This window comes from Eleutherodactylus coqui, chromosome 4, assembly GCF_035609145.1.
Source record: "Eleutherodactylus coqui strain aEleCoq1 chromosome 4, aEleCoq1.hap1, whole genome shotgun sequence".
In the NCBI taxonomy this organism is placed as follows: Eukaryota; Metazoa; Chordata; class Amphibia; order Anura; family Eleutherodactylidae; genus Eleutherodactylus; species Eleutherodactylus coqui.
Genome location: NC_089840.1, coordinates 170,041,611 through 170,618,326, shown reverse-complemented (window position 1 = coordinate 170,618,326; position 576,716 = coordinate 170,041,611). Strand labels below are relative to the sequence as shown.

Sequence of the window (576,716 nt, the reverse complement as noted above, 5' to 3'; positions counted from 1 at the left end):
GCCACAATGGGTATGTCTCTGAACACGGGAGAAACAGGGGTATCCATTTTGGGGTGAAAGGCTTCAGTCATGCGTGTGCTGTACAAAAAAAGCTGTTTATAAAATGAAAGAATTGACAAAAAAATGAAAATCACAATTTTTTGATTTTGCTTGGCTTGAATTCATTCAAAAACTGTGGGGTCAAAATGGTCAGTACACCCCTAGATAAATTCGTTAAGGGGTCTAGTTTTCAAAATGGGGTCACTTGTGGGCGTTCTCTTTGGTTTTGGCCACTCAAGAGCTCTACAAAAGTGCTATGGGGCCTAAAACACCTTCAAGCAAAATTTATGTTCTGAAAGACACCGACTACTCCTTTCATTTTGGCTCCCGTTATGCATCCAGATATAAGATTAGGGCCACAATGGGTATGTTTCTGAACACGGGAGAAACGGGGGTATCCATTTTGGTGTGTAAATCCTCATTTTCATGGGCTCTATAGGAAAAAAATATGTCTTTAAAATGACATATTTGCAAAAATATGAAATTTTATTTTTTCTCCCCTAAATTGAACTAATTCCTGAAAAAACTGGTGGGGTCAAAATACTCAAAATTTTCAAGTGTGCATTCAGAATAAAGTAAACAGATGGAAATACATATCTTATCAAAAATTTGTACAGTATGTTTGGACATATTTGAGATATTACGGTTGAAAATGTGAAAAAATGACAATTTTTTCAAAATTTTTCCAATATTGGTACTTTTAATAAATATACACAAATTATATCGGTCTCTTTTTACAATCTAAATGAAGTACAACATGTGGCAAAAAAACAATGTCAGAATCACTGGGATATGTAAAGCCTTTACGGAGTTATGCCACGTTGAACGACGCATGTCAGATTTCCAAAATTTGGCTCCGTCACTAAGGCGCAAACAGGCTTCGTCACTAAGGGGTTAAACCATTTGCTTAGCAGTAATAGTTGAGTATAAAATATTAGATGTGTGCACCATGCCTTTTCTTTCTTTCTTTGAGCCTTAGCAACAGACAAGTAGTATTTCTGACTTTCTTTTGAGTTATGCCTGTATGCTTAACCACATGAGATGATCTTGTTTCCTATGTTCAATATTTTATAAGTTTGCTTGAGGTCTCTTCCCTTTTAGCAGTACTATCGCCCCCCACTTTTTCTTCTTTGCAATTGTCAGATGTATAGCTAGGGGTTTAAGAAATTGACAGCTAAGAATACATATTTACACTTTTATGGTTACCATCTTAGACATAGTTTAAATGCCATTAAATGCTATTCCTTAAAGCAAGAATATCAGATTTATTTTGAAATGTACTCTAATGATCTGTTAAGGACTTGCAAACTAGAGATGCTATCATGTATCGGAGAAAAATAAGTTTCTTGCTATTTCCTTCTGAAGAAACAAGGGCAAAACATGACCATTATGTAATATTAGTTTAGCAGATTAGAATATTTTGACCATGAATTTTATTAGGAAGAATAAGATTTTATGCTTATGGCAGAACCATGGATAGATTCACATCTCTTTATTTTCCTGGGTGTTTCCTTACCCTCCCAGTAAACCTTTCAGTGCTTCATCTGGGTGTTCAGTTTGCTGCTGAATTACGTCCTGCTACACTAAGTTGTATGAGAGATGGAGATGGTTCTTTATTAGAGATGAGCGAACCTACTCGTTTCGAGTAATTACTCGAGCGAGCACCGCGATTTTCGAGTACTTCTGTACTCGGGTGAAAAGATTCGGGGGCCGGGGGAGGCGTGGCAGAGCGGGGGTTAGCAGCGGGGAACAGGGGGGAGCCCTCTCTCTCTCCCTCTCCCCCCACTCCCCGCTGCAACCCCCCACTCACCCACGGCGCCCCCCGAATCTTTTCACCCGAGTACGGAAGTACTCGAAAATCGCGGCGCTTGGATGAAAAAGGGGCGTGGCCGAGTAGGTTCGCTCATCTCTATTCTTTATACATCACTAGATAGATTTCACACGGGCCTAGATACCATCTCAACAACCCATTGTACTGTATTATCACAATTATTGCAAGAATTGGGATGGCAGGACCTGTGAAGACTTACATTTTTCACCACACAGATTTTCCCATGCCACTCTACGAATAGAAACACTATCATGTATTGACCATGTATGTGGGAATAATAAAGCCTGCTCATCTCTACCTTCAATTACTTACGTCCCCCAAGGGCGGTATCAGATAATTCCTCACTTGATAGACGTTATGGCTCAATAACAACAGAAGCTCGCCATAATTGGTGTATTAACGCATTCTGGCTCACTCTTTTCACATCTCAGGATCACACCTGTATGCCGTATGAATTAAAAATCTCTCAATCAATAAAACATCTACAAATCCAATTCTTTTATGGGGAACTCTTAAAGCTTATCCTAGAGGCTGTTTTAGATTGTACACTTATTATAGTAAAAAGGAATCTTCTTGGTAAGAGGAAGAACTCATCTCTAGATGCTCGACCTTGGAGGCAGCATACATCGCAAATCCCTATGAGGAGGCCAAAATACAATGACTCCAGACAATCAGGAAATAGCCAAACAATCTAATTTCTTTAGAAAACAGCGGTTTTATTAATTAAGCAACCAATCAAGTAGTTCACTAGCACAGTTGGTTCATTATAACTCCTCTTCTCTCTCTATTCTTCATATCAATTCTCTCTGGTGAAATTTTAATGGATATATTCCAACGATTTTAAAATAGAATTTTACTAAACCGGACTCACTCACATCCCCCAATAATTAAACATTTATCCGGAAGATCTTCAATTTCTTACTCTAACTGCTGACCAACAACTTCAAATGGATGCTCCCTTTACATTGACCAAGGTGGAAGATGCTCTCAAAGATATGGGAAAGGGCAAATCACTTGGCCCTGACCGCATACTGCTAGCAGTTTATTTGAAATATCAGGATAATCTTGTTTCTAGTTTATTGGCTGCTTATAATGCAGCCTACCAGAAGGATTTCCTGCCAATGTCTTTCTATGAGGCTACCATAAAAAGATTTCTGCAGCTGGGTCAAGACCCTTTATATTGTGGATTATACCACCTCTTTATCTTAAATATAGATTATAAATTTCTTACTAAGATATTAGCAAATTGCCTCAACAACATATAATCCGCAATCTAATTCACCCAGCTCAAACCAGGTTTATGCACGGGAAATCCACCTATGAAAAGCTCAGGCAAGTCCATGTCATTTCTCAGAGGGTTGCTTCAGTCAGAAAAATTGGACCTCTGCGTCTCTGGATGCCACAAAGACTTTTCATTCTGATAAGTGGCCGTTCCTTTTATAAGCTCTGGACAAATTTCAGTATATTGGTTGTCCGATGATCCTCTACCCCATCTGAGGCACACCCGGCATACTATCAGGATACCACAACCCTATGGCCAATACTTAAGTTTTTGTGCCAATTTGGCTGAACAAATCTGAAGGTACCCCAAACCAATTGTTATTTCTTCTGCTATAGTTGTAGATATGCCCCTATGGCACAATTTGTGCAGTATAAAGTCATTCTACTACCAGACGCTCGTGTATAGGAGCTTTTGGTGTTTGTACTTTGGGAGACTAATATATAAATGCTATTTTTTCCTTTTTTGTTCACCTTCAGATAAATCATGGTATTCCACGTGTAAAAGTAATGATCACTCCCCCCTCTTATTGCAGCGGTTCACAGCTGCTCTAACAAGTAGGTCTAATATTACAGACATTAACATTGTGCCTGTTACTTGGATATGGGAACCAGCTTTTTTCAAAGACTGTGTTGGTGTGGTGATCACAGAAGTGAAGTTGTGCATTGCACTGGCCATATGGCCTCATTAATCGAGTATAATTGACATTACCCACGAAGTGTTACTGTTATTATTCTGCATAAAGTATTATTAATCCTAGGATTTAGTTAGCCGTAGCTACCAACAGGTAACTACTGTAAAGGTTAATTGCTTGCTTGTTAACCCTTTCCAATCCACTGTCCTGACGTTTGAAGACATTATGATTTAAGGCTGTACAGCTCTGATGTTGGAAGATGTCCCTTGGGCTTCTCTTACCGTATATTGCCAGCCTCTCTACTGTCGGAGCCTATCCGATGTGTTACCTCATGCAGTACTGGCTTTAGCCAGCAGATAGAGCCGTTGTATAACAACAGAAAGAGAGTAGGCCCCCTAGGAAAACCAGGATACAAATTGGATTGGAAAGGGTTAATACACAGTACTACTACCTACTTGCATTGCTTTGTTCGTAAAACAATATTGAATGTTTTAGTAATTATCTGCTGCATGGTATCCTGAATCTGCATGACAATACCAACACCCGCGATACACGTAACCACTTTTTTAGATACAAAGCCCAAATCTTATCCCATAGACCAGGGGTGTCAAACTCATTTTCACCGAGGGCCACATCAGGCTTATGGGGACCTTCAAAGGGCCGATTGTCAGACATTACAGTAAACGCTCGTTCACACCAGCGTATTTGCGTACATAATATGCAGTGAATAGAAACCATTGATCTCAGTAATTTCATTCATATGATGCATATTTTCACACAGCAGGACCTACTACGCACCCCAATAGGCCATTGAAGTGAATACGTGGCGAATGCACAGGAAACCGATGTATTCAATGCATATTTGCGCACCATTTCAGTGGGCCCATCTGCGTTCTTTTCTGCGTGCCCAAATACGTAAGCATAAGCGGTTTTTGATTGCGCAAATACATAGCGTATTTGTGCGACCAAAATGCAATTACACCCGTGTGAACGAGCCCTAATAGTGACCCTTATAGTGGTCGCAGTAGTCATAGTGACCCCTATAGTGGTCGCAGTAGTCATAGTGACCCCTATAGTGGTCGCAGTAGTCATAGTGACCCCTATAGTGGTCGCAGTAGTCATAGTGACCCCTATAGTGGTCGCAGTAGTCATAGTGACCCCTATAGTGGTCGCAGTAGTCATAGTGACTCTCATAGTGGCCCCAGTAAAAATATTGCCCCCCACAGTGGTCCAATTAGTAATAGCGATCCCCACAGTGGCCCCAGTTGTAACAGGGTACCCCACAGTAATATTAACCTCCTCCCAGCAGCAATATAACCCCCCCACCCAGCAGCAATATTAACCCCTTCCCCCCGCACCAATATTAACCCCCTCCCAGCAACAGTATTAACCCCCACCCACCCAGCAGCAATATTAACCCCCTCCCAGCAATATTAACCCCCACCAGCAATATTACCACCCCACCCCCGCAGCAATATTAACCCTTTCCCAGCAGCAATATTAACCCCCCATCCCCTTCCCAACCCGGCAGCAATATTAACCCCCTGCCAGCAGCAATATTATTCCCCCACACCCAGCAACAATATTAACCCTCCCAGAAATATTAACCCCCTCCTAGCAACAGTATTAACCCCCTCCCAGCAGCAATATTAACCCCCCCCCCCCCCAACACATCAGCTATATTTACCCCCTCACCCCCCCAACACACCAGCAATATTAACCCCCTCACCCCCGGCAGCAATCAGCAATATTAACCTCATCCCAGCAACAACAATATTAACTCCCCACCCCCCAGCAGCAATATTAACTTCCCCCTTCCCCAGCCATATGCTTACCTCCTCCTTGCTGTCAGCGCTGCTCCTCCTTGGATCGTGGTGAGCCCGGGTGGCATATTATTTTTTTCCACAAGACTTCTGCACTATTGAGCAATTCCAGCAACCTGATTGGTTGCTTGGTGAATCAGCGAACCCAAACAACCAATCACTGTGAATCAGCCAACCCAGAGAACCAATCATGTTGCTGGAATTGCTCAATAGTGCAAAAGCCTTGTGGAAAAAGTTCCTATGTGCCCGGGTGCACAGTGTGCAGCACGGCACGCTTCCTCCCTGAGTCCTCTCCTGCGGAACTGAAGAGCAGGGGACTCAGGGGAGAAGGATTCTGATGTCAGAGTGTGCGCCGGGATCAGCGCTGTCAGTGTGATTACAAGTGGGGAGCTGCGGCACCCCAGCTGGTAATCACTACAGTGGTGAGCGGCCGTCGGCATGCCGCGGGCCACTTAACATGAGGCAGCGTGCCGGATTCGGCCCGCGGGCCTTGTGTTTGACACATGTGCCATAGACCATGTATCTCTCATTACTCTCTAAATGGAATTTTCCACTCTTTGCGGCCTATTTTCAAGTTTATATTCTGGCCTGACCAGATCTAATATTGCATACATAAATCCCCTTGCATTGCAAAGATGGATAATCCCAATACTGAGCTTAACAGAAGACTCTTTTCGGCAAATTTTAGGATCTTCTTTATTTGTTTCTTTATCAGCTAATAACAAAATCATAGATACCTACATAATACACCAATATTATCTTTCTCTAACCAGACTGCAAAATGTGCGGAAGTCTCATTCTGCTGAATGTATAAGATCCGTGACCTTTTCAGACTTCCTTCATATAATTTGGGATTGCTCAGTCATCCAAGGTTCTGAAGAGAAGTTAAAGGGGTTGTCCGGCCAGAAACATTGCATGTCATTACTTCTTTTTTCCCATTTCCATGCACTTTGTAATATACATTGTGCATGGAAAATGAAGCAAACAGAAGTTTTGGACTTACCTGAAGGGGTGCCCCCCCCCCCCCCCCCCGTGTTGCTCCTCCGTCGTCCCAGGTTACGACAAGAATCTTGTCTTCTTGTCGGGCCGCAGCAGCTCTTGTCGGCTTGGGAACGAGCCTCTTTTCATCTGCGCATGCGCAGTTCTTCTCTCTGCAGCCCGGACCGATATACGTTCTCCTTGTGTGCGGGGGGGGGGGGAGGGGGAGGATGGAAGAGCGAGGAGCAGGAGCTGAGCTCCTGCTCCCTCTCTGCCTCCTCTCCGCCCCTCTGCACTATTTTCAATGAGGAAAGGCGGGACACGCCGGAGCGGGACAGAAGCAGGCAGACAGCGCAAGCGCGTCTAATTCAGGCAGAAGGCGGCTTCGGTCGGCGCCATGGAGACGGGGGCACCAACACCGGAGGGGGTAAGTATATAACTTCTGTATGGCCAATATTTAATGCACGATGTATATTACAAAGTGCATTTATATGGCCATACAGAAGTGCTTAACCCCACTTGCTTTCGCGGGACAACCCCTTTAAGCTACTTGTGACGAGGTATCAGATTTTGTACCTACAGTTGTTAGGCTGTCAGCCATTTTGTCCTATGTACCTTGCCTTATATTCAGCAATCCATTTGCTATCCACTAGATAATCCCTGAATAGGTGGAAAGGAGCGACAGGTTTAGCAGCTTTTTCCCCAGCCTGTCAATATGTGCATATAGGAAAGGCCTTGTCTCACCTGCCTGGACGAGCTGTGCTGTGATGTAAATAACCCCCCATTCTCTCTCTCCCACCTGTATGTGTTGGGTGGTATTAGCATGAGGATGCTGACCCTGCAGGTGTTAATTAAGTTTAGATAAACCCTTCTTGTATTAATTTCCTCTTCCAGACTAGCCGGGGGCCGAAAGAATCCATATTGAGGATATCTTTAATAAGAACATTTGGTCGTGTGAAGGTCCCAGACGCATATGATTTAGATTTTCAAAATTGTGTGTCCCAGACGGACAAAATGCATCCACTCACGGTGTGTTAAGTGCTCAGGAACTCTTTCAAATTACATAACCCCTTCACTGGTTGGGATTGTGCCTGTCCGTTTGGTACTCACACGTAGCTAAAATCATAAACGGAAATATGGCGGGCATATCCTCACGATCGGAGGCTCTCCCGCTGAGATATGACCAAACATAAATAAATATGATTCCTCAGAGCTCCTACAAGACCAACCCTCCATTCTCTGTATGACCTCAGAAGGGGCGGAGAGGAGGTGTGTACTAGGGACCCTTTAAAATGTGGGCCCCCTCAGGTCCCACTTGTCGATCCATGGAGCTATACTGCAGTATATGGACTCCCCTATGTTCTGGCTCTCCGCCGCCCAGACCCCTTTGGGCCGTGTATCCCAAGATCTGGTAACTTTCTTTTAATTTCTCCTGTTTTATTTTAAATCTGCTGAGTGTGTATTCATACTGTATTCCTTATTCTCCCATGTAACAACCTTTTTCTTTGTATACCTTTTTCTAGAATAAAACTACAATTTATCAGTTCAAGCCTTGTCCGTTTTAACAACGAACCATAATACTCCGAAGATTGTGTTAAAGGGGTTGTCCCGAGGCAAAAGTGACATCTTTTTTTCTGTCCCCCTTCTAAATCAAACATTACAATGTACACGTGTAAAGAAGGTTTCTACTCGCCATTCTAGCATTTCATCAACTTATAAAACTTCTTCCAAAGATGGCCGCCGGTCCTTTCCCAGGGATGCACCGCGGTTTTCTCCCATGGTGCACCGCGGGTCTTCTCCCATGGTGCACCGTGGGCTCTGTGCGGTCCATTGCCGATTCCAGCCTCCTGATTGGCTGGAATCGGCACATGTGATGGGGCGGAGCTACACGAAGACGCATAGAAGGGGGCGGAGCCAGAACGCCGCTCGTGCCCGGACCGACCAGAAGGGAGAAGACCCTTCTGCGCAAGCGCGTCTAATCGGGCGATTAGACGCTGAAATTAGACAGAGCCATGGAGACGGGGACGCCAGCAACGGAGTGGGTAAGTGAATAACTTCTGTATGGCTCATATTTAATGCACGATGTATATTACAAAGTGCATTAATATGGCCATACAGAAGTGCTTAACCCCACTTGCTTTCGCGAGACAACCCCTTTAATAATTTATAGATCGGGTCCAATGCCCGTGAACATTGGTGGTGGCAGCTGTGTATGGATATTGTACAGCTCTGGAGTGCATTGGAACGGATTAGGCAGTGATTTGAGCTTTCGCTTCGCATGCGTGCAGGCACAAAGCTAGGTACAAATCAGCCTGTATTCTAACGACTCCACGCCTACAATACCGCTAGAGTGATCGAGGACTGAGGTGGGATCGGTAGGTATCGCCCCCCTCTCCCTCTCCTGTGTCCGGTAGGTGACACTACTGACTGCTCGGATGATATTTTTGCTCTTTTTCCTGCCAGTCACCTTTTTTTTTGTGTGTGTTTGGTACTCCTCTAAGTAAGAAACAGTGACGTTCATTCCACTGATCTTACACTACTAGTCTTTGTAGTAAAGTAATAAAAGAAGCTCCATAGTAATACTAGTGCTTTTGGATTCTGTCCAGCCTAGTAGATTTTTCTCTAATGTACTTGCAAGTCAGTTCTTTACACGCTGTCATAAATAGAAGCCACACATAGAAATTACACTTCCTTTAGTCAGAGTACACTAGGGGTGGGTACATCCTTATACATAGGTGACCAGAGGTAGGAGTTGTATTTACAGGTTTCGCCTTGCACACTCCGTGACTGAGCAGTGTGTTCTTAAAGGGGATGAAAGTCACACTCAAGATGGCCCGACTCTGGATGTATACACTCTGTTTTAGACTTGTAGGGAGCGGCTACATTCTTAAGTAGGGGGGAAACTGTAGTGGCCCTGAACACCATCTGGTAACCCAACCTAAGCAGAAAAATAGAGTGTACAAGCAGCACTCCATGATCCACCAGGGCAGGACCGCAAGAAGAATGCAGAGCCTCGGCAATAGGAGCCCAGACCTTAGATCCAAAACAACGGCAGTAAAAAATGGAACCCGTGGCAGCATGGATAGATGCAATAAAAACTTCAAGCTTTATTCCTCCATACAGATAGTTGCTACTTTTCGACCTATAACTAAGTCTTTCTCAAACTGTTGCTGTACCTCCGCCAGATGAGAGACGGCTGAGTCTGAATGCCGAAAATGTGAACACAGTTTCTTGGCCTTTTCCAGCAGTAGATGTAAATCTGGGTAATTGTTTAGGAAGTGCTGCACTACCAGGTTCATTACATGGGGCAGGCAAGGTACATGTGTGAGATTGCTGAGGTGAAGTACTGCCAGCAGGTTGGCCTCATTGTCACACCCAACTATGCCTGGCTTCAGATTGTGCGAAATCAGCCAAATGTGAGCCAGGGCCTGCAGAACCATCAACAGCTCTTGAGCTGGGTGACATGAGTTGTAGGACAACATTTTGGCATTTACCATGTGCACCGCAGTGTAAAGGCCAGCTTTTGTCACACACTGATATTTGTGCCAATGTGGAGTGTGTTGAAAGGTGGTATGAAGAGGTAGAAAAGTCCCACAACTCTTAGGGGTACCATGAAACGTGGACCATCACTTTCGGCTTCATACCTATGATAGTATTAAGATGACCTGCGTTACACTTGTTATTCAGGGATTAATACAGTTGCTCATAAAAGCAGTGTGTCCTTCATGCTAGGGGCTGAAGACCATATTTAGTCATTGCATCCCATTCCTTACTCTTATCAAATGCAGTTAATGTATGCATACGTCACATTATATATTCATTTGTCAGTACTAAACTTTAACTTTCGTAAGGATTTGCAACTTTTCTACTACAATAATGTGTAATGTTGGGCGTTGTATCCTGTGATTGGACAACTACACATTTCTTTGTTCTGATTTGTACAATTGATGTTGTTAGCCGTTTAGTTACTCACGACCCTCGGCAACCCTAAAAGTGAGGTGCCTCCATGTTGTTTGGTTTTGCACTGCTTCTTTCAGTTGTGATATCCATGACAGTATCAGCTTTGACAGTCTCAACCATCATGTCCTTTGGCGGCCAGGTCTTCTTTTATCACTGATCTGTTCAAGCATTATTGATTTTTCTAGCATCTCTGCTTGCATTACTTTACCAAAATACGTGAGTCTGAGTCTGGTCATCTTGCCTTCCAGTGATATATCAGGTCTTATATGATTCAGGACTTCTCTGTTTGTTACTCTCACCATCCAGGGCACATGCAGCAGCGTTCAACCAGTACCACAGCTCAAATGCATCAATCTTCCTTCTATCAGCTTTTTTCGCAGTCCAGCTTTCATATCATACATGGTTATGGGGGAAAAGGTGGTTTGCGCCATCATGCGTTTAGTTGCTATACAGATATCCCAACTTTTCCAGAATTTGGCCATGTTTAGCATCACCCCAATGCTATTCTAGATTTTATCACTGGCATAGTTTCTCAAGCCTGATCAATTTTTAAGCCAAGGAAGACGAAGTCTCACGCGCATTCTATGACCTCATTGTGTATTTTGATTTGAACTTGGCCATTTTTTGCAGTTGGCACAATTTTAGTCTTCTTTAAATTCAGGTAGAGGCCCATTTTTTCACTTTCAGTTTTAATCTTACGTATTAGCTGCTTCAGACCTGCTTCTGTCTCTGCAAGCAGAATTGTGTCATCTGCATAACAGAGATTGTTAATGTTTCTTTCACCTATTTTCACCCCGATTTCCAATTCATCTAGGTCCAATTGACGCATGATCACTTCCGTATATATCTGGCAATGGCTCTTTCGGGAAAGCCTAATGTGCATGCTCTGCAAATCGGACAACGGCAGTACAAGGCAGCTCTATATACCGATTGCCTTCTTATGTACATGTCTCAGCCTCAGGACTCCTTTCCACTGATCCTCCATGAGTTTGCTTATTTTGGCCATATAAGTAACTTCAAAGTCTACCTTGGTAAAACTGAGGTGCTGAATGTGTTTCTCCCCACTAGAGAAGTCAGGCATTTGGTTAGCCAATTTCTTTTCAAATGGCAGATGGCCTCCATTCAATATTTGAGGGTGCACATCTCCACAAACTAGTGGCAGTTGTTTCAGCTCAACTGTACCCCATTGCTGGAGCATCAATGCAGGACCTGGGAAGTATCTTTCATGGCTTGGGCGGAACAATGTTCTTAAAATGGACATGGTCCCACATTTTTTTGTATCTTTTTCAAATGTTCCCCATCAGACATTCCGCTCCTTCCCCCCCCCAGCACATATTTGCTCTGGAGATCAATCACCTTATGTGTATGGAGGAGCTGGTTGCTGAGGATTCTTCGGACTCAGAGACCATTATGAGCCGTATTTCAGATTTCTAAAACTTCCTGTGTAGGTTTGGTAGCATAGACTTCACCCCTCCCCCTTCACACACACACACACACACTTTTTTCCCCTCTTTTCTTTCCCTTCCACTCCTATTTTCCCCTCTTTTCTTCTCTTCCTTTTTACCCTTGTTTTTTTTTTCTTCAGATTTTGACGTTGTTACGTGTATTATTTCTGTGTCTATCTTATATGTGGCATGATGTACAAGTGTTCAGATACTAAGGAGAGGGGATGTGCTCCAACTCTCCTACTGTCCTGGTTAGTCGAATATAATTTTCTGAAGCTGACACAATATAGATGTCTCTTGTCTTTGCTAAGCTGGTTATTTGACATTGCTGTATTGCACCTCTCCTGAAACCATGGCTTTCTTTATTTGTAACCGTATATGATGCCCTTTATGGTGTTCAAACTCATGTTCTTGTTTATGTTTATACTCTTGTTTAAAATTTAATAAATAGATTAAACATAAATATAGAGTAAAAATACGCTCTTGTGAAAGTGGTTTTACACTGACAATGACATGATTTTTTTACTTTTAAACTCTTGTCAAAAGCAGGTTATTTGAGCGGTATCACTATCCTCATCTCTGAGTATATCTTTCATGAGGCCTGAGTGGCTTTCTCTTTCCTGGCCGCAGCCGCTTATATACCACAGACTAATTAATTTAACAGCTGGCACAACTAAATATTTATCATGTTTTAAATGGAAGCAGACTTTATGTGCCGTCAGATTTTGCTCCCTCAGTCTGTGCCTCATCAATAAAAACACATTTTATCAACTTTTAATTGTACCGTTTCCAGCCTAGTCACAGCGGGAAGAGTTCCCCATAAATTAGGTCCCTCTTAAGTGCAGTGTTGAGTAATTGTACTTAATTAAATCAGTTTTCATTTTTTTCATGAGTTTTATGAGTTTCACCACTTTGTTATAAAACAGCAGAACTTTTGTGTTGAGAAGGCTTCAAGTACCAAAGTTTGATGTGGTCCCTAGTAGAACAATAAATTACATTAAAACTGCTTTTACATGGAATGATTATTGTTCGAATTGCCTAAACATGAAAGATAACCTTCAGTGTTAATGAGTGCACTAGCTGAACGACGAATGAGAAGTCTTTCACTTCTCATTTATCGTTCAGTTTCTACATGCAAAAAACTGAACAACGTATCATACAGTGTAAACAGGCAGTCATTCACTTATGAACAACTGCTTCCTTACTGTGAATGGAGGCGGGCAGGCCAGAATGATTTCCAGCCCGCTCCACCTCAATTCCATCAGCGCAGTCAGTGATGCTCATACCTGTGTAAAAGCATAGGAACGATTATTACGTTGCCCAACAGATCGTCCTGTGTAAAGGCAACCTAAGGGTATGTTCACAAGGCAGATTCTGCCATTGAAATTTCCATGCAGAATCCATCTGTAAAACCACAACGGAAATCTGTGGCTAGTCTACTGCAGATCCGCTTGTGGATTTAGCCTTGTCAATGGGAAAAATCCAAGTGCAGAGTTTCCAAAGTGTTTTTGTGTGAATCTCTGTTAAGAATGAATCTGCCGTGTGAACATACCATAACTATGTTAGCACCTACATTATTTGTGTTGAAAACCTTTTACCATGGGCAGCATGCAGTGGCTCAGTGGTTAGCATAGTCGCCTTATATCATTGTGGTAGTGGAATCAAATCAAAGCAAGGACAAGATCTCCTTAGAGTTTGTATATTCTCCCTGTGTTTACATGGGTTTCCTCTGAAACTTACTAATTAGTTAATGTGGAATTTAGATTGTGAGCCCCATTGATGACAGTCTCACTACATAGCTGTGGAATAAGTTTTCACTATGTAAATGAATAAAATAAATTCTAAAAATATTCTGATAATGTAGTAAAATTCTAAGAATCTGTGGAATGATGCTGAAAGTGTATTACCACTATTAAAAACCATTCTACCTATGCATAGTCAGGCTCAGACTGGTAGTTTTTTTTTAGTGGATAGATTCCTGGTAGGCCACCCAGGGCTGTTCAATTGTATAATTAACTTTCAGAATTTGTATAATTTTTTTCAGGTAAATTGCTGCTGGTCTAGCTCCTGTACGAGACCTGTGCTGCAAAGTCTTTGAGGGCAGCTATGAAGAGGAACTGCTGTGAGTGGCAAGTGATCTCTGTTGAAGACTCCCCTCTAGCTTTGCCTCCTTGCCGGCATGTGGATCGGGGCACTGTTGGACAGTCAGAAGATGAAGCATTGATAAACCATTTCCCTACAGGAGGAGGGAAGGAGGGGAAGCTGCAGGACTGGAACAGAAGAAAGGGGTAGAGCATGGAAAGTAAGTAATCTTGGAAGTGTAGTGGAGAGAACACGGGTAGATTGGAAATGAGAATAGGAAGAGCTGCTGTGCTAAACGTAATCTGGTATGAGTTATGACAGTATAATATAGAGACTGCTAAATGGCTGGCACTATTGTAGTGACCTGGACTAGCCCTACAGAGTAAAAGTACTTTACCTGCAAGTTAAGAGCAACTGTTCTAACTTCCAGTTCATTTAACAAAGTGTAGTTAGGCTGGAATTCATTTAATAAGAAGAGGAAGTCAGGCAACTAAAAAATTAAGGTTTTAGGCACCGTAGTAAAATAGTTAGGCTGTGACAGGCTCCCCGAGTGAGGGAAAAAAAGAACGGGGCTTTTTCCGGTTCATTTTCTACTGCGCACTTAGAAATTGATAACAGTGTTAGGAGAGGGAAGTAAAGGGCAGTATGGAGTGAGGCAGTGAGCCATTCAGCCATTCAGTCGAAGGGGCAAGAGAGGACCCAAGATGGAACCGGAGGAAACTAATAGCCATGTAAAGACTCAGTTTCTCTCCTCCTCTGACCTGCTGTAATTAGAGACTCGTTATGTAAACTTTAAAGCAATCCTATGTGCAGTAGCCCATAAATCATGGACGCTGAGAACCTGGATGTTTGCCAAAACCGTATGTCCGTTCAAGCTAGCCCTGCTTTCTTCCGGACAGCAATGCAGGCGCAAATCTTCAGACAAGTAAAGAATCTTCATAGTAGTTTATAAGTACTAAAGAACACTTGAGCACCGTGATTCAGGAATGGCAAAACTGTTAGTGGGGTTTATAAAAGGTATTTTCTTGTCAGTTCTTTCTATATAGCTCTTCGTTACCTCAGGTGCTGCTCCCTCAAAGTTTGTTTATCCATGTTTAAAGTATTAAACAGTATATATGCAAGCTGTATATGCAATTTCTGGAGCATAAGGGCGCCCACCCACTGGCGTTTGCGATTTTCGTGCGTGAAAAACGCCGCGTTTTCGCGGCTTTTCCATTAATTTCCATTGACTTTCATGGGTGCATTAGAAGAAAAATAAGGACACATATGCAACTGACAGTTCCTATGTTAAAAATCGCAACGCAACGCAAAAAAAAATGCCAGTGGACAGGAGTACATTCAATTCTAATTGCTCTTGAGAAAAAACGCAAAACGCAAAGAAAAAAAAATCGCCAGTGGGTGGGCGCCCTAATAATGATACAGACAACCACAAGCCTGAAAGTAAATGGTGTGCCTGTCATTTACCTACATACATGTGTTAGTCTTATTTCGCTACCAAGCGCTATTATTGTAGGCACTGGTGTCACGATCACCATATTCCAATAGTCATCCAGATACTGTTGTATACCTACAATGGTGCACAAGATTGCAAAGAGCGTGCTGCACTCATTGCCACGGTGACACGACTCCTCAGCCACATCTTAGAAACCTATCAAAGAGTGCTGGCCTCTTCCCGCTTGTCGCCCGTTGTACTATTCACTGTGTGTTTGCTACTTTGTGGTTAACACTACAATGTGGCTACTGTTGGACAACGCTACTAATGTTGCTATAATTTCGTCCATCAGTTACCACATAGTAGTGCCAGCCACAAAGTAGTACGCATACACAGTGAATAGTGCCAGTCATTTGTTGGTGCCCTGTTTCCCCGAAAATAAGACGCGTCTTATATTAATTTTTGCTCCCAAATATGCGCTACGTCTTATTTTCAGGGGGTGTCTTATTTCGCCACGGCAAATCCGTCTGTGGCCGCTAATCCCTCAATTGGCCAGCTTTGTGGACGAAATTTCTCAGACATCTCGTCCACATGGGACAGCAAATCTGTCATGGCAAAGCTGGGAGAAGCCGGTGTTGTGGTGCGGATTCACCGGCCACAGAAACGGAAAAGCGTGCAGCCAGGTCGCTTCAAAACAAGCGGCTGAGTGCCGTGGGTTTTGAAGCAGCGTTTTCCCGGCGGAAATCTCGCTGTTTATCGCTGTGGCCAAACTGCAAGATTTCCGCTGGAAATACGCTCTGTGAGAACACAGCCTTAAGAATCACACACAGGTTGCCTGACTCACATACAGAGCCATAAAAAATAAGGGCTGTAAAGTAATGTACCTGTCTGCAAACAGAAGTTCCTGTACCACTTGTAAGCAGGGATGGTATTGCAGCTTCTGGCCACCAGGGGGAGCTCATCACAGCAGACATGTACAGCAGGAACAGAATGTACAGTATGGACTTTTCCAGCCAGCAAGGGGAGCTCACAACAGCACACTCGTACAGCACAGCAGGGACAGGATAACAGCAGACTGTCTGCAGATCTACCTATACATCTGGAGGTAGGAGACAACGGGGATGGCAGCAGGGGACAGGCCTCTTGACTTGCCTGCACACTTTACTATGCCTTACTATTAGGGGGTGCCTTATATTTGGGACTTCTGCAAATTTCATGGGGTGTCTTCTTTTCAGGGGTGTCTTATTTTCAGGGAAACACGGTATGTAGAATGTATTCTCTCTTGGGAAGTGTCAATGTTACATGACCTTCTTGACACGTGACCATTTCATGCTTTTTTGTGCCCGCAGCACCAAGGGGTATTCTGAGCATTTAACCCCTTGCTGCACTGATGACCTATCCTCCAGTCTTGATATAGATGGTTTTCTTCACAGACAGTATATAGGTCATATGACTAATGATAATACGCATGGAATAACATTAAGGGTCTGACCTGGAATAACATATCTGTGCTTGGATGTTTGTTATACTATTCCTAAACCTATAAGGCTAAGGGCACACTTATTGGCCTATATTTTTTTAAAGCATGACCTGGCAGTAACCTGTGTCCCTACCTGATCTTTTACATAACTTACATGGCGCTGGTAAGTGTTCATGCTCAGGGCTGAAGGCATTCAAAATTTTGCTGTGGAGTTCAGCCTTTTCTAGTTACACCTCTGGTTTAAACATACCGTAGTGTGTTATTTGCTAAATATTGTGTTACCATTTGTTGTTGTTGTGTTTTTTTTTTTTGTTTTTTTTTTACAATGCGATTTTAGTACAAGAGTGTTTTTCTTGTAAACATTTCAGCAATGAAAAACAAGTGGCCAATAACTATTACAAAGCCATGGCAATTCGCAATAAAAAGCATGTGGTTTTCTCATGCAATAATTGCCCTACTGTTGCTATATGTGAGCCCATCTTCACAGTAAACGCAGCTGTTTTCTGATAAATAGGGGGTGGGACGTGTGATATTTTATGTGGGAGGCTTTTTAAACCCAGTCTGGCTTTACTGCACAATTCATGTGGCGCTTGAAGACTTCTTCCTGTGCAGTACTCTCCTTGGACTGCAGGAAAGGGGCAGCATATTGCCATATATATGGTCCATCCCTGAAGAAGAGGGTATTACTTTTCACATCTTGCATTAAAAAGTCAAGAAGCATGTATGACTCTATTTAGGTGACTGGTGAATTTCATAAACTAGTAACAATGAAATATTAAGGTCTCATTGCTTTTTTATTATTTCAGGCATTGTAAAAAAAATAAACTTTATAAATTGAACACAAAAAGTATGTCTTAAGAATTTACAACTCATTCCAAAAACAAAGGCTTCCAAAAGCCTTATAAAAGTGATAGCTGACAGACAAACAAAAATATAGCTATAAAATGTAATAAAATTGTATTGTTAATGTGGTTCATAAACAAGTTTTTAGTTGTAGATTCAGAATATTTTTTAATTACAGTTGTCCTTTCTTTCCCCTCATTTTATCTGGAATACTATGTATTGGTAACAGCTACTGGTTTCCCAACTATATTAACAATATAATTTATTGCCTCATAAAGGGAGCATAAGCACATCCCACTTTGTTCTGTTTGGTGTCAGTCCCTTTTGAGGTATAGAGTTAAGCAGTGCATCGCCTTTTTTATTTGGCTGCAGTGATTTCTCTGGCTTCCGTAGGGCTTTCACATGGCTTGGTCTGCATGACATCCATGGCCCTTCACATTTGCTCCTGGGTTTGATGATGGAGCACCATGCTCTTTTCTATTTCGTTTTGAACACAAGCGGACGCAGGACCTCTGTTCTGGCAATAGATTTGGGTCCCACACCAATGAGGTAGTAACCCTCTGTCCTATAAATACAGAATAATTTGATGTTCCCGGAATACGCCTTTATTTACTATAACAATCCCTGAGAACTGCAATCTTAGCAACACATACAATAGTTATTAACAAGTGGAAAGCCTGGTAGTAATATTTCTATAAACTAAATAAAAACTCATCTTCGTCCATCAGCTTTTCTGTGAAAGGTAAGAAGTATTGGCTGCTTTTGTAAATGGGAGGAGTGACTAGCTTCAGAAAAAGCTGTAGCTTCATTTTTTCATTTCATGAATTATTTTCCTCCCTCTGCTGCTTTGTATCAGGTTGTGTAGAATTTAATGTCTGTGGATATCTCTGGATGAGACTATCATTTCAGCGGTGCCTCATTTCAGTGACTCGTTTGGAAGATTCATGGCTCCCATACATCACTGCAACACCTTTGTCTACCCATATGTTACTGTGATGCATCAGACCATGGCTTACACTGAAAGCATGCATCAGTGGCTGGTTGTATCCTTGGGAACAGCAGGCTTACAGGCAGGTGGAAATCTGTCCAAAGAATAGTGTAAAATTCTTTATCCCACCTTTTGGAATTTAGGTTCTAATTAAATCTAATAATAAAAAAATGTATTCAACGTAAAGACTTAGTGGAAACTTCATATATAGCCGAGAGACTTTGTTGTTTAAATGTTTATTTCTGTAAATGGTGAGAACTAATGTGAATGAATTCAGTAGGTTTTTGTGCAGATCTATGAGAAGTAACAGACAAAAAGTTGAGTTAAAAACATAAAGACGACCTCCAACTCTCCGGATGTTTGTGTTTCAGTAAATACTTGTATTCCCATTATATAACAATTCTGGATCATTTTTTCTTAGCACTCTGTGTAATGCCATTCCTTTATTAGTCCTCCTAGAAATTAAGGAGTAATTTGTCAACTGGGGGTTACCAGTTTGGAGGTCTAATCAGTATTAATTGTATCAGACTGTGCAGGGAAGCATCTCTCAAGGGGAATGGTAACACCTACTTGTCTATGAATACATTCATAGATTTCAGCACAACATAGAGTTCTAAGAAACTGTGTGCTCAGGACTGTTATGGTGAATGCAAGTATTTACTAAAACAGACATGTGAGTAGAGGTGACAGATTCTCTTCAAATGACAAACTCACCTCCAAAAAGTAGTGTTACAACTTATGGGATACTTTCTGCTTTTTACTACAGCAAAAATGATTTTAGTAGGCCACATAGTTTTCACATTTTTCGCATATAATAGAAAGCTACTATCTTTCTAATGACATTCTTCTCTCCTTTTTACTCTTCATCAGTCTCTTCCCATGTTAGCATTTCAGTGCTCCCTTAACTGTGTTATTCTTCTTAGATGGATTCTGTAGCTAATGGTTCTAATTAGAGATGAGCGAACACCAAAATGTTCGGGTGTTCGTTATTCGTAACGAACTTCCCGTGATGCTCGAGGGTTCGTTTCGAACAACGAACCCCATTGAAGTCAATGGGCGACCAGAACATTTTTGTATTTTGCCGATGCTCGCTAAGGTTTTCATGTGTGAAAATCTGGGCAATTCAGGAAAGTGATGGGAATGACACAGTGACGGATAGGGCAGGCGAGGGGCTACATGTTGGGCTGCATCCTAAGTTCACAGGTCCCACTATTAAGCCACAATAGCGGCAAGAGTGGGCCCCCCCCCCCTCCCAACAACTTTTACTTCTGAAAAGCGCTCATTAGCATGGCATACCTTTGCTAAGCACCACACTACCTCCAACAAAGCACAATCACTGCCTGCATGACACTCCACTGCCACTTCTCCTGAGTTACATGCTGCCCAACCGCACCCCCTCCCCCCCACAGCGCACACCAAAGTGTCCCTGCGCAGCCTTCAGCTGCCCTCATGCCACACCACGCTCATGTCTATTTAGAATTGCGTCTGCCATGACGAGGGACCGCAGGCATACACTGCAGAGGTTGGCACGGCTAGGCAGCGACCCTCTTTAAAAGTGGCGGAGCGATAGCCCACAATGCTGTACAGAAGCAATGAGAAATAGAATCCTGTGCCACCGCCATCTGGAGCTGCACACGTGGGCATAGCAATGGGGAACCTATGTGCCACACACTATTCATTCTGTCAAGGTGTCTGCATGCCCCAGTCAGACCGGGCTTTTTAATTCATAGACACAGGCAGGTACAACTCCCTATTGTGAAGTCCCTGTCGACCCACAGCATGGGTGGCTCCCTGGAACCCACCGGCGGTACACAAAAATATCCCATTGCATTGCCCAACACAGCTGAGGTAGTAATGTTGTGCGTAATACAGGTGTGCTTCGGCCCACACTGCATGCCCCAGTCAGACTGGGATTCTTTACAAGTGGACACATGTAGGTTTAACTCCCTGTGGACCCACTGCCTGGGTGGGTGCCAGGAAGCCACCGGCGGTACATAGAAATATCCCATTGCATTGCCCAACACAGCTGAGGTAGTAATGTCGTGCGTAATACAGGTGGGCTTCGGCCCACACTGCATGCCCCAGTCAGACTGGGATTCTTTACAAGTGGACACATGTAGGTTTAACTCCCTGTGGACCCACAGCATGGGTGGCTCCCTGGAACCCACCGGCGGTACACAAAAATATCCCATTGCATTGCCCAACACAGCTGAGGTAGTAATGTCGTGCGTAATACAGGTGGGCTTCGGCCCACACTGCATGCCCCAGTCAGACTGGGATTCTTTACAAGTGGACACATGTAGGTTTAACTCCCTGTGGACCCACAGCATGGGTGGCTCCCTGGAACCCACCGGCGGTACACAAAAATATCCCATTGCATTGCCCAACACAGCTGAGGTAGTAATGTCGTGCGTAATACAGGTGGGCTTCGGCCCACACTGCATGCCCCAGTCAGACTGGGATTCTTTACAAGTGGACACATGTAGGTTTAACTCCCTGTGGACCCACTGCCTGGGTGGGTGCCAGGAAGCCACCGGCGGTACATAGAAATATCCCATTGCATTGCCCAACACAGCTGAGGTAGTAATGTCGTGCGTAATACAGGTGGGCTTCGGCCCACACTGCATGCCCCAGTCAGACTGGGATTCTTTACAAGTGGACACATGTAGGTTTAACTCCCTGTGGACCCACAGCATGGGTGGCTCCCTGGAACCCACCGGCGGTACACAAAAATATCCCATTGCATTGCCCAACACAGCTGAGGTAGTAATGTCGTGCGTAATACAGGTGGGCTTCGGCCCACACTGCATGCCCCAGTCAGACTGGGATTCTTTACAAGTGGACACATGTAGGTTTAACTCCCTGTGGACCCACAGCATGGGTGGCTCCCTGGAACCCACCGGCGGTACACAAAAATATCCCATTGCATTGCCCAACACAGCTGAGGTAGTAATGTCGTGCGTAATACAGGTGTGCTTCGGCCCACACTGCATGCCCCAGTCAGACTGGGATTCTTTACAAGTGGACACATGTAGGTTTAACTCCCTGTGGACCCACAGCATGGGTGGCTCCCTGGAACCCACCGGCGGTACATAGAAATATCCCATTGCATTGCCCAACACAGCTGAGGTAGTAATGTCGTGCGTAATACAGGTGGGCTTCGGCCCACACTGCATGCCCCAGTCAGACTGGGATTCTTTACAAGTGGACACATGTAGGTTTAACTCCCTGTGGACCCACAGCATGGGTGGCTCCCTGGAACCCACCGGCGGTACACAAAAATATCCCATTGCATTGCCCAACACAGCTGAGGTAACGTCAGCTGTAATGCAGGTGGGCTAAAAATTAATTTGATTACACTGTAGGCGAGGGCCCACACAAATTGCTGTATCAACAGTACTAATGTACATCCCAAAAATTGGCCATGGCCAGCCAAGAGGGCAGGTGAAACCCATTAATCGCTTTGGTTAATGTGGCTTAAGTGGTAACTAGGCCTGGAGGCAGCCCAGTGTAACGAAAAATTGGTTCAAGTTAAAGTTCCAATGCTTTTAAGCGCATTGAAACTTATAAAAATTGTTCTGAAAAATTATTTGAGTGAGCCTTGTGGCCCTAAGAAAAATTGCCCGTTCAGCGTGATTACGTGAGGTTTCAGGAGGTGGAGCAGGAGGAGGAGGAGGAGGAATATTAGACACAGATTGATGAAGCAGAAATGTCCCCGTTTTGGATGGTGAGAGAGAACGTAGCTTCCATCCGCGGGTGCAGCCTACGTATTGCTTACGTATCGCTGCTGTCCGCTGGTGGAGAACAGAAGTCTGGGGAAATCCAGCCTTTGTTCATCTTGATGAGTGTTAGCCTGTCGGCACTGTCGGTTGACAAGCGGCTACGCTTATCTGTGATGATTCCCCCAGCCGCACTAAACACCCTCTCCGACAACACGCTAGCCGCAGGACAAGCAAGCACCTCAAGGGCATACAGGGCTAGTTCAGGCCACGTGTCCAGCTTCGACACCCAGTAGTTGTAGGGGGCAGAGGCGTCACCAAGGATGGTCGTGCGATCCGCTACGTACTCCCTCACCATCCTTTTGCAGTGCTCCCGCCGACTCAGCCGTGACTGGGGAGCGGTGACACAGTCTTGGTGGGGAGCCATAAAGCTGGCCAGGCCCTTAAAGACTGTTGCACTGCCTGGGATGTACATGCTGCTCGATCTACGCACATCCCCTGCAACATGGCCCTCGGAACTGCGCCTTCTGCCACTAGCGCTGTCGGCTGGGAATTTTACCATCAGCTTGTCCGCAAGGGTCCTGTGGTATAGCAACACTCTCGAACCCCTTTCCTCTTCGGGAATCAGAGTGGGCAGGTTCTCCTTATACCGTGGATCGAGCAGTGTGTACACCCAGTAATCCGTCGTGGCCAGAATGCGTGCAACGCGAGGGTCACGAGAAAGGCATCCTAACATGAAGTCAGCCATGTGTGCCAGGGTACCTGTACGCAACACATGGCTGTCTTCACTAGGAAGATCACTTTCAGGATCCTCCTCCTCCTCCTCCTCCTCCTCAGGCCATACACGCTGAAAGGATGACAGGCAATCAGCCGGTGTACCGTCAGCAGCGGGCCAAGCTGTCTCTTCCCCCTCCTCCTCATCCTCCTCATGCTCCTCCTCCTCCTCCTGTACGCGCTGAGAAATAGACAGGAGGGTGCCCTGACTATCCAGCGGCATACTGTCTTCCCCCGCCCCCGTTTCCGAGCGCAAAGCAGCTGCCTTTATGGTTTGCAGGGAATTTCTCAAGATGCATAGCAGAGGAATGGTGACGCTAATGATTGTAGCATCGCCGCTCACCACCTGGGTAGACTCCTCAAAATTACCAAGGACATGGCAGATGTCTGCCAACCAGGCCCACTCTTCTGAAAGGAATTGAGGAGGCTGACTCCCACTGCGCCGCCCATGTTGGAGTTGGTATTCGACTATAGCTCTCCGTTGTTCATAGAGCCTGGCCAACATGTGGAGCGTAGAGTTCCACCGTGTGGGCACGTCGCACAGCAGTCGGTGCACTGGCAGCTTAAAGTGATGTTGCAGGGTGCGCAGGGTGGCAGCGTCCGTGTGGGACTTGCGGAAATGTGCGCAGAGCCGGCGCGCCTTTACGAGCAGGTCTGACAAGCGTGGGTAGCTTTTCAGAAACCGCTGAACCACCAAATTAAAGACGTGGGCCAGGCATGGCACGTGCGTGAGGCTGCCAAGCTGCAGAGCCGCCACCAGGTTACGGCCGTTGTCACACACGACCATGCCCGGTTGGAGGCTCAGCGGCGCAAGCCAGCGGTCGGTCTGCTGTGTCAGACCCTGCAGCAGTTCGTGGGCCGTGTGCCTCTTATCGCCTAAGCTGAGTAGTTTCAGCACGGCCTGCTGACGCTTGCCCACCGCTGTGCTGCCACACCGCGCGACACCGACTGCTGGCGACATGCTGCTGCTAACACATCTTGATTGTGAGACAGAGGAGGAGGAGGAGGAGGAGGGTGCTTTAGTGGAGGAAGCATACACCTCCGCAGATACCAGCACCGAGCTGGGGCCCGCAATTCTGGGGGTGGGTAGGACGTGAGCGGTCCCAGGCTCTGACTCTGTCCCAGCCTCCACTAAATTCACCCAATGTGCCGTCAGGGAGATGTAGTGGCCCTGCCCGCCTGTGCTTGTCCACGTGTCCGTAGTTAAGTGGACCGTGGCAGTAACCGCGTTGGTGAGGGCGCGCACAATGTTGCGGGAGACGTGGTCGTGCAGGGCTGGGACGGCACATCGGGAAAAGTAGTGGCGACTGGGAACTGAGTAGCGCGGGGCCGCCGCCTCCATGATACTTTTGAAGGACTCCGTTTCCACAACCCTATACGGCAGCATCTCAAGGCTGATGAATTTTGCGATGCGGACGGTTAACGTTTGAGCGTGCGGGTGCGTGGCGGCGTACTTGCGCTTGCGCTCGAACACTTGCGCAAGCGACGGCTGAACGGTGCGCTGAACTACACTGCTGGATGGGGCCGAGGACAGCGGAGATGAGGGTGTGGGTGCAGGCCATGAGGCGGTAGTGCCTGTGTCCTGAGAGGGGGGTTGCATCTCAGTGGCAGGTTGGGGCACAGGGGGAGAGGCAGGGGTGCAAACCGGAGACGGTGAACGGCCTTTGTCCCACCTTGCGGGGTGCTTGGCCATCATATGTCTGCGCATGGTGGTGGTGGTGAGGCTGTTGGTGTTGGCTCCCCGGCTGAGCTTTGCGCGACAAAGGTTGCACACCACTGTTCGTCGGTCGTCAGGCGTCTCTGTGAAAAACTGCCAGACCTTAGAGCACCTCGGCCTACGCAGGGTGGCATGGCGCGAGGGGGCGCTTTGGGAAACACTTGGTGGATTATTCGGTCTGGCCCTGCCTCTACCCCTGGCCACCGCACTGCCTCTTGCAACCTGCCCTGCTGATGCCCTTGACTCCCCCTCTGAAGACCTGTCCTCCTGAGTAAGCGTTGCACACCAGGTGGGGTCAGTCACCTCATCGTCCTGCTGCTCTTCCTCCGAATCCTCTGTGCGCTGCTCCCTGGGACTTACTGCCCTTACTACTACCTCACTGCAAGACAACTGTGTCTGATCGTCATCGTCCTCCTCACCCACAGAAAGTTGTTGAGACAGTTGGCGGAAGTCCCCAGCCTCTTCCCCCGGACCCCGGGAACTTTCGAATGGTTGGGCATCAGTGACGATAAACTCCTCTGGTGGGAGAGGAACCGCTGCTGCCCAATCTAAGCAGGGGCCCGAGAACAGTTCCTGGGAGTGTTCCCGCTCCTGAGCAGGTGTCATTGTAGTGGAGTGAGGAGGCTGGGAGGAAGGAGGAGCAGCAGACAGAGGATTCGGATTGGCAGCAGTGGACGGCGCAGAACTGCGGGTAGACGATAGGTTGCTCGAAGCACTTTCTGCCATCCAGGACAGGACCTGCTCACACTGCTCATTTTCTAATAACCGTCTCCCGCGTGGACCCATTAATTGGGCGATGAATGTGGGGACGCCAGAAACGTGCCTCTCTCCTAATCGCGCAGCAGACAGCTGCGACACACCTGGATCAGGAGCTTGGCCTGTGCCCACACCCTCACTTGGCCCTCCGCGTCCTCTGCCACGTCCACGTCCACGTCCTCTAGGCTTACCCCTACCCCTCAGCATGCTGTATTACCAGTGATTAGATTTCCCAGGCAGGAAATAAATTGGCGCAAGACTGCAGGCCAAATATAATTTTTGCCCTTTTTGGAAAACGAAAGGCCCCACTGCCTCTAGTGAATGAATTATCAAAGTTTAATAACTGTGCTGTGTCCCTGCTTATGTGTCACAGAACGTGAGGGTAGCAGAGTTATTATAACTCTTGGAGAGCAGGTATTTTTTTTCCCAATTAAGGAAAGCAAATGGCGAACACAGCAGTAAAGCGTAGCTGGCTGCGTATGATTTAGCAATGTTTTTCACGCAGCTCACACGTGTCCACCGCCCTTAGGACGGACAGAGGCTGGACAAATAGATTTCTTTTCAGTTTTTTCCCACCAACAGGCAGCACTGCGTATATTCAATGAACCTGCGAAGTTTAATAACTGCGCTGTGTCCCTGCTTATGTGTCACAGAACGTGAGGGTAGCAGAGTTATTATAACTCTTGGAGAGCAGGTATTTTTTTTCCCCAATTAAGGAAAGCAAATGGCGAACCCAGCAGTAAAGCGTAGCTGGCTGCGTATGATTTAGCAATGTTTTTCACGCAGCTCACACGTCTCCACAGGCGTAAGGACGGACACAGGCTGGACAAATAGATTTGTTTTCAGTTTTTTCCCACCAACAGGCAGCACTGCGTATATTCAATGAACCTGCGAAGTTTAATAACTGCGCTGTGTCCCTGCTTATGTGTCACAGAACGTGAGGGTAGCAGAGTTATTATAACTCTTGGAGAGCAGGTATTTTTTTTCCCAATTAAGGAAAGCAAATGGCGAACACAGCAGTAAAGCGTAGCTGGCTGCGTATGATTTAGCAATGTTTTTCACGCAGCTCACACGTGTCCACCGCCCTTAGGACGGACAGAGGCTGGACAAATAGATTTGTTTTCAGTTTTTTCCCACCAACAGGCAGCACTGCGTATATTCAATGAACCTGCGAAGTTTAATAACTGCGCTGTGTCCCTGCTTATGTGTCACAGAACGTGAGGGTAGCAGAGTTATTATAACTCTTGGAGAGCAGGTATTTTTTTTCCCCAATTAAGGAAAGCAAATGGCGAACCCAGCAGTAAAGCGTAGCTGGCTGCGTATGATTTAGCAATGTTTTTCACGCAGCTCACACGTCTCCACAGGCGTAAGGACGGACACAGGCTGGACAAATAGATTTGTTTTCAGTTTTTTCCCACCAACAGGCAGCACTGCGTATATTCAATGAACCTGCGAAGTTTAATAACTGCGCTGTGTCCCTGCTTATGTGTCACAGAACGTGAGGGTAGCAGAGTTATTATAACTCTTGGAGAGCAGGTATTTTTTTTCCCAATTAAGGAAAGCAAATGGCGAACACAGCAGTAAAGCGTAGCTGGCTGCGTATGATTTAGCAATGTTTTTCACGCAGCTCACACGTGTCCACCGCCCTTAGGACGGACAGAGGCTGGACAAATAGATTTGTTTTCAGTTTTTTCCCACCAACAGGCAGCACTGCGTATATTCAATGAACCTGCGAAGTTTAATAACTGCGCTGTGTCCCTGCTTATGTGTCACAGAACGTGAGGGTAGCAGAGTTATTATAACTCTTGGAGAGCAGGTATTTTTTTTCCCAATTAAGGAAAGCAAATGGCGAACACAGCAGTAAAGCGTAGCTGGCTGCGTATGATTTAGCAATGTTTTTCACGCAGCTCACACGTGTCCACCGCCCTTAGGACGGACAGAGGCTGGACAAATAGATTTGTTTTCAGTTTTTTCCCACCAACAGGCAGCACTGCGTATATTCAATGAACCTGCGAAGTTTAATAACTGCGCTGTGTCCCTGCTTATGTGTCACAGAACGTGAGGGTAGCAGAGTTATTATAACTCTTGGAGAGCAGGTATTTTTTTCCCCCAATTAAGGAAAGCAAATGGCGAACCCAGCAGTAAAGCGTAGCTGGCTGCGTATGATTTAGCAATGTTTTTCACGCAGCTCACACGTCTCCACAGGCGTAAGGACGGACACAGGCTGGACAAATAGATTTCTTTTCAGTTTTTTCCCACCAACAGGCAGCACTGCGTATATTCAATGAACCTGCGAAGTTTAATAACTGCGCTGTGTCCCTGCTTATGTGTCACAGAACGTGAGGGTAGCAGAGTTATTATAACTCTTGGAGAGCAGGTATTTTTTTTCCCAATTAAGGAAAGCAAATGGCGAACCCAGCAGTAAAGCGTAGCTGGCTGCGTATGATTTAGCAATGTTTTTCACGCAGCTCACACGTCTACACAGGCGTAAGGACGGACACAGGCTGGACAAATAGATTTGTTTTCAGTTTTTTCCCACCAACAGGCAGCACTGCGTATATTCTATGAATAATAACTGTGTTGTGGCCCTGCCTATACAATTCTTTCCCTGCAGTATCAATGGAGGGTGCAATGCTCTGCAGAGGCGATTTTGAGAAGCCCAAAAAAAATGCAGCACAGCCAACAGCAGCCTGGACAGTACTGCACACGGATAAATATGGCCCTAGAAAGGACCGTTGAGGTTCTTGAAGGCTACACTCACTCCTAACACTCTCCCTGCCTATGCAGCACTTCTGTCCCTAATGCCAGGTGCAACGGTCTGCAGAGGCGATTTTGAGAAAAAAAAAATCCCACTGCTAACAGCAGCCAACACACAGCTATCAGTGGCCCTAATAAGGACCTTTGGGGGGTCTTGAAGCCTACACTAACTACCAATTCTTTCCCTACAGCAGCTCCGGTATAAACAGCACTGTCCCTCATCTAACTCACACCGCATCTGAGGCGAGCCGCGGGAGGGGCCGACTTTTATATTAGGCGAACACCTGATCTCGCCAGCCACTCACAGCAGGGGGGTGGTATAGGGCTTAAACGTTGCAGGGGGAAGTTGTAATGCCTTCCCTGTCTTTCAATTGGCCAGAAAAGCGCGCTAACGTCTCAGGGAAGGAAGTGAAAGTAACCAGAACACCGCATGGTGTTCGTCACGAATAACGAACATCCCGAACACCCTAATATTCGCACGAATATCAAGCTCGGACGAACGCGTTCGCTCATCTCTAGTTCTAATCAATTTTCTCCCAGCAGTTTTAAAGATCCCATATTTCTCCTTTTATTACCTTAAAGCAGACTCCACTACAAATCTCTCCAAATAGATGATGTGATGATCACTGGACCCTGATGCATGCACAACTCCCTTCTTGTTCATTATCAAAACTTGCTTATTCTCAGTGAGCTTGCATAACTGTTCTGTGTTTAATAAACCTCATGCTTGCTGAGGAATAAAACATTGTACAATGTTAACTATGCAACAGTTTTTGTTTTCTAATTATATTGTTAGAAGCATTCTGCAGTTCCATCAGGACTGATGTACAGGATGTATAGCTCTTGCTTGCACTGTATTCTATAGCATTTAGCACTGCAGACTTTGATTTCAGAGAAGCAATTGCTCCTAAAATGCTTTACCAAAGTCAAGAAATGTGCAACCTTTATAGTTTGCGGGGCAATGCATTCGGACTTCTGTAAAATTGCTCAGTTGTGATCTCCAGCATATTTACGTGTTTGGCCTATCCTTAGGCTAGACCATCAATATTTGCTAGGAGAGAATCTGACCTACCGATTATTGCAGGACGGTACTGGAGGTAAAGTCTCTGAGAGCCCTTTTGGGCTTTACTCACATGGACCAACCAGAGGCAAAAAAGAGCTCCACACACTGCATGTCCTATTCTCTTCCATTACAAGCTACAAGAATAGGACAATTTGTTTTTCACGTGGACAGATGGTCCATGGGAAAAACCACATGTGTAAATAGTCTACGTCACTGCTGTGGGTCCGTGTGCTCTCTGCGTCTTAATTCATTGTAGATTTGACAGCTCACAGACTGAAAATAGGCATGTGTGAATATTTCCTTAATTGTTTTCCTAGAAATAGATACTTCCATGTTTAGAAATTTAACGATGGAAGATAAGAACGTAGTGATAGTAAAGGCTTCTTTACTGACCAGGCAAAAGGTAAAGCAAACCAAACTTCTCTTTGGGGTACTTTACACAGATCAATTATCACCTGAATTCTCACGGGAAACAGTGAATTTAGGCAATAATCATCCTGTGTGCATGTGGCTGCAGATGGTACTGAGCAAGAAAGCCCATTCATTTCATGCACAAATACGCAGTGATTGCGCATGTTTCATACTTATTCACTGCTAGAGATGAGCGAACGTACTCGTCCGAGCTTGATACTCGTTTGAGTATTAGCGTGTTCAAGATGCTCGTTACTAGAGGCGAGCACCACGCGATGTTCGAGTTACTTTCACTTTCATCTCTGAGACATTAGCGCGCTTTTCTGGCCAATAGAAAGACAGAGAAGGCATTACAACTTCCCCCTGCGACGTTCAAGCCCTATATCACCCGCCTGCAGTGAGTGGCTGGCAAGATCAGGTGTCACCCGAGTATATAAATCGGCCCCTCCCGCGGCTCGCCACAGATGCATTCTGACATAGCTCAGGGAAAGTGCTGCTGATACTGAAGCTGCTATAGGGAGAGCGTTAGGAGTATTTTAGGCTTCAAGAACCGCAACGGTCCTTCTTAGGGCCACATCTAACCGTGTGCAGTAGTGTTGAGGCTGCTTTTTGCAGTGTTGCACATTTTTTTTTTTTGTATATTGGCCGTGCAGAGCATTGCGTCCTCAGTCTGCAGTAATTTTACATAGTATAGGGCCAGTAGTGCTGAGGCAGGGACAGTGAAAAAGGTGAAAGACATAAACTGTCTATATAGGCAGTGGGCTTTTCCCAAAAAATTTGGGACAAAAAAATCTATTTGGGCTGCCTGTCATCGTCCTGAGTGTACTGCGTCTCTGCTGGGGGTAGTAGTCCTAATTAATACGCAGCCAGCTAAGTGTTACAGCAGGCTTGCGCAAAATTCTTTCCTGGCTCTGCTGTGCGTTCCGTAAGCGAAGTCAGCCTCCAACCACAGGCCAATAAGCGGCACATTTAATTACAGCATTCTGTTTCTGCACTACTGGTAATACACCATGCTGAGGGGTAGGGGTAGGCCTAGAGGACGTGGACGCGGGCGAGGACGCGGAGGCCCAAGTCAGGGTGTGGGCACAGGCCGAGCTCCTGATCCAGGTGTATCGCAGCCGACTGCTGCAGGATTAGGAGAAAGGCACGTTTCTGGCGTCCCCACATTCATCTCACAATTAATGGGTCCACGCGGTAGACCTTTATTAGAAAATGAGCAGCGTGAGCAGGTCCTGTCGTGGATGGCAGAAAGTGCATCCAGCAATCTATCGACCACCCAGAGTTCTGCACCGTCCACTGCTGCAACTCTGAATCCTCTGGCTGCTGCTCCTCCTTCCTCCCAGCCTCCTCACTCCATTACAATGACACATTCTGAGGAGCAGGCAGACTCCCAGGAACTGTTCTCGGGCCCCTGCCCAGAATGGGCAGCAATGGTTCCTCTCCCACTGGAGGAGTTTGTCGTGACCGATGCCCAACCTTTGGAAAGTTCCCGGGGTCCGGGGGATGAGGCTGGGGACTTCCGGCAACTGTCTCAAGAGCTTTCAGTGGGTGAGGAGGACGATGACGATGAGACACAGTTGTCTATCACTCAAGGAGTAGTAATTGGAGTAAGTCCGAGGGAGGAGCGCACAGAGGATTCGGAGGAAGAGCAGCAGGACGATGAGGTGACTGACCCCACCTGTTTTGCTAAGCCTACTGAGGACAGGTCTTCAGAGGGGGAGGCAAGTGCAGCAGCAGGGCAGGTTGGAAGAGCCAGTGCGGTGGCCAGGGGTAGAGGCAAGGCCAGACCGAATAATCCACCAACTGTTTCCCAAAGTGCCCCCTCGCGCCATGCCACCCTGCAGAGGCCGAGGTGCTCAAAGGTCTGGCAGTTTTTCACTGAGAGTGCAGACGTCCGACGAACAGTGGTGTGCAACCTTTGTCGCGCCAAGATCAGCCGGGAAGCCACCACCACCAGCCTCACCACCACCAGCAGGCGCAGACATATGATGGCCAAGCACCCCACAAGGTGGGACGAAGGCCGTTCACCGCCTCCGGTTTGCACCACTGCCTCTCTCCCTGTGCCCCAACCTGCCACTGAGATCCAACCCCCCGCTCAGGACGCAGGCACTACCGTCTCCTAGCCTGCACCCACACCCTCACCTCCGCTGTCCTCGGCCCCATCCACCAATGTCTCTCAGCGCACCGTCCAGCCGTCGCTAGCGCAAGTGTTTGAGCGCAAGCGCAAGTACGCCGCCACGCACCCGCACACTCAAGCGTTAAACGTGCACATAGCCAAATTGATCAGCCTGGAGATTCTGCCGTATAGGCTTGTGGAAATGGAGGCTTTCAAAAGGATAATGGCGCCGGTGGCCCCGCGCTACTCGGTTCCCAGTCGCCACTACTTTTCCCGATGTGCCATCCCAGCCCTGCACGACCACGTCTCCCGCAACATTGTACGCGCCCTCACCAACGCGGTTACTGCCAAGGTCCACCTAACAACAGACACGTGGACAAGCACAGGCGGGCAGGGCCACTATATCTCCCTGACGGCACATTGGGTGAATTTAGTGGAGGCTGGGACAGAGTCAGAGCCTGGGACCGCTCACGTCCTACCCACCCCCAGAATTGCGGGCCCCAGCTCGGTGGTGGTATCTGCGGCGGTGTATGCTTCCTCCACTAAACCACCCTCCTCCTCCTACGCAACCTCTGTCTCGCAATCAAGATGTGTCAGCAGCAGCACGTCGCCAGCAGTCGGTGTCGTGCGGCGTGGCAGCACAGCGGTGGGCAAGCGTCAGCAGGCCGTGCTGAAACTACTCAGCTTAGGAGAGAAGAGGCACACGGCCCACGAATTGCTGCAGGGTCTGGCAGAGCAGACCGACCGCTGGCTTGCGCCGCTGAGCCTCCAACCGGGCATGGTCGTGTGTGACAACGGCCGTAACCTGGTGGCGGCTCTGCAGCTCGGCAGCCTCTCGCACGTGCCATGCCTGGCCCACGTCTTTAATTTGGTGGTTCAGCGCTTTCTGAAAAGCTACCCACGCTTGTCAGACCTGCTCGGAAAGGTGCGCCGGCTCTGCGTACATTTCCGCAAGTCCAACACGGATGCTGCCACCCTGCAGACCCTGCAACATCGGTTTAATCTGCCAGTGCACCGACTGCTGTGCGACGTGCCCACACGGTGGAACTCTACGCTCCACATGTTGGCCAGACTCTATGAGCAGCGTAGAGCTATAGTGGAATACCAACTCCAACATGGGCGGCGCAGTGGGAGTCAGCCTCCTCAATTCTTTACAGAAGAGTGGGCCTGGTTGGCAGACATCTGCCAGGTCCTTGGAAACTTTGAGGAGTCTACCCAGATGGTGAGCGGCGATGCTGCAATCATTAGCATCACCATTCCTCTGCTATGCCTCTTGAGAAGTTCCCTGCAAAGCATAAAGACAGACGCATTGAGCTCGGAAACGGAGGCGGGGGAAGACAGTATGTCGCTGGATAGTCAGAGCACCCTCCTGTCTATATCTCAGCGCGTTGAGGAGGAGGAGGAGCATGATGAGGAGGAGGAAGAGACAGCTTGGCCCACTGCTGAGGGTACCCATGCTGCTTGCCTGTCATCCTTTCAGCGTGTATGGCCTGAGGAGGAGGAGGAGGATCCTGAAAGTGATCTTCCTAGTGCGGAAAGCCATGTGTTGCGTACAGGTACCCTGGCACACATGGCTGACTTTATGTTAGGATGCCTTTCTCGTGACCCTCACGTTACACGCATTCTGGCCACTACGGATTACTGGATGTACACACTGCTCGACCCATGGTATAAAGAGAACCTTTCCACTCTCATACCCGAAGAGGAAAGGGGTTCGAGAGTGATGCTCTACCACAGGACCCTGGTGGACAAGCTGATGGTAAAATTCCCATCCGACAGCTCTAGTGGCAGAAGGCGCAGTTCCGAGGGCCAGGTAGCAGGGGAGGTGCGAAGATCAGGCAGCATGTACAGCACAGGCAGGGGAACACTCTCTAAGGCCTTTGACAGCTTTCTGGCTCCCCAGCAAGACTGTGTCACCGCTCCCCAGTCAAGGCTGAGTCGGCGGGAGCACTGTAAAAGGATGGTGAGGGAGTACGTAGCCGATCGCACGACCGTCCTCCGTGACGCCTCTGCCCCCTACAACTACTGGGTGTCGAAGCTGGACACGTGGCCTGAACTCGCGCTCTATGCCCTGGAGGTGCTTGCTTGTCCTGCAGCTAGCGTCTTGTCAGAGAGGGTGTTTAGTGCGGCTGGGGGAATGATCACGGATAAGCGTATCCGCCTGTCAACCAACAGTGCCGACAGGCTTACACTCATAAAGATGAACAAAGCCTGGATTTCCCCAGTCTTTTCTTCTCCACCAGCGGACAGCAGCGATACCTAAACAATACGTAGGCTGCACCCGCGGATGGAAGCATCGTTCTCTATCACCATCAAAAACGGGGACCTTTTAGCTTCATCAATCTGTGTATTATATTCATACTCCTCCTCCTGAAACCTCACGTAATCACGCCGAACGGGCAATTTTTCTTAGGCCCACAAGGCTCAGTCATATAATTTTTGTAAACAATTTTTATACGTTTCAATGCTCATTAAAGCGTTGAAACTTGCACCTGAACCAATTTTTATTTTAACTGGGCTGCCTCCAGGCCTAGTTACAAATTAAGCCACATTAACCAAAGCGATTAATGGGTTTCACCTGCCCTCTTGGTTGGGCATGGGCAATTTTTCTGAGGTACATTAGTACTGTTGGTACACCAATTTTTTGGGGCCCTCACCTAAAGTGTAATCCAAATAATTTTTTGCCCCCCTGCATTAAAGTTGACGTTACATCAGCTGTGCTGGGCACTGCAATGGAATATATTTATGTACCGCCGGTGGCTTCCTGGCACCCACCCATGCTGTCGGTCCACACGGAGTTGTAACTGCATGTGTCCACTTCTAAAGAACCCCAGTCTGACTGGAGCATGCAGTGTGGGCCGAAGCCCACCTGCATTTAACATGACATTACCTCAGCTGTGATAGGCAATGCAATGGGATATATTTATGTACCGCCGGTGGCTTCCTGGCACCCACCCATGCTGTCGGTCCACACGGAGTTGTAACTGCATGTGTCCACTTCTAAAGAACCCCAGTCTGACTGGGGCATGCAGTGTGGGCCAAAACCCACCTGCATTAAACATCACATTACCTCAGCTGTGATGGGCACTGCGTTGGGATATATTTATGTACCGCCGGTGGGTTCCCTGGAGCCACCCATGCTGTGGGTCCACAGGGAGTTGTAACTGCATGTGTCTGCTTATAAAGAACCCCAGTCTGACTGGGGCATGCAGTGTGGGCCGAAGCCCACCTGCATTTAATCTGACGTTAGCTCTGCTGTCCAGGGCAATGCAATGGGATACATTTATGTACAGCCGGTGGGTTCCAGGGAGCCACCCATGCTGTGGGTGCACACGGAATTCCCATTGCGGAGTTGTACCTGCCTGTGACTATTTATAAAAAAACGCGGTCTGGCTGGGGCATGCAGACACCTTGACAGAATGAATAGTGTGTGGCACATAGGTTCCCCATTGCTATGCCCAAGTGTGCAGCTCCAGATGGAGGTGGCTCAGGATTGGATTTCTCATTGCTTCTGTACAGCATTGTGGGCTATCGCCCCGCCCCTTTTAAAGAGGGTCGCTGCCTAGCCGTGCCAACCCTCTGCAGTGTGTGCCTGCGGTTCCTCCTCATGGCAGACGCACTTATAAATAGACATGAGGGTGGTGTGGCATGAGGGCAGCTGAAGGCTGCACAGGGACAATTTGGTGTGCGCTGTGGACACTGGGTCGTGCAGGGGGGGGTTGGGCAGCATGTAACCCAGGAGAAGTGGCAGCGGAGTGTCATGCAGAGAGTGATTGTGCTCTGTTGGAGGTAGTGTGGTGCTTAGTTAAGGTATGCATTGCTAATGAGTGTTTTTCAGAAGTAAAAATTGTTGGGATGGGGGGGTCCACTCTTGCCGCTATTGTGGCTTAATAGTGGGACCTGGGTACTTGAGATGCAGCCCAACATGTAGCCCCTCGCCTGCCCTATGCGTTTCTGTGTTGTTCCCATCACTTTCTTGAATTGCCCAGATTTTCACAAATGGAAACCTTAGCGAGCATCGGCGATATACAAAAATGCTCGGGCCGCCCATTGACTTCAATGGGGTTCGTTATTCGGAATGAACCCTTGAGCATCGCGACAATTTCGTCCCGAGTAACGAGCACCCGAGCATTTTGGTGCTCGCTCATCTCTATTCACTGCGTATTTGCGCTGTCCCATTCACCTTTTTGGCCTATTTCAGTGTGTAATACGCACCCAAATAGGACATGCTGCATATTGTTTCACGAGATCGAAAATTGTGTGAAAAATGTTCATCTGAATATCCCAATGTAACTTAATAGGGATTCAGCACAGCATATTACACACACAAAAAATACACACGTGTGAGAACAGTAAATCTCTATCCATTGTGTCTCATGTATCCATCTTATATGGTTCAGTCATATTTTTGTCATTTTCCTTTATGAGAACTTTGCAGACGTACTGGACAACCTTGATTGTTGAGCAACTTGAGACAAAAAAAACAGACTGATGGCCTTGGTGTTATCAGCACCAGTTCTTGTTTTACTTTACCCTATAAATTAAGATGCAGCTCTAATAAAGGGGAGATTATTTCCAATGTGTGTGTGATTTGTAAGCTCCATCAATGCTCGAGCATGTAACTATTTAGTTTGGATACCTAAAAACATACCAATTAGCAATATTTAGCCAACACACGTAATACTCTGTGCATATATGCACGTGTGAATGAGCCCTAAAAAAAACGAAATAATCTTAGAGACATGGCATTGTTATACCAGGCCTGACGTAGAGACTTAAGTAATCTCAAAACTTGCTGTTTAACACCATTTCCTTAACACCAAGATGCCGACATGTCCCCCACTGGCAGCTCCAGGTCTCTCCTGTGATAGACTGTTCACAGGCGGCAGCAGCCTGTATTTGGGGTGTTAGAAGCTGCTGCTGCAGATAATCGCAGAGGTCAGAGATTAAACAATTGACTCTGATTGACTGCAGCAACCTGTGACATACTGTACACAGCGTCCCGTACTCTGTCTATAGATGGTATTTCACAGGGGAGCCTGACAGCTGAGGCGTGCGAAATGCGGAGAGCTGGAAGAGGTGAGTATTAGCTGTATTATGGGTATGGAGAAAATAGAGGGAAAAAAATAACTTGAACAGCCCCATTAACTATTTTGTATAGTATGACTGTCGTAGAAGCAGAAAAAATTCAGATTTTAGAAATTGCTAATTTTTTCCACATTTTCTTTTTTTTTTTAACTCATTTTACTGAACAATAAATATACCATACAGTATATGAATAGATAACTTGGCATGCATTGTAAGTTTTTCAAGTTAAGGGAGAATTACACAGGTACATTATTACAACCGACATATAAATACAATGCATTAGCGAGTTAGGTTACAGTGTCAGCAGAGTTTGACAGTTGGCACCCACATTACTGACCAGCCCTAGATACAGTTCTGTTCAATAAGCCTTGGAGCAAGTCTTGTGTGAAAGTTAGTCCCGTTGAGCCACACCACCTCCCCCACAGCTTGTAAAATTTCTCTGGACATTTTCTATTTTTATAGACTATGATCTCATACAGTAAGGTGGAATTAACAATATTCTGCCACATTGAGGCGTTGGGGAATGTCTATCCATCCAGCGTAAAGCTATCGTTTTGCGGGCCAGGAACAACACCTTAATAAGAAATATCCGATGTTCCTCATCCAAAATAGCCAACGGGCATATGATTGGGTCAAATACAATTGGCATCCACATCAGCTGGCTTAAAAATTCTGTAACCTCCCTCCAGTATGCATAGATATCTGGGCAGCGCCATATTAAATTATTAAAATTTGCCCCCAGTGCTCGGCATTGATGACATTGGTTGATAGACACCCTGTTCATTTTATAAAGCCTAGTCAGTGTTAGATAGCACTGGTGAAGTATATGTACTTGAGTTAATTTATTGTTTGTGGCTGGCAATACCATGGTATATGATGCCTTTGTGACATCCCATTGCTCACCGGTAAGGGAGAGAATAAGTCCCTTCCATCTATCCATCACCAACATTGGCATATAGGAAATTTTAGAATGCAGCAGATGGGTGTACAATGCCGATATCACACCCCTGGGGCCTTGAGTGCGCATTATGCCTATCAGAGGATACAGAGGGTAAGTGCCATAAGAGTGTGCTGGAGTTACAAATATTTATAGAATAAAGTCCTAGCGACCTGGTAAAGCTGCTGGAGCTGTTCAAAGGAGGCTAGTACCCCGTCAATATAGAGATGTTCCAATGCGGTAATTCCCAGGTTCACCGACAACTGCTTATCTGGTAGATTCACAAGATGTGGGAGCATTCTATTATCCCATAGATGGGTTTCTAAAGGGGTAACTACTAGAGATGAGCGAGCACCAAAATGCTCGGGTGCTCGTTATTCGGGACGAACTTTTCGCGATGCTCGAGGGTTCGTTTCGAGTAACGAACCCCATTGAAGTCAATGGGCGACCCGAGCATTTTTGTATTTCGCCGATGCTCGCTAAGGTTTCCTTGTGTGAAAATCTGGGCAATTCAAGAAAGTGATGGGAACGACACAGCAACGGATAGGGCAGGCGAGGGGCTACATGTTGGGCTGCATCTCAAGTTCACAGGTCCCACTATTAAGCCACAATAGCGGCAAGAGTGGGCCCCCCCCCCTCCCAAAAACTTTTACTTCTGAAAAGCCCTCATTAGCATGGCATACCTTAGCTAAGCACCACACTACCTCCAACAAAGCACAATCACTGCCTGCATGACACTCCACTGCCACTTCTCCTATGTTACATGCTGCCCAACCGCCCCCCCCCCCCCACAGCGCACACCAAAGTGTCCCTGCGCAGCCTTCAGCTGCCCTAATGCCTCACCACCCTCATGTCTATTTAGAAGTGCGTCTGCCATGAGGAGGAACCGCAGGCACACACTGCAGAGGTTGGCACGGCTAGGCAGCGACCCTCTTTAAAAGGGGTGGGGCGATAGCCCACAATGCTGTACAGAAGCAATGAGAAATAGAATCCTGTGCCACCGCCATCAGGAGCTGCACACGTGGGCATAGCAATGGGGAACCTATGTGTCACACACTATTCATTCTGTCAAGGTGTCTCTGCATGCCCCAGTCAGACTGGGGTTCTTTACAAGTGGACACAGATGCATTTATAATTCCCTGTGGACCCACAGCATGGGTGGGTGCCAGGAAGCCACCGGCGGTACATAGAAATATCCCATTGCATTGCCCAACACAGCTGAGGTAGTAATGTCGTGCTTAATGCAGGTGGGCTTCGGCCCACACTGCATGCCCCAGTCTGACTGGGGATCTTTACAAGTGGAAACAGATGCATTTATAATTCCCTGTGGACCCACAGCAGGGGTGGGTGCCAGGAAGCCACCGGCGGTACATAGAAATATCCCATTGCATTGCCCAACACAGCTGAGGTAGTAATGTTGTGCTTAATACAGGTGGGCTTCGGCCCACACTGCATGCCCCAGTCAGACTGGGGTTCTTTACAAGTGGACAGATGTAGGTTAAACTCCGTGTGCACCTACAGCATGGGTGGCTCCCTGGAACCCACCGGCGATACACAAAAATATCCCATTGCATTGCCCAACACAGCGGATGTAACGTCAGCTGTAATGCAGGTGGGCTAAAAATTCATTTGATTACACTGTAGGCGAGGGCCCACAAAAATTGCTGTATCAACAGTACTAATGTACATCCAAAAAATTGGCCATGGCCAACCAAGAGGGCAGGTGAGACCATTTAATCGCTTTGGTTAATGTGGCTTAAGTGGTAACTAGGCCTGGAGGCAGCCCAGTTTAACGAAAAATTGGTTCAAGTTAAAGTTTCAACGCTTTTAAGAGCATTGAAACATATAAAAATTGTTTAGAAAAATTATATGAGTGAGCCTTGTGGCCCTAAGAAAAATTGCCCGTTCAGCGTGATTACGTGAGGTTTCAGGAGGAGGAGCAGGAGGAGGAGGAGGAATATTAGACACAGATTGATGAAGCAGAAATGTCCCCGTTTTGGATGGTGAGAGAGAACATAGCTTCCATCCGCGGGTGCAGCCTACGTATTGCTTACGTATCGCTGCTGTCCGCTGGTGGAGAAGAGAAGACTGGGGAAATCCAGGCTTTGTTCATCTTGATGAGTGTAAGCTGTCGGCACTGTCGGTTGACAGGTGGATACGCTTATCCGTGATGATTCCCCCAGCCACACTAAACACACTCTCTGACAAGACGCTAGCCGCAGGACAAGCAAGCACCTCCAGGGCATACAGCGCGAGTTCAGGCCACGTGTCCAGCTTCGACACCCAGTAGTTGTAGGGGGCAGAGGCGTCACGGAGGACGGTCGTGCGATCGGCTACGTACTCCCTCACCATCCTTTTACAGTGCTCCCGCCGACTCAGCCTTGACTGGGGAGCGGTGACACAGTCTTGCTGGGGAGCCATAAAGCTGGCAAAGGCCTTGGAGAATGCTGCCTGATCTCTGCACTTCCCCTGCTACCTGGCCCTCGGAACTGCGCCTTCTGCCACTAGCGCTGTCGGATGGGAAGTTTACCATCAGTTTGTCCACCAGCGCCCTGTGGTATAGCATCATTCTCGAACCCCTTTCCTCTTTGGGAATGAGAGTGCAAAGGCTCTCCTTATACCGTGGATCGAGCCAGAATGCGTGTAACGCGAGGGTCACGAGAAAGGCATCCTAACATGAAGTCAGCCATGTGTGCCAGGGTACCTGTACGCAACACATGGCTGTCCTCACTAGGAAGATCACTTTCAGGATCCTCCTCCTCCTCCTCCTCTTCCTCCTCCTCAGGCCATACACGCTGAAAGGATGACAGGCAAGCAGCATGGGTACCCTCAGCAGTGGGCCAAGCTGTCTCTTCCCCCTCCTCCTCATCCTCCTCATGCTCCTCCTCCTCCTCAACGCGCTGAGATATAGACAGGAGGGTGCTCTGACTATCCAGCGACATACTGTCTTCCCCCGCCTCTGTTTCCGAGCGCAAAGCGTCTGCCTTTATGCTTTGCAGGGAACTTCTCAAGATGCATAGCAGAGGAATGGTGACGCTAATGATTGCAGCATCGCCGCTCACCACCTGGGTAGACTCCTCAAATTTTCCAAGGACCTGGCAGATGGCTGCCAACCAGGGCCACTCTTCTGTAAATAATTGAGGAGGCTGACTCCCACTGCGCCGCGCAAGTTGGAGTTGGTATTCCACTATAGCTCTACGCTGCTCATAGAGTCTGGCCAAAATGTGGAGCGTAGAGTTCCACTGTGTGGGCACGTCGCACAGCAGTCGGTGCACTGGCAGATTAAACCTATGTTGCAGTGTCCGCAGGGTGGCAGCGTGCGTGTGGGATTTGCGGAAATGTGCGCAGAGCTGGCGCACCTTTCCGAGCAGGTATGACAAGTGGGGGTAGCTTTTCAGAAAGCGCTGAACCACCAAATTAAAGACATGGGCCAGGCATGGCACGTGCGTGAAGCTGCCGAGCTGCAGAGCCGCCACCAGCTTATGGCCGTTGTCACACACGACCATGCCCGGTTGGAGGCTCAGCGGCGCAAGCCAGTGGTCGGTCTGCTCTGTCAGACCCTGCAGAAGTTCGTGGGCCGTGTGCCTCTTCTCTCCTAAGCTGAGTAGTTTCAGCACGGCCTGCTGACTCTTGCCCACCGCTGTGCTGCCACGCCGCACGACACCGACTGCTGGCGACGTGCTGCTGCTGACACATCTTGATTGCGAGACAGAGGTTGCGTAGGAGGAGGAGGGTGGTTTAGTGGAGGAAGCATACACCGCCGCAGATACCACCACCGAGCTGGGGCCCGCAATTCTGGGGGTGGGTAGGACGTGAGCGGTCCCAGGCTCTGACTCTGTCCCAGCCTCCACTAAATTCACCCAATGTGCCGTCAGGGAGATATAGTGGCCCTGCCCGCCTGTGCTTGTCCACGTGTCCGTTGTTAAGTGGACCTTGGCAGTAACCGCGTTGGTGAGGGCGTGTACAATGTTGCGGGAGACGTGGTCGTGCAGGGCTGGGATGGCACATCGGGAAAAGTAGTGGCGACTGGGAACCGAGTAGCGCGGGGCCACCGGCGCCATTATCCTTTTGAAAGCCTCCATTTCCACAAGCCTATACGGCAGAATCTCCAGGCTGATCAATTTGGCTATGTGCACGTTTAACGCTTGAGTGTGCGGGTGCGTGGCGGCGTACTTGCGCTTGCGCTCAAACACTTGCGCTAGCGACGTCTGGACGCTGCGCTGAGAGACATTGGTGGATGGGGCCGAGGACAGCGGAGGTGAGGGTGTGGGTGCAGGCCAGGAGACGGTAGTGCCTGTGTCCTCAGAGGGGGGTTGGATCTCAGTGGCAGGTTGGGGCACAGGGGGAGAGGCAGTGGTGCAAACCGGAGGCGGTGAACGGGCATCGTCCCACCTTGTGGGGTGCTTGGCCATCATATGCCTGCGCATGCTGTTGGTGGTGCCTCCCCAGCTGATCTTGGCGCGACAAAGGTTGCACACCACTGTTCGTCGGTCGTCAGGCGTCTCTGTGAAAAACTGCCACACCGTAGAGCACCTTGACCTGTGCAGGGTGGCATGGCGCGAGGGGGCGCTTTGGGAAACAGTTGGTGGATTATTCGGTCTGGCCCTGCCTCTACCCCTGGCCACCGCACTGGCTCGGCCTGTGTCCACACGCTGACTTGGCCCTCCGCGTCCTCGGCCGCGTCCACGTCCTCTAGGCCTACCCCTACCCCTCAGCATGCTGTATTACCAGTTATTTGATTTCCCAGGCAGGAAAGAAATTGGCGCAAGGCTGCACTCAACCGTAGCTGGTTGCGTCTGATTTTTTTACGTTCTCCACGCAGCACAGACGTACCCAGAGCCCTTAGGACTGACACAGGCAGGGCAAATATACTTTCTTCCCTTTTGTTTAAAAGGATAGGCCCACTGCGTCTATTCACTGAATAATAAGTTTAATAACTGTGTTGCGGCCCTGCAAAACTGTCACAGAACTTTACTGTTGCAGAGTTACTAACTGTGGTAGAGCAGGTATTTCCCAGGCAGGAAAGAAATTGGCGCAAGGCTGCACTCAACCGTAGCTGGTTGCGTCTGATTTTTTTACGTTCTCCACGCAGCACACACGTACACGGAGACCTTAAGACTGACACAGGCAGGCCAAATATAATTTCTTTTCCTTTTTTGCAAAGGGAAGGACCCACTGCGTATATTCAATGAACAATAACTTTTAGAACTGTAGTGTGGCCCTGAAGAAGTGACACACAACTTTAGTGTAGCAGAGTTATTAACTCTAGCAGAGCAGGTATTTGCCAGTCAGGAAAGACAATGGTGCAAGCCTGCAGTAAACCGTAGCTGGTTGCGTCTGATTTTTGTACGTTGTCCACACAGCACACACGTACACGGAGACCTTAGGACTGACACAGGCAGGCCAAATATAATTTCTTTTCCTTTTTTGCAAAGGGAAGGACCCACTGCGTATATTCAATGAACAATAACTTTTAGAACTGTAGTGTGGCCCTGAAAAAGTGACACACAACTTTAGTGTAGCAGAGTTATTAACTCTAGCAGAGCAGGTATTTGCCAGTCAGGAAAGACAATGGCGCAAGCCTGCAGTAAACCGTAGCTGGTTGCGTCTGATTTTTGTACGTTGTCCACGCAGCACACACGTACACGGAGACCTTAGGACTGACACAGGCAGGCCAAATATAATTTCTTTTCCTTTTTTGCAAAGGGAAGGACCCACTGCGTATATTCAATGAACAATAACTGTGTTGTGGCCCTGCCTACACAATTCTGTCCCTGTAGTATCAATGGAAGGTGCAATGCTCTGCACAGACGATTTTTAGAAAAAAAAAAATATGCAACACTGCTAACAGCAGCCAGCACAGTACTGCACACGCTTAAATTTGGCCCTAGAAAGGACCGTTGAGGTTCTTGAAGGCTACACTCACTCCTAACACTCTCCCTGCCTATGCACCACTTCTGTCCCTAATGCCGGGTGCAATGCTCTGCACTGCCGATTTTGAGAAAAAAAAAAAAAAAAACACTGCTAGCAGCAGCCTGCACACAGGTAGATGTGGCCCTAAGAAGGACCTTTGGGGTTCTTGAAGCCTACACTGACTCCTAACGCTCTCCCTACAGCAGCACCAGCACGATAGTACTTTCCCTCAGCTAACTCACAAGGCATGTGTGGCGGGCCGCGGGAGGGGCCGACTTTTATACTCGGGTGACATCTGATCTTCCCAGCCACTCACTGCAGGGGGGTGGTATAGGGCTTGAACGTCACAGGGGGAAGTTGTAATGCCTTCCCTGTCTTTCGATTGGCCAGAAAAGCGCGCTAACGTCTCAGAGAGGAAACTGAAAGTAACCAGAACACCGCGTGGTGCTCGTTACGAGTAGCGAGCATCCCGAACACCCTAATATTCGCACGAATATCAAGCTCGGACGAGTACGTTCGCTCATCTCTAGTAACTACATATTTAGTTAGTGATTTACATGTCTGCCACACTGATTCTCCAAATCCAAATCTCGGAAGTACCTATGGTGGGCTTACTAGTTGGTAATTACCGTATATACCGGCGTATAAGGCGACGGGGCGTATAAGACGACCCCCCAACTGTCACCTTATACGCCGGTATTACAGTGGAGAAAAAAAAAATCAGTACTCACCTCCCCCGGCGTTCTGTCGCGCTCCGGCAGGATGTCGCTCGCTCCTCGTCCCCGGCGCAGCATTGCTTTCTGAATGCGGGGCTTGAAATCCCCGCCTCCAGAAAGCTAATACACACGCCGTCAGCCAGTTACATCCATTCAATTACATCATTGAATGGCTGTGATTGGCTAAAACACACGTGGCTTCAGCCAATCACACTATTCAATGACATCATTGAATGGGTGTGATTGCTAACACACGTGCGCCTTCAGCCAATCACAGCCATTCAATGATGTCATTGAATAGTGTGATTGGCTGAAGCCACGTGTGTTTTAGCCAATCACAGCCATTCAATGCTGTCATTGAATGGCTGTAACTGGCTGACGGCGTGTGTATTAGCTTTCTGGAAGCGGGGATTTCAAGCCCCGCATTCAGAAAGCAATGCTGCGCCGGGGACGAGGAGCGAGCGACATCCTGCCGGAGCGCGACAGAACGCCGGGGGAGGTGAATAATGATTTTTTTTTTTTACACTTTTTTTTTTTGTATTACCGGCGCATAAGACGACCCCCGACTTCAGAGCAGATTTTTCGGGGTTCAAAAGTCGTCTTATACGCCGGTATATACGGTACGATTGTTTTAGTTGGAGACGCCAGTGCCCTTGGGCAGGATTTGTAGTAGTGAGTAGTGAGGTGCTAAATAACACATGGAGGCAGATATTCTGCTTAACTTGTAGTAAACACAATGTTGTTATTAAGTCAGACAGGAAGATGAAGTAATTGTCTTCAACACACACAGTGAGTAACAAATGATATCTCCAGCAAATTGCCAGTGAATTATATACAATTTGCAAAAATGAAGATACTTGTGTATAACATGTTTATATACGGGGAGCTTACTCTGAATTTCTTTTCTCCATACCTCTTCATATCTACATCTCTTTATCTCCCTCTTTTCATTTCAGCTCTCTCCTAACTTTCCTGTCCTCTGCATCTCAGCATCTCCTCTTCTCCTCACTGCGACAGCTCACTCTCCCTGCACAGCAGACTCCCCTCTACTCACTGTCACAGCTGACTCTCCTTCTCTGCTTCTCTGTTTCTCCGCTTCTCTCCTGCTTCTCTCTTTCTTCTCTGCTTCTCTCCTGCTTCTCCCTTTCTTCTTTCCTTCTTCCTTTTTTTCTGCGACCATTGTGTCACCCTATATTGCCTCAGTCACCTGACCAGTCTATCTGCAGCCAATCCCAACCTATTTGGTTGCTAGGCTACCTGCATCACCTGAGTCTCTAGGCATTTTCTCTATCCTGTGCAGCTGAATAAAAACAACCTAACTGGTTGCTAGGTTACCTGCATCACCTGTGCAAAATGACTCAGATGAAACCCCCAGGGCTGGTTATTATATTACCGGTCTCCACAGCTAAGCAGCGCTATGTAGTGCCATTTTTCAGGAAACTACATCTCCCTCTTGAGAACAGCCGTCCTCTGTGTTTATGTTTTTTTCTTCGAGGACAGAGCAGATAGATGGCTGGAGAAAATGACAAAATGTCTGGGTTATTAAAGCTAACTAGAATCTAGCCAGGGATTTGAAGAGGGGAAAAACCACCTACTTCAAAAAAAAATATGGACCCTTACATATATTCCCCCCACAGTCAACAAATACTGCGTTTCCAAAGTTTCACATACAACAACATTATGCTTAAAAAATTTGGCATACTTAGACATTTTTGATACGATTCACCTGGTGAGAGCAAATATTGGTGTTTGCAGGCATGTGAATCAAACATTACAGTCTTTATAACTGATTCAGATGGAACAACGAAACCTAACTAGGGTTTAGGCAGTCCATCTAAGATCCCTGGTAGACAGCCATGCTACCACTAGCTAAGGGTATCGTCCCCAGGCACAATTTGGGGTGCGCATTCCATAACATGTTGCTTGTGCCGGCTGTAACAAGTCTTGAGATACAGGATGTGGGAGATAGTCTTATGAAAAACAGGAACTATGAACTGGAGTTAACAAATCTCTGAATAGTTCTTCAGGGTACTAAAACTTAAATGTCACTATAAACTTCATTGAGTCATCTCTTAAGGCACAAAACTTGATTGCACGAAGAGCTTTCAACATTTTGTTTTTTTAAGAACACTCAAATAAATTAACTAAATAATAATAAAGGTAGAAGTCTCTTACATGGCTTCTGGTTCTTTAGTAGTCCTCATGCTCAAAGCGAATTGGAAGCTTTCCAAAGTTACTCCTTTGTGAGCATCTGTGGATGTTGACAGCGTTTTTTTCTGAGTCTTTGCTAGAGCTACGTACATCAGGAAACCTACACATTGCTGGCACTGGAGTTTCATTCACATTGAGTGATTCAACAGATACTGCCGGGATGTAACCCAATGGGCTAGGTCCAACCTAAGTCATCGCAGGACTTAAGTTCCATGTTAGGGGGTTGTTTACGTCAAATTCGCCAATGATTCTTGCACTTTCAGTTCTTTTCACTGGATTTGGTGTAGTTTTGCCTTTTTCTGATGTATCGACTGAAGTAGGGTCTAGTAGACAAAGTTTTAGCCTGTTTCGTGAACCAATTTTGGGACTCTTCCGTCTTTAGCAATATGATACAGGTCTTTTTCTGGAAAGCGTAATCCTAATATAGTATAAGGCACTGCTTCCCATCTGTCGTCTATTTTTCCTGTTTGGTGGTTTTTCTTTAGCTACACTTTTTTTTTATAAATTCTTTATTTATTGCAGGTAATTATTCAATAACAACTGAGTTACAACTTTTAGGTTCAACCTTATTCACATTACCAGTGTGCCTCAGTATTAGCGGAATGGATAATTAGAAAATATTTCCACATAAACATAAAAACATGTCTAACGGTATGATATAATAAATCAAATCTTGCCTAACTTCATGGCTCCGTCTGTAGTTCTTTCCACTGTGCACTATGTAGAACTTCATACCTTTTATGCACTGTATAACATATTCAAAAATGTCTAGTGAAACAGACAAGACACATGAGGGGTGTACACAAAGGTTACGGGTAAGTATATAGCTGATGGTATTAGAGGGGGTGAGGGGTGTGACTGAGTAGGGGGGAGTAGATTAGTTAGTTTGGGGGTTAAGTAACCAACGGTATTCTTCTGAGTCCTGGAAAACTATCCAGTGGTACCATGTTTTACGGAACCTTTCTTGTGTACCCTTTAGTGCTGCAGAGAGGTCCTCCATCTCCTTAATCCAGTTGACTGTGTTTAGCCATAGTGCCAACAATGGCGGGGCTGTCTGTCTCCAACATCTGGCTATACATGACCTCGCCACACTCACCAAGAAACATACTACTGATTTTTTTTTTTTTGTAGGCAGCCAGCGGTATGTCACTGTGATGTAGGCGGAAGAGCGCTGGTGATTTTGGTAGAGTAAAATGGGTAAACTTAAAGGAGATCCGCCAGACCTCTGACCAGAAGCCCGGCAGCACCGGACAGTCCCAAAAGACATGCAACATGGTCCCTTGCTCCGATCCGCATCTCCAACACATGGGGGAGACCGAAGGGTATATCTTATGTAGATGGGAGGGCACCCTATACCATCTGGAAAGAATCTTAAAGCCGGATTCTTGTATTCTGCTGGAGATGGATGAAGAATGTGTGATAGTGAATATTTTGTCTGTTTCCTCTGTGGTGAGGTTGATTCCCAGTTCCTCCTTCCATTTCTCAATGTATCTTGGGGGAGCGGCTTCCGGTTGTGAAATAAGGATATTGTAAATTCTGGATAGAGTGTGTCTAGTGGGGCCCTCTTCAGTACATATTGCTTCAAATTGTGTTTTTGGATGGGAGAACCCATTTGGTTGAGGTAGGGACTGTAAGAAGTGTCTTAGCTGTAGTATCTGCCAAAGCGGGAGTGGGGCTGGAATGGTGGGCCCTCTCAACGTGTCCACCGAAAGCCGCTGGTTGTTTTGTATGAAATGTTCAGCCCTATATCTACCTTCTGTGAGCCATGTGCGGAATACTCCCTTCTCCCCTCCTGGTCGGAAGTCCGGGTTACCAAGGATCGGGAACAGTGGGGATGGCCTGGGGGATATATCTGTCCTCTCTAATACTTTGGCAGCATTTGACAGTGTAGGACCGATTAGTGGGGTGCTGCGTCAACTCTCCCGGGCTGGGGCCGTCCGACCAGGGGAGGACCACCAACGGCGAATGAGATGCGGCTTGTTCGATGGCTATCCACTGCTTGATTGCAGAGTGCCGATGCCAGTCTATTATGCGTACCAGGTGAGCCGCTTGGTGGTACTTCACAAAGTCTGGCTCTTTAGCTACACTTTTGTTCCTTTTGTTAGTGGTTCAGCCTTAGCTTGCAAGTTAAAATCTTGCTTTTGTCTTTTATATACTTGCTCCATGCGAGTGTCTACAATTTCTTGTGCTGTTTTCAGACGTCTTTGCAGTTCATGATCCATTCTGTGCTGCATAAAGGATTTGGATCTTCAGACACTTGTACTCCCATTGACAGATCAGCAGGCAATTTTTCTTGTCGACCAAACATGAGATAATAAGGAGTGTATCCCGCAGAACAATGGATGGTGTTGTTGTATACATAAATCAATTCAGGTAGTAAACCTGGCCAATCTCTGGAGGTTGGTATGGTACGTAATAGATTTAGTATAGTCTAGTTCATTTTGTCACAGACTCGATTTCCCTGAGGATGATATGCTGTTGTTCAATTCTTGGTGCATTGATACAGTTACACAATTCTTGAAACACTTGAGACTCTAATGCTGTTCCTTGATCAGTGAGGGATCAATGAGGCAATAAGAAGTATTTCCAAAGCGTTTTGGGTGCTATTATGGCAGTTACGTCTCTTACAGGAATTGCTACTGTGAACTTGATGTAGTGGTTTATCAAGGTAAACAAGTAGGTATAGCCACTCCTACTCAGCTCAGTCTTTAAGTGGTAAAGGGCAAGCAGTTCTAATGGTTTCTTTGTCACTATTAAGTGTAAAGGAGCTTTTTGGTCAGCTTTGTTTCTCCTTTTAGCACGTTTGGCACTCTAAACACCATGTCTCTTATCTCTTCTCATTCCTACCCAGTAGAATGTTCTCCGGATGGTATTCTCTGTTTTATACACTCCAAAGTGCCCAGATTGGTCATCGTATGCTGTTAGTACAAGATGTGCATCTCTTCGTGGAATGAGGAATTGGTGTATCTTTGAAGAGGTGATAGGATCTATGGTTCCTCTGTACAATAGACCCTTTCTTTACAAAGGATCTTTTTCTTTGCCACCACAACTGGTGAAACTCTGGGTCTGTTTTCCTGTTTCTCACTCTGACGGGTACAGTACCATGGGTCAAGAACAGACTGAGTTCTCCTAAAGTGCAACTTTCAGTTTGAAGATCAATCCACTGTTTTTCTTCCACAGGTTTGTCTTCATTAGTGCCAGTGGTTTGGATGATGTTCTGTTGTACGTTGTAGCAACCAAAGTCGGGCATCTCTATCTCCTCCCTTTGATCTTCTTCCATGGAGTAATCTGTTGATGCAGGTTGTCTGGACAGTGCATCAGCATTGGCAGTAGTCTTTCCGGCTCTATAATTGATGGTAAAGTTGAAGTTGGCTAGCCCATCTCTGTTCAAGAGCTTCCAATGTTGCTGACTTTAAATGTGCAAGAGGGTTGTTATCTGTATAAGCAATGAATGTGGATGCGATCAAGTAGTCTTTGAACTTCTCCGTCATAGCCAATACGAGATTTAAGAGTTGCAATTTAAATGAGCTATATCGCTGGTCTTTTCTTTCAGCTCCTTTCAAAGAATGGCTGGCAAATGATATTACTCTCTCTTTATCGCCTTGGACTTGACTTAATACTGCACCCAATCTTCGCTTACTCGCATCAGTGTATACTCAAAAGGGTTTGTTGTAATCGGGATATCCAACAACAGCAGGGAATACTAACTTATTTTTCAGGATTTTGAAAGCTTGTTGTTCTTCCTCCCATGTGATGTAGATGGTTTTTCTGCAGTTTTGTTTTGACGCTCCCTGGATCAGTTTGTGCAATGGTTCAGCAATTCTGGTGAAATTGGGGTTAAGTCTTTGGTAGTATGCTGCGAATCCTAAAAAACGCCTCACTTGTTTAACAGTTTTTGGTATTGGCCATTCTTGTACTGCTGTAATATTCTCTGGATTCGGTCTAACTCCTTCCGCACTCACGACATGCTCTAAGTATCATTCTTGCGTTTGTAACAAATGACATTTGGATGGCTTCACTTAAAGGTGATGGTGAACTAGTATCTTGAACACTTCAGCCAGGTGTTTCAGATGGTCGTCATAAGTCTTAGTGTATACGATGATATTGTCCAGATATAGCAGCACCATTTCAAAATTCTTATGCCCAAAGCATCTTTCTATTAGTCTTTAAAAAGTGCCAGGAGCATTACATAGGCCGAAAGGCATAGAATTTAACTCGTATAGCCGCATTGGGGTAGTATAAGCTATTTTCTTTGTCCTCTTGAGCCATGGGTACTTGCCAGTATCCACTATTCAAATCTAGGGTAGAGAAGTAAGCTGCTGACTCCAAAGCAGTGATGGATTCTTTGATTTGGGGCAAAGGATAGGCATCTTTATGTGTAATATTGTTCAATTTTCTATAATCCACATATAATCGAATACCTCCATCTTTTTTCTTCACCGGTACCAGTGGGGCTGCCCATGGGCTATGGCTCTTCTGTATCACCTTGGTGTCTTTCATTTCTTTTATTAGTTTCTTTACAGGTTGATACATGGCTGGTGGTATGGGTCGGTGTCTTTCTCTAATGGGTGGATGGGATCCTGTTGGGATATAGTGACAGACACCTTCAGTTCGGCCAAAGTCTAACAGGTTTTTACTAAAGGCTTCATGAGATTTCTGAGCCACTCTGACTACTCCTTCTTTCTTGGTAGCAGGGGTGTCAGCATTTCCAATTTGTAATTCAGCCCACCAAGGTGTCTTAGGTTGGCTATATCTGTGGTCGAGACTCTGTGTACTCTGTTGAACCTCTGCTCCGGAAAGGGTGAGGATATCATCCGCGTGTAATAGTGAGATTTGTGCCACTGGGTAATATTTCTTCAATTGTACCGAAGACTTTCCTATATTAAGTAGGCAGACAAGCCCCCTTCCTCTTGAGATGTTCACTACACTCCAGGCTTCCATAATACCTGGATGTGGACAAGGAGGAAAGAGAGGGGTGGAGCAAAACCTGTATGGTCGTGTTTGTTGTGAACAATGAAACTACATAAATGGTGAATAGAGTGGAGTGGTAACTTCAATGGTGGAGGAGCAGTCTGACCAGATGACGCACCACCTGGGTGTGATAGAACAAGAAAATAGGACTAAAAACTGGCAGTGGTGAAGGTGCAACACTCCAGATTTAAGCAGGTGTGGAAAACTTCTCCTTTTATTTAATAAAATACGTGATCAGCATAACAAAACACGTTTCAGGGATAACCCCTTCATCAGTTTGGCTGATACAAGCTATAAAGTACACATTAGAAGGCAGAGTAGGAGGTGGAGGAGTAGAAGAAAGAAAAAAAGACAAAACATATTATATGTATTTGTTATATAAACTCATGAGGGTTTAGATGCAGTCATAAATAATTATATAGATATATACAGTTATACAACGCCTTAGTACATTAGTACCGTATATTCCAGCGTATAAGACGACCTTTTAACCCCAAAAAATCTGCTCTGCAGTCAGGGGTTGTCTTATACGCCTGGGTATACAGTGTCAAAAAAAAACAAAAAACAGTACTCACCTCGTATGGCGTTCTGCGGCGCTGCTACGGGCTGTCGCTCCCTCCTCCTCGTCGACAGAGCATTGCTTTCTGGATGCGGGGCTTGAAATCCCCCTTCTAGAAAGCTAATGTTGTGATTGGCTAACTCAGGCGGCGTCAGCCAATCACAGCAATTCAATAACATCATTGAATGGCTGTGATTGGCTGACACCACCTGAGTTAGCCAATCACAGCCATTCAATGGCTGTGATTGGCTAACACAGCGCCAGCTTTCATTGGCTGACGCTGCCTGAGTTAGCCAATCACAGCATTAGCTTTCTGGAGGCGGGGATTTCAAGCCCCGCTTCCAGAAAGCAAGGGTCTGTCAGCGACGAGGAGGGAGCAACAGCCTGCAGCAGTGCCGCAGAATGCCGCGGGAGGTGAGTACTAGAGATGAGCGAACACCAAAATGTTCGGGTGTTCGTTATTCGGAACGAACTTCCCGGGATGCTCGAGGGTTCGTTTCGAACAACGAACCCCATTGAAGTCAATGGGCGACCAGAGCATTTTTGTATTTCGCCGATGCTCGCTAAGGTTTTCATGTGTGAAAATCTGGGCAATTCAACAAAGTGATGGGAATGACACAGAAACGGATAGGGCAGGCGAGGGGCTACATGTTGGGCTGCATCTCAAGTTCACAGGTCCCACTATTAAGCCACAATACCGGCAAGAGTGGGCCCCCCCCCCCTCCCAACAACTTTTACTTCTGAAAAGCCCTCATTAGCATGGCATACCTTTGCTAAGCACCACACTAGCTACAACAAAGCACAATCACTGCCTGGATGACACTCCACTGCCACTTCTCCTGGGTTACATGCTGCCCAACCGCCCCCCCTCCCCCCCACAGCGCACACCAAAGTGTCCCTGCGCAGCCTTCAGCTGCCCTCATGCCACGCCACACTCATGTCTATTTAGAAGTGCGTCTGCCATGAGGAGGAACCGCAGGCACACACTGCAGAGGGTTGGCACGGCTAGGCAGCGACCCTCTTTAATAGGGGCGGGGCGATAGCCCACAATGCTGTACAGAAGCAATGAGAAATAGAATCCTGTGCCACCGCCATCAGGAGCTGCACACGTGGGCATAGCAATGGGGAAGCTATGTGCCACACACTATTCATTCTGTCAAGGTGTCTGCATGCCCCAGTCAGACTGGTAATATGCACCTTAACAGTAACCGCGTTGGTGGTAATGTGGTGGTGACTGCGGACCTAGTAGCACGGTTGTATTTTGTTGGTTTTCGGAATGTGGCCAGGATTAAGTGGGCCGTGGCGGGGGGATGGTGTGGGGGCTCTCTTGTTGTGTCGGTAAAGGTGAAATTCTTGGACTGCCACCAGACGAACCAATGCAAAGGCATTTGCCAACAATGTTTTCCCTGTTGGAGGAGGAGGGGGATGTTTTTGAGGCACTACGTGTCCTCTCCACGTGTCCGTTCCATGTCAGCAATAGTAGCACTAAAGACAGGCCCCATTAACAATTCTGAAGCAGCAGTATAGCGGGAGCGCAGTCTTCGTTCCATGTAAGCAATAGTAGCACTCAGGACAGGCCCCATTAACAATTCTGAAGCAGCAGTATAGCGGGAGCGCATTCTTCGTTCCATGTAAGCAATAGTAGCACTCAGGACAGGCCCCATTAACAATTCTGAAGCAGCAGTATAGCGGGAGCGCAGTCTTCGTTCCATTTCAGTAGCCTTAGTATAGCCAAGGCACAAGTTACATTTATGTAGCTAAACTGTAGGCCAACCCCACACACCTTTCTGTACCATGAGTGCAGGCGAAGAACATAGAAATTACTATGATTACACTGTAGGTGAGGGCCCCCAAAAATTGGTGTACCAACAGTACTAATGTACCTCAGTAAAAATTGGCCATGCCCAACCAAGATGGCAGGTGAATCGCTTTGGTTAATGTGGCTTAAGTGGTAACTAGGCCTGGAGGCAGCCCAGTGTAACGAAAAATTGGTTCAAGTTAAAGTTCCAACGCTTTTAAGCGCATTGAAACTTATAAAAATTGTTCAGAAAAATTATTTGAGTGAGCCTTGTGGCCCTAAGAAAAATTGCCCGTTCAGCGTGATTACGTGAGGTTTCAGGAGGAGGAGCAGGAGGAGGAGGAGGAATATTAGACACAGATTGATGAAGCAGAAATGTCCCCGTTTTGGATGGTGAGAGAGAACGTAGCTTCCATCCGCGGGTGCAGCCTACGTATTGCTTACGTATCGCTGCTGTCCGCTGGTGGAGAACAGAAGTCTGGCGAAATCCAGCCTTTGTTCATCTTGATGAGTGTTAGCCTGTCGGCACTGTCGGTTGACAAGCGGCTACGCTTATCGGTGATGATTCCCCCAGCCGCACTAAACACCCTCTCCGACAAGACGCTAGCCGCAGGACAAGCAAGCACCTCCAGGGCATACAGCGCTAGTTCAGGCCACGTGTCCAGCTTCGACACCCAGTAGTTGTAGGGGGCAGAGGCGTCACCAAGGATGGTCGTGCGATCCGCTACGTACTCCCTCACCATCCTTTTACAGTGCTCCCGCCGACTCAGCCGTGACTGGGGAGCGGTGACACAGTCTTGGTGGGGAGCCATAAAGCTGGCCAGGCCCTTAAAGACTGTTGCACTGCCTGGGATGTACATGCTGCTCGATCTATGCACATCCCCTGCTACCTTGCCCTCGGTAATGCGCCTTCTGCCACTAGCGCTGTCGGCTGGGAATTTTACCATCAGCTTGTTCGCAAGGGTCCTGTGGTATAGCAACACTCTCGAACCCCTTTCCTCTTCGGGAATCAGAGTGGGCAGGTTCTCCTTATACCGTGGATCGAGCAGTGTGTACACCCAGTAATCCGTCGTGGCCAGAATGCGTGCAACGCGAGGGTCACGAGAAAGGCATCCTAACATGAAGTCAGCCATGTGTGCCAGGGTACCTGTACGCAACACATGGCTGTCGTCACTAGGAAGATCACTTTCAGGATCCTCCTCCTCCTCCTCCTCCTCCTCCTCCTCAGGCCATACACGCTGAAAGGATGACAGGCAATCAGCCGGTGTACCGTCAGCAGCGGCCCAAGCTGTCTCTTCCCCCTCCTCCTCATCCTCCTCATGCTCCTCCTCCTCCTCCTGTACGCGCTGAGAAATAGACAGGAGGGTGCCCTGACTATCCAGCGGCATACTGTCTTCCCCCGCCCCCGTTTCCGAGCGCAAAGCAGCTGCCTTTATGGTTTGCAGGGAATTTCTCAAGATGCATAGCAGAGGAATGGTGACGCTAATGATTGTAGCATCGCCGCTCACCACCTGGGTAGACTCCTCAAAATTACCAAGGACATGGCAGATGTCTGCCAACCAGGCCCACTCTTCTGAAAGGAATTGAGGAGGCTGACTCCCACTGCGCCGCCCATGTTGGAGTTGGTATTCGACTATAGCTCTACGTTGTTCATAGAGCCTGGCCAACATGTGGAGCGTAGAGTTCCACCGTGTGGGCACGTCGCACAGCAGTCGGTGCACTGGCAGCTTAAAGTGATGTTGCAGGGTGCGCAGGGTGGCAGCGTCCGTGTGGGACTTGCGGAAATGTGCGCAGAGCCGGCGCGCCTTTACGAGCAGGTCTGACAAGCGTGGGTAGCTTTTCAGAAAGCGCTGAACCACCAAATTAAAGACGTGGGCCAGGCATGGCACGTGCGTGAGGCTGCCGAGCTGCAGAGCCGCCACCAGGTTACGGCCGTTGTCACACACGACCATGCCCGGTTGGAGGCTCAGCGGCGCAAGCCAGCGGTCGGTCTGCTGTGTCAGACCCTGCAGCAGTTCGTGGGCCGTGTGCCTCTTATCGCCTAAGCTGAGTAGTTTCAGCACGGCCTGCTGACGCTTGCCCACCGCTGTGCTGCCACACCGCGCGACACCGACTGCTGGCGACATGCTGCTGCTAACACATCTTGATTGCGAGACAGAGGAGGAGGAGGAGGAGGGTGCTTTAGTGGAGGAAGCATACACCTCCGCAGATACCAGCACCGAGCTGGGGCCCGCAATTCTGGGGGTGGGTAGGACGTGAGCGGTCCCAGGCTCTGACTCTGTCCCAGCCTCCACTAAATTCACCCAATGTGCCGTCAGGGAGATGTAGTGGCCCTGCCCGCCTGTGCTTGTCCACGTGTCCGTAGTTAAGTGGACCGTGGCAGTAACCGCGTTGGTGAGGGCGCGCACAATGTTGCGGGAGACGTGGTCGTGCAGGGCTGGGACGGCACATCGGGAAAAGTAGTGGCGACTGGGAACTGAGTAGCGCGGGGCCGCCGCCTCCATGATACTTTTGAAGGACTCAGTTTCCACAACCCTATACGGCAGCATCTCAAGGCTGATGAATTTTGCTATGCGGACGGTTAACGTTTGAGCGTGCGGGTGCGTGGCGGCGTACTTGCGCTTGCGCTTGAACACTTGCGCAAGCGACGGCTGAACGGTGCGCTGAACTACACTGCTGGATGGGGCCGAGGACAGCGGAGATGAGGGTGTGGGTGCAGGCCATGAGGCGGTAGTGCCTGTGTCCTGAGAGGGGGGTTGCATCTCAGTGGCAGGTTGGGGCACAGGGGGAGAGGCAGGGGTGCAAACCGGAGGCGGTGAACGGCCTTCGTCCCACCTTCTGGGGTGCTTGGCCATCATATGTCTGCGCATGGTGGTGGTGGTGAGGCTGTTGGTGTTGGCTCCCCGGCTGAGCTTTGCGCAACAAAGGTTGCACACCACTGTTCGTCGGTCGTCAGGCGTCTCTGTGAAAAACTGCCAGACCTTAGAGCACCTCGGCCTCTGCAGGGTGGCATGGCGCGAGGGGGCGCTTTGGGAAACACTTGGTGGATTATTCGGTCTGGCCCTGCCTCTACCCCTGGCCACCGCACTGCCTCTTGCAACCTGCCCTGCTGATGCCCTTGACTCCCCCTCTGAAGACCTGTCCTCCTGAGTAAGCGTTGCACACCAGGTGGGGTCAGTCACCTCATCGTCCTGCTGCTCTTCCTCCGAATCCTCTGTGCGCTGCTCCCTCGGACTTACTGCCCTTACTACTACCTCACTGCAAGACAACTGTGTCTGATCGTCATCGTCCTCCTCACCCACAGAAAGTTGTTGAGACAGTTGGCGGAAGTCCCCAGCCTCTTCCCCCGGACCCCGGGAACTTTCGAATGGTTGGGCATCAGTGACGATAAACTCCTCTGGTGGGAGAGGAACCGCTGCTGCCCAATCTAAGCAGGGGCCCGAGAACAGTTCCTGGGAGTGTTCCCGCTCCTGAGCAGGTGTTATTGTAGTGGAGTGAGGAGGCTGGGAGGAAGGAGGAGCAGCAGACAGAGGATTCGGATTGGCAGCAGTGGACGGCGCAGAACTGCGGGTAGACGATAGGTTGCTCGAAGCACTTTCTGCCATCCAGGACAGGACCTGCTCACACTGCTCATTTTCTAATAACCGTCTCCCGCGTGGACCCATTAATTGGGCGATGAATGTGGGGACGCCAGAAACGTGCCTCTCTCCTAATCGCGCAGCAGTCGGCTGCGACACACCGGGATCAGGAGCTCGGGCTGTGCCCACACCCTGACTTGGCCCTCCGCGTCCTCGGCCGCGTCCACGTCCTCTAGGCCTACCCCTACCCCTCAGCATGCTGTATTACCAGTGATTTGATTTCACAGGCAGGAAATAAATTGGCGCAAGACTGCAGGCCAAATATAATTTTTGCCCTTTTTGGAAAACGAAAGGCCCCACTGCCTCTAGTGAATGAATTATCTAAGTTTAATAACTGTGCTGTGTCCCTGCTAATGTGTCACAGAACGTGAAGGTAGCAGAGTTATTATAACTCTTGGAGAGCAGGTATTTTTTTCCCAATTAAGGAAAGCAAATGGCGAAGCCAGCAGTAAAGCGTAGCTGGGTGCGTCTGATTTAGCAATGTTGTTCACGCAGCTCACACGTGTCCACCGCCCTTAGGACGGACAGAGGCTGGACAAATAGATTTGTTTTCAGTTTTTTTCCACCAAAAGGCAGCACTGCGTATATTCAATGAACATGAGAAGTTTAATAACTGTGCTGTGTCCCTGCTTATGTGTCACAGAACGTGAGGGTAGCAGAGTTATTATAACTCTTGGAGAGCAGGTATTTTTTTCCCAATTAAGGAAAGCAAATGGCGAAGCCAGCAGTAAAGCGTAGCTGGGTGCGTCTGATTTAGCAATGTTGTTCACGCAGCTCACACGTGTCCACCGCCCTTAGGACGGACAGAGGCTGGACAAATAGATTTGTTTTCAGTTTTTTTCCACCAAAAGGCAGCACTGCGTATATTCAATGAACATGAGAAGTTTAATAACTGTGCTGTGTCCCTGCTTATGTGTCACAGAACGTGAGGGTAGCAGAGTTATTATAACTCTTGGAGAGCAGGTATTTTTTTTCCCAATTAAGGAAAGCAAATGGCGAAGCCAGCAGTAAAGCGTAGCTGGGTGCGTCTGATTTAGCAATGTTGTTCACGCAGCTCACACGTGTCCACCGCCCTTAGGACGGACAGAGGCTGGACAAATAGATTTGTTTTCAGTTTTTTTCCACCAAAAGGCAGCACTGCGTATATTCAATGAACATGAGAAGTTTAATAACTGTGCTGTGTCCCTGCTTATGTGTCACAGAACGTGAGGGTAGCAGAGTTATTATAACTCTTGGAGAGCAGGTATTTTTTTCCCAATTAAGGAAAGCAAATGGCGAAGCCAGCAGTAAAGCGTAGCTGGGTGCGTCTGATTTAGCAATGTTGTTCACGCAGCTCACACGTGTCCACAGCCCTTAGGACGGACAGAGGCTGGACAAATAGATTTGTTTTCAGTTTTTTGGCACCAAAAGGCAGCACTGCGTATATTCAATGAATAACAACTGTGTTGTCGCCCTGCCTATACAATTCTTTCCCTGCAGTATCAATGGAGGGTGCAATGGTCTGCAGAGGCGATTTTGAGAAGCAAAAAAAAATGCAGCACAGCTAACAGCAGCCTGGACAGTACTGCACACGGATAAATATGGCCCTAGAAAGGACCGTTGAGGTTCTTGAAGGCTACACTCACTCCTAACAGTCTCCCTGCCTATGCAGCACTTCTGTCCCTAATGCCAGGTGCAACGGTCTGCAGAGGCGATTTTGAGAAAAAAAAATTTGCCACTGCTAACAGCAGCCAACACACAGCTATCAGTGGCCCTAATAAGGACCTTTGGGGGGTCTTGAAGCCTACACTAACTACCAATTCTTTCCCTACAGCAGCTCCGGTACAAACAGCACTGTCCCTCATCTAACTCACACCGCATCTGAGGCGAACCGCGGGAGGGGCCGACTTTTATGTTCGGGTGACACCTGATCTTCCCAGCCACTCACAGCAGGGGGGTGGTATAGGGCTTGAACGTCACAGGGGGAAGTTGTAATGCCTTCCCTGTCTTTCAATTGGCCAGAAAAGCGCGCTAACGTCTCAGGGAAGGAAGTGAAAATAACCAGAACACCGCATGGTGTTCATTACGAATAACGAACATCCCGAACACCCTAATATTCGCACGAATATCAAGCTCGGAAGAACACGTTCACTCATCTCTAGTGAGTACTGCTTTTTTTTTTCTGCACTGTATTCCCGGCGTAAAAGGAGACAGTTGGGGGTTCGTCTTGTACGCCCAGTCGCCTTATACACCAGAATATACGGTATATGTAGAAAATGATAGATGGAAAAAATGAATATGCATAGAACTATAAAAAATCGGTCTAAAATCAATGACCATAGGTATAGTAAAAGACTATGCAGAAAAAATATGTAATAAAAGTGGAAGTACATAGAAAATATGTATACTATAATACCTGGAGGTTCTTCCAATTGAAGCGGCTCTACCAGGGCTTGGTAATCCCTTCCTTGGAGACCTGATAGAGTTTGACACCAAATTATAGTTTTAATCCCGGGTTTTAAAGTTATCGGTCTCACGTCTTTTATTCTTGCACGTCCTACTTGACCTTTATCGATGGTGAACTTCTGGTGGGGGGACAAGACTTTTATAGCCTGATGTAAAGCTCATTGCTGGGCTTGTGAGGCAGAAGGAATGGAGTTTTGTAAGGCTTCCAGCTAAAGATGAGCGAGTATACTCACTAAAGGCAATTGCTCAAGTGAGCATTACCTTTAGCGAGTACCTGCCCGCTCGAGATGAAAGGTTCGGGTGCCGGCGGCGGGCAGGGAGCTGCGGGGGAGAGCAGAACAGAGGGGAGATCTCTCTCTCCCTCTCCCCCCCCCCCCCCCGCTCCCTCCTGCTGGCAGACGCTACTCACCGCTCCCCCACGCCGGCACCTGAACCTTTCTTCAATGCTCGCTCGAGCAATTGCCTTTACCGAGTATACTCACTCATCTCTACTTCCAGCATTTCTCCATAGTAATTTATAAGAATGTTCATGCTCAAAATGACAGCTGGAGCATTTCTCTCTATTACATCTATGACTAAGATCCTTTGATGGGCAATTTGGCATTCCCGGTCATCACCGTAGCCTCTCAGCAGCCTATCAAAGGAACATTTTGTCCATTGGTAGCGGCGACATTCATAATCTGTTCAGGAGGTTGTACTAATTCTTCTTGGGACTAATACTTATGAAATATGGCTCTGCATATGGTGCTCACCTGAGATCCTGTATCCAGTAGCACTGGAAAAGGTATGCCACCGAGGAGGATGATAACCTCCGGGCAGGGTCCCACATACTTTGAGAACCATCTGAGGATTTCAGGACCTACTCTTGGTTTTCCTGAGGGACAGTCCTTGGGCTCAGGGGGTATCCGTTTAACTGCCAACAGTCTTTTTCAGTATGCCCTCTTTTCTGGCAATACCTGCAGATAACTAGGTCTGGTCTACTCGGTCGTATTCTGGTAGACATAGTAGCTGGACAGGAATTACCCTTGTGTGGTTCCCAAGGTTTATGGCATGGTAAATGGCATTATGGGGGATGGAGTAGGGATCTTTGCTCCCGCGCTGCTTTGCTGTTCATTGTCACTTGAATCTGACATTTTCTTTTATTGGCTTCAAGCAGAGGCACTACCCACAAAATGGCTGACGTTTAAATTTGAAAATGACAGTTGCATGTAATTTAGACAATGCGATCACTTGAAATGACAGTTCTAAATAATTATACGATGCGATCACTTGCAATTGCAGTTGTAAGGTCACAGAGGATTTAATCCTGTTTGTAGACACTACTAAGCGCTATGGTGGGCTTACTAGTAGGTAATTATCATTGTTTTCGTTTGAGACGCCAGTGCCCTTGGTGCCAGTGCCCTGGAGGCGGGGATTTTGATCCTCTAATCCAGGAAGGGCTGGCAAAAGACTGAAGATGAGTTCCAAACGTGAAGAAGAGACCAGCACCGGAGTCGGACAGTGCTTCTTAGGTGATGCATTATTTTTTTTTTTACTGCAGCTAGGGCTTTTATAGTAGGATTTCGTACTGTAAAAGTTGCATCGCACCGCATGAAACAACAAAAAGCAGGGCTCCATAGGGAAACCTGGGCTGGAAAAAAAACGCAAATCGCGGCTGTATAGAGCATGCCGCAATTTTGTAGTCTTGCAATCTCCAAGGCTACAAAACATCACTTGTGTGGAAGAACCTATAGGAAAGCATGGGCTTCACATACATGTGATTCGTAGCACTGTCGAATTGCGACAAAAAAAATCGCCCATGTGGATGCGGCCTAAGTCCTGTTTCACACTGGCTACAAAATCGCATGATTTTGAAGTGATGCAACATCACTACAAAACACTTGTATGTGAAGCCTATGGTGTCCAATGGGTTTTTCAGGCTACAAAACATTGCTTATGTGAAATAATCCATTGGAAACCATGGGGTTTACATACATGTGTTTTGTAGTGATGTCGCATCGCTACAAAATCGTATGATTTTGTAGCCCTTGAGTAAAAGGCCTAAGGGTGTGATACCGATACCACACTCACCCCTGTAAATGTAGCCTGAGTGTAATCCTCCTTAATCAGCTGCTGAACTGACAACTACAGGATATGTCTACTGCTGCTAGGGGAATAATGTCCTTGGCTACTTCATGATGACTGATATACTTTCTTTTGTGCAGGTAGTTGTATATCTATGTATATACAGTACTAGCTGATATACCCGGCTTCGCCCGAGTTAATTTGGTACTGGTGTTTATCTGGTGTTCACACGGAAAATCTTATGAAGTCGTGGTTACTTTAGAGATACTGAGGAAAAACATATGTTCACCATTTTGCATAGTTCTCTTCGTTACCCAGGAAACACCACGTGGAGGCAACCATGCGACGTTTCCTTTTATATAAAATGACATCAGGAAGGGAGAGAATTAGATTACGTACATAAAATTTGGACACTAATTATTTTGTGCTTAGATTTGAATAATCGAGTTGGGACCCAATAACTTTTCATATTTATGACACAATCAATGCTTGTGCCAAATTTCATGTTTCTATGACATTGGGAAGTGAGAGAATTAGATTATGTACGTAAAATTTGGATGCTAATTCTTTTGCGCATAGAATTGAATAATGGAGTTGGGACCCATTAGCTTTCCCTATTTATGACATAATCAATGCTCGTGCCAAATTTCACGTTTCTATGACACCGGAAAGTGAGAAAATTACAATCCGCACGCAAAATTTGGACGCTAATTCTTTTGCGCATAGAATTGAATAATGGAGTTGTGACCCATTAGCTTTTCCTATTTATGACGTAATCAATGCTCGTGCCAAATTTCACGTTTCTATGACATTGGGAAGTGAGAGATTTAGATTATGTACGTAAAATTTCAACGCCAATTCTTTTGCGCATAGAATTGAATAATCGAGTTGGGACCCATTAGCTTTTCCTACTTATGACATAATCAATGCTTGTGCCAAATTTCCTGTTTCTATGACACAGGAAAGTGAGAAAATTACATTCCACACGTAAAATTTCGACGCCAATTCTTTTGCGCTAGAATTGAATAATGGAGTTGGGACCTATGAACTTTTCCTATTTATGACATAATCAATGCTCGTGCCAAATTTCACGTTTCTATGACACCGGAAAGTGAGAAAATTAGATTCCGTACGTAAAATGTGGACGCTAATTCTTTTGCGCATAGAATTGAATAATGGAGTTGGGAACCATTAGCTTTTCCTATTTATGACATAATCAATGCTCGTGCCAAATTTCACGTTTCTATGACACCGGAAAGTGAGAAAAATACATTCCGCACGTAAAATTTGGACGCTAATTCTTTTGCACATAGAATTGAATAATGAAGTTGGGACCCATTAGCTTTTCCTATTTATGTCATAATCAATGCCCGTGCCAAATTTTAAGTTTCTATGACATTGGGAAGTGAGAGATTTAGATTACGTACGTAAAATTTCGACGCTAATTCTTTTGCGCTAGAATTGAATAATCGAGTTGGGACCCAATTACTTTTCCTATTTTGGAGATAATCTATGCTTCTGCCAAAATTCATGTTTCTACGACATCGGGAAGTTGGAGAACTTTTGGCCAGTCAGTCAGTGAGTGAGTCAGTCAGTCAGTGAGTCACTGAGGGCTTTCAGCTTTTTATATATATATAGATACTAGCTGATATACCCGGCTTCGCCCGAGTTAATTTGGTACTGGTGTTTATCTGGTGTTCACACGGAAAATCTTATGAAGTCGTGGTTACTTTAGAGATACCGGAAAAACATATGTTCACCATTTTGCATAGTTCTCTGCGTTACCCAGGAAATACCACGGGGAGGCAACCATGCGACGTTTCCTTTATATAAAATGACATCAGGAAGTGAGAGAATTAGATTACATACGTAAAATTTGGACACTAATTCTTTTGCGCTTAGAATTGAATAATCGAGTTGGGACCCATTAGCGTCTCCTTTTTATGACATAATCAAGGCTTGTGCCAAATTTCACGTTTCTATGACACCGGAAAGTGAAAAAATTACATTCCGTACGTAAAATTTGGACGCTAATTCTTTTGCGCATAGAATTGAATAATCGAGTTGGGTCCCATTAGCTTTTCCTATTTATGACATAATCAATGCTCGTGCCAAATTTCCTGTTTCTATGACACCGGAAAGTGAAAAAATTACATTTCGCACGTAAAATTTCAACGCCAATTCTTTTGCGCTAGAATTTAATTGAGTTGGGACCCATTAGCTTTTCCTATGTATGACATAATCAATGCTCGTGCCAAATTTCCCGTTTCTATGACACCGGAAAGTGAAAAAATTACATTCCGTACGTAAAATTTGGACGCTAATTCTTTTGCGCAAGAATTGAATAATCGAGTTGGGACCTATGAACTTTTCCTATTTATGACATAATCAATGCTCGTGCCAAATTTCCTGTTTCTATGACACCGGAAAGTGAGAAAATTAGATTCCGTACGTAAAATTTGGACGCTAATTCTTTTGCGCATAGAATTGAATAATGAAGTTGGGACCCATTAGCTTTTCCTATTTATGTCATAATCAATGCCCGTGCCAAATTTTAAGTTTCTAAGGCATTGGGAAGTGACAGATTTAGATTATGTACGTAAAATTTCGACGCCAATTCTTTTGCGCTAGAATTGAATAATCGAGTTGGGACCCAATTACTTTTCCTATTTTGGAGATAATCTATGCTTGTGCCAAATTTCATGTTTCTACGATATCGGGAAGTTGGAGAACTTTTGGCGAGTCAGTCAGTGAGTCAGTGAGTCAGTGAGTCAGTGAGGGCTTTCAGCTTTATATATATATAGATATGTGTGTATCTTGTATGTGCAGATGAGCATGTATGTGTAGTACACAGAAGTTAGTGTACGGAATCTTCTAGACGTTTCTGAATGATCTATGTATGCCCTGTGCCTATGTATATTGTCAGTGTCTTATATGATTATATATGTGGTTGCAAGGTGCATGAGTGGGTCTTTCTATCAGTCTTCGACTTGGAGTGTTCCAGACAGGAGCCTGTCTGTACACAGACACCTTTAGTCTGTGTGTAGGGAAGCTGAAAGAGGCAGAGAGAATGGCATGTGGGTGTTCTGGGCCCCATCTACCCAGGCCTCTGTGCTAGCGACCAGGAGAACCCGCAAGTCTGCGAGAGCCCACCGTGCAGCGCTGAGTGGCTATCCTAGAGTGTGAGTGTGTATCGGTAGAGAGTTGAGAGAGAGAGAGAGAGAGAGAGAGAGAGGAGTGGCGGGGGAACAGAAAATCACAGATAACTTTGGCCTGTGGAATTCATCTGTCATCCTTTGATTCCTCCCTATCACACCACAAATTATTTTGACCAGACTGTTAGGGGGTGTTGGGACCAGTGGATGTGTGAGGGCACACAAGGCAAACGGGCTCTGGTATAATGTAGTGCTGCTGTGTTTGAGAAGAAGACTGTGGAAGGTAAACGTATTTAAGAGGATGTTCCTATAGTGAGTGAACCTAAAGAGACATGCAGGTGACAGAAGAGCCTCTGGTGGAGCATAAGGGCGCTATGCTATAAGATGTAAAAGTGATTGAAATGAAAGCACCAAGTGAAGTAGAACTGTTGAAGTTGTGGATACTGCTGTTTCAAAGAGAGAGGGAATGGCGGAAGAAAACAGAGTATGTACCAGTGTGAAAGAAAGGTAATTTTCACTACTTCTTGAAGAAGAGTTTTAGGTGATGATTTGAAAGTTAGTTCAGGAAAAGTAGTTGGGAGTATAAAACCCCTTAAGTCTCAAAAAGTTAGAAGATTTAGGAGCTTTGACCCTGGGATTTGTGTCTAGTCAGGAAAAATATGTGATAAAACAGAGGTCTCAAAGAAAGTCTATGTGAAAGTTGGTTGGGCAGAGAAAATGTACCCCTGTTCATTAATTATGAGGCATCTGTGAAGTAAAAGGAGGGGACATGCTACTCCTAGTGAGCTTGGAGCTCCTGAGATTCTGCCACCAGAATGAGACATGAGACATCTCCTGTACTGCAGTCAAAAGTGGGTAATGGACTGCATTAATGATGATGTGATGGCATAAGGCCTGTGAGTTTGGGTAAAGTCTAATCCATAGTTAGCGGTCAGACGGTCAGGTGTGGGTTTTTTTGTGCAGCTGTTTATTGTCAAGTGTGGAGTACTGTAACCTTTGCTGTGATGGAACTAGCAGGCGCCAGATAAAGAGAATCTGTTTTTCAAGTGAGTTTCTGAGAGTGAAGCCAACCATCTTGTGTGGAGAAGATGGCAGTCCTGTCCTGAGTTGTGACTAATTCCCTGATGTCACAATACACAATTTGCCTTCCCCTTATCTGTTCCTTGTGTTGTCACTCATTGGTGAGGATGCAAGATGGAGCATAGGCTTATGAATATGGCAGATTCATAATTTGACATCACTGGAATTGTATTTAGTGGCTAAAATACAAACTGCACAATATTTTTGTGCAGTTTGGTAGAATAGTCCATGATGATCTTCTGAAACATGTTACCTCAGCTAACCCCTCATAGTCTAAAGTGATGGAGGAATAGTAGGGAAGACAGTGAGTGAAATCTGCAATTTGTACACTTTCCTTCCGCTCACCTGGTATGGGCGTACATGTGTGACCTCTGCTCCATTCATGTAGAAAATTTTGGGATCCTCATTCTTGCGATTGATGGGGTTTCAGGTGCTGGACTCCCACCGATCATAAGGTAACCCTTCTCATAAGGATAGTGGACAACATTAAAACTTGCTACAACCCCTTTAATAGGCTGAAGTGCATGATAGCACTGGGAGGCTTCACAAAATCCCAGGTTGTCATGGCAGCTGAATGGCACCCTGTGACCTTGTCATGAGGGGGACATAGGGAGCCCTCTACTTCTGTCAAGCCATTTAAATGGCACACTCAATGCTGACTTCAGTATTTATAGGAATTTCCGATCCCAGTTGCTGCAGTTGGGTGTCAGCAGTATTTGACAGCAGACACCCACTGTGTATGGAGCAAGCTCGGCTCCTAAGCCTGCTGCATAATAATCCTGCACATATCCAACATTAAAATTGCGCAACATTCGTGGGTTGCGAAATGTACAAATCTCGCACAAATTTGAACCCCGTTCTTTTAAATGGGGTCAGATACATGAGCATTTTTTTTCCTCATTGCAGTGCCCATTTTTTTACAACATGTATTCTACTGCTCTGTGTAAATTGCTGTCTTTGCATCTTTAAAATAGCTTTAAGGGGATTTACAGGGGCAGCACACAAAGGCTTTTATAGGGAGTCTGTCAGCTGGAACACGCTATCCAAACTGCAGGCATCATGTTATAGAGTAGGAGGAGCCGAGCAGACTGATATATAGTTTATGGGGAAAGATTCTGTAGTATCTAATTCATTTATGTCTCTGCTCATTCTGACCTGAACAGTATAATGGGCAGAGCTATCAGTAATTGACAGATATCTGTGTATGATTGTGCATACAGGGAAGGCTGTCACTAATAGCTCCATCCACTAGACTGTTCAGATCAGAACATGCAGAGATATAAATTTATAAAATACAAGTTATACTGAATCTTTCCCAATAAAATTATATATTAGTCTGTTCAGCTCCTCCTGCTCCATAACATCATGTTTACAGATCAGACAGTATGCTCAATACGACAGATTCCCTTTAAAGCGACCCACCAGGCCTGGAGAAACAAATATGGCCAAACAGCTTCTCTGCTATGCACAGCGTGCTTCAGGTAGTTAGTGTTCATAGACAGGTGTAGTGTCTTAGCCTAATGATGCATACTAATACAGTATACATCAAGTAGTCGGAGATGCTGGTGTCACCATCTTTGGTTCTCCAGGTCCAGTGGGTCACTTTAAGAAGGATTTCATCCTACTGGGCAAAAGACAAGAAGGTTAATTAAAAATAACCATTAATTGTTCATAGATTAAATAGCTGAGTATGCAATAAAGAGATGTAAGAGGTGGTATCCCTGGTGTCCCCAGCTCCACCACTGGTACCATCAGCACTTCTGGGATCCCTATTCCACTAGTCCCTAGTGATGTCCCACCCAGTGTCTGATAAAGGGGTTCACCAGAAACTGGTATCTTACGCTGGTTTTTAATTTATGAAATAAAAGAGAATTTGGATATTTCCACACACTGTGTCTAACATGGGAGTCGACTGACATTTGGAGGATGTACTTCAGGGATACTGCCAGAGTTTGCGCAATCCAGCATTTCTCTGAGACTGATGTCAGACACAAATGCAAGGATGTGTCACTCCCAGAGCTTTCGCAGTTCAGCACTGCTATGAGTTCACTGCAGTGGTGTGCCATCCTCTGGGATGCATTAGTGTTGATGTGCGTGGTGTGTGCGAGGAGTTCTTAAAGCACCATTTAAAAACTAGCTGGGCCTAGCTGTTTGCCAAACTCTGCCGCCTGTATTGTCTTTGTGCATGTAAGATATACTATGCATCCAGGTGTTTCTTTGCATTTTTTCTCCTCTGCCATTAATATTGATCTACTTTCTGTCTCTCTTTGTATTTCAGATGTGCATTCAGGTGTTTTACATCCCTCTCATGGTCCTGCAGCCTCCACTTATGCATTTGTTCTAACACAGGCAGAAAGCTTTGTCCCCCTCTCTATATCGGGGATGTTCTTTGACTGTTTGCCTTAGGTAGCAGAAAGGCTAGATGCAACCCTGTTCAGATCTCAGACCGATTCCTCAAACCCCAGGCCCCCAAGGATTTGAGACCCTGCAGTGATGTCAAAACCCTACAGCTATCTCAGGCCTATAGCTATGTCAGATCCCAGACCCCACAGTGATCTCATACACGAGCGAGACCCCACAGTGTTGTTAAACCCCAGAAAGATGTTACGTGAATTTAGACCCCAGATTTGAGTGAGGATGAGTTCTGAATGATTACTGTTGTGAAAAGGTGAGCTCTGGATGTGAACATACTGCACAGTGTAGAGAGGGGTGAACTCTGGATGTGATTACACTGCTGGTGGGAGGGAGAAGCTCTGGGTGTTATACTGAAGGGTAAGGGGAGACCTTTGGATGCAGGTTGACAGTGTGTCGAGGGATAGTGAAAGTAGGTCAGGCCAACATGCAGGAACTGCAGGGTGCAAAGACAAAACACACAGGACTGCTCAGCTGTAGGAGGCAGAGTTCTGTCTTCACTGCTCTGTGTGCCATCTCTCATTAGTACAAGTGAGCAGCTGGGTAGGGAGCAGTCCATGCAATGGCTGAGCAGTGATCACAGCACAGGGAGTTGGTGGCTATTCTGACTATAACCTAACAACTTTTTAGCTAGATTTTTTTTTTCTTGCCAAGAAGTGCATCTTTAGTCCGAAAAATATGGTAAATCATCTTTCACAAAAAACAAGGCTAATGTATGTCAATGGAAAAATAAAGTTATCTCTTGAAAGGTGAGGATGAAAAAAACAAAACAAATCATTGCCAAATCTGACTGTGGTGAGGAGAGGTTAAATCAGTCCGTAAAACATTTGCCTTCATTTGTGACCCGTGTTGAAGTCTAATAAAGAACATGAAAGAACTGAATGGGGAAAGCAAAAAAATAAAGGTAAATGCCATGCTTCATATAACTGTCCATCAAGGCATGCTATTCAGCATTTGATGGAATAGATACTAGAGATGATGGAGTGAATGAGAAAGAAGATGCAGCTGAACAATGCAATGAAGAGATAAGATTTCAAAGTTTTACAGCTTGGAGAGCGTTACCTGCTGCAGTCCTTCTATCATTTTTAATTTGCTTTTTATGACCATCATCGCTTCGAGAGTTTGATGCAGTCATGGCAAAGTTGCAATGTTCATAAAACAAATGTATCCTTTTAAAGAGATCCACACAGCAGGAATTAGCTTCACTTTTACAGCATTGTCTGGTCTTTTGCCCCAATCAACATACCTTGCTTCAACATATGACATACTAAAAGTATGGATATTTAATATGTTATTGAGTAGGTTTCTTGATTCCATATAAAGGCAATGAGCGAAGTATTTCACTACTTTCCAGCCAAGCCCTGAAGGAGGCCAGTTTGCAAGTTTTGATTAAAAGTAAACATTTAAGGTCTTGCCTTTACTCGCGGACAACAAGCTGATGGATGAATAGTATAGGAGCTCAATATAACACTATAGCACCCAACATGGGTTCTGGCACTTTCTCTAGCTTGGACGGTATGATACTTCAAAATAAATAGTTTAGTGGAGATGTGTGTTTTTTAGAGAATAAATAAAAAAATTAAATAAAAATATTTTCGTCAATGCATTTACCCTGCCTTACATGCAAACAATAATTGGGGATACAGAGATTTCAATCCCAGCTGGGCCCCAGAGAAGCTTCAAAGGGTATTCCCATTTAAGGCTTTCATGGCATACTCCCAAGATATGCCATGAAAGTCTGCTAGATTTCCCCACTGCTCCCAGCCTGGCTGAATGCTGTGGCCAGGGGTTAAAAACATAGAAAATTGATGACAGACTGCAACCACATGGTCCTTTTTATTTCTTTCCTAGGATAGATCTATGCTTATCCCAGGCTTGAATTTATTTATTGTTGATTTTTAAATCACGTCCGCTGCAAGTTTGTTCCAAGAATCTGCTACTCTATCAATAAAAATTATTTTCTGATGTTGCTTCTGATTTTTTTCCCCCTAATTAATCTCAGATTGTGACCTCTTTTTGTAGTGTCTAGATTCATAATAAATAAACTTCCTTCCTGAGCCTTATTTATACCTCTTTAAAATTTCAGCCGTGCTCCCCTTTCCCTTCAGGCTATACAAATTATGTTATTTAAGTCTTTCCTGATAAGTTTTGTTCTTGAGACCTTCCACCATTTTTGTAGTGCGTCTTTTTTTATCAATGTCTTTCTGCCTATGAGGCCTCTAGAACTAAACACAGTTTTCCAGTTGTGGTCTTGTCTATACAACAAGATCACGATCTCCCTCTTTCTACTGGTCATATCTCTAGTTGTGCAGCCGAGCATCCTACTTGCTCGCTTGGCCATTCTCCAATCAGGAGCATGTGTTAGAAAGAATTAGTTAAAGCCTACTCGCGCAGATTTGTTTCCCAACACCCCCGTACATCCTTTTGGGCAACTTGGTTGGACTACACAACCAAAAACCCCCCATAGAGAGGAAGGGAACCAGGGAAATAAATGAAGGGGCCGTGAAGGGTAGATAGAAAGGAGACTTCCACAAGCTAACGACTCCCCTCCCCCCTACCTACCTCAAGCAACCTTACACCACTACCCACTCTACCCTTCTTCCCTCCCTTTTTCCAGCCACAGCTTTAAAATTCTGAACCGACTCTAAAGTGAAATGACCTGTTAGCAGAACCCTAAAATAATCACCTTTATAAAATATGGAAATGTACCTCCGATGTTTTTGTTTACGTCTTTGGGGTGAAGTCACACGAACGTATATTGGCTCGGTTTTTACGCCGAGCCGATATACGTTGTCCTCGTGTGCAGGGGGGGGGAGGCTGGAAGAGCCAGGAGCAGGAACTGAGCTCCCGCCCCCCTCTCTGCCTCCTCAAAGTTCCGCAAATTAGCCCCGCCCCATCCCACCTCTCCCCATTGCAAATAGTGCAGAGGGGCGGAGAGGAGGCAGAGAGGGGGGCGGGAGCTCAGTTCCTGCTCCTGGCTCACCCAGCCTCCCCCCCTGCACACGAGGACAACGTATATCGGCTCGGCGTGAAAACCGAGCCGATATACGTTCGTGTGGCTTCACCCTTATACTTATATATGTTTTTGTTTATGTTCATGTTTTAATCTCAACACAGCTATGATTATTACTCACCTTTAAGGTGCATCTTTAAAACTGTGAAATGTTGTTAATTTTGAAAAATTCAATCATTAAAGAAAAAAGGATTAGTTAAACAAATCAGCTAAAGGTGCATAGCACCCCAGAGTTGGGGTCCCATATGACTGGTATAGCCACTTTGAGAATGTATGTGTGTATATTTGTAAATGTGTGTAATTATGTGTATATGACTTTAAATGTTTTAATTAGAGGTGTCTATGCTACCCAACCCTGTATGACTTGGCAGAATACACATTAACCTGCTCTAACACATGTTAGTCATCCCTAGCTAGCCTGGGATTGGATAGAGTGATTTTTCCTAGATTGGGATTGGTGGAGAGGAAAGGCATAGAAGGTAGAGAATGGGCGAGGTTAGTCAGTCTAGTCCAGAGGAGCCTGAGATAAAGACTGGGCAAAACGTAGGAGAAGATCTTACCACTCATCCGAAGTAGTCTAGTCCTGCAGTGAAGATGTCCCTGAGATAGAAACTGGGAAGGAACCAGGAAAACATCTACAACAGTCAGTGCAATGGGAAGTTGGACTTCTAAGTATGAGTATTAAGACACCAGAATCGTTTGCAAGAATAGACGATGAAGGAGAAAGAGAGAGAGAGAGAGGAAAAAGGGAGAGAAGGAGATTAAGTCAGCAAGTAAGATTTAAGGCAATAGTCAAAGCCAGGGAAAAAAGCCGGAAATTTGCAGATGCGATGTCTTGTGTCAACCCCCTGAGGAACGTTCAGAAGCTAATCATTGTCTACAAAATGTAATAGAAAAGGTTCATCTAATCAAGTGAATTTAATGCAATCTGTGTCATGACTGCAGTGCAATAAAGAGTTTGCTCATCTAAAGTCTGTTGCCTGGAGTCTCTTCCCATCATCAACACACTGCACTGAGGTACCCCACTTAATGCTCCAGGAATAAGGACTACTACCTCCATTTTTGTTTAGTTCTCCACTTTTTATATTTATTGTTTCTGTCGGGAATGGATCTCTACCCATATACCCATATACATGACTGGAGTCATGACAAACTACTATCTTTTCCTTCCTGAAACGCAGGTAGCAGGCTATAACAATTGCCTATTTATTATTTGGACTACTGGCTTAAGTAGGCCCAGTAAACCACCATTTTTACTATCTGCCAGGAGGAGCAGTAGAACCACTATGACTACAACTTAATTTCTGCCCCGCTGCTTAAATGCCTCCTAGGTCTGCGTTACTACAGAGGTAAAGTGTTGACGTCATAAACAGGATAAGCTTTGCGTGCATTATTGCCAGTATTCACATAGGATGCGTCTTTGTTGTGTTTTTGATGCATTTTTGCCGAAAACAAGCAGTCAGAGACATGAGTGAAAAGTTCCTCTGTACCCAAATCTAAGACAAGTTCCATATCAACCCTCATCTTTCCTCTGTTTGTTCAGTATATTCAGTGTTATGTTCCTGTGTGTCTGGGCAGCTTTGAGTGTGTTCAGTGTGAAAAGTGCCATGTTTCCTAGTGTCTGTGCATGTGGCCGGACATGTAGTTAGAGTGGGCATGTTCAGTGTGTGTTTTGATTTGATCAGTGTCATGTTCCTGCCTTTCTGTGCAATTTGCCTTTTGTGTAGTGTGAACTGTGTCCTGCTGTGGATCCTTCATCATCTAGGATGCAGGCCGGTCTCTAGGTTCTAGTGTCAAGTCGTCCCTGTCAGAAAAATTGCGCTGTATGCAGGCAGGTGTCCTGAGGTTAGTTGTCTCATTAGAGTAGGAACCCATGAGACAATGAGGACCCATGAAGTGGGCTCGCGGGCTTAAGTTTCTTGACAAAAATATGAACAAATACCTTGTACATCCTATAGTTATTTCAAAGTTTTGGAGCAGGCATCTGATGACTGTCTGAACTATAAGTGTGTACCCATACTTAGCGGAGTATTGTTGTACTGTGTAGGGGAATATATAAAATTATTTAGCTCTACGTGTGTGAACTCTATGTACTTTGACAACCCGATTGGTAAATATGTACTCTATGCTTAAAGAGTACAAAGCTGCAGATAGGTCAGCAATAACAGACCAATGAAGGTTCGCTGCCTGGGATGCCCGCTGATTAGTTGCTGTGAAGGAGCTTTTGGCCAGCTGATAGTATCATAACACTTTCCATTCTGCAGTGGCCTGATGTGGTTGTGCAGCTCATTCCCATTGAAGTGAATAGTAAACATCTGCAAAATTATACCAGGCTACTGCAGAATCTACAGCATGTTGTAACTTCTGGCCATCTGCAAATTCCTTCACCTCAACTGATCGGCAGGGGTCCTGGGTAGTGAACCCCTGCCTATCTGCTATTGATGACCTATCCTGAGTATCAGTCATCAATAGCGTTGGACTCTTGAAAGCCCTGGTAACAATTTTAAATTCCTCTAGTATTTGAAAAATCATTTGTTGTTGCAGACTCAAGATATGTGCAGATTTGCATTTAGAAACTCAAATGCTGGATCTTAATAAGTAACTTGCAATACCAACATTCATTAATTATGTGGATAGTAGTTGCTGCTCAATGAACAAGCACTGGCTGGGGCAAATGTCAAGAGGATGGAAACATGCCGGCAGCTATCTGGGATAGAGGAGCGCCTGGTAGTAGGGCAGATTGTGGTTGATTGTAGTTGGGGTAATTATAAAATGTTATAGTTATTGAGGGAATTGTTCTCTGCAGTAAAGATAGTTAAAAAAAATGGTTTAAGAATTAATGCAGACAAGAGGGCTTTGAATTATTAGAGGGCTGAGTTGACTTCCCCAAAAGAAAGATTCCGCTATGATGGGGAGAAGATCACTACTACTCTTTACTAAGGAATAGGGGTAGGCAAGTAAAAGATGTGTCCTACTGTGACATCTGTATTTGTACCTCTGATTGGCTTTGACTGGGGGGGATGGAAGGAATAAGTAGGATGGGTGGAAGATGAAGGACATTGTTGGCTGGATTTCACTAGTAAGAAAGCTCACCTCCCTGATGCTGCCTAAAATGACTTTTCCACAAAAAAAGTTCTAGTAAGCAACATTCTCATTATTCCTGCCCTCGTCTATAAACGCAGCATGGAAGCACTCAGCAAGGCCACACATCGAACCATCATCTGCACAGAAATGATACGTTTGAGGTACTCGTTAAGGACAAATACTCGAGCAAGTATCATCCTTTTCGAGTATCTGCCTGCTCGTCTGCAAAGATTCGGGTGCCAGCGGGGGTGAGCAGTGGGTGCAGGGGTGGGGGGAGAGAGAGATCTACCCCCCGCTCCCCCCGCCCGCCCCCTGCTGACACCCGAGTCTTTACGGACGAGCAGTCAGATACTCGAAAAGGACGATACTCGCTCATTTGTCCTTAACGAGTATGCTCACTCATCTCTATTCATAAGCAACATACACCAGCTCATCTTGGTTTTCTTAACTTCCCTGTTACTCCAAAGATTAAGATTAAGTTTTATTCGAGTCTCTACCTACTTGTCCAAAAAGATTCGGGGTGGCGGGGGTGAGCGGGGGGTTGCAGGGGTTGGCAGGGGGGAGAGAGAGATCTCTCTCACTCTCCCCTACCGCCCCCCGAATCTTTTCGGACGAGTAGGCAGTTACTCGAAAAAAGCGATGCTCGCTCGAGTAATTGCCTTAACTGAGCATGCTTGCTCATCTCTAGTTAGCATTGTTGCCTTGCAGTGCTGGACTTCTAAATTCAAATCTGACCAAGGACAACATCTGCATGGAGTTTGTATGTTCTCCTTGTATAATTATCGTCCTTATAGTAAAAATCACATATATATATATATACTAGCTTACCCGTTGCGCGTTGCTGCGAAGACAGACATACATGCATACATTCGTTTTTATATATCTAGATAACAACCAATCACGGCGCAGCTTTCAAGTTACCTCAGCGATATAATATATAACAACCAATCACAGCGCAGCTTTCATGTTACCTCAGCAGTATAATACAGTATATAGCAACCAATCACGGCACAGCTTTCATGTTACCTCAGCAGTATAAGAAATAGCAACCAATCACAGCACAGCTTTCATTTTACCTCAACATTCTCAATATCCAGCAATTGTCTTGCGAAACGTTCGGCGGATGCATCATTTTGTAGTTGAACACGCTTGCTCGTAATGCCTTTTGCTTTCGTGCTTGAGATGGAAATCAAACGATCTTTGTCTGGGGGGCATAACTGTCGACGATGCTCGCACGTGCGACACGTATCGTAGGATAGTTGTACTATGCCAGTAATCTTCCCAGGAGTGTACTCAACAACTTCCCAAAGTTTCATGGTGATTGGATGAATGGTGTAGTAATGCATAAAGGACAAACAGACAGACTGACAGACAGACATTCATTTTTATGTATATAGATAACATCAGGAAGTGAGAGAATTAGATTCCGTACGTAAAATTTGGACGCTAATTCTTTTGCGTTTAGAATTGAATAATCGAGTTGGGACCCATTAGCTTTTCCTATTTATGACATAATCAATGCTCGTGCCAAATTTAATGTTTCTATGACATCGGGAAGTGAGAAAATTACATTCCATACGTAAAATTTGGACGCTAATTCTTTGGCGCTTAGAATTGAATAATCGAGTTGGGACCCATTAGCTTTTCCTATTTAGGCATAATGAATGCTCGTGCCAAATTACATCGGGAAGTGAGAGAATTAGATTCCATACGTAAAATTTGGACGCTAATTCTTTTGTGCTTAGAATTGAATAATCGAGTTGGGACCCATTAGCTTTTCCTATTTTTGACATAATCAATGCCCGTTCCAAATTTCAAGTTTCTATGACATTGGGAAGCGAGAGAATTAGATTCCGTACGTAAAATTTGGACGCTAATTCTTTGGCGCTTAGAATTGAATAATCGAGTTGGGGCCCATTAGCTTTTCCTATTTATGACATAATCAATGCTCATGCCAAATTTCAAGTTTCTATGACATTGGGAAGCTAGAAAATTAGATTCCGTACGTAAAATTTGGACGCTAATTCTTTGGCGCTTAAAATTGAATAATGGAGTTGGGACCCATTAGCTTTTCCTATTTATGACATAATCAATGCTCGTGCCAAATTTCAAGTTTCTACAACATGGGGAAGTGAGAGAATTAGTGGCAATGATGGAAATCGAAAGATCTACGTGGGGGGGCGTAACTGTCGAGGACGCTCGCACGCGCGCCATTTATCGTAGGATAGTTGTACTATGCCTATAATCTTCCCAGGAGTGTACTCAACAACTTCCCAAAGTTTCATGGCGATTGGATGAATGGTGTAGTAATGCATAAAGGACAGACAAACAGACATATATAGATATAGATGACATCAGGAATTGAGAGAATTAGATTCCGTCCGTAAAATTTGGATGCTAATTCTTGTGCGCTTAGAATTGAATAATCGAGTTGGGACCCATTAACTTTTCCTATTTATGACATAATCAATGCTCGTGCCAAATTACATCGGGAAGTGAGAGAATTAGATTCCGTACTACTTAAAATTTGGACGCTAATTCTTTAGTGCTTAGAATTAAATAATCGAGTTGGGACCCATTAACTTTTTCCTATTTATGACATAATCAATGCTCGTGCCAAATTTCAAGTTTCTATTACATTGGGAAGTGAGAGAATTAGGTTCCGTACGTAAAATTTGGACGCTAATTCTTTGCGCTTAGAATTGAATAATCAAGTTGGGACCCAATAGCTTTTCCTATTTATGACATAGTCAATGCTCGTGCCAAATTTCAGGTTTCTATTACATTGGGAAGTGAGAGAATTAGGTTCCGTACGTAAAATTTGGACGCTAATTCTTTTGCGCTTAGAATTGAATAATCGAGTTGGGACCCATTAACTTTTCCTATTTCTGACATAATCAATGCTCGTGCCAAATTTCAAGTTTCTATGATATTGGAAAGTGAGAGAATTAGATTCCGTACATAAAATTTGGACGCTAATTCTTTTGCACTAAGAATTGAATAATCGAGTTGGGACCCATTAGCTTTTCCTAGTTATGACATAATCAATGCTCGTGCCAAATTACATCGGGAAGTGAGAGAATTAGATTCCGTACTACTTAAAATTTGGACGCTAATTCTTTAGTGCTTAGAATTAAATAATCGAGTTGGGACCCATTAACTTTTTCCTATTTATGACATAATCAATGCTCGTGCCAAATTTCAAGTTTCTATTACATTGGGAAGTGAGAGAATTAGGTTCCGTACGTAAAATTTGGACGCTAATTCTTTGCGCTTAGAATTGAATAATCAAGTTGGGACCCAATAGCTTTTCCTATTTATGACATAGTCAATGCTCGTGCCAAATTTCAAGTTTCTATTACATTGGGAAGTGAGAGAATTAGGTTCCGTACGTAAAATTTGGACGCTAATTCTTTGCGCTTAGAATTGAATAATCAAGTTGGGACCCAATAGCTTTTCCTATTTATGACATAGTCAATGCTCGTGCCAAATTTCAGGTTTCTATTACATTGGGAAGTGAGAGAATTAGGTTCCGTACGTAAAATTTGGACGCTAATTCTTTTGCGCTTAGAATTGAATAATCGAGTTGGGACCCATTAGCTTTTCCTATTTCTGACATAATCAATGCTCGTGCCAAATTTCAAGTTTCTATGATATTGGAAAGTGAGAGAATTAGATTCCGTACATAAAATTTGGACGCTAATTCTTTTGCACTAAGAATTGAATAATCGAGTTGGGACCCATTAGCTTTTCCTAGTTATGACATAATCAATGCTCGTGCCAAATTACATCGGGAAGTGAGAGAATTAGATTCCGTACTACTTAAAATTTGGACGCTAATTCTTTAGTGCTTAGAATTAAATAATCGAGTTGGGACCCATTAACTTTTTCCTATTTATGACATAATCAATGCTCGTGCCAAATTTCAAGTTTCTATTACATTGGGAAGTGAGAGAATTAGGTTCCGTACGTAAAATTTGGACGCTAATTCTTTGCGCTTAGAATTGAATAATCAAGTTGGGACCCAATAGCTTTTCCTATTTATGACATATTCAATGCTCGTGCCAAATTTCAGGTTTCTATTACATTGGGAAGTGAGAGAATTAGGTTCCGTACGTAAAATTTGGACGCTAATTCTTTTGCGCTTAGAATTGAATAATCGAGTTGGGACCCATTAACTTTTCCTATTTCTGACATAATCAATGCTCGTGCCAAATTTCAAGTTTCTATGATATTGGAAAGTGAGAGAATTAGATTCCGTACATAAAATTTGGACGCTAATTCTTTTGCACTAAGAATTGAATAATCGAGTTGGGACCCATTAGCTTTTCCTAGTTATGACATAATCAATGCTCGTGCCAAATTACATCGGGAAGTGAGAGAATTAGATTCCGTACTACTTAAAATTTGGACGCTAATTCTTTAGTGCTTAGAATTAAATAATCGAGTTGGGACCCATTAACTTTTTCCTATTTATGACATAATCAATGCTCGTGCCAAATTTCAAGTTTCTATTACATTGGGAAGTGAGAGAATTAGGTTCCGTACGTAAAATTTGGACGCTAATTCTTTGCGCTTAGAATTGAATAATCAAGTTGGGACCCAATAGCTTTTCCTATTTATGACATAGTCAATGCTCGTGCCAAATTTCAAGTTTCTATTACATTGGGAAGTGAGAGAATTAGGTTCCGTACGTAAAATTTGGACGCTAATTCTTTGCGCTTAGAATTGAATAATCAAGTTGGGACCCAATAGCTTTTCCTATTTATGACATAGTCAATGCTCGTGCCAAATTTCAGGTTTCTATTACATTGGGAAGTGAGAGAATTAGGTTCCGTACGTAAAATTTGGACGCTAATTCTTTTGCGCTTAGAATTGAATAATCGAGTTGGGACCCATTAACTTTTCCTATTTCTGACATAATCAATGCTCGTGCCAAATTTCAAGTTTCTATGATATTGGAAAGTGAGAGAATTAGATTCCGTACATAAAATTTGGACGCTAATTCTTTTGCACTAAGAATTGAATAATCGAGTTGGGACCCATTAGCTTTTCCTAGTTATGACATAATCAATGCTCGTGCCAAATTACATCGGGAAGTGAGAGAATTAGATTCCGTACTACTTAAAATTTGGACGCTAATTCTTTAGTGCTTAGAATTAAATAATCGAGTTGGGACCCATTAACTTTTTCCTATTTATGACATAATCAATGCTCGTGCCAAATTTCAAGTTTCTATTACATTGGGAAGTGAGAGAATTAGGTTCCGTACGTAAAATTTGGACGCTAATTCTTTGCGCTTAGAATTGAATAATCAAGTTGGGACCCAATAGCTTTTCCTATTTATGACATAGTCAATGCTCGTGCCAAATTTCAGGTTTCTATTACATTGGGAAGTGAGAGAATTAGGTTCCGTACGTAAAATTTGGACGCTAATTCTTTTGCGCTTAGAATTGAATAATCGAGTTGGGACCCATTAACTTTTCCTATTTCTGACATAATCAATGCTCGTGCCAAATTTCAAGTTTCTATGATATTGGAAAGTGAGAGAATTAGATTCCGTACATAAAATTTGGACGCTAATTCTTTTGCACTAAGAATTGAATAATCGAGTTGGGACCCATTAGCTTTTCCTAGTTATGACATAATCAATGCTCGTGCCAAATTTCAAGTTTTTATGACATCGGCAATGAGAGAATTAGATTCTGTGCGTAAAATTTTGGACGCTAATTCTTTTGCGCTTAGAATTGAATTGGGACCCATTAGCTTTTTCTATTTATGACATAATCAATGCTCGTGCCAAATTTCATGTTTCTACGAGATCGGGAAGTGAGAGAATTGGTGGCAATGATGGAAATCGAACGATCTACGTGGGGGGGGGGCGTAACTGTGGACGCTCGCACGCGTGCCATTTATCATAGGATAGTTGTACTATGCCTATAATCTTCCCAGGAGTGTACTCAACAACTTCCCAAAGTTTCATGGCGATCGGATGAATGGTGTAGTAGCATAAAGGACAAATAGACAGACAGACACGCATACATTCAATTTTTTATATATATATATATATATATATATATATATATATATATATATATATATAAAATGTTTATTTTATTCTGGAAGTAAATTGGGAAAGTTATTTTTTTTTACAAATTTAACATTCATTATTAACATTTTGAGGAACATTTAGTTTTCCTACAACAAGCCAAGATTGCAAAGGCTCATAGGTTTAACAAACATAGATACTTCCACAAATGACTCCATTTAAAAAAATACACATCTTAATTAGGGATGAGCGAGCATACTCGTCCGAACTTGATACTCGTTTGAGTATTAGGGTGTTCGAGATGCTCGTTACTCGAGACGAGCACCACGCGATGTTCGAGTTGCTTTCACTTTCATCTCTGAGAAAGTTGCGGGCTTTTCTGGCCAATAGAAAGACATGGAAGGCATTACAACTTCCTCCTGTGACGTTCCAGCCCTATACCACCGCTCTGCAGTGAGTGGCTGGGGAGATCAGATGACACCCGAGTATTTAAATCTGCCCCGCCCGCGGCTCGCCACAGATGCATGCTGACAGAAATCAGGGAAAGTGCTGCTGATGCTGCTGCTGGTATAGGGACAGTGTTGGGGTTCTTGAAGACTAAAATAACACCTAACGGTCCTTCTTAGGGCCACATCTGACCGTGTGCAGTACTGTTGAGGCTGCTTTTAGCAGTGTTGCACAATTTTATTTTATTTTTGTATATCGGGCGTACAGACCATAGTGTCCTCAGTCTGCAGTCATTTTACTCAGTATACGGGCAGTACTGGTGAGGCAGGGAAAGAGGTATACTGGCTATATAGGCAGGGAAATCGGAATACAGTGTATATCACAGGCAGTGGGCTTTTTCCCAAAAAGTTCCAAAAAATACAATATTAGGCCTGCCTGTCACTACCTTCAGTTTACTGCATCTCTGCTGGGGGTAGTAGTTGTTGAATTAATACCCAGCCTTGCGCATAATTGTTGCCTGCCTCTGCAGTGCGTTACGTACGCGAAGTCAGCCTCCAACAGCGAAATCGAAATACAGTGTATATCACAGGCAGTGGGCTTTTTCCCAAAAAGTTCCAAAAAATACAATATTAGGCCTGCCTGTCACTGCCTTCAGTTTACTGCGTCTCTGCTGGGGGTAGTAGTTGTTGAATTAATACCCAGCCTTGCGCATAATTGTTGCCTGCTCTGCAGTGCGTTTCGTACGCGAAGTCAGCCTCCAACCACAGACCAATAAGCGGCACATTTAATTACAGCGTTCTGTTTCTGCTAATCTCATAATACGCCATGCTGAGGGGTAGGGGTAGGCCTAGAGGACGTGGACGGGTGCGAGGACGCGGAGGCCCAAGTCAGGGTGTGGGCACAGGCCAAGCTCCTAGTCCAGGTGTATCGCAGCCGACTGCTGCGGGATTCGGAGAGAAGCAGGTTTCAGGGGTCCCCAGATTCATCTCACAATTAATGGGTCCACGCGGTAGACCTTTATTAGAAAATGAGCAGTGTGAGCAGGTCCTGTTGTGGATGGCAGAAAGTGCATCCAGCAATCTATCGACCACCCAGTCTTGTACGCCGTCCACAGCTGCAACTCTGAATGCTCTGGCTGCTGCTCCTCCTTCCTCCCAGCCTCCTCACTCCATGAAAATGACACATTCTGAGGAGCAGGCAGACTCCCAGGAACTGTTCTCGGGCCCCTGCCCAGATTGGGCAGCAATGGTTCCTCTCCCACCAGAGGAGTTTATCGTGACCGATGCCCAACCTTTGGAAAGTTCCCGGGGTCCGGGGGATGAGGCTGGGGACTTCCGGCAACTGTGTATCAAGAACTTTCAGTGGGTGAGGAGGACGATGACGATGAGACACAGTTGTCTATCAGTGAGGTAGTAGTAAGGGCAGTAAGTCCGAGGGAGGAGCGCACAGAGGATTCGGAGGAAGAGCAGCTGGACGATGAGGTGACTGTGTTAAGGACCGTTACACATGACCGGTCACATTAACCTTTCAAGCCTTGGGTTCCAAATTAATTCGTATCCGTTGCACCACGGAGGCCAAGAAACACATAAAGAGTTGGTTTCCAGTTCTCCTCAGATACGTAGAGAGAGCGCCGGCAAGTATATAGCTCACTCTGCTTAAGGCGTACGTACTCTGAGCGTTTATTGACTTGGTATAGTTCTAATACAGGAAAGGAATACGTCATTAGTCACGGGGTTAATCTTATTGGGTTAGAAAAACATTAAGAATGATATATTGTTCAGCAATCAGTGTAGTGAGAATATATCTGTTATGTTCTCAAGTGTCTGTTTCTCCCAGCGATATCTGGTCCTCCCTGGTCCTCCCTTGTATTCACTTTGTTATTCAGGTGGCTGTAGCACAGTCAGTTCCTTTGTCCAAGTTTCCGAATGGAGATGTGGGAGGGTTTCTTCTGATAAGAACTGTGTCCAGACTTGTTTCTCATGAAAAAGAGGCACATCATTAGACATTGTACCGAATCTCATGCTCTAAAGCTATTTCTGCTTGAATTATTGTTTCACTACACACAAGCTTATTTACATCTTATACTGCTCCATTTTGTATCTAGCGGCCATTTTGAGACAGATTCTTCCATTTTATGGACCTGTACTTTCTCAACTGACCCCACCTGATTTGTGAAGCCTACTGAGGACAGGTCTTCAGAGGGGGGGCAAGTGCAGCAGCAGGGCAGGTTGGAAGAGGCAGTGCGGTGGCCAGGGGTAGAGGCAGGGCCAGACCGAATAATCCCCCAACTGTTTCCCAAAGCGCCCAACCGCGCCATGCCACCCTGCAGAGGCCGAGGTGCTCAAAGGTGTGGCAGTTTTTCACTGAGAGTGCAGACAAACGACGAACTGTGGTGTGCAAGGTTTGTCACGCCAAGATCAGCCGGGGAGCTACCACCACCAGCCTCACCACCAGCATGCGCAGGCATATAATGCTCAAGCACCCCACAAGGTGGGACGAAGGCCGTTCACCGCCTCCAGTTTGCACCACTGACTCTCCCCCTGTGCCCCAACCTGCCACTGAGATCCAACCCCCCTCTCAGGACACAGGCATGACCGTCTCCCGGCCTGCACCCACACGCTCACCTCCGCTGTCCTCGGCCCCATCCAGCAATGTCTCTCAGCGCAGCGTCCTGCCGTCGCTAGTGCCACTGTTTGAGCAAAAGCGCAAGTACGCCGCCATGCACCCGCACGCTCAAGCGTTAAACGTGCACATAGCCAAATTGATCAGCCTGGAGATGCTGCCGTATAGGCTTGTGGAAACGGAGGCTTTCAAAAACATGATGGCGGGCGGCGGCCCCACGCTACTCGGTTCCCAGTCGCCACTACTTTTCCCGATGTGCCGTCCCAGCCCTGTACGACCACGTCTCCCGCAACATTGTACGCACCCTGACCAACGCGGTTACTGCCAATGTCCACTTAACAACGGACACGTGGACAAGCACAGGTGGGCAGGGCCACTATATCTCCCTGACGGCACATTGGGTGAATTTAGTAGAGGCTGGGACCAAGTCAGAGCCTGGGACCGCTCACGTCCTACCCACCCCCAGAATTGCGGGCCCCAGCTCGGTGGTGGTATCTGCGGCGGTGTATGCTTCCTCCACTAAACCACCCTCCTCCTCCTCCTCCTACGCAACCTCTGTCTCGCAATCAAGATGTGTCAGCAGCAGCACGTCGCCACCAGTCGGTGTCGCGCGGGGTGGCAGCACAGCGGTGGGCAAGCGCCAGCAGGCCGTACTGAAACAACTCAGCTTAGGAGAGAAGAGGCACACTGCCCACGAACTGCTGCAGGGTCTGACAGAGCAGACCGACCGCTGACTTTCGCCGCTGAGCCTCCAACTGGGCATGGTCGTGTGTGACAACGGCCGTAACCTGGTGGCGGCTCTGCAGCTCGGCAGCCTCACGCACGTGCCATGCCTGGCCCACGTCTTTAATTTGGTGGTTCAGCAGTTTCTGAAAAGCTACCCACGCTTGTCAGACCTGCTCGGAAAGGTGCGCCGGCTCAGCGCACATTTCCGCAAGTCCAACACGGACGCTGCCACCCTGCAGACCCTGCAACATCGGTTTAATCTGCCAGTGCACCGACTGCTGTGCGACGTGCCCACACGGTGGAACTCTACGCTCTACATGTTGGCCAGGCTCTATGAGCAGCGTAGAGCTATAGTGGAATACCAACTCCAACATGGGCGGCGTAGTGGGAGTCAGCCTCCTCAATTCTTTACAGAAGAGTGGGCCTGGTTGGCAGACATCTGCCAGGTCCTTGGAAACTTTGAGGAGTCTACCCAGATGGTGAGCGGCGATGCTGCAATCATTAGCGTCACCATTCCTCTGCTATGCCTCTTGAGAAGTTCCCTGCAAAGCATAAAGGCAGACGCTTTGCGCTCAGAAACGGAGGCGGGGGAAGACAGTATGTCGCTGGATAGTCAGAGCACCCTCATGTCTATATCTCAGCGTGTTGAGGAGGAGGAGGAGGAGGGGGAGGAGCATGAGGAGGAGGGGGTAGAGACAGCTTGGCCCACTGCTGAGGGTACCCATGCTGCTTGCCTGTCATCCTTTCAGCGTGTATGGCCTGAGGAGGAGGAGGATCCTGAAAATGATCTTTCTAGTGAAGACAGCCATGTGTTGCGTACAGGTACCCTGGCACACATGGCAGACTTCATGTTAGGATGCCTTTCTCGTGACCCTCGCGTTACACGCATTCTGGCCACTACGGATTACTGGGTGTACACACTGCTCGACTCACGGTATAAGGAGAACCTTTCCACTCTCATACCCGAAGAGGAAAGGGGTTTGAGAGTGATGCTATACCACAGGACCCTGGCGGACAAACTGATGGTAAAATTTCCATCCGACAGCACTAGTGGCAGAAGGGGCAGTTCTGAGGGCCAGGTAGCAGGGGAGGCGTGGAGATCAGGCAGCATGTACAGCGCAGGCAGGGGAACACTCTCCAAGGCCTTTGCCAGCTTTATGGCTCCCCAGCAAGACTGTTTCACCGCTCCCCAGTCAAGGCTGAATCGGCGGGAGCACTGTAAAAGGATGGTGAGGGAGTACGTAGCCGATCGCACGACCGTCCTCCGTGACGCCTCTGCTCCCTACAACTACTGGGTGTCGAAGCTGAACACGTGGCCTGAACTCGCGCTATATGCCCTGGAGGTGCTTGCTTGCCCTGCGGCTAGCATCTTGTCAGAGAGGGTGTTTAGTGCAGCTGGGGGAATGATCACCGATAAGCGTACCCGCCTGTCAACTGACAGTGCCGACAGGCTTACACTCATAAAGATGAACAAAGCCTGGATTTCCCCAGACTTCTCTTCTCCACCAGCGGACAGCAGCGATACCTAAACAATACGTAGGCTGCACCCGCGGATGGAAGCATCGTTCTCTATCACCATAAAAAACGTGGACCTTTTAGCTTCATCAATCTGTGTATTATATTCATCCTCCTCCTCCTGCTCCTCTTCCTGAAACCTCACGTAATCACACCGAACGGGCAACTTTTCCTAGGCCCACAAGGCTCAGTCATATGACTTTTGTAAACAATGTTTATACGTTTCAATTCTCATTAAAGCGTTGAAACTTGCACCTGAACCAATTTTTATTTTAACTGGGCTGCCTCCAGGCCTAGTTACAAATTAAGCCACATTAACCAAAGCGATTAATTGGTTTTACCTGCCCTCTTGGTTGGCATGGGCGATTTTTCTGAGGTACATTAGTACTGTTGGTACACCAAATTTTTTGGGCCATCGCCTACAGTGTAATCCTAGTAATTTTTATGGGCTTCGCCTGCACTCATGCTACAGCAAGGTGTGTGGGGTTGGCCTACACTTTTGCTACATAAATGTAACTGGGGCCTTGTCTATACTGCAACTACTGAAATGTGAAAGAGACTATTATCTCCCTAAACTGCTGCAACAGGAATGTTACTGTGGCCTGTCTTGACTGCTACTACTACTGAAATGGAACGAATACTGTGCTCCCCCTATACTGCTGCTTCAGAATTGTTACTGTGGCCTGTCTTGACTGCTACTACTACTGAAATGGAACTAATACTGTGCTCCTCCTATACTGCTGCTTCGGAATTGTTACTGGGGCCTGTCTTGACTGCTACTATTACTGAAATGGAACTAAGACTGTGCTCCCCCTATACTGCTGCTTCGGAATTGTTACTGGGGCCTGTCTTGACTGCTACTACTACTGAAATGGAACTAATACTGTGCTCCCCCTATACTGCTGCTTCGGAATTGTTACTGGGGCCTGTCTTGACTGCTACTATTACTGAAATGGAACTAAGACTGTGCTCCCCCTATACTGCTGCTTCGGAATTGTTACTGGGGCCTGTCTTGACTGCTACTACTACTGAAATGGAACTAATACTGTGCTCCCCCTATACTGCTGCTTCAGAATCGTTACTGGGGCCTGTCTTGACTGCTACTATTACTGAAATGGAACTAAGACTGTGCTCCCCCTATACTGCTGCTTCGGAATTGTTACTGGGGCCTGTCTTGAGTGCTACTACTACTGAAATGGAACTAATACTGTGCTCCCCCTATACTGCTGCTTCGGAATTGTTACTGGGGCCTGTCTTGACTGCTACTATTACTGAAATAGAACTAAGACTGTGCTCCCCCTATACTGCTGCTTCGGAATTGTTACTGTGGCCTGTCTTGACTGCTACTACTACTGAAATGGAACTAATACTGTGCTCCCCCTATACTGCTGCTTCGGAATTGTTACTGGGGCCTGTCTTGACTGCTACTATTACTGAAATAGAACTAAGACTGTGCTCCCCCTATACTGCTGCTTCGGAATTGTTACTGTGGCCTGTCTTGACTGCTACTACTACTGAAATGGAACTAATACTGTGCTCCCCCTATACTGCTGCTTCGGAATTGTTACTGGGGCCTGTCTTGACTGCTACTATTACTGAAATGGAACTAATACTGTGCTCTCCCTATAATGCTGCTAGTGATATGTTACTGGGGCCTGTCCCTAATGCTACCGCTATAATGTTACTAATTCTGGGCTCTGCCTATACCGCTGCTAATGCTATGTCACTGGGGTGTGGAAACGGAGGGTTCCCAAAGACATGATGGTGGCGAGGCCATTTCCCACCAACGCGGTTACTGTTAAGGTGTATATAACCATAGACACGTGGAGAGGACACGTAGTGCCTCAAAAAAATCTCCCTCCTCCTCCAACAATGAAAACATTCTTGGCAAATAGCTTTGCATTGGTCCGTCTGGTGGCAGTCCAAGAATTTCACCTTTACGGACACAACAAGAGAGCCCCCCCACCATCCCCCCACCACGGCCCACTTAATCCTGGCCACATTCCGAAAACCAACTAAATAAAACCGCGCTACTAGGTCCGCAGTCGCCACCACATTCCCACCAACGCGGTTACTGTTAAGGTACATATTACCAGTCTGACTGGGGCATGCACTGTGGGCCGAAGCACACCTGTATTGTATGTGACGTTAGCTCTGCTGAGCAGGGCACTGCAATGGGATACATTTATGTACCGCCGATGGGTTCCAGGGAGCGACCCATGCTGTGGGTCCACACGGACTTCACATTAGGGATTTGTACCTGCCAGTGTCTATGTATTAAAAACCCCGGTCAGACTGGGGCATGCAGTGTGGACCGAAGCCCACCTGCATTTTAATCGGATGTAACCTCAGCTGTGCTGGGCAATGCAATGGGATATGTATAGGTACCGCCAGTGGCTTCCTGGGACCCACCTATGCTGTCAGTCCACACGGAGTTGTAACTGCATGTGTCTACTTATAAAGAACCCCAGTCTGACTGGGGTATGCAGTGTGGGCCGAAGCCCACCTGCATTAAACCTGACGTTACCTCAGCTGTGCTGGGCACTGCAATGGGATATATTTATGTACCGCTGGTGGGTTCCAGGGAGCCACCCATGCTGTCGGTCCACACGGACTTCACATTAGTGAGTTGTACCTGCCTGTGTCTATGTATTAAAAACCCCGGTCTGACTGGGGAATGCAGTGTGGGCCGAAGCCCACCTGTATTTAATCTGACGTTAGCTCTACTATCCGGGGCACTGCATTGGGACAAACTACAGGAGCAATACAGCGCTAATGAGACGTGCACAGCTACGCTACCATAGGAGTCCGCTGCAGGCCCGCGATTGCTGAGGGTTTGTGCAGAGGCCTATGTCCTTGGTGCAGCGAAAGTCCGCTTCCTGCCTAGGATTGCTGAAGCTGTGGGCCGAGGCCTATGTCGTGTGCGCGGTGCAAGTCTGCCATGTTTGGCCGCTCAGATCAATTTTTGGTTCATGTCTTGGGCTTCCTAGGACCCCCCTATGCTGTTGGTGCAAACGTAGTTCCCATCGCGGTGTTTGACCTGTCTGGCACAAAGGCACTGACTGACTTGGGTAGAGGGCAGAGCGCTGACGGCTTTCCCCTTGCAGTGTGGATTGAGCTATGCGACACCTTGACAGAATGAATACTGTGCGGCACATGGATTCCCCATTGCTATGCCCACGTTTGCAGCTCCTGACGGAGGTGGCACAGGATTGGATGTCTCATTGCTTCTGTACAGCATTGTGGGCTATCGCCCCCCCCCCCCTTTTAAAGAGGGTTGCTACCTGGCCCTGCCAACCCTCTGCAGTGTGTGCCTCCGGTTCCTCCTCATGGCTGACGCACTTATAAATAGACATGAGGGTGGTGTGGCTGTGAGGCCAGCGTGTGCTGGGACACTTTGGTGTGCGCTGTGGACACTGGGTCGTGCGGGGGGGTTGGGCAGCATGTAACCCAGGAGAAGAGGCAGGGGTGTGTCCCGCAGGCAGTGCTTGTGCTTAGTTGGAGGTAGTGTCGTGCTTAGCTAAGGTGTGGCTTACTAATGAGGGTTTGTGCAAAGTAAAAATTGTTAGGGGGGGGCCCACTCTTGCCGCTATTGTGGCTGAATGGTGGGACCTGGGAACCTGAAATGCAGCCCAGCATGTTGCCCCTCGCCTGCCCTATCCGTTTTTGTGTCGTTTCCAGCACTTTCTTGGGTTTTGCAGATTTTCACCAATGAAAACCTTAGCGGAGCATGGGTGATATACAAAAATGCTCGAGTCGCCCATTGACTTCAATGGGGTTCGTTACTCGAAACGAACCCTCAAACATCGCGGAAAGTTTGACTCGAGCAACGAGCACCCGAGCATTTTGGTGCTCGCTCATCTCTAACCATTATCACTATGTCTAGGTGACTAGAGCCCTTGGGCTTGTGGTTATATGTATGGGATTGGGTGTGATGGGGTGTTTTGTTTTTTTCTCTCTCCCTTCAACTACTTCTCTGCCATCCTAAATTATAAAAAAGGTTTGTGGTTATAAAGGAGGATCAAATTTTAGAGACATTTTTTCTCCATTTTAAAAACCTGTAAGTTAAATGTAGATTGTGAAGATCTTTATGAATATTTGGTTCGGGTGCAATTGCCAATTTTGTCTGATAATCAGAGAGTGATGTTAGAGGGCCACTGTAGAAGTTACAAATGGCTGCAACTCGGAACTTACTTTTCCCCTCTAACTGCACCGGCAGTGTTTTACTATGTCAGCCATTAGACACAATCAAATATTTTGTCCATAGCGGATTGTGTTCTACAGCAGCATAATTGAAAAAGAAGCTATGCCTTGAAATGCGTTTTCATGCTGGTTTTCAATTTTATTTCAATAAAGAATACCATTTATACTTTCACTGTTACTTCTTTTTGCAGAGTCGCACCCAGCACCAGATTCTTAACTATCCAATATACTGTATGACCTGTTATCTACAGGTTTAGACTGGCTGGCAGCACCTCTACATATGCAAGTTTACCATTAACTTATCACGGACACCTGTCCTTAGCCAACCACGAAACACCTCTACAGTGTTGCTCCACCTTTTTCCTTTTTTCATGCAATGCTACTGGCATCCTAAATTATATGTGTAAACCATTAACAATGAATATCATTTACCATTGTTCAAGAGGTTAATATAACTTCATTAAGTTGAGGGTATGTGAGATAAAACTAAAAGATATGCTACATTTTCATCTAAAACCATTCTTTTTTATTCTGAGCACTTGAGTTATTTGTGGTAAGCGTACTGATTAATAAAAATACCTCTTTTAAGTGTCAATCATCCTTCCTAGATTATATGGGGAAATTCGTTTGTCTTATATATATATATTATTTTGCAAAATAAATATTTTTAGCAGCAATATTCCAGTAAATGTATTAAGAAGGTGATGGAATTTGTGGCTATATCCCTTGCTGTTCCTACATTAATTGTGGGCAATTTTAATAATTGTCTGTAGTCTTGTTTGGATAGCTTTAATAAAGGTCTTATAGTGGCTTCTCCTTCGCCAACTGCTTTTATGTATGGATTTACATTTATGTGATCTGTGGAGATTGAGAAATCCAGAAGTTCAACAATACTTTTGTTATTCCAGTTCACATAGTACACTTTCTGGAATAGCTCTCCCGATAGGTACTCCATTTTTCCTTATGTTTGTCTGATTACTCTCCACTTTACTTGTCATTGATTATGAATAGTGGGAAATTTGTTTTGGATAGAGTTTGGAGGTTAAATCCACTTTGGTTGAACGAGCTTGATGGTAGTGCTAGAATGGAGGCTCTATTGGAATTTTTTCAGATTGATATTGGCTCTTCCTCAGTGTGTGTGGTGTGAGATGCTATAAAGGCATATATACAGGATCATTATTTACAGAAGATTAGCCTATATAAGTCTACAACAACTGGGAAGACCGATCACGGCCTTCGAGAAGACCTGTATGTCAAACCCTGACGTTTCACCGAACATCTCTTCTCTCTACAAATCACTCTTAGAGATGGATACATCAGGGAGAAGAAGGACACTAGAGTTGACCTGGGAAAGGGAGTTGAAAATGGACTTTCCAGGGGAGTTATGGGAGAAGGCATACATATTGACCCATAAGTTGAATATATCCAGTAGAATACAGGAACTTAGTTATAAAATACTGACACGATGGTATAGGACTCCAGTGGAGCTGGCCAGGGTATACCCCCAATATCCAGATCTATGATGGAGGGAGGTGTCTCTGCGAGCAAGGGACGTTTGTTGACCTGTGCTGGTCCTGCACAACAATCCAGCCACTGTGGCAGGAAGTGAGAGCTTTATATGCAGCTGTCTGTAAAAGTTCACTTAATCTTACCCATGAAATGGCGTTGTTGTCCATGGTTCTGGGCTCGTTGTCCTGAATAAAAAGCTCCTTGTTGCAATTTTTTTTTATATTAGCCATGAGTCAGATTATCCCAAGAAGATGGAAATCCACGACTCTCCCTTTGAGACTGATGTGGCTGGAAGCCATGGACAACTTAAAATACAGTGAGGAACAATGTTGCAAGGATGAGACGTTACTTACTAAATTTCATGCTACATGGGCGGTGTGGATGCAGTTCCGGGTTTTGCCAGAGGTTAATGCATGGTTAATTAGTTGCGCTGTCGTGCCCTGAACTGACATGATATGCTCTACATTATTAGAATCATGATTATGATGTGACTGTACGTCTACCTTAGATGCTCGCTCTATATGGCCAGACTTCTCCTGGTCCCCCCCCCCCCCCATCATGATTATGATGTGACTGTACGTCTACCTTAGATGCTCGCTCTATATGGACAGACTTCTCCTGGTCCCCCCCGCCCCCCCGCCCTCCCAGGACTCTACCCTTCACCCGTCTTTCTACCACTTTTTTCTCTTTTTCTTTCCAAGTCTGATATTTCTTTCTCTTTATAATATTTCCCCCAGTTTGCGGGACATTTCTGAGAAAGTTGTAGGGGGGACTATGTATTTCTAGAAATTCTGCCTAGGATGTTGGATCATTTTGAAACATGAAGGAGTGAGATAATGTTGATATGTCGTTACTATATTTTGATGTCTCATAAGCTGCTTTGTTATTTCTGATGCAGTTAATAAAATACTTTTGAACCTTAAATCTCAGAAAGTCATTCATTGATGAGCTTTAGATACAGAGCAAACATATATATTCTCCCACTAATCAGGCAGAAATTAATTGGAAAGAGGCAGAGTCTCAACCTACAGATCATCTAAGAGGTGTAGCAAAAAATAAGCCTCTTTTATGAAGTGAAAGATCTTTCAGGAACTATTGAATTCCTATCAACCAATATCTCTGTTGATCACTGATGTTAAAATCTTGGCGAAAGTACTTGGGAATACATTACTTTTGGTAATGGCTCATTTAATACAAGAGGATCAGTTTGGCCTCATGCCAAACAAATCAACTGGTATTAATTTAAGGAAGTTATATCTGAGTCTTCAGGTAGATCATCAAATTTGTGGAAGCAGGGCTGTTTATTCACTTGACACTGCCTAAGCTTTTGACAGTGTTGAGTACAATTATTTGTGGGCTGTTCTTTATAGCATGGGTTTGAGTGAGAAATTTGTGGAATGGTTAAACTACTGTATTCAATGTCACAGGCAAGAATGAGGGTAAATAGTCTTATTTCAGAGCAGATGGTGAGGACTCTTCTGTTTGCCTTGGCAATTGAGCCCCTGGCTTGTTTGATAAGGCTGTTTTGGTACATGAATTGAGCCCCTGATATAGTTAGATTGCAGTATGGAGAAACTAAGTAACGTATCTGATTATATGCAGATGATCTGCTGTTTTATATGGAGGATTTGAGTAGATCAATGTCCATTATTATGGATATTTTTGATATATTTAGTAAGATGACAGGTCTCACTATTAAATGGGGGAAATCTGTAATTCTTTCTGTAGATCCCTTTTTGGGGACTATTCATTGACGCATATGCAATTACAAATAGTGAAGGAATTCAAATATTTGGGAGTTGTGGTATCTTCTAAACCTCAATACTATACTTCTGCCAATTTGCTTCCATTGGTACGGAAGTTTGAGTATTAGTACAAGTTCTGCAATTGTCTCCCATTTTCAATAATTGGCAGGGGAAATCTTATTACAATGGTTCTAATAACACAACTCATTTTATATACTTCTAAACTCTCCGGTTTGGATTCCAGCACATTTTTTAAAAACTCCATACTATTGTTAGGACCGGCAGCTCTCGGGGTCTCCGCGTCCGCACCACCGGTCCTATCACCCGAGCTGATTGGGTGCGGCGCAGGGGAGCTCCGGTCTTGAGGACCTCCCCGGGCTGTCTGGGTCCCGGACACTGGCTCCGGGCACGTGCTCCTGGGCTCAGGGAGCGGCGCCTGGACGGTCAGTTGCTGGAGATGCAGCGATGCAGTCCATGTTGCCATGACATCCTGACTAGCAGCATCTGCACTTGCTGCTGGATGTCTGGGATCTGCACTCGCTGCCTTTTGCCTGGGTCTGGCTGCTGGCAGGCTCCCGCCCCAATCAGCTGCTGGGGCGGGAGTTCTGACAGCATTTAAATGTACCTGTTTCTCTCCAGCATTGCCAGTGTATGTTTGTCTCCAGGCTACACCCGCATTATTCTCATCTGATTTCCCGTTGTGACCCTCTGCTTTTGGACCTGACTTTGACCTCGCCTAATCCCTGGTACCACATATTCTCCTGTTGCCGACCCAGACTTCCTGACTTGCCTCTGTGTCTGTTTGTCTCTGTATTTGTTTGTAAGTCTGACTCCCTGCCCCGCTTCCCTAGTGAGTATAGGGACTGTCGCCCAGTTATCGCCCTGGGGCCTAGCCCAGGGGGGCAAGTAGGTAGGGACAGGGGTTGCTGGTAGCTTTTAGGGACTTCCAGTACCTGAACCCCAGTACCTTGACAGCTATTTTTAGGAGTTTATTATGGAGTAAGAAATCAGCTAGAATTAAAATAGGAAACCCTTCAAAAGAATAAACAGTCAGGAGGGTCGGGAATTCCAAATGTATGGATATATTTATTGGTATCTGAATTGCAAATAGTTGAAGTGGTATGAGAAAGAAATGTGGTGGGGTTGAATGGCAGATTAGTTTCTAAAATCACAGGTTGAAAGGAGCCAAAAAAAGGTTATATACTTTATAACCATAAATTGTGAGTTTTTTGGTTTAAGGGATTTTCACCAAAGGAGAAAAGTGGGATAATCTTTTTGGAACAGATACATTCTAGGGAACTTTTTGATCATGCATTTGCAAGTCTGGTCTGGTCAATATTTATGATTATAGTTCAACCCTTTGGTGAAATTTCTTGGGTGTTGTTAGGGTGTGCTGCTGATATCTGTTGTTCTATATGGGTTTTCCAGCAGTGCAGCCCCACAGGTGGAGGTTGATTGAGCTGGCTGTGTGTGGATTTCTTAAACCAGCCAATTGCCAGCGGTCTGCTGCTCATATATACCAGTTCCTCTGCTAGAGGCTGCTGGGCTTTCCTCTTTTTGTTCAGTGTGAACAGTGTCATATTCCTACGTGTCAGTGCATGTGTCAGATGTTTGGTGGGAACAGTCCTGTTCAGGGTGCATGGTGTGCTGTGTTGTATGCAAATCCCTGGTGTCTTGGTGTGAGCTGTGTTCAGTCCTGCCATGATTTGTTTGCGATTTAGATCTAGGTAGGTCCCTAGGTTCCAGCGCTGGGCCGTACTTCCTGGGACGATCCCCCCACATGCAGGCAGATTTCATGTGGAAGTTGCCTTGTTAGAGTAGGGACCGCGAGACATTGAGGGCCCTTGAAGTGGGCTCACGGGCTTAAGTATCTTGGCCAAAATCCTAAATCATATCTCGTACATTCTCTAATTATTCCATCTGGCTATGTGTGCAGGTATGCAGGTGAATGTTTTGAGTGTTTGTTAGTCATGAGTTATGTATGTTACTCAGTTATGTCTGCTGTTTCCAAGTTTCACCGGAGTTTTGCCAGTTTGTGAGTATGAATGACGTAACAAAGGGTGTAATATCTTATTTATTTTATATGCTTTCTTATAAAATTGGTACAAAAATGTAGGCCATGTTCGTGAAGATAAATGTATTTTCCAAATAATTCCAATGATCTCTGAAAGTCAATGAGTATTTCAATTGTATATAATGCATAGAGTTTATCGCATTCCATTAAAGTTACAGTAGATTTTGTCACAAAGAAAAGATAGGTTGTATCTTTGGAAAGGGGAATATTTAAAGGATTTGATTACGTTTGAAATTTGGGGAAGATGGTCTGATATATATAATGGATAGTTCATATTGAGTACTGATTGCATTTAGATATTGTAGAAAAGTTGATGTGATTTGGAGAGGGTTAGGGAGAGAGGTGAGAAGTTAGAAAAGGTTTAGTTTTTTTCTCTTTTTATGTGTCTAAATATATTTTTTGTTGGGGATGGGGTTAATTATGATTTGCTTAAATATAGTTAGGATTAATTGTATTGTTTGGTGGGGTAATGTGTTTTATGTGCATTATGTTTATGCCTGTACAATAGTGTATAATTTAAGGGGTAATTATAAGGGGTGAATAACTTCAATAAAATTTATCGATTGATTTTATTGATTAAAAATAAATAAATAATACCAGGTCCATGCTTGAGTGTTGTGTTTACCTGACAAAATTTGTCCTTGTAAAATTCATTACATTACTCTTTTATTTAAGCACCACACCTGCTGTTTTACTTGGTGCAATTTTTATTCTAGGAGGGCCTCTTTTGTTTTCAGTGACACCCATGTGATACAAGTGACTCCCAATGTACACTATTTTTACCAATTTTTTTGGAGGAGCACAGTGTTCCTATATAATGTGGGGGGCTTTGGCTGCATTGGGAACCTTCTTGGGGAAAAATGGTAAAATACATTTTTACTCCTTTAGGGTGCGTTCACACAAGCATGTTTTTGTGCATACTTAGGTGCGTACATACGTCCGCACCTAGGTACGAGCAAAAACACGCGTGAACACAGCTGCGTGCTTGTTGTCATTGGAGCCGCGGCTGCTGCCGGCTTCATTGAAAACAATGCTCTGCCGGCCCCCTGCATTCTTTTACAGGGAAGGGCTTTACATATAAGCCTTTCCCTGAAAAAAAAGACATTTTAGTGCAAAAAAAAATTTACTTCCCCACCGCTGCCGTGACCCCCCTGGGCACAAAGAACACATCTGCCGCGTGCGGCAGATGTTTCCCTCACCCCCGCTAGTTTAAAGAATTCCCTGCTGCTACATCTGCCAAATCTGTGGCAGATGCAGCAGAGCAATTCCTTAATTCTGAACCGCAGCTGTCACACATGACAGCTGCGGTAGAGAATCCTGCTGCCGGCATCCCCGTCAATGGCTTTTCAGGGAAGGGCTTCATAAGCCCTTCCCTGAAAAGCAGTTTAATATAGAGTGAAAAAAAATCTATACTTCGCTGTCCCTGGCTCTGTAGTACTGAGCTATCAGCAGCCGAGGATTTAAAATCCCCGCCTTCTGATAGCTCTGATTGAGATTGGCTGAGCAGTTCAGCCAATTACAATCAAAGCTACCAGCAAGTGGGGATTTTAAATCCCCAGCTGCTGATAGCTCAGTAGCACTACAGAGCAGGGGACAGCAGCAGAAGTCGCTGCTGAGCCCCGGCAGCTGTCAATGGCTTTTCAGGGAAGGGCTTCATAAGCCATTCCTTGAAAAGCCTTTTAAAATTGTGTACAAAAAAAAATTGAATACTCACCTGCCAGGGCTCAGACGCGGCTCCTGCCGCTGTCCCCGACTCTGTAGTTTTGAGCTATCAGCAGCCGGGGATTTAAAATCCCGCCTGCTGTTAGCTCTGATTGTGATTGGCTGAAGTGCTTCAGCCAATCACAATCAGAGCTACCAGTAGACAGGGATTTTAAATCCCTGCATGCTGCTAGCTGAGAACTATAGAGCCGGGGACAGAGGCAGAAGTCGCCGCTGAGCCCTGGCAGCCGTCAATGACTTTTCAGGGAAGGGCTTCATAAGCCCTTCCCTGAAAAGCCATTTAAAAGAAGTGTAAAAAAAAATTTACTTACCTGTCGGCTGCTGCTGTGCCCCCCGCAGGGATGAAGAACACATCTGCATTCGGCAGATGTTTCCTTCATCCCCGCTAGTTAAAAGAATTCCCTGCTGCTACATCTGCCACATCTGTGGCAGATACAACAGAGGAATTCTTCAATTCTCTACCGCAGCTGTCACACGTCAGCTGCGGTAGAGGATTCTGCTGCCGGCAATTGATTTCAGGGAAGGGCTTTAAATATAAGCCCTTCCCTAAAAATCAAGTAAAAGTGGTTTAAAAAAACAAAAGAAAAATAGATACTCACCCGCGGAGGACACAGCAGCGGCTGATAGGTAAGTAATTTTTTTACACTAAAATTTTTCTTTTTCAGGGAAGAGCTTATATGTAAAGCTCTTCCCTGAAAAACAATTCAGGTGTGCCAGCAGACTGTTGTCTTCAATGGAGCCGCCGCCAGCAGCAGCGGCTCCATTGAAGAGAATGCTTGCATTTTTTTTTTTTTACACCAAAATTTTTCTTTTTCAGGGAAGAGCTTATATGTAAAGCCCTTCCCTGAAAAAGAATGCAGGGGTGCCGGCAGACCATTGTTTTCAATGGAGCCGCCGGCAGCAGCCGCGGCTCCATTGAAAACAATGCGTGCATTCCCTATGGTGCATGCATGTCCTATCTTTACAGGCACGCACCTGTAAAGCACGAACATGTTCCTACACCATAGGGAATGCATTGTTGCAAATAGAAGCGTGTTTTTGCGCGTGTGTATGTAGGCTCAAAAACACGCTCGTGTGAACGCACCCTAAGGCCTTAGTCACACGGGCGTAAAACGCACGTATATACGCGCATAAAAACCCACGGGCGTATTTACGCGCGTAAAAACGCACCTACAAAAGATAGAACATATTGGTGGCAATGGACATGGTCACGCGTTTTTTTTTTTACGCGCGTATATACGCGCGTATTTACGCCCGTGTGACTAAGGCCTTAAGAAGATTTTAGTGAAGTTGGCCCGATAGAGACACAAAATGATTTTTCCACTAATAGCTCATCACTAGCTTTTTGCTCAGAAAGAGTGATGGAATAGTTTTTATACAATGTGTGTTATAATCAAAAGACCTGCCTAGAAGTGTTGTAATGCCCTTTTGACTGATCAGTGTATTAGTTTACAAGGGACTACTGTAGAAAATAGATAGCTCAGTAACATTGTTATTAAATCTTCCCATCATAAACGCAGCATAGGACATTCACCTTTTTTGGGCAATGCCACACATCAGAACTCAAAACAGGATTAGCACAGAAGTTACTTATTGAGTTGTTGCCTGCTTAGCCCTAACCACCATGACACCAGCTCAGACTGAGTGTTTTTAACTTCTTCATGACGTCTAATGTAAATGTCACTTCTAGAGCAACAAAGAACATGTCATGTTTGGAAGAATTGGGAGTTGGCATATAACAGCATAAGTAGAGCAATGGTGAAGTTTTCCAATGTTAAATTAGTTTCCTAGAGTATTCTGCAAGATGTGTGTTCTATCCTAAGGCCTGTCTACTGGTGTTTAAATGTTGAAAGTCTTGAACCAATGTAGGTTCTGATCTTAATCTGTAGGTTAGTATGAGTACATCAATACCAAATTTATACAGTTTTTTTAATGTAGTATTACTTAAAAAAATCTAAAATACTTTGAAAAAAAATTAGCTTTCTGGCGTTATCTTTTAAACCCATTACTTTTTAATTTTTCTGTCGATGCAGCTGTGTGAGGGCTCCTTTTTTGTGATGTGACTTGTAGTTATTATGGGCACCATTTTGGAATACATATGACTTTTTGTTTGCTTTTTTACTTAATTTTTTTTCTTGGAAACGGGGTGACCAAAGCAAAAAAAAAAACGCACTTCTGTGTGTGATTAATAATGGGATATTTTAGTAAACTTGACTCATATGAACACAGTGATAGCAATTTTTAAGTTCTTTGAAATGTATGTTTATTCTTTGATGCTACAACTGGGAAAAAATGTGTTTTCTTTTTAAACTTGTAATATTTTTTAGCCTTTCTAATTAAAAAAATCTTTTTTTTGATTAATTTACTTTTTCTTTAGTATTGCATATTGCACTTGAACTTGTGATCATTTGATCGTTTAATTGCTTATACAGTATAATTCTATTGGATAGCATTATATGTATTTTCACTAGCAATTTCATCACGGTGGCCATTAGTATGGTTTCCTATACCATCAAAAGGCACTTGTGAAAGGCACAGAAACTGGAGGAACCTCTGATAGGAAGAGGTCTGACAGACCAAAGGCGACGATAAAATCAGATGACATATTTTTGAGAGGCAGCAATTTGCATAATTGGCGCCTCACAGCAAAAAAATGTTCAAGCATAGCTTAATGCAGCGAAAAATAAACAAGTTTCAATTTCAACTTTGAAGAGAAGACTTCTATCTGCCGCTTTCACAGGTAGATTATCAGTAAAAAAGCCACTGCTAAGATTGCAAAATAAAAAGACTTGTCCGGGCCCAGCAGCACCTCCAGTGGCCTACTGAAAAGTGGGAGAAGGTCTTATAGATTGATGTACCAAAGATGTCAAATTTTGATCTATCATGCAAGGTTTTTGTATGCCGTTCGAATAGGTGAAAGGATGTTTCCTGAGTGTGTGACACCAACATGGAGGAAAGAGGAAGCATGATGTTTGGGGCTCCTATGCCGGATCCAGAGCAATTTGAACAGGATGACTAGTACACTGGACAAAAAGGGCTGCCACAGCATTTTAATATACCATGCAATACCCACTGGTGTACTCCAAATTGGTCAGGGGTTCATATTACAGCAAGACAATAATCCAAAACTTACTTCTAGGTTATTTCTTCTCAAGTAGTTCTGACAAAAAGAAGCCAGTAGGCTTCACAGACTCCAGACTTGAAACTGATTGAGTTTATTTGCGATGATCTGGACAGAAGGGTGAAAGCAAAGCAACCTACAAGTGCAGCACATTTGTGGGAACTACTGCAACAATGTTGGGAAGACATTTCTGAACAATATCTGAATGCAATTGCAGAAAGAAAGCCTCGATTGTGTGACGCTCAAAAGGGAGTTTGGGTGACAGTTTTGAGCGTTCACTTTGAATAAGTGTGTAATTGATCGCTATCTTCTGCATACAGCTGTTGTCTTCTCGGATCAGTTAGCTGGTATACAGCTGAGCACTCCAAGCGTGGTATGCAGAAGACAAGCAGGGCCGCTTGTCTTCTGCATACTCCTGCTGTATTCACAGAGCACTCAGCTGGTATACAGCTGAGCGCTCTAAGCAGGGTATACAGAAGACAGCTGAACCACTTGTCTTCTGCATACTTCTGCTTTGTTCTCTGAGCGGGATACCAGCTGAAACAATAGTATCAGCGGTATCCCACTGAGAACTCAGTGTGCGGTCCTGATAAGGCTCATCGTTTTCTTTCAGCTAGCTGAAAGACAATGATGAACGAATCCTTAACAAGAACTGCACGATAGCCGCACATTTAGACCCAGCAATTCTCGCTTAAAAGACGTCTTTGAGCGAATTTTGAGTGAGAATTGTTGAGTCTAAATGGAGCTTTATTCATTTTACCTTGTTTATTTGTTATATGCTTTCCTTTCAAAGTACATTCGAGACACTGACGAGTTGTGTGTCTATATATATTTATAAATATATATATAGTGTGCATATATAAATATATATCCCCTAGAATCTTGATTCAAACTATGTAATTTCCCTTCAATATACATATTTACTGAAGCTCAAATTAGTTGCTTCTCAGTAATATACTACAAATTGGCATCTAGCAATGTTGAATATTCAAAAAGTGACATTTTGTAGTGAAGACCAACTGAAATAAGATGCATGTTGTAAAACTCAGGGAGACTGAACCTGCGCATTAATGCACAAGCACAAAGACAGTCTTCCTGGATTCAGCCATTGTAGTGGTGTTATTTTTTTAATAGGTTTTCCTATTGGATTATGGGCAGTGGGTGAACACAGACAACAATGTCTTCCTGTGCATTAAGAATATAAGGTTTTTGTTCTTAAAGAGATTAACATGGAGCACAGACTTTTCCTATAATTTAAAATTGCTTCATCACTACTCTGTCCTTCCTGGTTGCTGCTTACCAGAACATGCTCTTGCTGCAACCAATCACTGGCAGAAGGTCACTATTGCGGCTAGTGATTGGTTGCAGCAGTCACACGTCCTGGTGAGCAGTAGGAAGGACAGAATGATTGAGAAGCAATTTTAAGTCATGGGAAAACCCCTTTAAAGGGGTTGTCCCGCGCCGAAACGGTTTTTTTTTTTTTTCAACCCCCCCCCCCCGTTCGGCGCGAGACAACCCCGATGCAGGGACATAAAAAAAAAACCGCTCAGCGCTTACCTTAATCCCCGCGCTCCGGTGACTTCTATACTTACCGGTGTAGATGGCCGCCGGGATCCTCTTCCTCCGTGGACCGCAGCTCTTCTGTGCGGTCCATTGCCGATTCCAGCCTCCTGATTGGCTGGAATCGGCACGTGACGGGGCGGAGCTACACGGAGCTACACGGAGCCCCATAGAGAACAGGAGAAGACCTGGACTGCGCAAGCGCGTCTAATTTGGCCATTAGGCCATTTTAGACGGCGAAAATTAGACGGCAACCATGGAGACGAGGACGCCAGCAACGGAGCAGGTAAGTATAAAACTTTTTATAACTTCTGTATGGCTCATAATTAATGCACAATGTACATTACAAAGTGCATTAATATGGCCATACAGAAGTGTATAGACCCACTTGCTGCCGCGGGACAACCCCTTTAAGCCTTTTTTATTTGTAACAACCCACCAATACACATGAGCTTTCAACCCTTACCTTGAAAGTACAGGGTGACCTATGTAACATAGCCCGACTCTGCAAATATGAGTGATAGAACAAGAAAGTGGATTGCTTTTTTCAAAGCTTGGTTGATTTACTCATGTTACAACAGATACTGGAAGTGGTCCCCTAATACTTTTTTATGCTTCTCTGGGCACATCGCAACATGTTGGATGATAATGCCTGTAGCTCTTCAACGGTAAAGCTACGGATAGTGTTTATTATGTCTTCCTTAATTTCATCCATGTATGAGGTTTACTAGTGTACACTTTCTGCTTTAAATTTTCTCACAGATAAAAATCACACGTGGATATGTCAGAGGAACTCAGTAACCATAGCCCTTTTCTCACAGCTCTCTCTTCTGTAAATAGTCCAGATCCTGAAGTGCCATGACATCGATAGCCTAGGATAAGCTTGGGATAGCCATTAATGTATTTACTTAAGTGGGACAAATTGGAATGCCAGACATAGCTGACCCAGGACGAAGTGGTGGCAAAATGTGCTTTGCGGCACAATGTTTTCTACTTGGTTGGAATTATCTTCTTACTATGCTATGAATACCATCAGTGACATAGCAATAAGGGTCACAGGGGTCGCAATCGTGAGTTTGTCCATAAGCATGGAGGACCCTCAGCACTAACATGAACTTACAAATGGCAGGCAGTGTTCTGCCCTCTGCAGAAGACCCCTGAACTGTGGTCTGTTGGAATCCCTCAGTGGGCTCAGTGTGTAGTGTCCCCCCACAGCCCTGCTATATGTGCTCTACTGCTACAGGGCTCAGTGGCCATTGAATGTTTACAAACCTTTAAGATCCCAATTGTCTTCACTGCTTTACTGCTGTGTGAGGAGGACATGTCACCTTTCCAGCAGTGATAGGGTTACAGCATCATCATTTCACTCTTCATGAAAGTAAAATATTTTGCTATTTGTTAGCATTAAAGAGGTTGTCCTACTACAACAACTAGCCATGAATTAATTAACAACAATTAAAACTTACCCCCTCTTCTCCCACGGCTCTTCCCATCTGTCTTTACAGCACAAGTCAGATGACTACTGCCTTAGCGCTCACATCCAGGGCACCATGATACCAGGAGTTCAGGCCTCTGATTGGCTGAAACGGTCACCTGGCTACTGCTGTAAGCACAGACCAGAGGCGCTGCAGAAAAAAGGTAAGTGTTGCTGCTTTTGTTATTTTAGCTTATGGCCTTTGATTAATTATATAATTGTTGTTTGATAATATTTCTAACCCATACAATGTGAAAGATTATTCTAAAATAATCATAATAGATGAAGTCATCTTGTACATTGTAATTCAAGGAAAATCACAATGCTCAGTGGTTAGCACTGTTGCTTGAAGGTAAGCAGAGCTGGGTTTGAATCTGACAGTAAACAACATCTCATATTTTCTACGGCTGTTTGTGTAGGTTTCCTCTAAGTGCCCCAGTTTCCTCCCACACTACAAAAACAAACCAATTGCTTAATTGGCTTCCAATAAAATTAACACAATCTGTGTTATTTAGGGAAATTAGGATGAAGCCCACAAGGGACAAGGACTGAAGGCCCATTTAGACGGGACGAATGTCGGGCAAACGATGCCCGACACTTGTCTCCGCACATACTCGCCCTCCTGCTGCTGCACGGGAGCTAGTATTGCTGGCTCACAGCGGGGAGGCTGCAGTAGATTTCTCTCCTCACGCTCCCCCACCCCTCTTCAGTGACTTAACATAGCGGCCATTCAATACTGAACGGCTGCTATTTACACTGAACGCTCATCGTTCAGCTCATCGTCCATCGTTTATACTGCATAAATGATGGATGATGCTGATCGTTCATCATTCAGTGTAAATAGCAGCCGTTCAGTACTGAACTGTTGCTATGTTAAGTCAATGGAGAGAGGCGGGGGAGCGCAAGGAGAGAAATCTCCTCCAGCCTCCCCGCTGTGAGCTAGTATGTGCGGGGACAAGTCTCGGGCATCGTTTGTCCAACATTCGTCTAGGCTAAATGGGCCTTGATGTGAATGGTAATCTCTGTATAGCACTGAACTAATGCTATCAAGTTACTTGAATGTAGATGATGTTATAGTGACTAATTTTGAGTAACCTAAAATATTTTGGTAAACAAATCTAGTCATTTCTGTTCTCTCTACGTTGGTATTACACCAAGGCGTTATATAAAGCAGTAGAGAGTGACCTGCCTTAAAAATGATTGATACAATAAGGAAAAGAAAACAAAGCGAGATAAAATAAGCAATTTCAATAAAGAGTATCCAGATCTTTTACAATACTTTGTGGCAGAAGCATGAGACAGAATTCAAAACAATGACTTTATCTTATCTTTCAATGGCAAGAAGACCCTTCAGAGCATTGAGTGTGGCGAAAACTTGGGAAGGTGCTTGCTGGGTCTTCTGGCAGGGAAAGTATTGAGCCGTCTTTCATGAAAGTAATAGTTTGACACAAAGTTCCATTATAACTTTCCCATAGAAATGGCTGTTTTTCATCCTGGATTTTTGGGCAAAGACTTGACAAAAAATATATATTTATATATATTTTTTCTTTCTAATGAATAAAAATAATTTAAAACACTAGAGGCTATACATGACTATATAGGTGCAGTTCATTTATAAATGAAATATTTTACATTTGCTTCTTTTAGTCTCTATATGTGTGCTCCACACAGGCCTGTTGAGTGCCATCCCTTCTCCAATCACTGGAACGTTTGCATGTGAGGTGTTGTTTTACAAGCCTGAATATGTCTTCAAGTTCCGTGAAGAGGTCTGAGTTTTTATTTGCTTTATAAGTTTATTTTTCAATCAACATTCATCTTCGACCTCTCGGATTGGCGGTATCAAGCTGCTCGTCGATTTGTATTGATTAATCTGATTAGCCATGTGTGTGCTCATTGGCTTAATCTGAATGTTTCTGGGATAAGCGTTTTCCATTTCATCTGTATACCATTTCTTTTCTGCTGTGGAACAAAATTAAGGAATACAAGAGGGGGAAGCAGGGCAGGAGGGGCAGCAGAAGCAGATAGAGAAGAGATATGAAGAAGGAATAGAAATCAATGTAACAGAGATCCATCATTTCCCAGAACCAACACGATGAATGTGTGCATTTACAGGGGTAACATTTGATATAGATAGATGTTGCATACAGAAGATGTTATTAAAAATAATAATAATAAAAGTAGCAATTTGGCCAAAATAGACATAGAAGCATTAGGGGTTAGTAGCAGTGTGGAGGAGCGAAGGCAAGAAGCAGAATGAAAGGGTGGGTTTAAGGAAAGACAAAATGGGAGAAAGGGAAATAGTCATAGTTAGTGCTAGAAGCCAAATAATACAGTCTTCAAAACCTAGATGAAAACATGATTCAAATAAAAAATAGAATTGTGAGAAAAAGAGGAAGCAGTGATAGGGAACCAGCAGATAAAGACCTAGTTGCACACTAATTCTGTGCATATTATGAGATCTGTCCTCTAAGTAGACTAATTAGAATCTACCAGAATTCTACCCAACCCTTGTCTGTAGGCTAACACATTGTAATGAGGCTTTGCTACTGACTATTTCTTGCTAGGCAAGCCTGCACAATCTGGTCATAAACACTCAATGATTGTTGTTGATGAGCGGAATCCTATTTATTTGTAAACTGCTGGTTCATTCAGGTTGGCAGGAGAGGGGTTAACTGTCTCTAATAAAACTGGAATATTTCAGTTTAATTCGTGTTCTTTTAAAGCTCCCAGATCTCTTAGAACACATCACAGGCTCTGAATTATGAATGAGGTTTTAAAGAGACGGATCTGGATGCATCGTTTTAACAGTGGGTTGTATTAAAACCCTGAGATGTGTACACATCAAAATAATTTCAGCTCCATTTAAAAAGCCATTTAGTCGGTATGTGACACATAGTGGGACATATTTCATTCGGCAACAGCCAATTGTGCCTCAAAGCAACCTTTTCAATGATAGTGTGTTAAAAGCTTATCTCTGATCAGATGAACACATTTCATATATAATGTTTAGGATTATTATTTTTTAATACAGTTTTTATCTACTTTCCCTCACCCCCACCTCCCACCCCCCCACCTCAACCGACGTTCACAGGAGACAGGATAAGCAAAGATTTTGTTTCTGTTTAGTGAAATTCTTGGGTCTTCTTACGCTGTTTGTGTGCGCTTAATGCAGGGAAGTTGGTAAAGTGGAAAAGGCGTCACTAATAAATTCAATTTTCAGAAGTAACATCAAAATCTTTAAACTGATGTTCCTCTTAAAAGCTCAGAGTTCCTCAGTTAGCCCATTTGCCTACTATTTAAAGCAAGTGGCAATTATTTGTACCTCATTATATTCCCTAATGTAGAAGGATATATCACTGTAGACATGTGAAAGTAATGTACAGAACTTAAAGTGGTGTTCTGGTTGAAAGAGGACCTGTCACTTGTCACCTGTCCTGATAGGTCTGCTTTAGTAAATACTTGCATCACTCCTTAAATAACAATTCTGGAGCATCTTTTCTTAGAACTCTGCACTGTGCTGTTCCTCCAATCTCTAACCTGAATACATTGGCAATTGGGTGTTACCATTCATGTGGTGCATCCCTACACAGTCTGGTACTATCAGCACTGATTGGACAATGTGAGAGTGCATAGGGACACTCCCCCAATTGGTAGCATCCAGCTGACAATTTACCCATTAATTTCTAGGTTGAATAACAGAGGAACGGCACAATACAGAGTTACTAGAACAATGCTCCAGAACTGTTATATTATAGTATTTACTAAAACAGATGTGTTGGGAGAAGGTACATCTTCTCTTTAAGCAAGTGACGGTTATTCTTTGCAAAATGAAAAGTTATACAATTTTTCGAATGTCATTTCCATATCAATGTCTCATAGTTCTCAAGATCTCTGCTTGCAGTCATTTTATAGAAACCTGACTTGTTTGATAGCAATCTGTCTTGGTCATGTGATCCTTCGGTGCATGGGGGGATTTCAGATTTTCTGTGGATTTGCACTATGGAGTGCTTACTGCAAATCTGCAGCAGATTACAGTACAATGTGGATGGAGATGAAGTGTATCTACATAGTAACTAAGGCTGAACTGCTAAATGTGTTCTTGAAATACTACTTGTAGAATTCAGCATACACCGACTGCGGAGAAGATGTGGCCAGAATCTGGTGCTACTAGGTGAAGCCGGATGATGTATCTATGCAGTGGCACCCAGACCCTCTATCACATGAGACACGGTAAGTAGGGGTCTCTACTATTAACTCGTTAGGCCCCTGGAGCTTCAAGTTATAGTTTGTACTTAAATGAAGAAAGACAAGCTGATTACTACAAAATACGTCTCGCCTTCCTGTAGTAACAGTGAAACCAAACACACACAGAGAACAAACATAATATGGCAATGGTAAGGAGGAGGGAAGGTTCTGAAATGGGGACAACAGTCAAAATACACAAGAAGAGCAGCACATGCGAGAAGGCAAGCAAGCTATGTGAGGAATCACATAAAGACAGTAGCGACAGAACAGCCAGTTCACATCAGTATTCAGAGTAAAAATCAAAGTCAAACCACACTACACAAAACACAATAAGAAACAGGAAAATACCAAACAATGGGAACCCCTTGCCAGCTGGAAGAGCCTGTAAAGTCCTACAGAGATAGATTTATTGCACTGCATTGCATAGCCAAAGCATTCCAGCAGTAAAGGGGATTGGATCATTGAGACCTATTTCATTATAATGTATCCTGTATCTCGATGTCACTCATTGTTCAACACAAGGTTTCACAAGGACAGAGTTATAGAAGGAGAAGGAAGCCCATAGAAGCCTCTAGTGCATGCAGAACTGGGAGGATTCATACCTTGGCCCACTCTATTCATCCTTGTTGCAATTTAGAGAAAGAAGTAATCTATATGAGTCATTCCAAAACCTTTTATACAGTTCAAATCCCTGCATCTAAGGTAGACAGACATAGTAGCTGTTACCTTAATGCCTATGGTGCACATTGTTAAGGTGCGGTAGGAGGTACATGCTATTGTCAGCACACATCTCCTCATCACTTCACCCTAAGTCTATTTCATGCTCCAGTAAATTAAAACAGTTTCAAAATAGTAATAAAACATATTTCATTAATCAGACATCATTAACATTAACTAATAGAAATTTTAATATCATTAGCATGTGGCCAGTGCTTATTTCTACGCTCACTGAATGAGCACCTGAAATGACTCCTAATTGAGCAATTGCTGAATAGCACAGCGCTACAATAAAATATGGGTGTAAATCAAGCGCCCATTAAATGTACTGTACTGTTTGAAATACAGAGACTCTTCAGTCAAAGATTGGTTAATTCTCTTTTCCATTAATCTGCAATAACATACAATAAAAAAAAAACAGTGTTGGTACTGCAGTCATTAATCTGTACTCATGGGTAAATTCATTTAGCAAGTTTTTGCATAGCATGAGGTCTTGGGCTTAAACTACTTATACTACTTAAACTACACTTTAGTCCTGAACCTGCAAAGTCTAAATCTGTTTAAGTATGCCCGATTCCCAAAATAAGCAGAATGTCCAATAGATGGACAACTCATGAAACAATAAAACAGACAACATGTCCATGGGTGCTCTATGGCACGCTGCCATGAAGGACAGATTTTGAATAGCACTAGTTCTCCACTCCATTTTTTGTTGACGAGTAAAGAGAGACCTTCTAAAATCTTTCTATTGGGAAAACAAACGTGTTAAAAAGGAATACGAGAGACTCCTTAACTATGCGACTGACGTTCTCAAAACGACCGTAAGTCCTTAAAAGACAGCAATAAAAAAACTGCAGAAAGCTTTAATGTATTATAGTTTGTATACCAGTTATCTGGTGTACAACAGTCAAAATTTTTGGCACATGCTCCAAAACTGTGACTTTTAGGGCTTTTATATTGAGCTCCACCACTTCTACAGCCCATCACATTTACTATAATGTAAACCAGTTGCGTACATTATAGTGGAAGCCTGCTCCAACATGGTACAGGAAGGTGCCAACCAACGTGACAAATGTATAAGGAGACGCAAACCTCTTAATACATTTGTGGCAGGAAGGCTGATACATTATTTACTTAGATCAACGTATGAACCGCTGGTCTAAGTAAATGAACCCCAATACGTTTATGCCCACCATGAAGAAGAAATACTCATGGAATAATCGTTCATTGCTCTTACACAAAAGCAAAAAGCATATATGATAGAATAATAGCTAACCCGTTCATCTGATTATACAAACACAACATTTGATGACCAAAAAAACAGTAAAATGCTAAATAATATAAAAATACAGTTTAGCTTATTCTATAGAAAAATAGTCACACATTAACCTATTAAACCATTCCATCACTTGCCAAGGTACATTTATTTGACTTTTAGGCAACTAACCATGTTTTCACAATAGAGTTTGCCTGTATATGGGACCTTCACATGGACACAATTGTTCTGCAAGGTACAGAATTTGTTGTTCTGTAAAAAACTTCACACCAAAATTCACATGCCTAATGCATGGATTTTCATGCGGAATGGAAAATGACTTAATTCTGCCAGCAACTATGCCTCAAAGTCTACATTTAGACACGCAGAGTTCAGTGCGGATTTCTGTGATGACAATTCTGCTGCGTCTTGTGGACCAATTTGCGTTAGTGTGAAAGGTTCATAACCAGCACATCTTAATGCCTCACAACAAATACTCTCTTGTGGAGATCAAGTTAATACAAAGTTTAAGGGTAGTGGATCCTGGGAATAAGTATGCAAACTGTATGCTAGCTGTCTTTCTACCCTGTAAGATGATATCTCTTAGAAAGGCTTATAACATGACTTAAAGTAAATCCGGCATTCCAGAGCCACCCGTGAGTATACAACATCTTTTGGATTTAGAAAATGGCTGTTAAGCCATAGACCAGTAAAATGACTAAAGGCACCAATTCCCTGATATTTAACAAGCACCCATCAAGAGTATAGCATGCGATCGGTGCCCATTATGGTTGTTTACATGTGGCAGTGGATCGTTAATGCAGTGATGAATGCTTGTTGATGCGATTGTTTGTCCCCATACAGCTTCCATTTGTTGGCTACACATTCCTGGTTCTACAGAGAGATGCACTGCCGGTGAGCGAGCTGACGGGTGAGCATTTGCTTGTTCCTTGCCTGATCGTGATCATAGTCACACAGCTAATGATCGAGCAAATGACATGTTGTGCCTGGTCATCAGCCTGTGTAGAAGAGCCTGAAGCCTATAGGAGCCCTCATCTAATAGTCATAGACTTTAGGCCAATACTTTGCAATTTGACTAAGCTGCCTGATTATTAAAATACCTTCCTGTGATACAAAACATCCTCCTTCTCTCCATTTCAGGCAAAATAACCAACACCATGGTGGGCACATTTTCTGAAAATATTGTATCTACTTTAAAGGGGTTGTCCCGCGGCAGCAAGTGGGTCTATACACTTCTGTATGGCCATATTAATGCACTTTGTAATGTACATCGTGCATTAATTATGAGCCATACAGAAGTTATAAAAAGTTTTATACTTACCTGCTCCGTTGCTAGCGTCCTCGTTCCCATGGAGCCGACTAATTTTCGCCCTCCGATGGCCAAATTAGCCGCGCTTGCGCAGTCCGGGTCTTCTGCTCTCTTCAATGGAGCCGCTCGTGCAGAATGCCGGCTCCGTGTAGCTCCGCCCCGTCACGTGCCGATTCCAGCCAATCAGGAGGCTGGAATCGGCAATGGACCGCACAGAAGAGCTGCGGTCCACGGAGGGAGCAGACCCCGGCGGCCATCTTCAGCAGGTAAGTATGAAGACGCCGGACCGCCGGGATTCAGGTAAGCGCTGAGCGGTTTGTTTTTTTAACCCCTGCATCGGGGTTGTCTCGCGCCGAACGGGGGGGGGGGGGGGGGGAGGGGGGGGTTAAAAAAAAACAAAAAACGTTTCGGCGCGGGACAACCCCTTTAAGGTAAAGCTATAAAGCTAGCGAGGGGCTCAGATTAGAAGTTGAAGTTGCAGAGCCGAAAATACATTAGAAATGGAGCTTGTACAACTCATCAACATGGCATGCAGTTGTTTTCGATGGAGCTTCCTCTGACCTTAGAAAGAATAGCACAAATAAGTTTTTTTTTCCTCTTTTTATTCTGAAATGTTTTTTTTCCTTACAGAATTGGTTTACAGAACATACACAATGACTGTGAAGAGCTCGGAAAAAGAACATGCAGCAGAGAGTCCTTAGCGGAAAGCTAAAAAGAGTTGTCAGGTGACGTGCAATAAGGCACTGAGTGGTTCGGATTTGGAGAACTTGTGTGATTTTGGCACAATATTGTATTCTTTACATTTTCCTCCAGAGGGCATATACATTACTTAGTCTGTAGAATTAAAAAAAATGTATGTATTGGAATATAATATACAAAAGTTCAAGACCATCTGTCCATCAGTTCTTTTTATGACGCATTTATATGGTTTCATGAGGCGTTTTTTTAAAGTTAAGGGGACAATAAAGGCAACACAAACCTAATACACACTGCACTTTTTGGAAAAATACCGCTACAGTTTCAGATGCCATTTTTTGAATCAAAAGCAGAAGTGGATCTAGCAAGAAGGAAAATTATAAGACTTTCCTTTATATTTCTTTTGAATCTACTTATGATTTTGGCTCAAAAACAGCATGAACTGCCACAAAAAACGGTGGTATTTCTCCAAAGAAATGCTATGTCTAAAACCACCCTATAAATGTACAAAAAGAAAGTGCTCTGTCCTCCTCGTATGGCAGTATATTCTATGGCTGCACTTTTGCGCAACTTTTTCCCATTCAATGGAGAGGGATAATAGAGATATTTTTGCCTTTATCCAGAAGAAAAAATGATTGCCTATAGGAGGTGCAGAGTTTGCAGTTGAACACATCACTGGTGTTCGAGGGGGGCCCACAGCCACATAAGATGACACCAGTATTGATAGTGAATTATATGTGTTTGGCCCTGGTACATGCTATACATTGGGGTCCAGGAACTTCAAGTTATGTGTCTAATAGGAACTAAGCTGAGCAGTGCATGCTGGGAAATGTAGTCCACATCAGGTTGTAGATTACAGTGATTGTGGTTCATTAAACTCAAAGTGGCCTTGTGCTGAGCAGGTTTCATTTTCTTTTAACCTGCGCCATGCAAAAAAAGATGATTACAGCCTCCTTCCATTACCTATAGCTTTGTAAGTAGTTCCCAACACGTAACCTTGTACCTCCGCATCATCATCAGGAAACTAAACTGACTTTCCACACATTTCTCACCTGAGATTCATGTTTCATATGACATAGCAGATTTGTCATGTAGGCTGTGCTGACCCATGTAATTCAGCATCTTGGTAGCAGTCAGTACTCTGCTTGGCCATGAAAAGGTAAGTATAGTGTAGAAAACATTGATCAAATCATGGAGAGCAGAAGAGTTGACTTCACGCAAGTATCTAAAACTGCACTACGAAAATAAAGTCTTCTATTTGTACACTTAGGCCTCATGTCCACAGGGAAAATCAGGCCCGCTACGGACTCTCCATGGAGAATCCGTAGCGGGTCCCTCCTGCCCCGCGGATATGAGGCATAAAAATAAGAATTAACTCACCTCTTGCCCGCTCCGGATCTTCCCTTCGCCGCGGCATCATCTTCTCTGCGTCGCGGCCGGATCTTCTTTCTTCGGCCCCACGCATTCGCCGGCCCGAAGAAAAAAGATCCGGCCGCGACGGAGAGAAGATGGAGCCGCGGCGAAGGGAAGATCCAGAGCAGGTGAGTAAATTCCGATTTTTGTCTCCCGCAGATCTGGACGGCTTCCATAGGCTTCAATAGAAGTCCGCGGGAGCCGTCCCCGCGGGAGACCCGCACGAAAATGGAGCATGGTCCAGATTTTTTCATGCTCCATTTCTTTAAAAATCACTTTTATTGACCATCCGCGGGTATTTATCTACCCGCGGGTGGTCAATGCATCCCTATGGGGTGCGGATCCGTGGGCAGGAGAAGAGTTAAAATCCGCTGCGGATTTTAATTCTTCTTTTGCCCGTGGACATGAGGCCTTAGAGTCCATTGACCAGTGTTTAATAAGCGTTCCAAAAACAACCCTTAACCACCTGCCTTTTTTTACTTATTTCGCTTCTTCTGAAATTTTTCTTTAACCCCTTAACGACCAGCGTGTTTTGTTCTAAAAGGACCAGATACTTTTTAGGGATATTACCCATGTGGTAATTTTACGGCTCTATTATTTTTCTTCAGCCACCAAAATTATTTTGCTGCAGTTTTTTTTTCCATGACATAGGCCTCCTGCAGACGTCCGGGTCAGATCCCGCTGCGAGATGCGATCCGTGTCCCTGCAGTGACCACTACGGCTCACCTCCTCCAGGCGTCTCCCCGCTCTGCTATGTGCCAGCTGCCACCCAGCCGGTACATGCGCAGAGCAGAGCCAGCGCGTCACCAGTGCCATTTTTTCTGTGCGGGCCTCTGCCAGGCTCACACAGAAATAGGACATGCCGCCATTTGTTTACTGCACAAGTTTTCATGCGGTCAAATCGCGGCTGTCTGCATAGGATTGCATTATCTGCGTGAAAACCCGTGGTGGAATTTCCGCCCGTGTGCAGGAGGCCATAAGGGGGTGATTTTATTTTATATCTTTTTTTCATTGATTTTTTTTCTAGTTTTCAGCTTTATTGGGGGTAAAAAGCTTAAAAGATTATTTAATTTTTAGTTGTTTATTTTTAAAATTAGTATATTTATGCAAAAATAAAGAATGGGAATGGGTATGGGTTCCTCATTTTGTTTTGGACATTTCAATCAGATTACAGGATGCATACGGCGATGGTTTTGGTTGGTGTCGACAGTGGGTCATTTTATTTATATATATATATACACACACACACACACATATATTTATACATATACACATATATATAAATCTATGTTCCCCATGGCGTCATATAAGAGTTCTGGGGGTCATTGAGGTTTTTTTTTTATTTCACACTGCAGCATCCATAGGAGCCCCAGTTATAGGAAAAAACATTCCCTTGTGTACAAGTAGTCACTAATAGAGTTGATCTACGTTTGCTAGGACCCTGCAGCTCAACTGTGCCACTGGGCACCTGGCAACCACGTGAACGCCGGGTCAAACAGCAAAGCAGCACTTCTGCTTTCTCTCTTTACTACATAGGGCTCATTGAGCGCTATATGGTTTTCAAGAGAATGCAGAAGGGATTAAAAACAGACTTTGCCTTCTCCTCCAGGTTCTTGGCTGTGACTAACAGCCGAGGGCCCGGCGTGCTCCTGCTAGATTGCAGGAGCAGGAGCTTTAATCCCGAACCATATTTTTACCTTCGGCCGGGATTGCAGCCCCAGACCAAGCGCTGTAAATTTACGGTGTTTGGTCCTTATTAGGTTAAATGTTTACCACTTCACAAAACTCTCTTTCTGCTTAAATATTCTCCTTCCTTCCCACTGTTTTCTTTTCCAGGTTTTTGGTTAGTAACAAGCTGTTGAAAGGGTTGTATGAGATTGGGGAAACATGGTGACTTGCTTTCATAAACAGTGCCATTGTTGTCCATTGTCTGAATTGGATTGAGTTGCAAAACCAAACACAGTCCATGGACTGGAGTGGCACTCTTTGTGAAAGAAATCAGCCCTGTTTTATACTCCTTCAAACCCCTTTTAAGTGTATCACCTTAAATGAATGGCAGATTGTTTTTCTCTTTCCTCCATTGATATGTTGGAAAATGTTGCTATCATTTTACACTTAAAATTCTGTAATTACACAATTGTAAAAAAAAATCTCCACTAGAAATTTTTATAATGAAATGAAACTTTCTATGTGTAATTGTAACGTTGATATAAGTCTGTTCATCTAATCACACCACAGCACTCATCATTTGCATATCTGCCTGAGATGGAACTGCATGCCAGGTTCTGCAGCAAAACAACAACTTCTTCTAGGGAACAGATTTTATTTATCAAACAGTGTACTTTGTTTTTAAGTATTTTTATGTTCCCAAACGTCTGCTAGTAGTTCATGGAAACAGACAGCAGTATCTTTCCAACCTCCTGTCAAGCATGTCACCTATCAGCTTAGTTCCAGATGTATTGTGGCCCTTTCACCCAAGTAGAATTTTCCACATTCTGCACTGCAAGTCGTGGTAAATTTCACAATAAAATCTGTAAGGCGCTGTGCGGATTTTGATCTGGGATGAAACCAGCTTAAGGGCTCAGTAGACAAGCGTTTTTTCACACATTTATAGGCGTGTTTTAAAAACGGCTCTATTAGAACCAATGCTTCCCAATGAAAGCGGTCACATGCCTGTTTTTTAGAAATGCCTAAAATTCGCACTTGCAAAAGATAGGACATGTGGTGCAAATGCACCCAGTCATGTGATTTTTTTTCTACACGCGATGTGTGATTTTTTTTTTCCTGCACCTATACATGCGTGAAAAATTTGCTTGCCTGACTAAGCCCTAAATCAGCCTGCAGTTTCGCACCACAATCTGAAGTTTCTATTAACAAATACAACCCTAGGTGTACCAGTTATAATAGTAAGATTATTAATGCCTAGGCATAAATTAACCATAGGTTACACCATGAGGGCTTATTCACGTGAGCGTATATCGGCCGGCGTTTTCACAGCTGGACGATATAAGCTACCATCTGATGTATTGGATTCCACTGCATTAGATCACACAGGTGTATTCCCGCAGCGTAAAAGTGTCTGGCTGGGCGCTTTTAAGTCTGGCAGAAAGGGTAGTCCTGGATATATCTTCCTGGCCTGACTACAGCCACTGCCATAGACTCCTATGGGAGCCAATGACAGCAGCCGGAGAAAGGAGGTGGAAGGAAGTTTAACAGCGTAACTGCTAAACTCCCTTCCCCTTCTCCTCTCCGCCCCTTGCTCTCCGCCCCTTGCTGCTGTCTGCAATCCTGTCCCCTCCCATTGTTGGCTGGAAATAATGAGCAGGGAGGGGCAGGAGCTTAGCTCCACCCCCATCCCACACACTTTCACTACAAACAGCTGGAGGGGAGGAGAGAGGAGTTGAGACAGCTAGGGGGAGGGAAGGGAGAGACATCTCAGCATAGTTAAGCTGTCTTCTCCCTTCGATGGCATATATGCCAAGCCCGTGCATCACATAGCACTTTACTGGCAGAAATCAGCTTCTGATGTCTGGTCAGTCTATATGTTATTTAGATAGCTAGTTGTCATTATAGCTTGACTATCGCACTGGCTTCTATTAACCTGAACATATCAAGGCAAAAAAAATATATGGCCTCTTTGAACTGAGATTTTACTAGACCTTTTTAGTTCCTATTACTCTATAACATACAGGGTTGTTTTAAGTACACCCCTAATAGAGCTATATTAACCCTTTAGGTGCTCTTAGCGCGTAGTGCCTTAGCCGAGTATCCTCCCGCTCGTCTGTAAAGATTCGGCTGCCGGCGTGGGTGACAGGTGAGTTGCAGCGGTGAGCAGGGGGGAGAGAGGAAGAGAGAGATCTCCCCTCCGTTCTCCCCGCCAGCCCCCGAATCTTTACAGACGAGCGGGAGGATACTTGGCTAAGGCACTACTCGCTCGAGTAGTTAGCCTTAGCGAGTATACTCGCACATCTCTACATCTGAATGATCCTATTCTAATCAATGCATGCATGCTGTTGTGGTAACTAATTACATGAAGAAATATATTCTAGTACTAGATCATACACAATACTATCAGTAAATCTACTAAACTGATTAGGACCAATACTAAACCTTTTGTTCTGGCAGTCATCAGCTGTTACTAATACAATGCTAATAGTTGTCGCACAAAAATACTTAAACTATATCTGTCTACCATCTTGAAGATTTTAACCTCACAACAATCTGCAGTTAGCGCCGAGGATTATGATTGGGAATTCCGCAACAGCAAATTCCGCTGTGTCCTGATGGAAATATTCCACCCATGTGAAAGGGCCCTTAAGGTATTCTGCCAAAAAAATTTGCTGCAAAATCCACATGTGAGACTTAATATATTCTTGTTAATCAATAATCAGTGATATTCACATTCTACAGTCTGCATAAGGGCGCCCACCCACTGGCGATTTTTTTTTTCTTTGCGTTTTGCGTTTTTTCTCAAGAGCAATTAGAATTGAATGTACTCCTGTCCACTGGTGTTTTTTTTTGCGTTGCGTTGCGATTTTTAACATAGGAACTGTCAGTTGCATATGTGTCCTTATTTTTCTCCTAATGCACCCATGAAAGTCAATGGAAATTAATGGAAAAGCCGCGAAAACGCCGCGAAAACGCGGCAAAAAACGCCACAGAAAACGCTGCGTTTTTCACGCACGAAAATCGCAAACGCCAGTGGGTGGGCGCCCTAAGGCCTCCCTCACACACGGCATTTTATATAGCGTTTAGCGCTGCCTTTTCAGCCCAGCGCTAAACGCTGTACAACACTCCCATTCATTTCAATGGGGCTGCTCACACAGGGCTGAAAACACAGCACCTCCCAACGCTGCGCTTTGACAGCGATGCATGTTCTATTTTGGGCCGTTTTCAGCCCTGCGTCGCCCATTGAAATGAATGGGCAGCGGTTTTAGCACTGCTGAAAACGCGGCAACACTTAGTGCCGCGTTTTTGGCAGCGTTAACCGCTCGCCGATTTTCGGGGTGAGGGCTTGTAATAGAAGCCCTACCCCGAAAATCTGCCCCAAGCTAGGTAGAGAGAAAAAAAGAAAGTTAATACTCACGTAGCCGCTGCAGTCCGGGTCGCGGCCGCTGGTCTCTGCCGCTGATCCGGGCTTCCTCTGCACTCAGAAGTCTATTGACTGAGGCCAGGTTTGAGAACCCCGGCTCCGGCAATAGAGTGCTGTGATTGGTTGTCGGCGCCCAATCACAGCCCTTCATTGACTGTCTCAGCCAATCAGCGCCGGCAAGCTCTGATTGGCTGAGACAGTCAATGAAGGGCTGTGATTGGGCATCGAGCAAGCGCCGACAACCAATCACAGCACTCTATTGCTGGCAATAGACTTCTGAGTGCAGAGGGAGCCCGCATCAGCGGCAGAGAGCAGCGGCCGCGACCCGGACTGCAGCGGCTACGTGAGTATTTAGTTTTTTTTTCTTTTCAGCATTCTTGGCTGCGTTTTCAGCCGAGCTGAAAACGCAGCCAAAACGCTGGCATAAAGTATGCCAGCGCTGCCGAAACGGGGTGGAATGTGCAGTAAACGCAGCGTTGCAAAACGCTGCGTTTCTGCAAACGCCCTGTGTGAGGGAGGCCTAAGAGTCAATATCAGGAGAGAATTCCTGTGGACATCCCTGATAAGTCAACATATGGACCCATATTATTGTGTGTGGCAACACACGGACTGTGTATGAAAACTCATTGCATGCACTATTATGATCCAATTTACAGATGAAATGCTCTCATTCAAGGCATTGGGGATAAAAAAAAACGGACAGCACTCAGGTGCCCTCCATGTGTTGTCCGTTCTTTTTTTCTGCATCTTTATAGAAAATAAATTGGGCTTGTTTCAGTTTTTTATTTCAGACGTAAAAAACAGATGGCATATGGAAGGAAAAAAAAACAAATACATGAAATGACTGTGGGGACATAACAGAAAGACTGCATGTAGCTGGACAAGGATGGAAAAGTGTCAGTTTTGCAAATGTTAATTTTTTAACGCAAGTGTGCACCTAGCTATAGGCAGACATTTCTATCGCTTCCAATTTATGGGCATTGCCATATCAATGAAGGCACTCTCAACGGGGGCATTATTGGAGGAGGGAATGCTGACAAGAATTTAGGTGCCTTAACAGGTGCCAACAAGCCATACTTCCTTTGCCTAGGACCTAGGTATTTACAGTATACCTAGGGCTGGGGCAACAAACTGAAACGCCATACTGGGTGGAGGAAGCCTGTACGCCTCTGCTATCCGGCTACAACATTTATAAGATGGACAGTTAAATAGACGTGGCACGTGGATCTATGATTAAAGTGGATTTGTCAGGTCGCCTACGCTACTCTATTTTAGAGCAGTATAGTATATGAGAGGAAGTGCTGATCTTCAGGATATGCAGTTTCCATCAAAGTTATTCAATCCTCATTACAAATTAGGTTTAGTTTTCAAAATTACAAAATTTCAGCTGTTTGCAAAACAAACAAACAAACATGAACAATTTAAATAGCTCAAAACAACTAATATAACAAGCGGTTTCTTGTCAATTTTTTTTACTGACTGCTGCAGTCTCAGAATTATCCAACCCTTCATATCAAGCGTCTTTAATTCTCAGTGGAGCCCCTTTTGCTGTTATGACCTGCTGCACATGTGATGCATGCACCCAGTGTTCCTATAACTTTGAACTTGTAGACTATGCTTCCAACTGTATCTCTTGAAACATTCAGTGCCTTTGCCATCTATACTCTATTGTTTGTGCAAGGCAATGATCTATTTTCTTAACATTCTGCACCATTCTCTTGACAGCCATATTTCTAACATCTAATCAAATGTCACAGGCAACAAAGCCCTAGTCAGTGCAGGTATTTGATGTGTTTTCTGTCAAGTACACCTGATGCGACTAATGAAGCCGTTGCTTAGTTGTATCAGGTGTACTTGAGACAACGCTTGATTTGCAAATGTGTGCTCTTATGATGGATTCTAATTAGGTGGTTGAATAATTTGGAGACTGCAGTAGTCATTAAAAGTGGCATTTTGTGTTAAATCTGGAGAAACCACTTGGAATATTAGTTGGGTTGAGCAATTTAAATTATTTTTACTGGCTTGTTTTTTTGCAAACAGCTGAAAGTTTGTAATATTTGCAAATAAACCTAATTTGCAATGTGAGTTGAATAAATTGGATTGCTACGGTATAATTTTCTTTGATTTGATTCAGTATTTTCATGCTGCCCGAGAAGGCCTATGCGTCCTGCTAACCCCACTCACACACAGATAGTTTTAGCTCCTCCTCTGTACAAACTAATAAATAAATTTTTAATAAATTGAAAACTATCCTGGACAATAGTGTCTCCTCCTCTACTATACTGCCCTCTAATGGCGGTCATAGGAAGCCTGACATAACCGCTTTAAAACGGAATTACTGAAAATTTGGAAATGTGTTTCTATTAGCCAGTGTGGAGAGAAGCAGGCAAAGACTGAGGACTGGGCTAGAATACGAGTTAGGAATGTACAATAGTTAAAGACTGTGTCTACTCCGAGCACTTATTGTTGCATTCACGCACCTAAACATACAGACACTGATACACATGCACAGAGAGAAAGTCCATTCTAAAGGCTTCTCAACACAGGGACTTTGGCACATTGACATGCATATACATCATTAATTCGAGGACAAATATACCTATCTGCTTTGAAAAAATATATATTAATATGTATGCACGTAGGTATGTAGATGTTTGTGAGAGTTGTCCCTGCTACTTTGCAAAAATAGTAGGCGCTTTGGTATCAGTCAATGGCTTTGATGACCACATTAGTAAACAGATAATACACAACAATAATGCAATGTTTTTGAAGAACAGAGAGAAATGCCCTCACTGTGGATCCTTCAATTAAAAAATGAGTATTTTCACCATCACTCTGACAATTAGGGAATTGTGTATTATTATTATAGGCTTCACTCCTCTTAAAAGAAGGGCAATAGTGAATAGTGACCGTCCTGCAGAGGTCTGCGGAGCTGTGCGAGAATGCAGTATACTGCTCATGACTCCCGATGGCACGAGGAAGATCACCTCTCTCTGCTAACTGTTCACGGCCCCCAACATATAAAGCCCCATATGGCGGATTTTTGGGCAGCTTTTGACATGGATTCTGCTCCAAAATTCATGCCTATTCCGCCTCCCATTCATCTGAATGGGAATCTGCGCCACCGTGTTCCTGAAAATTTTTTTCCACCACAGATTTGAAATCCACGACGTGTCAATTTTTAATGCAGATCTGCACAGAATCCGCGTCGGAAACCCTGCTCGCAGATTTTGCCTGTTCAAAAGGCATGCTGATCCGCGCCAAAATATACAACACAAATATGCAGCCTAGCCACAGATTTCTGCTGCAGTTTTAGAGGTGGAATCTGCATCAGATTCTGCAGTGTGAACATACTATAGTGGTTTTTAATGACAGGTTCTACAAGGAGGGCATATTTATATATTCTGTAAGTCACAAACATTAGTATTTTCATCAGTACTAATCAGCAAGTTCATGTCCATAAAGGAGACCTGATAGCTCAGTTTTAACTATACTTCATTTGCTGTACAGAAAGCGCCTTACCCTACTTGTACAATGGGTTGCGTCTATGTCCTTATCTCCTAGGGAAGAGGGAATTGCTTTTGGGCATATCGGCTGATGAACTTGGCACAAGAAAAAAATTTAAAAATACCTTGTTGGGCACATTCAGAAATGAGTAATGCTCAGGGAAACTCTTGAAACCCTGGTATGTATCAGAAAGAGTTGTGCAGGATATATATATATATATATATATATATAATAAAGATAATGTCAGAAAAAAATCTGCGTCATTGTTTCCTGCAGATCCAACATACTCTACATACTGTATAAAGTACGTTCGGCCAGAGACAGAATGCCTTGTCCAGAGCCAGAATACAAGCATTCAGCTACTCTAAAGAAGACACATCCCTGCAGTATTAGCAGCCCAAGTATCAGCAAAATGTCCAAGGCAAATGCTCCTTCCCTGGTGAATGGGTCTCCTTGGGACCCTTGTGCTTTCTGTTTCTATATCGGGCTTGATGTACTGTTTTCTGTTCCTTTCACACAGCCTGCAGGAAATAATGCAAATGCACCTCAAATGCATGAGAGCTGTTAACAAAGAAGGATGAATAAATTATCTACATCTACATTGCTTTTATTGCTTTATGATATAGCAACATGACATTTTTGGACTTTCAAGACTATAAAAATACCTGACAGTTTTACACGTTTATGAATTGATTTTGTTCTTGCCTCTACTAAGTAGCCAGTTTAGTCCATTTCTACTGAATTGAGAGAACCTAAATATATGAAGTCTGAAGATTCTTTACAATTTTAGAATATATATAATGCATCAAGTAAAACCTCATCGATCTATAGGTGACACCTACACCTCGCCAATAACTAAATACTGCATGTCACGTTGAACACCAGTGCCAAATGTCAGAGCAAAGTGCTTCTGCCAATGAAAGTAACAGTGAATAAACCCAACACAGGGCCAAAGTAAATTACTGCTCAGTAATTCGGAGAATGCTCATACATAACTGTAAAGCTACAACGAATGGAGCACTAAAACGCAGAAAATATAAATCTTTATTGCAGTCAATGGAGTTACTTCTCCCATATCCATTAGTTATGTGATGGTATAGTATCTCGTTGATGCTTGCCGGTTATGAGAGCCAACAGGTGGCGTATATATTTATATTCACAGTATTTATTCTGACACTTGGTCTGTTTTACCACTTTATAGACAGTATCACTGTCAGTGTGTTGCTGCCTGATGTTTACTATTTACATACATGTCTCTAATAATATACATTTCATGTATTTATTGACACTCACTATGGAGCTTATGGATATGTTTTCTCCCCTCCCACCTGCGTTTTTAGTGGGATCTTGCCTTTTAGTTCCACTTTGTTGTATAGGAATAGTGCGATAAATATTTATATTTTATGACTTTGAGTGCTTCATTTATTGCAGGTTTATAAAATTAACACAGCAATCTGGTGGTGTCATACATAATTACTGTCTAAGTAGAAATCATCGGAAACTTTAAAGGCTCTGAGGATCTAGTAATGGGCAAAGAATTTCTGCTTTCATTCTACTTTTGATTACTTAATACATCATTGCATAGTAATAATTTAGCCAGTGTTTGGATGGGTGGATGGATAGATATGAGATGATAGATAGAAATAAACATATGTGATGGATGGAGAGGTAGAAAGATAGATAGATATGTGATAGATAGATTGATAGATAGATAGATAGATAGATATGTGATCGATAGATTGCTAGATAGATAGATAGATATGTGATCGATAGATAGCTAGATAGATATGAGATAGGTAGATAGATAGATAGATAGATAGTTTTGAGATAGATAGATAGATTTTGCATTCCACACTATGCAGCCCAATTCTTAATAATATGATCATTTTTCACCCCCTTTCCCAGAAAGGAGGTTGATCACCAGGCATTAGGCAGCGATCACCAATCCATTGCGATCAAGCTGTAGCAAAACTACAATTTCCATGCCTGACAAGCTTCGGCTGTTATAGCGTGCTGGCAGTTGTGGTTTTGCACTGCCTGAGGGGATGCACTGAGTGCATGGGAAGCTACCTATGACTGAATATTCCTCTAATGAAGGATCTATAAAGAGAACTAAGCTTAGTTGAGAACTTACTCATCAGCTAACTTCCAAGAAAGAAGCGCTTATAGTTTTTTCCTTTGCTTTCATAGTCTACAATTCTCTATTTAGAGAATAAAATCACTAGAATAAAATGCCCAATTTTAACATTCAATGTTTAATGCATATTCTGTATCAAGAAACTTACTGTATGCTTCAGCAGATGCAGATATGGAAATATGTTTGGAAAACTGAATTGGCACTGAGAAATAAGGCACTTGATCAAACAAGGTTCCTGTAACTCATGTTAAGTAAAGTGCCTTTGCATAAACATGGTTCCTGCTCTTTTTTTGGGCCGCCAATAATATTCAACCTTCTGTAAGGTCGGGATCAGGGCATTATATGTGGAGGTGAATATATATGTATGTTTATCACAAAGATCTTGAGGCCTAAATCAAGATGGACTGTTGTCCAATGCATTGACAAAATATTCTTTCGAGTGTCTAATAAAAACCAGTTACAGTGACAGTAAAACGTGCCGTGCTCTAACCCACTATTTGAGACAGCTACTATTGCCACAAGCCACAGATATCTTTGTGAAGTGCTGTGGGGCCTATGGAAAGTCCCAGACTCTCATGGAATAAATAATTTGGATGCATGAATTTTCTCTACTGCAAAAATCATAATGTAGAATAATGGAGCATTTCCTATCACTTGGCTGATCTAGACAAGTCACAGGTGTAATCCTCCTACCAACGTCGGTACACAAAATGGTCTTAAATGGAAAGGAAATGCCAATAATAAGGTGCATAACACTGACTTTATGTAAATATCAGTTTTGTCTCCTACAAGCTTCACTGTCTTGTAAACAATTTGTAGAAGATTTAGCAATATTGTTGCCGAAAACAGAAGTATTATCTATGTGCTCCTGCAACTAATAAGCCATGCCATAATAACCACTTTGCTGGAGAGCTCCCCATGAAACACAAAATCAAGAATTCCCTGGGTGTCATAAGTCTCAGAAAATTGCAACTATTTCATAAAGAACATCCATTTTTAACTTAGCACGTATTGACAGCTCTGCCTCAATGTGCATATATACTTATGAAGGCAAATGATACTATTAAAAGAAGAATAGATTGTATATAAGTACCAGATCCTGCTCTCCCTAACCTACTGCATACATCTGCTTGGTCTGTTCATGTTCAGCGGACTCCTTAACAACTTGGAAATATACTGCCTGTACAAGTACAGCAAATGACTTTTGAGTTTGAGGAATGGTTGGGTACTGCTGTGGATTAAGTATGTGAACACAGAATGTCATGCACCCATGATGAAAACAGATGAGAGGCAGGAAGGGGAGCGGCACTGGTGACGTAGCAGGGGCACTGATGTACACATGGGACACACAGTCACATGTCAGGTGCTGTTATGGGTTTGCTTGAAGTGTAACAGGTTGACAACAAAATTAACAGTTTTGTGAGTTAAATGTATTTCCCACCCTTTATTACCGTTGGCTATTCAACCATGGCTGTAGTCTTATTATCTAGAATACCTATAGCACCCCCAATAAATTGTACACTCATTTGGGAGGGTGCAGTATAGAAACTCTGCAGTAAGGTATCTAAACCAGATTTCCCCAAACCTTTTTTTTTTGGAAATGCATCTACTAGCCCCTTTTCTGATCTTGAGGACTGCAATGATTGTTGCACAGAGGGAATAACGAGACTCATTTCTATAGTAATTTCCCACTGTCCTCGTTACACCATTTCCCCCTCCCACTTTGTTGCCCTTTTCACAGTCTGTCTTCCATCACGTACTTCTGTTTGTCGCGTGCATCGCGAGCCTTGACACGGTTCTGGCGGTTAGCTGAGGCTGGGATGGAGTGAACAGATGAGCTCTTTTTGCTTGAAGAGTGTGAAGAGTGCGAAGAGTGTGAGAGGCTGGCACGAGACTGGCTGGCATTGTGGTCGAATTGCATCAGGCAGAAGATGAGGTCTGTGGGCACCAACTCAAATTCATAAGGAGGATTTGTAATAACGTACCTAGAGAAAAAGAGATGCAATAACTTCTTGGACTTACATAATAAGATCAATATTAGCATTTTTTATGCTACATGGTATACTAATAATCTTATCTGCAGACTACAACAAGTCATCAGGAGGAGCAGTGCTGGAGACATGGGTTCAAATCTAGCTAAAGACAACATTTGTGTTGAGTTTACATGGGTTTCCTACCACACGCCAAAAACATTAAGGGAATCTAGATTGTAACCCCAGTGTAACAATCTCTATACATTTATGAATAAATTAAACAATGGAGTCAGGAGAATGTGCATTTTGTCCTCATCCCCGACACAACTTCTATACAGTGTGTGCCCCATGGTTTCCTTGTATGCTCAGTATGCGGGGAAGGACACAGAATGTGAAGTCAGGACTGAAGAAGAACACTACTATAGAATGTCAGATTATTATTGTAGTGTTTCAAGTCATAGGGGCAAGTAGGCCAACGCAACAGCTTCAAGCCCTAAACTAGACTACTAGGCCTTTCACTAATAAATATAAGGGAGTCATTTTTAATTCTAAACAGACAACATGCATACGGAAGCGATTAATGGGAATTATTGTAATTCTGTTTTTTACCAGTTACCCCAACAATCAGGACCCTCCAGAGCTTTAGAAACACCCCTTAAAAATGTTAAATTGGGAAGAAATAAAATATCTTTGGAATGTGCGAGATTATGGAATGAAAAAAAAACTAAATAAAAACCAGCTCAATCTTCCAACTGACACTTGGAATATGGAAAAAACGTCAAATTCTGGACCCCTTTGCCCATACTTCGTCAAAGTATCCACCCTTTGCCCATAGGACAGCCTATGACAGTCTCGTCATGTGATGAATCAACTTTTAAGTTTTTTGGTTAGGATGTTTCCATTCTTGGTGGAAACCTCCCACAGATGTTTATGATCTGCAGTCTGAAACATGGGGGGATTTCCATACTTCTCAGGGAACTTTACTTCTATCCAAGTTGCAACGAACACCTACCTTTTGGTACACTGACTAGGTGTGCTTAGGTGGGCATCACGTAGCCGATATATGCCAAAGCAAAGCATGTTGTATGTTTTTAATGCTTTGCAGTATAAATCTCCATAGCATCCACCATCCTGCAAAAAGTACAAGCACAGTAGGATCAGACGTATGATATATACAGTACCTTACATGACAATTGTGTCAAAAATGGAAAAGCAGAGTACTGGCTATTTTTTAGAGATATCTCCTCCTAAAATGAAACAAGAAATTGATTAGCAATAGAGATGAGCGAACGTACTCGTCCGAGCTTGATACTCGTTCGAGTATTAGCGTGTTCGAGATGCTCGTTACTAGAGGCGAGTACCACGCGATGTTCGGGTTACTTTCACTTTCATCTCTGAGACGTTAGCGCGCTTTTCTGGCCAATAGAAAGACAGGGAAGGCATTACAACTTCCCCCTGCGACGTTCAAGCCCTATACCACCCCCCTGCAGTGAGTGGCTGGCGAGATCAGGTGTCACCCGAGTATATAAATCGGCCCCTCCCGCGGCTAGCCACAGATGCATTCTGACATAGCTCAGGGAAAGTGCTGCTGCTGGTGCTGCTGCTATAGGGAGAGCGTTAGGAGTTATTTTAGGCTTCAAGAACCCCAACGGTCCTTCTTAGGGCCACATCTGACCGTGTGCAGTACTGTTGAGGCTGCTTTTAGCAGTGTTGCACAATTTATTTTTTTTGTATATCGGCTGTGCAGAGCATTGCGTCCGCAGTCTGCAGTCATTGTACAGAGTATAGGGGCAGTACTGGTGAGGCAGGGAAAGAGATATTCAGGCTATATACGCAGTGGGCTTTTTCCAAAAAATTGATCGCCGTCATCCCGCCAGAGGGAAACAGTATACATAATATTATACGCTGCCTACAGTATCTATCTGCTGGGAGTTGTAGTCCTAATTAATACGCAGCTAAGCGTTACAGCAGGCTTGTGCAAAATTGTTTCCTGGATCTGCTGTCTCTGTTACATCAGCGCTGTCATCCCGCCAGAGGGAAACAGTATACATAATATTATACGCTGCCTACAGTATCTATCTGCTGGGGGTTGTAGTCCTAATTAATACGCAGCTAGGCGTTACAGCAGGCTTGCGCAAAATTGTTTCCTGGATCTGCTGTCTCTGTTACATCAGTGCTGTCATCCCGCCAGAGGGAAACAGTATACATAATATTATACGCTGCCTACAGTATCTATCTGCTGGGGGTTGTAGTCCTAATTAATACGCAGCTAAGCGTTACAGCAGGCTTGCGCAAAATTGTTTCCTGGATCTGCTGTCTCTGTTACATGATCGCTGTCATCCTGCCAGAGGGAAACAGTATACATAATATTATACGCTGCCTACAGTATCTATCTGCTGGGGGTTGTAGTCCTAATTAATACGCAGCTAAGCGTTACAGCAGGCTTGCGCAAAATTGTTTCCTGGATCTGCTGTCTCTGTTACATCAGCGCTGTCATCCCGCCAGAGGGAAACAGTATACATAATATTATACGCTGCCTACAGTATCTGTCTGCTGTATCAGCTCAGCATTTTAAAAAAATAGAAGCAAAATACTTAAGGCATACTACTGGCCTTTGGCCACTTGACTGCTTCTGCGCTGTGAATTCCACTAGCTCAGTCATACGCACCTACGTCTCACTACAGGCGTGTGCAAAATTGTTTCCTGGCTCTGCTGTGCGTTCCGTAAGGGAAGTCAGCCTCCAACCACAGGCCAATAAGCGGCACATTTAATTACAGCGTTCTGTTTCTGCACTACTGGTAATACAGCATGCTGAGGGGTAGGGTAGGCCTATAGGACATGGACGCGGGCGAGGACGCGGAGGCCCAAGTCAGGGTGTGGGCACAGGCCGAGCTCCTGATCCAGGTGTATCGCAGCCGACTGCTGCTGGATTAGGAGAGAGGCACGTTTCTGGCGTCCCCACATTCATCTCACAATTAATGGGTCCACGCAGTAGACCTTTATTAGAACATGAGCAGTGTGAGCAGGTCCTGTCGTGGATGGCAGAAAGTGCATCCAGCAATCTATCGACCACCCAGAGTTCTGCGCCGTCCACTGCTGCAACTCTGAATCCTCTGGCTGCTGCTCCTCCTTCCTCCCAGCCTCCTCACTCCATTACAATGACACATTCTGAGGAGCAGGCAGACTCCCAGGAACTGTTCCCGGGCCCCTGCCCAGAATGGCCAGCAATGGTTCCTCTCCCACCGGAGGAGTTTGTCGTGACCGATGCCCAACCTTTGGAAAGTTCCCGGGGTCCGGGGGATGAGGCTGGGGACTTCCGGCAACTGTCTCAAGAGCTTTCAGTGGGTGAGGAGGACGATGACGATGAGACACAGTTGTCTATCACTCAGGTAGTAGTAATTGGAGTAAGTCCGAGGGAGGAGCGCACAGAGGATTCGGAGGAAGAGCAGCAGGGCAATGAGGTGACTGACCCCACCTGGTTTGCTACGCCTACTGAGGACAGGTCTTCAGAGGGGGAGGCAAGTGCAGCAGCAGGGCAGGTTGGAAGAGGCAGTGCGGTGGCCAGGGGTAGAGGCAGGGCCAGACCGAATAATCCACCAACTGTTTCCCAAAGCGCCCCCTCGCGCCATGCCACCCTGCAGAGGCCGAGGTGCTCAAAGGTCTGGCAGTTTTTCACTGAGAGTGCAGACGACCGACGAACAGTGGTGTGCAACCTTTGTCGCGCCAAGATCAGCCGGGGAGCCACCACCACCAGCCTCACCACCACCAGCATGCGCAGACATATGATGGCCAAGCACCCCACAAGGTGGGACGAAGGCCGTTCGCCGCCTCCGGTTTGCACCACTGCCTCTCCCCCTGTGCCCCAACCTGCCACTGAGATCCAACCCCCCTCTCAGGACACAGGCACTACCGTCTCCTGGCCTGCACCCACACCCTCAACTCTGCTGTGCTCGGCCCCATCCACCAATGTCTCTCAGCGCACCGTCCAGCCGTCGCTAGCGCAAGTGTTGGAGCGCAAGCGCAAGTACGCCGCCACGCACCCGCACGCTCAAGCGTTAAACGTTCACATAGCCAAATTTATCAGCCTGGAGATGCTGCCGTATAGGGTTGTGGAAACGGAGGCTTTCAAAGGTATGATGGCGGCGGCGGCCCCGCGCTACTCAGTTCCCAGTCGCCACTACTTTTCCCGATGTGCCGTCCCAGCCCTGCACGACCACGTCTCCCACAACATTGTACGCGCCCTCACCAACGTGGTTACTGCCAAGGTCCACTTAACAACGGACACGTGGGCAAGCACAGGCGGGCAATGCCACTATATCTCCCTGACGGCACATTGGGTGAATTTAGTGGAGGCTGGGACAGAGTCAGAGCCTGGGACCGCTCATGTCCTACCCACCCCCAGAATTGCGGGCCCCAGCTCGGTGGTGGTATCTGCGGCGGTGTATGCTTCCTCCACTTAACCACCCTCCTCCTCCTACGCAACCTCTGTCTCGCAATCAAGATGTGTCAGCAGCAGCACGTGGCCAGCAGTCGGTGTCGCGCGGCGTGGCAGCACAGCGGTGGGCAAGCGTCAGCAGGCCGTGCTGAAACTACTCAGCTTAGGAGAGAAGAGGCACACGGCCCACGAACTGCTGCAGGGTCTGACAGAGCAGACCGACCGCTGGCTTGCGCCGCTGAGCCTCCAACCGGGCATGGTCGTGTGTGACAACGGCCGTAACCTGGTGGCGGCTCTGCAGCTCGGCAGCCTCACGCATGTGCCATGCGTGGCCCACGTCTTTAATTTGGTGGTTCAGCGCTTTCTGAAAAGCTACCCACGCTTGTCAGACCTGCTCGGAAAGGTGCGCCGGCTCTGTGCACATTTCCGCAAATCCCACACGGACGCTGCCACCCTGCGCACCCTGCAACATCGGTTTCATCTGCCAGTGCACCGACTGCTGTGCGACGTGCCCACACGGTGGAACTCTACGCTCCACATGTTGGCCAGGCTCTATGAGCAGCGTAGAGCTATAGTGGAATACCAACTCCAACATGGGTGGCGCAGTGGGAGTCAGCCTCCTCAATTCTTTACAGAAGAGTGGGCCTGGTTGGCAGACATCTGCCCGGTCCTTGGAAACTTTGAGGAGTCTACCCAGATGGTGAGCGGCGATGCTGCAATCATTAGCGTCACCATTACTCTGTTATGCCTCTTGAGAAGTTCCCTGCAAAGCATAAAGGCAGATGCTTTGCGCTCAGAAACAGAGGCGGGGGAAGACAGTATGTCGCTGGATAGTCAGAGCACCCTCCTGTCTATATCTCAGCGCGTTCAGGAGGAGGAGAATGAGGAGGATGAGGAGGAGGGGGAAGAGACAGCTTGGCCCACTGCTGAGGGTACCCATGCTGCTTGCCTGTCATCCTTTCAGCGTGTATGGCCTGAGGAGGAGGAGGATCCTGAAAGTGATCTTCCTAGTGAGGACAGCCATGTGTTGCGTACAGGTACCCTGGGACACATGGCTGACTTCATGTTAGGATGCCTTTCTCGTGACCCTCGCGTTACACGCATTCTGGCCACTACGGATTACTGGGTGTACACACTGCTTGACCCACGGTATAAGGAGAACCTTTCCACTCTCATACCCGAAGAGGAAAGGGGTTCGAGAGTGATGCTATACCACAGGACCCTGGCGGACAAACTGATGGTAAAATTCCCATCCGACAGCGCTAGTGGCCGAAGGCGCAGTTCCGAGGGCCAGGTAGCAGGGGAGGCGCAGAGATCAGGCAGCATGTACAGCACAGGCAGGGGAACACTCTCTAAGGCCTTTGACAGCTTTCTGGCTCCCCAGCAAGACTGTGTCACCGCTCCCCAGTCAAGGCTGAGTCGGCAGGAGCACTGTAAAAGGATGGTGAGGGAGTACATAGCCGATCGCACGACCGTCCTCCGTGACGCCTCTGCCCCCTACAACTACTGGGTGTCGAAGCTGGACACGTGGCCTGAACTCATGCTGTATGCCCTGGAGGTGCTTGCTTGTCCTGCGGCTAGCGTCTTGTCAGAGAGGGTGTTTAGTGCGGCTGGGGGAATCATCACAGATAAGCGTACCCGCCTGTCAACCGACAGTGCCGACAGGCTTACACTCATCAAGATGAACAAAGCCTGGATTTCCCCAGACTTCTCTTCTCCACCAGCGGACAGCAGCGATACCTAAACAATACGTAGGCTGCACCCGCGGATGGAAGCATCGTTCTCTATCACCATCAAAAACGGGGACCTTTTAGCTTCATCAATCTGTGTATAATATTCATCCTCCTCCTCCTGCTCCTCCTCCTAAAACATGACGTAATCATGCCGAACGGGCAATTTTTCTTAGGCCCACAAGGCTCAGTCATATAATTTTTGTAAACAATTTTTATACGTTTCAATGCTCATTAAAGCGTTGAAACTTTCACCTGAACCAATTTTTATTTTAACTGGGCTGCCTCCAGGCCTAGTTACAAATTAAGGCACATTAACCAAAGCGATTGATGGGTTTCACCTGCCCTCTTGGTTGGGCATGGGCAATTTTTCTGAGGTACATTAGTACTGTTGGTACACCAATTTTTTGGGGCCCTCGCCTACAGTGTAATCCAATTAATTTTTTGCCCACCTGCATTAAAGCTGACGTTACATCAGCTGTGCTGGGCACTGCAATGGGATATATTTATGTACCGCCGGTGGGTTCCAGGGAGCCACCCATGCTGTGGGTCCACAGGGAGTCGTAACTGCATGTGTCTACTTCTAAAGAACCCCAGTCTGACTGGGGCATGCAGTGTGGGCCGAAGCCCACCTGCATTAAACATGACATTACCTCAGCTGTGATGGGCAATGCAATGGGATATATTTATGTACCGCCGGTGGCTTCCTGGCACCCACCAATGCTGTGGGTCCACAGGGAGTTGTAACTGCATGTGTCCACTTCTAAAGAACCCCAGTGTGACTGGGGCATGCAGTGTGGGCCGAAGCCCACCTGCATTTAATCGGACGTTACCTCAGCTGTGATGGGCACTGCAATGGGATACATTTATGTACAGCCGGTGGGTTCCAGGGAGCCACCCATGCTGTGGGTGCACACGGAATTCCCATTGCGGAGTTGTACCTGCCTGTGACTATTTATAAAAAACCGCGGTCTGACTGGGGCATGCAGATACCTTGACAGAATGAATAGTGTGTGGCACATAGGTTCCCCATTGCTATGCCCACGTGTGCAGCTCCTGATGGCGGTGGCACAGGATTATATTTCTCATTGCTTCTGTACAGCATTGTGGGCTATCGCTCCGCCCCTTTTAAAGAGGGTCGCTGCCTAGCCGTGCCAACCCTCTGCAGTGTGTGCCTGCGGTTCCTCCTCATGGCAGACGCACTTATAAATAGACATGAGGGTGGTGTGGCATGAGTGCAGCTCAAGGCTGCGCAGGGACACTTTGGTGTGCGCTGTGGACACTGCGTCGTGCGGGGGGTTGGGCAGTATGTAACCCAGGAGAAGTGGCAGCGGAGTGTCATGCAGGCAGTGATTGTGCTTTGTTGGACGTAGTGTGGTGCTTAGCTAAGGTATGCATTGCTAATGAGGGCTTTTCAGAAGTAAAAGTTGTTGGGAAGGGGGGGGGTGCACTCTTGCCGCTATTGTGGCTTAATAGTGGGACCTGGGAACTTGAGATGCAGCCCAACATGTAGCCCCTCGCCTGCCCTATCCGTTGCTGTGTCGTTCCCATCACTTTCTTGAATTGCCCAGATTTTCACAAATGAAAACCTTAGCGGAGCATAGGTCCCATACAAAAATGCTCGGGTCGCCCATTGACTTCAATGGGGTTCGTTACTCGAAACGAACCCTCGAGCATCGCGATAATTTCGTCCCGAGTAACGAGCACCCAAGCATTTTGGTGCTCGCTCATCTCTAATTAGCAACTAAATGCTCTTTCGTTAAGTAGTTTAATGTTTATACAGCTATATGTAATTTTCTGCACTGTATATGCAGTTCTATGGAAAGCAATGTGGCTGCCCACAGAGTTTCCAGGGACTTGACTTATCCTATTTTCCAATATTTTGAAGAATTAATATTCTATGTTATGCATCTGATTTTGAGCTGTTACCCTCTCCCTGTCTCTGCTCCCATGCTTTGCACTGCAGTTCTGCTTGTTCAGATTTGTCCACTGTACATTATAGTAAGGACAGAGTGATTACAAAATGTATCACCGTGATAAAGATTATCAGCAAATCACTCTTTAAAAAGCCACTTCAGTTTAGCTAAAATTTCCTTCCCAGACATTTAAGAATCTTAAGCAACAGATGACAAAGTGGCAGCAAAGTGTCCCGAGCAGCACAACAGTCTATGATGAAAATCTGTAATGGAATACACTTCATATTGAAATATGTTATAACAAATAAATAATACATGTTTACGTGGACTACATATTCAGTGTTGCTTCATAGGTTACAAATCTTTACTTACCCCAAGGTCAGCAAATGGTCCATCATACAGAGCCAACTGGGCTACTCGGCAACGGTCCCTGTTGGCTAGAGTTTGTGGGGTACTGTACCCTCCACGTAATGCATTCTCCTCTGCTATTAGGGCTTCTAGTTCAGGTGTTGCCCCACCTGTCACCAATGTGCGGATCAGAGTTAAAATGTTATCATTAAAGTACGTCTGGAAAAACAGAACAAAAAAAGAGAGGTTAGCTGTAGGAAAGGTGCTGAAAAACCTCCTCACCTACTGTGGCTCCTTATGTACCTGCCCTCCACTACTATAATATACCTAATAAATATATTTACACACACAACAATGTGGCTTGTGGCTTCTACGGCTTGTGTTGTCTTATTATGTGCAACATGCTACAGAAGCTCTTTGTCAAAAACATCATTTCACATCAGAGGCGTAACGTGAAGCTTCTGGGCCCCAATGCAAAACCTGTAACAGGGCCCCCAATTATAATGCTTTATTCAAAGTATTGGGCTCCCTATATGGAGAAGAGAGGCCTTATGGGCCACCTAAGGCTCCTGGGCTCGGGTGCAACCGCATCCTCTGCACCCCCTATAGTTACGCCCCTGAATCCTTTAGCATAACTATTCTATGTACAGATGTAGCTATATTTAGCTTGACTGTGAACATGTTATCTTAAGCTATTGCTATCATATCTGAACACAGCAAAAGCTATTGAAAGGGCAAAATAACTGTGGCACAGAACATTTTCTTAATGCATTAACAGTCAAGTTAAATTTTGCTATATCTATAGCAAAACTGCAGCCTGTAGCAATTTGAGGGCATCTGATTATGATAGATTATGGTGTTGGCAGGGAATGTGCCCCGGGTGTGAAAGCAGCACTGTAAGTAGCTTGGCCACAGTGTAGGGTAGCAAACTAAATCTTTACCCCAAGTGAGGAATAACAGCATTGTAAAAACTCTGATTTACTCACCAACACACTGCTAATGCTACCATATGAGCTCTGCACAAAAATATGGTAAACACAGTATTTTATGCAGGCTTTAATGATAAATGAAAGATCTTAGTCTGACAATGAAAATGGATGACTCCACCAATATGAGGCAAGTTTGGCTTGACAAGTGCATGTTAATTTGAGGAAACAGAAAAAGTTGATGAGCTGCTGTTCATGTTTGGACAAGAAGATGTCTGTGTGCAGTTCTAGCCCCAACTACATCCTCATCAGTGTTCATCTATTCTACCTCTGTGATGCAGAGCATTTTTTTGCTCAACAACCGGGTACAGCAAGTGCTTCCATGTAATGGCTAATAAGGGCATTAAGACATGTAATTGTAGGATACTGGGTGTAGTGAAAGCATGAATGCCTTTTCAGACATGACATGCATTGGTTTGGGAGCCCGCTTTTTGTGTTGCAAATGTCACAGCTGATTATCCCTCACTGGACTCAGGTCTTGGGTGCTGTTAAACTCTCTTTTAGCTGCTCTGACAGCAACATGTATCAATTAAACATTCAACTAAATGGTAGACAGCCGGGTGTCCTTTTAAAAAACTCTAGGGTATATGGGAAGCTTACAAATTCCTGGCCGCACTGACAACCTGACAGTGATTGCACAGCCGAACCCACAATGGATGTGTTAATTATTAATGTTGTGTCATGATGATGACTACTTCATTAGAATTGCCTCTCTGCTTTGTAGAAAGTGCACAAGTACAAGTTGTCAACCAGCAGACTTGGATTTAAGGGTACAGTCTAAACAGGGGCATTTGCTGCATTAGGTCACAGATGAAATTGGACCCTTATTACCCATCTAAAAATATTTAAATAAACTTGGCAATGCAATTGATTAATGGTTGTTCAAAACTGGGCAAAACCGTTTAAGTGATTTTATCCTACTGTAGTTACTCCATGCTGTCTCACAGTTTTTCATGTATGAGAACCAAAACTTGTCTGTATTACCATATTCCAAAGCCATATTAAGTCAAACAGATAGGCGTATGCACTAATACGCATACTAAATAATAGCGGCAAGTGTATTAGTGCATGAACCGGGGTTTTAATTTTTTTTGACAATTTAAACTCCGTTATTGCACTCAAGAAATATAGGTCTTGCTTTATAGTAAAACTATGTGCGGGAAGGATAGGGCAAGTCCTATCATTTATCAGGCCGGCCTCAGACGGGCGATTTTTCGCGCGATTTGCGCATGCGCATGCGTCCGGCGATTTTATAAAACCATTGCTTTGCAATGGTATCGGACACATGAGCGCTTTTTATGCGCTCGTCCGATAAATTATAGAACAAAAAATCGCAGATCGCACCTATCGGCGATCTGCGATTCCTGTTCTCTTCTCTATATGCGCTCAATGGGGCCGGCGGCAGCAGCGCCGACCCCAATGAGAACATATAGAAGACAAATCATTCTTCTCTGCCACAGCTGTAACAGCTGTGACAGAGAAGAACGATGTTTGCCCATTGAATTCAATGGAGCGACAATACAGCCGCTCCATTGAAAGCAATGGGCTGCCGGCGTGCGCGGGGTGAATTGTCGGGAAGGGGTTAAATATATAAACCCTTCCCTGCAATTCATTCTAAAATGTGTTAAAATAAAAAAAATTGTATACTCACCTTTCCGCTGCAGCCGGAGTCCAGCCGCGGCCGCTGTCAGTTCTCCTGAACTGCTTCTTGGCACTATTCAGCCGGCGGGGCTTTAAAATCCCCGCCTGCTGAATGATCTGCCTCTGATTGGTCACAGCCCTGACCAATCAGAGGCTGAAAACACTCACACACCCATTCATGAATTCATGAATGGGTGAGTGACTGCTGCCTCTCAGCGACGAGCCAATCAGGGGCAGGTCTGACTCACATCCATTCATGAATTCATGAATGGGTGTAAGTGAGGCATGCCTCTGATTGGCTCAGCGCTGAGCCAATCAGGGGGCAGGTCTGACTCACACCCCCTTCACACCCACTGCAGGACGGCCACGCGGAGCTCCGGCTGCCGGGAGAAGGTGAGTATACAATTTTTTTTTATTTTAACACATTTTAGGATGGATTGCAGGGAAGGGCTTATATATTTAAGCTTTTACCGACAATTCATCCCGGGCTCGCCCGCAGCGCATTGCTTTCAATGGAGACGGCTGTATTGCCGTCTCCATTGAATGCAATGCGCTGGACAGCTCTGGCCCGTTTCTAATGAAACGCGGCTAGGAGCAGATTTGCGGGCGATTTGCGGGCGACTTGCGCGCACCGGTCACGCGATTTGCGGATGTGCATCCGTCATGCGATCCGCAAATCGCGCGAAAAATCGCCCGTCTGACTAAGGCTTCATGCGTAACATTGACTCACGAGAATCTCACTAATGAAAACGAAACCGTCGACAAAATCGCGGTCATCTGAAGAAGCCCTTAAAAGCAGGGTTCAGGAATATCCCAAAGATGGCAGTATGGATATGATGGTGGAAGACCCACATTGAAATAATTTAACAACATGTAATGATTTTTTAGATCTACACATATGTTTGGTGGTCTTGCTGCTCTGGAGAAGAAAAATAATTTTAAAAATACTAATTTCCAAAAAGAGGTAACTGAAAATAGTGCACGTTAGGCAATTCTGACTGCATAAGCACATATGTAAACTATTTTTTCTCAGCTTCAAAAGATGCAGTCAATATTTACAGATTCATGGTATTACACAACTCAGAGCAGGGGCGTAACTATAGGGGATGTGGTAGCACCCGGGCCCAGGAGCCTTAGGGGGCCCATAAGGCCCGTCTTTTCCATATAGGGAGCCCAGTGCTATGAATAAAGCAATGTAGTTGAGGGACCTGTTACAAATTTTGCATTGGTGCTCAGAAGCTTCAAGTTACGCTTCTTACTCAGAGGCTTAGCTTGACATATATTCTTAACTAGAGGCAATACTTCTTGGGGAGAATACCTTTGTAATACGGCATGCAAGGAATTACATAAGAAAAAAAAATCTTAGAAGTGAGCACTCATAAAGCTGAAACCCCTTTTGATTTAATTTTATTTCCTTTGAATAGATGTCAGCCTAGATTTGCTTTCTGAAGAGCAGAGTTAGGGGTTGTGGATTCAGCTGCCAGAGAACTCATCTAATGGAATAAGCACTGAATGGGATGGAGCAGCTTGTATTGTAGTGTAAAACATACACGTTGCATAAGACAATCCAAAATATTTACTCAACACCAACTGAAAATACATTTTATAGGGAAAAAAATATACAATGTCGTTAAAAAACATGTCTGCAGTGTCCATAGCCTCTGAGGTTTGACCTCCAACTTTTAAGATTGTATCTTAAGATTAAATTGTATTATAACTATCATACCTTTCATGACATATCTGTCAGACTTGCATTGACCTATTCTAGGAAATGAATTAATGAACACTGAGATATCAATTTTTGAGATATCATCAAAAATAATAGTTGTTGGAACAGAAGTAGGTCAGGATGTAAGTTAAATTAATAAAATATTAGAGTAGAACTACAAGGACAAATACTAGGACTTGGTCAGTAACAATCATTTGCTTCCATAGTGACGAGATGACGTGAAAGGGTCACGTTCCGCCACACAGGGAAGTAACTAAATGTGTTTTCTGATTTTAGTCACTTCTGAGTGACAAAATAAAGCAACTCCCCTTAACCACTATGTCTCACAATAGGATCAAGTGGATACTGTAAAGCATAACAGAATTCTTGAAGATAACATTAAAGGATTATTACTCTCTATTACTATTTACTGCTTATCTAATATAAATAAGCCTACATGCTTTTTCTTGCACCATACTTTCACCCCCTTGCTTTAACTTTGGTGTATAATATTGGTGTCATTAGATGACACACATGCTCACCGATGCTGTAAAATCATCAAATGTAAGTTTAATACATTCAGGGACCTGTCAGGCGGGTTGAACGTTACATTGTTAAGTCTACGGGCGGCGCTGCTGTGCTTCAGACATGTGCTGGAATGGGTGAAGCATTGCTAAGCAACGCAGCATACACTGCTAAGCTGCAACATACACTGCCCAACCAAGAGCAATGGAGAGACAGAGAGAGCGATAGAGAGCGAGACAGTGTGAAAAAGAGTGATAGAGAGACAGAGTGAAAGTGATAAAGACAGAGAGAGCAATAGAGAGACAGTGAGCGAAAGAGTGATAGGAACACAGAGACAAAGTGATAGAGAGACAGAGAGAGAGCGATAGACAGAGATAGATAGTGAGACAGACAGAGAGAGAGCAATAGAGAGACAGGTGGAGAGACCAATAGAGAGACAGACAGAAAGAAAGCAATAGAGAAACAGAGAGAGCGATAGCAAAACAAATAGAGATAGCGATAGAGAGACAAAGAGTGATAGAGAGAGATAGCAATAGAGAGACAGAGAGAAACACACAGAGAAAGAGCAATAGACAGAGAGTGAGCGATAGACAGACAGAACAAGAGCGATAGACAGAGAAAGCGATAGAAAGACAGGGAGAGAGAGCAATAGAGACCCAGAGAAAGGGATAGAGAGACTGATTGAGAGACAGAGAGATAACAATAGAGACAGACAAAGAGACAGAAAGAGAACAAAAGAGACAGAGCGGTACCGATACAGAAAAAGAGAGATAGATAGACAGAAACAGAAGATAGAGAGAGACAGACAACGAAAGAGACAGCTAGAGAGAGGCAGACAGAGAGAGAGAGACAAACAGAGAGACAGACAATGAGAGAGACAAACAAAGAGAAAGAGACAGACAGAGAAAGACAGACCGACAAAGAGAGAAAGACAGACAAACAGAGAGAAAGACAAACAGAGAGAGACCAGTAGGCTTTTTTATATTAGATAGCTGCTCCAAAAACAAAGTGACACTCTAAATAATCACCCAACGAAGCAGATTTAGAAGTTCATAACCACTACTTTTGAAACATTTTATGTTCACGTAGCGAACATCAGGTCAATCTAGTAAATAGAAATTGGCTCAACAAATACAAAGCATAGACATCGTACAGAAGTAGAACTAGTGAAGTGTAATAAATGACACTGAGATTTAGAAGACTATCAGCTAGGTAGAACGTGCAACTGGCAAATAAAACAAGTAAAGGCAGTTCCACCGAAGAATAAAGGTAGACAGTTTGGTCAGTAAATATTTGGTTCCACCACATGTGGTTTGGATTCAATGAACAATTCTATTCTATGAGATTTTTTAAGGACAATGGAGGAGGAAATACAGGAAAGGGGGACACAAGCATCGATGAAAGTAGAAGAGAGGGTAAGGACGTTGTCAAGCATTAGTAAGAAACAGTGAGGCCGGCAACAAGGAGGAATCCTCAAAAATAGATTTGTAGTAAATATCTTTGTAGAATATATGATATATCATTTTTCTGACAATTACATTGTCAAATCATAGTTTTTCCTCTTGTCTTATTAATAATAAAGACCAGGTCCAGTTGAAATGTGATTTTACAACATTTTTTTAGACATTTGAGTCTTTATACCTTTTTTTAGATAGGGTTGAGGGGAAGAAGCATACAGAACCAGGTAATGGTATCATGTGCTTTAAGTAATAAGATTGACTTCAACTGAGTTGTCTCACAGTTTAATTTCTATGTAGACAGGCAGCGTTAAAACCACAAACAAGCTAATACTCGCCTCCCCCGGCTACTTGCTGTATCCAGTGCCGCAGCTTTCAGTTGCTGAGCTCTGTCATTGACTGAAGCAACCTGTAAACAATACATCACTGGGAAGACGGACGGTTGAAGTCCTGGACATAGTGGGAACCAGGAGAGGTAAGTATAAGACCCTGCCTGCATAAAAATTAAATAAATTGGATAATCCCTTTAATCTTCCACATTTAAACCATGGGGTTGATATGATGTGATAAACTGGGAGACTGTGAATCTTAAGGAGCGAAACCTAATTTGTCTGTACAAAAAGAAAATAGCACTCAATGGTCTGATGAAGAATCTGAAGTTAATTAAACCAGCAGACAAGGGGGTCGCCGTTGTGGCAATGGACCTTACGAAATATGACAGGGAATGAGAAGACAGTTGACAGCTGAAGAACAGATATTCAAAATTTGAGATCATGAGGGAGAGTAATCCAATAGTGGATAGAACTTTACATGAAGTTATAATCAATGATAAATTGGATGACTTTTTGACGGTCACATTTTCTATCACCCTAGTCCTGCATATTTTCCTGAAGATACATAAGGATTAGAGAGATCCTCAGTTGAGACCGATAGTGTCAGGTTGAGGTTCTATAATTATAGAACCTCAACCTGACACTATCAGTCTTCTCTGAGGATCCCTCTAATCCTTATTATGTAATCCTGTAGTGGTCTTTCGGACTTTGTGCTTCATCAATTTGCCATAACACTGCCCTCCTACATTAGGGATATGTCAGATTTTTTAATGCATATTGGAGAATTAGATTTTTCCTAAGACGTTTTTCTCAGTCAACATTGATGCAGTATCATTATCAAACTACTAATGGCCACTTGTCTGTGAGTATGTGAGTGCTTCTTCTACTCCACCCCTGGTGACCTACTCGCTCTGCCCCCTGGTGATGACATCAAAGGTCCTACAACATATATAAAACACAGAGCCTGACCGACAGAAGAACAACAAAGTTAGGGCTCTTGGAAGGGGAGGACAAAAATAACAAAATGAGAATACAACTAAGCCGTTATTATCTAAGAAGACCCAACTCAACAGTCCTGACAGAGTACACGGACCTACCTCGACCACAGAGATCTGGTGAGCTAAAGGACCTGTGGTGACATCACTGCTGTGGGAGGAGCCATTCTGCAGAATATAGAAAGTACTATATGTGGGTTCTTCTCATGCTCCACCCCCTGTGTGATGTCAACGCAGGTCCTGTATGATATAAAAAACAGAGCCTGACCAACAGAAGAAAACCACAGTTAGGGCTCTTAAAAAGGGAGGACAAAAATAACAGAATGAGAATACAACTACGCCATTATTATCTCACACACAACTCAGCGGTCCTGACAGAAGACACCGACTTACCGCCAACACAGAGATCCGTGGGCTGAAGGACCTGCGGTGATGTCACTGCTATTGGAGGGGCCAAGCTGTGTTTGTCTTGTGTGGGACTAAAGATGGATGTAATAGAGCTGTGTGTGATGTGTAGCGATCATAATGGATGCACCATATAGCAGAGCGGTGTGTATGAATCAGAATGTAGCAGAGCTGTGTTTGTCATGTGCTGTGTGTGTGATGTGTGGCATCAGGATGCATGTAGAAGAGCTGTGTGTGTGATATGTGGGGATCATAATGCATGTACCATGAAGCAGAGCTGTGTTTGTGTGAATCACGATGTAGCAGTGCTGTTTTTGTCATGTGCTGTGTGTGATGTGTGTGGTCAGGATGTATGTTGTAGAGCTGTGTGTGTGTGATGTGTGGAGATCATAATGGATGTGCCATGTAGCAAAGCTGTGTGTGTGTGTGTCAATCAGGATGTAGCAGAGCTGTGTGTATCATGTGCTGTGTGTGTGATGTGTGGGGTCAGGATGGATGGATGTAATACAGCTGTGTGTGTGATGTGTAGGGGATCATAATGGATGTACCATGTAGAAAAGCTGTGTGTGTGTGTCAATCAGGATGTAGGAGATCTGTGTGTGTCATGTGCTGTGTGTATTATGTTTGGAGTCAGGGTGGATGGAGTAGAGCTGTGTGAGTAATGTGTTGTGTGTGTAATGTGTGGGAATCAAGATGGATGTAGTACAGCTGTGTGTGTGATGTGTGGGGATCATAATGGATGTACTATGTAGTAGAACTGTGCATTTAATGTGCTGTGTGTGTAATGTGTTAGAATCAAGATGGATGTAGTACAGCTATGTGTGATGTGTGGGGATCATAATGGATGTACCATGTAACAGAGCTGTGTGTGTCATGTGCTGTGTGCGATGTGTGGGGTCAGGATGGCTGTAGTACAGCTGTATGTGTGATGTACCATGTAACAAAGCTGTGTGGCGCATTGCGCCACCAGAAACACTATTATTATAATTTCCTTATAATTACTATACTTCCATTGACCATGATCGGTATGATTGAAGGAAGTGGAGGAAGCGCTTGCTGGCGTAGGATGTACCCCGAGCCATTCATCCATTGTTCTTGACCTGCTGGATGTCATCTTTGGGAGAAATTATTTGTTCTATGGGGACAACTTCTATAAGCAGAGAATAGATACTGCAATAGGGTGTAACGTGACCCCAATGTACCCTAACATCTTTATGGTCTCATTCAAGGTCAAATGTGTGTATGGATTGTCTTTTATAGGGCACATAGTGTGCTAGCAACATTATATAGATGATGTTTTTTTGGTTTAGGTAGGTTCACAAGATAGTGAATTAGAGCAATTTCATGAATATCATAATATTCAAATCTTGAATTTTAAATTTATGAAAACAGTGTCTCATAGTAGTTTGCAATTTCTCAACACTTTAGTGTATGTGGAGAATAGAAAAGTGAAAATTCATCTGTTAGTGAAAAATATGGAGAAGATTATTTTACTATAAAAAGCAATCATACAAAACACATGGTGGATTCACTACCATGGAGCCAGATCTTGAGGGTCAGGAGAGCAGTTTCTGATGATCGACAAATTATTAAGCGCATGGAAGAGATGTATAATAAATTTGTAGATAAAGGATATCTAAAATACTCTCCAGGTATAGATCTAGGATGAAATGAGTGGATAGACAAGCAATTTTGCATACATGAAGAAAGAGGAACAACAGAGAACTCCCTTTACTTCCACACACAAAACATGTAGTTGTCATCTTGGTATAATATGGAGAAAATAATGGCATTTACTACAGAAATGCCCACCACAAATCCTTGAAGTAATCTGCAAGACAAAACTAGTGAAATCTGATGTGGGCTCTAGACATGAAGGGTGGAAGGGTTTTTTAAATTAGCTAACTTCCTTTATCTTAACTGTCAAAACCGCAATAGCATCAAGGAGGATAGTCTGCACATCCACAGGGTGGTACTGAATATTCCATCAAGGGTCTAATCACATGGACAGGTTTAAAGAGAACATGTCACGTATGGTGCCGTTATGGTGCTAAGTTATGGTAACAGGGAGCCGGGTGAGATATTTTTTATATTCACTCACTCCCGCCATCCAGTGCTGTCACCTTCTGAAGTTGTCACATGTCCTAAAAATCTGACTCTCTTTAGAGTCCCATATTTACACTCGAATTCAGAGGGGGACACCGCTGGATCCAGAAAGTGCATGAGTATAACAAATCCATCCCCCTGCTCCCCGTCACACCACCTACCTCACCTCCATGTGTATATACTGAAGATAATATAACTGACCTCTGTGTGTATATACTGAAAGGCTGTAAATGAAGTGGCCATGGACTGCAGGGATGAAGCATGCCTTTAAGGCTAAGAAGGGGCTGCAACCTCCAGTCTGGGGTTAAATTTGAATAAAGAGGGGTGTTACCTTTAAAGGTAAAAAGTAAAGAGAGCGGGAGGGGTGGCACATTCTGGCACATTTTATTCCGCGGTTCCTCTGAAGGAACCATGACTCCATAAAATTTTCAGTGCGAACAACAGATAAACACCTGTAACTCAGGTGAAGCCAGGTATATCAGGTAGTATTACATACAACCCTTTGAGGTTGGCACTCAGACGATCTTTTTTTTTTGTTTTTCACTCTACTGTTTTGTATTGTTATGTTACAGCATTTTTACAATCTGCCGAATTGAGTGGGATTTGTACATTTAATGGGGATATTTTTGGGATGTGCTGTATGTCCATCTGAAACCTGCAAGTCTCACTCCGCTATTTTATATTGGCTATGTATATCCCTTGCTTTTCTAAATATAAAGAGATTGCACAAAAAAAATTACAAACATTCACAGCGAAACTGGTAAGTTTTTCATTACATAAAACATGTAATTTGAATTATATAGTTGTAACTTAATCCATAGTGGGGAAGCCATGATGAAGGTCTGGGAAAAAATGAATCAACATAGGAGCAGCATAAGGTGTCAGCTGGTAGACTTACCAGCAACAAAGCATTTTGTGGGAAAAGGTCATTCTATGAATCCGCTAAAGTTTAGGTTGATTGATTCTGCAGCTCCTCATAGAATGGGTGATCAAGAAAAGTTATTACGGAAAAGAGAGTTCAATGGATTTATATGTTACAGTTATTACAACCTCATAGATTAAATACTGTATTTGTAGTGGCCCAGAATGTATATTACTGGCCCCTTCATAAATGTCATACAAATAATGTCTTTTGTAGATGCGCTGTGCAAAGTTGTCTAATCATTTTGTTATGTGTATTGCGCAGCTACAGCAAATGAGAGGTTAATGTTTGCACGAGACCGAGAGATGCCTGCAAATGTATCAATTTATGTGCTGTCACGTGGTATGTGAGAGATTATAATTATGAGCGATTTGGGTGTGGTACTCAGTCCATGTGTTTTTGGGTTCCTGAGAGAGAGTGCCAGCCACATGGGGGTACCTTCAACCCTCATGTGGTGAAGAATGGAAGAAAAAGAGAGGTTTCCTGAGTAGCCCAATGCCAGGAGCCAACAGTGAGTGAGGACAAGTAAGTGAGGACAAGTAAGAGAGAGATTGAAAGTGAGCGAGAAGAGACAGCCAAGACCACCATGCAGAGGTACTGTTCTGTGAGAGTGTCTGTGGAGTGACCCTACCCCTATCCCCCTCTGGAGAGTTCCCCATCCAGGAGCGGTTCCCGTCAGATAACTTAGGCCTCATGTCCATGGGCAAAAGAACAATTAAAATCCGCAGCGGATTTTAACTCTTCTCCCGCACGCGGATCCGCATCCCATAGGGATGCATTGACCACCCGCGGGTAGATAAATACCCGCGGATGGTCAATAAAAGTGATTTTAAAAAAAATGGAGCATGAAAAAATCCGGACCATGCTCCATTTTCATGCGGGTCTCAAAAATCGGAATTTACTCATCCGCTCCGGTTCTTCCCTTCGCCGCGGCGCCATCTTCTCTCCGTCGCGGCCAGATCTTTTTTCTTCGGGCCGGCGCATGCGCAGGGCACATCACCGACGTCATCCTGTGCATCCGCCGAGCCGAAGAAAGAAGATCCGGCCGCGACGGAGAGAAGATGACGCCGCGGCGAAAAGGAGATCCGGAGCGGGCGGGAGGTAAGTTTATTCTTATTTATTCTTATTTTCAGCGCTCATGTCTGTGGGGCAGGAGGGACCCGCTCCGGATTCTCCATGGAGAATCCGGAGTGGGCCTGATTTTCCCCGTGGACATGAGGCCTTAGACTGCAGGACTGATGTCATCCTGTGTTTCTTCCCCGACCTCAAATCTGCTGTTTTGCCTGCATGGACGTTTTTTGCAATTTGTGCCTTGTACCAAGTTTTCTGCAACTAAAGTTTTGCCAGGCCCTTACCGTTTCCAGGAACCTGGGGTACTTTAACACTCTCTGTGGCTCCTTTATTTACTGCCGAGGGTCATTCCGGTAGGAAATAGAACGCTGGCGTCACCCATGACAATGTTATCTCTCCTGGAGGTGTCTGGAAAAGGCCCAGCACTGCTCTGGCCAAGGCTACGTGTGTCGTTCCAGGAGGGACCTGGTAAGTGCCACCGTGACAAGTGACCACTCTACTCTCCCAGCTCCTCAACGTGTGCCCTATGTCTGGAGTCACCCTACAGGACGCTGCATATACAGTGTAGGTAACATGCAAAAATGGGCCATATATCTGTATTCAGTACATGTGATTAGATGTCATCCTTTTTATATGTGGTGACTGTGCAATTTTGGTTCTATTGTTTTTAGTATGATTTTATTATATGTGAAGAACTCTGGCTGTAGAATATGGATGCCTGTGAAATCCCTATGGCAAGAAACAATTAAATATGAATATTGCCATTAATAATCAAGGAATAAATGGGGAACTAGAACTGTATAACTCCTATTGAAAGACATTATGACCAGACACACGATGGAGCTTCATTTCATGTTGTGCTTATGTTCCACTGTGCTGTGCCGGCCTCACGGTTATTGGCATCATGGGAATATGATGCTTTAGTTTGATTAGTCACAGACAGTCCTAGTACAAGAAGGGGATGAACACTGATAATGTTGTATGAGCTGGAGACATACAATTGGAGCCCTCTAGTCATGTCAGTGATTGTTGCTGAAGACGCTTGTTATTTTTGCGCATGAACAACAGAGCTAGATGAACACCGGGAAGAAGCAGGATTACGAACTGCACTCCGACCTGCCCCTTTGTGACGGACATCATCTGGATATGTAAGCTGGATTGGTGAATCGATCTATCAGTCTAAAAAGTTATAGGACAGGCTAATGTTACATGAACTAAGATTTGTCACTGATTGGTGGGATTTGCCCATGATGTACTTCATCTGATGAAGTCTGTATATTTGTTATGCTCGATAAAGGCTGGTTAGCTAAAATGTTGCATGTGATTCATGGGAACTGAATAAACGTGGCACGTGGAGATGCCGACTATGGAAGTCTTACTTTGCTGTATTATAGTACTCTGGCAGAGTCGAATGCCCTGCAAAGATGTACAGTGATACCTTGGGTTAAGAGTGCCTCAGCTTACAATCTTTTTGACTTGGGAGCACAGAAACGTCATTCACCCGGCCGCCGGCTCCGGTCTGCGCATGCGCCGGCTGCCCGCGCTCCTCCCTGCAGACGCTGGGGTCGGGTCCCACGGCGGATCCGACCCGCCCGTCTGCAGGCGGCCTACCTGTAGTAAAAAATATATAATCACCTGTCCGCCACTGCCGGGGCGCAGGAGTGGGGATAATCGATTTGACTTACGAGTGTTTTGGGTTAAGAGCTCTGTCACGGAACGAATTAAACTCTTAACCCAAGGCACCACTGTATTTTAAACCTTTGTGCTGTTCCTAGCTGGTGTATATACGTGTAAGGAATATGACAGAGCCTTTATTAATTCTAAATAAAGAAAATGCAGAATGAAGGAATAAATGTTGCTCCAAGTTTTCAGAGCAGCTGCAACCACCAGTGTATCATAAGAATCAAAAACGGCACTTACCGCACTCATGAGCGAATCCAGCACGCTTACAGCAAAGGCAGTGCCACAGGCAAAAGGCTGGGTTAGGTACAGCTCAGTGTCTGGATCATCATCATCATCCTGGTCCAGGAACTGAACATTGGAATCATTCACTGCAAGCCATAAAGACCATGTTATGAGCTACAGAGCACATCAGTGTACAGTTTAGGTCATTATCCATATAAATACAACCCAATAATGTACAATTTTCACTAGACTTGATGACTGGATTCGGATAAGTTGGGGGTCAGGCAGAAAAGTGGCAAATGAAGTTTAACACTAATAAATGTAAGGTTCTGCACATGTGCAGGGGAAATACATGTCACCATTACACTAAATGGGAAAACATTGGGGAACACTGACACGGAAAAGGACTTGGGGGTTTTAGCCAACTGTAAGATTAACTGGAGCAACCAGTGTCAGGCAGCTGCTGCCAAGGCAAATAGGATCATTGTGGGCATCAAAAGAGGTCTAGGGGTGCATGATGAAAATATTGTTCTACCTCTTTACAAGTCACTGGTCAGACCACACATGGAATATTGTGGGCAGTTTTGAGCACTGGTACTCAAGAAGGACATATCAGAGCTTTGCCGAGTACAAAGGCGAGGAACTACAGCAATAAATAGAATGTGCGGACTACAATACCCAGAGAGGTCATCAAAATTGGGGTTAATTATTTTAGAAAAAAAGACAGCTGAGGGGCTATCAAATAACTATGTATAGCTATATCAAGGGTCAGTACAGAGATCTCTCCCATCATCTATTTATACCCAGGACTGTAACAAGGGGACACCCTCTGCAACTAGAGGAAAGAAGGTTTCTACACAACACTGAAGGGGGTTCTTTACTGTAAGAGCAGTTAGACTATGGAACTCTCTGCCTAAGGATGTGGTGATAGTGAATTCAATAACAGGGCACAAGAGGGGTCCCTTAAATTAGGAACATTGGCTTCTACCGCATTGGGAAGTTTTGCCTTCCCTAGGATCGACAATGGTGGCTAATAGGCTGAACTGGATGGACATGTGTCTTTTTTCAGCCTAACATACTATGTTACCATAGCTGAACACAGAATACACTAAATCTAAGTGATTCAATTTAGCTAAAAGCCTTGCTTGCTATATCTGATGCTGCTGCAAAATGTTAAACAGTAGTCCTGATCTGCTCTATCTATCTATCTATTTAAAGAGGCACAATGAAGCACAGTTCACTTATGTCTGATGAAACCCATACTCCTAAATGTACCCCTTAAAATACACTCTTTGTAAAAAGGACTCCAGTCTCTAGAAGAAGTTGTTGTTTTGCTGTAAAACTCAGCATGCAGTTCTATTTCCAGCAGATATACAAATAATTAGAGTTGGGATTAGATGAAAGGTCTTGTCACCTGAGACCCTAAAAGTGGTGCCCCCCCCCCCCCCATGGCCTATAAAAGGTTCTCAGAGGCTCCTTGTGTGTAGTGACCTCTTCTTCCACTTGTGTAGAGCTTGTTGACCACTAAGACGCAGAGAAGAGATTTCACTCCGTTACCAGAGTCTGAGAGGGGGCGCATTATTGGAATGCGAGAAGCTTGATGGTCATATCCACGAATTGCTGATCAGACTGTTAGGAGGTATTGTGACCAGCAGATGTGTGAGAGTGCACAAGCTTCAGGATGCCCCAGACAGACCACGACTACAGAGGATCATTTGATCATCTGACAAGCACAAGCAGCTCCAATTGTTTTGTTTTCCGCCATCCAGAGACAGGTGGCATCATCCTTATTACTGTGTCTGTCAAAACCCTTTTCAGTCTTTTGGCTGATGGATATTTGGACTCATGGTGCCCATTACATGTTTTGTCTTTGGCAATCATCCACTGTCGCCTCCATTTGTAGTGGTATCATGAACGACAAAACTGGACTGCTACAGACTGGAACCGGGTTGTCTTCAGCAATGAATCCAAGCTTAGTTTGGGCACTGATAAGGGGCATGTTCATCCAGCAAAAAGTATTATCAGCAGCACATTGAATATCCCCTTAGGGTTAGGATTCAGGTGTGATGCTGCAGCCACTGGGACATGGACAAAGTCCCAAAATTTCAGCAATGTGTTCATGTCTGGAGACCTCAATCCTGCCTTTGCTGTGCAACAGCACTCTGCCCTGTGCTGGTGTGATGATTTGGGGAGAGATCTCATAAGACAATCAGTCATCCCTAGTAGTGGTATGAGGGACAAGGATAGCTCAGTGATATGTTCAGGGCATACTGCCGCCGCATGTGTTCCTCTCATCCAAACTAGAGGTGGCCCAACAGGGTACTAGAGCCTCCATGCCCGCCCATATCACATCTCGTATCCAAGCTAGAGGTGGAGCAACAGGGTACCAAAGCCTCCATACCTCCATGTATTACATCTTGCATCCAAGCTAGAAGAGGCCCAACAGGCTATTAGAGCCTCCATGCCCGCTCATATCATACCTTGTAACCAAGACAGAGAAAGTACAACAGGGTACTAAAGCCTCCATTGCCTATATCACATCTTATAACCAAGATAGGGGAGGTACAACAAGGTACTAGAGCCTCCATGCCCACCTGTATCACATCTTGTATCCAAAGCTAGAGGCGGTACAACAGGGTGTCTGCTCGTATCACATCTAGTATCCAAGCTCGAGGCGGTGCAACAGGGTACTAGAGCCTGCATGCCCGCCTGTATCACATCTTGTATCCAAGCCAGAGGCAGTACAACAGGGTACTAAAGCCTCCATGCCCCTCGTATCGCATCTAGTATCCAAGATAGAGGCACCACAGGATACTAGAGCTTCCATGCCCGCCCATATCACATCTTGTATCCAACCTAGAGGCAATACAACATCCTTCCCCTAGAAGAAGTGTGTGAGTGTATATTATATATACACACGCACACATATATACACACACACACACACATATATATTATATATATATATATATATATATATATATATATATATATACACACATATACATACACATATACTTCTTCTGGGGGGGATGTTACTGACAATGAGTGTGTGTGTATATATGTATTATATACACATATACATACACACACACTTCTTCTAGGGGGAGGATGTTACTGACAATGACTATATATGAAGGGTAATGTAAGTAAGTAAATATCCATAACAGATAAAATGTGTGGTGGATTTTCCCTGCATTGCCTTTCTGTGTTGCTTTCTGCTGCATAGGTCTCAGAACCTTTTGCAACCCCCAAGAAAAGCAGGCTATCTCTTCTTCAATAACCCAAGAGCTTGATCACTCTAGAGGAGTCAGAAATGAGAAACAAACACCAGGAAAAAGCTGCAAGGCATCTGGAATCTTGGGTTTTTTGCCTTTTGAATCATGTCTCCCTTGTCTGAACAGCCAATCATACTGACAGACAAACAGGAGCTAGGGGCACAAAGTATCAGCTCTGTTATAAGAAAAGATTCTATATCAGAGGTTATTGTGATCAAAGCCATACTGATGTTGGCGTGAGAACCGTGAGCAGAAAATCGTTACAGAAGATGCAAACCAGTTCACTTAAAAACTAGAGCCACACACATACACAAGGTACAGTACAGAACAGAAGCAGCCAGGACCAAAGCACTGCATGATAAAGCTGGAGAGGCGATGGTTCATCGACAGCCAAAAGAAAAAAATGAGAAGACTGGATGTGAAATAAAACAAAAGAAATATCACAAACAATATAGACCATAATTTATATGCAGATCAGGGGTGCAACCAGACCAACTGCGGAGGATAATGGTTTTGATTCAGGTCACCTTAGCTACTAGATACTATCAAATGAACTCCCACAAAAAAAACTCTTTTAGGCCACAGACTTTCATGATTCGGTAACTGTGTAAGAAAGCTGTGCAATTGTGCATCTTGATGAACTGCTCATAAATGTTCATGAGGAACTATCAAATGGACCATTGCTGCCCTATATAGAAAACCTTGAGGAAAAGCCCATATAAAAGAGCCTATAAAACTAATTAAGAGTTGTCTTACTGGAAGAAAAATACAAAGGCTTGTTTGGTGTTCAGAAATTTTTAGTGGAGTCGGTATATTAATAAGGAGGAATGTAAAAGTAGGAAGTGGAAAAATTTGTACAGAGGGAGTTCAAATGACTCTAGCCACTAATTTGTCTTCCTATACCCAAATGTCTAAGGGCCAAACCAATTCAGCATTTGCCCTTAGTACGGCGCTCACTTTTTCCTTCTATTTTTCAATTGTGTTTCCTGGTTGCGCCTCTCAGTGGGGCAGCCATATAATATCCACAGCCACAACAAGGTGAAGAAAGAAGATGTGCTTCTTCTTACCCAACTCGGTAATTATTGGTATGTGAGTTCCACTGTTTTTTTCCTGACTGAATGAAATCAAAGGTAGCAGTTTGCCAGGCTTAGCTGAACGGTGCAAGTGTTAGAAAGGTACAAGGCAGGAAGGGACCAAAGAGAAAAGACAGAGAGGGTGAGGTAAGAAGGCAGCTCAGTAAGTGAGCAGGTGAAAGGGCACACACATAGAAAGAAGAGAGTAGAGGGCAGACAGTTGTGAAACCAGTAAAACAAATTGCAATGTGATCTCATATGAAATCTATGACATTCCATATGAGGTATATGTGATCTGCTAAAAGAAACAAAGTCCTATATATTCTTCATTATTATGTCTAAACATTCAAAGCCTCCACCTAATATAATTACAGTCTTGCTGAAGTTCATTCCAAGGATGAGGCCGCTAGTCGCCCTTCTGCCAAAGCACTGCAGTGCAGCTATATGTGGCCTCTCCCTAGACATACATATAAACCAACACTGCTGTGGAAAGTATTCATCTACTTTTGATAATTTTTTCACATTCAAATGATTCAGATCACCAAACTAATTTTAATATAAGAGAAAGCGTATAAACAAAATGCAGTTTTTACATGATCATTCCATTTATTAATAAAGATTTAGTCAACATCTATATCACCCATGTGAAAAAGTAATTGCTCCCTAAACCTAATTATTACTGGTTGTGCCACCCTTGGCAGTATCAACTGCTATTGTTTGCAATAACTTGTGATGAGTCTTTTCTATTGCTGTTGAGTAATTTAGCCTCACTTCACTGAATCTAATATAAAAAAGCTTACAGGCTCTCCACCTTGCCATACCGTGCATATCTCCAGCCCCCTTACCTTCTGTATCACCCCATTAGCTGTAGTATGTAAGCTCATTGTGAGCAGTCTCCTCACTCCTACTGTTTCCATCAATCGATTACTACATGTAATAGTGGTTTTTGTATCTTTGTATTTGTTCTCCCCTGTTTTGTAAGCGCTGCGGAATATGTTGGCGCTATATAAATAAAGATTATTATTATATTATGCACCACACTTTGACCCCTTTTGCGTAAAATCATAAAATTTGAGTTTGATACATTGAGTGACTTGTCAGGCAAGGTCAAAGTTCTTATTTTAAGTATAGTGGCGTGGTTCTGCTTGAGCCAACAGCACCACTAGGGAGAGTCAAGCATTGCTGAGCGACGTTCATATCAAGTGCTTACCAGTTTGACTGTTGCTATGTCTCCAAAACATGGAAGGCCAAGCTGTGGACGGCAAAGTGTTCAAACCAAATCCTCAGCTCGACAGTTAAATGTTTCCGTAGCGAACATTGGGTCAATCTAGTTATTTTAATGTGGCTACAGTGAAGAGTTTATGAGCATGAACTGCCCACTTAAGGTCTTGGCACAACCTGAATGCAATTCAAATCAGGATTTTGACTTGGCTACTCCAAAACCTTAACTTCTTTACATTTGAGTCATTCGGAGGTGGACTTTCTTGTGTGCAAAGATTATTGTCCTGCTGCATAACACAACTGCATTGATATTTTAGGTCACAAACGTATGAGCAGAAATGCTTCTTTAGGATTTGCTTTTGAGTGAGCAGAATTCAGGTCCTGCATAGGCAAAGCAGCTCCAGACCATCACAACTACCACCAACACGTATGACTCTTGTTATGATGTTCTTATTGTGTAATGCAGTATTAGTTGTAAGTCAGATGTAACAGAACCCATATCTTTCAAAAAGTTTCATCTTTGACTCATCAGTCCAAAGAAAATCATTGCAAAGGTCCTGAGGTCATGTACACGTTTTTTTGACAAATGTGATACAAGCCTTTGTGGGGGGTTTTCTGTCAGCAGGAGTTTCCACCTTACAATTCTCCCATGAATCCCATTTTGCCCAGTTTCTTTCTTATTGTGGAATTGTTTACATTGACCTTAACTGAAACAAGTGAGGTCTGTAGTTCTTCCATACGTGTTCAACTAGGTTCTTTTGTGACCTCCTGGATGATATGTTGATGTGTTCTTGGTAGAATTTTGGTAGGTCTACCACTTCTCAGAAGGTTCATGGCTGATCAAGGTTTCTCAATTTGCAATAACAGCTTTCACTGTGGTTCGTTGTAGTCCTTGGAAGATTCCTAGCAGTGGCTTTGTAACCCTTTCCAGAATGGTAGATTTCAATGACTTTGCTTCGCATCTGTATTTGAACCTCTTAAGATTGTGGCATCATGTGCTACTTTGTGAGAACATCTAGCATGCTTCAGTGTGACCACTGAGATTGAACCTAATTGTCAGTTAACTCTGACTGGTTGTTTCAATAACTCATGGAATAATTACCTTCTCACATAGGGCCAAGTGGGGCTGAATTGAATTATAAAACAGCATTTTGAGCTAACTTAGGTTATCTTTATCTAATATTTAGGCTCCATGTCAACGGGCAATGATCTGCCGGCGATAAATCGCCGGTGAATCATGCTGTGTGAAGCTTTCCAAAGTATTGCTATGAAAAAGAGCAGCATCGGCGTCCACGAGCGGAGAATGATAGTGATTCTACGCTTGCGGGATCTAAATCTGTTAGATAGGCTGACCGCTGAGACCTGTCAGTGCTCCCCCCTCGTCCCCCTCACGGTTGTGGACAGGGGGCCTAAAAGAAGTTTTATGATTTGAGACATTTAAGTATGACAAATATATGTAAAAAGAGTAGAAATTAGGAAGGGGGCAAAAACTTTTTCACAGCACTGTATTTTTTAGATTTGTATTTAAGTCAGCAGAAGGGACAAGCGAAAACACCTTTACACTTCTGTTGTCCATTAGATAGCATAGAAAGCAGCACAGACTAGATAGGCACAAAGATAATTATATGTCCAGTGTAAACATTAAGGGACAAGGTGAAGTCCTACGCAGACTGCGGTTATAGTGCACGGCACAGCAATATGAGCATTATTACATACCGTATAGGCAACGTTCTTTTGCCAAATTAACTTTTAGTCACTCATTCTAAAGCTCAAATTCTGTATTTCAACAACTCAGCTTACATAAAAAGAGGTTTACCAAGCTCAGTAATGATGGGAATGTTGGCTCCTGTGGTAATGGATGGCTGTCTTGCTAGACCATGCACTGGACTATTGTCCGGAGAAGATCGATCCATCCCTGGTGGTGTAAAGCCTTAAAAAGAAAATGAGCAGATTATAGGAGGCATATACATAAAACAAGTTGCACAGCACATTTCTTAGTAGTTTACCATTAAACATACGCTGTGTGTGATACAGTATGACAGTTAGTAAGCGCGCAAAAGATAAAATTAATAACAAAAACTAAAAAAAATCACTGTTGATTTTTTTTGTTTATAAAGTCCATAGTCAAGTACCCATTGAGGAATTCAGCATGTTCAGCATTAGAAAAACATATCTGCTTTCTTCCAGAAACAGTCGCACACCTGTCCATGGGCTGTGTCTGGAATTGCAGTGCCGTTCTACTGAAGTGAATGGGGCTAAGCTGCATTACCACTTACAACCTTTGTACAGGTATGGGGCTGCTTTTTAAAGAACACCCCTACGTTTTATAGATAGCTATTTGATTTCAATAGACTTCAATAATATTGGAGTCAATTGATTTCAATAATATTTACTTTCTCCTCTAGTGGTGCAGCGGGGGATCTGTACATTTGCTGTCCGTTTCTCCTAGAGATAACTGCTGTGGAACACCTTGGGATCTGCTTATTTTATTGTTTTTTGGGGGGTGTGGGGCTTTTTTGATCAAAAAGTAATTGTCTAAAGCACACCTTTAATAGTTTGTATAACTGGTAGAAAATGTGTTCATATTGTAATTTAAGGGCTTTTCCTTACTCACTATTGATACACATTTTCAGGCTGCCTGCACTGCCCACAGTACTACTGCGATTAATTGGCTGGATAGGTGGCCAGACCACTACTGCACTAGCCTTGCTAATTTATATTGAGTGGGATGTCATGAGTTTGTGCTTTAGATGTGTGCTTAGGCCTCATGTCCACGGGGAAAATCAGGCCCGCTACGGATTCTCCATGGAGAATCCGTAGCGGGTCCCTCCTGCCCCGCGGACATGAGCACTGAAAATAAGAATAAACTTACCTCTCGCCCGCTCCGGATCCTTCCTTCGCCGCGGCGTCATCTTCTCTGCGTCGCGGCCGGATCGTCTTACTTCGGCCCGGCGGATGCGCAGGATGACGTCGGTGACGTGCCCCGCGCATGCGCCGGCCCGAAGAAACAAAATCCGGCCGCGACGAAGAGAAGATGGAGCTGCGGCGAAGGGAAGAACCGGAGCGGGTGAGTAAATTCCTATTTTGGTCTCCCACGGATCCGGACGGCTTCCATAGGCTTCAAAAGAAGTCCGCGGGAGCCGTCCCCGCGGGAGACCCACACGAAAATGGAGCATGGTCCAGATTTTTTCATGCTCCATTTTTTTTAAAATCACTTTTATTGACCATCCGCGGGTATTTATCTACCCGCGGGTGGTCAATGCATCCCTATGGGGTGCGGATTCGCGGGCAGGAGAAGAGTTAAAATCCGCTGCGGATTTTAATTCTTCTTTTGGCCGTGGACATGAGGCCTAAGTGTTCTTCCACACTGCTACCAACAAATTTGCCTTTTAGGTGGTTATTTCTCATGAAAAAGGGCAAGAAAACTAAAGCCAAAGCTTTTGAGAAAGCCAGGCTGGTTACTGGCAGCATTGACTTCTTAGACATGTGCTATAGACAGATTAGCAACAACTTCTGAGGCCTACCACCAGGCATGGTCATATATTGCCTCACCACCCAGAACTCTTCACTGTGAGCACAACATCATCCTTAAAATCTTTTATGTTAGGGAACTTTGGAGACAAATCTTCTCTCCCTGATCTCCCTCTCCTCTTCACTGCGGACACTCTGCATGCCCCCGCAGCGAGGAGGAGATTGAATGGCTCGGCGATCGAGCATGTTTGGTGCCACTTCTCTGATCTTCAGTAGAAGAATCAGAGATAGCCGAGTACTTGTGCAGTTCATTACTGGACTTTAAAAAGAGTGCAAGGTATGCACTTAGTGAGAGCTACACAGAGAGGGGACATTTCAGTATATTGCAGAGCATCCCGCAGAGGTAACTAATTTTTATGTTTTGTTTGAGTTATCTGGTAGTGAGCTGTCCAGCTAGTCGGGTCACAAAGAAAGTTCATAGCTAGAGCTCACTGGAGCAGGAGTTTTGCATTTATGATACATGCCTACAAAAATCACAAATCTTGTTTATTTTTCCACAATAAAGCCTGTTTTGGACTAAAATGTCCGGGATCTCACTACCATTTTTGAGCTGAACTTCCACAGTACCCTACAAACTGCGGTATCTGCACTAAGACCCCTCGTACAGCGGAGTATAGTTCTCTCAGTGCTCTTATAGGAAGATGCCTAACAGAGGCAGCTGCTGGTCGGTGTCGGTCCCTCACTGTTCTTATAAGAAGATGCCCAACAGAGGCAGCTGCCAGTTGGTGCCGGTCCCTTACTGCTCTTATAAGAAGATGTCCAACAGAGGCAGCTGCTGGTCGGTGCTGGTCCCTCACTGCTCTTAAAAGAAAATGCCCATCAGAGGCAGTCGCCGGACGGTGCCAGTTCCTCACTACTCATAAGAAAATGCCTAACAGAGGCAGCTGCCAGTCAGTGCTGGTCCCTCACTGGTCTTATAAGAAGATGCCCAACAGAGGCAGCCGCCGGTTGGTTTTGGTCCCTCACTGGTCTTATAAGAAGATGCCCATCAGAGGCAGCCGCCGGACGGTGCCGGTTCCTCACTACTCCTATAAGAAAACACCCAACAGAGGCAGCTGCCGGTCGGTGATGGTCCCTCACATTTCCTTACTCTATCCTTTTGTACATTGTGACATTCATCAACAATGGCTTATTTAATTGTAGGTATGCCTTTGTTCTTTACATGCATAAATCTTAAAGTGGTCAATTGCACAAGCCACTTGCCATACAGTCTGGCCCTGGATACAGTAGAAGCAGGTTATAGAAATGATTAACAAACCAGAAATTCTCAGTATTTAATCCACAGCAGGAGCATTCAGTCGGGCCCATACACATTTCCTTTTATATACTGACAGAACAGAATAAAGCATTATTTCCCAGCTCTCAAAAGCAAGCGGTGACCCTGATTTTGCTGCTATGTGACAAGTCTGTACCTTCGGTGAGTGATGGCACATGTATAATGCAAGGCCTTGCACAGACACATCCATCAAGAACCGCTGACTGCTGGAAAGCACAGCTGGGAGGAGAAATCACGGCCACTACAATCTCCAGATAGTTAACAAGGCTCCAGCAAAGTGATGTCATTTAAAGCAGTAAACACTTAGTGTGAACCAGTCACAAGAATATTCACAATGGTACTGAGTAAATGCAAAATACATTAAATACTATAGTTTTTGTAGCTTGATTATAATCTCACTGTAAGCAGGAGCTGGAAGTTATTTTTGCCAATCATTATGATCTAATGGCTGGCATTAATCACGCCTGAAAGACGCTGGGTGTAGCATACCTGAGCCAACCGACAGCCCTTGTACATAATGAACGGTACGCCGTTTAGTCGGCTCTGCTTTAAATCACATTGCCCTCTGGTGGCTTCCTGCAGCTTAACAAGACAGCCTTGTAGTTAGATGGTATTTGTTGCTTGCTAGTAGTTGCTGCTGTATTACTTTTATGATATTTGAGCTGATGTAAAATACAGCGCAACATAGTAAATGTATGTACTGAGAATGTAAGCTTGGTCAATAAATTAGAATAATATGTATATATGGGCCTCCATATTTTTCTAGTTGGAACAGAAACATTATTAAACAAAACCCTTATGCAGAATATAAGTATGCGCCGATTGCTCCTTGTCTTATCCATATAATATATACTTTATTATAAATTGGTTAAAGATGCCTGTACACTGTAAGCTATGGCTTTGGGCTGTGATTTTGAGTGGCTGACATCTGACTTGGTCCACGATTCAGATTAGCTGTGAAGTCACCTGAACTTGGGCACATTAACTGCCCGTAACAAGCGCCGATCGATAATACAGAAAGGTGATTGGAATCATAGAAGGCAGAAAAAATCCTAATTACTTCAAAAATTTCTTCACAGCATAGGATTGCAAAATATCCTTTCTTGATTTAGATTAAACTCAGAGCAATTTGGCAATTAGTGGCAGATAAAGATACAACATTGATGAGAGGGGAGCCTCGGTATGGACTCGTCTCTCCGTTATCTCCTTAAAACAGGGATTCTTAGCTTACCTTTTCACCTTAATTGATTTTCGCTTGGGATGGTACCCTTGAGGCTACACTATTTCTGGTGACTGCCTTTCACTGAAGTGGCATCTCCTAAGTGTAGCATTTTTGGTGGTAAGAATCCCTGTTATAAGGAGATATTGGAGGGATGAGTTCGTACCAGGGCTTGCATCTCGTCAATGTTGTATCTTTATCTGGCACTAATTGTTAAATTGCTCTGGTTTTAAGTCAACAAAAGGTGATTGGCGCTCATTTACTTTCATTTTCAAGACTGTGCGGGCATTTGTATGAAAGAGCAACCATTCACCCCACCCCATACAGTTTACTTCATTGTAAGCAGCACATCTTCTGTGTACAAAACAGAATGTGGTGCTGACAAACAATCATTTATATGATCGGATAAAAGAGATGGTCAATGCCAAGCAACTATTTTATCATTTGTCGTTCGAGCACTGGACGATGATCAGGAACAAACATCCTTGTCTTGTAAGTGTGCAGCGTCGCTGGGGTGGACCGTCCGCTACACTGCTAAGCATAAAGTGGGCAGGTCAGTAAACTACTAGTTACATGGAATATTTTGCTACAAAACTCTATATCAATCTGCTTGCATGTTGCCTGCAGATCAGACTGAATTTTCAATGTGACAGGTTAATTTCAAATTGAATGTACTATCGCATGACTGTTTGCTTGCACAAATCTAACAAAACCTCCAGTCTAACCAAGCTTTCGGGATCGTTTTCCACCTCTGGCATTAAGTTCAGCCTTGGGATTGTCTCATGAAGCCACAGATGTCCCATGGAGAGGGGTCACCCATTCAGCACCCAATTGTTGGACCCAAGGTGATCAGCTGATTGCCCCCAAGTCTGCATATTCAAAGGAGTTGTCTTTGATAAGTTTTTAACAACTGTCATTAAATCATTGCTGAATAACAGGACAAAACTAAACCATTGATTTAGATGGTTTCACTTTCACTAGTGTTATTCTCATGCGTTAATAGTGCGGGCGAGAATAGATAGGACTTGAAGTAACTTTCTCATACATAGTTAATACAACATGCGGGAAAGATAGGACAGGACCTATCTTCCCACTTTTATTTTCAAACCTTAGTGCCTTAGCGCAGAGTTTGAATGGTCCCAATAGCAAAAACCCTGGTTCATGCGCAACTAAGCTCCATGGTTGCGCATATGCACATCTGTTTAAGCCCTTATATGGGGTTGTTCTTTTCTGGATCCTTGTAGGCTCCAAAAGTAGGACCCTCTAGAGATGCCCTCTGACTCACATATCACAGGTAAAAAATGGGCCCTGGAAATATCTTTCTGCAATTTGAGATTATTTACAACCTGCCAACATTCTTGTTAAAAAAATATTTTGGGCATATACCCGGTAATTAATCCCATTGTACTTTATGTGGACGTTTTTTACCATGTTGTGCTATTCCTCTTGAAAAGTTTGAGCAATAATTTGTATAGATCAAGCAGGATTTACCTTCTGAAAGCTAAGGCCATACTATTCCTAAGGGGTTAAGTCTGTCCAGGAAGAAAGATCTGAGTTCCTCCAATTCCCTTTTGCTGCTTATGGGAAAATTATGCAGATGAAAACTTGATTAGGGTGATTTTGTGTGACTCAATTTGGACTTATAATCTATTAAACTCCTATAAATGAGGCAGAGGAATCGCTCCCCTGGCACCGCTGTAATAACCACCACAGAGAGTTTTTACAAGGATCACTGTTTAACTGCTGTAGATTAGATCAATTTCAGTGGTGCCTGAGTGACGTCTTTCTGGGAGTCCCACGAAAGATATTTTACATCAAAGCACAATAGTCACTGATTGGGCAGAGAAAAAAAAACGCTCAACAAATAAATAGCAGGTTCTGGCCTTGGAGCATGTTCTCAGCGGGCCTGACCTTGTTTACTGATTATTGAAGAGTTTCGAAGGACCAGAGCAAATACTGCACTTGTTTTTGCTTTTGGAAGCAATTAGAGCACTATAATAAGATACTGTAGTCAATTTAAGCAGTGATTAGCAAAAATCTAATGACACTGACTTAATGATAATTGCCTTATATAAGTCCCTGAGGAGTCTGCAGAGAGATGGGGGGCTCTTTCAAGCTCCTTGCCAGTGTGTTAATATGACTTTAGGTATACCTATGGTAGCGCAGCGTGTAATACTGGCCATCTCTGATAACATGCTAGTCAGCGCAAATTTACTGCAGCTTAGCTGCTTCTTTAGCCGAATGTCTACATGGAACACTAAAACTACTCATACTTTAGTAACTTTATTACCAGTAATAGGTACATTTTTGATGGAAATTATAGTATTTCAATTTAGGCTTTAAGCTCTGTTCCATTACGTTTTCGTTACTCTTTGATGGCACTAATAGTACAGTTTGTAGAACTATTCTTCTCCTTAAAAGAAACAAGGAAATTCAATGAAACCTGATGAACCTCATCAATGGGATCAGTTAGAATAAGTCCATATCACATCGGAGTCATGAGACTCATGAAGACAATGTACATTTACCAATATATACATACAATGTAACAGAAACTCTGTAGAAGCCTTTTACAACAATCGGCTGTTTTCATTTTCCAAGGGGTATTAAAAGAATGCGAATGGCCCCTTCACTTTTTTTCCTTACTAATTTCAATAAACCTTTCACTCCATTTGTCCCCTTTAGAGAAACCATAATGTAATCGCAAAAGATGTATAGGGTGAAAACTCAAATCCCAGTGACAACTTCAGAAATTCTTTGATGAAGGTTTAAAATACATAGAATCCAAGAATGGTAGAGTTGGAAGGTACCTCCAGGATCATCTGGTCCAACCCCCTGCTCAGTGCAGGATTCACTAAATCATCCCAGACAGATATTTGTCCAGCCCTTGTTTGAACACTTTCATTGAAGGAGAACTCATCACTTCCCTGGTAACCTGTTCCACTCATTGATCACCCTCATTGTCAGAAAGTTTTTTCTAATATCGAATTTGTGTCTCTTCCCTTTCAGTTTCATCACATTGCTTCTAGTCTTTCCTTGTGCAAATGTGAATAGGGCTGATCCCTCTGCATTGTGACAGCCCTTAAAATATTTGTAGACAGCTATTAAGTCTCCTCTCAGCCTTCTTTTTTGCAAGCTAAGCATTCCCAGATCCTTTAACCGCTCCTCATAAGACATGATTTGCAGATCGCTCACCATCTTGGTAACTCTTCTCTGAACTTGCTCCAGTTTGTCTATGTCTTTTTTAAAGTGGGTTGCCCAGAACAGGACATTATTCTAGATGAGGACACTATTCCAGATGAGGACACTATTCCAGATGAGGTCTGACTAAGGAAGAGTAGAGGAGAATAATTACCTCACGTGATCTAGACTCTATGCTTCTCTTAGTACATCCTAGAATTGTGTTTGCCTTTTTGGCTGCTGCATCACATCGTTGACGCATGTTCAGTCTATGATCTATTAGTATACACAAGTCTTTTTCGTCTGTGCTGCTGCTTAGCCCAATTCCTCCCATTCTGTATGTGTTTTTTTTATTTTTCTTGCCTAGATGTAGGACTTTGCATTTTTCCTTGTTAAATACCATTATGTTAGTCGCCACCCACTGTTCAAGCTTTTCTAGATCTTTTTGAATACTATCTCTTCGCTAGAGTTAGCTATCCCTCCTAGCTTTGTGTCATCAGCAAATTTGATCAGTTTCCCATCAATTCCCTCCTTCAGATCATTTATAAAAATGTTGAACAACACTAGGCCTAGGAGAGAGCCTTGTGGTACCCCACTTGATACATTCTTCCACTTGGATGTGCAGCCATTTATGACCACTCTTTGTGTATGATCACTCAGCCAGTTCTGAATCCACCTAACAGTTGCCTTGTCAATGCCATATTTGGTAATTTTTTCAATAAGTATGCTATGAGATACTTTGTCAAATGCTTTACTAAAGTCAAGATATACTATATCTACCACATTTCCCTGATCAATACAGTCAGTGATTCTGTCATAGAAGGAAATTAGATTCATCTGGCATGACTTGCTTGTTACAAACCCATGCTGGCCCTGGTTAATTACTCCATATTTATCCAAGTATTTGCATACATGCTGTTTAATTTGTTCAAAGATGTTTCCCAGTATAGAAGTCGGGCTCACAGGCCTGTAGTTTCCTGGATCCACCTTCTTCCCTTTTTTGAAGATAGGGACAACATTTCTCCTTTGTCAATCTTCCGGGACTTCTCCTGTTCGCCAGGAATTTTCAAAGATTATGTCGAGTGGTTCAGCAATTACCTCCACTGCTTCCTTTAGTATCCTAGGATGTAATTCATCTGGACCTTGAGATTTGAATTCATTTAAGTTAGCTAAGTGTTCCCTCACCATCTCTCTGCTTACAGATAGCCTGCATTCTTTTATTCCTCCAATAGCACAGGGAAGATGAGTTGATGTTACATCTACTTTCTGAGAGAAAACAGATGCAAAATAGGAATTTAAAAGTTCGGCCTTCTCAACATCATTCTTAACCAATTCACCATTTTCATCTTGTAAGCATCCAATAGCATCTTTGACTTTTCTTTTGCTTTTGACATACCTCCAAAATCCTTTTTTATTGCTTTTGGCCTCTGCTGCAAGCCTCAATTCATTATTAGCTTTTCTGACACTTGCTCTATAGTTTCTACAGACCACATTATATTCTTCTTTAGATATTCCCCCCTCTTTCCATTTGATAATCATATTTTTCTTCGTTTTTAACATGTGTGCAAGTTCTGTGGTCATCCATCCTGATCACTTTAAATACTTCCCATTCTTCCTTCTTTTAGGGATTGTGTCTGGAAACATGAAGTTTATAGATATATACTTATACATTGTCTTTACTACACTCATTGTTAAAACAATCCCTCTTCTAGAAGTTGTTTGAATCAAATTATACTTTCTCTGTGTGATCGTAAAGTTGATATAAGTAAGTGATTACAATATTAGAGCAAACGGTGAATTTATTGTGCAGAAATGACCCCTTGAAGGGTGGCACTAGTACCCTGTTGTACCACCTCTAGCTTGGATACAAGATGTGATACGTGGGGCATGGAGACTCTAGCACCCTGTTGTTCCACCATGGAGGTTCTAGTACCCTATTGCAGGGGTCCCCAACTCCAGTCCTCAGGGACCACCAACAGGTCATGTTTTCAGGATATCCTATGGTAAGAACACCTGTGGCAATGTCTGAGGCACTGACCATAATTACATCACCTGTGCAACACTGAGGAAATCCTGAAAACATGACCTGTTGGCGGTCCCTGAGGACTGGAGTTGGGGAACACTGCCCTATTGGACCTCCTCTGACTTTGATACAAGATGGATGTGATACAGGTGGGCATGGAGGCTCTAGTACAGGTTTCATATGGCATCCTGCAACATATCAGTCCACATTTGCTGTAACTGAGTTTTTAGATCATGTAAACTCGTAGACTGGCGTCCCAGATGGTCCCATAGATGTTCAATTGATGATAAATCTGGCGACCAGGCAGCCACAGTAATGTAGCAATGTTGTGGAGACATTACTGTGACCCCCTTCTGTGTGCAGCCGAGCATTATCCTGCTGGGAAATGCCCCTGGAAGCTGCCACAAGAGGAACACATGTGGCTGCAGGATGTCATGAACATATCACTGAGCTGTTATTGTCCTTCGTACCACTCCTAGGGGTGACCGACTGTTGTATGCAATAACCCCCGAAGCCATCACAGCAGCAGCTCCACTGCAAAGACAGAATTGGCGCTCACCCTGAGGTCTCCAGACATGAACATGATCATTGTCAGTGCCAAAACTAAACTGGATTTGTTACTCACGACAGACGGTGACAGTAGGTGGGTGTCAAAGGCAGTACACGTAATGGGCGCTGTGAGACCAAATGTCCTTCAGCCAAGTACCTGGAAATGGTTCAGATGGACACAGGGGCTTTTAATGATGGTGCCACCTGTCTCTGTATGGTGGACATCAAAACAGTTGGAGCTGCTGGTGTTTGTTGGACAATCAGACGCTCCTTGCTGCTGATGATCTGTTAAGGGCATCTTGTATGCCCTCACACATCCACTGGTCCCAACACCTTCTAACAGTCTAGACAGAACAGCCAGAGGGAAACAATTCATCGATATGACCATCCAGCTTCCACATCCCACAGCGCTCCCTCTTAGACTCTGGTAATGGGTGAAATCTCTCCTCTGCATTGTAGAGGCGTCTAGTGGTCAACAAGCTCTACATAAGCGGAAGAAGAGGTCACTACACACAAGGAGCCTCTGAGAACCTTTTATAGGCCAAGGGGGGAACCCTTTTTAGTTTTTCAGGTGGCAAGACCATTCATCTAATCATTCCACAACTCTCATCATATCTGCCTGAGATGGGTGGAGGCATCAGCGTAGTGACTGGCACAGGGTGGAGGCATCAGCATAGTGACTGGCACTGGTTGGAGGCATCATCTTAGTGACTGGCACAGGGTGGAGGCATCAGTTTAGTGACTGGCACAGGGTGGAGGCAATTGGACAAAAAGATGATCCTGACTGCTGCATTCACAATGGAACAGCAGCGAGTTGCAGTAGTCAGTCGCTATACAGTAATGTGTCGTAATATACTGAAAGCCAAAAACCTTTTTATATTTCTGCTGATGAAGTTGTACGAGGTCTTAATTTTTCGCAGAACAATCTGAAGTTTTCACTAGTACCACAGAGGGGTACGTTTGACTTTTGGTAACTTTATATTCTATTTTTGGGAGGTGTTATTTTTCAGTGATCACATTTTGTGGCCTTTTGCCCACTGCAGTCTTTCCTATTTGTTTCTCTTACACAGTTAAGACCCTCAGAGATGTCTGCTGCTGTTATGGCCCATGCATTAATTGAAACTCCAGTGTTGTATTTGGCTGCAGTTTGCTTGACTGTGCGCTGCCTAGTCATCAGAAGAATATTTGTATCCTGCTGTGACTTCTTTTATCAAGAAACAGAATGGGATGCATCCTTTTTCTGTAGGTTTATCCTTAATCACACCATTCGTAATGTACTCTCAATTTTGGCCATTTTTGAAATGCAGGCCAATACTAGTCTAGCACTGATGACCAGGCATCGTTGAAAGTCACTCAGATCGCTTAATTTTCCCATTTAATGTGGATTCACACTGAAACTGATCCACGGAAAACGTGCTCATTTGATTGGATGCCGCACTCCGGGGTCATCAGCCTAATTTCCATTCAGAAAGGCTTCAATCATGAACGGGCAGGTTTAAATAACAAACTAACAATTTAGTATAAATTTTACATTTGTGCCTAATAATTTACAGTGTGGCGGCTTGACCAACGGCATTTGCAGTACACGACAATCTGTACCTATAGATCTGGTAGTAAATCATAATAAAATGAGCAAAATTGAAGGGATATTAACTGATCTGACATAAATTGTTACAATCTGGTTTATAAATTGAATACTGCCGCTTAGAACTGTACACAATGATGCAATTTACGTTATATTGATAACACTTCAAGGAGGCGGATTATCTTTTATGTACAGGCATTAAATTGAGGAAGATGCTTTTAAAAAACAGAATACGACTGTATTATCTGGGATTTCTACAGTATGTTATGGAGTAATTTTTATTGATTTGTTCCATCATTTATAAGATAATGGTGTGGAATAAGAACAGATCTGTGCATAATGTATAATAATGTTATTGTTCTGCATGGAGTGTGCAAGCTAAACACTTTATAAATTCATTTTTGGGTTTATACTTAATAAGCACGTTACTGCTAGCAATTCATAGCATCAACTACGCCAGTCCTTACTGTGTTCACAGGAGTCAGACTAGATGAGACAAATTTGTGGTGTGGATTCTATACTACAAATCTGCGGACAATTTACAGTACAGTACAAGGAAGTGGGGTTTTCAATTCTCCATCCTCATGTAGTGGCCAAAATCTGACAAAAATCGGACTGCAGATTTTGAAATCCACAGCATGGTCAAGCTGAAAGCCGTGGATCAGTGAGAATTTTGCCCCATGATGCAGTAGAGTGAAATCTGCAATCAATCCACAACAAAATCTGCATGTTACACATACAAATGTAGCCACAGATTTGTTGCGTATTTAGCCCAGATTTGCAACAAATCCACATCGTAAATTATCCACCATTTTTAGACCCAGTCTCAGTTTCAGGCTGGCTACACAGCGGAGCCAGTTTCCAGATGTGGGTTCCCACAGTAGATTCCGGCTCTGACCACGGTCAGCAACCCCACATACTTGCTTTGCCTGTACTGCAGATGACCGTGGACACTCAATGTCGGTCATGCACAGTACAGATTTTTTTTTTAAATGTTTGTTTTTCCCGCGCCATCGCAAGGTCAATTGTGGACGGGCTGTTGGTTGGTCGGACTCCATTGACTTCAATGGAAGCTGTCTGTGCGGATTTCGCACAAAAATAGGATATTTTAAAACCGCTCTTGGAAATCGCAATCGCTATCCGCTCACCATGGACATGCGAATGTTCTATTTTTTCAATGGGTGCAAAAAACTGCGGATTGTCTGTGTGGGTGACGATCGCAGATTCCACAATTCAAATCCGGTCGCTTGCAGCCGGCCTTATGGGCTCCGGGGCTATTCATATCGTCAGGTACTGAGTGGTTCTCCTTCAGGTATGCAGAATGTCTTTAGCTAATAATCCCCGTTTATGTTGGATTTACAGTCTACAATTGAATTACTTTACCTCAATAGCAAAGTTCAGGCAACATAACAGTTCTCCCCAAACATCTTTGTATAATTAAAGCAGCAGATCATTAAAAGAGCGTTCTGTACGGCTCCTGTCACACCAGCAACCAATGCCTTATACTTACACAGCGCACAAAGGCAGTTTCCAATAAAATGTGAAGTGTGAAATTATGTATTCATTAAAGTGCTGTGATAACAGGGTGGAGAAGAAGGCCCTATGTAATATTTACACACAGGTCGCTCTTTGTGTGCGCGCAAATGTGGGTGTGTTAGGGTAAATTATGTTTTAATATCCAGAGGCACGTAAGCCGGGCTTAAATATTTATAAAACGGTTCAGAAGGAAGCTCGGGAGTTTTATATCTCCACACTGTATGTGCAGACAATCAAGCTTAATATGGTTAAAGAGTAATATATTATTGGAAAGATGCTTCCCAGCTTGCAGTCCCAAGTGAGCATTATAAAAATGTTGTCTACCTAAGCAAGCATGCAAAGATGTTCTTAACCCTTCTGCCAAGAGCCGAGTCTGTCTGGCCGCTCCAAGGCGAACCAAGTGGCAAGAAATACAAGGAGGCAGATACAACTATACATTTTTTTGTGTTAAAGTGTTGGAGCCGGAGCATTAAACATGGTGTATTTATCTCCAGGGCATCTGGGAGAATGAAAGATACTGATTTAATATTTTATAACAGTAATGTGATGCTTTGCTTTTGCTGCTGTATAATTAACTTTCTTAAAACACTTATATGCTGTGTCATTTTCTGCCTTTAAATGGAAAGAGAAAAGTCAGGAAAAGTTGTGTGAAAAGAGTCCGTTTCCAGCACAATGTCTTACACCGAGCCTGATGGATAGTTGTAAATATTTCATAGAAAATCGGTAATAATGGCTTGTGCTTGTGTCAAATAGCATTTCTGAAATGTTATAATTACACTGTCCACCATTAGCCCAAAGGTGGCAGGAGAATGCTGTAATTTATTGGACAATGGGATCTTGTTACAGATTGATATGCATTATTAAATGGCAACATATTGAAGAGCAAACAAGAGTCAGTAAAGCATACAGCAGAAGCATGCTGCAAGGAATACAGCAGGAAACGGAACACAAAGGAGACGAAGTGTAGAATCCGGTAGCCAAACACAGATTAGTGGTTGGGTTCAGCAAGCTCTACACTTAGAAATGCAGATGTAAGAAGGGAATTGTGGGAGAGGGAAATGGAGAGTACATATAAAAAAAATTAGTGGAGGAGACAAGAGGTAATTAAATGAATGGTAGTTTTTACGACAGATGGTATGTTGAGCATTAGGAACCAAGAGGAAGTCCAGTGAAAACTGAGTGAAGTTCCCTATAGTCATTGGTAAGTGCTCACGAACGGTTTTGCCAGTCTTCTCTGTCTCTCCCCATCACTGATCTGTATGATCAGTGTTCAACATGAAGGGAAAGCTGAACAGCACATGGAGTCCAACTTGTCAAAGACCCCACTGAAGTCTGAGGAGGTAAGTAAACCACATGCCCTAAGGTCTTTAACAATTCAATGTCAAAGGCCAACAACATGGAAGGTGGCATTCATTTCTTCTTTAGTCTAGACCACTAGGCAAGTAACTTAGTATCAGTCTCCCTGGTCTTATTACACTTTTACTGTGTTAGACACTGGGAATGTTGACCCTTTCACTGTTCTAGATCACCAGGGATGTAATATTGATTTCTACCAGTATAATATCCCAGGCCACCAGGGAAGGCAGCAGTAGCCCCTTCACTGTCCCCAACATAACAGCCCTATACAGCTATAAATATTGGTATTAAACCCTTCACTTTTTTAGAACACCAAGTTAATATCTCCATTGAACTGCTGTTTCATTATTTAGAGATAGTTACATAATGTGGCAGTATTGTTTGGCCCAAAAAGTTAAGGAAAATTAGAATTGAATTAGTTTAAAGGGGTTGTCTCGCGCCGAAACTTTTTTTTTTTTGTTTTCAATAGGCCCCCCATTCGGCGCGAGACAGACCCAAGGGATGGGTTAAAAAAATATATATATATTACTTACCCGAATCCCCGCTCTGCGACGACTTCTTTCTTCCTTTTCCAAGATGGCCGCCGGGATCTTCACCCACGATGCACCACGGGTCTTCTCCCATGGTGCACCGTGGGCTCTGTGCGGTCCATTGCCGATTCCAGCCTCCTGATTGGCTGGAATCGGCACACGTGACGGGACGGAGCTACGATGACGACGCGGTACCAGCTCTCCGGTACGAGCGGCCCTATTCACCAGGCAGAAGACCAGACTGCGCAAGCGCGTCTAAAAACGCCAGAAGACAGCGAATTTAGACGGATCCATGGAGACGAGGACGCCAGCAACGGAGCAGGTAAGTGAATAACTTCTGTATGGCTCATAATTAATGCACAATGTATATTACAAAGTGCATTAATATGGCCATACAGAAGTGTATGACCCCACTTGCTGCCGCGAGACAACCCCTTTAAGTAAAATGGTGCAGGGGAAGGGGGGTGGGGCGTAGGGGGCAAAACCTTGAATACTTAGTTCTTAGTTGAATTGTCAGTAAGGGCCCATTCACATCTGTGTTCTGTCTCTTTTCCAAACAGAATTAAATGTTTCCTTTTTCCCTATTGTTTTCAATGGGCATTCAAAAATACTCCAGAAGAAAGGAGTTTTAAGAGGTTTCTAAAACCTGTTATCATGGCTTGGGAGCATATATGATTTCTACACATGGTGTGTGCCTATAGCACCATATTACAGAGATTATTTTCCATTAGAAGTAATACCTCCTCAGCATCTGAGATTTAACATAGAGTTGCTAGAGAGCTGTAATCAGGTATGTAAGTATCACTGCAATAGCCATAGTGGCTGCTACAAGCCTGCAGACTCAGGCCTGGACTGTCCAGCAGAGTTTAGAAGCTGTGCTGTACAGACAAGCCCTGAGTCTGGGGTGCTACTACGTAGTCTATGTGCAGGTGGAGGAGTGCGGCCTATCACAGGGAGCTGCCGCTGAAGAGAAGGCAGAAGACACACTGGAGGGAGAAAGTAGAAGAGGACGAATGGGTCTGATCTAATCCTAAATATACTGTGTTCAATGTGTCCATCTAAGACACATCCTCCCACTACAACCCCACCACACACACATACAGTTCCCTGTTTACTTGCACAATGTCTGTCCCTTTTTACACAGAGGTATTGCGGCCATATTGTAGGAGAATCCTAACTATATAATCATCTTGTGTCTTTAGGCCTAACCCCTCCCTATCGAGACTACATCTATGTCCCAGTGCTTGTCTTGTATGTCTCCCAACCTTATCCTTACTACACATTTATCAAGTACTTCCATCTTTAAATGAGTTATGTGTTTAACTGCTTTCCTGCTCTGTGCTGTACATGTACATGTTACGCTGACCGGAATTGTACACTGCAGTGCAGAAATATTGCACTGTTTTGTATCAGTGATTAAGTGATCCCATGGTCTATTCCCCTGGTGGGGCTTACATTTAAAGAAAAAAATAACTTAAAAAAAATATTTTTCCAAAAAGCACAAAACCCCCTTTTCTCATTAGAGAGCGATAAAATATTTAGGCATCTTGTTTTGGTTCTGAACGAATTCAAGGGTCTGGTGTGGGTTCACATAACATATCAGTTATCAGCTGATTGTTATGTTACCTTGTTTCTAAAGCGCACACTTGGCAGTGTAGTTGTATTTTTCTTACCACAACTTAGAAGGAAAGTGTGTCTTTGCCTTAACTTTCATACTGAAATGTTAAATGTTCAAGCTTGGGCGGAGAGTCAATAGTTTGCTATGGGGCCAGCCTCTTCTAGTTATGCTCCTGGCTGTAATACCATTATGCACATAAGGCCTGACTTTGGAGTGTTGTGACTCCAGACAAACTGTTCTTGCAATACTTGATGTGCCAATCGTAAGCTGCGAAAAGCTTCCAAGAGACCCATCAAAGACATCAACAACTTAAGCGATGTCACATGCTGAGAGTAGATCTGTAAAAGGCTGAATGAGGGATATCGCTTGTGCCAGCTCTGTGCCTTTGGAGCTTTGCTGGGAAGTGACAGAGGGCCTGGCTTACCTTGAGAGTTAGCTTGCAAGACCCCAATGCTGTCATCAAACTGCATGGATTTGATGTTGAGAGATGCCAAGATACATTCCTTGTCCTGAAGTGAAGTATCATCAATATTGTTCTGATTGGCTGACAGAATAACGCACATGTCACACAGGTTAATGTTGACAGCCCTTAGATCAGCTCGACTTAATGGCGTACCCTAAAGGTAAAAGAGAAAAAGAGGAGGGAGAGAAGAAAGGAGGAAACAGTTAGAAAATGATATCAAGAGGAAAGTTGCAGCAAAAGAAGAGAATGCAAGAAAACAGGCAAAATACATAAATGTGAAACAAACTGCAGGTTTCTAATAGTTTTTAGTTAATAGTACAAAATAGAAAAGCAATAGGAAATAAAAGCAGCAAATGATTCAGCACGACAATGTCACCTTTCCTCAGACAACTGTGTGACCACTGGAGAGTGGACCAGGGCTGTCTGCAGGGTGTTTGCCTCAGCCAGCTGACATGGTGATATTGAAGCAGTGATGAATGAGAGGAGGCAATCCTTAAAAGAGGATTTTATTTAGGAAATACAGTCCTATTTCATCATGCAATTTTTCCCATTAATTGCAGTTCACAATTTATATATCTGGGCAGACTAACAGAAGCATTACAGGCTACATTGCGTGCCCTGTTCCACTCCAGCTTGAAATCTCCCTCTTACTTACAGGCAGGATGGAAACCTTTGGAAAGTTGTGCAATGTTTCCCACTCCCTCTTTAAGTATTCCAAGGAACCCACAAATACTATTGGCTTCAGTTCGTGATAGTGGAAGTTGCTGGCTCGGAGTGGCATCACCAAATTTCGAACCCCAATGAGTGCAGATGTGAAATCTCCAAAAATACAGACAACTACGTGGCCGCTTAGTACCGTCATTGCTGCTTCACTACGAGTCTGTATTGGATGACAGAATAAAGCATTAATTTTTCAACATTATAAATACATAAAGATCATTTTTGTTTTCTAATTAAACTGTTTAATATTTATTCAAAAAAATCCTATCCTTTCCTAAAAAATAATTCGATCATCTGAGTCAAAAAACAGGAAGGAATAACTATAACTTATCTTCACCCTGCAAAAAATCATTCAACTTTGTTGTCGTGTGCTAACAGGTCCACCCATCAGGGCAGTAATGGGGTTGAGCCAAGTATAGGACCACTGAGCCGACTGCCACAATAGCGTTAAATAATACTATGGCTGCCAGCAGCCACCACTAGGGGGAGTACAGGAGCTTACTGAAGACAGATTTATAATTGCATTCATGACAAGATCTCCATTTCACACATTTCTTGGGATGGGCAATACAGGAGATGCATTTGTTAGGCACAAAAGGCAGCACCATTCCTGTGGAGGGTACTGAGAGGCATAGTGCCAGGAAACAAAGACATAATAAGACCACAGCCAGTTTCAGCCAATCATGTCTGGCATTTATTTATTCAAAATGTCATATATACAAAAATATTGTTGTGTATACAATGCACTCACCAACAGAACTTTCTCCATTTCTTTAGCTGGACACCAATGGAACATGCCAGTGGAGTCATATTTCTTCACACTACTAGAGTCCATGTTGTCTATTTGATCATTCCCAGCCATGAGTAAAGGATCATGCCTATTGTTAACAAATGAATTAAAGATTTAGCCAAGTACAAGTGTATTCCATTGATCAAACTCCTGCTATGAATTGAATAACTATTTGATAGCAGGGCTCCTCAACCTTTCACCTGGTAATCATGGCGATGCATAGGTTTCACTATTGGTCAACGTTCATGCTATACTTCAAAATGTATCTAAGTTTATCCTTCATTTGGTTTCCTGAGTCAAGTATAACATTAAAATAAGCACAAAAGAATCTGCTTATGATGATAAACCAGAGTTTAATACAGCAAGGGAAACGCCTGTGAAGCTCATAATCTGTGAAATCTCCAGCATGTCTGCGCCTCCACTACAACAAAGGGATGGCTCACCGTTCACTCAGCATTGTTTTGTAGTGTTCTACAATGTTTAAAGGTCATCTGGTGTTTTCAACTCCTATAAGTTTTAACTTTAAATCTGACGGTGTGAGAAACTGCTAGCAAATCGGGTGATTTTGGTGTTGTAGGGTTGACCTTGCACCAATACCATTAGATCTAGTGTCAAACTCCATTTAAACTTCTGGTGGGGAAGAGTTGGCAGAAACTTTGGAGTTGTTACCTTCTAACATATATGCATGCTCATGCAAAAAATGATAATTACAGGAATTAACAGCAGAATCTTGCAGTCTTATCGTGTGGCTACAAACTGCTGTTTCTTTAAAACCCTGTTGTTGTGTATTTTAGGCATTGGCCTATCCCTCTGTGATTCAGGGTGAAGGAGCTTTATAGTTAATTGCAGTGTGTACAACACTTGTCCTTCCTTACACAGGAACATGCTCATTTTCCAAGGGCGGGAATTCTAAGCTGTTTCCTTGAGTTGTTGCTGAATGTTTCTCAGCTCCTTTCTGTCTCTCAATATCAAAGAGCTGCTATTAGGATCTGCAATGAAGTAGAAGCGATGTGAATTTAGTCACCGGTGCTGTTTGTTTGGCATGAGGATAGAAAGTCAATTATTTGCTTTCACAGCGGACACATTCTGACGCTCTGCCCTGCACAGTAAAAGCTTTAACAGGCTGGGCTTTTAATATTTTAGCAAATTGCCCAATCGGGTTTGGTTTTACGCAACTGACGGCCTTTAAAGATTCAACAGAGTGTCGCTGCAGAGTGGGATGTGTGCCCCCCCCCCCCCCGTCCTCCGCTAGACAACAGCGAGTGGTTTCTAATGACAATCACATTTGCACTGAAAAAAAATGGAAAACAGATATCTGCAAAAAGCTATTTGATTCCTTAAAGTGACTTCCCAACAAATAACATACATAACGTGCCGATTAGACCAATCACTATTCACTATAATTAGCTCATCTGTACCCAAGCAAGCAAATATTATTATGGGAAAACCAATGTAAGGGTACCTTCACACAGGCAGGATTTGCTTCTGACTTTCCGCAGCAGAAATAGGCAGGGGCCTATTTGTGTGGATTTTGCCGCAGATTTTGCTGTGGATTTGATGAGAATTTAAAAATTTGCATTTCAAAGGTTAAAATTTGCTGTTAAAATCTGCAGCAGAAATTGACTTAGTTGGAATTTTGTGCAGTATTTTTCTGCTCAATGTGAATGTGATTTTTCAAATCATGTCCACACAACTTGTACTGTAAATGATGTAGAATCCACTGTGGAAATTCCGCAACATTTACATTCTGTGTGAAGGCACACTTAGGCCGCAGATGGACAAGTAAAAGTTACACCCAAGATTCTCGGGCACAACTCACATTGGATAGCACATAGATGCACATCCATGTACAGTCTGAGCGGTGGAAGCAGTGGACATTGCACTCTCATCTGTGAATTGGACCAGAATAGGAAATGCAGCAATGTTTGTACATGGACCATCAGTCTATAAAACAGTAACACTATTCTGCATTGCCTTATTGACAGGTCCGAGTTTTGTCTGAGCTCACCCACCAACTCAAATAGAATTTGGGTGAATAAAATTGGCCATGTGAATGGGCGACTAGAGAGCCTTTACATGTGACGGTTTTGAATTGGATTGTGGCGCAGAGCTGCAGCAGACTTTACCCCTTCAATGGAAAGGATGAAATGTGCTGTAGATCAGGGTCAAAATCCACACAAAGTGGTGTGGATTGGTGCAGATCTGCTCTAAAGTACACAGTACAAAATGCGTTTAGCACCAAAATACTACTGCTGTGGAAATTACTCAGCATTTGCATTAAGGGGCTTGTAGAGGAAATTTCATGAAAATAAAATTTTAGCTCCAAATTGGCAGTGTTTTTGAAAAACGCTGCAGATTCTAAATCAGGAGCATTCCTATTTCTGTTGCAGCTTTCACCCCTTGAATTACAAGGGTAAAAATCTGTGGCAGATCTGCAAGCAAAGCCACGGTAAAATCCAAACCATTTAGGTGTGACTTTGCAGCGGATTAATAAAGCCCACAGCAGATATGAAGGTGCCCTGGGGGTATATGCACACAGAGTGATGCAGATTTTCCATAGAAGAATTGGCTGCGGAAAATCTGCAGCATTTCATAGTACAAGCGATGTGGAAAGCATTTCAAGAAATCTCAACCACATTCTGCAGTAGTGTTTGACTTGCACTGCGGATATTAAATATGTAGAATTTCAAATGATGCTATGGATTTTTACAGTGCATTGTTTCATCCACACCAAAACCCCTGCAAAATCTGCGTCATTTGATGAGAATTTTCCGAGCATTTACCTTAAGGACAATTACAAGCATATTTTTCTGCCGATTTTTGTATTATTCACAGCATTTGTTGGTTATGGGAAGGGGTGAAATCCGCTGTAAATTTGCACCAAAATCTGCTGCCAAATTTGCACCGTTTGGTGCAGATTTTGCTGCTGCAAAATTTCCATGCAGATATTTTAAGGCTTTCTTCATATATAGTCCTTTTTTTCTGGAAGTTTTTTCTTGCTTAAAATCACCATAAAATTTGTGCATTTTTGGCAAGTGTTTTAAAAATACTTTAAATTATGAATTTCATGAGTCTCTTAATTTTTTTTTTATTACATACGTGTATTTTTTTTTCCTTTTAGAGAAGCCTCAGGGAAAAGACGTGAAAAGAGAACCATAGCAAGAGCATGAAGCAAAAAAACCACAACAAAGGTAGGAAAATGCCACTAGAAATGCACTTTGAAGTTCATTTTATAACCCCCTATTGACCTACATCCAACATTTGGCTGTAAATGGCTGCTGTCAGCATAGTTAGTGGAAACCCGCCCGGGAATGGGAGAATTCATGTGCAGAACTGAGGGAGAAGGGGGTGGGGCTGTCAACAGTTAGGCTCCACCCCTGCCCACCATCCAGCTCCTTTCTTCTCTACAATAGGACAAGGACCCTTGACGTGGGCCTTTGGGCTTCTGTATTTTGACCAAAATATTAACGAATGCCTTGTATTTATTGTTATATTCACAGCAAGTGGTCTGGCTGTAAATGCTCGGGGAGCCAGGGCGTCGGTCCAGTGTCGTTCACTTCGAGGTGCAGGATGCATATAAATGCTCCCATAGTATGAAAAATTATCACAGGCGGCACTAACAGCAGCCATTTTATACCATCACGCTACAATTGCTTCGTATGAGCAACAGAGACTATTTTGCTCTTAGGGGCAGATTTATCAAGCTATCTGTGAAAGCACCCTAATAATAGGAGAAGGCACAACACAAAGCAACAACAGTCAAACGACAGCAGTGCCATAGACAATTCGCATGTTGGGATACTCTGGTTTTATCATCTGATTATATACATTGTTTCCTAACTACAATTCTGGCACAATCACAAAAACATACATGATGAAAAAAGAAAGTTCTTCAGAAATGTGGCAAATGCTGGCGGTTGGAAAAGTCGATCTCTTTAGAGATGAAGTGGTTAATGAAACTGGAACAGACTGCTACAAACACCAACCCCATAGTGTTAACTAAACTAAGATGAATCCTGAAACACTGCTTTAAACTCTAAGAGCAAAGCAAAGAGAAATAAATGCCAGAAGGCAACCCAAAAAAGCCTTCCTGAAGGACAGAGCCTGCAGCTAAACCACAAATCTCACTTGGAAAGGAGAAGCAGACAGGGACCTGCATAATAGAGGAGAGATCTGTGGAATATCATACACATCCTGGAGCCGCCACTGGTTTCAAGGAAGCATTTCAAATACACATTACAAAGACTGCCGTATTTTAGAAGTGCCCTCCATACTGCTTCTTACCCTCACAGGGCAATATGAGGGAAAGCAGAAAGCCCTGATTTTCATGTGGAAGAATTATCAGCTATAGAAGTTAAAGCTACTAAATGTACAACCATGAAACCAAGCTCATCCATGTAAATGGACGAGAATAGGGCATGTTGCAATTTTTGTTTCTCACGGACCATAATGCTGTGGGGTTTTTGGTGTTAAAACTAGAGATGAGCGAGCACGCTCATTTAAGGCTGAGGCTCAAGCGAGCATCGGTTTTTTCGAGTAACTGATTACTCGTCCGAGCACCATGCCGCTCCTCCCTGCATGGTGCTCAGACGAGGAATCAGTTACTCGAAAAGACCAATGCTCGCTCGAGCATCAGCCTTAAACGAGCGTGCTCGCTTATCTCTAGTTAAAAAGTTTTAAAACTATAACTGTACTTTCAAAAACTTTTGATATGTCACAGATAGATAGACATATACACAAACACACACATACACTCTTTGTCAAAACGCACCCCCAGAAGCTGTCAACTTGCTGCAGAACTCAGCATGCGGATCCATCTCAGGCAGATATGTAAATGATGAGAGTTATGGTGTGATTAAATGAACGTTCTTGTCACCTGAGACCCTAAAAGTGGTACCCCTTTCCCTATCCAAGGCTCCCAGAAGCTCATTGTTGACCACTAGACAACTCTATGATGCAGAGAAGAGATTTCATCCTGTTACCAGAGTCTTACAGGGGGCGCATTATTGAGATGTGAGAAGCTGGATGGTCGTATCGACAAATTGTACCCCACCTGGGCCATTCTGACCAGACTGTTAGGAGGTGTTGAGATCAGTGGATGTGTGCGGGCACACAAGGTGACCAGGCTCAGGACGCCCCCAACAGACCACTAGTAGCACCAGCACCAGCAGCTCCAACTGTTTAATTGTCCGCCATCCAGAGAAATGAGGCACCATTATTACACCCCTGTGTCTGTCTGAACCATTTCCAGGCGCTTGGCTGAAGGACATTTGGTCAATCAGTGCTCATTACATGTACGGTCATTGACAACCACAGTCGGCTCCATTTGCAGTGGTGTCATGAACAATGGATGCTACGGAGTGGAATTGGTTTAGTTTGGGCACTAATGACGGCCACGTTCATGTCCGGAGACCTAGAGGTGAGTGCCTCAATATTGCCTCTGCTGGTGTGATGGTCTGGGGGGTCATCGTACAGTCTGTCATCCCTAGTAGTGGTACGAGGGACAAATGACAGTTCAGCGATATATTCAGGACATCCTGCAGCCACATGTGATCCTCTCATGGCACATTCCAAGAGACAGCAGGATAATGCTCAGCCGAACACAAGGGGGGCACAGGAAGCCCCCACAATACTGAATTTGCAGGATCTAGAGGCACATTTGCAGCAAATGGGGAATGATATGCCATAGGATACCATATGGAACCTGTATGCCTCCATGGCCACTCGTATCACATCTTGTCTCCAAGATAGAAGCGACCCAACAGGATACTAGACCCTCCATGCCCACCTGTATCACATAAAATCATAGAATGGTAGGGTTGGAAGGGACCTCTAGGGTCATCTGGTCCAACCCCCTGCTCAGTGCAGGATTCGCAAAATTATCCCAGACAGATATTTGTCCAGCCTTTGTTTGAACACTTCCATTGAAGGAGAACTCACCACCTCCCGTGGTAACCTGTTCCACTCATTGATCACCCTCACTGTCAGAAAGTTTTTTCTTATATCTAATCTGTGTCTCCACCCTTTCAGTTTCATCCCATTGCTTCTGGTTTTTCCTTGTGCAAATGTGAATAGTGCTGATCCCTCTGCACTGACAGCCTTTCAGATATTTGTAGACCGCTATTAAGTCTCCTCTCAGCCTTCTTTTTGGCAAGCTCCCAGATCCTTTGACCGTTCCTCATAGGCCATGATTTGCAGACCGCTCACCATCTTGGTAACTCTTCTGTGAACTGGCTCCAGTTTGTTGACGTCTTTTTTAAAGTGGGGTGCCCAGAACTGGACACAGTATTCCAGATGAGGTCTGACTTTAGAAGAGTAGAGGGGGATAATTACCTCACGTGATCTAGACTCTATGCATCTCCTAATACATCTCAGATTGTGTTTGCCTTTTTGGCTGCTGCATCACATTGTTCACTCATGTTAAGTCTACGATCAATTAGTATAACCAATTCTTTTTCGCATGTGCTGCTGCTTAGCCCAATTCCTCTCATTCTGTATGTGCTTTTTTCATTTTCCTTGCCCAGATATAGGACTTTGCATTTCTCCTGGTTAAATATCATTGTTAGTTGTTGCCCACTGTTTAAGCTTTTCTAGATCTTCTTGAATACTCTCTTTTCTTTAGTGTTAGCTATCCATCCTAGCTTTCTTTCGTCTGTAAAAGTGATCAGTTTTCCATCAATTTCCTCCTCCAGATCATTTCTAAAAATGTTGAACACTGGGCTTGGATAGATCCTTGTGGTACCCCACTTGATACATTCTTCCACTTGGATGTGCAGCCATTTATGACCACTCTTTGAGTACGCTCACTCAGCCAGTTGTGAATCCACCTAACAGTTGCCTTTTCAATCCCATATTTGGTCATTTTTTTCAATAAGTATGGTAAAAGATACATCCTGTATCCAAGCTGGAGGCGGTACAACAGGGAACCTTTATGCCCAACTGTATCACATCTTTTACCAAAGCTAAAAGTGGTACAACAGGGTACTAGAACCTCCACGCCCACCCGTATTACATCTTGTATGAAAGCTAGAGGTGCTACAACAGGTACTGTCTGCCTGTATCACATCTTGTATACAAGCTAAAGGCGGTACAACAGGGTACTAGAACCTCCATGCCCGCCCGTATCACATCTTGTATCAAAGTTAGAGGCAGTACAACAGGGTACTAGAACATCCATGCCCACCCGTATCACATCTTGTATCAAAGTTAGAGGCAGTACAACATGGTACTAGAGCCTCCATGTCCAGTCGTATCACATCTTGTATCCAAGCTAGAGGCGGTACAACATGATACTAGATCCTCCATGCCCAGTCGTATCACATCTTGTATCCAAGCTAGAGGCAGTACAACAGGGTACTAGAGCCTCCATACCCGTCAGTTATCCACAATAAATTACCCTTTTGCTCTGATATTGTAATCATTTACTGATATCAATGTTGCAATCACAGAGAAAGTTTTATCCTATCCGACAACTTCTAGGGGAGATATGTTACTGACAAAGAGTATATATAAATATACTCCTTGCAGGGGAGGGTAGATACTGACAATGAATATATATATTTTATATACACACTCCTTTTAGTGGAGGGATGTGACTGACAATGAGTATATATATACGTACACACACACTTCGCATGTGTTTCTGAGTGAAGCATGTTAGCTGTACTTTCAAAAAATGTTTAACATGTCATAGTTGGATAGGCAGACAGATATACACACATATAACTACATACATTATATATACATACACACATACACATATACATACATACATGTATACACCCATGCACACACATTGCCTATACTTCTGAGTGAAGCATGTTACACATTATTTAGCAGTGGTGTGTGCTGCAAGTTTGAATTATGACTCATTGGGACATTGTCATTTCAATCTTCCCTGACAGCACCGTCTCGCACTCAGAAGCAGACACTGGAGACAGTTCTCTTTCACAGCTGTCAGCGGTGACAGTTTCCCATCTGAAATGTTGATGAGTTGTGATAAGCAGTGATACACACAGCATCATGTACTAGGACAAATTATCCCTTCAGGACCCGTGCTAGCTCTGACTACCATGGATTATAGGTGACCCAAAGAGAAATTCCAACACACATTGCCCATAAGTCATCATCTTACAAACTGGGTGATGAAGCAATTCAAGTACACGTTTTATCACAAATTTGTTAAAGGTTATTCCTGCATATTCCCAGCCTGCACAATGGAGAACTAATCCAGACGTAAAAGTCCTTGATTGGAGATATACATTATGTGAGGTCCTTGGGGTGATTCTGGGATTTATGAGCAGAAACAATGATTATTCAAAAGTTGTGCAAATGCAGCAATTTAATAATAATAATTATCAGCTGCCTGAAATCCAAATGGCTAAGAAACTAGCAGAAAAATCACTTACCTCTTCTACTAACCTAACTTACATCATAATGCAGTCAAATTCTAACCTATTAATTTAGTGCAAATGATTTACCTATACAGCAACAGCATGCATGGAAATCTGTTGTCACTTTCTCCGGACTGTGACCATGCAAAGTCCCACATATAAATCCATTGGACATAATATCCAGAAAGCCAGGAGAAAAAGCACTGGTTCTTGACTTCAGGTGAAGCAATATGGACATGGCAATTTTAAGTCCCCTTGTACATAATAGGGCAGCCATAGTGGTACATGAGGACATACTGGACATTTGTATGCCTCTGGTTTCCTATAAAAGCTGAGGTTTTGTTTCTTGTGGAATACTTCTTCTAGAGAGAATATACAATATATGACATATAGCCCCTGGCAGAGCATCATAGGGAGGCACATGGAGTCTCTGTGGCTTCAAGAAAACCCTCACCTTTAATAAGGGAAGTCTGATCTAAGGGCAAAGGCTTTTTTACTCTAACCCTACAAATGCTGAAAACTGCAGAACAAATGTTATATTTTCTCAGAATCAGGTGACAATTAAAACTGTCAGCTTTCTTGCAATGAGTCTTATTTGTAAGGGTCCTTTCATAACAAAAATCAAAAACTATACAATCTAATACCAGGATGTACAATTGGTTTGTTTGGGCTAAACATATGCTAAAATTTTACATAAGCAAAACGTTGACAGCTTTCTATCAGTATACGTTTTTGCTCTTTAGTAGGCTGCTGCACTATTCAATATCACAAAAATATATACACATACTGTATATACATCGCACACACTACTATACTTTTTCAACTCTTTTTCTTACAATGGTCATTGCCATTTTTTAGCATGTCTTACACAATAGAATTGTGACCAATGTGTAGGACAGCAGCTCGGGGGGAAATAGTCTGGATTTTTAACTTCACAAAGTCACTCAATGAAATGAAATAAAACCCTAAAATAACCTATAAGTACATCCACACGGTGTTTGAAGCTCTGCTGTTGCATATATATTCATCAAATATGGGAAAAGATCCCAGAACAATATGGAAGGAAACCATTCCCCAAGGCAACGACATTTCTCTTCTCCACTGTGTTGGAAAACATTTTCATTAATAAAGAGTGGATTTCCTGAGTGTAATATGAATGTAGCCTTAAAACAGCATGTAACAGCCATTTCTCAGACTGATCTTTATAGGCACGCTGGACCTCACTGTATTCATCTCTATGGTGGAAAACCCTCATACTACTGTCACTGCTATTCCATAAATGCCTCGTGCTTCTCCATCTCATTACATGTTATAAAAACTACAGGAGTGGTGCATCTTAAAGATATCTGGCAGTCACGGATAGAGCTCTACTTGACCTTCTACTATTTGTTCTATAAAACTTCACTATTTCAGTAAATTTCCTTAAAAACTTAAACATAACTTCTTCAATTTTTCCAAACTGTTAATATCTTCAATGTTGTCTCTCCACCCTGACTCCAGTAGCATCTCCTCTTCCACTCTGTCTGTAGCCTCTTTTTATCTTCACCTCCCGGCCCACACCCTCTACCTCTCATTTCTAAACTGTCTCCCTCTATTCCTTTCTCTGTCTTACTGCAGCTCTCCTCAGACAATCATCGGATGCCAGCTCCCACTTTGAACATCCCACCTCATCATACAAACTGACACAGTTATGCTTTTCAAAAACCCGCAGCCAATCTGTTAATCATTACTTATTTACAAACGCCTCTGGGCCTGGAGGGGCTTGTAAGGAGCGTGCACGATACCCCAGTCAGCTTCGCTTTCTCTGCTCGTGAAATAACTTAAATAAATAAATATGTGCGAGGAATAGAGAAAATAAATAAATAAATAAGGAAAAAAGGAAACACTCCCCCTTAGGCAACCTAAACCCATCACTTTCCATTGCACATAAGATGTACTGGATAACACTAAAGTATTTAATATATATATGGTATAATATACCTACAGGAATGGCCTTTTGTGCAGAGCATGGCTGTCTGGTATTTGGTAATTTGATGTTTTGCTAAAGGCAAAAGCATAAGAAAAAAAAGGCACCTAGTGTACTGAGCTGTCAGTGGGATTCTCTAGGGCCTGTAGGGTAAAGATGTACCCTAAAGCATCAGAATCTTGACATGGCTTTGAAGCACATGAAAACTGTGTAAATAACTCCCTGGAATTATTATCACTCAAGATCAAAGGAAGGAGAGAGATTTAACAGAGCTAGAAAAGGGGGTGAGTGGATTCCGGCTCTGTGAGGCCAGTTAGTGTTTGCAGAGTTTCTCCGCTTTTATTATTTTTGCAATTTGGAAACCAGCAGTACACGGCAAAAATATATATATCTTTTTTTTTCCTATTTAAAGCACTTTGCCCACTTCTGCTGCAGGGTGACTTGGCTAGTAACTCAGCCTTTAGGCCTAGATACGATTTAGTTACAGTGTTTAAAGTTGCTGAAAATCATTTTAGATGCATTAGTGTACATTGATTTGTACATATACAGATTATTCTGCCTTTTTGGACACACATAATTACCATGAATATATCTTTCACATTCTGTTTTGCTTTCAACTGATTCTTGTGCAAGTTCAACCTTAGTAGATCTAACTTTATAGTTTAAAGAATCTTACTGTATATAGAGGATTCCTCAATATTGTCTAAATCACATTCTATTTGGTGGAAGCTATTCTGATAAACTAGTAGTGTATATTTCTTGTTGCTTCATGGTCAGCAGACATAGGTAATTCCCAATACTGCTCTATTATAAGATTAGCTTTCACTTATAAGGGAGGCGGCTACGATCAGTGGATACAACATATTAAAGAATTGCTGTAAATACAACATCCTGATAAGTTAAGCATCAATAAATGTTACTCTTTCACTTGAAGTGACTCATGCAAGAGAATGTACATGCTGACATACGGCATCTTAAGGAGCACTTGTCACTGAATTTTAAATGACTATATAATTTAGGCCTCTGACACACTTGCCGTGTGCCTGATTGCGCCCGATAGCTTGCTGTGTGCTGTCCCATACACGGACTGCCCGTGCATTGACATGCATGTGATACATACAAGAATAGGACTTGCAATGAGTTTTTTCACACAGTCTGTATCTCCATGAAAAAACTCGGTAATGTGCTGTCTCATTGAATATTATGGGTCTCTATGCTGTCTGTGGGTCGTCCATTTTTTTTTACATCTGACACATGAATAAATTCTAGTGTTTCGGAGGCCTTACAATGATTTTGCCTTCTGATTTTTTCTCTTGCTTTTATCAAGATCCTCTTATTTTGTATAGAAAAGCAAGTCTCTAAAACTTAAGAGATGCGCTCAACACGTCCTCGCCCTTTTATTAAACATTCTGAGAATTCCAACAAGATTTTGACTTTCCTGCGATATTTCCCATCTATACTGACTAGGATTGTCCTAGAGATACATGCAGGACAAGTACTACTCATGCATACAAAGTGTCAGCACCAGCACGTGCATATTCCGTACTATGCCCCCTTCCAGTGTTATGGCCGTAACCACTGACTCAACTTGCAGATTTAAATACAAACTAGAGTAGCCTATTATATCATGAAAGTCTGCGAACTGCAGTGGCTACCTATCACTTGTCTGAAGGGAGCATGTTTTATGCTGGATGCAATCGCTGCACAATGCCAGCAACTTCTCAATTGTCATTTAACATAAAAGCAGTATGGCTTATTTGTAAGAAATTCACCAGCGTGCAACTCTTACTTCCTATCCTGCCGACAGCTCCCAACAAACTTCTGAATGCTCTAATTATTGCGCTGTCACGTCACCGCTACATTGTGTAACTTCAGTAAAGCCTCAGACGAGCAGCTTGCATGTTATTAGTTTTTCTCTCCCTTCACCGTCTAAATCAATTAATGAAGATTTGATTTCAATCGACAGCATAAAAGGGAAGGTAATTCTCAGGTTCAGCTCAGATTGTACTAATTCATTCAACATAGTCCCAATGAACAGATAGTTGTACTCACAGGCAGTGCTTCAAAGGGAGACTAGCCTTAGGCTAGCATATCATGGGAGCTGGCTGATTGGTTCACGTTATCATTAGTGCCACCGCTTGTTTGCAGCTACACATGAACAGGACGAGGGGAGAGTGCTCCCACTTTAGAGCCGTCATATTTTTCAAACGCCTTTTCAAATTGTTTTCCATGACAGAAATTGTTTTTTCAGCTCTGTCATTACCTGCTGATACGCTGACAGAATAAATACTCACGCTTTAAAAAGCCATCTAACAACCCTGCAGGTTTTTTTCACCCATTCTCATTTTTTTCCCTTTAGCTGCAACATTTATTTCGAAACAGTAAAATAGAGACGAGGGTTTAAACACATACTGACAGATTGCCTGCTGCTTTGTGGAAGAAGAAAAAAACTTTATCCAAGGGTAAAGACAAGCCTTTAAAGACATTCGACTCAGCACACAGAGTTAAAGTTCTCAATACGTCAAGACTGAGCCTAATTCTTCAACACCATGGACAGCTGTCAGATGTGTCTAAGCAACATCTACAGCACCTCGGACAGCTCTTTAACTCCTCACTAACATACAAATATGTTTCACGGAAGCCACCACTATATGCCCTAGATGCTGCTGAATATGTTACATTTGGAGTCGCTATCCTCTTTTGAACAAAGATGAAAGTTGTACATTTGCATCAGCCTATGAAAAGAAGCCGCAGTAGTTTTCCAGACAGATTGCTCACAAATGCCACATGGTCATAGCTACAGAGGATGTAAAGCCTTACCCAGACCCCCATTCCTGAGATGGCACAAAGGTCCTGTTTCACATAAGAAGTTACCAGTATTAGAAATGGTACATAGTAAGTGAGTGACCGTGGGGCCAAGGAACTTCAAGTTACCCCCCTATCATACCATAATAATAACTCCTTAGTCTGATGAGGCATTTCCAATAGCTGTTCCTGTCTATGCTTGGTTGGGCGTGATACCATATGTAACATGTTAGAGAAATGACCTTGATGCCAGAGGTTCTCTTTAATATCATTTTTGTTGAACTGGAGCTATAGTTTGCCAGCTGTTGAATCACAAAATAAATTACAGCCAGCAAATAAAGTCTTGGAGAGCAAGTAGATCCCAATATTTTCAAACCACTTACCTCATCATGTTGGGTGAAGAATTAGGAGAGTGCCGCATTCCTCCATTCCTTTGCTTTTTTTTAGGCGACAATGCTGATGGCTGCTCATCTTCAACTGCAAACACAGGCAAAGCGGTCAGGCAGGGGAGAGTGAGGAGGACTGTAGACAGAACACAACAAGATACTAACAGAAGAAGAACAGAGGTGAAAGGAATACAGACAAAACATGGAACAAGTCAGCCACTCACAGCTTCACCACCACTAGCCTACAATGAGAAGGACAGAAGCTGTTAATTGTCAGGACGCAAAGCACGCTGGGAAAACAGGATTTGAGATAGGGGTTTCAGGCACTGCGGGGTTAAAGCCCAAACATTTACTTGCTGGGACTAAGAAATAAAATGCCATATTCAGTTCATGCAGGACCCCCCTTCTAAACAGATTAGCTTATGATAGTATGTAAAGTTCTACCCCCAAATCTGTCGCTATTTTATTGTCAACCACAGACGCAATGCATGATAGATCTTACGTAAGCTGGTAATTGTGAGACGGTACCCGTCAAGGTCAACATAACTTCCTCCATATTAGCTTAACATCCTGTCAACTGATTAATTAGAGTTTAATATCTATCCTCTATATATGATTAGTGTGCTGATCGGCTATGGTGAATGCTATACAGCTGTCATATACATTCCAATTATATGGATCTAGAAATTGATTTCTAAAAAATGAATAATCTAGTGTGAACATTTCAGGTTGGGTCTCGAGTAACAAATATTGGTTAAATCTTGCTGAACCTGGATGCATGTGGGGCATAATCTGATTATGGATCCGTAGGTTTCTTGTATTTTCCTCTACTGTGGTGCTTACAGTAACATGATGTATGCCTTTTCACTCCCCATTAACCAACGTGCAATGTTAACCTACATGCTAATTCTATCCTGGGAAGCCTCCAACCTAATCTTCAATTACCTCCTCCCCTACTGTATTTCTAGACATGTACTGTTAGCTGTTTGTTCTATTAATTAAACCCTCAAGGGGTATGAAATGTATTGGATTAGCATAGACTTCATTTCAGGGCTCTGCAGAACAATTTAAGGCTCTGTTAACCTGTTAATGGTCTGCTTTTGAAAGAAAGTGTTTGCTGTAAAACAAAGCCCTGGAACTCGTCAGTAAGCAAGAATTGATCAGCAGAGGAGAACTGACATATAAATGTATATCGCACATCTAGATTACCGGAAAAATTCACATCGGCTGAAAAGTACAACTCAAAAGTTTATTGTAAAAGCTTCTAATTTCCTCATCTGATAATAATGGCTGGTTAAACTGAATATGATTTAAAGGTAATCTGTCATATTCAGCGGAGCTACCTGCATAGCTCTACACGTGGTCCAGCTGACTCTATCACCACTTTTCTGTTTTCTCATACTTGCCTTTGTTTTTCGATACAGGCTCTTCTTAGATCGGGCTTCCAGCACTAGGAATCTGTCATATGAGCAGTCTTCAAGAATCACTGTCAATGAATGCCATTGGACTTGACTGACAGTCTGACATTGCCCATTGACAGTGAGCAGTGGGGACCGCCCACTTGACAGATTCACAAGTCTGGAAGCTGATTTTAAGAAGAGCCCATTTGGACAAGTGGTGATAGAGTCAGCGGGGCCGTGGCTGTAGAGCTATGCTGCTAGCCTCGCTGACTTTACAACAGCAGTATGCAATGCTAGTTTTCAGTCTAAAAACATGAAAACCTAATGGAACAGAAACATACTGAAAACAAATTTTAAAACGGAACCCCTATTGAAATTATGTATGTATTTCCATTTTTCTTTTTCTAGTGCTGGAACAGATAAACGTCAATTGTGCAGGACACACAACATCAGTGTCAATTAAGCCTATACTGTCACTGATCTGTCAGGGCCCAACAATCCCTAAAATGGTGTTTCCCCACACATCAATGCTCCAGGCTTACTGTTGTGCAGGGAACTACCCCATTCACATGACCCAATGATCAAAATGTTATGGAAAATCCTAGTGATACGCCAGAACATTCCAACATGAGAAAAGGCACCTGACCTAAACTTGTTGAAGTCACCCTCATTCCCAGAGAGTGAACACAAGGTGACTCGTGGTGCTTACCACACAAGAACATTTGTTTTTAAGCCCTACTCTATAATAAAAGCAGGACTTATTGTACAGAACTCATTTGGTATATAGTGCAAATGACCAGTTACATGTTCTCCTATAAAGCCAGAAATTAGTAAATACTGGTTATATATGAGTATATACAAAGTACTTATGTACAAGAGGTTATATACAAAGTACTCCTACATTGCAAATTAGAACATAATACATTTTTCTTCAATCTTGAGCATTAAAGTCGTACAACACATACAGAAATACATGAAAACTAACAAAAAGCAGGATAATTCCGCACACGCATTGGTTCTCGTCTTTCATTATCAGGTACAACAAAGTCCAAACCCGCTTTTGCTGTCTGAATCTGTATGTCGCCTCTCTGGTTAATCCCCACCTTCTAAATTCATCACATTGTTTAAGGTCCATAATTCTACGCTCATATCTTTCAAGTGGAGCTACAGTTTACGGATTCAGAGCTCTGCATCTCCTGTACAGGGACAATTCCAACGATACAACTCTGTCTGCCTGCAGCTATCACTACAGCCGGTTTCAGATAAGTGTATTTCAGCTCCATATTTAGTCCTTGTTTTGTGGACTGTAATCTAGAGCTAATGTAACTCTTTGTACCTATTCACATGGCTGTATTTTTCACGGCCATTTTTAAAAACACAGTATGACTTATGTTTTGCCTCCGTATTGCTATTATTTTCTATTGAGCAAATACGAATCAATATTTGCCCAGTAAAAAATACTGATTGAATACTGCTGAACTACTGATGACATATGGCTGTAATGTCATCTGTAATACGGATCCATATGATGATGATAAAAGATAAATCTGTCACATTTTAAGACTGTCTAGTCTAAGTTCAGATCGCCAACTAGTTGCCTAGTTTACAACAAAAATTGTGCCAATATGGTGGTGCAATTTGACGCAGTTTAGGCCATGCCCCTTTCCCAAACACGTTTTTTGAAAGAGCCTAAAAACATGTTAGAAGCCAGGTAAGACGGTTTTCTGGTGTGATTTGTGCCAGAAAGCTGAAGTTCTTGAATAGTAAATAAGCCCCACTATGCAGTAAGCTCCCTTTAGAGGTGGCTGCAGACAGACTTGAAAACCTTAAAGGGGTTGTCCCACGCCGAAACGGGTTTTTCTTTTTTTCAATAGCCCCCCCCGTTCGGCGCGAGACAAACCCGATGCAGGGGTTTAAAAAAAAAAAACGGATAGTACTTACCCGAATCCCCGTGCTCCGGTGACTTCTTACTTACCTTGCGAAGATGGCCGCCGGGATCTTCACCCACAGTGGACCGCAGGTCTTCTCCCATGGTGCACCGTGGGCTCTGTGCATTCCATTGCCGATTCCAGCCTCCTGATTGGCTGGAATCGGCACACGTGACGGGGCGGAGCTACGAGGAGCAGCTCTCCGGCACGAGTGGCCCCATTCAGAAGGGAGAAGACCGGACTGCGCAAGCGCGTCTAATCGGGCGATTAGACACTGAAATTAGACGGCACCATGGAGACGAGGACGCCAACAACGGAACAGGTAAGTGAATAACTTCTGTATGGCTCATAATTAATGCACGATGTATATTACAAAGTGCATTAATATGGCCATACAGAAGTGCTAAACCCCACTTGCTTTCGCGGGACAACCCCTTTAACTTTTAATTCAGGTAGATACACAGTTTAAGGAAGGCTTGATGTTAGATTTTTTTGTATAGTTTTTTTAATGTATTTTCTTTACAAAGGAATAATGAAAAGCTTTAAATACCTTGAGGATCAGCAAAACGTTACAGTTGTTAGTCACAACAACTCAAAATCGCCACACATTTTAATGAAAAAATCCAGTAGTCAAAATTTTCCTGTAGGAATGACATCGTCTCTATTGTGGCATTTTGGCAATGTTCTATGAGATTAATAGGTCATTAAATGGGGGTAAGAGCATTCGGAATGCCATAACCACCAGTAGGTTTCGTGACAACCCCACACGTTACATTGTTCATCAGAAACTTTATTTGAATAACAACTTCTATATTTTTCCCAATACTAATAATACGAATGTAGAAAATTACTTGTAAACTAACGCTGAAGAACAGCTTAGGATTGTGTGCGGGTCCCGTAGCAGTATGAAGACTGTGCAACATGACAACAGAAAGGAGAACACTATGGAATCCTTTTCAAAAAGTGGGGCAGGAGACGGGGGTTTGTTACAAAACTACAAATCAAACACTGAAACCAAGTATTTGCTTTGCTGGGTCAGCTTTTATGTTTGCTCACATTAAATATATGCCAGAAAATGATGAGAATGCTAACTAGACCTTCAGCTGTTCCTCCATATGATGCCACATGAAAGGATATCATTTCAACAGGATACTAGTAGATCACACAAATGGCAATTTTTCAGTAAAAATCTAGCTCTACATACATAGCTCTTGACTGAACCCGGGTTGCCTAGGGTGGTAACGATATTTCCCTGGCAGGCTCAGTGCCCGCTGCAACCTGAGGTTGGTAGAGTTCCCTGTATCAGAGGAGCCCAGTAACCCCCAGTGCAGCAGAGAGGGATCGCTCGGTAGAAACAGGCTTCCTTTGCGATTATTGACAAGAGGAATAGGATCTGCTTGCTCCAGGCTGAGTTTAGAGCCGGGCACAGAGTTGGAGGTGGCATTCGAGGGAACAAAGGATAGCCTGTACAAACTTAATCTAGCTTCTTTCTTTGTAGCTGAAGAGGAAGAAACAAAAAATTGAACAATTAGAAGCGTAACCGGAAAATAAAACGGGGCCTATTAAATTTGGAATTTCTTTCTGAGATTAAAGTTTCCTTCTAGAAGAAGACACAAGGACAACATGGCCCACAGGACAAGATACAAGACGAGGAAGACTGGCATTACAATAATACCATTAGGGATACATCAATGATTTTCTCACTAGCTTCACCTCTGTAAGCGCAGACACTCTTACCAGAATTGTATGTAATTAATCTCGTGACATGTATCCCCAACAAACAACATTGTGGGCTTCTTCCCCAATATTTGAGTTCAACCTCAAATCATCTTCTCTGAAACAAGTATATAAATCAGATAAAACCAATTACATATTTTAGGATTACATCCGTATAAGTCAGAATCACTAGAAATACAGTAGTACATTACAAAACGTTTGATTTACAGCCTTGTAACAGACAACAGGACAATATGTTCAATGGCCGCCAGTCTTGGGATATTTGACCTTAACCAAGCACAAAATTATTAACCCTAGGACAGGCATTTTATATCTTTTTTTTCATTCTCGCCTCCAAAGAACTATAATTTTTTCTTTTTCTATCACGATAGCGATATGAGGGCTTTTTTTTGCGGGACGAATTGTATATTTTAATAGCACCATATAATGTACTAAAAAGCTCTAAAAAAATGTAGGTGGAAAAACCATAATCATGCCATTGTCTGGTTTTCCTTGTTATGGCGTATACTGTACAGTAAAAATGACGTGTTGACTTTATTTTGAGGATCATTATAAGTATATCAATGGCAAATTTATACAGTTTTTATTATTTTGAAAAGTCAAAACCTTTTGTGGCATATGACTTCTGAACATTTTTTCATCCCACTATATGTTATTCCACTTTTTGTGGAGTGCGGGTGACCAAAAAAAAAACACAATTCTGGCATTGCATATTCTGATGTTTTATTAGTTCAGACTTTTTTGGATGTGGCAATTAAGTTGATTTTGTTTTTGATCTTTACATGTTTAGAACTTCTAAGGTGAAAACTATAATTTAGATAGAGTAAAGATACCTCCAATTACCGTGTCAACTGCTCAGTATCTTGCGGAGACACATTGCAGCCAATGGGGTACAGTGGGAGCTCCTTGCCTTTTTCTAATCACTTAGATACCGCTTATTAGCATTGAGCGAGGCATATCAGCCAATAAAAATGTAAGTCTAAAGGGGTTAAACAAAGCTATAATAATCTTTATTTATATATCGCCAACATATTTCGCAGCGCTTACAAAACAGGGGGAGAACAGAAACAAAACCACTGTTACATGTGGAAATCAGTTGATGGAAACAGTCGGGGTGAGGGTCCTGCTCCAACGAACTTACATACTACGGATAATGGGGTGATATTGAAAGTAAAGGTGCTGGAGATGTGCACGGTATGGTGAGGTAGAGAGTGTGGGATGCTATACACAGATATTGGTTGAATTGGGCCGTGTAGTGGCCAAATCGGTGTGACTGCAGGGGGGCGGTTGATTGCGGCTAGCAGGGATTACAGTCAGTAGGTCAGGGAGCATGTTATCAGGGGGAGTACAGAGGGATTTGGTTTAGGAGATGTGGTACACCTCCCTACAGAGGTGCGTTTTTAGAGCACGCCTGACGTTTTGTGTGTCAGGGGTTGCCCGAATAGTTTTGGTTAGTGCGTTCCAGAGGACTGGTGCTGCTCTGGAGTAGTCTTGGAGGCGGGAATGAGAGTTTCGAGTTAAAGGGGCACTTAGGGCTTAGTCACACAGGCGCATCAGCGCCCGTGTTCCTGCACTAAAAGACGGCCGCACTGCAGATGCGGACGAATCTCCGCAGCGCCGGAAGAAAGAACATGTGACCGGCTCCATTGCTGGTCATGTGTTCTTTCTTCCGGCGCTGCGGAGGGCCGTCCGTCCTGAAGTGCGGCCGTCTTCTTCGTGCAGTAACACGGGCACCGATGCTCCCGTGTGACTAAGCCCTTAATCTGACTTTGTTAGCGGAGCAGAAGGCGCGGGCTCTAATCCTCACCATTACCTATCGAAACAGTATGGTGATGCGTGCCGCTGGCCTCATATTCATGTCTTTAGAAAGTAAAACACTCATTTTCATTGTCTTATAGCATTTCGATACAATGTTTAGTCAAGTACCTAAAAATCTATGGGGAGGAGCAAATATATTTATAATAGTGTTAAAAAGGAGAACCTCAACTTATGGCAACATGAGGCAGATCTGATGCAAATCTGTAGAAAATCCACGGCAGCTAAAAGTGTAGAAAAGGGTGCCGTTTGTGTGGGTAAAGGCTGTGGATTTGCCACAGATTTCAGTCGGTGTGTTGCAAATCTGCGCTGCACATCCATAGGAGAAATTGACATGTTGCTGATTTAACATCCCTGGCAGGTCGGTTAACAGTTTGGATAAGATTTATTGAACATTGCTTGCACAATAAAATGCTGTGAATTTCCTGCAGGCAGTTCCTCTGCGGAAAACTGGCTGTGTTTCCATTGAGCTGACCTATCCATAAAGTTGCCTTTATTTTCAACACTGCTTAAAAGGGATATTTCATGGTTGGAGCTATAAAGGGTGAAAAGGCAGCCGGTGTTCCTGAGCTCAAGCACCCCAATGCCACACTCTATATGATAACATCTGTGCTATGGGGGACCCTGTTACAGATTAGCATTGGATCCCAGGCGCTCCTAAGAAACACCTTTGCTGTCCGGGAAGAAAACCCCTTTACAAATACACTACAGTGGAATTCTTTTCCCGTCTCTCATTCTGAAGGACCCTGCTTTACACCGACAGCCCATTGATTTGAATGACCTCATTGTAATTCTTAGTTTCCTCTGTTTTAGCACTGTTGGAAACTCAATGCTTTGTGCCACATTCCTGCCCAGATAACTGCTAATTTCTGAGCTTTCCAGAAAGGGACAACCTTGTATCATCTTATTATGGAAGAACACTTCTAAGGAAAAGTGATTAGTGTTATCAAGTTATCAACTAGAATAATAAAAAATGTTCCAGTGTTTAGATCTTACTAGGTATTTCACCCCCTACTGTTCTTTTGATTCCCTCTCTGCATGTCCACCTACTGTGCCAGCACTGGTGGTCGCACACGCTCAGTAGCTCTCTGGTGGAAACTGTTGTACACACATGGTGGAAGGGTTCCTATAATTCTATAGGCCCCAGTAAGAATCAGTGCAGTCGAAGTCGCTTCTCTCAGAAACATTCAACATATTAGGTGATCTTTGGAGAAAAAAATCAAAAGAGCAGAAGGGGAAGCCGTATCAAGTACTGGTATTGGCTAGACTCAGGAACATGTTATAAAATGATTTCAAAAACAAAAAAATTGTTTTGGGGGATCTCAGAGAAAAAACTAACACTGAACGATGGGACAACCCCTCCAAGGAGACGTGAGCAATTTATATCACTAGCAGCAAAAACAGTGTATAGCCTTCAGTAAGCTTACTCAGGGGTGCAAAGTTGCTTAAATCTTCGGCAGCCATTTTTGTGGGAACACTTGTTAAGTGTTCGTTAATAATCCTTTCTGTGATATTTCTTCCATATACAGCCAAATTGTTAAAGTCTTAAGTCTTATTCAACAACAAAAAAGAATCTTTAATTGAAAATAGAAAAATAATCGTGACATGAAACTGAGTCTGAATTTCCGAAGTGCACAGGCCAAAAAATTTCCTTGATTTGTTCTTGTGGTAAAAGGGTTAACATGGTAACTGCTAGGAAAATACAGCTTCAACCTTTGTGCTGTTAGCTCTGAGCCATCCAAGGATGCTTATTGCAGCCGTCAGCTGCCGCATAGACTTAAAACCCGGCACGATAACTCCTAGTCTCATCTGCCCCTTGTCAAACCCAGGAAGCTGGCTGCGGAGGAGACTCGCTGTGGCAGCTTCACTGTGGAACTGGAAGAGCCCAGACGGCCCCTGTCTCTCCCTTTCTGGGCAAAGCAAATGATGGCTCCTTAATGCATTCTTTATCAGAGGTATTTTTCCCTATTACTTTCCTCTCTCTACAATTCCTTACCAGGTCAAGTAAGCCCAGGAGAGAAGGCATTAAAGGGGCTGCCGTAAATACAGCTGATGGCGGTGCTTCATTTTAATCATATGAGGGAATATTTTAATAGATTGAAATACAAAAACCTGAAATACAAGAAGGTGATTTCCTTACAACTGTTCAAGTGGACCTTGCATTAAGTTGTATGAAGAATGACAAGTATTTGGACGGACAATACACACAGAATTACATAGAGATAGCAGCCCAAAGAAATAGCTCAGTGTAAAGTCAGACAGCAGGTGACATTAGAAATGGTTTCGTTGTCTCTGACTTGCCATCTTTAAACCTCTAGTACTGTACTTTAAGCGTCTTCCATTTAAGCATCATCAGCCAGTGTCATTCCTTTCCTTGCTTCCCCACCCTGCATGCACACATCTGTCCTTGTCAGTCACAAGTCTCCCATCTCAGTCTGTCTCATCTAATCCATACTTTTCAGCTAGCACTGTCTCTTAGATTAAGATCAACCATTGCTCTGAGTTCTTCTGTCTTGTTCTTCCCGTCTTAATTAGCCTCTTGTATATATCACTGGGTAATTCGAAGCCTATCACTAGTAATCTCTATCAACCTTTCAATATCTATATATCTTTCACAGAGCATCCATCTCCCCCTACCCTCTATTCACCTTTGCTGATATATCAGCTTGCTGTCTAACTAGGTGACTGTTTTTTAGGTTCTGCACCTATCTCCTGTCTGTCAGAGCAGTTTTCCTCCTCTCCATTTCACTTCCAGGCTCTGCACCTACCTATTAGTCTATGTTGGTAGAGCTATCAATCTCCAGCTTGCTTTTTCCTGCACTTTTCTCATGAGATGTTTCCTACAGGGATTAAAGGACCTGAAGCTCAGTTCGCTGTACCCGTGCGCTGCCAGCCTTATTCAATCTTCTACCAAACGCCATGCTTCATTTGTAATGTGGCCGGGTTGGTAGAACAGCAAGCTGCTGCTTTCCATAACCTAAATACTCAGCCCTCCTTATCTTCATTATTTCTTCAGAAAACTTCACCTCTTGCTTTCTTTGTTTGTTTGATATTACACAGCACAATGTAGACATCTTGTAACACAGGTGTGCAAAAAGAATACATTGTATACAATACACTCCAAAGGGAAACCAATGGAAATCTATTACAGTCAGCATAGAATAAGACATGCAAGACAAAGGATTGAAGGGGCCGACCGTGGCACCTGAACCAACAGGGCTCCGACGGCATCACGATCTATGAGATTCCTGCCTAGCGATATTCAGAGGGACCTTAGACATCTACGTGGAACATTCTGATTCACTGCCGCTCACTTGTACCCATTAGAGCAATATAACATGAACAATTAAAACATCATCTGAGTGCTTAATAGTTAGGGAGATGATACATAGTAATTAATAGAGACTGGGAACAAGCAAGTGTAAAATATACAAATGCCTTCACTCTATTCTTCACATTATGCCAGTGCTATAGCAGTATGTACGCATGGCTCTAAAATTATGACATTCTCTTTCCTTGTACATTAACCCTTTAGTGACAACCAATACGCCTTTTTATTGACCTCACTAATGGGCTTGTAACCTGCACTTACAACTTTTTAAGGCTATGTACTGACTGCGCAGCTCCTACTCTAACTGCCAGATACGGAGAAATCTCAGATTCTGCTAATTTAACCCCTTACAAGCCACAATCAATAGCAACCACAGCATTTAAGCAGATGACAGGGAGAGGGGGTTTCTTCTGTTACCCATCGGCATTCTGCATTGTGTTTGCAAGGTAACAATAGGTCTCCATGGCAGCTGGAAGCCTGACAAAGGCTTCCATGTGAGTCTGTCTATTATGCCCCGCCTCCAGCAGAGTCTAATAGGCTGCTGTCATAGGCTTCATAGAATGCAATACATAAGTATTGCAGTGTACTATCCTAGAGATCAAACTATCGCAACTTCAAGTCTCCCCAAGGGACTAAAAAGTAGTGTGAAAAAGTTCAATAGAGTTTGATTGAAGATTTTTAAAAATCCAGTTTAAAGAAACCCCTTTTTCAGTGGATAAAAAATAAAGGATTTTAAAAAAGCAGCACATAATAATAGGCATTACCACCTTTGTAATGACTCAGAAAACTATAAATTAAAACTAAAATATTTTGTTATGTATCGCACATGGTGAACACCATAAAAATAATTTTAGAAATGCCAGTATTGCTACTTTTCTTTTTTTTCATCTCCCAAATATCACAGTAATAGGAACTCCAAAAATCACATGTACCTCAAAATGGTACCAATAAAAAATACAACTTTTTCTGCAAAAAACAAGCCCTCACAGAGCTCTGTCGCCAGAAAAATAACAATGGCATGGGTCTTAGGGCTTAGTCAGACGGGCGTTTTTTCGCCCATCCGCATGCGTCCGGCGATTTTATAAAACCATTGCTTTGCAATGGTATCAGACACATGAGCGCTTTTTAATGCGCTCGTCCGATAAATTATAGAACAGAAATCGCAGATCGCACCTATCTGCGATTCCTGTTCTCTTCTCTATATGCGCTCAATGGGGCCGGCGGCAGCAGCGCCGACCCCATTGAGAACATATAGTAGACAAATCATTCTCCTCTGCCACAGCTGTAACAGCTGTGGCAGAGAAGAATGATGTTTGCCCATTGAATTCAATGGAGCCGGCAATACAGCCGGCTCCATTGAAAGCAATGGGCTGCCGGCGAGCGCGGGATGAATTGTCGGGAAGGGCTTAAATATATAAGCCCTTCCCTGCAATTCATCCAGAAATGTGTAAAAATAAAAAAATATATATATACTCACCTTGTCCCGGCAGACGGAGTTCAATGCGGCCGGCCGGCAGTTCTCCTGAACTGCTCTCTGTAGTATTCAGCAGCCAGGGACTTAAAATCCCCGCCTGCTGAATGAACTGCCTCTGATTGGTCACAGCCTGACCAATCAGAGGCAGCTCTCACTCACACCCATTCATGAATTCATGAATGGGTGAGTGAGTGCTGCCTCTGATTGGCTCAGAGCAGGGACCAATCAGGGGCAGCTCTCACTCACACCCACTGCCAGCTGGCTGCGCTGAACTCCGTCTGCCGGGACCAGGTGAGTATATATATTTTTTTTATTTTTCCACATTTCTGGATGAATTGCAGGGAAGGGCTTATATATTTAAGCCCTTCCCGACAATTCATCGTGAGATCGCCCGCAGCGCATTGCTTTCAATGGAGCCAGCTGTATTGCCGGCTCTATTGAATTCAATGCGCTGGACAGCTCCGGCCCGTTTCTATTGAAACGTGGCTATGAGCAGTTTTTTCGGGCGATTTTTCGGCCCCGGTCACGCGATCCGCAAATCGCGGCAAAAAACGCCCGTGTGACTAAGGCCTTAGAATGCGGCGGTGCAGATTCAAATTTTTTTTTTAAATAAATGTTCCTTTATTGTGCACTATTCTATTGTGTAGTAAAAAATAAAGAAATCTACATAAACCTAATATGGCAGTAATCGTGCTGATTGGATAAGAACGTTATCATGTTATTGTTACCGAATGGCAAACTCTGTAACAACAAGACCTGGAAACAATGGAGGAATTTCTGAGGGTTTTTTTTCCATCTCTGCCGAAAATATTTTTAATTAAAGTTATACAATACAAAATATGTACCCCACAGAGATGCCAATAAAAATACATCTTGCCCCCCCCCCCCCCAAAAAAAAACAAGCCCTAATATGGCTATGTCAACAACTCCTGGATGACTTCTTCTTTTATTTGTGACATTGCAAGAAGCTTCTATATAGGAGATAAACCTCAATGATCTATCAGAATGTGTTACAAAACAGATCCTTCAGATCCACTATGAAATCCCCAACCCGTAACATACGAGCCTCATAGGTAAAAAGATATTGTTGTCAGAAGTTCTAGCGACTTATTTCTAGTTCTTACATATATTTACAGCAGCACTGAAACCTCACTGATGACTGCAGTTTAGAGAGTGGAGATGGACATAACGGTGACATTCAGCGAGATCAATGATTGGAGAAGGACCGGGAGCTAAGGGCAGCGTTACATGGCATGATTATATACCAGTCATCCTGCTTTGGGGCACTAGCGTAACTATAGGGGATGGGGTTGCACCCAGGCCCAGGGGCCTTAGGGGGCCCATAAGGCCTCTCTTCTCCATATAGGGAACCCAGTACTATGAATAAAGCATTATAGTTGGGGGCCCTGTTACAGGTTTTACACTTGGGCCCAGGAGCTTCAAGTTACGCCTCTGCATTAAGGGGTAAGAAACGTTGGGGGCCCCAAGATAATCTTTGCACCCAGGTCCATGAGTCTTTTGCCATGTCCCTGCTTTAAGGGGTCTTTCACACAAGCGTAAATATGCAGCACATTATGAGCGTATTTTTTATGCACACAATTCACAGTGAATCGAGTCCATTAATTTTAAAAGCTGCGTATTTTTCATGTGATTTTTGGTTGTGTGAAAAAAACCACAGCATGTCCAATCTTGGTCTAAATTATGCAGCGTAATGGCTTATTGAAATCAAAGCATGTGTGTAAATAAGCGGGAAACCTGCGTATTCGCTGTGTATCTATGCATAAAATCAATGATATTTCATGCATATTTCTTTATGCTCATACAATGACTGCCAATAGGCAGAAAAACGCAAGGCAACAGCGTATCTCGGCCAGTCAATATGCTGTGTATCCACAGACTGAAATATGCACATGCCAGTGTGAACACACCCTAAAGGTGCATTCACACTTGCGATAATCGTGCGATTTTTGTGCAATGCGAGAGTGAAAACGCTAAATTATGAAACCCATTATTTTCAATGCTTTCATTTGCATTTGCAATGTTTTTACTCTAGTGATGTGGGGTGAAAAAAAAGTCGTAGCATGTCCCATCTTTCTGTGTTTTTCTTTTTTTTAAATTTCCTATGTTTTCTTATGGAGCCTCCTTTGTATTGCATCAAAAAGCACGAACTTGCAATTTTTTGTGCGATCCAATGCATTTTTAACATTAGAAACTCCTATTGCCATAAAATCGCAAGTGCCTGCAAGAAAAAGCATTGCTGACACTCAGACATCTCATGAGCAAAATCGTTATCGCCAGTGTGAAGGAGCCCTAAAAGATGAGTTTTAAATAGAATAGGCATCTAAAAACCATTTACTTCACTGATTATATTGGGGCTTTTTTCTCAAGATGTCTAATAAAAACCAAGACTGGGCTGCAAGGAGATGGCCTGCAGAAAGTATCGTCATAGAAGTCCAGAAATCTGAGCTGCAGAAGTTAGACGCTGGACATCCGGCAGCCGCTGGAGCAGCCATGTAGTTGCAGTGAAGAATACTCCATACTAGTACAAGACCAGTACCTTTCAGAAGACGTCTGTGCAAGCACTGAAAGTAATGTGTACAGCACAGAAACCTCGGATTATTTCCCTCTAGGGACAGACTCCCCTGTCCACACTATACACATTCTTCCCAGCACACCAAAATAATTATGGAAATTCCTGCTGAAATATACATGTAGCATATGCAGATGGCAGAGCCCGCGGAGCAGATGTTGCGCACCAACTTCCATAAATATAATCAGATCAAGTCTAATGATGTGAAGGACTTATTACCAGCAGAGGCTCCAGAGCGGATGGAATATTGTACAAAAAGTGGCGTCTGTAGTTTGGAAAATGCATACAGCTTTTCAACTTCAAGCTGCACGGAGAGCGGTAGTTCTGCGCCATAAGCTAAAGCCAGAAACAGAATTTACAGCTTGGCTTCAGCAGTCTGGAAGATGGCACATGGTGTGACCGTACAGAAATGTAGGCAGCATCTAGGGGCTAATTTACTAAAGACTGGTGGTCTTATGGAAGTCATTAGTAACAATATGCTGGATAAGATACTCCAAATTTATCAAGGGGCACACATCCGTTCACCAGAAAGACAGATCTACTGCAGCTATGGCGTAAATTTGCGCTGTACTTTTTACCAGCTAAGTTCCACCTACTTCACCAAAAGTGGCAAACACTGCGTAAAAATACAATTTGCAATGTTTTACACAACTGTAGTGACTTTTTTTCTGCCAGAATTCTGGTGCAAATGGCTACATTTCCCCGTTAGTCTGCTTCATGTAGGCTGTATTCTATATTTATGGCATCTTCGTAGGAAGTCCCCCTATGGAGGAAAATTAGGCTCCGTACACATTTCTGGGCACTATGTTATAGCTTGCAGCAAGCTGTAATATGGCATGTGCATGAGACTTTATTTTAATCGGACAATTGGTGAATTGGTGACAGGGTCATCGGAACCCAAGGCTCATCGATGCACGTGTGGAGTGAGAATAGCCTGTCTGGTCCGATGTCACAGAAGAGCTACTGTAGCAGAACATTAATGCTGGAGATGATAGAAAGGTGTCAGAACACAAAATGAATCACCGCTGGCTGCATAAAGGCCTGCGTAGCTGTGGAATGGCCTGAGTGCCCATGCTGACCCCTGTCTACTGCTTAGAGTGCCTATAATTGGAATGAGAGGATCAGAACTGTAACATGGATCGATGGAAGAAGGAGACCTGGAATCATGTGCATGGCCAGGTGTGAGTTACTTACCTGCGGAAGAGATGACATGAAGGAAGGCAAGCATGATCTGGGCAATGTTCTGCTGTGAAACATTAGCAGAAAGCCGGTCCTGAAACGGCAACTGTAACATATATATATATATATATATATATATATATATATATATATCCATGTTCAGTGGATTTAGCAATAATAGTTATGCAGCAGAGATATTGGCAATTTTTAACATGCAAAATCCCACCGGGCACACCAACGTGGGGGTCCCTTTGTTGCCTCATTATCTCTGCTTGTACACCTCGTGGCTCCTCTACGATTATATACTGAATATTCGAGGGCGCTCTATAATTTCGCAGGACTTAAGAATTTGTTAGACAAAGATTTTGCCACTTTCTGAAACCATTGTCATTTCACGCCACTAGATGATGTGAGGCATGAAGTTTGTTGTAGATGCTATGGTGAGGATAAGTGACTTGAGGCACAATGTGCAGTTACACAGTGCATCCACATGAGGGCAGAGTCGTTTACTACCAAGACCATATCAGACTAAGATGTATAAGATTTAAGATGTTCACATGACTTTAAGAGAGTATGTTGGAGGTATGTTGGAAGAATCTATTGATGTATACCTCCATCGGAAGCCTACATCACCCACTGTGTTGTACACTAATAGGCTCACATTGCTGGTATACATATTCTTACTGTATACCTTTATATGGAATAGAATATTCTAGTACACTATTGCATACCACACAGAAAAGGTATTGCCAAATACACAACTCCAAGGTAACTATTGCCTAATGACAGTGGCCTCTCGGCACAACAGTGCGCCCTGCAAAAACAGTTTCGGAGTAGTTTGAGGACAAGTTGTTCATGGCGCTGACCTGGCTCTCAGTCTGATGAGCATCTGTGGGATGTGCTGAAGAAAAGTCCAATCCGTGGAGACCCTAACACGCAATTTACAGGAATTAAAAGATCTGCTGTTAGCATCTTGATGCTGAATACCACCGGACACCTTCAGAGGTCTGCCGAGTCCATGCATTGATGGCTCAGAGCTGTTTTGGCAGCACAAGAGGAAACTACACAAGATAAGTGTATTTAGGACTGACTCCCTCCAATAAGTCTGAAGTCACGCACAAATATTGCCCGTTAGAATGACAATGGCTCCATCTTGTGGTAATATTTGTTATTGCATGTAAACAGCATAAATACTGTAGCTTTGAACACTTTGGTGAAGCACAGGTTACCAATGATATTAGTTATAATTTTTTGCACCTTTAATGCACAACAAGGTAACCTGACAAAAAAAAAATAGCCAGAGCACCGCAATTAACACATCATCCAATTTATAAAGAATTGGCACCTGTGATCTTTCCGATGCAATTCCAATGACATTATACAGATTACAGTAAATAATGATCAGAAGACAGAAGAGGTATAATAACAGGTCTATCATATCATTATGTTTGGGGTAAAATAAGTCATACAAACTGCCTCCCAGGACTGAATATCTGAAATCACCTGCGAGGCAGATCTACGGGTTACAAAGGGTACTTTGGAATGAATCTGCTTCTTTCCAGTATTCTACATTTCCTGTCCTGAGTAATAAGATCCAATCATGTGCTACTGCTATTAGGGTCCAGCTCACATGTTGCTGATTCACTGCGAATTTACTGTGAAAATCCACTACAAATTCGTACTACCGTAGTAGTGCAGATTTCTATAACCGATTTTGGTGAAGATTCGCAGTGGATTTCAGACCCTCATTTGAAGGAGTAAAATCTGTGGTGAAAATCCACAATATAAATTTAAGGGGTTTTCCACGCACAAATACTGTTAATGACCTAACCTCAGGCTGAGGTCGCTCACTTGGGGGCACATGCCGTCTATCTATGGAGGGTGAAGAGTGGAGGTGGGCGAAGTAAGAGTAGCCAAGTAAGAGAGAAACATACAGACATACTGCTGTAGCTAATAGTAAGTGTTTTATCTTGCAACTACTATTATCATATCCACACTGCTCAGAACAGCTGTATACCATGTTTCCCCCCAAAATAAGACACTGTCTTATATAAAATTTTGCCCCAAAAGAGGCATAGTGTTTTATTTTTGGAGGGGTCTTATACTCACTTGGTCCGCGGTGTCTGGGTCCCTCGAGCTGGTCTTCAGCGCTGTGGCAGGCTGCCGTGTCCTCAGCGTTGACACAGCACTCTCTTTCTGGTGAAAGGGTTATCCGATGGATAACAGTGATCATGTGACCGACAACTGAATACAGCGGTCCCCAGTGACATCTCCCTGCACTCGGCATCTTTGATAGCTGGGTGCAGGGGAATTTTTTATTTACTGGGCTCTCCGGCCTTCTGCACATGTGTGCCAGATCGGCACATGTGCAGAAGCCCCAGCAGCTGCAGATTACCACAGGACATCACGGAGGGCAGGGGTGAGTATGTTCACCTCCCATCAAAGATCCGGAGGTGAAACTTTAACTTTTCTTTCCCTTTCCCGAGACCACGATCCCCGGTGACATCTCTTGCCTCCCAGCTACCTTCAGAAGCCTGGAGATTTCAAATTAGCTCCTGGCCTTTTGCGCATGCAGCTGAAGTAATGCCGCTTGGCGTGCATGCGCAGAAGACCGGTGTCAGGTCCTACAAGACCAGATCACTGCCCATCATCATGGAGGATCGGGGTGAGTGCTCTCAGCTGTCCCCATGGAAACGATCCATGAGGGCAGCTGAATCTTTAACTTTTAACCCCTTCACGTCCAATGACGTGCTGGTACGTCATGGAGCCGTGGGGTATGTATAAAGAAAGGTTGCGTGGCAACCTCTCTTCATACAGTGCGGGCGTTAGCTGTTTATAACAGCTGACACCCGCAGGCAATAGCCGCGAGCGGCCGCGCGGCCAATAGTGGCTATTAACCATTTAAATGCCGCTGTCAATTCTGACAGCGGCATTTAAATCCCCTGAATGATGTTCGGGGGTCCCGCACGGCCCCCCCGCGGTGAGATCGGGGGAGCCGTGCAGGTGTCATGGAAGCCGGGGGCCTAATGAAAGGCCCCAGGGCTGCCTTAACAGACTGCCTATGAAGCCATCCCCGTGGGGTGGCTTGATAGACTGCCTGTCAAAAAGCAGTATGACGTAATGCTATAGCATTACGTCATACTGCAGGAGCGATCAAAGCATCGCACCTTAAAGTCCCCCAGGGGGACTTCAAAGTAATGTAAAAAAAAAGAATCAATAAAGTTTTTTTTAATTGGAAAAAAAAAAGTTGTAAAAGTTTAAATCACCCCCCTTTTGCCATATCTATTAATAAAAAATCTAAATAATAAATTAAAAATATGTCTTTGGTATCGCCGTGTCCGTAAAAGTCAGAACTATCAAAATAGTGCATTGTTTTTCCCGCACGGTGAACGTTGTCTGAAAAAAAAATAAAGAACGCCAGAAATGCACTTTTTTAGTTACCCTGTCTCCCAGAAAAAAACGCAATAAAAAGCGATCAAGAAGTCGTATATATTCCAAATTGATACTATAAGAAACTATAGGACATTACGCAAAAAATGAGACCTTGCTCAACTACGTCGACGCAAAAATAAAAAAGTTATCACGCGCAAAATGACAGTAGAGAATAATTGAAAAAAATTTTATGTCTTTGAAAAAAAAAAGAGTAGTATAGTAAAAAATAAACTATAGAAGTTTGGTATCGTAGTAATCATACCGACCCATAGAATAAAGTTATCATGTCATTATTGTTGCTGTTTGTGTGCCGTAGAAACAAGACGCACTAAAAGATGGCGAAATGTCGTTTTTTTTTCATTTTACTCCACTTAGAATTTTTTAAAAGTTTTTCAGTATATTATATGGTACTTTAAATAGCACCATTGAAAAATACAACTCGTCCCACAAAAAACAAGCCCTCATACAGCGACGTCGATGGATAAATAAAGGAGTTACAATTTTTTTAAAGGGGGGAGGAAAAAACGAAAATGGAAAAAGAAAAAGGGCCGCGTCATTAAGGGGTTAAAATACCTTTTTACACTTTAATGTGATCGATGCTATCCATTGGATAGCGGCGATCACATTGCCGAGGGGGTCTTCCCACAGCCCCACATGACTGCTCCATATTGTTGGCTACCTCCGGGAACCAACAGCATGGAGCTGTCATGTCCACAGCGCACGTGGATTTAATCTCCAGAGGAAGCATGTTTTTATGTCCTCAGGGATTAAATCCCACTCAGCTAGGACGTAAAAACACCATAGGGTGGTCACTAAGGGGTTAAGGTTTCCAAAAGTAGCCAGCAGACATGTTAATGCAGAGGGTGCGTTGGTGCGTGTGGAACTTTCATCAATCTGTTTCATCTTCATATATAGTATGACTCTTTTTGTCATTACGCTGTGACTGCCAAGTATTTGCTGTAAGGTGTACGCCACATCTGACAACTGCGTTAGCGACCCATAGTGGAAGTATACGTTTTATGTTCAAAGGGTTTTTACTGAAGTCAAACATGTATCATTATACAGCTTAAAGATTGTCATTTGATGCAATACTAATATATATGCATCTTAGCCTGATGTGGTACAGTTTGTTATCGAAACAACTCTACCCTCCTGTGGATGTGTTATGTAACTACACGCTGTGCCTCACACTCATCATCCCCATAGCATCTACAACAAACTTGATGCCTCATATCATCTGCACAAGCAGTGAAGATGCTTCTGTCTCTCACACACACACAAGCCTGTAAGATGTTTACTTCTTCATCAATCATCTGCTGAGGTTCCACAATGGCGGTTTCACGAAGTGGCAAAATCTTCATTTTACAAATTTTATAATTAAGTCCTGTGAGATCATGGCATGTCCTCAAATAAATAATAGGGACGAGGAGCGCTGCGCAAGCAGAGAGGATGATATAGCGAAGGGACCCCCAGATTGGTGTGTTCGGGGGATTCTGTGTGTGTGAACTAGGAATTATTATTATTCCCAATTCCACTGAATAATGTTCCTGAGCTCAGAGATATTATATATAGAGATCACAGTTAGTGTGATTGGCCTTCTACTAGTGTTTTCATAGCTGCTCATGTACTTGACCCAAGTCACACAACTAGTGCATATAAATGGATCTAAGTGGTAATATATATTATACACATACACATACAGTGGGTATATATATATATATATATATATATATATATATATATATATATATATATACATACAGACAGACAGACACGTAACTAAAGCAAACAATCTGAATAATGTCAGACACAAACATACTTTATATCAGATGAGCAATTAGGTGAAGGTAGAAAAATGAAGATGATGGTTCTTTGTTTCCCTTTTTACTTCCAACTCTACAGCTTTAATTAATGATTCTTTGGGGACCTGAAATCTGGCAGGACCTGTAGTGATCTAATGGTCTTTAACGAGCATCAAGTGCTCCAACATCACAAAACAAGATGCAAGATGCTAATTAATCGTGACTAGGAATGTCTAGAGGATGACGCCGGAAGAAACATGATGAGGGGTAAACCTCAACGGTTCCTGAAGGACCACAGCTGCTGCCATCTTTAATAGCGTAGTCCTCCTTACTTTCACGTCTGGTCAGGTCTAATGAGAAGCTCACACCTCCCATCTTTAGTCTGGATTGTGTCAGGCTTGTCAAGACATGACTTTTACACAGCCAGACAAAACACTTGTCATTAATCTTATTAAATTTATCCAAGCAAAAGCTATTGGATTGTTAATTACCAGCATCCTGGCAGCGTTACTCCTCCCAGGGCGACAGCTTTAGTGATCACAGAAGATGATTTTTTTTTCACTTAAAAAATCCATTATGTTGTGTGTTTTACAGGTTAAATAGAACAAATTAAAGAGCAACGAAATGTCACTAAATAGATGGAGCCGACTGAACACTTTATTATAGGGATCATTCTGGTTACCAAAAATTACTCAACATATCTCAAAAAGATCAGCATATCTTCCGAAATAGCTTACATCTCATAGAATTACCTAGCACCTTACTAATGATACTCCGCTACTCTTCTCTTCATAGAGCAAATCTGAGATACTCCTTTCTACAGTATTTAGAGGGGTTTTCTGGGATAGGTTATCAATAGTTGATCACCACGGATCCACCGCTTGGGATCCCCAGCAAACACCTGATCAGGGTTGCAGCAGGAAGTCTAATTGGTGGCTTTGCTCCCATTGACCTATCCATGAGGACAGGTCATCAATACTAAAAGCCTGTAAAACCCCTTTGGAGGGTTGTACAAGAGTAGAGAAGCATGACTACTTTCTTCCAGAGTTAGTAATGTAGTAAGCTAAGCAGAAAAAAGATAATGTCCATCAACTTCAGCCTGTTTCCACTCCCCCTTGTTGATCCACCCCTGTCAACAGACTACGTCTGTTATTGTAGCGCAGCTCCACTTAAGTGAATGTCTTGAGTTGCAATACCCCACAAAACTCATGACAAGTGTTTTTGGAAGAAAGCAGTCATACATTTCCCATCGTGTAGAACCCCTTTGAAATACGAGACATCCTCCCTACATAGCAGACTAAGAGCACGTGAACTCCTTATCGATTTAAGAACATCCATGATCAATAATGAACTTTTAGAAACGTACTTCCAGTTTTACTGATCTTATAAACATATATCTTGCCATATATGTTATCCATAGTTTTCTTACTATGGATGACCAACTATTCTTACTACATATCTACATGTGAGTGAAACAGTCAGGCAAAAGGAGCTGTATACATCTGCATAGACATATAGATTGGAGGTGTATACATCTGCATACACATATAGATTGGAGGTGTATACATCTGCATAGACATATAGATTGGAGGTGTATACATCTGCATAGACATATAGATTGGAGGTGTATACATCTGCATACACATATAGATTGGAGGTGTATACATCTGCATACACATATAGATTGGAGGTGTATACATCTGCATACACATATAGATTGGAGGTGTATACATCTGCATACACATATAGATTGGAGGTGTATACATCTGCATACACATATAGATTGGAAGTGTATACATCTGCATAGACATATAGATTGGAGGTGTATACATCTGCATAGACATATAGATTGGAGGTGTATGCATCTGCATACACATGTAGATTGGAGGTGTATACATCTGCATACACATATAGATTGGAGGTGTATACATCTGCATAGACATATAGATTGGAGGTGTATACATCGGCATAGACATATAGATTGGAGGTGTATGCATCTGCATACACATATAGATTGGAGGTGTATGCATCTGCATACACATATAGATTGGAGGTGTATACATCTGCATACACATATAGATTGGAGGTGTATACATCTGCATACACATATAGATTGGAGGTGTATACATCTGCATACACATATAGATTGGAGGTGTATACATCTGCATACACATATAGATTGGAAGTGTATACATCTGCATAGACATATAGATTGGAGGTGTATACATCTGCATAGACATATAGATTGGAGGTGTATACATCTGCATACACATATAGATTGGAGGTGTATACATCTGCATACACATATAGATTGGAAGTGTATACATCTGCATAGACATATAAATTGGAGGTGTATACATCTGCATAGACATATAGATTGAAGGTGTATACATCTGCATAGACATATAGATTGGAGGTGTATACATCTGCATAGACATATAGATTGGAGGTGTATACATCTGCATAGACATATGGATTGGAGGTGTATACATCTGCATACACATATAGATTGGAGCTGTATACAAGCCCCATTAAGGCATACGGATTTCAAGGGAAGGGGGCCCCAAAATTTGGTATCTGCTCTAAGAGCCTACTGTATCATCAGATGTCCATAGTCTAGTTGTAGACTATGTGCAGCACCATTTCATGGACCTTGCAGTTGCTTTTGTCCAAAACAGCACCTAAATAGCTTATATTCCCTCCCATAAACAGTAAAATCAAAAGAAGCATTTGTGGCTCTCTGAAATCCTGAAGCCCTTGCTACAAAGTCATACAAAGTAATATATCAAATGTCTGTCTGCAAAAGAAAAGATGTTTAGTTGTTCTGCAAGGAAAGACATCTTTAGTAAAGCCACAGCAACACAGACAACAAGACGAGACACGGGCGGTGGAACAGGTACAAGTGCACACACATAGAGCACAATACATGGAACGGCATGGTTAAAACTTACAGCCACGAAAATTGGTGGAGAAATCATTAACAGAGACAGGAGAAAGTGGGAAGGCTCGTTCAAGGGTTCCCTTGTTACTACGTACAGTGCCTGACATGCAAGAGCAGTCTATCCCAGAGCACCCCAAACAACATGCCTGCCTCAGCCTCTTTCGGATGGACATCTTGGCTAAAATCATGGTTATAATGAGAGGGAGAGGAGAGGAAGAGTGGTAGATTAATGTAGGGTACAGAAGAGAGACACACATATATATATTCATGTATATATAATTGGACACAAGATGCAGCTCAATGCAGTTATGATTGACAGGAGATTCTACCCATTCATGGAAAAGGGAATTGTATGCAAAGGGCAAGGATTCGAGGGCAGCTTGGACATGATGAAATATGTAAGATAAGCAGTTGTTATTCTTAATGATAGGACAGAAGAAAAGAGCAGAACTAGTCTTTGAAAGGCTGGCCACCAGGCTGCATGGGCAGAAATGTACAGATTGAGGGAGATTTACTAAGCAAAATGCAACAGAATTATGTTTCAAAATGTGCCAAAAACCTGGCATTATATATATAAATTTATTATGTACTTTAGACTGTTTTTGCACCTCACTAGACATTTTTTTAAAGTGTCTAGAAAAAAGAACTTGGCTAAGTGAAGCTATAAAATGAGCCAGATTTATTAATGGCACGTGCAAAATACTAGTGTAAAGTAAGACAGCCAAGAGGTGTCGTAGGGAAGAGAAGATGGTTAGCAAGATGCGCCACTGTGATAAATGTGGCGTGTCTCCTACTTGCCCCATTTACTTTTATGCTGTCTAAATTTAAGACAGTATTAATAAATCTCCCCCAATGAATCAATATTCATATCTTGTCTAAAAGACATTTTTAATTACAAAACAATGGAAACTGAAAATAGCAATGCAATTATTTTTCTGTTGGTAAATAGATATACAATTTGTTTGATCTCCATTGAACTACTGGAAGAACAAAGGAGATGGGACAATGATTTTTAAACCCAAACACCGTTGCATTAATACATGTGTCAAATGGATCACCCAAACAGAAAATAATTCATGGAACATAATCTTACACCTTAGGATTCCATCACACCAAAAAGATGAAATGGAATAATTGACTTCTGTGTCGGTCAAAGCAAATCTTTCTTGTGGCTGGCATTTCCAAGAGGCCTGCAGAGAACTTGTGCTAATAGACATGATCTAGTGATGAGACTGTAACATCAGTAAGTTCTGGTGTTTTAAACTGAAATGACTTTTAAAAAATGCATAAATGTCTATAGTGATAATTGTAATGCGAACATACAGAGAAGCAGTAGAACAAACCTCACAACAAGCGGAAGGCATCATGCATCAGCATGCATCTACATACAGCAAACCCTTTCAAATCTTGCCATGATCCAAAAACAAATGAAGAGTGTCTGGCCTCCGCACAATGGGATGTAACTATACAGATGAAGGCTCCCAGTGCTTTGCACAGTATGTCAAAGTTTGTTACTTTATACAAATTTTCTTAAGTTCCCAAAAACCCAAACACGATTCTAAACATAATAATGATTTGGTTCTCTTTTTCTAATTTACATTACAGTGAAATTCCTCACTCAAAAAAAATGCTCTGGCCAATCATATTGGGGATGAATTTACTAAGAAAGTGTCTTAATCTGAAGCCTGCTGGAGGCAGATGCACCAAGTACAAGCCTGTTAATTTGGTGCATCTTCAACTATCCATGTACCTCAAACTGAAATCTACATCAGCTATTTCCGGTGTAAATTATAGTCTGTTGGGTCATGCGTGGCCCCTTTTCCTCCTGCCAAGTCTCATTTGCTTTATAGAAAATTGGTGAGAGTGCTATAAAAAGGGCAAAAAGTCACATATTCTGCACAAGTATGATTTTCCCAAAAATATGCGATTTTTTGTGTCACCAGAATTCTGCTCCCTATTGCTTTCTAGATCTTCTCAAGGTTCTACCTACCTGAATGCCAGCATTTCAGGGTTCCTCAGACTATCTTTTACTGGGTTTTAGCTGAAGCCTGTCCTGACCATAACCATTTGTCCACTGAATAACACTGGAATAATAAGCCACTTAGCAGACAACATAATAAATACTACAACTTTCAAGTGCAAGTTGTCATGTTGTGCTGCTGAGACCTGTAGTTCTATGAGGTTCCAGGAGCACGCTGTCACAGGTATGGGATAATTGAGCTGGCTGGGTGTGGAGTTCTCCGGCCAGCCAATAGCCACTGGTCCGCTGCACATATATAACAGCTCCTCGGGCTAGAGGATACTGGTTTCCCAACACCCTCGTGTTTGCATTAAAGGATGTTGTTGTGTAGGTGTGTACAGTGACATGTTTTGAGTGTCTGTGCAGGTGGCCGGACATGGGAGGTGAACAGTCCTGTTCTGTGTAAGTGGTGTTCTGCGTGGTGTGCATTCTTTTATGTGTTGGTAAATGGTCCATTCAGCAAAGGACACCGTTCATACCATCTAGGGTGTGGTAGGTCCCTAGGTTCCAGCGTGGACTGTCCTTATTGGGATGATCGCTCTGCTTGCAGGCAGGTTTCCTGGGAAAGGTTGTCTTGTTAGAGTAGGGACCCACAAAACAATGAGGACCCTTGTTGCGGGCTTGTGGGCTTAAGTGTTTTGGCCAAAACACGAACCAATACCTCGTATCTAATCTATTCCATTTGTGTATGTGTGCAGGTATGCTAGATAAGTGTTTTAGGTGTTTGTCAGTCATTATGTTATGTCTGCCATGAGTCCAGTTCACAGTTCACTTGCTTTTGGTGTTCCATGTATGCAGTTCTCTGGTTCACGAAGGAACTAGACGCAACAGACGTAACACAAGTTTTCATCTATGCTACATGCCAGGAGGCTCGTGCCAGTGTGTCTTGGTGGTCAATTGGTCCTGTTCAGCACAGACTTCAACTGCAGCCTAGTGAAGAACAGTGGAAGACCTCCAAAATGGGGACCTTCAAGTAAATAACACTTTTTGGGAGACCTTGAGCTCCATTTGACTGGCCAAAAGCAGAGTTGTAATTTTTTTGCCCATAGTTTCATTTTAAATGGGAGTTTCTGAACTATTTAGAATTTACAAAGAAATAGCAAAGCAACTTCGGATTTAACAAACTAAAATGGGCAATAGTATATGCTGCGTTTATCGCAACATTAATAAATATGTTGTAGAACATACTGTGAAAGACTGGATACACTTTTCACTAATGTGTTAATTGGACGATAAAAGCTCAAAAATAGGACCCTTTAGCAAACAATTGCAAAAGAATTGCTACAAGTTTGCTTCCAAATTCCATCTCTCACCCTCAAAACATCAAGCAGGACTAAGAAAAGCAGAACACTCAATCAGATGATGGTATGCACACACTCAGCTGGCCACACAACAGCATTAAGGCACATCAGAGCCACATATTGTTTTGGGGCAAGACATGTTAAAAATTGATTAATACAGCACTGGGCTCACTAAACTGGTCAGAAAAAAACAACAGGTAGCAAAGTACACACGGATCTCCAACAAACACGGGGATTACAAAGTAACACAACGGATAGACTACGTAACCACGAAACAGGTACAAGACAAGAAGCAGCAAGTAGGACACAGAGATGTCGTGTTGTCACTGCCGGCCCCAGAAATGCCTTATGGCTTGTAAGATCAGTAACTATTTTCCTTATAGCTGTTGACATGGTAAGATATTTAAATGCTAAAAATCTTCACTAGTCAATAGTCATTAATAGTAGATGCAAGAAAACATTTATACACTTTCTGTAAACTGTAAGAAGAAATGATGCACACAATAAGGAACAATTTAAGGTCAGGGTGGAAAGGGCAGAGGGAACATCAGATATTGCTTAAGCACTTAGTGACTACAATATAAAAGTCAACATTGTTGAGAAGCACCTTGAGGAGGCTAAAAGTATCAGTCAATTTATATGACATCCAAATGATTTACATTATATACACCTGTTAAATGATTCTCAAATATATGTAGATCAAAGATGCTTGGGGAAAGTCGCTATTTTGGAAACCTACAATTATATATTCGGAGCCTCGTCATTAGCAATTTCATAGTAGACATTTATGACTTTTCCCTGCAGGCGCCTTCTTGGATCAGTAATACAGTTACCATATGAACATTCTACTAATAGAGAGGAAATGATTTGTCACAAGTGATATCTGTATTCTGGATACAAGGCCAAGCAATCGACTGTGGGGACGTCACCCGAAGCCACACACGTCACCTCTTACTAATGCAGGACACGTTGTGGTCTTCACAATATCATATCTAAACTTTTGATGTCAGCCAATTTGTCCCCTAATGAACCTTTTGCAGGGAATATGTGCTGGGACTGGGGATGCAGAATTTTTTGGTCTCACTGGCTGGGATCCCAATGTGTCTATAATTATTGCTGATGGTTACCTCTGTTTGTCTGAGAGATATATCATGTACTAATATCATGGCCATTAGCACACTATGGACATAAATCCATGCACATTGGGTTATCTGTTTGTGTATTGGAAGAGGAAACTGGTCTGTTTCTAGAGATACAATAGGTGGTTTGGAGGTAGCGAAGCCGCTGGCACAGTGTGATTCTATATTTGACTAGTTGAGTGCCATCAGTGAGTTTATATGCTAGATTACACTTTGATTCTTGTGGCTAATAAGTGATTAATCATTGTTTTCACTGTTGCCATTCGCATTGATAAAAAGCCTTTTATTTTATATTGCGATCTCATAATACTCACCATCTTTTTTTGGTATGTTTTGCTTTACTAGACCAGTTTATTACAACATTATTTTGGTCCCCAAGATATATAGGGTTTTATAGAGCCTTAAAGGGTAAGGTTTCTGATGGAAGTCGCCTTTTTCAAGGCGATTATTCCGCCTAGGTATAGTCAGTTTTTCATCTGTCTGCCCCTAGCCTATTTCTTAACATCATTGCTGTATTATTAGCCCTCTGTTTAGTATTCCATTTATCCATGTGCGAACAGGGCTCATTGGGAGCTCTTTTGATTTATCTATCTAGGCAAAGATTTTCATGTTTTGTGGTTATGTTAATAAGACTGTTATAGTTTTACCTCGATATATGAATAAAAGTTATATTTCATATTACCTGCCAGTGATAGGATTTGCTTTTCGAGGCTACTGATTAGACACCTATTGTCAGTGATAGTTAGAATGTGATTTCCCTGCGGCTGCTCTGCCTTATTACTCGCACTCCCCCAGCAATAAGACTGGTACCAGCAGTGGATTTTGACTGATGATAATAGAGTTCTCACTAACAAACAATTTAGGCCTCCTGCACCCTGGAAGCAGGAGGCTCTAGCACATAGCATACCTGCTGTTCAGTACTATGGAGGTACGGTAGGATGTCATAAAAATCTATCAATCTCTGATTACAAAGTTGGAATATATTCCATGTGCATAAGAATGATCCTTCCCATGGAAAAATGTTCCGATTATAGAAAATATTATGTACTTCTATTGCCCAACATGATTTTATTGAATGCTAGCTAACTCTGTTGGAGTTTATCACTAGCTGCCTGGAAACATTTTGAAGTGAGAATAATAATTATGTTCTCATTAGTGGAAAAGATTCTCAATGGCCAGACCGCACTTAAGTCCTATAGACGCAACAGTTATCATCAACAATCGTTCAGATGGGTAATAATAATAACCAACTGATATTGCTTAATAACTCATCGGTAACCGGTATCACCATTCAACTCTGACCTTACCAGATGCGGTGCATCTGAATACATCTTACACATGATTGCATGTAAATCTACTAACATGTAGTTATCATAATGCACAAGCAATGCAGCCCTTGGGGTATAAATTACAAATCAGCTTCTAACACCTGGTAGAATGTGCTAACGGACTGCATGGCATTACTACTATATACTCTTCTACTGTTCTTCCCTGTAAGAACATTACTTGTGATTGGAAGAGCCCCTAACACTTTTGCTTACTAGCCATAAACTACATTAAACTCTATATGGTTGGGTTCACAAGTAGCAGCTGCATCCTGACCCAGGTGTGACCATGATGCCGCCAAGAACTGCTCAGATATGCAGATCAGTAGTGTTTGCAAATAACTGCAGCTAAAAGCAGTTTAACTCCTAATGGCCATGCAGTGACCTGGATAACCGATTGGTCATTACAATTAAAGCTTTTTAGGTTCTATTTGTGACAGCCGTTTTCGTCCACAACTTGTGAACCAACCAAATTATGTTTTCTTTGCTTATATTCTTTATGTTAATTTGTGTCTCCAACATAACTTCATGAATATATCGATTACGTGCAGCTTGAACTGGTGTCCTGTAATATGATATTGGTAACAGATCAAGTGTAGATTGTGTTTTCTAAGGAGTAAGAACTTTGATACTTCAGAAGGCCTTCTATTTGAGATGTAATAATTAAGTATTACTGTGCTAAAACAGAGTAGAAGTTTAACATTTTAATTAGATTTTTAGTAATTGGACAACCCTTTTTGAAATATGCTATTAGGGCAGTCTGAGTCAATAGAAGGGAGGACCTTATTCTGGATCTCCATGAATGGTGGAAAGCAGCTAATGCACAGAGAAAGTATCCCTCTAGCTCTCTGGGCATAGTAATGCTTCAATGTCCCTGTGGTGGTGCTGCAGGAAAACTGAACACTTTCTAAAGGTTCCTTCTCGGATTACAGCTAATCACTGGGTTTCCAGCAGTGTGACTCGCTAGGATCAGCTTTTTCAGGGGAACCTAATAAAAAGTATTGTCTAATGAGGATAACCAAAAATAGGACACTGTCTTATATGAATTTTTGCCCCAAAAGAGGCACTAGGTCTTATTTTTGGGGAGGTCTTATTATAGTTACCTAGCAGGCTCAGCCAGGTCCCCCCCCCACTGCTCTTCAGAGCTCCAGCACAGTTCCTGCAGTCCTTGGCCAATCATACAACATCCCTTCCTTGTTATGGGATTCATAAATCCCGCCTCCAGGAAGTGATGGCTGTGACTGGTTCTACTGCTCAGCCAATCAATGCAGCGCTGAATAAACTAATCACAGCCATCACATTGGTTCATTAAGCGCTGCATTGATTGGCTGAGCAACGGTTGAAGAACCAAGAAACAGCCCTCACATTGTGGAGGTGGGATTTATGAATTCCGTAACCAGGAAGTGATGTTGTATAAGCGGTCAAGGCCTGCGAGGACCATGCCAGAGCTTTGCAGAGCAGTGGAAGTATTCAGTTTTTCTTTTTTTTTAATGTAGTGCAACTAGGGCTTATTTTAAACATAGGGCTTATATTTCAAGCCTCCCGAAAATGCCCCAAAATCAGGCCAGGTATTTTTCAGGAAACACAGTATTTACTTTCTGCATTGATTGGTCTTCCTTTCCTGCCATTTAAAATGTAAATTATTTCCTTACTAATTTACTTATCTAACACAAGAGACATCATCCAAAATCAATTAATTAACTGTTCTTATGCAATAAATGAAATATATATGATAATAATACTATATGACATATACTTACTGGCTGCATCATGACACAGACAGTCAGTCAGGCCGGGATCAATGTTAACAATGTATAGACTACTTATTTGTGATAAATTAGAGCTAATAACTTAATATGTATATACAATGATTCAATGAATATACAACAATACGTGGGAGTATATGCACTGATTTCTTAGTGATTTTCTTTTTCATATCACTGTATTTATTGACTTCTGCAAAGTAGCCAGTATATATCACGAATAAATGAGACAAAACATGAAAATCACAGCATTTACAGCGATACAGACAGATACAAATTAATAATGGAAGAGGACAGTACATTATAATACAACACATATATCACAGGTTCAACACATATAGACACCAAAATAAGGGAAATTGTGACAAGACAGCTTTGTTGTTGACTACAAAAATACAGCAGTGCATCTAATAAAGGGATCTGAAGGTAACATGGAAGTAGGGTCCGCTGCCACGGCCACCTATATATGGCACAACCTTTGAGCCCGCATGACACGCTCCTTCTTTCGCACTTTACTTGCATTACTTATGTGCTAGGATATTCAATTTTAGGGGATGTCAAGTTTTTACTTGTCAATTAGAAACTGCTATATTATAGCTGATGGGTAATAGTAGGCCTAACGAGTTGGTAAGAGAAAGAGAAACCAGTCCTGCCAAGCCTATGGCTGCCTTTCCTGCCCCAGGTCGGGGGCAACAGTCACTTGAGATGAAGACCTGAGTAATGTGGAACAAGCTGGTTGTTAGGGATATTCTGCCTGACGACTTGTAAAACCCTGGTTGTTAGAAAGAGGATCCTTAGCAACCAAACTGTCAGATCTAACAAGTAAAATAGTTTTTAGCACTTTAGGAAAAAAATGGTAAGACAGCTGCCAGGCCAGGACACTGCCAATGTCCAGCCGCAGCATTAGGGTGCATTCACACAGCCGTATTTGTATTCGCACATACCTCGCTTGTTTCTGCCTATTGGCAAGTCTTTTTTAGGTAAAAGAACACACAAAATCCCATTGCTTTTAAACAGAAATTTGCAGTGCATACACAGGTTTCCTTCATATTTCCTGCGGATTTATGCACATCCGTTGATTTCAATGGACTATACTGGTGTGTAATACAAACTAAGATAGGAAATGTTGCGTTTTTTTCCACGTAACCAAAAGTTGTGTGAAAAATACGCAGCTGTGAATTAACCCATTGAAATCAATGGGCTCTATTCACTGATTATTACATGCATATAAAATATGTGCGGAGTATGTTGCGTAAATACGTGTGTGTGAATGCACTCTTAGGCCTTAGTCAGACGGGCGTTTTTTCGCGCGATTTACGGATCGCATGACGGATGCGCATCCGTAAATCGCGTGACCGGTGCCCGAAAATCGCCCGAAAATCTGCTCCTAGCCGCGTTTCATTAGAAACGGGCCGGAGCTGTCCAGCGCATTGCATTCAATGGAGCCGGCAATACAGCCCGCTCCATTGAAAGCAATGCGCTGCGGGTGAGTGTGGGATGAATTGTCGGGAAGGGCTTAAATATATAAGCCCTTCCCTGCAATTCATCCAGAAAAGTGTTAAAATAAAAAATATATATATACTTACCTGCTCCCGGCAGCCGGAGTTCCGCGCGGCCGGCATGCAGTGGGTGTGAAGGGGGTGTGAGTCAGACCTGCCCCCTGATTGGCTCAGCGCTGATAGGTGCGATCTGCGATCTGCGATTTCTGTTCTATAATTTATCGGACGAGCGCATAAAAAGCGCTCATGTGTCCGATACCATTGCAAAGCAATGGTTTTATAAAATCGCCGGACGCATGCGCAAATCGCGGCAAAAAACGCCCGTCTGACTAAGGCCTAAATGTATCTGCACACTCGGCATATCTGCTGTGGGATTTCTGCAGTGGAAACCTTGCAGCAAATACTCCGCAAATTCACAGTGGCTGCGGATGTGGTTGCAGATCTGCCAGGGGCTTTAAACTCTTGTGTTTAAAGGGCTGCAAACCACAGCAGAACACTGCAGCATAAATAGGCATACTGTGGATTTAGAATTCACTGCATTTCTTAAAAACATTCAGTGGATTCAGTACGGAAATCTTCCGCTTTATGTCAAAGACATTTTTTAAATCTCCTCCACGAGTTCTACAGAGGAAGTTCCACAGCATTTACGCCTCATGTAAAGATGTCCTTAGGTTAACTTTACACGGGCCAGCGCAATATTGGGCTGTGTGGGAAAAAAATTGTTCATGTGTGTGACCCCATTCAAAAGAATAGGGATCATATTCATGCAAGACTTTGCACGATTTTCTCGCCCGTGTGAAGCCATCCTTAGTGTGGTCTTTCTAAAAATTAATTTAAATGAAGGGTTTCTTCAAAAAACCACCAGTGACAACAGCAGCGGACACCCTTGTGACATAGAGGGTAATAAGGCAGAGCATGACGATGCACAGGACTGCTGACGTTGGAGATCTCACCGTCTTCTCATCTATTACATCAGTAGTAACATGCACAAATGGCAAGAAATGTTATTTGGCTTCCAGCAGAAATTAAAGGTGTTTTCCAAATTATTACTTTTATTACTTGCCCCAAACTATCTAAAAATAACACGTGTGGTGCCAGACTGTCATTTCTGCAGTGCGCCGCCTGTGTGTCTGACAGATGACCATACCTGGGCAGCAGGCCTGCTGACGTCCCGTAAACCTGTCATATGGGCTTCTAATGTAGAAGCCCCAAGGTAGGTTAACGGAACATCACTGATGATGCCCCTGCTGGACTACCATTGGCTGCAGCGGTCTTGTGTGTAAACAACCCACTGCAGCCAATGTAAATAGATTCCTGCACATTCGCAGTGGAAAGCAGCGCAGGACAAGTGGATAACACTTTATCAAATGTCCTCGAGATACAGTGGAACATTTAGAGGTGGATATTAGTCTGCAGAACGATTTTCACATCTATGGTACGTTAATTTTGCTCACGGAACGCGTGGGGGTCTGTTGTGGATTTTCTCCATTAAATTCAGTAGGGAAGGAGAAAACGTGATGCAGCTGTATCAGCAGATTACCGTCAGATGTAGTGGCAGATTACCGACGGATGTAGTAGCAGATTACCGGCAGATGACTGATGGATGTGGTGGCAGATTCCCGGCAGATTACCGATGCATGTAGCGACAGATTACCAGCGAATGTAGTGGCAGATTACCAGCGAATGTAGTGGCAGATTACCAGCGAATGTAGTGGCAGATTACTGGCGAATGTAGTGGCAGATTACTGGCGAATGTAGCAGGAGATTACCAGTGAATGTAGCGGCAGATTACCGGCAAATGTAACAGCAGATCACCGGCAGATGTAGTGGCAGATATAGAGGCAGATTACCGGCAGATGTAGTGGCAGATTACCGGCGGATGTAGCGGCAGATTACCGGCGAATGTAGCAGCAGGTTATCGGCGAATGAAACAGCAGATTACCGGCAGATGTAGCAGCAGATTACTGGCGAATGTAGTGGCAGATTACCGGCAGATGTAGCAGCAGATTACTGGTGAATGTAGTGGCAGATTACCGGCAGATGTAGCAGCAGATTACTGGCGAATGTAGTGGCAGATTACCGGTGAATGTAACGGCAGATTACTGGCAGATGTAGCGGCAGATTAGCGGCGGATGTAGTGGCAGATTACTGGCAGATCAACAGCAAAATCTGCAAGTCAGGATTTTCAATTAATGTTTTTGTTGCAGCTTCCACAAGTAAATGCGCAATGACAAATATGCACCAAAATTTGCACAATTTGGTACAGATTAGTCTTGCAGATTTTCATCACATTTGCTGTGGAACTTTTTCACAGCAAATGTGACCCATCTGAACTTACTCCGTGTTCTAGATTCAACGTGGCTTCTGGTGCGAATTCCACATCAAACTCGATGACAGCGTCTTCCAATCTCTCCTCTCTTCTGATTTATATACCCCCCCCCATTCTATATTTCTGTATTTTACACAATTAATAAGTGGCTTTTGTGTCCTACTTCCTACAATAAACCTCATTGTGGCGTAAACTGCTGTATTTTGCACACAGTCACATTACACATTTGGATTGGACGTGGAGGGTCATGCACGGGACCTGGTGATGTAACACATACAGTAAAAAACCTGTCTCTGCTGATGTTAGAGCCCAGTCAGACCCTACAGCAAAGAACTGGTTAACGGCAGTCACCGACCCACTACAGAGAATTTAGTATGTACTCACAATACATAACTAATAAGAGATTTATCCGCGGCAGCAAGTAAAGTAAATAGTGTGAGGACACGGACAGAGAGAGAGAAAAAAGACAGGAATTATTAGCATTTGCATTGACTTGTTTTTCCCTAATCTTCCCTCAAAAGTTTGATATTCAGTAAGTATTTTGACCCGGTAGATTACGTTTTCAAAAGTGAGGTAGAGGAGCTAGAGCGCCCCCTAACAAAGGCCAAGAATTAATTCCTTAATTCAGAGAAGACCTGTGACCTCTCCGGTTTGTTTTAGAAAATAATTACATTTCCCATACAACAATTCAGTAGCATCTTTTCCTGTCTTGTGCTGTTTCTAAGGCCTCCCCCCACACAAACATTTGTGTACAGCGTTTAGCGCTGCCTATTCAGCGCTGCGCTGAATGCTGTACAACGCTCCCATTCATTTAAATGGGGCTGCTTACACAAGCGTCAAAACGCAGTGTCTTCAACGCTGCACTCTCACAGCAATGCATGTTCTTTCTTTGGCTGTTTTCAGCTGTGCGTCGCCCACTGAAATGAATGAGCAGCAGTTTCAGCGCTTCTAAAAACGTGGCACAACTTGGTACCGCATTTTTGGCAGTGCTAAATGCAAGAGCTAGCTGCACTACCTAAAAAGAAAAATCAATACTCCCCTAGCTGGCGCTGCCTGGGTCCCTGCCGCTGTTCTCCGGAGCTCCGTGCAGGCTGCCGGGCACTTTTGATGGCCGACAAAGCATCTATTGCTAGTGACGCGGATTCAAATTCCCGCCTCCAGCAAGAGATTGCTCTGATTGGCTGGTCCTGCTGAGCGCCCAACGCACCAATCACTGCCTGCACGAAGCTCTGGAGAGCAGTGGCGCGGACCCAGCCAGCACCAGCTAGGTGAGTACTGATTTTTTTTTTTTTAGGATCTTTGGCTGCGTTTTCAGCTGTGCTGAATATTGCAGCCAAAATGTTGTAAAAAAAATGTGTGATAACACTGCTGAAAACGCAGAAAACGCAGCGTTGAAAAATGCTGCGTTTCTGCAAACGTCTGTGTGAGGGAGGCCTTAGTTATACCACCTGGAAATGTATGAAAAAGGAGACAACTGGGTGTTACCATCAGCCATGTCAGTGGGGTGTGCTGCTATGCACATTGCCATCATCCAACCAGTTGAGTCAGACTATGCGGGGAAAAACTCAGCTGTTAACTTATTCATATGTTTCCAGAAGGAATAACAAAGGGAAATCACAATGCTGAGTCCTAAGAAAAATTACATATCATTGCCTTCTCATTGGAACTATAAGTACAATATTTGCTAAAAAAAATCATGACATATCAGGATGGAATGTCGGTCCTCGTTAAATGGAGCAGACTGTCAAGGCTTTCAGACAGGACCCCCCCAAACCCAACCCCCACCCACCCCCGGCCATGTAGTCTTCCTGGCAGATCTGCAGGTATCATCCTGTAGAGCCAAGCAGACTATACATTTTTGGTAAAGGATTGAGTATAACTTGTGCTTTGCTAATGTATATCCCTGCTTGTTCTGGGTTTGTGAGTCCAGAGGGCGGTCTGATCAGCGACTGACAACATTGCATGTACGAGCATGCACCCGGAGATGGCTACTAACCACTGATAAGACCACTAAACTTATAAACCTAGAACCAACAGGGATACATATTAGCGAATTACAAGCTACACTCAATCTTTTCTCCTCAAATCCTCCATCCACCTGCTGTAACCCGCTGACTGCAGATATACAAGTACTATGTAGCTCTCAACTACAGGAGTTTTTGTTCTCTTCTACATGCAACTAATTGAACTAAACATTTTTGTCACCTTCTAACACCGTGGTTTTGTTTTGGTCAATATTCTGGTCTATTTTCTATTAGAACTCCACATTCCCTAATTCCCTATAAGCTACCACTCGGGTCCCCAGGACAGTTTTATGGCTGCATTCACTGGATAAATCCATATGTAACAAGCTCATCCTTACAGGCAGCAGCCCGCGGCTATGCAGGGATAGGGGAATGCTTTATGGAAAAACCAACTCTTCCAAAGATATATTATTATAGTACTCAGACTAAATAAAAATTACAGAAAGCAGCCACATACTTAATGATAAACTTCCTGATACAAGAGAGCAGGTAGAGATACCACAATCCCCAGCATGCAGACAGCCAGACTGTTATATGGAGGAGCAGTTTGCACGGGTGTAGGTACTAATGAACAACCCTATATCTGCTTCTTTATGCAAGTATAGTAATAACCAGCTCAGTATGAGGCTTTATTCAAACAAACGTTTTATCGCAGGTATTTTGCCGCAGCCATCTGAAGCAATGGATTTTAATGCATTTGTTCAGATGGGCGATTTTCCAGCATGTAAAATCGGCCAGACGGAAAAGATAGCACATACGTTGCGGATTCCAGCTGACTGGTTTTACCCGTGTCGGGAAAAAAAAAGGTCTTGTCCTATCTTGGACACGATCAGCCCGCAGCTCACATTGAAGCCTATGGGAACTGCCAGCAAGGGCAGGGGTAGGAGTTTAGCATGACTAGCGCTGCAAAACTCCATCCCCCTTCCACCCACTCCCCTTCCCAGCAGTGTAGTGGCCGAGAGTTAGAGTATCATTCTGTATGTGTTTACTCTCTTGTGGGTGTGTTGCAGTTGTGCCTTTACATGTGTTCTGATGTCTGTGTTCTGTGTCAAAACAGCCTATATCAGTCACGTGTACTGTCTCTTTAACTGTTTGAGTGCGGATGACATGCGTAGTGAAATATATTTAGGGGAGGAGTTAGAGGAGTCGAGAAGGTTCATGTCGTGGAGTAGAGTAAGCGTCTGGAGAAGAGGAATGTGGATGTGTTTGGGAGAATGGGGCCCTACTTAAAGGAGGCAGAAACTCTGAATTTCACCTGAGGAGAGCCTCTGGCCCATCCCTGTGGCTATGGGATGCCTCTCCTCTGACGAGTGGGAGGATCAGATTCTGGTCTCTTAAAGTCGGTGGTAGTGAGTGCACGGGACTCCTGTTCATCTGCTATAATGGGGAGCACCAGTGAGGACTGTGTAAGGGTGACTATCCACTGCAGGTTTTTTTTCACTGCGAAATTCGCAGCAGTTTTTTTTCTGCAGGGGTCTATGAGACTTGTAATGTTAAAATCGCGATCACGCAAAATCACGATTTTGCGGTAAATTGCTATTTTGCGCGATCATGATTATAACATTACAAGTCCCATAGACCCCTGCAGAAAAAAAACCCGCTGCGAATTTTGCAGTGAAAAAAAAACTGTAGTGGGTAGTCGCCCTAAAGAAGAGAGTATGAGTGACTGAAAGACTAAGAGAGAAGGAACGTAATGGAGAAAATGAGAGTCGTTGTGGTATGAGTACCCCCAGTAGTCGTCCAACAGATAACCTGGACTGCGGATGCTGACATGTAAAATGCAGGGAGAGTGACTTTCTGAATTCAAACTTGTTAAGGGAAGAATCCTTGGAGAAAATGTATTTTCTTATGTGGTGTAATGTTTAAGACTGTTTAGTTGAAAATTTAAGTAAAGGAAAACCGTGTACCTCCGGTTCAACAATAACTTTTGTCCACTCTGTTATTTACTCAGACTATTACCAAGAGGTACTGGCGTCACAAAGACAAAACAAGTAATAATATTCTCCAGCGCTGTTGCTATTTTCCCGGGGTTTGCGTGCGGCTGGGCCTAGTATACTTTGGAGCGTTGGAGAGGATGATAGAGCCACCCGTGACATATCTTGTAAGTTTACCCCGCCAAAGGACTGGCCCTGCCCGCTACAGCTGCTCTTATAGGCAGCTATGGGAGCTTCTGTTGCTGCGATCAGCCGACAAAAGGGAGGGGGAGGAGAGTTTGGCATCGTGATACCTTCTCCTCTAGGCCGACAGAATTCCGGGCTGCAGTGTATATACGCCACACCCGGATGTCTGAGTAGGCGAGAAAATGCAAGATTTAGCCACGATTTGGTCGCGGATTTCTCTTATTCATGCGATTTTCGGGTGGCCAAAAATCAAAACGCCCATGTGAATAAAGCCTAAGGAAGGTGTGTGAGTGGCTGTTGATCAGTACCTTCACCTGTGCAAATTGCTCCTACATTCAACAGTCTGGCTGTCTGCATGCTGGGGGTTGTGGTGCTTCTACCTGCCTTTTATATTAGTATATCAGTAAGTATATGGTCACTTTCTGTTTTTTGTTTTTTTTTGTCTGTTTACATTTCCCCTTTCTGTGATTTTAATTATAGTAATTAGCACTGAAATAAAGCTGTTTAATGTTGGAAATAAACTTTAGGCCTAATATACAAGTAAGGGCTCAGTCACACGGGCGCATCGGAAGCCGTACACCGGCGCCGATGTGCCCTGTTTGACTGAGCTGTTACTGCAGAAAAAAGACGGCCGTACCTAAAGACGACCGTCTCTCTCCAGCACTGATGAAAGAACACATGACGGGCAATGAAGCTGGTCACATGTTCTTTCCTCCGGCGCTGCAGAGAGACGTCCGCCTTCAGGTACGGCCGTCTGCTACCTGCAGTAACACGGGCGCTGATGCACCCGTGTGACTGAGCCCTAAATGTGCAAGTATGCAATAAAGCCGAATGCTCTAAATGTCTCAGTTTAATAGATCTATAACATCTTCTAGAGTAGATTGTGATGTGAGCTCTTCCCTTATTAATTGCACTTCACTAAAATAACTGTCTTTAATATCATAATTGAGTTAGATATATATGAGATAGATAGATTTAATTATTCTACCCAATGTATGACACTAAATGATGTCACTAAGTTTACTTTTAAATATGTTTCTCTTATGAACAAGTACTATACATTAAAGGGATGTATCACCTATATTTTTACTCATTAAAACCAGACAGTGAAACAAATTCTACTTTAACAGCCTGTTTTTTTTAATTTTCTGACTGCTGTTTTTGTTTTATTCTATTGTCTGTACATGACTATGGGAGCTGCCATCTTGCCTGCAGTTAACAGTGTTTAGAGATGCTTTACAGCAGAACCCATGGGCAATTGACACAATGGCCAGGAGAGGACCCATTAACATCTATTGGAGACTATTCTAGTCAGGTGACATGTTTGTAGATTGCTGTGCAGGGAGGGGGAGTAGATATGCTTTGAATGTAATGATAATGAGATGACTGCTGAAACGTCTTCTCTACAGAATAGGAAGTGTCAGAGTATTATGAGATTTAGTAATCAGTGTAAAAACTACAGGATGCTAGGATGTTTCTTAAAGTATAGTTTGTGATTATCGGAAATTAAACAAAATCCAAAATTCTTAAAAATATCTTAATCTATGTAGTTGGTCATTTGCCAATGACACATTGCCTTTAATGTATAGGAATCTAGAGTTGGACCAATATTCTAATTTTCAAAGTTCTGAATAAACTACTAGATATTTAACTTTGGAATTCGGAGTATAAAGATTTAAACAAATGTGGACATTACTTACGTCGCTTGCATGCACATTTCTTTATTCTCTTGGGGTCTGTGATGTCATCATGGCAAGCCTTGCAATAGAAAAATGCACTGTGGAAAAACAGCACAAGAGAATATAATGGGAACATGCTATTTAGAGAATAAACCTTGAGCAATAACCAGGACAGAGAACTATGGTGACCTGTAGGACTCATGCAAATGCCCCATTATGACTGCATACAACCTCTTAGATGTAAAAAGCTGTAATAGGGCACTCATAGTCTTCTATAGGACCCAAACAATAGTACCACCTTATGCCCCTACTTTCATATATTGTGCCATCACATGCCGTATTTTGTAGCAGAGATGGAGTTCCCATGGCTCCATTGTGTAGAGCAGCAGGAGCTCCATATACTGTCATGTACATAAAGTTGGCCACATGTTTAAGATAACACTGTGCAACACACTTTTTGTAACCGATAAACAGATAGGTGGCTCGTAGCAACTTTAGTGCACTGAATTCAAATACAATATCCGCTTTTTTCTGCCACGTCAGGATTTCAAATTATGGGGTATAATGTAATCCAATTGCCGTTGTATTGCATTTTTTTGGAAGCATGCCTATACAATTAATCCAGTCGGCTCACCATTAACCTTGCTTAAGAAAAAGAATAACAGAAGTGATTGCGCAACTATTTCACAATCACTATTACACACCACATGCTGACTGCACACTATAAGGGTATATGTAACATATAGGGTATGTTTCCACATGGTGCAAACACTGCGGATCATCCACCAGTAAGTGGTAATTAATGAACTGTGTTTTTACAGGTCATTGGTTGGACTAAATAAAAGTATTAAAATCATAAAACAAAAATACATGTTTGGTATCGCTGCGTTTGGTATTGCTGTGATCTATAAAAGTAATGCATTATTTATCCCGCTTGGTGAACGTCAACTGGAAAAAAAATTAAGAATGCCAGATATGCGCTTTTTTGATCATTCTGTCTCCAAGAAAAAATGCAATTAAAAGTGATCAAAAAGTCGTATGTATTCCAAAATGGTACAAATACAAGCTACATGATGTCCCACAAGAAATGAACTGTTGCACAACTATGAGGACAGAAAATGTAAAAAGTTATGAAGATAGCGGCAGAAAATAAGTTTAGTATCATAGTAATCGTACTGATCCATAGAATAACGTTATCCTGTCATTTCTGTTGCAGCTTGTGTGCTGTAGAAACAAGATGCACTGAAAGATGGGGGATTTTTTTTTCATTTCACCCCACTTAGAACTTTTTAAAAGTTTTTCAGTATATAATATGGTCCATTAAATAGTACCATTGAAAAATACAACTTGTGCCCTCATACGGCTATGTCGATGTATAAATAAGGGAGTTACGATTTTTATAAACAAAAAAAAGCTTGGTCGCTAAGGGGGTTAAATAGCTTGAAAATGAGACATAATGCTATTGTTCAGTTTTACCGGTGGAATCAGCAGGCTTTAATTTTACAGAAACATATCAATTACTTTCGTTTATGAAAATTAAAAAAAAATGTGTTGCACAGTGTAATGATCATCCATGGGATGGACAGAATGAACAATCCTACCAGCAACATTAAAAGATTAAAGTGGGCGTCAAGGGCATCAGTTTTAAAAATATTTGGGATACACAAAATGGCAAATGATCGTCTGGAAGCGGTCTATCATGCCATGCCCGTGTATGTCCAAAATTCTCCAATGTGGCCGGTTACATTTTCAAACAATATTTATGTTAAGTTTGCAACCAATTACAGCTCTACTTGCTTTAAAAACCTTACCTATTCCTCCCTAGGCAACCTTCTTATTGCATCTTCTCCCTGATCTTCTCCTGGCTCTTCTAGTCCCCCGGATCACCTCATCTCCAGCCGTCTGGATCCTCTTCTTCCTGTGATGTAGCCTACATTGCCAGCATTCTGCTTCCTGCAGGTCAGTGTACTCGGTCACTAGTGACGTATCGTTCACCACCTAGCAAGGAATGCTGGCAGCCTGTTTGAGTGTGACTGTGCATGCGCGCTGTCTCCCTGTTAGTGTTTCATATACTATATGAAACACTAACAGCAAGATATAATGGATGCGTGCTAAAGCAGGCTGCCAAGGATTCGGCATTCCCTGCTAGGCAGGGAACACTAGATCACTAGTGACCAGGTTCACTGAGCTGCAGGAAGCAGAATACCAAGAATGTATGCTACATCACAGAAAGAAGAAGATCTGGCCAGCTGAAGGTGAGGTGACCCGGGAGACTGGAGAAGTCAGGAGAAGATCGGGGAGGAGAAGATGCAGTAAGAAGGTTGCCTGGGGAGGAATAGGAAAGTATAGATTTTTTTTGCTAATGACAAAACCCCTTTAGGGCAGATGGACATTTGGATGGCTAAAATCACATGTAATATTGCATGGGTTTGGGTTTGGGTATTCATCAGTAAAAAATATTACTAGATGTTATAACAGATTAGATAAAATTTACTAAATCACCAAATCACTGATAACGCAGATAATGTACCATATTAATAATGAGTGCTGCTAACATGCAATTAGTATCAGCTCCATTACAGTAAAACTCCCAGTTTAATTGTGACCTTTCTGCTAAATGTTATGTGTCGTTGTAAATTTACTATATACTAAGGGCCTAGTCACACGGGCGCATCTGGACGCCGATGCGCCCATCTTCCTGCACGAAGAAGACGGCCGCACCTGCAGTGCGGACGACTCTCTGCAGTGCTGGAAGAAAGAACACATGACCACATGGAGGCGGTCATGTGTTCTTTCTGCCGGCGGTGCGGAGAATCGTCCGTCCCTGCAGTGCAGCCATCTTATCCTGCAGGATATGCCCGTGTGACTAGGCCCTTATACATTATTTTTCTAGGTGGCAGATCCTACTGTTCACCAGCAGTAATTTGTGTACCTATAAACAATGTCTTTTCTAACTCTTCAGTTTCCTTACTCACTGTAAGAACTCCCTAAAACAACCTATTTGAGTCACATGGTGACTGAAAGGGGTTGTCCGAGATTAAAGATTTTCTGCAAAAAAGGGTCCCCATTGTAAAAATATAATAAAGAGCTCACCTGTACCTGCTCCCTGCAGGTCCCCCACCAGTGTCTTTTGGTCTCCTCACTGACATAATGTCTAGAGGGTGCAACAGCCTGTGTACGGGATGTGACAGGCTTCTGCAGCCATTGACAAAGCTTAGCAATTAGTCACTGAGCTCTGCCATTAGCTGCAGCAGCCTGTGAGATCCTGTACACAGGCTGCTGGAGCTTATAAACGACATTTCAGAAAAGAGACCTTGAGCTGCTGGTGGGAGACTTGTGGGGAGAGGGGAGTATGAGCTCTTCATTGTGTCTTCACTATGAGGGACCAGTTTTTGCAAAATCTTTTATCTCACACAACCCTTTGAAATAAAATTCATTATGAACTTGGATAGCAAGGAAGCAGACGAGAATATTTCCACAGACTGCAGAGAAACGGGATGATCTGCCACACAGAATGTTCATAAAACATTAGGTACGTTTATTGTTGTAAGATGGTAGATAACATTTGTAACTTTAAACCTCATCACTGAGGTCAATATTGGAAAAGAAAAAACTGTATTCTAGGAGAATGCAGTCGATAGTGGTGGCATTGATGGTATCACTCCGCTGTCTGCCTCTCCTCCAGTCAACAGGGACGGTCAGGTGATCGTCACCAGTGACATTTGTCAATTCCCCAATCCCAAAAAAGGCAGAATGGTACACTCGTTGCCGCCTCTATTGGCTCCTTCCCTTTGTGAGACTGATTGTAGTAGTGAACTACCGTTTAACTTCCTTGGCATCACTTGCTATGAAGAATCCAAGGGTGCCTTCTTTAATTTTCACATGGTTTCCAGGGTTGATAATTATCCTGAGGACAAATAAAAAAGGGGTGAGAACATGCTTCTACTGAGCTCCACTCAGTTCATTATCTGTTCAGTCACTGGCAGAGCATACCCATTATCCCCTCCAGCTATGGCCCTCTACAAGCACAATTGACAATGGCTGAGCTGTACACAAAATGAGAGTAATCAGCCTTTTAACTACCAGGCGTGCTTCGAGGGGAGCGGAAAAAGCAAGATTGTTATTCCAAATATGTAGAACAAAAATCTTAACTATGAACTACAAAATCAACAGAAAGAACTGGCAACATTTTGTTACTCAAATTTTCGCTGATACTAGTGAAATATTTGTCCCGCTCATGGGCTCAGTCATTGTCATTGTGATTTCAGGGACCGAATAACAGCATGGAGTCTTAAAGGTATAATGATGCTATCAGCTTCACATTTTATTTATTGATATGAACTTGGTTAAAGAAAAGAATATTCAGACTTGTTTACAAAGCAGCAGAAAATATTATAAAGTTTGTTTATGCAACAGCAGTTCGATATGGATGGTTGTGTTGGAGGAGGGGTTAATGGTGCATTTATTAATGTGTTAGTACATGAAAACCAAGAGCAGTAGTGAAAGCTGCATTTGGAGATAAGTCATATTCTCTTTCTATATTTAACTGCAAGTCTCTGAGGTAATAATTGTCATCTTATTGTCTTGTGCTCAGGTCTTGGAATATGAATCATCTACTTTCTTCTTGTTGGCTGCATTGAGTTTTGGTAAATAAAAAAGGACATTTTTTTTTTTTTTAAATCGAGAACGGAATCTAAATTAGACTTTGATTTTAAAAAATGTGAATGCATTTAAAGGGGTTTTCCGATCCTTTAACAATTGGGTACAAGACACTTAAATGCAGTACGATTTATTGCGTACTAATGTGTGGCACTAATATGCCTCTGTAAGCCGGTCTCACATATAGTCCCATGTTACAAGTCACATCAGTCACTTCTGCTTGTGTGACATCTCAAACTTTGAAAATGTGCACTTCCTGAAGTAGTGCACAGCTCACACCTTATTCGGGACCCGCGGCCTCCGCCGCCCCCTAACTAACCCTTCTTCCTCCCTTCCTTGCAATAGCTGCATTTCACATTCTGGGCAGAAGACTGCAGATTGGGCAGTTTAGTACAACAGGGAGTCTCAGTGTTATCTGTGAAAACAGCTTGTAAAAGAGGAGCATGTAAACAGCTATACATAGAGGCAAAGTCTGCGAGAGGGGAGAGTTCTTTATAATGGTAATCCCATCCATAGCAAGCCCTGGCTGCATGAAAACCCCTGTACTGCACAGCTGGACAGGATGATAAAGATTCAAAAGAACTACTTCTGAGCTCTGGTGACATCATCAAGTATTCAGATACATTTCAGTACTTGTCTGTACTTTATATAAGCTCGGAAACCCCCTTTAAGTCACCCTTTATACTTATATCTTTCACAGAAGGTGATGATTTGAAGCACCTGAGTTTTTTCTTTGAGGAGCTATTTTATATACCTTTGTAATCATGCAGTGTATGGGGGGTTGACCAGTTGGGTGGTCTTTAGAGACGCACAGATTTGGAACCTCTGTGTTAACGGAACAGAGTAACAAAGTGTTTTTACATTGTAAATTGTTTATGAACTAGTCAGATAATAAAATTGCAGGTGTATAATGTGCAAAGAATAGATGTAATGTGAAGCACCTGGGCCTCAATGTAAAATGTGTAACAGGGTCCCTAGACCATTAGATGCCATTTGATGTATTAGTCTCTCTATGTGAGGCACAGAACCTTTTTGGGACTATTAAGGTCCCAGAGTTACAGTTATGCCCCCACTGCAAAGTTTAGATTAATAATAATTGTGGGACATGGTTTTAATGTGTTTTTGCTATTTTATAATGATGGACCGGTAACTACTGTAATCAAATAAATGTACCAATTATATATATATTCTCCATAACAGTTCACTGCTGCCCTGTTTTCAAAGCAAGTATAAAGAAATAATAGTGGCCTCACACTCAAACAAACTTATTGGTGGAAGAATTCACTATCACCGTGCTGTCAGAAGTAACTTGTGTGCCAGTTGAAGGCTACTCTTAATCTCCCTTTCTGCTATTAACAGTATACAGTATGTATACCATATATGATTACCGCTGACTGATGTGCCACCAATTCATTAGTTAAAAATCTACTCATAAATAGGCACAAGGAAGATCAAATCAAGAACTCCTGCCTGTTAAACTGAAGGGGAAATGGTACAGGACAGCTAGCAACCACTTCTCATTACTCAGAATTGGTCTTAATATAAAGTGTCTACACTTACATAACAGGTAACAGGTATCTGACTGACAACACTGTTTTCTGACCTACTGTAGAGGAATTTTTTTAGATACCGATGTTTGGATTGTGTCCCTTGGCAGTCTGTCTTATTAACATTACAAGGAAACTCTGTTATAGAAAATAGAAGCTTATCTGTGAACATCAAAGCACATGTCAGTCTCATGCTTGCATTCAATCCAAAGTGTGCAGAATATTTCATGCCATACATTTCCATAAGGGAAAAAATCTGCAATGTATCCCCTCCTGTCCGCAGCATTACGCTACACCAAACAAGGTGCTGTCTGTCTGCATGTCACATCTATTTGACAACGAGCTACACAAGATGATAAATGGCCCTTCTCACTTCTTGAAGTTTAATAGATCTTTCAGGTCCATGGGGAAAATCAGCTATTTAAATCACAGTTCATCGCTGAGTCTAAAGATAAATTGCCTTGCCAATATTTCACTGAGGCAAAGTAATCCTGCATCTTCCCCAGGATGCGCATTAAGATAGTAGAGGGTAATACACAAAGTGCCGGCGCCGTATGATCAAATGCATAGGTTTCATCTTAATCTTGTAAGCAACAAGCCGAAGCCGATTCTGCGCCAGAGTTAGTCCTCTGGATTATGGTCATGCCGTAAGACCGACATATATGTCAGAAACCTGCCCTACAATAGCTGGAAAACTATGTCTGCATTTGATAAACTTGTATTAAATGAGATGTATGTACAGTAAGAAACTTTCCATTCCAAAGACTACTCGTTCATTGTATGAGGTGAGCATTAAGTAAAACAAAGAACACCATCTTTAGATTTTAATGCTCAAATTAGAAACATTTCTGGGATTTTTAATCATTGTATTCTGTAACCTTCCTTGAGAAAGGTCTACAGTATTTTGGTAACCAACTGCATATAATTTAGATGATTCTCTTATAAAATCCAAATACGCAGATGGGAGAAAGGAGGGGAGGGCAGTATGGAGAAATCTTTTTATAATTCATGCAAACTGAGCAAACACAAAATAAAACGCTGATGTTATGATCTAGCTATTCTGTACCATTGTCCCCATGCAGTAAAGGCAGGTGTATAATGTTATAGGCAACCCATTTCCAGCCCGATGTTAGAAAAAATTAAAATGAAAAGAGCAATGAAGGGATTTATTGGGTTAACCCTATTCCATGCCAGCTAACAAAAGGCATTTTATAACAACCCAATATACTTATGCTTCACCTTTTTGTGCAAATTAAGAAGCCAAATACTTGACATGCATGCACAATCATTGCTAGCTAAACAACGGTGCAACAATGATGCATTCTGAAAGTAGAACATTTGGTTATTTCTAGTATTAAGAGCTTTCTCATTTAGTAAACTGCATGGATGCTCTTTGATAAATAAAACAATTCGGTACTTGCTTCTAGGTTAATTTCATACAAACTATGTGAGTAAGCATTTACCATCATCACCAAATAGATGTGGACCAGTTTAGCCCTACATTCAATATAAAAGCAGTCATTTTCATGGAGATTGAGGACCTCACAGCATCACTCAAAGGTACCCAAGAAAAGTTTACAAAGACCTGGTTCTACTGGCTTGAATTCCAGAATTTGATGGAATATCGGATGCTCCTAAACACCAACTATCAGAGGTCATAGAGTCCCCCTTGCCCCCCACGTTTTTCCCCCCTTGTATTGTCTCCCTATGTACTCCAATGTATGTGATGTTCTATCATTTAATTTGTTCGCTTTACACGATATAGTTCCGGTTTCATTTTGTGTTCAAAAAACATATGACTTAGCTGAAGGGTCTTAAGATCAGTTTAAATGTTTTAACTGATTTTTGCCTTAACCTTAACGTTAATGTTTTTCGAAGCACGATTAATGTTTATTAAATGTAAACTGAAATCAGAAATAAAGAATTAAAAAAAAATTTAAAAGTCATTTTCTTCACAATAAACCCTGCTGTCTGAACCCGTCCTACAGTCCAGGTGCCTAGAAGGTCTTTGCTCTGTTCTTCGCTCTACTTTTATAATGCAGTGTATGATTATAGTTTAAGGATGTGTTCACACAAACTATTTCCTACACAAATTCTATCCGATTGTGACATGAACAGACTTTGCAATGACTTCAAAGGTTTAATTTACATGAGAGACATTTCACTCGCACCAGTAGTGCAAAATCAATGTCTGCTGCAAGAATAGAATTCTTATAGGAGGCAAAAAATCACATCACACTCCCATGTAAATGTGATTTTCATGCAAGTACAATGCATTTTTTCCTTTTTTATTTAAAAATTTAATGTTTTTGGTTGAAATATCGGTCCAATTTTCTCAGATCAATATCACATTTGCCTGTGTAACTATAGCCTTCAGGGTATTTTGAGTAGAGGTACTTGGCCTTAGAAATACTAAGAGGCCCTGCACTACTCAAACAGATGTTCTTGCACACCAGAATTGTGTACCCATGGAAGTTTGTTGAACAGCCCAATAAGAACTATTTGTATTAATGTAACAACTTTTACTCTTCTTCTGACAGTTGCTCCAAGTTTTGTAATGTGTCTTCAGGGACTCGCAAGGCTGCAAGTACTGTAATAATGACACAGGAAAGAACCTTCCTAAAACTGTTGCCTCATATTTATGAGGAATCAGGCTCCTGAAATGTAATGTAATGTCATGTAAAGTCCATTTTTTCCATAAATTAATAGTACAAGCGAAGATAGAACACTTTGATAAGTCTCTTATAAAAGAAAAATATCTCTTTCTTCACTTGTCTGCCATTTCTTCTTCTCCCTACCTCCTGCACTGATCTGAGTTTACGGATCAAATCTGTACACATAAGTGCATACACTGAGAGATCAAATTATAATCGTAGAAGGTGGCAGGGATGGCTGGAGGAAGATAGAAGTAGAGATGCACAGAGACATTGCTGCAGCTTCTCGCCAGTGTTCTACCTTACCCAGTACTGGATTCACAGCTACACTGCTCAGTACTGCTGTATAATGTCTTCCATGATGCTGCAGCTTCTTATGTCTGTTACAGTGAGACAGGAGTCGAGCATCTCCTCTTTGCTATGTATGTAGTATATTGGGGACATTATGAAATCTAGTTTCCTGCCCTTCTAGAGCCAGGTGCAGGGAAAACTGACAATTAGAGCTCACCTTGCAGAGGAGTAAAACTGCTGAAAAACGGCAGATATAAGTCCTATAGTAGCCAAAAATAGTTGCTATTCTTCGTGTACACACACAACAGGCTTATTCTGAAAAGTCACCTGAAATAGTAGGTGCGCTGTAAGATTTCCCTTCACTCGAAATCAAACCATGAAAAATAGCCAGAGACAGTTTTTCTGTCCATCAAACATGGTTACAATTATACATTTTAGTCAGAAATGTTTTCACTTGCTGCTGACAAATGCAAATTCTTTACTCATACTGCCAAATGTTCACCCAGAGAATATGTTTCTACTATTCTAGTCCAATGATGGTGTGTGTTAAATCACTTCCACTTGGCACTGTGCGTGGTAATTTCATGCATGTGTTCAACTGCTCAGTAGTGGAAATCCAATGCTACAGAAGTATATTTAGTTTTGTTCTGTGAACTTGTGTGGCTATCTACTTTGCAGTTAAAGTCTATACTAAAATACAATCTTGCTCTAAGCAGATTTTCTGATTATTCACTTTTTTATTTTTCAATTTTGAGAGCAAACAACTTGTTTGAGCTGCTACAATAGTACAACCCCAATTCCAAAAAAGTTAAGATGCTGTGTAGAATGTAAAAATTAAAAGAATACAATGATTTGGAAATCTCATATAACCGTATTTTATTCAAGATAGAACCTACAACACGTATCAGAGGGGGAGGGGAGACATTGTTCCATTTCATTTAAAAAAAATGAACTGATTTAGAAATTGGTGGCAGCAACACATTTCACAAAGGTTGGGGCAGGGTTAACAAAAGGCTGAAAAAGTAAGTGGTACTAATGAAAAAAAGAGTACATTTTCTACTAAGCCACATGACTGTATAAAATGAGCATGTTAGAGAGGCAGAGTCTCTCAGAAGTAAAGATGGTCAGAGGTTCACCAATCTGTAAAAAACTGCATCTAAACGTTGTCGAACAATCTCAGAAAAAATGTTCCTCAATGTAAAATTGTGAGAACTTAAATATTCCACCTTCTACAGAACATATCATCCAAAAATTCAGAAAATCTGGAGAAACTCCTGTGCACAAGGCACAAGGCAGATGGTCAATATTCAATGATAGAGTGGTACAAACCTTGAGGCAGCACTGCATTAAAAACAGGCATGACTCTATAATACAAATCACTGCATGGGCTCAGGAATACTTCCTGACGTTTAAGCTATATCATGCAAAGAAGAAGCCATATATCACCACAATCCAGAAATGCTGGTGTTTTCTCTGGGCCAAAGCTCATTTAGAATAGACTGAGTCAAAATTTAAAACTGTTCTGTGGTCAGATTAATTAAATTTTTAAATTATTTTTGGAAACCATGGATGCCGTGTCCTGTGGACTGAAGAGGAGAGCGACCATCCAGCTTGCCATCTCTGATGCTATGGGGCTCCATTAGTGCCTATTGCATGGACAGCTTACACATCCTGAAAGGCACTATCAATGCTGAGCAGTATATAGAAGTTTTAGAACAACATCTGCTCCATCCAGACAACGTCTCTGTCAGAGAAAGCCTGGCATATTTCAGCAAGACAATGTTAAACCACATACTGTATCCATCACAACAGCATGGCTTCACAGAAGAAGAGTCTGGGTGGTGAACCGGGTGCCTGCAGTCCGTACCTTCCACCAATAGAATTCCTCTCCCAAAATTCCAGCAATTGGTCTCCTCACATCCCAGACGTTTACAGACTGTTGTAAAAAGAAGAGGAGATGCTACACAATGGGAGACATGGCCCCACCACAACTTTTGTGAGATGTGTAGCTGCCATCAATTTCTAAATGAGTTATTTTTTTAATGAAATGAAAAAATGTCTCCCCTCCTAAGATGTTCTATTGTCTATTGTAAATAAAATATAGTTAGATGAGATTTCCAAATTATTGCATTCTTTTTTTCTTTACATTTATTTAAATTTTGGGGTTGTAGTTTCAAAGACTTGTATTACAGCAGGCATTTCAACACAAAACAACTAGTCAAAAAATGATTCTGACTTATGTGGGAGAGTGTAGTGAGGATGTGTAAGAGTCCTTTTAGACAAGACGCCCCAGTGATTATCGCTCCTATGCTTTTAAACAGGAGCATTAGTCGCTCATTTAGTGGAGGAGGAGCTGGCCAAAGATTGCTTCCGGCTGCCTCTATTCACAGAAAACAGGCAGTTGTTCATAGATGATCTACTGCCTGTTTACATGGGCTGATCATGTTTTGATTTTTATGCCTGTCTAAACTAAGTAACAAATGAAGCAAATTAATTATCGTTTGTCATTCAGTCGCTGGCAGTGCTTACAGTGAACAATATTGTTCAGATTTCCACGATCCAGCAATAATTTGAACAATAATTGTTTTGTGTAAAAGGGCCCTAAAGTCTATTGCGAGGCTCAAAGGCTCATGTGAAAACTTGATGATTTCTGGAACTTTTTTAAAATATGGATAATGACATGAAAACATAAAAATATGTTAACTTGATTTATTCAGAGGGTCATTAGAAGCTGTTTATAGTCCACTAAATCAGCACTCATGGCAAACGCAGTCAGTTCTAGCAGTGCAGGAATTTGTTAAGCTGACTTGGTAAGGATGGCGTGACATGCCATGATAAAAGCTACTGAACTTTTCTAACCTACTGTTAATATGTAGTTTATGACCTTGCTAGCAGTACTGTAGGTGTCGCTATAATAAATTAACCACTAATTAGAAAGGGCGTTCACCTAGTTTTGGAAATGTTAAGAATGACTAAATGAAGCTTTGATGATATTTAATAGTATTATGTTTAATCACATTGAGAGTTTTTTTGTGGAGCTTACATTAAATGTAATCCATATCAACTTCAGCATTTGTAGAGAAGATTATCAAGTCGATTTTATATTATTAGTTGCTCTTTAAACTGTTTAAATGAATATAAAGTCTTAATCTTCTGTGTTTCACTTACTTTCAGAATGCAAAATAAATCACTGACCTTTAATAATATAATATTAAAAATCAGTTCAACTGTTTGAAACTTTAAAACAGCAGTAGTGGAAAGCCCATGCTATACCAGACACATGGCAGACCTGCAGATTTAAAACTGCTCAATTAGCCAGCAGTTTTGTTTTTTGCAGCACTCCACATACACAAAATCATGCAATCACAAGTAAGAAGCTTCATAAAGACAACAAGACTGGCCATAATGCAACTCCCTATGTTGCAATAACTTCTCTGCAGTTACCAAACTTGCAGGAAGTTTCTTGTGGAGAATCCCAAACCACACCCATAGGAAAGAACAAACAGATGTCACATAAAAGCTGATAAAACACTGCACACAGACAGGACAAACCACGGAGATGGGTAGGAGAACCACCCACTCTTCAAGTTAACATCAAGCTGATGGTAAACAGTTTAAGTTTAGGGAAATACTAAATAATGAGAAAGATGGAAAGATTTTGGATAGTAAGCCTTAAGAAAGGAATCTGATAAGGAGAATAATGCTTCATAATGTTTTAGTCCATATCTTCTAGAATTACCATCATAGCCATGAAGTGTAGCTAATATACTTTTTATTTGGAAGGCAAGAACTTTGCTAATGTGAACTTCTAGAAGTGTTCTTCTGCCTGAAGAGTGGCAGAAAGTAGCTACTGGATAATAGGGACTTTTTATAGCACTACTACATGACCAACTAATGAACTCTCAACCAACGAATCAGCAAATAGTAAACAGATTATCACTTGGTTATCTGGAAAAGAATGATATTCAATGGAGTCACCAGAAACTGAGTGCAATTTCAATGAGCCTTAGGGACTGATAAATGCATCATGCAAAGAGCGAAAAGGTAATGTGACACTTAGACACCATAGACTGGATTGTATATACTTAGGTCTTCTTGGATGAGTTGAACCACCAACTGATTATCAAGGACGGGCAATAACCACACACAATTTGCATAAAACAGCACTAGATCACAAGGGTCATCCCACAGAATATAGCACTGATAGTCCAAGTAATAAGAATAGCGTTTTCAGTTAGTTGCACCCCCAAGGGCTGGGTAGTAGAGTTAAATTTAAAACCTGGCCACCAGGGACAGAAAAAGGACTATACTTCTGGTTCAGTATGGACTGGGCAATGTATACCCAAAATGTGAAGAGCAGTGTGTGGCAGCAATGTTCATTAATATCCATATGTAGATATTAGTGTTGAAGCGGTTTTTATGACCACGGGTGTCTATGGTATATCCTATGCACATTCGAGGCTATGGAGTTACAGAAACTCGTCTGGTTCCATAAATAGAGGTCTAGGAGAGAGCTGTTGACATATACAGCCATCCATCTATTCAGTCTCTGACTCAATGTGACAAGAATCCCTGTTTTCACGGTAAGTGTGTGAAGTCCCAAAGGCGAGTAAGTGGAGCATTTAGCTTCAGGCATTTTGCTTCGCTCTAGGACCGTGATATGAGACATTAGTAAAGATGTTCACTGCATGTCATTGTAATGTAATCAACAAATTAGCATGAGACTATGAAGTTGTGTGTTTTGGTTGCAGATAACATCGGAGAATGTAGTTGCCTCTTTCCAGTGAAACATAATCGAAACACTACATAGAAAAACAATGAGGAAGGTTCACTTGTCGTGCATTTTATTACCTGTTATGTCTTAAGGTGAACATATATATATTCTCACAATCAGCTTTTATTTTCTAACTGCATATTTTTTATTCTATTATCACTCCATGACTATTGTTGAGGGACGGGCAGAGGGTGAGCTGTAAACAGCAAGTTCCAAGACTTGCTTTTCAATTGGCACCGAGATATATTTTTGCAAGATGCACCTAAAAACACACGTGATAAAGATGAAGCTTAAACTGCTGCTATAGATTTCTGCTCTATATCCTGCATGTACACATACAGATTTTGATGCGTCTTTAGGTTCGGCTTGCAGAAATATCCTTCACGTGTGAAAGGTCCCAAAGGGTCTAGGTAAAAAAATGACCTATTCACTTAAGGGAAAGTGTTGGGGGCATACACAGAGGTCAAGAAGAGGAGCTGAGCTCCCGTGTAATAATGGAGGGCTTATCTTCTATTATAATCTTGTCTTTTTATGATAACGAGATGACTACTGAAACATGACCTCTTTAAAGCAAGGTGCATCAGCCTATACTGAGGCTCTATAGCCAGTGTGACAACTGTAATACTCCAGACATCTTTTCATTTAAGTAGTAATATGTAATATAAAAACACCCCATTATTTTAAAATCACGTTTAAAGCAGTGTTTGGGGATATTTACATTGATAGGTTAACTGATCATTAATATCAGATTGATGCGTGTGTAATGCCCGAAATGATGTTTGAAGGAGCGGCGGTGCACCAGAGCTTGCACTTCTCAGTACATTGTGTAGCCGCCTTGAACAGTCCAGTAAGCTCAGTTCCATACAAGTGAAAGGGACGAAGCTTCCAGCACCAGTCAGGGCCACTGCACAACATGTGGAGCCGTGCTGGTTAGGATTCATCGCAACTCCTGCAAACAGACGATTGTAGGCAGGCTGGAACGATCCTGGCTGCTTCACCTCCATTCAGTGGAATGGCTACCGCTCATGTGCAAGTACAAGAGTGACAGTCGGGCGGTACTCAGTGGGATGGCTGTTAGGTGCCTATGTACCCAACAGTCGTCCCATGTAAAGGGACCTTATGATTACCTATATATTGCTTATGTTATATGTTACTTTGGTCTGGAAAAGGCCATGGAGAGGTATGTAAGCCTGGGCAAACCGAGGGGGGTCAGGGAATGAAGTGTCAAAAACGAAATAGGTAAATATCATCTCTCCTTCTACCATGAATTAACAAGACGTGTTATATAATAACTTGATATGCTGCATTCATAACTAACAGGACAATATTCTACAAATGACATGGGGGGGGGTGTCATCATTAGGCGGGTTTCTTTATGAGGATTAAAGGGACTAGGAAAAAAAAACAAGTGCCTTTTTTTTCAAGAAACAGCGCCACTCTTGCCCACGGGCTGTCTGGCATTGTAACTCCTGCGCATTCTAGTCAATAGGGCTTAGATGCAATACCAGGCAAAGCCCATAGACAGGTATAGGACTGTTCAGGGGAAAAAACCAGACCCTTATTTATAATCCTGGAAGCCCCTTCAAACGGCTAGGGTAATCCGTGATATTGTGGAAATGAACAGATTGTCATATATACAAATGGTACTGAAGACTGAGACACTGGGAGAGATGGGGAGCAGCGTGAAGCACAATGACAAAGACACACACAAAACATAGCCACAGAAACGCACAGTGCCACTTGGAGGAACGAGGACCTGAAAATGATCATTTCCATTATTTACTGACAACAGAAGCCTTTAACCCCCTAGATGCCAGTGACCGTGAGTGATCTAGCCGGCTGGCAGTAAAGGGATTAACCAGATTCCTGCAAAGAAGTTAAAGCGACAGTAGGAGATCAGAATTACATTGAGATTTGGTAGCAGAGGACAGTACATTGAGTTTAGTCATATGTGTCTTATCTTGATGAATGTACATATGTATCTCAGTAACATACATATGTACCTGCGGTATTTATATACAGACACATACAGATACAGGTGCATGTGTAATGTTTGCATACATATGTTAAGGGATATATGTACGGTATTCATGCACTTTTACAGGTATATACCTATATACACAGAATGCATCTGAGAGATGATTAGGCAGGAAGACTTCAGCAATAAAAAAATATCAATTTCAGTCACATACAATAGATCTGGAACAAGAAGGTCTACATACTTTACAAATAACTGAACTTTGAATGCAGCACGGTATCTCTCACATCCACAGGTGTATATACAAATATATCCAAATTAGAGATATATGTACATATGTGCAGTCATATATATCTGTGGTATATATGTGCATATGTATATATACATATGTATGCATGTATGTATTTGTATACAGATGAGCATATAGGAGACAGCCAGAGTTTTTGTGTATGTTTTCCTTCGAAGGGAGCTCCTGATTATGAGTCCAGAGGTGAGGAGGAGAGGTTAGGGTGAAGTTTGGTGAAGGAGGGTTAGGCACAGTTAATGTTGAAAGCCATACCGCTTTCTGCTTCTGCAAACAACAAGAAAAAAATATAGATTTCCAATCAAATATATTGATAAGAAATTTGTGGACACCAAGACATCACCCCCCAATCAAATTATAGAAAGTAAAAAATAAAGTCTAAACAAACAACTAAAATAGACACAAATACTATAAACAAAACCTTTGTGCAGAAACTACTGCTCCATACCTCTCCATCATACCTCCCTTATTTATAAGGATCATGTACCAGAATTACCCAGTAAATTCACCTGCATGCCCTCCGCACTATCATTCATCGAAGGCCACTTGCAGCCTGACAATCCCATTTATTTATACTTCCAATTGATCCAAAATAAATAAAGGCGCAAATTTTCAAATAGCCTTCAATAAAAATTTTACTAAGGTGGCTTCACAGGAGCGTAATTCACAGTGCGCAGCAAGTACAAAATGACATAATGTACTTGTTACATGCCGCCAATCCCCATGTGCTATCTTGGCATGTGTGCGTGTGTAATACATGCCAAGATAGAACATGCTGCGATCTTTATTGCATAAGTATTTCGTGCAATGTTTATGAGCAGCTGCATGGGAGCCTATGGCAGACTGGTACAACGTAAAACAGTGTGACCACACGCTCCTGGGAAGGAGCCCTAAGCAGATCTATGTGCCTCAATGTTACAACATACCAGATGAAGACATTGGAATGCACACGTGGTATGATACTGACGGTACAGATATATTTCACTTTCAGAGGGAGCGGATGTGGAGAGGTATGTTAGTATTGTACGTGGCTTTTGGAAAAGCAGAAATAAACAGCTGTGTTAGGTTTAGACAAATAAATGAATAATAGTAATAAACATAAAATAGAGGTAAGAGATTAACAAAGGGTCAAAACATAAGGGGGGGAACAAGTTAGTTATAACAAAACAGCAAATCAATTATTAGCAAGTTAGGGATCACTGGAAGGTTGGCTGTATGTGATTATGGCAAGCAGTTTGCGTCCGGCTGTGGAGGAGAGTCGTCGATGAGGACCCCCAAGGCAACTAATGTCACATGATAGAAATCACGTAGCATGTTATAGGTGGTACGAACTGAATGACAGGATCTCATATTCAGGGGCTAGGAATAAAAAATATTGTCCATTGCAACCAGACAGGTGTGAGGGTTTGATCCCGTAAACTGTATAAATACAATAACTGCTATGGAGATTTTTTTAAAATTGTGCTATAAAATACTCAATCTTCTGAAGGGTGCTGTCAAACAAGCGTGGGTCGTCACTAATGCTCTTATTTTAACGTTAATTGCCAGGCTGCAGCCGGACTTGCATCTTTCAGTCTAGCAATTATTGATAAATAACACAAGCATAAGCATTGGCTGCTCATGTAATAGTACCCTACATCAGTCACTATGTAATGTTATTATTGGCTTCAAAAACATTCACTATCACTAACTCTTAAGAAAACTATATATTTATACGGTTAAAAATATATATCTTGACTATAGTGTGCACTATTATACAACTTGAAGGAAATCAAACTTTGATAACTATAATGCGACTTAAAGGGGTTGTGCCAAGATAAACCTATCCTTTAGATAAGGGATAACTTTATTATCAGTGAGGGTTGGACTTCAAGGACCTCTACCGATTGGGTCGTGAAGGCGCCGCATGAATGGAACAGAGATCCCGTATGCACAACACTGCTTTATTCATTACAATGGGAGTGCCAAAAGTTTGTACTCAGCAACTGTCGCTCTATTCATGCTGTAAACAAGTATTAAGTGGTCTGTAAATGGTCTTGGTCAACAGAGAAAATCTAAAGGTGATTGACCTCATCTCAGTAACACGTAAACATGACAATGGTCCTCCTGACTCCCTAAGTTACATCTACACCTGACATATGGCTATCTGACATGTCATTGAACATAAGAACTCCACTGAAGCATAAAAAAGCATTACCATATAACATGTAAAGACTATATTCTATACATCCATGTAGAATAAAGATGGGACAAATGAAGAAAGTTCATGTTCCTGGCCAAGAAGTAACTTACCTGCTCTCCCCTTTTTCTGATTTGTATTCTATGGCTATCATCAGCAACTTCAATTTCACAAAGCACAACCTGCAATGTCCAAGAAGATAGCAGAGAGTTTTGGAAAAATACTGAAAAGTTGGCAGAGTTTAACCATTACCTGTCTAGGCGTTATGTCTGTCATTGCCCCAACATTATTATCAGCCATTTCTTCAGATTTTATATTCTGGGGGCTTCACTTCCCAGTCTGTGTAATGTCAGTTTTCTTCTATGTCACAGGTGGTGTTCGTACTTACTCACAAACCGCAGGGAAGGAGAGCCCAACAAAGGCGGTGGATAGATATTCCGTGTACATCTCATTTGCCACTCCTTCAAGGTAGTACTTTTGCCACGTATCCTCTTCAATCTGCCAGACACAAAAATTGATTTGCTGGAAAAGCACACACAACCCATGGACAGACATAGCAGTGTTTCTGGAATAAAGCAGCCATGTTTTTTTTTATGCTTAACAACCCTTTTAACTCCTTAGTGACCGGCCTAGTTTTTGCATAAAGGACCATGCAACTTTTATTGTAGCATTGCAAGAGCCATTACTCATTGGCATAGCTGTATGAGGGCTTGTATTTTGGGACAGGTTGTATTTTTTAATGGTTCCATTATGGGGCACATATAATATGCTGTAGAATGTTTATGACATTTTTTGGGGGGTGGGGAGGATGGAAAAAACATCCAAACATTCCACCATAGTTTTTGGGTTTTGTTTTTATGGTGTTCACTAAGGATGAGCGAGTATACTCGCTAAGGCACTACTCGTTCGAGTAATGTGCCTTAGACGAGTATCTCTCTGCTCGTTCTTAAAGATTCAGGAGCCGCCGCCGGGCGGGGAGCTGCGGGGGAGAGTGGGGAGGAACGGATGGGTGATCTCTCTCTCCCTCTCTCCCGCCCGCTCTCCCCTGCTCCCCGCCGCAACTCACCTGTCATCCGCGGCGGTCCCCGAATCTTTATGGACGAGCAGGGAGATACTCGTCTAAGGCACATTACTCGAACGAGTAGTGCCTTAGCGAGTATACTCGCTCATCCTTAGTGTTCACAACTTGGTAAAAATAACATGATAACTTTCTTATCACTGCAAGTTTATAGAGATTTTAAAATTTTTGTACTACTTTTACATGTTAAAATATGTTTCTAAAGAAAAACAATTGAATGTTCATCGCTGCATCCTAAGACCCAGAACATTTTTATTTGACTTTTGGATTGCTTTTTATTGTGATGAACAAAATAAAAATAGCAATTCTGCTATTACTTTTTACAAGTATTCTATATGGCGTTCACCATGCGTAATAAATAACAATATATTTTCATTGTCTGGGTCCTTACAAACACAGTAGTACCTATCATGTGTTGCTTTAAAAAAAAAAATAGGGCTACGTAATTCAATTAAAAAGGGGGATTATGGGGAAAAAATGTGTATTTTTTTAAACTGGATTTTTTTTTTTAAATTAAAACTTTATAGAAAATTTTTTGATGCAATTTTTTAGTCCCTGAAGGGGATTTTAAGATACGATCATTCCCTCAGTAGGATAGTACACTGCATTACTTATGTAATACATTCTGCTATGCCTATGATAGTAGCCTTTTTAAGACTCTTTAGGAGGCAGGGCCTAATAGGCTGCATTGTATGGCAGAGATAGAGGCCTTCGTCAGGCTTTTGGCTACCATGGGAACCCACTGGTGCCTTGTGATCACATTACGGGATGCAAATGGGTTACAGAAGGATCCCCTCCCCCTTTCATCCGCTTACATGCTGCAGTAACTATTGATTGCGGCATGTAAGGGGTTAAACTGCCAGGACAGCAAGAACCCTTACAATAATGGCATGGATCCTACAGAGAGGGGAGAAGGTGAATAATGTCCAAGTTAAAACATAACTTTTACTAAGATAAGATTAAAATATATGGTGCTTTGACAAAACACGAAAATACATAAAGTTATCAAATCCAGCAAGTTAAACAAAGACATTAATAAATGTCACATGTGTCACGCCAACAATAACACATGTATAAAAAGATCTGCACCACAGCCATAAAAATACTCAGTGTAGCACAGAATAATTCCGTGACGATAAAGGCTGGTGATAAATCTGTTTCATCTTACCGCTTATGTAGAACCGGCCATAGTTCATGGCACAATTCATCATATATATTGGTGGTTGTCAACAGGAGCTGTCCTCTTGGGGGGAGAACAGACGGGGAATGGGCACAACTTTCCCTAGATAACCTTAATAACTATATCACTCTGCAGAGCAATCACCCTGAAAAGAGCAAAGAGCGGCTCTGCAGATGCCCTGAATACTAGGAAGCCCTGCCACGACCCTCCCAATGCGATCCAGTGCTGTAGCCCCGCTGTGGTCCCAGTGTTTGTTCCTGCTGATGTTACTGGAAGTCATGTGACCACTGCTCCTTTTCTTTTCGCACAGTGTGCACTAAAGGGTTCATGTTGTCCAGTAATTAGACAGCCCCTTTAAATAATAACCTAATTCTTTCTCTTATTAGGCGGAGTGCATTATTTATTTGAGGTCTAAAGTATTTTCTTTTGTGCACAAAGATATATGCATCACACCGCGTTGCCACCGCTCATCCCGCTCACCTGTTGCTGCGGTCAGGCATCACTGTCATTCTCGCTCTACACGCCGTTTGTCTGCTCGCTCTCAGGCTTCTGTCAATAGGGCTCCCACTCCTCCTCATAAAGGGCAAGTGTGCGCTCCCCTAACCTGACTCCATCCAATCACATTCCTGCACCCATTTAATGAGTCATCTACCCCCTAGGGGGGATGACTAAGCAATTGGTCTCTAACCATTGTGATCAAGCCCTGTTCATGTTTTCCTTGTTCTGACCTAAGCTCTGTATTTCGAACTCTACTTTTGTCTGCTGCCTGCACTGACCTGCAGCCTGTCCCTCGACCGCACACCGGTTGAGACCCTCAGGTATCGCTCCCTGGCCCTGTGCAGCACCAGCCAGGTTATTTGAATGTGTAATGGTTTAAGGACCCGCAGCAAAGTCGGTATCCCGCTTGGAGGGGTTAAGCATGAAAACCAACTGAGGTGCTGCCACCTCAGCTAGCACACAACCTAACCAATCCCTATCCGTCTGCTTGATAATATGTAATGAGAACATCAATACCAATTTTCTACACAAAGAGAAAAACAATTCTGAAGCCTTACCTTTATAAAAGAACGCATAGAGAAAAGGTTTGCAAGCATGGTGGACAGGCCCTGTGCAAGGCAACTCTGAGCTATGAAGCCCAGCTTCAGCTCAGCCAGACATATGGCATCATCTCCTTCTTTCCAATTCCAGCTCGGGATGTTTAACAGATGAGCCTGGAAAGATAATTTAAAAATGGGATGAGGATGCAGGTCAGCCCTCCCTGCCTTCTTTGGACCATAAATATACAATGTGGGCACGGAGGGTATCAGCGTGATCCAGAGACTGCATTATTCAGGTTTGGAACTGTTGGACTAATGCTTATTATTGTGGTCACTGCAACTACGGCTTCACTATATATAGGTGTCTGTATCTAGGGATGTTGGCAATAAGTAACTTTTGTTTGCATTTTTCCCATAAATTAGCAGTATAAGTGCAAACTTTGCAATATATCTTATTAGAGGAAAATGCCTCTTTCTCTGTTTATCAGCCACTTCTCCTCCTCCCTGCCTCCTGCACTGATCACTCTCTCTAAAGTTATTGATTAATTCTGAACACAGAAGTTCATATACTGATTACGGTTGCAGCCCATATAAGTATATGGAGAGGGGGACAAGGATGAGGCAGCTGTTTAAAGGTTGCTGCTGCTGCAGCTCCTTGTATGTTTTCTAGCTCACTTCAATGCTGCATTCACAGTTGCACTGCTCAGTACTGCTGTATAATGTCCTTGACAGTAAAGGGCCATTTACACTGGACGATTATTGTGCAAAATTTGTTCAAAAGAACAAATGTGCTTGATAATCATCGCATCTAAATGCACAGCCATCATGCACTATTCGATTAAAGTTCGTTGGCCACCGAGCATCAACCAACAGAAAAATCATTGCTGGATCGCTGACTTCTCACTGAGTGTAAATGCTCTCCGATCAGTGTATACATAGAATGTGAAATGCTGAGCGAGAAGTCAGCAAGAACTCAGCGGTGATCTGCCTGTCTAAATGCTCTGTGCTAGCGCTAACAACCTAGTGTTGACATCACCCGCTCGTTCAGACGTTTAAAGGAGAGGATGTCATGCTCCCCTATCTGTGCGGTGTATGGTAGACATCACAGTAAGAGCTCCTGCACACTTGCGTTTTTCTTGCTCATTTTTTTCACGTGAAATCGCTGCAATTTTTCATGCAATTGTCAATGGGACTTTCTAAGGTTAAAAACGCATCACACAAAAATTGCAAAGCACCAAGTTGCGATGCGTTTTTAACATTAGAAAGTCCCATTGACAATCACATGAAAATAACTCAGCGATATCACGTTAAAAAAAATCGTGCAAGAAAAACGCAAGTGTGCAGGAGCCCGAACAAGTCGCCACCCCATTCTGGAGCTGAGTTTACAGAAAACTGACAATTAAAAATTGAGCCTGCAGAAGGAAATATGGCTAAATAAAATGCAGGATACAAGACATATAATAGTCAGATGCAGTATATTGTTATTCCTTGTGTACACACACAACTGAAATGTTTAGTTATGCTTTAAGTGCTTACAACACGCACACTCTACAGGAAACGGAGAATACACGGAGAGCGGCTTCCGACAGGCATTCTGAGCTGTCGTATTATGATAAATACTTTAGAATTAATGTTCTTGAATTAAACAATAAGTTATTCTCATATGTTTTCCCACAGATGATTTTATTCTTCTGACCTGCATAGTAATGTTTTGTAGAGCAGCTTTCCAATTGTAACTATTGCACTACAGCTGTACTGCAGATGAATACTTGATTTCCATGCGACTCCTATGGATTGCAGCTGTCACTAAATTATCACCCTACAAAAAAGTTACCATACTCCCAAGCCTTGTTTCTCATGGAGAATATTGCTATGTAGCCCTATCACAGGGTGACTCTAAAATAAAACCAGATAATTAAACATATTCACTTTAAAGTCCCACCTTGTTATGGTATTGCAGCATCTGGGTGATAATCCGTATCTTTGGATGATAGTTTTTTATAGAGATGACTCTGTAATATAAAGTGTAAGAAAAGGGTTACTATGTCTACTATGGTCATCACTGCACGTCCCTGGCTAGTTCAGCCAGAAATTGGGAGTTATATTACGCCACCAATCAGACGGCTGTAATGTGGCTGTCAATTCTGGCTCGACCAAGAGTCTGAATGAGCAGAAGTACAGAAATCTATGATGTGAAATTGTAAATTTGGGTCATTAGACCAGTGATCGCACCTGGATTTGTGACCATAATATAGATACTAAAATTGTGATACTGTATGTGGTTGCATTACGGAAGTCTGAATTACAGTAGGTCTTTCCGATCAACACAGAAATGTCTGCAATGAAATTATAAATGTACACTAATTTATACTATGAATATACACTAATAAAAGTGCTATTCATATACAGTTTATTCTTAACCCAAAGCTGATATGTAGAACCAAGTTATCTTATATTACCACAAAAAAGTCACTAAGAAGCTAGTAAAAAGCCAAAAAATGTTCTGTGCCAGGTGTTAGACCGCCTGCGGAAAGGCTGCAGATTCATCGGGATTCATTCATTCAGTAAAGCCGCTAGAAAAGCAGTGATTTTAAAAAAAAAATCTGTATTGCATATGTCTGACAGCTTTCCGTTCGGACCATCCGCAGTACAACAAAAAGACTTCCACGCGGACTCCGGCCGAGTGCAGGGTCAGATTCTGCTGCGACTGGTCGGTGTGCAGCTGGCCTTAAGTGTTATGTTAAAATGATACATTTGTATCTAGCACATGCGCATTATATGGCAAATCACCTCATTATGTTTGATGCATCCTCTGCATCAGGATCAGCACAGTACTTGTTTGCAAGGATTAGACAGGCATCCGCAGACTCAATCTGACAAAAGAAAACATTGAAAATTGTTATGTGCTGCTGATTCCATGCAAAATATAATCGATGTATGCATCAATTCACCCCTGCCCCTATTTATTGTGGGGGCCTATTATTGGGTCAGAACTTTGGCCCACGGGAGCATCATACAGTCTGGAAGGTCTAACGACATTGTAGAGCAGTGGTCCCCAACCAGTGGCTGCAGAGCCACAAGTGGGTCGTGGCCCCCTGCTCTGTGACTTGCCTTTAGAGTCCTGAATTATTATAATCACTTGGTATAATATGTTATCTACTAGAAATGCTACAAATGAGTTGGACTTTACCTAATCTTTAACTTGATTAAGGACTGCATTCATCATGCAACTACTTCAATCCAATATTGCACTGTGCTCTCAAAAAGCTGGAAGGACATAATTCACAACCACTGTGTGGGAGCGGCGCAAAATCATACTGCTTTGAAAAGCTGCATATCTCTTAACACACAAATCTGGACATAATCAGCAAAGAGGAAAGGTAAGGAAGATATACAGTATCTGTATCCAATCCCCAGAACAGTGACAATTTTCATGGTTCAATACCAGTGGATTAAATTTCAAACTGCTATATTTATCTATAACTTGAAATTTCAGAATTTTGAGCCCTTCCACACTTCACCCCTTCTGGGCATTGTACATCACGTGATGGTATGGCATTCGTATGGTGCGAACTCAGCAGCTGATCTTGCTCCACATACAAGTGTCAGCTGTTTTTGACACCAGCCCACAACATCTGTGACTGATAATCAATAACTTTGATACTTATCCATTTAAATGCTGCTGTCAATTCTGATAACAGCATTAAAATGTCCTGATCGGAATTGAGATGTCCTGAGCAGGGTGTCATTCAGGTGTTATGGCAGCAAGGAGCTTATTAAGGCCCTCAGCACTCAGTGATGCATCTTATTAGAATGCTTATCTGAATGCAGTACAATGTAATACTATTACTGCAATAAACCGTATAAGCAAGCAAACAATCGCAAGTTCAAGTCCCCTTAGGGGGCTAAAAGGAAATTGAAAATAAGTGAAAATTTTTATTTAATAGTTACAAAAATATAAAAAGTTAAAACACTTTCCCCAGTCTTATAAAAAGATAAATAGAAAATATACCAAGAGAGAGTCCAATTTATGAAAATATTGCATTATTAATTCTGCTCAGGGAATGCCATTATTTTTAAAAGTAAGCAATGGCAGGATTGCGCTTTTTTTGTCACCCCCTCTCTAAGAAAACATTGTATACAAAAAAAATATTTAAAAAGTCATATGTATCCCCAAAATGGTACCAATAAAAACTATGGGTCACCTTGCAAAAAACAAGCCCTCACACAACCCCATCAATAGACACACAAAGAATCACCACTGAAGCCTGTGAGTGACTGAGCGGTAACAAGCACAATGAACAGGTTATTTTAAGGCCTCGGTCAGACGGGCGTTTTCTCGTGCGATTTGCGCATGCACATGCGATCTGTGCATATTTAGAACCATTGCTTCGCAATGGGATTGGTCACATGGCCGCTTTTTATGCGGATGTCCGATAAATTATAGGACAGGAGGAATCGCAGATCGCGCCTATCTGCAATTCCTTCTGTTTTATATATGCGGTCAATGGGGCCGGCGGCAGCAGCGCCGACCCCATTGAGAACATATACTACAAACATCATCCTCCTCTGCCACAGCTGTAACAGCTGTGGAAGAGAAAAATGATGTTCGCCCATTGAATTCAATGGAGCCAGCAATACATCAATGGGCTGCCGGCGAGTGCGGGATGAATTTTCGGGAAGGGCTTAAAAATATAAGCCCTTCCCTGAAAATCATCTTAAAATGTGTAAAAATAATTCAATAGCTGAGAGCTGCCCCTGATTGGTCCTTGCGCTGAGCCAATCAGAGGCAGCACTCACTCACCCATTCATGAATTCATGAATGGGTGAGTGAGAGCTGCCTCTGATTGGTGAGGGCTGTGACCAATCAGAGGCAGCCCATTCAGCAGGCGGGGATTTTAAATCCCCGGCTGCTGAATACTACACAGATCAGCTCAGGAGAACTGCCGGCCGGCTGCGGCTGAACTCTGGCTGCAGGGACAAGGTAAGTATATATATTTTTTTTATTTTTACACATTTTAGGATGATTTTCAGGGAAGGGCTTATATTTTTAAGCCCTTCCCAAAAATTTATCCCACGCTCGCTGGCAGCCCATTGCTTTCAATGGAGCCGGCTGTATTGCCGGCTCCATTGAATTCAATGGGAGAACATCATTTTTCTCTGCCACAGCTGTTACAGCTGTGGCAGAGGAGAATGAGCTTTGTAGTATATGTTCTCAATGGGGTCGGCGCTGCTGCCGCCGGCCCCATTGAGCGCATATATAGAACACAAGGAATCGCAGATAGGCGCGATCTGCGATTCCTCGTGTCCTATAATTTATCGGACATCCGCATAAAAAGCGGCCATGTGACTGATCGCATTGCGAAGCAATGGTTCTAAATATGCGCAGATCGCATGCGCAAATCGCGTGAAAAAACGCCCGTCTGACCGAGGCCTAAGGCTGCATAATCTTTTTTTTATATCCTGGAAAACTTTTAAAATGCTACCACTGAAAAATACAACTTGTCCCGCAAAAAACAAGCCCTCATGTACTTACATTGCCGAAAAATGAAAATTGTTAGGATTCTTCTTGAAAGTAGAAAGGAGAGAATGGAGATGAAAAACAAAAAAAGGGCTGCAGTAGGAAGAGGTTACAAATATGTTGACATAATTGATTTAAATGTGGCCCCTGATCACCTGTTAAAGGTAAATGTGACTCACAAACTATTAACCCCTTCTCATTGCAGCCCTTTATGGGGCTTTTTTTTGTTTTCATTTTTCCTTCCCACTCCCCAAAAAATCTAAACTTTTTAATTTTTCCACTGAAACAGCTTTGTTTTTTGTGGAACAAGTTGTAGTTTACAATAGTACCATTAATATATCATATAAAGTATTGGAAAACGTAGAAAAATTTTTAAGTGGACTGAAATAGAAAAGCAATTGAAGGTGCAATAAAAAAGGCATGTTGTCTTTCTTCTGTGGTTCAGTATGATTACAACAATATCAAATTTATTATTTTTTCATGCCATCTTTAAACCCCCATAACTTTTATACTTTCTGTCAATTCAGCTGTGTGAGGGTTATTTTTGCAAGGCAAGCTATAGTTTTTATTAAGGTACATAATTTTTTTTTTGTATTTTTTTTTTTTATTGTTGAAGAAAACAATAACAAGTATACATATCAATTACGATACGACACTTTGCTATTACATAGTTGTCCATTATCTTGTCTGAAAGTTACAAAGTAAGTTTTTAACTTTTATGAGGTTAGGGATAAGGAAATTATAATTTTTGATAACTTTTTATTCACTTTTTTTCTTGGAGTTGGGGATGACCAAAAAAAAGCACAAATTCTAGCATTGTGTTTTTTCATGATGGCATTCACTGTGTAAGGTTAGTAATGTGACACCTTAATAAATTGGGCTTTTACTGATGTGGCTGTACCAATTTTTTATTTTTTCATGTAACCACTAGGAAAAGAGGATTTTATTAAACATTTATATTTTTAAAATTTACTAATAATTAAACCTTTTATTTTTCCTTTAATTTTTTTGTCCTCATAGGGAACTTTAAGTAGCAATCAATTAATCTTAATACAATATACTGTAAAACTTTAGTACATTGTATTTCTGCAGGCATGACAACTGGCAGACACCCACCATGACAACTGAATTGCCGCTTGTGATTTGGTTGCGGGTGAGCTGTTCAAGTGACAGAGGGAGCCCCCTCTCAATCTGTGAAGCCTTTAAATGCCACTGTTAAAACTGACAGTGGCATCTTAAGCATTAACTGCCCCAATGGACGTTATCTCTGATCCAAGCAGTTGCAACTAGGTGTCAAGTGTCAAAGACCCGCTTGGCTCCGAAACCTATACTATACAATGATAACCAACATACATACATGTACTGGGGATGTCAGGAATGCATTGAAGGTTGGGTACCTCCGCTGTAGAGGATACTCTTACCAAATGGTAATTACTTTGTACACCTATGTAAATGTCATGTTAAGTTATCAGGTTCTGTGCATGTGTTACGTTTTCTAAGCCAGTAGAAACCTTTTGGATTTAACTGAAATCAACAATCTTTGATATGTATAGACTTTACAATTTCGTTATTGTTGCTTTTATTGTGCCAAAATATTCCTAAGAGCTAATTAAAAAAGTTATCCCACAAAATACAGAGTGTATGATCTTTGGAGGTGCTCCCACTAGGATTTCAACTGATCAACAGAATGTGTGTGAGTGTCCAGTTTAGAATGTATCTTGTGTGATAAACCCCTCAGGAGATTATTTTCTGACAGCTTCAAAATGAGTCCACAGTGCGGTCAGGTAGCAGAGAATGCATGTAGGGTGCAAGTCTGCATAGCTAGAGGTCTAAACAGTAGAAAGAGGCAGATCGTGAAACTGCTATATAGCTCCCTAGTAAGATCACATCTGGAATACTCTGTTCAGTTCTGGAGATCTCACCTACAGAAAAACACTGTAAAATAAAACAACTCCAAAGACCGGTTCCAAAAATGATGGAAGGTCTCAAGAACAAAACTTGTCAGGAAAGACTTAAATAACTTAATCTGAATAGAGACAAGGAGAGAAGGGAGAGGGGGACATAATGGAAACCTGTATATATGTTATAAGAGGAGAGAAGAGAGAGAGGGACATGATGGAAACCATTATATATGTTACATGAGGAGAAAAGGGGTAGGGGGGACATGATGGAAACCTTTATATATGTTAAAGGAGATGAGAAGGGAGAGGAGGGACATGATGAATACCTTTGTATATGTTACAGAAGGAGAAAAGGGGGATGGTAGACATGGTGGAACCTTTAGATATGTTACAGGAGGAGAGAAGGGCGAGGAGGACATGATGGAAACCTTTATATATGTTACAGGAGAAGAGAAGGGCGAGGAGGACATGATGGAAACCTTTATATATGTTACAGGAGAAGAGAAGGGAGAGGGGACATGAGGGAAACCTTTATATATGTTACAGAAGGAGAGAAGGGTTCTGTATTCACAGCACTCATCCTACAGTATAAATGACATTGTAACTGTACTCTCCGGGTTGGTTCAATTATGGTCATATCAAATCTATATTGTTTTATGTTATACTGCTTTTGTACGGTAAAAAAAAAAAAAAAAGTGTAGAACTGCAGCGCAGTGCAGGGTGGGAATATGGGTTTTCAGGAAAAGTGCATTGATGGCCCAAATCCCATCCTGCTGATCAACTATAGTCAGGGGGTCGAATCCTGACCAATCTCATATTAGTGGTCTATCTTAAAGGGGGGTTTGTCATTAGAGAAAAAAAAAATCAATATTTACCTATTCTTTACCCATAGGTCTTCTTAACGCATCCTCTCCTCGCCGATCTTCTCCTTGCTCTTGCAGTTCCCCAGGTCACGTCCAGATCCTCTTCTTCCTGTGACGTTACGTACATTGCTGGCATTCTCCTTCCTGCGAGTCAGTGTACCCGGTCACTAGTGACGTAGCGTTCACTGCCTAGCAGGGAATGCCGAATCCTAGGGAGCCTGCTTTAGCACGGGCTATTGCTGCGACTGCGTATGCTTCATGTCTCGCTGCAAGTATTCATAAAGTATATGAAACACTAGCGGTGAGACCTTGCGCATGTGCAGTTGTGCTAAAGCAGGCATACCATGCTGGGCACTAAACGATACGTCACTAGTGACCGGATTGACTGACCTGCAGGAAACAGAATACCAGCAATGTACCTTATAATACAGGAAGAAGAGGATCCAGCCAGCTTGCAGTGAGGTAATCAGGGGGAATGAAGGAGCCAGTAGAAGATCACTGAAAAGAAGATGCGGTAAGAAGGCTGCCTGGGGAGAAATAGGTAAGTATACAATTTTTTTCTTAATGGCAGAACCCCTTTAAGGTAAGGTCAGCAATGTTTTATTTCCTGAAAATCTCTGTGAAATGGAGCAAAACACAAAATAAGTTATTGTAAAATTATCCTCCTAATAAGTTTCAATCTTCAACATGTTTGTGTTTTACTACAATATTTCTCAGACATGATAAACGTGTTCCTCTCCCAGAACTTATTGATGACTGTGAAATATTCTGTTAGAGTAGAATCTTCTTTTACCTTAACTCTTGCAAGATCGTGGGGGTTCAAGACGGATCCCTGGTAAAATTCTACCTGAGTAAAGTGCCTCTTAAAGAGAGCTTCTAGCTCCAAGTTGGGGGATATGCTGCAGAAAAAACATACAAAACATGATTTGATGAGGATGAATACAAATTACAACTTTCTAACAATTGTGTGACTGTGGTATATACACATGCAAAAGATTTGTTACAAGAACTTCTGCAACTGTCCCAATCATCTGAACGCCGCTGCAGAATTTAACCAACTGACCTATTTACATGTATGAAATTGATTTAAAGGCATAAAAATGTCTACAAAAAAATCTGCTGCGTGAGAATGTACCTTAAATGTCTTAATATGACCAGGAACATATCTTGCTCTTTATGTCAAGATCATTATTAATACATAATTATAGTTGAAGTTACTTATCAATATGTGAGATATCTTATGGTGTAAGCCTCAATGGCATTCATCAAATTAGCAAATGACAATAGCTTTTCAATGGCTTAAAGGGGTTTGTCTGAGTTTTTTCTTTTTCAAAAACAGGTTCCCCATTTAACAACACTACAAACAGGCATATACTCACCTCTTTCCAGCTCTCTGCATCTCCAACTGCTTGATCTTTCGTGCCGGCGTTGGTTTACAAGCTGCAGTCAGCCTGTATAGAGCATGTCACAGGCTGCTGCAGCCTGTAAACATGACATCATGATGGAGACCCAAAGCGGCAATGTAGGACATAGTGGGGAACAGGGAAGTTGAGTATATGCCTGATTGTTATATTGTTGCATGGGAAACCTCTTTTTGAAAAAATGAATAACTTGGACAACCCCTTCAAGAGAAGATAACTTGTCGCAGAACGTTATCACAAACTTGAACTTTGCTATATACGTAGGTTATATATATATATATATATATATATATATATATATATATATATATATCTAGCACAACTATTAATTCCAACAACTACAGAATGAATGAGAGGAATCGATTTTATGTAAAAGAGATACTATATTATAACATTTTTCTATAACAACAATATCACAATAAGTGTGTGATGCAAAACCCGTAAGAGACATTAATGAATGAGTTGGAGCTTATGTCTTCTGTAATTGAATTTCTAGTTGTAAGGCCGCCTGCAGACGGCCGGGTCGGATCCCGCTGCGAGAATCATCGCTGCGGGACCTGACCCCCTGCAGAGACCAGCGCAGCACTCACCTGCTCCTGCAGCTCCGGCTCTTTGATGTGCCGGCTGCCGGCCAGCCGGCGCATGCGCAGAGCGGAGCCGGCGGCTGGGGAGTGACATTTCTGTGTGGGGCTCGCAGAGCCCCACACAGAAATAGAGCATGCTGCGATTTATTTTCCGCGTGTGATTTCACGCGGACCAATCGCGGCCGTCTGCCTAGGATTGCGTTTTCTAACACAATCCTATGGCAGCTTCCAGGGGTGGAAATTCTGCGGCAAATCCAGCTGCGGAATTTCCGCCTGTGTGCAGGGGGCCTAACTTATAAAAAAGTCTGAAGTTAAATTGATGGAGGGAATTGATATAACTGGGATAAGGAAGATCGTAAAAGGGTTTTCCCAGAAACAGCATGTATCACCTCTCCACAAAGGTATGCTTGCTGGAGTCTCACCACAGGGACCCCCCACCAATCACAAGAACTGTGGTTTCCAAGTACTATGTGAACAGAGTGGTAGCAGCGGCATAAATAAAGAGTGCTTGATTCCATGTCAAACTTTTAAATGCCCCCCTCCAGCATATATATGGACGTCAGTGAAGTGCACAATGCCAAATGAGTCGCAGTTAAAAAAAAAGAAGCAAGAAAGTACATGTAAGACATCAAACCACAGACCAGAGCCCAAAAATGACTTCAGAACCCTGAACTGATTCAGACCCCAGACCTCTAGATTCACTGAGACTCTAGTCCTCTAAATTAATTCGGACCCCTGTTCCAGAATATAGATCCCTACATTAGTCCTCAGAGACCCTAAATGAATTCAGATCTCCACAGCAGCGGCTCTTATCTTGTTATAGCTGTGTTACAGCATACTGTAGCTTATGCTCTAGTCATATCCAGAGCTGTATTTACAAGTTAGGAAGTTACTACTTCCATTCTTGAAGAGAGCACTACTGCTGCAATCACTGTGTACCATATTCCCAACAGTTGTCCACTACTATCTATCCTCATGGAGTACATAGAGAAGAGGAACCCAAATTAGTAGTGTCAGGACCTGATATGTAATGTGGTAGGGAAGCCTTTGGGTGCCCTGAACTATATGGCACAGTCATAACTGCGACTGCTGTGACCCTTTTTGTTACACCACTGAGTAGTAGTGCGCATGCAAGACTATTATTCAATGGCTACTATCATCAGTCCCATAGGAGTCAATGTAGCGGTAGTCACGATGCGCCCTACCACTTCATTCACACAGGGGAAACAAAGACCACAAATTTATTGATGGCTAGGGGTCTGATTGCTGTGGATAAGTAACAAAGTTTATGGTAAAACTCCTTTAATTTCTGCCTTAAGGCAATAATGCTGCACGTTGGGCAGTCTGGGATTTCACTTTCTTTAGACCCAAAGCTAATTGCATCTGCATCAGATTGTATTTGAACTAGATGATAAGTATTTGAGCTTTTTGACTCATAGAAATAAAACAATTATTTCATGCTTTCATTTATTTAGCTGAGATGACTGTTGATTCTTAAGGAAAAATAAGAGATTTCCACAATAAAATATTAATACCACAATCATATAAAGAGAATAAAAAAGTAATTATAAAATTTAACTTCTAAGTTGCAAAGATCTGAAGTTGATACACAAAAATATGTAGAGATTTACTGAGCGCTATAAATGTGTCTTTCCATATTAAAATGTATGTGGCTGTATTATATACAATGAAATTGATATCCTAAAGGTGTATTCCCTTCTCATAAAGTGATGACCAATCACTAGGATATGCCATCAGTTTGGTAACGGCCAGTACACAGAAGAGATGTGATGTGTAATGACGTATTGTCGTGTGTTTGGGGTTTCTGCTAGGAAGATGGCTACTACTAATCTATTTTATTAAGGCCATCATGTAGATGAGAGCAGCACTGAGTTTGTGAAACACAATCAGCACAACTATACTCAGGATGTGCCTTGGTATTACAGTCTAAGGGCCCGTGCAGGAGACAGAGCCTTATGTCCGGAGCCTGTATGTAGTGCATTGGGTCGTATGGCTCTTCAGTACTGAGCATGTATGATAATGTTCTTTAGTATGGAGGCGTTCAGACTCTGTGCATTGTTGTAAGACTCCATCAGACCTTATACTGTTTTATGGAGAAATTCTCACCTAGAAGCAATGCTCCTGCTGATTTGCACTCCATTTTCTGTATGACTCAGTAGAGACCAGCCGGATTAGGGCCATGTCCAAAACGGAGCTAAAATACAGCCATGTGCACTGATTGATTTTTTTTAATAATCTTTTTATTAATGCAAATCTGTCACCATGAAAACCTCCTGAACTACAATAATGCTTGGATATCTGGATAGACGATTCCAGCTATGTAATTAATATGTCTGAACTCATTTTCACTCTCCAGCAATAAGTTGGCAAATGGTCCATGCTGCACAATGTACAGCCCACTGACAAACAGTCCAACAGACTCCTGGACACCTCACTGGCCTCCAGAGCAAGGGTCTCTACAGCTATTATTATTATTTACCCTAGGTTTCGTACCATAGGACACCGCCAGATTTACACAGCAGAAAATTAGAAAAACATCTTTTATGAGGAATAAAACTTCTTTGGTGGTCTCAGGCGGTTGGGAGGTTACTGTCACTAACTTTGGTGTTCTTGTGTAGAAATGGAGGATAAAAGTTAAATGTATTATCTGAGATATCAATTTTTCTAAAAAAAACAGCTTGTCCTGCTGTATGAGCATAGTGGAAGACAGACATCCCTCCTCGGCTGATGGGTCCTTGCTGATGTAATGAGCCTCTTGTGGTGCAGATTGTTAAGGCAGCAGAAATGTAGTCCTAAGCTCTTGCTTATGATCTGAGAGTTGTAAGTTCAATCCCTGCCTAGTTCAGGTAGCCAGATCAAGGTTGACTCAGCAGCCTTCATCCTTCCGAGGTTGGTAAAATGAGCATTAGAGATGAGCGAGCACCAAAATGCTCGGGTACTCGGGACGAAATTTTCGCAATGCTCGAGGGTTTGTTTCGAGTAACGAACCCCATTGAAGTCAATGGGCGACTCGAGCATTTTTGTATATCGCCGATGCTCGCTAAGGTTTCCATTTGTGAAAATCGGGGCAATTCAAGAAAGTGATGGGAACGACACAGCAACGGATAGGGCAGGCGAGGGGCTACATGTTGGGCTGCATATCAAGTTCCCAGGTCCCACTATTAAGCCACAATAGCGGCAAGAGTGGGCCCCCCCCCCCCCCAACAACAACTTTTACTTCTGAAAAGCCCTCATTAGCAATGCATACCTTAGCTAAGCACCACACTACCTCCAACAAAGCACAATCACTGCCTGCATGACACTCCGCTGCCACTTCTCCTGGGTAACATGCTGCCCAACCCCTCCCCCCTCGCACGACGCAGTGTCCACAGCGCACACCAAAGTGTCCCTGCGCAGTTACCTAAGTGGTAACTAGGCCTGGAGGCAGCCCAGTTTAACGAAAAATTGGTTCAAGTTAAAGTTCCAACGCTTTTCAGAGCATTGAAACATCTAAAAATTGTTTAGAAAAATTATGAGTGAGCCTTGTGGCCCTAAGAAAAATTGCCCGTTCAGCGTGATAACGTGAGGTTTCAGGAGGAGGAGCAGGAGGAGGAGGAGGAGGAATATTAGACACAGATTGATGAAGCAGAAATGTCCCCGTTTTGGATGGTGAGAGAGAACGTAGCTTCCATCCGCGGGTGCAGCCTACGTATTGTTTAGGTACCGCTGCTGTCCGCTGGTGGAGAAGAGAAGTCTGGGGAAATCCAGGCTTTGTTCATCTTGATGAGTGTAAGCCTGTCGGCACTGTCGGTTGACAGGCGGGTACGCTTATCCGTGATGATTCCCCCAGCCGCACTAAACACCCTCTCTGACAAGACACTAGCCGCAGGACAAGCAAGCACCTTCAGGGCATACAGCGCGAGTTCAGGCCACGTGTCCAGCTTCGACACCCAGTAGTTGTAGGGGGCAGAGGCGTCACCGAGGACGGTCGTGCGATCGGCTACGTACTCCCTCACCATCCTTTTGCAGTGCTCCCGCCAACTCAGCCTTGACTGGGGAGCGGTGACACAGTCTTGCTGGGGAGCCATAAAGCTGGCAAAGGCCTTGGAGAATGTTCCCCTGCCTGCGCTGTACATGCTGCCTGATCTCTGCGCCTCCCCTGCTACCTGACCCTCGGAACTGCACCTTCTGCCACTAGCGCTGTCGGATGGGAATGTTACCATCAGTTTGTCCGCCAGGGTCCTGTGGTATAGCATCACTCTCGAACCCCTTTCCTCTTCGGGTATGAGAGTGGAAAGGTTCTCCTTATACCGTGGGTCGAGCAGTGTGTACACCCAGTAATCCGTAGTGGCCAGAATGCGTGTAACGCGAGGGTCTCGAGAAAGGCATCCTAACATGAAGTCAGCCATGTGTGCCAGGGTACCTGTACGCAACACATGGCTGTCCTCACTAGGAAGATCACTTTCAGGATCCTCCTCCTCCTCCGGCCATACACGCTGAAAGGATGACAGGCAAGCAGCATGGGTACCGTCAGCAGTGGGCCAAGCTGTCTCTTCCCCCTCCTCCTCATGCTCCTCCCCCTCCTCCTCAGCGCACTGAGATATAGACCTGAGGGTGCTCTGACTATCCAGCAACATACTGTTTTCCCCCGCCTCCGTTTCCGAGTGCAAAGCGTCTGCCTTTATGCTTTGCAGGGAACTTCTCAAGAGGCATAGCAGAGGAATGGTGACGCTAATGATTGCAGCATCCCCGCTCACCAACGGGGTAGACTCCTCAAAGTTTCCAAGGACCTGGCAGATGGCTGCCAACCAGGCCCACTCTTCTGTAAAGAATTGAGGAGGCTGACTCCCACTACGCCGCCCATGTTGGAGTTGGTATTCCACTATAGCTCTACGCTGCTCATAGAGTCTGGCCAACATGTGGAGCGTAGAGTTCCACCGTGTGGGCACGTCGCACAGCAGTCGGTGCACTGGCAGATTAAACCGATGTTGCAGGGTCCGCAGGGTGGCAGCGTCCGTCTTGGACTTGCGGAAATGTGCGCTGACCCGGCGCACCTTTCCGAGCAGGTATGACAAGTGTGGGTAGCTTTTCAGAAAGCGATGAACCACCAAATTAAAGCCATGGGCCAGGCATGGCACGTGCGTGAGGCCGCCGAGCTGCAGAGCCGCCACCAGGTTACGGCCGTTGTCACACACGACCATGCCCAGTTGGAGGCTCAGTGGCGAAAGCCAGCGGTCGGTCTGCTCTGTCAGACCCTGCAGCAGTTCGTGGGCCGTGTGCCTCTTCTCTCCTAAGCTGAGTAGTTTCAGCACGGCCTGCTGACGCTTGCCCACCGCTGTGCTGCCACCCAGCGCGACACCGACTGGTGGCAACGTGCTGCTGCTGACACATCTTGATTGCGAGACAGAGGTTGCGTAGGAGGAGGAGGAGGAGGGTGTTTTAGTGGAGGAAGCATACACCGCTGCAGATACCAGCACCGAGCTGAGGCCTGCAATTCTGGGGGTGGGTAGGACGTGAGCGGTCCCAGGCTCTGACTCTGTCCCAGCCTCCACTAAATTCACCCAATGTGCCGTTAGGGAGATATAGTGACCCTGCCTGCCTGTGCTTTTCCACGTGTCCGATGTTAAGTGGACCTTGGCAGTAACCGCGTTGGTGAGGGCGCGTACAATGTTGCGGGAGACGTGGTCGTGCAGGGCTGGGACGGCACATCGGGAAAAGTACTGGCGACTGGGAACCGAGTAGCGTGGGGCCGCCATCATGCTTTTGAAAGCCTCCATTTCCACAAGCCTATACGGCAGCATCTCCAGGCTGATCAATTTGGCTATGTGCATGTTTAACGCTTGAGCGTGCGGGTGCGTGGCGACAAACTTGCGCTTGCGCTCAAACAGTTGCGCTAGTGACGTCTGGACGCTGCGCTGAGAGACATTGCTGGATGGGGCCGAGGACAGCGGAGGTGAGGGTGTGGGTGCAGGCCGGTAGGCACTCGTGCCTGTGTCCTTAGAGGGGGGTTGGATCTCAGTGGCAGGTTGGTGCACAGGGGGAGAGGCAGTGGTGCAAACCGGAGGCGGTGAATGGCCTTCGTCCCACCTTGTGGGGTGCTTGGCCATCATATGCCTGCGCATGCTGGTGGTGGTGGCTCCCCAGCTGATCTTGGCGCGACAAAGGTTGCACACCACTGTTCATCGGTCGTCAGGCATCTCTGTGAAAAACTGCCACACCTTAGAGCACCTTGGCCTCTGCAGGGTGGCATGGCGCGAGGGGGCACTTTGGGAAACAGTTGGTGGATTATTCGGTCTGGCCCTGCCTCTACCCCTGGCCACCGCATTGGCTCGGCCTGTGCCCACACCCTGACTTGGGCCTCCGCATCCTCGCCCGCGTCCACGTCCTCTAGGCCTACCCCTACCCCTCAGCATGCTGTATTACCAGTAGTGCAGAAACAGAACGCTGTAATTAAATGTGCCGCTTATTGGCCTGTGGTTGGAGGCTGACTTCGCTTACGGAACGCACAGCAGAGGCAGGAAAGAATTTTGCGCAAGCCTGCTGTAACACTTAGCTGGCTGCGTATGAATTAGGACAACTACCCCCAGCAGAGACCCAGTACACTTGTGGACAGGAATACAGCGGTGATGTAAGAGGCAACACAGAGGCAGGAAAGAATTTTGCGCAAGCCTGCTGTAACACTTAGCTGGCTGCGTATGAATTAGGACAACTACCCCCAGCAGAGACCCAGTACACTTGTGGACAGGAATACAGCGGTGATGTAAGAGGCAACACAGAGGCAGGAAAGAATTTTGCGCAAGCCTGCTGTAACACTTAGCTGGCTGCGTATGAATTAGGACAACTACCCCCAGCAGGGACCCAGTACACTGAGGACGGTCACAGGCAGCCCAAATAGATTTTTTTTCCCAAATGTTTTTGGAAAGGCCCACTGCCTATATACACTAAATATGTCTTCTGTCCCTGCCTCACCACTACTGGCCCTGGACAATGTAAAATTACTGCAGGACGCAATGCTCTGCACGGCCGATATACAAAAAAAAAAAAGTGCAACACTGCAAAAAGCAGCCTCCACACTACTGCACACGGTTAATGTGGCCCTAAGAAGGACCGTTGGGGTTCTTGAAGCCTAAAAAAACTCCTAACGCTCTCCCTATAGCAGCTCCGGCACCAGCAGCACTGTCCCTGATCTCTGTCAGAATGCATCTGTGGCGAGCCTCGGGAGGGGCCCATTTTTATACTCGGGTGACACCTGATCTCGCCAGCCACTCACTGCAGGGGGGTGGTATAGTTCTTGAACGTCACAGGGGGAAGTTGTAATGCCTTCCCTGTCTTTCTATTGGCCAGAAAAGCGCGCTAACGTCTCAGAGATGAAAGTGAAAGTAACTCGAACATCGCATGGTACTCATCTCGAGTAACGAGCATCTCGAACACGCTAATACTCAAACGAGTATCAAGCTCGGACGAGTACGTTCGCTCATCTCTAATGAGCATCCAACTTGGTGGGGAGGGTGCAATAAATAACCTGAAATTGCTGCAGAATAAGTTGGCGCTATACAAATAACAAGATTTATTTATTTGTCTTCACTTCCTAGTGGTGGGAGCCGGTGATGATGTCACTGACACCAGTGGTGGGAACCTGGGAGCAGGAAGAGAGGGGAAGGTATGTATGACTTCTGTTATGTTCCTTATGTTCCTACTGCAGACTGAGCCATTTTTGAAAAAAATCTCTGTCAGCTTATGTGTCGTCATTTTCTGACCATTCAAGCAATGGCGCACAGGAGTTCCCTTATTACATTTGGCAAACCACATTACAAACACAACACCACAGCATACAACTATACACATACACAAATCTGCTACAAGTACACTAGACACACACAGCTCTGCAGAACACAAATTTCATACTACAGTAAAACAAACATAGCTCTGCTTCATATACACTATACACCCACAGCACTGCTTCATATTGACTATACACCCACAGCACTGCTTCATATAGACTACACACCCACAGCACTGCTTCATACAGACTATACACCCACAGCACTGCTTCATATAGACTATACACCCACAGCACTGCTTCATTTAGACTATACAGCCACAGCACTGCTTCATTTAGACTATACACCCACAGCACTGCTTCATATAGACTATACACACACAGCACTGCTTCATATAGACTATACACCCACAGCACTGCTTCATTTAGACTATACACCCACAGCACTGCTTCATATAGACTATACACCCACAGCACTGCTTCATATAGACTATACACACACAGCACTGCTGCATACACACACACACCTTACATATTTGTTTTATTAAAGGGGCAGTCATCACCTTTGAGCCCCATACACTACTTTCTAGGACTAAAGTTAAGTGAACGGGGAGTTCGGGGAGCCATGCTTCATACTTGTGCAGAAGCTGCTTAACTCTTTCTACACACACATTTCCAATTCATGTCCATGGAAGCAGTGCATGCAGAAAGTCAAGTTGCTGCTGCGTGCAAACTTCGTGGGGACACAATACTGGAAAGGGGCGCCCAGTGAAATTAAACATGCCTCCCTGGACTCCCTGTTATCTCACTTTTGAACCCTATAACATTAACCCCTTAGTGATGCGGCCTATTTTGGGCCTCAGAACGCAGTGCTTTTTTTATTTTCATCTTCAGTTTTCAAAAGCAATAACTTTTTTTTAATTTTCCGTCAACATAGCCGTATGAGGGCTTACTTTTTTGTGTGGCAAGCTGAAGTTTGGGTACATATAACGTATTGTATAGCTTTTCATTTTTTTGAAGGCTGGGAGAAAAAACGCATGCGTTCTGTCATTTTTTTTTAACTGTTTATGCAGCATAAATGACATGATACATTTTTGCTGCTGGTCAGTATGATTACAAAGATAAAAAAGATTTTATATTTTTTCCACTTTTGCACAATAAAACCCATTTTAGTGGAAATTATATACACTCTTTGTCAAAGACATCCCTCCCCCAGAAGTTGTTGGAATTAAATGAAACTTTCTGTGTGATTGCAACGTTGATATAAGTGATTGCAATATCAGAGCGAAATGATCATTTATTGTGGAAAACTGACTCCTTGTAGGTGGGCTCTAGTACCCTGTTGTACTCCCACTAGCTTGGATACAAGAGGTGATAAGGGTGGGCATGGAGGCTCTAGTACTCTGCTGTGCTGCTTCTAGCTTGAATATAAGATGTGATACAGACAGGCATGGAGACTCTAGTACCCTGTTGTACCATTTCCAGCTTGGATACAAGATGTGATACAGGCGAGCATGGAGGCTCTAGTACCCTGTTGTACCACCTCCAGCTTGGATACGAGATGTGATACAGGTGGGCATGTAGGCTCTAGTACTCTGTTGGGCCACCTCTAGCTTGGATAGAAGATGTGATATGGACGGGCATGGAGACTAGTACCCTGTTGTACCACCACTATCTTGGATACACGCTATGATAAGGGCAGGAATGGGGGCTCTAATACCTTTTTGGGCCCACCTCTAGCTTGGATACAAAATGTGATATGGGGGCATGTGGGCTCAAGTACCTTGCTGGGCTGACTATAGCTTGGATACAACATGTGATACGGGGTAATGGATGCATATATATTACTCCACATTTTCTGTAACTGAGCCGCTAAATTGTGCAAACTTATAAACTGTGGAACTTGGCATCCCAGATGTTCCCATATATGTTTTGTTTGTGATAAATCTGCCAAGCGGGCAGGCCATCGAAGTGTGACAATGTTGTGGGGGCTTGCTGTGACCCCCTTGTGTGTGCGGCCGAGCATTATCCTGCTGCCTCTTGGAAGCCGCCATGAGAGGAACACATGTGGCTGCAGAGTGTCCTGAACATATTGCTGAGCTGTCATTGTCTGCCGTACCACTACTATGGGTGACCAACTGTTGTATGCAATGGCCCCACAGACCATCACACCAATAAGGGGGCAGTGTGCTGCTCCACAGCAAAGGCAGGATTGAGGCACTCACCCCGAGGTCTCCAGACATAAATACGGCCATCGTCATTGCCCAGACTAAACCTGGATTTGTCACTGAAGACAATCCATTTCCACTCAGTAGCAATCAGGTTTCAACTGTAAAAGGAGGAAATGGTGGGTAGTTGTCAAAGGCGGTACTTTTATTGGGTGCCAGGAGACCAAATGTCTTTCAGCCAGGCACCTGGAAATGGCTCCGACAGACACAGGGGTGTAATGATGGCGCCACCTGTCTCTAGATGGTGGACAACAAAACATTTGGAGCTGCTCATGCTTGTTGGACGATCCTCTCTACTGGTGGTCTGACGGGGGCGTCCTAAGCCCGGTCACCTTAAATGCCCTCATGCATTCACTGTTCTCAACATCCAACAGTCTGGTCACAATGGTCTGGGTGATGGACAATTGGTTCATATGACGATCCAGCTCCTCGCAATCCAATAATGCGCTCCATCTTCAACTCTGTTAACTAGGGGAAATCTTGTTTTGCATCACTGTGTTCAAAGTCCCATAACTTTTTTACTTTTCCATGGATGGAGCTCTATGTGGGTGTTTTTTTTGTGTGAAAGGCTTTAGTTCTAATTGCATTTTTTTAGGGTACATATGACTTTTTCGGGAGGCAATATAAACCAAAAAACTCAGTTGACTCTGTTTTTTTTTTCTTTTTTTAAAGCATCTTCCGAGTGGGATAAAAAGGGTGTTCAATTTATTGCACATGTCGTTATGGATGCAACAATACCACACATGTGGATTTTAGTTTTTTCTTAATTTTTATTAACTGAAGAGGGGAAAGTGTGCAAAAAAAGTTTTTTTTCCTACAGTTTCTTTACGTGTGTTCTTACTGGGTTAAGAACGCAGTCACAGGGGTCTGGTAGTGCCCGACACCCCTGTTTTTGGAGTATATGAAGTGGAAACTTTGTAGCAATATATATATATATTTTTTGGTAAACGTGCATCTAACAATAAGAAACAAATACAGTATTTTAAAGCGGCATTAATTCTAAGGCTCTATACATATAGGAGGAGGGGTTTAAATACTGAACATTACACACATTACAGTAGTTTTCCATGGTGACAGGTTCCCTTTAAGTTTTTCTAGGAAGATATGACAACATAAAATATGACAAAAAGCTGATTTTTTTTATCTACTGCAAGAAGATAGTTTTGAACAAAACAGCAACAGATGTTTATAGACAACTATGATTTTATAGGATTTTTCCAGTCACATCTCATGAAAAGGTGGGAAGCAAATACAGTCTGCAGTGCAAATATGATACATTATTATGAAAGGTTACCCACTTGTGCAGAAATACGATCTCCACATTCACATCATCTCGATCTTTGTGGAGGAAGTCCTTTAAGAAGTTGGAAACACTTTCTAAAGTGATGTGACCACAGACCACAATATGCCTGGAATACAAATGTATCAGTTAAGTAAGGGAATCTTGTGTAACTCTAGGAAAGCTGGGAACCCATGTAGCATTACTTGATAGGTAACCTACTAAATCAAGAGACATAGGTTATGCATGAGAAACATTACATTACAATCCATCCATTTGGAGGATTCAATTTATGCATACAGTAAAATAGACTTCTCGATCAAATGTGCTCTACTTGTGTGCACTGCAATTCACATTTTACAAGTTTTAGGCAGTAAAGCAAACTAACTTCAAGAAACTGCTGAAATGTTAAATGTGTCATTTTAAACCCTTATATAACTGCAATGTTATCACTGTTCAATAAAACAATAAAAATGAAGCCAAATCAATGCTCGACTTTGATACATTAATAGCCCTTTGTTAAAGGAAATGAAACATTTAAAATAACATAAATTTACTAAAAGATTACATTACACTCCCAATAGCAGTCAGATGGTCTTATCTGTATACTTCTTGTCATAATGCTTCTATTGTTTTTGATAAATATGAGACACAATATCCTTTAATAATGTTACTGGGAGCTAGTGAATTGATAAAGTACATTATTTTTAAAGAAGTATTCCCATCTCAGACATCTACAACTTATCCGGATATGCATGTATACTATGTCTGGTAGATGTAGGCCCTGCCTCTTGGACTTGGACCTATCTCTAGACTGAATAGATCCGGTCTAGAGATGAGCGAACGTACTCGGTAAGGCCGATTTCGCAATCGAGCACCGCGATTTTCGAGTACTTCACTACTCGGGTGAAAAGTACTTGGGGGGGAGAGGGAGAGAGAGAGAGAGCTCCCACCTGTTCCGCGCTGCTACCCCCCGCTCGACCACGCCACGCCCCACAGCGCCCCCGAGTACTTTTCACCTGAGTAGTGAAGTACTCGAAAATCGCGGTGCTCGATTGCGAAATCGGCCTTATCGAGTACGTTCACTCATCTCTAATCCGGTCCTGTTTTACTGTCCACTTTATCCTGGGGTGGACGGATCTTACAGAAACAGCCAAGCATGCCATGCCGTGCTGATTCCAAAACTCCCACAGATGAGAATGGGAGTTACATGACCAGCGTAGCACAGAAAGCTCTGTTGTTTTCACATCTTACAAGAAAAAGTGTAGTGGAATGGAGTCAGTGTAGCGAAATGGGAATACCACTTTAATGTTTGTAAATTAGCAAAAAAAACCTGTAATGATTGCTCTTGGATCAATCTATTTTTTATAATGGAGCTATGGTATGTGGTTCCTTGCACTACCATAAAGCAGTTGGAGCACTACACCAGCACTGCTAGTCGGACCCCCACAGACCGGAAAGTGATGATGTATCATAGTGCAGTGTGCACCAGGCCAAAGCTCCTGAGCAGAACTTTCAGCATGCAGAAGTATTTTCTTTGCAGACTGCAAGTGCTTAAAGGCCTAGGGGAAGATGGCAAGAGATCTCTGGATTGTCAACCATAAGATTTATAGGGCACAGGGGGCATACACTAACATTGTAGGAGCTCCAACAAACACATCACATATATTATCACAATACCTTCTCATATCACCTTGAAGTCATCTACTTGTTATAGTTAAAATAGCAGTTAATGTACCTATTAAGAATGCTTGATAACTCAAATATTTAACTTTCATGTACAAAACGCAACACACTTAGATTTTTATTTGAGTGAACTCCACAATTTCATTGGATGATAATCTACACAAAACAAACTTTTGCTTTTTGCATAAAAAGAAACTTAAAATTAGGAAACATTTTTGTTAATGTTACCTTTTAGTTGCTTGTATTATTTTATCATTCTAACCTGGCTGCAATGAAAATCCAACCTCCATGCTTTCCTCCATACACCTTCTTTGAGTTAACAGTACGTAAAGCAGCCATATTGAACAAGCGGATCCGTTGAATCAAGCCTTAATCTGGTTGTCCACTTCGTTATTTATGACTTATCCTCAGGATAGGTCATCAATAGTTGATTTGCGATGGTCCACTGCTCAGAACCTTATATCTCATAGTATATCTATCTGTCTATCATACATTTAGCTGATTCCCTATATAGAGCAATGTGTGATTGTTCTCAGTGAGAGAAACCAAGTAATATTGTAGATATGATACCTTTTAATGGCTAACAAAAATGCATGATGTTATAAAGAGCGGCACACAACTCCTCACCACACCGTTGCATGTGTAACTGAATAGCTTAGACAAATAACAACCTGCCGCTGATCGCCAAGATCATTCTCCACTCCTCCCCATTTGAGGGAGGTTCGTTCTCCTCCAATAGGAGAACATTAGTGCTCGGGCTTGGGCACATTAAGATAAGCTGTAGAGAAAAAAACTGATATGATAGAAGAAAACTAACTGAATTCAATTAATGGCTGAGTGCTCCCTGTGATTGGCTGAGCGCTGTGGCCAATCACAGGCAGTGCTCAGCTGTCATTTAATTGTCTATGCTCAGCCTTTTTATCCCACTGTTCTGATTGAATAGCTGAAAGTGGTATTCCAATAGAACGCTGAACTGAAGCATTAACTTTAATTAGGGAAATGGAGACAAAGGTGTGAACCTTAGTTTCATTTTGACCTGATTTCCATTTAGTTTTGTTTCTTTTGAAGGATATATGTATTGTTCTGCCATTCTTGCAAAATAGTGTTTTACACTACCTGTGTTTTTCATGCAGTGTTTAGTGGTATTTTTTACATTAAAAATCATGCAAATCAAAGATCATTTGAAATGCACGATTTTTAATGTAAAAACGTCACAAAAAATGCAATATCCATTTAGACGTGTTTTTTATGCATTGTCAGCAAAATCAATGGAGGTTTATGGGAAGAAAAAAAACAAAAACTGTCTGAAAACAGCACCCCTAAAATATGCTGTATTAGGAAAAATAAACAAGCCAAGTAAAGAAAACCAACACACAACTGTACAGTTTGTACATCTGGCTGCAGTGCTTTTTGCAAAAAATAAAATACAAATTATACAAAATACAGGAAAGAACACCAAGCAAAAACGCTGCAAAATGTGTTAAAACAACCTTAGACCTTATGAGGCTGGTGTAGCTACTCTGAAAATCCATTTCAGAATTGAAAAAGCAGCATCATTTTTGAAAGTTTTCCTGCCTGATAGAGCATCTGCGCATTTTACTGTACTTTTTGCGCTAGCAAGGCATGTTCATTTGCACACATCAAACAAAGATGCATGGATTGAATTGGCTAATTAGTCTAATGAGTTCAAGATGTGTTCTTTTTCCAGCAGAATTACACAACATGTTATGCATCTCCATGCATATTGCGCGCATTTGCACACTCCCCCATTGATTCCTATGGGGACCTTTGGTGTGCAAATGCGCAGAAAAGTAGAGCATGCTGTGTTTTTTTTTCAAAATACGGAAATGTGAACAAACGCATTGAAATCAATAGCTTCCATTCTCTGCATATAGCGCACCCAAATATGTTTGTGTAAATATGTCCTAAGGGTATGTATACATGAAGAAGAAATTCCACATTTCCGCTATGTATAAACATACCCTTGAACTGCTGCTAGAAGACGACTCTGTCTATCTCAGCTGAACCAGCAAGACTACAGCTTGTCTGGTACTGAGCGGTTTGTAGATTGTAGCAGCAGGGGAGGAGGTCCACTGAAAGGAGTTTGATAATTAGGCTAGGTGGCAGAGATTGAGTTTAACTTGTGAATACATAGGACTCCTGAGATCTCTCACCTTCTAGTTCATTTAAATATCAGACATGAAAACTTTCCAAAAGGTTTATGCAGTCATTTCTACATGCATTTTCAAAATTAGTACACCAGCCTCATCCTGTCCAAGAATTCTATTTAATAATGTATGCAGCTTGAAATCTGGTGACAAGTCCTCTTCAAAGTTTTCTATGAGGCTCTTTGAATTCTGATCAATGCCATGGCGAATGTTTGGTTTTCTCGTAAACAACATTTATAAATTTATGCATAAATATAATCTAAACTTAATAAATATTAAAGAGTTTAGCAAGTTTGTTAAAGCTTCATTCAGACAGGCATAATATGTGACGTACATCTGCCACTAATAATACAAAAACAGTTAAAGTATTCATGTCTTTTATTGAGCACTGAGTAAACTTCCACTGCATAGTGGATTCCAGTGCATAGCGAAAAAATTAAGTGAACTTATGTGTTAATGACTTCTTCAAGAGCTAATTAGCAAAAGGTATTCAGTTAAGGAGATAGGATTAGATGTGAGGGTTTTGAAGATGCTTTGCCCATTAAATAAAGGCACACAAACCTTGGTTACTGAGAAATGTGTATTTCTCTTGAAAGATTGGTTAGAATGAGCCATGCCTCAATGCAAACATCTTTCAGAAGACCTCAGAAGACATGGTATAGAGATGCATGAAGTTGGAAAAGGCCACTAAAGACTTGGGTGTATATCAGTCCACAGTTAGACATATCTATGAATGGAGAAAAGACTGTTGCAACTCTGGGCATCCTATTAAGATCACTACAAGCGCACAAAAGGTGAGAAAGAACTCAAGGATAACAGAAAAAGACCTACAGAAAACTAGAGACTACAAAAACTTCTGTTCTTGTGTTCACTATTAGAAAAACACTGAATAAGAATAGTGTTCATGGAAGGACACCATGAAGGAAGATTCTGCTGTCTAAAAACAATGTTGTCTCTAGTTTACTCAAGGCCTCTGGATGTTTTACAACACTTCTGCTAAAGGTTCAAAGGTCAGATAAGACAAAAGAGGAATGTTTTAGAAGAAATGCACATAGCTATGTTTGGAGGGGAAAAAAACACTGCATATCAACGCAAGAACCTCATCCCAACTATGATGAATAGTGAAGAGTGCATCAAGGTTTGGGGCGGCTTTCCTGTCTCAGTTGCTGGATATTTTGTGATCATTGAGGGAACAATGAAGTCCATGATCTCAAGATGAAGAGACAGGTGATGTAGCAAGACAATGACCCAAAGTAAATCAACTCCAGATGTAGCAGTTCTGATGTAGAAATCAGGTGTGCTACATCTTCAGCACAGACCACGCCTGACAGTCGTGCTATGCTAATTGTGTAGAGTGACTACTGCTATTCTCTTTGAATGAAGGCCATGCTACGCAATTAGCATATTTTTGGCAAGTCATGCTCAGCTGCAACTTTATTACAACTGTAACCCGCTAATGTGAGGTGAACTAGCGGTGTTACATGGGTTTGTTACAAACAAGTCATGCCAGACTAATCTTATTTCCGTCTATGACAGAATCACTGACTAGGTTGATCAGGTTAATGCAGTGGATATAGTATATCTTGACTTTAGTAAAGCATTTGGCAATGTATCTCATATCATACAAGTGGCTCTGGAGTTGGTGTAAGAAGGAGGGATTTGGGTTCCTGGAGAACTGGGCTGACTTTGCTGTCGGCTACAGGCTCTATCGTAGGGACGGGCTGCATCTTAATGGGGAGGGTGCAGCTGTGCTGGGGGAGAAGATGGCTAGAAGGCTGGAGGAGTGTTTAAACTAGAGACCAGGGGGGAGGGCAAAAAGAGAACTAGTGGGGTACTCAGTGTAGCTAGTGACCTGGGACAAAGAAATGGGAATGGGGGTTGAGTGGGGGGGGGGGTTAGTACAGTTAGAACTGTGAGGTCAGCCATTAGCACATATAGCAACAAAATGAATTTAAAGAACAAAAATAACGATATCAATTGTATGACCACAAATGCACGAGGTCTGATTGGTAAAGTGGGTGAGCTTGAAGCGAGAATGACTGATGAAAGTTATGATATAGTTGGAATAACGGAAACATGGCTTGATGATAAGTGCGATTGGGCGGCGAATTTACAGGGGTACAATCTCTTCAGAAGAGACTGAAGGAACCAGAAAGGGGGAGGGGTATGTCTGTATGTCAAATCGAACTTAAATCCGAGACTACGGGAGGATATAGGTGTAGGAGACAAACAGGTGGAATCTCTGTGGGTAGAAATAAAGGGAGAAAAAAATAACAAAATCTTGATAGGGGTTTTCTATAGACCACCAAAAGTAGCAGAAGAAACTGAAAACTTACTATTAAGGCAGATAGAAGAGGTGTCAAACCGCAACGAAGTAATTATAATGGGGGACTTTAATTATCCAGATATAATATGGGAAAATGAGACCTGCAAATCTCACAGGGGTGATAAGTTTTTGAGAACAATTAAAGACAACTACCATACCTAACTTGTGTAATTAAAGATAATTATCTGTACCAACTGGTGCAGGAACCAACAAGAGGGAGGGCCACTCTGGACCTAGTACTAACAAACCGGACCGAATAAAGGGGGTACGGATTGAGGGGCACTTGGGGAACAGTGACCACAATATAATCAACTTCCAGCTGTCATTCAATAGGAAGCCTTATCAGGGAGTGACAAAAAAACTAAACTTTAGTAAAGCAAAATTTGATCAGCTCAGACCTACTATCGGTAACATTAAATGGGACAACATCCTCAAAAATATCAGTACAGAGGACAAATGGGAAAAGTTTAAAAGGATCCTAATCACCTCATGTGAGCAGTTCATTCCCTTTAAAAATAAAAGAATCTCAACTAAAAGGAAACCAATGTGGCTCAACAAGACAGTAAAAGGGGCAATAAACGAAAAAAAGAAAGCGTTCAAACTACTAAAGCAACAAGGCAGCGAAGAAGCGCTAAAATCGTACAGGGAAAAAAATTAAATATGCAAAGATAGGATCAAAATTACCAAGGAGGAGGCGGAAAGACTGATCGCCAAAGAGAGCAGAAACAACCCGAAGCTATTTTTCAACTATATTAACAGCAAAAGGATTTGCAGGGAGAGCACTGGTCCTTTAACAAATAATGCAGAAGAAATCATTGAAGATGATGGAGGGAAAGCAAATCTATGAAATAGTTTCTTTTCAAGCGTATTCACAAACGAAAAGGAAATGCCACATGAGATGCAGGGGAATAAAATAAACCCCTCGCAAAATATGTCATACCTAACGCAAGAGGAAGTGCGGAACCGATTAAAGAAGATTAAAATCGATAAATCGCCAGGCCCAGATGGAATACACCCAAGGGTACTAAGGGAACTAAGTGATGAGATAGCTAGGCCGCTATACCTAATATTTCTAGACACTATCAAGACCGGTGTTGTACCATTGGATTGGCGCATTGCCAACGTGGTTCCAATTTACAAAAAGGGGACCAAAAGTGAGCCTGGTAACTACAGGCCGGTAAGTCTCACTTCAGTAACGGGAAAAATTTTCGAGAGGATTCTGAGAGACGCCATCGATGAGCACCTCAAGGAGAATGAGGGAATAACTCCTCACCAGCATGGATTCATGAAGGGTCACTCATGTCAGACAAATCTGATCAGTTTCAATGATGAAGTAAGCTCTAGGCTGGACCTGGGAGAATCTATTGATCTCGTATATCTGGACTTCTCTAAAGTTTTTGACACCATGCCACATAATAGGCTATTATACAAAATGAGACAGCTCGGATTGGGTGAAAACGTGTGTAATTGGGTAAAAAATTGTCTCAATGATACAAAGCAGAGGGTGATAATAAATGGCTCATACTCTGATTGGGCCACCGTCGCTAGCGGGGTGCCACAGGGTTCAGTATTGGGCCCTATTCTGTTCAATATATTTATCAACGACCTGATAGAGGGACTGCACAGCAAAATTTCAATATTTGCAGATGACACAAAATTATACAATATAATTAATGCAATGGAGGACAATGTGCGGCTACAAACGGACCTAGATAAACTGGGGGCTTGGGCAGAAAAATGGCAAATGAAGTTTAATGTTGATAAATGTAAGGTTATGCACATGGGCAGCAAAAATGGATGTTACCAATATACACTTAATGGGGCACTGCTAGGGAAAAGTGATATGGAAAAAGACCTGGGGGTACTAGTGGATTGTTGACTAAACTGAAGTAACCAATGCCAATCAGCTGCTGCAAGGGCAAATAAAGTTTTGGGATGCATTAAAAGAGGTATAGGGGCGAAGGACGAGAACATTATCCTTCCATTATATAAGGCACTTGTCAGGCCCCACATGGAATACTGTGTACAGTTCTGGTCACCGGTGCTCAGGAAGGATGTTACGGTATTGGAGGAGGTTCAAAGAAGAGCAACTAAGCTAGTACATGGAATGACAGGACTAGAATACCCAGAGAGGCTATCAAAATTGGGACTATTTACTCTAGAAAAAATAAGGTTAAGGGGCGACCAAATAACTATGTATAAGTACATGAGGGGACAATACAAGGATCTCTCCCAGGATCTGTTTATACCCAGGACTACGACGGTAACAAGAGGGCATCCGCTACGATTAGAAGAATGCAGGTTTCATCACCAACATAGACAAGGGTTCTTTACTGTTAGAGCAGTTAGACTGTGGAACTCTCTGCCTGAGGACGTAGTGATGGCAAAATCCATAGAGGAGTTTAAAAGGGGACTTGATGTCTTTCTGGAGAGGAAGGATATTACAGGCTATAAATCTAAGGTTATTTGTTAATCCGGGTATACAGGCAGGTAGGAACTACTAGGGGTTGATCCAGGGAACAGTCTGATTGCAATTAGGGAATTGTGAAGGAATTTTTTCCCCAAAATGGCTAATTGGCTTCTGCTCTTGGGGTTTTTTGCCTTCCTCTGGATCAACAAAAAAGAAGGCTAAACAGGCTGGACTAGATGGACATTGTCTTCATTCAGCCTTACGAACTATGTTACTATGTTACTATACTTATTGAAAAAATGACCAAATATCGGATTGACAAGGCAACTGTTGGGTGGATTCACAACTGCCTTGATCGTAGTCAAAGAGTGGTCATAAATGGCTGTACATCCAAGTGTAAGAATGTATCAAGTGGGGTACCACAAGGCTCTGTCCTAGGCCCAATATTGTTCAACATTTTTATATATGATCCGGAGGAGACAATTGAGGGGAAACTGATCAAATATGCCAACAACACAAAGCTAGGAGGGATAGCTAACACTATGGAAGGGAGAGAGAAGATTCAAAACGATCTAGACAAGTTTCAACAGTGGGCGGTGACTAACAGAATGGTATTTAACAAGGAGAAATGCAAAGTCCTTCATCTGGGCAAGAAAAACCATGTCTGCAAACAATGTCCTATGAGGTATGGTAAAAGATCTGGGCATGAGCATGTTTAGTTTGCAGAAGAGAAGGCTGAGAGACTTAATATCTGAAGGGCTGTTGCAGTGCAGAGGAATCAGACCTATTCTCATGTGCACAAGAAAATACTAGAAGCAATGGGATGAAACTAAAAGGGAGGAGACACAGATTAGATATTAGACAGTGAGGGGGATAAATGAGTGGAGCAGGTTGATTTCTCCTTCAATGGAAGTCTTCAGAGGCTGGACAGACATCTGTCTGGGATGATTTAGAGAATCCTGCATTGAGCAGGGGGTTGGACCAGATGACCCTTCCAACTCTACCATTCTAGGATTCTACATCTGTACAAAATGGTTGAAAAAAAAAATTGTATTTTGGAGTGGCCAAGTCAGTGTCCTGACTTTAACCATACTGAGATGCTGTGGGCCTGTGGCATGACTTAAAAAGGGCTGCACACAAGATATCCCTGAAATATTGATAAACTGAAACACATTTGCAGGGAGGAATAGTTCAAAACTTAATGATGTGCAAATTTTATTTACAGCTACAGGAAATGTACGGAAAAGGTACTAGCTTATAAAAGGGGATTTATAATTAGAAGTTATAAGAATTATAAATCAGTGGTTCACTTACTTTTTCTTTCTGCACTGTGGATGCTTACTCTATATGTTCAATAAAACTCAGAAATCAATGCAGAAATGCAGCTGCTCTCAAAAAGTTCACTTACTTTTTTTTGCCACTGTAAGGACTCCTGTCCTTGGATGGATTTGCACTGTGAAATCCGGAGTGGGATTCTGCCTCCGGATTTTGCAGCAAATGCAGCCTATAGCATGCTATGGAAAAACGCGATTTCCTGCCCATGAGTGGCAATCGATTGCAATTTTCCACTCGCGGGAAAGAAATCGTAGCATGCTGCAATTTGCCATGGGCTACGTAAGGCCACTTTCCATTGCAGCCAATGGAAGCCATCCGCGCCACGGCCATTCTGCCATCATCATTGCAGAATGGCTGCAGGAACCACGTCATCACTATGGCGATGGTGTAGCGTCCTCTCAACTGCGCATGCGTCAACCAGCACATTGGCAGCAGAGGAGGCCAAGTCATCGCTATAGCAACAGCGTAGCCTATCCTGTACTGCGAATGTACCGCCCGGCACATTAGCAGCACAGGAGAAGCTGGACAGGTAAACAGACCTGGACAGAAGGCCTAAATCAGTAAAGTTTTGTCAGTGAACTAACTGTTAACTGAATGTAGGTCTTCTTTATAATACTGGCAATAATGCAAGGCCAGTGCAATCTGCTCTATATAAAGCAATTTATTTGCCCAAGTTCTAACACTTCAGTAGATAATGCATTGCTTTGAATAAACATGCAAACTGTCGTGCTACACCAATTCACAATAGGAACAAGCTACATAATAGCTGCAGGTGAATCAACATATAATGGAAAATAAATATACGTTGCCAAATAATAGCCTTCCAATCACAACAGAGAACTCACACCATGTACATTATGATGGAGCCTAAAGTCATGCCTTCCAGAAGAAAGGAAATTATTATTGCTCTCAATAGGAGTCAGGCTGCATCATCGCTAACACTACAACAAAGCCCATAAGGCACACTAGTCTGATATTACCATCCAAATATTGTATCTGTAATTTATAGGAACCTCTGGGGGTCTGGGACATATTGTAAGCACTGGTTGCAAGCTTTAGTTAAATAAAATGAGAAGGTTTTGGTCTAACAGAAGTCCAGTTTTAGTGGGGGTCATATCAGGCTAGTACGCCTTATAGGCTTTGTTGTAGTGTTGAAGTCAAACTTGTCCTCATTGTTTGTTCAGAAAGAACATTTCCCAAATACACACATGCAGATGCTGAATTTACAAAAGTGATCAGTGAGAACAACTGAAGGCTTTTAGAACTTCCATTGGTTTGATTTGTGACATGTAAAGCATATCCTCATATAGACTTATTATGTACAATATGACTACAGATGCTTGAGAAAATGTAAAGATCTAAAGCTTGGCTCTATTTATCTGAGTGGTTGGATCAAGGAACCAGCTGATGTGGTCAGAGGATACAAACGCAAAAACTAATCACCCTCTAATTGCATCTTCAAATGCTTTGCACTCACTAATGATGTATTAGCATACTGCAGACTTGTACCTTTTATTGTGTGGTGCAAAACAGCCAAACTGCAACCATCTTTCAAGGGTTTTATTGTAGTTCTGCTATATTACGGTAGAGAAGAGCTCTAGTCCGAGACAACGGCTTGCCTACGGGGTTGGAGGTCTACCATCTGCCTCACTACTGGTGATGTCTGGACACCGTGTTACTGCTCTCTCTGTCTGGGATGTCGATACGTGAAGAGATGATTTCCAGCTACACAGAATGCTTATAAAACTACAAGCAACGGAATAACCAACAAGGATTTGTCTAGCGTGCACAAACTGATGCAAATGAACCTAAATAAAGGGGGATTTGGCTTTGCCAACATTTTTATTTTTAAATGATTTAGAGAAATAAAACATGATTTCCAGGTCTCTTTTATATTCCCACAAAACCTTTTCATAAATAATTTATGCCAATTACAGTGAAGCTAATTTAGGATTTGAATTAGAACTAAAGATGAACGTATTGCCATTTTAATGAAATCTTTTGCTGCAATTCACATTTGCAATTGTATCCATTCACAGAATGCGCGTAGCCAATCGTGTCATCCGTCTTAGATCACTAATTCTCATACAAACAGGAACAGTTTCCAATATTTTAGGAAAGTAAGAAATGTCTATGTTCCCGGCAGGATGGATGTAACAACGGCAGCACAGCATTGCTTTAGCCATATTAAGGAATACTCTCTTTCTTCAAACAGTAAGATGCTTCAATCGTCCAGCATTTAACGCTTACCTTATCTATATTTACATATGATTATTCACGGAACAGATAGATAATGACATAAGTGTTCAGCAAAAGTATTTCGTCTTTTTTATGCAGATTAATAAATATCCTTTCATTTGTAATGGCTGGTTTGGACACAACAATTATCGCTCAAAAAATCTGTTGATCGATTTGAGCGATAATCTTTGCATTCTTTTTACAGCGCAAGGTGATCACTCAAACGTTGAGCAATCACCTTGCGCTCCGAGCGGAGGATGCAGAAGGCAAGCGGGGTGTCCCGGCTTGTATTCTGCATTCATCTGTTCCCCGCTCGGAGCGCCTGGCTATTATACAGCCGAGCACTCCAAGTGGGGTATGGAGAACAGAGCTGGACCGCTCTGTTCCGTGTTTACATGGGACAACATTCACCCAAAATGGTTCTTTTGAGCAATCACTCTAATGAGACTATCAGCCTGTGTAAAAGTGCCCTAAAACACGCAAGCAGCAGAAGAGAAATGATCAAAAATGTTTAAAAGAAAACCAACCATAAATACGTTTTCATTAACAACATACATACAACGTAGTTAAACCTAAAATCTCCAAAGGTGTCTGAAGCCTTTAGTGAAGTTACAGCAGTTTCACTTAAAATTGACTTTTTACAAGGAATACAATTCGGATTCAGCAATAAATGACTGGATTAGCATGGGAATCATGTAAAATGTTCAGGGGAGGCTGCAGTATCTACTTCATAGCTGCATCTGCATTTCCAACCTTAGAGTCTCCTGCTTTTAGTAGGTTACCCATATTACATGTTTCTGTCGTGGCACGAGAAAGAACATTACCACCAAACCAATATTTACATAAAGAGGCAAAGGGCTCCCATGTACAGATCCAGCATGAGCTTCCCATCATCTATGGCTCTGCACATTTTAAATGGAATCTCTTACTCAGAAAATGCAGTCGGACCTGCAGGCGTCAAGTTATAGAGAAGAAGTGGCCAAGCAGATAGATATGTAGTTTTATGAGGAAGGGTTCTGTATAATACTTCCCAAACCAAGGATTCACTGCAGGAGTTATTGCTTCTGATAGCTATTTAAACCAAACAACAGAGCGACTGTTGGAGCATGCAGATGTGTGGTTGTTTTATGTGTGTGACATAAAATCGGGGGACTTTAGAAGGGGGTCACTTCTATCTATCGACTGGTATTTTTTACTTGTGTAAATGAATTGATTACCTGATTTTTATCTGTACTATCCCCATTTAGAATGTGCTTCATGATTGACAATGCCGTCCAGTGTATATCTTGTGCCACGTATGCAGTCCTTGAACAGCCGTCCAAGGGTGCATACTGCTGTACGAGATGTAAGCGTGTTGCACATTTGAAAGCCCAGATCCTGGATATAAATGTGCAGCTGGCAGCACTGAGATCATTAACATCATGGAAAGGAGTTTACTGCTCACTGAGCACTCGTTGGGGTAGATGTGGGGGTGGATGGTAGTATAGCAGTGTAGGAGAAGCAGGCAGCTAGCTGGGTGACAGGAGGAGGGGTAGAGGGAAGAGATCCACGGAGGTTAGTCCTGAACTGGTACACCCCAAGAAGTCTGCAAAGTTGGCAGATGAGGAGAATGCCAATACAGGATTAGTGATGCTGCAGCACGACATGGCCTCTGACCGCCAGGGGGATGCCTGCTCCAGCACAAAGAGGAATAAGAATGTAAGGTCGTTAAACAGGTTCTGGTAATGGGAGACTTAATTATTAGGGGGGCAGACAGGGCAATTGTCCACAAAGATTTGTTTTCCTGGAAAAAAGTCCGATAGCAGCACAAATTGTGAGACCCCAACCAGGGGCTGGGCATACAGCATGCAATAGCCAAAGCGAAGTGACTGGATCCTTGTCACTACAAGAAGTGTATACCATAAAAAAGAAAAAGCTTCAGCAGCATCCAAGGTGCAAATAAAACAAGCAGGCAACATTTCGGCCATGTTGGCCTTTGTCAAGCTCAATCACAATGGTGTTTAGCCACATATAAATAGTAACACAATAAAGTAATTAACAAATCAAAACCCTCCACCTAATCAACAATCCCTCCTTCATTGATGAACCTCATTACACTGTTTAAAATAGACAAATCGCTGGGTCCTGATGGCATACACCCCCGGGGCTTAAGAGAATTAAGCAATGTAATAGATAGAGCGTTATTTCTTATATTTAAGGACAGGGGTCTGTTCCACTGGATTGGTGCATAGTCAATGTAGTGCCGATATTCAAAAAGGTGTCAAATAGTGAATCTAAAAATTACAGGCTGGTAAGTCTTACTTCTATTGTGGGTAAAATGTTTGAAGGGTTTCTAAGAGATGCTATCCTGGAGTACCTCAAGGAAAATAACTGTATAACTCCATATCAACATGGGTTTATGAGCGATCGCTCCTGTCAAACCAATCTGATCAGCTTCTACAAGGAGGTAAGTTCTAGACTTGATCGGGGAGAGTCATTGGATTTTGGGTATCTGGACTTTTCCAAAGCGTTTGATACTGTGCCACGTAAAAGGGTTGGTATATAAAATGAGAATACTTGGTCTGGGTGAGAATGTCTGTTAATGGGTAAGTAACTGGCTCAGAGATAGAAAGCAGAAGGTGGTTACTAATGGTACATACTCTGATTGGTTCACCATTAGTAATAGGGTAATACAGGGGCAGTATTGGAGGGGGTCACAGTTACTAGTGGGGTACCACAGAGGTCATTATTGGGCTTTATTCTTTTTAATATATCTATTTATGACCTTGTAGGAGGATTGTACAGCAAAATACCAATATTTACAGATAATTCAAAACTATGTAAAGTAATTAACACAAGAGAGGACACAAGGTGGTTGCAAATAGATCTAGATAGGTTGGGGGCTTGGACAGAAAAGTGGCAAATGAGGTTTAACAGTGATAAATGTAAGGGCCTGCACATCAGCAGGGAAATACATGTCACCATTACACACTATGGTTCAAAAAAATATTTTATTGAATACACCTTATAACACTGGAATAATCAAGCATTGACATAAACACTATGTGCATAAATAATGCCATACATATTGTCATAAATTGGAATGAAACAGTGAGAATGAAATCCAGGCTAATTCTAGTCTGTAACAAATACATCAAGAGGTGCATAACTTTTGGGCTTTGTTGTTCTTATAGGAGAACAAAGACCCAATAAAGTGAAAAACCTACCACAGAGTAGGTGAAAGAAAAGGAAAAACATGTAATAAGTATTAAAGTTTAGAAAAAGGAGAGTAACAACAGGGAGAGAAGGAGGGGGAGGGAGTTTTAGTCAGTGTGAATTTGCCACCAAATTACTGTCTCAAATGTTTTCTAATTGGTGTTTTAAGTCTGAGACCTCCTAATGTGGTGTCAAACACCTCTTTGGAGCCAGGTCTCCAACCTAGATAAAGAGGGAAACTGTACCCACGTTGCCCATAAACTATAAAATTTAGAAAATGTGTTGTTGTCAACAGAGCACAGCTCCTCCATGTATTTAAAATTGTCCATATCCTCCAACCACATCATCTTTGTGAGGGCCACGGAGCACCATTATACACTAAATGGGAAACCGGTGATGTGCAAAAGGACTTGGGGATTTTAGTTAACTGTTAGCTTAACTGGAGCAACAAGTGTTAAGCAGCTGCTGCCAAGACAATTAGGAACAGGGGTGCATCAAAAAGAGGTCTAGAGGCGATAAGACCATTGTTCTTCCTCTTTACAAGTCACTGGTCAGACCACACATGGAATATTGTGGACAGTTTTAGACATATCTAAGCTTCAGCAGGTTCAGCAGTAATAAATGAAATGGGCGGACTACAATTACTAACCATCCTCTGCTTTTAATCATTGAGCCAGTTACCCACATTCTTGCCTCGACCAAACATTCTCATTTACTATACCAACCTTTTATGCTGCACAGTATCAAACACTTTGGAAAAGTCCAGATACACAAAATCCAGTGACTCTCCCCGGTCCAGTCTAGAACTTACCTCCTCATAGAAGCTGATCAGATTGGTTTGACAGTAGCGATCTCTCATAAGCCCATGCTGATACGGAGTTCTAAAGCTATATTCCTTTAGGTACTCCAGGACAGCATCTCTTAGAAATCCTTCAGATATTTTATCTGCAATAGTAGTAAGACTTACTGGCCTGTTGTTTCTAAGTTTGCTTTTTAACCCCTTTTTGAATACTGGCACCACGTTTTCTATACACCAATCCAGTGGCACAGACCCTGAATTTATACAGTCTTTAACATAAGAAACATTGGTCTGTCTATCACTAAATTCCTTTGGTGTGTGCCATCATGATCTGATGATTTGTCTATTCAATTCTGTTTAAGGTGGCCCTACACTTCTTCCTGTGTTAGACTGGTGACATTTAATGGAGAGTTTACTTTATCACTCTGCACTTCATCTAACATTTTGTTTTCCTCTGTGAATACACTGGAGACTATTTGATAGATTTGCTTTCTCCTCATCACCCTCTAATTCTTTCCCTCATTACTTTTTAAAGAGCCAAAACTTCCTGTTTTAATCTTTTTGCTATGTATATAGTTGAAAAACAGTTTAGGGTTAGTTTTATTTTCTTTGACAATAAGTTTCTTTGTCTCCATCTTTGCTGCTTTTATCTGATTTTTATAGAATTAATTATTTTCATTATAGGTTTTTAATGCTTCTTCACTGCCTTTTTGTTTGAGTAGTTTAAATGCTTTCTTTTTGCTATTTATTGCCCTGTTTACATCTTTATTGAGCCACCTTGGTTTTCTCCAATTCCTAACCCTTTTATTCCTGTAAAGGTATGAACAACTCACAGTACTCACTACTCTTTCCATTATTTTTGATCTCTTCTAAACAAACTGTAACCCTGTAAGTTCACTGCCCAGTCATTGCTTTCATCCAACCTGGTCTTTGTTATTCCTGCTATATCATAATTTTCCTCAGGGATAATTGTTCCCTATTGGATAGACTTCTAGCATTAGTCACCATACTGTTAACAAAGTTTGGGTTATTTTTTATTTTAAGTTTATCTCTATTAAAAGTTCTGCCAGTTCTAACTATAGTAACCCCTCCTAGCACCCTATTCCCCTTTTCATTACTTAGTTCCAGGTCACTGTCTACACTGTCTTCCGCCCCTATTACTCTTTTTGCCCTCCTACCAGTCCCTAGTTTAAACACTCCTCCAACCTTCTAGCCATCTTCTCCCCCAGCACAGCTACCCCTTCCCCATTGAGAAGCAGCACATCCCTATGGTAGAAGCTGCAGCCAACAGCAAAGTTGGCCCAGTTCTCCAGTAACCCAAACTCTTCCATGCTACACAAACTCTAAAGCAACTTGTTACCTCCCTAATTTCCTGCCGTCTTTCTGGTGTGGCACAAAGTACAGCTAGTATTTAAGAAAATACTACTTTGGAGGTCCTTGTCCTAAACTTACATCCTAGTTTCCTGAAATAATTTTTAACCCCTTAAGGACATGGCCTATTTTGGGCTTAAGGACGCAACAATTTTTGGCCGATTTTCATCTCGATTTTTCAAAAGCCATAACTTTTTTAATTTTCCGTCGACGTGGCCATATAAGAGCTTGTTTTTTGTGTGGCGAACTGTAGTTTTTGATGGTGCCATTTTTGGGTACATAGACTATATTGTAAACCTTTTATTATTTTTTTTATGATAACAAAGAGAGAAAACGCATCAATTCTGCTATAGATTTTTGTTTTTTTTTACAGCGTTAATCATGCAGCATAAATGACACAATACATTTTTTTTGTGGGTTGGTACAGTTACAACGATACCAAAATTCTTATATTTTTTTTAGGTTTTTCCACTTTTTTGCAAAAAAACCCTTTTTTGGAAATCTTTTATTTTCTATATCGCTGCATTCAAAGTCCTGTAACTTTTTTATTTTTCTATGTACAGAGCTCTATGAGGGCTTATTTTTTGCAAGACGAGCTGTAGTTTTTATTGGTACCATTTTGGGGAATATATGGCTTTTTTGATCACTGCCCTGCCATGCCTTATCGCTTATACAGCGATCATAGGCTCTGGCAACACAGGACGCCAGTATCTGGTGTCCTGTTGCCATGGCGACAGGCTGGGCTCTCTGCAATTATATCGCGAGAGCCCGGCAACTTCACAGTGTGAACCCTTCCCATGCCGCGATATACTTAGATCGCGGCAGGGAAGGGGTTAACAGCGGGGGGCGCATCTCTATCACTGACAGCCAGTTCCCGCTGCGGGATAGCGCGAGATTAGTCATGATCTCGCGCTATTTCTATGACGTAAGGGTACGTTATTTTGCGGGAAGTACCACCCTGGCATGACGTACCTTTACGTCATGGGGCAGGAAGGGGTTAAGGACCTTCCATCTACCTCTACTTTTGTCAATGGTGCCCAGTAATCTGTCAATCCGATCCACGATGTGTCGAACTCGAGCACCAGGAAGACAAGCACGTAATTCGACGATCCCGGTCTTTGTGGCAGATTGCTCTATCTGTCACCTTAATAACTGAGTCACCCATAGTGTGGCATGATTATGATGTTACCTTTATTCTCCAGGTCATGTTTATGAAAACACCAAATTTATAGAGAACTAAATGCAGGGAAGCTGAGCCTGTGATGACAGCTAAAAAGGAGCCCTAATGTTCTATTTGCTTAATAAACTAAATGCTTAACAACAAGCAGTGGAATGCAGAGTGGCTGCACTTCACCCTTGATTTCCAGATATAAAACAAAGACATTTTTAATAAAATTATATTACAAGATTGATGACACACAGACAGGCAATTATATGAGCATAAGTTGTCTGGAAAGTTATGTACACTTTAAAGATTCTTAGTTTGTTTTAGGCTGCTTGGGCCAAATCCTGAAAGGTAGTAATGTCTTTGCCTTGTAGATTGTATGGGCCAAGCTCTCTGGATTTACTGAGGATTAACTCTTGGACTCTAAAGTCGAGAATCTTGCAGATTATATCTCTAGGTGAATCACTAGGTCTGGATTTGACCCTAAATGCTCTGCGCACCCCTTCACTTATTATCTGTTCTGGATAATCCTCTCCCAAGATTCCTACAAACAAGTGGTTTGTAGAGTCTGTGATAGATTCCAGAGGGACTGATTCTGGAACACCTCTAATCTGGATGCCATTTCTATCAACACGCTGTCCTAATCCTCAAGGTAGTCGGACATGCAGTTTAGATGCTTTTGACAATTCTGGAAGTGTTGCAATAGTAGAGTCACTGATAGTGCTTCGGCTTACGTGCCGATATGATGGACATCATGCTTGATAGCCTGGAAATCTTTTGTTATTGGTTACAATGCTTTAAACAGTAGACTCTGGATAAATGAGTGTGGGATGGGTAAGGCATTATTAATAAGTGGGTTATCATTATCACTCTTCATCATCAGAGATATCATTGGATTGGGTGTGCGGACTTGTATGTGATTAGTTTGCCACAAGTATTAAATTGATTGTGAACATTTTTATGACAAATTTGTCAATATATCCTCTACTATTGATTGTTGTTTGAGAGCTACTGGCTTCCATAAAAGCGCCGCCTTAGTTGACCATTTTGAATCGCTGTATGTCTATAAATTGCTCAGGGATAGAGAGAGGTCAGCGAATTCATAGTAACATAGGGAGTAAGCAGAAGTTCTGGGATCTCTTAATTATAAAGCATCCAAAGAAAATTAGAGCGGAGCTCCTTGATCGAGGCATTTACACACTGGTTATCACAGACAAAAAAAGAACAATGCAGCCAGCCTGCTGTGTAGATATTTGAGGTGATATACCTCAAGTAGCCACTAGATGGGAGCAAATAGCTTGATCTCTTCCAGAGGACAGTCCTCTATTAACCTTATACTATGTGGCATCTACCCCAAGAGAGAAATAAAAGGAAATACTATAAGGGCCGACAAGAGGGTCTCATGGGGGCTTTATCTGCTGTCAATTTTCTATGTTTCTATTGCAGGGGTAGTGACAATAAAGAAACCCTGACAGTCACTCAAAACAGATAGAGGAGTCAAGTATTTGACTAATTTTGGAGGTTTATTTTATAATTTCCAGGAGTATCTGGAAAGGTCTGTCATGCATATATGAATGGACTGATATGCAGTGTTCAATGCCCAGAGCTGGTGGACAGAAATAGGGGGGGGGGGGGGGCAGTTTTACATCCCTACGGGAAACTCACCAGCCGCTATGGTGCTATTGCAGTCAGCTGGTTACTGCACTTCCTAGTTAAGTGTGCAGCATATGGTACACATCAGACAGTTGCAGCTGCAAATGTTGAAAATTCTCAATCTGACTATCTGAAGAACTTACATGCTGGTTAAATAAAGCTTTTACCATCACCATCCGACTTTTCACTTTAGATTGTGCCACAGCCTTACTTTGATCTTACTTAGCCAACTTATACTCATTGATGCTCTACAGTCATTTGGTTGACTAGTGCCACCAATACCTTTTCAACCCCATTGTACCATTAGTGCTTCTCTCTTTTTCTGCACACTTGTTTTTTGTCTCTACACTTCAGGGTTGCAGCTGTGCATGGAGAAGGAGAGAGGGTAGCTGGGCTACATACAGCAGTCTTATGATATGGGGGTCATTCCCAATAGTGACTGAATGGGCAGCAGATGTCCAATAAGTAGTAAGTGGACAACTCCGGAGGTTTCTTCTGCAGATGTGTGTGTAAGGGGTCCTAGCATGACGGACAAGGAGGCTGGGCAGCCTGGCGGGGAGGTCCACTTTCCAGTTCCCAGCCTCTGATGACAAGTGGATGTCAATTCTGTAGGGATCAGCAGAGGGCGCTCTACAGTGTGTTGCAGTCTCTGATAGAAAGTCCTGTCCAAAATTAAGGACTCAGGTTGCTATGATGATCAGTCGGCAGCTCTGATTCCCTCCAGCAGATGGTAACTGACCTCCTGGCTTGTAGACCTCAACTAGGACTTGACTACAACAATTTGACATTGAAGCAGAAAACACCCCAGAAAATGTTAATCAGACAGGGGAAAAGTCCTAAGGGTATTATAGAGTGCTTGGTGACCGTAAAAAGAGTGGATGTTACTGGCTTCTGCTAGTTTTTTCAAGTTTGACAGCAGAACTAACTGTGAGTGCATCCTAGAAGCTTGGCAGCACTGATTCTGGCACTTATTGGGTGATGGTTGCCCCCCCCCCCCCCCCCATCCACCCTCCTTCATGTAAAGGTACCTTAACCTATCATTGGAATGATGCAGTTAATATAATGAGATGATCTCCAGTGAACAGGAAGTGACAGACTATTGTGAGGCATAATGGTCACTGTGAAAAGTGTAGGATTTTAGGATTTTTGTATAGAGATTGTGTATACATAGAAACTGCACAACTTAAAATAATGTTTTACATTAAAAAAAAAAACTGGTTTAACCTAATAAGGACCAAACATTGTAAATTTACAGTGTTTGTCCTGGGATTTAATCCAATAGTAAAATACGCTGCGGGATTAAAGCTCCTGCGCCTGCAACCTAGCAGGAGCAGGTTGGGTCCTCGGCTGTTAGTCACAGCTGAAGACCTGTAGGAGAAGAAACAAGCGGTTTGTAAGCACTTCTGCCTTCTTTTCTGTGGGCTGCATAGCACACTAAGTAGATAATAGAGAAAGCGGAACTGACACTTCCATTATTCAACCTGGCGATCACATGACTGCTCGGTGCCACCTGCTACAGCAGAGCTGCCGAGTCCTACAGACCCAGATCAGCTCTGATAGTGACTGATGTCACACTAAGGAGATGTTTTCCCCTGTAACTGAGGCTCCTCATGCTGCTCCTTTGGTTGCCCCAGCTACAGTGAAAAAGTGTGAAATAAAAAAAAAGGCATTTTAATTGTAGAGGTTTTACGGAGAAAGATGCAAATCATATTATAGAAACAGGATGTTGGAAAAAATGCTACCAAAACCGCACTTTCACTACCTGACACAGGACCATGGTGTGAAGAGCATATTACATGGCTAGTGACAGTTAGGCTGGGTTCACACAGGGCGGATTTGCTGTGGCTTTGCCGCGGTTTGCCGTTGCATATCCGCACTGTGGCAAAACCGCTGCGTTTGCAGTGCAATGCAGCACAAATGAGTTTTGGCAAAAAGCTGTTCTCACAGGACGGATTTTTTCCGCACAGCCGCAGTGCGCAAATGCAACTGCAGCGCGATTTTCAAAGATGCAGCATGTCCATTCTTTTGTCTTTTCCGCAGTGCTTTTTTGTCCATAGACCTCTATGGACGCAGCAAAATCCGCACCAAAATATGCTGCAAAAGTAAAAAAGCGCTGCGGAAAAAAAAACGCTTGTGGATTTTTCCTCAAGAAAATCCGCAAGCCAAAATTAACCTTTGAAGCAGTTTTGCCGCAGAAGCAGTTCATTTGCGGCAAAACCGCAGCAAATCCGCCCTGTGTGAACCCAGCTTTAGCGGTGAGCTATAAGAGCGCTGTAGCCTGCATTACCACTACATACAGTGTTACTATTAATTCTCAGGCTCATTATGAGTGATTCATTAGAGATGCTATCTGAGGTACTCTCAAGTTTGTGGCTGCATAAGACTGTACTTCAGAAGCCCATGTGCATACACCAGTTCAAAGCTCATTCGAATGGGTCCTATTTCTGTTTGATTTGTGGACTGACTTTTCAGTCCAAAAATTGGACAAAAATATTGTCTGCGTGCATGTACCCTTTAAGACTGAGATACGAGGTAAGTTATGTAAAATGAAGACCTTATGGCTCAGCATATCTCCATGTCGCATACTGAGCCATATGGTTCTGTCCCAATGCAGTTTTCTGCTTAAAAGACTGAAAGCCGGGACAAAACTATCACTGGACAGGAAAATGCCATGTGAAAAGAGCCTAACAGTGAATACTCGCCCCGCCCACCGCCGGCTGCATCATGCGGGAGCTACGCAGCGGATTCGGAGGTCAGTATGGGGTCTTTGGGGGGGGGGGGGGCGCCGTGCTGCGGTATTCCGCTTGTGGAGCCCGTCACAGTCGTGGGCATTAGGCCCTAAAATGCAGCGTTTCAAAAGGTAAAATTGGGATTAGGAAGAGAAGCAACAAACGCCACCATGTCAAGAAAGGTTTAAATTGGAGGATAGTCATCAAACAACCGCAATGCATATTTTAATGGTTTCATTTCAGTAAAGTGAGTTTAGTACTCTACGGGTATGTTCACACATTGCAGAGAAAATCCATGCAAAATAGTTCCACCATAGAATTCACTCACTGCGTTAAGATTAATGAATTTCAATACATATAATGTAAGTAAATAACGTTATGTGGTATCTAAAAATTAAAAATAATTGAAAGAGAAAAATAATATAAAGATGTAAATACAAATTGTATACTCACGGTGATAGCAACTATTAAAGTTAAAGACTTTTAAAACTTTTTTTTTAAGAAAAATTAAAATAATGGTAAATGGAATACCTTTAAAGTATCCAATATTATCTTCCTCTTAAGAAAAAAAGAAAGCAAAACCAAACTTACTTTCTCCCTCTTGTTGAGTTAAACGTCCCGCCATATTTCTTCCGGTTAAGGATGAGAGCAGCAATTTCGGGGACGTATCTGGCAAACATTGCCTGAGTGCGTGGAACGAGAAATAGGAAGAAAAAACAAAGGACAAATAGCATGCAGAGAGGTTTGCCCTGCAGCAATGACACCACGCCTTGGTCAATACTTACTTCCGTCCACTAACTGCACTATAAGAACCACCATATTTCTTTCGGTTTCCTATTAACTCTATGATTTCGGGGACGTAGCTGGCAAACATGGCCTAGGAAGGAAGACAGGAGACAGAAGAGAAGACTAAAAAGAAAGAAAGGACGTCTGTTGCAGAAAAGGACACGCTTGACATAGGGGTGGAGTTGGGGGAGCAGCTCCAACTATATGAACCAGGTTTGGATGGATTTGTTTTACAAATAAATAGGCCATTTCAATGTGTGAGTGCTATCTACACCAGATTAAAGGAATGAAGCAGCAGAGAAATTACTGCTTGGCGAAGAATTCTTCTTAAGATATAAAAGCCATGCTGGGCTTGGTTACATAGTCAGGCTGTGTAGGGACACACCCTAGTGACAAGGGACATAGTAACACCCAGTTCTCAATTTATTTGTACATTTCCCAGGAAAATATCATAGCAACTGCACAATGCAGAATTGGAAGAAGAGGCGCTCCAACAATCTTATTTTATGGGGATACAGAAGAAGTAAAGTTAAGTTAAAGAATTTTACCGCGTTAGTAAAGCAAGTTCTAAAAATATTTGTTGACCTTAATGGTTATATCAGGTGAAGGATGTTCTCCAAGGTATTTTTTTTTAAGATTTACAGAAACTACTGGAAGACTCAAACTGTGATGCGACAACAAACAAATCATTAAAGGTAAAATCCTGCATCTTTTTATATATCTTCTTTACATTTACTATTTTTTTTACATTGCTATATGAAAAATATCAAAAAGTAGGCTTTCTGCCAACTACATTATTATTAGTGTCTAGTACTTTGATTGTATAAGGATGCCATGTACTGAATGAAGTGATTATCTCATAAAACACATTAACACCAGCATTAAAGGAGTATTCCCATCACGGCTTCTAGCTGAGATAGGAAACCACTGCTACAGTTACCAGCCACCCAGCAGGAGACTGCAAAGACAGCTGAGAGATTCGAACCAGGCCTGTTTTCAGAGCTCTCTTTGAAGTGAATGGGATCTGCTAAACAGCATAGCACAGCATGTTTAGCTGTTTCTGCAACTTGGGGAGTTACGGAAATAGTGTAGCTCACTGTGCCACGCTGTTTCCATAGTTCTCATTGTGTTTAATAGGAGCTACGGAAACAGAGCTTCAGCGTTCATCTGTTTCTGGCAGGTGGTTGGAAACAGAATGCCTGGTTTTCCCATCTTGGCTATGAAAAGTGGAAATGGGAATACTCTTAACAAATAATACAATTACAACTTAGTATTCACATGTTTTGGAAGTATGAGATGATAACCCTCAGCACAGTCAGTACACCATAATACATTGAAAGCACTAAACAAAGACAAGTCATCCTAAGACATAAGTACAATGAACAAGAGCGGCTGGCCTGCTCCCTGAAGTCTCCGGGTACCAACATTGTTCCTACACTGCTCAGTTTAAAAGCAAATAGCAATAGAAGTGCAAAAAAAAATGCTAGATAGATATATAATACAAAGATATGGGCTTTCCTGGGGTGTTCGGGCGACTTCACATCAGCATTTTCGTTTCCTGTTTTGCTGTTCTATCAGAGGAGCAGCAAAACGGAAAAAAAGGATCTGTTTTGCGTCCCATTTATTTTAGTGAGATATGGGATTTCAGAGCCTCGGTTTTGCTCAGTTTGGCTTCTTTCTGTCTGCTGTGCATTAAAAAAAAGTAGATTGCAGTCTTTTTTTTCCACTGAAAAATGGAAGTGAATGGAAGGGGCCAGACCTTTCCATTTTGTTTCTTTTTACATTTTAGTCAATGGGTAATGGTCTTTCATGGAAACATTTCCACATGATTCACTTTATGTTGTCCGTTTAACGGATCCATTTGGAAATGGTCATGTGCAGAAGGGAAACAAGACAAAAGAAGACTAAACGGATCCATTAAAAATGGACGTAACCCGATCAAAATGGAAACAAACTCATAAAAATAATCAGTTTTTCTTACAGATCTGTCTACTGGATCTGTTAAAAAATGGAAACCAGAGTTTCTATTTAGTTCCATTTTATTTCCGCTCTGCTATCTGTTTCATTTAAAAAGAAAAGCAGATCCTTTATGTTCCAAAATATTTTCTGCATCGATCCATTATGGTTTTCAAGATCTCTGCTGACAGTCACCCAGTAGGAACCTTTATGGTTTACTCACAGGGAATACAAAAAATCTGTCCCGGTTGTAATGAATCTAAAAAAATGAAGGCAGATTTCTATCCCTGCAAGGGAACAATAAAGCTTCTCGTTCAATATATGCAAGCGGTGAGCTAGAAAATGATGAGGAGTTAGTACAGAGTGTAATTACTAGTATATTGGAAAATTGTCTAACTCGTTATTGTACAATGAATTACATTTAGCTGATGATCATAACATTTTTTTTATTATCGGTGTCTCATTTTATGAAAAAAATAGGTCTAAAAAAGTAATATATTTAATCATTGCAATTTAATTTCTTAGGCCGGGCTCACAGAAATTCCAGCTGTAAGCCCGTCTATGACCTGTGTATGGCCGCGTAATGTATTGTGGACAACCACGTACCAACACAGGTCTTCCATCATTTTTAGTTAGTTGACAATTTGAAGCAGAATTTGTTATTATATTTATTTTGATTCAAAATCTTAAAATTTTCATTCCTTAAAATCTGGTGCAGTTCATTTCAGCAACGGGCTGACCAACCCTCCCATATGTCTGTCACTACATATTCTCAACCAAGTCCTGGTTGCTCAATCCAAGTATGGAGCTGATCTCCCTTTGCCGAGCGTGTTTGAAAGAGCAAAAATATTTGGGTCTACCAAATAATACCCAAAGTGTAAGAAATAAAAAAAAGAAGGGGATGTCACAAAAATCCACAAAAAGGTATACATTACAAAAATTGAACTGTAATAAAAAGGAGAAATGACCAGAAGGTGCCCTTTCTGTGAATCGGTGATATATGAGTTTACAAGACATTGCAAGGTAAGATTCATTCACTTCCAAACAGAACATGCAGTTTTGTTCCTATAAGTGTTTTAGTGGTTTAATAAGGGGTTGTGAGGAGTAAGAAGCTCATAGTTAGAAAAGTGTTAAAGACTTTATCTTATGTCTACAACTATCATTTCCAACTTAAAGGCATTTTCCAAGCAGGGCCGGCTGTCAGTGCCAGGATACACTGGGGTCGGAGTGGAAGGTGCTGCTCCGCCCCTTGTGTAGTATAGGTGCCTGTAATTGCAGGCACAGCCCTCATTGAAATCAGTGGTTGCTGCACTTGTAATTTCACGCTGGGGTCACACATTTCAATGAGAGCTGCGCCTGCACTACACAAGGGGTGGAGCAGCGGCTTCCACTCCCACCCCAGTCACCCCAGTGTATCCTGGCACTGACAGCCGTCGCTGCGTGGAAAACCCCTTTAAGGTACCTCTACACTGGACAATCATCAGCCAAATAACCACTTGAAAGAGCGAATACGAACCCTAGTTGTTCCGCGTAAACACGGCCACCAACAGGCTGATGAGCAGTGACTCACTAGTCGTTACCCGTTTCATTTTAGCTCACTTAAAAAAAAACAATCGATGACTGATCAAAAGTTGTTTGGTGTAAAGTCAAAAACGTTAGTATTTGAATGAATCGCAAACAAATTTGTAAGGAGACTCCCCTATGAGCAAGACATGTCGGTGAACAGCTAATGAACTGTAAGTGCTCTGTCTAAAAGCAAATGGACAACTGGCATTCTTACGCTTCAGAGACGTTTCTGAGCGACTAACTTAATGATAGTTGGTCCTCGTAAAGGTACCCTTGCACCTTGGTAGACAACTCTGATCAACTACAGCAGCTGCCTGAACTACAGGACAGCTCTGATACAATGTAACAACTTCATTGGTCAGGAAAGTCTATAGGGCACATTTATGGGGACTGTCTATAACAGACCATAGCCTGTAGCAAACTGTCATAGAGCAGTGTTTGTTGCTTGCTATGGGTAACAAAGACAGTTTTTCTGTAGGACAGCCTTATAAATGCCCAGTGATGTATGCAAACACTGACGTCTAGTGCAGCTCAAGTCTTCTCAATGACAGGCAGATATTAGTCATGTCTATGCAATGCATCTACTGATTGTCATGGCCACCTGATACTCTTCCATTATACGGGGAACCAGATGATATAACTGCTTATTTAAGAGTGTCCGCAGACAAGAATTGAGTCTGATAGCTAGGTATCGCTGAGATAAGCAAGCATCGACACACTTTCAGAGAGAACGACATGCAGAGGGGTGTAGAAATACAAATGGGGATTCTGTTCATACTGCTGTTATTTTGATTCCTGCAATGCTTTCTGCTAAGATTGTCAGTATTAATGTATCTTTACTTCATTAAAGCAATAAATACTTTGTTATTTCTCTTTTTACATGAAAAAATAGCTTAGCAAATTGTACTATTCCTTCCATTAAAATATATTTAAGCTAAATAATCCACTTTCCGTAAATACTATACATTACAGTAACGTATGAACAGAATCTTACATGCATCTTCATAGATATGGAGTCAAGCTGAGATGGAGAGTAAAAGTTCCTTGGCAATGAATTGCATTTTTCTCTGACATAGCTACACCCACAATAGTACATCTGCAAATGTCCACCGATTCACTAGAAAATGCACCTCTGGTTACATAACAGATATATAAATGTAAAAAAAATGACATTTAAGGAGACAGGGCATAAATAATGCCAAACAAAACTGGTGGATGTCTATAAAAATGCACTCATAGTCATATATATCATAAACATAGCTCCACAATTTCTACAATTTAAAAAGAAAAAAAAAAAAAAAAAAGAAGAAAAAACTGCAAAAAGTCCCAATTTTCATTGGGGACGTCCCTTAAATGTTTGGATCTAGGAAGTGGTGGGGAGACACGTAAAACAAAACTAAACAGACAAAAAAAGTTTACGGAAAAAAGGTGATGCTATTTTGGAGGGTCACACACTAGGGAGAGTGGGGTAAAAGGGAAGTTCAGGCTATTTCTTAAATAATACACATAAATACAGAGCCATGTTTTGTCCAACAAACATTTATGACTTAACCTTCTGTGGTCAAAGGTGGCTGCTGAAATACATGTACTTTCTCTACTTGCACTTGAGGAAACATTAATTATACGCAAAGACAAGGAATATTAGGGGCGATGAGCATTACATGAAGTTGCATAGCTGAAGCGGCTGCAGACAGGGGCATAATTCAAAAATGCTGGGTCCCATTGCAAGCTGTTGAATAACGCACCCCATCCAAACATTTTCTGGATTCTTGCGTGCGAAGTTGCATAAAAATTCTGTTCTGTTGTTCTCCCGGCGTGAGCTCATTAATGATCAAAGCCTGCCGGGACGATGGGACCACTCACTATCAGTCACATAAGCAGATAATGCAGGATGGGGGGCAGCGGAGGCATCAGACCTCCAAAGTGGATCCTTCACATCATTGAGACCCCAAGACCCGAGCTCTAGATTAATCAGGCTCCAGGCCAAACCCCAAGATAAACCAAGACCTCAGATGAGATTATAAAAATGAATTCAGAACCCGGATGCCTCTTTTTACTACTCTGACTACTCTTTTCTGTAGACTATAGTATCATAGATGACACCAGGCAGGTGGAGGCCCTCGTACAGGTTATGCATTGAAGCCCAGCAGTTATGCCTCTGAGCAAAGGTAATGGGTCTATAAATCTAGCAGGAACTATGAGACATATCTGATGGAGCCTAACAAAGGTGATTAGAAAGATATGTACAAATGTATGGATCATACGATACCACAATTTATTACAGCCATATGTCAATACATTAGTGTTTTGAAAACTATTTGGTTTAGCTCTTTAAGGCAAGATGGTAAGGCAGATGCATTGCTGTGATGGGGTAACCCCAACCCACTGACACTTTGACCCAGAGTTATTTCATATTGTTTGTTGGAATAATAAGGGATCACGGGGTAACAAAAAAGGGTAATAAGCAAAGAGGGAGTAGTCTGAAACCTCAAAAAAATATATCCACAAAAACCAATACATCCAAATTTAATGTTTAACCTGTTATGTACTGAAGAGACAAGAAATGCATAATGGCCTCTTCAGTAGAAAGCAATATTAACTCAATAAACAAAAACAATCTGTTAACTCGCTTTTGTATGAGAAGCCAGTAGAAAGATGGTGTCCTATAGCTATAAAGGACACACATGAGCAATCTACCTGCCCCAATGTTACAGTACAGAGGATCACTGAGAATCACAAGCTCCGCCAAGGAAGGAGCAACATCTTGAAGAATATCCCACTTGGGACACAATGATTGTGGTACAAGTGATGCTCAATACAAATAAAAGCCCAGAAAACATAACTGGAACATCAAACATACTATAAACCAATTATAAAATGATGTATATCTGCTATCGATTGGACAACAAAATGTTTATAATTGAGAATTCCATTAAATACATTTTAAACTATAGCATGAAAACCTGCAGAGCAAATGGTCTTCATGAGATGGGAGATGGTTCTAGAAAGGCAGAAAAGTTGTAGAGTTGCCCTGCACATCAAACACAGTATAATGAATGTTACTCCAAATGCAAACCATAAAAGCATTGTTTTTAACCCATGTTTAAAGTGATTGACTGATAAAAAACACTAGTCCAGACTTCGGAGATGGAGTATCTTCAAATGTCTCTCATTCTGGGAAAGCTTACAGGTAACCAACAAGTGTTGCAGCTACCGTAGTGCTGGTTCCTGCTGCAGGGCCAAACATTTAAAAAGTACCCGTACTTCCACCTTCAGAGCGTTCCCCCTCGGTTGGATTTTTTTCAACTCTTTCCGGCAGCTTAAGACGGCCCCTTTTGGCACTTTTATGGCACTATATGGGTCTGTTTTCAGCTGCCGGAAGGAGCGGAAAAAGGCAGATGGAGCAGAAACGCTCTAGAGGTAAAAGTGCAGGTACTCTTTAAGTATCAACAGTAGCAAGTAAGCACAGGGAATGGAAACTTTGTGATTCACTCCTGCATAGGTCTATGCCTCCTTTTCTTGGCCCCACAGTGGTTCCATTATTTACTTTCATCATCCACAGAGCTGACAAACTGCTGCATCCTAATATGATGAAGTAAATGAGTCACCTCTGACATGCTACTGAAAGGAAGCAATTGCCATTTGGAGTAAAAAAAAGATCCCTTCATAAAACACCGAAAATCCACAATCAAAATGGCACAGATTCCCACAAATGACCTAATAAAATACTTGCTACAGGCAGCAATGAACTGAACTGATTATGTGATGATTCTCTGCATACACAGAAGTTAAATTACTTTCTGATGCCTGCAAAATGTCAAGAAGCAGAAAATAAAATAAAAGTGCTATTTTGTTGACTCTGTCCATGCCCGGCAGATAACTCTGAATAAGGGGCTAACCACACTGCAGTATTTTACCTGTTTTACGTATGGAATTTGGAAGTGTGTCCTTGTCTGTCCTTAGGTCTCCCTACCCGAACTCCAAGCATGATATGGATATAGAATACTTGGAGTCCGGTTCAGGGGACCAGCGGTCAGGCCGGGACACATACAAATTCCACACATAAAACAGAGGCAAAATACAGCATTGTGGTTATCCAATTGGATTAGCCGTTGCAGAACTGTTTTGTTGATGGTTAAAAAAAAATACATATACAGTTACAGATGGGTCAGCAGGGATATTCTTCTATCTGCCGGGATAGATTTTCACCAATTGCCTTAGTGTGTATCAAAAGGTTCTTGTGTCATTATCTGCCTGGCGATTTCATACTCTATCCACTCTTGTGTTTCAGACATCACTTTGCTTGGTGCAGCTATGGAATCTGTGCCATTGCCTAAATTGGAAAAAACAGTATGCAGAATGGAGTTCTCTGTTTAAGTGTAAATATGGTTAAATGTGAGCATTATGTGGTCATCCTTGATAATCTGCTGTGTTTAGTAATTTTCTCAAGAGCAGATCTCGGGGGCCACAGCTAACAAGACAGCATTATGTATTGACACCAAGCAAGCCATGGACAAGATAAGCAATTATACATTACGACAAATGCACAGCTTGCCTATGAATACATTGTAAATAAGCAAAGAACACCGCCCTGAGGGCCAGAATCCACAGGATCAGTTTACTGAAGAAGGTCATATACAAAGAAACATCTCACACTTTGAACTTTATTTACACAAAACCAGAGAAACAGACCCTCTAACTCGTTACAATCAGATGTATAATTTAGTTGAGAAAACTTTTTGTAAGTGGAGTTCATTTGCTCTGCAGACCTTGATGCAACAATTAACCAAAATAAAAATAATATTGTAAAAATTAAATTTTGTTTACCAAACCGCCGAGAATGAAGAAGACCATGAAGAGTCGGCCTAAGGTGGTTTTTGCATAAACATCTCCATATCCCACAGTTGACATGGTCACCATTAGCAGGTAAACACATTCCCAATATGAAATGCTCTGTGAGTTTCGAAAATCATCCCACGGATCTCCGGAATTTTCCACCTACACAGAAAACTTGTATTAGTAAGTAAACCTAAAGCAGTACAAAATTAGGGTAGGAAGGGAGCAGAGAAGGAAACCTTGGGGCCAACATGATAAGTCTACATTGTAGAAAAAAGTAAGCACATACAGTAAGTCATTAGAAAGCAAGTTCCAGAGCTCTCAGCTTTATTGGAGAATCAGAGAGAAAGTCCCAGCTAGAGCAAACAATTGACGGCAGCTTTTGAACAGAGTAATCTTCATATCATAGAGTGGCATGGCTTAACTATAGGGGTTACAGAAGTAGCAGTTACAAATGGGCCCTTAAGCTAGGGAGGCCCATAACGCACCAGCACCAAACACTGACTCTTCCTTTAATAATCAGGCAGAGCGCTCCTAGATCATTCTGCCCAATCAAAGAGAGAATTGTGCAGTCCTACATTTACAGCTGCATGGTCCTCTCCACACCCTCTGGGAACTTATCTCTATGATCAGTGTAGAGAGCAAACAAGAAGCTGAGCATCAGTGATCAGACTTCTTTAACAACAGAGAGATGAGTAACCCACTGGACTTCAGGTATATAGCTTTACCCCTTATACTGCCCTACAACACCAGGTATAATGAAACTAATATTTTCACAATCTAAATAAGAAGGGATGCTGCCACAAACACATGTACTACCATAGACCAACAGTCAAAGAAACATTAACCCCTTCACAGCCATAGACCACCATGCTCTGTGTCCTTTGATATCTGCCTGCTGGCTCTCTATGTACTGGCATTAACACCTTTATTGCCTTAGACCACTGGGGATGCTTAAATTAACACCTCAGCTGTACTAGACCACAAGAGTATCTGACATTAACCCCTTCATGGCCCTAGACCATCAAGGATTCTGACATTACCCCTTTCTTGCCCTAGACTACCAGGTATACTTGGATGACCTTTTATAGCTCTAGATCACAAAGGTTGCTGGCACTAACACTTTTACTGCCAAAACCATCAAACAGACATTAACCCCTCTTCTGCCCTAGACCACCATGCTATGTGGACATTTATATCTAGTTGCTTATTAGTTAATTATTAGGGCTAATATTTATTTGGTGTAGTTCCATATTGCCCAGCTTAGAGGAAACAGTACCAAAGTCAATAACTGCCCCAGTGACTAGCTACAAAACTTAGAGGGAACCAGGGCCCATGAGCCTTTAGCTACACACCTGACTGCATAACAGTACTTGTTACAGAAAGAGCAGTATGGAACAAACATTTATGTGCAATTCAGTTCAAGTGTTCTGCAAATCTTGTATGCACTCACACTAGTCAGGAGCATCATGAGGATTAGAAACATTATTTTTAGGTTGCTTTACAAAAAAATGTTCAAAATCTTTATTCCTCTTTAACCACCAAGAGGGCATGCATGATCATGCAAGGTCAAGGCCAGGTGTTAGAAATTTTCAGACAAAACAGACTTACTAAATGAATGAAGCCCGCAGCTGTCAGCCATGTACTGATAAAAATGGAGCAAAGGTTTACCAGCTTAATAGAATTACTGCAAAAGAAAGAAAACAGGAAGAGAGGTATCAAACACATGGACATACTTAAAGTCAAGCTACATTAATCTTGCCCACACAGGGTCACTTTAACAGTGTTTCAGGCCCTAGGCACAAATGTGAATTGGGTCACATAAACACAATAACTACCCATAAGTAATATCAGGTCACAGGTGGAGCAGCAGTACTTACAATTATTTTTTGTTTATTATTTTGTGATTGCATTTACAAACTATTATCCATGTACAAACAACAACAGCCTAAGCAGGTCAGAATCAGATCAGAAATTCATAATTCAAAAATTGCATTTTCCAGTTTTTCTATGGGAAAAGTTAATTATTATTTCATAAAAAACAACCCTTTTCAGTTAAATCTGCCTCAAAAGACAGTACTGTTATTGCATTAAGGCACCCTGTCCACGGGCGTTGCGGTATCCCGCGGCGGATTTCTGCCACCCGGGAGCAGGAGCCTGCAGACGGATCTCCGCGGTCTACCTATCTGACAGATAGGCTGACCGCGGAGAATCGCAGTAATTCGCAGCATGCTACAAATTGTCGGCCGCAAGCAGAGAATCGCAGTGATTCTCCGCTCGTGGACAGGGGGCCTTAAGCGAATCTTCCCCATTGTACTCCTTGTTGATCTTATGTTTCAGTATGTGTGGAGGATATATATATATATATATATATATATATATATATATATATACATATATATATATATATACATATATATCTCCAAGGTGAAATGTCTATTTCACCTCCTGTGCCAGCAGAACAGAATGTGCCGGCCACATCCTGCTCTGCTAACCAATATCAGAATATGCAGCTTGATAGAAATACACGCTCATAGCCTCAGGGCACATTTTTTACCTGCACATAACCCTCAAGCGTCATTTGACGACACGCTGTTCACTCCACCTCCATAAAACACCAAAAGTTGTCACTGTTTTGCACCTGAAACCACGTGATGTAGGACGTCTATGACGACAGAAACTCACGCAGGACCAGATGTAAAAAGACCATAATTGGACCACCCAATCCCATGCTTTGATTTCCAATTACGTATTGCTTCCGGCATGCCCATAAAGGGCAATTAAAAGGGATGAGCGAGTATACTCGCTAAGGCACTACTCGCTCGAGTAATATGCCTTAGCCGAGTATCTCTCTGCTCGTCCCAAAAGATTTGGGTGCCGCGGGGCGGGGGGCTGCGGGGGAGAGCAGGGAGGAACGGAGGGGAGATCTCTCTCCCGCCCGCTCTGCCCCGCTCCCCGCCACAACTCACCTGTCAGCTGCGGCGGCCCCCGAATCTTTAGGGACGAGCAGGGAGATACTCGGCTAAGGCATATTACTCGAGCGAGTAGTGCCTTAGCAAGTATACTCGCTCTTTCCTAGCAATTAACTCATAATGCTATATAAGATGCTATACGCCTACTAATAAACAGAAGCGAGGAAGACTTTTTACACTGACAGTCTGTCTCGGTGTCAAGTTCTTCTGTGCATGCACAATCTCTGAGGATTAATCAGGAAGGGTGTTAACATTTCTATTGATTACGCTGTGGACCCCAAAGAAATCCATATGCACTACAAAGAGTTTGAAAAAAAGCAATCATGTGCAATGTATAGAAGACTGCACAACAGCAGGCTCCCGATAAGCTCAGAGAGAACTGAAGATTAGAGATACAGATTGCAGAAGGGAAAACTGGTGATAAATACGAGATACAAGTATATTGGCCTGATATAGTGTAATACCTCATGTACACATATTGTAGTGTATTCTAAAAAGTCATCTGAAAGTACAGGTACCATTTAACTCTTTGCTCACTGATCCATTATTTTGTGACTATTCAACACAAAATTCCTTTCCTTATTTTCTATTCTTAAAAGACTTATATCCCATTTACACGTGAAGACTGTCGGCTAAACGACTGCATGAACAGGTGACGTCACCGCTAGTTGTTCGTTGTTAGACAGGCGGAGCACCGCTGAGTATTGCTCACTTCTTGCTGAGCAAGGAGTGTTTACATGCAGTAAGAAGTCAACGATCCAGCAATGATTTTTATGCTGGTTGAAATTGAGCGACAAACAAAAAGTAAACGAGTAGTAAACGATGGCTTTGCATTTAGATGTAACAATTATTGTGCATTTTCGCTACTTAGAACAAATTTTGTGCAATTATCATCCAGTGCAAATGTCCCTTTACCCACAAACAAACCCACACATAGGACAACTCAACAGTCCACACATATGTGATACATACATGTGGAAAGGTGCGAAATAAGGATCTGAAAGAGTGATGGTTCATGTGACCGGGCTTTTTCTAACAATCTCAATTTCACAATATTTTATCCCTTATATAAAAGTTTTGCAAAACAGTATTAGCCTTTCTTCACATTTTTACATCTTTCTGGGCCTTCCCTACTTCTGTTCCCTAGGCATGTGCCGAGTTGGCCTGAGGCCCAATGTCCATGGGCAGATTTGATTTGCGAGGCACCCGCACTAGAGATCCACAAATCAAGCTGCGCATAGGTATGCATTATCATCGACAAAACGATTTAGAGCATGCAGATGTGATTTTTTTTTTTTCGGCGTGTGTATTACAAGCGCAGGAGAAAATCGCAGCATTCTCCATTTTCTGCAGATTCCCGCACGGACAGCTTCCATTGAAGTCAACGCAAGCCGTCCAATCTGCGGCACACCCGCAGCTGACACTGTGGATATGCCGCAAAGCCGCGAGATAGAAGGAGATTTTTGAAAAAAAAAGTGAACTCCGCATTGCCCGGGTGTGTCTGCTGGCACTCCCAGACGCATCCATCGTGCAGAAGAAAGAAGATCTGTCCGCAACGGAGGAGACCTGTGCTAGCTCTGTAGACATGAGGAAATGTCCCATGGCCGTGGGCATGTTCGAAAACACATTGCTGGAGAGACGGTCAGCAAAGTAATCCTCACACATTTGGAACAGACCTTCTTCTTAGACGTAACGTAAGAGGCACAAGCAGACATGGACATTCAAAATCAAGGCAGTAATATAGTGACATTAATGCATGATATAAAACTTAACACTGAATCTCGAAATGTGGAAACTAATGAATTAACAAATGTATCAGTATATGTACAATAAATCAGAGATCTGAGTCCAGACCCCGGATCTACACAGCTTTCTTATGTAGAGATAACCTCCTCCAGCTACCTCCTCTCACCAATTTATTAACCCTGTCAAAGCCAAAATACGTAACCCGCTCACATTCTTACTGTGCACTAATAAGAAAGCCTTAGCCGCCCTAGACACACTGTCTGACTTTTCTTTTATGTCTGGAACTTGCTCAGGAAAGCACATTTTTAATTTTATGGTGGTGGCTCCTACAAATATCAAATCCCAGGTAGTACACTCGATAGTAGGAGCAATGTTGTCAGAATGACAATTTATAAAACTGTTGATGCTGTAAAACTGAATGGTCTTGGTCCACAAAAACATTCGTTTTGGCAGCAAGTGTACTGTATTAATGTCATGTGCCGCTCATTATAACACCGCTGTTCTATTGTCCGTGTCTGCATGCACCTATTGTACAACGTCTAAGAACGAAGGCTGTTTGAAACGTGTGTTACTTTGACTGTCCAAACAGAAACATGTTTTTAAATATGTGATTGCAATAAAGAAGGAAAGATTTTAAAACAGGTTGTTCTGAACATTTGTTGACTGTAATGTGATGCATACAGAGGTTCAATACAGTGCCTTACTGTAGGGGCAATATGGCCTTGTATAACTGACCCTTAGGTTGTAAGCCGACTTATGGCTCATGAACTGGGCCACAGAGAATGGGCTAGTTACAGCTGCCATGTCTGGCCTAATCGCATAAACCTACAGGGTTTTCTGAAGTCGTTCTGATCACATATTGTGTCTCACGGGTGAGACGGGGCAGCAGTGGAGAAGAGAGAATGCCACATAGTGATATCGTAAGAGTTCTTTACTGAATAAACTTTCAAGGAATAGTAGAAGCGGGTGGTCACTTTTTGCAGATAGTGTACATGGTGATAAGAAAAAGGATTAGTACATGTTAGACGCAACGACACAGAAGAATCTGGAATGGCAAATTTAAGGCCATCTTTGATACTCTCAACACAGGTCTGAATATCTCTCAGGGTTTTATGATGGGGTGGGCTAGTGCGGCGATAAAGGGGGCACCAAGCTTCTGAACTAGCATCAATATAGAGATCAAAAAATCCTCACATCCTTATCAGTAGACTAATTATGTATCTACTAGAGATGAGTGAGCAAACTCGCTAAGGACAATTGCTCGAGCGAGCATTGTCCTTAGCGAGTACCTGCCTGCTTAAAAGAAAAGGTTCGGGTGTCGGCGCGGGTGAGCGGTGAGTTACGGGAGTGAGCAGGGGGGAGCGGGGGGGGGGGAGAGAGAGATCTCCCCTCCATTCCCCCCTGCTCTCCCCCGCCGCTCCCCGCCCCCCGCCGGCACCCAAACCTTTTCTTCCAAGCGGGCAGGTATTCTCTAAGGACAATTCTCGCTCGAGCAATTGTCCTTAGCGAGTATGCTTGCTCATCTCTAGTATCAACTTGTCATCTCATCCTCACACTCAAGTCCTCTCAGCAACATCCTTCTCAGCAAAAACACCCTACCCGTTGGAGCACTAGTTCAGGTTCTCCGCGTTTTGTGCAAACATGCTGCGCAATTGTGGTGGTCTGACATGTTTCATTATCATCACCACTACAAACATGCCATGTGTCAGAACTCACTACTTAAGACCCAATACCATAAAGTGACGCCTACAACATATATGACCGCCCTGCTGCACTCTGTGCGTTATTACAATTTTGTCAAGTCATATTTATTAAAGTGAGAATTCAATAACTTTAAATAACTGAGAAATTTGAAATCAACTATTAATATTACCTGTAATTTCAGGTGATCAATAAAGGCTAAGCACTTTTAAAGGGTTAATCTGCCTGTGCATGACCTTTACAAGAAGTTTAGATCCAGGCCTACATTTACATTTTAATTCCCGCTGACAACCAAACACCAAATATAAAGTAGGATTGCCAGTACCACGAAGATATCATCTACCGTTATTCTGTAACAGATGTGGAATCAATATTTCTAAGATATAATTTAAAAAAACAATATACATAACCTTGAATTCCTCATTTCTAACTTTTCAATATGTATTTTTACAGTCTCTAAATTTAGCTCAGATTAGCAAAAAATAGTGTGCTCTAAGCTACAGCGGACATCTGGGGAAAATCCGGATTCATGGCTTCACACTAAGCCTACTGTGTTGCTATAAACACCCTAGCAGTACCAGACCGTAGGACATGGGATACAGAATCAGTTGTGTTCCCCTATTTTTCTGCATCAGTAATACTGTGTTTCCCCGAAAATAAAACAGTGTCTTATATTAATTTTTGTTCAAAAAGGTTTAACTTTTTTACATGTATAGCTGCCTGGACACTATTTAAATTGACTTTTTAAATTAACTGTTAGCAGGGCTTAATTTGGGAGTAGGGCTTATATTTCGAGCATCCTCAAAAAGCTTGAAAAAGCATTTTTCATCCTCAAAAATGATGGAAAACCATGATGTGTCTTATTTTCAGGGTATGTCTTATTTTCAGGGAAACAGGGTAGGTACTGCTAAAGGTGCCTAATATCTTATGAATATTTTCTAACACAGCAAAGTATTAAATACAGAACGGTCAACCTGGACGTGTCCATCACAGTTTGATACTCAAGCATCAGCTCACTACAAAAATTGCAGCAGTTTTTTTCAAGGGGCATGGCTTTTATAACAGGCTGTGGCTAAATATATTCAGACTGTCCTATGTTAAAGGGGTTTTCTGGGCACAAAATGGAAATTCTGAAAATGCTGTCGTTTAGGAGGGAGGTACAGCTAAGTAACGGCAACCTGCACCTTTTATCTACCACTACTTAGCTGTACCTCATAGATTTCCATATTTTCAGAATTTTGGACCCTTTTCTTTGGCCCGTGCAGTCCCCGATCCGCCGTTGTGTTTACATGTATCACTTCCACAATAAAAACAACAGACTATTACCTACAACTACCAGCATGCATAGAGTTTGTTTACCAGCCAGCACTGTAGCTCCGACCTAAGCTCACAAGTCCTACAATTTACTAGCACCAGCCTCCCTCTCACACCTTTTTTTGTCATCTGTACTAGCAACCCTCCCCTGTGAGGGTTCATGTTTGCTGCTTGTTTCTGCTACTTCAATACAGAGTGGCCCCCCAAATGTATACATACTTTAGTAGTGGTTATTTATGCACTTTTTAAAAATCTGAATTGCAATATGTAGTCTCTAAAGATGTCAGTAGTTGCAAGATTACTAAAGCCACCATGTGACCATCAGGAAAGTAAAAAAAATATTTGAGGAAAACTTGACTTTTGAGCAAAGCAAGACCATTTTAAGGTGGTATTGAAAATTTAGGAATATCTAGATGTTAATAGCACTTTGAGCACCCAATCTGATTGCAAAAGTCAAATATGACATATTAGATTGGTCTAATAGCCCCATTGCCCTGATGATGCCAGGTTTTGGTGAAACATGTCAGGGGTGGGGCAAGTTGTTCAGTTTTTAGAGCATGACTCCAGCTTGCCCAGTTTGATCTAATATAGGGCTCCAGAGTCTGCAGCAGGGCGGTGGAGTACTGGAGGATAGACTAGATAAGGTTCAGGGTATCTGCTGATCCTCTATAAAGTGATATAAACCAGAGAAGTTTTACTGGGTAATCATCCCTCTTACTTTTGGAGCTGCAGGAGTTCTGTAGTTTTAAACCACAACTCATTGTAGGTACTTTTAATAAAGGTTATATTCCAATTTAGGGATAAATCCATAGGTTTATTTTGCCTTCCGAAGAATTATGTTTTATTGTCCTTGAAGTCAACCCTAGGGCTTTTTCTTTGTTTTAGTTGTAAAAAGGGCTGACTGAATTTCTTTGCTGTTGCATTGCATGGTGGAGAGGTGTCTGTTTTCATATCTGTCATGCACACTATTTTCCCCATCTGTCCCAAGGCCTTTATTTAGAGCATACAACCTGGGTCCTGTTCTCCATGATAGATGCAAGGCTTACGACCATAGTGAGGTAAGTCTAATGAGAGTTTAGTCCACATCTGAAGTCTAACTGGATGTGTAAGATGGGCCCACCTATTTTGATCAAAATATGTGCTAAAAACCTTACACTTTACCTAGCTAGTAAATATGATAGTTATGCAATTTCAATTAGATATTAAATGTGCAAAAGTACTCAATTGCATGTTTTTGCTACTGATAAATTGTGGTTCGATTGGTATCTACAGTAGCTTACAACCAGGCCCTGAGAACTAAGGCAGACCCATCTATGATCTACAATTTCCACCACTTTTGGAGTTTTTCACCTCTTCTCCGGTACCTTTAGACTTCTCTCCATATACATTTTTCGCCCATCTAAGTGGAGCGTAATCTGGCAGGCAGCACCTCTACCATTTCAAACATTTATTGAACCTGCACAATCCCAGATTTTTTTTGTCGTATCAATCGGGTTTTAATCCACCCTTACTTTTTTCTTCCATCTTTGCATTTCACAAGATGTGTTGATGTCTGAAATTGCAGGTGTAAGGGCCTAGTACTGCCCATTAAAGACTTTTACTGTGCATTTGTGTCTTCCCCCATTCTGTCGCCCCCCTTTTGTGGGCCTGTTTCCCCTGCACATTTTCTGTCTAGGGTCCAGGACGGGTGAGTGAAAGCCCAGATGCTGCTGGTAGACATTCTGATTTTCATCACAACAGAGGCAGAGACATCTCAGCGCGAATTTCCTTGGCAACCCGATGCTGAGCAGATGTTTCACTGCACAGCCGCAGATTAGCTGAGCGTGCAGAACACAATTGGAAGAACATGATACATGCATCAGAATGTGAAAGCTGCACAGTGTAGATCTCCACTATAACTGGGCTATTGGAGGCCCTTGTGCTAAGACCCATCCACGCTTAGGGAAGTGATGTGTGAACGCAAAAAGGTCAAAGTGTCACCAATTTACAAGTGATTTGCACAAAAGTTTGTGACATTTTCACACCAGAATTCTGGCGCAAGTTGTTAGTCCCCTCTGAGACTTCAATGTCTCCAAGTATAGTCTAGAAACTTGTGAGACCGCAACGGATGCTCCGTGAGTTGAATAGTAAATTTTAGAGAAAGTAGAGAAAAGACACCAGCACCCCTTCTTTAGAAAATCTTGGGGCATATTTATCTAAGACTGGCTTTTTACATGACAGTCTTAGATAAGTGCCGCTGGAATATGATGCATTAGTATAGAAAGAGGTACAACCATCTTGCGCTACTCTTGCACCTCCTAAAAACTACTCTAGGTAAAAACAGGTGTAGATTTCTATTATAATTTATACCAGTTTCCAGTGTAAATTATAGTGAATTTGACAGACCACCCTCTCCCACCAAGGACCACCCACCTTTTTACAAAGATTGGAAGGGTGGCGAAGAATGCTTAAAATGATGTAATTGAATGGCTGTGAATGATGTCATTGAATGGCTGTGATTGGCTAACGCAGCACTGGCTTTCATTGGCTGATACCGCGCTGAGTTAGCCAATCAGAGCATTAGCTTTCTGGAGGCGGGGCATTCAAGCCCCCCCTCCAGAAAGCAATGCTCTATCAGAGAGCAGGAGGGAGCAACAGCCTGCAGCAGTGCGGCGGGAGATGAGTATTGATTTTTTTTCCTACATCGTATTCCCGCCGACAAGTCGTCAGTCGGGGGTTGTCTCATATGCCGGAAAATACGGTAGTCAGTTTTTCAGTCAGCATAATCCCTGAGTGCTGGACCCTACTACACAAACTCTTTAGAGGGGAACGCAGAGTTATTGCTGATGGTTAGAGGCTTCTGTCACACAATTATAATAGAGGAGACCACAGTTCATCCTCCTGACTGTATAATTATGGGCTGTAGCTTATTTAGGTGAACATAGAAGGTAATGATAATTACAGTGTGCTCCCAGTAAGCAGAGATAGTACAGGCTCTAGTTGCTTATGTGATATTGTGCTAATGCATTATAGCATTGATAGCATAGAATAATGAAATATAAAGCAGGGAGAAATCTCAAAATCAAGATGGTTGGTATCAATCAGGAGGCCGCACTGCATGGAAGTGACTGTAATATACATAGGAGGCATCCAGAATGTGACAATCAGCTGAGGGGTGCAGGGTTGGTAAAAACTGTTTTCGTTAGAGTAGCCCTTTAATCCTCATACGTAGCACTAAATAAAGACAGTGATAACTGAAAAAAAGCAGCCCCATGCTACAGCGGACTAAGAGTGGTCTGGCTTCACAGAGTCGGAACCTGTGAAGCCAGAGCACTCTTAGTCCGCTGTAGCGCGGGGCTGCTTTTTTCAAATATCAGTGCTACAATTACGGCAAGCTCCTGGTTATCCAGCCAGTTCGTTCACCCCAGACGGCTCTACACTACTCCAGTGGATCGTGGACAGAGTATAATTCTACACGCTAGCGTGGACAGAGGGTGCCGGAGGGTTTTCCTACCACCGGGTTAAACCTTTGAGCACCAGGTGAGATACTATTCACCTTATATCATCTGTTCAATGCGTGTTGCTTATTAAGAGCAATGTTTAATTCATAAGGCACATTATTTCTTACTAAATAAAGACAACTAAAAGCACTACTATCAGCTACTTAACCCTTTTCATGCCCAGCGTCATACTATTACATCACAACTGGAAGGTAATTTCCACAAAGTAATAGTACTGTGCATGGATGGCGCTGCCTCCGGAGGTGTGTTTATGCCTTCCCTTGTGCCTACCAGCTGTATTATATAAACTGGTACTCTACACTAATGGCTAGGATCAGAGATAAATCTGATCCTGCCTGTTTTAGTCCTTAGATGCTTCATCACTATTGACTGTGACCATATCTTACCCCAATGCAATTGCGGAGAGCCGATGGGTTGCCATAGCAGCCAGAGGCTTAGCAGTGGCCTCCAGATCTACGATGACTGCATAAGTAACAGAACAGAACAGTAATAATACACTGCAATTCAGAAGTATTGCAGCATATTATGTGATTGATCAGGAGATCGCATATTCCCCTACTGCCACTTAGGGCTCCCTACCACGAGCACATTTGTACGCACATTGTGCAGAGAATAGAACCCATTGTTATCACTAACACTATTGCTTCTGCGCATAAAAAACATGACATGCTCTATTTTTGTGCACCTAAGGCATCATAAGAGTCTATGGGGGTGTGCAAATACCCATCCAATCTCCAGTTAATTGCGCAATTATGCTGGGAAATCGATAGCATTGGGGACTAATTAGATTGCACAGCCTTTTCAATCACGGTGCTGATGTGAACGGTCCCCAGCAGCGCAGAAAGTACAGTTAATTAAGAGCGATGAAATGCACACGACAGCACGCCCTCCACAGCACAAACAGTCGCACTATTGTGAGTGCATCTGCACCTACGCTCATGGGAAGGAGCCTTTAGTTAGAAATAGAGATGAGCGAATATACTCGTTTCGAGTAATTACTCGATCGAGCACCGCGATTTTCGAGTACTTCCGTACTCGGGTGAAAAGATTTGTGGCAGAGCGGGGGGTAAGCCCTCTCTCCCTCTCCTCCCCACTCCCCGCTGCAACCCCCCACTCACCCACGGTGCCCCCTGAATCTTTTCGCCCGAGTACGGAAGTACTCGAAAATCGCGGCGCTCGGGCGAAAAAGGGGCGTGGCCGAGTAGGTTCGCTCATCTCTATTTTGAAAGTTTTTAAAAAATGGAAAAAATTAAGTTACAAAAGTGCTTCTTTTTGCACCTCGTCCTTTATTTCTGTTCAGTTAAAAAAAAAAACTCACAAAGTTGTATCACATCATCTGTAATGACGTACAAAGATTTATCTTAAGGTGAACACTGTAAAAAAGTAATAAAAAAAAACCAAAGCCAAAATACAGTTAATTGTGCTTCAGAAAAAAAAAAAAAAAGCTATAAAAAGTGACTAAAAAGCTTCCTATGCCCCAAAATGACACAAATGAAAACTACAAATCATTCCACAGCTCTGTGGATGGAAAAGTAAAAATGTAATCACCGGTGTTTGAATGCAGCGACACAAATATAAATTATTTTTATCAATAAAGTGTGTTTATTGTGGAAACAAAAAAAAAAACTAAAGAAAATATATAATTTTAGTATCTTCATAAGTGTAATGAACTGTAGACAAAGTGCAGCACGTCATTTATAAGCGCTGCTGAATATGTTGGCGCTATACAAATAAAGATTATTATTATTATTATTATTATTTATACCGCGCAGTCACCATTGTAAGAAAGGAAAACAAAATAAAAAACATTGGCAGAATTGCTGTGCTTCTTCACCTCAACCACCCAAAAAATGTAAATTATACATCATATGTACCCAAAATGGTACCTTTAAGAAATTCAACTCGTCACGCAAACCACAAGCTCGGGTATTGTGATCTTGACAGAAAAATTTAAAAAACTATAGCTTTTCAAATGTAGAGATGAAAAAGCGCCAAAAAAATCATCACATCATTAAAGGAGTTTTCCAAGTTCTAGTAAAATGGGGGAAAGGGCAGCAGATGGTTAAAGATTAACAACTAAGTGATGCCGCTGTCTTTCTAGCGGTCCAGCAACTGTGCTTCCATGCTCACAGTCGACCTTGTTGACAAGCAGCATCAGTGGCCTTTCATATACAGAGGAGTGCTGCAGCCAATCACTGATCACAGCAACACACGGCTCGAGACTACTTAGGTCAGTGACTGGCTGCAGCGGTGACGTGTATACAGACATGTCACTGCTGCACTCCATCAACAAAGACCGGTGCTGATGCTGGAGGGGCGGACGTGTACCAGAGTGCAAATGAAGCAGGCAGTAGGACTTATTTTTTATTTTTAAACATCTGCTGCCCTTCCTCAATTTTACTAGACTTTGGGAAACCCCTTTAAGTACCAAACTGGGCTGCGCCCTTAAGGGATTAATCATTTATAGCAAGATATGGATGGACGGAGGAGCAAGACGTTGAATGGAGCAGCACATCTTAAAGGGAAGCTGTCACCCCCCTACAGTACCATAAACCAAGTTATGTTGTTGCTGGAGGCAGAAGATGTCTTTTTATACTCAGCTGCTCCCCAGATCCTGCGGTGTCCCCTATAAAGATCACGTGACGCACTGAAATGTGACTCTTTTCAGATTGCCGTGTGCGCACTCTTCCATACAAGTCCATAGGAAAGGATGAGCGAGGGACTCTGAAAAGAGTCAGATTTTCATGCACTGTGCGATCTTCAGAGTGTAACATTGCGGGAATCCCCTAACAGCGCCATAACTTAGCTTCTGGTACTGCAGTTTGGATACCAGTTCCATTTTAAACCACACCAAGTAAAAATAAATGATGTATGCTCAAAGTCCACATAGGGAATACAATGCTACAAACACAGAAATGTCACTACTCCGACAAGAACGTATCCTGCGACCGACTACTCAACCAGCAGGGAATAATCTTGATTTGGTGAGATGGGATAAGAGCTGAAGTCCAACTAATTGAGTTTTGTGTCCGTGTAGGGGTTAAGCTTCTTGCTGCATTTTATCTGTGTTATGAATGGCCAGACGTTGATTTCATGAATGAGATTTCATTGTAATCCTAATGCCGCAGTTATTTCCCACCCACTCCCATCTGTTACTCGTCACGTGCAAAGATCACCACAATGACAAAGTCACACAGCGGCGGCACCCAGCACGATCATTAATAGATACAGTGTGCACACGATGTGACATCCAGGCTTCTATATTGTCCTCTTTAGGGTGCGTTCACACATCGCCGATTTTGTTGCAGATTTCACCATATTAATTGAATTCAAATAGAAGTGGTGAGATCTGCAGCAAATCAGCGACTTATGAAAGCACCCTAAGGTTTCCCCAGTTTGAACATCTAATAATAATCTTTATTTGTATAGCGCCAACTTATTCAATAGAGCTTTTAAGCACAGAAGAAGACAGACAATACAATAATTTCATGTGATATACAATCAGTTTGAGACAAATGGGGTGGGGGTGATACAGGAGGTACAAGGCTAGGGAGGGATGAGGCATGGGGGAACACGGGCAGTATAGGAATTGTTGGAAATCGGTTATTAAGAAGCAAATGGGGTGGGGACGGTAGGGAGGTGCAGGGGTAGAGGTCGTATGCAATAAGCAGGGTGGAAGGTGTGGGGAGCCATAGGGTGCGGCTTGGGGACTAGGTCAGGGGATTTGGTATGCCTCCCTGAAGAGGTGCGTTTTTAAGGAGCGTGTGAAATTTCGTGCATCGGGAATTGTCTGGATTCCTTGAGGTAGAGCGTTCCAGAGGATGGGTGCTGCTCTGATGAAGTCCTGTAGGCGAGCATGTGAGGTTCGTGTTAGAGGGGTGTTTAGTCTAAGAGTGTTAGTGTATCGGAGTGTGCGGGCTGGGTGGTGTACGGACAGGAAGGAAGCGATGAATGGTGGCGCGGAGCCATGGAGAGCTTTTTTCGGTGAGGTTGAGGAGTTAAAACAGCCAATGCAGTGACTGGTATAGTGCAGAGGCGTCTGAGTAACGGCTAGATAGAAAAATGAGCCTACCTGCCACATTTAGCATGGATTAGAGAGGGGAGAGTCTGGTGCAGGGAAGGCCAATGAATATTGAGTTGCGGTAGTCGAGCCGGGAGTGGATGAAGGTAACAACGAGTGTCTTTAGCGTATCCGTGGTGAGGAATGGCCGTATTTTAGCAATATTTCTGAGGTGTAGTGGCATGTTCGAGCCAGAGATCGGATGTGGGGGTTAAAGGACAGGTCAGAGTCCAGTGGGACCGTTTTTCTCAGACTACAAAAGGGGTGTCAAACACATTTTCTCCGAGTGTCACATCAGCCTTAAGGTTGACTTCAAAGGGCTGATTGTAATTGCATAGTAAGGGATCGTTCACATGGGCGTACTTGTGCAGTGAATTACGCAGTGAAAAAAAAATGATTTCAATGGGTTTCTTACGCTGCGTGGCCTCTTTTGGTAGGTACTACGCATTGTAGTGAATGGGGGGCGGTGCAAATAAACAGGAAACCTGCATATTCACTGAATATTTGTATACCATTTAAATAAGCCTGTCAGTGTTCTCTTGCATGCACAAATACACAGTAGACGAAAAACGAGGGAGAAAGAGATTTTTCTTTGCTCAAGTAAGCAGCATATTTTTATGACTGAAATGTGCTTCCACCCATGTGAACAAGCCCTAATTGTGGCCCCCCCATAGTGACTCCAGTAGTAATAATGACCCCCATAGTGGCTCCAGCAGTAATAGTGACCCCCCATAGTGGTCCAAGTAGTTTTAGTGACCCCCATAGTGGTCCAATTAGTAACAGTGACCCCCATAGTGGCTGCAGTAGTAATAGTGACCCCCATAGTGGCCCGAATAGAAACAGTGACCTCCATAGTGGTCCCAATAGTAACAGTGAACCCCATAGTGGTCCGAGTAGTAACAGTGAACCCCATAGTGGCTGCAGTACTAATAGAAACCCACATAGTGGTCCCAGTACTAATAGTGACCCCCATAGTAGCTACAGTAGTAATAGTGACCCCCATAGTTGTCCCAGTAGTAAACAGTGACCCCCATAGTAGCTGCAGAAGTAACAGTGACCCTGATAGTGGTCCAAGTAGTAATAGTTACCCACATAGTGGCCCCAGTAGTAATAATGACCCCCATAGTGGCTCCAGTAGTAATAATGACCCTCATAGTGGCTGCAGCAGTAATAGTGACCTCCCATAGTGGTCCAAATAGTAACAATGACCCCCATAGTGGCTGCAGTAGTAATAGTGACCCCCATAGTGGTCCCAATAGTAACAGTGACCTCCATAGTGGTCCCAGAAGTAATAGTGAACCCCATAGTGGTCCCACTAGTAACAGTAAACCCCATAGTGGCTGCAGTACTAATAGAAACCCCCATAGTGGTCCCAGTACTAATAGTGACCCCCATAGTAGCTAAAGTAGTAATAGTGACCCCCATAGTTGTCCCAGTAGTAAACAGTGACCCCCATAGTAGCTGCATAAGTAACAGTGACCCTGATAGTGGCCCAAGTAGTAATAGTTACCCTCATAGTGGCCCCAGTAGTAATAATGACCCCCATAGTTGCTCCAGTAGTAATAATGACCCCCATAGTGGCTGCTGCAGTAATAGTGACCTCCCATAGTGGTCCAAGTAGTAACAGTGACCCCCATAGTGGCTGCAGTAGTAATAGTGACCCCATAGTGGTCCCAATAGTAACAGTGACCTCCATAGTGGCCCCAGTAGTAACAGTGAACCCCATAGTGGTCCCACTAGTAAGAGTGAACCCCATAGTGGTTGCAGTACTAATAGAAACCCCCATAGTGGTCTCAGTACTAATAGTGACCCCCATAGTAGCTAAAGTAGTAATAGTGACCCCCATAGTTGTCCCAGTAGTAAACAGTGACCCCTCCATAGTAGCTGCATAAGTAACAGTGACCCTGATAGTGGTCCAAGTAGTAATAGTTACCCCCATAGTGGCTCCAGTAGTAATAATGACCCCCATAGTGGCTGCAGCAGTAATAGTGACCCCCCATTGGGGTCCAAGTATTAACAGTGACCCCCATAGTGGCTGCAGTAGTAATAGTGACCCCCATAGTGGCCCCAATAGTAACAGTGACCTCCATAGTGGTCCCAGTAGTAACAGTGAACCCCATAGTGGTTCCAGTAGTAACAGTGAACCTCATAGTGGCTGCAGTACTAATAGAAACCCACATAGTGGTCCCAGTAGTAATAGTGACCCCCATAGTAGCTACAGTAGTAATAGTGACCCCCATAGTTGTCCCAGTAGTAAACAGTGACCCCTATAGTAGCTGCAGAAGTAACAGTGACCCTTATAGTGGTCCAAGTAGTAGTAGTTACCCCCATAGTGGCCCCAGTAGTAATAATGACCCCCATAGTGGCTGTAGTAGTAATAATGACCCCCATAGTAGCTGCAATAGTAACAGTGATGCCCATAGTGGTCCAAGTAGTAATAGTGACCTCCATGGTAGCCACAGTAGTAATAGTAACTCCTATAGTAGCCCCAGGGATGCTGCCTGGCAGGCCAACCCCCCTATTGGCCTCTAGCATCCCTACAAGCTTTTCACTCACCCCACCTGCAGCTGCAGCCTGGCAGCGGCTGATGAGTCTGTGACCGCTAACCTTTCACCTTGGCACAGAGGTCGGCGGTCACAAACTCTGCACTGCACCGCCAGGCTGGAGCTGCTCGCGGGAGCAGTAGAGGCAGTGCCCGCCGTGGGTCAGAGTGGAAGCCGCTGTTCCAACCCCTCTGTAGTGGCCGTTTTTGTAATTGCAAAAGCAACTCCCATTGATTTCAATTATAGCAGTTCCTGCAATTACAAACACTGGCCACTACCCAGGGGTCAGAGTAGCAGCTTCCACTCTGACCACAATGTATCCCAGAGGGTGCTGCCTAGATAACCCTTTTATTAAGCATGACCAGCGGGCTACGTAAAATGAAGCGATGAGACAGATTTGGGCCGCGGTCCTTATTTTTGACATCTGTGGTCTAAATGGTTGGACTCCATAGCATTTGTGTACTCGTTTTGAGGAGCCATGCAGTTTCTCTTTACTGTTGGCTCTTTTGTACATGGGCATATTTATTATAAGGACATGTTATTCTATCATATCAAATGATATTATTGACTTAGAGGGGTTAACACAGAATCCCTAATAGGGCTCTACAAAATGAGTTTCATAGATTAAACAGCTTTTATGGGACTAAACTATTGACGACTAGAGATGAGCGAACGTACTCGTTTCGAGTAATTACTCGATCGAGCACCGCGATTTTCGAGTACTTCCATACTCGGGCGAAAAGATTCGGGGGGCGCTGTGGGTGAGTGGGGGTAGCAGCGGGGAACAGGGGGGAGCCCTCTCTCTCTCCCTCTCCCCCCCACTCCCCGTTGCAACCCCCCACTCACCCACGGCGCCTCCCCCGAATCTTTTCGCCCGAGTACGGAAGTACTCGAAAATCGCAGCACTCGGGCGAAAAAGGGGCGTGGCCGAGTAGGTTCGCTCATCTCTATTGACGACCTATCTACAGGATAAGTTGATAATACTTGATTGGCAGGGGTCCGCCACTTGGGATCCCCGCCATCCAGCTTATTGAAGCGACTGCCACTTTAGTCCATACTAGGCACAGCACCATACAATGTATAGCAGCTATATCCCATTCACTTGAATGGGCTTGATGTCCTCTCAGGCCATATGACCAATGGACATGACTTTACATGCTTGAGTAGGGGCTGTGGTATTCACCAAAGTGCTGTGGCTTCTTTAATTAGCTGATTGGCTGGAATCAGCTGAGGATAGGTCAACAAGAATTTAGTCCCAAAAAACCCCTTTAGTAGTGCGAGTCTTCTGTAACAATCCTCATCTCTTGGCCACAGTGGTAAGTGGTTAGAGGCCATCTTTATCTGGAGGACCTGTCCTGTTGTGCATTACACACACAACCCAGTGAATTGAATGGGTATTGTGTAATGCATTGTTTCACCTCTGCTGGCGCTACATGGGAGTTGAACAACTAGGCTTATTTCACACCAGCGTTAGGGCTTCAGTCATAATTGCATCTCTCTGCTTCTTTTTTTGAAGCAGAGAAATGGAATTAAAATGAAAATAAACTTATCTGCTTTCCCTTTTTTAAAAAAATCCCATTGAAATCAATGGGGGAGAAAACGAATCCACCCATTTCCATTTTAATTCTGTTTCTCTGCTCCAAAAAAAAAAAAAAGAGCAAAGAGATGGAATTATGACAGAATCTCTAATGCTGGTGTGAAATGAGCTATGGAAGGGTTTTCTGAGACTAAGATATTGATGACCTATCCTCAGGGTTGGGACCCGCACCGATAGGCTAGCTGAAGTGAGCATTACGACATTTCACTGCATACCAGACATAGCACCGTACATTTCATAGTGGATGTGCCTGGTATAGCAGCTCAATCCCATTCAATTAAATGGTACTAAACTGCTCTTAGGCCATGTGACTGATGAATGTGATCAGAAAGGGTATCCTTTCTCCTTAAAGAGAGCACCTAGAAGGTAAATGAGGAGGCTTATAAGGCCATCCATGCTCCTCTGGGAAATATGCAAATAGGGAAGACAGAACAATACCTCTGCAGCGCCACCTATTGGAAGGCAGCATTTCTGCAAGTAAAAGTTAGAGTCTTTATAGACAAGCCTCAAAACAATGACTGGAAATTGAAAACAATAAAGGAGAAACAATACTCTTTCTGATCCACCCACGTTACAGGCCTCTCACTAGCCAAGCCAGAAACCTACTGCACACTGATGAGGGGCAAAAACTCTGAAACAGCTGTGCATGGATATTCTGGGTTGGATTTCAATTTCCAGCTAATATTATAAAGACTTGCCTATAAAGAGCCAGACTAAAACTTGTAGGAATGCTGCCTTCCAATAGGTGGCGCTGCAGAGGTATTGTTCCATCTTACCTACTTGATGAATGTGATGTCACAGGCTTTTTCAATCAGCTGATTTGAGATTTCCTGAGTCGTTGACTGCCACTGACCTGATATTAATGACAGGTCATCAATATCTTAGTCCTGGAAGCCCCCTTTAAGGCCCCCATATAGATTAGACTATAGTATTCCAGAGCCACTGGTTGGACAACTCTTATATGTGTATAGGGGTCTCCTGACTTTCGTCCAACATATGATGTCAATGAAAAGAAGGATCAGGCACATTGAATTTCAACACCTCAAACTTTTGTTCCCACCTGTAGATAAATTGCCCCCAGAAGTGTCTGGCTGCAGCTTCCTCTACTGTTCCCATGTAGAAGGCATGAATGCTAGGCCGAACCAATCGTTCATGGAGGATTCAGAAGAAATAGCTAGGTGTATGGGTGCTCCCAGACATATAATATATGATCAGTGGGGGTCCCAGCAAGGGGACATATTATGTTCTAAGGCTGCTGAATAAGACTAATCTGCATGCGGCATACAGATCCACAGCAAAAATCCAGGCTTAGAAGTGTAGATCTCTGCCGCGGTTTTGCATTAAAATCTGCAATGCAAGATTTCATTGTGAGAACATACCTTAAGGGAAAGCTGCAGAGCCCAGGGCTCGTGCTGCCACAGATTGCTAGATAGAAGCAGAGCTGATCGCCTGCCCGTGCCACTGTGTTTTCGCCTGATCGCTGGGATCGGCTGGGGCAGGACTGCGATGAGCGCTTTCGTCGGCGGTGAAGAAAATGCTGGTTGGTTAGTACAGACTCCCGTCATACGTTTACAGATTACTTCTGTACTAACCACTGAGTGCCCTCCTCAATTGAAAAGGAAATCATTGTTTGCAGCACTTGAGGGGTAATTGTTGCATAGGTCGGGGGGGATGTGTTATAAGACCGAGGCGTGATTGTGCTGCCAGGAGCGACTTGGTTCTGTGGGAGAGGAGGGGAATACTCTGTGAGCAGCTTACATTTATTGCAGTCCCTTAAAGTAAAGCAATATTGTAATTTGGAAAATACTTGTTTGTCCCTTTAGTGTTTAGGACATAACCATAGTGGCTATCCCCATCTTTCATATATGAAGCCAATCCTTCTCTTCTTTTTCAATGCCCACAGAATAACTATGGGTGTTGATTAAACAAGGTGTGAATACTTAATGTTATATTTTCTACGTGTATGCAACGTCTCATCTGGGCATATCACCCTTATTCGGGAGCCAGTATAATTATGGTGTTATCACAGTCAATTTTATGGCTATATACAAGTATGAGACTTTATTCAATTCACAAGTCCCATCATACAGGTATGAGACTTTGTTCAATCCACGAGTCTCTTAGCATCCATCAACGCGTTTCTATGACACAGCATCAGCATGTCATTTCATCAGGATGGACTGGTTGCGTACATTCACATTCGTACACCTCTTTTATTGATGTTGTGTTTTTAGGTCAATTTTACTTATAGAGCCCCAGTAGACTGCGCTGATGATGTCAGATCAGGGTTGGCGCTATAGAGCCCCATTAGACTGCACTGATAATGTCAGATCAGGGTTAGTGCGTCAAACCAGAGAAAAACGCTGATACTTTATTAAAGGCAGTCTTCTGGTTCGTTAGATCTAGGCGCTCATTACTCCTCTTGAGAACCAGCAAATATTAGGTAAATGCAAATGTCTACAATAGATGTAAGTAGACAGTCAGTGCATCAGCCCCTGCTTACTACAACTATAGCATATGCAGGCTGCTTCAGCTGAATGCACGTTTGCTCTTGCAGAAAATGAAAGCCCACATTTATGGGGTATGTAGAGTAGAACAGAACCCACATTAAAGTGGCCAGATTAGGCAAATTAGAACCGCAGTTGTGCGGTAGGAAGAAACGTAAATGTGGGCTTTTCCAGTTCTTCCTACCGCACAACTGCGGTTCTAATGAATCCTGATGAAATGACATGCTGATGCTGTGTCATAGAAACGCGTTGATGGATGCTAAGAGACTCGTGGATTGAACAAAGTCTCATACCTGTATGATGGGACTTGTGAATTGAATAAAGTCTCATACTTGTATATAGCCATAAAATTGACTGTGATAACACCATAATTATACTGGCTCCCAAATAAGGGTGATATGCCCAGATGAGACGTTGCATACACGTAGAAAATATAACATTAAGTATTCACACCTTGTTTAATCAACACCCATAGTTATTCTGTGGGCATTGAAAAAGAAGAGAAGGATTGGCTTCATATATGAAAGATGGTGATAGCCACTATGGTTATGTCCTAAACACTAAAGGGACAAACAAGTATTTTCCAAGATTTTCTTGTATAGATATGCATATGACTCTTTTTTTAATGAATATTAATAAAAATTGAAATTTTAGTATCAGTAAAGTTCTTGTCGGTGAAGAAATTGTTAAAAATTTATAAGGACTTATAGGCCACTGTGACTTTTGAATATTGTAATTTGGCCCTCGAATCAAAACAAGGATTTGCAGTGTACCAAGACCCAGAGCAGTGGCACATGGAGTAGCTACTATCTGTCCGACCACATCAGGTTTGCAGTGGGAACGGTATTCTATCTTTCAAACAATGCTAGTAGAGAAGAGCTCCATATATCATCAGATGCTGCTCACCAGCGGTAAAATGCCTCTAGTTATAGAATTGCGCAGTATGGGGAGATAGCAGCTTGAATATAGGATGTGGAAAATAGGAATCTGATCTTGTGTGTGACATCTAAGTTTCAGTATTATGTTTACTTAACTAATACTAGAGAAGACAGACACTCATAGAGTTACTTCACGGTTCACCTACTGCACCTCCTACAGATATTACAGTCAGAAACAATATTTACTGGAATAGCCGTCTTACTGACCCACAATGAGTGATACATAAGACCTAGACTTGCTTTCTCACCTTGTTTTTAAAATGTTTAAAAATTGCAAGATTTCAGAAAACTGGATGAGCCTCAAAGCGCGTAGAAACCTCAAGCCTGGAAGAGAGAAGAAACGTAGAGTTAGTGCGGTGCAGACTGTCTGTGAAACAATAGCCAAACTCCGACGTGCGAAGACCATTCTCTGTCTGGATGATCTAAAATAAGGGTAAACATAAAAGTGAGGAGACCCTATAACAAACAGTAAAATAAGCTCCCTTCCAGTGCTAGTCAACACTGACATGCTCATAACTCCCTAGGGCAGAAGGACTTGGTGTTCGTTTGCCCCCATTTCTTTGCCCCTCATCCTTGTCTGTAGGACATGGAGAGGCAATCCCTGCAGAGGTTAGCACCACATATTAAAGAGGTGTTCCCATCTCCATCAAACATGGCTGCAACTCCCACAGAAGACAATGGGAGCATTGGAAACCATGTAGTGCAGGGCTCTTGGCTCTTTTCAGCTTCCCACCACTACATTCCGGGTGGCCAGGGGCAGTGGGGGGTCCTAAGACCAGATAGGTGTTGGTTCCAAAAGTAGAACCAGCAGCTATCAGATCCATAGAATATGCCATAAAAGTCTGAGTTGGGAATATCCCTTTAAAATCAGGCTGCAGCCAACCAGGTCTGGACCTGCTCGCTCCATATGATGTAAGATGTAGTTGAAGAGTGATCAGTCAAGAAGAATAATAGTAATTTCAGTTGAACTGCCTTTTGCTTCACATCAACGCTTCACATTACAAAGCACACAGAGAAGCTATCTAGAAGGTATGAAAGTCAGTCAGACAATTTTATAAAAAAAAACGGTAATCCCCGTTACTTTCCCTTATTGGATCTCTAGATTAAATGTTTGAAACAATGACAGTACATTTCATCAAAGGTCACAGTAAAGCCTATTGTGTGTCTATCATTAGGATCCAAGCTGCAGATGACTTTTAGGTAAAGAAGATCAGAATCACAGAGTCACAGCCAAAAACAGCGCGGCACCGCATTAGCCGGAAAAATCTATGCGATAAATACTCTTGTATAAAAACAGACAAAAGAGTTATAGATGTACAACTTTTATTGGCTGGCCAGAAAAAACATATTTATAAGCTTTCAGATGTTCCTTCACCAGGCGAGCTAGGGAATGAAGTACTGCGAGAAAGGCACATGTAAAAGATGGTACACGGGGGCGCTGCACAAGACTCGGTGAGATATTCAGTATCTGCCTGATGAAGTCGTCGCTGAGCTCTGAAAATTTGCAAATATAATTTTTCTGGTTAACTCCTTAGTGACAAAGCCTGTTTGCGGCTTAATGACATTGTCACTTTAACATAGAATAATTCAGTAAAGGTTTTGCATATCCAAGTGATTCTGACATTGTTTTCTCGCCACATATTGAACTTCATTTAGGTGGTAAATATAGACCAATAGAATTTATGTATTCTAAAAGGGCCAAAATAGGGAAACTTTTGTAAAAATTATCATTTTTTTCTCATTTTCAATTGCAATATCTCAAATATGTGCAAACATACTGTGCAAATTTTTGATAACATATATATTGCCATCTGTTTACTTTATTCTGGATGCACATTTGAAAAACTTTCTTTTTTTTTAACCACTTAGGGGGACATACAAATTATCAACATTTTGAGGAACAAAATGGCACCAAGCCAAGATTGCAAAGGCTCATAGGTGTCAGAATGATAGATACCCCCACAAATGACCCTATTTTAAAAACTACACCCCTTATTGTATTCATTAAGGGGTGTCATGAGTATTTTTACCCCACAGTTTTTTTCAGGAATCAATGCAATTTAGAGGAGAAAAAATAAAATTTCATGTTTTTGGAAATAAATCATTTTAAAGACAGGATTTTTTCCATAGTGCACATTAAATTAGGATTTACACACCGAAATTGATACCCCTGTTTGTCCTATGTTCAGAAACATACCCATTGTGGCCCTAATATTATGTACTGTATGCACAATGGGGCCCAACATGAAAGGAGCAGCCAGTGGCTTTCAGAACAGAAATTTAGCTTGAAGGTATTTTAGGCCCCATAGCAAACTGGTAGAGCCCTTGAGTGGACAAACCGATAGAGAACACCCACTAATGACCCTATTTTGAAAACAAGACCCCTTAATGAATTAATGTTTATTTTGACCTCACCGTTTTTGAATTCATCTAAGCAAGGCAGAAGGAAAAAATTACGATTTACACTTTTTTGCAAATTGTGTCATTTTAAAAACAGGGTTTTTTGTACAGCACACATATGAATGAAGACTTGCACCCCAAAATAGATAGCCCTATTTGTCCTGTGTTCAGAAATATACCCATTGTGGCCCTTATCTTATGTTTTTAAGCGCAACGGAGCCGAAACCGAAAGGAGCAGCCGGTGGCTTTCAGAACAGACATTTTGCTTGAAGGAGTTTTATGTCCCATTGCACACTTGTAGAGCCCTTGAATGGCCAAAACGATGGAGAACCCCCACAATTGACCCCATTTTGAAAACTAGACCCCCTAATAAAGTCATCTAGGGGTGTACTGTGTATTTTGACCCCACAGTTTTTGAATGAATCTAAGAAAGCAGAAGGAGGGAATTACGATTTTCATTTTTTTGCAAATTGTGTCATTTTAAAAACTGTTTTTTTGTATACATATGAATGAAGACTTGCACCCCAAAATGGATACCCTCTGTTTGTCCTGTGTTCAGAAACATACCCATTGAAGGCCCAATCTGCTTACTGGACCCATGGCTAGGCCTGTAATCGAAGGAACACGCATTGGATTTCAGGGCGCAACTGAATAAATTCCAGGCCCAACTGCTCACTTGTGCGGAAAAAAAAATTATTCCCTAAAAATAACCCCCCCTCCATTTTTTGGCATTCCCTAAAACTTAGATAAAAGTAATAATGTAAACTGTGTGATATGTTCGAAGACGGTGGTAATTACAGAGGCCTGGTTGAGATGGGCACATGGGGCAATGAAACCGGGTATCCCTCCTCCTTCCATGCTTTTTGGGGGGTATTTCTTGACCTCAGTAGCAGGGATGAGGTGTTAAAAGTGGTGCTCTGTGAGGCTTTGTAAACTTGCTTAGGTGCGGAGGTCTCAAACAGAAGCCGCTCAACAAGCTGCTCCTGGAACTGCAGAAAGGCGAGTGTTCCTGGAGACTTCTTGTAAATTACGTATTCTAGGTAGTGATCTGCATAACGCCGGGCTCACACAGCCGTCTGTGGAATCCGCTTGCGGAGGCCCGCAGCGGATCCCAGCCGTGGCCCTGCGTATGACCGCTTAGTGTACTGCACATAACTGTGTGCTCACACAGGCGGTCATGTGCAGTACACATTTTTTTGTTTGTATTTCCTGCACCGTCGCTTAGCGATGACGCGGGTATTTGCAGCCTGTACACAATGTAGATTACGTATAGGCTGTGGGTATATCTGCAACCATGGAGCACAATGGGCTCTATGTTGCGGATATCCTTGGTAAAATAGAACATGCTGCATTCTGTTTTCTGCGAGTGGATTACATAATTCCAACCCACTAATGTGAGCGGAATTGTGTAATCAAATATATTTCATAGATCCGCGTTTTACCACGGATCAAACGCATGTGGAATCCGTAATTCCTATCTTTTTATCATGTGACCGGGGACCACTCTACGAGGCCACCGGTCACTGCTCCAGGCTCTTGTGACTTTTGGTTGCCGAGAGTAAGGAGATTTTAAATTTCCCGGGCTCTTCCTGGCTCCTGCGAATGTGTACAGCATTTTGCCGATAGGTGGATGCGCAGAATCCAGGTATGGTCTGTGGAGGAGGATCGAGTTGGGGTTCAAATACAGAGGCCTCCGATAAAAAGTTTCATCTCCTCTCACCGATAGCATCGGTCAGGGGAGATGAAACTTCAGCTTTTTTTAAAACTTTTATGTGATCACCATTATCCATTGGATAACGGCAATCACGTGACCAGGAACCGCTCACCGCAGCCCCCCGTAGCTCTCGGCTACTTTTTAAATCCTTGACTTTTGCGCATGCATCCGTCATTTTGCTGACATGCGCATGCGCAGAAGCCAGGGTGAGGTCTGCGGATAAAGATCCCATTGTTGGACAATTCAGTGGACCTATTTTGTCATTTCATCTCCCCTCACGGATGCAATCCGATGGATAACAGTGGTCATGTGACCAGGAACTGCATACAGCGATCCACGGTCACATCTCCCTGCACTCGGCTATCTTTGACAGCTGGGTGCAGGCAGATTTTAAATTTGCCGGGATCTCTGGCATTCTGCGCATGCGTGCCACATCGGTGAATGCGCAGAAGCCCATGGCAGGTCCAGATCGCTGAGGGACATCATGGAGGACAAGGAGTGCGTATTTCCAGCTGCCACCATGGATCTGATCCATGAGGGCAGCTGAAACTTTAAGTTTTTCTAACTTTTTTTTAAACATTTCCGTGATCTATTGGAAACGGCGCTAACGGGCCCGGGGACCAGTCACAGCGGTCCCCAGTAATATCTCCTGCCTCCTGGAGTCCGGAGCCAGGAGATTTCAAATCTCCCGGGCGATTCAGGCCTTCTGCGTGTGCCCGTGACGTCATGCGTCTGGCGCGCATGCGCAAAAGAGCGGCGTCAGGTTCTGCAGGACTATATTGCCGTGGGACATCACGGATAATGGGGGCGAGTACGCTCAGCTGCCCTCATGGATCCGATCCAAGAGGGCAGCTGAATCTTTAACTTTTTAAAACTTTTTGTTGACTTTATTGCGATCGGCGCTATCCATCGGCCCACGTGGCTTTAGTCATCAGGGGATGCATGTTTTTACGTCCCTTAGCTAGGATGTAAAAAGGCAATGGGATGTCACTAAGGCTGGGTTCACACAGGGCGGATTTGCCGCGGTTTTGCCGCGTGGAATTTCGCCGCGGCAAATCCGCCCGTGGCCGCTAATCTCGGGATTAGCCAGCCATGTGGACGAGATTTCTCAGAAATCTCGTCCACACGGGACGGCCAATCCGCTGCGGTAAGTCCGGCTGAAACCGCGGCTGCAGCCGCCGCAGCCGCGGTTTCAGAAGATGCAGCATGTCTATTTACTTTTACTTTTTTGTTTACTTTCGTAAAGTAAACCGCGCTCTCCTCTATGGGAGCGCCCGGCCGCAACGAAAAAGCGAGCGGCCGGGCCGCTTCAAAGCCGCCACGGCTTTTTCCGCGGCGGTTCTCCCCGCGGAAATCTCGCGGTTTTTGCTGCGGCCAAACCGCAAGATTTCCGACGGGAATACGCCCTGTGTGAACCCAATAAAGCGATCACTGCTATAATACTTCTATCTTTTTGAATATAAGTATTTAACAGCACATAAAGTAACAGAGAACAACGTATAAAGCATGAAGTCAGTGACAAGTGAAGTATTTCTTTCACAGTGTCAGTACGGAAAATGTATACTGAAGGGATTTCCTTATACACCGGTGGTAGACCTCCTTGGCTGCTAGTTCCTTCGCATTTTTGATGCCTGTTAGGCTGGGCTCATATGGACGTAATTCATGGACTTTGCATACTTGCTGCATGCCACCATTGGCCATGCACTATCTTGGCGTGTATGCGCACGTAATACGTGCCAAGATAGAACATGCTACATACGCATTTCATGCAATGTGTGTGAGCGGCAACATGGAAGCCTATAGCAGATTGGTACAACGTATTACACGTGCAAAACCTGCAAGCCTAATATGCTGTCACCACACGCTCATGTGAGCCCTGCCTTACTCAAGTACTTACTACAGCCCTGAATTGTGAACAACTTTGTGTTTGTCACTATGCAGTCCTCACCCACTGTGCAAACTAAAGCTCTCAGCCACAAATGTATTACTTTCTTCCTTTATTTCCATGCTTGTGAGAGGACTTATATTTTAACTGGTTCAGACACAAAAGAAAATAGATTTAAAAAGTTTCAAATTATCACTCCTGTGCAAACATCATGATCCAAGTTTTAGGAACCCAGATAATGCAGTTACATTTATTACACAGCCCCAATTCCCAAAAAGTTGGTATGCTGTTTAAAATGTAAATTTAATTCAAGTTAAAAAGAATGCACTGATATGTGAATCTCGTCTAAACATATTTTAAACACAATAGAACCTAGAACACATATCAGTAGGGGGAAGAGAGATATTTTTCCCTTTAAAAAAAAAAAAACTCATTTAGAAAATTTTGGCAGCAACACATCTCACAAAAGTTGGGATGGGGCCATGTCTACCATTGTGTAGCATCCCTTCTTCTTCTTACAACAGTCTGTTTAAGTCTGGGAAGTGAGACAAATTGCTGGAAGAGAATTGTTGTCCCATTCTTGTCTGATGTAGGATTTTAGCTGCTCCACAGTTCTGGGTCGTTTTTGCCAAACATTTGTTTCATAATGTGCCAAATGTTTTTTTATTGGTGAAAGGTCTGAATTTCAAGTGGCCAGTTCATCCACCAGACTCTTCCTCTATGAAGCCATGCTGTTATAATGAATGCAGTATGTGGTTTAGCAGTGTATTGCTGAAAATGCAAGACCTTCCCTGAAAGAGACTTTGTCTGGACGGAACAAATGTTGTCCTAAAACGACTATATACTGCTCAGCATTGATAGTGCCTTTCAGGATGCGTGAGTGCCCATGCCATAGGCACTAATACAACCCCATACATTTAGAGATTTTACTGTGCACTGAATACAAGCTGGGTTGTCCCTCTCCTCTTGGGTCCGCAGGACACGGCGTTCATCATCTCCAAAAAGAATTTCAAATTTTGATTCATCTTATCACAGAACAGTTTTCTATTTTGCCTCAGTCCATTGGAAATTAGCTTTGGCCCAGAGAAGATGCAGGCAATTCTGGATTGTGTTAATGTATGGCTGCTTCTTTGCATGACACAGCTATAACTTGCATTTGTGGATTGCATGGCGAACTGTGTTCACAGGCAATGACTTCTGGAGGTATTCCTGAGTCAATGTAGTGATTGGCATTACAGAATCATGCCTGTTTGTAATGCAGTGCCGCCTGAGGGCCCGTAGATCTCAAGCATCCAATATTGACCATCAGCATTGACCCTTGTAAGCATGAATTTCTCCAGATTCTCTGATTCTTTTGATGGTATTATGTACTGTAGATGGAGGGATATTCAAAGTCTTTGAAATTTTATGTTGAAAAACATTTTTCTGAAGTTGTTCCACAATTATTAGAGACAGCTTTTCACAGATTGGTGAACCACAGACCATTTTTGTTTCTGAGAGACCCTGCCTCTCTAACATGCACTTTTTATACACAGTCATGTGACTTAGTAAAAAATTGATCCTCCAGCTATTTTTCATTAGTACCATTTACGTTTCCAGCCTTTTGCTAACCCAGTCCCAACTTTTGTGAGATGTGTTGCTGCCATCAATTTCTAAATCAGTTAATTTTTTTAAATTAAATGGAAAAATTTCTCCCTTTCCCCCCCGGATATATTCTAGGTTCTATTGGGAATAAAATATGGTTAGATAAGATTTCCAAGTCATTGCATTCTTTTTTTCCTAACACTTATTTACATTTTACACAGTGGCCCAACTCTTTGAGAATTGGGTTTGTGTTATCAGAGGCTAGTTTTTAAGTACAAAAAACAAACATATTCCCCAATAACAGTGTTGTCTCAAATATTCATTTTAGGGCTCAGTCACACGGGCGCATCAGCATCCGTACACCGGCGCCGATGCGCCCGTGTGACTGCAGGAAGGAGACGGACGTACCTGAAGATGGCCGTCTCTCTGCAGTGCCGGAGAAAAGAACATGTGACCGGCAATGAATGCAGTCACACGGGCGCATCGGCGCCGGTGTACGGATGCCGATGCGCCCGTGCGACTGAGCCCCTAGTTATGATTTCACCCCTGCATCCTGGCTAATTAACGATTGAATATCTGATAAATATATTAAAAGAGGATTTCCTCACAAAACATAAAAATGGCAACAAATCAGCAAGGCTGAATAGGCTTCAAAATCTTGCTACAAAATGATCGCTACAATGTGAAGCCAATGTGTTTCCAATGGGTTCTTTCACATGAGTGATGTTTTGTAGCGAGATTTTGTAGTCCGTGCGAATGCAGCCTGAGAGAATGATCACATTAGTATCACAGCTTTCATTCATAGTAGAGCAATGACAACTATGCTGCATCCTTTTGCATATAAATCCCAATGAATGTTAATGCACCCAGTCACTTACAATAAGGGCCATTGGGTTTCTGGTATTTTTGACAAGAATTACTTTAGAGACTGCACTGTTCTTAGCTGGAACTACTTAATGATCAGAAGCTATTCAATGTGACAAATCTGCAGCAGGCATACGAGAGGACAGACGTATTTCCTTCATGTCATGTCCATATAAATCAGCAAATAGTACAGTAGTCACAAACAATGCAAATGTATGCAGGACTCTGTGTTGTGGGGCGGACTGTCACGTTATCTAATTCTGCATCCTTCAGACCCTCTTTCTGACTATCCTACATCAACCCAAAGCCAGATGAATGCCTGTCTGCATTACACCATATACACAGTTCAAGCACAGAACACAACACCGGCATTAGCTGACACTTACACAGATATACAAGTCCTCTGGGGGACGTTATCATGTTGCGGGAAAACCACAGCAGAAACATTATCTTTTAAAATGCATCCTGTATAAAACCACCGAGGATTATTATGGTACTCTGAATACTATGGTATTACATCATGCTGCAGCTCATGCCCCCTACTTGTAAAAATGAGCTTAAAAAGTTTTATTATTAGAAGAAAAAATGGTACATAAAATAGTATCCCTGAAAAATACAACTCGTTCCGCAAAAAACAAGAACCCTCAGACAGCGATGTTGATGGATAAGTAAGAGTTATAATTTTTTAAAAGTGGGGAGGAGAAACTAAAAATAAAAACGAAAAAAAGTCTATGTCCTTAAGGGGTTAAAGGCTCAAGCATATCACAGCATCATACAACCTTCAAGCATACGTATGCTTCTAAGGGGACCATCTTCAATTCTATACAGAGAGTTTTTACTTTTTCTTTTATTATATTATGGGGCTATTTTCACCTAGAAGCATTACTTCCAGGGGAGGAGTGTAACCAAAGCTGCACAAGGCCTTACTGTAGAGTACTGCAGCACAGAAGGAATATCCCTTATGTAACTGTGATGAGGAACACTTACCAGCATAACAGTTGGTACATTCAGTAGTGTAACAGGAAATACTGTACTTCGTAAGTGCAAATACCTCTATACCTTTCACAGGATAGACAATGACTTTCTTCCATGCCTAATGATTGGGTCTATTCTCTTCTTCATGAAAAGAAATGTATGAATTGTAGAAAGTTCACAGAAATGTGTATAATCCATAGCGGACTGAGATAAACATCTACATATTTTACATCTCATTAATACATCACTCACAGCCATATCTACAATGCAAAGTTTAATTAAATTAGCTTTCGAATAGACAATCCTTACATTAACAATGACAAGTTCTACTGATAACATATAGTTGGTTAATTCCCATTACAGCACAATGATTTTTATAGATTGCCCAAGCCATATATGATGGACAGAAGGGTCTCCTTTCTCTTCAAAACTTACCCCAATAGGAGACCTTTCTATACCAAGAGGACAAGGACTGAAGCCATCCCGGAGTTTCTCCTTTGTCGCTTCCAAAAATGCCATGCCCAGCTTTGACTCTGTAACCATTCTGGTACAAGTCTCCCAAAGATTTTTTCCGCCTGCGTGTGGTTCTATACACTTCACTTTTTGCCCCCTCAGGAGCCCGATAAACCAAAATCTTGCCTGGTATCATGTCTTAGGAATAAACCTATTCTATACAAGGAAGACAACCGGTAAAACATATGGAGCGCATCTTTCGTCTTCAGAAAGCAGAACACTCATTTAGGAATGGATAGATACAACCGGCAAAGGTTGGATGGAGGGCAACAAATCACCAGTGTCTTCCAAGGACAAAATGTGTCAGAGACCACAGAGATACATGGAGTGCTCCAGCGTGGAGAACCTAGAGGCAAACCAGTGAATGTTCCAGCAGCAGAATCCTGAACTGCACAGATTCACAACTGATCCGTCCCTGCACAAATGCTCTAAAACCTCTGATTTGCTATCAGGATATTAAAGCCTAAGCTTCTTTTGGACATTTTATGGAAGTGTGTTCTGGCTACAGCACCCCTCCCAACAGCAACATGTACCAATCCTCATAGCCAGCTGAAGAGGGTGATGATGAAGATTAGCAGCCTTTTGCATCCAACCCTGAAGAGGAGGAGGATATTACTGCAGAAGACCACATTACTGAAGCACAATTCACGTACTAAATATTCACAATAAATACCATAGTGTGGATATGATGCGTCCAGAGCTGTATACCTCTGGTCTGCTTATCTGTAGAATATACTACAGCATATCTATCTATCTATCTAGAAGCGTAGCTAAAGTCCCAGGGGCCCAGAAAATCTATAACATGGCTCTTCAACCATCCATTTCTTATATGATAGAGGGACCTTTAGGCCCCCTGAGGCTCCAGTAGTGACTGCTTCCTCAGACCCCCTATAGCTACGCCCTGTATCTATCTATCTATCTATCTATCTATCTATCTATCTATCTATCTATCTATCTATCTATCTATCTATCTATCTATCTATCTATCTATCGTATCTATGTATCTATCTACCGTATCTATCTACCTATCTATCTATCATGCTATGTAAGGTTGAAGAAAGACACATGTCCATCTAGTTCATCCTATTACCCCCTGCCTCTCCCCCAGCCCTCAATGTTACGGTAGATGATGGGAGAGATCTCTGTACTAACCCCTGATATATCTACACATAGTTATCAGAGTGCCCCCTTGTTACAGTCCTGGGTATAATAGATGATAGGAGAGATCTCTGTACTGATCCTGATATATTTATACAAATACATTAAAGTTAAAATTTAAACATTATTAGATTGCCCCTCAGCCGTATTTTTTCTCAACTACATAACCCTAATTTTGATAAACTCTCTGGGTATTGTAATCCGCCCATTCCATTTATTACTTTAGTTACCCACTCAAGCTCTGATATGTCCATACAACCTATTGCTGATATGGACTTATACAGCTAATTTCCTTGAGGTCATCCAGGATAGCATCTCTTAGAAACCCTTCAAACATTTTACCCACAATAGAAAGAAGACTTAAGGCCCATTTACACTGGACGAATGTCAGGCAAACGATGTCTGATACTGGTCCCTGTGTGTACTCGTTCCCTTGCTGTTTCTCATTTAGTCCAATTCTAGTCTGTAATATGGACCAGAATAGCACAATAGCAATTCTCTTCACATAGACAATCAGTCCGTGTGAAGAAATGCCCGTCTCAATAGCCTAATTGGTTATAATGGGTCAGTGTTCTGTCCATAAATTACACGGACATGGATATGAAATATACCTTTGTGAATGGGCCCTAAGTCTGTGTTTTTTCTCAACTACATAACCCTAATTTTGATAAACTCTCTGGGTATTGTAATCCGCCCATTCCATTTATTACTTTAGTTACCCACTCAAGCTCTGATATGTCCTTCTTGAGTACTGGTGCTAAAAACTGTACACAATATTCCATGCGTGATCTGATCAGTGACTTGTAAAGAGGAAGAACAATGTTCTCGCCATGTGTCCTCAGACCTCTTTTGATACCCCCCTATTTGCCTTGGCAGCAGCTGCCTGACACTGGTTGCTCCAGTTAAATTTACAGTTGACTAAAATCCCCAAGTCCTTTTCAATATCAGTGTTTCGCAGAGATTTTCCATTTAGTGTGTAATGGTGACATGTATCTCCTCTGCCCTTGTGCATAGCCTTACATTTAGTGTTGAAACTCATTTGCCACTTTCTGCCTCCAAATTATCTAGATCAATTTGCAACCGCCCTGTGTCCTGTCTCATGTTAATTACTTTACATAGTTTTGTATCATCTGCAGAAATTTTATTGTACAATCCTTCTACAATGTAATTAATAAATATATTGAAAAGAATAGGGCTCAATTCAGCCCCCTGTGGTGCCCCACAAGTAACAGTTACCCCTCCAATATTGCCCCGTGGTACTCCACAGGTAACGATGACCCAATCAGAGAATGCACCATTTATAACTACCCCCTGCTTTCTATCACTGACCAGTTACTTACGCACTTACACACATTCTCACCTAGACCAAACATTCTCCTTTTATATACCAACCTCTTATTTGGCACAGTATCAAAGGCTTTGGAAAAGTCCAGATACACAAGATCCAGTGACTCCCCCTGGTCCAGTCTAGGACTTACCTCCTCATAGAAGCTGATCAGGTTGGTGTGACAGGAGCGATCTCTCATAAACCTATTGCTGATATGGACTTATACAGCTAATTTCCTTGAGGTCATCCAGGATAGCATCTCTTAGAAACCCTTCAAACATTTTACCCACAATAGAAAGAAGACTTAAGGCCCATTTACACTGGACGAATGTCAGGCAAACGATGTCTGATACTGGTCCCTGTGTGTACTCGTTCCCTTGCTGTTTCTCATTTAGTCCAATTCTAGTCTGTAATATGGACCAGAATAGCACAATAGCAATTCTCTTCACATAGACAATCAGTCCGTGTGAAGAAATGCCCGTCTCAATAGCCTAATTGGTTATAATGGGTCAGTGTTCTGTCCATAAATTACACGGACATGGATATGAAATATACCTTTGTGAATGGGCCCTAAGTCTGTGTTCATACAGCGTGGATTTTCCACAGCAGGAAAAGCTGTAGAAAATCCGCACCAAAAATTGGTGTCAAAATCTACACCTTTTGGTGTGCACTTTGAGACAGATTTTGGTGTGGATTCGCAGGAGATTTCACCTCTTTATTTGTGGATCCACATCAAAATACATGTCAGAGTCTACAAGATACAATGCAGATTATGATATATGTTTGCTGTGAACAGACCCAAAGTGTAAGCCAATAGTCATGGGCCAGTAAAAATGATGTTGAGAAGGCAATGGATGTCTTCAGAGGCTGGACAGTCATCTGTCTAAGCTGATCGAACGTGCCTTCCTGAAAATAAGACCTCCCCCGATAAGAAGTCCTACCCTGATTTTATTTTATTATTATTATTTTTTGTGGTGTGGGGCTTGAAATATGAGCCATCCCCTGATAATAATCCCAAGCTACACTAGATTAAAAAAAAACAAAAAACAGCAATACTCACCTAAGCGGTGACATTCCGGTCCCTTGTGCTGGTCTCCGGCATTGCAGCAGGCTGCTGCATCCTCCATGAAAAGCATTCCTTCAGGAAGAGAAGCATTCTCTTCCTGGTAACAGAGCTTTGAATACCCGACCTCCAGCAAGCGAATCCTGTGATAGGATCACAAGCGCCACTAGCTCAGCCAATCAGAGCTGGCGCTCAATCATTCACAACCATTCAGTGAATTACATCATTGAATGGCTGTAATTGGTTCATCGAGCAACGTCTCTGATTGGCTGAGCCAGTGGTGCTCATGATCCAATCACAGCACTTGCTTGCTGGGGGCGGGGTATTCAAAGCCCCGTTACTAGTAAGAGAATGCTTTCAAAGCGGAGGACTCGTCAGCTTGCCGCAGCACCGGAGACCAGCACGAGGCACCAGGACGCTGTTTGCTAGGTAGGTATAAGACACTCCCGAAAATATGACACTGTGCTTTTTTGGGGGGGGGGGGGAATTAATATAAGACAGTGTCTTATTTTTGGGGAAACATGGTAGTGATCCTGCATTGAGCAGAGGGTCGGGCCCGATGACCCCAGAGATCCCTTCCAACTCTATCATTCTAGGATTTGGTCTTTAGCGCTTTTCCTCTATGCCGAAATTTGCAGCCAGCCCATGTGCAGTGCTGCCCTCGGCTGGTAGAGCTGCAACTCACCTTTGTTGTCTGAGATGACATCCCAACACTGTTTTACCTAGCGTATCTTACTATAATGGGGGAAGGCAGGGGCCAAAATAAAATTTCGAAAGGCGCTATCTAACACCTAAAGCCCTTGTACTGTTGATGGTTATCAACTCTATTTACCGGTCAGTTGAAGTCATGTGTGTTGTGAACTGCCCAAATGGTTTTCATACAATATTAAGACTGCTCGCACCCTGGTTAGGTTTCCAAGGTGTTTTCATGCCAAGAATAGCGATCTTGGTTCCAACACAAACTGCAGCCATGATGCGAATACGCACAAGTATGCAGCGAGCTGCCCAAGCGCACAACATGCCGGCAGAAGGGTCCGATGCTTCGGTGAATAGAATACAATTCTGTATATGTTATAATTCAGGTTTCAGAAGTGTGAAAACGATCCCGGAGGTCCCCAAGAGTGCAATAACTGAAGACGGACCGGGCGGTACTCACACAGGCGTATTTCACAGACCGAAACTCTGTGTATTCCTTATAAAATGCGGTGATTTATATGGCCGGGAAAACAAGACCTGCCCTGTAGTGAATACTGCGTGTGGGGAAGATCGGGCGGCCGCTGTCTTCCTGTGGTGATTGCAAACTTCTGCACTCTGGCGTGGAGTTTGAACTGCCGGTGAAGCGATTCCCTTCGTTCAGGCGTAACTGCGCTTTATGCTGGTGAGCGTAGTTGTGCCTACGGGAGTCTGAGTGGGGCTTCAGTCTGTAACATGGACCAAAATAGGGTGTGCTGAAATTTCTTTCATGCATGTAAATATGTGCATGAAAAATGCAGATCTGAATACCCCAATGCAAATCAATGGGGTCTCAATACTGTGTATTATGCGTGTAAAACAATGTATGTGTAATACAGACCACAAATACACCCAGGTGAATGAGGCCATAGGGCGGCTTCACACGAGTGTTTGCATAACTGCTCATCCTTTAGCGCAATATATTTGCGCTATGAATGAGTCTTTTTAGTGCGCGCATTGGCACATTTTAATGTACTTTTTGCACACGCAGAGCAAGCTGTTTGCATGCAGATGAACCCGTTCTGATATAAAAGGTTATTTAGTCTAATAAGGCCCAGATGTCTTCTGTTTTTCTCTAAATTGCACAGCGTATTGCGCATGGATTGAACGCACCTGCGTATGGCATGCTCTGTTTTTTTCCACACACACAAAAAAGTGTTGTGTGAGTGGGCCTATTGAAATCAATAAATTCTATTCACTGCTTACGCAAATATGCCCACATTAAGCCCCCCTTAGGCCAGGCTCACACGGGCGTAATTCACTGCATGCCATGAATGAGGCGGCACGCATTATTTTGGTGCGCCAAGGTAATACGTGCTGTGATGTTTCTTGCGTGCGTATTTTGCGCAATATGTGCGAGCGTCAACATAGCACGCTGTCAGCACACGCTCATGTGAAGGAACCCTTACAGTAAGAAAATAGATTTCAGATGCTGGACTATTATCTAGCCATCCACAAATGTAGGACCTGAAGGAAACCCGCAGAGGAGAAAGAGCGAAAGGAAATCCTGTAATACGGTAACAGTAACACAATACTGTTCTCTCCAGGAGAGGAGATGTCAGCGGCTCGTTACTGGCACTATTAACCTCCTTTCACTGAGAAACCGCTGAGTGGCAGGAAGGGCAATGAGCTCCAACATTGTGGACACCAACATTTACTGCTCTTCTGTGTCAGAAAACTGTAGAAAGTAGTTTCAGAAGTTTCCCCTACGACTTATTAAGTGGCCAAACAAACATGATTCAGAAGCCATGACAGCCTGCTACGGATCCTGCATGGGGATTTCTGTGGACGTCTCTAGAAGATGGATAGACATTTGACAAGCACAATGTCCTACAATAGTGTTTGGTTTGTGGGAGTATTTCTTCAGAGACAATTATCACCATTCTTTCCCGGACCTTTATAACCAGTGCTGTGCTCCGGACAACCCAACGGAACTGCTCAAAATCCCATAAAAAGCCCTAAACAGTTTAACAATAATTCAGATCACCAAATAATGGAAAGCAAATCTATCAGTAAGTACAGAAATGACAAACTGTAAAATATGTTTGAACACTGGGGGGCAGCACTTCCTCATAAAATGATCCCTACACAAAAAGTAGGCTCTTCTCTAACTGCACAGATCTGTGTATCAGTGGAAGTATCAGTCACAATGCAGATGGTTACCCTTTAACTTAGGTCTTCTAGGGGTTTTCCAGGGACAAGTACTATTGATGATATTTCCTCATTATACGTCATCCATAGTTGACCGGCTGGGGTCCGCAGCTAGGGAACCTAGCTGGTCAGCTGCGCGGGAGCATGCTATCAGTGGTGCTATACACAGGGGGTCGGAGCACAAGTCGCCTCAACACAAATTTTGCCCCGCAGTATTCACAGACCTTGATGAGGCAACGGTAATGCTGCATTTATATGGAATGACTATCGTTCAGAAAATCATTAAAATGAGCAAAACTGAATGATAATCATGCAGTTTAGATGCAGGCAACGACTTGATGACGAAGGAAAATCGTGCGCTTCAGCCAACATAAAAATTAGCGCTGGCTCGGGCACTTATTGGGCAAATTAGACACTGATCTTTCATAGGATTGTGAGACACTGAACGACTGGTGAACGAGAACTGTGCGACCCTCAATGAGAATCATGGAGCCTAAACAGGCGGCCCGAGCGTGGACAAGCTGGTGATGATGTCATCAGCTCGTTCGCTCAGGTAAAGGAGGATCATGAGATTCTCAGCCCGTGTAAAAGGGACATGTCTCTACAGTCACATACAAACTACTACAAAAGGAAGTCCTTTTCTACTTACCCAGCCAGCTCCTGTTTAAATAAACAGACACAAAGACGGGAGGCACTGTAAAAAAGTCCACTACGGAGTTTACTTCCAGCCAAAACCACAGCTTGTCATTGGCAGCGATAAACTGTCAAAAGAGAGGGGTTTAGAGGTCAAAAGAAAGGCCATTGTAAGCAAAGTAATGGTAATACCGGGTGTTGTCTATAAGCTGATCCGGCGCGACATCCCGCTACTGGGGTCCTATATTACAATAGTAATAGCGAACTGGGATAAAAAGGCAAAGATGCGCTACATAATAGTATCACTCAGGAAGAAATCCAGGTGAGCATGGAGGCTCTAGTACCCTGTTGTACTGTCTCTATCTTGGATACAAGATGTGATACAGGAGTCATGGAAGGTCTAGTGCCCTTTTGTACCACCTCTAGCTAAGACACAAGATGTGATATGGGCATGGAGGCTCTAGTATCCTGTTGTACTGCTTCTAGCTTGGATACAAGTTGTGATACAGGACATCATGGAGGCTCTAGTACCCTGTTGTACTGCCCCTAGCTTGGATACATAATGTGATACAGACAGACATGGAGGCTCTAGTACCCTGTTGGGCCACCTCTAGCTTGGATACAAGATGTAATACAGGTGGGCATGGAGGCATAAGGGTTCGGTATTGTATCCTGCGGTATATTGGTCCACATTTGCTGTAACTGAACCTCTAGATCATGCACACTCGTAGGCTGTGGAAGTTGGCATCACAGATGGTCCCATACATGTACTATTGGTGATAAATCTGTCGACCAGGCAGCCACAGAAGCGTAACAATGGTGTAGGACATTCCTGTGACCCCCTTGCATTATCCTGCTGTCTTTTGGAAGCCACCATGAGAGGAACACATGGGTAACATGGGAACACTACTAGGGGTAACCGACTGTTGTATATGATGGCCTCCCCAGACCATCACACCAGCAGGGGCAGTGTGCCCACAGCAAAGGCAGGATTGAGATGATCACCCCGAGGTCTCCAGACACGAATACGGCTGTCGTCAGCACCCATACTAACCCTGGATTAGTCGCTGAAGACAGTAACTCTGTAGCCGTCTAATTTCAAAGTTCTTGACACCACTGCAAACGGAGGTGACAGATTGTGTCAAAGGCAGTACAGATGATGGACACTGAGACCAAATGTCTTTCAGCCAATGGAAATGGTTCCGATAGACACAGGGATGTAACTATGGCGCCACCTGTCTCTGGATGGCACACAATGAAACAGTTGGATCTGCTGGTGCTTGTCAGACGATCAGACAATCCTCTCTACTGGTGGTCTGTTGGGGCGTCCTGAGCCCAGTCACCTTGTGTGTCCTCAGAAATCCTCTGGTCCCAACACCTCCTAACAGTCTGGCCAGAATGGCCCAGGTGGGGGACAATTCGTTGATACGACCATCCAGTTTCTTGCATCCCAATAATGCGCCCCTCTCAGACTCTGGTAACGGGGTGAAATCTCTTCTCTGCATCATAGTAGTGGTCAACAAGCAGGATGCCACAATGGGACAGCAGCCCTGGACTGCACTGTCGGATGGCCCCATGCATGTATCGTAACAAAAGTCCCAAGGGAGAGATGCGAGAGTATATTTCTGCTTCTCACATGCTGCTCTTCAACTTTGTAATTCGGTTTTAATCTCTCTCTCTTATAGGGACCAGAACACAAAACTGAAGTTCATGTTCTGGGGCCCCCAGGGGCCCGAGCACCATACCATCATGTAGTGAATCCATGCCATCCTATTCAAGTACGCCATTGTTATTTCAATATATTGGGATATAGCGCTGGATCTGGCTTTTTTACTACACCCTGTATAATAATATATATTATCTCACAATAGTAGAGCACCACAATTTAAAGGATCCCTTTTCCAATAAAGCATCTATTCCTTTTAAAATGAAAAATTCAGCAACTTCCTAATATATTGTATTTTTTTTGGAGTCACTATTTTTCAAGAACTCTGCATATAGTTGCTGAATGGAAACCCTCATTGTTTACATCCAGAGCATGAAAATCTGTCTTCATTGTGTGACGATCACATACCGTAGGTACAAGACTAGTTACAAGAAACTCTAATAACTCTGCTGCAACTGTAATGTCGCTTTCACCTGTTGCTCATCATATGACCAGTACAGATCTTTGAAGACCATGTGATTTTTACCCAAGGTATTGTAGTAAAGAAAACTAGAACATTTCAGAACTTTTCATTATGTGATGAACAAGCCCTATTTGCTGAAACCAGCAACCCCCTTTATTCACTTATATCATTATGATTTGTTATGATCTATTCTCTCAGTTTTTATTTCACCTTTTTACAACATTCAAAGATATTTAGAAATACTACTTACCCTCAGTCCAAAATATAGCAGGAAGAAGATGTTGAAGGCCATATCTATCTGAAGAGTGAAGTCCTTGTAGAAGTTTTGGCAGGTTTCAATAGGGCTGAAAAGGAAAACAGATAATTAAAATATCTCTCTTTATATATTCAATGTTTAACACACTTCAGTGACACAAAGTAAAATATAAACTCCAGAATTGTAATATGTCATAAACAACATTTATGCCATCTAAAGGGGTTTATCATCACAGATATTGGTGGCATATTGCTAGAATATGCAACCAATGTTCAGCTTGCTGGGACTCCCTGATCACGAAAACAAAGCAGCAACAACACTCCCATCGGCTTCACTTGGCTTTTCCACAGGGTATCACATTGTCAGTCTTTGACTATAATGGCTGATTGGAAAAGCTAGGCTTGTAGGAAATGAAATTGCACAGGTTTCCAACCGCTTTTATATACCACCAATGACTATGAAGAGACAACTTCTTCGGGCAATGTCCTAGATATTAATGTATGTTCACCAAATGAAAGAAAAGTCTTAAAAGAAAGTTTTAGAGGAAAAGTCTCAAGAGATAATCTAGGGCAGGGGTGTCAAGGTCATTTTCACCGAGGGCCAAATCAGGCTTATGGTGACCTTCAAAGGGCGGATTGTAAGACAGTATAGTAAGGGCCTGTTCACACAATCATATTTGCATACATAATATGCAGTGAATAGAAGCCATTGATTTCAATGAGTTCCTTCACATGATGTATATTTTCACACATCATGACCTATTTTGTTGCGTACTACGCAATAGGCCATTGACGTGAATGGGCCGCGCAAATATGTATGAATGTGTAGGAAATCTGTGTATTCACTGCATATTTGCTCACCATTTCAGTGGGCCCATCTGCGTTCTTTTTTGCGCGGCCCAAATATGCAGGCATATGCGATTTTTGATTTCGCAAATACACAGCGTATTTGTGTAACCGAAATACGATTACACCCATGTGAACGAGCCCTAATAGTGACCCCTATAGTGGTCCCAGTAGTAATAGTGACTTTCATAGTGGCCCCAGTAGTATTAGTGACTCTCATAGTGGCCCCAGTAGTAATAGTGACTCTTATAGTGGCCCCACTAAAATTAGTGATCCTCATTGTAGCCCCAGTAATAATATTGACCCCCGTAGTGGGCCAATTAGTAATAGCGATCCCCACAGTGGCCCAATTAGTAATAGCGACCCCCACAGTGGCCAAATTAGTAATAGCGACTCCCACAGTGGCCCCAGGAGTAATAGTGACTCCCACAGTAGCCTCAGTAGTAATAGCGACCCCCACAGTGGCCCAAGTAGTAATAGTGACCCCCACAGTAGCCTCAGTAGTAACAGGGTACACCACAGTGGCCCCAGAAGTAGTAGCAACCCCCACAGTAATAATATTACCCCCTCAGTAGTTATAACCACACAGTAATATTATCCCCCATAGTAATATTAACCCCCTGCAGTAATAATATTATCCTCCTCAGTAATATTAACCCCACATAGCAATATTAACCCCTCTCAGTAACACTAAACCCCCTCAGTAATAATAGTATCCCCGTCAGTAATATTAACCCAACTCAGTAATATTAACCCCCCCCCCCCACAGTATTATTCACCTCCACAGTAATATTAACCACCCCTCAGTAATATTAACCCCCAATAGTAATATTAACCCCACCTCCTCAGTAATATTAACCCCCCCTCAGTAATATTAACCCCCAATAGTAATATTAACCCCCGCCCTCAGTAATATTAACCCCCTCCTCAGTAATATTACCCCCCCCTCAATAATAATAGTCCCCCCACAACCCATATACTTACCTGCTCCTTGCTGTCAGCCTCTCCCCCACTGCTCGCGCTGGGGCCGGGTGCACACTGACATCAGTGTGTGCGCCCGCCACGCTTCCTCCCTAAGTCCTTTCCTGCAGAACTGAGGAGCAGGGGACTCAGGGGAGGAGAATCTCGGCTGCACACTGACATCAGAGTGTGCACTGGAATTAGTGCTGCCAGCGTGATTACCAGCGGGGAGCTGCGGCACCCCAGCCAGTAATTGTTACAGTGGTGAGCAGCCATCGGCACGCTTCCGGCCACATAAAATGAGGCAGTGGGACGGATTCGGCCCCCGGGCCTTGTGTTTGACACCTGCGATCTAGGGGATACAAATATGTCCTGGGGTCATAAAATTCTAAGTTCTCTATAATATTCTAGATCATTTTCATCAGATATAATTAACATCTAAAATATCAACATTTTTGTAACTTTATGTTGCAAGATTGTTTTTAGCATTTTTTTTTACTGTAATTTTATTTTATGTATTTTATAAGATTTTCAAGGTTTACAGCATAGTAATGAACATTTTACTAAAAGATGTTACAATCTTGTTAGTGTTCACCAAGCATTTTTACCATTTTAGAGAGTAGATTGAGGGGATACATATCTAGAAGTTATGTGGTAGTCCTCTTTTTGTTGTATCCCAACTCGATCTAGTTTTGAGTTGCAAAGTAAAGCAACAATATATTTATAACCGGCCTGGCTAGGGCCTAACTTGGTTATTGGAGGGGACAGGGGAGGAAAGATTGGGTAGGTTAGGCGGGGGAGGGGTGAGGAGAGTTTCTGAGACAGGTAAAGAGTTTCCCATGGGGTGGATGTTGTTGTTCTCTGTTTTTTACAGGGAAGCCAGAAACCTATTGTTTTGTGAGGGGTACAAGTAATCTAGCAATGGGGACCATATTTTTAGGAATTTATCATGTCTGTCGGCAAGAATAGAGGTTAGTGTTTCGTTTATTAAGTACCAGTCTAGCCTTCGTTTGACTGCTGTGAAGTCCAGCGAGGGTTTCGCCATGACGGGGCGATTACCTGTTTCGTGGCCTGGAAGAAAAAGGAAATCAACTTCCTGGAGTCAGGGGGGGGGATATTGTTTATCCGTTTGTTTAGGAGCGCCTCCCAAGGGTCTTTGCGAATGTTGTGGCCTGTGACATATGAGTATATTAGAGAGTAGACTCTTATCCAGAGCCTCTTGACCTGCGGGCAGGTCCACCAAGTGTGGAGCATGTCTCCTGGGGATAGACAGCCGCGAAAACAGTTGGGAGAACATCCGGGGATTGCGTGGGCTACGCGATCAGGAGTTAAATACCAGCGGAGTAGGACTTTAAAGGATTTTTTTAACATTAGTATGTTTTTGGCGCTACTGTTAGTGGACTCCCATATCTGGGCCCACTCTTCCTCAGATAGAGTTTTGCCGAGGTCCCTTTCCCAGCGGGTTATGTATGGTAGTTGAGCTCTAAAGGGGGAATGCACTAGGTCTGAGTATATTTGCGATATGAGGCATCTTGCGTGCGGATTTTTGTAGCAGTGTCTCTCGAATGAGGTTAGTGCCAGCAGGAAGTTTGTGTTCTTAAGGAGGGAGGATATAAAATGTTTCAGTTGCAGATATCTAAAAATTTCTGAGGGTGGTAAGTTGAATCTTTTTTGTAGAGTGGGGAAGGAAGTGAGTCCGTCAGTTGAGAATAGGTGATATAGTTTAGAGAGGCCTGATTTTGTCCAGTTCGCAAAGGACAGGGGTGATTCTATTCCCGGCAGAAACATGGGGTTATGCAAGATCGGTGCAAGAGGTAGGTGGGGGGATAGCAGTTTCCCTGACTATTTCATGGAGTCCCAGATGTGCAGAGAGTGATTAAGAATGGGGTTATTGATTGGGGGTCTGTGTTGGGCGGGATCCATAGGATGGAATCTATAGTAAGTGGATGTATTTCGGTTGCTTCCAGTGACACCCAAAGAGGGGCGTTGTAGGAGGAGTGTAGAAGGGCTAGTTGGGACACCTGGGCAGCTTGGTAGTATTTTGAATAGTCTGGAACTCCCAGGCCACTCTTTTTTCTATTTCTGTATAGAGTGGATCGTGGTATTCTTGGAATTGATCGGCTCCACACAAAACGGAGGGACATTTGTTGAAGGGTCTTCAGGAGGTGTCCAGGTACTCGGACTGGGAGTGCTCGGAAGTAGTATAATAGTTTAGGGAGGAGTGTCATCTTCAGGGCATTAATTCTCCCAATCCAGGATATATGATAGCAACTCCAGCTTTCCAGAAGTTCCCTGGTCTTGCGGAGGAGAGGGATATAGTTTTGGTTGTATAGAGATGCATAAGAGTTAGTTAGTTGGATGCCCAGGTAGTCCAAAGAGCCCGTTGCCCATTGAAAGGGGAAATTCCTTTGAAGTGAATTAAGCATGTCAGGAGGTAGTGTGAGATTGAATGCTTTTGATTTTGCTTGGTTAATGGTTAGACCTGAGATTGACCCGAATCTGGATAGTTCTCCCATTAGGTTGGGTAAGGAGACATGTTCAGGTTGCTGCGGATATGGTTAGCTAGGGGTTCCATGGCCAATATAAACAGTAAAGGAGATAGCGGGCATCCCTGACGAGTCCCCCGACAGATCGGGAATGTGTCGGAGCAGAAGCCTCGGTACAAAGGCTCTGTGATTTGTGTATAATATTCGGATCCATGTAAGAAACCTGCCGGGGAGCCCCCAGTGTTCAAGGACTGAGAACAGGTAGTCCCAGCCCAGGGAGTCAAATGCTTTGTGAATGTCAAGGGACAAAAGCATTGCTGGCATGCCTCTAGTTCTGCAGAGATGGGTGAGGTGGGTTATTCTTCGGATGCTATCTGGGGCCTGTCTGCCTGGTACAAATCCTACCTGATCTCCGCCTATTAGTGAGGGATGAGCAGTATTTAGGCATGCTGCAAGGATTTTGGTTAGAAGTTTTACATCTACATTTATTAAGGAGCTGGGGCGTTAGTTTTGTTTATCCAATTGGTCTTTTTCTGGCTTAGGAATCATGGATATAGAGGGCAATAAGGTTGTTTGGCCGACATGGTTGCCCTCTTTCATTGCATTGAAATAGCTCGCTAGGTGGGGGCTTAGAATTGAGGAGAATTTCTTATAGTATGAAGCCGAGTAACCGTCTGGGCCGGGTCGTTTGTTAGTCTTAAGTGTCTTAATGGCATTTGTCACCTCTTCTGTAGTAGTTTCAGACTCTAGATGTTCTAGGTATGCTTGTTCTAGTCTAGGGAGTGATGTTTCCTGAAAAGAAGAGGTAATTTCTTCTATTGGGAGGGCTCTTTGCTGTGAGTACAGTTTGGTTGAGAACTTTTGGAATTCTCGTGTTATTGTGAGTGGGTTGGCTGTTATTCTATCTTGTTTTAAGCGTAGTTTATAGAAGGCCCCTGCGTCTGGGTGCGAACGGAGTCTACGTGCTAGTGGTGTGGAAGGTTTATTATTGAAGACGTAGAAGCGCAGTTGTCTCTCTACGGTGTCAGTGAGGCTGAGATCGAGTCCAGTGTTGGCGCGTGTTAGTGTTTGGAGGTTTCTTTTAGTTGGGTGCTTTTTGGCTATTATTTCTAGTTGGGTGATTGTTCTAATTTCTGTTTTTGTGGCAGGCGTTCTCGTTTTCGTCTGGCAGCTATCTGTATCAGGTGGCCTCGGATCACAACTTTATGTCCTTCCCACAGAGATATGGGGAGGAGGCTGATGGAGTGTTTATCTGGAAGTATTCTTCTTATTGCGGTCTTAGTAACGTTAGTACTTCAGGCATAGATATAAGGGAGTCATTAAGAGTCCATGATGTGTTTGTGGGTTTGGACATTAAAGAATTGCATGTGATGGTTATCGGGCTGTGGTCTGACCACGGGACCGATAAAAGTTAGAGTGTGGTACTTGGGGTACAAAAGTATCAGGGACTAGGATATGGTCTATTCTCCTGTATAGTGAGTGTGGAGCCGAGAAATGTGTGTAATCTTTGGTAGTTGGGTTTGTTTCACGCCAAATATCTATTAAGTGATATTGTTGGAGGAGAGATTTAAAATTATGAGAAATCGAGCGTTGGGGTGATGGAGAATGTGTTGGGAGGGAGATGCAGTTCCTATCCAGATCCGGGTCAAGTATGCAATTTGAGTCTCCGCACAGAATTACTATACCAGTTTTGTTATTTTCAACTAGCTCAAATAGTTTCGTGAAGAATTGGATTTGTCTTGAGTTTGGGGCGTAGTAGGATACTATAGTTACTGGGACGTCTTGGATTGAGCCTTTTAGTAACAGGAATCGACCTTCAGGTCTGCAATAGTGGAGGTGAGTGTAAAGGGGGCTGTTTTGCTAAAGCAGATAGTTACTCCCTTAGTTTTAGTTGGTGCATTTGCTGAATAAAATGTAGGGAATTGAGGAGAGAGATAGTGTGGCGCCGAATTAGAGGAGAAGTGGGTTTCCTGCAAGCAGATTATGTCAGCGTGTCTGTTTTTGTAGTATCGAAAGGCTTTTGAGCGCTTCTGTGGGGAGTTGAATCCCTGGACGTTGTGGGATATTATTTTTAGGTCCATGGATGGTGGTAAGAATTATGATAAAGTGAGGCTGTCTCAGAGTCTCCACCCCATGGGAGAGAGGGTAGGAGGGGGAGGGTGAAGAGGGAGAGGGAAGAGCAAGTAGGTGGCGGCGTGAAGCCAAAACGGCTTTGAAGTGGTGTGGTTTATGGGGCTGAATGTTAGTGAAGAAGGAAATCCAAGTGGACTTAGTAAGGGGTCGGGAAGGTAGGAGTGGGGGAATTAGTTAAGTGGAAAAGGGAGGTGTAGGCTGGGGAATAGGGGAATCCTTTCAGTGTCGTATTCGACTCATGTTCCAGAAAGGTCCTGTGGAGTTGCAGGGCAGCTATTGCTGCAGGGTGTCCCCTTGTCGTCCGAGAACAAAAAGAAGTCCACAACAGGTGGAGAAAGAGAAAGAACATGGATCGGCGTGGATTGAATAAGCGTCCTGCTGTCTCGTTGGTTCATGATGTTTTCCTCTTCGGGAGGTTGAGTGGTTTTCAAGAGGTTGTTATATTATTGCTATCGTTTCCGCGTGTTGGTCTTGAGGGTGGGGGGGATGTAGGTGGAGAATCTTCGGAATTCATCTCAGGAGGTGGTTGTTGTAAGTTTAGTTCTTTAAAGCATCGCCAAGCTCCTTTTGGTGATAAGATAGTATGCACTTTGTCTTGGTATGAGAAAGTCAGTTTGAAGGTGAAGCCCCACCTGTACTGGATCTTTTCTCGCTGTAGGATCTGTAGGTATGGCTTTAGTGTTTTTCTTTTTGACAGGGTCAATGGGGCCAAGTCGGGGAATAGCTGGTAGTTGAAACCTTGGAAGGTTAGTTTGTGTGAAGAGCGAGCGACGTGCATCAGTTGCTCTTTAGTGCGGTGAAAATGGAGTTTTAGCACGATGTCTGTAAGGGGCCCATTTGGGTTAGGTGCCCTCAGAGCTCTGTGAATTCGGTCGAACTCCAGTCGGTCGATTGGGATATTGGGGCAGAGCTCCTGAAACAGCGCCGTCATTGTTGATTGCGGGTCTTTTATCGATTCAGGTACTCCACGGATACGGATATTGTCTCACCGAGCTCTGTTCTCTACATCTTCTAGTTTATCATGTAGGAAATGTATTTCTTCGTGGAGTCGTTCTATTTCTTTTTTGTGGGATTCAAGAACTATAGTGGTGTTGTCCATTCTGTCTTCAAGGGCAATCGTCCTCTGGCTAAGTTCTCGGATTTCGCCAGAGAGTTTAGTTGTTATTTCAGAAGAAGTTTTGGATAGTTCTTTCTGTAGTAGTGATTCTATTTGAGTTAAAAGGTTGTCTGGCAGGGTGGGAGTAGAATTCGTAGAAGGATTCTGGTTGGGTATTTCATAGTTTGGTGGTGGAGGGAATTGCGGTTCTTCGAGTGGTGAACGGGAATTCTCATCAGAGGAGGTGGAAGTCTCTTGTATTTTTGGGGTCTTTTTTACGTGTACTTGGGGGTTTGGGGTATTTTTCCCCATTCTGGTTTGAGTTGGGCGCATGGTTGCGGTATAGGAATAGGTGAGCTGGATGTTAGTTTGTCCAAGAATTAGGTAGAGTATGTCTTTAGGTCCGCTTGGAGATTTGACCACCTTTCAAGGCCTCATGTGGCTATAGGTGCATTAATGAGATGGCATTTCTATTATAAAGTCGAAGTTATTTTTTCTAATAGGATTTCCGTGTGGTACACTGGTGCGGTAGTGCATACGTTTTTTGTTATAAAGTCGAAGTTATTTTTTCTAATAGGATTTCCATGTGGTACATTGGTGCGGTAGTGCATACGTTTTTTGTTTATACTGCGAGGGTTGTGGTGTTTTTATAACTGTGTAGCAGTTCGATCTTTTATTTTTTTTTCTTTTTCCCTGGTCAAGTCTATTTTGGCTTCTTGGTAGTAGCGAAATCTATATGCTGTAATGTTGTGTTGAATAATTTTGTTCTGGTTAGATTTATGTCGGTCACTATAAGGCAGAGAGGTGTATTCCTTCTGGTGAGCAAGGAGGATTCACCGTTGTTATAGAAAAATGGGATTTTTCCTTCCACTTTTCCTCCCCACCACCTCCCCCACCCTCTCAACTCTCTGTTGCAGATTCAGAAGTTGGTCAACTTAGATGAAATCTTGTGCTCAGCGTTGTAAGGAATCAAGGGCACTGCTTTAGTGCGCACAAGATAGGAGAAGTCACCTTATGTTGGCGCTGGTTATATCTGTAGATTGTGGAGTAACTCCGAATAAAAGCTCTGGAATTTAATGTGAGTGACAAACTTACAAGGCTTGTAAGTGTTTTAGCAATGTGGAGTAGATGATAGAGTATTTGCTGGAGACTGTTTAAGGGATAGTGCGTCAAAAGTTCTAATTATCCTCCAGGTGTATATGTTGTTTGCTCTGTCTTGCAGGGTGCAGCAGAGCTGCAATGGACTCACACAGATGGACGCTGCAGATCTTTACCGGCACCTAGCAGGACCTGCTGCTGTGCCTCCGCCTTGAAGCTCTCACTCCCGGGGGTGAAAAGTTTCTTCAGCGCCTGGGGGAACCTCCGCCTGCAAAAGGGGATGGGGGGGTATGGGCGTCCTCGTCTCTGGTAGGGAGCCGAAGGAATGTAGGCCTCACGCTCACGGTCTTCTGGGGTGTTTTCCGTCGCCGGATTGCCTGCTGTCTACAAGACCAGGAGCGCTGTGTGCGGCCGGTGTCGCTCTTGTCGCGGGAGCTGGTGGTAGTCGGAGGGAGGATGAGGCCGAAAGATCGTGGCTGCCGTTTCCTGCCTCTCACTGCGCTCAGGGATGGATAGGCCGCGGCAGATTCCCGGCTCTCCCCTCCTCCATCTGGCGCCCAGCAGGCCGATCGGGCTCTCCGATTGCTCACCGGTGACCGGGTAAGGTGTTATTTGGTCTGTGGTAGAAGATCCACGAGTTGGGGTAGCTAGGTGGCTCGGGTTTTCTTCTGTTTGTAGGAGCTTTAGAGTAGCACGTCCGCCATTAACCCCTTAATGACATGGCCTATTTTGGCGTTGAGGACCAAGCGATTTTTGGTATTTTTCCCATCTCCATTTTTCAAAAGCCATAACTTTTTTATTTTTCCGTCGACGCGGCCGTATAAGGGCTTGTTTTTTGCATGGCGAACTGTAGTTTTTATCGGCATCATTTTTGGGTACATAGACTATATTGTAAAACTTTTATTTTTTTTTTTATGATAACAGGGCAAAATGACTCAAATGTGCCATAGATTTTTTTTTTTACAGCGTTAATCATGCAGCATAAATGACACACTAAATTCTTTCTGCGGGTCGGTACAGTTACAACGATATCAAAATTCTTATATTTTTTTTAGGTTTTTACACTTTTTTGCAATAAAAACCCTTTTTTTGGAAATCCTTTTTTTTTCTCTATAGTGAATTGAGTGACAGCAGCAGAAGTCCAGGTGCAGTAAAAACAGGTTTCCTTTATTTTGCAATAAGACACGCGATGTTTCGGCCATTGCAATGGCCTTTCTTTCTCTATAGCTGCATTCAAAGTCTTGTAACTTTTTTATTTTTTTATGTACGGAGCTCTATGAGGGCTTATTTTTTGCGAGACGAGCTGTAGTTGTTATTGGTACCATTTTGGGGAATGTACGGCTTTTTTGATCACTTTTATTGCCTCTGTTTTTTAGAGTTTTTTTTTACGCTTTTTGCCGTACAAAATAAAAAGCATGTTCAGCTTTTTGTACACGTCGTTACAGACGCGTCAATACCAAATATGTGGGGTTTTAATTTTTTTTAACCTTTTTTTATGCTAATATTTAAAAAAGCACAAAAAAAGGATTTTTTTTACACTTTTTTTTTACATTTTTCTTTTTTTTACATTTTTCCTTCTTTTTTTTACACTATTTGAGTCCCTCTGAGGGACTTGCAGCACTGTACCTATGATCGCTGTGATAAGGCATGGCAGAGCTACTGCTCTCCCATGCCTTATCGCTTATACAGCGATCATAGGCATTGGCAACACAGGACGCCAGTGTCTGGCATCCTGTTGCCATGGCAACAGGCCGGGCTCTCGCGATAACATCGTGAGAGCCAGCCGGGGACACAGAGGGAGCGCGCTCCCTCTGTGAACTCTTCCTGCTGCGATCTACTTAGATCTCGGCAGGGAAGGGGTTAACAGCAGGGGGCGCATCTCCGATGCCCCCCCCCCCCCCGCTGTTGCAGCGGGACGCCGGCTGTGACTGACAGCCGGCTCCCGCTGCGGGATAGCGCGAGATCTGCTATGATCTCGCGCTATCCCGATGACGTACGGTACGTCATTTTGCGCGAAGTACCCGCCTCCCATGATGAACCGGTACGTCATATAGTGGGAAGGGGCTAAGGGATGCCAGGACATGCCCCCCTGTTTTTAGCATTTTTAACAATGTTGAAACCTGAGAGCTCTCATTCATGATCAATGAGGAGAACTTCTGACCCCTGGACATACTATCCAATGTAAATGGTTCATGACAGCTCTCAGAGCGGCTTTCCTAAAAATCAAGATCCTTAGAAGGCATTCCTTGTAGTCTGATGTATCGCCAGAAAATGACTTTTTTTAATGGTTTGCTTTATCACACACATTTATATTCTGACTGTCCATACAAGTTTATGCAAAAATAACAAATTCTGAAAAGATTTCTCTACTTGCAAAGTCTGTAAGGACTCAGAACCCCTTCAGTCACTGAAAGAGGACTGGCACCGTGCGTTCACACGTCGCTGATTTGCTGTGGATTTTGTAGCAGATTTCAGCCTTTCAATTGACTACAAATAGAAGGGGTGAAATCTGCTGCAGCTCTGCACTAAAATCTGCAGCAAATCAGCAATCTGTGAGTGCACCCTTAGGGCTTATTCAGAATACTGTATATCGGCTGGGTTTTCACGCCTGGCTGATATACGGCACCCCTCTCTGCAGGGGGAGGAGGCTGGAAGAGCCAGGAGCAGTGCTCTGAGCTCCCGCCCCTCAGCACTATTTGCAATGAGAGGAGGCGTGTGGGGGAGGAGCTAAGTTTCACAACAAAACAATGGAAGTAACTCCGCGATCCTCCACCGCGGCTGACCGCCTCTTCCCTGAAGTGATGTGAGGCGATTTTGAAACAACAATGTCTCACATCTGCAGCTAAATCGCATGTTGACAAGCACAAAATCAGGTCGTGATTTCACACTTTGTGTGGGAAGTTAGCCTAAGGGCTCTTTCACATGGCCAGCCAGTGTTGTAAAGATGCATGAAAAGGCGCACAAATCTAACGTTTGTGCACCCGTTCAGACAGCACAGCCCCGCTGCATATACACCAAGGCCGCAATGCTGTGGGTCCACCTCCTATCTCCTCCCCTCAGGCTGTTTGCAATGGGAGGGGGAGGAAGGGGTGGGGCTAAGCCCCACCTCTTGTCTGCAGCCAGCAATGGGATTGGGCAGGGCTTAGCTCTGACCCCATCCCCTCCCATTGCAAAGAGCCGGAGGGGAGGAGAGAGGAGAAGAGAAGGGGAAGGGAGTTTAGCAGTTATGCTGCTAAACTCCCTCCCACCTCCCTTCTCCAGACATTGTCATTGGCTCCAATAGGAGCCCATGCAGCGGCCGGCGTATTCCAGCTGGAAAGATAGTTCCAGGACTATATTCCGGCATGGCGCTATATTGGCCCGGCTGGGCGCTTTTACGCCGTGGGAATACGGCCATGTGATCTGATGCATTGCAATCCATTGCATCAGATCTTAGCGTATATCGGTCAGACACAATGATTTTTGGAGGATTTTCATCTCCACTTTTCAAAAGCCACAACTTTTTTTATTTTTCCGTTGACATGAGGGCTTGTTTTTTGCGTGGTGAACTGTACTTTTTATTGGTACCATTTTTTACATAGAAAATATTGGTTTACAATGCGTCAGTGCACAGGGGTGTATCTCCGCAGCATAAAGGCGCCCGGCCGGGTGCCCCAACGCTGGCAGCGGCAGCTGCATTGACTCCCATAGGAGTTTTGCAATGGGAGGGGCGGGATGGGGCGGAGGTAAGCCCCGCCCATTGCAAACAGCTGCAAAGGGCGGAGAGGGGCAGGACCTCAGCACACTAGCTCCTGCACCGTCCCCCCCTACTCCCCTTGCAGAGAGCCAACAAGGGGGAGGGAAAGAGAAGAAACCTTAGCTCTGCTAAGCTGTCTGTCCCCGCCCAACAGCATATATGCCGCCCCGTGCATCATACAGTAGCGTATATTGGCCAGATGATATACGCTTGTGTGAATAAGCCCTAAATGACACAATACACTTTTTCTGCGGGTCAGTACAATTACAATACCAAAATGTTTTTTTTTTCGTTGGAAATTTTTTTTCCCCTAATCGCTACATTCAAAGCCCTATAACTTTCTTATTCTTCAATGGACAGAGCTCTGTCAGAGCTTGTTTTTTGCATTAAAAGCTGTAGTTATTATGGGTACCATTTTGGGGTACATATGTCTTTTTTTGATCACCTTTATTGCGTTTTTTTGGGGAGGCAAAATGAAAAAAATAAGCATTTTGCCCCATTTTTTTAGAGTTTTTTTTAACGCTTTTTGTCGTGCAGGATAAAAAGTGTGTTCAATTTGTTGTGCGAGTCATCACAGATGCGATTTTTAAATTTAAATATTTTTTTTATACTAATAGGTGGAAAAGCACGAAAAAAGGTTTTTCACCTTTTTTTTTAATTTTATTTTTTATTTTTACACAATTTTGATCTTTTTTTTTTACACTCTTTATGTCTCTGAAGGGGACCTGATCCATAGCACCTATGATCTCTTCGGTCCTGCAACGCCTTATAGCTTCTAATAGCGATAATAGACACTGGCAATGCAGGAAGCCTGTATCTGGCGTCCTGTTGCCATGGCAACCTGACTGCACTCCGCAATTAGATTGTGGAAGTCCGATGATGTCACAGAGGGAGCGCGCTTCCTCTGTGAGCCCTTTGCATGCCGCGATGTACATAGATTGTGGCATGCAAGGGGCTAACAGCGGGGGTCCCGATGCACCCCTGCTGTTGCAGTGGGAGGCCAGCTATCGGTAACAACTGGCTCCCAATGCCGGATAGCACAGTATCTCTTCTGATATCGTGCTATCTACAGGGCGTAAAAGTACGTCCTGTTGTGTTAAGTACCCCTGTGCCAGGGCGAACAGTTACGCCCTGTGGCGGTAACGGGCAACCAAATAACTATGCATAAATATATTAGGGGGCCATACAAGGATCTCTCCCATGATCTGTTTATACCCAGGACTGGGACGGTAATAAGAGTGCATCCTCTACATCTAGAGGAACGAAGGTTTCATCACCAACACAGAAGGGGGATCTTTACTGTTAGATCAGTGAGACTGTGGAACTCTCTGCCTGAGGACGTGGTGATGGCAAAATCCATAGAGGAGTTTAAGAGGGGACTAGATGTCTTTCTAGAGCACTACGATATTACAGGATATAGATATTAAATAACCAGTGAGGTTGTCGATCCGGGGATCTTCCATCTGCCGGACTTGGAGTCAGGTAGGATCTTTTCAAACATTGATCCAGAGATTATTCTGAATGCCATTATGGAGTCAGGAAGGAATTTTTTCCCCCCGAATGGGGTAAATTGTATTCTGCCTTATTGGGGTTGTTTTGCCTTTCTCTAGATCAACAAGGGGGGTGGAAACAGGCTGAACTGGATAGGCCTAACATACTATGTTACTATGTTACGTGTGCAACACTCAGATAATGTATCAAACATCGTTCATGTGCAAATATGCTGTGGCGAGTCCCGATCTTAATTTGCGTATTTAAAGCCATGCACATCGGGGCCTGCTGAGTGAACATTAAAAAATACGCAGAAGAGATGGCAAGCAACAATCGGCAGAAATCCTTGGAATGGAAAAACAATCAGAAGATTTGGCTTTCAGTACCATCTCTATGCTGACGACACCTGGTTATACACCTCCCCCCCGTGACATCACAGCAACATTTCTCCAGAACAGCACTGGTTGCCTGTCTGCTGTCTTTAACACTATGTCCTCTCTCTACCTAAAACTGAACCTCTCAAAAACTGATCTTCTCCTGTTTCAGTCCTCCGCTAACCGACCTCATCCTGACATCTCCATCTCAGTGTGTGGCACTACCATAACTCTCAGACAGTACGCCCGCTGTCTTGGGGTTACATTCGACTCCGATCTCTCCTTTACCCCCTACATCCAATCTCTCGCCAGAACATGTCAGCCACACCTAAAGAACATCGCTAGAATATGCCGTTTTCTCACCGTGGACACGTTAAAAATGCTCACTGTTGCCCTCATCCACCCTCGGCTCAATCACTGCAACTCACTGCTGATTGGCCTCCCCAGCGCCAGACTCTCCTCTCTCTTATCCATCCTGAATGCGGCAGCCAGACTCATCTTTCTGTTCAGCCGCTACTCGGACGCCTCTGCCCTGTGCCGGTCACTGCACTGGCTGCTTGTCATATACAGAATTCAATTTAAACTTACCACCCTCATCCATAAAGCCCTCCACAGCACTGCGCCGCCCTACATTGCTTCCCTCATCTCAATTCCCCACCCAGCCTGCACCCTCCGCTATGCTAAAGAAATTTGACTAAGTGCCTTTTTAATTCGAACCTCTCATTCCCGTCTCCAAGACTTCTCCAGAGCAGCACCAGTCCTCTGGAACGTGCTACCCAAAACTATCCAGGGAATCCCTGACACTCAAATCTTCAGGCGTGCTCTAAAAATGCACATCTTCAGAGAGGCATACCATATTCCCTAAACCAAACCTGCTGTACTCCACCTGATAACATGCTCCCAGTCCTACAGATTGCCATCCCTGCTAGCCATAAACAACCGCCACCTGTAGTCCCACTGATTCAGCCACTATATGGCTCAATTTGACTATTGTCAATGTGTAAAGCATCCCTCACTTTCCATCTCGCCATGCCGTCCACATCTCCGGCCCCTTTACCTCCTGTACCACCCCATTATGTGTAGTATGTAAGCTCATTGGAGCAGGACCCTCACCCCTACTGTTTTCATCAATTGATTACTTCATGTGACCATGGTTTTGTTAGTATTCCCCCTGTCTTGTAAGTGCTGCGGAATATGTTGGAACTGTATAAATAAAGATTATAATAATTATATGCATGATCCTTTGTGTCCCATTTGACTGCTCCAACTCTGATCTCACAGGAGTAGAAAGTTATATGCAAATGAATACTCAGAAGTAATTCCTTGTTAGATAAGTTTGCTGTATTGGGGATAGTCTATGTCTTTTTAAAGTTGGGGTTCCCAGAACTGGACACAGTATTCCAGATGTGGTCTAACCAAGGAAGAGTAGAGGGGAATAATTACCTCACATGATCTAGTGTCTATGTTTCTCTTAATACATCCCAGAATTGTGTTTGCCTTTTTTGCTGCTGCCTCACACTGTTGACTCATGTTCAGTCTATGATCTATTAGTATACCCAAGTTTTTTTCACATGTGCTGCTTAGCACAATTCCTCCCATTCTCTTTTGATGATAACTTTCTTGATATCTTGGATGACTTTTTATCTCTATTTTGCTGTCTTGTATGCATATCTACTTTTTATCACTTTAAGTAAACTTTATTTATATTTAGCCTGTGTATGTGAACCTATTTGTCACCATAAGACACCATGCCAATTACATGAATATTATTTGTGTCAGATATTTATAATGTACTTTGCCTCTGTTCATTGATATTAGGGAATTAATTACTCTTTCACAGGGAGAAGCTGTCAGCTGTAGAAACAACATAAAAACACTCAAGACATATTATGAAATATTAAACTCACGGGAAATTAGAGCATGATATACAAAAGTCACTCATGAAATGTCAGAATTAATAACTCACATGGGTGTTAATTGTAACAAATATTAAATCTAAAAGCTATTTAGTTTACATTGTTAGGCACTATTCTGTGTTTAAACCCTGCAGGTAAATTTGCTCTGCTATCTATAGGAAAGAAAGAACTGAGAAAGGTAGAAAGAATATTAAATAGTATATACATATTAGAATCAGAATAGAGCTCTTTGAAAGAAAAACAAACACCCTCCCAGACAATTAAAAGTTTACTATATTGTTAATTGTAGGAATGTTTGTAGGACGGATGGATAGCTCTGCTTACATGGCTCTATGCAATTAAAATCTGTATCAGAAATGTACCAATTGAGTTGTTTCTTAACACGCTGTCACCATGTTGATTGGGTCATGTGCATCTTTGTGGGTTAAAGCAGAGACATGGCTATGCTTTAATCCCCAAAGTTGGCAAGTTTTTGGCAAGGTTGGCACCCCCAATGGTATGGCAAGGGTTTAGCTATGGAAGTGCAGTGGGTAGCGGTCACGCTTGGGGCAAGGTTCCTGAGGTAGCTTTATAAAGGGCCTTGTTGGAAACTGTCCTTTGTATTATGCCTCTGGCGTGTGTAGAAATTACAGTCACAACTCAGTACAGACGCTTGGAAGGGCCCAATGCCCTAACTCCCTACTACATGAGAATAACAGCATTACAATAAATGGGGGGCACAGTTGACATATCATTAAATTTCTCAACACTAATAAAAAGAATTATATCCTCTGAAATTACTACAATTCAGTATATATCTACGATCAGCAGGGGTCCAAGACTTTAATCTCAGGATTGGTGGGGATCCTGGCATATTCCAGAGTTTGCTGAATGGGAAAACTGCTTTAATGTTAAGCCGTCCCACAGGGGTGAATATTTCACTTGAAGCGTATATAGCTATATATTTTATGTAGGATGAAAGTCATTTCCGATTCTGGTGTATCTTGACAAGAGAGCACTCTTTGTATGCCACTCTCTGTTTTTGCACTTTGAATTTTAACTAATCACTTAATAAGAAGTGAATTGCAAACAAACATACAGATACTGCATATGAAGCATTTCATGAAGAGCCTGAAAATCCTTACAAATAAATAGTAGGTTTGAATTCGGCAATGAGCTGAAGTAATGAGCAGTGATTGTTGTCTTGTGTAAGCTAGCTGTGTTTTCCGCTTGTTTATACTCAATATTGAAATATATGATTTTTTTAGTGAAAGGGTTAAGATAATAACATCTTATCTCTGGATCTTCTTTTGCCATATATCCTTAAAAGTCCCATTAATAGAGTGTTGCTACAGCCAAACAAGAGCTCCAAGAAGCCATCACTATAATGGATGGATCTGTCTCTTCATGAATAGCTGCAGAGTAATTAAATGTGTCTCTCCTCCAGCAGAACTGCATCAAATCCCCATGCCTTTCATCTCAGCCTCTGACATCTCCCGAGACTCAGCCTCTTTACAATAAACACTACCATTGATGCATTTGGTGAATGTGTCTACAGATCAATGAAGTCCAGGTACGCTGCAGACGAGTGTCTTGTTGTGAGTCAGGTTGAAATTAAAATGACTGTGTTGTGATGAAAAGCTTTATGTTTTTATGGAGCTGTAACAGAGCACCAGCAATAAAAGATTTCCATGACACTTGATTGATTCAATGTCCGGAGGTGAGAGATAGTGTGCTGAATCAAATCTATGCTTTATGTTGAATCACTAAGCAATTTGCAAATAAAAGATGGCCAAAAAGCTGAACTGTTGCAATTGCAGATCACAGTAACTAATTCTTCTTCCAGAGTCTCCCGTATGTCTGTCGCCAAGATGTTAGTTTTTCTCACCCGCGGCTTCCTTTTTCTGCAACAGCTGTATGCGCAGTCTTTTCCACCTCAGCCCCAATAATATAACTATTTTAGGTCTTATGTTCCCGTATCCACTCCCTGACTGGTACTCATTAATAATCTTGTCACTGGGTTGTCACAATTCTATTTCGTCTGCCTCTGCCTGCAAGGTTGGCGCATAAGGCTGGCCATACACATGATCGCTGTCAGTTAAATGATCATTCAGATTACAGTTGTCTACGCTCAGCAAAAACATGTTTATTGAAGAGGGGGACAAAAGAATTATTGAAATGAACATGTACAATTCCTGTTACTCGGATGGGTTTAGTCATGGGGTAATCAGGAAGCCCCCAAACACATTATATTGCTGGAAGCATCCATCAACAATACTTTACTATATATGGGCAGCCTATGGCAAAGAATGTGGAATGAACGCAACATCTGTGATTGCAAATGGATATTGGATTCTCAAGCTGAAAGGGAGTCTGTCGACTTGAACATACTGTCTAAACTGCAGGTATCATGTTATAGAGCGGGAGGAGCCAAGTAGACTGACATATAGTTTATGGGGAAAGATTCATCAGAACTTGTTTTATTCATTTATACCTCTGCACATTCAGAACTGAGCAGTCCTTTGCACTCGCACGTTATTGTATCTGAATTTCGTCATTTGGGGTGTGATGTCTGATCACACACTAAGGGGAATCTGTGGGATATGTCCTTTTTACTAGTTTGTAAATATAATAAGATTTTTATCCATATTATAGTGTGGTACACATTTCTTCTGCTTGGTATTTATCTTGTTGCATTCCTCTGGATCAACACTGGGGCGTAATAGGTTGAACTAGATGAACATATGTCTTTTTCAGCCTTAAATACTATGTTACTATGTTGTGTAACCATCTTATAGGTTTGGACATTTGACTATATTTTTGGTCAAATGTCCCACTAATTTCTTGGTTTAATAATTGCTAGTGATATTGTCTGGGGTCCTAATACTGTCGGTGGACTATTTGCTTATTTTAGAGCTGTTTTGTGGCAGTAATTACTACCAGGGCACAAGACTGTTCTTTGTATGTGACACTATAATTTTTGAGGCACTATCTGTATGACAATATTTTTGGGGGGACTATAGTTATGTCACTATCTCTCACAGTACTGCATTTTGGGGTACTGGAAAGCACAGTACAAAAGATAGTAGCAGGAAGACACCGTTAGAGCAGCAGGTTGACATTGTTCGCGCACCAACATGGGCAGTCTTCATTGAGAAGGTAGAGGGGAATGATGGAAAAGATAAAACACTATTAAGTGAGGCATGGCTGGAAGAAGTATTTATGACAATCTGGGCTAAATAGAGAAGAAAAGGAAGGAGAACATCTACAATCAGAGGAGACGTTATTGGTTGGTCATTGGTGTAACTATTGTGAATTATGACTGTGACTTTGTCTGATCAGTGGTGTAGCGGCATACTCTTTATATGCCCTGTAGGACTAATTTACATAAAAAAGTAATGTCTATCCTGGGACAGTGATTTTTAAGACCTGAGCAACGTCTCTGACAACTTTATCCCCATTCATCTTGTGGTTCTGTCACAGCTTGGTACAAAGTGGATCTCAGGGCTCTCCCAAGTTACAACAGCAGATCTTTTCCTAACTCTACATTGCACACAGGCGTAAGAAATTCGGCCAAGTAAAAAAAGAAAAAACATGTGCACACACCTATTCAAATGAATGGCTGCTATTTCTGTCCGAATCTCAGATAGAAATATCGTCCATGTGCAAGTAGCCTAAGGTTGTCTACCCTCAATTTAGACTACTTTGTTCACAAGAATAAGCATGATAAAAGTTTAACCATAATAGTTTGTCCTAGCAGGATTAATTCAATTAGAAACTAAAAAAGCCATGCTAAACCTGTAATTGTACGTCATCGTTAACAAATGCTCAAGGTTATATTTTACTCTTTGTTTGCCATTGTGCAAGATGTTGAATATCCCAATGTTTAACAATGTTACAATAGAATAAGTCCTGCTTATTATGAATTACAGCAACTGTCTGCTTCCATGTATGTCCTGGAAAATCAGAGCTGTCCACATTTGTTTAAATAACACGGTGGATAAATTCATATGAAGAAAACCTCTCCATCCAGAAAGTTTAACTACTTCAATCTGATCTAGCCCACACAGGCAGTCCGAGCAGCCTAGGACTTTCTGTATTATACAGTACCTAATTAAATGGAAGTGATATGATAGATTACCAAGACATGAGGAAGTGATGCTGATTTGTATGGCCTTTATAGTGCTAGATTCACTATTGATTATAGACACATAGGGTAAAATCTATATTTTAGCTGTGAAGCAAATTTTCAAAAATTCCAGAAATTAAAGGTATTATGAAAGGTGTTATGAAAGGTGCACAGCTAGCTATGGGAATAAATAGAGCAGCCATAACCACCTTATCCTGTCCTGTCTTTCTGAGATTTCCTTGCATCTCTATATTCCAAGATGGCCGCTGCAGCCCTGCCAATATGCAGCTTAAGGCCTCCTTCCCACGAACGGATTTCCGCCGCGTAATTCGCGGCGAAAATCCGCTGCGTTGCACGCAGCTATTAGGTTCTATTGAACCTAATAGCTCCATGCTCACGATGCGTAATTCCACCGCGGAATTACGCACCGCGATTTCTCCCGTCCTCACCCGCAGCATGCTCTATTTTCTGCGGGTGAGGACGGGCTGTACGCACTGACGGCTTCCATTGCAGTCAATGGAAGCCGTCCATTCACGCTATCTCCCGCTGTAACCAGCGGGAGATAGCGTGAAAAAACGCTTTCCCGCCCACCGCCGAGCGTCATATGACGCCAAATGACGCGGTCCGGCCGCGTCACGTGACACGGCTGGTGACGCGAGAGCGGTGGGCGGTGACGAGCGGTGACGAGCGGTGACGCGGCGGTGGTGGGCGGGGAAGCGATTTCACGCTATCTCCCGCAGGTAAGTATAGGGGCTCTGGGGGGCGCCGTGACGGGCTTCACAGCGGAATATTACGCTGCGGAGCCCGTCACGCTCGTGGGAAGGAGGCCTAAAACTACATTCCATACAATAAAGAGAAAAAAATCATCCCTTGGTCGCTCCTATTGGGCGAGCCCAACCGGTAGCGCTGGAATGTCTACAGGACGTATCCAGGGCAGCCTGTGAGTAAAAACTTCTGAAGTGTCTGGAGAAAGTAATGATTTTAGGGCCACAGACACAAAATCAACAGCAGAACCATATTGCAAACTTCAATAACATTTGATTAGCATTTATTTGACAGCATCTTTGTATAACCAAAATACCCCTTTAATCAGAGCTGTATTAATACTTGGCACTGCCCTGGGCACTGGGGCTCAATACACCCTCATTTGGCAACTATGCCATGAAGTTCTAATTTATGACCTGTTCAAAGAGTCAGTGTACTCAAGAAGTTATTTACACACTGCCGAGTGCCCAAAGTTCTACTTATGCAACAGCTTCTATCCACAACGTCGTGACTGAATTCAATAAATAATGTGTCCAGTTAGGCCGGCGCCACCCAAACGGATCGTATTCCACATGCAGGAGCTCGCAACGCAATCCGTCCCTGTCTCCAGCTCACGACTTTGATTTCCTGTATTATAGATTACTGTGGCAGCTCGCTGTCAGTCATGCTTAGTACAGATTTTTTTTTTAAATCCTTTGTCTTTCCTACGCCGTCGCTAGGCGATGACGCGAGTTGGACAACTTCCATTAACTTCAATGGAAGCTGTCCATGTGGAATCCGCATAAAAAAAGAATCTGCTGCGATTTTTTTCTCCGCTCACAGAAAAATCAATTTTGCATAGCATGGTTTGAACGGTATTTGCTGCGGATCCTCGATTCGGACACCGACCACGCAAATGCAATGCAAATCCGTTCATGTGCAGCTGGGCTTAAACTACTGGGACTTTAACTACTGATGATCTGTCCTCAGGATAAGCCATCAACAGGAGCTGCCAAAGCTTGACAAAGACCCTTGTGGTCGAAACTTCGCGGCTGGGCTCATGCTATTAGTTGAAATAAAAGTCTGTGGACTATATCACTCTGCTGTTTGGAGTGCTGCCTCTACCTACAACTATCGGGGCTACATTTTGGAACCTGGGATTCGGTTTCTCAAGGCGTGCACCCATCCTTATGTCCGATATTTCCTACCGATTACATCAGGTGTGGTGAGTGCTGCTGACCATATTCTATTGACTTGTATGCTGTAACAGGAGCTTGCTGTTCAGGATCCCTGCCAATCAAATAATCGTTTGGCCCGCTGTCAGGGCAGTGGACTGAGCATTGTCATCGTTGGTCAGTGTCGGAAGTGTAATAACCAAGTAAAAGAAGGATCAGGCAGCAAATTTCTGGTGCTTAAAGACTTTTATGCATAAGCATATCTTTACATACACCTCACGGTCACAAAAGATGGCGACGTTTCAACCCCATGTAACCGGGTCTTTGTCAAGCTTGTGTAATAACCGGCTTCACTCAGTCGAAATCAAAGAGAGCACTGCTTCCTATTATACTACCAGGGGACACCATGGCTGCCAGCTGGATATCAATGCTACAGACCTGGATATTGCTTGACCAAGGTCAGAAAACTAAAGACCATTTTTCATATATGTAGACTCCTCATAGGCACTGAGTATACATAACATAGTTATGGCAACGGTTATCAGTTCTAGTTCTCCAACATCGCTCACATGGATGCCTCTCATTGGATTTCTGGCTGATTTCACTGAAAGCAGCAGAATCTTATGACAAAAGGATCGCTTGATATGTTTGGACACTGTTTTAGTTTACCTATTTCTTAGGATGGCTAAAAAGAACAAAGTTTGTTATGGTGTTAGCCAGTGGAACAAAATATTACTGCTCTTAATAAGAGAAACAAAGTAATCACGCAGCTATGATACCTTTAATGGCTAACAAGTAAAGTGATGATGTTAACAGCGCAAGCTTTTGGGCCACTTAGGCCTCTTTGTTAAGGCTTGAAGAATCTTGTGTTGTTAATATCATTTTATTTGTTAGCCATTAAAAGGTATCATAGCTACAAGATTACTTTGTGTCTCTTATTGAGAGCAGCAACATTTAGGATGACTTCACAAAACGCACTGCTACCTTTTAAGCTAAGAAATGCACATACAAGTTAAAAGACTAGAGGCGCAGCACTTGAACTCATTACATTTTCAAGCTCCACTTGAGTTAGTAGATGATACTATACAGAGCCCAACAAAGGCTTTCCAAGGTTTTCTTCCAAAAACATGTTTTTCTCCTGCCAAATATTAATCTGTTCACGTTCATACATATAATAATTTGGAGTCAGAACATTAGAGCCACAGATTGGGGCAGTCATCTAAACTACTATGAAGCCAGCTGGATAACACTGGATGCAATACCACAATGGTCCAAGACCCTAGAGGCGAATGAGTTATTGTTCTGGAAGCAGAGGTGTTTGCTGGGACAGCAAGAGGAAGTGTGTGTGCAAACAGAAGGCTAAAGCCAAAATGCTTGTGTGCAGAGGCAAAATGGTACAGCAGATACCTACTGCAGTGTGCCAGGACAATTTGTCATGCCGTAGAATGACATCCAACCACAAAACAGTATTGCCATATTGCAGCGAGGACAGCCACAGATTAAAGAGATGGTCCTGACTCAGCACAGACGTGTCATAAGAGGATCAGCTACTATGTTAAATAGCCTAAGATGGGGAGGCAAACTCTGATAAAAAGTAGTAAAGAAACATATTTGGATTTGCCTGTGACACTTGTAGTTTAGTCGCAAGAATCCTACATGGTTGTGCTCTTTGCACTGTTGTATTGTTCCAGAGAAGCCTCACTCAAGAAAATATGGAGTAATCGTTGTTTCCGTCCTCCTGTATCACTGAACAGTACAATACAAATATCTGAATAGCTATAAATATTCCTGAACGAATGAAATCTATACATAAGATGTATCACCCCACAGACTGCATTATCATTTGCAAGTAACTCCTATGTCTGTACATTTAACAAATCTTATAATGTTGCCAATCTGCAACTGCAGCTCTCAGCCAGCTCTCCCTGAAGCCTAGTCTGCGCCATTCAATTAGCTTGAAAGCATCTACAATGTGTGATGTGTTTAATCAAATCTCAGCTCAATTTTCTTCCTGTGACACACTTAGAAGTCAGAAGCTGTTGCAGAGTTTTAGTTTAATATTTTTCCTTGACTAGCTTTTCCATATATGAGATACATTATAGGCTCCATCTCTAAAGATCAGTCTTTCATTGCAGAAGTGAGATGGGCCTCAGCAATAAGTCCATTTAAATTCAAGGCTACTAGTGCTACACTGGACACTTACATAGTGCCTGAGGCTGAAAAAAGACTTTTCCATCTAGTTCAGCCTATTACCCTGCAGTGTTGATCCAGAATAGGGCTGCCTACACACAGGCGTCCGCCCCTGGATTTTGCAGCAAATACCAGCCATAGCAAAGTGCTTTTTCAAGCACATGAGCGGAAATCAATTGCAATTTTCCGTAAGCAGCATGCTCTCTTTCAGTCCGGTGTCCGCATTGACAGCTTCCATTGAAGTCAATGGAGGCGGTCCAACCCACGGCCCGTCTGCAATTAACACTGCGGACTGGTCACGGATTCTACATCATCGTCTAGCGACGGCGCAGGAACATCTGTCCTGTGCATGCCGACAGCGAGCCGTCCGGAACTTACACAGCACAGATAATGAAGATGACTGACGGGTACGCGGGGTCACCGGCCAGGCACAGGGTCGGATTCCAATGCAGGATCGTGCATTTGGAATCCGACCTGGTCGTATGCAGATGGTCTTAGCTTCATACAGAAAAAAATTCCTTCCTGACTCCAATTCTGGCAATCGGAATAATCCCCGGATCACCGATGCTTCTGAGTAATTAGTGATATAACATGTAATATTGTAACGCTCTAAAAAGGCGCATCTTATACTCTTTTATTGAATTCGCCATCACCCCTCCCCAAGTCACTGTTCTTACAGTAAAGAACCCCCTTCTATGTTGGTGTAGAAACATTCTTTCCTCTAGATGCATTTTTTTAGCTTTTAACCCCCAATAAAACTAAAAAACTGGAAAAAAAAGTCAGTGAAAAAAGATATTAAAAAATACAGAAAAAAAAAACACTGAAGAAATAATTTTAGTAGCTGAAGTAAAATAAATAGGGTGGTAAAACCACCACATGGGTAAAATCCCTAAAGAGTGCCTGGTCCTTCAGGTACAAAACAGCCTGGTCCGTAAGGGGTTAAAGGGGTTGTCCCGCGCCGAAACGGGTTTTTTTTTTTTTTTAACCCCCCCCCCCCCCCCCCGTTCGGCGCGAGACAACCCCGATGCAGGGGTTAAAAAAACAACCCGCACAGCGCTTACCTGAATCCCGGCGGTCCGGCGTCTTCATACTTACCTGCTGAAGATGGCCGCCGGGATCCTCTGTCTCCGTGGACCGCAGGGCTTCTGTGCGGTCCATTGCCGATTCCAGCCTCCTGATTGGCTGGAATCGGCACGTGACGGGGCGGAGCTACACGGAGCCGGCATTCTACACGAGCGGCCCCATAGAAGACTGCAGAAGACCCGGACTGCGCAAGCGCGGCTAATTTGGCCATCGGAGGGCGAAAATTAGTCGGCTCCATGGGAACGAGGACGCCAGCAACGGAGCAGGTAAGTATAAAACTTTTTATAACTTCTGTATGGCTCATAATTAATGCACAATGTACATTACAAAGTGCATTATTATGGCCATACAGAAGTGTATAGACCCACTTGCTGCCGCGGGACAACCCCTTTAAATTATCTCCTAATCAATATGTAAAATTCCAAAAGTATTACAATTACATTCATGTAAAGATAAAGTATGTTCTGACATGTTATGTTCGGTATAACCATGAGACGCAGTCCATCGGTGCTTATGTATCCGTTCTCTCAGAGTACGAACAGTCCGTCCAACATGGTCACAGCATATATACAGATCTCTATATACGCTCTATATATATTTTGACCATACAAACACACAAGACCTAGTAAAGCAGCTAATAAAGATCAGTCCAAGCAGAATTATACTGCTTTGCCCACAGCAGACTGAATACATATATAATGCCCACAACAATATAAAGATAAGTATGCATACCAGGTTAGGTAAATATAACATTGGGAAAGGAAGAGATTGTGTACACACTGACTGCAGATCTGAGAGCAGTGTGAGTGCAGGGAGCTGAGCCTGTGAGGACAGCCCCTCTACTACGTCCTAATGACCCAAGTGCTAGGAAAGATGAATGCCTAACAACAGGCAGTAGATTGCAGAGGGGCTGCACTTCAGCTTTGATGTACAGTGGTAAAAAAAAAAAATATATATATATATATATATATATAAAGACCGATGAGACACACGTGCTTTTAAATGTGTATATCTTGTCTGAAATGTTAGGTACAGTTTAAGCTCCAAGCTACCTTACAGCAGCAAAGCACAATGTGACATGGTGGGCACAGGAAAGGATACTGATAAGTAGGTAATTATGATGCCAAGGTTACTTTCATCTGCTCCTGTCTTGATGTAGGGAAATGTCACATTAGCATTTACAGGAAGAATATTGTGGGGATTCCTGTGTGAGTAAAAGGCACTAAGAATTATTACAGAGATATAATAAAATGGATATTTGTTTGGAGGAATCAGAACAATAACATTATCTTTAATAGGTTCAGAAGTTTGCAGGGATGTCCAATCCGCAGCCCAGGAAGGCTATGAATGTGGCTCAACACAAAATCGTAAATGTACTTAAAACATTATGTGACTAGGCTTGTGGGAGTGGGGGCCCCATGTAGGCTGAATCTGAAGGAGCTGAGGCTGCAGGCAGCACCTGGATGCAGTAGGATGTGAGCTTATGCTCACAGACAGGCTCATACAGATGGCGAGGCAGCGGATGGCACTTACAGCTCTATGTCTGACTCACTCAATCACTCTGGGTCCAGCAGGTGGCGATGACTCTCCATCCTGTCCTCCCTGACAGCTCCTATTCAGGGGGTAAGTACAAGAGACAGTGGTGTCACCGTGGACAGGCTGGTGGCCACGACCTGCATGTACGCCCAGACACATTTCTGTGTTAAGGCTTGCATGCAAAAGCAGGTGATGACTCTGGTCTGGAGTCCATATGGACTGATAGCAGGGGTAATTTGGAGAGTGATGGGGGTTGTTTGGAATCACAGTGGAGGATCATCCAATCATAGAGTTGGAAGAGACCTCCAGGGTCATTGGGTCCAACCCCATACTCAATGCAGGATCACTAAATCATCCCAGACAGATGTCTGTCCAGCCTCTGTTGGGGGGATGATGGGGGTTGATTTGAGAACAGTGGAGGTTGTGTGGAGGACGATGAGAGTTGTGTGGAGGACTGTGGAGAATGATGGAGGTTGTGTGGAAGACAATGGTGGTTGTTTGGAGGACTGTGGAAGATGCTGGGGGATTGCTTGGAGGAATGGACCTTTGGAGGCACAGACAACAGGAGTTATGTGGAGGACAATGGGAGATTTGTGGAAGACTTTAGAGCAGGATGGGAGATTGTTTAGAGGCACAGACCTTTTTTTTGCTTATCAGCTTTTCTTAGTGTTTGTGTATTTAATGTGCGGCCAAAGACAACGCTTCTTCCAGTGTGGCCAAGAGACTCCAAAAGGTGTCTTAATGAAATTCTTGCCAGGCAATACACAGATGAGGAGTGTTACGCATCACTAGTGATTTCCAAATCCTTTTGCTATTGCATCCAACAATAAATATGTGCAGCTTTAATCTTGCACAATGCATACATTCACAGTGTTAATTCATGGATACTCACTTGGATGAGTCGATGAAATATATCACCAGAGCCCCGATGCTCAGAGCAAAGACAGTCACTACCTGCGCCAAAGAAACAACAGTGTTAATATTCATGAGCCTTAAACAGAGGCAAATTTTAAAAACTGACATATCAATACACAAAGCAATGTCTAAATTATGTGTTATATATAAACATACCTAAAGAAAGTTTAATTTGAAAAAATAGGTTTTGAAAATAAAAGTTGCTTAAGGATAGAGCAACATGACCAGAAGGGGAATGAGGCGGCACAGATACAGCACAAGGACAACATATAATGTAGACAGTTCATACCAACACATATATATGTATAAAGTACATCAGGCATCATAGGCAACTTTAAGGTCAGACTAGTGAATGTATATATGAAAATAGAATAAATAAGCATTAATATTAACCATGGATGCTTTAATTGTCATGTAGTTACCATACTGACCAATACATCCATATTGTATCCACGTAAAAAATCAGTAAAGACAAGAAAGTATACCCAGCTTTATCAGATTCCACCCTAAGGGCTTTTACCCACTAGTGTTTTTTTAACGCTGCACTATCTCTGCGTTTTTTTTCAATGGGACTTTCTAATGTTAAAATCGCAAAAGCACAAACTTGCGATTTTTGTGCGATGCGATTTTAACATTAGAAAGTCCCATTGAATAAAACGCAGCAATATTGCAGCGTTAAAAAAAAAACGCTAGTGGGTAAAAGCCCTTATAGAGTAAATTCACAAAATGTAATTGTTCTCAAAATGCTAAGAAATGGAAATACAATGAGGAAGATTCACTAATCCTGTCTAATATTTAGACAATGTAAATTTAAGGCTGATTTACACCAGCAGATGATCGCTCAAAGATCGCTCAAACAACAGTATGAGTGACAGCTTTCAGCGATCATTTTGCATAAACTATTAAGTAGCTACTCAGCTACTTAAAGGGGTTGTCCCGCGCCGAAACGGGTTTTTTGTTTTTTTTAACCCCCCCCCCCCCCGTTCGGCGCGAGACAACCCCGATGCAGGGGTTAAAAAAACAAACCGGAGAGTGCTTACCTGAATCCCGGCGGTCCGGCGTCTTCATACTCACCTGCTGAAGATGGCCGCCGGGGTCTGCTCCCTCCGTGGACCGCAGCTCTTCTGTGCGGTCCATTGCCGATTCCAGCCTCCTGATTGGCTGGAATCGGCACGTGACGGGGCGGAGCTACACGGAGCCGGCATTCTGCACGAGCGGCCCCATTGAAGACAGCAGAAGACCCGGACTGCGCAAGCGCGGCTAATTTGGCCATCGGAGGCCGAAAATTAGTCGGCACCATGGAGACGAGGACGCCAGCAACGGAGCAGGTAAGTATAAAACTTTTGATAACTTCTGTATGGCTCATAATTAATGCACAATGTACATTACAAAGTGCATTAATATGGCCATACAGAAGTGTATAGACCCACTTGCTGCCGCGGGACAACCCCTTTAAGAGCAAATAAGTGTGCAAATGAAGCCTTAGCTGAATGCAGTTAATAGCCCGAGGGGTATTATCAGTGCTCAGATCCTTTGTTCTCCATGGGGAAACAATGCTATCAGCACTGCCCGTGGAGAACTGCTGATAAGGCTGATGGACAATTTTTAGGTTTGAGTGAATTTAACCATCAGCTAGCAGCCCGAAAAGAGCACTAAAACGATCGCCGATTAGTGATTCTTTAGCGATCATCGGCTGGTGTAAATGGGCCTTTAGACATCCAACAGATGGTGTAAAGTTAGACAAAAGTATCTAGAAATGTGCCACATTTATCACACTGGTTCTTGCTGGATTATAACTTTTAGATGCTTTTCCTAACTTTACACCACCTACTGGTTGACTTAGTTTATGCCTGTTTTATAAGCTAGAATTTTGAAGCAATTTTAGGACATGTTGTTGGATTTTAAGCCACATCCCTTCCCACTAAGTCATGCACCTTGCTGAGTGAAACACAAAAAGTGTCTAAAGGACATAATAAATGTGGTGCATCATGTCAAATTTTTGATGCAGATTGAGACAGAATTCTGGCCCATCTAGCTTAGTAAATCTCCTACAAAGTTATTTTGGCTTATTGTTGTCTTGTCTTTCATTTTTAAATCATTATGTTACATCAATCTTAACTATTGTAACTCTATTAGAAGTGTGTTTTATGAAACAGTATGTAAGACAGAAAGCTGGAAAGCACCGCTAAGAATCATAAAGATAGCAAATGGTATAATATACCCTGTAAGAAGACAAATAGGAAGTAACAATTAGTGCGGCCTTCTCGAGATCCAGAGGGCAAGTCGTATTCTATCTCACCCTCCATCCTCGATGTCATTTATTATTAAGGGATTTCTTTCAGCAGGTGATGTGGAAATGCAATCAACGCACGGAGATGTTTATCAGATAGATAAATAGTATCTTATCGCAGTCTACCATCTGCAGGACAATGGAGCCGCGGGAACAAGGATGCAAGTCTGTAACTAAAGGATTATCAAGAAGGACAAACATAAATAAACCTCCATAGGACTTCTCACCTCCCAATGCAGCAGCATGTGCAGAATTAGCTAGTATTCAATGTAAAGTATTAGCGTGTGATTTGGGGTTTACAATTTTCCTTTTATTTATAGTTCTGTAATGTCTCCACCTCATGTTTAATTGTGTCTATTTAAAGACTAAAATCTTTAAAAGATATTTCACATTTTGACAAGAAACAAGAACCGTTCAAATGTTTATGTATGCTAATAAACAGTGTCAGGACTCATGACGTTTTATATATATTTCCAGCACTGCATTTCATCAATGACAGCTTTCATAAAGCTGTTGTTGAGATGGAACATTCTGCGTAAATGTCATTTACTACTAATATTGTCTGGAATTTTCTGTAGACTTTGGATGGTTGTGTGGGTGCATAATGTAGGATATGCTCATAAAACATGACAGGTATGAGCAGGCGTCTTACCTTATCTATATACAACACAAAAAGGAATTTCCCACTGAGTAAATCTTGATTAAACTATTACAGGACTACTAATTATACTAAGTGTTAATACTTGTATATCTGAAGAGACAAGAAGATATGTTTCTATGTGTATGTTCATAGACACATATACTACCTGAAGGGGTTGTCTCATGAAGACCTCTTCCATATGTCCTCTTGGGGAATATGAACATTATAGAGGAGGCTTCCACACATTGTTGTCTACTTGCTTGTTCTATCCTGATGTAGTTTGGGGTCAACATGTTCTTCCTATTCCATGATATAGGGGTATAATTGTATGAATCAATACCAGTAGAGGGTAGTTTGACTTATATCAGTTCCCCTCAAACTTTTTCTATTGGGACTTCATCATGCAGACTCAGTGGTTGATGTCTATTGCAAAATGTAAACAATTGGTTTATTTGCCTTTCTTTTGTCTTCTGAACCCAAAATAACATTAAAATGAGAACAACATAAGCCAGTTATGTTGCTGAACCAAATATTGCTTCCGCCATAGAAAGGCTTGTGCATCTTATAGTCGCTTCTGAGCTTCACATCACTTTGAGGCCGAGATTGTCTTTGTATTCCATGAATATACTGGTAAATAACCAGACTTTCCAGAAAAAATAAATAAGGCAACAGAGAAGACAGTTGAAAGCAAAATTGCATACAATATGTGACAGTTACTATTGAATTGGTCCCCGTTATGTGGCATTTCAGTTGGAAATGGAGCTGTTTCATGAGAGAAGTCTGTATGTAGCCTCAATAATAAAGTATATGAACAGTGCCTCAGTGTGTACACCAGGTTTATTAACAATAATTAACACCAAAATTGCCCAAAAGTCAAGAAACTAAATTAAGATACTAAGAGGCGTGGGAATTAGAAATACAAACCTCTGCATGGGACAGCCGGGAACGCTGAGCCACCTCTAATATATATCATCCAATGCTGCTGCAGTCTGCTGTATACTGCGCTCTGTAGAGCTCTCCTAGCTGGTGGCTATATAAGACATCAAGCAGGTCGCTGCTGCAGACTAATGATTCTGCCTCTATATTATTGCCAGGTCTGCGGGTTTGAGCTAAAAGAAACATAGAAACTCCAACATACTTCACAGCATAGTGGAATCCTCAGGGGTCTGGGGATTTCCCGCGGAATTTTCCGCCCCTGGAAGCTGCCATAGAATTGCATTAACAAACGCAATCCTATGCAGACGGCCGCAATTTGGCCGAACAAAATCTTGCGCGGCAAACAAATCGCAGCACAATATAATTCTGTGCGGGGCTCGCAGAGCCTCGCACAGAAACGTCACTCACCAGCCGCCGGCTCCACTCTGCGCATGCGCCGGCTGCCTGGAAGCCGGCACATGAAAGAGCCGGGGCCGCGGGAGCAGGTGAGTGTCACGCTGCTCTCTGCAGACCCTCTGTTCGGGTCCCGCTGCGAGAATTCTCGCAGCCGGATCCGACCGGCTGTCTGCAGGCGGCCTAAGGAGTGATGATACCACTCTCGACTGACCAATGAGAGACACTGCAGGCTGAGCGGACAATGGGGAGAAAGCGAACGATGTAGGAGCAGTCTTTAAGCCAATTGTATGGAGCACCTCCCTCTTACACGGCCAATCCTGATGTGTGGTGGTGTCATCATTCCAGCGAATGTATTTTCCCAACATGCTTATTCTCAATGTCTCTTAGTATTTTAACTTAGTTCAATAAAGTTAGAATTTAATGAGGGTTTTCAACCGAGGGGGTTTCTTGCCCTTTGAGCAATTTTGGTGTTAATTAATGAATAGGTTCCATAAATTATTTGCTGATTGTAAATGCACATAAAAGAAAACAACACAATGTTTTGTTACAATACTTGCAGGCCCACTGACAAATTGTTAATCCATATATTAGACTTGGTTATGGCCCCTTAGCTGCCAAGTGAAATGAAACAGCATTTTAATAGGTATTTTAATGGATATTGGAAATAACATATTTGTCATAATAAACTTAATTCTGATGACCATCATTATTGTTTTTGTTTATACTGTATATCCAAACTTCTAGGCCACTGCAATATCCATTTCTAACACTAGGTGGAGTAAGATAGAGGAATACTACAATAGGCTGATATATAAAATGAGACAGCTCGGACTGGGGGAAAACGTGTGTATATGAGTAAAGAAATGGCTCAGAGATAGAAAGCAGAGGGTGGTAATAAATGGTTCGTACTCTGATTGGGTCACCGTTGCTAGCGGGGTGCCACAGGGTTCAGTACTAGGCCCCATTCTGTTCAATATATTTATCAATGACCTGATAGAGGGACTGCTCAGTAAAATACTGATATTTGCAGACAATATGAAACTATACAAGATAATTAATACTAAGGAGGACAATATGTGGCTACAAACGGACCGAGATAAGTTGGGAGCTTGGGATGAAAAATGGCAAATGAAGTTCAATATTGATAAATGTAAGGTTATGCACATGGGCAGGAGAAACGGATGTCACCAATATACACTAAATGGGGTACAGCTAGGGAAAAATGATATGGAAAAAGACCTGGGGGTACTAGTGGACTGTAGATTTAACTGAAGCAGCCAATGCCAGTCAGCTGCTGCAAAAGCAAATAAAGTCTTGGGATGCATTAAAAGAGGTATAGGGGCGAAGGACGAGAACATTATTCTTCCACTATACAAGGCACTAGTCAGGCCTCACATGGAATACTGTGTACAGTTCTGGAAACCGGTGCTCAGGGAAGATGTTACAGTGCTTGAGGGGGTTCAAAGAAGGGCAACTAAATTAATAAACTAAATGAGAGGACTGGAATACCCAGAGAGGCTATCAAAATTGGTATTATTCAGCCTGGAAAAAACATGGTTAAGAGGCGACCAAATGACTATGTATAAATACATTAGGGGACAATACAAGGATCTCTTTCATGTCCCAGGACTGCGACGGTAACAAGAAGGGGATCCGCTACATCTAGAAGAAAGTAGGTTTCATCACCAACATAGAAGGGGGTTCTTTACTGTAAGAGCAGTGAGACAGTGGAAATCTCTGCCTGAGGACATGGTGATGGCAAAATCAATAGAGGAGTTTAAGAGGGGACCAGATGTCTTTCTAGAGCGCTATGATATTACAGCATATAGACATTAGGTGACCAGCAGGGTTGGTGATCCGGGTCTTGGAGTTAGGTAGGAACTCAAATGTTGATCCAGGGATTATTCTGACTGCCATTATGGAGTCGGGAAGGAATTTTTTTCTCCAAATGAGCTAAACTGTCATCTGGCTCGTTGTTTTTTTTTTGCCTTCCTCTTGATCAACAAAGGGGAGGTTGAAACAGGCTGAACTAGATCAACATTGTCTTCATTCAGCCTAACATGCTATGTTACAAAAGCAATTGATACATTAAATTACGGTACATTCAAGACCCAGACAGATAAACTGGTTAATACAATGTTTCACTCACAGTCAAATCCACTTTATTTAAATGTTGAGTTGGAGCTGCTTACCATAAAAGTTTAAAAACACCTAGTCTTCTGTCTAAATTAAGATAAAAATAATATTTTGCTCAATGGTTTACGGCCGACACTGTCTTTGTATTCCATGAATATAGTGTCAAATAATAATAATGGAAATGGGGTTTTCAACACTGTTCAAACTTGAGTCACTTGTCCCGTTTTTGAAGCCATGATGACAATATAATCAAACACTATGGCAGTACTACCGCTCATTGTCTTAAAATGTGTTTAAGGTTGCTTACGCATGGCAGTATTTGGCAATAGTTATGCTACAACTTTCATGAGAGTTGCATGTACAAAAGTATCATCACATACATTACATAGCACGCTCGGTCCAGGTCTTTCTCGCTGCTCTCCGACGCTCTTCTCACAGTCCTCGGCTGCCCACAGAAGATCACTTCTTGGGTACTGGAATTATAAATCCCACCTCCATGAAGTGTTGGCTCTGATTGGTTCTCAATCGCTGCTCAGCCAATCAATACAGCGCTCGATGAACCAATGCGATGGCTGTGATTGGTTCATTGAGCACTGCATTGATTGGTTGAGCAGTGGTTGAAGAACAATTCACAGCCATCGCATTGTAGAGGCGGGAATTGACCAGTCAATGCCGTGGCTCAGCCAATTTATTAATCGTGCCTCCACAATGCAATGGCTATGATTGGCTGTATAATACGACCTCGTGCCTCTTTTGGGGCAAAAATTTATATAAGACAGGATCTTATTTTTGGGGAAACACGTTAGCTGGTGCATCGAGACTTACAAGCACTATGGTGGGTGACGTCCTTTTGCTGGAGCCCCAGTCTGGATGATATGAGGCAGTTATTTTACTCATTTTCGTGCTACAGTAGGAACAGCGAGTATCCACAGACAATTTTTACATACAACTCCATATTATGAATAATAATAATAATTAATGTAAGAACCAAGGCAGGAAAGCTGCATAGTTGACTGATATTTTGAACAATGACTTCATCTGCAGAATGGGCACCTGTTGGTCCTCCGCCGGGTTCACTGTGATGGAGGCTGACAAACAGGTGATAAGGCACTAGATTACCAACAGGTTTGGAATATGTTAGACTAGGGGGAACTATCTAAGAATTAAAGGGAATCTGTGGCCACCTTTAGGCACTCCTGTCTGGGAGCAGCATGAGGTAGGTGCTTGCTGATTGCAGTGATATGTCTCTCTCAGGTATCTATGAAGCTGTTTGTCAGAAACGTACATTATGGCCCAATGCACACAGACGTATTTGCATTGCGGAATTCGGAGTGGGCATCTGCCTCTGGATTTCGCAGCAAATACTGCTCATAGATATGCTATGGAAAATTGTTTTTCCATGTCCACGAGCCGCTTCTGGAGGAAAAATAGCAGCATGTCCTATTCTAGTGCGGATTCCACGCGCATGGCTTCCATTGAAGTCAATGGAAGTCATCCGATCTACGGACCCTTGGCAATGACATCGCCTAGCGACAGCGCTGCATTTTCTGTACTCCGTATGTGCCCTGGCATGCCGGCTGACACATCCGCAATACAGAAAAGACAACTGCAGCCGGGCACAGGGTTAGATTCCACTGACAGCTACCAGTGGCTGGAGGATGGGCGGGTCTAGCCAGCGCCTTATGAATATGGAGGGGTACTTCCTGTAGTGTTCTATGTATGTGCTGCTCCTGTTGATATGTAAGTTTCTGAAAAACGTGTCAGCAACTCAGCAAATGCATTTGTTTATTATTAATATATACAAGTAAAATGCAATGAAGATTTCAAGGAAGGAAGGCAGCTGCCTCTGTGACAATTTGACAGATAATGTCAGAAGATCCTTCCTATTACTACTGGAGGGTGATCTAGATATGAAAGAAATTAAAATCTACTATGATGTACAACCCCAATTCCAAAAAGCTGTGTGTAAAATGTAAGCAAATGTTAAGAAAAAAAAAGGAATGATTTGGAAATCTCATCTAACCATATTGTATTCACAATAGAACATATCAGAGGGGGAGGAGAGGCACTTTTTCCTTTTTAAAAAAAAAAAATGAAGTCCTTTAGAAATTAATGGCAGCAACACTTCTCACTAAAGTTGAGACAGGGTTAACCAAAGGCTGGAAAAGTAAGTGGTACTAATGAAAAACGGCTGGAGGGTTAATAACCCTTTCCAATCAACTGAAGTCATTCTGATTGAAGGCTGTACAGCTTCGATGCTGGAAGACGTCCGACAGGATATTCTTACTGTCTATTACTGGCCGCTCTGTTGTCGGGGGGCCTCTCTAGCATCTCCAATACTGCAGTACTGGCTCTAGCCAGCAGATGGTGCCATTGTATAATGGCAGAAAGAGAGAGCCCCTAGGTAATTCCTGAATCCAAAATTGGATTGCAAAGGGTTAATTTTCAAGTCAAGTGACTGTGTATAAAAAGAGCATGTTAGAGAGGCAGAGTCTCTCAGAAGCAAATATGGCCAGAGGTTCACCAATCTGTAAAAAACTGCATCTAAAAATTGCGGGAGGATTTCAGAAAAATGTTCCTCAACATAAAAGTGGAAAGATTTTGAATATCCCACAATCTACAGAACATAATATCATCCAAAGATTCAGAGAATCTGGAGAATTTTTTGTGCACAAGGGACGAGGCCGATGGACAATATTGGATGCTTGAGATCTACGGGCCCTCAGGCGGCACTGAATCATAAACAGGGATGATTCTGTAATGAAATTCACTGTAGGGGCTCAGGAATACTTCCAGAAATCATTGTCTCTGAACACAGGTCACCATGCAACCTACAAATGAACAGAAGCAGCAACATATCAACACAATCCAGAAATGTCGGCATCTTCTATTAGCCAAAATTCATTTCCAATGGAGGTAAAATAGGAAACTGTTCTGTGGTCAGATTAAATCATTTTTGGCAACGAAGAATGCCGTGTCCTGCGAACTCAAGAGGGGAAGGACTATCTAGCTTATCAGCGCACAATTCAAAATCCTACATCTCTGATGGTATGGAGTTGCATTAGTGCCTATGGCATGGGCAGCTTATACATCCTGAAAGGCACTATTAATGCTGAGCAGTATAAAGTGATTTTAGGAAAACATTTTCTCCATCCAGACAAAGTCTCTTTTAGGGAAGGCCTTGTATATTTAAGCAAGACAATGCTAAACCACATACTGCATCCATCACAGTAGCATGGCTTTCAGAAGAAGTGTCTGGGTGCTGAACTGGCCACATGCAGTCCGGACCGTTCACCAAGAGAAAACATTTGGCGCATTATGAAACGTAAAATCCAGCAAAGAAAATCCCCAGACTGATGAGCAGCGAGAATCCTACATCATACAAGAACAGGACAACATTCCTATCCCAAGACTCCAGCAATTGGTCTCCTCACTTCCCAGACGTTTACAGGCTGTTGCTCCCAGCAATTTCTAAATTAGTTTTTTTTTTTATGGAAAAATGTCTCCCCTCCCCTTTCTTATCATTTTACAATGTCCCAACATTTTTTGGAATTGGCATTGTATTTATATAACAGAACTCTCTGAGATAACCACCCAAAACTGCATTGAAGCATGGTCTTCAAGAGGGGTGGTCCTCTAAAAGAAGTGGGTAATAAGTTAAATCTGGAATATATAAAAGAGTGGTCTTCTCAAAAAAGTAGTTTATATGTGATGTTTTTGAAAGTATGATGTTTTATCAAATGCATTGATGCACTTAAATGTAAATGCACTTGCTGCCATGGAGGTTTACTTTATGCATTGCTTGTGAGTAAATCCTGAGTGTAGGAAGGCCAGTATCAAGCTACAGATGTTACAAAGTGACCTTAACACACCGCCAACTGATCATGAGCTGCACATAAAAAGTAATGAAATATGACTGGTACTTGGCGGACTGCAGCCGCTGATGTTACATTTCTAGCAATCCCTCCTTCCTTTTGGTCACTATTGATTCTGGCTTGCCAGTCTGCTGATCTTTGCATTTTATGGCATTTCAATTTGTCAGAACTGGTGGCCCTTAGGTACCATTATCTGCAAACAATTTAATTTAAAATGAAAATGGTTTGTAGCCGCGCAGACTGGAGGTTCTTCAACAAGCCTTCCGCAAGCAGGAAAACAATACAATAACAAAAACTGTTTTGCCTACATATTTTACAATGAGAAGAAGTAAAGAACTACGTAATCAGTTCACAGATTTTTATTAGGTCATATTAGAGCATATAGGCATCATAGTCCCCCAGTCGGGACCCGCTCTATAAGCCAGACACTAACAAGCAAAGGCTTTCTCTCACTCTGGGGGTCCCAGTCAGGCCAAGTGTTACTGTACAGAGACATTGCATTGAATAGGTGGGATGTAATACTGTAATACCTGTAGTGGCTGCTGACCTGACAATGACAGCTTCCCCTAGTAGAATTGGCTATTAACCAGGCATCTCAGACTTCACTGTCATATTGGAAGAGTTGTCTTTGATGAGACAAGTGTGGATAGGTGAGTGCATTTACCCTAAAATGCAGCTTTGCAGCAGATGGCAGCTGTTCATAGCATTGTGCACCAAGGAAACCACATATGTCTGGCGCCGTACAGGCACCCATGTGTCCATAACAAGACCAGCGCAGAGTCTTATCAACTGGAAACAAACAATAAAGAGACGTAGAAAACTCAATGGAATTTTTAGGTAAAAATTGTACAACTTTTCACTCTTCAAAGAATAGCATTTACTTGCTAAAACCAGAATATCCCTTTAATAACTTAGAATATACATGCATAAATCCTAGATTTTTGTAAGGGCTCCTGTCTACCGACGATAGTGCATTGCGTTATTCGTGGCGATGATCCGTCCGTGAGTAATGCAGCGCATGCTTTACATAGCGTTGCTATGGAAAGCGCAGCTCCTGTCCCCGAGCGGAGAATCATAGCGATTCTCCGCTAGTGTGACTCAAATCGCCGCATGCCGCGATTCTCCGCAGTGAGCCTATCTGTCAGATAGGCTCACCACGGACAACAGTCAGTTCTCTCCCCTGCTCTCCGGCGGCGGAATATCGCTAGCAATATTCGTCCTCACCTGTGGACAGGGGGCCTAAATTATGTAATAATGCATCATTTCAGCTGTCATTTTCTAAGCTCTTTCCTTCTCTTGGCTGGGAAGAGGTTAATGTGAATGTGATTGTGCACCTGAAAACTGTCCAAGGAGAATGAATGGGGTGATATTTTCCATTGTGTGAAAATGTGTGTCATCATAGATGTAACAGTGAGCTGCTGTTGCAATGTAGAAACTTTACCGTAAGCCTAAATTCACATAAGAGAATCCAAGTTAGAGATAAACACTTCGAGGATTTTAAAAGAAAACCACCGCAGAAATCCACGCAGTAACAGCAGATCTGTTTAATGGGGTTAATCCGTATGCTGCCATCCTCACAGAGATTCTGTATGGGATCTGCGGCAAAAAGGAACATCTCATTTCTTTTTTTTGTGGATTGCAAATCTGCATATGGAAGAAATCTGTGCCAGATAGATTATTTCTAATGGATGTGACACGTATTTGAAGCATATTTGCCATGCACATGATGCAGTATCGCCTGGGATCCATGCCCAATCTATGGCAAATCACGCCGTGTGAACAGGGCTTCCAAGAAAATATACGGGGCTTGGAGCTGTTAAAATGTACACGGAAGAAGCGCATTAACCTTTGTGATGGGGTTTTGTGTTTACCTGAACTTTAAAAGAGCATTTCCAGCAAAAACAAAAAACATGAAACTCAAGTCATTGATTTGTGCTCTTCTGCCAAGATATTAAGCAGTCCATTGAGCAATTCCATTCACTTTCTGGGGACATTGCAGAGAGCGGTCTTAGTGGTTGTTGTGATGACTGATGGCAGCATATAAGTGCTGGACATTTACTCCTGTCCGCTGCCTTATTTGGACCTTTTAATGTTGGCTAGTTTAGGGAGGGGCCTGGGTTTTGGCTCTGGTTAGGATTTGTGTTCTGCTGCCGCTCTTCCCTTCTTACTATATGTTCATTTTTCTTTTGTAATTTTAAGATATATCAGGCTCGCTGCCGTTCTTCTTTGATGTACTTCATGCCACAGCTGTATTTAAAGAGTAGCTGAAACTTTTAATTATAGAGACATGCCAAACATATTGATCAGTGGGGGTCCTGTGGCTGAGACTCCTGCAGATCGCTAGAATGAGGGGGCTACAGCTGTGTCCCCTTTTACGGTCTTCACTGTTTTTTGGCTCCTTCCGGTAGCTGAAGTTGGCCCACATAGAGCTGTATAGAAAGCGCTACAAGAGACTGGTGTAGGACGTGTTCACTGGGTGTCTTCTAGTGAAGTAACTGGTCAGCTCTAATAACGATGGGGCAGACTACTCACAGAGTTGCAGTGTAAAGACTACAATATTTCCGCTATGCTGCCAGAGTTCAGACAAGCAATCCTTCTGCCTGATTGCCATCACAGCTCCCATAGGGGTTGCAATCCAATTTTCTGAAAAGATGCCAAGAAGCCAGTAGTTGTTATTGAGTTTATCAATGTAAAGTGAAGAAAAGCTACTATGACAGGATAAGATGACACATTTACAACAAGACTTTTAACAATATTTACAACAAGGGATTCTGACTCTTATAGGGACAAAGGTCAATGCTTCACAGCACTTTGTTATCTACTGCTATTAAATGAAGCTTGTGGTTGCAGTATATGTGGATCAAGCCGGTAGCCTTAGGTTGGATCATCTCTTCAGCTCTTCTATAAGTAATCTAGCAAGAAATAAAAAGATTTCCTTTCCCTTCAGTTGCTACATTGTATCCATCATTCACTCACTGCATTATCACCCAATGGCCAGAATGTCCCTTACGGCTGGTTTTCATGATGTGATTCCTTCTTGTGATATATTCTTAATGTATCTGATTGTGTTCATGAATGGAAGATAGGCATTACAGCTGATTCTAGGCCAACTATTTTAATACACAACAATTAAAGAATGTGCAAATATATTTCCAGTGTAGACATTGTAAATTGCGCTGCTCCAAATTTGGTTACAAAGTGGCAAAGAGGTTGTCACCAATTTTTAGCCTAGTAAACCAGACACTGCAAGAACAGTGTAATTTCAGTCTTTCCCACACTGTTATTTTATGAAGGTTGATAAAAGCTTACTTGTATCTTTGTGTATGTCACTGCGGCCCTTTAAGGCCTCATGCCCATGGTCGGGTCGGATTCCGCCTGCGAAATCTCGCAACAGAATCGGACCCGGTTTCCCATAGAGACCCCATACTCACCTCTCCGGATCAGCGGCGAGAGTCTCTGAAGGCGAGCCAGCATGCATGCGCAGTGCAGCGCATGATGCGCCGGAGCTGGGTGGTGACGTGATTTCCCACGATACTTCCGCTGTGCTCACACCGTGGATTATTGGGGGACAAATGGCTTCCATTGACTGTAATGGAAGCCGTCCGCGCGATTTTCTGCTATGAAAAGGACATGCTGCGATCCTCCCCCACGAGCGGAAAATCGCAGTTGATTTCTGCTCATGGGCAGGTCTGATCTGTTAACCTAGCATGTGTATGGACTGCTATTGCTGCGGGATTTGTGGCTGGTGTCTGACCACGTATCCCACAGCGAATATCCGTCTGTGGGCATTCGGCCTTAGTTCTATGTTCAGTACAACGTGTTTCTTTCATCATGAACTGGCCGTGTTTGTGACATCATTCATTAAGGGTTTAACTAGATGGGTGTGCTTTAGTCCCATTACGTGTCTGTGAAAATCAAACAAAATGAAAGCACTGACTTGCCCTATCTTTCTCGCACGCAGTTAATAGGGCAAGGCCTATATTCCCGCTTTTTTCAAACTCACGCGCACTAGCGCAGAGTTTGAATAGTCCGAGAAAAAACAAAGCCTGATTCATGCATTAATACGCCCCGCAGTGGCATCATGTGTTTTTGCCCTTACTTGTAACTCGGTCTGCACTTGTGAGGTCTCTGTTTACAACAATGCTTTGGATCTACTTCTAGTTTTACACAAAACCATCATGAAGGTCACGGCCCCCAGGATCCACCTGCACATAAACTAGCCGAAAGAACAGGGTCTACCACAAGCATCGAAGAGAAGATGTCCAGCATCACGGAAGAGTCCAAGAAATATTTTGTCTTTGTTAAAAATAGATAAAACATGTCGGTAGAAGGAGCATCAACTGCGAGGCTTGCAGGTTTAGTTGACATGGCTACAAGGCCGGTGTACTACCAGGACACACCAGCTGCTGGGTTGATGATCCTTGTACTGACATTTCTTATTCATTTCTAGTAAAGACAATATATTTTACTGGACTCTGCCGCCACATTGGAATTAGTTTTTTTGCTGTGATATTTCTGGTTTTGATTAATAAAATCTACGTTAAAAAAAACCAAAACTACAATAAGTGAACAAACCCTACAGGAGAACCCTACATTGCGGTTATGGTACAGAAATCTGCAGCAGATTAAGTTGCGTCTTCAGTGCATGTGTGAAAGGTCCCTAAAAGAAATGAGGGGACAACTGAATGACTAATAGCACGACTGCAGCTTCTGTGTAGTGTGCTCATTAAGTTAAGAGCACCAATTATGCTAATTGTTTTATTGGGTGGGGAGAACGCTCTGCAGAGGAACGGGAATATACTTTTAGCATCAGATTCCATTAATAGCTGTAGAGGAGAAACATCCACTTGTTCAATACTGCTGAGTGTCGCAGAAAAATTACATTTATATATAATAAGAATATTTTACTTTGGGATAAAAACAATATAATAAATTACTTTTATGCACGAAAAACAATTTTGCATAGATAGGTGGCAGAGTACGCATACAGCAGGACTGTGCCCAGCTATAGGTTTTTGCTGAAGTGGTGATATGTACCCCCTGAGCAGCGAGCGTTCCTATATATATATATATATATATATATATATATATATATATATAATCAGTATGTTCATGCTATTCGTGTGGCGGAGAGAAGTGCTGGACCATGAAAAGATAAGACCTGCCCTGAAGTGAATATACCGCGCAGGAGGGATCAGGGGGTCACTATCTTCCCGCCTCATGCCACAAAATGTGACAAAGCAAACGCATTAATTTCTATGAGTTTGTTCACATGTTACACAGAAAGCTGGCAGGTTTAACACCTTAGTGACCAAGCCTTGTGCCTTACTGATGGAGCCAAATGTTGGAAATCTGACATGTGTCACTTTAATAAAGAATAACTCCACAAAGGTTTTCCATGCTTGAGTGATTCTGACATTGTTTTTACGCCACATATTCTACTTCATTTAGGTGGTAAAAATTGACTGATAGAATTTGTGTATTTTTATTAAAAATGCCAAAATTGGGAACATTTTGGAAAAATGTAATTTTTTTCACATTTTCAACTGTAATATCTCAAATATGTGCAAACATGCTGTACAAATTTTTGCTAAGATATATATTTATATACATCTGTTTATTTTATTCTGGGTCTGCATCAAGACCTACAATATTTGGTGCAGATTTTGGCACAATTTTTTAGATTCTTGTGCGTTATTTACCCCCTCATGTAGAAGAGGTGGATTTTGCAAGTATAAATGACAATAAAACTGATTTACTGCGGATTTAAATTCCACATCACACATCAATTTCCGCACTCTTTTGCTCTTTTTTTCTGCAGTGTGTGGGCAAGATCTTGAGAAGCTAATCCACTTTTCTGCTATTGTAAATACTGCAGACTTTCCATGCGGAGGATCCCCACAGAAAACCCACAGCAAATCCCCCCCCATGTGAACATTGCCTCTTTCACAAGCTGCATTTGGTCAGTGTTTGTAGCCAAACCAGGAATGGAAGGACTGCTTGGCCAAGTGTATCAGTACAGCCATGATAAGTACAACTGCTCATCCTCTGCCAGTCATTCACATTGGTGCGGCCACTAGACATGAGATTCAATGAGGACTTAAAGGGGTTGTCTCGCGGCAGCAAGTGGGTCTATACACTTCTGTATGGCCATATTGATGCACTTTGTAATGTACATTGTGCATTAAATATGAGCCATACAGAAGTTATTCACTTACCTGCTCCGTTGCTAGCGTCCCCGTTGCCATGGTTCCGTCTAACTTCGGTGTCTTCTTGCTTTTTTAGACGCGCTTGCGCAGATGCATCTTCTCCCTTCGGCTGGTCTTGGAAGCATCGGCGTTTTGGCTCCGCCCCCTTGTACGCATCATCGCGTAGCTCCGCCCCATAACGTGTGTCGGTTCCAGCCTCCTGATTGGCTGGAATCGGCACATGACGGGGGCGGAGCTACGCGATGACGCGAAAAGGGGGCGGAGCCAAAACGCCGATGCTTCCAAGACCAGCCGAAGGGAGAAGATCCATCTGCGCAAGCGCGTCTAAAAAAGCAAGAAGACACCGAAGTTAGACGGAACCATCGCAACGGGGACGCTAGCAACGGAGCAGGTAAGTGAATAACTTCTGTATGGCTCATATTTAATGCACGATGTACATTACAAAGTGCATTAATATGGCCATACAGAAGTGTATAGACCCACTTGCTTTCGCGAGACAACCCCTTTAAACAGACGGACGTGTTCTTCCCCCCTTACACAGCCATGATAATCAAAGCAGTACAAGGGGACAAAACGAAACCACCAATTTGGAGTTCAGTGGTTCTGTTTTCACTATCGGGATTTCTCAGCCGTGAATACTACGGCCAAGAAAAGATAAGACTTGTCCTGTAGTGAATACATCGTGTGGGGAAGATCTCGCTGCACCTGTCTTCCTGTGATTATTTACAAACTCCACATATTCATATATTCTTCATACATACGAATAAGGTTATAAGCACCTCTTAAACTCAATTTTAAAAACCACTATGCCCTTACTAACTAGTTAAACAGATCAGGGATTAGCGGAAGCAAGTATGGGTCCTTTAATTTAATTTAATTTCCTGAAAAATCTTAACTAGGACCCAAACCTCCATCCTTCATTTTTCACTATAAGAAGCCTTCAGCCACTGGGGAATTTGAGGGAGGAATACGCCCCTTATGTAAACTTTTCATAATATATTCATGATGTCACTACCGAAGGCAGAGTCTCTTTCAAAATCCTCCAAAAGGTTTCTCCAAATAATGCAGCTCTAGTGCTGGGCCAAATTAACCCCCTTTCCAGAATATACCCGGGGTTAAAAGGGCCTAGGCTGGATTATACCCCAGTTACATTATGGCCTAGGCCAAACTAAAATAGCCTAGGCCAGATTATACCCCTCCAAGCCAGAATATACCCTTCTACAAATGCGTGTTGCACGATTTTATCGTGGGCGGCAGCAATGAGATGCGAGATTATTCTCTAAAAAAAAAGCATAGGTGACGTTCACAAATTGCAGTGAAAAAAGATGCGCTTTTGCTGCGCAGGAAAATCGTTATTGCCCATGTGAAGCCAGCCTTACTGCATACATTCCTCAGAAACCTCAGAATGGGCATGAAGAGAAGCACAAAATAGATTCATACCCTGTTGTCTCTCATTCCCTCTACCGAATCTGTTGATCAATTTTAATGGCTAAAGCCGGGTCATTCAATTGGGTATCATATGACCACGGCTTACATTCAGAATAGTAATCCTCTACTGGGCATTTACCCTGCCGGAGAGGGCACATCTTATTTTTGGCTAAGCAGTCAGAATTGGTATAGACACACAAAACCCAGAAAAACATGCTGGATAATAGGTACACATTTATTACAAAACAATCTTTATATATCAAATCAAGTTCCATATAAAAATCATAAAAAACTGACAGTACGCAGACAATAAAGTAGTAAAGTGTAACACAAAACATATCCACATGCACCTTGCTATTCACCTATTTAATTGTATATTGTAAGTTTTGGATGGAAGTGTGTGACACGTTTTATTTTGGTTGCATTAGCACTTTATGACTTTCTATATACTGTAAATACATTTATATGAATATTGCACTGTGTTGCACTTTATATTAAGTGCTGGGTGGTATCCCACATTTCTTGCTTTCTCCTCATCACCCACTACAATTTTCCTACAATATTTATTAAAGGGCCAAGACTTTCAGTATTAATCTTGTTATTGTTTAGATAATTGAAGAACAGTTTAGGGTTAGTTTTACTCTCGTTGGCAATAAGTCTCTCTGTCTTCATCTTTGCTGCTTTTATCTACTTTTTAGAATTTTTTCATTTTTACTATTTATTGCCCCCTCTATGTCTTTACTGAGCCACATAGGTTTTCTCCTATTCCTAACCCTTTTATTCCTTTAAGGTATGAACCGCTCACAGTAAGTATTTAAGAGATTTATTAAATATTTCCCATTTATTGTCTGTACGCTTATTTTGAGGACATTGCCCCAGTCAATAAGGTTTAAGGCAACTCTGAGCTGGTCAAACTTTGCCTTCCTAAAGTTAAGTATTTTCATAGCTCCCCTATAAAACTGCCTTTTGAAAGACAAGTTGAAATGTATTATATCATGGTCACTACTTCCCAGTTGCCCCTCAATTCGCACCACTCTTATTTTGTCAGGTCTGCTGGTTAAGTCCAAAATGTCCATCCCTCTAGTCGGGTCCTGTACAAGTTGGGTGAGGTAACTATCTTTAGTAATCAACAGAAAGTTGTTACTTTTATGAGATCTAGAGGCTTCGACTTCCCAGTTTATATCTGGATAGTTAAAGTCCCCCATAATAATTACCTCACTGTGATTTAATGCTCCATCTATTTGCCTCAATAATAGATTCTGTTGTGCTTGATGGCCTATAAAAATGGGTGTGCCAGTTCAGGACTAGCCTCCCTGGATATCTTCCCTCTACCCCTCCTGTCACTCAGCTAGCTGCCTGCTCATCCTGCTCTCCCATACTACCATCCACCCCCACATCTACCCAAGCGAGTGCCCGGTCAGTGAGCAGCAAACTCCTTTCCGTGGTGCCAATAGGACTCAGTGTTGCAAGCTGCGCATTTAGATCCAAGATCTAGGCTTCCAAATATAGAATACGCTCACATCTCATACAGCAGCATGCACCCTTGGATGGCTGTTCAAGGATGGCGTGTATGGCACAAGATGTACACTGGATGGCTTCGGCAGTCATGGAGCACATTCTAAATGACGATCATACTGATACATAAGATGAAAGTATTAAATGCAAAAATTCAAAAAGATAAGCAGTAAATAAATACAAGTGACTCTTCCAAAGTCGCTGAATTCAAAGTTATTAATCTCAAGTCACACACTTAAGAAACAGCACAATGTCCATGGGCGGATTAGAATTGCAGATAATCGCAACTGAATTATAGCATGCGGATTTGATTTGCGTACCTTTGAGTGCAGAAATCAAATTGCAGCATGCTGCATTTTAGTGCAGTTCCCACACGGACGGCTTGCATTGAAGTCAATGGAAGCTGTCCGATCAGTTGCGATTATGGATGGGTGGCAGGTTCCGCAGAAAAGCAGGACTTTGGAAAAAAACCAAAATATTCTACTGCGCATGTGCATCGGCCAGTGCTTCCGAAAAAGAAGACCTGGACGGATAAGCAGGGTCCTCGGCCGCGGGCAGGGTCGGATTCCGCTGCGGGGTCCCACATGCAGAATCCAACTTGCTCATGGACATGAGCCCTTTGAATACACTCATTTAGCTCACACACTCACTTAGGTTTGCTTTATCTAGCACTTATCTGTAATACTCCGGCTCCTCCTCGGTTTTGACACTCTTTATAATCAATCATACTAAACCTATACGTTTCACCCTTTCAATTATTAGGGCTCATCAGGTACCCAAAGGGACTTAGTGTCATGGAAATAATTGCTAACAAGTATCAAAAAATGGGCTTAAAGACTGAAACTAGGGGCATTTTCAGGTACTAAACTTTTTACTAATAGAATGTTATTTATCACAAGTATGACACATTGTTCCTTCATATTCAGATCATCAAATACATGTGTAAAAAAATACATGAACAGTCATCCAAACCCCAAAGGAGCAAAACAAAGTGTCCTTCAAATTGATGGATGCAACATACATACATATAATATCATCTTCTAGCCAGATACCAATATCAAGTGTGTCTGTAGGAGAAAATTGATAGATGTTGCATCTCTCTATAAGATTACTTGCTCGGTATTGTTACCTCCTAGTCAGATATCAACCTCAAATGCATATGCTAGAGACACATGTTAATTGGCTTAACAATGAGATATAAAACTGAGCAACAACATCAGGTATGAGACACAAATCTCGTTACCATGAAAGATGATACAAACAAGGGAAAGGGCAGTCCATCGATTCGTGCTATTATTTCATGATAATGCACCTCATGCACACTCCTAATGGAGAACAAGTGTCCTCTGGAGAAGGGTTCTCTTAGTACTTGTCACCCTAAGAGCACCACAATGTCACCAGTGGGTGACTCAGATATTATTGATCTGTTAGGGTGCTAACAGGAGAGCTTGAAAAACATGTTCTAGATATGCCTCATTATAAGGCAAACTTGACTAAGGAAGAGCGTGAGGCCTTAAAACCTTTGGAAAAAGATCATACTATAATACTCAAACCCACGGATAAGGCGGGAAACCTGGTTATCCCGGACCAGGATTAATATCATGAGATCGGTCTCAAAATCCTGAGGGACGTTAATAGTTACAAACAGCTTTCTACAGATCCAACCGTTCAATACATAGAGGAGCTTGAATGGTACGACTGTTTGTGTGTTTGTTACAGTATACTACCCTTGATACGCCACCCCGGGTTGCCCTGGATCTAACCCACAACCTCTGTCCCTGCCTACTTGTCTCCACTCATGGCTAACCCCAGGCGGGCAACTGGGCGGCAATCCCTACTCTCTCTAGGGACTGAAAAGGGACGCTGGCGTACCTGATGGAAAGGGTAGAATAACGACAGAAAAGGCAGATGTAAATAACCAACACGAACAATCCTAAGCCGAACTGAGGCAGATGGAAAAACCTGGCAGACAATAGCAAAGTATAGCAGACAAGATGACAGAGGCAGGAGACCAACAGAGGCAGACTAGCTAGCACACTGAGGGAAACCAATAACTGGCAGTGATTGCAAGTCTCTGCCTGACCTTTAAACAAAAGCCTCCGTCCAGGGGCGGAGAGAGGCAGACAGCCAACTTCTAACAGAACATAATAAAAGCGAGCTCGTCCACAGCAGCTGCACTCACAGGTGTGCGCAGCACGGTGCCGCGCACCACCAGCACCACGCCGCCCAGGCACCCACGCCCCCGGCAGCCGGACAACAAGCCGGGGGGACGCACCCCAACCGCGGGACCCCGCACAACATCGCCCCGGGAGAACAAGCAACTAGTAACAGTGTTATTAGATTGTGTTTATTTATAATTGTAACCTAGATAACAATTGGACCACATTATGCTCCGTCTCACATGACTGGATTTGAATTGCGGATTCTGCGATCGGAAGAAAAATCGCAGCATGGTCTACTTTAGCATGGATTCTGCGCAAATGGACTTCATTGATCTGTATGAATGCGTGAGATGCGCAGTGCATACGCAATAAAAACAGAGAGAATATGTTGCCTGGGTGATGCTGGGCTACTTTTTGATGTCATTCCCTGCTTGTGTTTTTTTTTCTTCTGCGAGGACGATACGCTGACCGTACGTGTAGCAAACCACACACATACATGACCATCCGCAATTTATTGCCGCGGTTATTTGCAGGTCTTCCACTGAGCATATCTGCAAGCAGAATCCGAATTGTTTGAGTAAGCCTAGCTTTAGTTAGTAACCAATGCAAAAATCCAGATAATTCCAAAGTGTTCAGTAAGACAAGCCCATACAAGCATGTAAGCCGGCGTATCGCCGCATATGGCTGCAATTTTCGACTGTGCATGACAGCGTATTTTATGCATGCTGTAATACACAGTCTTGTTTCATTTTTTTATCTTCCACTCTGTCACTTAGCACATTGCGTGTAAACACTGCACATATTCAATATAATTGCATATATACAGCATTTGTTACACCCCAATACAGAACAATAGTACTCTATCATGTGTAATATGCGGTAAGATAGAACATGCTGCATTCTTTTGTAAGCGCATATTATATGCAATGAATAAAAGCAAGTGCGCATGGACCAATAACAATGAACTTTCATTGCCTCCATGCATCACATATTATGTGCACATATATTATGTGTGAGCTAGGCCGTACTCTTTATTGCAACTGTAGATAGATACAAATTAAAAAGACAACATGTCTATAAAAATATAACATAAGTGTGTCCTGCGTCAGTTTGTAACCGAAACACTACCAACTGAAACATGTGGATGACCACATGACACACTAAGGCCGAGGTCAGACGAGCGTGGTTTACACGCTGCTGAGCAACGTGTGAACCACGCTGCTGTCATCCTGAAAACGATAAAGGTCTTGCAGAGGCTCCTGACATCCTCTCTAAGGAGGTGGCAGCCAGTGGCGCAGTGAAGTGCTGCATACTGACTGCTAGCGTCGGTGGAGCTCCGTGCCACTTGTTAGGTGTGTGACTATGTAAATCTGAGACTGTACATGTGAGTGTATGTGTGTGAGTGTGTGAATATGTTGCTATTTGTCTATCTATCTTACTGTCTATGTATCTGTCTACCTATCTGTCTATGTATCTGTCTGTCTGTCTATCTTACTGTTTATGTATCTGTCTATCTATCTATCTATCTATCTATCTATCTATCTATCTATCTATCTATCTATCTATCTATCTATCTATCTATCTATCTATCTACCTATCTATCTTACTGTCTGTTTATGTATCTGTCTGCATATCTATCTGTCTATCTATATGTCTATGTATCTATCTGTCTAGATATCTGTCTGTCTATCTATGTATCTATCTATCTATTTAATCACTATGAGCCAAGCTCGGTTCTCTGGTTTAGCCATCTTGTCAATTGAAAACAAAGTAGCGAAAGGAATTAATGCTGATGATGTGATTTCAAAATTTGCAGAGAACAAAGCTAGGAGACAAAGGTTTTAAGTGTTTATTAGAGATGAGCGAACGTACTCGTCCGAGCTTGATGCTCGGGCGAATATTAGGGTGTTCGGGATGTTCATTATTCGTAACGAACACCACACGATGTTCAGATGTTCGGGTTACTTTAACTTTCTTCCCTGAGAAATCTTTTCTATATGCGCTCAATGGGGCCGGCGGCAGCAGCGCCAACCCCATTGAGAACATATAGAAGACAAATCCTTCTTCTCTGCCACAGCTGTAACAGCTGTGACAGAGAAGAACGATGTTTGCCCATTGAATTCAATGGAACCGGCAATACAGCCGACTCCACTGAATGCAATGGGCTGCCGGCGATCGCGGGATGAATTGTCGGAAAGGGGTTAAATATATAAGCCCTTTCCTGCAATTCATCCAGAAATGTGTAAAAATAAAAAATATATATACTCACCTGGTGCCGCAGACAGAGTTCAGTGCGGCAGGCTGCAGTTCTCCTGAACTGCTCTGAACAGCTGTGAGTAGTATTCAGCAGCCGGGGATTTAAAATCCCCGCCTGCTGAATAAGATGCCTCTGAATGGTCACAGCCTGACCAATCAGAGGCCAGCCCTCACTCACACCCATTCATGAATTCATGAATGGGTGAGTGAGGGCTGCCTCTGATTGGCTCAGGCTGTGACCATTCAGAGGCATCTTATTCAGCAGGCGGGGATTTTAAATCCCCGGCTGCTGAATACTACTCACAGCTGTTCAGAGCAGTTCAGGAGAACTGCAGCCTGCCGCGCTGAACTCCGTCTGCCGGCACCAGGTGAGTATATATATATTTTTTATTTTTACACATTTCTGGATGAATTGCAGGAAAGGGCTTATATATTTAACCCCTTTCCGACAATTCATCCCGCGGTCGCCGGCAGCCCATTGCATTCAGTGGAGTCGGCTGTATTGACGGCTCCATTGAATTCAATGGGCTAACATCGTTCTTCTCTGCCACAGCTGTTACAGCTGTGGCAGAGGAGAACTTGCTGTGTCGTTCCCATCATTTTCTTGAATTGCCAAGATTTTCACACATGAAAACCTTAGCGAGCATCGGCGAAATACAAAAATGTTCCGGTCGCCCATTGACTTCAATGGGGTTCGTTATTCGAAACGAACACCCGAACATCGCGGGAAGTTCGTTTCGAATAACGCGAACCCGAACATTTTGGTGTTCGCTCATCTTTAGTGTTTATGCCCAAAATGTTAAGTAAATAAACCAGAAAATTACACTTGCAACTGTAAGTATCTTGTCTTTTCTTTTAATACTTTCAAAATTGGACGGGAGGAAAGGGGGTGACAAAAAAAAATGTCCGTGTGTAGTTTTGTGTTTTCAAAACTATTTTGTATTTTTATATTTTATCACAACTATTATTCCTATTTTCACTAAGTAATTTTTGTGAGAATGGATATTCATATACACTACCGTTCAAAAGTTTGGGGTCACATTGAAATGTCCTTATTTTTGAAGGAAAAGCACTGTACTTTTCAATGAAGATAACTTTAAACTAGTCCTAACTTTAAACAAATGCACTCTATACATTGCTAATGTGGTAAATGACTATTCTAGCTGCAAATGCCTGGTTTTTTGTGCAATATCTACAAAGGTGAATAGAGGCCCATTTCCAGCAACTATCACTCCAGTGTTCTAATGGTACAATGTGTTTGCTCATTGGCTCAGAAGGCTAATTGATGATTAGAAAACCCTTGTGCAATCATGTTCACACATCTGAAAACAGTCTAGCTCGTTACAGAAGCTACAAAACTGACCTTCCTGTGAGCAGATTGAGTTTCTGGAGCATCACATTTGTGGGGTCAATTAAACGCTCAAAATGGCCAGAAAAAGAGAACTTTCATCTGAAACTCGACAGTCTATTCTTGTTCTTAGAAATGAAGGCTATTCCATGCGAGAAATTGCTAAGAAATTGAAGATTTCCTACAACGGTGTGTACTACTCCCTTCAGAGGACAGCACAAACAGGCTCTAACCAGAGTAGAAAAAGAAGTGGGAGGCCGCGTTGCACAACTAAGCAAGAAGATAAGCACATTAGAGTCTCTAGTTTGAGAAACAGACGCCTCACAGGTACCCAACTGGCATCTTCATTAAATAGTACCCGCAAAACACCAGTGTCAACATCTACAGTGAAGAGGCGGCTGCAGGATTTTGGGCTTCAGGGCAGAGTGGCAAAGAAAAAGCCATATCTGAGACTGGCCAATAAAAGAAAAAGATTAAGATGGGCAAAAGAACACAGACATTGGACAGAGGAAGACTGGAAAAAAGTGTTGTGGACGGATGAATCCAAGTTTGAGGTGTTTGGATCACAAAGAAGAAAGTTTGTGAGATGCAGAACAAATGAAAAGATGCTGGAGGAATGCCTGACGCCATCTGTTAAGCATGGTGGAGGTAATGTGATGGTCTGGGGTTGCTTTGGTGCTGGTAAGGTGGGAGATTTGTACAGGGTAAAAGGGATTCTGAATAAGGAAGGCTATCACTCCATTTTGCAACGCCATGCCATACCCAGTGGACAGCGCTTGATTGGAACCAATTTCATCCTACAACAGGACAATGACCCTAAACACATCTCCAAATTGTGCAAGAACTATTTACAGCAGAAGCAGGCAGCTGGTATTCTATCGGTAATGGAGTGGCCAGCGCAGTCACCAGATCTGAACCCCATTGAGCTGTTGTGGGAGCAGCTTGACCGTATGGTACGCCAGAAGTGCCCATCCAACCAATCCAACTTGTGGGAGATGCTTCTAGAAGCGTGGGGTGCAATTTCACAAGCTTACCTCAACAAATTAACAGCTAGAATGTCAAAGGTCTGCAATGCTGTAATTGCTGCAAAAGGAGGATTCTTTGACGAAAGCAAAGTTTGATGTAAAAACAATGTTATTTCAAATACAAATCATTATTTCTAACCTTGTCAATGTCTTGACTCTATTTTCTATTCATTTCACAACGCATGGTGGTGAATAAGTGTGACTTTTCATGGAAAACACAAAATTGTTTGGGTGACCCCAAACTTTTGAACGGTAGTGTATATAGAATCCTAGACTGGTAGAGTTGGAAGGGACCTCCAGGGACATCTGCTCAAACCCCCTGCTCGGTGCAGAATTCACTAAATCATCCCAGACAGATGTCTGTCCAGCCTCTGAAGACTTCCATTGAAGGAAAACTCACCACCTACTGTTTAACGCATTCATCACCCTCACCTAGATTGCAGTTATTGTCCTGGGACAAGAACTCTGCCCTTAAGAGGATGCATTTTCTACTACAGTCACTGTCCTGCGACGGGCCATCTACTGGTATACAAAATGGCTACTAACAGTTTATCATTGTTCTAGAAAATGATTAGGAATGGAGTTAGATGACAGCATATTTTGTGTTATGTTTCAAAATTGCAGCTATATCTGCTTTCTCAACATATTGGCCTGATTGTTCTAAATAGCCAACTTTGGGGGGCCGCTACCATCTTTTCCCTAACACAGCCTGTAGGATATTCATTGTAACAATGTAAATCTGTATTTTACTTGGTGTGATGATATTTGCCGATTTTGTAGCAGTCAGTTCTTAAAATATAGATGCCACAGATACTAAGAATTCGTAGAGACCTCGGGTATGATGCCAAATCGTCCTTGCTGCCACCTCTTCCAAGCTGGTGAGAACATGAAGCTTGTTCTATTTAATATTTGATATTGTGTTGCAGTTAGAAGCTTCCCCGGCTGGGAGTTAATAAACAAGGACCTCTTAGTATAAGCCAGTCTCACATATCATTAGCTTTAGGATGGAAAATATAGCTGGGACTTTCTCATAACAGCAGCGTCAACACCAAAACTGAGTCAGTGAGAAGAGATGGAGAAGGAAGGAGAAATGGGTGAAAATAAAACCGACTATAGAATGATAAAACAGTGAAAAATAATTCTGCTCAGCAGGCGAAATCAGTAAGACATCTGTGTGGCAGATTACAATGTTGCTTGCATATGGGTAACAAAGGTATTGCTCTGTATCAGCAATCACAGTCCAAATCCATTGACAAATGAAGTGGAAAGGAAGCGCTCTCAGCTTCCATCACTGCGCCACGAAGCGGACAACGACTGCTTATCTGAGCACATCACTGACAAACCAGTGCAGGTTGGAACCTCCAGATGTTCACTGGGACAAAAAGGTGGAACTGGAAGACACAAGACAGAAGTAGCCATCACCGAGTCAACAGTCCAAGCCAAGGCTACAGGTTGTCCTGGACATCGCTAGGATGCAGCTATACAAATATTCCTGTGTCTATGAAAGTGTTGGCATCGGTATTTAGCGCAATGTGTTATTTACCAACTACAATATTCCTACAGAACGAAGTGAATGGTTTCGGACATATCACCATTATCTCCGCTTCCCACTTTCATTCTTCTGCTTATAAGAGTGCAACAATAAAAATGAAAGCAGAGCCAGATCTGTCATATGAAAAACCAAAGGCGCCAGACAGATCCCATTGGCTATAGTGAGGTCCGTCGGGTTTCCGTTATGGTGTCTGGCATTTTATTAGAAAAAATAGCAACATGTCGCTCTATTTATCATTTTATTTTTTAAAAACTCTGCGGCAGCAGCTCCTAACCGTACCCCCGACGTAGATGTGAACATGGCCTAAGAAAGACAATAAAGCTTGGCAGGGGCACAGCATGCCCCATTGCAGGTTATGGACATTATAAAAATTGTAATTTGAGTTCTCTTTTGTTTCGTAATGATTCCTATTGAGAATAATGGGATGTGTATGGAAGCAGCTTTCACCTAACTTTTTGTGTCAGAGATGATCGTGACAGATTCAGAACTCTAAAGTCATTATGGATCATTGCCATTGGCAATCAGAGTGAATTGGATGGAGTAGTTATAACATAATAAAGATTGCCACCCAGGGAAGAGCTACAGGAGGGGCAACTGCGCGAGAGCCCTAGTGCCACATAGGAAGACACCATGTTATAAACAGCGGCGTGTAGGTGGTTTGGACCTGTTATAGATTATGTATTGGGGTCCAGGAGCTTCAAGTTACATCTCTGGCGTTACTGTGCATTTAAGCAAGTCCCCGTATTACTTGTGATCCAGGAGTCAGTGATGCTAGAAACCAAGATGGAAAAGAATGTCATTTGGTCACCTCATTGCCACTCATCCTCTTGCTCTTATTGTGGTTTGTGCAATAATACAGTTTAAAGGATCTTCTTTCAGTGTTCAAGTAAAAGGGGTTTTCTTGTCCGTGTGTGTGGAGGGGGGGGTGTATTGTTGGCTTTCTTTTCTTTCCTGCATATAATGGTTGATGGCCATTTAAAAGGGATATGGGTTAGGTCTGTATCACAAATCTGTATCACATGACCAGATTTGAAATGTGGATTCCACAATTGACGTCAGCGCAGGCATTGAAAGGCATGTAGTCTCGAATTTTCCTTCACACTTGCAGGTACGAATTGCGTATCGCAGCATGCTCTATTTTACTGCGGAATCCACGATCATAGAGCCCATTGTGCGGAATATACGAGCAGCCCATACGCAATTGCATTGCATACAGGCTGCAGGTACACACATCATTGCTAAGTGACCGCACAGGAAATACAAACTAAAAAAAGCTGTACTGCATTGTCAACAAACTAGCCTGAGGTACCTGGTATCAAAACATACAGAAAAGTGTCAGCAGCAGGCGTGCCGCGGGCTGGAGTGGTATCCCCAACCACCCTCTGTGGACAAAGTGGTGATGACTTGCAAGCGGTCATGCACAGTACAGCTTTTTTTTTTGTTTGTATTTCCCGCGCCGGAGCTTAGCAATGACGCGTGTACCTGCAGCCCGTATGCAATGCAATTGCGTATGGGCTGCTGGTATACAATACAATTACTTGCTGTACACAGGGTCACCAGTTGGGCTAACAGCCAGAGGCCGCTGCGGGTCTCCTGCATGTGGAATCCGACCTGCTCATGTGAACCCGGCCTTATGTGGGCCATTCTGGAGGAGCAGAAATCGACTAAGAAGGAAGTGATGTGAGTAACAAAGATTAAAAAAAGGGTGGAGCCAGTGAGAGTGGTGTAATGATTCTGGAGTGGAAAATGTCTGGAATGATGGCGGTGCCAACCAGATAACACTCCACCATAGTGGGCGTGAGGATAGCGAAAGAGATAGATTTATTTTTCTTTTTTTTTACAGCGTTAATCATGCAGCATAAATGACACACTAAATTTTTTCTGCGGGTCGGTACGGTAACAACGATACCAAAATTGTTATATTTTTGGGGGGTTTTTACACTTTTTTGCAATAAAACCCCCTTTTTTTTGGAAATCTTTTTTTTTCTCTATAGCTGCATTCAAAGTCCTGTAACTTTTTTATTTTTCTATGCACGGAGCTCTATAAGGGCTTATTTTTAGCGAGACGAGCTGTAGTTTTTGTTGGTACCATGTTGGGAAATGTACAGCTTTTTTGATCACTTTTATTGCATTTTTTGTGAGGCAAAATGCTACAAATTAGCATTTTGCCTCTGTTTTTTAGCGGGTTTTTTTAACGCTTTTTGTCGTACAAAATAAAAAGCGTGTTCAACTTTTTGTACACATCGTTACGGACGCATCAATACCCAATATGTGGGGTTTTAATTTTTTTCCCCTTTTTTATGCTAATATTAGAAAAAGCATAAAAAAGGGGGTTTTTTACATTTTTTTACATTTTTCTTTTTTTTACACTTTTCTTTTCTTTTTTTTACACTATTTGAGTCCCTCTGAGGGACTTGCAGCACTGTGCCTATGATCGCTGTCATAAGGCATGGCAGAGCAGCCTTATCGCTTGTACAGCGATTATAGGCACAGGCAATGTCTGCCGTCCTGTTGCCATGGTGACAGGCCGGGCTCTCGCGAGAGCCGGCCGGAGACACAGAGGGAGCACGATCCCTCTGTGAACTCTTTCCCTGCCGCGATCTGCAGGGAAGGGGTTAACAGCGGGGGGCGCATCTCCGATGCCTCCCCGCTGTTGCAGCGGGACGCCGGCTGTGACTGACAGCCGGCTCCCGCTGCGGGATAGCGCGGGATCTTATGTGATCGCGCGCTATCCCCAGGACGTACCGGTACATCCTGTTGCGGGAAGTACCAGGCTCCCAGGACGTACCGGTACGTCCTGGAGCGGGAAGGGGTTAACAACATAGAGAACCAGCAAGTGAATACGCGTTTCAAGTTCAAGCTCCTTTATCAGTTCGGCTGGATTAAACATGACAGGATGCCTGGAGGTGACACAATTCCAAAGGTTTTTGGATGTGCCCAAAGTCCTGCATGTGGCAAATAGAGAGGGAGGAAAGAGGTGCTTCAGCAGAGAGAAAGAAGGAAGTGATGTCAGAGGAGAGTCAAGGCGAGAGGGTTTGGATGTGCTGGTCTCCAAATCTCTCCTGGTGAGCAGAAGATAGCCATAAGGGCAAAAGGTGTCAATTACTCCATTTTGGTACAAGTGTGCAGTCTACTAATAAGCATTGCTTCGAAGCTTGAAGTGACTGCGTATTCTCCACTGACTTACCACTAACTCTAGACAGCCTGCGCAATCCTTGACTCAATCTATGTAAGTAAATCAAACTTAAAGCACCGATACAGCAGTTAAAAGAGACTATAGCCTTTGAAAGCTGTTTGACTTATTCTTCTGTTAAAAGTTTATTAAAGTTCATTCAGTAGCAAATAATACGGTGCGCTCCTGTCTCTTCAACGTGTCGTTGTGCAGGAGGGTGCGAAGTTCGGGGAGGGGAAGCGTCAACAAACTAGCCTGAGGTACCTGGTATCAGAACATGCAGAAAAGTGTCACCAGCAGGCGTGCCGTGGGCCGGAGTGGTATCCCCCACCACCCTCTGTGGACAAAGCAGTGATGACTTCAGAAATACAACTAAGCTCTTATGTGCCTATACAGGGTAATTGCTATTAACAACATTTCTTGCACCAATAATGTTAGACTAACCTGCGAGGCAGACATCCTTTATATATCTTCTAGTTAAGTGAACCATACACCCTTAATCAAAGCCATGAATGTCAGTATCAACCAGATAACCGAATAAAGATGATGCAGTGTTATATTTGGTTTAGTAGTTTTAAAATGTTTCCAGAATCTCATGACTGCAGGGATACAGACCTCACGCTGCCACACCATCCCTGACCCCATTACGTTCCCAATAACGAGGCCACAGCAGCCAACATAATATTAACAAAGTCACATTGCAAAATAAACTCTATATGTGGAATTTCTCATGTAATTCCACATATTACAGATATGCTTAATAACAGCGCACACATGCAAGATATCAACATGCTCAGACATAATCTGGACCTTTACTCTGAGCCACCCGCATTGAATCAAGGGCACCAAAACTTTGTAATAAACTGAACGGTGTAATTCTCCATACTTCTGAGGTTTTATCCCACCAGGACGCTGAGTTTGCTCTACCTTCATAGCAGCCCCAAGTACCAATCTGTAACCTTTGAACTTTACCAAAATTTTTGCTACTCTGCTTATTTTCACATTACTATAAGGCCACCTGCACACGGAATGGTCAGACCCTGCATGTGGGATTCCCTTCTCCTCTGCTGCCCGTGGACAAGAAATCGGGTTTTGCCATAGCATGCTATGGGCTGGATTTGCTGCAGAATCCAGTGGTGGAATTCCACTCTGAATTTTGCAATGCAAATCCACCCATGTGCAGGAGGCCTAAACCTCCAAAGGCACTTTCTCCTCTGCCACAGATGAACCTGTATTACCCCTTACAACTGTTCACCCTTCCAAACCCCAACAGCTGTCCCTACGCTGCCACACAAAGCCCGACACCACAGATCAATGACCATTTCACTGAGTTACACTCCATCATTTCTTTTTGCAAATCTGCAAGCCACATAGAAGGGGGTTCTTTACTGTGAAAGCAGTGAAACACTCTCCTGAGGAAGTGGTGGTGGGAAACTAACTAATGGAGTACAAGAGGGGCCTGGATGTCTTTCTTGAGTGTTACAATAATACATGTTATATCTATTAGTGCTACTTCAGACGTGCGTATATTGGCCGGGTTTTCACGCCCTGACGATATACATTGTCCCTCCCACTTACTGACTCTCTGCTTCTCTCTCCCCCTCTGAGCAGTTAGCAGTGGGAGTGGGCGGGACATGGGCGGAGCTAAGCCCCCTCCTTGTCCATAGCCAGCAATGGGAGTGGGCGGGACAGAAAGGAGATTACTCAGAGGGTCAGGGATCCTAATTCTAATTTCCAGATTGGAGTCAGGAAGGATTTTTCTCCCTTAGGGCGAGCACCCACTGGCGTTTTTTTACCTGCGTTTTGCGTTTTGCGTTTTTCCTGCACAGGCATAGAGATAACATGTGTTCCTGTCCACTGGCGTTTTTTTTGCGTTGCGTTTGCGTTTTTAACATAGGAGCTGTCAGTTGCATATGTGTCCTTATTTTTCTCCATGGAAATTAATGGAAAAGCCGCGAAAACGCCGCGAAAACGCCGCGAAAAACGGGCGGAAAAAACGCGGGAAACGCGGCGAAAACGCTGCGTTTTTTTCCCGCGGAAACCGCAAACGCCAGTGGGTGCTCGCCCTTAAAGGGGTTGTGCGGCCATAAACATTAGGTCTCATTACTTCTGTTTGCCCAATACAATGCACTTTGTAATATACATTGTGCATTGTAAATTAGGCAAACAGAAGTTATTCACTTACCTCTTGGGCTGCCCCCCCCCCCTGTGTTGCTCCTCAGTTGCCATGGGTTCCGACAAGTCTCTTGTCCTCTTCTTGTCGGGACGACGGGGACAAGCTTCTCCAGCACAGCTCTGCGCATGTGCAGAAGAACTTCAGCCGCTGGGAAGCTCAGTTCTGCCTGCAGGGGAGGCGTGGCTGCTGGCTCTTCATCTCCTAGGTAAGAATGAGTGGAGGGGCGGGCTCTCGCGGGGGGGGGGGTGGAGAGGGAGAGATGGATGGATGCATGGATGGATGTGTGCAAGGGGGGGGGTGCAGTGATGTGTGTGTGTGTTCGTGGTGTCTGGAGACCCGGCTGTCAGAAGTCCCGGGGGAAGAGGGTGGGGTGGAGAGGGAGAGATGGATGGATGGATGTGTGCAAGGGGGCGGGGGGTGCAGTGATGTGTGTGCGTGTGTGCAGGGACCCGGCTGACAGAAGTCGGGGGGGGGTCATTGTGAGAGGGGTCGCTGTGGGAGGGGCACTATGAGGGCATGTGTGTGTGGGGAAATGTTTTGTTTTACTTTACTTTAGCAGGGTGGGGGGGGGGGCCAGTAGGTAGCTTTGCAGTGGGGGGCTGCAGGAGAGTTCTCTCTCGGCTCTCCCCTGCCCCTCTCCATTCACTATACACTGTGCTGCTGTTTACACTCATGGTAGGATTTTATCGTGAACCATGAGAGTATAACAGTCTCCCCTGGCCACAACCCCTCTGATTATAGTATGCAGCAGGGGGGGGGGGCCTGGGCGGGGAGAGACTGTAGATCAGTTCAATAGAGGTGGGCGTGTCGTGGGCGGGGCTAGGACGTGAGCTGAGGGAAATCCTGCCTTTTCATGTCTCTTACCACCATGGAGAGCGCGCACACAGAAGAGGGAGAGCGCAGAGCATTGTGGGAAGGCAGCACAGAGGCGCCATCTTTGAAAGCTGCAGTGAAGATCAGAATCTAAGGTAAGAAACTGACATTCCAGCTGATCTGCCTGCCGGTTTGAGCCCCTGTATGCTGTTTGTTACTATCCTTACTGAAAGGAAAGCAGCAGCATTATAAAAATTTTTACCCTGTGTGGCCGGACAACCCCTTTAAATGGGGAAAATTGGCTTCTACCTCATTGGGATTTTTTGCCTTCCTATGGATCAACATTGGCGGTTAATAGGCTGAACTGGATGGACATGTGTCTTTTTTTCAGCCTTATATACTATATTACTATGTTATAATGTTGGAGTAAACCACTGTGATACCAGGGTAAGCTGCCCAGTCTCAAAAATGGACTACTAAGATATCAGGTTTCCAATCGATGAAAGAGACAAAAGGGTCCCCATCCACTATACTTGTACTTATCCATTAAAGCCCCGATGACAGTCGTCTCTCCACACATCTGCATGTAGCACCCCTAGAAGACATTGGAATATCCAACTATCAACACCAAACACTTAAACTCCTGTAAAATAAACCAACGTCAACATAAACTGAGCATTCAATCTGCAAAGCACTCGTGACCGTGCCAACCCCTTCCAATTAATGAGGTCTAACATATAACTAGTATATAACTGACTCTCAGCAGTCAATTCTTTTTATCACCCATTTCTCTTGCTGTCACATGTCAGTCTCAGTTGCTGCTCCAATCCTAAAAGAGCAAGAACTGCACGCATTATGATCAATGTCCCCCTGAATAATTATTTTCTAAAAGCGGCAATAAACAAATTTATCTTCTTGTAGAAAGAAGGGCAATTCCACCGTTAATCTTACTGCCAAATATAATCTCATGCACCACACTGGACAAGCCAATAGTAACATAGTATATTAGGCTGAAGGGAGACAATGTCCATCTAGATCAGCCTGTTTCCCCCCTCCCTTGTTGATTCAGTGGAAGGCAAAAAAAATCCCCAATGAGGCAGAAGCCAATTAGACCTTTCGGGGGAAAAAATTCCCTCCCGACTCCATAATGGCAGTCAGAATAATCCCTAGATCAGTGTTTGAAAATTTCTACCTGACTCCAAGACCCAGATGAACAACCCCTCTAGTTATTTTGCGTCTATATCCTGTAATATCATAGTGCTCTAGAATGGCATCTAGTCCCCTCTTAAACTCCTCTATGGATTTTGCCATCACCACGTCCTCAGGCAGAGAGTTCCACAGTCTCACTGCTCTTACAGTAAAGAACTCCCTTCTGTGTTGGTGATGAAACCTTTGTTCCTCTAGACATAGAGGATGCCCTTTTGTTACCTTCACAGTCCTGGGTGTAAACAGATCATGGGAAAGATTCTTGTATTGTCCCCTAATGTATTTATACATAGTTATTTGGTCACCCCTTAGCCGTCTTTTTTTTCCAGGGTAAATAATCCCAATTTTTAAAACCTCTCTGGGTATTCCAGTCCTCCCATTCCATTTATTAATTTAGTTGCCCTTCTTTGTTCCCTCTCAAGCACCTGCAACGTCTTTCCTGAGCACCGGTGTCCAGAACTGTACACAGTATATTATGTGGGGCCTGACAAGTGCCTTATGTAGCAAAAGAATAATGTTCTCGCTCCTATACCTCTTTAAATGCATTCCAAGACTTTATTTGCTTTTGCAGCGACTGACCCAGGTAGGCAACCCAACCCAATCCACACTCCTTGCCCTAGTTGATTGGTCATTGCACTTCATGTTATCTTCTGGCAGTCTGACGTCCATAAGCAATAAAGCACAAAACTACACTGTTGGAGCTATTAACTCTGATACTCTAAGTGGCCAAAAGGAAGTCAACTAAAAAGCTAAAGAAATAGCATACAGTCAATAAATGGACACACTCCCTCTCCACCCAACTGCACAAATTACCCAGCAGATCAAGCAATACAGGCCTGTACTCACCTTTATTAATACACCCTTCACCCTTAATACATCCTTTCAGTACCAGCCACACTAGAAAGTTCTTTATCACACCCCATAAACCAGCCCAAAAAATCAATGCCGTTAATCTACCCGTTACCACCAAAAAGGAAACCCCATTCCCATGTGGCAAACTCGTATAATAAAATATTGCTGTCACCTAATCATTCTTGCTCTGACACAACCATGGTGAATGATTCAAGACCACTAGTCCCCAAACCACAGTCACAGCTGCTGAGAACAGGGGATCCCTTTCTTCTCCACTTCAGGCAGCAACAAAATAGGTCACACTGCAACCGAGACAAAATCCACTAGTCCATCTGAACCCCCTGGCAAATGCCCATCCAGAAACTAAGCATTCAGCATCAAACCAAACGATACCAGATGGCACAACAGGTGAAACACAGAAGGGGATAGGCAGACTGGTTTTTAGCTGCCAAAACATAATGTCACAGTAAAATTCCGCATAATGTCACAGTAAAATTTCACCTACCTGTTACAGAGTCCCTCTCCCCAAATTACTGTATCTACAATGATCAGAAACAGCTCTAACATAGCAGGGTTAGACACCAATTTAACAGTAGCAGTCAGTTATGATGCCCCCCCCCCCCCCCCATGCCTTGCAGCCTCCCCATGGCAACATCGGGCAGCGTAATAACCTTGCGGCCAGCATAGTAGCAAATGTTCAGACTACGCCCTTTTGTATCCCCTCACAGTAATAGTGCTCGCTAGTGACCACTTCGTAATGATAGTATATGTCTAAATTACAGTCAGTTTAGTCAGTTAGCAGCTCTACGTTGATTGCAGTTACCTCCAGTAATCACAGGTGGCGTTCTCTCTTTCTTTTCTTTTTTATCTGCACCCAGATCATCACAATTACTCCCCCCTAGCCCATTATTAATAATGCCACTTTTTCTGCCCATGTAGGTAATAATGCCATCTTTGTTTTCCACAATAATAATAATAAATAATAATCTTTATTTGTATAGCAACAAGTAAGGCCTCATGTCCACTGGGTAAATGGAATTGCGGGCTCCGCAGTGGATTTCCGCCGCGTAATCTGCAGCGGATTTTGCCCATAGGGAATCATTGCCATCCGCGGGTCCATTAAATTGATTTTTGCACCCGCAGATGGCATTTTAAATGATTTGCGTTTTTCATGCGCGGGAGAAAAAACACGGCATGCTCCATATTCCGCGGAATCCGCGCGGATCGGCAACATTGCTATCACATTGATAGCAATGTGTGCGGATATCTGCATGCAAAAAATGCCATTTAAAGCAAATCCGCTGCAGATTCTGCGCAGATTATATTTTTTGAGTGGACATGAGGCCTTATTCTGCAGCGCTTTAATATATATAATAATAAAACCGAGTTCTTCTGCCCTTGTTAATAATGACACCTTTTTCTGCCTATGTAATTATTGCTGCCTTTTCTGCCTCATTTATAATAAGGCCGCCTTTTCTGTCCCAATTAATAATAATGTCCTGCTTTCTGCCCTCATTAATAAAAAAAAAAGTGCCCTTTTCCCCCCATTAATAATAAGGCTACCTTTTCTGCTGGTTTAAACAATAAAAAAAACCTGGTATACTCACCTCCCTACAAAGGCCCCCCACGCCGCTTTGGAATGCTTTTCTGATCTTCCATTTTTCCAGGTGTTGCATGATAAATGCTGTGACACATGTCCAGCGCTAGCCTATACCTGGCTAGGCTAGCACGGTTCAAAACACCACTGCAAATGGAGGTGATGGTGGGTGTCAGAGGCCATACGTGTAATGTCTGCTATGAGATCAAATGTCCATCAGCGAAGTGCCTGGAAATGGTACTAACAGACACAGGGGTATAACGATGGAGCCACCTGTCTCTGGATGACTGTCAATAAAAATGTTGGCACTGCCCATGCTTGTCAGACGATCCTCTCTACTGGTGGTCTGTCGAGGGTCCTGAGCCCAGTCACCTTGTGTGTCCTCATACATCCACTGGTCCCAACACCTCCTAAGAGTCTGGTCAGACGGTCCTCTCTACTGGTGGTCTGTAGGGGGCGTCCTGAGCCCAGTCACCTTGTGTGCCCTCACACATCCACTGGTCCCAACACCTCCTAACAGTCTGGCTAGAACGGCCCAGGTGGGGGACAATTTGTCAATACGACCATCCAGCTTCTCACATCCCAATAATCCCCTCTCAGACTCTGGTAACGGGGTGAAATCTCTTCTCTGTGTCGTAGAGGCATCTAGTGGTCAACAAGGTCTACACAAGTGGAAGAAGAGGTCACTACACACAAGGAGTCTCCGAGGGCCTTTTATAGGCCAAGGGTGGAACCACTTTTAGGGCCTCAGGTGACAAGACCGTTCATCTAATCACACCATAACTCTCATCATTTACATATCTGCCTAGATGGATCCGCATGCTGAGTTCTGCAGCAGAGGACCACATCTTCTGGGGGCGGATTGTTTTTGACAAAGAATATAAATATATGTACACACTGTATATATACACACCTACTTATTAGGGCTCATAAATTTTCCCCCAGTCGAGCCACCTAATTACACTATGTCTGCAACAAGTTGTGCATGGCTGTCATGAACAGTCATTAGTCAAATATTGCTAAGATTCCAAATGATATATACATGTTGTGGTCTTACGAGGACAATCGTGGTTTTTGTATTGAATTGATCTCAATGTAGGCCAAGTGTCCTTCCTAGAAGATACCTGCAATACTCTGCAGCTTTCTGCCTCCCAGAATTAGTCAGGTTATTCCCTCTTGCTGCGCTTTGCTTGGCTGTAATTGGTGTGCTTATTATGTCTAAAGCTCTGTTGACATTTAGAAGCAAAGGGCTTCGTTCTGTGTGTTGCAAGCTTTGTGAATAGAAGCAGGCATGGGGTGGCAGAGCCGAGTGCCAGGCGCCAGCAGGGATCCGGAATTCACTGAAAAGCAGGCTGTTGTGTGTCGAGCTGCGGGAGCCCCCAAAATGCTTTTGAAGCAACAGAACCCCTTTCAAATCACAGGTCCCCTCTCCTTCTGTGTCAGACTAATTGTTAAAGCCTGCTCTTTCAGAACTAAACAAAGTGCTTTTATTGCACTGAAAGAGATCTATATAACATTTATCAATTTATTTCTAGACATATGCCACTAATGTTTCTTCAAGCAGCCGCTGCGAGGACATTGTGCAGTACATTACCATATAAACGAGAAAACTACTCATTTATTAGTATCACACATTAGATAGTATTACCTATATGTCAAAGTAGAAAACATGCTTTCTAACCAATTCTTATGTGTCTGTGGATGACAACCAATATCATCCCCAGAGGGGTCACCTGTAGCTCCCCCCGAATGGCGAATCTGGCTATTTATGACATCTACATTTTCAAGAGCAAATTGGTTTCTAAAGCGATGTTTCCCGATTTGGTTGTCCACTGATAAAACCAATGTTTAAAGAGTACCTGCACTTTCACTTCGAATCATTCTTGCTCTGTCAGTCGTATTTGACTCCTTCCAGCAGCAGAAGAATGCCCCATATAGCACTTGTATAGTCGAATACGTCCGACGAAGCAGGAACGCTTCGAAGTGAAAGTGCAGGTACTCTTTAATTTCTAGGCTTCTACTGGTAAAAGCAAGTCATGGCCCAGGGAGGTGACCTGTGTCAAACCGTTCATGGTCCATATATTCTAATAAAGAGATACAGTAAATAGCTAAACCCCAGTAGTATAGTAAGTAATATAGCAGTAATAGTCACATCTGACCAGGAGCGTAGCTATAGGGGATGCGGTTGCACCCGAGCCCAGGAGCCTTAGGGGGCCCATAAGGCCTCTCTTCCCCATATAGGGAGCCCAGTACTATGAATAAAGCATTATAGTTGGGGGCCCTGTTACAGGTTTTGCATTGGGGCCCAGGAGCTTCAAGTTACGCCTCTGCATCTGACCATCCTTGTCCGTTAGGAAAACGAATAGCGCAACTGCAAGTCACTGGTGTGAGCAGCCACAAATCCACATGCCATTTTCTGATTTCCTTTTATTGCCTTTTGTGGGAGGCAGATGAATAGTGATTCTGGCATTTTATTTGTTCCACGATTCCCCATGCGGGGTAACAAACATCATATTTTTATAGTGCAGATCTTTATGAACACATCAATACCGAATAAGTCTATTTGTTCTCAGAAAAAAAGGAGTTTTGTAGGGAAGTTTTTTTTTAATCTATATTGAACTTTATTAACCTATTTTCTTGTGCCTCAAGCGGACGTGAAGATGCGATCATTCGATTGCTAGTTTACTACATTGTGCTACTTATACATGTGTCCTAACCATCCTAGAATTGGCAAGAAAGGGGTCACTTAAGGGCACTATTATGGGATATAGAGGGCGTGGCTTAAGACAAAAGGGCATGGCCTGTCCTTAAATTTTGCTACTTCAGTTGTCCTTCTTTTCATTGCTCATAAGTTGGGAGGTATGCTAAATGCACTAATGTTGGGGTTTATGCAAGGGCATTAGAGAATAATCATGCACTCATGCATATATTTATCCACAAAAGCAAACATATGAGCGAATATTCACTCACCTAAATGAAGCCCCGACTTTCTTGCGGATTTGCAGGTGGCCATCTTAGTTACAAAAGGATATTTATCTGTGCCATCAGAAGAGAGCACAGGAGTGCAGCAGAGACAGCTAGAGATGCCAGCAGCATGTGCGTGCTACTTGGCACAGGAGAAGACCCCAGCCTGTGAGAAAGGGGCAAACAAAGACCACATGGGAAGTGGCAGAGGCCATTGCCAGCCAGAGTCCCCTTGTTGAGCTTGGAGGAGCCACACGGAGGCAAAGCCAGAGAGCAACATCAGAGACTGCCACAGTGCTGGCAGCCACAGCAGTGAGGTAGCATAGTACCTCAGGACTGAGAGACTATGGCTGGAGGACCTCTGTACCAGTGCTCCCTGGTTCAGGGAGGATACAATCAATGAACCATAAGATTATGGCTTACAGCCTTTGGAGTGACTCGCCTCTTGAGCAAGGTTTCAGCAAGAGGGCAGCATGATGTAAGGACCTGTGATATGGAGGACTTAGGCCTCTTTCACATGGGCATGGTTTTAGCACAGTATAGGCATGTGAAACAATCGCGACTATACTGCACTAAAAATCGCGTGAACGGGCGCCCCACCCGCTCTCTCTAGCACTGCCCCTCTCACCGCACTATGGGGATAACCCTCAGGGATCCCCTATAGCCCCGCTCCCTCTCTCTGCACTATGGGGATATCCCTTGGGGATCCCTATAGTAGGGAGAGAGAGTGGGGCTATGGGGGATTTCCCTATAGCAGGGAGAGAGAGCGCGGGGCTATGGGAGATTAACCCATAGCAGGGAGAGAGAGCAGGGCTATGGGTTAATCCCCCATAGCAGATAAAGAGAGTGGGGCTATGGGAGATTTTCCCATAGCAGGGATAGAGAGAGTGGGGCTATGTCAAATTAACCCATAGCAGGGAAAGAGAGAGCAGGGCTATGGGTTAATCCCCCATAGCAGATGAAGAGAGTGGGGCTATGGGAGATTTTCCCATAGCAGGGATAGAGAGAGTGGGGCTATGTCGGATTAACCCATAGCAGGAAAAGAGAGAATGGGACTATGGGTTAACTCCCAAAGCCCTTCTCTCTCTCTCTCTCTCTGCTATGGGAAAATCCCAAAGCTCTGCGAGGCTTCTTCTCTCTCTCCTCCTGGAGCAGCTGCACTTTTTTAAAACAACACGCTGCTCTAGTGTATGGGTGATTTTCACACGCATGAAGTTCAGGTCTTCTGCACGTGAAAAATTGCCTGTTGATGCAATTTTTAGTGCAGTATAGCCACTATTTTTTCACACGCCCATACTGTGCTAAAACGATGCCCATGTGAAAGAGGCCTTAATGAAAGATGTTGAATTTAAACAACATTTCTACAATCATATTTGCAATGATTTTATGATTTCCAACTAAAGCGGTACCATACCTTCAGTTATTGATGGCATAAACCTAGGCTTGATCAGATATAGTGCTGCTGTCATTCATGCACTTACCCGATATTGCAGATCAGTCCCATTTACTTCAATGAGGCTAAGCTGCAGCATCAGACACAGCCAGGATGCACCAGCAATGAGGCATCAGGAGGACCTTGCAGCAATTCACACAGCAAAAGTCATGTCACATAAAAGATAGGAATATTATAGATATCGGTGGTGAAGCAGAGATGTTTTAGTCGTCCTGGACCTAGTTTACACTGTAAAGGCAAAATAATGTAGGGGGAAGGTGGGAAGGTGCTTATGGCATTGTGGCACCTCAGCAGTGGAGGTGTATGGGCAGTGGATGGTAGTTTTATGTAGATGCTGTATAGTCGTATTATGTGTATTACTGTAATGCTTATGGAGTTCTTTGGCAGCATTGGTGTTTGTTGACTCATTTTGGAACAGTTTTTTATACAAAGTATTACAGTGTTATATGAATGTGTGTGTGAGCAGAGGTAATTATGGAAATGTAATGATAATGTCTGGATGTGCAAGTCAGCAAGTCATGGGGAAACCTATCTTCAAGGGATTGTTTGAGTTGTAAGATTTCAGTACAACCCCTTTCCCATGCAGTAACATAACACTTCTCCCCGCTTTCACTGTGTCCTGCGACCATACTTGATCCCCCGCTCCGGTCTATGTTCACAGCTGCAGTTCCGCCCAGATTATGGGATGTCACAGGGGCTGCAGGCAATAATAGAGCTCTGTGATTGATGGCAGAGCAGCACTTGTGATCAGCGCCTCTAGCATCGCTGCTGAGTGAATAACGGCAGGGGAGCTGCGGCACCCCTGTCAGTATTCACTAATGTGGTGAGTGGCCGATGGCGGCGCGTGCCAGAAGGGAAGGCTCTGAGTGCCGCCTCTAGCACGCGTACCATAGGTTCGCCACCACTGTACTAGACCTAATCCTGGGAATTCTGCTTCAACATGAGAAAACCATTGTGAAAAGAGTTCTGACATTGTTTGTTTGGTTTAGAAAGCCATTGTGGCTTTTGCGCAACTTACACTCTCTGTGCCAGTGTGTGTCATCCCGTTTAAGGGATACTCAAGCACAACTTACAAAATGTCACTTTGCAATCAAGGACATTATCATCTTAAAAGTTGCACATCTGCTCATTAACCCCTTAGTGACCAAGCTTTTGTCGTTTTTCCTTTATTTATCCATCAACGTAGCTGTATGAGAGCTTGTTTTTTGCAGGACGAGTTTTATTTGTATTTCAATGGTGCTATTTAAAACTTTTTAAAAATTCTAAGTGGAGAGAAATGGGGAAAAAAATGAAATTCCACCATCTTTCGGTGTGTTTTGTTTCTACGGCCCACAAACTGCATGAAAAAGGACATGACAACTTTATTCTATGGGTCAGTACGATTACTACGATACCAAACTTATATAGTTTTTTTTTTGCTGTACTACTAGTATTTTTTTTCAAAGATATTTAATTTTTTTAAATTATTTTCTTCCGCCATCTTCTGTGCGCAATAGTTTTTTTTATTTTTCCGCCGACATAGTTGTGCAAGGGCTCTTTTTTTGCAGGACATCCTGTAGTTTGCATTGGTACCATTTTGGAATACATATGACTTTTTGATCGCTTTTTATTGCATTTTTTCTTGGAGACAAAAAAAAAGCACATTTCTGATGCTCTTTATTTTATTTTCTGATGATGTTCACAGTGCGGGGTAAATAATGCATTAATTTGATAGATCGAACTTTTACAGACGCAGCGATACCAAATATGTATTTTTGCTTTATTATTTAGATTCTTTTATTATAAGTATGGCAAAAGGGTGTTTTTTTTACTTTTATACAGTAACTTTTTTTTAATAATTAGTAAAACTATCTGAGAATTAAAAATATGTCCATCTAAACATTTATGCCCATCTCTTATTCCTAACTACTTCAGGAATAACTTGACCTGACCTGATTTCGTGACCTGATCGTGAATTGGGTGCCCAATTCCGACTTCCATTGAAATCAATGAGGGTAAAAAAATGACCTGAATAATATACATGTGTGTGGTTTTTTTTTCTATGGATGTGTCTCAGTTGTTAGCACTCTTGCCTGTCACTGCTGGGTTCCTGGGTTCAAATCCTATCAAGGATAACATGCATGGACTTTGAAAAACTCCATCTGGATGTCCTTAGTCAAAGATGTACCTACAACTCCAGCAATACAAAGCAGCAGTGCACTCAACTGAGCCACCAAACTTGTCCATTCTGCATCAGAAGAACAAAAACAAGAATTAGGGCGCCCACCCACTGGCGTTTGCGATTTTCGTGCGTGAAAAACGCTGCGTTTTCGCGGCGTTTTTCCCGCGTTTTTTGCCGCGTTTTCGCGGCTTTTTCATTAATTTCCATTGACTTTCATGGGTGCATTAGGAGAAAAATAAGGACACATATGCAACTGACAGTTCCTATGTTAAAAATCGCAACGCAACGCAAAAAAAAACGCCAGTGGACAGGAGTACATTCAATTCTAACTGCTCTTGAGAAAAAACACAAAACGCAAAGAAAAAAAAATCGCCAGTGGGTGGGCGCCCTAAACGTAAAGAGACCATTAAAAACTAAATCTCGATGTTGCCCTTGATCAGATTTGAACCTACAACTCCAGCTCTGCAAAGCTGTTTTGCTAACAACTGAGTCACTTTCTGCATCAGCAAAAATATACACAAACCAAACATAAAAACACCATCCAAATGTGCATCACCTAATGACTGCATCACCTTGCTTGTTCTTCCATTTGATTGTTTGTTCTTCTTCCTTCTCCTCCGGTGGAGAAAGATAATAATAAGAAAGTGAAGGAGAAGAAGAATGAGGAAAAGGAGTAGTAGGAGAAGAAGTATAAAAAGGATAAAGAGGAGAAGGGAAAGGAAAAGAAGAATAAGAATAAGATATTCTACTTTTCTCCTTTTGCTCTTCTGGAAAAGAAGAAGCAGGAGGAGGAAAAAGGAAGAAGCTTGTTGGCTCAGTGGCTAGCACTATTGCCTTGTAGTGCTGGGGTTCTAGGTCGACAGCTCATTATGGACAACAACTGCATGGAGTTTGTACTTTCTCTTTATGTTTACCATTCTTATTCTCCTCTGGAGAAGAAAAAAGAAGTTCGGTGGCTCAGTTATCAAAACTGCTGCTTTGCACTGCTCAACTTCATTGCACGTTATTCTTTCTCTGCATCCTTTTATAACTGACTTTGCTTTGGCCCAATAAAGTATTGGATTATCTTTATGTTTCTTGTTTCTTCAAATTCCATCCACTTTCCTCTGCAAAAGAGTTGTCGTTCACTAGAAATGCTAGAAAGCGCTATATACATTTACTACCCTCAGATGAATGTCAAGGAGAGACAGTAAAACTGAGAGTGGTCAGAAATCTTAATCTCTCCTATTTCAGAATTAAGGGCTCTTCGCGACAGTTCTGTACGGCATAGTATATAGTCCGTTCACAGCCATGGTCAATGAACCTGAGAGAAGTAGGTGAACTCCTGTCCATCTGGATGAGTATCCCTCCATATATCTCTGAGACCATTGACCTGAAGAAAAGTTGGCAGGACCCTGTCTCTATTTCTTAGTAGTAGTAGAGGTCGTTTTCTTCTCCTCTCCTGGTTGTAAATCTGAGTTTAAATCCCTTCCTACTAATATTAACTTGTGAGTACCTTGCTGAAGCTGAATGCCTAAGGCTTGAAAAAATGACTTATTCTCCCCAATTGGTGCATATATATTATATGAACGAATCAAATCTCCCCCACAATCCAGTAGTATATTAATCCAGCAGCCCTCCGAATATCCTAAGTGAGGCATCCCTATGCATGGAACATTTCTGTGTATCAAGAACAATACTCTGGCTGTATTTCCAACCGCTGAAGATCCATAACCACCACCAACTCACATCTTCTGCATATGGAAGAAATCACTTGATGTTAGATGCGTCTCCTGTAAATACTCAATGTTAGGGCATAAGCGTTTAAGATGCCTAAGAACTTGCGCCCTTGTGTACGTAAAATATAACCCTTTGACATTCCAGGTTTCATATCCAGATTATAAGACTGATGATGCATAATAAAGGGGCAAACCCCACCTGCTCCATGCCTAATACAGCAGCATAATATTACAGAACGAAACCATTAAATACTAAAGTAATCGAATGAAAAAATCTTCCTTCCTGAAAACAAATTAGTAAGTGTATTGCTAACATACTACTCTACGACTTGCGTATGGGTTCTCCTTTTTTTTTTAACTTACAAGAATGGGAGACCCTCCACGACCTCCTCCAGACGTGCAATGAACACAAATAGTATCTTCAGAACAGAATACGCGCTTTATTAGAAGAGGCACCATGCCCCTTCTTCTCTATAGTCTATGATCTTACAGGACATGGTTTCCTTTTACCCTTATCGACAAAGCAGGATTGTTGGCATGTAGTTCACTTCCGATGCCTAAATAGGTGCTGATCTTTATGGTTCTGGTGATCCATTTTCTCCTCCTTATCTTCAATATTGCTGTCTATTTGTTAATGTTTTCGGGTAAGATCAACTAGTGAACATCAAGGTGATATTTTCTGGGACTTGGATTCAGATCTGTTCCGAGCCTCCTCGGGGGTAAAATGTTTTTTTGTCCTTCTGAAGAGAATAGTGTTGGGTCTTGTAGCTGAAAGTGTTGTCCACGCTGAGAAGGTACAGAACAAATTTTGCTAAAAGCTCTATGTTTCCTCAGACATCTATCAGTACTGTTCTTTGTAGTGCAGTAGCCGGGTATTGCAGCTCATCTCCATTTACTCCAAATGAGGTTCAGCTCAAAAGCCATACACGGCATGTCAGAGGACAAGAATGCTGTTGTGTCTAGAATAGCTATGAAAAGGCCACCCCAGCACTCATGGTTGTTGGAGGAACCAGCGGTCAGAGCGCACTTACCACACAACGGGGGGGGGGGGGGGGGGGGGGTAGTTATCAAAGTTGATACATCTGAACCGCAAGTACCCAGTGCATTTTATCTCTTCTTGTAAAGCAAGCAAAACAATTTGTCTAGGAGCCTTCATATAGTCAACCTTTTATTTACTACGTGATCATATTTAACACATTTGTTATGTATATTGGATGGAATCTGAGTCAATGTGGAAGAAAGTGAAATTAAAATAGATTCAAAGTAAGCAAATGGACACGGAAAGTCTGAAAATTCAGATAAACCTCAATGCCTCATCAGACAGAAAAAGAAATGTTTTCTTTATGGCTCACCGCTGCCTGGATAAACTTCTCATCTAAGAAAAGAGACAACATCAATGTGTCCTATTCATACTGGAACGAGTTGTGGAAACCAACAGATCCCAGGGGTTGGTCTGGCCGAACTTACAGCCTTCTGCCATCAAAGGCTCTTTGTTATTATTTCATTCTAAGAGGTGATTTTTTAACTTTTGAAAATTGCCTGAATTATCACATTTTAAAAGTTAATACTTTTTTGAAGATATCGTCAGCACAAAGAACACTTACCAGCACACGACCTGTTAGTGTCTGAGCAGAAATCATCACGCCAGCCCAGTCCTTCACAGATGTCATCCAGCCCACCTCTGCAATAGCAGCAACTTCTTCTTTCTCATCAGTCGGCTTGCAGTCCCCATCGGTTCCTTGGGTACTGACTGGGTTCACAACCTTTTGTACCTCCTGTAAGAAAGGATAGGATTACAATTAGAAGCAGTATAATGCATAAGCCTGCACATAACCTTAAAACCAGGTACCAAAACACAAGAGGAGGTAGAGTATCCAGAAAAAGAGGAAACTTCCACCTGTAAGAGCAGCTTAGTTGTAGCGAATAGTTGGGTTTACCAGACAATGACACAAGTTTGTAGCAGTTCTGACTAACATGTTGTTGCTACACTAGTATCCATATTATATAGTAATTCCACAACAGTAAATACCTAATTTTTGTTCATTAAATAGGGGAAGACTCTGATATATTCCTGTGTGGAGTCTCCGGGATATTACAGGTTATACGGCTTCTCAGTATTCTCACAAACTGAGTTACATTCACCATCCAAAATCCATTTTTACGTCTAAAAGCCGGTCATGGACAACTAAGGGATAAATGACTCCGCCATCATGCATGCTCGTCATGGCAGGTCTCCTATTTACACAAAGTGAGAAGTCACCCAGTAGTCCGTCTGTTTCAGCTCGCTGTCGGGGGCAGTGAGTACACAGGTTGACAGTCGGCTGTAATCACTCATTTGAGAAAATTTTGGGGCAACTATTACCCCCTGTAAGGGGTTATTCACATGAATGCATTTGCACGCACAATGCACAGTGAGTAGAACCCATGGATCTCAATAGATTTGTTCAAATGAGAATATTTTGTGCGCGCATTTCATTCACACAAAAAAATATGCAGGATGTTCTATTTTTATGCATATTGCTCATGAAAATAACACATATTAAACTAATTTAACTTCATCATTGCCCATTGAAATTAATGGGAGCATGCTTATGCATTTTTTTGCACGCGCAAAAAATACAGTTAAACGCGCACAGGTGCACGCCTAAATGCAACGCCCATCCCACAAATACACAGCACAAATACGCATGTCGATGCACTTAAGCCTGTGTTAAGCCGGCCTACTGGTACCTTCAGTCATCTTGAATTGCACCACGCCTCATTTCAACGCTTTCGCTGACTCTTGTTTATAGATACGGTGTAATGTAACTGTTACGGGTTTACTACAGTAAGAATACGAGAAGCAACAGCAGCGTAACTCCTGTCATAGGGATCAACGGTCTATACAAGAAGAGCGGATACACACAACGTGTGCCGTTTTTTAACATGGCGGCCCATCTACTTAGTACAGAAGCAAAAAGATGAGCTTCTAAAAAACAGAAGAGAGAGAAGTACTTGTATTACCTTTGGGGCAGTTTCTAACATGGCCCATGGGGGACTATAATGCTATCCAATTAGGAAGCAGGATAGTTGCTTTAATGCATATGGCCAACTTTAGTGCCTTAAATATTACTAGTCTGGATGTCATACTGGTGTAGATGGTGGTCTGGGTCCACGTAATGTCCCAATGATGTGTAAGTCTGAACCGATTGCATGCATATTTGCAATGGAAGCTACTGAGAATCAGGCCTGTAGCTATAAGCAGTGTAGGGGGTCAGATGTATGTTGGGTCCTGATCTGATGTGGAGACCCCTCTGCCACATAGAAAAGACATCAATAATGTCTGCAGAACACATTCAGATATCACCCCCTTGGCTGTCACGTAGTATAAGTGCCCTGTACTGAATGATCTGCTGTCTCCGCACTTTTCATCTTCATGCCAACAAACCTTTCTTCTTACTGCATATTCCATAACCATCACACAAAAAAATTACCCGAAAACCACGTGAGAATGACGGACGGGTCGTTACGTCGACAAGTGCTTTCCCTTATTGAAGCAACCATTTATCCTGCTAAGTGAGCCTGCGGGGCTTCAATGAATGAGCTTCCTAGCAGCCGGCGGTTCTCTGTCATTACATCCTCACGTCCGCAGCAAGGTTAGAGAAGCTCCGTGATTGCTGGAGTCTAATTCTCCACATCTCATCTCGCTGCCATCCACACAGCAGTGAGAAATGAAGAAAGCAGATGGGATTTTCTTGCTAAGAAATGAGCACTTTGCAGCAAAAGCTTTACATTCACTATATATAATCAGCCATGTGGAAACTTCCAGGGATTCTAGTGTGCAGCATAGTGAACAGCGACAAAGACATTTTAAGCCGTGATGTCACGGAATACGGATGCAGCACTTCGCACTGACTAATTATAATTCCGGTTAGGAGATAATTCATTAATAATACCCTTACAATAAACTCTTGATATGCCACATTATATGTAGGGCATCGAGCTGGCAAACCTCATCTTAAGGGCGGCTTCAGACGAGCGTATGCGAAAATACACACATTTCAGCGCAGCGTTTTGCATGTGTCTGCACATAGTACTGTACTTTTTTGCACAAGCAGGGCACAATCACATTGACGCGCGACACTCCACAAACCCCCGCCGTGATTTAAAAGGCTATTTAGCCTAATGAGATCCAGATGTGTTCTTTTCCATAAGGATTTGCACTGTGTCTCACGCATCACTTTGCATATTGCGTGCAAATTTGAGCAACTCCTATAGGCTGGGTTCACACTTGGCGGATTCCAGGCAGAGATTACGCGGTTTGGACGCAGCGAAAAACTGCGAGATTGCCGCCGGGAATCCGCTGCTTCAAAGCCTGCGGCTTCTGTCGGCTTTGCTGCGGCGGATTCGCCATCCCGTGTGGACGAGATTTCTGAGAAATCTCGTCCACATGCCTGGCGAATCCCGGGATTAGCGTCCGCATACGGATTTGCTCCCCAATGTGAACCCAGCCATAGACTTCTATGGGGCAGTTTGGTGCGCAAAGATACAGTAAAATAGAGCAGGTGTGAAATGTGCGCGAAACAATTATTAATGTGAAAGAACTCACTGACATCAATGGGTTCTATTCTCTGCGCATTGCACATGTATATCTTACATGCACAAAAACGCACGCAAATATGTCCATCTGATGCTGCCCTTACTCTGCCATAAAAAAGAAGACACACAAAGCCATCCACACTATTCCAATGTAGGAAGTTAAAGCCGTGAAAAGTGGCACTGAAATTTATTTTAAAACGCAGCAATTCCTGTAAAAACACGTACAATGAAGGAGGACGTCGTGCAGACGACGACGGTTTGCATCTCCTGACGCTTCCTCTAGCATCCCACCAGGCCTTCACATTCATAGCACATGATACAGTTATCCCTGACACAATCATCATCCCAGAGCCGGCAGCAGTAGTCACTGATCGTAGCCGCTCAGCGATGCGTTTGTACAGGATGCAGATAGTTCTGCTCACATAAAATGACGCACAGATAATAAACAGTAGAATGAGATTAACAAACTGGCTTACAGAAGGTGTGACTCCCCGAGCCCGACTACCAGAAGCCGAACATTCAGTGCAGAAAGTACAATTTCTGCATTTAAAATTAGCGAGTGGCGCTGATTTCTCTAACCATTTTTGGGTACTTTAAACAAACCTACTTTTTGGTAAGAGCCTATTCACATGGGCAGATTTTCTTTGTGCACGTAATATGGGCAGCATAAACCACATTGATTTGCTTTGGGTTATTCAGACATGCCTTTCTTACCTGTGTGCAAAAAAATTCACAGCATACCCTATTTTGGTATCACAGCCTGAAGTCACCCATTAAAGTCTATAGGAGGGTGTAAAAATGCAGAAAATACACCGTTACAAGTATATTCACTGTGGCGTTACACATGTTGGCAGGAGACACTGGTTAAAAAAAATAGTGACATCAAGTGGATCGTCATTTTTTTTTGGGAATGACTGCAGGGCGTTTTCATTTGTTTGTGTGCAGCAAACAAAGATGCACTGGTTGAAACAGAGCCTTGTGTGAAGCAGAGTGCTAAGGCAGCAGAAATGCAGTTCTAAGCTCTTGCTCACAACCTGAAGGTTGCGAGTTCAATCCTTCAATCATTCAATGAATGGTTCAGGTAGCCAACTCAAGATTGACTCATCCTTCTGATATTGGTGAAATGAGTACCCAGCTTGGTGGGGGTTAATAAATAAATTACTCAAAAGTGCTGTGGAATAAGTTGGCGCTATATAAATCACAAGATTTTTTTTAACAAATGGCTAATTAGTCTAACGAGTAACAGAAGTGTTCTTTTTCCCGCACAATTCCGGAGTGTTTCTCGCATCTCCTAGCATATTGCACATGCATTTACATATCTCCAATTTGGGTGTGCAAATACGCAGGAGAATAGAGCATTATGTGGGTTTTTTTGTGCGACCGAAAGTGCAATAAAATACACGTATTTGAACAAACCTATTGAAATCATTGAGTTCTGTTCTCTGCGTATTGTGTGCATGAGCACGCCTGTGGGTAGGGGGCCTGAATATGTATGCAAAAAACTATACATGTATCCAAAATACGCGTGTATACACACAGAAAAACACGGCGCTTTTTACAGTGTCAAATTGCATAAATTGTGTGAATGAGCCCTAACTTGTCTTTTAAGTTGACACTGTGTGTAAAAACAACCGCATGGTTTCCTATTGGAAAAAATGGGCTCCTTTTCCATCACACATCAGTTCCATAGAATAGCAGATGTTATCATGGAAGCACTAGGAGCATATCGAGATGAAACGAGACGCTCGACGTCTGCTTCGAGCCTCCGCCGATCTTCTTCCATTTTTTTCCGTAGCAAATCTGACAGAGATTTTTCGCAAGCTTTTTTAACGCTTTTTCTATTTAATTAACGAGTGGCCCCTACTCAGAAACTGAAGATTCAAATCACTCGCTTGCTGTAAACGTTTTTCATCGATGCTTATTCCTTACGGCCAGCTTTTATGGTTCAGGAGAATGAATGGCCTCTTTAACATCATCTGGATAAGAAATGTTGCAATGTAGAAATGTATTCTTTGTTATCGCCTTCCTTAGCCTTTCTGTATGCAAATCACGATCTTTGACTACTGCGAGGACATCCAAGAGTTCCACATGATCTTTACTAAAGGTCCATTTACAGCAGCCGATGATCGCTATAAAAATCTCTAATCGGCGTTTTAGCAATCATCGGCGCGTCTAAACGCGCGCCCATCGTGCGCTTTTTCGGGCACTGCTAGCTGCTTGTTAAATTCAGTCCAACATAAAAATCGTCCTTCAGCCTTATCAGAAGTTCTCCACGGGGAGTGTTGATAGCATTGTTTGCCCCTGGAGAACAAAGGATCAAAGCGCAGATCACAGGCCCTGAGCTATTAACTGCATTCAGCTAAAGGCTTCATTTGCACACTTAATTGCTCTTAAGTAGCTGAGTAGCTACTTAATAGTTTATGCAAAATCATCACTCAAAGCTGTCACTCAAACTGTCGTTTGAGCGATCATGCCAGTAATGGGCCTTAAGTTTTTATGTAAATCTCATTCATTTCATTGTCATTCAGATAGCTTACAAATCTCCCGGAGTCCACGCCGACACACTATGATGATATCACATAAAGAAAAAACATATTTATTAATAAATAACACAATCAGAAACAACTGGACGTCCGGGGGGACCACGTTAGATCTTTGTGCACCATCGGAAGAAAATACTGACAAGAGACAGAGGATGGCAGTTGTTAGCAGTTTATACAGAAATAAACCTCTCCTCTACATTTCTTCCTAATAGAACTGTAACATCTTACCGGCGCGGGTTGGAGCCGCAGGTGTAGTAGCCTGCTGCACTGGAGAGTAGTCAGTTGTTTCTACTGTAGGTTTAGTTACTGAGCCATCATCAATATATTTAGACTGCTTCTAGATTCTCTATTGAAAAAACATCCCTTCATACGTGGAAGACACAAATGATTTCTTTATTGTCTGATTATAAATTAGCCTCAATTGATGTAGAAAGTTTGTATTCACGCACACCTCCCATGATGGAAGTAGAGGTGACACGTTCATAAGACAGACCAGAGCCGGCGTCATGTGGAGTTTGTCTGCAGGTCTCTATTCTTTATCCTGACACAATGCCTTTAGATGTGGTGATGCCTGGTTTACCCAGAAGAACGGCACTGCAATGGGGACATCCGTCTCCCGTACTTTTGCAAATCAGTTTCTGACCTTTCTTGAATTGAAGTACCGCGTGTTCTATCTTTCTATAATCAGTTTGCGAACTCTACTAAAATATTTATTTTTGTTATATGGATGATATCTTCATAGTGTCGACGGGCACAGAAGCTGACGGTCAGCGTTAAAAGTGTAACTAACTGCTTCACTCCCATAGAAATCAGTGGGGATGATGCTTCCTATTACACTTCCAGCTCTGACTGCATTGAGGAGTCAGAAGTGTAATAGGAGTCAGCGCTCCCACTGATCTCAATGGGAGTGAAGCTGGCTATTACACTTCCTCCGGTGACCAGCAATGATGACATCTGGCCCTGACAGCGGGCTGGAGGATCAGCTGATCAGTGGAGATCCCAAGCTGTGGTCCCCTGCCAATCAACTATTGATGACCTATTCTGAGAATAGGTCATCAATTGTAAAAGCTCGGAATACCCCTTTAATAGAAAACTATAGTGAAGATGTGAGTTTGTATAGAACTTTATATTACTGCAATGGGCCGCTGTCCCAGATTGATTTATTATAGTCACTTCTAGTGAAATGTGAGAAGTCACTTCTGTGTACCGCAGCAACAGAGCTCAGGAATTGGGAGTATGTCGTGCCATCTCAGCTCTGAGTGTAGAACAGACTGTTCATGACTGCGAGTGTTTTTATGACTTTCCTGTGAACTGGATGACAATATGGAATCTCCTTGCAGAACACTAAGTTGCAGTTATTTTGAAGACAACTGATTTACATCTGCAGTATATATGGAATACAAAAGCAATGGTTGTACCTCTTAAAAGCCTCAGCAACAACTCCCTTTCACAACGCTCAAGAAGCGGTTTGCCTCTCTCACACTCGCCATTTCTACTGCCTCGTTCTGTAGACGTTATTTTGTGACTGCTCTCAGCAACTCCAAGTCAATACTGTGTTACCACTTGTGCCTTGACTCTTTAGTTTCATCTACCACATCTAACTGCACGTGTTTCCCAGCCTTAAAACTATATGGTACTTTCTATTTAGATTTCAATGTATTGTTTTGATAAGTACATATCCAAGATTAAACTTAGTAAAACTCCTTGCACATGGCCATATTAGAGCTCCATTTGTACAGAGCCGTAATAGGGCATCCACAGAAGCACATAGGGCCGTACAGTATCTCCATATACCTCTGATACTACACAGGGGCATAGAGGTTTTGTATGTTGGATATTGTCCAAACCATTGGATACTGTTCGTATGAAGCTTTTCTCCTCTACACACATAGCTCTGTATGTCCAACATACACATTCCTGTACAACTCCATAGTAAGAATCTGTATATGACTAAATGTACATTGTACAGGCTCCATACTGTCTGCACAAGGACTTATTTATACTCTATAATATTCTACCCTATAAGCACATTTACCATTCGTCCTTCACAAGAAACTAAACCCTCCGTTATTCTATAAGGCAGAAACTGGAAAAACATTCTGACACGTAATATTACTGATTAGATGTGTTCCTATCCATTTTAACCATTAGACCAACTAGGAGCAAGGAATAGGGAGGGCCAGCAAAAATGTAAAAAAATGTGGAGACATACCTAAAAATAGTGTAAATACCTCTCTTATATCTCAAATAGAAACAGAAAATGAGGATCTGCAAAACCAAGTGCCGCCTCCTATGGCACCAATATAAGTAACCCAACTGAATATCAAACTGAGATTTGTACTCCACTAATGGAGATCTTCATTAAGGACTACAAACATCACTTTAATATTCAAAATACTTTATCTCTACTAATCAGTTCTCTCTGACCTTGTTGGAGCCGCCTGCTGTTATGTTGCCTTCTATACATTACACATTGAAAGACAAAATTTAATCTTCTCTAACATCGTACAGCACACACAGACAAAACATCAGCATGAAGGACAGTGTACAACAATACTCAGTAATGTCGAGATATTTTCAGTATTTGTCAGGCACAGTATTGCACTTACTAATGTAATTGCAGTAGTTTCTATCAAGGCAGAATTCGCCATATGGTTTGTTTGATGAAAAACAGACTTTTCCCGTAGAAACAAAAGAAAAAGCGTGTTCTGAATTATGAATTTCTGTATTGATTCTAACCTCTTAATCTGTAGTTGTTTTGTATATTATTTGGATACTAGTTTGTAAATGTAATCCAGAAAAGTAATAAACTAAAACTAATTGTGTAGTGATTTCAAGCACGGGATTGGAGCCTCAGGTGTAATAGCCACAGGTCTGGAGAGTAGTCAGAAGGGAAGCCAGGGGTCAACAGCTAGAGATCTCAATTTGCAGTACAGATGGGTGAGGCGAGCAGTGTAGTCATAAAGTAAGCCAGGGGTCAGTAGCAGTAGGTCTAGTAGAATTGCAGAGGACCAGGCAGAACTGGAGCTTTATTAGGGCTTGGAGCACAATAATCAAGCACTGGTGCAGTGGCAGGGTCAGGCTTTTACAATGAGCCTAATTAGGAATAGAGGTGGGGTCAAGACCAGGAGGCAGGAACTAGATAACTAGGATCATGGAACAAGACTGAGAGTCATGCAAAGAAACTGTCCACAGTCTGGATGGCTCAGTAGTGAGAGTTACCGACTGGAGTGCAGGAGGTCCCCAGTTCAATTCCTGACAAATGGTGAGTTTTACTGCTCCACTTGTGAGATGGTATTAGTTACTGTATATTTGGTTCTGCATTCACCTTTGCGTAGGTCCAGCGCGCTGTTAGTCCTGTCCCTGTCTGCTAACACTATTTCACATGAAGATTAGTAACCGCTGACCGTGAGTCAAAGCCCTCTGGGTTGCTTTTATTCATCTGTCTCTTAATAAAGGAAACTACTCAATAAAGTGAGATTATTCTGTACTCACTATCACACGGTGACATGATCTTAATTTCCTGCAATATTACTGCAGCAATAAATATTACTACACAATATAAACACTGTCACGGCTCCCAAGGCTCAGAGGGAATCCCCTGAGGGTAACTCCCACCCCTTCTGACTGCTCCAACTACAGGCAGCGGTGGGTAGGTGACATGGAAACAAGCTAAAACATACCTATCTTGATAGTTAGAGTCCAAACAACACTGGTAAAATGTTGTTTTATGCACTCAAGCACTATATGCTAATTACATGCCTGCTGGGTGTGGATCCACTCAGAAAGAACCCTGTGGTTTCTACTGTAAACTGTCTCAAACTCCTTCCTGCTGGTCTTGATCGGTCTGGATCCAGTGGAACAGTTCCGGTTTGGAACCAGCATCCTGCCATCCTGGGCGGTCCCCTTCTAACACCCATAATCATCCTTTCATGATGCCAGGTGCTGTAGGCGTACAGCGCCGGTGACGGTAGCCAGGCTGGGCTCCCAACTTCGCCGCCTGGTTCCTTTTTATGTGCACAATTATGTCATCATGACGCCTGCGTCATTCTGCATGGTGTCGGCTGGAAGAGGCCGGAAAGCGCTGTGGGACAGTGACTATATATTACTACAGGGAAACAGTATGGAACATTATTACAGGGGAACATTGGAGCTTGGTTTACTCAGGGGCAGTGGCGTAGCAAGGTGAAGTGGTACCCGATGCGGACACTTTTTGTCACCCCGCCCACCCCAAAGTTGAAATTATTAAAGGGAAAGATACTTACAGTTGCAAGTGTAATTTTCTGGTTTATTTACTTAACATTGTGGGCATAAACACTTAAAACCTTTGTCTCCTAACTTTGTTCTCTGCAAATTTTGAAATCGCATCATCAGCATCAATTCCTTTCGTTACTTTGTTTTCAATTGACAAGACGTCTAAGCCAGAGAGCCGAGCCTGACTCATCGTAGACCTAAGAGAGCTCTGGATTAATTTTAGTTTTGAAAGACTCCACTCGCGATGCTACTGAAACACATGATGTTAACAAGAATCTTAAGGCCAGAGTGATAGTCACAGCTCACCTCCTTCCCCTCCCTGCACAGGTCACAGTGCTGCTGGAATAGTCTCCCATAGAAATTATTAGATCAGCTTCTGTCTACTGTGTGAAAGGCCCATGAGTTCTGCAGTAAAGCATCTCTCTAAATGCTGTGAACAGCAGTAAAGACAAGATGGCTGCCCCATAGTCGTGTACAAACAATAGAATAAAAAGAAAATCTATAACAATAAAATAAAAAGAGTTAAATGGAATATGCTTCACTATCTGGTTTTCCTTAGTGAAAAGAAAACAGATACATTCCCTTTAAGGCTTCCCTGAACCATCAATTTTTGAGCAATCCCTCCCAAAAGATGGATTTAATAAACGCCAACATTTTTTTAACCAACATAAGAGTTTTTCACAGGTGTTCTTTGGGTGGTGATTATTTGTTTACTTATGTTTAACATGCTTTTTTCTCTGCCATTAATCATGGAGAAGTCTAAGCAAAAGAAAATTTAAAAAAAAAGCCAAAAAAAAGGAGCCCTAACCTGGATATCTCCGGTATATTATTATGTATGTACAGCTGCTGATATACCAGGTAATACCAGCATGCTCCATATCACTATATACAGGGGATGTCTAGCTTATACCAGTAGTACATATAAAATTATATACAGGGGATACCCAGGTTACCTTAGCATGCTTCTGTGGTGGAAACCCAATATTGGACATCGGACCTGTATTCAGGAGTTAACACTCGGTATAACCAAATGTCATGGTTGCCTTCTATTCTTACATTTACGCAATATGCAATACTTCCTTTAATGAAACATCTGTTCTCAAAACGCTGACAAGATAATATATAGTGTAAACACGTTACATTTTCCATCTGTTTTGTAAATTTAGAAGTAGGACCTGACGTAGATAACCGCACTTGAGACAAGTACCGCTTTTAGATACCGCAATAATTACCCAAGCAATTTTACTGGAAACGTATGCAAATAACATGGGAGGTTTGTGCAATTACTAATTCATGATGTAACATCCAATCATATCGAAGGAACCACATGTGGGTCCAAGACAACCCACTCATCCCATCCACCACCTGATGGCCAATCACAGATGACCGGAGGATGGAAGAATTGCAAGATGCTTATCCAATAATTAAACAATACGTTGTATCTATGTAATCTTTGACCTGCCCAGATGGGCAGATATGTTAAACTCTTTTAAAAAGGCTGCGCGCCCAACAATAAAGGAGAATTGAGGAAGCTTAGACATGCTGAACCTGTGTCAGTGTGAAAACTTCTTATGCGCATTATCAATTCAGAATTAATATGGAAGGGTGTAAACATTCTTAATTGAATAAGTTGTTGGACACAAAGTAAATCCACAACACTCCATATTTCTATATATAGGAGATGTCTAGCTTATACCAGTAATAAATATATATAACTATATAAGGAAATACGCAGGTTATACCAGCATGCCCCCTATCACTATATATACCGGTAGCAGATATACATCCCCAGTATATAGTGATGCTGGTGTAACCTGGATATGTCCTGTACATAATTATATGTCCAGCTGGTATAACTTATACCACCTAAACATACAAGATTACATGCAGTTCATGGTACATACCTCGTTGTACCGCATGTACTCCTCCTCCTCAGGTCCTAACACTGTCACTGCACGACTGGCCAGACATCCATCCTGACCCCCACACATCACACTCACAGCTCTGCTACATCCATCCTGACGCCACATATCACACACACAGCTCTATTACATACATCCTGATCACACACAGCTCTACTATATACATCCTGATCCCTCACATCACACATACAGCACTGCTACATCCATCCTGATCCCTACATATCTCACACACAGCTCTGCTACATTCATGCTGACACCCACATCACACACAGCTCTCGTACATCCATCCTGATCCTCACACATCACACAAACACACACACATCTCTGGTACATCCATTATGATCCCCACACATTACACACACAGCTCTACTACACCCATCCAGATCCCCAGACATCACACATATAGCTCTACTCCATCCATCTTGACCTCCACACATCACACACACAGCTCTGCTATATCCATCCTGATTCCCACACATCTCACACACAGCTCTACTACATCCATCCTGATCCCCACACATCACACACAGCTCTTGTACATCTATCCTGATCCCCACACATCACACACACACACCTCTTGTACATCCATTATGATCCCCACACATCACACACACAGCTCTACTACACCCTTCCAGATCCCCAGACATTGCACACACAGCTCTACTCCATCCATCCTGACCTCCACACATCACACACAGCTCTCATACATCCATCATGATCCCCACACATCACACACACAGCTTTGCTACATCCATCCTGACCCCACACATCACACACACACACCTCTGCTACATTCATCCTGACCCCCACACGTCACACACAGCTCTAATACATTCATCCTGACCCCCACACATCACACACAGCCCTACACTATCCTGATCCATTCAGCTTATCCAGCATAGATCACAGCCAACACAGCAGAGTCCTGCATCCACTGAGCTCCCACCTTGTCATTTGATCCCTGACTCCTCCCACACAGGTGATCACATGACAATGACACCATCTCAGGTCCTGGAAGCTGTCTGGCTCTGCAGGTCTGTGTGTTCCCTCATGTCAGGACTGCCGGGGGAGGATTAAGCAGCGCTAGGGGGACAGTGCAGGCTCCGTGAGGGGCTTCGGGCAGTACAGGGAAGCTCCTCTGTGGCCAGTCAGTCACACGTGGCCCCGGGTAGAGTGCACACAGGGCAGCCCACAGGCACTGGTTCTTCTGCAGCAGCTCCATAGTGCGCAGCTCCAGTAGTTGCTCCTCCAGCCACCACCGCTCCCTGCAGCACATGCAGCCAAGTTGCACCAGGACCCCAGCTGACTCACTGAGCTGTCAAACCCCCCTCACTGATAGCGCCCAGGGCGGCCCGCACCAGCCGCACCCACCTTACTACACCACTGCTTAGGGGGTGCTATGATTTGCACTGTTAGGCCTTAGTCAGACGGGCGTTTTTTCGCGCGATTTGCGGATCGCATGACTGATGCTCATCCGCAAATCGCGTGACCGGTGCCCGAAAATCTGCTCCTAGCCGCGTTTCATTAGAAACGGGCCGGAGCTGTCCAGCGCATTGCATGCAATGGAGTCGGCAATACAGTCGGCTCCATTGAAAGCAATACGCTGTGGGCGAGTGTGGGATGAATTGTCGGGAAGGGCTTAAATATATAAGCCCTTCCCTGCAATTCATCCAGAAATGTGTTAAAATAAAAAAAATATATATATACTCACCTTGTCCCGGCAGCCGGAGTTCAGCGCGGCCGGCCTGCAGTGGGTGTGAGTGGGTGTGAGTGAGAGCTGCCCCTGATTGGCTCAGCGCTGAGCCAATCAGGGGGCAGGTCTGACTCACACCCCCTTCACACCCACTGCAGGACGGCCGGGCTGAACTCCGGCTGCCGGGACAAGGTAAGTATATATATATTTTTTATTTTAACACTTTTCTGGATGAATTGCAGGGAAGGGCTTATATATTTAAGCCCTTCCCGACAATTCATCCAGCGCTGTCCGGCAGCCCATTGCTTTCAATGGAGCCGGCTGTATTGCCGTCTCCATTGAATTCAATGGGCAAACATCATTCTTCTCTGCCACAGCTGTTACAGCTGTGGCAGAGGAGAATGATTTGTCTACTATATGTTCTCAATGGGGTCGGCGCTGCTGCCGCCGGCCCCATTGAGCGCATATAGAGAAGAGAACAGGAATCGCAGATCGCAGATAGGTGCGATCTGCGATTTCTGTTCTATAATTTATCGAACGAGCGCATAAAAAGCGCTCATGTGTCCGATACCATTGCAAAGCAATGGTTTTAAAAAATCGCCGGACGCATGCGCAAATCGCGCAAAAAAACGCCCGTCTGACTAAGACCTTATACAGTATTCAGGGGAAGTCATGTGGCGCTATGAAACATGCTTCTTTATAAAGGGATTGTGGATATGAAGAAGCAAAGAGCCAAAGACATCTGTGTGGCAACCTCTGAAGAAACAAGTTATGTTCGAGAGAATCTGTCATGTCAATTTGGACTGGATGAGGAAGAAAACCAGAAAGCTAATTAGAGATGACCTCATGTGTGAGTCACAATGTCATTTTTGCTTCTGCCTCTGATCCATCCTGTAGTCACTGTATTGTCTGTAGAGTGATGATGGCTAGTAGCATTCTTGCCTGTGATCTGACAACTCCCATCATACAGGTCTTACTAAGAAGTGCAAACTTAAGTAGCAGTGGTTGACTAGACTTTACAATTTATCCCTGTATTGAACTTTGTTCTGCTGCTGTATTTATGTAATACCTTCCTTGAAAAGCTGGGAGATATTGGATACCATGTAGAATGCAACAGGGGAATCCTAGAACTGTCACATAAGACCAGAGAGTTTTGGGAGGATTCACTGGTGAAAACTTACAAGACTTCCAAACTGGCATCTAATTAGCACATGTTAGTAAATAAAACTTTGTTTCAACATACAATTTAACTTGTTTCCACATCACCGATTTAACAATGTCGTAGGTTTGGTGGGGTTAAATGTGTTGACAGTGTCCCTTGAATTTGGAGGGTTTTTTTTGGTAGCATAGATTACAAATAATGTTCCTTTAGTTATTGTCATAAACATACAGAAAAGCGTTTATGGGAATAAATCACTATTTTTATACACTTTTCTACATGTTACAGCATATAACTAGAACAAAGCAGGATGGTCTCCTAATTAAGTGGACCATTGAAAGGGTTAACATGCTCACATTGGAAAACTGTTATAATTTCTTAGTGCAGAGCTCTGGAAGGCCTTCAGGCGTACAGAAGAAGGAGATATAAGAATCTTTGTAAGAACAGGAAGGTAGTCCCTATGTCCCTTAAGACTAGAAACAGTATCATTAGGAAGGCTGGTGCATGCAGAGAGGTGTCGGCTCACAGGCTCATGGTGCTGCAAAACTGCAGTCTTTGTATTGCTAGAATTAGGAAAAAAAACAAGATGTGAAAATCAAAACTGGAGCCAGGAGAGGTGATTACATAATGCGGGGCATGCGATTGAAACCCACGGAGTAAACAGCATAGGTCTAATGAATAGTGTTGAGCAATTTATGAAATATTCGGGTCAGGAGTACAAGACCCAATTTTCTGAAAATTATCGTGAATCGGGATGGTCGATTCCAACTCCCATTAAAATCAGCTTCAGTAACCTGTGTCCTTGTTCAGATTTGAACCTACAAGTCCATCTCTGCAAGCCTCCAGTGCTAGCAACTTGGTCACCACACCTACGTTTTATGCACAGAGGAGGAGGAGAACAGGAAGGAACACAAACAGAACATAAAAACACCATGCAAATGTCGCCATTGGACAGATTTAAACTTTCAACTTCAGCAAAACAACAGAGTTAATGACTGCGTCACCAGGCTTGTTCTTGCTTCTGCTTGTTGATTCTTCCTCCTTCTCCTCCAGTAGAGAATGAGAATAAGAAGAAGCATTAGTAGGAGAAGTAGTATATAAAGGAGGAGAAGGAAAAGAAGAAAATGAAGAATAATATGATCTTCTTCTACTTTTTCTTTTTCTCCTCCTCTGAAGAAGAAGCTGGAGGAGGAAGACAGAAGAAGCTTGGTGGCTCAGTGGTTAGCACTGTTTTCTTGTAATGCTGGGGTTCTCGGTTCACAGCTAGTTATGGACAACATCTGGTTGGAGTTTGTATCACTGTATTCTATGTATAGGAGAGCGCAAGCACGGGACTCTGAACAGAGACACAATTTTGTACCATGCACCCACTTCACCAGTTGGATTGTGGGAGCGATTGAGCATAAAAAATTCATCCCCCCAGTTCCATGTCACCTCCCCTAAAGGTACCATAACTTAGCTTTTGTGGGAAAGTGACAGGACCCCTTTAATGGCTGTATTTTCCATCACATTCACCATAGACCAGCAGGTATTCATATTACACTTAATAGCTAGTTCTTTATATAAACTCAGTTACCTCAAGAAAGAACAATTTCTATGGAATTAGTTATACCATTGAATGTTCTCTATATATAACATTTATTGCTTTCTACACTTAAGCACATCCTGCATCCAGCATGCAAAGTAGTTTCACGCTTCAAGCATTACACTTATTGCTCAGCCATGGTGGATTTTCCAGATCAAAGAACAGAACTGTGACCTTTAACATTCCATAATGTGGCCTTTACCATTAGCAGAACTGGGTGGCTATATCGTCAGTGAATTATTACAGTATATTTATAGACACTTTATGGTATTTCATTTTGTTCTCAATAAACACAACCACCATATTGCACAAATGAGAATTGGCTAGATCCCAGATCGTCAGGATGTGCGGACTGGTGGCCTCCAGTGAGCTGTAAGCATGCATTTTATGAGTGCATTATCATGCCAGGAGATTATGAGAGCAGGGGCATCGCTAGCACTGGAGACACGGGGCACCTGCCCCAGACCCCTTGCCCACTGCCCCCAAATCCATAGGCAAGTGCAGCTCTCAAATGTATCAGCATCCACAGAACACTGATACAGTTGATAACTATGGTAGATCCATAAGTCAGAGCGTCTCTGCCCAATCACTTACCATTGCCAGAACCACACAGAGTATTAAGGAAAACACAGTATACTCACCTAATGCCTGTCGGTCTCCATTCCTCCATGCACTGCTGCCGACTCAGCGCAGGCGGCATAATGAAGTGATGTCATCATGCCCCTTGCATCAGGGCATGAAAGAAAAGAGACAACGTGCTAATTGGGGATTAGGTGAGTATAATGTTTGTTTTTTTTCTCTGGGGCATTAAATGGGAACTATATAAGGGTCCATTGTTACTATACATGGTGGCATTATCACTATATAATGGGGCATTACTACTATATAAGGAGGCACTCACAGGGGAAAATAGCACCTTAAAATGGTACAAAGGGGGCATTATTAATGTCTAGGAGGTAAAAGAGGGCATTATCTGTAGGAAGCACATGGGGCATTACCACTTTCAAGGGAGCACTACTATTATGTGTGGGCTCAAAAGGAACATTATTACAGTATGAGAGTACAAAGGGGGCACTAGTACTGAGTATTTAACATCATATTGTATGAGGTAGTAAGATGAGTATTATTACTGTTTGGGTTACAACAGGTGACACTTTTACTGTGTGGTGCACTAATAATGTCTATGGCAAAATATAGGGCACTATTATCGTTGGGGGTACTGTATGGTACTATTTTTGGGGGGTAATTTCTGAAGTATAGAATTTGGGGGCATCGTATCACACAGCAGGTACAATAATAGGGGCAGAGAGGGCAGTATCAGGCACAAAATTGGAGCTAGTAGGTGGGTGAAGAGTTTGCATAGGCTGGTAATGATATTTTTGGTGCTGGAAAAGGGAGGAGCCAAAGATGTCTGTGTTGCATGACATCACTGAATGGCTGTGATTGGCTCATCAAGCGCTGGCTGTGATTGGCTGCCGGCACTCAATTAGCCAATGACAGCGCTCGCTTTGCTGGAGGCGGGCCATTCAATGCCCCTTCACCAGCAGAAGCTCCACTGTGAGACGAGGAGGACACAGCTTACCGCAGCGCCACCGCCGAAGACCATCGGGAGGCATCGGGACACCGTGCACCAGGTGAGTATAAGGCCCCCCAAAAAATAAGACACTGTGCCCTTTTTGGGGCAAAAAATAATATAAGACAGTGTATTACCAGGAAACATGGTATAAGGCTTAACCCACCACCAGTGTACTAGTGAGTAAAGGAACTGTCATTTTTGTGTTAGAATTTGGTATTATGACAGCGTGTAAGAAAATTGACTTACAAGTACCTTTGAAAAATCTACCAGGGTGGACAGAATTTAAAACCACATTGCTATGGAGCTTCATACATAAATCTTTGCTCCAAAGACTAGTGAAAAATGAGATCAGTGGAAATACCATCACTGTCTCTTTAAGAGAATGAAACACACTGTGGGACCTACGCAAAAATTAGAAAAGGTGAATGGCAGAGAAAGAATACAGGATGTACCTGGAAAAAAAGAAAAAATCCTCAGATCAGTCAGTAGCTTCAGTCAATACCGCTGTCTGTGATTAAAAAAGTGGTAGGAAGACCCCGCCCTCTGAAACAGGCTGAATGACAGACTGCAAACACATAAGAGTGGATTAAGGGGTACAGAAAAGACCTCCAATCATACACATGGATCTTCATTCCAGACACGCAGACTCATACATACAGTGACTGTATTTGGATTTACATAAAATTAGCATGAAATGAACTAGATTATTCTAAACATGAATTAGACATGAATGTGCAATGACGTTAAGCATATAAGATACTTTAAGAAAAATGATTTTAAGAGAGAGAGCATAATCACATAGACCTTTGCACTTAATACACCTTTTATTTTAACTTCCACCAGCACATTTACTTAAACGTTGCATAACTTTTTGAAATTTTTGCAGGAAAAAAACATTACTTTGCAGTCTCTGGTATGTTAGAGTCTTCTGCATAGCTGTAACAGAAAAATATGAAAACAAAAAGAATGAACACAGAGCAATGTCTCTTACGTAAAGAGATTTTATGGCTGAACGTCCATTTTAGTACCAGAAGCAGCTTTTACAGCACTGGATCACTTGGGCCACCAAGATCTACTCTTCTTCTTCCAAGGTCCAGCTGGAGGGCGAGGCAGCGCTACTCCAGGAGTGTACCCCCAGTGACATGACCCAAAAAGGGCTGTCTGGGTCTTGCCAGTTTCGTGCCATCTTCGTAAGTGGCATGGCTGAAGGAAGTTCCTCCATCGCGACTGGCCTAGACAAAGGAGGGCGTAGCTTCCTCCTAACTTGTGAGTGCTCTTGAGCACTGCTGAAAACTTGTACCCCGGGATCCTTAAAACCCTGTAGGACAGGATGCAACCCTGGGGACATAACTGCATGAGTAGGCAAGCCATTACTTCTACGGGGTCTGGCCGGCTGGAGAGATCTCCTCTGGAGCCCCCTTTTCTTTTCTGCTGGCGCCAGGTTAATCTTCTTTGCGTCCATTCTGTTGCTGATCTGACCAATAATGCTTTGGGCCCAGGAGTCTGCAGCTGCAGTTCGCTCTTCCCACTGTGGGCACCAGCAAATCCATGAAGCAATGGTAGTCCCCCCACTTTGTGCCAGGCCAGGGCATTGTCAACTGGGCGCCAAGCAACTTTGATGGGAAGTACTTGGCAAGAGTGAGTCACAGAGGAGAGCATAGAGAAATGATGGGCACCATCTTGGGAGGCCCAACTAAAACTTGTAGGAGTGTCCATCAACTTGGCTAGGCACGCTAGGTTAGATCCTGTTCTCTCTCTCTCTCTGGGCGGTGTTCACTCCTCTACATCTACACCCCATGCACTACGGGATGTCGTTCCTCCTCTTCCATCTTCACCAACATGGAAGCTGATGGTGCTTAACATGGTGTTAACTCCCAGCAGCAGGTAAGATGGAACCCAGCTCCAACACAGAAAGAAAAAGACCCTTTTCCACTCTCGGACACTTATAACATTTATAACCTCACTTGTACCACATGACACTGTAAGATAGATACATTCAGCATGCAGCAGAGCTGGCAGACAACGATTTTAAGGGGGTTAACCCTTCAGACGCTGCAGCTGTGCAACACACATACAGAAAATAGACATAACAGATTTGAACAGTGCATCCACATAAGACAGACATGTATGACAATTATGGAGGGGTCCAGGATGTTATTCTGCGACACTACAAAAGTATCCAGAAAAAATACCAACAAGTGAAAGTTTGCACTAATACAATGTTTATTGAGAGCAACATTGTCTTATTTAGTTCCCATGCACACCTCAAACCAAATCATCATCTATAAATGACTCTTTGCTCAACAACTGTGTTCTACCGACCAGTTTTATCATACATAAAAGTCTTGTCATATATCTTAAGACAGAGCAAGATGAGAACTTTCGATGTATAACTTTTTGGCCGTTCTCATGTGACTTATAAGTATTTTGTTTTAAATGGAGCCTGTCACCATTTGCTGCTCTATCTTATGGTGGTATAAAGTACTGGCAGAGACTGAGCATTGGGTACTTACCTGTAAAGTTGATGTAGTTTTCATAAAATCACCATTTATTAGCTGCAATGAAACCTGAGGGCTCAAGTCTTCTTAATGATGATTCCGTAGCGTGGATTCCTCATATTCATGAACTGCCAGCTCCCCCTCCCATCCTCTTTTACTCCGCTAGAGGGCAAACGGGAGGGTGGAGTTGGATGCCATGCGTGAATACAAGGACTCTGTGCTCCAAAGTGACCCAGCGCTGGAATCAGGGTCTCTGTCAATACTTTCTGCAGCCCCCAGACAGGGCAGCATAAACCTGTTGATATTTTCCATCTAATATTAAAATATAAAGTCTGCTCTAATATGCCTCTTAACTAAATGAGAAGACCAAGCTTCAGCCTTTGGACACAGCAGCCATTTTGCTCTTTCTACGGCATTCAATTGGAGGTACCACCAGCTAAAATTAAGTCACACATCCAGACCAGCAAGTGTGGAGATTTGACCGTGTCTGTATGGCTATGAAATGGCTTAACACATGTGAGGAGCTGCCTATAATGGCAACTCCCTGGAGTTTCCTTTTCACATTATCCATATGAAAGCACTTTGCAGTTGTAAAAGTAGCGGAGCTTCATTATTCTCACTTATGTGGGCCACTTGATTACTAACCATAGTAAGTACTTTACGCTTGTAACCTTCTCCATTGTATATTTATCCTATTTTCAGTATCCAAACACTTTCAGTTTTCTGTTTATAATGCATGGATACTATGTAGCCTTTCACATGTTTCCTCCAGCCAGGATCGTCTTATACCCACAACATCACCAAAGCATTAATCTATCATTACCAATTTCAGTTGATTCATTTTAGCGATTCAGAAACCTATAATTACACATTGGAAACTCTGAGCTTTGTAATATGATCTAGCAGAAAGATAGCGGACACAATCACATCAACCGTATTATAGGGGAACCCACAGAAATCATGAATTCAAATGTTGTCAAGTTCAACCTTTAACAGAAAAGCTTTTCTTTGAATCAACTGTGTTGCTGTCATAAAGTGCAATAATATACTGGAGATTGTACAACATATAGAAAACATACTTTGGATTTAGCTAATGCCAGATATGCTCAAGTGAGATTGTGTTTTCTTAGACTATAGTGCCACAAAAAGCTAGCCGGCCACTTGGATGCAGTCTATTGTAAATCGTCTACAAAATGAAGAGGACCCCCAACTTATCCCTCAATTCCCTCCACCTCCACTTCAAAACCAGAAGGCCCACTAAGGACTGGAAATAAGTGGCCTCCCCGAGGCTACCACCAAAGCATCATCTGGGCTCAGAATTGTAGGTTTGGCCTCTCCAGAAAGGAAAGTCAAATTATAGTGAGAGTGTAGGAAAAAAAAGTGGTTGTCGGAGCAATAAAAGGGATTGCACCTACAATCACTTTTTTTCTGCAATAACTATGTATTTGCAAGTCCTCTTGGGAAGGGGTTACATTTTGTGGACTGGCTGTACCTCTCAGACTCATCAGGAATTGAGCAATCTCACATCCATATATAGAAGAGCTTAAAATAATCAAAACAAGACACTGGTTTATAGACAATGACCATGCACAGACCCTCAGAGACACCCATAACAGCTTCACACCTAGGGATTTTCAAGTAACATGCAGATCAAAGAGAACATACAGTGAAATAACAAATATATAAAAGTATAGTCAGCAGTAAAAAATAATTATTCCCACTAAGGGCTCCTGCACACTTGCATTTTTCTTGCACGTTTTTTTCACGTGATATCGCTGCGGTTTTTTTCATGCGATTGTCAATGTTTAACATAAGAAAGTCCCATTGACAATCGCGTGAAAAAAAAAACTGTAAGAAAAACGCAAGTGTGCAAGAGCCCTAAGGTACCTGCATATTGATGTTATTTCCATCTGATATTGGACCTTAAATATAGTATCCATTGATTTGAATAGCTGTCTGGACACAGGCTGGTAGTCCGAGTAAGAAAAAAAAAATCACAGCATGTCCTATTTTTGCGCGATTTGTGGACTAGAATAGCACTGAATGTGTGGTGTTCAGCACATCCATCAGCACATGGATAGGATGTTTGAGTGCTGCCCAATGCAAATTGCACCTAAGAATCTAAGGCGCAACCTTATAATCGCCTGTTTGCATGTACCCTAAAGCTTATGCAGAGGCTCAGCTACAATAAAGTTTCATGCATTCACGAAGTGGATGTTTCCACGCACCCAATTTACTAAGTGGATTTACTAATCCTGGTGATTTTTGAGTGCCACAATGTCACAATTCTTAGTATTGAAGAATATTCTGAGAGGTTCTGATTCAAGATAGGTAGCAGGGTTATCCAATGGATAATGGCGATCACGAAAAAATTAAGAAAAAAAGGGAAAAAAGTAAATGCTTCAGTTGCCATCATGGTTTGGATCCATGAGGGCAGCTAAAAATACTCACGTCTTTCCTCCATGATGTTCTGCGGCGATGTAGACCTGCAATGGGCTTCTGCAATGTGGCGCACATGCTGGAAGGCCGGAAACCTTGGCAAATTTAAAATGTCCCTGCACCCAGCTGTCAAAAATAGCCGAGTGCAGAGAAATGTGACCGGGTACCGCTGTATGTGGTTTCCGGTCATATGATCACTGCTATTCATCAGATAATAGCGATCATATAAAGGGGAAAAAAGTTACAATACAAAGTTTAAAAAGTTTAAGTTTTATCTCTCCTTACAGATTGTAGCCGTGAGGGGAGATGAAATTACATACTTTCATCTCCTAAATGGTTAAAAAAAAATGAAAGTTATTTTAAATGTGCGTCCAAAATAAAGTAAACAGATGGAAATATATATCTTATCCATAATTTGTACAGTATATTTGAGATATTGCAATTGAAAATGTGAAAAAATTACAATTTTTTTCAAAATCTTCCCAATTTTGTCGCTTTTAATAAATTCTATCGGTCTATTTTTACCATCTAAATGAAGTAAAATATGTGGTTAAAAAACAATGCCAGAATCACTTGGATATGCAAAACCTTAACGGAGTTATTCTATGTTAAAGTGACACATATCAGATTTCCAAAATTTGGCTTTGTCATTAAGGCGCAAACAGGCTTGGTCACTAAGGGGTTAAGTATCAGATGAGTATCATGTAGACTTTGTTCAATTTTTACTCCCCACAAAAAGAAAAAAATGTTGAAGGGCAAACAGAGTTTATAAAGGAAGGTTTGTAAGATTGTCGACACACATGGCCAAGATGGAAAACTGTCATATAAGAATGTTATATTGTAGATTTGCCGCACTTATTGTTTTGTATATAGCAAAAAAGGTAATAAAATGTATGTATTGTGTTGTTGGCTGAGCTGTTCAGCTCACAGAAGATTGCTCCATATAATATTAAACGTCTCTATTCCGTGAGTAAGGGCGCCCGATCATGTTACCATGGTAACCGCAAGCACATTGCTTCTAATTGGTGGGATGTTTCTAGAGCTGCCATTGTTTCAATTTGCAAGTCTAGGTGCAGACCAGCAATTATTGGTGATCTGCATGTGGTTACCACGGATCATCACCAGTGTATGCCCCTTAGAGCAGCCACATATGGGCGTATTTGCGCGAGCAATTTATGCATGCAATATGCAGCGCTTAGAACCCATTGTTTTCAGTGGGTTCATGCTCATGGTTCTTTTCTGCGCGCACATTTTGGTTGTGCTAAAAAAATCACAACATGCTTTATTTTTATGCACATCTGTGAACCAAAGGTCCCCATAGGAGTCTGTGGTGGTGGGCAAATGCACACAGATGTATGCGCGTGTATGTGCAAAACACTACATATAGTAGCGAACCCCGACACCTTGACAGGCTAATTGGCCTTTTAAAATAGGGTGGAGGCGATTCCTCTGCTCAAGTGAGCAAGCAATGCCTGCGCAAAAACCACTCCTTCACTGGGAAATACGTAGCAAGCGTTTTTGCGCTTATGCTCGTGTGTGGGTTTAAAAGCCTGATAATTTCTATTGGGCCTCTCACACCTGCTTCTATTGGGCCTCTCACACCTGCGCTTTTTTCACGCACATACTACTATTTTGATGCATATTATGCGTACAATACTCACTAATATAGGCTATGAAGATTTACCATATGCAGCAAGTATGCATGTACATGCACATCTGCTGTGTACCGTATTTTATGTGTGTGAAAACCATACAGGACAGATACACCAGTGTGACTGAGCACTAAGACATCTATCTCCAGATGACATCTGCAAGGTTTCCAATCACTGACAGAAATTGAAAATAATGAGAAATTGATATTGAGCACATTGGTGGCGCTCTGGCGTGGGACGCACTCGCTGCAGACTTTTCACAGCAAAAAATCAGTAGTGAGTACACATCAAGCCCCCAGATGCCAAGTACACAACTAAATAGTTTGTATTAGTCCACAGATTTGTGACGGATTTGCTGCGGGTTCTAACTTTTGTATTTCAGTAGTTGAAATCTTCTGTCAAAATCTGCAATATAAGCGACACGCTGAGGATGTAGAAGCTGCAGTGTCTTTCCAATATGCTGCAGATTCTGGGGGAAATTTTTGCGCTCCATGTGCACAAGATTTTTAAAACTCTCATCCACAAGTCTTGCACTATATAGACTTATTTAGACGAGCGTGGGCGCAACCACATTCGGCAGCATGGAGCATAGTTGCGCCTGAACGAGGGAATTTACATCTCCTTCGTTGGCTCTTCAAACTCCACGCCAGGCTGCAGGAGTTTGCAAATAACCGTGGAAAAAAACGTGCCGCACGACCTTCCCCACATTTAGTATTCACTACAGGTATTATCTTTTCTCGGCTGTATGATTAACAGGCGAGGATCCTGATAGTGAAAATGGGAGCCACTGAAATCCATTGATATCAGTGGTTTTGTTTTGTTTCATTATGCATGGATCAGTGGACGTCCATTAAAGGCTATTGAAATGGCCAAAAGTTTTATGTGTTCAAAGTGTTCTCTTTCCGTGTGCAAATGTACAGGAAAATAGAGCATGCTGTGTATTTTTTGAGCAACCGAATTGGATACGCCAAATACGTGCATGTAAATGAACGCATTGAAATAAATGGATTCTATTTTTTGTATATTGTGTAAAACTGGCCTGAGGGTATGTTCACACAGTGGATTTTCAACAGCTGAAAAACCACTGCAGATTTTGAGGTTATTTCACCTGCTGCAGATTTAAGATCTGCACTGCATATAAATTCAGTGTAGATTATGCACAGATTTTTTATGCACCGCAAGGAGAAGATTTGTTAAAATTCTATCTACAAGCTTGTGCTGTAAGCACCGCGGATGCAGAAATCCTGCGCAGAGCATTCACACCACATGGGAACCGTAGAAAGCTACATAACGTGTCTATACAATGTGCCACATAGATTACTCTTTGCTGTTATCCTTCTGCATCTGGGATCACTGCAGCTCGTGGTAATGGCAACAAATGAAATGAAAATCTGCGGCTCGTGTTATTACAGTATGAAAATTACAGAGACGGAGTGAAACCTGCAAGATTTCCATACAGATGGCGTGGAGACACTACATGTACATACAGACGGCTTGGAGATGCCACTTGTATATATAGATGGCGTGGAGGTGCTAAATGTATATATAGATGGCGTGGAGGCGCTAAATGTGTAGTGGCCCAGAGTTAGGGTGTCTCTGATTTACGTCTTTGTGTCTTGGTGTGTGTATGTTAATCTATGTATTGTGCTGGTGTTACCATTCTTGGTGGTGTTGGCATGTCTGTCTTCCTAACTTGTTCATTCTTGCTCAGTAGAGAGGTTGGCGGCAGAGTTAGTGAAGTCAAGGAAAGAGAGATGTAGTTGGCGGAGGAGGACGTGTGAGCAGGTGCCTCAGCTGCTTATGCATGGGCAGAGCCCCGGGCCTTTTCCTCAAACTCTACGGGAAGTATCCTCTCCAGGGACTGGAGCACAGGGGCCAGAACCTGTTTGTGGTGTTTGCGGATCGCATCACACACTTCCCTGCTTAACTACATGTTGGAGAGAAGTGAGTTCAGGGATGTAGCGAGGAATGGATGGTGAATGAGTGTCTTTTTCCCTCCTTGTCTGAAATGTTTGGTCAAGAAGTCTACTGTCAGATAACTGAGACTGATGAGGACTGTACTAAAGAGAAGAGTAACTCTGAATCGCTATAGGGTTGTACGTAAGACTGCCTAATGTATGTTGTACTTGGAAAATAAAAGTTTAACATATGAGTAAAGAAAACCGTGTGCCTCCGGTTTTGCAACTACACCTTTGACTGTGGACTCGTTTATTCGTTGCGGGTGGAGGCATTACATGTACATACAGATGGCTTAGAGGCCATACATGTGCATACTAACAGCACGGAGGCGCTACATGTACATACAAATGTCCTTGAGGCGCTACATCTACATACAGATGTCGTGGAGGTGCTACATGTACATACAGATGGCTTGGAGATGTTACATGTACATACAGATAGCCTGGAGACTTTACATGTACATATAGACAGCCTGGAGACTTTACATGTACATACAGACAGCCTGGAGAATTTACATGTACATACAGACGGCATGGAGACGCTACATGTACATACAGATGGCATGCAGATGCTACATGTACATACCGATGGCCTGGAGGCACTAGATGTACATACAGATGGCGTTGAGGCACTACATGTACATACAGACGGCTTGGAGGTGCTACATGTACACAAAACAGTGTGGAGGCACTACATGTACATACAGATGGCCTGGAGGCGCTACATATACAAGCAGAAAGCATGGAGACACTACATGTACATACAGATGGCATGGAGACACTACATGTACATACAGATGGCATGGAGACGCTAGATGTACATACAGATGGCCTAGAGGCACTACATGTACATACAGATGGCTTGGAGACGTTACATGTACATACAGATGGCATGGAAACACTACATGTACATACAGACGGCTTAGAGGCCATACATGTGCATACAGACAGCATGGCGGTGCTACATGTGCATACAGACAGCATGGCGGTGCTACATGTACATACAAATGGCGCTGAGGCACTACATGTACATACAGATGGCTTGGAGACGTTACATGTATATACAGATAGCTTGGAGATGTTACATGTACATACAGATGGCATGGAAACAGTACATGTACATATAGACAGCTTAGAGGCCATACATGTGCATACAGACAGCATGGCGGCGCTACATGTACATACAAATGGCCTTGAGGCGCTACATCTACATACAGATGGCGTGGAGGAGCTACATGTACATACAGATGGCTTGGAGACATTACATGTACATACAGATAGCATGGAGACACTACATGTACATACAGACAGCTTGGAGGTGCTACATGTACATAAAACAGCGTGGAGGAACTACATGTACATACAGATGGCCTGGAGGCACTAGATGTACATACAGATGGCGTTGAGGCACTACATGTACATACAGACAGCTTGGAGGCGCTACATGTACATACAGACAGCTTAGAGCACTACATGTACATAAAGACAGCATGGAGGCGCTACATGTACATACAGATAGCCTGGAGGTGCTACATATAAATACAGATGGTGTTGAGGCACTACATGTACATACAGATGGCCTGGAGGTGCTACATGTATATACAGATGACGTTGAGGCGCTACATGTACATACAGATGGCCTGGAGGTGCTACATGTATATACAGATGGCGTACAGGCGCTACATGTACATACAGATGGCCTGGAGGCGCTACGTGTATATACAGATGGCGTACAGGCGCTACATGTACATACAGATGGCGGGGAGGCGCTACATGTAGATACAGACGGAGTGGAGGTACTTCATGTAGATACAGGCGGCTTGGAGGCGCTACATGTAGATACAGACGAAGTGGAGGCGCTACATGTACATATAGTTGGCGTGGAGATGCTACATGTACATACAGAAACAGTAGATGTGGAAGGAACTGAAGACACTTTATAATACAAATCCTGATTTAGAAAAAAAGAATTATTTTTATTTGCATAAAATTACCGTGGAGGACTGAGCGGTGACGCTGCCCTGTGAAAACTAAGCCGAGCAACCTGAGCGGTGTAGCACGGAAAGAGACGGTGAGCTATTCTCACTTTACCTGACATTTTTCACTTTATAACACAAGCTGTCTAGTCGATGGACCTTTGCAGAATTTTCTAGAAGTATGTAGCCAAGAAAAGGGATCTTCAGAGGACCCAAACTAGAAAGTAGAGGGGAGCATTGATAATGATTTTACACCAGTTTCTTGTGCAAAAAAGTTGCAATTTTTTGTGTAGATGTGCATTTGCACAAAAATGTGAGACTTTTCTACTCTATGCGCCGATCCCGCCAGTGTTTAGAAAAGTGCAGAAAGCTTGTCAGGTTGGACCTGCCGTATATTTCTGTCTAGGCGCACAGGCTGCCGGGGATGCACCGAACACAGGAACAGGCGGGCTTATACACGTATTCAGTGTTCCGTGCACCCAGGGAGAGCTTAAAAAGCGTGGCGCAGAAAATGTTGGACTTAAGCCTATCTCACACATGGAGTGGCAGAGTGCCGCAATTTTACTTTCGTCTTTGGCTGCAGCATGTTTTAGCGCACCCCATCATTGTGATGGGCGATGAGGTGCGCTAAACACCGAAAAATTGAGCAGACAGTGCTCAAAAATTGTGGAGCTGGAATCGAACTTATGTCTGTGTGGCCCTATTGAAATCAATGCGAGCGTTACATCTTCAAAATGCTGTGGTAATCGTGGTAAAAAGCGCCTTGTGAGAGCAACCATAGTCATTTTCCCCGGAGAGCGTAATATTACTTTGTATGTCGTCAGTAGAACTACAAGGGGAACGGCAGGAAACAACACAGTATCCAAAGAGAGAACACAGAAAACTGCAGCAGGGAAGGAGCCATCATCCTATCCTAGCAGCTGCGGATTTCATGATGTCCACAAATACAAAAGTTTTTTTTAATTTTTTAGCGAATTTGCTTAGCATTTCTGTACTATATTTCGGTCACAAATCTACAGAAATGCTACTACCGTAGTCTGCATTGGTCTGGTGGGCAATATCTTCACTCTGGTTCTTTTTCCACAATCCCAATAGTTTTGGGACATTGTTAAAAACACATCCTGAGTGACGGAATACAAACCGATATACTTGTATTGATTCGTAGCCCCAGAGTACAAACTCCATGATGCAACATCAATGGGCTAGCCATAAAACCTGTAGCACCACTTCATTATTATTCATCTGGGCACCTTAGCAAAGGCATTATTAATATTCTAACGGATTCTAATCCAAGACGTGGGGCTCAGCAGTCACTTGCCTGGTGGTCTTTACCCTTGGAGAGTGCAAGAACACTTCAAGTGACATTTATGCCATTGACAGCCTTTCTAAAGCCTTGTGTGTTGGAGACATGGACGTACATGGAAGTGAGCCCAGCCGGCGACCCTGCGTATCCTATTTTCCTGTATTGCAGTTTACTGTAGCGGCTTGCCATTGGTCATGCACAGTACATTTTTTTTCTTCAGAATTTGTATTTTCACACCGTCACTAAGCGCTGATGCAGGTACCCGCAGCCCATACGTAATGTTAATTGCGTATGGGTTGCGGCTTGAACGGCCTTTATTGACTTCTATGGAGGCTGTCCGCGGCAAAATAGAGCATGCTGCAATTTTTCCTGTGCTCACGGAATACGCAATTCATATCTGCAAGGTTGAGCGAAAAAACGAAAGTACATGTTTTCAATGCCTGCATTTTGCCACAGATCCTATGCATGGACAGTGATTACGATTTCCATAATTGGATGCGGTGCAGGTCTTTTCCGTCCTGGACGGACCTTCTTTCTTCTGCACGGCGGATGCGTGCGGGTGTCCCAGCCCTGTGCATCGTGTGCATGCACAGTGCATTTTTTTTTAAATCTGCTTCTCCGCAGATCGGACGGCTTCCATTGACTTCAATTTTTTACCACATGTGCGATCCACAAATCGGTAAAAATGACATCCACAAGTATTTAATTACCTGCGAATGCCCAATGATTGTCTGTGGGCTGACTGAACTGCGGATCACACATGTGGGTGACACACGCGGATTACGCAATTCAATTATGCCCGTGGACATAAGGCCAAAGAGGTAAAAAAATGACACTATAAAATGGCTATGTGAGTGACCCTAAGAACATGTGAGCCTTGACTACAAACTTTCTGACGACCTCAATAACTACATATGAAACAGAGGAGTCCAATCAATGGAAATAGATTCTTCTACTGAAGACATAATATCATAAACATTCTCTGATCGGGTTATGAACGCGCAGCCAAAGGTGCACCAAGACTTCCATGGGACTTACAGAGGTTTTTTCATTTGAAGCCTTAAACCCTGTATAGTTTGGAGTGTCTTCCACACCAGTAGTTATGGGGTTCTCTGCCGAGGTGACGCGATGCTTGTTTTGTCTGTACTGTATGGCTATTTGCGTAACACTGATGACATCTTGTAACCTGAGCAGGTCATCTGCTTACGGCACACAGCTCACCAACAAAAATAATTAAACCCGCCAAGTGACTTAACTGGATACACAATGAGAAAACAGCTGTTTGGGCTTACAGAGCAAGAACACCATCCGGTTCCCACGAAAATCTGATATTAAGCAAAACTGACAACCTAATATGGTAGATTAACATTTGTTTATTCTGCACACAAAATTAGAGAAAATATTTCCTTGCACTCTGTGTACTCAGGTCTACTATACAGGTGGGTGCTCGGGACTGAAAGTGAAGGGCGCTTCTTAGTACCAGGAAGCTGAGAATCCAGGAGGAACAGGTGGAATGCCGGGACCCGAGATTTAAGCGGTTGTAGATTATAGTTGTGGAGCTTTACTTTTCCCAGGGCAAAGATCTGCTTCACTGCCAGTCAAGGTGGCTTATTGGTCTGAGGTCTGGTGAAATCTTCATTGCTGATAATGATGTCCATAACTTTGGCCTTTTATTTGCTCAAAATCAAGCTTATCACCCATTGATCTACTGCCCTCTGCCCTGGATATAGCCAGGTCATCCCTGCAATGTGTTACACGGGTTCATTATTTGGTTATAGAAATTTCAGGTAATTCTATGGTTTATTAATCATTATATTTGACACAAACCAGGAGTGCAAGCTGTAAAGGAAATCTATCTCCTCTCCACTTCCTCTCGCTGTTGGGGTCCCCCAGGGCTCGGTCCTTGGTCTCCTTCTCTTCTCTATCTACAAAGCCCCAATTAGACAAACCATCCGCAAATTCAGCTTCCAATACCATCTCTACGCTGACGACACCCAACTATACACCTCCTCCCAAGACATCTCTGAACTATTCCTCCAAAACATCACCGACTGTCTGTCTGTTGTCTTTAACACCATGTTCTCCCTTTTTCTCAAACTTAACCTCTCAATCACTGACCTTGTTTTTCCGCCCTCAACCAGCCAACCTTCCCCCAACATGTCCATATCAGTGTCTGGCACCATAATAACCCCAAAACAGCACGCCCTTTGCCTTGGGGTCACACTGGACTCTGACCTCTCCTTTGCCCCCCATATCTAATCTCTGGCCCAAACATGCCACCTGCGCTTCAGAAATACTGCTAAAATCTGTCCGTTTATCATCACGGAAACACTAAAGATATTCCTTGTCGCCCTCATCCACTCCCAACTCGACTACTGCAACTCGCTGTTCATTGGCCTTCCCCGCACCAGACTCTCCCCTCTCCAATCCATACTATATGCGGCAGCTAGACTCCTTTTTCTATCCGTTTCTCAGATGCCTCTGCATTATGCCAGTTGCTGCACTGGCTGCCCATCCACTACAGAACTAAATTTAAACTCCTCACCCTCACCGACAAAGCTCTCCATGGCGCTGCGCCACTGTACATCACTTCCCTCCTGTCCGTATACCACCCAGCTCGAACATTCTGATCCGTCACACACTCAAACTAAACACCCCTCTAATACGAATCTCACATGCTCGCCTCCAGGACTTCACCAGACCAGCACCGATCCCCCTGGAATGACCCGAGGTTGAAATCGCTGTGGAATAATATGGCGCTATACAAAAAAAGATGATTATTATTATATTATTAACTTGTCACCTGCCTAAACTAACTCAAATACAGCTATATAGAGAAACACAGCAGCAATCACTTATCCGACTACTGTATAGGTCCAATAGTATGATGTCACGCCTCCGTTCGGGTTGGATCAAATACCCGGTCCAAGAATAGCAAAACAAACATATAATCAGAGGCAGCATCCACGGCAGTCCATTTCAGATAAAAGGAACTTTATTCCATGTTGGTCCCACAAGCAGCAATATACAGATGCAGCAGTACAGCAGAAATGACACAGCGACGTTTCGATCTAAACAGATCATTGTCAAGCCTGATCGAAACGTCGCTGTGTCATTTCTGCTGTACTGCTGCATCTGTATATTGCTGCTTGTGGGACCAACATGGAATAAAGTTCCTTTTATCTGAAATGGACTGCCGTGGATGCTGCCTCTGACTATATGTTTGTTTTGCCTAAACTAACTTATGATGCTGTTAGGGTAGGTGGTTGGGGGATGTATTTTGTATACTCACTCCCTCCCTGATTCCCGCGGTGTCCACTGCTGAAGTCTGCACACTGGATGAAAATCTGACTCTTTTCAGAGTCCTGTACGTGGATTCTCCTATACAAGTCTATGGGAATGTTTAGCTTGCAGAAGAGAAGGCTGAGAGGAGACTTAAAGGGGTTGTCCCGCGAAACAAAGTGGGGGTATACACTTCTGTATGGCCATATTAATGCACTTTGTAATGTACATTGTGCATTAATTATGAGCCATACAGAAATTATCAGAAGTTATTCACTTACCTGTTCCGTTGCTAGCGTCCTCGTCTCCATGGTGCCGTCTAATTTTCAGCGTCTAATCGCCGGATTAGACGCGCTTGCGCAGTCCGGTCTTCTTCTTTTCTGAATGGGGCCGCTCGTGCCAGAGAGCGGCTCCTTGTAGCTCCGCCCCGTCACGTGCCGATTCCAGCCAATCAGGAGGCTGGAATCGGCAATGGACCGCACAGAAGCCCTGCGGTCCACCGAGGGTGAAGATCCCGGCGGCCATCTTCACCAGGTAAGTAAGAAGTCACCGGAGCGCGGGGATTCAGGTAAGCACTCTCCGGTTTTCTTTTTTAACCCCTGCATCGGGTTTGTCTCGCGCCGAACGGGGGGGGGGGCTATTGAAAAAAAAAAAACCTGTTTCGGCGCGGGACAACCCCTTTAATAGCTGTCTACAAATATCTGAATGGCTGTCACAGTGCAGAGGGATCAGCCCTATTCTCATTTGCACAAGGAAAGGCTAGAAGCAATGGGATGAGTCTGAAAGGCAGGAGACACAGATTAGATATTAGACAGTGAGGGTGATCAATGAGTGGAACAGGTTGTCACAGGAGGTGGTGAGTAGAGATGAGTGAGTATACTCGCTAAGGCACATTACTCGAGCGAGTAGTGCCTTAGCCGAGTATCTCCCCGCTCATCTCTAAAGATTCGGGGGCTGGCGGGGGACGGGGAGAGCGGGGAGGAACGGAGGGGAGATCTCTCTCTCCCCCCCCTCCCGCTCCCCCCTGCTCCCCGCTGCAACTCACCTGTCACCGGCGCCGGCCTCCGAATCTTTAGAGACGAGCGGGGAGATACTCGGCTAAGGCACTACTCGCTTGAGTAATGTGCCTTAGCGAGTATACTCGCTCATCTCTAGTGGTGAGTTCTCCTTCAATGGAAGTCTTCAGAGGCTGGACAGACATCTCTCTGGGATGATATAGTGAATCCTGTACTGAGCACGGGGTTTGACCCGATGACCCTGGATGTCCCTTCAACTCTACCATTCCATCTTTATGGTAGGCGACAGGTCCCTTTACACTGCTGCTATGATGCAAACTGTCTATTTTAGTAAAAAATTATATGGATTCTTCAACTTCTATATCTATTACATAACTTGCTGATATAGGTACTACTTGATGAAAGGGAAACCTGAGTGTTTGAGAATAGACCATGTCTGAATAGTGTATACATCATAAAAAGCATTTCAGCAGAGTTGATTTATTGGGGGATTTAGAGGCTCATGCTTTTCACATCAATTCTAGAATGTTATCAGCGGCATACGTATTGGTAGAGAAAACCTGCAGGACATGTTAGGTTGTACTACATATCCTTCAGCACGGTGAATTCCCCCTGGCTACGGCAACCAGGTAGGTTAACAGGTTTTACATCCTGGGGTCTGCGGGTATTTGTTGCCTCTCATATTCTCAAGGACCGGGTATGATTACTTTTTCCCCAATCTAACAACCTTTTGACCTTTTGACCATTGCTTCTTTTAATATTTGCAGTTTACCCCTTGCAGTTGAGATGCAACATTGATCAGTAGATTTACTTCATAATTTAGCACGTTTTTTTTTTTTAATGTGTTAACTGTTAGATCAATATTCTACCCATACGCTTATATACGGCATATATATCTCAGTATAAGATGTGTTTTGCACAGTTGATTAAATCTCATGACGTAGCAGGAGATTATTGCAGTGGGATGAGTTTTTTTAATGAAAAAATATTCAATAAAAAAACCTGATGAAAGAGTGTCTTGTTGGCGCCTCTAGAGGCCAGCACTGGAGGCACATGCACTGCCTTAGCCCTGTCTACAATAGGTAACTTGAATGTAATACGGTATTAGGTCTCACCAGACAGGCTCTCACAGCCCTTTTAAAGTCATTCAGTATATCGTCCATCAAACAATCACGAGGTGGAAAGTCCCACTGTCTCACTGTTAGCAAGGGGGGAAACTTTCATGTTGTTAGAGATCATTAAGTTCCTCTATAAAGCATTTTGAAAAATATGGAAGAATGATTTATAGAGGTGACAAAGACTTGGAGAACATTCATCACCATTCACTTCACTAAGTGAGGCATGTATATATAACAAGAGTCCCACAAGAAATATTACAAGTTTCTCAGAACTCCCAGTTAATGCAATGGAGAGTCATCATAGCAGCACCCCCACTTTTCACCTGGCAGTGGCATGCATTTGGTATTGAAAGGGTTCCGATGAAGAGACGCCTACCAATCATACATCATTGATGTCATAAAAGTCAATTTTGGGAGAACTTTAGTACAAATAAGAAGCTTATAAATGTTCAACTTCTAAAAAGAACGATCACTACCATTCAAGTGACGTATCAATTTTTTTTGACTATAAGGCCTGTGTCACATGAACGTATGCATATTTGCACGCGCATTTGTGTCACATTTTTGCACATCGGCATTGCGTATTTACGTGCACAACAGCGAATTTTACTTTACTTTTGCAGCATGGAAGTCATGCACAATTGCATGCGCAAAAACAAAAAAACATGCATCAATATTCTCAGACATTGAAATGGCAATTAGTTTAATGAGTTCAAGATTTGTGCTTTTTCTGTGCAAACGCGCAAGAAAATAGGAGTGGAAGGAGAAAACATCTCTAGACCCCCATAATCTGCTTGAATGCCCCTGTGATCTAGATATATTGGCCGCACTATCGATTCCTTCAGCGGGAGAGCCAGTCTTATTTTTAGGATAAAGTTGTGACTTTGGTGGACAATGTTTGCCTTGAGCCTTCTCTTCACCCATAAAGATACTTTTATTTGCCATGAGTTTTGTTCTGGTGTCTACAATTTTCAACCTAATTTAAATTGAGGCCTGTTAGCTCCAACGGTGCCGCAGAGCACTAAAATAGACCAAGAAATAAATAGGAGCAATTAAATAGGTTAATGAGGAGAGACGACGGGGAATTTTCCCACTATCTTTGGAAGGCAAAATCTTTCTTCTTTTGTATTTTCAGTCCCTGACTTTAAGTCATTGTACATTTTAAGATGATTGAAACAGAAGAAAAGAAGCAAACACATTTCTAATGATGTTATCTCAGAGATAGAAGGTTATATACCACACACCTTCCATTTACAGCATAGCTATCAGTCTAGGAGATGTATCCGCACATTGATTATTGTGTGTAATTGTAATAACAGTTTTCTATTAGGCTTTCTTTACATACAGGTTTGTTTTTGCAGCAGTTTTGAGGATTGTAAAAAATGCCATGAATTTTTTTATGCAGACCATTTTTATGTGTGATTTTTGTAAAGTAGTGTTATTGAGAAGCCCTTTTGAAACAGTATGAAAAACACCAAAAATACAGCATACTGCATTAAAAAAAACACTACCCAAAGTGAGTAAAAATGGAACAAACAAATGTCTCCAAAATGAAGAACACTAAACCGCATCCTTGAAAAGGTGAAATATTAGCAAACAAGGAGCGGAAAATGTCCTGAAAATGGAATACAAGTACCAGGATCTCTTATCCCAGATTGCTAGAAATGTGGTGGCATCAGGCAGCGCCTGAAAGTCCTTAAAATGTTTTCAATGCTATCGTTTTATCTAACCTCCATGTATGTCATTGCTTTAAAGACTCATAAATACAAGTAAGGGTGTATTTAGACGGGACGAATGTCGGGCAAACGATGCCCGACACTTGTCTCCGCATATACTCACTTCCGTGCTATTGCACGGGAGCTAGTATCACTGACTTGCTCACAGAGCGGCCAACATGAGGGCAGGGAGGCTGCAGGAGATTTCACTACTTACTCTCCCCGCCCCTCTCCATTGACTTAACATAGCGGCGGTTCAATACTGAACGGCTGCTATTTGCACTGAACGATTAGCGTTCAGCTCATCATCCACTGTTTCTGCTGCAAGAACGATAGATGATCAGCTGAACGATGATTATTCAGTGTAAATAGCAGCCGTTCAGTACTGAAGAGCTGCTATGTTAAGTCAATGGAGAGGGGCGGGGGAGAGCAAGGAGTGAAATCTCCTCCAGCCGTCCTGCTGTGGGCCAGTGATACTAGCTCGAGCTAGTAAGTGCAGGCATGAGTGTCGGGCATCGTTTGCCCGACATTCGTCATGTCTAAATGGGCCTTAAAAGAAAAAAGTGAACATGGCAAACACTTTCTCTGTAACATACGGAAATTGTATGATGTTCCATTTTAATACCAAAGCAGAACAACACTGATTGACACTCTATGCACTACCAGTCAAAAGTTTTAGAACAGCTCAATTTTTCCAGTTATTTTGAGCATTAAAGGGGTTTTCCAGGGAAAATACTACTGATGAACTATCTTACATCCTATGGTACTAAAGGAAGTAGCAGAGGAAATTGCTGAACCGCTTCCTGGATTCCCCCTAAAATCCTGGATAACAGGAGAAGTCCCAGAAGATTGGAGAAGGGCAAATGTTGTCCCTATCTTCAAAAAAGGGAAGAAGGTGGACCCAGGAAACTACAGGCCTGTGACTGACTTCTATACTGGGGAAGATCTATGAACAAATTATTAAACAGCATGTATGCAAGTATTTGGAAGAGAATAGAGTAATTAAAGGGGTTTTCTGGGGAGAATACTATTGATGACTTATCCTCAGGATAGGTCATCAATAGTTGATCGGCTAGTGTACGTCGCTTGGGACCTCAACCGAACAACTGATTGTGCTCCCGCTGACAGTGCCGCAATTACACAGGGGTCGGAGCAGAAGTGACGGAAGTCTCTGCTCCGACCTCTATGCAGTGGCCGGTCCTTGTAACTGCTAGAGGTCGGAGCAATAGTATTCTCTCTGGGAAAACACTTTTAACACAGTTCAAGTCCAGTAAATAAAGCGAAGTGGTTCAAAAGTAAGTTAAGAATAATAAAACATTGACATTTTAACCTAAAACGTAACAATAGTCTGAATTTATGATTTTAATCAGAGTTTTTTTTCAGGGAAAACATCAAGGACAGCTATTCTCCAGCACAGAAAGTAAGTTATGGCTTGAAATTGGATGCAAACTATTCCTGCAGGCGTCTCAACTTTTATAGATTACTTTCAAACCCTCTGATTCTATAGAACAAGTGTTGGAACAAACTGCAATAAACACCCTCTAGAGCTGGATTTGGTCAGTTTTGCTCTTCAAGACAGAGAGCATTGCTATCATAAGTGCGCCTACCCACTAAAGTTTTTTCTCTAGCAATGTGAGATCGAGTGCCTCGCAGTGCAGAGAAAACGCTGCAATATCGCTCATTGTTTTCAATGGACCCAGCGGCAGCAGCGCCAGCCCCATTGAAAACATAGGGCAGAGGCGTGCCAGTAGTGGCTTGACAGGAAGATGAACCTGGCTGCCGCATTCAGGATGGTCTGGAGAGGGTAGAGTCTGGTGCGGGGAAGGCCGATCAGCAACAAGTTGCAATAATCGAGGCAGGAGTTAAAAAGGGCAACAGTAAGCGTTTTTAGAGTGTCCACGATCTTGCGATGGATTCTTGCGATGTTCTTGAGGTGCAGCTGACATGTTCAGGCCAGCGATTGGATGTAGGGTGTAAAGGAGAGATCGGTGTCGAATGTCACCCCAAGGCAGCGCGCATGCTGTCTGGGAGTTATGGTGGTGCCACACACTGAGATGGAGATGTCAGGATGAGGACGGTTAGTAGAGGGTGGAAACACCATTAGGTCAGTTTTAGAGAGGTTTAGTTTTAGGTAGAGAGAGGTCATAGTGTTAGAGACAGTGGACAGACAGTTTTGGAGGAAAGGTGCAGAGATGTCACGGGAAGAGGTGTATAGCTGGGTGCCGTCAGCGTAGAGGTGGTATTGAAGGCCAAATCTTCTGATGGCTTGTCCAATAGGGGCTGTGTAGATAGAGAAAAGGAGGGGGCCGAGGACTGAGCCCTGGCGGACTCCAACAGGAAGGGGAAGAGGAGGGGAGGTAGAGTCAGCAAAGGAGATGCTAAAGGAGCAGTCAGATAGGTAGGAGGAGAACCAGGAGAGATCAGTGTCCTTTAGGCCGATAGAGCGAAGCATACTGAGGAGGAGTTTGTGGTCCACAGTGTCGAATGCTGTGGAGAGGTCGAGGAGGATAAGTAGGGAGTATTCGCTCCCCGATTTGACTGTCAGGAGGTCGTATGACACACTTGTAAGGGCAGTTTCTGTCAAGTGCAGGGGTGGGAAACCAGACTGTAGGGGGTCAAGAAGAGAGTTCTCTGATAGGTAGCTTACAAGGCAGAAGTAAACCAGGTGTTCCAATAGTTTGGGGATGAAGGGGAGATTCGAGATGGGTCGGTAGTTAGCAGTATGAGTCGCGTCAAGAGTCGGCTTCTTTAGCAGTGGGGATATGATGGCATGTTTGAAAAAAGAGGGAAAAATGCCAGAGGTAAGAGAGAGGTTGAATATAGTGGTGAGATGGGAGATAACCACTGAGCAGAGGGACTGGAGGAGGTGTGAGGGAAGAGGGTCGCTAACGCGGGTGGTGGGGCAAGCAGAGGAAAGCAATTTGGAGACTTCTTCCTCTGTTGTTGGTCTGAGTATAGACAGTGAGCAGGAGCTAGATGCAGTATTGATGAGACTAGAGTCAGGGCTAGTCTATGATTGGGAAGTTATTTCCTGATGGATGTCATCAATTTTCTTTTTGAAGTAGGCAGCCAGCTCTACAGCACTGAGATCCTTCACGGAGGGCTGCAGTTTAGGGCTGAGAAGGGAGTGAAAACTATCAAAGAGACGTTTAGGATTGTGCGATAGTGAGGAGACAAGAGAGGTGAAATAAACTTGTTTGGCATGGTGGAGGGTGAGGTTGTAGGTTCTGAGCATGAATTTGTAGTGGAGAAAGTCTGCGGATGTTTGTGACTTTCTCCCCAGCCGTTCAGCACTTATCGAGCACCGCCGGATGAAACACGTTTGAGGTGTGAGCCAGGGTTGCTGCGGTCTGAATCGGATGGCTTGGGTCACGGGGGGGTGCTGCTTCATCCAAGGCCTTTTTTGAGAGCGGTGTTGTAGTGTGCGGAAGCCAGGTTGGGGCAGGAGAGGAGAGAAAAAGGGGACAGAAAGGACTGTAGGGACTCATCAAAGTCTTGAGTGTGAATGGCCTGAAGGTTCCTGTAAGTACGGTAGGTAAGAGGGTCTGGAGACATATTAGGGAGCTTGACAGAGAAAGAGAGGAGTTTATGGTCCGAGAGCGGAAGAGGGGAGTTAGTGAAGTGAGAAGCAGATCAGAGACAGACCAGATCCAGAGTATTGCCATCTCTGTGAGTCGGAGAGGCTGTGAGTTGTGAGAGACCAAGAGAGGAGGTGAGCGATAGAAGCTGAGAGGCAGATGGGGAGACGTGGTAATTTGTGGGGATGTTAAAATCACCTAGGGTGAGGACTGGAATTTCACAGAATAGAAAGTGAAGGAGCCAGGCAGCAAAGTGGTCCAGAAACAGTCGAGGGGCACCTGGGGGGTGGTAGATAACTGCTACTCGCATGAACAGTGGGCGGAAAAGCCATAGCGTATGTACCTCAAACGACGGGAAGGTGAATGAGGGTACCGGGGGGATGACCTGGTAGGTGCATTGGGGAGAGAGAAGAGCACCTACTCCTCCACCATGCCTGTCATCTGGTCTTGGGGTATGGGGAAGGGTATGCATCGGCTAGCAGTTGGGCTTGAGGGTTGTCTTAGTAAGTCAGGTAGGGGGTAATAGTTAGGAGCAAAGGAGGGTGGGCCAGGATTGGGAGAGATATCCCCAGCTGCAAGTAGTGGCAAAATAGCGAGGGTTAGCAGATGGCTCGGAGATTTATGAGGGTGACTGTTATGTTTGTTAGTGGCATTAGAGGGTTTGAGGCTAAGTAATAAAGTAAAGACTGCATGTGAGCTGTGCATAGGTGAGGACAGTAGAGAGGGGCTGATGTGAATAGAGTGCCCCAGAGGTGTAAATGATGTTGAGAGACCAAATGTCCTTCATCCAAGTGCCTAGAAGTGGTTCAGACAGACACAAGGGTGTAATGATGGCGCCACATGGTGGTCTGTCGGGGGCATCCTGAGTCCAGTCGCCACTGTTCCCAAAACCTCCTAACAGTCCGCTCAGTTAGGCACAGGTGGGGGACAATTTGTCGATACGACCATTCAGCTACTCACATCCCAATAATGCACTCCCTCTCAGACTCTGGTAATGGGGTGAAATCTCTTCTCTGTGTCGTAGAGGCGTCAAGTGGTCAACAACCTCTACACAAGCGGAAGAAGAGGCCACTACACACAAGGAGCCTCCGAGAGTCTTTTATACACCAAGGGGAGAACCACTTTTGGGTGTCAGGTGACAGGATCGTTCATCTAATCATGCCACAACTCTCTTCATTTACATATATGATATATATATATCATACAGTGGATAAAAAAGTCTACACACCTCTGTTGAAATGCCATGCTTTTGTCAATTAGAAAAATTTGACAAGCATGAATGATTTCAGATTTATTTTCCATTGGATGGAAATATAAAAATAACAAAACTAAATAATGTGGGTGCTTACATGGGAACCCCCTCTTATATTCAGGGATAGGGTTGTGTTCAGAATTAGCCAATCACTTTTAAGATCATGATAAATAGTAGTCAGTGCTCTGCTGCCATTATTTACAGGGATTCAGGGTTCCCCCATATAACGTTCAGCTCTTCTAAGAGGATTATTAACATAAATATTACAAAACAGAGCAGAATAGAACAGCTTCTGGGCCGCAGCACTGGCTCATGTGCCATGGCCTAACCCCTAACTATCCCATGCAAATTATGTAAGTGAAGTATTTATTTGTATGGCGATGCGACTATATCTACATCTATAACAGGTAACATTACCACGAGACATTAAAATGCCACAACATTGAGCCACTATAATTCTCCTACTCCATGTGAGATCTAGGTGATTTTGGGTCCATTCAAGCATTGTGCTGAGGTCTAGGTGTGGCTGCTCTCTCTCCACATCTAGTGTTGCATTTTTGCGTGCTCACCTGTTTTTTTTCTGTAATTTTTGTGTGCGCAAAACATGTGCATTTACGCGCACAAATAAAGCACAACCACGGTCCCAGCAATTGAAATGGCCAATTAGTGTAATTAGTTCCATATCTTCTGTTTCTCTGCACAATTGCACAGGAAAATAGAACATGCTGCATATTCTTTTGCATGACGGACTTGCACATGCTAAATATGCGCTTGTGACGAACCCATTGAAATCAATGGGATCTATTCACTGCGCATGCAAATATGTTCGAGTTAGTCCAGCCTTAGCCTGCAGTTTTTGATTAAATCTTTTTCAGCCAGAATGCAAGAAGAGGATCCTATACTTTGCCTCCCTTGTCTATCCACGGAGCAGCATTGGGATTTATAATGCTGTTTGTGTGTCAGTTGGTTGCCTGTAATACAGGCGCAAAAATGCACACAACTTATACTTGTCTTAAACCAGCCTATAAAGTTTATGCTAATAAGCCCGACATCTAAGTGGGTTTTAAATGATGCCATTCTCTGCACATCTTGCACTTCTTTTATAAAGGGAGATATAATAACGTATGATCATTAATACTAACACTATCTGTAGTATATTTCTAGGTGCAGTAAATGCGCAGAATCCTACATTTCACTCTTAAAGGAGATGTCCCGCGCCGAAACGGGTTTTTTTTTTTTTAAACCCCCCCCCCCGTTCGGCGCGAGACAACCCCGATGCAGGGGTTAAAAAAACCACCCGCACAGCGCTTACCTGAATCCCGGCGGTCCGGCGTCTTCATACTCACCTGCTGAAGATGGCCGCCGGGATCCTCTGTCTTCGTGGACCGCAGCTCTTCTGTGCGGTCCACTGCCGATTCCAGCCTCCTGATTGGCTGGAATCGGCACGTGACGGGGCGGAGCTACACGGAGCCGCTCTCTGGCACGAGCGGCTCCATAGAAGACTGCTGAAGACCCGGACTGCGCAAGCGCGGCTAATTTGGCCATCGGAGGCCAAAAATTAGTCGGCTCCATGGGAACGAGGACGCTAGCAACGGAGCAGGTAAGTAAAAAACTTTTTATAACTTCTGTATGGCTCATAATTAATGCACAATGTATATTACAAAGTGCATTATTATGGCCATACAGAAGTGTATAGACCCACTTGCTGCCTCGGGACAACCCCTTTAAGGGAGATTTTTTATTCGCTCTGCCCTCTCTGGATGGTCCTCATTAATAAAGCTATTCTGCAAACCATACATGCTGTCTCTGTTCTCAAAGAGGTTTAAATATTCAAAGCCAGTCGTTTAAATTGTAATTCCATCCCCATAAGTCATTGCTGCCTGAATTTCCATTTCAGAAGAGAAATATCTCATGTAGTCATCCTAATAGCAGCCCTTCTCTTTCTAACCACTTCTGCACTAGAACAGAAAATAAATAGAATGTATCAGTTTATGGAAATACTATTCACAGAAACGGTCAACACCTTTAACCCCTTAGTGACCAAGCCTGTTTGTGCCCTAAATGGGTTGTCCCGTGAGAGCAAGTGGGGTTAAGCACTTCTGTATGGCCATATTAATGCACTTTGTAATTAAATATTGGCCATACAGAAGTTATACACTTACCCCTCCGGTGCTGGCGCAGAAGACCTCTGCAGCGCGAGCACGCCGGAGCCGGACAGAAGAGGGCAGACAGCGCAAGCACGTCTAATCCCGGCAGAAGGCAGCTTTAGTCGGCACCATGGAGACGGGGACGCCAGCACCGGAGGGGTAAGTGTATAACTTCTGTATGGCCAATATTTAATGCACGATGTATATTACAAAGTGCATTAATATGGCCATACAGAAGTGCTTAACACCACTTGCTCTCACGGGACAACCCCTTTAATGACCAGGCCAAATTTTGGAAATCTGACTACCCACTACAGTTCTTTTTCACTGTGAAATTCGCAGCGTTTTTTTTCTCCAGGGTTCTATGGGACTTGTTAATGTAAAAATCGCATTGTGCAAAATTTCGCGGTAAATTGCGATTTTTCCGCTATGCGTTTTAAATAGTTGAAAAGCCCCATAGAAACCTGAAAAAAAAAATGCAGCAAATTCGCAAACGCTAGTGGGTAGTCACCCTAACACAGTATAACTCCATAATGGTTTTGCATATTCAAGTGATTCAGACATTGTTTTTTCGATACATATCGTACCTAATTTAGGTGGTAAAAATAGACCGATAGAATTTGTGAATATTTATTAAAAGCAACAAAATTGGGAAAATTTTGAAAAAAGTTTAATTTTTTCACATATTTAACTGCAGTATGTCAAATATGGGGAAACATACTGTACAAATTTCTGATAAATTAGATAGCGGCGATCATGTGACCAGGGAACGCGTACCGCAGCCCCCCGTGAAACCTCCAGGCTCTTGGCTATGTGTGGTAGCCAGGAGCAGGGAGATTTTAAATTACCCTAGCAATCCGCGGCTTTTGCACATGCGTCCGCCATTTTGGCGGCGGGTGTGTGTGCAGAAACCGTGGTGAGGTCTGTGGATAAATCCGGGGGCCTTAGGTACGTAATTTCATCTCTTCATATGGATATGATCCGTGAGGGGAGATGAAACTTAAACTTTCTTTTAACCGTTTTTTTTACTTTACATGATTGCTGTTATCCATTGGATTGCAGCGATCATGTGACCAGGAACCACATACAGCGGTTCCCGGTGACATCTCTCTGCTCTGGGCTACACACATGTTAGCTGTGAGCCAGAAAGATTTAAAATTTCTCGGGCCGCGCGCCCTTCTGTGCATGTGCCTGATGTCTGACTTCTGGCGCGCATGTGCAGAAGGCGACGCTAGGATTGGGAGTCCAAGACGCTGTGGGCCATCGCGGAGGATGGGGGTGAGTACTTACAGCTACCCTGATGGGTCCGATCAATCAGGGCAGCTGAATCTTTAACCTTTTATTTACTTTTCATTGACTTTCATATGATCGCAGGCAATCGGTAAATGCCGGCGATCATGTGACCGAGGTAAGTCCCGCGGCCAGAGATGAAAGCTCCAGGTTGTCGGCTACCTCTGGGAGCAGGCTCTATCACGTCCACGGCTTGCAGGGTTTTAATCCCCGCAGGGAGTATGTTTTTATGTCCCTGGGGACTAAGGCCCAGCAAGCCAAGGCGTAAAAGCACTATGGGTGGTCACTAAGGGGTTAAAATGAAAATAACTGTGTTTGGCCATTAGGACATATTGATTAGCTGCATTTATCCATTGCCTTGCATTCGATCACACCGTTTCATTAAGCCAGTGACTACCTGGCAAACAAAAAAAAAGTTCTTGCCATTTGGCACGTAATACAAGGAAGAACTATGCCTACGCGCAAACCAAGTCAAATCAAGACAGAGTGGTACTGTGTTAGTCGGAAAAATCCTTTAACATCACTGATATAATATCTAGTAGTAAACATTGTAATTAGCATTTAAATATAGCTTATAATCAGTCTTACCATAATTACTGTAAACTTTGATATATATTTTTGTATACAGATCATTATTTGAGAAAGGTATAAACCAAAAAAGCAAGCAAATATTGCAGACTAAGCTGATTTTCTGTTCCTGAGGCTGGTTTCACATGGGCGTTTTTTCACAGAAATTTTGGATCTATCTTTTCAGCTAGAATACGGTGGCCGTTCCCATTGACTCCTATGGGACCTTATTGGAGCTGCTGAAAAAGGGAGGTGTAAGGGAGTTTAGCAGAGGCTCTGCTAAACTTCCTTCCCCTCTCCTCCCCTTGCCGACTGCCAGCAAGGGGAGGGGGCAGGACGGGATGGGAGATTAGCACACTAGCTCCCTCCCGCCCCTCCCCTTGCTGGCAGCCAGCAATGGGTAGAGAGGGGCCGGAAGTTTAACATGCTAGCTCCCGCCCTGTTACACCCCCTCCCATTGCTGTGAGGTAAACTCTCTCACCCTGGCTGACGGTATTCTGAATGCGGTGTACACTCGGCGCACCTGGGCCGTCTGAACAGGCGCTTAAATGGGAGATGCAGCCATGACTTGGTCACGGCTGCCTCTCGTCTATGCAATGTTCAACCGCGCTGCGGCCATGAAGTGGCTGGCCGAAAATCACAGTGCCCGAGTGAAGGAGCCCTCAAGCTGTGAGTTTACAGATGAGACATGCTGTATGTTTAGTTAATTAGACCAATAATTATGATTTTCTTTTGGCCCATTGAAAAAGAAAATCCTGGAGGCCAAAGATGATGGTGACACCAAGAATCCTGGGGAGGAAAAGGGCAAAAGCAAGTGGGTTCAGAAGGGAGCAGGCTGGCATCACCAGAAGCGCTATACAAATGTATTTGATGCTCAAGTGCCTTCCAGAATTTAATAAATTCAGTTGCCCAGAATTACAATTATTACATTTCTTGAAAAAAAATGAAAATAACACGGAAATGGCTAAATGGTAAGAAAAACTGTTTAAATGCATTTTTGGGGGTCAAACTGAACAGTTATTAACAAATTAGCTGCCATGTGAGTTGTATTTCTCTCGCGCTGGTTTTGAGCCCAGAGCCTCATGAACATGTATAACTCATATGTCCCTTTACCCCGGGAGCCATGTGAGTTGCATATAATTCACACACAGAAAACAATAAAAAAAATTTTTTTTTTCATTAAAGTTGAAAACATTCTTTCATTTTCAAAGTTTTCGAATTTTGTAATTAAACACAGCCATAAAGAATTTTTTTTCAGTGTGGCAGTCAACGTGTTAATCATTTGATGCATCTTCTTTGGGCAATTTTTCTTTCCAACATAAAATGATAAATGGCTGAAACCAAATGTTAGTTTATTTACGATGTTAGTGGCACACATCAATTGCTGCAAATGTGAGAAACCATGCATTGATTTTTTTAATATACATATTTATTGTCTACACTATTCACCATACGCTATTGCCCAGCGCCATCAGGGGCTTATTAAAATACATAATTTATGTTATGAGTTCTCATTGCCCATAATTTAGTTATATAATGGATTTATGAGGCCACAAGACAATATAAATGTTTCAACTATACTAAATACTGATTGCGTACAATGGACATGACTTTTAGGCGTAATGGATACAAGTTAGGTACAAGTTCTGATTTCAGGTTGATCTAGAACAATCTGTAGCAGATTATATTTGCAAAATGTTCATAGCAGCAGAACAGGGTGTTCTTATGAAGCAGTAGCTTTGACAAACATTTGCTATACGAGAGCAACGCAAAAGCAACAAAGAAGAGAATTAAAGGATACCACCATAAATTGCAAACTTGCCCACCTAGAAGGAAAGAGGCATACCCTGAAGGTACTGTACTGCCTCAATGATGTGGGCGGTGACATGACTAGTACGTCACCTGCCCAGAAAAGAAAAGAGGAGGAGAGTGTGGCACAGTTTGTAGGGTGCAGTTGCAGTAGCAAAGGCTAGCCGGCAAGGATCAGTGTGGTATAGACCATATCTTTGGGTGCTTCCCTGTGGTGGGGAGTGGCTAGAGACCCAAAAAGTAATAAGGTTGAGTGACTGGAAGCCCCTGAACTGAGACAGATTCACAAGAGTGAGGGACCTTGTAAAGGTATTAGCAGTGCTCCATTAAAAAAGAGAGACAGATGAGTCTGTGAGACGTGGAGAGCAAGTGAGAGAAGTGCTCCTGTGCGGAGTGAGAAGCGAGTAACTCTGTAGCCATGATGCAAATGTTAGCAGGCACTGATTAAGACAGTAAAGAACTGCTTTACAGAGAGTGGCTGAACAGAGGAGGAGAAAGAAAGCTGGAACCAAGAAACCAATATAAGTTAGAGGTTGTGTGTGGTCATCGTGGGTGGGCTGTGGAATGCCCTGGAGCCTTGGGGGTATGGGTGCAATCAAAGGTGCGTGGCTGCGAAAGTCATGAAACTGAAGGACTGTGGAGCTGGGGAACTCCGGTTGTTGATCCCATGTGGTTGGGAAAGTGGGGGCTTTGCCACTGGGAAGATTGTGGGTGCTAGTCTCTTTGTGTTGTACTGTGCGGCACTGGAGCTGCACCAGGGCCTGTGTGTTGAAGGAAACTGCAAATTGCTCTTGCCTGGGTGACAAGGGCATTCTAATTAAAGACTAACACCAAGTTCTAGAGACAATCATGCTGAGTAAAGATGCATTCTTTCAGGCCAAAAGCCCAGATGCATAAGGCTGTTTCAGAGTGGGCACTATAAGGTTACTTGTTTGTTAGCTTTCAATGCTCCAAACTGTTGTAGAAAATGTTCTACAAAGTTTAAGTAGAGGACCCTTCTATGGAGTGATAAGACTGTAAAAAAATCTTTGTGTTCCAGGCAAAGTTTCAATATTCTTGCACAAACGTCTGTCACTGCTGCACTATTCCACATATCCACCTTCAGAATGGCTTATAAATCCAGGTTTTAGACTGAGTCCTTGTACACATTCTGATGAATGGCAGATACCTCAATGCACTGAACGCAGATGGATCTGAGAACCTACAGAATGGTGCCACGCTATTTCTGCACTACAATAGACATACAAATTCAAAGCCATCCAACAAAGAGGATGTTGTGAGAGGTCTTAACATTGTACTGTGTAACTTACTTTTGTGGTAGTATTCTTTTAAGTGCAAATTATTCGCATCCATGTCTGTGCCCTGCTATAAGTATGTGTGTATAAATATGCATGCCTCTTCGGATATATTTCATTTAAGCCTGAAACAGAACACTACGTAGGTTCGGAAGCTCGCATTAACATCATGCATTTTTGCTAGCCATTAAAAGGTATCACTTCTACAAGATTACGTGGTTTCTCTTGCTGGGAACAATCACATTTTGCTCTACTGTCTAACATGGTACCAAACTTTTTTCAAGGTTGGGAAATATTGCGAAATGAGATTCTCAAAGCACAATCGTTAACAATCCCTTTAAAAAAAGGAAGAATGGGAACATTTAAAGAAACCAGGATGAATGAACACAGAACTTGCACACATGTTAAGAAGGAAGAAAAATATGTTTATCAAATGGAAAGAGGGGGGAATATCTAAAGAAGAATATAATGTGGTCTGCAGAAACTGTAGGGCAAGTGTCAGAAAAGCTAAAGCTAATAATGAATTGAGACTTGCAAGAGAGACCAAAAGCAATAAAAAAGGATTTGGGGGGGGGGGGGTATGTCAAAAGCAAAAGAAAAGTCAAAGTGCTATTGGATGCATACAAGATGAAAATTATGAATTGATTGAGAATGAGTGATGTTGAGAAGGCCGAATTTTTAAATTCCTATTTTGTATCTGTTTTCTCTCAGAAAGTAAATGGAATATCAACTAATCTTCCCTGTGCTATTGGGGAAATAAAAGAGTGCATGCTATCTATAAGCAGAGCGATGGTGAGGAAGCACATAGCTTTAACTTAAATGCATTCAAGTCTCAAGGTCCAGCTAAATTACATCCTAGGATACTAAAGGAAGCAGCAGAGGTAATTGCTGTACCACTCGCCATAATCTTTGAAAATTCCTGGAAAACAGGAGAAGTCCTAGATGATTGGAAAAGGGCAAATGTTGTCCCCATCTTCAAAAAAGGAAAGAAGGTGGATCCAGGAAACTACAGGCATGTGAGCCTGACTTCTATACTGGGAAAGATCTTATCAAACAGCATGTATGCAAGTACTTGGATAAAAATTGAATAATTAACCAGAGCCAGCATGGGTTTGTAACTAGCAAGTCATGCCAGATGAATCTAATTTCCTTCTAAGACAGAATCACTGACTAGGTTGATCAGGGAAATGCAGTGGATATAGTATATCTTGACTTTAGTAAAGCATTTGACAAAGTATCTCATACCATGCTTATCGAAAAAAATGACCAAATATGGGATTGAAAAGGCAACTGTTAGGTGGATTCACAACTGGTTGAGTTATCTACTCAAATAGTGGTCATAAATAGCTGCACATCAAAGTGGAAGAATGTATCAAGTGGGATACCACAAGGCTCTGTCCTAGGCCCAGGGCTGTTCAACATCTTTATAAATGATCTGGAGGAGGGAATTGATGGGAAACTGATCAAATTTGCCAACCACACAAAGCTAGGAATGTATAGCTAAAACTAGGAAAAAGAGAAAGAGGATTCAAAAAGATCTAGAAATGCTTGAACAGTGGACAGCGACTAACAGAATAGTATTTAACAAGGAGAAATGCAGAGTCCTTTATCTGGACAAAAAAAATGAAAAAAGCTCATACAGAATTGGAGGAATTGGGCTAAGCAGCAGCACATGTCAAAAAGACTTGGGAATACTAATAGATCATAGACTGAACATGAGTCAACAATGTGATGCAGCAGCCAAAAAGGCAAACACAATCTGGGATAGAGTATAGATCACTTGAGATAATTATCCCCCTCTACTGTTCCTTAGTCAGACCTCATCTGGAATACTGTGTCCAGTTCTGGGCACCCCAATTTAAAAAAGACATAGACAAACTGGAGCAAGTTCAGAGAAGAGTTACCAAGATGGTGAGCGGTCTGCAAATCATGTCCTATGAGGAACGGTTATTGAAAAGCATTGGTTCTATTTAGTGTGATTTTTATTACGCGTGGAAAATCGCACATTAAAACGCTCGTGTGACTGAGCCCTCAATGGAAGTGTTTAAACAAAGGCTGGACAGACATCTGTCTGAGATGATTCAGTGAATCCTGCATTGAGCAGGGGGTTGGACCAGATGACCCTGGAGGTCCCTTCCAACTCTACCATTCTATGATTTCCTTTTGTATGAAATGTTTCTATATCCATCTTCATGAAATAAGCGTGTTTCCTGTACACATTGTAATTTACTACAAAAAGAAGCTTTATATATTATGCATGATCTCAAAAAAGAAACATACTAATATACATTCTGCCTCAATGCATCTCAAGGCAGCAGAGATATTCGGGAATGACGTTGTAAGTCTCTGTTTCTGTATTTTAGACATACAGGATGAGATGCATCAATAGTGTTGTAAGATGCAAGAAGTCATCGAAAATGGCCAAACTGTGAGGAATTTATCAAAATGGCACAGGTGGCAAAATTTATTTGGCACAAATCACTAAGCATGTCAGACATTTTTCCTCATGCCATGTCATTCCTGGTATTCATGCACACAGCTCAATTATATCTGGTTAATTTTACATGTCACATTAGCCTGCTACTGGCCACTTCAGCACATTTAGAATGAATTTCGGCAATCTATTCCTTTTTCTTTACAGGTGAAAATTTTAGTCCTCATGTACAGTATACAGCATTGACCTATACAGGATATTGTCTATATTATGGACTGGTCTTCATGCTGCCATAGGTTGTCTTAATAAGACACCATATTTTTCCCTAATATAGCATGTGATGTACAGTATGATAGAATGCCACGGTACCCGTGAGAGAAGGATATACAGTGCGCCTCCGTATAACATTGGAGACATACAGGTCTTTGGTATTAATCACTTATCACATCCTGTGTGACTTGTTCTTTCGCCTTTGCCGCATTCATCAGTAAGGCATTCTAAATGAATGTGCTGCATAATACACAGCAGAGTATTAACGAATCTCTACAAGCAAGTAAACAGGTAAAGCGCAAAGAGAAGAATGGTGCTGCATTGTCTTGGAGATGTTGCTGGCAAGTGATCGATATGGATTGACAGATGCTCTCTGTGCGGCTGGAAGAGGGAACAGATTTGTCCCACTTCACGGCACGGAGGCTATTTTTGGATCATATAACAATAAAATTCAATTAGCAGTAAATTGGATTTGTGAGTCGGTCAGGGGGCTTCTTCTTTCAGGCCTCCTTGAAGATCCGAATAAATGACTGTGCTATTTCTGTTGGCAGAGGTAGAGAGAAAAGAGAAGTGTCTGCTACACCTGAGTGAAGATTCAGCACGTCACATTGACATATTTATATTTAACCAGCGGGATCTATATTAAGACTCCAGTAATGACTGTTCGGGATGACCCCCATTTCAAATGGGCTGAAAGTATGGTATGCATGGGGAGCAACGCGCCTATATTGGATGAGTTACAATCAACCCATGGATTATGTCCACATATAGTACACAAATAGTTAAGCATTGCAATCGTCTATTTCACATACATCGACAGAAGAAAACGGAAACTTTAATAAAACTTAAAAAGGGTTGTATAAGAATAGACTTTTATAAGCCTATCCATAGATCCCAAACCAATCCCAATAAAGGGGTCCGGTCTTCCTCTCTTCTCATCAGTGTAGGTTTACTGCACCCCTCAGAGTCAGGAGCAGACCGAACAGAGTGGCATCTGCACATGCGTGGCGAAGCTGGATTCATTTCAGTGAAGCTAATAGAAATAGCCGAGTGCAAGAACTTCACTACCACTGACAGCCCCACTGAAAATGAATGAAGCGGCACTCTCCATGAGCGGCTGCCACTCAATTTATTCTGCTCCTGATTGTGGGGGGTGCAGTGAGTCCACACTTTAGACAAGTTAGGGACATGGGACTCCTGTTCTCAGAATCAATGGGGGTCTCAACAGACGTTTATCACCTATCCTATGAATAGGTGATGAAAGTCTATTCTGCTAGAATCTCTTTAATATTGCAGATTATGTCTGTTGCAATTTGTGTGTCTCATCCCGTACAATTCCACTTTCAGCTAGGGATCGGCATGTAAAGATCAGTAAATAGAAGCAGAAGGAAATCTGTGATGTTTTTACACAGCTTTTAGCTGGATAAATCCTCTCCTACACCTAGAAATGAATGATCCAGGTAACAGAGGAATTGCCTTATAATCATGCAGAAAATCCTATAAAGAATCCTGTAAAGAACACGAGGGTTAATTTCCTCTTGACCTCTTCTATTTTTGACTGACAGACTATAAAGCGGGTGGACCTTATACAAAAGGAAGCTGTAAAGTTACTTGTCTTCTCTTACAGGCACAGCAGAAGGCAATGTGTCTTGCTGCAGTCAGATACGGGATTGTGAGAAGACGGATGCGAACCGGACAGTTTCTTGGGACACAGAACAATTCCTTATAGAATTCTTAGTTTGCAGCATACTGTAAGATTATTAATGGAGAAAATATTGGGAATTCTTTTACATTTTTTTTGCATTTTAGTGTTTCTTTAGCAGCAACAATCCTGAGGTCAACTGTAAATTTTCACTGCTGATTACAGTGCAAATATCAGATGACATGTAATCTAGAGAGATGGGAGATTTTTCCTAGAAAGATAAACATTTTAAAAAGAAAGCATATCCCAAATCCAAAGAACAATTACCGATACAATGTTACAATGAAGTAATGTTAACTGTGGGTCCCTGGCTGTGATTATGCTACAGAAGACGTGACGTATTGACTGTTTACAGTCCAACAGTCTGGTTGTGGCAAAAGTAAATGAGTAATGTAATGATTTATTTACTCCATTCATCGGGCAGCAGGGCTTCCAGTGGTAAATCTTATCACCTCACATTGTCACTTCCACATTTAGAGTACTTTCTCAACTGGGACTTGCCTTCCTGAGTCTTCGCCAGGCTGGGAGATAAGTCTAGAGAGGTCTGTCATCAGTGCCGTGATGAAAAGGCGGGCAGCTGTCTTCATTCACAGTTACAAAGGGCCATCTTCCAAAGACAGTTCAAGGGATTCCCTGGCGCAGCAGGAACCTATAGTCTCATCTTTTGCTTCTAGATATTTTTAGCATCACGTTAGCCATGCTTGCATATTTTTCCTTCTGCACTAAATGAAACGAACCATGGAAGAAATCACATTTTATTATCCCAATTCCTTTGGTGTCTTCAAATAACAATGTAGAAACATTGAACACAGTAGAACTGGAATTGTTTCAGCTGCAGCACAAAACATTGAAAATCTGTTTTGTTCTTTCCCTCTGAACTCACATCCTTTTGTGATCTTACTGCGTAAAAGTAGAAATCTGTAGTTCATACACGTCACAAAAAACTGGCATGTCAGGTGTCCACTAGTGGATTTGCCCCATTATTTGGGGCTAATCTGTGAGGGGAGCCACATGCAAATCCACATCAAAATTCCAAGGCTCTGCCGTAGAACTGCCACTTTATAGAGTTAGTACAGCTGTTAACTACTAGTGGCCTATCATCAAGATAGGTCATCAATAAGAGTTCAGCAGGGGTCCATCATTCAGGACCCATTCCAATCAACTGTTCTTGGATAGCGTATCCTCAAGATTAGCCATTAACAGAAGATCAGATGGGTTCTGTTATCTAGGACCTCTGCTGATCAACTTGTCACCAGCTGCCAGTATATTCATGTACTGAGCTAAACAGATGACTCAGTTTCCACTGCAATGCCCAGGCTTGGTATGCAGTGCAATTGCCATTCATTTCAATGGGAACTTTGCCTATAATACCAGGATGGGCCACTGCAGTGGAAACAGAGATGTTGATTAGCAGAGGTCCTAGTTGACAGAACCCCTCTGATTTCTGTTAATAGCCAATCTTGAGGATAAGCTATCAGTAGTTGACAACTGGACACCTGACAGCTACCTGCAAGAGTTGGGATCAGACTAAGTTCTAATTCAATCAATTAACCTGTTAGCTATCATGTTCAATAGCGACCAAGGCATCTACAGTACAAGGTTAAACAGAGGGAGGGGGTTTTCCCTGTCACTGCTCACCTCTTCAATCCTCCGCTGATCCAGCGCAGATACTCTGATGGTAACCTGCCAGTCGCTGCCATCAATCAGCGGGGGAATAAAGAGGTAAATAATTTATTACTTTATAACATTTGTAGCTTTTTTTCAATACCCTCACAACTCCTTTTGTCTGTGTTTATACTTTAATTTCTTCGTTTGAGACTCATTTTCCATTTCTTGCACCAAAGGCATCCTACACACAGTCGAGTGCGATATCGGGCTGAGAAAGTCAGCTAGATATCACACTTGTCAACGTGCGATCTACCCGCAGATTTTATTTAAAAATGCCTCCCATCACTTCAGTACAGTTGCAATCCTCCGTTGCAACTTTCAGTCAATGGGAAACCTTGCATTACACTCGCATGCACATCGCACGCCATGCAATCTGTTTTTCTGTCCCATTCAAAACAATGGGCGATGGATTCCAAGGAACTCGCAAAGATAGAACATGCTTCGATTTTTTTCGACACAAATTCACTCATGCATATGACTCCATTCAATGGGGTTCATATTCATGCAAAATGTATGCGTCTCATACAGTTGCGATCCTTCGTCGTGGCTTTAACCCATGATGGAGCATCGGCAGGTGTTTCCCATTGTTTACAATGGGAAACCTCGCATCGCACTCGCATGCACATCGCATGCCGTACAATGCGTTTTCCTGTCCCATTGCAAACAATAGGCAGTGCACTCCAAGGAACACAAAAAGACAGAACATATCTTGAAAAAAATCGCTCATGTATTTGACCTCAGTCAAAAGAATAGGGTTCATATTTGTGTCTTACAACACAAATGTCATGTAATTTTCTCACCCGTGTGAACGCGGCCTAAGAAGCATGAAACAACTGCGTACAAGTTATAAATAAATGTCCCTGCACTTTTAGGCTTTGTCATTGTTATACACTAGTGGTTCTGGATGTACAGTTGACCACTAGAGATGAGCGAGCGTACTCGGCCACGCCCCTTTTTCGCCCGAGCTCCACGATTTTCGAGTACTTCCGTACTCGGGCTAAAAGATTCGGAGGGGCGCCGTGGGTGAGTGGGGGGTTGCAGCGGGGAGTGAGGGGGGGGAGGGAGAGAGAGAGGGCTCCCCCTGTTCCCCGCTGCTACCCCCCGCTCCGCCACGCCTCCCCCCACCCCCCGGCGCCCCCCGAATCTTTTCACCCGAGTACAGAAGTACTCGAAAATTGCGGTGCTCGATCGAGTAATTACTCGAAACGAGTAGGTTCGCTCATCTCTATTGACCACGAAGGACATAGAATAATTCAGTGCATATCTCTTCCCATTGCTATTCAATGCGGATTAATTGCTTTGCTTGTGGTTGCATGATGGGATTGAGGTATGCAAATATATTTCATTTCAGGAAGGTCTTGCTGTTGTAAGTTGCTTAACAAATACTTCTATATAATATGTATAGAAAAAAAAACCCATCTGTTTAATAAAGAGTCCATATCATTGCTCTAAAGGATTAATTTAATTCTGCAATAGGTCAGATATTATGATGCTGTGTGTGGAACGGTAGAAAACATCCATTGACCTTATTGTGTCCATCCACATTAAAATCATGCAGTGGAAGGCTAAGATCTTATTTCTAAGACCATTGAGAAATTCCCACACTGGATATTTCTGCTCCAAGCTTGGAATCTCTTGTTAAATACGGCACATGTTCTATTATAATTTTTCTATATAAAGGTTACTCTTAATGGACAGTTATTAATGTTTTTAAGATGACACATAAGAAGTTTACAAAGTGTCCTTTTAACCCCTTGAGTGGCAGGTTTCCTACCACCCTGTCGTGCCCACCAGGGCAGGTTTTTTAAAATGGTCTAATCATTGAATTTCAACTAGTTTTGCAGTTGCGTCTCAAGAGCCATAACTTTTTCATTTTTCCATTGACATGGCCATATGAGGGCTTGTTTTTTGCGGGACAAGTTGTGATTTTTTAAACAGGGGGAGGAAAAAAAGAAATGGGGAAAAAAGAAAAAAGGGGCCATGTCATTAAGGGGTTAAATAATGTATTAACTTCCTTCTCTGGGTCATTACGACGCACATGGATACCACATGTGTGATTGTATTTTTGATTTTTTACAAAGTAAAGGGAGACAAGTGTTTTTTTAAATTTTTTAAATAATTTTTTTCCTTTTTTTTTTTTTTTCCTTTTTTAAAATTTTTTTTTTGTCCCTTTAGGGGACTTCCACAGGGACCCATCAGGACCCCTGATCACATTCCAGGGGTCCGATGGTGACAGCCCTTTACATGCTGCAGTGACAGCCCTTTACATGCTGCAGTTACATAGACTGCAGCATGTATATGGTTAACACAGCAGAGATCGGAGGTTTTCTCTGATCTCTGCTGTAAGAGCTGGTACCTAGCTGTCCTCTGACAGCTAACAACCAGCTCTCCCTGCCACAGAGACCATCGGCTTGCTTCTGACAAGCCGATGGTCTCTATGGCAACCTGTAAACAAAGCAGGACATTGCCGACATGTCGGCAATATCTTCTGCTGGTTTTTCAAAGCCCTTGCTTTGTTCTCTGTGGGTCTGTGCAGGCAGAGCACAATGTCACAGCTTGTGGCATTGTGCTCTGCAGCTCCCATAGTGATACATAGCCCGGAAATCTTCCGGGCTATGTCGCTATGAGCAGTGGAGCTCCTCACGGAACTTTTCCGGGCGTGCCACTCAAGGGGTTAAACAGTATGAAGATCATTCTCATTGATCTCATTGGAACATCACCCACCTCCAAAGCTTAAATAATGATCCATTTATTACTATTCCTAACAAAACAAGAGAGAAAATATACAAGTGGAATCAGAGAAGATGCTAGTAGATGCAGAGCTGACATAGGCCGCCTGCACACGGGCGGAAATCCCGCGGTGGGATTTCCCGCGGGATTTCCGCCACTGAAAGTCTGCATAGGAGTGCATTACAATACGCACTCCTATGCAGACGGCCGCGGTTTGGCCGCGGTTCGGCAAACAAACCACGGCATGTCCTATTTCTGTGCGGGGCTCGCAGAGCCCCGCACAGAAACGTCACTCACCCGGCTGCTGGCTCCGGTCTGTGCATGCGCCGGCTGCCCGGCACCCGGCACATGAAAGAGCCGGGGCTGCCGGGCGCAGGTAAGTACGCGCTCCTCCCTGTAGGTGCTGGGGTCGGGCCCCGCGGCGAGAATCCTCGCCACCGGATCCGACCCGCTCGTCTGCAGGCGGCCATACTGTCACTAATACAGGCGTCTCACCCAAAGCTAAAGTGCTTCTAGTCACCTGATACAGTAAATGTTCAGAAGAACCACATTCATCCTTATTTCAAAACCATTTATTATGGAAACAGAGTTACTAGAACTAAAGACAAACTTTTTTTCATCTAGATTGTGACCTGCTTTACAAATATGACTCAATAATAGCATTTCCAATATTTGGGTTATTCAGTTTCATCCTCACTAAACAAAAAATTGACATTTTTCAAGTTACAAATTGAATGTTCTAATACAAAACCCTCCATGTGAAAGTGAAGTGCACATAATGAGTCTATTCTATTCTGGTCTGTGTCAAATGTACTATATTAGCTGGACAGGAAGCACAACTATACTAACAATACAGTTGGAAGAAAAAGTAAGTGAACTCTTTGGAATTACCTGAATTTCTGCATTGATTACATGGAAAATGTGAACTGATCGTTATCTAAGTCACAATTATAGACAAACACAATCTAATTAAACTTAAAGGGGTTTTCCAGGGAGAATACTATTGATGACCTACAATATCCTCAGGATAGGTCATCAATAGTTGATAGGCTGGGGTCCATCGCTCAGCTCCAACCTCTGTGTAGTGGCCGGGGCTTGTAACTGCAGGCTGAGGGCCTCACTGAAATCACCTTCAGCCATGCCTGCAGTTACAAGCACAAGTGTTCTTGCGGTCCTGACAGCTTGTGCCCACTCAACTGAGTCATCAGGGTCCCGAGCGATGGACCCCAGCCGATCAACTATTGATGACCTATCCTAAGAATAGGTCATCCATTGTATTCTCCATGGAAAACCCCTTTAAACACACACATGTCTTTTATTGGGCACATTGAGTAAACATTCAGAGTGCAGGGAAAGAAAGTAAGCGAACCTCTGTGTCCTAATTAGTAATGAGCAGTATATTTTCTGTGTCATGTTTTTATATTGTTCAGCTTTACAATTCAAAAGTATTAAACAAATAGTCTAGGAAAAACATACACTGCGTTATTCCTAGTGTGGGCCCTGAAATGGTGGGCCTGAGGTGGTGGCCCTGAAGTGCGGGCCCCTTAGTGGTGGGCCTGAAGTGCGGGCCTGTAATGTTGGGCCTGAAGTGAAGGCCCTGAAGTGTGGGCCCTGTAGTGGTGGGCCGGGAGTGATGAGCCTGAAGTTGTGGGCCTGACGTGGAGGCCCTGAAGTGAGGGCCCTGTAGTGGTGGGCCGGGAGTGGTGAGCCTGAAGTTGTGGGCCTGAAGTGGTAGCCCCCGACTGCTCTCAGGGTTCTTCCCTCTCGCGCCCTGCATTTTCTGTTGAATTTACCTTTTAGGCATTTTAAAGTCCTGACTTACATCCATCTCAGACATTGGTTGGTGTTATTATTGCCAATATTATTCATTGTTTAGCAGTTTTAAAGCGAATCTGTCACCTTCAAACAGTACTAAAGTAAAATATGGTGCTGACGGTGACGGGGTGCCAGGGAATTTTTATACTCCTCCACTCCCCCGCCATTTGATGAGTCCACACATGGCCTGAAAATCTGAATCCTTTCAGAGCACTGTGCGTGCTCCCATAGATGCCTCTGAAAAGAGTCAGATTCTTAGGTTGTGTGCGGACTTCACCAGCAGAAAGAATGGAAATGGAGGAGCGGGTGGGTATGAAAATACATCCCCCGGCTCCCCGTCACCTTCCCGAACAGCACCATAAATCAGTTTGTGGTGCTGTTCGGAGGTGACAGGCTCCCTTTAATAATCTTTGTAAGAAAAAAACTAAATGCTTTTATGCCGCCTTATTAACCAAAACCAATTACACCTACAATAAAATATGTTTGTGACATTAAAATCCTTTTCCATGGTAACATCTCTTCCTGCTTCACAGTGCTTAGATGAAATCATTAGTTCAAATGCATGGTCCACACTTCTTTATATGATCTACTGTATATAGTGAGTATAAGAGGGTCATTTTTTATGTGTGGCCCTTGACTCTTACTTCAGGGCTCCTCTTGTAGGGTGGTACAATGAATATGCGGACACACTGTATTCAATTGAGCTAACTTTTACTGCACAGGAAGTTCTATTCCTTTCTCGACCAATCATGGCAGACATGGTAAGGCCTATCCGTATGTTGGGGCCAAAGTGGCTGGGAGTACGGGAACAGAGTAGCCACACTGTTTCTGGAACTCCCATGGAAGTGTACTGGATGTATGGAAACAGTTTATCTGCCATTCGCTTCTGTGGTTGTTACAGAAACAGCGTAGAATCGCCCTCACATCTAGTTCCCCGTTGTGCATGTAGCTGGCTTGGGGTTTGGCTGGTTCTTGAGATAAGTGCGGGTGCCAGAGGTGCTGCATCTATCACAACATTATGGTAAATTCTAAAGATATGCCATAATAGTGTGAGATTGAAATACCCTTTCATTGTTACAGTCACAATAAGTACCAAAATTACACAATCTATTACAGTCACAAAGCTTGGCAGTTACACAATTTAACTCTTTTTAGGCAGTTACTAATGAGCTTTAAACCTGCATATACATCCTTTTAAGGCAGTGTCTTAGCTGACTGCTGACAGCCAGGCTCCTGCTCCAACCTGCAGTTTCAGCACCCCACAGTGTGATTGCAGGGTACCAATGGGTTCCGGCAGCTGGAAGCCTGACACAAGCTTCCAGGTCTGTCATGTAACTCAGCCTATTAGGCCCTGACTCCTGCAGAGTCTGATAGACTGTTATCACAGGCTCAGTAGAATGTACTACATAAGTAATGCAGTGTACTATCTTACTGATTGAAAAATTGCATTTTCAAGTTCTCTTCAGCAACTAAGAAATTATATCAAAAAAGTTCCAGAAAGTTTGATTTTAAGAAAAAAAAACCCACAGGGGGGGGGGGGGTTACTTCCAGTTCCTCTACAGTCCACTGCCTGTTGTTAGGTATTCAGCTGCTATAGTAACTGGCATGCTGGGATATTTTTCTAACCTGTGTGGGAGGGGCTATTTTCACAGGCAGCTCCCTGCACTTACAGGCTGACAGATCTGCAAAAACTGTGTAAACAATTTTCATATTTGCTGCCTTGACTGCTGGAACAGCACATATGTGTGCACGGTACCTTGGGTTTACTAATCATTTGTCCAGAATGTTTCTGAATGTCCAATTCCTACAATCATCCTGGAACAGCAGAAAGGTGGGCATTCAGATACTGCCTCCTTGCTCATTGAACGAAAGACAGAACAATGCAGCATGAAAAATGGTGGAAAGGAAGTACAGGACAGTGAACTACTGGCAGAATGCTAGGCTTGCTACATGCTGTTAAGGTTGTGTGTCTGGGACATGTGGTTCTACAAGTTTCCTTGTGCACACCTTTACAGGTAGGGGTTAATTGAGCTGGCTGGGTGTGGTATTTTTCCCCAGCCAATCCCCATTGCCCGAGGTAGATAAATACCAGCAAACGCTTGTGAGTGATTGCTGGTCATTTTAGTGCTTTACTGTTGTATCCCGGGTTGAGCCCACTCAGAGCTGGTGTTTGCATGCTTGTCTGTAGTGTCCCTCTCTCCTATCCTGAAGATGGTCTGGGCACCTACTGTCCCTCCCCTCCTTGTGTTCTGGGGTGTGTGCATTATGTAACGTGTGGTACGTTGACCACACAGGTACAGGAGGCCCACAGGTTTCTCCCTATCTCTGAGCAGATGCGGTATTCAGATGGCTGATGTCCTATGTGTGTGTCAGATGGGTGATGCCTGACACTGTTTCCTATGTCAGCATGATGGCTGACTTTCTATTCCCCTGATGTGAGGACACTTGGACTGGCTATGGGTGACCATCTGTATGCATGTGAGCTCTGGTTGGGGTTCCTGTTATATGTTATATGTTGTACTATTGGTGTAAACAGTGATGTGTGGTATGTCTGTGCAGGTAGCCAGACATGTGTTTTAAGCGTAGTCCTATTTTGTGTTCAGTGTGTGTGTGAACAGTGTCGTGTCCTGTGTGTTTTTAGAGCATCTTCTCCAGGTTCCTGATGAGAGATAACTAGGTCCCAGATGAAAACAGTGGGGCCAATCTTATCAGGACAATTACACTGCTTTTAGGAAGGGGTGCTATTATGTCTGTCTCCTGGGATCTGTGGTACTACAAATGATCTGCAGCTTTCCTGATCAGGTGTTGGAATTGTGTTTGCTGGGCTTGTGTGTGTCAGCCAGCCAGTCAATTATTATGTGTCAGTTCACATAAAGCTGTCTTCCCAGGTATGGGTGTCTTCAGCTTTCTCTGCTCTCATTCTGTCTCTGTTAGTGGTGTGAACAGGTTCTACGTGTGGTGGCTGCAAGAAAGGTTTGTGTTTGTTTGGTTGTGTCGCTGGACTCCTGGTTAGGCTGCCTGTCCACAGGCGTTGTGGTGTCCTGCGGCGGATCTCCGCGGCCTGGGAGCAAAAGCTGGCAGTCGGATCTCCACTGGTCAGCCTATCTGACAGATAGGCTGACTGCGGAGAATCGCGGCAAATCGCAGCATACTGCAATTTGCCGGCCGCGAGCGGAGAATCGCAATGATTCTCCGCTCATGGACAGGGGGGAAGCGCTCTCCATAGTAACGCTATGGAGAGCTTTCACTGCGTTCCCCGCGGCCGGATTATCGCCGCGGGGAATGCAATGAAAACTCGCCTGTTGACAGCAGCCTTAGTGTAGGGACTAGCTGTATAGCCAGGAGCTGTGAAGTGGCCCGTTAGCTTCCATATTTTGATCAAAATATCAACTAATACCTGGCATTTATAACTTTTACATCTGCTACTAGTCGTTGCATTTGGCTGCTGTATAGTGTGACTAGGGCTCTGTGTGTCTTCTTACCCTGTCCAGTTTTCCCTGTCTGTGGTGGCATGTTTGTGGTCTATTTAAGGTGCGTGGGTTCCTAGGAGCAGCTAGGGTCCAGATCTGAAGACCGCTGGGGCAATTTATTGGGGCAATGTCCCTGCTCAGGTAGGTTTGTGTCACTAACCCTAATAGTAGATAGGGAGAGGTAAAAATCTGTGGTAGTTCACCTTGTGTTCCCTATCCGTCTGGGTCACATTTATGTGGGCCCGATGCTCACTTGCCCACATGAACGTAACAGGTGCCAAACTTTCCCTGATTAGTAAGGGACAAGGGTCCTTCCATCATTGCCTAGAGAGGTGCAAGTTGTGAGTGCAAATGCTGTGTCAGTGTTTGCGGTTTTAAAAGGACACAATCCTGCATCCGCACGGAGGCTTGGGGCTTTAGAGTGCCAAACGGACGTAACACATGCCCTCTGCCTGAAAGTGGGTTGCAAACAGCAGAACAATAGATAAATGGTGAAGACGTCCGAGAATCAAAACTTAAAAACATGAAACAGGGTGCAAACTGCAGAAAATACACAGGTAAGAAAAACCGGGTGTGTTTTAAAAAACTTGTTGAAAACTCAGGTACGCTTTAAATCACAATGACTCTGATGAAGGATAAATTTAACACATTTTTAAACTTTTAGGAAAAAGAAAAAACAATCCTTGCGCTCGCGGGAAGAAGCAGGAAAAAATGATCAATTGATTAATTTTACTTAATCAATTTATTAAACACATAAACTACAAACGTCAGTCTGAGCTACGCGTTTCTGCGACTTGCATGTCGCCTTTTTCAAGCTCAATAGCACATTTTAACACGATCAATTTATACAAACATTTAAAAGGCTGGCTTTTAATATATTTTATTTAAATTATGGTAATGTTTAAATTGTAGATAAAGTTCATTGTAAAAAACTTTGACACGCATGATAGCGAGTCAAAAAGTGACGTAATTACGTCCAATTAAATACTCCTAGGTAGCGGTATCTCCGCCCAAACACATGAACTGAACGGTATGCACTGGTAATTGCATAGCGTCTGGTAAGCCAGCCTTTTAAATGTTTGTATAAATTGATCGTGTTAAAATGTGCTATTGAGCTTGAAAAAGGCGACATGCAAGTCGCAGAAACGCGTAGCTCAGACTGACGTTTGTAATTTATGTGTTTAATAAATTGATTAAGTAAAATTAATCAATTGATCATTTTTTCCTGCTTTTTCCCGCGAGCGCAAGGATTGTTTTTTCTTTTTCCTAAACGATTGCAACGAGCTCCAATAGTTTTGGATGTTACTCGTATTAGATGCTGTGCGGCTCTCTACAGATAAGGGAACAAGCTATATATATGCCTTCTAGGATTCCGGTGCCGGTGAGATCTATGTCTTCAGCTTAGTCTCACCTGAGCACCCGGTGAGTAATAGCTTTATCTCACCACGTTTATATTTGTTTGGTCTTTCAATTGCTTTGGCGCTCTTCTCTCACAATTCCACATTTTTAAACTGTATAACTTTATACCATCTATCAGCTTACACCAGATTTATGGAGCACAATGTTGCATTTTGGCCATGCCCCCTTTCCGCAAAGCCACTGGTGAATGTTTCCCACCGTGTTTCATAAGAATCAATACTAAAAGGGGTTGTCTGGTTGCTAAACTACTTCCTTTCATCTTTCCCCACTTGCCCACAGTAACAGATCACAATGTACTTGCTGTCTGACCTCCATTCAGACTACATGACTTCCTGCAATGTCTCAGAATGACATCTTATCAGTCTCGTCGTCGCTGGAGATGGGCCAGATGTTCTGGTTGGATATTCTTACTTCATGGGCATGGCAAGAACATGCGTGCCCAGAGAAGGATCAGAACTACAGTGGAGTGGGCGGCGGGTAGTAAGGGGTGGAAGAAAAATGTAATGATTCCCCGGGAGCAGATGTGGTAGTCTAGCGCTAGTGTGTATGAGAATTGTAATGCAGGGCTGTGGGAGGTTATGTCACTGAAGCCCAGGAGTAAATGGCGCACGCTGGCTGCTTCGATAGGGTGCAGAAATGGACTTTAAGCAACAAAAAGGTATTTGGCATTGCTGTTTCAAGGATAGAAATCAGGAGGAATGAATTTTGAATTTCAGAGAAGTGACCGGTCATCCCCTTTAAGAAGTAAGCGACATAATCCCTCAAATAGGTGAACATACTAGGGAGGAGTTTAAGCACATTAGACACTGGAGCGTGCAAACTGATAATGAACTACTGCAAGCTTTCGCCAAATGTGCGCTACCTAGAAATGTCCACATATTCTATAATACAATTGCATCCTATGTGGCACAGATAAACAGCATCAACATATTCAGCTGGTTTGCAGTCATTCAAATAAATAAAGATGTTTGGAACTCAAGCCGAACGTGCAGCACCAATATAGCAACTAGTATGCAGCACATATGTGCTAGAAAAGTGCAACCCGTCAGCACTCCATACACACTCCTAATGTTAACAGTGCAGCCACAAACAAGTATATCTAGCGCCATAATGCCAGTGCCGTGTCAGTAACAAGGTAACAAGATGTAAGGCCTCTCGTACACAGTGCTATGCTCAGTTTAACTATTTCCATTGGTGAACCAGAGAAAAAGAAATAAAAATGGAATTAAACGTTTCCATTTTTTCCCCATTGGTTTGAGTGGGTTTACAAGAAAAAAAACGAACAACTTCCATTTATTTCCAGTTGTTTCCCTTTTGATTAATTTCCGTTTTTTGTAAATCAGAAAAATAGTTAAAAAAACAAACAAAATCAAACTGAAATAAACAGAAATAGTTTAGTTTTTTGAAAACCTATTGAAATCAATGGGGGAAAAAATGGAAACGTTCAATTCCGGTTTTATTTCCATTTCTCTGCTTCACCAACGGAAGGGAGAAACAGGAGTGGTTAACTGAGCCTGACGGCAGAGCGAGCCCTGACAGTCAGTATTTAAGACTAATTGCCAAATTTATGGACTACAATCTTCAAACCTGCAGCACTATTTGTTCCATTTGAAAATCAGAAACCTAATGGAGCGGAAGCGAACGGAGCGCTTTCAGCTTTCTGTCTTTTAAAAACCTCAATGAAATCAATGGGGGGAAAATAGATCCATTAATTTCTGTTTTAATTCCGTTTTTCTGCTAGAAAAACTGATCAGAGGAACAGAATTATGACTGTAGTTCTAAGGCCAGGCTCACACGAACAGGTCGGATTCCGTGAGCGCTATCCATAGCGGAAGACCTATGTATGATTGCGGATGTGTAGTGTATATGGTTGCATATAGTCGCAAATGTGGGAGGTTTTCTGCACGGATGTACATTTAAGGACAGCGTATTGTCTGTGCGGAAGAACAAACACAAGTAGGGAATCACATCAGAAAGTAGCCCAACCCCCTGGAAACCACCTTCTATTGCTCAGCCGACCACCCCGGGGACATTCTCTTGCGCTGTCGTGGTGAGATGCTCTCAGAGCCTTTAGGACAGGATGCTGCTCTCTCGGCTCGGCTGGTTTATACTACTTATTTTTCAAGTAGTATAAACCACTTAAAAAAAAACATTTCTTCCTGTGCAGGAGCCCAGAAGAACAAGCAGAGGCTGCAGACAGTCTGGATGATGTGTTGCTCTCTTTATTCTATTTGTTATCTGGTTTCCTAGCAATTTCTGTACGAATCTGCGCCCATACGCAATGTTAATTGCATATGCATTGCGGATCAAATGCATCCAAAGATTATCCATTAGATACATTTAATGAAGCTCATACGCATGGAATCCGTGGTAAAATAGAGCATGCTGTGATTTTAATTCTGCTTGTGGAATCTACAATTCCTACCTGTGTGAGCAAAATGGCGAAAGTCAATAATTGACCACATATTACTGTGTATCATACGTGCAGAGAGCTGGTCAATTAATCTTCCCGTATAAATGGGCCACAATGGCGCAGTATTATTTAATAGAGGAGGATCTCAAGTCTAGAACCCTCATCTTAGCGATGGACCCAAGAGCTTTGATTGGCTGCAGCAGTCTGTGATGTCCTGTAAATAGCGGAGAGGCAGCGCTGGAGCTGTTGAGGCCATTATATTCATTTTTAACATAACCAGCTTGTTAAAAAAAATGAACTCAGAAAATTTTTTTTTAAAGTCGCTTTTTCCCCATTGGCACCTGTTCACTGCTGATAGGACCCAGACATGAGTAATACAGGTGTACAGGTCACATACAGTTAGCATCTATTTCATCAACTCCATTTTCTCGGGTGAACTCTGTTTTGACCTTCTTTTATGGAGTCTTGTATCATGCTGTACACGTGTGCATCAGTGACATTATAAAACAAGTATACCTTAAGGCCTGTTTCACACGGGCGACACGATATCACCACGAGAAAATCGCAGCAATATCGCATCGGTGGTCCTTGCAATGTCGCTGCCTTTTCCCACTGTGATATTGCAATTTTGTGGTGCTACAAAGTCACACATGGTGCTATAAAGCTACAAAACATTGCAAATGTGAAGGAACCCATTGGCTTTACATACATGTGATTTGTAGCGCTGTTGCATCGCGAGAAAATCGCACGACTTTGTCGCCTGTGTAAAGAGAGGCCTAACACACGCATGTTTGTGATGTCCCGTTATTCTGAAAAGTTCTTCAGGCCACGTTCTTCCATAGACTTTGTGTAGAAATGTAAATTACACTTCTGTTTGTTAAATAGTTTAAATTGTTTTCTGAAGGATAAAGGAATAATAATGTAATAATTAGTTCCTAAATGTAAAATCAGCAGCATAAGATCTGCCCCAGAGCCTTGTGGTAGATAGTCCTGCTGGATCATTGCTATTCACACACCTATGGGGAGGCATCTCTTGTACCCAGGAGTTCAGGTCACTAAGACCTCGGCAGGACTATGGTGGCTGCACGCAGTATAGCAGTGAAGCAGAAGCCCAAGAAGCAGTCTTTATATAGGAAGTTGACTTTAATGCTTGGATACTACAGCCAATGAAATATAAAAGTGCTACTTGAAATGCTGGTTCTCACCTTGGTCTGCGCCTATAAAGTGTACAGAGTTGTCCAAGGTTAGAAAAACTTGATCATTTTCTTCCAAAAACACCACCCTTGTCCATAGGGTTGTATGTAGTACTGCAGCTTGGCTCCACTGAAGTGAATGGGAGATGAGCTGCAATACCAAACACAACGTACAGGCACAGGGGGTGCTGTGTTTGGAAGAAAGTAGTCATGTTTTTCTAATACTGGACAACCACATTAATGCTCTGATGTTTTTGGATCTGTCTGACAATGATCAAACAGTAGGACTGTTGCCTTCTGGCAATCCTTGGTTTCTGCTACATATGACAAGTTCTCTTGTTCTGTTGACTCCTATGAAAGTTGAAACCAATTACATACCAAATAGTGCCTCCCCTCGCTCACTGCTTCTACATATTACCTAGAAAATGGTAGCGGGACCTTTCACTCTGGCAAAATTCTTCTCTAGAACGAGGCGGAATTTACTGTGGAAAATTCTGCACCAAATCCACAGCCTAAGGGCGCCTACCCACTGGCGTTGCCGATTTTCGTGCGTGAAAAATGCAGCGTTTTTCTCGGCTTTTTCGTTAATTTCCATTGACAATCATGGGTGCATTAAGAGAAAAATAAGGAGACATATGCAACTGACAGTTCCTATGTTAAAAATTGCAACGGACTGGAAAAAAAAACCCCAATGGACAAAAACACATTCTATACTAATTGCTCTTCAGAAAAAACGCAAAACGCAATTTAGCATCGCAGGAAAAAAAACGCCAGTGGGTAGGCGCCCTTAATGTGCAGATTTTGAAAATGGCAGAATGTCGGCCGAAGCATTGGCATCCATGTGGAAGGTCCCCAAGAAAAAGCACAGGGAAACAGAGGCCTGCGGGTTCGATTTTCTGCGTATCACTTGTCAAGTTTTACGTGCAAAATACACTAGTGTGACACAGGCCTGGCAGCTATACCTATCTATAGGTATAGCTGTGTATTTGTAGCATGTTTTTGTGCATCAGGCGTTGTGTATTTGCGTGTGCAACCGTGTTTTTTACTGTCATTTTTACACACACAAAACATGCACAATTGCACGTTCAAAAAAACACACACAAAAAAACCACATGACGCGTCCAGCTATTGAAATGGCCGATTAGTTCAATGAGCTCCAGATCAGTTTTTTCCTGTGCAAATGCACAGGAAAATAGACCACGTTGCGTATTTTTTTTGCATGATCAAATTTTGCGCACCAAATACGTGCATGTGAACGAACCCTTGAAAATCAATGTGTTCTATTTTTTGTGTATTGCATGCACACATTTTACAGGAGCAAAAACGTCCACATGAATCTGAACTTAGGATCTGAGCTTTCACACGAATGGCATTTTTCACATTCTGCACCGCAAGTTGCAGTAAATTCTGCAGCAAAATCCACACAAGCAGATTTTGATGAAGAATGGCATAAATCAGCCTGCAATTCCGCCCTTAGAGCTTATTCACACAGGCGTATATCAGCCAGGTTTTCACACCCCGCCGATATACGCTGCCCCTCTGATGCATTGGTTTACAATGCATCAGTGCACAGGGGCATATTTCCGCGGCGTGAAAGCACCCGACCGGGCGCACCCACACCTGCGGCGGCAGCTGCATGGATTGCAATGGGAGCCTCTGCTTGCTGCCAGAGAAGGAAGGTAGGAGGGAGTTTAGAAGCGCGACTGCTAAACTCCCTCCCCCTTCTCCTCTCCGCCCCTTGCTGCTGTTTGCAATGGGTGGGGTGAGATAGAGGTGACGCTAAGCTCCACCACTCTCCACCCCTTGTCCACAGCCAGCAATGGGAGAGGCGGAGCAGGTGGCGCTTAGCAGGTGGGCACAAGTACAAACACCTACGGCCATGTAAATGGACCCTTAGGCCGGTTTCACGCGGCCTGAGAAAATCGTGTGAGATTTCTGCGTTGAGAGACGCACAAATCTCGCATAAATATGAACCCCATTCTTTTGAATGGAGTCATATACATGACCACGTTGCAATGCTGTGCAGGAAAAAATCACAGCATGTCCTATCTTTTTACAATATTGCCCATAGGGAGAACAATGGGAGAACATCGCGATCCCCTGCCGCGGCTGTGACAGCGGCGCCAGGGGATTAATTCAGGCCCGCAGAGACATGAGGCTGTTTCCACGTAAAACTGCCTTGCATCCAGGGGTTTCATATGGATTATGAGGGTAATATTGGGCCGTGACTCACTGCCCCATAACGCCCTCGCTCGTGTGAAACCGGCCTCAGGGTTCTGCCTTTTTTCCATGATTGTAATTGATGGAGAACAAACACAGATAATAAGTCTACCTTCACACAAGTGAGCACGATATCGGGCCAAGAAACTTGTTCCACTGGGAAACATCCCATCGCACTCACCTGCACATCCCACGGCATGCAATGTGTTTGACTGTCTCATTGAAAACAATGGGCGATACGTTCGAAGGGATAGAAAAAAATAGGATATTCAGCTATTTTTTATTTTTTTTTACCTTGCAGCATCGCATGGAGTTAAAGGGGTTGTCCCGCGAAAGCAAGTGGGTCTATACACTTCTGTATGGCCATATTAATGCACTTTGTAATGTACATTGTGCATTAATTATGAGCCATACAGAAGTTATCAGAAGTTATTCACTTACCTGTTCCGTTGCTAGCGTCCTCGTCTCCATGGTGCCGTCTAATTTTCAGCGTCTAATCGCCGGATTAGACGCGCTTGCGCAGTCCGGGTCTTCTTCTTTGCTGAATGGGGCCGCTCGTGCCGGAGAGCGGCTCCTTGTAGCTCCGCCCCGTCACGTGCCGATTCCAGCCAATCAGGAGGCTGGAATCGGCAATGGACCGCACAGAAGCCCTGCGGTCCACCGAGGGAGAAGATCCCGGCGGCCATCTTCAGCAGGTAAGTAAGAAGTCACCGGAGCGCGGGGATTCAGGTAAGCGCTGTGCGGATTTTATTTTTAACCCCTGCATCGGGGGTTGTCTCGCGCCGAACGGGGGGGCTGTTGAAAAAAAAAAAACCAGTTTCGGCGCGGGACAACCCCTTTAATATTCATGTGAGTTTTGAGTGTCTCGCGATGCACAAAACTCATGCGAGATTCACGCTTGTGTAACTATAGCCTAAAGATTAGAGAAAAAACCATGCTGGAGATTTTTTTTTTTTTAATTTTAAAGAATTCCAATATTTGCAGCAGCGTCCACAGCGCGCAGCATGACAGTTTGTGTTCTACTTATTTTTCCAGCAGTAAATTTACTGTATGTGCAGTTTTGCGCTGAATGGTGATAGCGGCATGCAGCTCTCTCTTCCAGCATTTCACCCCAAGAAAGCGGCAAGTGCAGCGATACCCTTCTGTACTGCCCATAAACCAACTATAATGAAGAAAGCAGCAATGCGTGAGGACAGCATTACGTGTCGCAGGTAGAAGGGATCTTGTTTAACCACGGAAGAGTCAGGAATAAAATCCCTTTTTCTATTGTTCTTCACGTTGGCAGTGAAGGGGTTACCCTACCTGACCTTTCCTGGAGCTCCTTGGCTTCAGTCCAGAGATGTTTGGAAAGACAATGTAACAGCTGAGGGAAAATCCTTGTTTGTTCAGTGTGAGGGACAAAGGCAAATCCTGCAGCCAAGAAGAGGAAGACGAGAGGGCCTCGGCACCAGCAGAAGGCAGCGCTCAAGAAAGAGCGGCAGTGTGGCAAGTGTGAGCAAAAACAAGAAATACAAGAAGCATGAAGTCCACTGAACGGGGCATCTAAGAATCCAGCTTAGCAGCTCATTACATTTCTGCAGTAGTGTAAAAAGTGACAGTTTGCAGTTTCTCATCTGGACATTGCAATTTATTGCACAGTTGTGAGTAGAATATGTTCTGAAATGGCACTGCAAATCCTCTTTAGGGCACGCGGCATTATGTACCGTCACCTGATGGTTTGTTACTTTGTTTTGCAATATTTCCTTATTTCACTTCGACAGAGAAAAACAGTAGCAGAAAATGTCATGTGTAGATTATATCAATATACAATATTTAATATACAAATAACAAGATTTATTTTTTTATTTTCTGCAAATTTTCCATTCAGCACAAAGTTTACATCTCCTGTAGAATCGTCCCTGGAACATTCTCTGTTGTCCTAAGAAAACACAGCAGAATTCGATGTATTTTTCATGCTGTGCTACTGGGTCGGCATTCTACCAGCCTACTTTTGACAGCTGAATGTACACTTAGGGCTTATTTACAGGAGCGTATATCGGCTGCCGTTTTCACGATATATGCTACCATCTAAGCTGTGTATTCCCATCCCTCTCCCTTGCAGGCTCTCTTCCTCTCTCCTCCCCTCTGGCTGTTTGCAATAAGAGGGAGTGGGGTGGAGCTAAGCACCCACCCACTTCCCGCCCCTTGTCTGCAGCCAGCAATGGAAGGTGCAGGGTGGAGCTTAGCTCTGCCTCTGCCCCTCCGATTGCAAACAGCCAGATGGGAGGAGAGAGGCAGAGAGCCAGCGAGGTGGAAAGGGATGGACAGCTCTGATGGTAGCGTATATCGACCGGCCGTGAAAACGGCGGCCGATATACGCTCTTGTGAATAAGCCCTTAGGCCGACTTCACACTGGTGTATTTGCAATATGCAGAAAATAGAACCCATTAATTTCAATGGGTTCGTTCACATGTGCATATTTCCTGCGCATTTCAGTCACACAAAAGAAGCAGCATTCTCTATTTGCCTACACATTTGCGCAGCAAAAGTCCCCACAGAATTCAATGGTGATGCGCAAATGCGCACAGAATACACTAGAAGATGCATGAAACACTGCATAATCGGGCAGGAAAAAGAACACTGGAACTCATTAGATTAATTAGCCATTTCAACCAATGCATATTATTTTGATGCACATAAATACACAAGCCCTTAGGTGCAAAACAAGGGAAGTAAAATACACGGATGTGTGTACAAAAAAAGTAGCATTAGTTCCGCAAAAATGCTACATTCATATCAAATCCGCATATGCTCGTGTGAATCCGGCCTTAGGTGGCCTTTTTTTTGTCTTGTAACACTTGTAATAACTATTTTCCAGAAATCCAGAAATCACCAGGCACTGCGTTTGGGGAAAAACACTGACCAAAAACAACTCCAACAAAACTCTAGAAACATAAAAGTAGTGTTTATAGTGCATTTGCTAGCTCATTATATAGATTTCCATGTACTATCATGCTGGAGTGATTTTAGAGAAACAAAAATGCCAGGAAAAACACCACAGGGGGTGTGGCCAATCCCACTTGCCTGTGCTGCTACTAAACATGGAGGGAAATTCTAAAAATTGGGAGTTTCCTCTTCCTCTAACCCTTCTTATACATCTTGATAGGGCATCAGCATTAGTATTTTTGGTCTTTCATGTGTATCTGGTGGTAAAATTGTATTCAGCAAGGTGGACCATCCAACGTTGCTTTAATCCCTCCACTACCTTTGGCTGTATTCAGATGTGCCAGCGGATTATTATCAGTCCTAACTTGAATCTTAGCCCCAGAGAAAGATTCCACAAATTTCTCTATTGTGGCCCAAACTAGCACAAATAATTCTAATTTGAAGGAGCTTTAGTTATTGGCTTTGTGTTTTGAATCCCTTAAAGACTGACTTGCATAAGAAATTACTCTTTCATGTCCTTCTTGTACCTGAGCTGCAAGGCACCAAGCCCATGGAGATGACTATCCGCATAGAACAAAAATGGTTGGTCAAAAATCAACATATGCTGGGAGGGGTCCATGGTTAAAGCTTCCTTCTGTGTATGGAATGCCTCTTCCTGGGCTCTGCCCCACCGTATGAGTTGATTTTTTTTTTAGATGTACCTCTTAACAACTCATGTCAGGGGGCTGCAATTTTAGAAAAACCGTTAATGAATCACCAATAGTACCCAGACAGATCAAGGATTGCTCTCAATTCTCACAGGGTCTTTGGCATTGGCCATTTTTGTACGGCAGCCACTTTGTATTTTAAGGGTAGAACTCTTTCGAAACGGTATTGTCCAAATAATCAGTCTCTTGCTTAAACATGTGACACTGTATCATTGAGGTAAATAAGAGTACCTTGAAAGCTGAGGTTCCCAAGGAACTTTTCCATCAGTCATTGAAAAGTAGCAAGCACATTTGTTAGTCTGAATGGTATGCGATTGAACATATATAACCCCATTTGTAAGATAAACGCTGTATTTTCCTAATTTTTCTCTGCAACTACAACCTGTACCCTGCTTTTACCAGAGCAGAAAGGGGCTCTTCAATACATAACAGTGGATAGGAATCTCATATTGTACAAGTACAGATAGGCAGTGATAGTCTTCTGGGAGTTTCACCTGCCTAATGGTGGGATGTAATAGCAAGTGAGCAGCCAGTTCTCGAAGTTGATGAGTTGGAAGTGGAAGTTTCTTAGTGACTTTGGCAAAGACCCACTTGTGATGGCTAGACACCTGGATCAGAGCATCTCCAAAACAGCAGATCTTGTGGGTTGTTCTCGATATGCAATAGTTAGTACTTACGAAAAGTAGCCCAAGGAAGGAAAACTAGTGGCCTGTTGACAGGGTCATGGGTGCTCTATGCTAACTAATGCAGATGGGAAGTGAAGACTAGCCCATTAGGGTCAATGTCAGAGAAAACCTACTCTTTCCAAATTGCTGAAAACATTAATGCCTGCTGTGATAGAAAATTGTTTGAACGCACAGTGCATTGCAACGTGCTGGGGTAAGACCACATAGCCACAGACAGGTCAAAGTTCCCATGCTGACCCTTGTCCACTGCTGAAAATGCCAACAATGGGCACAGGAGTACTTGAATTGCACTGAGGACCAATGGATGAAGCTGGACTTGTTTAATGAGTCAGGTTTTCTTTTACAACATGTGAATGCCCAAGTGTATGTGCATCGCTTACTTGAGAAAGTGATGGCACCATGATGCACTGTGGGAAGGAGGTGAGGCAATGTTCTGTTGGGAAACTGCTTTGTGGCATTCATGTGGATGTTAATTTAATGTGTACCATAGTCTAAACATTGTTGCAGACCAAGTACATGCCACTCCATGGTAACAGTATGCCCTAATGGCAGGAGTTTCTTTCAGCAGTATAGAACATCCTACCACACTGCAAAAATTGTTTCAAAATGGTTTGGCTTCCGAATTCCCCAGATCTCAATTTGACAAAGCATGTGTGTTATGTTCTAGAAAAACAAGTCCAACTCCTTAGTGATAAGCAACACAACTTTCTATGGCAGGATTATGCTACTGACAGACAATGAGGCTTCTGCTCTAATTATTGGGATCAGAGAAACTCCAATCCCAGCTGTTCAACACCTTTGATGCCATGGTCAATGCTGACCGTAGCATCGAAATGGTTAGTCACCCATCGTTCCCTTCCCCTTGTAATGCGATTGAGGGTTACCAATTGGATCCCATGCCAGCTAGAGGCCTAACAACGTCTTCATGAACTGTCATATAATGGCAGCTGAGCAAACACCACATATTAGGTATCACCACATTTGTGATGACCTAACTAGAAAAATATTGTGATTGATCTCGTACAGTGAATGACATTAAAAACAATGTCAGATTTGCTGTTTTTCATTTGTCCTGGTCTCAAAATACGTCATAAACAGCAAACAAAAATTTGCATATACTCAAAACTTTTGCCAACAAAAACTACAACTTTTCCCGAAAGAAAACAAGCCGTCATGCAGCTCCATTGGTTTTAATGTTATGGCTTCTCAGTGTACATACATTTGATATATAAAAAGCTGATAAGGGGATTGATACGTTTGAGCTGTGGTGCTGGTGAAAGCTGCTGTGTATACCGTGGACGGCGAGAATAACAAACAGAGAAGTCCTAAATAATATAAGACCCGATAGATCATTGGAGAAGAAGATGACCAGGCTCAGACTCACGTATTTTGGCCATGTAATACAAGCAGAGTCGCTACAAAATCTATAATGCTTGGACAGATCAGTGGCAGAAGATGACCTGGCTGCCAAAGAACACAATGGCTGATACTGTCAAAGCTGATACTGGCATGGATATCACACAACTGAAAGAAGCAAAACCGAAAAACATGGCGGGAGCTCACCTTTAGGGTTGCTAAGGGGCATGAACGACTAAACGGCTAAAAATAACATATATATATATATATATATATATATATATATATATATATATATATGCACAAATATTTATAAAGCCTAATACCACCAAAAAACTAAGGACACCTAATACGTTACAGTCTGACTATGAGCATATTCAGCTTGGTGTGCATATTTTATAGTGACATAATGTGCAGCACGAAAACATGTACAGAGATCTCTTTTTAAACTGTGTATTAACGATTAGACACCAGACGTTAACAGGTGATGTTTCTAGCATGACAGCAGAGATACAAGTCATGCTACAAGGCAAAAATGCCTATAGTCAACAAACTGAGTGCCAGGAGCATGCATATCACAGTTTGTGCAACGCCATGCATACTTCATCCACAGTCCTTATTCCTGACCTTGTATCAGAAATAACCTCTTTGCTGCTATATTCACTACATTGTGACTTTAAGCTTCACTTAGAGGTGATCTTCATTGACAGTGAAATACTAGAAGTACCACACTGTATAAAGAAAAGGTGACGTACTGTGTACTGAATTCCCCAGGACCCCTTTATACATCTTGTGATATGTTTACCCTAAAAAGTTATGAAATATAAAATTATAAAACTGACATACCCAAACTCAGCTCTGCTAACAGGTATTGCTGCTGTTGGGACTTGAATTTGTCGACATCCATTAGAGAGGCCAATATACACTCACTGTCAAAAACCAGTTCCCCCCCTAGAAGTTGTCAGACGGGATTAAACTTTCTCTGTGTGATTGTAACGTTGATATCAGTAAGTAAATACAATTTCAGAGCAAAAGGGTCATTTACTGTGGAGAACTGATCCCTTGTAGGGAGGCTCTAGTACCCTGTTGTACCGCTTCTAGCTTGGATACAAGGTGTGATATGGGTGGCATGGAGGCTCTAGTACCCTGTTATACTGCCTTCAGCTTGGATATATGATGTCATGTAGTGGACAAGGAGGCTCTAGTACCCTGTTAGGTTGCCTATAGCTTAGATACACTATATGATACAAGCATGGAGATTCTAGTACCCTGTTGTACCGTCTCTAGCTTGGATACAAGATGTGATTAGGGGGGTATTGAGACTCTAGTACCCTGTTGGGCTGCCTCTAGCTTGGATCTAATATGTGATACAGGCATGGGGGCTCTAATATCCTGCTGTACTGCCTCTAGTTTGGCTACAACATGTGATACAGGTGGACATGGAGGCTCAAGTACCCTGTTGGGCCGCCTCTAGCTTGGATATATGATGTGATATGTGGGACATGGAGGCTCTAGTACCCTGTCGGGCTGGCTCTAGCTTAGATATAATATATGATACATGCATGGAGGCTCTAGTACCCTGTTGTACCACCTCTAGCTTGGGTAAAATATGTGATACGGGTGGGCATAGAGGCTGTAGTACCCTGTTGCACCTCTTCTAGCTTGGATACAAGATGTGATATGGGTGGACATGGAGGCTCTAGTAGCCCATTGTACCACCTCTGGCCTGGATATAAGATGTGATATGGGGGGGCATGGAGGATCTAGTACCCTGTTCTACCACCTCTAGCTCGGATACAAAATGTGATATGGGGGGCATGGAGGCTCTAGTACCCTGCTGTACTGCCTCTAGTTTGGATACTAGATGTGATACAGGTGGACATGGAGGTGCTAGTACCCTGTTGTATCCAAGCTACAGCCAGTATAAGATGTGATACGGTGGGCACAGAGGCTCTAGTACCCCGTTATGCTGCCTGGAGCTTGGATATAAGATGTGATGCAGGCGGGCATTAGAGGCTCTAGTGTCCTGTTGGGCCACCTCTAGCTTGGATACAAAATGTGATGCGAGCAGACATGGAGGCTCTAGTACCCTGTTGTACCACCTCTAGCTTGGGTAAAATATGTGATACGGGTGGGCATAGAGGCTGTAGTACCCTGTTGCACCTCTTCTAGCTTGGATACAAGATGTGATATGGGTGGACATGGAGGCTCTAGTAGCCCATTGTACCACCTCTGGCCTGGATATAAGATGTGATATGGGGGGGCATAGAGGATCTAGTACCCTGTTCTACCACCTCTAGCTCGGATACAAAATGTGATATGGGGGGCATGGAGGCTCTAGTACCCTGCTGTACTGCCTCTAGTTTGGATACTAGATGTGATACAGGTGGACATGGAGGTGCTAGTACCCTGTTGTATCCAAGCTACAGCCAGTATAAGATGTGATACGGCGGGCACAGAGGCTCTAGTACCCCGTTATGCTGCCTGGAGCTTGGATATAAGATGTGATGCAGGTGGGCATTAGAGGCTCTAGTGTCCTGTTGGGCCACCTCTAGCTTGGATACAAAATGTGATGCGAGCAGACATGGAGGCTCTAGTACCCTGTTGTACTGCCTTAGATACAAGATGCGATATAGGTAGGCATGGAGGCATACAGGTTCTCCATGATATCCTGTGGCATTTAGCTCCGCATTTGCTATAACTGAGCCTCTAGATCGTCGTAGGCTGTGGAAGTTGGCATCCCAGATGGTCCCATACATGTTCTATTGGTGATAAATCTGGCAACCGAACAGGCCATGAAAGTGTGATAATGTTGTGGAGACATTCCTGTGACACCCTTGCGTTTGTGGCTGAGGATTATCCTGCTAGGAAATGCCTCTTGGAAACCGCCATGAGAGGAAAACATATGGCTGCAGGATGTCCTGAACATATTGCTAAGCTGTCATTGTCCCTCATACCACTACTAGGGGTGACCCGCTGTCCTTTCCGATGACAGACCATCTCACCAGCAGGGGGCAGTGTGCTGCTTAACAGCAAAGGCAAGATTGAGGCACTCACCCCGAGGTCTCCAGACATGAATACGGCCATCGTCAGTGCCTAAACTAAACCTGGATTCGTCACTGAAGACAACCCAGTTCCACTCCGTAGCATCCAGTTTTATCATTCACAACACAACTCCAAATGGAGGTGACGGTGGGTCTCAAAGGCCATACATGTGATGGGTGTCGTGAGACAAAATGCTTATCAGCCAAGTGCTTTGATATGGTTCCAACAGATAGAGGGTCCTGCAACGATGGTGCCACATGTCTCTGGATGGCAGACACTAGATGAAATAGTTGGAACTGATCGTGCTTGTTAGATAATCCTCTCTGCTAGTGGTCTGTCGAGAACGTCCTGAGCCCGGTCGCCTTGTATGCCCTCACGCATCTACTGGTCCCAACACATCCTAACAGTCTGGTCATAGCGGCCCGGGTGGGGACAATTCGTTGATACGACCATTCAGCTTCTCATATCCTAATAATGCACCCCCTCTCAGACTCTGGTAATGGGGTGAAATCTTTTCTCTGCATCGAAGAGGCGTCTAGTAGTCAACAGGCTCTATACAAGAGAAAGAAGAGGTCACTACACTATAGGAGCCTATGAGAGCCTTTTGTAGGCCAACAGAGGAACCACTTTTAGGGCCTCAGGTGACAAGACCATTCATCTAATCACACCACAGCTCTCATCATTTGCATATCTGCTTGAGATGGAACTGTATGCCAAGTTTTGCAGCAAAATGACTTCTTCTAGGGGTGGGATTGCTTTTTTTTATAAAGCGTGTATATTAGTCTGCTATAGTGTTCCTGTTAGGCACAATGAGCTTTATCCTATATAAACATAAAATAAAATCTCCATTTAACATTAACTGATTGTGCCTGGTTGGAAAATATCATTAAAAAACAGCCAAGGTAAGACACCATAGTCAGATTAGGTCAAAGCGTCATAAATTCCTATGATACTCCGAGTTTGGGTCAGCAGACCAACAGATGGGCCAAGACTCTCATCAGTATTACAGAAGCATATATATGGCCCTAATACACTCATTTGAAAATGACCTTAGGTGGAAATTCTCCATCAAACTCTGAAATGCAGACTGAACAATTTATGATAGTGTTCTTTAGGCTGTCTTCACATCTGTGGTGGGGGGTTCGTTTTCCTGCTCCATTCGGTGAGCAGGGAAGGGGAATTCTCTGGGCGAACAGGTCAGTCTCATAACGGAACTGAAAAATGCCAGATGGACCCCATTGACTAGTCAATGGGGTCCATTCAGTTTTCGCTCAGCTGTCCGACATTTTACCGGATTTGTGACGAATTTGTGACAGAATGTCTGACCGGAGGTGAAGGCACCTTAGTTTGCCAGCAGACTCCAAAAGGAACTGATATATGTTTAAATACCTGCAAACTGCTGTACAAATACTAAATGTATCAAATAGTTTTTATTTTCGTCAAGGAAAAAATAACCATACAAATAATAATACAGCAATTTGTTGCCTTTCTGTACAAAGCAGTTATGTTTCTAAAATTACAGTATACGTTTCAGAAAGATGTCAACTCCAAACCCTCTCCTCATGAGCAGACTTGCAATGTCTTGCTGTGAATGTCACGTTTCCTAGAGGTTACTAGATACTAATGAAGTTAGATTTGCTCTGAATGGTAAGTAAAAAAAAGCTTATCACCCAGTGCTTATTGCTCCTGATCAATGTTGGCAACAGATAGGTATCTAACGAATAACAGGTACAAAATTGCACAAGGCAAGACACCCATGTATCACAGAAGTCGACACCAGTAACAGAGACTCTTGCTATGGAAAGGACTGAGAAACAATACTAAATTATTTACACATTGTACAGGATCAACTTACCGCAGTTGTACAAACACTATGAGAAAATGTAGGTTCTAGAAAACAGAACAAGCTGCAGAATGTTACCAAAATACATTAATATTCTGTAAAATCCTGCTGAGCAAGAAGTCTATACATAATACTGCAGTCCGCATGAGCAGGTGCCAGACGTGGTCAGGGGTGTTTATATAGCAGCAGAGCTCTTTACAGGGACATCAATCTACGCAGATTATCCTGAGAACTGCAACAAGGATGAACTATGTACTGAAAACACAGCAATATCATTATCCCTGATTCCCAAGTCTGCTCATGTGTCTGTGTTCACAAATTGCATTATGGGAAATGTATTTCAGGTACTCAGTATAATGAGATATAAAACTGAACACTTTTGGGGGGTGGGGGTTTATAAGACTGTCACTTTGTAAACTAGTTTTACAGTAAGTGGGATTAAGATATGCCACATCTTTGCCTGTCTATAAGCTAGAAATTCAAACCAGTCGGTTCCCAGGAGCCCCCAGGCGTCCACCAACAGTAAGCTCCTCCACAATTTTTGAAAAGTGACAAATTTGAAAATAGTGTCTCAAATTTTAGCACAATTATGCCACAATTTGCTAATATTTTTTTACACCAAACAATTGGCATGTCTTGATTAATTCCCCATTGTCTTTCTTTTTAGTTTGAGACCATTTAATTAATATATGCTTTTTCTAAAAGGAATTATTTTACTAAAACAATCCTTTCCACGTGTCCTTTTAGGCACATGGACATTATAGAAGGGGGCCCATTGCTTGGGACCATTGTATGAGTTGCTTGCGAACTCCAGCCATGCATTACATAGACATCTATGTGTTTGAATGGTTGACATATAATACCACACAAGGCCGCAGCTGTGTGACTACAAGCTGGTCTCACTTCATTTTTAACATCAACTTTATTATCCCAAGATAGTCATTATTAGAATTAAACAAAGACAACTTGTAAATCTGGAGCAAAAGTAAAACATCCAATTTCCCATTGCTATTACACACATGAATCAGAATATAGACACCAATTATTTTGCCTGTATGCGATCAATGGATAGAGGAGTGGGGCTATTAGGGTGGCTATTAGTACACTAGTTTCCCTGCATCTGCTCTTTTCTATAACCTAAGCAATACTGGAAAGCGTATATTAGAGGATCGCTGCATATGCAATCCCGGACATGTCAAGGTTTGAAATTATTTGAAATTTATTATGGTACATACAGAAAAATCTGTTCTTTATCAACCAGATGAATTGGCAAGAGACATGAGCTCAGCGCAAGGTAGGATCTGCTATGTAAAACCTGATGACCATCAGTAGTCTTATAACGGGATATGCAGACAAGGTCTGACAGTAATCAGGGATTTGGCAGAAGGAAATCCTATTAGACAATGTACCTTTTAGTTCAGATAGGAAGACTCATTAAATTACTCAATGCAATTGGTTAATGTAGGAACCATAATGACATTCACATAGCACAGCAGTTTGCTAGAAGCAGTTTGAAAAAGCCTTTCCAGTGATGCCTTAATCTAAAAATATACTTATGCTATAGTGGTAATATAAACTGTGATAGAAGGGAAACATTTATTCTTTTGTGACTGTGGATGAAGAATTTAGAGCTATAAAAACAATTACATAGAAAAGTCTTTATAAACTGAACACATAACTGTCTGTACATGCTGGCACTTCTATGCCATGTACTCTAGAAATAAAGAGTCTAGGGTAATGTTGAGAGAACCACAACGGTGTAGGGAGTCTTAAAGGCCGCACAATGCTCCCTGGGAAAAAGCTATGCAAATGAGTACTTGTATAATTTTTCCACAGAGCCACCTATCGGAAGGTAGCTACCCTATGAGTCAATATCCGACATTTTAAGTGGTCTTGCAGGAAGACTCGGCATTCTGAATTGGTTTACATCCCTACTCATGTTGCAAGATCTGTGAAAAGGTTGGATACTTATTCATAGGGCAGCTACCTTCCGATAGGTGGCTCTGCAGAGAAATAATTCTAGCACTCATTTGAATAGAAATCATAAAGGTTTACCACTAGAGATGAGCGAACACCAAAATGTTCGGGTGTTCGTTATTCGTAACGAACTTCCCGTGATGCTCGAGGGTTCGTTTCGAACAACGAACCCCATTGAAGTCAATGGGCGACCAGAACATTTTTGTATTTTGCCGATGCTCGCTAAGGTTTTCATGTGTGAAAATCTGGGCAATTCAGGAAAGTGATGGGAATGACACAGTGACGGATAGGGCAGGCGAGGGGCTACATGTTGGGCTGCATCCTAAGTTCACAGGTCCCACTATTAAGCCACAATAGCGGCAAGAGTGGGCCCCCCCCCCCTCCCAACAACTTTTACTTCTGAAAAGCGCTCATTAGCATGGCATACCTTTGCTAAGCACCACACTACCTCCAACAAAGCACAATCACTGCCTGCATGACACTCCACTGCCACTTCTCCTGAGTTACATGCTGCCCAACCGCACCCCCTCCCCCCCACAGCGCACACCAAAGTGTCCCTGCGCAGCCTTCAGCTGCCCTCATGCCACACCACGCTCATGTCTATTTAGAATTGCGTCTGCCATGACGAGGGACCGCAGGCATACACTGCAGAGGTTGGCACGGCTAGGCAGCGACCCTCTTTAAAAGTGGCGGAGCGATAGCCCACAATGCTGTACAGAAGCAATGAGAAATAGAATCCTGTGCCACCGCCATCTGGAGCTGCACACGTGGGCATAGCAATGGGGAACCTATGTGCCACACACTATTCATTCTGTCAAGGTGTCTGCATGCCCCAGTCAGACCGGGCTTTTTAATTCATAGACACAGGCAGGTACAACTCCCTATTGTGAAGTCCCTGTCGACCCACAGCATGGGTGGCTCCCTGGAACCCACCGGCGGTACACAAAAATATCCCATTGCATTGCCCAACACAGCTGAGGTAGTAATGTCGTGCGTAATACAGGTGGGCTTCGGCCCACACTGCATGCCCCAGTCAGACTGGGATTCTTTACAAGTGGACACATGTAGGTTTAACTCCCTGTGGACCCACTGCCTGGGTGGGTGCCAGGAAGCCACCGGCGGTACATAGAAATATCCCATTGCATTGCCCAACACAGCTGAGGTAGTAATGTCGTGCGTAATACAGGTGTGCTTCGGCCCACACTGCATGCCCCAGTCAGACTGGGATTCTTTACAAGTGGACACATGTAGGTTTAACTCCCTGTGGACCCACTGCCTGGGTGGGTGCCAGGAAGCCACCGGCGGTACATAGAAATATCCCATTGCATTGCCCAACACAGCTGAGGTAGTAATGTCGTGCGTAATACAGGTGGGCTTCGGCCCACACTGCATGCCCCGGTCAGACGGGTTCTTTAGAAGTGTACAGATGTATTAAAAACTCAGTGTGCACCTACAGCATGGGTGGCTCCCTGGAACCCACCGGCGGTACACAAAAATATCCCATTGCATTGCCCAACACAGCTGAGGTAACGTCAGCTGTAATGCAGGTGGGCTAAAAATTAATTTGATTACACTGTAGGCGAGGGCCCACACAAATTGCTGTATCAACAGTACTAATGTACATCCCAAAAATTGGCCATGGCCAGCCAAGAGGGCAGGTGAAACCCATTAATCGCTTTGGTTAATGTGGCTTAAGTGGTAACTAGGCCTGGAGGCAGCCCAGTGTAACGAAAAATTGGTTCAAGTTAAAGTTCCAATGCTTTTAAGCGCATTGAAACTTATAAAAATTGTTCTGAAAAATTATTTGAGTGAGCCTTGTGGCCCTAAGAAAAATTGCCCGTTCAGCGTGATTACGTGAGGTTTCAGGAGGTGGAGCAGGAGGAGGAGGAGGAGGAATATTAGACACAGATTGATGAAGCAGAAATGTCCCCGTTTTGGATGGTGAGAGAGAACGTAGCTTCCATCCGCGGGTGCAGCCTACGTATTGCTTACGTATCGCTGCTGTCCGCTGGTGGAGAACAGAAGTCTGGGGAAATCCAGCCTTTGTTCATCTTGATGAGTGTTAGCCTGTCGGCACTGTCGGTTGACAAGCGGCTACGCTTATCTGTGATGATTCCCCCAGCCGCACTAAACACCCTCTCCGACAACACGCTAGCCGCAGGACAAGCAAGCACCTCAAGGGCATACAGGGCTAGTTCAGGCCACGTGTCCAGCTTCGACACCCAGTAGTTGTAGGGGGCAGAGGCGTCACCAAGGATGGTCGTGCGATCCGCTACGTACTCCCTCACCATCCTTTTGCAGTGCTCCCGCCGACTCAGCCGTGACTGGGGAGCGGTGACACAGTCTTGGTGGGGAGCCATAAAGCTGGCCAGGCCCTTAAAGACTGTTGCACTGCCTGGGATGTACATGCTGCTCGATCTACGCACATCCCCTGCAACATGGCCCTCGGAACTGCGCCTTCTGCCACTAGCGCTGTCGGCTGGGAATTTTACCATCAGCTTGTCCGCAAGGGTCCTGTGGTATAGCAACACTCTCGAACCCCTTTCCTCTTCGGGAATCAGAGTGGGCAGGTTCTCCTTATACCGTGGATCGAGCAGTGTGTACACCCAGTAATCCGTCGTGGCCAGAATGCGTGCAACGCGAGGGTCACGAGAAAGGCATCCTAACATGAAGTCAGCCATGTGTGCCAGGGTACCTGTACGCAACACATGGCTGTCTTCACTAGGAAGATCACTTTCAGGATCCTCCTCCTCCTCCTCCTCCTCCTCAGGCCATACACGCTGAAAGGATGACAGGCAATCAGCCGGTGTACCGTCAGCAGCGGGCCAAGCTGTCTCTTCCCCCTCCTCCTCATCCTCCTCATGCTCCTCCTCCTCCTCCTGTACGCGCTGAGAAATAGACAGGAGGGTGCCCTGACTATCCAGCGGCATACTGTCTTCCCCCGCCCCCGTTTCCGAGCGCAAAGCAGCTGCCTTTATGGTTTGCAGGGAATTTCTCAAGATGCATAGCAGAGGAATGGTGACGCTAATGATTGTAGCATCGCCGCTCACCACCTGGGTAGACTCCTCAAAATTACCAAGGACATGGCAGATGTCTGCCAACCAGGCCCACTCTTCTGAAAGGAATTGAGGAGGCTGACTCCCACTGCGCCGCCCATGTTGGAGTTGGTATTCGACTATAGCTCTCCGTTGTTCATAGAGCCTGGCCAACATGTGGAGCGTAGAGTTCCACCGTGTGGGCACGTCGCACAGCAGTCGGTGCACTGGCAGCTTAAAGTGATGTTGCAGGGTGCGCAGGGTGGCAGCGTCCGTGTGGGACTTGCGGAAATGTGCGCAGAGCCGGCGCGCCTTTACGAGCAGGTCTGACAAGCGTGGGTAGCTTTTCAGAAACCGCTGAACCACCAAATTAAAGACGTGGGCCAGGCATGGCACGTGCGTGAGGCTGCCAAGCTGCAGAGCCGCCACCAGGTTACGGCCGTTGTCACACACGACCATGCCCGGTTGGAGGCTCAGCGGCGCAAGCCAGCGGTCGGTCTGCTGTGTCAGACCCTGCAGCAGTTCGTGGGCCGTGTGCCTCTTATCGCCTAAGCTGAGTAGTTTCAGCACGGCCTGCTGACGCTTGCCCACCGCTGTGCTGCCACACCGCGCGACACCGACTGCTGGCGACATGCTGCTGCTAACACATCTTGATTGTGAGACAGAGGAGGAGGAGGAGGAGGAGGGTGCTTTAGTGGAGGAAGCATACACCTCCGCAGATACCAGCACCGAGCTGGGGCCCGCAATTCTGGGGGTGGGTAGGACGTGAGCGGTCCCAGGCTCTGACTCTGTCCCAGCCTCCACTAAATTCACCCAATGTGCCGTCAGGGAGATGTAGTGGCCCTGCCCGCCTGTGCTTGTCCACGTGTCCGTAGTTAAGTGGACCGTGGCAGTAACCGCGTTGGTGAGGGCGCGCACAATGTTGCGGGAGACGTGGTCGTGCAGGGCTGGGACGGCACATCGGGAAAAGTAGTGGCGACTGGGAACTGAGTAGCGCGGGGCCGCCGCCTCCATGATACTTTTGAAGGACTCCGTTTCCACAACCCTATACGGCAGCATCTCAAGGCTGATGAATTTTGCGATGCGGACGGTTAACGTTTGAGCGTGCGGGTGCGTGGCGGCGTACTTGCGCTTGCGCTCGAACACTTGCGCAAGCGACGGCTGAACGGTGCGCTGAACTACACTGCTGGATGGGGCCGAGGACAGCGGAGATGAGGGTGTGGGTGCAGGCCATGAGGCGGTAGTGCCTGTGTCCTGAGAGGGGGGTTGCATCTCAGTGGCAGGTTGGGGCACAGGGGGAGAGGCAGGGGTGCAAACCGGAGACGGTGAACGGCCTTTGTCCCACCTTGCGGGGTGCTTGGCCATCATATGTCTGCGCATGGTGGTGGTGGTGAGGCTGTTGGTGTTGGCTCCCCGGCTGAGCTTTGCGCGACAAAGGTTGCACACCACTGTTCGTCGGTCGTCAGGCGTCTCTGTGAAAAACTGCCAGACCTTAGAGCACCTCGGCCTACGCAGGGTGGCATGGCGCGAGGGGGCGCTTTGGGAAACACTTGGTGGATTATTCGGTCTGGCCCTGCCTCTACCCCTGGCCACCGCACTGCCTCTTGCAACCTGCCCTGCTGATGCCCTTGACTCCCCCTCTGAAGACCTGTCCTCCTGAGTAAGCGTTGCACACCAGGTGGGGTCAGTCACCTCATCGTCCTGCTGCTCTTCCTCCGAATCCTCTGTGCGCTGCTCCCTGGGACTTACTGCCCTTACTACTACCTCACTGCAAGACAACTGTGTCTGATCGTCATCGTCCTCCTCACCCACAGAAAGTTGTTGAGACAGTTGGCGGAAGTCCCCAGCCTCTTCCCCCGGACCCCGGGAACTTTCGAATGGTTGGGCATCAGTGACGATAAACTCCTCTGGTGGGAGAGGAACCGCTGCTGCCCAATCTAAGCAGGGGCCCGAGAACAGTTCCTGGGAGTGTTCCCGCTCCTGAGCAGGTGTCATTGTAGTGGACTGAGGAGGCTGGGAGGAAGGAGGAGCAGCAGACAGAGGATTCGGATTGGCAGCAGTGGACGGCGCAGAACTGCGGGTAGACGATAGGTTGCTCGAAGCACTTTCTGCCATCCAGGACAGGACCTGCTCACACTGCTCATTTTCTAATAACCGTCTCCCGCGTGGACCCATTAATTGGGCGATGAATGTGGGGACGCCAGAAACGTGCCTCTCTCCTAATCGCGCAGCAGACAGCTGCGACACACCTGGATCAGGAGCTTGGCCTGTGCCCACACCCTCACTTGGCCCTCCGCGTCCTCGGCCACGTCCACGTCCACGTCCTCTAGGCTTACCCCTACCCCTCAGCATGCTGTATTACCAGTGATTAGATTTCCCAGGCAGGAAATAAATTGGCGCAAGACTGCAGGCCAAATATAATTTTTGCCCTTTTTGGAAAACGAAAGGCCCCACTGCCTCTAGTGAATGAATTATCTAAGTTTAATAACTGTGCTGTGTCCCTGCTTATGTGTCACAGAACGTGAGGGTAGCAGAGTTATTATAACTCTTGGAGAGCAGGTATTTTTTTTCCCAATTAAGGAAAGCAAATGGCGAACCCAGCAGTAAAGCGTAGCTGGGTGCGTATGATTTAGCAATGTTTTTCACGCAGCTCACACGTCTACACAGGCGTAAGGACGGACACAGGCTGGACAAATAGATTTGTTTTCAGTTTTTTCCCACCAACAGGCAGCACTGCGTATATTCAATGAACCTGCGAAGTTTAATAACTGCGCTGTGTCCCTGCTTATGTGTCACAGAACGTGAGGGTAGCAGAGTTATTATAACTCTTGGAGAGCAGGTATTTTTTTTTCCCAATTAAGGAAAGCAAATGGCGAACCCAGCAGTAAAGCGTAGCTGGGTGCGTATGATTTAGCAATGTTTTTCACGCAGCTCACACGTCTACACAGGCGTAAGGACGGACACAGGCTGGACAAATAGATTTGTTTTCAGTTTTTTCCCACCAACAGGCAGCACTGCGTATATTCAATGAACCTGCGAAGTTTAATAACTGCGCTGTGTCCCTGCTTATGTGTCACAGAACGTGAGGGTAGCAGAGTTATTATAACTCTTGGAGAGCAGGTATTTTTTTTCCCAATTAAGGAAAGCAAATGGCGAACCCAGCAGTAAAGCGTAGCTGGGTGCGTATGATTTAGCAATGTTTTTCACGCAGCTCACACGTCTACACAGGCGTAAGGACGGACACAGGCTGGACAAATAGATTTGTTTTCAGTTTTTTCCCACCAACAGGCAGCACTGCGTATATTCAATGAACCTGCGAAGTTTAATAACTGCGCTGTGTCCCTGCTTATGTGTCACAGAACGTGAGGGTAGCAGAGTTATTATAACTCTTGGAGAGCAGGTATTTTTTTTTCCCAATTAAGGAAAGCAAATGGCGAACCCAGCAGTAAAGCGTAGCTGGCTGCGTATGATTTAGCAATGTTTTTCACGCAGCTCACACGTCTACACAGGCGTAAGGACGGACACAGGCTGGACAAATAGATTTGTTTTCAGTTTTTTCCCACCAACAGGCAGCACTGCGTATATTCAATGAACCTGCGAAGTTTAATAACTGCGCTGTGTCCCTGCTTATGTGTCACAGAACGTGAGGGTAGCAGAGTTATTATAACTCTTGGAGAGCAGGTATTTTTTTTTCCCAATTAAGGAAAGCAAATGGCGAACCCAGCAGTAAAGCGTAGCTGGCTGCGTATGATTTAGCAATGTTTTTCACGCAGCTCACACGTCTACACAGGCGTAAGGACGGACACAGGCTGGACAAATAGATTTGTTTTCAGTTTTTTCCCACCAACAGGCAGCACTGCGTATATTCAATGAACCTGCGAAGTTTAATAACTGCGCTGTGTCCCTGCTTATGTGTCACAGAACGTGAGGGTAGCAGAGTTATTATAACTCTTGGAGAGCAGGTATTTTTTTTTCCCAATTAAGGAAAGCAAATGGCGAACCCAGCAGTAAAGCGTAGCTGGCTGCGTATGATTTAGCAATGTTTTTCACGCAGCTCACACGTCTACACAGGCGTAAGGACGGACACAGGCTGGACAAATAGATTTGTTTTCAGTTTTTTCCCACCAACAGGCAGCACTGCGTATATTCTATGAATAATAACTGTGTTGTGGCCCTGCCTATACAATTCTTTCCCTGCAGTATCAATGGAGGGTGCAATGCTCTGCAGAGGCGATTTTGAGAAGCCCAAAAAAAATGCAGCACAGCCAACAGCAGCCTGGACAGTACTGCACACGGATAAATATGGCCCTAGAAAGGACCGTTGAGGTTCTTGAAGGCTACACTCACTCCTAACACTCTCCCTGCCTATGCAGCACTTCTGTCCCTAATGCCAGGTGCAACGGTCTGCAGAGGCGATTTTGAGAAAAAAAAAAAAATCCCACTGCTAACAGCAGCCAACACACAGCTATCAGTGGCCCTAATAAGGACCTTTGGGGGGTCTTGAAGCCTACACTAACTACCAATTCTTTCCCTACAGCAGCTCCGGTATAAACAGCACTGTCCCTCATCTAACTCACACCGCATCTGAGGCGAGCCGCGGGAGGGGCCGACTTTTATATTAGGCGAACACCTGATCTCGCCAGCCACTCACAGCAGGGGGGTGGTATAGGGCTTAAACGTTGCAGGGGGAAGTTGTAATGCCTTCCCTGTCTTTCAATTGGCCAGAAAAGCGCGCTAACGTCTCAGGGAAGGAAGTGAAAGTAACCAGAACACCGCATGGTGTTCGTCACGAATAACGAACATCCCGAACACCCTAATATTCGCACGAATATCAAGCTCGGACGAACGCGTTCGCTCATCTCTATTTACCACTTACACCAATAAAACCTTTTATGTGTTACAGAATAATACAAACTTTGGTGACTATTTGTACGACATTCAGTAGCTAAAGTTAAAAACTGACCTGGCCTTAGATTTAGATTTCACAGCTAATAAAGTTTTTCAGGATCTGTTTAGATTTCCTTTTAACATTTGTTTTTCTCATGAAAGGGAAAAATGAAAATTAAAGGTGCGCCATATATGAACACCAGAGGCGAGGCACCTAACAACCCACTGACTGTGATGGGTTCTGTTGGGTCTCGACGATTGTGTCTATCATTACCAGGAAAAAAATAGCTCAGCATGCTGCGTTAATTTTTCCAGCATTTACAGTGGAAACCATAGATGGAAACCCTGAACATAAATAAAACAGAGCCTAGTCTCTCTTCCAAATAAATGTCTATATCAGGACAAAAGGACTAGAGTATCTGGAGTTTTTACATGATCACTTTCCTCGAGTGCTCTCAAAAGACCACTGTAATGCAAAAAAAATGAAAATCTTTTGTTTCTGGTAAAATGCCGACTCCGGCACTCAAAAGAGACTTGTTTTCCAGGAACAGTGACAGTCACTGTACATACTACCTCACATAAAATATCTTCTTGGTAGGTCACATAAAAAGTGTTCTATATTCTATTAGATTTTGTTTCATTTTTCTTTGACAGTTTAAGAGGATTTCCGCCTAAGGGCGCCCACCCACTGGTGATTTTTTTCCCTGCGAAATTCGCAGCATTTTTTTCTCTGCAGGGGTCTATGAGACTTGTAATGTTAAAATCGCGATCGCGCAAAATCGCAATTTACCGCGAAATCGCGATTTTGCGCGATCGCGATTTTAACATTACAAGTCCCATAGACCCCTGCAGAGAAAAAAATGCTACGAATTTCGCAGGGAAAAAAAAATCGCCAGTGGGTGGGCGCCCTAAGACATAACTATGGCTCTATGTTACTGTAGTACAGCCCATTCTCCAGAAGAAGTGCAGTCATATTGGTTGTCAGCTTTGAATTCGCTTCACTGTAACTGATGCTAAAACTGACACTTTGTTATGGATTATGAAATAATGACAATTTGTTGTCACTTTTTTAAGCAGCTGATAATTTAAAATGTAACTCGTATACCTTCACTTCCCAGTGTTACTTTGTAAACTAATAATCTATTTTTAAGTAATCATTGATATTTGGCTATTGCTTGCTGATTTACTTCTGCATGGACATTTACTATTTGGATGGAAATCCTCTGTAAAAGAATACTCTGATGACAGCCATTTGATGTATGATATTCCAGAAAGTTCTGATACGTGAGATCCCACCTCTCAGTTTCTCCACCTATTAGTAGAAATCGCCTTCTGGGACCTCTGTTTGCCCCATGGATTAAAGGCAGTGGTGGGTCTCCATCTATCAGATATTAAGTCCAACACTACTAATATACTATACATGTCAATCATTAGAGTAACTCTTATTTTGGACATTTTTTTGCTAACATTTTGAATAACAGCCAAAACTTCATAAAGAGTTAGGAATGTATTGCTACAGAGCGTAGTCTGGCATAGCTGCTTTGGCTTGGTTATCTAGATGACACAACCAAAAGAAACACCATTGATAAGAAACTAAAATGACATAGCATGTGCTCTTATGTTGAAAACAAAATGGCAAAGCAGAAGTAATGTTCTACAACCTTCTACAACTTTCCACGCTTTTTTTTTTGCTAGAAAGATAGGCTCACCCTTTAAATTAAAACTATAAAAGTTGCTGTATGATAAAATAAAGCAGAGATCATTCTGATTACACCAAAAACTCAGTGTGACATGTTGTGATTTCCAGAGAAGCTTCTATCCATTGTAACAAATTTGACACAAGCAAGGTATACCTGTTTCGCAGACTTGTGTGATAACAGTAAAGATTTTTGGAGCTGCATTGTCAGAAATTCTAAAACATAATCCCCTATTATCCCCCAATGTTGATCCAGAGAAAGGCAAAAAGCCCAATGAGGTAGAAGTCAATTTTCCTTATTTTAGGGGGATGTGACAACCAAAATAATACCAGGATCACAGACACTTCTGATGTTATCACTGATATAACATGTAATATTGCAACACTCAAGAAAGGCGTCCAGACCCCTCTTGTACTCTACTAGTCAGTTTGACATCACCACGTCCTCAGGAGAGAGTTCCATAGTCTCACTGCTCTTACACCTCCTGTCCATGGGCGGATTTGCATTGCGAAATCCGAAACAGGATTCCACCTCTGGATTTTGCAGCAAATCCAGCCCATAGCATGCTATGGAAAAACACGACTTCCTGCCCACAAGCGGAAATCAATTACGCCAGCCAGAACATTTGCAGCACAGGAGGCCACGTCATCGCCAAAGTGAGGGCGCGGCATCCCCTGTACTGCACATGTGCTGCCCGGCACATTGGCAGCACAGGAGAAGACTGAGAAGACACTGGACAGGTAAGCAGGCCTGGCACCGGGTCGAACTCCGCTGCAAGAATCCCGCAGGCGAGGTCCGACCCATCCCGTGTGCAGGTGGTCACGCAGGGGTCACCGGCCGGGCACCAGGTCAAACTCCGCTGATAGTATAAATGAAACAGGAGAGATCTCTATAATGACCCCAGATATATAATAATAATATAATAATAATCTTTATTTGTATAGCGCCAACTTATTCCGCAGCGCTTTCAGATATATCTATACATAGTTTACTAGGTCGCCCCTCAGCTGTCTTATCAGTAAATGAAATAGTCCAAAAAGTTTTTGGATCAGCAGCACTCCGCACACGTCCAAATGATTCTTCAGGAGAGTGACTATCAATGCAAGCCCCACAGTGGGCAGGATCCCAGACCAGATAAAGCCAGATATGTAGAAATACAAAGGGCAGCAGGATATTGATGCCAATAGAAAACATCCACCAGGATGTGTTTTTATTTCTTCACAGAAATTGAAAATTGAGACGTTTCGACTACAGACTGTAGTCTTTGTCAAGCTCACAGAATGTATATACAGACAACCATTTGATATAAATAACAGCCAATTACAAAGAACATACAATTAACAATAACATAATACATATGTGGAGATACCTTGATAACATAATTAATAACATAATACATATGTGGAGATACAAGGTGCTGATTGCTCTCTACACTCTCATGTTGCTCCACCATGTCTGTCACGAACCTGGCGTCTCACTATCGCCAGTGCGCATGTGCGAGATTTGTGGAGTGCATATTAGTAAATGAAATAACCCAAATTATGATAACCTCTCTGGGTATTGTAGTCCACCTATTCCATTTATTACTTTAGTTGCCTTTGTACCAACTCAAGCTCTGATATGTCCTTCTTGAGTACTGGTGCCTAAAACTGTCCACAATTTTCCATGTGTGATCTGATGAGTGGCTTGTAAAGAGGTAGAACAATATTCTCATATTTGCCTTGGCATCAGCTTCCTGACACTGGTCGCTCCAGTTAAGCTTACAGTTACCTAAAATCTCCAAGTCCTTTTCTATCTCAATGTTCCCCAGTGGTTTCCCATTTAGTGTGTAATAGTGACATGTATTTCCATTGCCCATGTGCAGAACCTTACATTTATCAGTGTTAAACCTTATTTGTCAATTTTCTGCCCCAAACTTATCCAAATCCATTTGCAGCCACATTCTGTCCTCTCTTGTGTTTGTCACATTGCATAGCTTTATATCATCTGATAAATAAGATACAATAAATACAAGTGAGGGCTATTGCTCACTTTTTAGTGCTCACTCCAATATGACTAGTTTGGAATAACATTTCATTTTAGTAGAGAGGTTATGTACTGAAGTTCACAGTAATTTTACAGATGAAGTAGAAATCTAATTATTGTAGCTAAGGGAGTTCCAAAAGCCTGGTCCCCGGGTTTACACACCGATCCTACGCTATGGAGTCAAGTCTAAAAATAAATCCTGCAATCACCACAGGAAACATGGAAAACTCCATTGATGCTGGTCAACAGACACAGACTCAACTAAACCTTCCCTGGGGGACTGCGCTGATTCTACGAAGATGTTCATACTACATTTCTGCATCACTAGCTCACAGCAGAGTCAGAGGTTGTAGATTGCTAACAGGGGAAATGGACACACACACTATCAGAACAAAGACAACTGCTACAGCTTTCTACAAACTGCATGCAAAACATCTATTTCAGACACTATGGGCAGATTGGTCTTTGACACCACAAAACTGCTCTTCCTCATTGATAATTGAAAATATAATGTATCGTTGCCATATGTTAAGAAAGATACTGAGAGGAATTTAGCAAGCCATTTATGTCAGTTTTGTAGTATATAAAAGTTGCAAATTTTAGCATAAACCAAAACTTGTCAGTGTTACTTTTTCTTGCCACTTTTGAAAAGTGTTGCAAAAAGGGGCAGGTTTAACGAGAGGAGAGGCAGCCTGCAATGGCCCGTCAGCTTTACATACCAGAAACTGGTGTAAATTCCAGCTAGAATGTACATCAACTTGTAGCTAGTAAATTTCAGACTGGTGCATCTTTTGGGCCTTCCATGTACCACATGTATTAGGAGAGTAATGCCTCTAAATGCATTTGTTGATCTTTACTCTAGTACATGGTTTACTTAGACCAACGTATAAAAGGCTTGTCTAAGTCAGTGTCGCCCACTAAGTCTATTTACAGAGATCCAGTTAGTAGAGAGTCTTAATGCTACTGCTTCCTGGGAAAATGGACAAAGTAGCTCTTTGGTCTCCGTAGTGTCACTTATAAATAACTACATTGTAAGTCAATGACTGATTCCTAAAAGAGCACTGAGACATGACTTGGATTAGCAACCAAAGCACAAGTGGAGTTTCAGAGCTGTTGAACCTCGATAGTACAAAGTAGATTTGGTTCCCAGACCTGACATGCAGTTTTTGCTTGTAGGCTGGGTTCAGAATAAGAATGAATGCAACCTGGTGTTAAATAACAAGCGTCTTCTCAGCTTAGCTTTAACAAAACATTTACAGATTTATCTAGGTGGACACAGAAAAAAAAATCAACAAAGATAAACTGGTAAATATCACCTAAATCTTTGTTCACAGTAGATATGCAACCAAGCACAAAGGGATCAACCCTGAAAGACAATAGAATAATCTTACATGAATTATGTGTATGTGTTTTTATTCCCTTTTGTGACAAGAATGTCACCAATAGAATAAAGTGATGTCTGCACATGGCTTAAATTTCAGCTCATATGATACATCAGATAAGAACACAAAGTGCACTGAATAATTAGTTAAAATTGATAGGGTGAGATTCCGAGATCCCAGCCTTGAGTAGAAATTTGGTCACTGTGAACCTTAAGGCACTTTTACACGGAACGATTATTGTTCAGATTCCCGCGATCCAGCAGAAATCTGAATGATTATTCTTCAGGGTAAATGCATGCACCTAGTGAATGACGAATGAGAAGTCTTTCCCTTTTCGTTCGTCGTTCAGTTTCTCCATGCAGGAAACTGAAGGACTTATCGTTCGGTGTAAATAGACAGTATCACTTATGAACGACCGCCAGCTTACTGTGAACGGAGGCAGCCTGCTCTATCTCCAATAGGTATTAGTGTATCTTGACGCCATCGGAACTAGTGGTGGAGTCAAGATACAGTGTGTTTGACAAGTGGTTGATGCCCCCTGTTCGTGATTGGCTGGCTGACTGTCTCTCTCTGTAGACCCTGAGAGGTCCTGTTGGACGTGAATGGCCTAGCTGCAGCACTGCAAGTGATGGGCTGGGCTCCCTTTGGTGACTCTGGGTGCCGGTTGCGTCGTGGTGCCTGCCAGCTGGCACTCGGCATTTATCTGCCCTTGTAACGCTCCCTCCCTTCACTGTGGCTGCCAGGTGTGGCGGCACTGGTGAGTGCAGCTGTGCAACAGCTCAGCGCTGGTCATTCAGGAAGGTGCCAGCTGCAGGAGTTCACTGGGGAGCTGTGTTCAGAGGGGCCCGGAGCGCAGTGTCAGCAGTGGAGGTGGCTGGCCGCAGCGGCACGGGGGTTCAGTGAGGAGCTGTGTTCAGCGAGGCCCGGAGCACAGTGTCAGCAGCAGCGGTGGCTGGCCTCAGTGGTGCGGGGGTAAACAGCAGCACTGGGCACAGGTTGTGAGCGATGTCGAGAGCGCAGTGTGAGGAGCGGTGCTTGTTGGCCACAGCGGCGTGGGGGGAAAGGGGAAGACTGGGGAGCGCTGTGTCAGCAGCGGAGCTTGTGCGCCGCAGCAGCGTGGGGGGAAAGGAGAAGAGTGGGGAGCAGAGGTGAGCGGCCTTGGGAGGCCTGTGTCAGCAGCAGAGCTTGTTGAACGCTGCTGCAAGGACATTCGTGACTTTACCCAATAGGAAGCTAGAGGTGTAACAGGGGTGTTCCCCTTTCAAAACCCTAGCTGGTGGTGGCGTCAAGATACACTAATACCTCTCCATTTATTAGCGATGAGCATTCTTGTGTAGAAGCACATGAACATTTATCACTGGGACGAGCTGTCGGGCATCTGTTGCTCGACAGATCAACTCATGTAAAAGCACCCTTGGGCACAGTTTGAAGAGCTATTAGTCCAAATGTATATTAATATTTTATTAGCATTTTATTATACTATTTTTAAAGCAGAATTAAAAAGTTATTTGATAATTGCAACAAGGTATCCTTGTAAGTACAGTATTTTTTGGACTATAAGGTGCACTTTGGGCAAGACAAAATTTAGTTTAGAAGTCCCTGAATCCTATGGGCCGCAGATGGGGAGGGGAGGCAGACAATGCTTGGGCAGATGTGGGCCTTGGTGAAAGAAGCAGATGCATGTGTACTGGTACATAAATGGCCCTGCAGCATACTGCAGTTTGTGTAGTGTTAAAGAAACTTTGTCACCATCTTTTCTGCACCCCTCTCTGAGAGCAGCATATAATTGTGACAGTCACACTGATTACAGTGATATATCTACTGCATGTTTCTGTGCAGTAGCTTTAGAAAAACATTCTAGCAGTAGCCGCACATGCATAGATGACTACTTAGGCCCCCTGCGCACGGGCGGAAATTCCGCGGCGGGATCTCCCGCAGAATTTCCGCCCATGGAAGCTGCCATAGGATTGCATTCGAAAACGCAATCCTATGCAGACGGACGCGATTTGTCGGCGCAAAACAAATCGCGGCATGAGACAGCACAAACAAAAGTAAATTCAAAATAAAAATGAAAAAATATCCAACTGTCCTGATGGTGGGTGGCTGGTGCCACTGAGCTCCTCAATCCTGTCTCTTCTTATAGTAGGCTGAAAGCCTACTTTTTCTGGGGGGTGTAGAATGAACCAATGGAATACTCCGGCGGGTATATTATTCCACCCCCTTGCCTTATTCTGTTCCCACCCTCTACATGCCACATGTGCAGTACATAGTTTCCCCCTACAACAGTAACCATAGAAACCCGACGCCTCTGTATATCTGCCAATCTAATTTCCATTCGGGCATTGGTGGCTGCTTATGGGTCCATGATCAAATCCATGATATATCCTCCCTAACATAACACTGTTCTGGTGTATGGAGCATACTAGGAAAGGGTATATTTACCTACTCCCGTTTGCCACACCTTTCAATGTCACGTGACTAACCACATCAGATTGCACATGTCCAGTACGTTGTGTTCCACAAACTGACAGCGTGCCGCATCATCATTAAATGTGCGTTACTCCGCGCATGTCAACAAAGTATAAACCCATCCTTGTACTGCAAATGTCCACTATGATGCGTTCCACCTTGGTACGCAGTTCACAGCGCCATGATGACATATGTTGTCCCTTGTGCATGTCACCTTTCATTTTTTCCACCAATGAAATGCAGGAATAAAGCAATTACCCACCATACATTGTCATTTCTATATAATCCTGGTAGATACATTGTACAGGAACGATAGAAGGGGGAGGGGAATTTTGGGGGTGAGGAGGTTATAATAAAGGGGGAGGATGGAAAAGAAAAAATAGGGGGTGGTGTACAAAACCATATATTTTTATGAAAAAGTTGAAAAATGGAAATAAATGATAAATAAGATCACTTGATATTGTTTTTGTCTGTCGTAGGTCATTCTATCGACATTATACTATACAATATACCTATAGGATGAATATAAATTCAGGATCTAGATATATAATCCCTTATACAATAGCTTACCTACCTAGAATGGTAGGAAATATTGTATTTATCACTCGTATTGTTACATCAGAGGATACAGGGTGCTATTCATTTAATAAAATTATACGCCGTATATGGCTGACCATGTTCTAGATGTTTCATCACCCATATCTTCACAATAACGATGGCTGTATATGATTTGGTCTGAGTATAGCATGCATTTTACCTCAAACATATCCACAACTATTACTGAAGATTTCGCAAGACTCGCTATCCTTGATGAAGAGTTTTAGACTAGATCCTAATACATGTTGATGGAAAAGGCCAATATGTTCTTTCCTGGCTATATGAAACAATTAAACGATAGATTCTCATTGAGACCTGTCGGACTCACCGATGTGGGAGATGGCCAATAGGTTCACCATTTTCTATGTATTTTCTGTATTTTTGTTAACTGTGAAGATGCTATGTTGTGTTTTTGGTCTGAACCTCTGGGGGAAGGGAACATCGCCCCCCCCCCCCCACCACCACCTCCACAAGAACTGAAGGAGCAGTGGTAAACTGGTCAAACTTGTTTTAACTGCTAAAAACCTATCTAGGAATGTCTTTGTCTTGGACAAGCAGAGAGGAGAAACAGGATGTTCTTCTCATGAGACCAAATTCAAGAATGAACTGAGCGTTCTCACCGAAGTTCCTCCCAGATGGATGACATCACAAGCTACCTCACAAATACCTCCCTCTGAGAATGCCCTATCAGATCACTAAATAATGTAACTGTATCCTAAATTACTTCACTTCCTGTGTTGAAATTTTATTTAAACTTTGCGTGCATGAATAAAGAGGCAGACTCTTTTGGGACACATGATGGTCAGACGTGTGGTCTTTGAAAGACTCTCCAGGCCTGTACATTATTTTTATCTAATTTGAAACACACAGTATATCGAATAGCGATAAATTGCACTGACACCGATTAGAGTCTGTAAATCCACAAGGTCTTTTTTTTGTAATAGCCTCTGGTCTATGCTACCTCTATGGCCATACGTCCCAGTCAATTCTATTCCTTGGAATTTGATTTGGGTTATGTCGCCCTGATGTTTTCCCACATATGGTTAGAAACTGGTGTATTCTCTCTTCTTCTTTTATTGCCTATTTGGGCTAGAAGTCTTCTACGGAACTGCTGTGTGGTTTTGCCAATATAATTTAAAGGGCATGAGCTAGTTGCCACATATACAATATTTGCAGATCTACAATTAATGAACTCACATTTTTTAGGTGATGGACGTAGAGGCACTGGTGAATGATTTAGTTTTTGCAATAAACGGACATGCTGCACAGCTTGAACATGGGTACGTTCCCATGAAGTTGTGTTTGCCTAGCCATATTTGATCTGTCATTTTAGGTTGTAGGTGACTCTTAACAAGTCTGTCTCATAGGCTCCTTCCCCGTCTGAACATGATAGCAGGATTGTCTGGTAAAATATCTTTTAGATCTTCAACATCTTTAAGAATGTCCCAAAATTGACTTGAGGTTTTCCGCATCTGTCTGGCCCCAGTGTCATAGGTACCTATAATGCGGATCATTTCTGCCTGCTCCCTCTTGCGAGGTGTTAATAGATCTCTCCTTGATTGCGCCTTTGAAAAGTCAAATGCTTGATTAATAATGTCCCTGGGGTAACCTCTTTCCAAAAATCTATTGGATAGTTTTCTACTTTCCTTTTGGAAGTCACTAGATGTGGAACAATTCCTACGCACCCTTAGGAACTGACCTTTAGGTATCCCTCTGTATAATGTGTACAGATTATGACTAGAGATGAGCGAACGTACTCGGATAAGCACTACTCGTCCGAGTAATGTGCTTTATCCGAGTATCGCTGTACTCGTCTTGAAAGATTCGGGGAGTGTCGCGGAGCGGGGAGCTGCAGGGGAGAGCCGGGAGGAACGGAGGGGAGATCTTTCTCTCCTTCTCTCCCGCCCGCTCTCCCCTGCTCCCCGCCGCAACTCACCTGTCAGCAGCGGCGCTCCCCGAATCTTTAGCCCCGAGCACAGCGATACTCGGATAAGCACTACTCGTCCGAGTAATGTGCTTTATCGGACGAGTAGTGCTTATCCGAGTACGTTCGCTCATCTCTAATTATGACTATTCGATGCCAATAGTGTATTTGTAGCAGTACTTGTAGTGTATTTGTAGCAGTAGAGAATGTCATTAACAAACCTAACCCAGAGTAAAATGTTCTTGGACTACTCCGAGTTATCCTCAGTAAAGACATGCCATTCCTCCCACCAGCCTAGGTACAGGTTGGCATACGAGGGGGGACAGGGGCTCCCCATTGCATAATTGTAACAGTCACACTGGTTACAGTGATACATCTACTGTATGTATCTGTGCAGTAGCTTTGGAAAAACATTTCAGCAGCACATGCATAGATGACTACTTAAAGTAGTCCTACCGTGTTTCCTCGAAAATAGGTCCTACCCCGATAGTAAGACTTATCAGGTTTTCGGGGGAGGCTTGAAGTATAAGGCCTCCACCAAAAATAGGACCTAGCCGAGGTGCCCCCCCCCCCCAATCAATACTGACCTTCTGCTGGTGACGGGGCTTTGAATACTCCGCCTCCAGCAAAGCGAGCCCTGTGATTGGCTAATCTCAGCACCATCTGCCAATCACAGCAGGCGCTTTATGAGCCAATCACAGCCATTATGTGGATGATATTAGTGAATGGCTGTGATTGGCTCATCGAGCGCCAGCTGTGACTGGTTGCTGGCGCTGTAACTAGCCAATCACAGCGCTTGCTTTGCTGAAAGCGGGGTATTCAAAGTCCCGTGGCCAGAAAGAAGCTGAGCAGGCAGACGGGGAAGATACTTGCCGCAGCACCGCCGGAGAACATTGGGATGCTGCGGACCAGGTGAGTATAACACCGCCCTCCCCCCCCCCCCCCCCAAAGATAAGTCACTATGCCCCTTTTGGGGCAAAAAAATAATATAAGACAGTCCTTTTTTTCAGGGAAACACAGTAGATAGTAATGAGCTTCAGGCTAGTTCCACTCACCCTACCCTCCAGCCAATGATTGACAGCTGTCTGCCTATTACAATGCATAGAACTAGAGTTGCCAATCAGTGGCTGGAGGGTGGGGTGGGTGTGGGTAGCCTTCAACTCATGAATACACACTACAAGTTTGTGGCTGCTAATTGTTACTGTGTGTGGCTGCTACTAATAAAATGCAAGTTCCTTCAAAACTACTGCACAGATACATATAGTAGAAATACCACTGCAATCAGTGTGAATGACACTACCTGGTGGTGCTCTCAGTGAGGGCTGCAAAAAGATGCCGACAGATTCCCTTTAAATCAGAGGCACAGGGAGGAATAGCATAGACCTATAGATTTGTACATGTGGTATATTCGAAATCCATGTATCATGCACCACTATTGCAAACAAAAGGCAAGAGCAAAAATTACATATAATTACAAGTGATTTCAAGAAATGACAGTACGGCTTGAGACCAGGGTGGATTTTGACTGCAGTGTGTTAATGTGACCTTTAACCCCTTAAGGACCAAGCTGTTTTGTTCCTTAAAGGGGTTGTCCCGTGATAGCAAGTGGTGTTAAGCACTTCTGTATGGCCATATTAATGCACTTTGTAATATACATCGTGCATTAAATATTGGCCATACAGAAGTTATACACTTACTCCTCCGGTGCTGGCGTCCCCGTCTCCATGGCGCCGACTAAAGCTGCCTTCTCCCTGGATTAGACGCGCTTGCGCTGTCTGCCCTCTTCTGTCCGGCTTCGGCGTGCTCGCGCTGCAGAGGTCTTCTGCACAGGTCTTCTGCTATCACGGGACAACCCCTTTAAGGACCAGACACTTTTTAGGGATTTTACCCATGTGGTGGTTTTACTGCTCTATTTTTTTTTCCTTTAGCTACCAAAATTATTTTTGCTGCTTTTTTTTCCCCGTGACATATAGGGCTATTTTTTTATATCTTTTTCACTGACTTTTTTTTCCATTTTTTAGTTTTACTGGGGGTAAAAAGCTAAAAAAAAAAAATCGTTTTTTTTACATTTATAATTTTTTTTAAAATTATTTTTATATTTACACTAAAATAAAGTATGGGAATAGGTTCCTCTATTTGTTTCAGACGTTTTGATATATAGTATGTATGGTTTTGGTTTACAGGGCGCATACGGCGACGGTTTTTGTTGCCGTCTGCTTTGTGTTAGTCTCTTTCTTATGTATGTATTGTTGTTTTATTCTGTTATTTTGTTTTACTGATGTATGGAATTATGTTTTTTTTTTACTATCTATGTCCCCCATGACGTCATATAAGACCTCTGGGGGACAGTCACATTTTTTTTTCTTTATTTGACACTTTCCCATTGTACCTGGGGCGTCCATAGGAGCCCTAGTTACAGGGGAAAGCAACCCCTGTGGTGACATTAGTCACCTGTAGAGATGCCAGTGTCTAGTCTGACCCTCCAGCTCTGCAGTAGCAGGGAATCCTAGGAGGTCACATGACCCCCCGAGGCTCCCGTAGTGAAAGAACATCTTACTTTCACTTTGCTCATAGCACTGTATATCGGGGAAGCAGAAGGCAGGAAAGGTTAAAGCCCCTCCTGCCTTCTGCTCTGGGTTAGCTGTCACTAACAGCTGATAACCCGTTCCTGCCTCTGACTGATTGCAGAGACAGGAGACTTAGAGCACCGCCGTAATTTTACTATCGGTGGTCCTCTAAGCCCAGGACCAGCTGCCGTAAATTTACTGTGGCTGGTCCTAAACGGGTTAAAAAAAAAACTCCACTACAAGGGGACATGTGAGTAAACATGCCAGAAGCAGTACATTAAAGTCCCCCTTAACAATGTTTAGGCTGGGTTCACACAGGGTGGATTTGCCACAGAAATTCCGTCCGTAATTTCGCCAAGGCACGTCCGCCTGCGGCCGCTAATCCCGGAGTTAGCCAGCCATGTGCACGAGATTTCTCAGAAGCCGGCATTGCGGCGCAGATTCCCCAGCTGCAGCTTTTTTTTCCATTGCGGCCGCTCTTTCCTCTATGGGAGCGACGGCCGCAATGGAAAAGCGTGCAGACAAGCTGCTCCAAAACCCGCGGCTTTATATGTGTTACAGGAGGAGAGAAGAAATATGGGGACATGATGGAAACCTTTTGATATGTTACAAGAGGAGAGATGATATAGGGAACATGATGGAAACTTTTATATATGTTACAGGAGGAGAGAAGGTAGAGGGGGACATGATGGAAACCTTTATATATGTTACAGGAGGAGAGAAGGTAGAGGGGGACATGATGGAAACCTTTATACATGTTACAGGAGGAGAGAAGGGAGAGGAGGGCATGATGGAAACCTTTATATATGTTACAGGAGGGGAGAAAGGAGAGGGGAGATACTATGGAAAACTTTATATATGTAGCAGGAGGAGAGAAGGGAGAGTGGAGGCACAATGAAACCTTTTTATATATTACAGAAGGAGAGAAGGGAAAGGGAATCATGATGGATACCTTTATATATGTTACAGGAGGAGAGAAGGGATAAGAGGACATGAGAGAAACCTTTTATATGTGTTACAGGAGGAGAGAAGAGATATGGGGGCATGATGGAAACCTTTATATATGTTGCAGGACGAGAGAAGGGAGGTTAGGACACGATGGTGACCTTTACATATGTTACAGGAGAGGAGGAAGGACATGATGGAAACCTTTACATATGTTACTGGAGGAGAGAAGGGAGAGGGGGACATGATGGAAATCTTTACATATGTCACAGGAGGAGAAAAAGGAGAGGAGGACATGATGGATACCTTTTATATATGTTACAGGAGGAGAGAAGGGAGAGGGGGGACATGATGGAAACCTTTCTATATGTAACAGGAGGAGAGAAAGGAGAGGGGGACATGATCCAAACATTTATATGTGTTACTGGCGGAAAGAAGAGATATGGGGACATGATGGAAACCTTTTGATATGTTACAAGAGGAAAGATGGGATAGCACTCTCCTTGCAGAAAGTCAAGATGATCTAAAACAGTTAATAATTGCAGTCAAAGTAAGAAGTGAGTTAAAAGGTCTCTTCTTAAACATCAAAAAGACAAAGATCATGATGATTGCTGAAAATGGTAGAACCACTGTCAACATTAACAATGAAGAGATTAATGTGTACCAGATTACATATACTGGGGGTACAAGATAAATCGCAATGGAGAATGCAGTTCAGAAATGAAACAAAGAATAGCACTGGGTCGCGTGGTTTGGCTGGAAATGTACAAGATCTGTAAAAGTAAAGACATCAGTTTCAGAACCAAGTGCTGCCTAGTAAATGCATTAATTTTCCTATTGCAACTTCTGCTTGAGTAAGCTGGACACCTATAAAGGACGACAGGAGGAAGTTAGACGCTTTTGAATTATGACGCTGGAGAAGAATGCTTCGGATCCTATGGACAGAATCACTAACAAGGATGTACTGGATCGTATCAAGCCAAAACTGTCCCTAGAGGCGAAGATTTCAAAACAAAATCTATCGTATTTTGTATACATCATACGAGCAAATGGACTGGAGAAGTATATTATGCCGGGATGTGTCAGTGGCTCATAAGAAAAAGGTCATCAAAGAACTCGCTGGTTAGACACAATCATGGCAGACACTGGCATGACTATTTGCCAGTTAAAAGAAGCTGTAAGTAGACATAAATGGCGAAAATTGAATCATAGGGTGACCCAGAGTCTGTAACGACTGAATGGTTGGTCATTGCATATATATATATATATATATATATATATATATATATATATATGACATGCAGTGGTTATGTATGCAGTAAGTTCGGCAAGTGCCAGCTATGTCACATAGTTGACACCTACCTGCAGTGCTGAGATCACAGATAACTCCAATCCTGGCATTTAACTCCACAGATGCAGCAGTCAATCGTGACCAAGGCACTTAAATGGTTATATAGAGGGATAGGTCCCTCTGACACATGATCGTCAAACCCATCATGTGGGTAGTTGTTATGGTAGGCTGCATTCTAGCAATGGCTTCCAGGCGGGCCATATATGGGAGCCTTGTAGGCTAACACTGACAATCATAATATACTGTATTGGAATGTATTATATAAACAATCATTTGTTCAGGTCCCCTTGTGGGGCTTAACAAAAAAGTAAAATAAATGTGAAAAAGTTTCAAAATGTTTAACAATATTAAAAGAAGAAACAAATCTTAAAAGTAAAAAACATTCATATTTCATATGTAAAAATTTTTTTAAAAAGGAGCAGACGGCCTCGCATAAAACTGCCAGTGGAGTTAATTTATTACCCACAATCACATTTGTTGTTGCCAAAACACTATGATCGCTTTAAATTATCCCTAGCTAAATCTATGGCACCACAAGCTGATCCTATACTACGGCCTGTTGGAAAACTCTTGCAGAGAGGCAATAGTTTTGCCATGTTCCTTTGGAATTTCCTGACTGGCATGTCCTGGTGTGTGACAATTAAAGGCCTTTCCTGTGGTGTGCACAGCTGCTATGTGCCTCCTCTGCCATGATGCCTTGTCAATTACCCTCCATTTAACTCACAGGATGTCATATACAACATTTGCAGGGCTCCTAATCCATTCCATGCAATATCACTGTAACGAGTGAGCCGATTAAACTAATGAATATTTTCAGAACATTAAATGCACAAAGTATTACACAACTATGTAAACATTTTTCAGTATATGAATAATATTTTGTACTTTAAGGACTGTATAGTAACTGGTCTGTTCTACTGGATTGGCCACAGCTAATGTGGTGCAGATCAAAAAGGGGTCAAAAACCGAACTATGAAATTACAAGCCGGTAAGTCTTATTTCTATTGTGGGAAAAATGTTTGAAGGGTTTCTAAGAGATGCTGTCCTGGAGGACCTCAAGGAAAATGGCTGTAGAACTGCATATCAGCATGAGTTAATGAGAGATCGCTCCTGTTACACCAATCTGACCAGCTTCTACAAGGAGGTAAGTTCTAGATTGGACAGGGGAGAGTCACTGGATCTTGTGTACCTGGACTTTTCCAAAGTGTTTGATACTGTGCCAAATAAGAGGTTGGTATATAAAATGAGAATGTTTGATTTGGGTGAGAATATGTATAAGTGGGTAAGTAACTGGTCAGTGATAGGAAGCAGAGGATTGTTATTAATGGTACATACTCTGATTGGGTCTCTGTTACTAGTGGGGTACCACAGGGGAAAGTATTGGAGGGGGTCACCGTTACTAATGGGGTACCACAGGTTTCAGCATTGGAGGGGTCACTGTTACTACTGGGGTACCACAGGGAGCAATATTGGCCACTAATCTTTTTAACATATTTATTAATGACCTGGTAGAAGGATTAGTACAGTAAAATATCAGAGGATACAAAACTATTTAGGGTAATTAAAACAAGAGAGGACAGAAAAATTGCAAATGGGGTTTAACACTGATGAATGTCAGATTCAGCACATGGGCAAGAAATACATGTCACCATTACACACTAAATGGGAAACCACTGGGAAACACTGACATGGGAAAGGACTTGAGGGTTTTAGTTAACTGTAAGCTTAACTGGAGCAACCAATGTCAGGCAGCTGCTGCCAAGGCAAATAAGATCACGGGGTGCATCAAAAAAGGTCTAGGGGCACATGATGAGAGCATTGTTCTTCCTCTTTACAAAAAAAAGGGGTTGGTACCGTGTTAGCCAGTAGAGCACAATGTGATTGTTCTCAGTAAGAGAAACCATGTAATCTTGTAGATATGATACCTTTTGATGGCTAACAAAATTACATGATGATATAGGGAGCTTTCGGACCTCTTAGGGTCCTTCCTCAGGGTCTTTAGATTTGTTCCACTATGCCTGAGAAAGGACCCTAAGAGGTCCGAAAGCTGTATTTTTGTAAGCCGTTAAAATGTATTATATCTACAAGATTACTTGATTTCTCTTACTATTATAAGTAATATGTACACAATATATGTAAGATGTATTATGTAATTTACAGAACGCCTAAATGTTGAAGATGACCTGCCTAAATGGAGTCCACTCACGTGGCCCCCCATTTACATCTTGTGCACCCCAAAGAAATGTTCTTGTTGACATTGACCCCTTGGGGCCCACATAGACCACTTTGGGAACCACTGATCTAGAGGAAAGAAGGTTTCATAGAACGGGGTTCTTTACTGTGAGAACAGTGAGACTATGGAACTCTCTGCCTGAGGACGTGGTGATGGTGAATTCAATAACAGAGTACAAGAGGGGCCTGGACATCTTTCTGGAGTGTTACAATATTACATGTTTTTTCACTGATTACTCAGAAGGGTCAGTGATCCGGGGATTATTCTGATTGCCAGATTGGAGTCAGGAGGAATTATTTTCCCTTAAATGAGAAAATTGTCTTCTACCTCATTGGGATTTTTGCCTTCCTCTGGATTAACATTCAGGTTGGTAATAGGTTGAAGTGGATGGACAGAGGTCTTTTTTCAACCTTACATACTATGTAAGCATATAAGGCAACTTAAATGTTCTATTATAAAATAGATTCAGCTATAGAATCTATGAATTCCTTAGTTTGACACATATACTAACTTGTATATACACTGTCCTTAAAGTGATTGTTCAGCTCCTCACTATTTTAGAACTGTGTTCAGGATAGATGATTGTTAGTTAATTTCGGGGGTCTGCTGCTTGGGACGCCGGACGATCAACTGCTACCTTCCAATGCAAAAGAGGAATTTCTTAATTTCCTATTTGCATATCTTGTTTCCAGGGCGCAATGTATGGCTTATAAGACTCCCTACACCATCTTAGCAGTCTTCACAAGGAGAAACAGTACCCACTTCCCGACTCTTTGATATCTCAATACTCAAGCATCAAGTCTCCTTCCAGTTGAAATACTGTAGATTAAACTTACCTAATTGGCATTTTCATGCTGGTGAACTTTATACATGCAGTTACTGTTTTAAAGCTTTTAACAGAAGACCTGCCTGGACTAAAACAATGGGGCAGGCCAGAATCCTTATGGCCGGAGGATCAATGTTATTACACATGAACATCCTGCTTAGACTCTTGTATGCCCTACAAGTCACCACTCTTTGTCTCTCTTTGCACAATTTTAGAGTACTACATCAAAGAGTTTATATGGAAAACAAATCATGCATACTGACACAAGTTATTGCACACAGGCTTACTAGAGGCTGAGGCCTACCGGACTGCTCTACCTACTATCCTGAATGTACTGTACTCAGGAGAATTCTAGAATAGTATCACCATAGTGAAGATAAACAGCGAGAACAACTAAAGAACGTCCTCTTTGTCTTAGTGGTTGAGAATTTTAATTTTAGTTATAAGTCAGGTGTACAATCAAATTAGGACTTATTTAGCATCTCCACATTATTTCCACCTATAAGCAATTCTCTCTTCACTCCGGGCAAGACAAGGTCTGAATTTCTTACAATGACTGCTTTATCTAGGGCACTATTTCACCACAACTGGCCTCTAACATCTGGGCTATGTAATATCCTGCTGCCCAACTCTCTTACCCAAAGTTACATAAACACTGCTGCGTTTAATAAGCTGTGAATATGCACTTCTGCAGTGACCCAGTGGGTCCAAGAGAACACGCACAGCACACTTGTCCTGCCACACCTGTCTGCATGCCGTCCATGGGTGCAGAAGGTGACGTTTGTGGGAGAGACCCTGTGTCTCCCCTTCTTCCTTAAACTTAGAGCTTAACACTGATCTCAGCTCTTAGCTTAGCACTGATGTCATTGGCTGAAAGTCAGGTTTAATTTCACTGGTGCAGACCCCCGAGGCCGGGAAACAAACATACAAGTCCCTATGCAAAAGTGGGAGGAGTCTAGTAAGTGTGGGTAGGAAAGAGAGGTGATAAAAGGGAGTAACAGTGAGCAGTTAGTCAGACTCAGCCAGGTGTGAGAGAGGAGGGGATGCAGTTCAGTTGTCCGAGATTGAGTTACAGCACGTTTGTCACCCAAGGTAGAGTGAGGTGAAAATCCACTCCCTTGGCACCGCAGCGGAGGAAAAGGAGAACCTTTCTAAGGTCCATCTTCTACAAACAGTGAGTCATAGTTACCCTGCTTCAAAACGTTTTACAGAGAACTCTGTATTCAAGTTGTTACTGCTAATTTCAAAGTTATTAAATCTGTGCACTCTCAGATTGCTAAACTATTAATGGACAGTCTTGACTCTGTTATTTCTGCGGCCTACCATCCAGACGGTCCAGATGGAGTGACGAGAACTAGGCCTCCGGCCACATGTACAGTAAGTTCATTGGGGCGTTACACTTTCTTGATTCACATTATGTTTTTATACTATATAATTCTGAGTATCTTCTGCAGCAAATTTGACTGTGAAAAATATGCATCATTTATGCTATATGTGAACATACCTTTAGTGAAATGTATTAAAACAGGTTCCTAGACAAAAGCACAATGATTTGTTTTTCATATTACCACAAGCAACAAAGACAGAATGACAGTAATTTATTATGACTTAAAACAAGGAAAACTACAGATTTGAAATCCAATTCTGTTCACAATTGCTGCCCACTAAGAATGTGAGGAGCGCAGTGTGAAGTGAACACACCGTAAGCTACATGAAGATGTTCACCACATGGTAATTCACTACTGCTTTTATTCTAGACGAGTCAATAATAAACATTATGTCCCACTTGAAATAGTTCCTTGGTTCAGAAGAGAATAGCGATGGGGCGACCCCCTATTTATATCTTATAGCATGTGCTTTGCAGGAGTATAATAAGTTTAGCTAGTAACTCCCCAGGGTAGACCTAAAATAAACAGAAGCTTAGGATGAATGACTAGCCCCGGATTTACGGCTCGCTTGGAACATACAGCGCTAGCGAAGACATTTTGCATAGAATAAAAGGAACTTTAATAGCACAACACGATTTAACAGAGATTCTATAACAGGCACTCAGTCCGCGATAGCCTCACCTGACCTGACATTTACAATCTACAATGTAGGTCTACATAATAAACAAATTTATCAACTTGTAAGGATATTAATCTATTTAAATAATGCTTTTAGCAGCGTATAATTACATATAAACTCTTCTCTATTACAGATTTTAGGGCCTGGCCATGAAAAATAACATCTACATGAACCTTGTAATAGTTCTACAGTGTATTGTTGTAAAGTATGTCATAGTGTTTCCCTGAAGGATCTGTAAGCTGTATCTCTGTGTGTAGAGGCCTGAAGCTGTGGTGTGGATGCATGTGCATGACTGTTGTGAGTGATTCTTGCGTGTGTGCCCCTTTAACTGCGTAAGTGAAATGATTGAACGTCTCGGGTAGATGAGAGGCGGAGTTTAGTTAGGAGTGTTGAGAAAATGTAGTCGAAGGTGGTAGACGTTCCTGTGCTGGGCTTAGCGTAAAGTAACGGGTCATCTGCCATGACAAAAAGACAAAGAAAGCCGCTGAGACTCCTGAGTATAGAATAGAAAGCTTGAGTGAATGCTGATTACTGAATCGGGAGTGCATACCCCACTGACGATCTATCAGATAACTGGGACTGAAGACGTCTAGAGTCCTGAGGGAAGAGTGTCTCCTAGAAAGCGTGTAACATGAAAAGTGTGGAAGAGGAATGAGAAACTGTATTAAGATTTGTTATTTCTGCAAAGTATACTACTTGTAGAAGAATCAAAGCTGGAACAGTTGTGAATAAAGTGCAACTGTGCACCTCCGGTTGTTTTTCTGAAAATTTGCTATTGGACTGTGGACTCTTTATTATGCGCCATGTGAATAGCGGCCTGAGAGAGCTGCTGGCGTCACGTGACATTCAAATTCTTCAATTCTACGTTTTCCTGCTCACTGTGGGCGAACGAGCTAGGCCAAGCTGGCGCTGCTGGCGGAAGAGATTGCAGAGCCACCCGTGACATTCATCTTGCTTCCCTGTGGTCTCCCCAGCCACAGCGGGTCTCCTGCCCGGGTTGCCTTATTGCATGTGGGAAACAAATTTAGAATTGTTTAAATGTATTTTATTTATTTGCACTTATTGTCAAAACCAATCCCTCCCCTAGAAGGAATATATATATATATATATATATATATATATATACACACACACACACACATATACTCTTTGTCAGTAACATTCCTCTCTTTGTGTGCCCTTACACATCCACTTGTCCCAACATCTCCTAACAGTCTGGTCAGAATGGCCCAGGTGGGGGACAATTCATTGATACAACCATCCAACTTCTCACATCCCAATAATGCGCCCCCTCTCAGACTCTGGTAATGGGGTGAAATCTCTTCTCTGCGTCGTAGAGGAGTCTAGTGGTCAACAAGCTCTACACAAGTGGAAGAAGAGGTCACTGCACACAAGGAGCCTCTGAGAGCCTTTTACAGGCCAAGGGGGAACCACTTTTAGGGCCTCAGGTGGGAAGACCGTTCATCTAATCACACCACAACTCTCATCATTTTCATATCTGCCTGAAATGAAACTACATGCCGCATTTACAGCAAAATGACAACTTCTACTAGAGGCAGAATGTTTTTGACAGAGTGTATATAACACTAAAATATCCCACAGTGCTGTACAAAAGTTTCATGACTCCCATTAGACCCCACCTCCATTAAGGCTCACAATTTAAATTCCAAATGCACATGTCATTATGTGTTTGGAAATGTAATAGTTTAAAAAAATTAACAGCAAAGCTCATGTTCTTTCATTACCTGACAAAACTAAGGGTTAGTTTAGACAGCTTGACAAGAGCCACACGGCAAGTGCCAGTTGACGAAATCAACCCTTACTTACATGGCCTTCAAACAGGTTGATTCAGAGTTTCATCTTTGTCAGCAGCTCATCCCCTATTTATAAGGGCTCATTCACATGGATGTATTTAGCATTTTCATGAACTAGAACCATGCGAATATACTGTACATTGCATTTTTTTTGTGCGCGTAAACAAACCTCTTTGATTTTATGCATAAATACAAATGCATCATGCATATTCGCACAATCCCATTAACTTTCGTGGGCTATTTCAGTCTGTGATAAGAAGTAAAATAGTACATTCCGCATTTGAATACCCCAATGGAAATTAATGGGGTTTCAGCACTGCGGATTTTGTGTGCAATACACATCGTATATACACAGGGAGATGAGAGGATGTACACGGGGAGATCTGCAGGCAACCAGTGAGCATTTTTTGTCTCACCTAAATAACACAATCAGCTGATGAACAAGCATTTACCTTTTACATGGCCAGATTGTCAGGCAAACAACCCTTCATAGGAATGTTCAGGCCCAATAAAAGGCCCTCGTAAAATGACCTTTAGTCCCAAAAAAACCCTTTAGACTGAAGGAAAATTTCCAACAAAATAAATTGTATTAAAAAGCGATCCTCATGAGAGGGCTCAATTTGGAGCTACATTCCAGACAATCAGGTCTGTGGAGAACATCATAGAAGCTTGAGATACAATGCCAAATACATAGCAACAGTAAATGGGCTCTACAAAGACATATGTTTTCGTTTAAAGCTTTTCATGTTATGTACATATGTAAAATGCAAAAGTACGCAAAAAAATTAAAATAAAAATGGACCTGCTCACCGCAGTATCCACGGCATTATATTAAGTTTCACTTAGAGGAAAATGAAGGTCCTCTGCTCTTCTTTTTCTGCAATTCCCACAGACTTGAACGGAGAGAGTAGGAAGTAGCAGTAGGAAAAAGGAAAGAAAAAAAAAACGAGCTTCCCAATAGTAAATGCATGGAAATTGGGTACTACGGAGTCTGGAACTCCTTCGTGGTGGGAAGAGAGTGTTCCCCAAAGTATAGCTAGCCCTTGTTGTGGTACTTCGGGTGCAGCCAACCCAGGTTAACACCCCATCCACAGGCGAGGGCATGCCGGTAATAAAAGTGTCAAAATGGAAAGAATACTGGGAATAAGGTGCAGCCCGGTGAAATAATAGGGATGTACAAGTCCACAGGTTCATTTGATTGTAGCAGCATAGAAAGATGATTTTCAAGGCTACATGCCTCTATCTCAGTATTACCGAGGACACACTATATAGCATATAATACAAACAGGTAGGACAAAATATACAAATCAAGTCAATAGTCAAATATTTCAAGACTTATTAAGATAATAAAGGGAGGGGAACGGTAGGAGAAACTAGTGAAGACACAAGGAACACATGGATATAAAGAGGGAATAGAAATGAAAATGCAAAATAAGGGCAGTGCTTTAAATAATATTTCTAAATGGGAAACAATTGCATACATTTGCAGCCCGTATGGTACATATCTGTGAGAAAATAGTTCAGGTCAGAAAAAGTATGCAGATCCTACCCTAAATCTCCCCTTATTGTTCCCATAGTCCTTGAAATATTCGACTGCTAACATGATGTGTTACTCATTTGTATTGTATAGTCTATACTGTGCTCACTATATGATTGCCAGATTGGAATCCCCAAATGGTTCAGGTGGTCGGCTCTAGGTTGACGCAGTCTTCCATCTTTCTGAGGTTGGTAAAATGAATACCCAGCTTGCTGGGGGGTAATAAACACATTACCTGAAAGCACTGTGGCCTAAGTTGGTGCTATACAAATAACAAGTCCCTCCCTCTTCCCCTTCTACCTCAATGGTTTTCTTTGCCTTCTTCTGGATCAACATTTGGGGTAATAGTTACAAATGTAAATTTGAGGTAAACTGTTACTGTACACAATTACTGTATACGTTTAGTTGCAAGAATAGTATAATGTACACTTCTAAAACCAACTGCTGCAGCGCAGTTTTTATGTCTTTTTAATAAGGACTTCAGCTCCATTATTCTATATACATTTAGTGTGTTATGACTGTTATTACTGTACTCTTCTCCACAGTACCTAGACTGAGAACCTGATCCGATAGCTGGAAATTGTGAATAAAGACAGAGGAAGACTGGAAGCCATATTTACAAGTCCGGAGTAAATATTTAAAAACTTTAAATCTTGTAAAACACTAAATTAAGGAGCCAGGAAAGGCGGCTAAGTGATGAAAAAGGATGTTCTGGAAATAAAGGACATTAATGAAACAGAGGTTTGCTGCGTGGCCTGACAACTATAACAATGGTAAGCACATCTGTTATAAACACAATGTCAGAGAAGCAGTTTTATTGTAAACTGTCAAGACAACAGCGTGTGACACATCAGAAAAGTTTACATTTCTAAATAAACTGTATTATTTAAAGTTCAGTAATCATACCCAGCCCCGCTCCCTCCTTCCTGCCAACCCTTAATTCAGACACTTCTTCCACTAATGCTCTAAACAAATCAGGGTTACTCTTTATAATGTTTTGGCACTAGAATATAAGTCTATTCTTGAACCGGCTACACAATAGCCATGGCTGCTAAGTAATGCACATGTCAATCCCTCTTGTTATAAAGTTGTAATTCACTTTTAGGCTAAAGCTACAATGTTGGTACTGCTGTTTTGTTTTCAGTTGTTCCTCTTCTGAAACTGGCGAATGTGAATAAACAATGCAACCCATTTCTGTCAAAGATGTTGCTGTCTACATAGCCTTAAATGGGGAATACAAGCCAAGAGCACCTTCCACCAAACCATCAATAGGAGTCTGATCTCTGCATCCCACACTGATCTTTAGAATAAGAGGACTTCAAATGGAAGGACCAGAATCTCCCACAGTATTCAAAGACTATAGCACTCATTGAAACAGCTGAGCATCTATTGGGCCCACACTGATACAGCATTTAGCACCTATCCAGTGGATAGGGGATAAATGTTTTGGGGCTGAAAAATACCTTCAAACCAACTTTTCATGTTTGTTGTGCAAGCCTGGTGTATACACCAAGTTAATCTTCCAAAGTACAATGCACACTGAACATTTCTATAGACTTCTGTGGGCCACTTGTATACCAAAAGACTCTCCGGACCTGTATTTATTAAAGGTAAATACTATTGATACTATATCCTCAGGAGAGGTCATCAATGGATCGGTCAGGGTCCACCATTCGGGAACCCAGCTGTTCAGGTGCCCGCTGTCTGCACCTCAACACACAGGCATATGGCGCGGAAGCAGTTAGTTCTGACCCCTGTGTAATGTCCAATGCTTGTAATTTCAAGCACAGCTTTCCTTAAAGGAAATTAGTTGTCAAGTATGAGACACAGCGCCTAGACTCCATGTCACCTAAACTGTAAGCGCCATAACTTAGTTTATAGTGCTTACAGTTGATGACTGGTTCCCTTTAAAATCAATGGGTGCAATGTCCACTGTCAGCAGTTATTAGACAACAGACAGACAGGGTTTCCATGTGCTGTCCGATGCAAGTAGCAACCAGAGAATGTCAGGCACAACTCGCTGTGTGAAAGGGCCCTAAATGGGTTGTTTGGTGCAGGCAATACCTGCTGTTTTTATGTAGCGGGAGGGGAATGGCCAGCTGAGGATTCTCTTGAAGAAGCCCGAGTGGTTCTCGCTCTGGAGAAACTGTCTTTTCCATTTCATGGACAGCTCAATTATATTACTGTAATTGTCCCTGTTTAATGCTTCATGTCTTCAGCAATAGAACAGATGACCCACGTATAGGCTTCACCCAGCAATAATAGCTAATCCCAACGGGTAGCAGAACTCCCAGCAAGCAGCACTTTATCAGGAACCTGTATGGCCCTAACACATTGGCATTGATATTGGACACCCCTTTAATCCTAGTAAACTTCTAGCTATTATACAGTATAATGTTCCATTTATAAAGCCCCCATGGAATACCATTATCAGGTTTCAGAACTGTAAATCACATGTGAAATATTTGATGTGGAATTATGGTGCATACGCTACAAAGAGTATCCTTGGCCAAAACACAAAGCGCAATGCACATGAATAAGGTTTTAGAAACCTCTGAAAACGTGAAACCTGTAAGACCAGTCATATGTTTTTGGAATTTTCCATGGGATATCATCTGCGTATGGACGTGACCAAAGAATCCTTAAAATATTGTATATTCTAAATAGTTCACATGACACATCAATGTTCCTACTGATGGTGTTCTCCTATAGGAAATGGCAATTAACATATGACTGACACATTTTGTTGTGTGGGAAGAAATCTGTCATTGAAATAGCCATGAGCTGCAATAGAGGATGCAGAGTTTAAAAATAAATGCAGAGAATACTGTACAAAACATTTAGACTAAATAATTTTTTACGATGGTTAATCTCTAATTGTCTGGAGTTCGGCTTAGTTCTGCACTGTTATGGCTTGTACAATCCTTCTAGAGAATTTCACATTTCCTTCATTGATTAAAGTTTATTTGAGTATAATGTTGAGGCAAAATCATTGCATTCCATTATTCAACACATGTTGCAGTTTACGTTGCATTACAATATTCATATTAAATATTTAATGCTTCAACAATATTTATCATTTGAGGTTTGCATTTCACAGAAACAGCTTCTAAGAAATCAAAACCGGCTAACATACGAAATCCTGCTGATTTGCACTTACTAAATGCATTTAAAGCAATCCTCCTGTTTCAGGACATGGTTCCTGTAATTCCGAGGCTGCACACTGCAGGGGAGTGTTGGGGCGTTCCTCAGTGCCTCCCTGTTCTTCACAGTCCATCAAGTAACAACAAGGTTATCCATGATCCTGTTTTATAAACTGCAATAGCTTGATAAAGGATGCTATTGTCCAAAATGCGGTCACATTTTGTCTACATCTGGCTAAACCCTCGCCTACATCTGGCTACACCCTTACGTATATCTGGCTAGACCCTCACCTAAATCTGGCTACACCCTCACCTGTATCTGGCTACACCCTCACCTGTATCTGGCTAGACTCTTGCCTATATCTGCCTACACCCTCACCTACATCTGGCTAAACCCTTGCCTACATCTGGCTAGATCTTCGCCTATATCTGGCTATACACCCTCCTCCACATCTGGCTAGACTCTTGCCTACATCTAGCTACACCCTCACCTATTCTCTGGCTACACCCTCAACTATTATCTGGCTACACCCTTGCCTACATCCGGCTACACCCTAACCTGTATCTGGCTACACCCTGACCTATATCTGGCTACACCCTCACCTACATTTGGCTACACCCTCACCTACATCTGGCTACACCCTCACCTACATTGGCTACACTCTCACCTACAGATGGCTACACCCTCGCTTATATCTTGTTACACCCTTGTCTACATCTAGATATACCCTCACCTATATCTGGTTACACCCTTGCCTACATCTGGCTACTCCCTCACCTACATCTGGCTAAACCCTTGCCTACATCTGGTTACACGCTCGCCTATATCTGGATTACTACAAGTTTTGTCTGCTGAATCTTCTTATAGCAAAGAGAATAAAACAAGAATTTTTATGCTCATCCTATCTCCAAAGTCTGTGGTGTGATTGTTCCATTTCTGAATTAATGAAAATTCTGTCCCATGACAGAAGGAGCAGTGGGTAGATTACTTACATTTGTTTTTTTCTGCTACCCCTCCGATCTGCTTGTTTCGGGTCCTGTTTTCAACTGTCCAACATGGCAGCAGCAAATTTTAATTACCTAATGCCCACTCTTGTCTGCTCTCTGATTGGTCACTGCTGATAACATGAGCAGCTCTAGCCAATTAGGGACCAGTACAGTGCACTGGTTGTCTAACACTACAAAATGCACTATGGGGATTAAGTAGAATGAAAATGGTGTCGGCCATTTTGAGAACAGGACATAGACAGGCAGATCAGATGGGTAGCAGAGAAGAACGACTATATGCAATGCACCCCCTCCAGTTCCTGAACAGAATGTTCTCCTGAAACGGAGGGTCACTTTAACTTTATTCTGTCCACTCTGAAAAGCCTGTGCTATGAGGGCCACTTAATTGTATTAATTGTTATACAATACTACAAGATCATTCATACTTCACAATTACTGACCCATAGCAACAAAACAAATAACTCAGGGAAATGTTCTGATTAAAGCTATAATTGTTTTATAAGCTTTAATAGAGAATATGATTAATATATTATGACTTTATGCTTGACTAGCAAGTTTGAATTTTCTGCACAGTTAGTGACTTCCACCTCCGTGTTTGCATACTCTGAGAGGATTTTCCAGCTATTCATAATTTCCATATGTCCCGGCTATTTAGAGATTAAGAATTTCTTTAGAATCTATAAACAACTACAATTACCTCTAACAGACATGTAAAATATGCAAAATTAAGGCTGTGAAAAAACAATGGCGTCCTCTAAAGGCACCAAGATAGATGAAGGTAGAATTTATTTCTTAAAGGGGTTGTCCCGCGGCAGCAAGTGGGTCTATACACTTCTGTATGGCCATATTAATGCACTTTGTAATGTACATTGTGCATTAATTATGAGCCATACAGAAGTTATAAAAAGTTTTATACTTACCTGCTCCGTTGCTGGCGTCCTCGTCTCCATGGTGCCGACTAATTTTCGCCCTCCGATGGCCAAATTAGCCGCGCTTGCGCAGTCCGGGTCTTCTCCTGTTCTCTATGGGGCTCCGTGTAGCTCCGTGTAGCTCCGCCCCGTCACGTGCCGATTCCAGCCAATCAGGAGGCTGGAATCGGCAATGGACCGCACAGAAGAGCTGCGGTCCACGGAGGTAGAGGATCCCGGCGGCCATCTTCACCGGTAAGTATAGAAGTCACCGGAGCGCCGGGATTCAGGTAAGCGCTGTGCTGTTCTTTTTTTCAGTCCCTGCATCGGGGTTGTCTCGCGCCGAACGGGGGGGGGGGGGTTGAAAAAAAAAAAAAACCGTTTCGGCGCGGGACAACCCCTTTAAGTAACCTCTCTGCAATTTTTTAAGTCCTTTTAGAAATTAAAATGGCACTTCATGACCAGTCCAGTTACAGCGGGATGAAACTAGTCTTTTTTTTATCATAACAGACTGAATGCTGCTTTATTCCAGATCTTTTCAAAAATAGATCTTATCAGAGTTCAGATCAATCAATATAAAAACTGTTAGAATAAAAAACATCCATACATGTCTGATAAAAAAAAACATTTTTTGCAGGACGATTTTTTTTAGTCGTACTATTTAATGTAGCGCATAATGAATTGGAAAATTTTTAAACATGAGATAAAAGGAAAACATACAATTGACTTATTCTTTTACGAGTTTTGTTTAATGGCGTTTACAGTGCCTTATATTCTGTAGATCAGCACAATTACAGCGATACCACATGTATGTATTTTTTATACTTACATTTTTAAAGCTTTTGTGGCCATTTTCTGAGCAGCACCTCATTTTGGAACACAAAAGATTTTTTAACCACCTTTTATTCAAATTTTTTGAACAAATGACTGTAATTCTAGACTTTTTTATCACGTTCCCCATGCTGGATAAATAATGTGCTATTTAAATAGTCTTTTACAAACCAGAAAATACAAATTATGCTTAGTTTCTAGTTTTGATTTCTTTATAGAAGAAAACGAGAAAAAAGGGGAGTTTGAACTTTTTTTTAATAAAAGATACTTTTTTTTAAGACAATGCTCCAGCAATGCCCGATGGACATTTAATATGTGGGTAGTGTTTCTTCTCATTAGTTTCCAAGATTCCTTTCCCATTAGATTTTTTTTAGTTCTGGAAAAACCCTTAGGCCGCTTTCATGTGGCCGAGAAAATTGCGTGAGATTTGTGCATTGCAAGACATACAAATCTCACACGAATATGAAGCCCATTCTTTTGAATGGGATTATGTACATAAGCAAATTTTTTTTCCCCCATCACATTACAGTGCGGGAAAAAAATCGTGGCACGCCTATCTTTAGGCGTTTCCTCGAAACGCCTCCCCCATTGTTTTCAAGGGGGTTGGAAATAACAATGCATGGCATTTGAGTTGCACACAAGTGCAATGCAAGGTTTCCCATTGAAAAGATTGCTACTTCCCTGAAATTAAGGGAGGCATTTTCAACAGCATGAGAATGTCACACGTTCCCGAGCGCGATATCGGGCCGAGTTTCACAGCTTGATATCGCGCTTGCCCGTGTGAAATTAGCCATGTGATGCCTTTACGCACAGGATTTTTTGGAAAAAGTATTTGCAGTCTTTGATTAAGTAGATTCAGCAGGAAGGAGAAGTAAAAGTCCTTTCCCCATTATTTTTGCCTCGCTTCAAAAAGTGCATGAATAATTGCACACGTCTTCAAAATAAATCCTATGTGTGAAGCCACCTTAAGGATGTGTTCACTCCTCGTTGATTTACTGCAGACCTGCAGCAGATTTTATCCCTTCAGTTTATATTTAATTGAAAGGCTGAAACAAACTTCAGATCTGCGGCAAAATCTGCAGCAAATCAGCTACATGTGAGCGTATCCTTAAAGGGGTTGTCCTTGGTTAGAAAAACATGTCTTGTTTTGTCCAAACACAGCACCACCCTTGTCCCTTGTGTGTGGTATTGCAGCTAAGCTCCATTGAAGTGAATGAGAGCTATACTGCAATACCACATACAACCCACGAACAAGGGTGGCGCTGTGTTTGGACGAAAGCAGCCATGTTTTGCTACCCCTGGACAACCTGTTTAATGAGACATATCTTTACTTTGTACTAAATAAGCCTTGCAGTAAAACCAATCACATTAACTTTAAAGAGATTCTTTAAGGTAAATACAGTGCATCTTTAAGAACCCAAGCCAGCATCTCAGGAACTGAAACTGTTTCAATACATATGTGTATGTATGTTTGTTTCCTTACACAAGCATGTGCACTCAAGATGTGATTTGTACATAGGCCCACATTCACTTTTTAGTGTACCAAGTTTGAAACTAGTAATACTATATTAATGGTAAAATAGACTCCACCCATACTTCCAAGTGGTCTCAGTTGATGATAGTCCAGTGTTTTTGTTTCTATATTTAAAATACGTTTTGATCTTTGGAAGGAGCGACCTATAATTAAGATAAAAAAGACAGGAGAGTACTTGGGGAGGCGGCATTATCATGCATTTCACTGAAAGCATATAAAAGTAAAAAACGCAATTTATAGAAAGGTAGGAGTCTTGCTTCATTGTATCTATTTTATACACCTAAACCTCACTTTTATACATCAAGAACACTTTTGTGGCTTAATCATAAATGTGCTGAAAATGAACAAATCCGGAATAAATATAAAGTATTTTTGAAAGTTCTGCACATAGCACTGCAAAGTGGCTCTAAAGATATTCCATAAGAAAGGCTGAGTAATACTAAAATTAAAGTGAGTTTACTTAAACAATAGATTAGAGTGGATTTCAAACTCCCCAGGACCCACAACACAGAGATTTCTTGGGTTCTTTTTGTTTTCTTTCTCTTATACCTGATACTTTCAGTATCTGAAAAGAGTGTTTTTATAATCTATGCTTACCATTAGAGATGAGCGAACCTACTCAGCCACGCCCCTTTTTCGCTGAGCGCCGCAATTTTCGAGTACTTCCGTACTCGGGTGAAAAGATTCGTGAGGCACCGTAGGTGAGCGGGGGGTTGCAGCGGGGAGTGGGGAGGAGAGGGAGAGAGAGAGGGCTCCCCCCTGTTCCCCGCTGCTACCCCCCGCTCCGCCACGCCTCCCCCCGCCCCCCCGAATCTTTTCACCCGAGTACGGAAGTACTCGAAAATCGCAGTATATTCGCTCATCTCTACTTACCATCAATAAGTATGCTCAAACCGTGTTTATACAAGCTGTGAGGAACTTGGCTGGGGATCGCCTGGGATGCGTACCACAGGTCGCACCTTCAATGCAAGCAGCCGGGAAACGGACTTTAGAAACTCAAAATGGCATCTATTATCCAAGTTCTTTAGGTGATTCTACAAAAGAAACATCTGCTTGTCCAGATCTAACTTTACAAAGAATAGTTCTAACTGCCGACTGGAGGGCTACTCCCTCCAGCCTCACAATATAAGCAACACAAGTTCAATTGTAAGTTCTGTACTCAAACACAGGTTTTAAGTATTTGACCTCCTCCAATCCAATATGACATTTTTTGGATTGGCTTTCAGACTGGTGGCATACAAGTCATCGACAATAGCCTGTATGTGAGTCAGGTGTGTCGAGCTGGTCAGATTTAAAAAGATGACTATATCATCCAAATACCGTATGCACTTGAATATTAGCCGAACCCAACTATAAGCCGAGTGTTGCGTCCTTAGAACGTGCAACCTCAATAACATAAATCAAAGGCACAACTGTGCAAAAGGAAACAAAAACTAAAGGGGAATGCTCTCCCTATTGTCCCCTAACCTGGGAGGGCGTCGTCCCCTGAAGACACTGGACGCAGTCTAAAGTAGAGCTTACAGGCATCACGGAAGGATCCGAATTTCTGCCTATCACCAGAAAAACAGTCGGGTAGCTCAATTTTTGGTTCCTTGCTGGGAACCTGCAGCGCAGTTTGTCGCTGTTTTATCTCAGCGAGCTCAGCAGCCAGCGTGCCAAGCTGGTGCGATAAAACCTCAAGGGGATTCATAATAACAGCACAGAATCTCCCTGAGTAGGTAAGGGCTGGTCAATCTGTTGCGTCCTTAGAACGTGCAACCTCAGTAACATAAATCAAAGGCACAACTGTGCAAAAGGAAACAAAAACTAAAGGGGAATGCTCTCCCTATCGTCGCCTAACCCGGGAGGGGACCCTGCCTACTCGGCAGACCGCCCGCGCTGATAAGTGCGAGCCTGCACTCGAACCTGGGCCACTAACCAGTCCCTAACTGGGAGCCCTAGCGCAAAACAAAAGGAGAACAAAACTAAACCAAACAGAAAAGAACTTAGCTTATCCAGCAGAGCTTCCACCACACTGTGTTGCTCCGTCACTGTCCAACATAGAACTGCAGTGAATCATTGACCAGCACTGGAGTAACAGTTAGCACTGCTTAAATAGGAGTAGAGCTACTTAGCACCAGGTGCTGAATGACATTAATCTTGCAACCTCCACAACTCTCAGCTCCAGGAGAGGTAGGAATGCTGCTAAACCCTGGTTTGGCCTGAAGGCAAGGTGGGAACCTCAGAACCGCTGTAACAGTACCTCCCCTTCTAGGAGGGGCCCCAGGACGCTTAAGATCAGGACGACCAGGGTTTGATCTGTGAAATTTTTTGACTCGACGGGAGTCCAAAATTTGACTTATTACTAACTGCTCCTTCCCATCCGCTAGCCCAGGAGCCGGGGGTGGAGGGTCATTCCCAGGATCAATGAATCTTTTGAGCAGAGATTTGTGGAAAACATTGTTAATTTTCATCGCACTGGGAATTTCTAACCGAAAAAGCAACCGCATTACTCTTCTCAGTTATTTAAATGGACCTATAAATCGCAAGCCAAGTTTAGCGGATGGTTGTTTGGGTTTTATAACTCTGGTAGACAACCAAACCAAGTCTCCAACACGGAATTCCGCCCCCTCTGAGCGGTGACTGTTAGCAACTCGCTTTCTCCGCCGAACTGCTCGCCGTAACTCTCTCTGGACCTCGGCAATAATAGGCCCAGAAGAATCTGGCTGCCCCAGTGCCGGAGCCGTAGCAACACACTTCTTCAATTTCTGAACCCTCCCAGGATCCATCTTAAAACCCTCTTGGGTATAATCTTTGAGCGTCAGTCTCTCAGGAGAGAATGTGCGGCTCCTGGGAAACTCGTAGTCAGGGAGGAGTTTAATTGCAGAATCCCCCTGTCGGAGCGGTGGCAATCTGTCTGCCCCCTCTGGGGAATACACATCAGAGAGGTCAGCGATGACTTCCGGCAGCTCTTCTGCCTGAAAAGAAGCTAGATCGACAGAAATGCAACCAGACAAACACCTAGGGCTCCATTTAACAATGTCCTCCTTCTCCCAGTCTACTACCGGGTTGTGTAGACGTAGCCAAGGCAGCCCCAAGACTACTTGCGAAGGGAGGGATTTTATGACATATAATGTTATAATCTCCATGTGGAACAGCCCAATTTTTAAACGGACGTTAGGCACACAAAACCTGACTTCTCTGCGATAGTGGAGCAGCATCAATGGCAGATACTGGGATGGGAGACTCCAGAGCCTTCATCTCTAAGCCTAAACATCTGACCGTCTCCCGATGTATTAAATTAATACTAGCTCCACAATCCAGAAGGACTCTTATGGGGTTGCCCACACTATCAGACAGGATCTCAGCAGGAAGCACCAGTCTGGAGGGTGATATCCAGGCAATTTGATGGCCTAGAGGGCCCCCTCAGTAATCTCCCGGTCATCAAGTCCTGGCTAGCAATTATGACGGGGACAACACTGAGCCATGCGACCAATGCGGTTACAGGAAAAGCAACGACCTTTACACTGTACTTTGTTCCCATTCCTAGCCCTGGCAGCCAGAAACCCCAACTGCATGGGCTCCTCCACATCTGCTGATAAGAAGCCAGAATCTATGGAGAGTTCCTGATGTCTCTCCCTGATCCGTCTCCCAGCTTTGATAGCCAGAGACATGGCCTCTTCAAGACTGCGAGGTACTGGATAACCTACCAGTACATTCTTGATTTTATTGGATAGACCCCAATGGAACTGGCTCTTTAAAGCAGGGTCATTCCACTGGGTTTCTGCTGCCCAACGTCGAAACCCAGCACAATAATCTTCGACAGAGGAGTCTCCCTGTCGTAAACATCTGATATTCCCTTCAGCCACCGATATCTTGTCTGGGTCGTCATAGATTAGACCCAATGCAGCAAAAAAGTCATCCACCGAGTCCAAGGCTTCAGACGTTGGGGGTAATGAAAAAGCCCATGCCTGTGGCACCCCCTGCAGTCTGGACATGATAATGCCCACCTTCTGGGCGTCGTCCCCTGAAGACACTGGACGTAGTCTAAAGTAGAGCTTACAGGCATCCCGGAAGGATCCGAATTTATGCCTATCACCAGAAAAACGGTCGGGTAGCTCAATTTTTGGTTCCTTGCTGGGAACCTGCAGCGCAGTTTGTCGCTGTTTTATCTCAGCGAGCTCAGCAGCCAGCGTGCCAAGCTGGTGCAACAAAACCTCAAGGGGATTCATAATAACAGCACAGAATCTCCCTGAGTAGGTAAGGGCTGGTCAATCTGTTGCGTCCTTAGAACGTGCAACCTCAATAACATAAATCAAAGGCACAACTGTGCAAAAGGAAACAAAAACTAAAGGGGAATGCTCTCCCTATCGTCGCCTAACCCGGGAGGGGACCCTGCCTACTCGGCAGACCGCCCGCGCTGATAAGTGCGAGCCTGCACTCGAACCTGGGCCACTAACCAGTCCCTAACTGGGAGCCCTAGCGCAAAACAAAAGGAGAACAAAACTAAACCAAACAGCAAAGAAGTTAGCTTATCCAGCAGAGCTTCCACCACACTGTGTTGCTCCGTCACTGTCCAACATAGAACTGCAGTGAATCATTGACCAGCACTGGAGTAACAGTTAGCACTGCTTAAATAGGAGCAGAGCTACTTAGCACCAGGTGCTGACTGACATTAATCTTGCAACCTCCACACCTCTCAGCTCCAGGAGAGGTAGGAATGCTGCTAAACCCTGGTTTGGCCTGAAGGCAAGGTGGGAACCTCAGAGCCGCTGCAACACTGAGGCACCTAATTTTACCACAAAAAAATGGAAAAATTAGGTGCCTCGAGTATAAGCCTAGGGTGGGAAATGCATGGTCCGTGCACTATTGCTTTCAATGTGGTCGCGGCTGCTGCTGGCGATCCCATTGAAAGCAATGGTCTGCTGGCAACCCCTGATGTGATTTTCAGGGAAGGGCTTTAAATATTTAAAATCCCCGCCTGCTGAAAGAACTTCATTACAGTGACGAGAACCAAGCGGCTAGACGTGTCTGAGCCCCAGCAGCGGTGGATAGGTGAGTATATATTTTTTTTTATTTTTTACACTTAGTAGGGGTGATTTTTCAGGGAAGGGCTTATATTCAAAGCCCTTCCCTGAAAATCACTGCAGGGGTGCCGGCAGTCCATTGCTCTCAATGGCAACAGCCGCGGCCCCATTGAAAGCAATGGGAGGAACTCGCGACTCGAATATAAGCCGAGGGGGGCTTTTTCAGCATAAAAAATGTGCTGAAAAAGTCAGCTTATACTCGAGTATGTACGGTAAGTGGAAACATAATATTGGTGGAATTTCAATATTCGGTCCATTAGTCTTTGAAACGTTGCCTGGCGTGAGAAAGGCTGCCTTCTCCTTTGCTGTATTGGTCATAGAGATCTGCCAGTAATATTTTGTCAAATCTAGTGTCGTAATAAAATGAGCAGTATGAAGTCTCTCAATAAGTTCGTCCAACCTGGGTATAGAATATGCGTCAAACTTAGATACCACATTTAATTTCCTAATGTCATTACAAAACCTGCTGGTACCGTCTGGTTTTGGGACCAGCATCGTCGGGTTCAACATTGTGTGATTCGCCAATCAGCCCTAATTCTAATATCGTTTTTATTTCTTTGAGACGGCTTCACGCCGAGCTTTTGGAATCCTTTAGAGTTTCACATTGACCTTCACACCTACTTCTGTAATAATATGTTTAATCATCATAGTTTGACCAGTCTTCTCTGAAAATAAAGCTTTGTTCTGGAGAATTAACTGTCTTGCCTCCTTCTCTTGAACATCTAATAATTCCTTGGCAATCTTAACCTCTGATACCGGTTGGTCAGTTGTAGCCGGAGCCAGTCTGTAGACAAAGATGGTCAGTCTTTCCAAGGTTTGATCAGTGTTACGTGGTTAACCTATTCTGGTTTTCTTTTCCCTGGTTTATATATCTTATATGTTACATAGGGAAGCTTTTCTTTCATTTCAAATTGTCCCTGCCATTTGGCTAAGAATTGCTTTCCACTGTCAAAATAAGAACCAACATTCAATCTCCAGGCTCAAAAGTATGTACTTTCACCCTTCTATCATAACTCGTCCTTTGGGCTCATTGAGCCTGTTCCATGTGTTGTTTAACAATAGACATAACAGCTGCAATTCGATCCTGCATTTGGAAGACGTGTTTCACGACAGTTTAAAAGTAGTGTTTTGTCCGTTCCAGACCTCTTTTAGATATATCTAAGAGACCCCAGGCCTTCTTCCATACAGTAATTCAAAGGATTAAAACCCAGTGGATGACTGTGGCACCTCTCTTATAGCAAACAACAGGTATGCTAATTGGAAATCCCAATTTTTTCCATCCTAGTTGGCCACTTTTTTAGCATGTGCTTTAAAGTTTTATTAAATCTTTCTACCAGTGCATCCATCTGAGGATGGTAAACGGACATGCATAATTGCTCTAATTTTAATAAGCAGCAAAAGAGTGGTCAGGACAGCGCTCCAATATATATGTGAAACAGTGGTATAGGTGAAAAAATGGAGAGAACAGCCAGACCATTTGGTAGAAGGATTAGCTGTCACACCTGTAGTCCTGGCAGGCACATATGTAACCTCTTATATCAGGTGGGGCATCCAGGAACGAGGAACTGGAGAGCTGCAGTGGGGTCCAAAACTCCAGGCAGGGTTTGGTATGGATGAAGAGACAATAAGTGAAAAAAATCCTTCTACGTTCATAAGAGGAATAAATTGCACTGTGCATGCGTCCGGCACGTTGCTGGGTCTGGACAGGAAAGAGAATGTCTTTTCCTGTCCATCTCTGCGGGCACAGCTGGATTCCTCTGCAGGATTCAGTAGTGAAATCTGTGTGTGCAAGTGGACATGAGGCCTTACTGTTGGTAATCCACTTGCTTGGGGAGGAGGGGGTGTGTGGTAAAACAAACCCCCTCCCAAGGAGAGTACAGTTGATCAGAATAAAAAGCCAATTACTGTTACCATGCGGCGGCTGCGGGTCCCCCCGGGGCGGTCGGGCATGTCCCCCGGCTTGTTGTCCGGCTGCTGGGGGCACGGGTGGCTGGTCGGCGCGGTGCGCACGCTCATGGGTTCGGGCGGCACCGCACACGTGCTCCTGTGATTGCGGAGCCGTGCACGAGCTCCTGTGCATTGGATCCCGCTGGGAGGTAGCGCCTCCCTCTCTCCGCCCCTGGGCGGAGGCTTCTGTTTATAGGGCTGGCAGTGAGGGTCATTCATTGCCAGTTATTCGTTTCTGTCAGCGTGCTTGCATCCTGCCTCTGTTAGTCTCCTGTTTGTCAGCTTGTTTGCTAGTTCTGCCATGTCATCCTATCTGCCTCGGTCTGCGGTTCTTTTCTGTTGGCATAGTTCATCTGCCCGTGTTGTCGGTATTCTACCTTGTTCAATAGAGGAATAGGATTTATTTAGTCTTCTGACATGTCTTTTGCCCTTGTCAAATAAGATATTTCAGACGGTTCCGGGTTTACCCGGGATGTCACAGTAGCCTCCTTAGTTCCTCCACTGTTCTCCCACAAGACCCAAAAATGTGGAAAATCTATTCCCAGAATAATATCATACATCATATCTGGTACTACTACAACTTTTGATGCATAGTGCTGTGGGAAGATTGAATACACACAATAGCAGTAGTATAGTGGCGGGAATCACCAGGTACACATGTCACGGTATATAGATTCAGTGCTCATTCCGAATCACCTACAGACTTATTAACCTTGCCAGTACCCTTGTACCCGAGCACAGTCTTATCACGGATTCCTGGAGTCTTGGTCTTATGTGGGCCAGAGGGAAATTACTTGTATGGGTCATAACAGTCCTTTAGCTGCTGAATACCGTTCTATGGAGATCAACTAGCTGATCAGCAGTTTTAGGGTCTCCATGACTGACCCACTTCGGCTATAATGCTTTCATGTACAACTCCTTGAACAATTTCAGGTGCCAACAGAGTTTCCGGTTGTAGCCATTTTTTTGTTAGATGCATTACATAGATTTTTCTGCCTAACATCAGACCATGCTGTTTTTAGCTATACGTACACTAGAGTCTTCATGCTCCTCTATGGAAGCCCTATTATGGCTTTGTCCAACATGAACCTACTTACAGATCCATATTACATACATGTTCTTACTTTACAGTTACAGCAGAAAACCCGGAGCGTTATTTTTTCCCTCCACATGTGAACAGGATTTGCGGTAATCCCATTCACTTTAATAGTAAACGTTTCCTCTGCGGTTTCCACAATTTGTCAACGCACCCTAAGTCATCTGTTAACAGACTCTTGGGCACCATGCATTTTAACTGCATGTTTAGTGCCAATAATAAGCATGTATCCTGTCCTGTGAGGTCAGGAAAACAAACTTTGCTGAGGGCTTTCCTGGTTTCGTAGGATGGGATCCAACCCGGTCCTTGGCTCGGAATATACAGATAACATACTGTATAAATACAACCGTCTGTGTGCAACTTTAGTTTTAGACTTGCACTCCTGAGCCGTAGGCATTCCTTGTGCTGCAGTTGGTGCCTCTATATATCAGATTACTCTAGCAGCAAAATAGTATTCAATGGAACATGCCACTATTTTTTTGTCAACTTCATATGAAATCCAACCAAAAATAACCTCCATATGAAATCAGATGCAATCTTCTAGTTCCTGCAGTTCCCTCCTCTTTCTATATTTTTGACCACACAATAGTTACATAGTAAGTTAGGCTGAATGAAGACTATGTCTATCTAGTTCAGCCTGCTTCCACCCCCTCCCCCTTGTTGATCCAGAGGAAGGCAAAAAACCCCAATGAGGCAGAAGCCAATTTTCCCATTTGGGGGAAAATTTCTTATACTAGTACCCCCAGGTCATTTTCCATATTACTTTTCCCTAGCAGTACCCCATTTAGTGTGTATTGGTGACATCCGTTTCTCCCGCCCATGTACATAACCTTACATTTATTAACACTGAACTTAATTTGCCATTTTTCTACCCAAGCCCCCAGTTTATCTAGGTCCCTTTGTAGCCGTACATTGTCTTCCGTTGTATTAATTATCTTGTATAATTTTGTATCATCTGCAAATATCGATATACTGTGCAGTCCCTCTATCAGGTCATTGATAAATATATTGAACAGAATGGAGCCTAGTACTGAGCCCTGTGGCACCCCACTAGCAACGGTGGCCCAATCAGAGTATGAACCGTTTATTACCACCCTCTGTTTTCTATCTCTGAGCCAATTCTTTACCCAGATACACACATTTTCAACTAGACCCAGCTGTCTCATTTTATATATTAACCTAATATGCGGCACGGTATCAAATGCTTTAGAGAACTCTAGATCTACGAAATCAATAGACTCTCCCAGGTCCAGCCTAGAACTTACTTCAGAAGCTGATCAGATTGGTCTGACATGATCACCCCTCATGAACCCGTGCTGATGAGGAGCTATACCAGTGTTTTCCTTGAGGTATTCTAGGATGGCATCTCTCAGAAATCCCTTGAATATTTTTCCAGTTATTGAAGTGAGACTTACCAGCCTGTAGTTAACCAGGCTCTTTTTTGGACCCCTTGTATATTGGAACCACGTTGGCAATGTGCCAATCCAGTGATATAACCCCAGTCTCGATAGTGTCAATAAATATAAGAAATAGCGGTCTAGCTATCACGTCAGATAGCCTGGGTGTATTCCATCTGGGCCTGGTTTCTGTGTTCTGCACAAGTATCAAATGCCGGCACTTTTCTGATGGATTCATTTCCTATAACACAACCTTGGATACCATAAAAGATAATGCAAGCTGGAATAAGGATCTATATTTCAGTCCGCATTGTTTTAGAAGAGGCAAACACAGTTTGGTAACAGGAAATTTGCTCAGTGGCAAAATTCCAGCAAAGCAAACTTTTAAAGCCTTGCTCATCCTCCGTCATAGTGATTCCTGTTACCAAACTGCCTCAAAGAAAGTGGCTTTATTGCTCCAAGTCACTAGTCACAACTCAGGATTAGTTTCCTTAACTGCATGACTGCATTTGTACCAGCAACAAGAACGCCGTCTGGATGAATCCGAGGCCTAAGAAGAACATTTCAGATAGAAAACAGGAAGACAATTGTAGATGAGGACAGACATAGCGCTACATTTCATGTATGAATGTTGCCTTGTTTATTTGTAGTATTCTCTGGTTATTTTCAAGCACTGTGGTCATCCACAGTCACGGAAATTTTTAACTGGAGCAGTGCCGGGCACAAGGCCTCATTATGTGAGACAGAAAGAGAAACACCTCTACTTTACCTGAATATCCTGATTAATTCATAACGAGCAGCACATCTATAATTTACAGCTTCACTCAACTGAGCAACTTGACTGCTGAATAAATTATTAAGGAGTTTCTTAACCTTTACATTGCCAAATATTAAGTCATCAAAAGCCCTTTACATAGGCAACCCAATCAATGGGTCAAAAGATGCATATCACGGAATTTTCCAACTAAGTACCTGTGTTTCCTATGAAGGGATCAGGTTCCATTTAGGGCAAGAAATACAAGGGCAGCTTACATCACTGATGCCAAAAAGATGGAGCAGGAGCCTCCTAGGGCCCTTATGTGGCATACGCGCTGCGCTCAGATATCCCAAGTGCTCTGCTCACTCTCGTGCTCTCAGGTTTGGGTTCTCTATGTGTATTCTGCCAAAAACATTTCTTGGAATATCCGTTTTAGAAAGTGCTTCTTATGTGGAATCCAAACCTGTTGTTAGCTGAATTAAATAATGGAGCAAACAATAACAGCTGTGTATAACATTCTGAAGTGACAGTGACTGATTTCATGTTGTGATGTGTGGCTCTTTGATGGAGTTGATTATAAGCAACCAATGGATGCCTCTGGTGCTGGAAAATAACAAAGGCTGGCTATGTTGTAATGCAAGATGCCTTAACCTTCTTCCCACCAGTATATGCCTTTTGCAGCCTGTTAGACAGATATTGCCAACAGTTCTGAATTTGCTGGAACCACCACCCTTTCTTAAAGGACAGCCCAACAAATATTTGTCCCTTCCTGATTACTTTGCTTGGACAAAGGATGTGAGAAGGATGTAGAGTAGTACTCTACTCTCAATCAGAATAAGTTGGATCAATCCTTCCCTGTCTGGGATCTCTGGGATACTTTTTGGATACTCTGCAAGTTCTGAGGTTCTCTATTTTCTTACCTTCTCTGTCCTGTCTTGTGTCTTCTCCCCAAATTCTTTTGATTGGTAATTTTAATGTGTTCATTATGTGCCCATCTCTAGTTTATCATTCTTTATTTGCTAAGAATATTTATTGTACCAATGTACTCATTATCTTGTTTCATTTCTACTCTGATTTTTCTTAATTGTTAACGATAAAAATTTCTAATAAAATACAGTTAAAGAAAAAGAAATAGGATTCCCAAGATGGGAATAATCCTGTAAGCATTGCTGTATAGTACAAGAAAACCTCCTCAGAAGAGTGTATTTTTACCCTGCACTTGGTCCCTGTTTTGTGAATAGTAACATGGAACTAATGTAAATTTATGTATTCATTCCCATGGCTGTATTTTTCACAGCTGTGTTTTAAAAACGCAGCTTGAGCTAATTTTGTACTTTTTTTTGCATTCATATGTATTTTCTGTTAGGCATTTACAGATCCATATTTGCCCTATAGAAAATAAAACCAATGACAGCAAATACAACTTAAATATTGATGACATACAGTTGAAATGTTAACTATAACATATATGGACCAGTATTATGAACATGTGACAATAAGCTCATCTGAAACTGGCCTTAAGTTGCTTTCTGACACAGCAAAATCCACTTGTGGCTGAAACCCTGCCCAACTGCGGCAGTCAACAGTTGCACAATCTCGCCAATGAATGTAAAATTAAAGGGGTTGTCCAGTTGTAGACTAGTGATGGCCTAGCCTTAAGACAGGTCATCAATACTTGATTAGCGGGAGTTCGTCTGCAGCCCCCCCTTCCACCACCACCACCACCTATCCACTCTTTTCTGGGCCATTGTGCTTGTGTACTGAGCTGAATTCTGCAGAAAACTCTGTAGTTACTTCCGTGGCCTCATTTGGTATTACAGTTCAAATTCCACTTGAAATGAAAGTGAATTGTGCCTGCAATACCAAGTCTTGCCAGAGACCACATCCACTAAATGGTACAAACTTGGCCACGGCTTTTTAGCAGACCTGCTACAGCATTTAACCCTTTTATTTCAAGGGTTAAATTCCACAGCAGAAAACCACAGCATAAATAGACCTGCTGTGGATTTAGAATCTGCAGTATTTTTGTTGCAGTAAATTATCGCATCATGTAAAGGCGATTTCTAAAATCTCCTCCATATGGCTTGGACTGTGAAACAGTGGGATTTCTGCAGGAAAACTTCCACCGGGCCCAATGCACTGACACCCCTACAATGCATGGGGTCCAGTGGTGAGTGGGTGCACTGTGAGGAGGAGAAGTTGTCGGCAGAATAGAACGGCTTCTCCTGACACAGCACGCCACCATGGACAGCGGCAGGAGTGAGAGGATTTATAGAACACCTCGGTGATGGGACATATTCAGGGACACAGGAGAATTGAGAGTACATAATTGAACTGTATGTTGGCAGCAGCATGTCCACAGCTGTTATAGAGACAATAGCAAGCCCATCTGGATGGAGCTCCCTCTACTGCCATGCAGGGAGGTAAAGATAGATTTCTCAGCCCTGTCTTCACCTAGTTGCATAGCTAAAGAGGGGTTATGTAAGTAAAATGTACAGAATAGGCTTATAAAACACATTGCAAAAATGCTTAAAATCACCTTTTCTCTAGATTAAAAAAAGTGTAGGTCCTCTTTAATCTACTCACTCAGGTCATAAGATTGCATGAGTAGATGCACCTATAAAATTGTAATTGCAAAGAATTTGACATTGATTTCATGGAAAACTCAAGATTACCATTTGCGGCAACAATAATAGATATTGCACTGTGATCTAAAGCAACTGTAAAGTGTGATAATAGTGATGAACTGGCGGTGCTTTAGATCTCCATCCGTGTAGCAGGATGAAACCATTTTGTGCAGGAGATTTATCTAACAAACTTGGATAACCTCTGGTGACCAGGTAATGGTAAGAGGCAGCGGATAGGCTGGGCAGACAGCTGGCAGATGGAGTGTATAATCACTCTAATTAGCTGGTAGCATTAGCTCTGTGTCCGCTGTCCTCTCTCATAAAGCACTCAGTATTCACAGGCAATCATTGAGCACTTCGGTTATGTACTAGAACTGTTCCAAGGGGTTTTAGGAATAGCACCTGTAAAAAGGCCCTGAACGCGATATATATCTCCCAAAATGTGTGATAAGCAACCAATGTAGCTTTGTTAGGGTATATTTACAGGCACTGAATTTATAGTGCTATTGGGAAAACCAAGGCAAAAATGCAGCCAACCAGTGTAAATGTGTCCTTTACTGTGTAAGATACACAGTAGACAGCAAATACGCATGTGCATGTATATTTGCTGCATAACTTAAATCTCCGTAGCCTATATTGGTGCATATGATGCCCTTAGGCCTTATGCACATGGGCTTATTTTTCATCAGTATTTTGTGAGCCAAAACCAGGCGTGGGTCCAAAATACGGAAGACATGCAAATCTTTCCATTATACATTCTCTCCACTTCTGGTTTTGGCTTACAAAATACTGATGAAAAATATGCCCGTGTGAAAGAGCCCTTAGTGTACGGTCTCACACAGTGGCTGCTGAGCAGCATGCCCTCTGGCTGGGTATTAGTGTATCTTGACACCACCGGAAGCCAGGGGTTTGACGAGAGGAACACCCCTCTCACACCGCTAGCTTCCAATTGGCTCAAGACCTGAAGGTGCTACTACTGTGGATTGTTGCCTGAAGTGGCCTCCAGCGTTGGGAGTGCAGCTAGCCGCCAGTCCCCCCACGGACTTGCTGCTCTGCCCTCCTTGCAGTCCTCAGAGAGTGTGAGGTTCTAAAATGGAATAGTGATAGCAGGGCTAGGTCACAGGGGCAGCACTGTGCCTCCCACTCCCTGCGCTGCAGTTATTGCGTTGCTTAATGTCCGCCCGTCTCTGCTCCGTGGTCGGCCGCTTGCGGTGCTCCGCTTCAGCTCTGGACTAAAACGCTCATGTCCACCTGTCTGTGCTCCCTGCTCAGCTCCCCTCAGCCTCCTTTCCCCGCTGCGCGGCAGAAAGGTCAGCACTGACTACAGTGTCTGTGCTCAGTAATGGCTGGCATTTCTCCTATTGCTTGCCAAAGCACCCCGCCCACACGGCAGACGCCTCACTGCTTCGTTGCTACCGCCACCTCAGGGCTCCGTCCCAAGCGCAGGAAGACAGCTTTGTGCCTCCGGCCACCCGCATGTCTGCTCCGTTACCAGCGCTCCCCTGCTGACACCTTCCAATGCAAAGGTTTGCCCTCCCTGCTGGCCAGTGTGGGGTGCCTCCGGGGAAGCAACTTTCAGGAGTGGCGAACACTGTGTGCCTTTTGAAACAGCAGTCTTCAGTGCCCTTTCAGGACCTGGAGCCAGAGAAGCACTACAGCCAATCAGGTCGAGGAGGCGTCACCCTCCTGTCAATATTGACTCCACTAGGAATCCCTGGTGGCGTTAAGATAGACTAATACCCTCTGGCTGTTTGGCTTGGGTGTCATATTGACTGTTAATTGTCAATTAAGGGTCAATTCATCAAAGGGGTTCTCTAGTTGTAAACTATTGATGGCTTATCCTCAGGATGATATAAGGCTAAGTTCACACAGGCAAGCGCAATATTGGGCCGTGAATCATGGCCCAATTTTGCGCTCGCCAACATGCTTTTTTCCTGCGGATACGAGGCGTTTTTCTCTCAAAACTGACTCTCATCAATTTGCTGTGGACAGCTGCAGCGGAGAATTGCAGAGTTTCTCCCATTGCATCATGTGCACCTAGCTTGTGGTGCGATGCTGCCGCCAGCCCCATTGAGAACAGTGAGCACTGTGATGCGAGATCACACAGAAAGATAGGACATACCGCGATTTATTTCTTGCATCGCATCGCGGTGTGGTGCGGGAAAACATCACTTATGTTTATGACCCCATTCAAAAGAATGCGGTTCCTAATCGTGCAAGATTTTTGCATCTCATAACGCACAAAGCGCACGTGATTTTCTCGGCTGTGTGAAGCCAGCCTTGAGGCCTCTTTTACACGCCTGTAAGCGTTTTTACAAGTGCCCACTGATGCTGTAAAAAATTTGTGAACGGGAGCTCAAATCTAACGTTTGTGCGCCCATTTAGAAAGCATGGGCGCCTGCACATATACGCCAAGGCCGCAATGCTGTTGGGCATGGTTTCTCCCACTTACTTCCCCTTTGCCGGCTCACCTCCTCTCTCCTTCCCTCTGGCTGTTTGCAATGGATGGAAGCTAAGCACCCCCCCGACACACCTTGCCCACAGCCAGCAATGGGAATGGGCGGAATGGAGCTTAGCTCCGCCTTCCCCCTCCCATTGCAAACAGTCGGAGGTTAGGAGAGAGGAAGTTTAGCAGTCCCATAGGAGCCCATGCAGCGGCCGGCGTATTCCAGCCAGAAAGATAGTTCCAGGATTATCTTTTCAGGCTGGCGTGAAAGCGCCCGGCGCTATATTGGCCGGCCAGGTGCTTTTACGCTGCAGGAATACAGGCATGTGATCTGATGCATTGCAATCCAATGCATCAGATCGTAGCGTATATCGGCCGGCCGTGAAAACGCCGGTCGATATACGCTCATGTGAAAGAACCCTAAGGGCGAAAAAAAAGAGAGGAGGGTTGAGCAAACCCAAAGCTGGTGTTAATCAGTCTGATGTTAAATATAAGGCCCTCAGCGGAATCCGACCCTGTGCCCAGCTGGCATCCGTGCGTACCTGGAATTTTGTCTTTTCTTCAGTACTGCGGATGGTGCCGTGGATCATCCGCATGGAGGACAATTGCAGATTCCGCAATTCAAACCCGGTCGTGTGCAGGCTGCCTAACCAGCAGGGACTGGCTGGTAGATTTTAGCCTAGGGGCAAGCACACAGCACTGGCCCATGAGTAGAGGCCCATCCTAAAACTGTAAACACACAACAGATGGGCGCACAAAACCAAACCATGCTTGGCTAATGGCCACAGACATTAGTGGCAATTTTGTGCAGTCATTGGCTGGCATAAGTGGGTGCAATTTGGTGGTGAATAACCAGCACACTGTGTTTTCCCACCTTAAAGAAGTTGTCCAGGACTTCTTAAATTTTTTTCCTATTGATGACCTGTCCTCGAGACAGGTCATTAATAGATAATCGCTAAAAGTCTGCCCCTATGTTTCCTCATCAATCAGCTAATACCCAGTGCTGCTGTCCCTACGGACAGTACAAGAAGCAGATTGTGCTGGTGGCTGGTGAATTCTATAGGAGCAATGTTCTGCAGTACCAGTCCTATGATTAGCATGACCTATTGAAGTGACAGTGGCATCAGGTCATCAATAGAAAAAATGTAAAATGTCCTGGACAACTTCTTTAACCTATTTACCTTTTAAGCATAAATACATCACCAGAACTAACCCTTTCTATATGCATACAGTAACAAAGCCAAGCTCATAATCTCATAATAGAAATACAGTACGAGAACTACCCTCAGTAGATAGATACAATACCAGAACCAAGCTCATAACATAAATACAGCACCAAAACCAAGAACTATATTCCTTCTCTATTTGGCCATTTTCAGAAGAGGGTATTAAGGCTGCATTTCTGTGCTCCTAATACAGATGAGTGTTCTGGTCCAACCTCGGGTCTACTAACCTGAACTCACAGAATCCTGGAGGTGCATCCCAATCAGAGTAGTTATGCAAAGACTGACATTATCATCATACAGTGACCATATAGTGGTAGATACTAGTTCTACAGAAGCAATCTGCAGGCCATATAAGTGCTTAAAGTAGAGTTCTATTTAATAGCTGATATACCCGGCTTCGCCCGAGCTAATTTGGTACTGGTGTTTATCTGGTGTTCACACGGAAAATATTATGAAGTCGTGGTTACTTTAGAGATACCGGAAAAACACATGTTCACCATTTTGCGTAGTTGTCTGCGTTACCCAGGAAACACCATTGGGAGGTAACCATGCGACATTTCCTTTATATAAAATGACATCAGGAAGTGAGAGAATTAAATTCCATACGTAAAATTTAGACGCTAATTCTTTTGCGCTTAGAATTGAATAATCGAGGCGGGACCCATTAGCTTTTCCTATTTATGACATAATCAATGCCCGTTCCAAATTTCATGTTTCTATGACACCAAGAAGTGAGAGAATTAGATTCCGTACATAAAATTTAGACACTAGTTCCTTTGCGCTAGAATTGAATAATCGAGTTGTGACCCATTAACTTTTCCTATTTATGACATATTTAATGCTTATGGCAAATTTCATGTTTCTATGACATTGGGAAGTGACAGATTTAAATTATGTACGTAAAATTTCGACGCTAATTCTTTTGCGCTTAGAATTGAATAATCGAGTTGGGACCCATTAGCTTTTCCTATTTATGACATAATCAATGCTCGTGCCAAATTTCACGTTTCTATGACACCAGAAAGTGAGAAAATTACATTCCGTGCGTAACATTTGGACGCTAATTCTTTTGCGCATAGAATTGAATAATCGAGTTGGGACCCATTAGCTTTTCCTATTTATGACATAATCAATGCTCATGCCAAATTTTACGTTTCTATGACACTGGAAAGTGAGAAAATTACATTCCTGCGTAAAAATTGGACGCTAATTCTTTTGCGCATAGAATTGAATAATCGAGTTGGGACCCATTAGCTTTTCCTATTTATGACATAATCAATGCTCGTGCCAAATTTTACGTTTCTATGACACTGGAAAGTGAGAAAATTACATTCCTGCGTAAAAATTGGACGGTAATTCTTTTGCGCATAGAATTGAATAATCGAGTTGGGACCCATTAGCTTTTCCTATTTATGACATAATCAATGCTCATGCCAAATTTCACATTTCTATGACACCGGAAAGAAAGAAAATTACATTCCGTAAGTAAAATTTGGACGCTAATTCTTTTGCGCATAGAATTGAATAATCAAGTTGGGACCCATTAGCTTTTCCTATTTATGACATAATCAATGCTCGTGCCAAATTTCACGATTCTATGACACCGGAAAGTGAGAAAATTACACTCCGTACGTAAAATTTGGACGCTAAAACTTTTGCGCATAGAATTGAATAATTAAGTTGGGACCCATTAGCTTTTCCTATTTATGACATAATCAATGCTCGTGCCAAATTTTACGTTTCTATGACACCGGAAAGTAAGAAAATTACATTCCGTAAGTAAAATTTGGACGCTAATTCTTTTGCGCATAGAATTGAATAATCAAGTTGGGACCCATTAGCTTTTCCTATTTATGACATAATCAATGCTCGTGCCAAATTTCACGTTTCTATGACACCGGAAAGTGAGAAAATTACACTCCGTACGTAAAATTTGGACGCTAAAACTTTTGCGCATAGAATTGAATAATTAAGTTGGGACCCATTAGCTTTTCCTATTTATGACATAATCAATTCCCGTGGCAAATTTCGAGTTTCTATGACCGGGAAGTCAGAGAATTAGATTCCGTACATAAAATTTCGACGCTAATTCTTTTGCCCTAGAATTGAATAATCGAGTTGGGACCCAATTACTTTTCCTATTTTGGAGATAATCTATGCTTGTGCCAAAATTCATGTTTCTATGACATCGGGAAGTTGGAGAACTTTTGGCGAGTCAGTCAGTGAGTCAGTCAGTGAGTCAGTCAGTGAGGGCTTTCGTCTTTATATATATAGATGGCTCACAAGTGACATCCTTTTTTAAATTCAATATACATGTCTTTTCCATCCAGCCCTGACCACCATAAATATTTCTTCCAGACGTGATTTGTCTCTGTAAACTTTGCAACACACATATATATATATATATATATATATATATATATATATATATTTATTTGGGGCCTTGCTTTTCCAGGGCCCCATTAATCCCTTACCAACCTAGAGAAACACAGCTGCTACCCTAACTGCCCTTATTACTGTACAGATGGTAACAGTGGGCCACACAGTTAAAGTTCCTTTTTCTGTACCCCAAACTTTAATAATACTTCTTCTCATATAGTAATATTTCCACTTCTGTGCTCTCAAACAGTAATAATGCCTCTTTTGTGTCCCTATATAGTAATAATGCCCAGTGTTGTGATCCTTACAGAGTAATAATGCCTCAAGTATACGCTTAGTAGTAATATTGTCCCCAACTGTCCCCTTAATAGTAATAGTGACCCCATAATAATAATAGTGTCTCATGTGCTCCGATAGTGATAATAGTGCTTTCATGTGTCCGCATAATGGTAATAGTGCCTCCATGAGTCCGCATAATAGTAAAAATATCCCCAAGAGTTCCGTAATAGTATTCATAGTGCCCGCTTTACAGTAATGGCCCTTTTCGACACAACGATTTTCACTCAAAGATCGCTCAAAGCCATTTTTTGAGCGATAATCGTTGTGTCTAACTGCACTGACACCGTGCAGCTTTCGTTAAGCTGTCACAGATTGCTGATCTTTCAGCATGCTGAAAGATCAGCGATTAGTTATCAGGAATTCACAGCGGGATACAGCTGATACGATTGCTTTAGCTGTATCCCGCTCCCTAAAGACAGGCGGGATACAGTACAGAGTAGTCCAGCTGTGTTCTCCATACCCTGCTCGGAGCGCTCAGCTGTATAACAGCCGGGTGCTCCGAGCAGAGAACAGCTGGATGCAGAAGACAAGCGGGGCCTCCTAGCTTGTCTTCTGCATCCCCCGCTTGGAGCACTCAGCTGTGTAACAACACCCAGCTGTTATACAACGTTTGAGCGATCACCTTGCAAAAAGCACACAACGATTATCGCTCAAAAATCGCTCAAACAATTTTTTGAGCGACAATCGTTGTGTCTAAACCAGCCTTAAGTGTGCCCCAAGTACCCACTTAATAGTAACAGTGTCCCCAAATGCTCCCTTAGGCCTTAGTCAGACGGGCGTTTTTTCGCCCGATTTGCGCATGCCCATGCGTCCGGCGATTTTTTTAAAACCATTGCTTTGCAATGGTATCGGACACATGAGCGCTTTTTATGCGCTCGTACGATAAATTATAGAACAGAAATCGCAGATCGCACCTATCTGCGATCTGCGATTCCTGTTCTCTTCTCTATATGCGCTCAATGGGGCCGGCGGCAGCAGCGCCGACCCCATTGAGAACATATAGAAGATAAATCATTCTTCTCTGCTCAGCGCTGAGCCAATCAGGGGCAGGCCTGACTCACACCCCCTTCACACCCACTGCAGGCCGGCCGCGCTGAACTCCGGCTGCCGGGACAAGCTGAGTATATATATTTTTTTTATTTTAACACATTTCCGGATGAATTGCAGGGAAGGGCTTATGGTCATCCCTCTGGCGGGATGACGGCGCTGATGTAACAGAGACAGCAGATCCAGGAAACAATTTTGCGCAAGGCTGCTGTAACGCTTAGCTGCGTATTAATTAGGACTACTACCCCCAGCAGACACGCAGTAAACTGAAGACGGTCACAGGCAGCCCAAATATAGTATTTTTCCCCAATTTTTTTGGAAAAAGCCCACTGCCTATATAGCCTGAATATCTCTTTCCCTGCCTCACCAGTACTGGCCCTATACTCTGTACAATGACTGCAGACTGCGGACGCAATGCTCTGCACGGCCGATATACAAAAAAAGAAATTGTGCAACACTGCTAAAAGCAGCCTCAACAGTACTGCACACGGTCAGATGTGGCCCTAAGAAGGACCGTTGGGGTTCTTGAAGCCTAAAATAACTCCTAACGCTCTCCCTATAGCAGCTCCGGCACCAGCAGCACTTTCCCTGATCTCTGTCAAAATGCATCTGTGGCGAGCTGCAGGAGGGGCCGATTTATATACTCGGGTGACACCTGATCTCGCCAGCCACTCACTGCAGGGGGGTGGTATAGGGCTTGAACGTCGCAGGGGTAAGTTGTAATGCCTTCCCTGTCTTTCTATTGGCCAGAAAAGCGCGCTAACGTCTCAGAGATGAAAGTGAAAGTAACTCGAACATCGCGTGGTGCTCGCCTCTAGTAACGAGCATCTCGAACACGCTAATACTCGAACGAGTATCAAGCTCGGACGAGTACGTTCGCTCATCTCTAGCTCTTACCATAATACAGCCATGTGCGCAGAGTCTAACAGCGTTGGTAACAAAGTTATCCAGGTAGCCTGAATATACGAACAATTGACAATATGAAAGCCAAACAATATAACTAAAAGCTTAGGCATTGTTTTATAGCCTACAATTTCTAGTCATATTTGTAATCCGACATGTATATACACACAATTCTCAAATTTACAGAGATGGGAGAGCGTCAAGTATCCAAGTTACACATTAATCTATAGTCAATATTCCAATGTAAACACAGCACAGCTTGTGCAAAATGCAATTCCAGACTTCATCTCCCCTATGAGATCCCGCAGCGCACACAGATACCAGACATGGGTACCCTCGCATCAACATAGCGAACATTCAGGAAGTTTGATAATCATTGAACCTTACAGTATGAACAAATGGTAATCTGGACATGAATGCTGTCAACATTCACAGCGTTTGTCCAAAGGTGACCGCATGTTCTTTCTGCAGAATACAAGGGCCAAAATCTCAGCACAAAATGTACAGTGCAACAGATTGCAGACATCTCAGTATCTATATAATAAAGAACATAGAAAGATAAACAAACAGCAACATTTAGAATCACAATATACCGTAGTAGCAATAAAGATTAGATGGCAACTCTTTGTTTAGGAAAATTTACATCTTTTACAGAACGGCTGCTTTAATGCAGCAACATTACAGTCAGAGATTCCTGAAGTGCAACAACCATTTGTTTCAACAGATCTTTTAGGACGTACATATTGTTTCCAAATCTAGTTTATGTAGGATCCGCTTTCCACATGTTCTAGTTTGCCGATGCTCCATGATCCTTTTCTAGACTCTTGGCCTGTTTTCCTTCTATACACTGTTTAATGCTGTGTTGATTTTCCTTTTCCCTATCCTGCAGAGCTATGACACAACAGGGCTACCTAGCAACTGTCTCTGTGAAGGTTGGATAGTGATGGGAAGTCACAGTGATGGCAGGGGAGAAGGGTTTTCCATATTAAGCATAAAAATTCATGAGGGGGTTAATACCCAAGGGCTCTTACCAATGGCCTACAAGACAAGGTTACTTCATTACATATAGAGCACTGTATACATACAGTACTAGACCTCCTTTCTGTAACAATGTATAGCCTGAAATGGAATTTCAAGTCAAACATTAGCTAAACGTTTCTTGCAATCAAAGGGAATCCTGAGCAGTGCGATATCATTTATTAAGACTTCTCATTTAGGCCATGTTCACACGTGCAGTTTTTGTTCAGGTTTTTAATGTGGTTTTGGATGCCAAAACCAGGAGTGGATCTAAAAAAGAGGAAAAGTTGCATCCATCCTTTATTCTTTCTCTCTTTTTAGTTTTATAACTAGTTTTGGCCTCCAAAACTGTATTAAAAAAGCCTAAAGAAAACCCGCACGTGTGACCGTACCAGGTACAAATATGTAACATTACCGAGCACCTGCTGACAATTCTAAATAGATCTGTTCGTTTAATTATCTTTTTCTAATATATGATTACATATATACAGTATATCTAACACATGAAAGAAAAATGAATGCCTGTTTACAAAAAGTACCTATTAACATTTTTGTACTGGACTACGTTATCCACTAATGTCTGAAGAATGCTTGTAAATTATACACTTGTCACAACTCATAAAAAGTATCAGAGTAAATAACTGTTATAAAGCTACAAAAGATCTGGTTCACCATAAGAGCCGTGCTGTAATGTACTGCGCTCAATACACCATCTGTTTACTTGCCTGTATAGAAGGGTATTGTCAAGTATCACAGCTAGTTTAACACTTTAATGACCAGCAGTCATCAATGCTGTTGCATCAGACCAAAATTTACCTTACTGAATGCAACAAAGATGAATATTTGTTTTTACTTCTTAAGCTACCTATGGACAGAAATTAGACTCTACTAATATGCAGTACCAAAATTAAAAGGGTTATCTGGGACTTTTTCTATGGATGACCTCAATAGATGATCGGTGGTTCCACTGCTTGGAATCCCTACTGATCAGATGATTTTGCTGTGGAAAATCCTCAGCCTTACTACTGCATGTGACTATATCCTATAGATATGTTCAAACGGCCAAATCTCCCCCAGAATTTTCCAGAGGTTTCTGCCTGTACAACTGCAACGGAAATCTACGGCTATTCTGCCTCTTTTTTTATGCAGATCCGCATGTGGATTCATCCCTTTCAGTGGGTAAAATGCGCATGCAGAATACCAAGTATCCATTCAGATCGCCATCAAGAAATTTCTCTAAGTGGAAAATATGACGGAATTCTACAGGCAAATTTTGCCAGGTTACAGGACTAAATTTTCGTGCGGATCCATGGAAAGAAAAAACACAAAAGAGTAGCTGTGGATTTTTGTCAGTTTTACAGATAGAATCTGCACGGAAAATTCCATGGTGGATTCTGCCAGGTAAGCATACCCCAAGGGTGGCTCCACGAAAAGCATTTTTTGTAAAAGCACAGCAGTTTTTGGTACAGGGTTTTGAGCCAAAGTGATTTTAAAAAAGCCACTCAAAAAAACTTGGAAAAAACATGACATTTATAGCTTTTTTTTTTTATAAGGCTGAAAAAAACCGACACAACTGTGTGAAGGAAGCCTTAGGCCACTCTCACACACAATGCTTTTCACAACACTTAGCACAGTGTCCCAAGTGCAGCACTAACCATAGAACAACACACCCACTGTTTTTAACGGGGCTTCTTAGACCTGCGCTAGAACGCCGCAATTTTTTGCATTTTGTAACGCACCCCATCACCTATTACAACGATGGGGCACCTTAAAAAGCGCTGTCAAAACATTGTACAATGTGTTCAAGAACACACTCAAAGTCGCAGTAAAATGCTGCAATTTCAAGCAGCATTTTCTGAACGCATGTGTGAGAATGGCCTTAGTGTATTTATCTAAAGGTCCTTTATGCATGGCCTATGTTCTTGCATGAACATGTGTATGAACATTTGTAGGCTGATCATTGGACTATCTGAATATACCTGCGATCAGCCAACAAATGAATAAACCCTCTTTAGTTGGCTGATTGAATCCTTCATGTGGACATAAAAATTCTCGTCTATCGGCAGCACGTGCCCCCCTGTAAACAGAGGCTTTGCTGCCGGACAAAGCTATTTGTATGGAGACAAAGTAACAAGAGCTGATCAACATGTTATTTGTCGATTGGTGCTCATTAAATGGGCAGACTGCCCAAGTAAAACAGCCTTTAGAGATGAAATTTAGATTCTAAGCCCCACTAGAAATAAAGCCTCATTGACTAATTGCATTTTATATACAGGGCTGTACAATATGCTGGTGCTATATGCACAACAGGTGATATCTAAATTCACAATTAAATCTAATGGCTACTGGCTTGCAGATCAATATTATAAATGATCCCTATGGAGAATACTACTGTGAAGGCTCCAAGTCCTCGCTGCGTATCCTCTGCGATGCTGCATAGTCTGTGACATCATTAGGATGGCACGAGATTGCATAGCAACAACAAGCCAAAACACTTGCTTCCGCATTTATGGATATGATGCTCAGAATTAGTATTGTGTGTAGTGCTGCGACTGAGAAGGAACCGATGGCTTCAGCTCCCAGTCACATTAGTGGATTCAAGCTCTCATTATGACATTCAGATCCCTGTAAAGGCAACAAATACTAAATGTGAGCGGCTTATAGAGCTAGAACACATACGCCCCACAGCATATGCATCCACAACATAAATGCTGCATAGTTACTGGTGGCATATGGAAATTGGACCATGAAATCTGCAATTCTCTTCTATCTTCTGGATTCTACGAATTGTATTTTTGAAAAAATATTTGGGACACTCATTTGCTTGGAACAGGGCTTGACTGAAGATGCAGTTTCTTCTTGACATGGATAGGGAGGATGCCAATTAATTCAGTAGTAGAAAGAATGTATGCAGAACTTAAAGGAGTAATACGGTTTCAGCAAATATTCAATAGTTCAATCAATTCAATTTTCCAGTATAGTTTTTGTATCAATTTATTGAGGCTGCTTTCAGGATCTCTGCTTGCAGTCAGTCAATGGGAACCTTTATTGCTTACATCCAGAATATGAAGAGTCCGCGATGGACACATAGGTGCTCACCAGATGCAGCTCTGATAACTGAACTGTTACTATAATGAGCCCTGCACCCATGGGATCATCATTTTATCAACCTGAGGGTGCATTCACAAGGGCGATTTTCCTTCACGATTTCTGTGTGTTGTGACATGCGCAGAAATCACACAGGAAAATAAACACTGTTTTTAATGGAAGCATTTACATGTGTGATTTTTCTCTCGTAGCATTGTAAGAAGAAGTGATATGAGAGAAAAATGCAGCATGTCCTAATTTTGCGCAATATTGCCTGTTCTTTCGAATAGGAACTTTTTTTTTAAAACTACATTGCGCTCGTATTTACATGTGAGTTTTATATGAGTGCGATGCAACTTTCTTCTTGCTCCCTTAGGGAATACTGGGTGATTTTCACAAGCAAGAAAATTCTAAGTACTGCAAAGTGCATCGCACTCACATAAAAGTCGCATCTATGCAAGTGCAATATCAGTCTGAGCTTCTCGGAGCAATGTCATACTCGCATGAAAATCACCCATGCACCCTGAAGGAAATAATGAGGGATTTATTGGATGACTGCAAGCAGAAGTCTTGCAAACTGCAAGCAATTGACACAGAAAGTATATTGGAAAATGATAAGACTTTTCATTACGCAGTGAATATGTTTTCTTTACTGAATCCGTAATATCTCTTTAAAAAAAACAGATGGATAAATCTAAAAGCTACTGTCATTTTAAAGAACAGAAACATATACATTACACTTAATTTACTTCTTCCTGCTTCTCCAAAAGACACATGGCTCTTTATTTCCTTTTACTCCAGCACACTACATCAAATTAGCAACTCAAATGTAAAATTACATATATGGTCAAAATAGGCAACATAAAATAGGGGTGAGGAAAATCAATGAAGATTTCAGAAAAGGAAGAGAATAAAGACTTTCAGAAAGCTGTATACAAAAGTTTAACCGCCGTATGTATGTCAATAGGTCTTTATATTTTATGTGGCCCAAGACCACCACTGAACAATCTTGGAGTATAGGCCGCTTTTAGAAGAGTGTGTGGAGACATGTCCATGTTACAGACGTGTTACAGATGACATTACTGTATGCCATCAGTATTTTCAGCATTTTTTGCCTCTGTATATTTTTTTCCTAATGGTGAAATACTGATTCGCATTTGCCCAACATAAAACAATAGTGATACGGAGGCAAAAACATAAAAAATAGAGGACGCTGAATTTCCAGAAAATGCCCTAAAAATATGGCCATGTGAATACATACATAGATTTACATTAGCTCCCTAAATTATGTACCAAATATGGAGCTAAAATATGCTTACGTGAAAGCGGCCTTGGAAAAGTGCTGGGAATCAATTGACTCAAAACTGTTACCTATTTATTAATAGTATCCTGGAGTGGTGAAACTTTACATCTAGTCTGTCATTGGTTCCTGTACTCAATTTATGCATTTTTAGAAAAACATCTACTCTTCCTCTTTAAGAGGGTTTTCTCAGGACTTAAAATTACTCTGTGGTCACCTGTAATTCCTGGTTACTGCTGACCAGGTCATGTGACTGCTGCAGCCAATCACTGGCTATAAAAGGTCACTATTGTGGCCAGTGATTGGCTGCAGCAGTCACATGTCCTGATCAGCAGCAACCAGGAAGTACAGAGTGGCTGTGGAACAATTTTGAGTTGTGGGAAAACCCTTTTAAGTATCTGGGTATGAACAGATATAGTGATCTGTAACATGATGGGTACATCAGGATAACTTGATTTACAGCATTCTAGTAAATTGTAGTTACCTTACAATGTATCAAATGTCAAGGTAATACATCTCCTGTGTGATGTCACATTGAAATTCTCTACAGCGTTTAACTGACGCCGTAAAGAATGACTACCTTAATTTCCATAAGAAAAGATGCCAACTCAGAAGAGAGCTGATTCATACTCGCCACTGCGTCCACTCCATGTAGAGGCACTACAGTAAATACTGCCATAAAATGACACTGATTCATGTGGATCCGTTCCGGGATTGCAAAATGCTGTGAAATGCTTATTACGAAAAAAAAAAAAGTAAAGCAATTAACACTTTGATGATCAATAGTCATCTAACAAATAGCCAACATTATGGAAAAATACCAAATGGACAAATGGGATGAATTATTGCATTCTGCAGACTGTAAGTGATTCACTCAAAAATGTATGAAATGATTCTTCAAGCTCAGCTTCTAAATAAATTTCAAAACAAAACATCTCCCTGTATAGATATATCAGTTCACGTGCAAATATGGTTACCTTATTCTTGCCCCCACAGTGGCAGCAGACAGTCCACAGGTATTTTAGGGTCCTCCATACCAAAATAATGAAAAGGCCTCCAAAAAATGTCACCATTGAAGAGGCCAGGAATGCCCACCACATGCGTTGTCCCCGACTGTCACAAGGCACCTCCACGGTGACTGGAATTATGAGGGCAGGATCCCCTCTGGATGCATGGACAGAGTCCAGGTGCAAGTTGTTGTGGTTGTTGATAGCACTCATGGTTAATAAGCCAATACTACTGGAGTTGCTTTGGGATTTGTTGCCACTTGCCATTGCTAACAGAAGGACCCAGGATACCCTGAAAGCCACAAATGCCTCAGCCCCCAAATTCCTGCACTAGCCATATTGCAAAGGAAAGGGGCCGGTCAAACAAATGATGGGGCCTGCTCTTACTGCCTGAGATAAGGGCAGTCCAATGATACAAGAACTGTTGTAGCTCTGGCTTTACAATCTCATTCCACAATCTAGGGGTGTCCTCAAGAGCAAGGCGACCCCAGCACCTTGTAGAGAGCTGTCATAGTCCTTTCATCAATAAGACCTGTAAGCAGAGCAGTCCTTCATGTCTCCCTGCTGCTTGGAGATGTGGGGATCCTTGTCTTGTAGGAATATGAGCCTGGCATATAAATGAAACAGCAAGCAGTGCTGCCAGCGGGCTCTATGGCACAAGCATTGTCTGCATCTAGCATTGGGGAAGGAGCTCCAGCCTCTTTCAGCACCTGTTCGCAGCCCTTCCTGCGCTGTCAAGGGGAGCTGATGGGATTCCTGTCGCCGGCAGCTGCTCTCTGGAGATCCCTACCAACTGCACGCTATGAAGGGGATCTCTCCGCTGCTGGATCGATGCGATTTCTTCAGATCGCCATGGTGTCTTCCTCCTTCCACTCGGCTGGACTTGTAGAGATACTGCGGTGTTCTCGTTCCCCCCGTCTGTGCACGCTGCCTGCCGCCTCTTCTCCCCTCCTACCTTCTCCTCCGACCGTAATCCTCCCAGCTGATCTCTGCGTCCCTCCTCCTCCGCTGCTGCTGCCTCTGTCACATCCCTGGGCAGAGATGGAGAGGGCACCGAGGAAGGTGAGGCGGTGAAGGGGGCGCAGAGGGCACCGAGGAAGGTGAGGCGGTGCAGGGGGCGCAGAGGGCACCGAGGAAGGTGAGGCTGTGCAGGGAGCGCAGTGGGTACCGAGGAAGGTGAGGCGGTGTAGGAGGCACAGAGGGCACTCTGGTGGCTGCTACTTGTTACCTTCTAACAAATGGAGGAAGCAGTCCTGCAGTTGCAAAATTGCAATTCTAGATGCAAGCAGAATGCATTTTTCTTTAAAAAAAATATCACATTTTGCAGTTTGCACACTTGCTTCCAATAGCTTTCAATGGTGAAAAACGTCCTTGTGTGCCAATCACATAAATAATGGGCAAATCCTTACAAGTAATCACCCAAAAATAGGACATGCAGCAATCTCAAATGCAGTCATAAGCTCTCACTCACGACCTGAAGGTTGCAAGTTCAATCCCCGCATAGTCCAGATAGCCAGCCCAAGATTGACTCAGCCTTCAATCCTTCTAAGGTCGGTAAAATAAATACCCAGGTTGGTGTGGGCAGGTAATAAATAAAAATTTCCTGACAGCGCTGTGGAAAAAGTTGGTGCTATACCAATAACAAGATTTTATTTTATAATATCGCTGAAAAGTAAAAATGGCTCCTGTGAATAAACACATTGAACCAATGTATTAACACAAGCGAGTTCCACCTATATCACAATCAGGCAGAATACACACTTGAAACTCTTGTGAACACACCCAAAAATGGGCATCAATCTAGAAAGCATAAGGAGCATTTTGATCATTGCTTGCACCAATATCATGAATGCTATATCAGAGGGGGTCTGACCACTGGGAACCCCACTGATAACCAGAATGTGGCTAGAAATAATTTAAATGTGGTGAACCCTGCCACTTCATTGAAGTCTATAGCACTGACGAATACAACCGAGTGCTGTGCACATGGCCGCTGCTCATCCATTCACTGACTTCAGCACTCACCACCGAAGCCTGTAATTTACTAAAACATTAACATGAGCAATGAATGACATGTGGCTGCTGCAGCTTCTTCCAGGTTGGAGGTATGGTGACAGGAACCACAGTGCAGGGCCAGGTGAACATATAAGAGGTTGAGTATGGCTAATTTTTTTCATTTTACAACATTCCCTGCCCATGAAAATTTATGTTGTGGACACTATTACTGAGAAGACCCCCAACTTGTACTATTAATATCCTGACCGATTTGTTGAATAAATTTAGGTCTAGAAGTGCACTCTATCCTGTAGGGTCCTGCTCCAGTTGGATAAGGTAATTTGTTAAGACCTTGCAGGGTGTATCTTTAACGTCTTTCCCGGACTTAAATATTAACACTCTAGTACAAATACGAACAACACAAATGAAACACAATACAGAGAAATGGGGAATTGACCCTAGACCTCTGATTAAGGAATCCCTACCTAAGAGCGGAGTACTCGCCCAATAAGGGCAACCCGTCAGGAATCTAAAGTGACCTTGACTTTCAAGATGGTAACAGAGTAGTGGCAAAGATAGATGACACACAATATATAAATGACCACTAGCGCACAGGAAATAAGATGTACAAACACCCCAGATACTGTACAGTTGTTAATAAATGACAAACTTAGCTTTCAACGGGGAACAGCCAACCAGAACAGATATACCTTCAGGCTGAGAATCAGGCAGAGAGTCAAACAAGGAGTAGTTAATCAGACCAGACCAGATCTCTATACAGTGTGATTAGACCAGACGGGGAGAATAACTGGTGTCCTCTTGAGAAGAGGAGCTGAAATAAATATACACTAACAAATGGGGATTGGCTGGTCAGTCAATCTTCCATAAACTAGAAGAGATGTGCTGCTGTTGGCGCACAGCGCGAAAATGACTATGAGTATGCGACAGAGGGAGGGTCATGTGGGCTGGGACATCACCCTGGTCCTGTACCTCAATAGCGGCTGGTACACCATGAGATACGTGTTTTCTATTAAAGGGGTTGTCCCGCGGCAGCAAGTGGGTCTATACACTTCTGTATGGCCATATTAATGCACTTTGTAATGTACATTGTGCATTAATTATGAGCCATACAGAAGTTATAAAAAGTTTTTCACTTACCTGCTCCGCTGCTGGCGTCCTCGTCTCCATGGTTGCCGTCTAATTTTCGCCGTCTAAAATGGTCGAATGGCCAAATTAGACGCGCTTGCGGGTCTTCTTATCTTCTCAATGGGGCTCCGTGTAGCTCCGTGTAGCTCCGCCCCGTCACGTGCCGATTCCAGCCAATCAGGAGGCTGGAATCGGCAATGGACCGCACAGAAGAGCTGCGGTCCACGGAGGGAGCAGACCCCGGCGGCCATCTTCAACCGGTAAGTATAGAAGTCACCGGAGCGCGGGGATTCAGGTAAGCGCTGAGCGTTTTTTTTTTTAAGTCCCTGCATCGGGGTTGTCTCGCGCCGAACGGGGGGGGGGGGGGGGGGTTGAAAAAAAAAAACCCCGTTTCGGCGCGGGACAACCCCTTTAATGTCAAAAGCCTGTTTCTTTTGCTGGTTTCAGCTTCCCAATTGATATCAGGGTAGTTGAAATCCCTCATCTATTTACCTTATTAAGGTGCTTTCAGACGTGGTACAAAAAAGGTTTTTACATGAAATTGCTGCAGATTTCACCCTTTGTAAACCTGCAGCATCTCCACATGAAAATCTGCATGTAAGATTTGGATTTTACTGCAGATTTTGTGTGTTAGAATTTTTTGCCACATCTGTGAGCACCATTTACAGATCTTCTGCTGCTTCAGTTACACTTGAGACTTATTACAGCCATCAGCATTTTATTATTACTATTTTTGCCTTGTATTTCCACCCAAAGGAACTCCACATATTCATCTCATTCACAGATATGACCACACAGCATAGACTTCAGGCAGCATTTTACATATACGTAGAACCCTCCCCATCTTTTATTTGTAGTGTCATTTCTGAACAGATGGTAACCTTGCAGGTTAACAGCCCAGTCCTATCTGTCATCCAGCCATGATCCTATCACTGTTCCTCATCATGTCATATCTCTCTTCCAACATAGAGATATGCACTTACATAGAATAACGAGCCAGCGAGCTAATGACATTTTATGCTGACTAAGAAGTTAGCGTAAACAACCGCGAATGACAAATGAGCCATTTTTTTGCGTTCACACTGAACGATTATCACTCAAATTAACGTTTGAACAAATTTTGAGCCAAAATTTTTTTACGTGTAAATGGGCCTTTAACCTGTAGTCACAATCTACACTATCTTCCCACCTATACAGTAATTGCCCTCACCCCACTCCCTAGTTTAACCCCTTAAAGACCAGCCCTTTTTTTCATTTTCATTTTTCCTCCCCACTTTCAAAAAATCATACCTCTTTTATTTATCGATCAATGTCGCTGTCTGAGGTCTTTTTTTGTGGGACGAGTTATACTTTTCAATGGTACTCGTAATGTACTATAAAACTCAAAAAAAATTTCTAGTGGCATAAAATGAGAAAAAAAACAAACAATTCCACTATATTTGGGCAGGTTTTATTTTTACTATGTACATAAAGTGTAAAACTTTATCCTGTGGGTTAGTACATTTATAACACTAGCAAATTTTTATATTTATTTACTTTTTACTGTACTACTTTTAAAAAACAAAATATCTTCGGAAAAAAATGAAATTATTTTCTGCCGCTGTTTTCTGACCGTCATAACGTTTTTATTCTTCCATCAACATAGTTTTGTGAGGGCTTATTTCTTTGTAGGGCGTCTTGTAGTTTCTTTTTTTGCTACCATTTTGGATACATACGACTTTTTGATCGCTTTCTATTACATTTTTTCTTGGAGATGGCGGTGACCAAAAAAACGTAATCCTGGCATTATGTCTTTTTTTTCCCTAACAACGTTCACCGTGCAGGACAAATAAGGCGTTGCTTTGATAGATCTGACTTTTACAGATGCAGTGATACCAAATATGGTTTTGGTTTTTCTTGTTTTGATTTTATTTATTATAGATATGGGAATGTGAAGGGGGGGATAAACTTTTACTTCCTTTTATTTATTTTTTTTAACAATAAATATAAGATTTTTTTTACTCATTTTTACATCATTTGATTCCCCACAGGGAACTTGAACTTTTGATCTTTTGATCACTCATACAGTATAATGTAATATCATTGTATTACATTACATTGTAATCTGACAGGCAATCAAGCCACACCACAGGCATAGTTTGATACGCAATCAGCCATGGTAGCATCGGGTCCTTTAAGGGGCCCCAGGCTGCCATGGCAAATGAATGCATCGTGAGACCCCCGAACATCACCTGGAGCATTTAAATGCAGCTGTCAGGACTGACAGTGGCATTTAAAGGGTTAACAGCCTCAAACAGTATTGCCAGCGGGTGTCAGCTGTAAGGAACAGCCGGCACCCGCATTATATAGAGCGGAATTGGCTCCTGATCTAACCAACATACAAACCCTGAATGGACAGGACGTAAATGTATGTCCTGTGT

General features: G+C 43.2%; 1 protein-coding gene across 2 annotated transcripts; it reads right to left on the bottom strand.

Moving 5' to 3' along the window:
* Positions 1-105,225: 105,225 nt before the first annotated feature.
* Positions 105,226-571,656, bottom strand: KCNMA1 (potassium calcium-activated channel subfamily M alpha 1). Of its 2 annotated transcripts, XM_066600372.1 has the most exons (29): positions 571,126-571,656; positions 422,261-422,431; positions 374,754-374,815; positions 346,885-346,978; positions 344,522-344,633; positions 327,755-327,830; positions 306,240-306,315; positions 304,620-304,790; positions 296,270-296,361; positions 272,429-272,539; positions 259,911-260,016; positions 253,623-253,705; positions 252,775-252,844; positions 250,851-251,006; positions 247,926-248,035; positions 247,651-247,719; positions 232,972-233,058; positions 229,173-229,249; positions 188,321-188,459; positions 174,735-174,861; positions 173,919-174,143; positions 173,225-173,417; positions 156,214-156,327; positions 148,841-148,971; positions 134,797-134,991; positions 127,356-127,474; positions 126,131-126,355; positions 108,826-108,845; positions 105,226-105,937 (listed from the first exon to the last, which is right to left on the bottom strand). In XM_066600372.1, exons 1-29 carry the CDS (start codon positions 571,420-571,422, stop codon positions 105,783-105,785), a joined length of 3,663 nt encoding a protein of 1,220 aa, XP_066456469.1. In that variant the 5' UTR covers positions 571,423-571,656; the 3' UTR covers positions 105,226-105,782. The 2 variants fall into 2 exon arrangements, with proteins under 2 accessions (XP_066456469.1, XP_066456470.1); XM_066600373.1 differs by lacking the exons at positions 105,226-105,937; positions 108,826-108,845 and having other exon boundaries at positions 124,534-126,355; positions 188,321-188,414.
* Positions 571,657-576,716: the final 5,060 nt, after the last annotated feature.

What these genes read in the sequence shown, in the direction of transcription:
- KCNMA1 (XM_066600372.1), bottom strand. Translation starts at nt 571,422, where the DNA reads ATGGCAAGTGGCAACAAATCCCAAAGCAACTCCAGTAGTATTGGCTTA. An exon ending in TTTAAACAGGAGCTGGCTGG is followed by an intron (nt 327,831 to 344,521) that starts GTAAGTAGAAAA and finishes TCTCTCTTCCAG; the next exon opens with GCTTGAGGTTTCTACGCGCT. An exon ending in TCAGAAAAAGGGGAGAGCAG is followed by an intron (nt 233,059 to 247,650) that starts GTAAGTTACTTC and finishes ATTTGTCCTCAG; the next exon opens with GATAATTATCAACCCTGGAA.